This window comes from Neodiprion fabricii, chromosome 3 (genome assembly GCF_021155785.1).
Source record: "Neodiprion fabricii isolate iyNeoFabr1 chromosome 3, iyNeoFabr1.1, whole genome shotgun sequence".
NCBI classification, from domain to species: Eukaryota; Metazoa; Arthropoda; class Insecta; order Hymenoptera; family Diprionidae; genus Neodiprion; species Neodiprion fabricii.
The window spans coordinates 7958929-8535644 of NC_060241.1; the positions used below are offsets into that span (position 1 = coordinate 7958929).

Consider the following 576716-nt stretch of genomic DNA (forward strand, 5'->3'; position numbering starts at 1 on the left):
CTCGTTCGCCTTTTATCGACTGGGGGCCTATTCTCAAACTCGTACGATAACTATCGCATGTGAGAATCATTACGCAGCCAAATCAAATACGACTCAAATTTGGTATTCTCTAATACCACGCAGTCGCATACGTGTTGTCATATGCGATAATTTCCGAACGCGATAAGCCAGCAGTGTTGCCGCGTGATAGAATCTCGCAACAGCCAATCATTGCTTAGTTTACAAGAGAAATCCGTAAAGTATCGTAACAATGAGTATTCTTCGTTTGTTCTTCGATTCTTCCCAACAATGCATCGAGAGGAAGCGTGAAGCGTCCTACAGATCCATTATATTAGCTTCAACCTTGAATAAATACGATCAAAAATATATGTCCAGCGAGTACAACTATTGGATTGCAGTCTGGAATGTTATAATGCAATACACCAGTGCAATTATAAGAAGAGGTTGAAATTAATTTTGATTGAATAATGAGCTACTTACTTCGTCACTTAAGAAATAATATTATTGCCGATAACTGAGAAGAAACAAATTTCCGATTTTAATGGTATTTTTGTAATTTCATTCTGAATAAATGAAATGAAATGAAATATACAACCTCGTTTAATTATTCATTTAATAACGACCATATAACAAGTTTTCTATTTGAACCAAAAGATAATTCGAACCAACGGGTCTTTATCGCATATGATTTGCAGTATCGCACGGTCTTACTCAGGCCGTGTTCGTAAATTTATTGCCAGTACTAAAAATTCCCTAGGACAGAGACAGAGCTGACCATGAACTCGGCAGCGCAAAAGAAATAAAAGATTGCTGACAGTACTGTCAGTCAATTTTCGAACACGGCCTCAGTCGATACACGATGGACGATAATTATCGTACACGAATACTTAACCGAAGATCAAGAATACAGTTACATATATCGCATTTGATATTTTAGACATCCCGCATGCGGTCCTTAACTCGACAATAGAGCCCCTGCTGTTCGGATGAATGAACTTCAAGCAGTAATAACTTGCTAGTAACTTCCAGTCAATTGCTGCTGCTACTGTTTGCTACCCACGAAATCTTAGCCTTAGACATTTAAAAGACTTCCTTCTTTCCGAGTGATGAATAGTTCCGAATATTTTTAAAACGTTAAAAAAAATATATAAGAAAACAATGTAATATCAAGAGTTGACTGAAGATCATCGGCAGTCGACGTATGAAGATGTCATAGAATTTTTAAAACGGGGTAACGTCGACAGTACTCGAACGATAAAAAAGGAATTTCGTATCGGCAGAAAGTGTTCAAGGTTGGCAATCTTTGCACATGTCTAGTTCGTGGCACAAGTCGACCGACCGATGTTAGCACACTTCTCGTTACTTTTCGTTACCTCGATGGTTGGTGGATGTATACACAAGTATGATGTGTCCATGACGTCTGCGATCGATAAAGGCTTGAACCCGGAATAGTTTTTAAGCGAAGAGAAATGAGCGCGTTAGGATGATGGCACGTGTTTAAATTGTTTGAAAAATAATAGTAAGATTTTGTTAACGAACATCGTTAAAAGTTGATTAACCGCCATGTCTCGGGATGGACCAATCAGACGCACGACGTGCCGCTGCGAGCCCTCGAATAATCTATCCACAGACGAATGACAACAAAAGAGATTGATAGAGTTAGGAAGGTTCATAGGAATACGTATTTACGAAGGATTTAACACATTTTCCTTCTGTTGACAAGGTAAATAAGTTTGTATCATAGTGGTGAAAGTGTCGGGGAATATGAAGAGAAGAAATGCCGAGTGCGGCAAGCTTCGGAGGCCCTTGAAACGAAACAAAATTACGGAAGGAATTTACGGAAGGTAAACGTTCCTGCTGGTCGCCATATGTGTGCATCACAATGGCTGATCTTAAAAATAACCAAAAACCTCATCATATATATCGAGGTTTATTTTTCACTCATCCCTTCACCCCGTTGTACCAATTTACTTGATCCCCGCAATCTTTCGCCCCCAGACCTACTCTTTCACCACGATTTAAGAATTTCCAATTACCGGAGGGAAAAAAACAAAACAGATATTTTCACCACCAGTCCTGCTTGACGTTCTCCCTGGTTAAAATTTCGTATACATTAGGACAGCAGAAACGCAAGATCACATTAAAACATATAGAAGAAACAAATTTTTATATTTCAATAATTTTATCTGCATTTTTGTGGTTTTATCCAAATCTGTACCAAATTTTCTCTTTCTACCGTTCAAAAAACTTCAAATAGACTAAGAATACAGGGATCAAAAAATGAACTCGCATCGCTTGAGGTTTTTTATCTTACTATTACAGTACGCTGCTTTACTTGAAGTTTCTGCTGCTATGGGCGATGGTGATATTGGCAGATTTCATTCTAGAGTTCAGATTTGAATTCCTCTGGCCGTTCTGGCTTCTCCTTCGAAGTGTTTACGATTCTTTCAAATACCAAGGCTTGGTAAGTACCTCGGCAATAACGATAATATTAACTAGCGTTTTTTTTCATCCTTCAATCTTGTTATCGTTTTTGAATGTGTCTACAAACCTATTGCTCGATTCGTAAGGATTCTGAATATTTCAACGAATCTTTTACTACAACAGTTATTGGTTATAGCGCGCTTGTTTTCAGACTACAATTCGATTTTTTTTTTTACATGCAATTTATGCATTGTTTGATAAATTGTAACACAAAAATATTAATTAATACAATACAGCCTTGAATTCAGAGATTTTCTAACTTTTAATGGAAGATTAACAGGTCTTATGAACTAACGTTTTTTTGCTTCACAGGCCTTCTCCGTGTTTTTTATTTGCATCGCCCTAACGTCAGATATGATTTGCTTCTTCTTCATCCCTGTGCATTGGCTCTTCTTTGCCGCTAGCACATATGTTTGGGTTCAATACGTCTGGCATACAGGTATGTCAATCCATTTACTTACTTACAGTGTAAACTAATGAATTAGCACCATTGTAACATATAAAATTACCATTTAGATAAAGGTGTTTGCCTGCCAACGGTGATGCTGTGGCTCCTGTTCCTCTACATAGAAGCAGCAGTACGGTTACGTGATCTGCGCCACATGCCGTTTCATCTGGATCTCTGTAGGCCCTTTGCTGCTCATTGGTATTTATCTCGATTAATTAACTTTAATACGGTAACTTATGTATTGACATCCGAGTTACGATGTGAAAAGAAATAATTTACTTCACAACTTTCGAGTAGCTATGTTGTGGCAGACGTTAGTAGTTTTGGCATGTTGGGAAATATATTATATTTTTACTTCTGGTAATCAAATTTGGTTTGAAACCACTGGCACATACATTATATTACATTAATTATACTTCTATGTAGATTTATCTTATTGCATCATTCCATTCGAATTTTATGCTCATTATTAAATGGTCCATCTACTTTATTGAAAAGGATCCCACTTCGCCTTTCATAAGTGAATAAAGTCAATAGGAAGGCAGATTCTAAAGCTAAGTTAATTTTTACAATTTTTGTACTGTTAACATTGTTATTCTTGGATTGAATTACACTCCACGTATTTTTGCCGTACTGTAAAACGCGATCAGTTTAGAATATTTTTAAAAGATTTAAAACATTTTTGTGAAACAACATAGTTTTTACCTTATGCTAATTACTTTTAGTTTCGTTGCAATACAACTTTCAAACAATTATATTCCAATAGACCGGTAAACTACTGCAGTAGGACCAGTTCACGAAATACTTCCCTTTAAATTAATTCTCAAAAAATTACCCCTTTACCGATAAGACAAGTGGTAGCTAATCTCTTTTATACTTCTGGTCAGAATTATTGATAGTTTAATTTTTAAAGTAAATATCGGAATTGTGAGAAAAGAAAATTAAATACATTAGTGAGATCGATTCAAAGACCATGGAATACCGAGTGTACTTTTAAGGTTGGACAGTATCACTTTAGCCAATCTAATCAATTAGCTGCTTGCTATCCAGAACAGATATTGAAAGACGAAAAAAAAAATCCTTCAAAATGAACGGTTAATAGTTATATACGTGAATAACTCATCCTGCTTAAAAAAGAAAAAAGCAACTTGTTCCTAAGAATGTGGTTTTAATTATTCAAATCTGCTGATTTTAATCAAGTTTTTATCACTTTCAGCATTGGCTATCCTGTAGTCACATTAGGCTTTGGTTTCAAAAGCTACGTGGGCTACAGAATGAGACAGGTGATGTGAATTTACTGTTTTTTCGTTTTCTACCCATTGCAAAAAAAATATATAGCATGATAGGAACGGAAGATAATTTACCATCTCACCGTTTCAGAGAAAACAAAAAGACGTAGCTAAGGAAAACGAGTTTTACCTTCAGCTGCTACAGCAAGCGCTGCCCGTCGAACAGCAGGCTGCAACTATGCAGCAGCTTCAGCCACAGGCTCAGTTGCAAACACAGTTAGCCTCTGCCCCTCAGGAGCAACACACAAAGTCACAGTTGCACAGGCACAATCCACAGTACAACACAAGTCCTGAGAAGAGTAGAGGTAGTTTACATATATATCGGGAATTCTATACTAACTGGACTAATTTCTTATCTTTACCATCTTTGATATAATCCATATTTTCATACCATTGTACCAACTATAAAAAGGATTCTCACATTTTCCCTAAATTTGTGTTTACTTGTGAAGATTTGGAGTTCAGAAACTTACACCAGTCTTAGTCTCTTTTCAATTGTACAAGCAACTTTGAAGAATTTCATTTAGCAAACGTAGTATTGAGAGGTTTTAGGAATATTTTAGTAATGGTGAATCGGTAATAAATGCGCCGAAGAAATTGAACTATCGAAATAATAAACTACCATGTGATAAAAATTGGGATTACTCTCCAGTTATCATTGGTATTTTTCGTCCTGCGTAATATCAAATAATAATTTAAAGCACGAGCCGCACATTACCTTTAATTGACAGTGATAATTTTCATATCTCTTAAATAATAGAAGTGTTTTCTCTTGCCTCTTTTCATTTCTTAAAATCTATTGAATGATGTCGAATTTGTTCACAGGTGGTTGTAGCGTGACTACAGAATCGAGCATACAAAATGGTGGAGTACACAGTGGCACGCACAGCGCGTCACAAGCACAAAATGCCACCAAAAACAGCCACAGAAAGTCACTTGACAAAGGGGATAACAAACAGGACGAGCAACAAAACAAACAGAATGCAACAAACGTTTCACAGAATGACAAAAGTGATAAGAAGTTTGCACACAGTAATGGAACCACAGTGCCTCACAACGACCTACAATTTATTGAGAGGGTTGGGTAAGCGAAATCATCATTCTGGTTAATCCAAATTTCATCATCTCTGCGCAGTTTGAAACATGAGAATCAACGCTAGGATTTGTGCAGGATATTTAAACAAACAATTGCAACGAAACTTTCCTCTAAATGTTCAGAAATTTACAATGAAAGAGCTATTCTAGTTTTGTTATTCTTTTTTAATCTAATAACGTCACAAAGTACTAATTAATTTCTTATTTAATGCAATGCTGAAAAATACTGTTAAAATAAAAACGGCATTCATTTTTCACAGATTTCATATGAATAGTATATTGGTCAAATGCTGTGTATATTTATTGTGCAATGTAAAATCTCAAAGTAAAAGCGTTTTAAGGAAACAAAAGCAATTTTTAGAATTGCCTCTTTTCTCAGACCAGTCTCTGTTCTGAAATTCAGCTCTGTGAACGATTTTGACGTAAACGAAGTAGAAAAGGATAAATCAGTGAAAGGGGGAGGTTCTGCGCACACCTCTGTTAAAATACAGTCAAATGGATCTGCCGGAGCAAAGTGGAATAATGTTAAAGAAAGCCGAGACTCTTCGACGACAGTAAATGGTCAACGAGAGCGAAAAGGCCGACAAGCTAAATCAACAGTCGAAACAGTAGCAGAGCAACAAAAACAGCAAGATGAATATTGTCAGAGGTTTGTGACCATACTTTGGAATTCTTTGTGTTTGGTAGTTAAGGTGCTGCTGATCTGATGTCTCATATATATATTTCGTGACTTCAGAAGCAGGGAAATTTCTTCATTGAACTGTGCGAGAATGGAGGTGCGGCTCCTACTAAGAAAATTTTTAAATCGTAGCTTGAATAAAAGTTAACGTCCCTGACTCCGTCATTGCTGACGTAGATCACCGATAATGTTTGTTATGCCAATTACAATCACCGACTTGAATATTCACTGCTTCTACGATTTCAGAATCTGTTACCCTTCCAATAGACATTTAAAGGTATATAAAAACACCCGTGTAATTTGGGAAAACTTATTTCATCCATTAGCTTTACATAAATATGGCACAGTTCGACAAAGAAATTTTCAGATGACAGGAGCCTGCTCATGATCGTGCTCATGATCCACAAGAAGTCTTCGTCGACTTGTAAGTGATTTCATTGGTCGAATCTAACAGAACAGGCCAATGAAATCAGTGGCCTTAGTTCAACGTTGAATGCCCAAAAGCGCTGTAAGTGCTTATAACATCACGAAATATATATTTACAAGCCAGGTCAGCGGTGTCTTAAATAGCGTATAAATCAAGATACCTCAAAAATTTTATAAAGGCAAGAATCTTCTTGCTATTTTTATTACTATACGATTTTAATTTATTGCCAATGAAATAGGTTACTGGTGTGTCGCAGGCTCGAGGCTGACATCAAAAGACTAAAATCAGACCTCCAGTCAAGTCGGCAAGTTGAACAGGAGTTGCGTTTGCAGATCAGTGCGCTAGTCACTGGGGAGCGACAAGCCAAAGGTGACATTCAGCAGCTGCAGCACGATAACGATCAGCTGCAGAATAAGTAAGGGTGACAAATCTACGTACAGCCCTTTTACTTTCGTTATGTAAAAAAAAATTCAAAATAGCTAAAGCAAACTCACTTCAAAATTAAACTTCAAATCCTGGTATTTCTTCTGTAAAGTTCTGCAATTTATTCCATAGTTTTATACTTGAACAAAACAGAAACCTCTTCAGTATAATATATTACTGAATGTTTTTAAGACATATATTAGTTCCAGTTATACATTATAATTTTTAATGATTTGATATTGTCAGACTACACGGGCTGGTAACAGCGCGTCAATTAGACAAACAGACCATGTCGTCTTTGGAAAGACGAATAACAGAAGAGAGGAGGCAGCGGAGTACCTGTGAGGCATCTTTAGCTGCAGAAAGACGGGCACGCCGTGTGGCAGAGGAAGCTCGAAGTTCCATTCCGCCGCCGCCGCCACCTGTAAGGCAAGAGTGTACTGACGCTTGTAAATCCCGAAGAGCACAAATGGAACAGGAACTGAAGAGCCTGCGTCGAGAACTCAAAGCAAAAGAAGAACGGTACGCTGCAGTAGATATGACCTATTGGATGTTGAAAAATTGACATATTCTTTTTGAAAATTCGTTTGTTCTAGGACTTAATTTTAGTATGTGTTACCAGAAAATTCAGATAACGTGAATTGAATAGCAGTTTGGCCGTAATAAGAGGCATATTACATATTCATAATATAATTTTTCGCAACACCTAATTTTTAGTTGGTTGAATCCATTTGAAATCAAGCGGGCCAGCGTACATCATATTCCATAATTGCTTGTGACTGAAGTATGTTCTTCCTTACCCAAAATAAATGTGGGTTTTTTCTGATATTTGACATGCAATGCATGACGCACATTTCTCAAAATTCTTGATTTGAGATGAATTCAGCGTGTTGTACCTAATTTTAATTTTTTTGTTATTTAACTACAAGAGAAGTTATGAATAGCTGGTTTAGGTACCACGTAACGTACTTTCGGCATTATCTTGAAGTTTGATTCCAAACGAAATATTTAAAAACTCCAAAAACTACTGTAGGATTATAATTTTCCTTGATAATTTTTAATCAAAGGTACGCATCAATTGAGAAGGATGTTTCACGATGTAAGGAAAGCCATGGTGAGACTGAAATCCTGCTTGGAGCATTTAGTGCTCTGCAGGATAAGAATGCTCATCTAGAAAATAGTCTCAGCGCTGAAACACGAATCAAACTCGACCTTTTCTCAGCCCTTGGGGAAGCAAAGCGTCAGCTGGAAATCAGAGAGAGTGAGTAATTACACATCGATTCATTTTGCAAAGCAAATTACAGGTTGTCTACTGCTTCTTAAATATCCTGAAATTCTGGAATTATCCTGGAATACAAAAATTGCTCCTTAAGTCCTGGAAAAGTGCTGGACTAATTTGATTCATCCTAAAAAATTTAGTACGATACAGTTTTGATTGAAAACTGTCATATTTCATTGGTAATACACGGCTTTCTTATGGAAAGTATAAGTCATCAGGCCTCCAGAGCATATGCGTAATATCTACAGTTGTATACATTTTTTTTAATCAACTCCTAACCACCTCATCCTATTCTAAAAACTCATAAGAAATCGAAATTAAAGTTCTAGAATTTTTCAATGAATTGTCCTGGAGACTCCTGGAATAGTCCTGAAATCTAAATTCTAGATTGCAGTATACATCCTGAAAATAAAATCGCCATGGTGATTACACGATTTTTCTCTTTTTCAGGTTTGATAAGAACACAGGAGAAGGAAATCGAGACGTTGAAAGCCAAGATTGCACAAGATTTGGCAGTTATGCCTCAAGATTCATTCGGTCCTGGTCCAGCGCCAAGTTCGGCCACGTCGAAGCTTCGTTTGAATAACGAAGTACGAGTTGGAGGTAATAAAATACGCGGGAATGAAAATCCCTTTCCGGGATGCACCGTATCCAATCTGGATCCAAACGCTACCGCATATACGCCGAAAGGTTCTTTGGTCGCGTCCACAGAGGCTTGAGGTCCTCTTGTTCGACTTCAAAATCATAGCCCCCACGAAGCCAGAGTCCAATAATAAACTTGACCACCCAACGTCAAACATGTTTCAGGTTAAATTCAGCTGAAACAAATTTTTTCCTATATAGAAATGTATATTTCAATTTACATGTTATTTCTCAATTGTTCGAACAAAGGATATTGACATTTTCTCTGTTATTCAATTTCTTATGCAAAATGTAAATTACTTATTCGAAATTGTAATTTTTTTTTTTTTTTTTTTTAGTATTATGCAATCGAAGTCGAGCTCTAAACCTCAATTTTTTTTTATTTGCGAAGTTATCCTGAAACATGATTTGTACAGACCATCAGATCGTTGTCAACACGACGTAACTGTACGCGTGACATTTGGAACGGAACTTACCTGAATGAATTGGCGTTTTATATCCGCACTGCTTACATACGCTGTTCCGAAGTTTGTTATTAAAAGGATTACCTAATTATCGAGATAAATTGCGATTTAGTCCATTCATCTGTAACGTAAAGACTGCTATATATTTTTTAAATCAAAACAAATTCCAATTTGAAAGAGAGTGAAATTTGTAGCGTAAACAAATCGAGTCATCAAATTCCGTGAATCCAATCATTTTTGAATAACCATAATAACACAATGAGAATGATCAAATGAAAAAGTAAACTTAAGGCGGCAGTACCAACGGCGAAGTAGAAATATTGCTTTGAAAACTTTTTCGCAACCTTCGCACAGCGTATTCATAATCTTATAATGACTCGTGAGAACGTTGACCCTCATTTAAGTCGTAACCTGAAGCTAGTCCACCCTAAAATTGTATTTATTGTCATCAGTATAATAAGCCAGTAAAATCACATGATCATTGATTGCAACCACAAAGATGAAGGTATAAAAAAAACCATACAAAATAAAGTGCAATTTATTGCTACCTGTTTAAAGCATTCAATGATGAGGTTTGACCAGTAAACGGTAAAATTAAACGAACGGGGCACTGAAATTTGTTCTTTTTTGTCCTTGGGCAGAACTCTTTAGATTGCACAATATGAAACTCTATAATTGGGTCGGTATCTGATTTCTTGAAAGAGTAAGGTTCAACTATCGTTCTGGCTACGGAGAATTTAATGAAATTTCAGGCGGACGCGACTAGAAAAAATTAGTAAAGTAGGTGAATTAAAACTTAAAAGGCAACAGTCTTGGTTTTCTGTTTATGGTTTCACAAATTGTTCATTGGTGTCGTGTTGATTTTTTATTTGCACTGCGGGGTTCGAAATTGTTTTCTTTAAAACTAATGTCAAAACGTTGAAAATGTAACTTTTTTGTTTGATGATACTTTACTTCGAAATGGGAAGCCAGTTTGGATATATCATAGCACCCATCATCGCCATATATACACATTATCTCACTTGTATATATAAAGCACTCTCATGACATTTAATTTATTAATTATTTATTGTTTAAACAGCGAAAAGTATTGTCGGGAGGATTTACTATACATACCGTTGTGGACACAAATTTTCGTTTGTTGAATGTTTATTTCAGTTGACCCCATCTTAAATTCCAATCGTATTATTCGCCGATGATGTTCGTTTGGTTCAAGTAATTCTAATAGTTGTAAAAAAAAAAAAAAAAAAAAAAATGCCAGTACAGGGCTGGTAACGGATCAATATTCGTCACTTTTTTTCATGAACAATCTAGTGACAAATTTAGTCCAAGTTACGCTAAACTTTAAAAGTTGAGTGATGTATAAATTTTTCACCGGTTTATTTAAAGGTTGGTGTTGTAACAATAATTTCATGCTAATTTATCACATATTGGTAATGTTATTGAGTGTGTGAGGAATGTAAAATATTAAAATTTTGTTGATTATAGAGGTGCAGGGGCACTTGAATATTTCTTTCCACTGATTAGAAGGCGTCGGGAATTTGAAAATCTTGAAATACCTTTCCTGACAAAGCTTGTCCTTTTCTCAGAACCATTAAACAACGTCTGTTATAACAATTGTATAAACAAAAAACTCACACTTAGCTTGTGTATACCTAGATGAAAAGTTTTTTGCGTTACTTTCAGCTTTATTTAGAAATAACACCTTCACTATTTGCTCTCAATAAATATACATGCATGAAAATCTTCATTCAGGCAAATATGACTCATCAGAATATGCGGAAATGCGTCCGTCCACTGATAAAAGTGTAGCTACGCAGTAAACAGAAAAACTGAATAATTTTTATAAGATATGACATCCTTTGAAGTTTTACTTGCACTAATAGATTCACTAACCAAAATCGGTAACAAAAATATATAATCTCTCCTGTCATGCTGAGATAGCTTCAAAAGCAAGCAAGACTCAGGGTAGTTCGTTTTTTATACTTATGATTAAAATACAAGGTATTTCGTCGGTTTGGTTTTTCTTCTAAATAAATACTTAATAAATTTGTAATTGTTTGAAAATGGCGTAGCCACTACCAGCCCTGCTGATAGATTTGGTGTTCCCTGTGAAAACGTAAAAGTTTGGAAACTTCGGTGGGTTACAAGAAGCTAATGAACTATCAAAACTGAGGAAATAACAACCATTAGAATTTCGAATGATATTTGTTCCTATTTGATTAACTAATATTCACTTTTCAAGGAGCTACCAATGCGATTCACGTTAGCTATATAGTTTCATGTTATTCACTGTAGAATGTCTTGTGAAATTTTGCCTCTTGATAAACATGATTACAAAGTTTCTATTACCATATTTAATAAATGATGTGTTTACTTAGAAAGGTGTATTAAAATTTGTGTTCACATTTGTACAGATCGTTACAATTGGTCAACTTACGTTAGGCCTGAGCCAGAAACCTCCTTTCACGCTTAGTTACGTCATGCTTAGTGCTACGCTTCCCTTTCACTGTCGGACCAGAGTTGATTAGAGCGAATCAAGTCTTGAGGAAACTTCAAAGAAGCTATTACCGAGCCTTGATGCTCTCTTTATAATACCGATCGTTACATCCATAAATTAATTATTGCCAAATGGTGAAATCCAGATGCCTATTTTAATAGTTTGATATGTATCTATTATTCATTGTCCAGCGGTATTATTACCCTCATGTATATACATAGGAATTTGATGAAAAAACAAATTTAAAAAAGTGTTAATGAAACACTTGGGCATTTGCACGGCATAGTAACGTACCGCAAGAAAAGGTTGTTAATATTAATTTCTAATCCGATTCGGGAATAATCTTTCCTAATATGTATGTAACGTAATACATGTAAGTTTCTGAGTTACATGCAAAGGCATATATGTATATGTACATATACTATACGTATATGACTTAAATATACTTGAAGTGAGAAAATTTTTAGTTTACTTTGGAACTTAACTCATTGTCAGCAGAAATTGTCTCTGCACAAGGGGCGCGTTATATAGAAATAATGAAAAAAACGATTCAATTTTATTATTTAATTACAGTAATTGTTATACTTAGTTGATGATATGTAAAATACAGATACGTATCTTCCCCTCCAACACAGGATTTACAAGGATCGCAACAATGTACCTAAATACTACATTATTATTATCATCACTTGTGTCGTAAAAAATAATTTGTCCTAGTTACAACACGCAGAGAATTGAACTGATAATATATCACTCCGAATCCAGTCAGTAATCTTATCCTTAACGTGTCTTAATAATTGTAATTTTTCTTATGATATATATCACAAGTACTTAATTTATCATTATTTGATTATTTTTATTTTCATTCTTTATCTTTTCTTCTTGTTTCTTTTTTTTTAATTTTGGTTCACGGTGATTCCGATCACCGTTCCCTTCCACGATTTGAATAAGATAGCACAACGCGAGCTTATAAGTTTAAGCAACTCCTTCCGGACATATGAAAATGATATGTAATATTATTTCATTTGCTAGGCTCTAACTTTAATGATTTGTTTTTTAGTTCGACAAAAAATGTAATAATAATGATAATAATAATAATAACAGTAGTGGTAGTGGTAGTAGTAAAGGATAAAACGAGTGTTGACAAATTTCTTTATGCCTGACTGTGTTAATTAATTGATGTTGATATTTAAAAAGAAATCGTGTGATAATATGTTTTTGTCATTATACTGACTAAAATTTTAATGCGCTTCCAACATTTAATTACGTACTTACTTAACTTACTTACTCACTTATACTTTTTAATTAGAGTTTAAGTTTAAGATAATTAATTTGCTAGCTGCTGCTGCTGCTCCTGCTGCTGCTGCTGCTGCTGCTTTACAACAGCATTGATCTCACAGCACGGTCACTATCTGTGCCTGTTGCAAATGCCCTACACATCCTACTAACTTTATTGTCATGCGATCAACAGTGCACGTAGTGACACTTTAATTAATATATATATATATACAACAAGTTTTTGAAATAATTTGCATAAATTGAAAATGTCTTTTATTTGAGGAAAGAAGTTTCGAAAACAAAAATTGAAAACTCGTACTGTAAACCATCGTGATAATACGATCATCCAGGTACAGATTGCACAAAGTTTGTAGTTTTTATTGAATTTTTGTAATTATAACTTATGTACCATACCTGCTGCGTACAACGTGTAGGTACGGACAATTGATTCACGGCTACCGATAACGTACAATTTTATATTGTATACCACCCTCTTATTATTATAGTACGGTGTGTGTAGAAACATCTTTTTCTTTTCTCTCTCTCTTTTTCTCTCTCTCTCTCTCTCTCTCTCTCTCTTTCTCTCTCCAGTGCCCTGAATATATCTATTACATAGTAATGTTTGCGATGTACCTCCTTATTCTTGGAAGGATAACATTATTAAATAAAGCTAGAAAAATAAAGTCGGGCAGTCGAGAAGAAAAAAATAACGATGATAGTAATAATAATTTAGAAGAAGAAACAAAAAAACGAAATAAAAAAAAAAAAATATGACATTTCGATAAAAACATGAAAGTACAAAATATGTAAAAGTTTAAAAGAAAACAAATAAGACATACATCGCGAAAATATTGAAAACTTATTTTGTTATATATACTGCAGAATGCCACTGTTTCAAAGGAATAATAATTTATTTTTTGTTTTTATTATACTTTTCTGGTTGATAATTGAATATTGATCGGTACCCAATATCAGCATACATATCTATTATTAAAATCTCTTAATCTTCCTTCAATATTGTTAATTCGACAATTATTTCTAATAAATTGTTTGTAACGAATTTTATATTCACATATGTTTCTCACACACGTCGTGCAGTTTGGTACTGATCAATTTTTCGTTATTTACAAAACTTATGCTAAATTGATATGTAATGTGTATAAAAAAAAAAAAGAAAAAGAATTGCTGTAAAACGCCATTAAATTTGAAATGATTGTGAAAATTTAGTACAACTGTTATTATGATTGAAATTGTTAGTATTTAATTTGATATATTGGAAACGAACAATGAATGGTAAATAGATAATACATACTGGCGAAATATTTGAAACTTGCGTCGCAAAGGAATACCAAAATCGATTAAAATAAAAAAACAAACAAATGAAAAACAAAGTTATATCAAATATTGTTTGCACAGAGTTAATTCGCATTCAGCATTTGTTGTTATATGTGGATGGTCTTGATGTTAATGTTTAATCAATCCTGACCCTAGGGTGTGTAATGCTTCTATAATGAAACGATATATTGACAAATAAAGTGATTGCATGTCAATAAAACACTATAGCATCCGTGCATAAACCAAAAACAAAAAACTTTCTGATAACCATAATTTGTCAATCAAGGTAACGATTAATCTTACATGTTCGTAGCTCCATTGAGCTCTTGTTGTAAGCTGCCCCATCTGACTCCCTCACTCTTTCATGAATTACACATGATGCGAGCACGTAAATATGGGAGTAAGATACATATTGCTTATCACAAGAGACTACTTGCACATATTCTTATTCTAGTGGATCGTCAGCTGAGTGAGCCAATACTTGTTGACTTAACACAAACAAGAGAAAAATTTTTTCTGATCTACGAAAATAATTATCGAAACACGATTGTCTTTCTCGTTCTTCTTTTTTTTCCAATTAAGTATTCGCCGGAGTTTATTTTATTTTTATTTACAATTAGTTACTTTTCAGATCTAAGCTGATTTGAGTTTCTTGTAATTTGTCAATATTGTTGGAGACTAAAGTCATGTGTAGAGATACATTTTTTACAAAACGTTTTAGCATTATATTCAATTCAATTCTTTTAATTCTATTGAACATTCTAAGATGGATGCAGCCGCATAATAATGGTTACTAATTTATTCTTCCCTCATTCCGTACAAGCTGGTCGCTTATGGGGACATATCCGAAAGAGTATGGATGATTTGGAAATTATTGTTGTTATTATTATTATTATTCAAATCCGATGCAACATAATCTGACATGAGGAATGGGTCCTAGATGTTGTTGCATATATAGTTAGTGTTTAACACTTGGTTGCGATGGTATATGATAAACACAACATAGTACGAAATTGAGAATAACAGAAGAAGAAAAAAAACTGCAAGCAATGCGATTGCAATTCGATTCGAATGAGTAACTAGAAATGTGGTGGCAAGTTGATCCAATTACAGGGCTCATAGTGGTCTCCGTGACCGGAAAAAGTGATAAAAGTGATCATTTAGTGAATAAAGTGATTAAAAAGTGACATGTTTCGGAAAATTTATACATTTAATTTCGGAGTACATGGTTCACATCTATTATACCGAGTGCCTGTTCGTCAAGGTGGAGTGAGAATGTAAAATTTTTGTAAATCGAAAGGGCCGATTGTAGGAAAGTTGTGGATATGCGTGTAAGTACAGAAAATTCTTTGCCGCAGCCTGAAAGTTAAGATCTTCAGCTACGGAAAAAGATTTAAAGTTTTGGTGTTATAGCCCGATTCAAAATTCATGCTTTTTCCATACTTATTCACACATGCATGATGATTATGTTCACATCTTTGCATCAAATTGGGACATTCTGAACTGAAATGGAATTGGTGTCATTTTGTTTTTTGAACCATCAGGAAAGTATTTTTACAGATTAGAGAATTGGGAAAGAATTATTTCTCGATTCAGGCTTTTCCAAGAAATTGGTGAATCTCAAATATGCTCTTCTTCGTAGAGGGTGATTCGCTACTTGAAAATCACTCGGGCACTGACTAAGTCACTAAGTCAGTCAGTCCGTCAGTAAATTAGTTAGTCAGTTAGTGCCCAAGTAACAGGAATCTACTCGAAAAATTCAAGTAGTGAACTATTCGTGACTTTGTTCAAAGAAGAGCATATTTGAGATTCACCAGTTTCTTGGAAAAGCGTGAATGGAAAAATAGTTCTTTCCCAATTTTCTAATCCGTACAAATACTTTCGGGATGGTTCAAATTACGGTTCTTGCCAATGAGTGTACAAAAGTATTATATTGAACCAACCAGAAAAAAGTGGAAATTAGAAACAAGTAGTGAGAAAATTGAAAAAAAATAAACAAATAAATAAAATAACTGCCTATTACGGTTCCAAGCCTGGATGTGAAAAAAGAATGATTTTATTTCTAAACAGTAAAACTATGCAAAAAATTTTTTATATGTTTTTCAATAATATATGATGAAGGAGAATGACATGTATTCCAGTTCAGTTCAGAATATTCCAATTTGATGCCAAGAAGTGAACATAATAATTGTGCATATGTGTATAAGTGTGAAAAAACCATGTATTTTGGATTGGTAGATAACACCAAAACTTTAATATTTTTTCCAGAGCTGAAGATCTTTACTTTTGGAGTGCAGTAATGAACTTTCTGTACTTACACGCGTACCCACAAAATTTCCACACCCAGCCATATCAATTTTGACAAATTTTACATTTTCGCCCCATCCCAATAAAGAGAGAATATAAGTACCAAAACATAAGAAAGAAAAATCTAGATCATTATGGTATAGTTGAAAAAAGTTACTTTTTGCTGGATGGTAAGAAAAAAGTGGAAAAAATTTATTAAAAGTGAGAAAAGTGACGTACTATGAGCCCTGCAATTACATCTAACATCTGTATTTGTGGACTTGGTGAGGAACGTTAAACTTACCTTATGTAATACTATTTTATAACGCACTTAAAATCGCCAGGGTAATGTGTACCTTGGCTGAAAACAAAGACTCTTGCCCGAATGTTTCTTGGTATAAATATGAAGTATAAGTCATGGGACAAAACGAAAGATAACAAAAATAATAGAAAGAAAAAAGAAAATAGGTATGTAGCGATGACATGATATGTACCCTCAAATAAATACATGCATCTACATCATTATTCTGTAATAACTTGCAGAATAAATTGTACGTAAATGAAAATTGAAGTGAAAAAAAGGATATATAAAAAAAAAAAAAAAAAAAAGTAAATAAAAAAATATTATTCATGCTTGAGATAAGCATAACTACACATTTTTTTCAACGTTTGGAGTTGTTCTGCTCTCTATGTATGTCAAAAAGTCATTCGAAGTGAAATAAAAATAATTAAAAAACAGCGGAAACTGAATTCGACTAATTACAATCGCCCCAGTTGAAAGGTAAATGAAAAAAACACCAGGAAGAATATAATTCCAAGTTTGTAATTAATAGTAATAGAGTATAACGAGAAATAAATCATTTCCAAATTCATCCTCAAGGGAAAATATCATTGCATAAAAAATTACACTTTTAAGTAATAGTAGTTATTATCTAATTGAATTACGTCTTTATCCACAGAATATGATTTGTAGATCTTTAGTTTGATTTGTCAGTTCAGTGATTCGGAATAACTCAGAGCACTGGTTTCAAATAAATGTTTATAACTTCTATCAGATTTATTGTAGAAAATGTTATACTTTTTACTTGGGTTACTCTTAGTCATTCTGAAGTGAAAAATCGAACAAACTGTTAGTTAAGACATATTCCTACATATTTACAGTATTATACCTGTTCGGTTTATGCTTAAGGTATAACAAAGCAGTGATATCATATCAAAACTAAATTTCAAGCTAAATACGATAGTTGCCAACATCGTGGCTCCATAACAAAAGTCATGAAACTACTTTCAACGCACCTTTCCAAATTTTAACAATTGCCCTACCAAAGCTATGTTTCGAACAGACAAACAGTTCGTATAATGAGCCACTCATACCAGTTTCATTTTGCCCCTACACGTATGCAAGTACCTAATGTGCAAAGTGATTTCCGCGAAATAAATTTTCGGAAGTGAAAAGTTAACTAACGAATATTTAACATAAAAATTGTTCCTTTGATAAAAATGTGTGGTGTGACATAACGTTCAACAATTTTATATTCGCGATATTGAGCAAAACATTATTTTTTATAACATTTAATTCGTGGATTCAAACTTTGGGACGTATAAGAAGTCATTCAAATGTTATTTTACACTAAAGAAAATAACAGCTAAATCATACTTGGGAATTCACAATCAGTCCACAAAGTTATGTGCACATACAGGTGCGAAAAAATGGAAACGGATTTATTGACTCTTGATTCAAGTTCAACCGATTTAAGGCCTCTTTTCCGCTGTTGTTTCGATTTCCTCACAGAAGAAAGGAGTCACAGACGAAATTTATGTAATATCGTATATATTTTGATTGAAAGTACTTCAATCTGTCAAAAACAATATTTATTTGGCTGGATGCGTATCTGTGCGAATAATCCAGATTTATGTTAGTTATTCGGGATGAAACGGTTTTTGTTATGAATGCGTAAGTCTTCTTCCTGCAGTCGAAATTACAGTATAAACTCAACGGTAAGTGGGTGGGCAAATGTTAATTTTCAGATCCGCATAATTAGTTTTCGCTTCACTACTATAAAGCTATACTTAAATCAAACCTTTACAGTACATTTTAACATCGGATATTATATATTCTATCACATTCGACATTACAGTGTCATTGAAGCACAGTTAAACTTTAAAACAGAAGGTAACCGCCCAATTTTGAACGCATATGATGTATTGGACGTAAATTCGCTTAAAAATAAGTGCAAAGTGCATCTGGCACGAAGTCAAATCACAGTTAATTACAATTTTTAAATATACTCAGCTAACTTTACTTAATTTTAAAAATCTGTTTAAGCTGAACACGTCATGATTTAATCGGTTTTGGTACTGGTTAGACATAATAGAACTTTAATAAATTGGTATTATGATATTCAAAATTAGCAATAAATATATTTGTTGGAATAGTTCCTTTTCTTTAAAAACTTAGGCTAAGGTATAAAAAATCTATAGATAAACAATATCACATAAATGTGTAGCATGATTAGAAGCTTCTTAAAACTCGATTACGATTAGACTTAAATTTTCCCTACTTTTGTTTCAAGTGGGTATTTTAATTAAAAATTTTAAACCGCATTAAAGGAACTCTTTATAAAATGGATATACCTTACATCTGTATGTATCATGTATGTTTTTTGGCATCTTTTGTGTGATCACACTTCATTTAACAGCGATATAACTGTTGGTGTGCCAATGTCAGGGCTCCTAGAAACTTTACTTTGTCATTATATTTTTCCCTTACGGCTTGTCAAAAATTCTTTCATGGTAGTATTATCGTGGGATAAAGTTCTACCATAAGACAACATTAGGTATTCTTAATTTTCTTTTTACTGGCCATAATGTGAAGCTAGAGAAGTCTGTTCATCGATTTTCTCAAGCAGGATCTCCGCAATGTTCACTTTTTTGCCATCAGAATCATAATCTGTAATGAGATTCAGTTTATTTTCAATTATCTCTTTTTGGTAGTCAATATTTTACTTGCAAGAACCTGGAGTTGTAATTAAGATTGGCCAATCACATGCAATTTATGAGTAACATCTATAGACACGTAGACGTTGCTAGATTTGAAGTGAATGGCACATTAGCCGACCAAATAAAAATTTACCTTCGTAATAAATCAATTCACACAAATCGCGGCATTCCGGTTTACTTCTAATGATGTGCCGCAGAGTTCTATAAAAAGATCCCGCAATTTCTTTCTTGTATTCCTTATAAGAGGCTACAACACAAATCAAAACATACAATTGGTATGTAGCAATGTGACAAAACAAGCACCATGTCGTTTCACGTATTGGAATGAACTTGTGATTCAATAGTTTTAAAGTTAGACATAACTTACACGAATCCTTGTCAGAATGTTCCAGAACTTCGTAAAACGTCAGCAAAGGAGTTGCACCTTCAGTTATCACATATACCTTACTATCGTTTCCTCTTTGTCCGCTTGGATGGATCTTGTAGACACTATTGTGATACGTGCGATGAACTACACCGGCTCGATGTTTAACAACCGATTCGAGTTTCTGGAATAGTATCAATACATGCCAGTTATATATAGTCAGAATGGTGTTGAGATATCCTTATAGTGCGAGAGCCCACATTTTTTCTTATCGCACCAAATGTAAAACTACATCGAATTGATAGTTTAGATGATTCTAAGCCCAAAAATGTGATTTTCTAAAATTTTACGTTTTTCGTTTGCTTTGAGCGCATTTTCAAAAATGTCGTAAAATTTAGCCAATTCTATCATATAAAAAAGTCTGATTTACGGAATGTATGTCAAGAATGGCACGTTGCGCCTGGCCAGAAAACCAGTTCTGATAAAAAAAAATATATATATATATTAGGGTGAGAAAAAAAAACTAACCTATCAAATCTATGGTCTTAAAAGGACTTAATTACTGAGAAATAAATCCTCCCGTTTGGAAAAATTTTTAGCTCGATTTTAAAAAATGTCGCTGGCCATTTGAAATTTCCCATTTAAATAACATGCAAAAAAATTTTTTTTCATTAAAAATGCTAGAACTTTCGAATCGTTTTACCATTTGCATTTTTTTTTTATTGGCAAAATAAAGAAAAAAAAATCTTACGAAAAATCTGAAAAAGTTTTCAAATATCCAATGTGACATATAAAAATGTTTCAGCAACCATCCATAATAAAATTACTTCCGCTTCTAATTTTTTTGACGTTTTTTTTTCGGAAAGAGCTTGAAACCAGTAAGAGGGGAAAATCGGCCCACTCCGGCTCCAATCTTAAAAATTTTGATATCTGACACAGGATTTTTCGGAATTTTTAAAAATTTATAATTTTGGCCGGTCAATAAAATAGTTTCTTAAAATTGTAGAGAATTCAAATTGAGTGGAAAAAAAAACAAAAAAAAACAACGGAGTACTTTTCAAAGTGAGAAAAATCATAGAAAAAATCGCGCGCCAAATCTGAGAGGTCAAGTGTAAAACCCAGGTCGAATTGGCGTGGAATGCCCCATATATAGCATTGTGTCTGAAAATCATATTTTTAAGTAAATTTAAGTCAATTGATGCGAAATAATTAATTTCCAGAAAAAAATCTATTTGCTGGACATTTTGAAAGCATTTCAAAAATGTAATAAAATTGAACGAGTTGATATTATCGCAAATCGTCTGAAAACTGTTCGACATGATAAAATAAGTTGCCCAGATGTAAAATAAACCGATATCAGACAAATTGAGTATTGCACGGGCTCTATCAGAGTATTATAGGCAAGATTAAAAATGTCCGAAAACAGTATTTTGGTAATTTCGTTAGCCATACAAAATATTTGAAACAAATTTGAAGTTAATTGCTATCATACGAGTCAGCTAAGTTTTACGACATTCTTGAAAATGCGCGCACGTCAAACGCATGACACAAAATATCTGAAAACACTATTTTCAGTACTAATTTAATAAAATCTACATACATTTTCAATATCAGACATATCGTCGCAATATGATCTGGTTTTTTTTTTACATCACCTTGTGCGACCTTGCAAGATTTCTGATGATTACTACCCCCCTAGTCCTGTCTAGGATCATCTAAATTATTGATTCTACCTGGTTTTATCCTTGTTGCGATGAAAGACGATTTTGGTTACAGGCTCGCCTACTATTATCACCACGAAGATAACAAAATCTCAATCAATATTGTCTGCATGTGATGAATTTTAACGAATATTTTCACGTTCTATCAGCTATGTATATTCAATAAGAGCAAGGATAGGACACCCCCATAAAATGCTACTAGTTTCTATCTTCAAAGTATCTTGTTTAGGTGTATTATTTCAAATTAAAGAAGGTTTAAGCCTTTATGAATACCTTTGCACTTTCCATCCAGTAATAGCTAGCTTCTTCAAGATTTGGAGGAATTTGAAGCGAGGTAGGAATTAGAATGAAAAGTTTTTTCACTGGTACCTCCACTCCATTTTGACTTTCATATACCTTGATGTTCTCATATAAGCCTAATGACAAATTTAAAATTGGAAAAATTATTATCGGCTTGTGAAAACCATAAAATTTCAGCGTAACAGCAACGAAGCCATGAGAAAAAAGTCTTGAAACGAATTTTTATCCTAGCCATCGATGAGATTTGGTTATTTTTAGAGCTTCATACTACATTGAGCTAAACAAAATTCAAACCGTCAAACTATAAGTGAAAGATATCGCAGTATAGATCTGTTTTAGAAATCGTAAAATATGGAAAAGGTTATTGGATTAGGCTTAGTGAATCCTGGAAATATGTCAGTGATAGTAAAAAAAAAAAAAAAAATTGAGATAACAGGCTTACTAACAGTCTTGTCTTAAAACCATGGTACGTTAAATTCAAATTAACTACGTATTTTTGACCTTTCTTCTCATCCCCAACTGAAGGAAGAACGATGTTCAAGTATCCGTAGAAGTAGCTGTATGCCATACCGCTTCCATAATCCAAACCTTTCATTTGTGAAACTTTCAAAACTGTATCTAGTCTACTTTCGTCCTGAAATCAGGGATAAAATGTGATAGACGTTGTGAAGATATTGATTCATATGAGGTACATCTGCAGTGAAAAGACGTAAAAATATGGTTATGGAGTTTCTACCAAAAGTCGTAATTCCTTGCGCACTATTTCTCAAATACTTACAATATTAATCAGGCGGAGTATGATCATTGAAGAAAGCAATGAGCAGATGTACGGTTTTGGACCATGGCTCCAAAGAAACATGATCGGATTTTCGACTGCCATTATCATAGCCTATAAAATTTAATGAAGAATAGAGAGAACTGTGGAAATCTTAGACAACTGTAAATCATTTAAAAAAATCTCTGTTCTCCACCTCTTTATTCGAAGTAATTTTTCTAATATAGGGCTATTCCGCGTCAACCGGATCAGTCATCTCTCAGATATTTTTTTAATTTGGCATGTGGATTGTGTGGGAGGAGTTAGATTTTTGTGCTAAAGCCCGAATCTCACAATGCAAAATTCGATTTTTTATTAACAATAACAAATTAGACTCCCATTTTTTTCAAAAATTCATAACTTTGGCAAAAAATTAGATACGATATATTTTTTTTTTAAAATTACGCGGAGAGCTCCATAGAATTCAAAAAAAATTCGAAATGGTAAAAAAAACGTTGTTATCAATTGTTTATTTAACAATTAATTTTTCAAAGATTTTTAAAACAGTGACTGACAGGATCAAAAAATTTTTTTTAAATTCTGACATGTTCCTTGACCTGTACCACAACCTGTGAATTAATTCCAGAGGGGTATTTTTCTTCGTTTTCGAGTAAACAATCATCAAAGGTGTCGATGCGCATGAAATTGCGGCGCGCCGAGTCTCTACGTAATGGCGGGCGGCCGGTTGCCGTCCACTGCTACCCCGCGGTGGCGTCGCAGCGTTATTTTAGAGTCATTTTCACGATGTAGGACATGATTGGAGAATCTGAAAAAAATACTGTACCTTCACAAGGCCTGCTCAAAGCGATAAGTGAAGTTTCAAGAATGTGTTTTTATTTTAAAATAAGTAGCAAGTTATGTAATTATTATCATTTATGTGCACTCTCATGGTGTGTAACCGTTATTTTGAATCTCTGTAATAAAAAAACGGTGAAGAACACATTCCTGAAACTTCACTTATCGCTTTGAGCAGGCCTTGTGAAGGTACAGTATTTTTTTCAGATTCTTCAATCATGTCCTACATCGTGAAAATGACTCTAAAATAACGCTGCGACGCCAACGCGGGGTAGCGGTGGACGGCAACCGGCCGCCCGCCATTACGTAGAGACTCGGCGCGCCGCAATTTCATGCGCATCGACACCTTTAATGATTTTTTACTCGAAAACGAAGAAAAACACCCCTCTGGCAATAATTCACAGGTTGTAGTACAGTTCAAGGAACATGTCAGAATTTTAAAAAAATTTTTTGATCGTGTCAGTCACTGTTTTAAAAATCTTTGAAAAATTAATTGTTAAATAAACAATTGATAACAACTTTTTTTTACCATTTCGTATTTTTTTTAAATTCTATGGAGCTCTCCGCGTAATTTAAAAAAAAAAATATATTGTATCTAATTTTTTGCCAAAGTTATGAATTTTTGAAAAAAATGGGAGTCTAATTTGTTATTGTTAATAAAAAATCGAATTTTGCATTATGAGATTCGTGCTTTGGCACAAAAATCGAACTCCCCCTACACAATCCACATGCCAAATTAAAAAAATATCTGAGAGAGATGACTGATCCGGTTGATGCGGAATAGCCCTATAACGAAATGAATGGTAGATTTTCAGGTCTTACTAACATTGCAATGCTGACAATGAGACAAAAGTACACGAAAGTCGTATTTTTAAAGAAAATTTAGCAGTCGATTGCTGTAACATTACTAAACTCTGATAAGATAGTAGGATGTAAAATGAAATTCTATGTTCGAACAAGAACATTAAATTAGTAATAATTTGAGCATGTCGAAAGTGTGTTCAGTATAAGTAATGAACACCAAAAGCTAGCTCACAGACTCATAATTCACTCTATACTTTATACCCTTAAGTTATTTTATAAACAACGTATATTGTTCTGAATTTGAAAAGACAATTCAAACTAAGCCATGTATTATCAATTACTTTAATATTACTACGTACACGCAAACTCAGGATGCACACTGCGATGATAATTATACATAATGTGTTGTATTCCAGCGCAACTGCGAAGACTTTCAAGATTTTGTCATCATATCTTGCATGGACATGACGTAACTCTTCGAAAAGATTCGTGATTCTCATCAAGAAATTGCACAATGAGATCAAAATTATGTTACTTGCAGTGCAGTAAACTTGAAAAAAAATATACATTTGTCAATTTAGATTATATACATTGAGTTAATTTGAGTAAAAAATAAATATTGGATTATAATCTGAATCCATAAGTTACATAGAGTTACTGAAAACTTCTGATTATATCAACATTACATCTTATACTAACCACAGTATTTAATGTAATCATTTAAATCTCGGTTCCTTGATGCATAGTAAGCACATACTGAAAAAAAAGACATTACATCGCATATAATTCTAATGAAGAGTCATGTGAATTAATATGCATAATAAAATAGAATTATTCAACAGGGTGGAAAACATTTTGCTCAAATAAAATTCCCTGACTTTTCCCATAAAAAAAATGCAGAATTCCCTGACTTTTTCCTATGAAACTTAGATAATGTTGCGCAGATTTTATGACCAAAAGCTCCAGAAGTTGTGCATCTTGAATATATAAATTCGGATCTAAAAAACACACGGTATTGCATCGTATTACACAAATAATTAGAAATTGAACAATAACATTTCCGAAAATTAACTTAACTGAATTAATTAAGCATAGTTGAAGTTTGAAAACGATTTATAAAGAAAGTATGTTTTTTCCTATGATCCATCATAATTCCCTGACTTTTCCCTGACTTTTCCCAGTAGATGAAATTTCCTAACTATTCCCGATTTTCTTGGTCGGTCACCACCCTGTTCAATTGAATATAAATGAAAGTAGACTATTTAGAAGTAATTGTTGATCAAAAGCTTAATTTAGTTTTATAAATTTCACACTTACACATCATAAGTAGAATGATTAATATAATCTGTGTAATCATGGCAGTATTACCACGATCTCCAGGTATGTTTTTAGGGTACAAAAGCCCCCCTCCTCTTAATTCCTTGACTACCTAGTGATTGAAAACACAGAAATAAACATTTTTATTTGGTTTCAGACTAACTTTTTTCCAACCGTAATTTGAAAAAATATTATGTTTCACCAGACTTGTGTTTTCCAAATTTCTAGTCTACCGATCTCACTAACAAGAGAAACATATACATATACTATGAAATGGCAAAAACGTAATCAATGTGATTAAAAATATTTGCGACAAACTTAATAATCAAAAGAGTTTACCAGAAATTTCAACACAATGGAATGAAAATAAAAAAAATAAAAATAAATTGGGACCCTTCTTATCTCTAGGGGAAAAAATGATAAAGTTCTTTTGTTTTTAATAACAGGTTTCAAGAGGGTGCCCTGGTCGATTTCGTCATTGACGTATATTACTCAAAGTATCAAAGTCCATGCATCTCTAATATAAAAAAGGGACAACGGCTCTATTCTATACACTATTCTGAACAAAAACACTCCGATACATTTTCATTTGATGCAGAAATAAAGAAATGGCATGGATTCTTACGTATTTACTATTGCGATTGCAGATACGTGCAGTTCGATACTTGGAAATATATACGTCACATTGAAACTGACCAGGGCACTCCTTAAATAAGATTTCCTGTTTTTCTAACTTTATCCATAAAAACACTGTGATTGCAACTAATTCTGGTTCACTTGCTGGCTCGCTAACCAACTCACATGCCTAAACTTACTGAAAATTTTTAAAACATTTCTATTCGAATCACCAGAATGAAAACTGGATACTTGTTAACAACAAATTCAACTTGCCTGTAGTTCGGTACAATCAATCGCACTCGCCATTTTTGGTTGTAAAAAGCAAGTGTAACAGAGCTGCTTTTTTTCGCTGGTTCATTCAGAGTAACGCTGAATACCTGTCGATTTCATTGGATGGTCAGTGCATGTCCAGAAGGAGACTGGCGTACTTTAAGGGATCGTCTCAGTGTGAAATTTTCAAAAAATTGTTTTTTTTTTTTTTGCATTATCGTATAGTATACACTGTTCTAAACATTCTCTCAAATTTTTAAATCGAAATTCAAATTATTACGGTCGCTACAGCGTTTCTTGTAGAAAGGGAACGGGTTTTCTACCTGCGTGAGTACTAAGGTGCTTAGGTTCTATAACCTTGCAGAATAAACTGTCCAAGCATTTCAGTTCGTTTTTGACATCCACCACGGATAGACGTACGAGAGAAACCCCCAAGAAAAAAATCAAGACCTGGCATCGCCGATTGATCGTAAGTAAACGATTTATATAAACTTTTCCAACTTCAATCTTTAAACGCGTTTTTCTCAGAATGGTGTTTTTCAAAACGGTTTCCACTCTCAAAGGAAGAGTTTTAAAGATATCTAGTTCCAATTTCGGGAGAACATTTTAAACGTCATTCTTTATCGCGCTATGGAAGCTTTTTTTTTTTTTTGAAAACTTCCTATTTTTTTTTTACGAAAAACTGTCGAAAAAAAGGGCCACATTCGACACTTTTTGTTCAAACCGCCGCCATTTTGTCAAATTTGAAAAAAGAAGAAAAACCGTCCATAGCGCGATAGCGACTTTCCTACAAATCAATAATCTTTTTGAAATTTTTTTTTCAGATCAAAATTGCGGCCGTCATCGTGGAAACCGTGCAGCACCTTTTTTTTCACGTGAAATTACAACAATTTATACAACAATGATGCACTCAATAAATAAACTTAAAATAAATCATTTTGTATTCTTCATAAACCTATTTATTTATGAAAAAAAAACCGGACCGATTAGTTTATTTGAACATTAAAAAAAAAATTCGCGAAAATCAGTGATTTTTCGGAGGGTCACACTGAGACGATCCCTTAACGGAATACTATTTGTAACTTAACCCAATCATTGCATACACAATATATATTATAATCACACCTTCTGCTGGAGGTTCGTCGCGTTCCGCAGATTTACCGAGAACCGTGAGCAATCGCAAGTTCCACTCCCGGTTCTGTGCGTAGTTACACTTTGATGCAAGCAAAGAATGCCAGTCCAGTTTCTCTCCCCACTCTGGAGATTAGTAAGGGCGTCGCTCATTGTTAGGCCTTCCTTCTTTATACACACGTTCTCTCTCTTTCGCTCTCCGCTCTACTTTTCCTAGTCTGTTTCTCTTCTCTTTCTCTCTCTCTTTCTTAAAACGAAATCACGTGCAGCCAGTTTATCGTATAAAGGTGTCTAGTTACGGAGAGTAAATTCTGAGAGTTGCTCCATGGCGTCTCATAAACAATAAGTTACCGCAGCGATAATTGTTGCATTGGAAATTATGAGGAAGAAAATGACAGAAAAGTAGGAGATGGCTGGTTAATTCTTGGGTAACACACAGACTGTAAAGCGGTGTTACAAAGAATCTTGTATGTAAATTGAAAATAGCGGGCGCGTGTCAATTTCGGAATCTCATCCGAATGACTGCAGTTCGATTAAAATTTGTTGGGCTGACTATTGCGAAAAGAGGTGGATGAATTTGTAGAAGGTATTTTATTTAGAACAGGAACTTTGACAGATTTGATATTGTATAGAATAATTCAGTTTCGGCCTGATGCGCTTCGTGTCCTGGCTAACAGTCGAATGTCTCCAGGACCGCCTTCCTCCGAGAGCAGTCCTCGGGGCTCTCGAGTCGAGTTATTCCGTAGCGTAAACATCCGATAACCGATCCCGCATGGTTATCTGGCTGAGCCAGTCCTCTTCAAAATGTTTACTTCATTCGGCCTCCCTGACCATCCTGGGTCGCCCTCGACCCCCTCGTTCGCACGTATTGTTCGCTACGATCTAAAAACAAGACCCTCTCTTATTTACATACCAATTGCTAAAGACATGGGAAAGGCGACAACTGCGTATCAATCTACACCCCGCAGAGGAGTGATCAGGTCCCCGCAAGAGTGCCAACCGATAATCAGATATCGCCAAAAGTGGTTAGTTCGGAGGACAATGGGAGTTAGGATGTGTCGGGTGTACGGTTACTAGCCTTGCCAGACGCCAACTGCCAGGCTGAGCGGGCAACCGGCCTCCTCAGCCCTATGAACGTCTGACTCCTGACTACCTTTGGTCCCGGCCTCCGCCCAAAATCCCACCTGTTCGAGATTGACCACTTCTCGATCATGGGAAATGGACTCGACCCTGGTCCAGCCTTGCCAGCACCCGTCGCACGAAACAATCTTGACCACGGATTGCATCTCAGGGTTACTGACTGCGGGCCCTCATCCCAGGATGGGAGTAACTCACCATTGCGGCTTACTGCGTGGCATCGGACGTGACCCACTTGCGCTCATTGCGGCTTACTGCGTGGCATCGAACGTGACCCACTTGCGCAAACTGTCCACCGCTACGACGTCCCATCGGTTTGGCGACTTTTTCAGGTTTCGGAGATCCTGGACCTCGTACCGATCGTTTGGCAGAACAGCCGTCACCTTGAAGGGCCCCTTTGCCTTCGCGACCAGCTTCCTGCTCTCCCCGGTTGCAACAGGACTCGCCGCCGCCATTACGACATCCCCCACCGCATACGTAGGCGGCCTGAATCGCCGGATGTCGAAAGCCCTCTTCTGCTGCCTCTGCTCCGCGTCGGTGGACGCCTTGGCGGCATCCCTCAACTCCTCCAGGTCGACTTGGTCCAAGGTGCCTTGGATCCCGGCAAGGAGTTTGGCCTCGGCCATAGCACGTGGCTTATAACCAAACAAGAGCTGCGTTGGTGACCTACGCGTGGTCCTGTTTGTCGCAGAGTTCATAGCACTCTGAACCTTCTTCACGCTGTCGTCCCATGCTTCCTCTCCTCCTCCAGCACAGGTTGCTGCAAGCGAACTTAAAACTGTGCGGTTCATGCGCTCGCACTGCCCATTAGCACGTGGTGTTGCCACTGCGTTCAGTATGTGCTTAATATCATACTCCTTGCAAAAGGCCCTGAACGAGTGTGACGTGAATGCCGTCCCTCTGTCACTAATGATGCGAGCAGGTACCCCGAATATTGCGATCAACTGAATCAGTGCTTTTATCACCCCTTTCGAGGAAGTATCGCGGACAGGTTCGAGAACACAAAATTTAGTAAAACCATCCACAATGGTAAGTATTTGTGTGTTTTTTCGTCTATTACGCACAAATGGTCCAACATGATCCAGATGTATCGTGTGAAAGGGAATGGTGACTTTATCTATCGGGTGTAATTGTCCCGGTTTGCGCCCAGCCGCCCCCTTATAATACAAGCAGTTCAAACATGCGTTTACGTATTTCGAGGTGAATTTCCTCATTCCCTTGAACCAGTAATTTGCTTTTAGCTTTTCTAACGTCCTCTCAAGAGCGAAGTGCCCTTGTTCGTCGTGGCATAATCTCACAACGTTAAAACGAGACATTTTCGGTACGACCCACTTGTTACCCGTGTCTGTCTTTCGGAAAACGACCCCTGCCTTGAGGTCATACTTGTCATAATATTGCTTCGTTTCTGATTGATTTTCGCCAGATTCCAAGATCCTACGAATTAAATCTATGTCTGGGTCCTGCGATTGGGCCACCTTAATCCATTCGCTCTCCGTAATATCGATAACACAACAATCAATCGCATTCCTACTTAAATAATCGACATGAGCTGCTTGGGTACCCGGGCGATACACAATATCGAAATTGTAGTCTTGCAAATACACCCACCAACGCGCGATTCGCGGTTGTATGTCCTTTTTACTCGCTGTAGCGCGCACGGCACTGCAATCAGTTACTATGGTGAATTTGATTCCTAATAGGTAAACCCGAAATGCTTTCAATGCCGTGAATACCGCCAGCGTTTCTAAATCATACGAATGATATTTTTGTTCCGTGGGAGTCGTCTTGCGACTATAGTATGCGACCACGCGTTTTCCTTCCTTATGTTTTTGTATTAGTATGGCACCCAAGCCCAACGCGCTCGCATCCGTATGCACCTCGGTTTCACGCTCGGGATCGTAAATTGCTAAAATCGGTCTGCTCACTAGCATAGCCTTTATCTCGTCAATTGCTTCGCTTTCCTTCGCTCCCCACGACCAAGAAACATCTTTACGCAAGAGGTTCGTTAATGGGGCCGTCTTTCGCGCAAAATCCTTTATGAATTTGCGGAAATATCCCGCGAGACCTAGGAACTGCCTAACTTGCTTTATATTAGTAGGGTAACCAGCTTTTGTTACGGCATCAATTTTATGAGTGCCTGGTCGTATCCCTTCCCCCGAGATTTCACGTCCTAAATACTCGATTTTATTTTGGAAGAATTTACATTTGGATAGATTGATCGTCAAATTGTTAGCCTGAAGAGCCTTAAGGACTACTTCTAGTTTCTCAAACCCTTCGTCTAGCGTCTCTGTAGCGACCAATATATCATCTATGTACACGAGGGCATTATCTTTAAGGACTCTGTTCATGGCCTTATGGAACACAGCTGGCGCGTTGACTAACCCAAAAGGCATTCGCAAGAATTCCCATTGACCGTCCGGCGTAACGAAAGCCGTCTTCTCGATAGAATCGGGGTGCACGGGAATTTGATAGAACCCGGACTTTAAATCTAAAGATGTAAAAACCCGTTTGTTGCAAAGTTGATCTACTTGGTCATCAATTATAGGCAATGGATATTGAATACGTTTGGTAATGCGGTTGAGACCTCTGTAATCTATTGCCATTCGCGTCTCCCCATTTTTTTTTTCGGACAAGTACAACCGGGCTCCCGTAAGGTGACGTACTCTCGCGAATAATACCGTTATCCTCTAATTCTGCTACCATGATCCTCACTTTCTCCCGATCGGTTTTAGAGAGGCGGTAGGGCCCATGAAAAACGGGAACTTCGGACGTTAATTCAATTTTTATCTCTGCGGCATCCGTTTTACCTAATTCCTTCATCTGCAGAGATATGCTCCGCCGATAACTATTTAGTAGCCTCAGCAATCTCGTTCTGTTGATCGCGTCGAGGTATTCGCACCAAATATCGTCCTCTTTCACCGCTCCCGCTTGCTCGGCATCTATTGCCTCAACTTCTAATACTTTATCGTTTTTAACCGGTTGATCCAAGGTAAATGTCACCCCAGACGCGTCTGATATAGCCCTAGTACCGGCCTTTTGTAAGATATCTCGCCCGATGAGAATTTCCTTCGACAATTGGTCATCGGCAACAATAAAGACTTTTATCTTGAATGGAATCTCATCAATATGAACCTCGATTCTTGATCGAGCGATCGGAACGACTATCGCATGATTGAATGCCGACAAGGTTTTGTCCGTACCTCTAAATTTTAAATTTAAGGATCTCGCTAGACTCTCCCGGATAATCGAGCAGTCGCTTCCCAGATCAACGGTACAGGTCTTTTCCCGATTGCCTAGAACGCACCTCTTAAGTGGTTTATTTACTCGGGTTGCCGCAATCTGGCATACGTCAAGCGAGGTTGCGCCCCGTAGCGAGACCGTCCCCTTGCCATCTAGTCATGCTCTCCTCTCGTCTCTCTCCTTTCGCTGCTTTTTACGGCATTCCGTCTCAGTATGCCCCAAAATTTGACAAAAACCGCACCTCCCCCTAACTCCGATATTTTTTTCGGTCGCGTGATGGGGGTCCTTTGGCAGTCCCATTTCGTTTTTATTAACCCTATCGCGCCTTGGTTCCGGGCAGTTGACCCTGCGGTGCCCCTTCCCTCTGCAATTATAACACGCATCGGGGTCAAGACGCCCGGTTCGAGGTTGAAACTTAACTAGCCCGAAAGGACGCTTCGTGCTCTTTTCGTCCGTTGCATATCTCGTTTCTTTAGGCTTGCCAATCGACACGGATTCCAGACACCGACTTAATTCTGCGAGCGTCCCTTTTTTCGCAGTAATCAAATTCATTTTTAATTGTTCATTGTGGATTCCGTGAACCACGAATTCAACAATCTTTTCCTCCGGGATGTCTAGATTTGCTCGATTAATTCTTTTGACCTTCTCAAAGCAGTACGCTTGTAAAGACTGACCCGGCGTGCTCTTATATGCTACCGCGTATTCAAGTAGTTCCCCAAAATTCTGTTCCCCTGAAAATTGTCTAAGAATTGCTACCGTAAAAGCTTCCCAACTAATAGGAGCACTCTTTAGCCCGTCATACCAGCCCCTTGCAATACCCTTTAATTTTAATGAGGCCAAATAGATTTTGTGCGGGTCATCCCAGTCATACATTACCGCGTACATGTTCACCTTCTCTAACCATTCTTTAGCCGATAAATCTTTTTCTTCCGGATCAAATTCAGGTAATACCTTCTCGTTCACGTAATGATTTGACCGTTTCGAACCTGTCTTGATGATAGTCGACAACACTTCAGTCAGCTTCGCAAAATCGGACTCACCCTGAGCTGCGGTACCACCCACCGGACTCCTACTCGCAGATCCATGCGTCAGGTAACTCGGCGACCGACTCCTGCTCCTCGTCTTAGTGCGCCGCTGGCGCTCTCCGCACCGACGGTTGCTATCGGATCCTGAAGCTGCTCTTCGATGACGGGTGCGATCCGAGAGCTTCCTGTACCTGCTTCGGCGATGACTGCTGGCCCCTGAACTGTGTCGTTTCGGGCGGCACGAAGGCGATCTCAGTCGCTGCCCATCGTCATCCTTCGTCCTTCTAGATTCCCCGTCACGGTCTCTCTTGCTCGACTTCGGTGGCATATTGTTCTATTCTCCGGTCGTAACACTTTCACTTTGATAACTCACACTTGTGGCTTTCAGATTTCACAATTTTGAACGTAGCTCGTGGTATATCCCACTTCTGATCTGTAGAAGGTATTTTATTTGGAACAGGAACTTTGACAGATTTGAAATTGTATAGAATAATTCAGTTTCGGCCTGATGCGCTTCGTGTCCTGGCTAACAGTCGAATGTCTCCAGGACCGCCTTCCTCCGAGAGCAGTCCTCGGGGCTCTCGAGTCGAGTTATTCCGTAGCGTAAACATCCCATAACCGATCCCGCATGGTTATCTGGCTGAGCCAGTCCTCTTCAAAATGTTTACTTCAAAAATAAATCACTTTCAAGTCAATGATGTGGCCAGAGTTGAGTTGCGAATAAAGTCCTATACGACACACTGGGATAAAAATCTATCATTCCCTTGTTGAATATTGTATTATTTCGTTGAAACTTTAGACATAAATTTCAAATGAAATATTAGTCATTCTTAGCATAATTTTATCTTCCACAATGTCGATTGCCATTTAATTTAATTGGGTGAGTAACACGCGTTGCAGACTGACTAATTGCAAAGGATGTGGTCCAATCAACCGCACCGTATGGTTTCGTGATATCGTCAGCTGCTGATTAGAGGCTTGCTTAAAATGTGTTGAATTGTTACGTTCTGGGAAAACGTCTGCGAGAGATCTTCTATTCGCTGATTGATTAGGATCGAATTCAGATTAACAAACTTTGTCGCGTCGATTATATGTGTGAACTCAGATTTTCGGTTCGTTCAGGATTCTCGTTTCAGCTCTTCACTGTCTGTGAATTCGGTTATTTTGTGTCGCGCTAATTAACACTGCGCGCGATTGAAGTGATTCCTTTTACACAAACACTGTCATTTGAAATACACATTTATTAACAAATAACAATTTCTCCTCGATCAATTCTCAGCGCCAGATTTTAACAATGTCTTATTCACTCGCGAGGTTGTTCAAGTACGGTTGCAACAGCAATACTTGAGTTTGGTGTTTCTGAATCAAAGGGTTGTTTGATTTTAATTCATTCGCTCTTCGTTTGAATTTGGAATTGATTCTCAGTTTAATTGAGTAGATGATTCTTCAATGTGAGGTTATTATCTCAACTCTGATTATGTTCTTCTTTCTTTGATGCCTGTTTTTCGAGATTTCTTAAAAGCTGGATGTGGGAGGAGTTTGAAAAAGGGGTCTTCGTTGGTGAGTTAGGTTCCCAGGTGAGTCAGCGCAAGACGATTGCTCTGTGAAGCCGATCGGTGAGCGCCGACACGACACGTGGTCTATTCGCATCCAAGGAATAGAGGATGATGAAATGCTCTACGTATCTCCTGTCTCACGCTCTTCGTGTTTTGTATGTAATTTCACCTTTATTCGTCTTATCGTGTCTAAAATCTCCTGCAAGAGTTTATTAATCCGAATTTGAGATTATGCAGCCCGTGAGCAGGCTAATATTAAAAACGATATGCGCTTCGACTGTGGAAATACGTCTACCCGCATATTATATCTTCTGCGTCGCGTTACTCAGCCACGGTAGCAGATAGTATGATACATAAGAATTGTGAATGCTGTAATTTATACACGGTGATGGTAACTATGTAGTTCAATATAGGTCCGAAAAGTCACGGTGAGAGCGTGTGAGACGCTGTTATTGTGATTGCCCGTCGGTAATTAGTAGCGTGAAAAGGGTGCAGCCGCAATTAGCGGTTAGCACGTAATAGAATTGAAGTATGCAACATAATATTGGGACGGAATAGTACATTACGATACGAGTGCGCAAAGTAGGTCGTTCCCGCACCAGCGAAGTGAGTGCGGGATGACCTACGTGCGCACGAGTATCGTATACTATTTTTCCTATCAAGTTGCGCAAAGTTCGACCACTACAATTATTTTGAATAATTGAAACGTATAGAACGGTGGCGTTGGGGCGCTGGGACGGGGAGGTTCGGGGGGGCGAAGCCCCCCCGCTCCAAAAAAACAAATTATAGAACTGTTGTAAATTTATTAAATTAAGAAAAATCTGATTTATTTATTGTTTTCAAGTATTATTAATATTTATCGTAACGTTACAATTTACAAAATGAAACGGTATATTTTTTAATGACTGATGTGGTTATAGATACATTTTTAATGGCTTTTGGTGCCTCGCTATCCGTATCACTTTGTACATTATTCATAGTTATTCACTCTCACTTTACTTGTTCTTTCTAAAGAAGAAGAAGAAGAAGAAAACGGCAGAATACAAAACACAGAACGCAAGTTTTAAAGATGTAAACAAACCGGCGCTCAGCTCTCAGCTCAGCGCGCCGGTTTGTTTACGTCTTTGTCGTCTGGAATGGACCGGTCAAAACGTGCGTTCTGTGTTTTGTATTCTGCCGTTTTCTTAATACGGACGACGAACGTCAAAGTATCAGTCGCTTCGCATCAGTTCTTTGGAAAGAACAAGTAAAGTGAGAGTGAATAACTATGAATAATGTACAAAGTGATACGGATAGCGAGGCACCAAAAGCCATTAAAAATGTATCTATAACCACATCAGTCATTAAAAAATATACCGTTCATTTTGTAAATTGTAACGTTACGATAAATATTAATAATACTTGAAAACAATAAATAAATCAGATTTTTCTTAATTTAATAAATTTACAACAGTTCTATAATTTGTTTTTTTGGAGCGGGGGGGGCTTCGCCCCCGCGAACCCCCCGTCCCAGCGCCCCAACGCCACCATTCTATACGTTTCAATTATTCAAAATAATTGTAGTGGTCGAACTTTGCGCAACTTAATAGGAAAAATAGTATACGATACTCGTGCGCACGTAGGTCATCTCGCACTCACTTCGCTGGTGCGGGAACGACCTACTTTGCGCACTCGTATCGTAATGTACTATTACAGAAATTCAAAAAAAAAAAAAATGATATTCTAGATAAAAGCCGTTTGCTTCGAAAAATTATGTTTTTTGACATGCATGTTAATCTACATATGTTCAATGATTTCTTCGATACAGGTAGAATCAAAGGATGCAGAGTTATCTGAGTGATATGAAAAAATTATGACATTTTTGGAGCAAGCCCGTCGTGCCTCGCATTATTTTCTATTATGGCTAAACAATGACGAATTTTGTTGAGATGAATCAGAACAACTTGTACCCAGTGCACTCTTGTAACATAGCCGGAGTTTTTCACAATTTGCCAATTAAACCGTATGCCTGTGAAACTCGGTTGCCTGCGGAAATTATTTTGCGGTCGCTATAATACCGGTTGTTGGGAGTACAATTGTGATGTTAATTTTCTTTCAAAAATAAGATATGTTAGAATGAATGAAAAACATGGGACTCTCACTTGGAAGTTTATTTTTATTAGATCACAATAGATATATTTTATTCGTACAGATACAAATGAAGCGTCACCGGGTAAATTTATTTCCAATTGAAAATTAAATACGGCAGCCTCAGAGAAAAATTGAAAACCATAGTATTAGTATGATGAAAATCAGAAATCCATTCTCGAATTCCTGCACCAATTACGGTACTGCGAATAGATTACAAACAATCCATCGAATAACAAATGTTTTTTTCAATAAAATGTATAATCAAAGGCGCGCAATGCATGCGTGGTGCATAAAATTATTCTTGCAAATGTATCAGTATATTATTATTATAATATATTACAATATATAAAAATGTTAATTGCGCGTAATTGTGACTAACCAGGCGGCGTCACACCGTCAAAATCACAATTACATTGCGCTACCACAGTTTTTGTTCGAAATTGGAATGTTTTTGATTTTATTTTCTAGTCCCCACCCCCTAAAAATTTCCTCCAAACGATCAATCGACTTTGCTTGATTCAAAGCAGGAATTGCAACCAAACTACTTTCGGAAAAGGCAGAAAGTTTTGTAACAATGACGACGCATGCATTTATGTGGTTACGCAGATTTTATTTTTGTTGAAATGCAACTTTCCTTTAATGGTCAACTTTAGGCATCGATTTTTAAACAAAATTATTGTGATTCTCAGCATAATTCTGCGCCTAAGGTATCGAGTCTCATGCAATTTAATTGGGTGATTAAGACCACCGCGTATGCTTATCACGATCCCTGATTACAAATACGTGCGTAGCAGACTCACTAACAGTGAAGGATGTGGTCTCGGTAGCTGCATGACATCATCGATTCCGGAGGAAAATTTTTCCATGACTGACCATCAGCTACGCGGCGCATGAAAAAAAAAAATGGCGCAGGGAGATCCGAACAATAATATATGTTTCCGAATCAATTTCTTGTGAAACCATTTTATTTCGAAAGATACGCCACTGTTTGCATGATGGAAAATTTTGTTTTGCATTCTTGCAAAATTTGTCAACTATTCCACACGAATGGCATCAAACAATATGCCTATAAATTCCGGTAGCCTGCGGAAGTTATTTTGCTGTCGCAATAATCGACTCTGCCGATATTATAGGAAACTACACGATCCAACGATTCCGATCATCATTTGTACTTGCGTTTAAGCAATTAATATTTCTTTCCTTGCGATGACCTACCTCTTTCAAAAACGTTATTACGTTGAATTTCATCATTTTTCAGATAAAAACAAACTGGAAACAACCCTTGTCATTTTCTTTCAAGTTTCAAGGCTTCACGTATTGGAATTACGTTCTTCTTATTTCCGCAAGTTACATGAAAAGGTTGAACAATAAAAATGATGTTTCATGCAGTAAGACTGACAATTGAGTTGTTACGAATAAAATGTAAATTTTCACACCAAGAGCTTTTTTTTAGGAGTCAAACAAATACATCATTAAAATTGTAGTACTTTCAACGGTAAGTCCAAAAGCCATATTTGGAGTGAAAAAATCTTTCGCGGTTGCGAGTATTCCGTCGCGCTTTTTATCTGACCGCTCGCGTTTCCGGTGCCATGGCAGGAAACTGCATGATTTTTATAATAAGGAAAATATGACACATTGGTTGACGTCACTCTTTATATTCGCGTTCCGACATATCCTGGCAATATTTCCACGGCTTGTACTACTTTTTGAAACTCGAATTTCAACATCCATAGCGTTTCGATACGTAATGAGGTCCCACGAAGCGTTCGGTGCCTAACAATTTCATTAATTCTTTCCTTCTAAGTCCGAGTTTGGATTCACTTCAAATTCGATAGGTGGCGAGATTTCGATAAAATTAACCGCTCTCTTGAATTTGAACTCAATGGGTCCCAAGCTGCGTTCCCTCGAAGGGCGGAGAAGAAGAAGAATTTTCATCCCATATCAACTTTGGCAATCGGTATGTCCGAAACTGCAGCGTACATCGAAATACGTCAAGTTTATACAACAAGGTCAGACTGTCAAGGTCTCTCGATCCCTGATATGAGATCCTGATTTCGGGCGTAAGTTGGGCCAGGTGAATGATTCTCAGCTGAAATTTTGATGCAGCCGAAATCCGGAACCGCGCATTCCGGGTAGCTGTCAGAATATGTAGCGTTGCAGATACGGACCGTTCAATTATTGCCACAGTCCCGGGATGCGCAAAGAATGACTTTCACTGTGAATGATAAGAATGTGACTTCGACAATGTTGCAACACTTTGAATCTGTCAGTGAAGTAAACGGCCTCTTTGTCAATATCTGCGTAGTGTAATCAAAGCTGTTGGAGTAATAGACACTTGCAAGTTTCTAATGGTTTGAGGCAATGCTCGGTTTATATACTCACAATTGATCGAAAGTTTCGGTTAGCTATAATTCACAAATTTTCAAATTTTTTAGTCAAACGGAGAAACAGGACAGTCGAAAGTTGATTTTCTCATTAGTTAATTGTAATAAAAGTGATTTTAGAAGTGATTCCTTTTCGAGTTAGGTACGATAAACATTCAAATAACTTAGAAAACGTATTTTTTAAAATCTGAAAAAAATTCTGAAGCAAGGAAATTTTCTAAAATAATTCATATACAAATAACAATAAACACCTAAACTCCTGAAATAAGTTGGTATCTTCAAAAATTCGTAACTCTGAGGCAAATATATGAAATTGAACGGTTAAAAAAGCAAATTAAAGCTCTAGAGTGTTCCTTTCGAGAAAAAATATTGCAAAATCATTTTATGAAATTGGAACCCTTACTTTTTACACGAACATATAATTTTTTTTTAGGTGTAAGCGTAGGAGGTTTTGGTAAGAAATATAAACATTATTCGATTTGAAACTATTTATTGAAATTTTATAACTACAAAATCAACGTCGTCTTCGCTCTCATCCTCAAAATAATTCACAGCTTCACGCAAACGACATTCTCGACTCACATCGTCCCCAGAGCGTTTTGCCATTTTTTAATCTCAATCACAACGCATGGTTGTTTAATTTCAATAATATCAGATGAAATCGAACTCTCATCAGTACAAAATAAAGTACGAAATGATAAACTTACCTGAACTATCGCTTTCACGATTTGTCACCATATTACATTGTGGGAAGAACGTCGCAAGAAATCTTTTCTTCACTGCGTGATTTTCGACTTTAATTTGATTCACAAACCTTGTGGTGTTAAGGTCTCGGTAGCATTTCTCGTGCAGCCTGTTTTGATCTGGAATTATATTGCGGGTCGCGCCAACTATCACTATGCGTGATGAGAATGATTCGTTTTATACAACAATTCAATTCAAAATACACGTTTATCAACATTAAGATGTTGGTTGAATCGATTTTCGAGATTTGGTTCTACAATGTTATTATTCACTAGGTTAGTTATACTGAAGTTCGAAGGTTCCGAAGGTGAGTGTTCTACGATTCAGAATGATCCATAATATTCGTAATTTCAAAGTATTCTGAATCGTCCGGAGTCTAAATTGATTCTACAATCAATTCAGTTCATTCTCTTTCGATGTCCGAAGTCATTCTCTTTTGCATTAGTCTGGTTCGAAAAGGATCTTCGATAGTGGGAGATCTGGAAGAGACTCCTGATTGGTTCTTAGCTACTTCAGTGCAAGCCGATTGGTCTTGAAGATGCTAATCGATGCGGTGCCGACAAGATAGTTAGTTGCAAGAATGCATGGTTGAATTCTCAGAATGATACTTTGTGAACTGCTCTTTTTTTTTTTTTATCACGTTGCTCGCGTTTCGTCAGTCAGGGTTCATGAGTCTGAGTTCCGTGGATTTAGATTGTAGACCCACATGGTCTATGTATGAGTTGGAATTGAAGATATGAAGTAAATTTTATATATAATATTATATATATATATATATATTGCATGGCATTACATGAACATTAGCTCGCTTGCGAAATCACAGATGGTATTTTGTATGCAGATTGTCGGTGCGAAATCATTGCACACTAAGATAGTAACTGAATCTAGATCGATATTGATCTTAAAGGCTATGGTACGAGCATGGGCGCTGTCTTATGGTAATTGCACGTCGGTAGGTGACGGTACAAAGAGGGTACAGCCATAATTATCGACTGGGACGTAAGAACCATGTACCTCGCGTTTGCTCTAGCCGTGAGGAGAAGTTCAAAGAGCATAAGCGAATCTTCACTTCCGATGAACAGGGCGAACCTCGAACGACCTCGGCAGGCTTTTGGGAATAACTCTCCTGCTACCAACTCTTGGATTCTGATTGTAGCTACTTTTGGAAACAAGTCTCGGGCTATATTTGCCTCATGCGGGATATTGATCGACTGAACTGAACACGTCTGACTTATGAGTGACGTGTGACCTGTTACATACCCGATGCATTTATAAGTTTATTCAAAGCGTCTAGCGTGCGTTTATTCAACGTTTTGTGCGATGCTGGAATAGCTTAAGTACAAACAAATGCTGGCGGCAAATACAGAGCATTCCATTTTGCGAATAAAGATACTTGCAAGACTGTCTTTGCACGGACATATTCCAATAAACGACGCACCGTAATCCGTGCCGTTCATCAGACGCTTCAAAAATAAGATTCATGTATATTACATGTATCAAGATCAGCGCCAAGTTCATTATAAAAAAACAAAAAAAAAAAATAATAAACGCGTGGGAACCAATGCACTACCGGCGAAAATATTATCAGATATACGTTCGCTCTCACGATGAAATTCGACATTTCACAAATTTTATACGCTTATATATTTTAAGAGCTTTCATTTAAGCCCTAAATCAATACGATCGATGCACGGAGAGTCGATACACACATTTCCAAGATCATCGAAATCGTCGGTTCGATCAAGAATTTTCAATGACCATCAATTAATTTACGAATAATTGTACGACATACTTTTGTAACGTATATGTATATAACATGTTGGACAAAAAATAACTCCATCGGGGAAGTTTACGGAGACAGCACAAGAGTTGATCGCCCGCACTCGGTCGATAAAAACGTAATTACGATTCCATTTCGTAAACAAACCGTCAACTGCGTGACACATGATGCGAATGAACGTATGAAGAAAAATACCAGAACCAGCGTTGCGAAGTTTTCAACCGTAACGAATTGATCTGTAAGCATTATTTATATGGATTCTTTCATCTACAATGATATTGCCGCGTAAAAATTACACCAAGTATGGCTTGGCTTTCTGGAATAATGATGCTTTTATGTCAGAATTCTAAGAGCCAAGTTGTTGAAATAATCGGGATAATGAATGGGAAAGCATTTAAACGTGCTTTAAACAGTGTATGAAGTATATTTTACACGGAACAAGAATTGCCTGTCAGATAATCATCAAAAAATTATTCTACTAACGAGTCCAACGGTCTATTAATTACACCGTCCCACAAAAAAGAAAAAAACAAGTGGTTTGTACTTTTAACCGGACCTACATATCTTTATGTATTTTGACGCGCTGAATCCGAATCTGAAGTCGGTTTTTCTCGTACACCCTCAAAATTTTGAGTAAATCGCAAAAAATTAGCAGTTTTGATCAGAAAAAAATATATGGAACTAAAGACCAAGTGTGACTTTTATGTATTTTGGTCCGCTGAATCCAAATCTGAAGTTTATTCAAGCATAAGCCTTTTGAAATTTATGTAAATTGCAAAAAAAAAACCTGAAAATTGCGGAAAATAGCAAAAAATTGCAGTTATTGTGATAAAATAAATTCTATAGAGCTAGATTAATAGATCAATCATGATTTTTATGGCTTTTGGCTGATGGCTTATTTGGCTTATATATCTTTAAAAATCTAACTGAATAGCAAAAAATCTCTGAAAATTTCAAAAAATTGACGTTGTGACGAAAATTATTTTTGAAATCAAAACAAGATATGTATTACGTTATTTGATTCAACAATGTTTTAATATACCTTAGACCCTCTGCTATTGTACCGAATACTGCTATTGCTCATTTTTGCCCGCATTCAAATCGACAAAATTTACGCAATTGCTTAGAAGTGACCAATCGATTAACAGTGTGTGGTCACTTATACACAATGGTATGAATGGATTTCGGTGGTAGCTGTAAGTCGATGTTTCCTCTTTCTTGGTCACGGATAACTGCATGCTGATTTTCAGTGAGTCTAAAACGAAAAATGAGTTGTATTGCCAAAACAGGACATTTGACAAATATTACGTAGACAATTTATTGTAAACTGTAACGAAAACTGGTCGTAACTGATAATTCACCTGTCTGTTGGATACCGATTGAAATCCGATTATAATATATCTTGAACTCACGTATTGTATAGAACTATAACAATCTTATTATTCGGAGTCTTGAAGGCGACAGCAATTGTAGACCTTCCCTCCTGACTGAGCTTCAATCTGACAGAACCTCGGGGAATGAATTTACTGAAGTGTGCTAAGCCGTAGAACATTGGTTGTTTGTAAAACTCGTCATTCTCAGCATTCACGATGATTGCAGAATCAACAAAGTTGCTCCTCCAATTGGGACCACCATGCTGGTTAAGAGCTAAATTCCAGTCCACCCAGCCGGTAACCCAATGTTGCAGATTCTTTAAGATCAACGAATCCATTACAAGCGAGTTGCCGCCATTTCATTCGCAAAAGAATGCTCCCTTTTCGCCACGCGTGTTAACGGATATTATACTTACGTCCATGATATCCGTAATGTACATTTCCCCTCGTTCCCAGGATCCTAAGATGACTTTGTCGAATTGCCATGGCTTATCTCCTGTACGAATAGACGATATTTTGGCTAACGGATTGTTATAAAAGACCATTAATATCTAGCATGCAATATGTCGATTGAAAATGACATAACTAACCAACCGAGGCCTCGGTCATGATCAGAAACTTCTCAGGAAAATGATAATGGGTTCGATCGATCACCCAAGAAGGTACAATACTATCCCAGTACCAATGGAATGCAATACCGGCCGTATAGTTTTTTGCCACCTTGTTGCTAAACATATCAGAGACGTACCAGGGCAGGCCGAATTTCTGGTCGTCGAAAGCCAAAATTATGGTATCTTTGTGCCCGGATTTGCTCACGGTAGGGCCGAGGTTTTCCGCCACCCATTTGCCCATGCCACTCGGTGTCCACCCCATGCTGTTAATACCAGCCACTGGTACGATACCGTTAGACGGTTCATTGCCTGTCGTCATCGCCCACATTTTGAGTCCATATCTTTTGTACTCATCCATAAATTTCACAGTGTACTCAGCGTACACCTGGTAGTAGTCTTCAAGGAGAAACCCTACGGAATACAGTTACCAAGTACATACTTGAGTTATAATGCACGATATCCATCGATACATCGTTGACCCTGAACTGGCAATACTGCAATATGCGTACTCACCGAAACCCGTGTAATCATTATTTGTCTTCATCCAAGGCGGAGCAGTCCACGCAGATGCGAAAAATCTTAGATCGCGATTCATTCTAAGAGCCTCTTGCATCAGTGGAATTTTGTACTTGATATCTTCCTCTGCCAGGCTGAAGTTGTGAAGTTGCGTATCAACACTCTGGGTGTCGTCGTAAGTATATGCTCGTGTGGAGAAATCGGACACACCAATGGGCACACGACCTAGGTTGTATCTACTACCTTCCTCGCCGAAGTACGACCTGAAAATTGCGGGATTTTTTCAAGCTACTCAACTGGTGCCCGTTTAGAAGCAAAACACAATGGCAGATGTTAATGACTCGTTTGAAGAGTCTTTATACGGAAGCTTCGAGATTGATTTCGTGGAAAGTAAGGTTATCATGAACTGGGATGAGCACAGAAGAATTTAAATGGAATATTCTTTGCGATGATCTACCGACGAATCCAGCCGACACAGATATCCTTTCGTTAAAAATCTCGTTAGTAGGTCACACGTTTCGCGAGCTTGTTCTTCTTCCTTGATTCGAGAGAGTTTCTGGGAAACCGGTCCACGAAAGTTTAACTTACAACAAAATGCGTGCTACTCGTTAATTTCCATCTGACATATTGCATTATCCGAATATTGAATAACGAATACATGTCTTCTAAAGAACCCACAGTTATTGAATATTTGAAGCTGGAAACCTGTCAACCATATAATCACCTAAACAATTTAGATCGCAAACGTTAATTGTTCAATATCCAATAAAATCATCAGCCTTGAGATCGGTTTCATCTAAATTCACATTTAACTTATTTATTATGGATGGATATTTATTATGAATTATGTATGGTTGATAATTACACGCAGCAAACAAATTCCATTTATCCATATCCATTTTTCGTCCTGATACTCGTCCTTGGTTGAAACCAAGGGGTTGACCACTTTATGAGACTTTATGAGATTTCTAGATATCCCATTGTCGAACGATTTTAAGATCGTTGTAAATATTGCGAAAGACTTGTATATTCTAAGAGATTTCACAAGAACTTACGCAGTGTACCAGGTTTGAAGGGTAATCAACGCCTCGATTATAACAAAATTTATGACTTTTTAACCGTAAATTTTAACCCTACGACTCATGACTTGATTTTTTTTTTTCAAACGCATGATTGGGGTCCGAACGCGCCCGGCGCTTTTTTTGATCATAAAACCAGTCCTATGCAATTGAACAGACTCTCTTGTAAGTGGTTCTTTTTTTTCGTTTTTGCGTAAGGAAGAGGACGATATTCGAGAAATCTAATTTCATTCGCATTAAATTAATGAAAATCCTATTCAACGACTGAAATCTGTGTAGCGTCAGGAGGGCTGAGTGTTGTTCAAAGTTCGCATGGGTTGCGTTATATCTAACATTTTCGCGATTCCGTTCCGAATCATTCGATCCTATGTGCGTCGACATGAGTTGGTCTTTTCAATTCGATTACTCGATCATCATCAATGAACTAATCATACCATTCGAATGGTCTACCTCCTTTTAAACCGATCTCTTCCTCTCTCATACATTTTCTGCACTAGGAGCAGTGTCACGAAAGTGCATAATCGGTGTGTACGGAGCGTAAAACAGCGAAATAACACCTTGGTTGGGCGTAGAGTAGGTTTCGGTAACCACGCACCGAAGTCGACGCATTCTTCCCCGTAAAACTGTTTTGAGTTTACAATTTCATGAAAAATAATGGTTGGAGAAAATAATTTACCGCAAATCAGTAAAGCTATTTGTAGTTGGGACAATCCTGTAAAAATTATGAAAGAAATAAAAAAGGATGAAAACAATCGTTCGTCAAGTCGGCATGGAATACTTCGTATGTATGCTTGACCGGAAACAAAAGTATAGATTTATTTGATGTTACGGAAAATGTTATACATAAGTAATAATCACGAAAAATATGGAAGGCACAAGTCGACGTTTTCGTTCACGTTTCATATTTGAAGTAATGTTGAGAAATACGTCGACACCTTGGGATGCAAATTATTGTGTACATGTTCTCCGATTGTGTCCTGTGAATGAAAAAAAATACTCAAGATGCTATTGAAACGACATCATACTAAATATAACTATTATTTCTAGAGAGTGGGGTACTCTTGCCTGAACCACCGCAATTTCCGCACGTATAACTGCGACCACCCCCAGAGAATGACATCGAAGGAGATGGTGTGAACATGTAGTTATAGGACGATGACGAAGTGCTGCGACGGCCGCAAGTTCTACTGTTGTGACCTGAGATGAGAAGACAAATTACATATTAATTCTCATCATCTTGACTTCTGATCATAATCTTTACTGCTAACATCATAGCTCCAATAATAGTCACTGAAAATGGTCTCAATAATGTACCTTCACCGCCACAGGTACTGCATCTAGGAGTGGCTCTCGTTGAAGCCCTGGATGTCACAGAATCGCGCGAGCGTGTTGATCTGTTGTGTTCTGAGGGTTGAAAAATTTTAAAAACACGAAATTTCATACAAAATCAGTGGAACTAGTTGAATTTGCAAGACTTTTTTGAAATTTGAAAATTATGCGTAATCAATATTGAGTATATTTTATAAGGTACGAATAGCAGAGTACAATTTAATTTATTTTTGAATATATTAAAACACGAGCCGTCATTTGGTTTAAAATTCATTCATTCATCCATTCCACAACTCATTAGTTTCAGTTGTATATTGTTTAAAAATGGTGTATATTGTTAAAATTATAAATGAGTGTAAATAGTAGTCTTTCGTCGAGGGACTATATTCTTGGATTTCTCAGTGTTTTTTGTTGTTCCTTCGTTTTAAATCGTCTCTCTTCGAATTTGACTTGACTTGTGGAGTTTATGATAATTAATGTTAAATGTTCTTCTCCGAGGTTTAAATTTATTTTTTTATTATAAGTTCGTCGATTTTCGGTCTGCTAATATTTCATCCGCGTGTGTCGTGCTCATTGCGCGGTTATGTTTGAATCATTATACATTGTTAGTACCTTCTCCTCCAAATAGTCCCGATCCGTGAGTTCTCGCAGGAGTGCTGGATGCAGCAGGTTTGGGTGATGAAGTAACTGATCCCAGCTGTGAGTACGTCCATCCCTCGTGTCCTAGGTGATTAAAACAATTTTTCAATAGGAACATGGAATTTATTTTACTGGCGAGGACTTGTTTCCATTTACAATACCGGTCAAAGGTTGAAGATCAATTTTCGAATTTTCGGAATGATTCTGAGTTGTCGGACAGTGATGGTTATACCTTGGTGACCACGTACGCCGCCTTCATGTGATGTTTCGGTGGCTTTATCAGCAGTAGTTTTAAACACGGAAACAGATGATTTATTCATTGGACAGGTCGTTCTGTTGTGTCCTAGATATTGGAAAAAATTTGCACGTGAAATCGTAAATTATATCTTATTTATCAATATATCTTCGTTTATACCTTCGTTGCCACATACTCCGCACTTATATGATCTCTTGGGACTTTCGGTGACTTTGGAAGGTTGAATTATCGACTCGGATGCAGCTGATTTATTCATTGGACAGGTCGTTCTGTTGTGTCTAGATATTGGAAAAATTTGCACGTCAAGTCGTGAATTATACCTTATTTATCAATATATCTTCGTTTATACCTTCTCTGCCACATACTCCGCACTTATATGAACTCTTGGGACTTTCGGTGACTTTAGAAGGTTGAATTATCGACTCGGATGCAGCTGATTTATTCATTGGACAGGTCGTTCTGTTGTGTCCTAGATATTGGAAAAAATTTTCACGTCAAATCGTGAATTATATCTTATTTATCAATATATCTTCGTTAATACCTTCGTTGCCACATACTCCGCACTTATATGATCTCTTGGGACTTTTGGTGACTTTGGAAGGTTGAATTATCGACTTGGATGCATCTGATTTATTCATTGGACAGGTCGTTCTGTTGTGTCCTAGGTGTTACAAACAATTTTTACAGTAAATCGTCAATCAGATTTTATGCGTCAATATCTTTTTGTTTATACCTTCTTCGCGACACACTCCGCATTTACGCGTCTTCTTAAGACTCAGTGTAGGCGGTGGATTGGGAAAATCCATCACTGAGCGTATTGAATCTCTGTTTTCTGGAAATTTAAATTTTAAAACTTACGAATCTAAGACGAATAAAATACATTCATTCGATTATAATACTTTGTCACTTCTGCAATTACCCAACTCGCACGGAAATTCCTCATGATCGACCTGCTGTTTGGATTGCAACATTTTCCTCCAGATATCAGCCAATTTTCCCAATAAATTTCTTGTCTCAGTCTCCGCCTCAGCCTCTGTTTCATCATCTGTCTCATCGTCTCCGAATAACTCGGTATTCGTATTATCAGAGGCCTGTGACGAAATCTCTTTACCCGTCATTCCATCTTTTTTCATCTTCTTGTCACCGTTCATGTTATCATATGGTATTTTCGCTGCGTCAGCATCACTTTCTGCTTCATCGTTATCATTTTTATGTGGCTCAATATCAAATATCACAAGTAAAGTATCAATAAACTTGAAGACCAATTCTTTCTGTTGTTCCTGTATTTCAATATTGGATAATTTATCAATGACATCGATAAAATCACCGACAGTGTTTACGATCTTTTCTTCATACCGCAAATTTCCAGCATTATTTGTTTTTAATCTTGAGGATAAATCATTGGTGAAAAAAGAGCTTAGTAATTTCTTAAAATCCATCAAAGTTTCCTCTTTTGAAAATCTCAATATCTTAATCATGTTAAAAAAGTCTTCAACACTATCTTCAATAGCATTTATAATGTCATCTTCATCGTTATCTTCACAATCATCTGTTGAATCTTCACCGTCTTTATCTTTATTATCATAAACATTTTCAAGTTTCGACCAAACTTCGCGCGCAGTTGTGCAATTTTCGAGCAACAGAAGCAGCTCGCTGCTTATATGTAAAATCAATTTTGATTTAGCTATTTCATCCTTTTTCATCCATAACTCACCCACCGCGGATGATTCTTCGTCTTTGTCGACATGATCCCAAAGATCAGATACTCTCAACAAAGCTTCGGCTTTCACTCGCCAACTTCGATAATTCTCTTTCGTTAATACGTCGAAAGCGATTGCCCCTGAATCGCTTAGTCTGTTTGTCATCGCAAGTGTAGTACTCCACTCCTGGAAATCTCCTATAAATATCGCAGATGCAGTTTTATGTTGATACGTTCATTCGCACTTCTCCGAACAAGACAGTAGAACAAGATAGAGCTTTTGCAATGCAACCCGCCAAATATGCAACAGAATCGCGCAAGGTTTGAACTTGTACTGCCGCGATAATTTACTTCTCCGTATATAAGTTCCAACGCCGCGCGCCGTCTGTCGTGCATCTCTGAACACTAGAGGTCCCCCTCCCATTCGTGTTTGTGCGTCACTACGCATGCTACATCTATTCCTGTGATGGCCGAGCCTTTTCTGATACTGTGATAAAGAGATAGTGTCGTTTCTACCGTCCTTTATTTTCGTCTAGATTAGGTGACCAACAGTCGAAACTATTGATATTTTTTATGGAATAATCGGCCTATTCAGGATACGGATGATCTATGTGCCAAGTGTCCATCAAGTCCATTTGATTCTATCTAATGACGGATAATTATAAATTTAATACACTCCATATCAGTGAATCTATTCCATTCTGACCATTCCGTTAGATATATACTATTGGTTCTAAACTTGGTTCCTGATAAACGTCTTGTGCGCATCCACTTCAAGTGTTTGTTGCAGTTGAGAAAAAAGTAACCAGCGTTGTTTGATGTCAACAACTGCAAAACTTATTGCTCGCAGTCCCGCCGTTATCACAGGAAGCTGCATTGAGATGACAGCCACGTACATGAAACGCGATAGCGGTAACTCGGCTGAATAGCATTTGGGTAATTCCGCCTTTGAGCAGCGGATCTTGAGTGTAGTTTGATCTTGTATGTTTCAAATCGATTGAAACTCTTTCTCACGTAAAATGTACATAGTAAAAAGTGCGCCGGTATTTTTTTGCCAGTTCAGAAAAATTTGTTACATCAGTTATAAATTATAGCATTCTACTGTACAAATAGCGGACGGAAAACTTTGCAAATTAATATTTGGGGTCCCCTTACCGTGGAGAGGTGTGCAAAAACGCGTTTTGAAGATAACGAGAGACACATCTCGAAAGAAATTTACAATTTCTGAAAAATGTAGTTTTGTTATTCTTATGAGTGTTTCAAATTTTTCAAAATGCCTCTGTCGTCATGTTCGAAACACGTTTTTAAACATATTTTTACGTCAGAGGGGACCCGAGATAATAATTCTTGAAGCCACACGCGCGCCACTTTTGCAGCAAAATGCAATAATTCGTGGTTAGCGTACAAATTTTTTTTTTTTTTTTTTTATATACGATGAAACGCGATTCCACTTCTTTACATACATTTTTTGTAAGAAAAGTTTCAATTGACTCAAAAAATGGAAGTTCATTTCTCGCTAATTTCAGGTGAAATTGCCCATTTATAGTTTCCTGCAATTCTGTATCTCATTATCTGTCAAATTAAGTTAATGCAAATTAAGAACAACGCGTATCGTATCATTTCGAATTTTTAACTTTACCTTTCTAAGACGTCTTCTTCTTCTAATGCTGCAGGTTGAAAAAAATCGTTATTGTTGTACGACCATATTTTTCTTATGCGCTAACGGTACCCGTGATACGAACAACATTGTTCGTCATAGTTAATGGAAATCAAGGTCGAAGGATAGAACAATTGGTCGAAAATGAATTCCAACGAACGAAAGGAAAAAAGGTGCGCGGTACAAGGTGGGGGAATTAGTTTAGGTTCAGCCCTTGGTGGGACGTAGAGGGCGCAGTTTTGTCCTTGATACAATATCAAACTTTTCGAAAAATCCTCATTTTCCTGTGTTTAGTATCACTTGACCTGTAATAATTACGTACACAGATGCCAGGCACAAAATCCATGTAAACTTGTGCTATCAAAATTGTAAGATCCTTATAGCTTCTCCCAAAAACACAAACGCAAACTGCGACGGATTTTATATATTTTCCCGTTGATTCAGCGCATGAAAAATAAGAAAGTAATTAAACTCAACCTAGGCTAACAAAGAATTCTTTTTCTTTCGGAGACCGTTTTGATTTATGTTGTCTTCATAATCCTTGACATTCTTGTATCACGAGCCTGAACCAATTTCTCTGTAGAAATGAAAGCTCATTCCAGGAGGACTGATACGTCGAGAATAATTTTTTTGTAGGAAAAGAATCGGTGAACAACTTGCATGTAATGATAACATTATTCCATAGAAACGGACTGGCGCGAGCAAATTCTGTATGAGCGAACCCCTGCATCCAAAATCTGTAAATCAAGATAATCTGGAATAATTTCTCTGTGGAAACAAACATCTTAGATAATTGTGTTGGATCGGTCTTAATATCATTATGTAGAGATAAACCGCCGTAGAAACTTCTGTAGAGTCAAACTCGGTAAGCAAGAACTCCGTAGAGGTCCGTTCCCGATTTACGACATAAAATAACACGCCACTTTTTGTATGGCAATAAATTTTCCAGTCGCTTCGTTATTTCAATTAATTAATTTGCATTCATTGAATTCTGTTATTTTCTTTCCCACCTTTTTCTTCTCAATATTATTGTAGTTGTTGTTGTTGTGGTCGATTTTCATGACGTAACATAATGTTCAACAATCGCATCATGTTGCATTGAAAATTCTTGGTGATGGTAAAGACGTTCTACCCACGCAGGTAGGAAAGTTGTATAAATTATTGCTATTTCCGATCACTATTCATGATTTTTATAGATTCACTAGGTACACGGTTTTGTTGTTCTTCTGAAAACTTTTTCCCGTTTTATGTGTTTTCAAATTTTTATGCATGAAGATAGTAACGTTTCGCCGTTAAGAAAAAGTATAAAATTATCGCCACTCCATCATCACATTGTCTATCGGTGCCATGTTCAGCGCTGCCTGTCATGATGGTTTTTCTAGTGGAAAATGCGGGAGAATTTTGACGATCTTTAGCTGTATCTCTCGACGCATCGATCACAGCATCTTTGTATAGAATATCCAAAATTGTTATCCACCGCAACATTACTTTGATAAAGCACGTGCCTCGAATAGTAGCAGCGCGTGTGCAGGCACTTCGTAAAAGTTGGATGAAAGGAATCTCAGCCATGATTTGGTTACGTATCTTGTAAGTATGAACTCGTTCTTTCAGAATTTACTATAAGTAACGGTGCACCGTGATTGGGCCTCCCAGAAACACGAAAACCGCATCAAAAATATTGTCAGATTCTTTTGTTTTTCGGCTGTAAGTTTTCAGGAATTGACCGTAACGACTATAGCCTACTCACAATCGGTTCCGACGTTTACCAAAATTGGCAAAAATTGTGCGGAAAAAACCATGCTTTGTTTCACGTTTCCGAGCCAAAACTATTTTCCTTCGTGATGGATTTGAAGAACCCTTATTCGAGTCATTGGACCCGCAGAAAGCCTGAAAAACATCTGCAACATTGTAGAATCAACAGCAAAGTGAAATTATCAGGAAATCCTTAATTTTTTTCCTCAGTACGGGGGAAGGGGGGTTTATGATAAACCTTTAGGAATGACTTATACTGCGATGATATCGGATGTTTAATGCTCTTGTTTTCAGACGTTAAATACATTTTAAGTTTTGAATATTGAGCAGTTTTGTTTACGCTTGAGGATGATATCTTCTTTCACTTTGCAAAGGGGAGTGAGATGTCCACTGGATGATTTGCACCGATTATTCAGGGAGTTGAACACTTTTGGTACAATTTCGAAACACTGCGAGGGATGAAATTTCCTGTTTTTCACTCGTAAGGGGAGTAATGATACCAATAGATGCCTGCCGGAGGGTGAGTTGTGAATTTGGATTGGTTTTCAAGAGAAGTTCCACTTCGCGCTTTACGATGACGGTTCGACAAGCGATCCGTTGCCATCGGAACGATGCGCGATAGATGGTTCGGGGTCTTGTATTGAAAATCAAGAGAATAACCACCAATCACGTCGTGAGCTGAGTACGTTGAGTGACTCCGCTGCCACCAGTTTTGTACAGGGGTGGTGGTTGGGGATCCCAAAATGACGATTCAAAAAAAATTCCACTTATCACTTTGCGGGGCGAGTACGATGAAAGGATATGAGAGGAAGTTGTATTGAGGAGTTGAATGTCTCAGTGTATTATGATTGATTTATTCGACAAATGATGGAGAGTACAATGAGAAGATTTGGGGGAGGAAAAAGGAAAGAGAGGTGAATTTAGATGTTGTCCGAATGGGAGATGACTTGAGAGTGTCAATATGTATATGAGACGAAGGCTGCAAGAAACCGGCCGGTTGCAGTTTAGGATTACAGGGAGCATTCTGCTGATACGATATGGGAACCGGGACAGTTAGGTGATGATAAGAAGAGGATGAAGGATGTAAGGTAGCTGTGAGAGCTTGGGAAAGGATGTCATAACATTTTAAACTAGATCTCTCTGTATTATTATAAACTTCCAATAATTTCATAGTTTTCAGACTGATCAATCACACTTACGCATGAAAATGTAGAAGGTATTTTATTTAGAACAGGAACTTTGACAGATTTGAAATTGTATAGAATAATTCAGTTTCGGCCTGATGCGCTTCGTGTCCTGGCTAACAGTCGAATGTCTCCAGGACCGCCTTCCTCCGAGAGCAGTCCTCGGGGCTCTCGAGTCGAGTTATTCCGTAGCGTAAACATCCGATAACCGATCCCGCATGGTTATCTGGCTGAGCCAGTCCTCTTCAAAATGTTTACTTCAAATTTTTGTATATATTCTTCGGTTAATTAATGCACACGTATTTTCTTTGGTCCAAGTGCATAGTGATATAGTGCCCGTAACTATGTGCAGATAGCATGTTTGGAGTTTATTTTATTTTTATTTACAATTAGTTACTTTTCAGATCTAAGCTGATTTGAGTTTCTTGTAATTTGTTAATATTGTTGGAGACTACAGTCATGTGTAGAGATACATTTTTTACAAAACATTTTAGCATTATATTCAATTCAATTCTTTTAATTCTATTGAACATTCTAAGATGGATGCAGCCGCATAATAACGGTTACTAATTTATTCTTCCCTCATTCCGTACAAGCTGGTCGCTTATGGGGACATATCCGAAAGAGTATGGATGATTTGGAAATTATTGTTGTTATTATTATTATTATTCAAATCCGATGCAACATAATCTGACATGAGGAATGGGTCCTAGATGTTGTTGCATATACAGTTAGTGTTTAACACTTGGTTGCGATGGTATATGATAAACACAACATAGTACGAAATTGAGAATAACAGAAGAAGAAAAAAAACTGCAAGCAATACGATTGCAATTCGATTAGAATGAGTAACTAGAAATGTGGTGGCAAGTTGATCCAATTACAGGGCTCATAGTGGTCTCCGTGACCGGAAAAAGTGATAAAAGTGATCATTTAGTGACAATAAAGTGATTAAAAAGTGACATGTTTCGGAAAATTTATACATTTAATTTCGGAGTACGTGGTTCACATCTATTATACCGAGTGCCTGTTCGTCAAGGCGGAGTGAGAATGTAAAATTTTTGTAAATCGAAAGGGCCGATTGTAGGAAAGTTGTGGATATGCGTGTAAGTACAGAAAATTCTTTGCCGCAGCCTGAAAATTAAGATCTTCAGCTACGGAAAAAGATTTAAAGTTTTGGTGTTATAGCCCGATTCAAAATTCATGCTTTTTCCATACTTATTCACACATGCATGATGATTATGTTCACATCTTTGCATCAAATTGGGACATTCTGAATTGAAATGGAATTGGTGTCATTTTGTTTTTTGAACCATCAGGAAAGTATTTTTACAGATTAGAGAATTGGAAAAGAATTATTTCTCGATTCAGGCTTTTCCAAGAAATTGGTGAATCTCGAATATGCTCTTCTTCGTAGAGGGTGATTCGCTACTTGAAAATCACTCGGGCACTGACTAAGTCACTAAGTCAGTCAGTCCGTCAGTAAGTTAGTTAGTCAGTCAGTGCCCAAGTAACAGGAATCTACTCGAAAAATTGAAGTAGTAAACTATTCGTGACTTTGTTCAAAGAAGAGCATATTTGAGATTCACCAGTTTCTTGGAAAAGCGTGAATGGAAAAATAGTTCTTTCCCAATTTTCTAATCCGTACAAATACTTTCGGGATGGTTCAAATCACGGTTCTTGCCAATGAGTGTACAAAAGTATTATATTGAACCAACCAGAAAAAAGTGGAAATTAGAAACAAGTAGTGAAAAAATTGAAAAAAAATAAACAAATAAATAAAATAACTCTGCCTATTACGGTTCCAAGCCTGGATGTGAAAAAAAAATGATTTTATTTCTAAACAGTAAAACTTTGCAAAAAATTTTTTATATGTTTTTCAATAATATATGATGAACGAGAATGACATGTATTCCAGTTCAGTTCAGAATATTCCAATTTGATGCCAAGAAATGAACATAATAATTGTGCATATGTGTATAAGTGTGAAAAAACCATGTATTTTGGATTGGTAGATAACACCAAAACTTTAATATTTTTTCCATAGCTGAAGATCTTTACTTTTGGAGTGCAGCAATGAACTTTCTGCACTTACACGCGTACCCACAAAATTTCCACACCCAGCCATATCAATTTTGACAAATTTTACATTTTCGCCCCATCCCAATAAAGAGAGAATATAAGTACCAAAACATAAGAAAAAAAAATTTAGATCATTATGGTATAGTTGAAAAAAGTTACTTTTTGCTGAATGGTAAGAAAAAGTGGAAAAAATTGATTAAAAGTGAGAAAAGTGACGTACTATGAGCCCTGCAATTACATCTAACATCTGTATTTGTGGACTGGGTGAGGAACGTTAAACTTACCTTATGTAATACTATTTTATAACGCACTTAAAATCGCCAGGGTAATGTGTACCTTGGCTGAAAACAAAGACTCTTGCCCGAATGTTTCTTGGTATAAATATGAAGTATAAGTCATGGGACAAAACGAAAGATGACAAAAATAATAGAAAGAAAAAATAAAATAGGTATGTAGCGATGACATGATATGTACCCTCAAATAAATACATGCATCTACATCATTATTCTGTAATAACTTGCAGAATAAATTGTACGTAAATGAAAATTGAAGTGAAAAAAAGGATACAAAAAAAAAACGTAAATAAAAAAATATTATTCATGCTTAAGATAAGCATAACTACACATTTTTTTCAACGTTTGGAGTTGTTCTGCTCTCTATGTATGTCAAAAAGTCATTCGAAGTGAAATAAAAATAATTAAAAAACAGCGGAAACTGAATTCGACTAATTACAATCGCCCCAGTTGAAAGGTAAATGAAAAAAACACCAGGAAGAATATAATTCCAAGTTTGTAATTAATAGTAATAGAGTATAACGAGAAATAAATCATTTCCAAATTCATCCTCAAGGGAAAATATCATTGCATAAAAAATTACACTTTTAAGTAATAGTAGTTATTATCTAATTGAATTACGTCTTTATCCACAGAATATGATTTGTAGATCTTTAGTTTGATTTGTCAGTTCAGTGATTCGGAATAACTCAGAGCACTGGTTTCAAATAAATGTTTATAACTTCTATCAGATTTATTGTAGAAAATGTTATACTTTTTACTTGGGTTACTCTTAGTCATTCTGAAGTGAAAAATCGAACAAACTGTTAGTTAAGACATATCCCTACATATTTACAGTATTATACCTGTTCGGTTTATGCTTAAGGTATAACAAAGCAGTGATATCATATCAAAACTAAATTTCAAGCTAAATACGATAGTTGCCAACATCGTGGCTCCATAACAAAAGTCATGAAACTACTTTCAACGCACCTTTCCAAATTTTAACAATTGCCCTACCAAAGTTATGTTTCGAACAGACAAACAGTTCGTATAATGAGCCACTCATACCAGTTTCATTTTGCCCCTACACGTATGCAAGTACCTAATGTGCAAAGTGATTTCCGCGAAATAAATTTTCGGAAGTGAAAAGTTAACTAACGAATATTTAACATAAAAATTGTTCCTTTGATAAAAATGTGTGGTGTGACATAACGTTCAACAATTTTATATTCGCGATATTGAGCAAAACATTATTTTTTATAACATTTAATTCGTGGATTCAAACTTTGGGACGTATAACAAGTCATTCAAATGTTATTTTACACTAAAGAAAATAACAGCTAAATCATACTTGGGAATTCACAATCAGTCCACAAAGTTATGTGCACATACAGGTGCGAAAAAATGGAAACGGATTTATTGACTCTTGATTCAAGTTCACAGGCCGCTGTTGTTTCGATTTCCTCACAGAAGAAAGGAGTCACAGACGAAATTTATGTAATATCGTATATATTTTGATTGAAAGTACTTCAATCTGTCAAAAACAATATTTATTTGGCTGGATGCGTATCTGTGAGAACAATCCAGATTTATGTTATTTATTCGGGATGAAACGGTTTTTGTTATGAATGCGTAAGTCTTCTTCCTGCAGTCGAAATTACAGTATAAACTCAACGGTAAGTGGGTGGGCAAATGTTAATTTTCAGATCCGCATAATTAGTTTTCGCTTTACTACTATAAAGCTATACTTAAAGCTTTGTAAAGAAATGTAAAAAAGATGCAACATCGGATATTATATATTCTATCACATTCGACATTACAGTGTCATTGAAGCACAGTTAAGTGCATCTGGCACTAAGTCAAATCACAGTTAATTACAATTTTTAAATATACTCAGCTAACTTTACTTAATTTTAAAAATCTGTTTAAGCTGAACATGTCATGATTTAATCGGTTTTGGTACTGGTTAGACATAATAGAACTCTAATAAATTGGTATTATGATATTCAAAATTAGCAATAAATATATTTGTTGGAATAGTTCCTTTTCTTTAAAAACTTAGGCTAAGGTATAAAAAATCTATAGATAAACAATATCACATAAATGTGTAGCATGATTAGAAGCTTCTTAAAACTCGATTACGATTAGACTTAAATTTTCCCTACTTTTGTTTCAAGTGGGTATTTTAATTAAAAATTTTAAACCGCATTAAAGGAACTCTTTATAAAATGGATATACCTTACATCTGTATGTATCATGTATGTTTTTTGGCATCTTTTGTATGATCACACTTCATTTAACAGCGATATAACTGTTGGTGTGCCAATGTCAGGGCTCCTAGAAACTTTACTTTGTCATTATATTTTTCCCTTACGGCTTGTCAAAAATTCTTTCATGCTAGTATTATCGTGGGATAAAGTTCTACCATAAGACAACATTAGGTATTCTTAATTTTCTTTTTACTGGCCATAATGTGAAGCTAGAGAAGTCTGTTCATCGATTTTCTCAAGCAGGATCTCCGCAATGTTCACTTTTTTGCCATCAGAATCATAATCTGTAATGAGATTCAGTTTATTTTCAATTATCTCTTTTGGTAGTCAATATTTTACTTGCAACAACCTGGAGTTGTAATTAAGATTGGCCAATCACATGCAATTTATGAGTAACATCTATAGACACGTAGACGTTAGATTTGAAGTGAATGGTACATTAGCCGACCAAATAAAAATTTACCTTCGTAATAAATCAATTCACACAAATCGCGGCATTCCGGTTTACTTCTAATGATGTGCCGCAGAGTTCTATAAAAAGATCCCGCAATTTCTTTCTTGTATTCCTTATAAGAGGCTACAACACAAATCAAAACATACAATTGGTATGTAGCAATGTGACAAAACAATCACCATGTCGTTAGAGGTATTGAAATGAACTTGTGATTCAATAGTTTTAAAGTTAGACATAACTTACACGAATCCTTGTCAGAATGTTCCAGAACTTCGTAAAACGTCAGCAAAGGAGTTGCACCTTCAGTTATCACATATACCTTACTATCGTTTCCTCTTTGTCCCCTTGGATGGATCTTGTAGACACTATTGTGATACGTGCGATGAACTACACCGGCTCGATGTTTAACAACCGATTCGAGTTTCTGGAATAGTATCAATACATGCCAGTTATATATAGTCGGAATGGTGTTGAGATATCCTTATAGTGCGAGAGCCCACATTTTTTCTTATCGCACCAAATGTAAAACTACATAGAATTGATAGTTTAGATGATTCTAAGCCCAAAAATGTGATTTTCTAAAATTTTACGTTTTTCGTTTGCTCTGAGCGCATTTTCAAAAATGTCGTAAAATTTAGCCAATTCTATCATATAAAAAAGTCTGATTTACGGAATGTATGTCAAGAATGGCACGTTGCGCCTGGCCAGAAAACCAGTTCTGATAAAAAAAAATATATATGTATGGTATATATGTAGGGTGAGCAAAAAAAACTAACCTATCAAATCTATGGTCTTAAAAGGATTTAATTACTGAGAAATAAATCCTCCCGTTTGGAAAAATTTTTAGCTCAATTTTAAAAAATGTCGCTGGCCATTTGAAATTTCCCATATAAATAACATGCAAAAAAATTTTTTTTCATTAAAAATGCTAGAACTTTCGAATCGTTTTACCATTTGCATTTTTTTTTTATTGGCAAAATAAAGAAAAAAAAATCTTACGAAAAATCTGAAAAAATTTTCAAATATCCAATGTGACATATAAAAATGTTTCAGCAACCATCCATAATAAAATTACTTCCGCTTCTAATTTTTTTAACGTTTTTTTTCTCGGAAAGAGCTTGAAACCAGTAAGAGGGGAAAATCGGCCCACTCCGGCTCCAACCTTAAAAATTTTGATATCTGACAAAGGATTTTTCGGAATTTTTAAAAATTTTTAATTTTGGTCGGTCAATAAAATAGTTTCTTAAAATTGTAGAGAATTCAAATTGAGTGGGAGAAAAAAAAAAAAAAAAAACGGAGTACTTTTCAAAGTGAGAAATATCATAGAAAAAATCGCGCGCCAAATCTGAGAGGTCAAGTGTAAAACCCAGGTCGAATTGGCGTGGAATGCCCTATATATAGCATTGTGTCTGAAAATCATATTTATAAGTAAATTTAAGTTAATTGATGCGAAATAATTAATTTCCAGAAAAAAATCTATTTGCTGGACATTTTGAAAGCATTTCAAAAATGTAATAAAATTGAACGAGTTGATATTATCGAAAATCGTCTGAAAACTGTTCGACATGATAAAATAAGTTGCCCAGATGTAAAATAATCCGATATCAGACAAATCAAGTATTGCACGGGCCCTATCAGAGTATTATAGGCAAGATGAAAAATGTCCGACAACAGTATTTTGGTAATTTCGTTAGCCATACAAAATATTTGAAACAAATTTGAAGTTAATTGCTATTATACGAGTCAGCTAAGTTTTACGACATTCTTGAAAATGCGCGCACCTCAAACCCATGACACAAAATATCTGAAAACACTATTTTCAGTACTAATTTAATAAAATCTACATACATTTTCAATATCAGATATATCGTCGTAATATGATCTGGTTTTTTTTTTACATCACCCTGTGCGACCTTGCAAGATTTCTGATGATTACTACCCCCCTAGTCCTGTCTAGGATCATCTAAATTATTGATTCTACCTGGTTTTATCCTTGTTGCGATGAAAGACGATTTTGTTTACAGGCTCGCCTACTATTATCACCACGAAGATAACAAAATTTCAATCAATATTGTCTGCATGTGATGAATTTTATCGAATATTTTCACGTTCTATCAGCTATGTATATTCAATAAAAGCAAGGATAGGACACCCCCATAAAATGCTACTAGTTTCTATCTTCAAAGTATCTTGTTTAGGTGTATTATTTCAAATTAAAGAAGGTTTAAGCCTTCATGAATACCTTTGCACTTTCCATCCAGTAGTAGCTAGCTTCTTCAAGATTTGGAGGAATGTGAAGCGAGGTAGGAATTAGAATGAAAAGTTTTTTCACTGGTACCTCCACTCCATTTTGACTTTCATATACCTTGATGTTCTCATATAAGCCTAATGACAAATTTAAAATTGGAAAAATTATTATCAGCTTGTGAAAACCATAAAATTTCAGCGTAACAGCAACGAAGCCATGAGAAAAAAGTCTTGAAACGAATTTTTATCCTAGCCATCGATGAGATTTGGTTATTTTTAGAGCTTCATACTACATTGAGCTAAACAAAATTCAAACCGTCAAACTATAAGTGAAAGATATCGCACTATAGATCTGTTTTAGAAATCGTAAAATATGGAAAAGGTTATTGGATTAGGCTTAGTGAATCCTGGAAATATGTCAGTGATAGTAAAAAAAAAAAAAATTGAGATAACAGGCTTACTAACAGTCTTGTCTTAAAACCATGGTACGTTAAATTCAAATTAACTACGTATTTTTGACCTTTCTTCTCATCCCCAACTGAAGGAAGAACGATGTTCAAGTATCCGTAGAAGTAGCTGTATGCCATACTGCTTCCATAATCCAAACCTTTCATTTGTGAAACTTTCAAAACTGTATCTAGTCTACTTTCGTCCTGAAATCAGGGATAAAATGTGATAGACGTTGTGAAGATATTGATTCATATGAGGTACATCTGCAGTGAAAAGACGTAAAAATATGGTTATGGAGTTTCTACCAAAAGTCGTAATTCCTTGCGCACTATTTCTCAAATACTTACAACATTAATCAGGCGGAGTATGATCATTGAAGAAAGCAATGAGCAGATGTACGGTTCTGGACCGTGGCTCCAAAGAAACATGATCGGATTTTCGACTGCCATTATCATAGCCTATAAAATTTAATGAAGAATAGAGAGAACTGTGGAAATCTTAGACAACTGTAAGTCATTTAAAAAAATCTCTGTTCTCCACCTCTTTATTCGAAGTAATTTTTCTGATATAGGGCTATTCCGCGTCAACCGGATCAGTCATCTCTCAGATATTTTTTTAATTTGGCATGTGGATTGTGTGGGAGGAGTTAGATTTTTGTGCCAAAGCGCGAATCTCACAATGCAAAATTCGATTTTTTATTAACAATAACAAATTAGACTCCCATTTAGACTCGGCGCGCCGCAATTTCATGCGCATCGACACCTTTAATGATTTTTTACTGAAAAACGAAGAAAAACACCCCTCTCAAATTAATTCACAGGTTGTAGTACAGTTCAAGGAACATGTCAGAATTTAAAAAAATTTTTTTGATCGTATCAGTCACTGTTTTAAAAATCTTTGAAAAATTAATTGTTAAATAAACAATTGATAACAGCTTTTTTTTACCATTTCGTATTTGTTTTTAAATTCTATGGAGCTTTCTGCGTAATTTGAAAAAAAAAAAATATATTTTATCTAATTTTTTGCCAAAGTTACGAATTTTTGAAAAAAATGGGAGTCTAATTTGTTATTGTTAATAAAAAATCGAATTTTGCATTATGAGATTCGTGCTTTGGCACAAAAATCTAACTCCCCCTACACAATCCACATGCCAAATTAAAAAAATATCTGAGAGATGACTGATCCGGTTGATGCGGAATAGCCCTATAACGAAATGAATGGTAGATTTTCAGGTCTTACTATCATTGCAATGCTGACAATGAGATAAAAGTACACAAAAGTCGTATTTTTAAATAAAATTTAGCAGTCGATTGCTGTAACATTACTAAACTCTGATAAGATAGTAGGACATAAAATGAAATTCTATGTTCGAACAAGAACATTAAATTAGTAATAATTTGAGCATGTTGAAAGTGTGTTCAGTATAAGTAATGAACACCAAAAGCTAGCTCACAGACTCATAATTCACTCCATACTTTATACCCTTAAGTTATTTTATAAACAACGTATATTGTTCTGAATTTGAAAAGACAATTCAAACTAAGCCATGTATTATCCATTACTTTAATATTACTACGTACAATCAAACACGAGATGCACACTGCGATGATAATTATACATAATGTGTTGTATTCCAGCGCAACTACGAAGACTTTCAAGATTTTGTCATCATATCTTGCATGGACATGACGTAACTCTTCGAAAAGATTCGTGATTCTCATCAAGAAATTGCACAATGAGATCAAAATTATGTTACTTGCAGTGCAGTAAACTTGAAAAAAAAATATACATTTGTCAATTTAGATTATATACATTGAGTTAATTTGAGTAAAAAATAAATATTGGATTATAATCTGAATCCATAAGTTACATAGAGTTACTGAAAACTTCTGATTATATCAACATTACATCTTATACTAACCACAGTATTTAATGTAATCATTTAAATCTCGGTTCCTTGATGCATAGTAAGCACATACTGAAAAAAAAGACATTACATCGCATATAATTCTAATGAAGCGTCAAGTGAATTAATATGCATAATAAAATAGAATTATTCAACAGGGTGGAAAACATTTTGCTCAAATAAAATTCCCTGACTTTTCCCATAAAAAAAATGCAGAATTCCCTGACTTTTTCCTATGAAACTTAGATAATGTTGCGCAGATTTTATGACCAAAAGCTCCAGAAGTTGTGCATCTTGAATATATAAATTCGGATCTAAAAAACACACGGTATTGCATCGTATTACACAAATAATTAGAAATTGAACAATAACATTTCCGAAAATTAACTTAACTGAATTAATTAAGCATAGTTGAAGTTTGAAAACGATTTATAAAGAAAGTATGTTTTTTCCTATGATCCATCATAATTCCCTGACTTTTCCCTGACTTTTCCCAATAGATGAAATTTCCTAACTATTCCCGATTTTCTTGGTCGGTCACCACCCTATTCAATTAAATATAAATGAAAGTAGACTATTTAGAAGTAATTGTTGATCAACAGCTTAATTTAGTTTTATAAATTTCACACTTACACATCATAAGTAGAATGATTAATATAATCTGTGTAATCATGGCAGTATTACCACGATCTCCAGGTATGTTTTTAGGGTACAAAAGCCCCCCTCCTCTTAATTCCTTGACTACCTAGTGATTGAAAACACAGAAATAAACATTTTTATTTGGTTTCAGACTAACTTTTTTCCAACCGTAATTTGAAAAAATATTATGTTTCACCAGACTTGTGTTTTCCAAATTTCTAGTCTACCGATCTCACTAACAAGAGGAACATATACATATACTATGAAATGGCAAAAACGTAATCAATGTGATTAAAAATATTTGCGACAAACTTAATAATCAAAAGAGTTTACCAGAAATTTCAACACAATGGAATGAAAATAAAAAAAATAAAAATAAATTGGGACCCTTCTTATCTCTAGGGGAAAAAATGATAAAGTTCTTTTGTTTTTAATAACAGGTTTCAAGAGGGTGCCCTGGTCGATTTCGTCATTGACGTATATTTCTCAAAGTATCAAAGTCCATGCATCTCTAATATAAAAAAGGGACAACGGCTCTATTCTATACACTATTCTGAACAAAAACACTCCGATACATTTTCATTTGATGCAGAAATAAAGAAATGGCATGGATTCTTACGTATTTACTATTGCGATTGCAGATACGTGCAGTTCGATACTTGGAAATATATACGTCACATTGAAACTGACCAGGGCACTCCGTAAATAAGATTTTCTGTTTTTCTAATTTTCTACATCCATAAAAACACTGTGATTGCAACTAATTCTGGTTCACTTACTGGCTCGCTAACCAACTCACATGCCTAAACTTACTGAAAATTTTTTCAAACATTTCTATTCGAATCACCAGAATGAAAACTGGATACTTGTTAACAATAAATTCAACTTGCCTGTAGTTCGGTACAATCAATCGCACTCGCCATTTTTAGTTGTAAAAAGCAAGTGTAACAGAGCTGCTTTTTTTCGCTGGTTCATTCAGAGTAACGCTGAATACCTGTCGATTTCATTGGATGGTCAGTGCATGTCCAGAAGGAGACTGGCGTACTTTAACGGAATACTATTTGTAACTTAACCCAATCATTGCATACACAATATATATTATAATCACACCTTCTGCTGGAGGTTCGTCGCGTTCCGCAGATTTACCGAGAACCGTAAGCAATCGCAAGTTCCACTCCCGGTTCTGTGCGTAGTTACACTTTGATGCAGACTTGCCGGCACGTCGCTACTACTCTGTTGCATACATATGTGTAATCAGCTTTCCATGTGTGCATGCTTGTGACTTACTAAAAATGGCAAGTAAACATATATGGGGTGTAAGCATAACGTACTGAACATCATCTCTGTGATCTTGACAGAAGCTAAATTTTTGTTGTAAACATCAGTCTGCATTGACGACAGCTGACTGCGAATTTTTAAAATCCGTCTGTAACGTGAATTGGACTAAACAAAAGACGTGACCCGTCTAGAATGGACATTGTTGATAATAATGTAATCTGTACACATTCGACGTGCAAGTTATAATAATCGAAAGCCATTTACTATATTCAATTCAAGTTACTCATGCGCACTCTCAACAGGTTAAGGTCGTGTAGCATGTTAACTGTTCAATGGAAGAAGTTCGCAACATTCACGCCATTGAACTAAAATATCACTTCAAGACGGTTATGTTATAATTGAGTGGTTCGGGCGGCAGGCGATTTTGCTTGCAGTTTACAATGCATCTCGTACTATACTTCGTACCATACTTGTATTGAATCAACCAACACTGTTTCGCGACTGATTACACTCGCTTACGTCGTCACTATATTTATATGCTTCCAATGTAAAATTGAAATTAAACTTGAATTGTGAAATTGTAATCAAGAAGACAGAGAATTAAACGTATAAGCTGTATGTAAATTAATTAGAATCTAAATTCTACGTATATCATAGTGCATGTGACAACGGAAGTATAAAATGCACAGTAATTCTTTCAAATATACATCATAAAGTATACATATATGAATAGATATACATGAAATATAGTAATACTGGAACGCGCACCGTGTACAAAACACGTGTGGCCACTCTGTCCCCACGCAAATGTTGAACAAAGAAATGTGCTCCCATTAGTGAAAGAGAGATGAAGTCCTCCCAACTCCATCTCTTTCGTTGCCAATTAAAAACGTGTATCTGAGAAAGACAGAATCCTCGTAATTTTCTATTTTTCTCCGCGACACTCCGGGCAACGTTGGATAATACCGCCTAATTCAGTGAGATAGTCCGTGAGTGAGATAAATAATCGTACATACTTGGCGTTTTCAGATGTCGTCACGGTCGTCACCATGAACACATGTCGTTACTGTTTGGCCATGTTACGATTTGTTTTTTGATTGGCTCTTCGTAAGTCCGTAGATTGGATCGTGATTCGTGTTGCCTTGACGAATAGAAATTCGTACCTTAAGCCCCGGGAAAGGAATTTAAATTAAGATTCCAATAATTGTTAGACTAGGTCAACTGAAGATATACAGGGTGTCCTAATTGAAAAGACGCATTACGTTTCCAGTTAACCTAATGGTTCAATTGGAAAATTTGTTCTACAAAAGTTGTATAGTTTAGAGGGGGCAACATAAAGAACTTTTTTCCTGCGGTCCAGCATCATAACTGGTGATGCTGTAGAGGATGGACGAGTTCTTTAAAATGGATTCATACATTTTTGTTTCAATTAAAATATTCCGTATACGAAAATGTGCAACTTTCTCAGGAATTTTTTTTCATAATATGAATAATTTGTGAGACAGCAAAAAATCAAATTCTGCAATACACAAGGAGATTGAGTCTTCCGCGCCCCGTGTGTGTGTGTGCATGCATTGATGTTGCGTCCTATCTGACCTTCATATAACACGACACAATAACAATCTTCTGTGTCTTATCTTTTCATAACACGACAAGGACGTATGGGGCGCGGAAGACTCAATCTCCTCGTGTATTGCAGAATTTGATTTTTTGTCGTATCTCACGAACTATTCATGTTCATGAAAAAAAAATTCCCAAGAAAGTTGCACATTTTTGAATAAGGAATATTTTAATTGAAGAAAAATGTATGATTCCATTTAAAAAAAAACTGGTCCATCCTCTACAGCGTCACCAGCTATGATGCTGGACCGCCGGGAAAAAAATTCTTCATGCGTCCCCCTCTGAACTTTTGTAGGCTACATTTTCCAATTGAACCATTAGGTCAGCTGGAAACGTAATGCGTCTTTTCAATTGGGACACCCTATATACTTCAAGCAACGTAGACTACGAAGTTAGATTGAACAAACTCATAGATAACATTTTATTCGGAAAGAATCTAGCCGCGTTATAACATAGAATAAAATTTTATAACAAAATGAAATCATCCTATAGGTAAAAAGAAACTTGGAGCGAACTCAATTAATCGGAGTCAGAGACGAACGTAATGCTTTTATCCCGCGGAAAGCAAAGAATGCCAGTCCAGTTTCTCTCCCCACTCTGGAGATTAGTAAGGGCGTCGCTCATTGTTAGGCCTTCCTTCTTTATACACACGTTCTCTCTCTTTCGCTCTCCGCTCTACTTTTCCTAGTCTGTTTCTCTCCTCTTTCTCTCTCTCTTTCTTAAAACGAAATCACGTGCAGCCAGTTTATCGTATAAAGGTGTCTAGTTACGGAGAGTAAATTCTGAGAGTTGCTCCATGGCGTCTCATAAACAATAAGTTACCGCAGCGATAATTGTTGCATTGGAAATTATGAGGACGAAAATGACAGAAAAGTAGGAGATGGCTGGTTAATTCTTGGGTAACACAGAGACTGTAAAGCGGTGTTACAAAGAATCTTGTATGTAAATTGAAAATAGCGGGCGCGTGTCAATTTCGGAATCGCATCCGAATGACTGCAGTTCGGTTAAAATTTGTTGGGCTGACTATTGCGAAAAAAGGTGGATGAATTTTTGTATATATTCTTCGGTTAATTAATGCACACGTATTTTCTTTGGTCCAAGTGCATAGTGATATAGTGCCCGTAACTATGTACAGATAGCATGTTTGAACTTTTCCACTTGAATGCAAGCTCTCATGAGTCTACTATCGACAAGTTTGACGTTACTGCTTACGAGTTACACTCACAATCAGCAATGCGTCCACTGCAGGCGAGTTCTGCTCTCGAGAGCGACTGTCGAAAATTTTACTCTCACGTGGATAGGCACCTTAAGAATCTGTGGTCAAACAAGGGAATAATCTATATGAGGAAAGCCGATGGTCTACTCCCAATTACCATTCGTACAATTGACGATCTAAATTTGTTACAATGACTGCCATCCCCCGCGATACGTTGTCATTTTCCGTCGGTACCGTCAACCGCGATACAGTCTGTTCAGCGTGCACAGACGAAATTAATTGTAAGACTTACTCAACGTAACACGATATTTCGGTTCACACGTGAAACCGCTTACGATTAGAAGGGTGCGCATTTGCGATTTGTAACCCGATGATAGATGCCGGAATACCCTCTTTTTGTCTGCAAGATAAGCTGAACCTTGTGACCCTCAGCCCGTAACAAACAAAAGGTTTCTATACTGTTATGTTCTTTATTCGAGACTGCAGTATTTGGTCAGAAAATAGAAAATTTATGCACATGTTGCGAAAATACGAACAATAAGAAGGGACTTGCAGCCCTTGTGAGATTAACATAATCTGCAGGCGTACTGATTTTGAATTCAAGTCTCTCGCAGCTGATGATTTTAGAATTCAGTTGAATTTATGTGCAACGAAAAACTCGAAGCACGAAGGTCCAATTTACAACGCCAAGGCCAGAAGCAAAGGGACAGGTCAGCTGGCTATATATAATATTGCATTTCATTTAAAAGTAATTAGTCTTAGGGGGCATTCCACGTCAGGAAAGACAAAAATGTCACCATGACCTCACCGATTTCGACCAAGTCTTGCACACTTATTCAGATTGCTGACAAACGGTAAATCCCAAATTTTTAGCCCCTGGAGACAAGCCTATAGCGCACGAAATCAACTATTTAGGTTTTCGGCTTAATTTCGGATTTTTAAATGAAAAAATCGTGTTTTAGCTATATTTAGTGCGAATTATCAGCTAAAAAAAAATTACAAAATATGAAATTGATTGCAAGAATCTTTCCTGAAAATTTGTGCCAATTTGAAGCAAACATTTTTGAGAAGTTTGATTTTCCAATGTTTTCGGTTTTTCCGATTGAGCGAGTTTCCACGCAGAGATATCGGAACACTAATGGTGGGATCGTGTTCCCCGGAAAATTGCGATCTATTTCATTTATCGTATTTTTTTACAGCTTATAATACGCAATAAGTATAGCTAAGACGTGATTTTTTAAATTTAAAAACTCGAAATTAGATTAAAATCTGAAAAAATCCATTCCAAGCGCTAGGCTTGTCCCCAGGAGATAAAGATTTGAGATTTACCGTTTGTCAGTAATCTAAACAAGTGTGAAAAATTGTTTGAAATCGGTGAGGTCATGGTCACATTTTTGTATTTCCTAACGTGGAATAACCCTTCAAGCCTTTTTTTCGGCTTTGTATTACATATGCTTATATATTCAACACAGTTAGATATATATATATATATATGAAGAATTCCACACCAATTAATATACGTATAAACCTTACCATGGGCGATTGTTTTTATTTTTAGGTATAGTGTAGAACGGACAAAAAACATCTTTCACCGAGTCTCAGATTTTTTGGATCACGGGTTTGATTTTTACTGCTCTCAAAAAGACGAAAACCCAATTTTATAATAAATAGCCCCAATCGATTGGCTTCATGTTTTCCTCATGAATTCTTTGATATAAATCAAAAATTTGAGACCAAGATGGAAGTGGACCAGCTTTTAGTTTAGAAGCTACAGATGAAACAAGTATAAATAGTGAAAAATCGAATTCAATATAAATTTTACTCATCTCTGTATATACGTTTTTTCTTAATGTTCAATAATAATGATAATACACACATGCGTGCGAGCCCACGCGCATTTGTGTGTATTCAATTCAAGAGTGCTGTTTAGAGTTAGGACAATCGTAAAAAAAATTGTGAACGAAATCAAAAATGGCGATGGAAAATCATTTGTCGAGTTCGCGTGGAATACCTCATACATTCCCTAGCAATTCGATTATAACACTCTCATCGACGTTTGGGCTTCTCTAAGGGCCTGCCCGCGTATACTAAACTGTGTATCATAAATCTATAGGTACTGACGTTCTCGTGCCGTTCTCTTTCTATAAACATTCAGCCCATTTACTAAAAATTAATTGTCCAGTCATTGTAGGCAAAGGAAACGTATTGCATCGCGAATATCGTCTTTTTTGTTATACATTGTTGCGTAGTATATTTGATTTGCGCGCTCGGTAAATAATGTTCTGACGGTCTAATGACGTCACTACGGCCATAATCGTACTTATGTATCCACTAAACTCTGTCATTTCAGAGTGCGTTCCGATATTAGCTCACAGTGCTATCAACGATCTTTTATCTCTTTTGCGTCGTCGAGTTCGTGAGTAGCTCTACCTCCGTTCTAGGGAGTTTTTAGCGCTGCCAGCTAATTTCGAAATGCACCTGCAGGATATGTAGCACAGCCAAAACAAAACCGTGTCGCGATATGTCACCGTACTTACAGCTGACGATTACTGAAGACGCAACTAATCATTTATGGTTTGCGCAACTACTACACCCTGGTGGTGCAAACTCATTATTAGTGAATAATCTAACGAGGTATAAATCCTCAGAATATTCGTTGACTGAGGATTTTTCTATAATTCAGTGCTGAGGATATAGATATAAGTATCTTCAGTCCACGGAATAACCGTGTCTGTATTAACCGTAAAATGTCGTCACGGAGCAAGAAATATAAAGGGAAAATCGTAGACCGCCGAAAACGACGTTCGGTTGGAAAAGAGGAGAAATATCGTCAAGAAGGCGACAGATCGGATCCGTCGGACTCTGAAGATGCTGGAGGTTAGATACGGCTACTTGATCTACGCTATTTATTGCCGTGATATACTCAATTTTAACTTTTGCAGCTGAAGAGGCTTTCAAAGTTTCATTCCCGGTGGCGATGTGGGATCTCGAACATTGCGACCCGAAGAAATGTTCCGGCCGAAAACTCTCCAGGCACGGTCTCGTAGAAACTTTGAGATTAGGAACCAGATTTCCTGGTTTGGTTGTGACCCCAGTTGGTGAGAAGGTATTTTAATCTTCTCATTATATTCTTGTAGGTGATTACTTTTATTTCAAGATCTCTTGCTTGTGTGTATGAGGTAATATGGCGAAAACCCAACACTCTATAGCTGTGTTCCATGTATGAAGCTAACACCAGCGGACTAAAAAGCATCCGTAAAAAATTACATGTCAGGAATTCCAACAAGTTAAAATTTTTCGAGTTTCATTTTCAAATTTTATCTCAGTGAAAATAATATGAAACAATTAAAACAACAAACTTATCGATGCGCTGGAAAAATTCGACTTTGCTAAACTTCTCACTACAACTATCAGTAAAATATTATTGTCAAAATCTGTCAATCGAAGTTCTGCTGCGAAATTGCATAGAGATTGAAAACTCTTTTTGTCGTAGTGTGTAAGCCCGTTGGATAAACATATTGTTGGTGAACACGGATGTGCAGTCGTTGACTGCAGCTGGGCAAGATTAGATGATACACCATTTGCAAGAATGCGAACTCCATATCCTCGGCTGCTGCCTTTTCTGGTCGCAGCTAATCCCATAAATTATGGAAAGCCATGTCAACTAAGCTGTGTCGAAGCAATTGCAGCGACATTAATTATAACTGGATTTCCCGAGGAAGCTGCTTACTATCTTGGGAAATTTTCCTGGGGTCATTCTTTCATGGAACTAAACTCGGAGCTATTAGAAAAATATGCGCTTTGCGTGGACAGTGAAGAAGTTATAAGGGTTCAAAATAAATTCCTGGCCGATGCTAGGACAGAGAAATCTCAAAGGAGTTGTAAGTTCTTGTGTTATCAAGTATATGATTTAAATTTCACATAATCCTTCTCCAAAAATAATTGAATCCAGGATTATGCCATATTCACTTATTGTTAGCTAAAATCAGTTGTTCCCAATTTCAGCTGAACCAGATCTCCCACATTATGATAGTGAATCCGAAGAGGAGACGGAAACTCCTAAATCGGTTGCAGAGCCAATTTTAGTTGCAGAAGGAAAATAATAGGTATTAATGGGTTGCCACGTAATCTGAAAGCGGAATAAACCGGAACACGTTAGTAAATTCCATTGTTCAAACTGAGAATTTGCGATTTTTTTTCAACAAATGAATACCATGTTGCATATTATTCCAAGTTAGGTCAGCCAAGTAATTACACTTTTTATTCATTACCAGTTGTCTAATTTTATTATAAAGTGTTTAGTTCATAATTCGTGATCTTTCATTGGTGAAACCCAAGAAACTATTGTCTTTTCTCTCTTTGTTGCTCTCAGATTTGTGTTATTAGTAATTCAAATTCAATTTAATTCATTCAAAATAACCTGCCTCAATTTTTATCCACTTGAGCAATCAGCCCTTTCAAAGCAAATGACATAATATTCAATCAGCAAATTCTCATCTTTTATAGCAAAGAGTTTGCAGAATATGTTTATGGTAAAGACTGGGAAAAGACGAAAAGTTTTACACTAGGAAAATAGTGGTAAACATGGATTAATTATACATAGATCATAAAATTGTAACAAAACTAACATATACTGTACAGTTTTTTCAATATGTTATTGTATTGGGACATTTTTTATGTACAACAATCGATAGCATATAATAGTATAATAGTGCTTTATGAATATTTTTAATGTGTATGTGAAAATTTATAAATTGAACCGCCAGTATTGATCCAAGAAATTATTTTGAAAACAAAATGATATATACAACAATTAACAAATTCCGATTAATTTATATATCTAATTAAGTATATAGGATATTTATCAGGTTTTTATTGTGCAGTTTGTTCCTTTATTATAAGAATTCGACTGAGGCTATTATGTTCTTATTGTTCGATTTACGAACTTTTATTAATAATTTTTTTCTCAGTATTCTTCAGTAATAAGAAAACATGAATCAGAAAGTGAGCATCAGATGAAACGATCAAAAGAATCAATAGACAGCAAAGTCAAAAGTTTAATAATTCAGAAACTAGTCATCGGAGTTATTTCTAAATTACAATCTTCGATCGCTTTCAAACTAGACAATATTTCGGATTATAAATTTCTGTTGAGTGAATCGGAAATGATTATAATTTCGTCCAGTTCACCTTTTACCTAATTGACGGAAAAAATGTGTTTTGCAAATTTTTTATACCAGACATGCGCGCTATTACGGCAAAACGCTAGGTCATAGTGCGCGATCTCGAAACTGGGCGAGGCCGAAGGGATTAAAATTCCAGTGTTGGGGCTTCAGACGCGAAAAATTGAGGCATTTAAGGGTTAGAGCTCCGTCCATCCGGCGACATATACTTTTATAAGTCTATGTCCGGCGACTGCACGCCTTATTCTATACGCACGTTGAACGCGCATGTAGGTTTAGATATATAGAAGGGAAAACGCAACACGCTGCACGCAATACCGCGCGAATCAATAGTGTACATTCATACAAATATCACAGGTATATCCGCACTTTCGACCTTTCGACAACCACACCTCTCGCTTCAACCGGCAACTTTCGCCCAATACTCATTACGTATTTCTGGAGTTCTACATCTCTCCACGGATGAATAGATATTTATACAGATATAAATAGATATTTAAACAGTTATAAATAGCGCATGTACAGCTTAGTACGAGATACGTGCTGCGTTTCACAAAAGGTAAATATAAGAAACTGTACTTGTTTTTATTTTAATAATGTACACGGCTAGTGAGTGAATAGTACCGGGAATATTACATTTTAAATCAAATACATCGGAATTTTAATATACAGATAATTAAATTCGATGTATTTAGTTAAAATTGGTACGTTATTTCTGAAGATTCCAAACGCTCCATTCAATACTGCAATTATCAACATGCCGCATTAATCTTTCATACTGTTTGCGTGTTATAATCGTATACGTGGATTGTTCTATGTGTCTTAACGATGGTCTCGTGCTTATCACCGCTTCGTATTGATTTAAACGCATTTCATAATTAAGAACTGTGTATAATATAAAATAAACCTCTCAATATGAACATACATACAGGACATGCTTGAATCTTGATCATGTCTCCCTTTGGCCGAGTGAATCATATACGCTTTGAAATATGTGATATGCATACAAGTTGGCTGCAAGATTCATGAAAAATATTGTTGGTCGTAAATACACACATAAACATTGAATGAAATATCTTTTTGTTTGCATCCGGGTTTCCTTGTTTAGTACTGGACAAAAGCCTAATAATTCAAAAATCTGCGGACTTTACAACACACGATATAATTCGGTATTCATAATTACTGAAATTGACTTATGATACATTCAATTTATAATCGGTCTGTATGTTGTACAATACTTTTGCGCTCGTCAGCGGGAGAAAATGCTAAATAATAGTAACCTTGAAAGCGAATGAATTTCATTAAAAAAATTGAGTTGTTAATTGCATGTGCTTGTTTTTTCCTCATAGTGTAGGAAAATTTTTCTCAGATTGATTGTCTCAAATAAGTTTTTCTCTGGGGTTGAATCTATATGCTTGTGTTACTGGGATGATATTTTACACCTTCTTCTAACGAACCGAGTACCAAATGTATGCACACGAGTCAATAAAGTTATTTTTTTGGATTGTAAGTCTTGGTTTGAGTGACTCACGTTTGTTTCCAAAAATAGCGAAAGTCGTGGTTCTCTCAAAACCCGTTTATTAATATTCGATCTCTTTAATTTTGTAAAATGGATTTCATGTAACAGAGAAGAGTAATAAAAATGATGCGGAAAGGAACGAGTTTGAAGTTAGTAACGATATCGTAAGGAATAAACGTTCGGAAAAAATTACATTTCTTATTTTTACAATAATTTTGAAGGAACTAAGATTGTAAAATATGAGTATGTTTTGTTTTATTACGGTTTATGGAATTTCAAACAGTTCTAAAATCGCAAAATAACGGTTTATCCTCAGCATGAATCATCACAATAATTTTACTAACTTCAACATGACGAAAACTATAGATTTTCGGTAGGAAACACATCCTATATAATAATCTAAGGTGTTATTTCAACGAAAGTATTTGCAAGAACTGAATTTGAATGATTAAATTAATATCATTAGAATCCGTTTAAGTTTGCGATATTATCGCTAAAAAATCTCGTTCTATTCGGTTGCCATTTCAATTCACCAGTTTACCATAAATCACGTGATCGATATTTGCTTTACAGGTATTTTTAGCGTAAAAAGAATCCCCGAAAGATAAGTATATAACACTAAGGATGGAAGTTAAAGGTCGCGTGGCCCTTGTGACCGGGGCAGCTTCCGGTATCGGTAAAGCTTATGCCGAAGAGCTTCTCGATCATGGAGCCAAGGTGAGACCTTCGAAAATTGTCAATTACTGTGATAGCAATATAAATACTAAATAGTAAAACGTCACTTTCATTATGAAATCGGTACTTTTTGAAGTACAAGTGCGATTCCGCTAAACCGATGACCAAATTATAAATAAAAGCGATTGCAAGAATGACTTCAAAACTTACAATTTATCAATCATATTGTTCGAAATATGCGTGGAAGAAAAGATGCTTCCCTTTCTTTCCAAACTGATAAATTTTTTTTTCATACTATTCTCTCAAGATTTCTCTGAAGTTTCTAAAATTAATCGGACAATTGCAGTTTATAAGATTACCCGACTTTTTGTACCCGATTATACAATAATTTGATTCGACTATTCGTTCTCAAAAATTTCAACAATTACACTAGCGATGAGTACAGATGACATACAAATAAAATATTCGGAGCCATCGGCGAAATTGGATAATTAAATTATTGCATTCCATTAATGAAAATTGAGAAACTGTTAGCAACTTCTTAAAAAAACTAAGGATAATACTCTGTGTTTTAATTTATAGGTATGCTAATTTGTACAAAAAATTGTGAATACTGTGTGTACTTCTACTGTTTAGAAGCATTTTAAGTCGTTCTGGGAACCACGTTTAAAAATAGTTGAGAGAAATTTAGAGTCATTTTTGAGGTGAACATTGAAAGATTCTGGCAAATTTTTTTTTATCAAAACTAGCTTTGAAGTTTTCAAACTCATGATAGTAACGACGCCCAGACGCATAAGTCTAATTATGTAATTTAAAAACAATCCCATAAGTAAAAACTTAGTTAATTTCAAACTCTGGAAATTTGAAGATAGAATTTTCTAAATTCTTAGCAATATCTGTATAAAAAACATGACTATTATACACACACAAATTCAGCTGTATAGAGACTGGAAAGATTTAAGATAAGCTTATTGTTAGACATTTTGTCAGTTCTAATTGTGCATGAACTGCCTTGTAGGTATCGATATGCGACATCAACGTCGAGGATGGCGAGAAGTTGGTTGAGAGTCTAGCTGCACGACATGGAAAAGACCGTGTAATATTTTGTTCATGTGACGTAACTGATTACCCACAATTTGAAGGCAAGTCAATATTGAAATAAATATATTTTGTAAAAAGAATGTGATTTTTTATGTGAAACATGTATTCTATTGTTTACTGTAATAGCTTACAGAATAACTCAAGCTTTTCTTTCAGAATCTTTTCGTACTACGATCGCAACTTTTGGGCGACTCGACATAGTCATAAACAATGCAGGGATTATGAACGATCGGTTTTGGGAACTGGAAGTCGACATCAATCTTGTAAGACTTTGTTTCAAAAACAAGCAAATCAATTTTAAAATTACAAACTTCCAACGTTACGGATCCCTAATTGAATTCCCCATATGTGTAAATTATAATTAAACATTGAATCTCATGTCCAGTAGTGTGAAACTAGGAGTGATAGATTTCGAGTAAAATGAAAACAATGTGGAATAATTCTACGAGCAGCTATCTACATCTCATTACTCAAATATTTTTTTCAGAATGGTGTGATCCGCGGTACGCTACTTGCTCAACGTTTTCTTGGAACAGACCGTGGTGGAAGAGGGGGCATTGTCGTCAACACAGGAAGCAACGTTGGAATCAACCCTTACGTCAGCGTCCCCATTTATTCGGCTACGAAGACAGCGATTGTTGGCCTTACGAGGGCATACGGAGTAATTTTCACATAATTTTATTCTACATAGACTATTTGTAATTTCTGTAGTGAAAAAAATTCATAACAATTCTCATGTCATTAAATTTAATTCTTTCCAGGATCAGTATCATGTTGGACTGACCGGTATCAAAGTAATGGCGCTGTGCCCTAGTGCGACAGACACTCATTTGGTACGTGACGTTGGAAAACAGTTGTTTTCAACACGTTATGAGGATGCTTGGTGTCGAGATACAGCTGCCACAGTTCCTCAAAAGTGAGTTCACCTTTCTAAATCTAGGCCCAATTTTTTTAACAGGCCACAGTTACAGTGGATTAAAGTTATCGAAGCTCTGAAAAATATACCATGTATTCTATTAAATAATTTGTGCACGCTAATTTTGATATTACCTGTAAACAAAACAGAATTACACTAGCATCTACAACGCATGTTTTTACTTTTCAGAGCGGAACACGTTGCAAAGGCGTTAATCCACGTGATAAGCATGGGAAAAAGTGGTAGCATTTGGTATGTGGAAAATGGTCAGCCACCATATCAGCTTACGTTTGCTGATCATTAGATCAGATATTATTTGTTACTTACTAAATATCATGGTAACTCATGAAAGATAAAGATAAGCACATTCTTAAATGATAGTATACATTTCGCCATTTAAATAATATAGAAATAAGTATAAACGCTTCGCGAGGGTGACCATGTACAACTTCGAACAGGTATTCTCTTACGCTTCGTCAATAATCCTATTCTAATCTTTTTAAATTGTTTGTTAGAATTGTTAAATTTGTTGAAAATTATGTAGTCTTCGATATGGATTACTTTAGTTAAATTTTTCGGTTTCGAACATGTCCTGCATGTGAAGCATCGCTTATTTGTATACAGCTGTGAAGCCACTGCAATCACATTTTATATAAACGTACAAATTATGGTAAAATTAGCAGAAAATATGTTCAACTCTGTACTTTGATTACAGTAGGTATAAAAAATTATGCATCGCACTATCAATAGCAATACAATACATAATTACAATTTGCGTAATTTAGAGTTTGCAATAATTATCACTCATTTATAAAAAATAGTACTCTACGCCTGTACGATGAGTGGGAATCGAAAATTCTTTGCTTCTGATTAAGAATGTCTTGCTCAAATTGGCCCTAGTATAAAAGATAGAGGCCTCACCGTATATCCAGCGATTATATTGCGCATACATACATACACATAATTACACATGTATAACATCATGTTTATTTTTTGTATCGCATTCTTTTGTACTTTACTATATTATAATGAAGAAAAAAAAAAAAAAAAATACAAACAAAGAGGAGAAAAACAAAAAATAAAAAATCCAAATATAAGTCCATTGTTTAGTGATAAAAATCAGTAAAAATGTAACGTAACATTTCGAACGCCAAATTTTCAACTGCCAATTACATTACATAAAACTATATCTATCAGTTGAATGTCAAGAAACAAGTGCAGATGGTGTCAAAAACTTTTGCAATTCAACAAATCATATTATCATATAATATTATAATATATATAAAATACGAAATAATACATTGATCTATCTAACTAGCCACTGATTTTATTATACGAATTTATACTTTCTGTCCTGTTCGAGCGTTTTGCACATATATCAAGAAAATGCCTATTCCATCGCAAGTTGTCAAGTGTTACAAGTACATCGACTCTCAGCAGAAAAAGTTTATTGAGGAGTTACGTGAGTTGGTCAAGATACCAAATATCAGCTCAAATTCCTCGGCTCGAAACCATGTCGACTCAGCCATAAAATGGTTACAAGCGCGATTGGTTCGAACTGGATTCTCGGTAGAACTGAAAAATACTGATAATAAGGTCTGGATGCACAGACAGCTGTGGTATTCTATTAGGTTTATCCGAAATCTCTGGATACTACAGGAACTTAAATGGCTTATTTTTTTTCACTGCTGCAATAATTGTTGGGTTTTAAACTAAGCCCTGCCAGAACTGCTCTTCATTTCACAGACGAACATACCACCAGTGATATTAGCTACGCTGGGAAATGACCGAAGAAAAAAAACTCTTTTGTATTACTGTCATTTGGACGTGTTCAAAGCGCAATCAGATAAGTGGGGTGCAGATCCTTTCGTTTTGAGAGAGGAAAAAAATGGTCGACTTTACGGTCGAGGCACTGCAAAGATGAAGGGACCGTTACTGTGCTTTCTTCATGCCGTCGATACCTATCAAGCCTTAGGGATTAATCTCCCAATCAATATCAAGATAATTTGTGGTCAACTATTGTTATCCAATTCATATTTATTATTATTTATTTTTGCATAACTATCGTTGTTATCATTCTAGAATCTATGAACGAATGTAAGAGTCTAGGGATCGCAGAAATGCTACAAAGTTTACGAACTGGTTTTCTGACCAACATCGACTGCATGCTGATGACTGATGGTCAGTGGACAGGAAACACATATGCTTGTATTTTGTATGGCTGTCGAGGGGTGTGTTACTTCAATTTGACCATTGAGGGTCTGATCGAAGATTTGGACAGTGGAGAATATGGAGGCATTGTTCAAGAACCACTGCAGGACTTGATTTACATTGTCAATCATTTGGTGGACAAGAGTGGAACGCTCGTTATTCCAGGCCTTGACAAAGACATGGCGCAAGTCACCCCAGATGAGGAGAAAATTTATTCACAGTTGAAGTTAAACATTGATGAGTACAGGAAAGATTCGGGCATCAGGAAATTTTCCCACGATACCAGTCTTTCGCAATCGCTAATGCATGCTTGGCGATATCCCAGTTTCAATCTGCATTATGTCAATACCGTGCCGCCCTGTGAATGCCCTGTTAATTTGAAAATCCCCAAGACCGCTCAAGCAAGATTTTCTATACGGTATGAAGTTGAGAATTAAAATTTTTACACATTTCAAAGGAGTATATGCGAGTACATTTCTAACAAAAGTTGGTGGATTTTGAGAATTTATTACTCAGAAAAGAATATTTCATTGGGTTGACGTTTGTTTTAATTGAAAGTATGTAGATCAAGGTTAATTCAATTGTTTTTTTCATCATAATCAATCAATAGAAAGCATGATTATTGATACTAACGTCAACCATATCGCTCGGTGACATGTTTTTTACAACTTTTTTATTAAACTACCAAAAAAAATTATGCTGATTAAAAGAAAAGTGGTATCGTCGAAAAGGCAATGAACTATATAAGTATACTGTATCGAAATTTGAAGTATATAATTTGAGCCATTTTTGAAATATCTAATCGTGGGCACCACAAAAAATTTTACCGAGCTGAATAGTTCACGTTTTTGTTAATAACGATACTCCCTATTAACTGATTGTAATAAAAATAATACATAAATAAGACTCGATCTACATAATTTTAAATCATAGAAAACTCTAATCGAATTGAATAATTGGTTGTAGAGATTTAGATTCCCAAAATTCATCTACTTTTTCAGGGTTCTCATATATACTCCCTTAAATTTTTACGTAATAACTTTAATGTAGCGTTATGCCTATTTGAAAAGGATCGTCCCTGACCAAACCCCAGAAAAAGTGTGTAGATTAATTTGCGATCACCTTAATAACGTGCTAAAGTTGAGAAACAGTCCTAACAGAGCAAGACTACGAATGGAAGATTCTTTGAGGCCTTGGATAGCAGATCATCGACATTGGAACTATGAAGCAGCAAAGCTCGCATCAAGACAGGTTTTAAAAACTCTCTTATATTTTTCAGTAAAAAATATTTTAATTTCTGTACATATTATTATACAAATACCATTTTAGTATCGTTTTATGGATATGTTCGAAAAAAAAAGAAAAAAAAATCTTTTTCTGTACAATGTGTGAAAATATGTTTAATATATTTAAATATATTTAATAATTGTACGTAATTATAGGTTTATAAAGATCCAGCTAATTTGGTTCGCGAAGGCAATTCTTACCGAGCATTATTGGAATTTCAACAAATCATGCCAAAAACTAATATTCTTCTGTTACCTCTGGTAAGTCGTGAAGCTAATATTCATAAGGATGAAGAATGCATTACACTCAGATGTTACATGGAAGGTACTAAGCTGATAGCAAATTATTTCTATAATTTGAGCATCTCTCAATGAAAACAACAGATTAGTAAATCAAATTGGTAATGCATAAGTATGCAATAATATTATTAATTATGAATTCATTTGAAATAACGTGTATGGTAACGAGCATCAGAAAAACAAGGTGACTGATTTTTTAGAGATTGGATAGAAAAGGCACCCAGCTATGGATTGTATAAAAAAAATGGTGTCTTGTAAATTCATATAATTGTTTTATCAATTTACTTTCGAACTTCATTAATATAATCAAGTAACGAACATGATAAAAATTACATTCATGAACTAAAAATACTTGTAAATTTTCAAACAATACAATTACTCATAATAAAATAAACAGGTTATAATGATAAAAATATTTTTGCCTACATTGTTTTAATCCATGCTACAGTTTGTTGACAGTCAAAAATGCAAATTAAAATTCATCTCATTAGAATGATGCGATGAAAGTATGTAAACTGACACTGTGTAGCAAAAAAGACATGTTTGAACAGTACATAATTGAATTTTGAATTATTATACAATTTTTCATCTGCCTTTTTTCAACTAGCCTGTTCCTGTTTCATTAAAAGGCACTAAAAAATGATGAATGATTTCTTTTGGAAAGTTTTGATTAAACATAGAAAAATGATTTTTGACAAATAGAATGTAGCACAATTGTTAAACTATTTTTATATATAACAAGATGTGTATGTTATATATTTTTCAACATTCAGTCATTACGCTTAGATTTCTCGACCATGTTTCAACGAGACTATCTTTTATGCAAACAGTATTTCACACTTCAGTCATAATGCAGAATATATTATATAATCATAAATCATATGTATCTATACATATCCGTATATGATATAATGCACACGCGCACACACACACACACACACACACACAGAGTTTTTGAACTTTAAATCGTACATTATAATCAATTTTTGCACATGTACTTCATCAAAATAAACCTGCTTTATTGCTAAAGAAACAAACAATAAGGCTTGTGCCATTGGATGGTAACTATTGCACAAAATTTGAATTTCTGACATCATTGAAACGTGACAAAACATTTCATTTATGTACATGACAATCGATTAAAGTCTATATCATTCTCTCCACACCCAGCTGCGATAAAATGTGCTCTCCCAATTCGTTGGAATTCAAGTCATCGAGATCATTGCTCTCTTCAAAAATATCTTGGACAGTACCAGTGACTTCACTTTCGACAGCTTCATTGCCTATTCCCTGCTCTTCATACCCGTTAAATATCAGTTCCTGGTCATTGTCTCCCCAATTCCGATCAGTATTATTCTCTTTCATAATATGTCTGCGTAGTGTTCTCAAAGATGGTAATGGAAATTTGTAACTTAATAACTTTTCATAACATTTCAGTCCGCAACTGTTTCTAATATCGATAGCTGTGAGCAGTGCAGTCTCGGAGAACTCATGCGACGCATTATCGATAAACAGGTTTTTAAATTTGTTTTGCTTCTCGTTCGCAGCTTTTTGCTGCTTAATCGACGTCCGCATGCTGAACATTTTTTTTTTGTACGTATTAGCATTCTTCTCCGCTCTCTCCAAGAACTTTGACGCCTTCTCAAGCTTCCAGTTTAATACCTTAATCTGTTCATCCTTTTGTTTCAGATTCTGAACATATTTTTTATTTTGAGCCTCGGCGCCTATCTGTTTCATCAGTGTTTTGTTAGCTTCTTCCAGCTGATTAACTCTATTGCTAAGTTTATATATGGCCTGCTGTTTCATTTCAGATTCATTTTTGGAGTTTACCTCAGGCAATTGTGGCTTTTTACTAAGCTTTTCTTTAAATATCTGTATCTGTTTGTTTTTTACTTGTAGTTCCAATTTTAGATTCACTAATTTAGTTTCCAGTTCTTTGTAAATGATTAACTGGTTTGTTAATTTTTTTATTACTTCTTGTTGCGCATTCAATTTTTGCCGCAACTCTTTGGATAGATCACTAGGTTTATTCGAATACTTTTGTTGTACAGACTGCACATTTTCATAATCTGAATTAATATTTTCTTCAACCTTGATTTTGACACTTCCATCTTTATGAATCACTTTTTTCCTCCTTTCATTTTCATCCAATTCCATATGAAGAAATTCCCCCTTTTGCCCATGCGATAGTTCGGTACTTGAGTTCACTTGCTTAGTGTTGAATACATTTGTTTCATTGTTCATTTCATAGTCTCTCTCAACTACAAACCCTTCTTCACTTTCCATGCTATCAGAATCACCAAATTGTTCTTCGTCAGACCTTAAATCAATCAACCCATCTGGGTTTTTACCATTTTTTAACGAATTTCTTGCACTTGTTTGTCCAGCTAATAAATACTTTGACGACGAAATATTTTTCAAATTTCTAGACAACCTTGAACCAACATCGTTATTTTTGTCAGATGTCCTATGGCCTGAAGTAGCTTCCAAGCCTGCAATAATTTCGCCAACATCATCGGCAACTCCGGTTACTCTAATGGTAAAGTTTGGGTTTGTCAAAGAACCTTCGCTGTTATTAAGTTCAAATTTGCCATTAATCACATCCGAGGGTTTCCTGTGACTGGAACTAATGATATTTCTGTCTTCCCTACCTGCTCTTTTTCTCGCCCTAGCGACCCTTAGGATTGAGCGTGTTAGTTGATCACATTTAACGGCGCTTAACGTTCTTTGCGATAAATCAGCAATAGTTTTCTCAATGGATTTCATCACTTCTTCTCGGGTTCTTTTTCGTTTCATTGCAGCTCTCATGCCCATCGAATCACTTGGCTTCGCTTTAGGGATATTAATTACGTTACAATCATTCAGGGTTACAGATTTACTAGTGAAAGCTTGCCTTTTTAAAGGACAATCTTCCCCTTGATTCGTATTTTGCGTTTCTCTCTTTTCGCCCAATACACAGAGTTGTGTATTTGCATTACTGCTTGTGTTTTTATTTTCATCTCCACTTTCTGTACCGAATATTAACTGTAAGTTTCTTGGGATTTCTTTATCCGTGTACTTCATAATCTTATCTGATAAAGCACCCTTGCTTCTCGAGACTGTCGAATTGTTTGTGCAAACAATGTCTTTACGAACTGAGATACTAGCAACTCGCTGATCTTTCGGTGCTTTTGGGTCATCAGTTGCCTCTTCGCCATTGCAAATTTGTTTCAATCTTTCTTCAATATCGTCATAGCTGTTCTGAATCTGCTGCTTATTGTCGGTGCTTATTTGTGACTGTTTTCCAACGTCCAGGTTCTCTTGGATAAACAAGGTGTTATCAACTACAATATGACCAATTTCTTTGTTATTTTCATCAGCGACGATTATGACATTCTCGTTGTTGTTAACAAGCTTGCCTATCTCCCTGTTGTTCTCATCAGATACTATTATCACGTTCTGTTTTTTTAATCCCGGGATGTCCTTTTCCGTAACAATACGATATGCAAGATCATGATTATTTTCTTCACCAGCTGTGATATCTTGCTCAATCTCACTACCCAGTGCTACGGATTTGCACATCGTGCCATCACCCTGCGCAATTATCCTCGTCTTATTTCTTTTCATATCGCATGTCAACTCGTATTCATCATCGTCGAGGAATTCCAAAGTGTAATTATAGTCATCTAGTGTTCGCATTTTCTTCAAATTACTGAGTGACCAATCATCAATGTCTTGCTGCTCGTTTTGTAAACGTCTCTTGTTAGGAGACTTCCTCGTTGACGTTTCTGTGAATATAGATGGGATAGCGTCTCTCTTAAGTCTAAGCTTTCCTTTCTTTGTCTGCACCCACTGGTCAGCTTCAAAGTGAGCGTGACAGAGGAAAGAATTTTTCGACGGTGCCCAGTTCGCTCTGCCCACTCTTTCCTGCCACTCTTTTCTCAGCTGTGGGTCACGAGGGAAACATTTCATATTGTAACCCTTTTCGCTGCGATTGTTGCACCCGATCGCAGCGCACCCTGGCATTTTTTATTCTTCTTTTTGCAAAATTTTGTTTACCCTTCTTGAGCAACCTTCCCGATTGCCCAACTAACCAGGCAGCACTGATCACGTCATGAATCAGTCAACATTTTACTAAATATTCTTCTGCGATCATCTGCCACCTACTGACATATGCCTGGAATCGAAAATTTAATGACAATTGTGATACAAACTTACGCAACTCAAACAAGAGATACATATCTTGCATAACATAACATTGTGGGTACAATTTACATCGAGTGGGATTATTTTATAGTTCTCAGTCAGTTCACAGACGAAATGATCTTCGATGTTTATATTAAACAAAGATTCTTATAGAGAATCTTTTTCTGACTCATCTATTTACAAATAATGAGCGTGAATTTTGAATAGGTGCAAGTATTTCCGATAGTGAAAAAAAAATTCTTCCCAATGACTATTCCCCGACTGAGTATGTGTAAGAAAAAAAAAAACAAAATATTCGAAATAAGAAATGCGAATAGGTAGACTTAACGAGTGTGTGGTTAGCGTATTTGTAATAATACGTAGTCAAATCCGTTCGTACCTTGTATTAAGCCAGAACTACGATCGTAGTTTCGTACTGTGAGGCGTAATCAGAAGCTTGCCATTAAGGTGTCGTATGAATAATATTCCCAAATCTTTTTCCCGCGATTAAATGATTCCAATATTTTGGAAGTTTTTGTTAGAGGTTAACAAATTCAATATCAAGAAAATAACAATCTATCCAGTTTGGTTCGGTTGGACCGGTTCGACTCCCTCTACTTGTGAGATGATCGCGTCCTAATAGTAGAAGTTAGTGGGATTCTAGTTTCATTTTTAGCCGCAACCTTGGCAACATCTAAGGTTCCGACCATGGTCTTAGGCCGTGTTCGTAAATTGACTGACAGTACTGAAAATTCCCTACGACAGAGTCAAAGCTATTCATGAACTTGGAAGCGCAAAAGAGATGAAAGATTGCTGACAGTACTGTCAGTCAATTTTCGAACACGGCCTTATAGACACGTCTGGGTACTCCGGCTGTAACTCCGTGCTCGAAAATGAAACCGATGTTGTGAATTTTCGCCGCTAGCGCTAGTGAGGAAGAGGCCTACTTAGGGCGTGTTCGGAATTCGACTGACCGTACTGTCAGTACTGAAAATCTACAGTAGACGTCACTTGGACTATACCATTTTCAGTACTGACAGTACTTTCAGTCAATTTCCGAACACACCCTATATAGAGATCAGTGTACTATACACAGTAGAGATCAGTGGTGTTTACGGTTCCGGAGGTTCCGTACTAGGGATGGGCGATATCAGTAAAAAACATCAACATCGAACTATCGATATTTTTTCAATTTTCGCTATCGAACCATCGATATTCTTAGAAAAACATCGAAACATCGATTGTCGATATCGATATTGAAAATGAGCGCGAAAATTTAAAAAAATTATAATTATCTCTAAAATAAACATACAAAAATAATAATTCTAATTTTCAATTTATTTTTTATTCAAATAATTAAAAGCATTTATACTATAACATAAGTAATTTTATCATAGATGGAGTTAAAAAAGATGGAGTATACCCTCTGCAGGTAAATCACTCGACGATGTCGATAGTTCAAATTATTCCATCGACTATCGATATTTCGACCTAGAAAAAATATCGACTAAAAATATCGATGTTTCCCCCGAAAACAATCGATAGTTGAAACATCGATGCATATCGCCCATCCCTATTCCGTACGCGAACAGGTCGAACCTGTTTCCGTCTCTCTCACACAACCTGCATCTCTCTATTGCAGCGACACTCGTGGTCACTAGGCAAAACGATCGGTGCTTCAATAAGAGGACACCCCCACCACTGAAATTTTAACCGAATTGCCAGACCTGTATGTAAGACCGTGATACAAATTATCCAGCATGAACTATAGAATCCTTTCCGAAAGTAGATCTGTAATGTGGAACAATACAGAGCACCACCTAGAGAGTATATCAGGGACACGACACGAAACCACTGTAGATAAATCAATTCACCGGATGATTCTGTTGGGCAAAACAATTGAATATCAATCCAATAGGTAAACTGATGAATACATCATTTTAATAATTAAACCATTTAGTCCAACAGCATCTATACCAATTTTGGAAATAAAACGTAACAATGTACAAAACATCAACCTTTACAAAGTCAGTAAGATTTCCAAGGAAGTGTCTAATAACGCCTCGAGGGCACGCGCGGCATTCAAGTTTATACCTATGTTCATTGCTGGGTAGAGCGGCAACAAATAGATTGCCAAGTTCGTTCTCTTGATATCAATACATTCATGACTTTCATGCGTCAATTATGGCCATAGTTATGGAGATTAGAGATAAGGAGTCCGAACGCAATGCTAGCCAAATGGTCGGTGAAACTGATGAACGATCCGCGGATTGTAACCGCCTGGCAGCGCTACCACTGCGGGCTTCGTCAGCGCGGTGATCTTGAATCGTCGATCCTCACGTATGTATTCTATTCGTAACCAGGCGCTGGTATCTCTTGCGGATACATCTCGAACCACAAGCTCTTTCATCACTTTCACGAACCACTTTTCGACGATTCCGCCATATGCGTTCGGATTCCTTTACTCTAGTCTCCATGGCCAGTCTTATACCTATGTGTATGATTGTGGCACCTGTCACATTAATGTCGGCTGTTGTTATGTTTAGCATTTTAAGGTAGATCACAAGTATATGAATTATTTCCAATATGTTAGTGATTAACAGTGGATGTGCTTGACGAATGATAAATATCTACGTATAATAACGCATAAAATATCCATTGACAACCATGGCTACGATTAACGGAATACTCAAAGCGGTGGATACATTGAAAAATTTGCAACTTCAAGATACTTCCCACGATTGTGCCGCCAGGTATTTTCATTATATGACTTTAAAAAATAAGCACTATTCAGCGTTTTCAAGCGCACTTCATGCACGTAAAATGCATACCTACTGTACACCCGTCCGTATATACGTCTTTTATGTAAACTTCTATATTGATTTTCGCGTCACAGGTATGCTTATATGCGATTAGAAATATTGGAGTTTGAATTGAGATTTCATCTTCCAATGAGGTTATGTCAACCAAAATGACAAATGTCCTTATTGTTTACAGAAAAAAAGAGAAAATCGCGTACTGCACTACTGTGGCAGACGGCATATGCTCTTCTGCCGCTAGACTCACTCCAAAATTTTCTCAAGTTCTTAACGTCGCTATAGAGACGCTGCTAATGCTTTGTGATGACTCGGAATCAGATGTCAGAATGGTTGCCGACGAATGCTTGAACAGGATAATACGAGGGGTATGCTGAAAATTTTAGTATACATTTGATGCAAACATATTCAGAGGATACATCATTAAGTTGTACCTTCTTTCAACTTTGAAGCATCTTCAAAATACTTGTCATACTTTAGGCGAAATGTACAGACCCCAGACCCAATTTTGCTTCCCATATTTGCCTTTAAATATTTTTAGGCTTTATGGGATACATGCATTTCAGACTTTGACAATTAGTTGAATTATTCTGTCGCCCTCTAACATCAACATGGTGTCCTGCTCATTCGGAAAAACTGGTAAACATTGAGAGAACAGTTAGGGGTAGTCAGTTGATTTTGGCATAATGTTGTCTAAATGATAAAGAAAGTAACAATGCAGACTGATCTTGATACAAAGTTTTGAAATTAACTGTAATGATAATGATTTCAATTGTTAGCATTAAACATAAATATGAGATGAATAAAGTAAAAGGTTCTGAAATTCAATGATTGTTTACATTTCATTGTAAATGTGAATTTTATAATGACTCACGTCATTCCATTTATTACATTTTATAATAAAAATTCAGGTTCATAAAATCTTGATTATGATAGAAGAAGTGGAATAGTCCTTTGATCAAGTTAGTCAGGATTATTATATTTTACTGGTATCTTGCAGTAGAATTTAAAAACCGATTAAATTTAATTTTGCATTATACGGTATACATAAGGTTTTAAAATTCTAAGAGGAAGTTAAGGAATTTGAAGAATAAGTTATTGCAAAATCAATAATGCTGTTATCGAAGATTTTGCATATTATCCAGTTGCATTGTGCAGTATTTTTACAAACTTTCTTGCCCAATGGTGAAAATGACTGAAAATTAATGATAAAAACTACAAGAAATTACTGAATTTGCTAGGCACCGAGGTTAAGTATATAACGAATTAATTCTGCTTCTATTTGATAATAGTTCTTCTTATTGTCAGGCTATGATAGATGGCAATATAGTGAAGGTACAAATCGTGTTATATTGCGAAATAAAAAAGAACGGTACTCCCCGAACCTTAAGAACTGCACTATGGAGGTTCGCGCAGCTGGGGCACATGATCCGGCCGCTGAAAGGAAAGGCTTACGTGGCAAATCTGATACCTTGCATTGTAGCTATTGCTCAGCGTTCCGAAGAATCTGTTATCGAGACACTAGCCAATTCTTTACCATTGATTTTGAAAACTCTGGGGAATTTTACAACAGACAGCAATGTGAAGGTAAATAAATTGAAACAAAATACGAAATTTGTTCATCTGGATACTACGCCATATTTAAATGAGTGTGTTCTTTACTGACATTTAGCCTTAGCAAATTTTCGAAAAAAAAATCTAGACTCTCGTCACAGAATAAAATAATCAATAAACGCGATTGCTGTGCAATTAATAATCGGCGATTCATGTCCCATTCATATAACACACAATCTATATGGTGCTGTAGCTCATGTGTTTGAACCCATATTAAACACAATGGCGAGCCTCTTTTCACATCAATATTTTGAATTGTCACCCAATTTCAGAGTATGCTTATCTTCCAGTAGATTAGACATCACTTTATTTGCGAAATTGGCTTCGGTATATGCTATGAGGCCGATAGGATATTAAATTGTCCCGTTGAACATTTGGTTTTCATGATAATTATAATTTTCAGACTCTACTCAATGCATTCTGTCAAAACATACCTTCAACACAGGCTGCATTCCGCAGAACAGCAGCTAATATGATTCTTACGACTTGCTTGAACTCTCGAAATCCTCAGGCTTTCTTATTGCACGTTTTACAGTATATGATAGGTGAGGAAGATTTTTTAATCACCTAATTTGCGTGTGACACTTTCGCTTCTAGATCAAACTGTAGCATTCTATGCTACATAGTCTATGAACCTTTGAGGCCATGAGTTTAAAATTTGGAATGCTAATGTAACAAATACATAGAGAGGCAATTTAACAACCACAATCATTCCTTCAGCCTTTGGTTGTTGAAACAACTAAACTTTTTATCTTTGATACGCTGTTACATTAGTGCTACAAATTTGAACCTTGTATTTTCATCTGTGTTGTATCAAAATAAGGATATTATTAATTGTTAGGAAGTTTACCCTCTCAGAATCCTAAACGGAACTTACTTATCTCTTGATTAGATACTCTTGTGCCAATAACTGATGACGAAGACCGTGTTACAACGGTAATTGGAGTATTTGGCTGTTTAAGGATAATAATACCTCATATTGATGAAACATCAAATTTGAGCCAACCTGACGTCCCCCTTCATAGCTTTATACAGGTGTATGAGCTATGTCTACACTTTGCCAGGTGGCATTCCGATCACAATGTCGTCAATGCAGCGTTGGAGACCTTGGCTCAATTACTACAATTCCCTTTAAAAGAATTGGTTCCGATCTTGGTTTCCTGTCAAGGGATTACACGGAGCAGGATAGCAATGAATGAAAATACAGCGCGCCTTTCTTTGGGACCGATGAGTGGTTCCAATGTAACAATATCTGGAAGAAATTTGGATTCGACATTAAATCTTTTCGATCCAGATATTCCTGAAATTAAACCAACCGTAGAGAAATGGATTGTTGATTCGGAGAATGTATTACCAGTGATTCAACGACCCCATATCAAACAAGCCGACACCAATCAAGTCATAGGGAAAAAGGAAAAGTCTTTGGAGAATTACAGCAGCCTGATCATCGGATCTCTTGACAGTAAGATTATACCGATTTAATAGACACAACTAAAACAGCGATTGTGCTGACGATGTAGGAATAAAAATGATGTTCGTAGCATGATAATATAATCTCATACATTTGTGTGTTTCTTATGTAATGCATGTTGAAGTTAGAATATTACTTCAAGGTGAGGGAATCGAGGAAGAGAGCGACACTGGAAGTGATATTGGGAAGGCGGAGCGTTCGCCTGATCTTAGTTTGCCGAGTTTACAATCTAAAGAAGACGAGTACTTGGACGAGGTATCGTCGTCCGTAACATCTTTGCATAGAACATCGTCCGGAGTTCTATATCACGAATGTGACATAGGAATGTTCACGGACGCGGACGTACCACTAAAATATTGTTGTCGATACTTGGTGTCATCATTTCTGCTGACTGGAATTCCTGGTCAATTGATACCTGACAAAATGTTTCGAGTTAGCGTTAAATCACTTGCTCTAACTTGCATTGGTCATATTTTACGACTTTATCCAAACATACTTTTATCAACAATTGGTAAAACATCGAATAGCAATGCAGAACAACAATACATCAGCGATATATTACTTTTTGCTAATCATGTGGATCCTCAAATAAGAGGGAATGTTGCAATGGTAATTGGATATTTTCTGAAAGCTGTTTTCCTTCAATCTGGTGATAAATACAGAAATATGGAAATATTTCTAAGGTCGACCGTACCTGATAGAATGAAGGATAATATCTTGTCGTTAGATAATCTTACAGCGCTACTATTAGAGGTGAGCAGTTTTCTCCATTTTAAATATTCTAAAATTACATCTAAAGTGCTTCAATATGTACCCAATGCTAAAGACAAGAAACGAAAACTATAATAAAGTGTGTGTTATTTATAGGGATTGAAGGACGAATCGGCTACAACATGCAGACAAACACTTTTAGCATTAAATCTATGTTTGACTGAACTGATAGAGTCGGCAAATAATAAGTATGCTTTACCAATTCTCAAAGCTCTGCCACTACTTGTTAAAAATCCATATTTTCTTGTTAAAATCAAGCTAGTCGAGGTTCTTAGCAATTTGCCATACACAACCGTCGAGTACGTAACAGGTGGTCCGCATTTTCAAAAAAATGTTATCTCGGTAATGGTTGAGTTATTGGGGGACCAAGATCAAAGGGTACGTCACGCTACAGCTACTGCTATTGTTCAGTAAGTAAGAAAATTTTAAGGTGGATACTTTCTTTCAATGATAAAAAGGGTTTTTATGGATCGATTTCTATTGTTCTGCAAATGTCTCAAGAGCTTCAGCAGTATATTGAAATTTTCTGAAAAAGTAGAATAGTCTGACCACTATTTTTTTTCAGGATTGTTCCCTTGCTGTACTATCAACATGCGCACGAAAACACAGTGACAAGGAAGGCGTCTAAATTAACTGAAAGATATTTATCCGATATGATATCGAACCCATTAGAAAATTCATCTTTCCAAACAGGAAACAACTCATCGTTCAACAGTCTGCCAAAACCTTTCGATTCGTTATGTCAACAGGATGGAGATGAATATGACGAAAGAATAGAATCCGTACTATCGAGAATAATTAGTTTGCTCACGCAAAAACTGGTCGTAGGTTCGTCGAAGTACTTGAACTACGGGTGTTGTGAGACGCTTAGTTTACTCAGTGAAACATTCTTAACGACGATTTATCCAAGAGCCTGGGATTGTTTAATTCCAAAACCAATTGTCAAAAAGACATACAAGAGATCCAACAGCCGTGGAGATACAATAAACGAAGCACAGTCAGCTGGAGGTCCTGTTGCACCCACAAGTAATGCATTGATATCCTTAACTGTGTCTTTTTTATCTTCGTCCCCGTTGAGCCTAGACCTTTCAACTCACAGACATTTGATGATTTTGGCTGGGAACTTGGCGTCAGGAATGGCTGTGTGCAATTTAAAGCCAAATGAACCTGTGAACAAAAGTGATTCCGAACCAGTTAAATTGTGGGGCTTGTTCAAGGAGAAACAAATTCATCAGCATTTCGAACAGCTCTTGACGCATGTCGTCAGAATTCTCAATACTTTTGTACATGTCATTGATGAGGTACATTTGCAGCATCCGAATACTAAATCTGCTCTGCCACCTCTGCCAACTGCTCAGGCATTATCTCCTAAAAGGAAATTGATTTCCGATCAGAAATCTAAAGATAAAGAGGAAAAGACATCCAGCTCGAAGTTCGGTCGGGAACAAATGGGCGTTTTTACCAATTTTCCACATTATATGAAATTGTACGAGATTTTAAAGGCTGCTAATACAAATTATAAATCTACATTAGAATCCGAAGCAAGTAAAATGTATCTCTCACTGTTGAATGCGACGTTACAAGTGTTATCCCAAATCTTGGAAATAGCGACTATACATGAAGCTGGCAGGATAGCGGAAGAAATATTACATTATTTGCAAACAACGGTTATTTTGTCTCCAACAGCAACGGTCCAATGTGTACAGCAGCTGCTCAAATGTTTGTTTGGAAGTAACTTGAGCGTTCGATGGATAGATCCAGATTATCAGAAAAATTTCGAGAGAAGAAACATCTTTAGAGATGATTCCAAGGGTTTTTATACACAATGCTTTCAAACACCAGCAAGGCAAATGGCAGATATGATTAAAACTATCGGCAATAATTGTCGAAGTGGGAATGATCCTAGTTCTGGGTGAGTTTTTTAACGGCTTTGAGTTTGAAATTTTGTTAACTTTTCTGATATGACTCTGCTACAAACGACAGAGTAAATCCTGATTTAATTCTCAATGAAATCTGAGGTGTGAAAGTTTTCAAACAATTTTTATGAATAAAAGAAAACAATAGTTCATTCCTTCAAAATTGTTCATAAGGTCAAACAATCGTTATTTATTTCTGCTATTGTTTATTACAGCTGGATAGGTCTCATTCAAAGAAAAGGGGACCGTAAAATGAGCTCAGTATTCAGAAGTTTGTCACGGTATCCCGATCAGAAAGCATCGGTTGCCTCATTTATTCGACTTTTCGAACCAATGGTCATCAAATCATTGAAACAATACACAGTCACAAGTTGCGTATCATTACAATGCAGAGTGTTGTTGTTGTTAAGTCAATTGGTACAACTACGGGTGAATTACTGTTTGTTGGACCAGGATCAGATATTTATTGGCTTCGTTCTAAAGCAGTTTGAATTTATCGAGGACGGATACATTCAGGAAACTGAAGAATTAATACCAAAAATATTTAACTTTCTTGTTCAGCTGTCTTATGAGAAATATCACTCCAAGGTGATAATTGGCATCCCGAAGATAATTCAGTTATGCGATGGACTCATGGCCAGTGGACAGTCACCTCTAACTCACTGCATCCCGGCTCTTGTACCTTTAATTGAAGACATATTTCTTATCAGGGGTTCAAGTTCAACGGTGGCAGAACAAAAGGAATTGGAAACAACCAGAGATGTTTTAGTATCTATGTTGCTAAGATTAGTTGAGTATCATCAGGTAATCCAATTGCTAGCCGCCTGTTTAACGGAATCAAGATACAGCAGCGATGGTAACGGTGAAGAAAAGTGGACACGATGGTCTAGGCTGACCATAGATTCAATTCTACCCGTTCTAGCTTCTGGTAAAGTCAGACTCGAGTCCAAGGAGGCTCACATCGCACTAGTCAAGCTTTTCTCAGCTGTGTCGCCAACAGTATTCAGACCGGTCGATCCGTTGCTCAAAGTATTGTTCATCCAAACACCAATGGCACAAGATTCCGTTCTGACTATGGAACGCTGGCTGGGAATGGTAAACGTGGTTTTACTTGCTTTAATATCATATGCCAAAGAAGAAGCCATGCTTGCTCGACTCTCGGATTTGAGCTTGTACAATGCCAACTTTTATTCTGGTTCTCTGTACACCTCAAAGGAACCAATGTCCGATCCGTTGAATGTGAGAAGTGCGTCCGCATACGACATTGCGCCAGAGAAAGTATTAGCCAGGTTCCTATTTAAAGTTATTGGCTTGATTACATCCAAGGTGTACGATCTAGTTGGTCTTATCAATTACAAAAACCACGATTGCTATCTGGGTGCTGCTAATTGTGTAGGAAGCGACAACTATTTGATACAACAATTTTCATTCTTTTTACAATTGAGTATTCACATGTTCGAGTCTGGTAGCCACTGTAAAGTTGCTAATGCCGCAATGCAAATGATGCAAGGGCGAAACGTACTCCAGGAAGACAGGTTAATGTTAACCGAATTGAATTCTCTAATGCTCCAATTAGCGAGCAAATGTCCTATACTGACGTGCCAGTGGGCATATCTGATGACGCTTCTTAGTTACAGTGAAATGTACTTTTGGGAAGAGATTTTAGCCAAACAGTCACCAAATAATGCGGTACGTTCAACTCTCAGCAGGTACAACCCTAGTGCTGTGAACTCAGACCAAACAGAGCTAACGAGCAACCTGTGCAACATTAATGGAGAAATTGTAAGGAAAGGCAGCACCATACTATTCTGTGACTATGTATGTGAGAATATTAACGATGCCGAACCACTAACCTGGCTGTTGGTAAATCATATCGAGGAAACTATATCTCTCGCTAGAGAACCTCCAGTAAAAGAACTCCTGGCCGCGGCGGTCCATAGGAATCCGGCAGCGAGTGGTCTTCTTGTTCAGGCGATAGCTGCTAGGTGCTTAGATCTGTCAAAGCCTAGTTTTGTAAAAAGATTGCTTCAGTGCTTGGAAGGTACCCACCAGTCTCAAAGCGGAGCTCTAATTTTGGCAATGGTACCAAGACTACTCACTTCGAAACATTTAGCATTGTGTAGACTCGCGGCAAAAATTGCTAGTCGAAGGGCTGAAGTTTTGCTAACATTGAATACTGAGGATATTAAGACGCAGTTGCCTAGAGACGATTTCATAGAGATGATGAACATTTTGTTATCGACGAGATTGGCGAAGAAATATGGTAGCCTAGTTAGCTTGCTGAACAAACTCGGTGCTCAACACTACGATTTGTCACCGTTGGAATTAGAACAGCGTCGGCCTTTCAATCCGTCGAGCATCAAGGGTATCCAGCTTGATAGGAACTGGTTTTATCTTCAGACTAAACTTCGTTGTTGTCATAATAATAGAAAATACAGTTTACTAGAATCTGCTGAACTACTGGGTAATATGAACTATGAAGACTCTTTGCAAATTATGTCCTCTAATGATTTTAATTCAAAAATCGTCAAGGAGTGCTTCAAGTTGGGCATTAGATATACAGTTAAAAAATGTCAAGAGCTTGGATTCAGTAGAAACGGTGAAGAAACTGATATTGTGTTCGAAGAAAACGATCTCTACAAAGCGGCAAAGGAATGCTTACTGCAACATGTACAGAATATCAACGAACTCGTGCCTAAACAACGTGAAATTTTTCATCCCGTAGGTCGAGACATGAGTACTAAGGAGGCTAAATACGCAGCCAAACTTTCGGAGCTGATGAACGACAATGTTTACTGGAATACTTTGCTTACAATTATTCCATCCGTTACTGTATACATTGAAACATTACCAGTGCTAGTGAAATATGGTCTGTCAGAGATCGATACGAAATTCGAGGATGTTTTGGCAAAGTTCGGACTGCTCTGCTTTGAAGTGATACACTGGATGATTAAGGAATGTGAAGATGACAAGAGAAAATTAAACCCAGAAGAATTGGAGTCGGCATTAAGGTGCGCTGAGGTAGTATTGAAGAATCAGAATCTGCATAAAGCATTTGGCAGTAATCATTACTGGGTTTGTACTGCGTCAGCGACTTTGACAAGGATTGTCGAACATTTTTTGGCTTCTAATCAGCGTCTTCCAGTCGTCAACAGTTGCGGACTAAAACCAGCACTAGAAAATAATGAAACAAGACCTTACGCACAAGCCTGTATAGAAATGGCAATGCTTGTTGCTTGGCTGGAAAAATATCAAGGCGAGGGTACTCCGGATAACATTCCATTATTCTTATTCAATCCAATTAAAAGTCTGATTATAACTGTGAGCAGAGAACCTTTAGTCAATTCTTTTGTTCTCACTCCTCCGCTAGTTTGGAAGCATGGCTGGCACATAGTCGGCTCAGGTCCCACCAAATGTCTTGTGCCGTTGTTATCTTCTGAGTCAAATTTGTTGCACGAAGTCGAAGTACTTGAACAGTTTATTTATCGATTGACATTGTTAGGATGGACCTCCAGGCTTCAGTTTGAGGAAACGTGGATGGCGTTGTTGAGTTTATTAAATATCACTCAAAATGAGGGCATGTCGTTCGATGAATTAGCTGTTTCCATTCAAGCGACTAGCTTGGCTGTTCAAGCTATAACCAATCTGTTGACCCAGACATTGCTTTTGCCGTGTCCCGGGAATCCGGTAAACAGCACTTTCATTCACCAGTCAAGAGATCCACAGCTTTCTGTGCATAAAATTAACTCTCAGAAACTGTACTTGATACAAGAAACCCTGATATCAAAGTTTGAGTATGTTAATGAATCCAAAAGTATGCATGGGTTGACGCTAGATCACATTTTTCGCCGAGGGAACATTGAACGGGTTTCTAACAGGCATCAATACAGTTACAGTCAGTTTTCTCTACCTTATTTATGGGCGTCATGCTCTCTGCACGAAGACAAACTCAGCTCTAGTGTTTTGGAGTTAAAGAAATATCGTAACAACGTTTTGGAGTCTTTATCTTTGGACCTAAATTCTTGTCTCCACTTTTTGCTGGAGCTCTACTCATCATGGACTATGCCACGCGTAAACACACCCCTGAGATTATTAAACGAAGTGACCAAATCAATACTAGCTATCTCAGAATTATTTACCGAGAGATTTCAGTATCAATGGATGCTTGATACTTGCTTAGATTTGTCCAGGGTTCATCCAATCGAGAATGAAATCTTACATCAGTACCTCGTTATTGCAGTGTGTAAAGCTACTGCTGTTCTCACCCCACTAGTAAGTTTATTTGAACTCGAAAAATGTTAGACTTACTTACGATATGGAACCATTTACCACAGTAAATATTTTTATAGAATGGTGAAACTCTTGAAAAAGTGAAACGTTTGGTAGAGACAAGTTTAAAATCTGGTTTCCTGCCAGCCAGAGTCTTTGCCTTGCAAGGAACCCTTTATCTCTTGCAAAGTGCTGTATTTGCCGGCTGTGAAGAAACTATGAATATTATCCATCCATTAGCCATAGAGTATATTCAGAAGCACATAGATGCTCAAGATTCGCAAGGGTGAGACCTCATAGTCATATAAATATTCTCAAATTTCAAATCACATCCGCTTCTCATATTCCGTATTCATATCATTATGTAATTTAGTGTTCTCAGCCAGAGTGAAGAGCATCAAGGAGTAATGTGGGCTCTAGTCTTTTTCCTGTTGGAGCATGCCGAAGATACGCCGCCAGACGCAGAAGCTCCGGCAGTGCTGGAACTGGTGCTTTCTCTGGTCAATACTCAAAATATTTCAACTTCTCTTCACCAAACGTTGTTACAAGTAAGCAGAAAGCATATTTTCTATTATCAATTACAATGGGAGTGGATTTTTCTATAATACAACGCGTACCATTGGTGTATAAAGATTGTATTGAGTTATTTGGTTCTTACTTTGTCATACATGCTTCATTTCAGGGTTTGGAGCGATTAGTTGCAACAAGGAGTGTAGTTGGTAAAGTTGCAGAACAAATTGTGAAAGTTGCAGTTGATAGACTGAAACAGGCGAGTCCGATTTTGGCATTACCTGCTTTGCAGTTACTGCTAACTTGTATGTATACTGGTGCAGCCGAGAAGTTGAACAATCCAGAGATTGAGGAACCTTTACCCGACGAGGAGCCTGAAGTATTGGTGCAGTCTATCGAAAGAACGTCTGCAATTTTTGATCGAATCAAAAAGGGATACCCTATGGAAGTCGAGGTGTTATGTGCAGTTCTACCAGGTGTTCTTGGCGATTTTTTCCCACCCTGGGAAATTCTCACCAAAGTAATTGGGGAATTTTTATCACCTCAACAACCTCATCCCAGATTATTATCTGCTGTTGTTTTCCAGGTGAGTAGTTTTATACCAGAATCAAATGCTATTACTTTATTAATACTACACCTTACCAGAGTAATCGAAATTGTTTCAAACAAACAAAATATATAATACTCGATTCAAAGTTGAACAAAGCACAGGACTAGAAAGTAACGATTTTTAAATCAGATTAGTAACTGAGCCATGTAATTTGGCCAGTTGAAATTTTTGTTATTAGACCTCAGATTTTTACAAAATTTTTATTTTTTAAATATTGTTATAGATTTGCAATGTATGCGCTACATCAATAATTATCATTTATCTTCAAGCAACCTCGTGTACTAGCATGGGTATAGTACTAGTTCTTTATAATATTGTGCTAGTTTCTTCGAAGCCTTGATGATGTGAATAAAATTTTCCTTCGTGATGGATAATAAAGATTAAATTCTAATCTCTAAGGTATGTGAAAGAGCTTGCAACAGCGCACAACTGGGACTACTGCAGGAATGGGTAGTTTTCAGCTTACCAAACTTCATACAGAGTTTACCAATCGCAATGTCAACGTGGTGTTTGTCCTGTTTCTTTATTAGTGCATCGACAAATCCCTGGCTCAGAGCATTGTATCCTTTTCGTTCTTGACGAAGAATAATAAACTATTCTATTCTACAATGTCAGCTGAAGCTGATCTGAGCGATTTTAAAGTTCGTTTATCATTCAAGACTAACTAATTGCATGAATATATTTTCGTTTTAAAAATATTTCTTAACTTTGTAAATGAAGCTTTCCACATGTACAGTCAAGAATTGGAAAGTACGAATACGAGGATAAAAAAATTCTCTGCATATCGGCAGCTGATTTTTACCAGAAGGTAGGCAGGATGCACAGTTACATTTCATTAATGTTACCAAGATAGCTTTTAACCTTTAATATTTTTCAAATTCGAAAACTAGCTCTCAAACACTAATCAAAAGATGGCATTCGTTGAGACTTTTGAAACAGCGGCAAAGGAACCAGGCACTCCATTCAGTGATATTTTAGCATCTCTATAACTGGTGTTAATCACTGGGCTTCCTACCTCGACATGACGTAAAAGAATTTAAAAACTAAATGGGTATTTAAATAAATATTATATGTTCGTTTCACTGTACAGTACGAAATTTTATGCGCAATGTTACTGAAGCTGTTATTGATTTTAGATTTATATGTATATAATTATCATTATATTTATTGATGCGCGTCGACAAAAGGAGAAAGTAACAATAAATTTTATTTTGTAATCAAAACTTGTTGTGCTAATACCGAATGACGGCAATAATCTTCCTCGAAATCCGTCCAATTTTTCACTCTAATTTTCATGGCTAACTATGTGAAATTCAATAGCTAAATGCACCAGCTACCAAAATTATTATCCCAGTCATTAATTGAATTTTGATCAATTTTTCCCATGGTTTAAGGAAAATGAGTGACAAATTGCAATAATTGTTTTCTTAATCATTTTCAGGATCTTCGTGAAAAAAAATATCTATTTGTGTTTGATTTTTCGACAGAAATAGTTTAACAGTACCTGAAATTCCAAACCTTGTTTCTTTTAATTATTTTCTGTTTTTAGACATATAAAATCTATACCAAAAGAGCTTCAACGTAAGGTAATAAAAGATTTCAATGAATGATATTATACTTGCACCAAGGAATAATCCTGCAGCTCCACCAACTGAAACTGATCGAAAAGATTTTAATAATTCAATGCAATTGTATTACAGATTCTTTATACAGATGTTGATTGTCTTTTAAATTGTGATAGCCAGGAAATTGCAAGGGTGAAAAAATCAAATTTTGGTCAGGATCGGAGAGTATGATTGGTAACTTACCTAAGAATTCAGTAAATCCGAAGAATACTTCACGACGCATCTTGGTGAAGGGAAATTCAATATCAATGTTTACCGTCCTGACTGGTATGACGTCTACTCGGTCACTTTTTGAATAAAAATATCGCATATTGAGGGTAATCATATTCCAAAAATAAAGAAAGGCTTGTAAAATTTACTAATTCTCACTATTATTTTTAACAAGAGAAAATCCTGTTCTCCAAAACGTAAAAAGAAATTTGAGATGTCGACAAAAAATTTATCTTTAAAAGCTCGAATTTTCTTCAGTTTGCCTTTTCAATTTTATAATAATTTGGACAGTCTACATAGCTAGTGGACTTCTGGTGGGGAAATATTTTGACTCAAATTTGGGTTCACAAAGAATACTCACATGTTGTAGGCAATCCCAACACGAATATTTGGATACCTAGCTGTATTACAGTTTTCTGGGCAAGTACACAAATGTTTGTTGTTGCTTTTCAATGAAGTTATTGAATCAGAAATACCCGAAATACAATGTAACTGTGTTGAATTACACACTGGAACTCCAGCTGTGGATAGAATACAACGAATTAGGAATATCTTCACATGATATAAAAGACATTGATTTGGCGCGGTGATTAGTTATTAAACTGAGCAAACTTTTTTACCTCTCTTATTGATGCCGTATTTTGTGAAGAGAAAAAAAGTAATCACATAGTTAAAAAAAATGTGCACATCAATTAACACAAAATCGCACCGCTTTTCAGAATCTTTGGCAATTCCAATATATCTGCAGTTACGAAATTGAAGACTTATCGGACCGTTTGAACTGCTTATTATGATACTGGACATGGAATCGAACCTGCAGAATGATTCAACACACTGAATAGTACTCACGAATCGGTCTTGCGAAATACGGGTAGCATCCACATCGACTTTTTATAAAATTATATCTACATTCTAAGATACACATGTTACGTGTGTAGACTGGCCACATCTTTAAGTCTCCGTCTTCAGGAAAATTGCATTCCCGTTGACTCTTAGACATTTCTCTCAGTTCATCAGAGCCCTCCGTTTGTTGAACATCAATTTTTATATCTATGACAGACATTTCTTTTAAATTGTACCACCAGGTGTTTAGTTCAGGTAGATCGTTCGGATAGTGTAACGCCAGCTGTTGATGGAAAAAATTTAGTTTTGCTTACTTCTGTTACGTGCCTATGATTTCCACATTCGTAAAAAGTGCCCGTGCAAAAAATTCTAATAGTTTTAAGGACACCAGTTATAACATAAAATTTTTGATATGAACATGGAGAACTTGCTTCGTATGACAAAGGAATTGCCTGGATGTTTATCCTGTCGTTTCGACGAGCGTACTTGTACGTCGGTAAAGATCTCTGTGGGAAGATGGTCCAGTCATTTGACACCCAGTAGCTGAAAGGGAAATATTGTACGTAGCAGATGGAGACTAGTACTGGAATATATGAATTCATTAACATGAAATCATGAAAATTCTTACTCTACTGACGAGTAATTACTGTATGCACCATATAGGGCTGTACATATGCCTTTTTCTGTGACAACCAGAGTTTTGTAAGTCCCGGTACACTCCTGCAAACCGCATTGATTTGGTTCATAGTCGATATGCAAGTCCCGGATTATTTCCAACCAGTTGTCAGGTGAAGTACCGTTGTATATTGGTGTTTGATTTAGAGTTGAGTAGACTGGTCTTGATATGAAGTGAAAAAAATTTCTTGCCTCTTTTGTATCTTCAACTCCAAATCTTTTACAACAACATTGTCTAACGTTAAAATATGCGTGACAAATGAAATTGATAAGTTCCGATTTTTAAACATTGAATGTTCTGCCATTGTGTGAGTGATTTTTTTAAGAAAGTCGAAGTTGAATTCAAAGTATCAGGTAAAATATGCCGCAGTTGCTCTCAAAAACTGCAAACTACTTTGATAAGTTCAAAAAAAGAATTTCTTAAACTTACGACGACTTTTAATAGTTTTCGTGTTTAGAAGTTTCAATTATTTGATGTGATTTCCGATACAATCATTTATCATAATTATTTATCATGTAAAACACGAATTGGAAACGTTCCCTTGTACGCAGGTAATTATTTTCTGTAATCGTCTTGGGAATAAATCTCGTAATGTATTTCATTTCGCAGGGATAAACACTCACTTCTTGAAGACTGCCGGAAACTTATCCGTGGAAATGTAGTTGTCCATGCATATAGTCAAGGCTGGCTTCGTGACGTTAAAATTTTTGTAATCAATATCAAGTACTATGGCTGTCGGATTATTCTGGTATTCAAACCACGAATACTGTAGCGATGATGCAATCAAACATCCAAGAGCCGTTTCAACAAAAATTACCGTCAAAATCCTAATGAATCAATTAAAATACATGTGACAAGCTGTATTTGCATCTACACTCTTAGTTTTATAGAAAGTATTCTAAGTTGACAGTTATTTTACGCTAAAAATGATTATTGATTTATACTCCCTGGCGGAAATAATTTTCAGAAACTTTTATAAATTTTCTCGAATTTTGTCAGTATGTCGGTTTATAACATTTTCGCAATTTTTATGCAAAATTTTCGAGGGATTTTAATAATTTCTGAAATTTCTGAATAAGTATTTAAATTTCTATTCAGAATAATAATTTTATCGGTTTTATGAATAAAAATTTGCTATTTCGGGAAAATTTCTGAGAAGTTTCAAGAATTCTCGTTTGACTGAAAATATTTTTCCAGAAAATTCAATTTGATCTATTGTTCAGAACTTTGCAATCGTTTACCAAGATACATCAGATCTTCGATTTTTTCAGGTTTTTACTACAAAATGAAGTTCTAAAAAGATATCAGTTTTCTCCATAAGTTGGCCCGTTTTGCTTCATGAACTCGACTTAGTTAGAAATAGTCAGAAACCCAAAAACTGAGTGCGTTCCGATTATTTTCTATGGAAATCGAATTGATTCTGAGTCGTTCCAAGAAATGCATTAAATTTTTACATGGAACTGAACTTATTTAGAGATAGTTAGAAACTCAAAAACTTGGCATTCTTAACAATTTCTATGGAAATCGAAATTACTCTCGGTCGTTGTTAGAAATTCATTCGATTTTTCCATGCAACTGGACCAGGAGCGGATTAAGCTTAACTGCTGCCTTAGACTTGCACACAAAAGCCGCCCTTTAAACGCAGCGTAGGTTCGGTGAAATGAAATAAAATACCTGATAGATTGAAAATGATTATTATCAGTGTTTTTAAACGTTTTTTTTCAATTTTGCGGAGCAACCGGATATATTGTTCCAAATAATGTGAAAAAATCTCTGTAAAATGTGGATGCGATCAACAAATATTCAGAGAAGGCTACCGTACATCGAAAATTAAAAAAAAAGATAAATTTACGTAGCTAAATTTTGCATTTTTGCTACTGAAAATAGATGTTAATAAGATTGAACGAATAACAAACTTATTTCAAATATACCGGAAATGGTACCATTTAATCATTTCCGAAAAGTGTTGATAGCAATAATAAATTGAAATGCATTAACTGTACAATTTATAAGCTGCGAAGAGTTAATGGAATTACTGATTGATATTAAAAATTGTGAAAAAAAAATTGATTAATACTATTTCCGTTACAATTGAAGTATTTTTGTCCGTCATTCGATCTTTTTAGAATGTATTTTCAGTCACAGAAATGCAAAGCTGAAGTACCGAAGATTAATTTGTCATTTTTCCATGTACGGTAGCTGTCTCTAAATATTTTCTGAACAGATCCACGTTGCACGCAGATTTTTTTTATATAATTGAGAACAACATTTTCGGTTGCCCCGTGAAATTGAAACAAAAAGTGGAAAATATGAAACCTTGTCAAGTATCTTAGAATTGCTCAGACATTTTCAGAATAATTTAAACTGTTACAGAAGTGACGAAAAATTTAGCTCAAAAACGTCGGGAAACATGGTATTCTTCTGAGTAATTTCGAGAGAAATTTTGTGAAATTTTTGAAAATTATTTCCGCCAGGGCTTTGCACAGTTGATCTTTCTGTTTGTTTTTTGAACCCGTTGAGTTCGGGAAAGGCCCTTTTGATCGATTAAAAAAATTATTCATTTCCGGAGGGAAGAAGTGGAATGGGGGGGAGGGGGGGCAGAGTTTTTCTCTACAATGATGAAAATTATTGAACAAAATAAATGCGCTTAGTGTGAAGTAGCTATGATGAACATATCATACGTTACAGTCAAAAAAAGGAGTAATTCTCAAATAAATACTCAAAATGTCGTGTAAGTGCGTCATAAGGCCAGAAATCCCTTTACAATTTTCAAAAGATCGATTTTTTTTTTTACATATTTCGAAAGTATAATACCCAAAGAATATACTGACCAAAGGAAAACCCGAAATAATGAATATTTGCGGAGTTATCGCATATAGTGTAGAGCGGAGCGACAGCGTGCGGACCGTTAGAGTTTCATTCGTTTCACACATTTCCGATGTAAGTATTCCACTCATTTTGAATGTACACTTGGGGACTATGAATCTGAGACGGATAATTTTTTACAATAGACAGTTATGTTGGCAACACAGAGAAACCTGCAACCCCACAGTCGGTCGAGTGCGAAACAAACTCAATCTCAATAAACATAACATAACCCGTGACCGTCGAATGTAAGGTTCTCTGTATTGCCAACATAACTGTCTAGTGTAAAAAATTAGCCGTCTCATTGTCAGATTCATTGTCCCTAAGTGTACCAGTACTGCTGTTTGATAGTTATTATACCTTTCAATGAAATGTCTCCTCGGCGCAACAATGTGATTCAGTCCATGTATAGTTGACTTGTTGAAAAAATCAACGATGTACTGTGCCATTGGTGTTTTTGCTCTGATTTTTCCCATTCCTGCTTGCACCGCCGACTTGCCAAGTCGACCTACATCTTCGGGTTTAAAGATTTTTCGTTTCACCACATCAGGTACGACGTCTTTCAGATAATATGGAACTACATTTTCTTCGTAATCCTTAAGTGTTTTCACGTGAATTACGGTGGGCTTCATTGTGCAGACACCGTGTTCGTACGTAATTGCCGATGAGAACTAGTTCTGCTGTGATATAATTGCGACAGGGATGAAAATACCAAGGGAAAGGTAGGCAGAAATAATGGAATAATTTTATCGAGCTGGGACATGCAATAATTATGTTTGTTGGTTGAATATTTTATAATCGCTGTCAAAACGCCCGCACGTACACGCATCCATAATAATGTGTATTGATTTACTGTATAGTATAATAGATACCTCATGGATAAATATCTATTTAGTAAAATAACTACGCTAATCGCATAAGAATACAGTTATCTGAAAGTTTACAAATATTTGCTTGAAATAAGTGTTGGAAATTTAAGCATTTGTTATTCGTAAAGTCGTACCCAACAACTTTGAATATTTGGAAATGCATGTCCAATCAATGGTCGTAGTGAAAGAAAAAATCCTAAGTTCAATTCATGCTTATGTCCAATTAGGTCATAATTGCTCATATACACATGACTTTCAATTAAAAAAATTGCATTCTTCTTCCAGTCCTATTGATTTTCGATGATTACATTTAAATTCACTTGGTGAACGGTAGGCGGTCAGCTGTTCAAAGGTGTGGAATAAATAATTTGTCAGTCGCGAGTGACCATTAATTAATTTGTCGATGAACAAAATATTGTACTAGGTGCGTCAAAATTTACTAACCAAATTAAGTTTATTGGGGCCAATAAAAATTTTTCATTCGAAGGAATAACTATAACACATATTTCAACGATTCAATCACAAGTGCAAACTTCTTCTGACATTTTTTATATTAAGTACTTTTCAATATGTAAACCTGTTTATTCCTAACTTCATGAATTTAAACCGATTACAGGTTCAAAATTACTTCAACTTATATAATGAAATACGTAATTGTTATCTAATAATTCTACAGAACTCTAAAATTTTCCACCATGAAACTCTATCGATTATTCCCTGGCCGATTGCAAGTGACTGACTATAAGTTATACAGTGATTTGTACAAATGATGAGGAAATAAAATTATTTTTCATTGAAGAGATATTAGGTTCGACAAAATATATTTGTTCGTAAAAAAAAAAAAAAATTTTAATTATATTCAACTGTATCTTCAAATTAAATAAACATTTAAACAGTGATGGACATTTGATTGATTCGACTGAATCGACCTTTATTCACGATGCAATCATAATTGTGGTTCATTTAATTCAGATGTAACAGCTCATAGAATGGCGAATACATGATTTCCAAAAATGAAAAAGGGTTCTACAATATCATTCATAGATTGCCTCATAGCTGTGCCGTTTATTATATACTAAAAACTATATTGGAGTAGCATATGTACGCCACGACACTCATCCTGAATAATTTTTTAGTTTGCTCCGTGCTTTTCTCAAATGTACGAAATGATTCCATTGCCCATGTGCGTTAACCACGGGAACTGTTGAATCGCAAGTAAAATAAGTGGGACGAAAGACATCGCAGACAATGCAAATCTCAGCGATTTTGATCGTACGTTATTTTATCGACAGTATTGTTGTTTTTTTCCTTTCGAATTTGCCTCAAAACTCGTAAAAACTCAACGTCTCTGACGTCAATATTTGCTTTCCACATCAGAATTAAGTACAGTTTGTTTTGATATATGTTTATCTTCTTCCTCATTGTATAATCATGGTATCACATAAATAATTATACACCGCAAGATTGAGTCATTTCCGAGATATTTTTATAAGCAGATTGATTCATATAAATAGCTCCAAAATACCGATATCATATACAGAACTTCATCGAATTAATGTTATTTGTAAAATTATCAATAACACAAACATCATGTTCAGCACTTTTCTCCGGCCCGCCGATGAATCAATATCTGAAAAATAAAAGTTATCGATTTTACAATCTCTCCATTGGGTATCTTTGTGCGTCTGATGGTATCCTTAATTGGGGCGTGGTTAAAACGGCAATATGGCGCCGGAAGTGAGTAATCAGCTGATCATTTTAAGTGAATTTTACAGAAATTAGGGCACAGAAAACATCGTGCAAGCTGTTGGACTTGAAATTTGTAACATTAAGCCAATATAGAGTAAAACGCGTAATAAAAAACTACCTCTATAATTAAATATGGCTCTATTAGTGTGATATATTCACTACCATCAGATGGCGTTTCATGTATTTACGGATCCTATATGTATAGCTAAGATTGCGAGTATTTAAGGTGTCGTTTCCCTGAATTGAAATCAAAAGATCGACCCGTGTCAATTCGATTGACTTAATATTCTTATCAATTCAGCTGCGTCGAATAGGTTGAAGAAAATCTAACGACTTTCATAGTTTATGCCCATGTCTCGGGTCGTCTTCTTTCTAGCAATTATCATCCTTGCTAGCTCCTTCCGAATTCACTTCTCTTTCTTCTATTTTTAAGCGTAGTAGCTTTCATACGCATGTAACTAAAATCAAATTTCTAATGAAATAAAATACTTTTTCCGACGCACAAAATTTCTGTAAACCCTAACCTAAGAAAATATATTATACAGACTCAGAATTCAGCTGAGTTGTGGGACAAAAAGAACATCCACGTATTATCTGACGATTCGGACTCTGTTTGTATGGTTAAGATATGAAGAAACGCACGGATCGATCAACGAGCTTACGAATGAATGCCTGGTTCCTTGGATGGGAATCAGAAATATTTGCACTATGAAGGCTCATCGTAATGTGCTGAATGAGTCAGCCCAAACTCCTCGCTGTACAATAAAACTTTTCGGTCCAGCAGTTTGATGGATAAATATGCTCAAACAGTTTTAGATTTCATATAGCTTCTTTCGTACTCTTTGTCTGGCTCGGACGGTTGTGACCTGGATATTCGATCATTAGTCAACGCAGAACAGAGTTCTTTACCTTGGCGAAAATAATTTCTACGTCAAACTAGGAAAGATTGGCGGTCGTAGAAAATCGTAGAAAATAGTAGCAAATCGTGAAAAAGCGTAAAGGATTGTAGATAATCTTGAATAATCGAAGTATTTTTCGTAGAAAAAAACAAATTTCTACGAATAATTATGAAAAATACATATTGGAAGTAGATTTGATTTTTTTTTTGTAGAATGTCGTAGAAAACCACGTGGATCAATGAAAAATTACGAATAACTAGTTTTTATGCAAGATTATTTCATTTTTGTACCCAAACATAATGAACTTTTTCTACGTAGAGCTGCGTTGAATTTTGTTGAAAAGTACAAATTTGTACGAAAAATTATGAAAATCTATAATTTTTTATGAAATTATAATTTCGGATCTATATCATCCGTTAGATGTCGCATCTCTCTCACAAGGGAAACTTGTCGTATATTTTTGAACTCATTTTAACTCAATTAACTCACTTCGAAGTTTTTCTTTCACGACAATTCTTCTATTCAAATACATCTAATGAAATAAACTGAAATACTGAGGACTTTAAAGAATGCGGTCGCCCGGTCGTGCCTAGGCATGTCGATTCTCTTTAAAAAAAATCGATCTCCGATTCGATCCGAATCGAGCATACTAGAATCGATTCTTGTTCAAATCGAGCATTAAAAGATCAATTTTCGATTAATCGCGTCAATTTCAAACATACCTAATAATATAAACATAACATCACGCCTATATTCCTTCGAACGAATAGGTAGAGGTGGGGATTGAACCCAGGATCTTTTGCTCAGCAGCAGTAGTTGCAACCACTAATGTTTATCCACTGTATATTTCTGATAAATAAACTAAGTCACAAGAATAGGTTAGTTAGAATAGTTAGGTTAGGTTTGAGTGTTTGACGTTTAGAGACGCGCCCGGAACAATAAAATGTTTTTTTTTTTGTTAACGTTGCGTTTTGTTAACGCAAGTAACGCCACCTTTGGAAGCGTTCATAAAAATGTACTCTATGATGCGTTCAAATTATCGACCAAGTACTACCAGTTGCTTTTGCGTCCGATAACAGGATCGATGTAGGGTTCAAAATCGATCTGAAAAATCGATTATATCATTCAAAGTAATCGATTTTTCAATTAATCGATTATGAATCGACATGCTTAGTCGTGCCTGTTGAAGAAAAGCTTCTTTTTTTTCCATTCGGCTTGTTTAAAATATCTTTGCGGATTTTTTTAAACTTAAATCTATAGTGTACAGTAATTGCGACGTTTATCACCTTTAACATCCGCCTGGCCGTCGGGTTTTCTCTGTCCCGTTTGCAAGTTCGGAGGCGGTTGAAGGTAATTTATTCCAACTATGGTAGCAGCGGGCTCAAAATTTCTCACTCTTGGACGATCCTCCTCAGCACTGACTTCCGTGCTTTGCCAGTACAATTCGTATATTGACGCACTGCAGCGCACTTTCAGCTTTCCAGTGGCAAAGTGTTCCGGAGTAACAAGAAATTGCACTCCAATTGCCGAGTACTGTTGATCGGCAATATTCGAATCTTGGGGATTGTAGTACCGTGTTTGCGAACTTAACGGCTGCAGGGAGAAAATATGATTTTGATTAAAACCCTCTTCATTACGGCAAAAAATTGGATACATAATATTAGGAATTATTTTTTCAGGAAGTTTTCTTTGATTCTGATGATTAATTAACACTTTCAAGTATTCTCACCGCCTATTTTATAGCTATTTTTCGTATATTTAGAGAATTCAAACACATTTCTTTGCGGTGGTTTGCTAGTTCTGATAGTATACTAATAGGTTTTCAATGCTCGAGAGTAATTATTGCGATATAATGTAAATTGTTATTGTTAGAAATACATTGATGGAAAAAAATCGTGAAAATTGAAGGAAAAATACCCCTCTACGCATATACATGTTTTACATAAATTATAAGTTTTTGTGGTCGCTAATTACGAATCTGAAATCGGATTTAAAAAATTCAAGATGGCGGATTCAATATGACGGACGAAAATTTAAAGTTTGATCAAAATCGAAGAAAAAATTCTGTCCGGGTATTTTTGGGGTCACTGACTACGAATCTGATGTCAAATTTTGAAAATTTAGCATGGCGAATCCAATCAGTGCCCCGAAAACTCCTGCATAGAGTTTTTTGACTGTATTCCATCAAATTGATATTTTTGTCCGCTATATTGGATCTGCCGTCTTGAATTTTTGAAATTTGATTTCAGATTCGTAATCAGAAACCCAAAAACCATGGAATAGTATTTTGATGTAAGAGTTGACTTAGCCCAGTAATGTGTGGCTCAAAGGTTTAAATTATCTTGTGATGAACAATGCGACATCATTCAAGAATTTTCATACTGAAAACTATCGACTCATTGTTTTAAACTTGTGAAAATATTCTGAACAATATTAATGGGCAATTATTCTGTGATGGTCGAACTGAAAAATGACCATCGATACACGTTTAATCGTCCGTATAATTGCAGAGTTAAACTATAATTGATCCAAGCTACAAACGACTTGGAGAAGCAAGTTGAGTAAAACCTGTGAATAATTGAAAACCAACTATACGATTAAACAGCTAACGAGACATAAATAATTGAATACCTTTGGCAATCAACTGAAAGAGTAACTATTTACAGACGTACCTGATGGTCGTTAATATACCACGTTAAGTTCGCGGCTGGTTTACTGCCATCGGAAGTACAATTTCCTCGCAAAATATCTCCCACGCGATATTTTCGCTTCATACCGTGTATGGAAGGACGGTTCTGCGGCAATTCTGTTGCGGACCATAGAAAAAATTAATCATTCAAATTATAATCAAACATAGAAATAAATACATACCTATATATCATATGCGATCGCAATATTTTATTGCAATATGAAATTATATTATATGAGGTTCATGAAACGTCCGAAAGTTTAGTAAAAAATTTATTACGACGAAAAACAGAACTTTGATTAATCAATTTTCATGATGAAATTGAATTAAACAAATTGACGTTAATTAAAAAATATTTATTCAAAAACGATATAAGTGAATATAATTAAGCGAAATTAGAAAAACGGTACTGTGTTCGGATTAAATAATGGTACGACAATAAAATTGCACCGTTTCGAAAATATTATAACGATTAGGTATGTTTGGATAAAATTTGTCGTTCAAAAATGTTGTACTATTCAAGGAGATTATTTCTGTTCCAACCAGACATAAGGTGTTTGCTTTCAATTAAGAATTACACAAAATCGTTTGCTTAAAAATTTTTAGTTGTCGTTTAGGTGAAATGAAAAGTATGTTTTATCCCTTACCGACAACATTCATATTTGCAGAAACGATTGCAGTATGAAAAGAAGGTGCATCAGCCGACACTTCGCAGCTGTATGTACCTGCAGCATCCAAGTCTAATCCAGTAACCGTAACCTGGTTAGCGTTACTTTCGTTTTTCTGCAATAAATAGAAAATCAGAAGTTTTCTGGTAAAAAAAAAAAACTTTGCGACACGGGTAAAAAAATCGCAAAAAATTTGTGATAAAAATGTGAATGTACGCCGAGATAAATTTCTAGTTATGGTTGATACATGCAGTCCTTAACTATTTTCATTTTTTACCATAACTGAAAAATGTACAGTTTTCGTTCTGTTTACAAAATGAAAATTACTTTTGTAACTGTGACCAGGAACTTTAGTACGTGTTTTTATCATTCGTACTACATGTTCTTGTAACTATTGCTATAATTCGATGCTTGTGAAACAATAAATTGATCTTAAGGTTTTTACATTGAACTACAAAATTGACGTAGCGAACTAAAGCAAACAGATTTAATGTCGAAATAACCAGAAAATGCGTACTGACATCTATAATTTCATTAGATAGTTACTAATCATACCGCATTTGCCTGTAATACGCAGTTTGTAAAAATTTTATTTATACAGCAACTATAGGTATAACGAACGAAATGAGTCTCATTGTTTGTATGCAAATATTCGACGATTTCTCTGCCGTGCAGGATCCCAGTTAAGAAATTTCTGCATGTGCACAAATTTCCCCAGGGGTGAGATCCACGTAATGCAGATACACGTGTAATTTCATCTCCGATTTATTATGTGCGGATGACTGGGCGTGTACACAAGGGTGGGTTACTCAGTGTCTGTAACAAAAATGGCACGTATACTCACGTTGACACTCAGAGTGCCGATTGGAAATGTCTTAATTGCAGGGCTCTCGTTGGGGGTGTAGCGGTAAAACTCTCTCCGACCCTTATACCACTTGACGGCATAGAGGATATCGCCCTCTGTGTCATACAAGCATTCGAATATCGCTGAATCACCCTTCCTTACAGCCTCCGGAATTTTTATGCGGACCTCCTTTAATCCTAAGCATATTCCTGAGTGCAGAGGGGAAGTATTTGTGCAATTAATTATCTGCCGCTAACTTTTGCACAACCTAAACATTGGGTTTTCTGTGAAACTCGTCGCTCTCCGCCACCGAATAGGCAACCAAAGCTACTTATCGTATTGCTATCCGTTTGAAAAATTTATCCGCGGTTGCCTATTTACAGGCGTTGAACGTTGAGTTTCACAGAAAACTATCGGTACGTTTTATAAGTGTTATGATACACGCGTAGCTAAACGATTCAAATATTCAAATAATTTTCTCCACGAAATAATACTTGCACTTTACAATGTGTGTTATACTAAAGTAAAAAAAGTATTTATGAATTAATTCTTCGACAGTTGCGTGATTCTGATTTTTCGACAATTTACACGACTTAAATATCAGTAATCATAATAACAGCATTGCTACTCATCCGCGCGGCTTGGATATAATGTAATTAATACCTCAGAATATTACTGATCCATATAATACTGCATACATCAAGTTAAGGTGGTTCTTCCGGCAATCGATTGACTTACGAGAGTTTCCATGTTTTGGTATATTGTTCATAAAGTGAAATAGTTTCTGTGTCCGAAATTTGTGGGTCAGTTATCGGGCAAGTAACAGAAATAAATGATGTTGAAAACCGATTAGAATGAACTTTTTAACAGGGAGGTTACGGTCGACCTATCATTGAAAAAATTTCAATTCAATGTTTCTTACCTTTAACGAGTCACGGCTTTCACAAAAAAACGACGTATATGTAGTTTGAAATATCAGAATTCTATAGGTGACGAAAAAAAACGAGAGTTTTCGGAAATTCTGAAGAAATATTTCACGATAAAGCAACGAGAATGTACACCTCGTAGGCGCGTGAATATTTGGCAACGTCGCTTACTTGAGCCCGTGATCAACGACGCGCCAGATTTGAAAATCACTATCCGTATGATATTAGCTTTATGAGACGTGCATAGGCAAGGATGACAGTCTCATGAGGGGAGCAAAAGTATTCATTGAATGGCCTCTAGGATAAAATAACATGTTTTTTTCCATGTTAAGTACAATATTACTTCTACCAAATATGCAATTTTCACGACGTAAACAACGAATACGAACTGAACAGAGATGGATCAGGTGTTGAGACGGAGAAAGAAGATGGCAACGCTGCCACATTTCTCACTTCCCAGGAACGTATCAACCCATAAGAAAAGACCAATTATGTATCCCAATTTTTTGTTTTTTTTGTCTAATTCATAAATACTGAGTACAATATTATTCATAACACATTTATAGTTCCTAGTCGTATCGATTCAGTGAGAATTATGCGTAAATTCTTAATTTGACATTGGGCACCCACGTAATAAGTCCCTGAGCAGAAGAGGTACCTTAATCGGATGGCGATGCTCATCCGACGGATATGTGTATGTATGTAAGTACGGCTATAATACATGCCTATATATATACTATATATCTATAGGTATACGTATGTAACGATGTGCCTAATGCCTTCGTAAAACGTTTCAGAATTCTGAACCCATCAGCAAATTTCGTTATTTACCTTCGCCACGGCCGCAGCCCCGTGAAATGTGTTTGAATTGCACGTCGTAAAGTTCGTTAGTATCTACGGAATAGCCACATAGATCGTATTATTAAATCAAAATGACCCCCTGTAATATTCTATCACTCGTTCCGTTCAACGATAATGTCACGCACCAGAGTAATTATTACGCGCGGCAAAATTAAATATCTTTAAACCCTTCCGCCTCGTGTAACGTGGTAAAATCTGGGCGTTCCGATACCCTCAAACAACATTCCGCACATGAATTCCGAGACTTATACATACCTACATACCTATATATTCGCACCCCTAAATATCTTCGGATCTGCGCCGCGATTTAATCGACGATGAAAGTCACGCGATTATAATACAAGCATGCAAGATACCGTGCGGTAAATGTCATAGGAATTATGCTCACTGCATTTAGCCGATGTTTAATTCCAATTTGCTGTAAAATTGACGGCATCGACTTTTATACTCTGTGATGTAGAGCTATTTTTATTATTCAAGGTAAAATGTACGTGTCTTCTAATTCCGATTCGGTATAACAGGTTTTAGCTGCGAATCAGACCCCGATGCATACGCAGTTCGTCAATCGAAGATTGTTATTGCTTACCCACGACATAAGCGAAGAACACCAATTGCAGTTCCATCGAAGATTGGCTAAAAATTCTCTCAACGAACCGGATCGAAGCACAATTTAAACTTACACATCGGACACCGCTTCACTTAGAGTGGCCCTGCAGATTCGCTCACTGATCTTTCTTACAGCCACTTTTATAGTACGCGTACTACTCCGATAGTGCGAACGCAACTATATCAGCCCATACACGAAGTGTTCACCGTTCAAGGAACTCGGAGGGGTGGATGGCTGTGGGAATATCTTTTACATAACGACACACGCAGGACTGTATCCTCTCTCGTTCGATGATTCTGCCAGCTTCGCGCAGAATCAATGTTTCCTGCCTGCGCCTGCGTCCCGAGTCTCTCTCTTCCGGCTCTCGCGAAATTATCTAATTTCGGCTGAAATCAGCGATTCTCCTTATAATTACTGATTTCATATTTAAGAACAATATTTTGGAACTCCTCGTTTCCTTCTTCGCTCTGTACGATATAAAGGCTTAAGTTTCTAATGTCAAAGGTTGCGCTGATCAAGCCGGTTCCGTGAAAGAAAATATCCTGGCCGTCCTTGTCGCGCATCGATTATTATTCCTATATTATTTTTATTTACCCAACTCTGTGTCATGGGAAAATTTTTCTCCGCATTTCATGTTTTCTCGCGTCAAAACTCCGCAAAGCATCTTAGGAAATAAATTTCCTGAATTTGAAAATTTTGTACATTTTTCAACAGCGTTTTGTTTTTTAATTGTAAATATTTTTCCAAGATTCTGAATTTTTTTACCATGTACAGGATTTTATCGTTCTCTGCGATATTCGAAAATTTTTATTCATATACTTGCTGGTTACTGGTTACTGGTTACTTTTGTTTCTATAAACAAATATTCAAATAAATCTATTGAAAATTCATTGGTTCATCAAATGAATTTGCTAGATACAATCGAACTTTACTTGCACAGAGTAAAGTTTCGGGGTATTGCAAAGAAATAAAATTACCATTCTTTTTCACGTGTACTGAATTACACGTAGCTTACAAGTGAAAAAATTGTAAATTCTCTTTCAAATTTCATTGCAGATATCTCATATAATGTTGAAATAAGCTTACGTATTAATAAACAAGAGATAACAATTTCGTAAAGAAAATTAGATTTAAATCAGACTTGAGACGAAATTCAGAGATTCTGGGATAGATAAATTAGTGTTAATTTAATACAAAAAATCGCTCCTAATGTACGTGGAATAATTCTACGAAAAATAAGATTTTCTAGGGGGTATTGTAGAACTACTTAAAACGTTAGAGAAACAAAGCGGTATATTAAATACGTGAAATTTAACGGAGAATCACAATCACGCGTAACGCATAGCCCCGAACACTGTTCGAAGTAAAACAAAAAAAATCAAGCATGAAATTACAGGACAAGTTAATCTTAGTATGAGACTGCGTTTCACTTGGGAGATTTATGGAAAAGTATCTAAAAAATTCTCTCCAGTGTTTTATAGAAAAAACTATTACACGGAATTACACCATTAAATTTCCCCGGTGTGCATGATGCTCATGCATACTTAATAAGGTACCTAAGATGTTTGCACAATATTCTTCACTTTCGTGTTTACACATTCATACGCGGGTGACTCTGCATACCGGTATAAACGCGCTTGAAAGTTATAAGGATTATAATATTACCATGGTATTCCGAAGTGCCTCTGGAAAACTTGATCCCAGATTTTGTGGATTAACCGGTCGGTCTTAAAAGTCGTACGAAAATCGCTCTGGGTTGCAAAATGTGAAAATATTAAAGCGTAAGTTTTAAAAAAATTGTGTAAAAATACAGTATGTTTACGTTTTGGGTTTACATAAGTGTGCGCAACATCTTTATTTACATGAAAATTTATTTTACTTATGGCGAGCGTAATTAAAATTTTAAAAGTCAGTCAAAACGAACAGGTTGTCACAGTTGGTCTCATATCTATAATCCAAAAATAGCTAGGTATACTTTTGGCGCGTAAGTGTGAAATAGTAGGATAACAGGTATAGTATTCGTTTTTACGCCTGTAAGTATTATCGTACATCAAGGTATGCTAGGTTGCCAATCGCAAGGCGTACCGCCAACTATTCCCTGCAACCGAATACCTCATATTTTTTTAACGCTAGTCTATTGTTGTCAGAAATATAAAATAAGCATTTAACTGTACAGGCTTATTCTTTAACTTTGCAACTACGCATAGCCATAGAAATAAGGAGCCGTTCACATATTACGCAAGCACTTTTTTCTATTTACTCAAATTCATCCCTAATTACGTAACAGGGATGGTGGGTCCGTCGTGTTCACCATAATTAGCGCAAGAAACATTTGTGGGGATTTTTCGAACGATTTTTTCTCTTTCTTTAACTTCCTATTCAGACAGTGGCCTGCATTCAACCTTAATTTCAAATGTCTCGATGACCCGACGGCCTCATTCATTTTCTGTTATTCGATGCATTTTTGAAGTTGAATTCAACCAAATTAATGTAGTTCAGAATACGTGCACTATTTTATTTCAAAGATTTTGCTTTAAGAAATCGTTTATGTTACCTGGCGAGTATAGTTACGATTCCGTGAAAGGTAATGGAAGAGAAAGCAAGTTTCATAACGGGAACGCTGAACGATGACTGTCTTCAGTCAAGGCGGAAAAATAAAATCTTTTGATTTTCTCAAATCTGCAGTTTTTCCGCCAAAAAAGTGAAGCACCTTGTATGTACTTTGAGAAGCTTTTAATCTGTGATTTTTTTTCACGCTAAAATTTGTCAGACAGATATTTACAAAAATAAGACAGTACCGAAAACACGATATTTATCTAATATTAGGATTTATCTAATTAAGGATTTAGAATTTGACAAGTTTTTTATTTCGATAAGAAATATTATACTCCGACTGGTGACCGGAATGCTTTGGCGTTAATATTGACATACATATTCAGCCAGACTATTTTTTCATTTCAAATGTTTTGACTGACAATGAACGAGTTTGCTTTTCCGGCAGAACTAACCTGCGCTGAGATAGATTATACTGTTATTCTTGCTAATTGAATTCCAAAATATTCGGATGTGTTATAAATCTCAAAATATACAGGACTTGTGGTAACTTCAAATTTGTGTTATTTGTGTAGCTGAAATCAATAAATTTGGCATGTGTTCAAAGTTATAATTTATTGTTACCAATTATCAGTACAGTACAAATTCTTTTTAAGCTCCGTACACCTCATGAAACAAAAAAACAAATGTTGAAAGTAACAAATTTTTTTTTGTTCATCCCTCTCATTTACAGAATTAATATCTTAGTTATAAATTTTATATTTTACACATCATCACCAATTTCATTGTAAAAGTAATTCTGTATTAATCAAACAATATTGAATATGCAGTTTTTAAATAATTCTGAAGGAATATCATTGCCAAGTTCTATCATTTTCGGCTTTAACTCTAAACTTTATTATCCCGGGACCTTAAATATCTACTTCTTCACTGGTTTGAAGCCCAATTGCCAACTATTTGTTCTACTGATATTATTATTCATTGATCGTTAAAAATTGGTTCATATTGTCGTAAAAAATACCCGCGTTGCATGGCGTTCGACACACCTTAAGTTATCATCGAAACACCGTGGTAACAATAACAGTAATAATTATGGTAGTATAAAAATAGTAATGTAATTATAAAATATAATAAAAATAATTGTGAATTGTGACAATGACATATCACAAAATAAAATCGTATGTATAGGACCTACATAAAAATAAAAAATGACGAATACATGCAGGATTGAATGGGACTCGAAAAGTGAAAAAATCATTAAATGCAGAACCTAAAATTAAATATAAACTGTAATTTTGTGTGAATTACATTAAGAGAAGAAAAATATATATTACCCGACTATTCTTGGGGGCTATTTGAAGAAATGTTCAATTTCCGTTAACGTTTTACCGAGTGTTTCGGGTAAGTATTTCCAAACGACTGCCGTGCTTGCGAAAGAGATGATACCATAAATTAGAAAAACACCCTTGACGTCGATCAGTTCCTTGAGAGCTGGAAACGTGAGGACGACAAGAAACATCATCAAGTAGGCGTAACTAGTCATTATTCCTCCAACGATAGCTCTGAGCTTGGTAGGCAGTAGTTCCCCGGTCAATGACCACGGAATCGTTTGCCAACCAATTGCACTGAAGCACACAAAGACGAGGACGAATACCAAAGTGGGAATTTTCGTGTCAAATTGGCTGAGATGCGTGTAAAGCGAGGCGGACAGTATCGATAATCCCATTCCGAGTCCGCTGATGATGCACAACATTCGCCGACCATATTTTAACGAAAGTATCATCGCGATTATTGCCATTACGAAGCGAATCGCCCCCATCAGTATCATCGCCCAATACGCATCGAGATAGCCAAACTGTCCGCCTAATTCTTCAAACAGCTCGACGGCATAAAAAACTATCACGTAAGACCCGGTATTTTGTTGAAAAAAGAAAATAATTAGCAGCAAGACAATTGGCTTGTATATTTCCGGTCTCTTGAAGCTTTTCAATTTCTCCTTTAATGTCTCGTCCTGTCTCATCGGGACATCTACTCTGCTCGTACGATAATTATTGAGTAATTCGACCAGTTCCCTCTCAGCTTTCTGTAGACAAAGTCAATACAATGTGAATAAAAATACATTCAAGGGGTATGAAGAGAGAATTTCTAACGAATGCACGTCCCGTCGTCTGCTCAAATTTAACACGCACGTGCTACAATCCGAGATCGGCTGTTTGCCAGGGCGACCAATCGTCTGTCATGTATGTAACCTCAAAATGTTGACAGTTGCTGGTGGTGGTTGCGCTGAACTAACAACTGTCAACATTTTTGAGGTTACATACATGACAGACGGTTGGTCGCCCTGGCAAACAACCGATCTCGGATTGTAGCGGGTGCGCATTAAATTTGAGCAGACGACGGAACGTGCAGTCTTTGGGAATTCAATCTGCATACACGAGTAGACGGTTGAAAACGTGGCTAAATTTTGGCAATTTTTCCCCCATCATTCAATTGTCTAATTTGTTTGGAGATAGTTTTATTCAAAAGTATGTAGATCGAGAATAGTTGCAATAGTACTCATGCGATCGCAGCTCTCATCGTTGGCTCGTAATGCAAACTTCACGCTCAATGGTAATTGCCCACTTTCCGCACTTGTATAACACAAAATATTATTTTGAAATTAGAACCATTTCGCTTAGTGACATGTATTGCAGTGTCCACGGTATCTCAAAGACGGCCAGCTTTTTTTAAACTCACTTATTATTCTTATTAATTAAATAAAAACGGTCGTAAATTTTTTATGGAAAATTGAAATTCAATTTCAAACTATCGCAATTTCATTGAAAAAAATGGAATCATGGCAAAAGGGGTAAACTGTATACAAGAATACTGTCTCTAAATTTGAATTTGTTGTTAATTTGTTGTTAAATGTTGTTAATAACGATGCTTCCTATTCATTGATAGACTTGAAAAAAATATGCAACTAAAGCTCGATCTCCATAATTTCGTATAAAGTAAGCCCGAATTAGTTCGAATAATTAGTAATTATCGAGGAATGAATTACCCAAAAGTTATCCACTTATTCAGGCGTAATGAAATAAGAGACGTACCACTTAAACTCCAAAATAAAAAATAAATATGAGCAATTTACTTACTGCGTTATTACGATTGAAGTATTTCAATGATTTCCGGGCCTGATCTATCCTGTGTGCATCTTGCGTACCATTTTTGAAGGACAAAAGCCAATGCGGACTTTCTGGGAGAGTCGTGATGAAATAGAATATAACAGCAGTAAAAACGGCAAATACAACTGCAACCGTTCTCCAGTAAAGCCACTTGCCAAGTACAGATGTCAACAGGATACCAAAAGACACGTTAACCGAAGTCAAACCTAGGAGCATTGGCCGCCAGACTGGATGTGTCGTTTCTGAAGTGTAGTATATCGCAACGCTGGAAAGTCCTGAAAATTACACAATAGCACCTGAAAAGCTAAAATAGATGTGAGCAAAAAAAAAAAAAAATAAATATATGTTCGTTTTTTAGACAACCTCTATTTCCTGCAGAGGCGTATGTTTAAATTTAATTTAGACTTATCACTAAATAGCTCTGGTGAAAAATTTGATTGTGTTTAAAAAATATGAAAATGTTGTGCAATCGAAAATTTTGTTGATCAACTGACTTTAAATGGAATATTACAGGCAGATTTCAGTGGAATCCTGTGATTTTTTCTAAAACGTCTTAATTTACTAAAGGTTTAAAAAAATTTCGTAGGATAAAATCAACTTCACAGTTTTTGAGAAAACTTATGATTTTCCCGGATCAGCGTATGATGGAATTTTTTCTAATTCATTCTGCAATTTCCAGACTGTCCTTTCGATAGTATTTTATTTTGCTGAAATTGTTTATAGGATTTTATTTTAATTTTGATAAAAGTCGTTTGATTTTTTTTTGAATTAATATGAAGTTTCATTGGAATTTTCTCATCACTCTAAAAAGTCCGAATGCAGAGAATTTTCAGACTTTTACGTGGAATTCCAAAAAACTACATTACTTTTCATCGCATTTCAGAAAAAATATTCTACAAGAATTGATCTACAAAAGAATGATCAAGATACACATATTATATTATAAGTTGATGAAATTTCTGATACAATTTAGAATAAACTCACGAAGACATAAGATTTTTCAAACAAATTCCATTAAATTTATAACAAATTCGCAAAAATAGACAAAAAAATATTACCGGCTGCCGCACCCGCCAAAAATCTACCAACATATAGCCAGACTATGTTGTAGGACCAATAAATCAAGATCCAGGAAATCAGGTATGGAATACATATGAACATGCTGACATTCTTTCGTCCAAATTTATCAATTAACCGGCCAGACAGGAGTGATCCAATGGGTGTAGATATCGTGACCAAACTGGCTGTGAAAATAAAAGCATCCCATGTGTATATCAGGTGTAAATCTAACGGAATAACTAATTAATAACGAAGGTGTTTGATACTGGCATTTCATGAGATATTTGTGGGAATGTAAAATTCGATTTAGAATTTCAATCACTGAAAATTTCTCCAAATTTCATTCGATTCGAATATACAGTAGAACTCCTATAAATTCCAATCACTTACATTCGACTTCCCCTACTCTTTCCTCTTTTCAATGCGCCTAACATACTGCGCACTTCGTGGAGCATGCGCAGACAACGACAAAGTATGTGTTGGATGAATATTTTGGTGGAGAGGGTAACCCGTACATTTTAATTCTTAGAATTCTCGGCCCCGTAGCTTCGAATACGTAGGAGTTCTACTGTAATTGTTCCATCGTATTTCTTTTTCCTCACTGTAACGCCGTACCTCACACGGACTACATTTTTCAAAGAGATAATGAGGACCAGAAGTAGTACGTGTCGATAAAAATTAGTTTCTTAGTCTATAAGGCATCACAGTTCATACCAATCCAACCGTCTTGCCCAGGCATAAGTTGTATTACGTCATCATTTCCTTTCTCTTTTAAATGTGCTGTCAATATTGCAGAGAACGCCATGTTTATTCCAGCTTGAATAGTTAGCAAGTGAACAATGCAGGCACCGATAATCTGAAATGATATAATCAATGGTTTATAACAGGTTTATCGTTAAACACGTGATTACCCAGCAAACGAAAACGACTTGAAGAAGAATCGAAAATTTCAAAAACCGATGAATTCGCTATGCAATGGTCTTCATTCGTACTCGGTAATAGATGGCGTACGCATTTTGTGTTATTTATGCTGTTTCGAACCGGGTGGAATAAAAATAGTTGACTAATTTTAAAAAAAGTCTTAGATATGATCGTACATGCATTTCGGCCACACCTGAACATGTATGATCAGATGAAAAGAATATAATTTATATTATATATATATATGTCGGTGTAAAGCCTCGGAAAGGCGGAGAGGATGTAAAGCGTTTATTTGGGCGTTCATTATTCATATTTAGCGTGACGATCCCGACACGTCTGGTATGCTCTCTAGCTAACCCGCAACTGTCGATTTCGTCCAAGCGTTGTTATAAACGAACCATTTGTTTATTGCTAAGATTCCGTCATTCAGCTATACTCTTAGCTTGCTAATAACGCTTGACGCTCGATACGGTGGACTCATCGAGAGTTCAATTTCAAAAGAAATATCCTTTTATTCACTAAATACATTTTAAAATGGAATTATTAAACGAGATTTGTGATACTCCGACACGGCCATGAACGCCCAAATAAACGCTCTACATCCTCTCCGCCTTTCCGAGGCTTTACGCCGACATCAGAAGTGGGATCTGGATCTGTTAACCCACAAGGAGCAAGTGAGGATAACGAAGAAAAGTCGCGATTACTTCTTGAACAACAGAATCGTTATTTTCTCGCGTTATTACAAGTGATGAAAACTCCTTCAGTGAATAATAATAATAATGTGTGTCCACCGGAGTTTGATCCTGATAAGCCAGAAGTGAACGCGAGATCATGGATAACAACCGCGGATATTTGTATGGCCGATCAACCATTGCAAAGTGCATCCTTAATGATTGTGCTGAGTCGTGCCATGAGGGGACAGGCTTCGGCATGGCTATCGCAAGTATCATATGCCGGGATAACGTGGATTGAATTTAAAGAATTGTTCGTATCAAGGTATGATTGTCCGGAGACTTCTGCTGCATTCTTGATAAATTTATCCAGCAGTAAACCTAAAGAAGGTGAGTGTGTAGCGTCATATGCTGCATCGTTGATGAATTCATTGATGAATCAGTGGAAAAACTTGACCACTGAAGAGATAGCATTATCAATGACAATGGCGCATATTGCACGTTTTGAATCACGTGTTCAACGTCCTGCTTTCACTACTGATATTGTTACAAGAAATCAACTCCATAACGAGTTGAAAGCTATGTCATTTTTGAAACGAAGATCTTCAGATAGTCTAAATGAACGAAATGAGGGATCCGGGTTCAAACGATACCAGCATTCAAGTTGACATTCAAGATTAACACTTCTTGCTAGGCGAATTTGGTGAAATTTCAAGTGCGTATACAGTCTTAGAATCTTACAAATGAAGGTATATAGTTCAGGCCTTTCTGATTAGAAGTATGAACAAGGGGTTGAATCTGTAATTTTTATAGAACTCTAGAATACGCGGTTTGAAGCTGAATTTGAAAGAGTGCGCCGTGGTTGAGGCATAATAAATGAGTACCTGTCACTGGAGGGAAGTGACAGAGGTATTGTGTACCCTGCTACTGGTTAAGTGCGGGAGGTCTCATCACTGGATTTAAGTGATTTGAGGTATTGTGTACCCTGCTACTGGTTAAGTGCGGGAGGTCTCATCACTGGATTTATGTGATTTGAGGTATTGTGTACCCTGCTACTGGTTAAGTGCGGGAGGTCTCATCACTGGATTTAAGTGATTTGAGGTATTGTGTACCCTGCTACTGGTTAAGTGCGGGAGGTCTCATCACTGGATTTATGTGATTTGAGGTATTGTGTACCCTGCTACTGGTTAAGTGCGGGAGGTCTCATCACTGGATTTATGTGATTTGAGGTATTGTGTACCCTGCTACTGGTTAAGTGCGGGAGGTCTCATCACTGGATTTAAGTGATTTGAGGTATTGTGTACCCTGCTACTGGTTAAGTGCGGGAGGTCTCATCACTGGATTTATGTGATTTGAGGTATTGTGTACCCTGCTACTGGTTAAGTGCGGGAGGTCTCATCACTGGATTTAAGTGATTTGAGGTATTGTGTACCCTGCTACTGGTTAAGTGCGGGAGGTCTCATCACTGGATTTATGTGATTTGAGGTATTGTGTACCCTGCTACTGGTTAAGTGCGGGAGGTCTCATCATTGGATTAAAGTGATCTGAGTTTTTTATGAGAAATTGAGTGGAAGAATGTTTCTCACTTAGATGCCCTGAACTATGTTATTTACTTCAGAATACACAGTTTTCCTGTTTGAATTTGAATCGAAAGGCCAGGGTGGCCGAGGCGAATAATTATTGACATTTTGTTTTGTTTTCTTTTGTAGATGAATCACACGAGGACGTGTGATAGGTCAGGATGGCCGTGTCGGAGTATCACAAATCTCGTTTAATAATTCCATTTTAAAATGTATTTAGTGAATAAAAGGATATTTCTTTTGAAATTGAACTCTCGATGAGTCCACCGTATCGAGCGTCAAGCGTTATTAGCAAGCTAAGAGTATAGCTGAATGACGAAATCTTAGCAATAAACAAATTGTTCGTTTATAACAACGCTTGGACGAAATCGACAGTTGCGGGTTAGCTAGAGAGCATACCAGACGTGTCGGGATCGTCACGCTAAATATGAATAATGAACGCCCAAATAAACGCTTTACATCCTCTCCGCCTTTCCGAGGCCTTACGCCGACATATATATATATAACTTATGTTATAATTTAATTATTGTCAAAAAATCTGTCATGCAAGTATGAATAAAGAGAGTACAAATAAAGTGTTCATTATAACCAATAAAATATACGATTATGAAGAAGAAAAAAACTTAAAACTTAGTATCGTATAACCAGATACGTGGTCAGTTTTTTAATTTAAATCAGCTTTATATAATATCCTATACTCGATATAAATAATTCGCTGATAGCAGCTTACAATTTAGTTTATGTGTACTTATATACAAGGGGAATTCCATGCGAACCCAACCACGTCTGACCTTCAGCATTTTTGTTTCTATTTTTCACTTAGAACATTCCTAGCCCAATTTTATAATGACGTTAATAAAAAGGAAGGTAAGTGAGTCAAAAAAATCGCAGTGCTGTGGAACTGCTCTAGAAGTATTGTACGTGAACAATAAAAGTTTTGACAATTTTTTGAAAACTTTCCAACCATTCAAACGATGTTTTAACTCACTAAAAAAATTGAAAGTGTTGATAAAAATGGCAAAATAATTGGCCCATCATGGTCCCGACATTGAAATGTTTAAAATAGAAAATGCAGTTTTTGATGATCTTTCGAGAATTTTAAAAAAGGTCCGTTTCAAAATCACTCTTAATATTCATAAATAATTAACCAGTTGAAGAAATAATCTGAAAAAATTCAGGGTACTGTTTCAGAGTTGGGACAATTGCAGAAAATTTTTCAAATAAAATCGCATGGTGCGCATGGAGTTCTCCATAATTGTACAAATTCCTGTCATAAGACATATGACCATTGCATGATCTTATATGAATTGTACATCAGTAGAAAAAAATTACATTCTTCTTTATACATACTCGTAGTACCTGTACAAAATTTTCGATCCTAAATTTGTGTACCGGAATAATTCACGCGGACGCGGATCAGAATCACTTTTCATTGAATCGTAAACTAAGAATTCGAATGGACACATTTTATCTGACTTTCGTAAAAATTTGTTTTAGTTATGCAACGTCCCCACGACGCATAACAAAATCGGATTAAAGTAGAATTTACTCGATGTACGCATAATTCCAAGTGAATGAATTTCTTTATATTCGTTTCTTGAATGCGGATTTAAATGAATAGACGCATTCGTGAAATTTAAAGAGATATTGATACTCAATTCGTTATATTGAATTCGAAAGAACAGAGAATTCACATCTAAAGGCTGGCGAATCCGAAACTTCGGCAAATGCGGATTGGCAAATTAGGAAATAAATGCTTTTTAATCCGTTTCAATTCGTATTCGTTAGCTGGGTCGTAGAGAAATTCGTGATTTGGAGTGGAAAATTTTTTCTGCTTTATATTTCTGATACAACCCTGTAAACAGTAAGTTTAAATTCAAATAAACATCTTATGTCTAAGTAGGTGATTTTTCGTACTCTTCCACACCTTAGCTTGCTACAAATTCGGAACTATCATTTACTGATATGCTTGGAAATAGTACCAATAATAATATATATGTTGTCGCGGTTTAGATTATACTTCTACTGTAATAACAGTATCGAAATTGTATCACAACAAATGATGATATGAATTTCTATTCAGTAATTTTATGCAGAGTCAGGCATGTACAGAAAAAGCATCTGCAACTTGTGTGATCGAGATTCAGTAAATGAAAGCTGGTAATTACGTATCTTCAAGCTGCTTGAATGTCGAACAAGATTGTAAATACAACTTGAATCTAATAAGGTCAATATCTATCTTCTATATAGTTAGCCAAGACTTCTTTTGTCTACAACATTTTAAACATTCAAGTAAAAAAATTCGTTACTGTGAATGTGTAGTGATATCGACAATGTTAATTCATTCAATGTTGCTGTTTTTGTAACGTTACTTCATTAACAAAATACTACAAGTAAATAACTAATTATGAAATATTTTATAAAAACATCGAGTAAAATTTCTTTTCAGTGAGAATTGACTTAGCGTTAAATGGAAGTCTTTGAAAACCAGTGTAGTCAAATATTCGAATATGGTCGCAAAGTAGCATTCGTAGCATAGTATATTTGCTATATGTTATATACCTGGGTATACGAATCCTTCCATATTGGCGGAAGGGTCCTAGAATCTGGCACAACCTGCTCGGTGTTTGAGATCAAAACTTCCGTAGTCGGCGTCTGCTCCTCCATTTAGAAGCCTGTGAGATAATGTTGTTTGGTAAATATTTCAATCACTAAGTATTTGTTTCGAACCGAATCTACTCGTACTTCACAGTAACTTGTTCCCTGTGCCTTGCAGATATTCTGCTTCATTTATTATCTGGGCTCCAGTGAGTACGGCATCATGCTGATAAAATAGACTGCAATGTTTGCAGACGCATTACCCAGTATTACCTTATAGTAATTTAAGCTCCTCAACCGTGTTAATCATTTAATGTATCGAAATATGCGCTCGATTAATTACTTCAGTGAATTCAAATAATCGAAACATCGGAACATTTTCGCGCGCAAAACCCAGCAAGAGCTTTCATTGTAGAATTGTGTTATTTCTTTACGAATCGTCATTTCACTACGTTTTTATGCGTACATACCTAATGAATTTGTGTTGCTAGATATTAAATATAGCGTCGTTCGTTCCGCGGTTAATATTTTTATTACGAGTACTTGGGACTTTCGGGATTCGGAAATTTTGCACGGGAAACAAAATATATGTTTAAATTTAACGGAGAATAGATTATTTCACTAGTTTTTTAATAATTCTTGAATGTATGGATGTGCATGATCGATTAATTTTGCTGCTTATTAATGCGTCTTATTTCTTTCGCGACTTATGTTTCAATTGCGTGTCAACGTAAACGATGACTGTATCACACTGTATGACTGGTCCACAGAGGTTTGCATGCAAAGGAGTTACGGGAATCCCCGAAAGGGTGCGAACCTCTCGAAGCGAACGTTGACAAAAGACTGTGGAGAAAGCGAGCCTAACGGAGTTTCCTGTGCGTATGGAATTGCGTGATGGTGCTTTGAGAGATATGGAAGTATTCTCTGGATACCGATTTCTACAGTTGTATTTTGTAGATTACAGTTGAGTTGAGCAGTGAGATTGTCCCTTCGTTACAAACAAATGATGTTTACAGTAGTTTATCGGGAGTTATTGTTCTGCTGTGACGTCACCGCATCCGAGCGTGACACTATAATTCGTAAACCTTCCATTCGTTACATCTTTGGAGATTTTTGTAATATCGGAGAGAATAAAAAATTTGGAATACAAAACTATCGAAATAATAATTAGTAATATTACTCAAAATTGCCAATTTCATCTATTGTTTAACCGTTAGCATTGACGGATCTTCAGTTAACGCCGTTACTCTTTGTGTGTCGGTCAATCGAGTTAATTATTTTTAATCGGTAATACTCGTGTTATGGTTTTGATATATTTACGGAGCAAAGAATATGGCGCTGCATATGAAAAAACGAAGAGTACTCAGTAAACGAAAGAGATTGAACCGTAAAAGTTGATTCATTTTGATGCCTACCAGTCCGAAATTATCAAGAAAACGCATCGCATAATGTCAAAATTAATCCATCACGGATTGATTTGGATTTAAAGAGGAAGAAACCTGCAATAGAATACGATAAAAGCACTAATGTTCGAGACGCGGTAAACTTCATTCGAGATAAAGGGCCATAGCTGAGTAAGTATGTCAAAAGTGCTCTCTTTCGAAATGGATTCTGCGGATGATCAACTGTTTTCTGTTGGTAAATCACTGACTCGTGCCAAATTTGATCCTTCTAATTCTATTTTGCTCGAAGTTATCGCATGAAACGTGATTTTCAATTTTTTTACGATAACTCCGATATTTCTTCTTAGAAAATTTGGAAGGAATCACAGATCCAGCAGACATATGTCCTCATATCCAGGATTTCTTCAGATTTTTTGCTAGGAAACTCCACCTCCTAAGAATTTCTGAAAATTTAGATCGTCGGTTTTCCGTAGATTTTGAAGAGGCACTGCCGTCTTGTTTTCACAGAATGAACATATACTTTCACGTGATTTTTCGTATTTTTCAGACGTTTTCCAACGGTGCGTCATTGTTACAAAAATTAAAATAAGACATTTTTCACCATTTTATCGCCATGAGCAGAAGATAAGGGCATAACCGGATAAGCCCGCCAAAGTGCTCTTTCACCAAACTATTCTCGGACTTTGTTTTATTCGTAACATATTTTCGCATGTATTTTAATCACCTGCTCCTTTGAGAATTTTTCACGAAATACACGGTGTTGGTACTTTCTCCGAATTGATTGATCATACGTACCTATATGCAAGTAATATGTTATGTATTTATAGAAATTTAGCTGAAATAAATGACAATCCCAAAAAAACAATTGATAAATCAACGAAAGAAAAAATTTTATAATTTTTCCACATTAACGATTGAGCTATGGCCTAAAAAAAATGTTCAAAGGAAGAGGTGTTCAAATACACTTGAAAATATGTTTGTTTCCGACTCAACGTACACTTTATTTCCTCATATACTTTTTCCCTCGTCTGTGGGAGCAAAGTAACATTAAAAGTAGCAATGCCACTACTTTCCCGTTAATAAGTTTTTTTAAATTTTAAACTCTTTTTTTTATATTAATATCAAATTTTAATAATATTCTCAGACTAATCAAATTATCGCATTTACGCATTGACGAAAAAAATAAAATGATTTTTTGTACAAAAATCCTTTCAATCGTTTATTTAAAATGCTTGCTAATAGGTCTTTACGATTTGCAGTAAGTCGTTGTACGAAAATAACGACTTGAACTCATAAAACTTAAACTTTTCAAATTACTCAACGAATTCTTAAAATTTTGATGATTGGAGTTTCAAAATGACCCTTACAGTTTCAAACTTATTAGGTTTTTTAAAATTTGATTAAATAAGAATTTACTTATAAAAATAGATATTGATGTTTGATTAATGTGCAATATTATCTGGCACATTCATTTTCATCTCATGTCTAAAATTATTACTTTTAAAGTGTGTGTGAGCCGTGTGAGCCTAGAGGGGGTGGAGGGGGGGGGGGGGGCCGCCAAGCGATATGGCATTTTGGCCGGCTTACCCAGCTATGTGGTTTATGCCCCTATCTTGTGGTCATGTCCATAAAATAGTGAAAAATGTCAATTTTTTATTTCTGTAATAATGACGGATCGTTAGGAAAAATCATATGAAAGCAGATGTTTATACTGTGACAAAAAAAGACGGCGATGCCTAGTCAAAATCCATCGGAAACCAGCGATCTAAATGTTCACAAATGTTTAGAAGATGGAGTTTTCTCGTAAAAGATCTAAAGAAATTCTCGATATGAGCACATATGCTGCTGGATCTGTGATTTTTTTCTCAAATAGTCTAAGAAGAAATAGCGGATTTACCGTGAAAAAACTGTAAATCACGTTTTATAGGGTAACTTAAAGGAAAATAGAGTTAGAAGGCTAAAATTTGGTATGAGTCGGTGGTTTACCAACAGAAAACAGTTGGACACCCGCAAAATCGATTTCGAGAAAGGGCACTTTTGGTACGATAACGCGACTATGTCCACTGAACTGTAATTGAAATTGTTACCGAAAAAAAGGAACATAAATAGATACGGAATTGTATATTAAAGAACAGTTCGAAGGCTTCGTTACAGCCTTCAGTTAGACACGTGTGTGCGTAACTATATAGAACGCGGTGAGATGGCGTCTTACACGCCTTAGATGCCTGACTTACCTTAAACTTAACCTGACCTAACCTATCGTATCCTAAGGTAACACGATACAGATATATATCTACTATTATTCCGGAATCTGTTCACTGACCGTGATCCACGAGTAGAAGCCACTTGATGCGATACCGAAATATCACCGGCTCAATGCAGTTTCGTCATTCGTAACTTATAATTCACTTAGTCCTCATATAGATTCTACACTGTAGTACACACGTAACAGGTTATCAGAGCAATTAACAATCTTTACGAATTACGTAATAGTTTATTACTCTTTGTCCCTTTAATAGTTATACTGATACATAATAGGTAAAAAGAATTTAATTACACATTAAATACCCCGTTTAAATTACGGGAAACATTGTTTTCGTCTTCTTTGTTTTTCTGCGAAACTTAGGAAGTAGAAAATATACCTATATAGTTTATTTAAATTGTGACACTGAACCGTTATTAAGGTATAATTTATACAAGGTTATTGAGCAAAAATTAATTAATTCATCAAATCAATTCATCGCAAACGAGGAGCCAGTCTTTGATGATGAGGATAAAATAAGTAACGTTACTATAACGATACATTTTTACGAAAAATCATTATTTTGCACCCTCAGGAATGTCTGAAAATTATTAAATCATGAAAATCAAAACATACTCTTATTTTGAAAAGCCGACTCCTTGAAAGTCATTCTAAGATTGTGTAATAATCATTTTCCCCTGATGTTTCGTTACGTTAACGTTACTAACTTCAGCGTCATGCTTAACAACGTGTAAACTCAATTTAGATAGCGATTCTAATTGTTTATTTCATTTGTTTTTTTTTCCACCTTTTATTTAATGCTTATTATTTTCTTCATGTCAAATATTTCCCTGTATACCCATATTAAGTGCTTGTAAGAAAGATCATTCACCTCTTGCACCTCATTATACATTGTATCTGATTCCTATTTCCTACAAGCATCTTTTTTTCACATTTTATCTAATATCTTTCATACAACAAACTTATATACTATAGCTTATAGAGATATCGATTAAAATAAATAATCAAATATTTCGTGTTGGAAAATTCATTACATTTTTTTTCGTTCAATATATTCAACAGATTTCTTATCATTAATTGTAAATTATCCAGTAAAATGATCTCCTGATCTTTTTGGAAAAGCATTGAAAGGATCGATAGTTATAGCGTTTAGTAGCAGTATGAGTATTTGTAGTTAATTTTTGAATTCTTCGTACCAAAGGTGTCGAATAATATATCCCAATATAACTTGTAAAAAAGAAATCAATTATTCAATAACAGTTCTTGTAATGATTATTGGTACATTGATTTTGATTATCTTAATTTTACACGTATGCATATCAAACCGTTGTTAATTTTTTTTTTTTTTTTCTTTTCATTTATCGCCCTTTTTGTATTTTATAAAAATTGGTCTAACATTACATATACATATGTATATAAATATAACGTTCCTGTGTGTATCGTTCGGACTAGATTTAAATGACGAATAATCATTTTTATCCTCCCTATGTTGTTTTCAATTTAATTTCGTATACCGATTATCAAGGGCTTCATTTGTGCGAGAATTGGTATTCCAGGATATCCTCCTCGACTGTGAATGAAAAAGTTAGTTTTATTTTTTACGTAGAGAATATTTATACACCCATATGAAACAAAATTAAACTTTCATGCATCATCTCGGATTACGTAACCTATTATGGTTAACGTTTTGCTCCCCCTATCAACAAATATTGTTTCATATTACTTCTTAAAGCATAGTCGAGGGAAAAATGGAAAAATAAAACTGTCGCCCTTCAATTATCAACTGATATCGATACATTTTCAAATCTGGCCACTCAATTAATAAGCTCCGCTAAGTTAAGCTAAGTGTTTTTTGCATGGTCACTGCTTCCAGGAATTTTAACAGAATATAATGAAGATTTATAAAAAAATTATACTCTATCAGAGATCTACGGAAGAAATAATTTTCGAAAATCATGTGTAAATTTATATTTCTTACTTTGTGATTTACAGAAGCGAAGCAGGAAAATTAACTTCAGTAGTTTCATATTTATTTGAAATTTTTTTTCAGAGAAACATGCCAAAGAAATTTTCATTGCAAAAATTTCGATAAAATTGAGCAAACGTTGTCTACTTTGTGAACCAACAAGCAAATAAAATGATAAATCGAATACGAATAATGAAAATACACTCACATGTTCCATCCCTGCTGTTATTATCCAAGTCGCTAGTTTGTGTTTGCGTCTCCTCTAGTCTGCGACGCCCTGCATCACCCACCAGCGCAGCAAAGCATAAAAATTACTCGATTACGTTTTATAGATAAAAATTTTTGTATTAGAATTCCCCATAATAATGTTTTGTCATCTATGAATTTGTTTTTCACGGTAGAAAATTGCATGTACTCTCACTTTCTAAATCCTTTGCCTTTTACTTGCATGCTAAAAAAAATATTGACAATAGTTCATGATCAGTGACTTGAATCAGCAACAGATTTCGAGCAAAAATAATTACACAAATTACAACATAAAATAAGAGTATATATTTTACAACAATAATATATAGCCATAGTGATGATATTATAAAATAATACAGTTTCTATAGTTCTATAGTTGCCTCATATACCTATATATGTATACATGTATATATACACATGCAGTATTACCTCATATATATGTATTCATATGAGAATGTTTGAAAATGCTTATTTATGTCAAAATCTGAGTTAATGGAATTATATTAATCGTAAAGCACGTAGGTAATCGATTACTAAAATTATAAACATTTACTTTATACATTATTTCTAATTAATTGTGGCTCATTCGTTTTTACGGTAAAACCAATATATAAAAAATGTGCATAGGTATGATATTTGAAATGAAAAGCACACGCAGGCTTCTGTACCTGTCCGACACACATTCGATATCATTTTTACTCAATATAAACGTTTTGTAGATATATATTTATATAAAAATGGCACATTTAGCGTGAGCGTATGTTATGGTATGGTATTTACACAGAAAACGATTAAGTAGTCTACTATATTTACAATTAAGTGTCAAAAACCTACTTGGCTTGACAACTCCACTTTTTTTTTCAAGTATTTTTTTGTATCATTAATTAGAATGAAAGCAATATTTCACATCCTACTCTCTGAATACGATAATGTATCTAAAATATCAACTGCGAATATGAAGGGTTCATTAAGTCAACAGCTTTCAATAAATCTACCGTACCACATCTTAAAAAGTATTTAGCTCGAATAAATAAAAGTATTTCATAATATATTGAACACAGTGAATCGACAACGGTATGATTTTTTTTTGTTACATATGCTATGGCTGTGATCTCTTCAACATAATATAAGATCTACGAATGACACGAGTTCGCGAAAAGGCCGTAAGAGAATCAATTTAAACAAGTTTCTCAACCATTCAATATGCGTTGATTTTATTCTTATCGAAAGTAAATAAAAACGCTTAATTTTTGAGACTAAATAACTGCAATTTAGAAAAGGGCATGAAAAAAATAGTCTCACATCAGTCGGAATGACAATTGTTTTCAAATAAGAAACATAAGCATAGAGCATAGATCACAGATATAGTTACCCTGTAGTAAGAATTTATAATGCAGTCTCGAATAATTGTGAAGGCGAAATGTTTTTGAAGGTTAAAGTTATTAGGCATGACTTAAAATGGTTGATTTTGATCTGGATCAAGCTTGATTCTCTTACGCAACACAATAATTTTCTCATGCAATAGCTTTTTATCCACCAATAGCTGGTTCAACTCGCGTGGTACTATAAAAATTGGGCAAAATATCAAGTATACTTAAATATAATAACAATTCCATCCACTTTTTTTTCTAAAGAAATAGCTGCCCCATTGTTGAAGAAAGCCCTAAAATGTAACCAATGGAACAAAATTAATAATATTCATACTCGAAAATGAAAACTAAAAATTTAATCATGCGATTTACTCAGCAGTCTCTATTGCCTGTCCGAAATCACTAAAAATCAGCTGTATACATAGTATCCGTGCCGTGCCGTATCAATCGTGCAATTGTGCTTTCCTACAGAGTGAAGAAAGATTTTGCCAATTATCAACACAACAATATATTTGCTCTTGTTTGCTTATGCCCAAACGACTATTGGCGGTTAAAAAATATCTATTGTAACATAATTCACATCGCATGTGCAGTGTTAGCAGCAGATACTTGTTTAATTCAAAAGAAGAACATGCCTTTTTCAAGATAAATTTCACTAAATCGTGCTTATGACGAAATAATCAAGCAATCATTTGAACATCAATTAAAAACACTTTAGCTTAGGATTATACAATATTTGTTTACAATAATAATAATAGTAGATATCGAAATAATTTCAACTATAATAAATTTTATAATCAACGCGGTTTTTAAAAATATAGTTCAATTGCTGATCGATAGGATTACACATATAGTACAGACAAATTGGAGTCGCAAAATAGGCGTAATGATAAAAGGCAAGTCGTGGCAAAAGCTGACTTATAATCTAACAACAAATTTACCAGTGGTTAGGTGATGATTAGAACGTGCTGAATAAGAAAATACGGATCCCTGCACAGTTTCGTTAGGGTCCCATGATGCTTCATTAAAAGGAAAGGGGAGAGATGATATACTAGTTTATTAATAATTACGGGGGCAAATTAGTATTTACATTCATTCAAGTAGCACATGCAAAGTGGTGTGACTAAGTTGAAAATAATTTTGAGCACAGCTCATTGTGCGGAATACAGTGTAAAGAAATATACAGTATTCGCTTGGTACGTGGGAATACTAATTTCTTTTTTCCTCAATCATTGCATCGTTTTCATAAAATCATTTGAAAGTCATCCAGAGCATTCGTGTTGTGAAAATATTCTGCTAATGATTGAGCTTAATTTGTTATCATAAACTGCAAACATTCGTGCACATGTAAGCTTCTAAATATTCAAAAAATTTACACTTTAGGGGAGGCCAGGCCAAAGTGAAATCGTTGAATTTCCAATTGGAACAAATCCAATTTGGACATTTAACCATTTATTAGCTGTGTGATGGTAGTTAATAAAGACTTGTCAAGCGGAAAATCATAATTTTTATAGGGTTATACTTGGATTTCCGAATTTTAAAAAATGTTGGACTTGATTTACTTTGCCCTATTGCAAGGGCAAAGCAAAGTAATTTCCGGAATAAAGTGGAACTGTATGTAACTAAGAAAAGACCATTTTTTGTGAATTGACTATTCACCAATTGAAAAGCAGTCTCTAGTTTTTTAAGAAGTGATAATGCAAGATTAATATACATAAAACATGTATTGATGTGAAAACTAAATGCATCGAACACTGATAAAAAGTGAGTGTTAAGATGAAAAAAAAAAAAAAAGAAAACGAACCAGGCGTAACTTTTAATACATCCAACAGTATCACTTATCCGATTCGCAAATCTAAAAATATAGACTTTTACTGTTCAAGACACATTATGTTCCACTTTGCTCCTGATGGGTTACCAAGCTATGAATGATATCACGATTTATGTCAAAGCAAAAAAAAAAAAAAAGAAAAAAAAAAGAAAAAGAACATTCCTATGCCAGATAACAAATTTGCAACGAGATAGCATCTACATTTTTTGTTGCAGATGATTTTTTTAGATTGCCATTAATGAAAAGGATTGAACTGAAATTATGATATTTTATAACAGCAAATATTACGAAATAAATTCCTCTTTGAATTTTCTTTCAAGAATTCCAGTATACCCATAGAATATATTCTACAATGCGCACTAAATTGATGCAGCAGTTTGCTATCGATTACTGCTGTTCCACTTGACCTGTCCTTCCACTTTGCCACAGTCTTCCCTATTTGTACACGGGAAAAGGAATCTGAGTAGCTGCCCTGCGCCGCTCCGAACAGCTGCGTAACACATCAACATATTGAATACGATCTATTATCTTGTTATGTATACTACAACTATTTTATCAATATGCTGATGAAAGAAAAAAATTTCTTAACATGAATTGAAGTTATTAATTTGTAAAAAGATCGTGGAAAAAAATTCATAAATCAGAAATATCCATAACTATGTTAACTACAAGTTGCATTCCATTGTTAAGGTAATCCCACACACCAAATCTATGATTTACTTGCAAACAAAATGCTACCTCCAGTTGCAAGACTTTCACTTCGAAAGATGGAACGCTATCGCTCAAGAAGTACCGTAAAAATTAAAACTAATCTATAAATGAGTTATAAAAATATTTTGGTAATGACTGCAATGATTCAAGGTTGATGAAATTTTTTTAAGAGGCAAATCAGGAATAACGACAGTATAGAGCTTTTTAGAAGACGTGTGAAAGTTTTTCTACCACCAAATCTTGGCACTTTCATTGTTGAGCATAAATACCGGACTTTCATCGGAATACAGTCGTATTCACGTGAGCTTTATCTAGGACATTGAACACCAAAATTGCAAAAAACGTACAATAAATAAAAGAATCTACAGTATTCATCTCAAAGTTATTCGCTACTACTTGATCTCAGTGCGCTCCGACTAATAATTTTACTCAACTATATACAACACCGGCATCTACATAACATCGACAAAGAATTCGCAAGGGTTTCCCATCGCAATGCGAAATGACTGTCTACTACCAGATAAATCTTGCTGATTTCCGGAACCAGTCCCAGTCTGCACGGATTGCTCAGAGCCACTGGAGCGACTGCGACTTCCATTTGATCTCTTTCCGTTAGATCCATTTCCATTGCCTGTATTCTTATTAGGCATGCTTGGTATAGATGGAATATGTAAGTCCGATTCGGAAGCAGAAGAACAGGACTTCAGATCATGGATGGGTTCTTTACAAATGTGCTCACTTCCGGCGCTACTACCACCTGCAGGAAATTAGGGAGTACATTTAATTCAGCTAAAAACAATGCATTAGTTGCTGGGCTCGTACTTAATTAGATGGCGACTCAAAAGGTAAGTAACATGTAAGAATGAATATCACAAAATCAGTATGAATATCACATTATGGTTTGGCTAATTGCTTAACAGTGGAATGTTCTGTTTTCTACCAAAATCACACTGCTAAGATCAGTTTCTCACTGTTAAAAGGGTGAGTAAAAGGTGGGTTTTGTGAAATGAGTGAAAAAGAAAACAATGTGCTTCTAAAATAATTGCCGGATTAAAAGAAATAGTCTACTAGAAAATTGAATGGTGAAGTTGAATTTTTTTTATGAACAAATTTTGTCTAAAATGATCCATTCCTTAAAAAACTGTGAAACTATCATTGCGCTAAATGCATGTAACTGCAATAATTCACAATGATATTTTTTGCTGTTAGTCTCTAGACTTCCCTCATTACGCTGAGCGATCTCGTGATGCGCTATCTTTGTGCAATGAAACCTTTACCATTTTTTAAGGGTTTGGTTTTTAGAAATTAAATTTCCGGAAAACGTCTGCGCATTTCTTTCACTGTAAATTTCGGCTGATTTGAAAATCGATCAACTCGTGAAGTGGTAGAATCCATCAAATTCTACGTTCAATCATACTTAAAGAATAACAAATACTTATAGTTAGCAACACAATTGGTAATTGTTAGACACACCATAAAAGAACACTTTCAGTTATGACAGTAATATCTCTCTAAAATTAGAATTAAAAATACCGTTCATTGTCTAAATTACGGCGAGTTGAAGTTGAAATAACATCAATTTTCTTTACAAAGGTCTAGAACTGTGCGTTACGAGATATTTCCGAATGGGAACGATTTGAAAAATGTTTTCCAATTCTAATACAGAAAATACCCTAACAGAAGCGAACGGATTTTCAAATTAACTGACAAGAAAATAGAATTCGATTCCTCAACTATGATTGTTTTTCCAGAAGAAGATCAGACATGAAATACCATGCATTGTAACTTGTATGGCTGTAAAATGTCACGTTATAGTCTTGAGTAAAATTACCTGATCCACTATGTACACTCTCCTCGCGGTGATATCCGTAAACTGTAGGCTCATTTGTAAAGTTAAACGGCATAGGACTGTATCCAGTTGCCGAGTGGGGGGCGTAAGTTCCAGAATATGGCATATCCCATGCAGATGGCGGCGGCAGGGGTCCGACCGTATCGCAGTCCAATTTCATACTACTCATCGCAGAGCACAAATCACCAAAAATATAATAGCACTGTTCTGAAAATGTTATTTTGTTTACTGTATGTCTGATGAAGCCTGCTTTGAGCATTAGCGAGGCATATTTCCGAGCATCGCGTCGGTCTATAAATCCTTCGACGTGCGAATTCAACCAGTCAACAACATCTGCGCCAATAAATGCATTCGGAATAGTTATTTTCAGCCACATACGGTCGCGTATTTCAAGTCCAGAATCTGGCCTTGCCATTGCACGGACAATTGTAGGCATGTCCGTATTCATCGTAAGATGAAGCTCCTCAATCGGACCTGTGGACACAGTTGTCTCTACTCAGCGAATGAGCGGACGAACGGAATAAGAATGTGGATGAATGAAAATGATAATAGAAAAAAATTGAATGTATACAAATAAAATTTTTTCTCTTCTGTTAAAACTGGGTTTATTAAATTTTGAAACAAAACGATATTTCGAACATTTCTTCAAATCAGAATAATTAGACAATAAATTGACCTTTCTTTTTTTTTTTGTAAATTTTTTCTAAAATCAACATTTTTCTTTTCCTTTTTCATTTTGCAAACATGCAAAAAATAATTTGTGGCTAATATAAAGATTCTTATTGATTTTGAATGACGGATGATAAAAGTGATGATAAAAATAATAAATCTTTAGTTATTGGGGATAGAAATGAAATGAAAATATTGACAGGTATCACAAGTAATAATATAGAGTATATTAGTCATATGTAAGACGTGAATACAGACACACATAGATGTATTCAGAAGATTTTGTTGCAACTACGCATAATATTTTTTAGATATTCTTCGTGAAACTAATACAATTATAAATGCTAAATGATTGTTTTATTTATACACCAGTATAAAAAGAACAAAGCAAAGGAAATTTTCTGATAAGATATTACATCCATGACAAGCTTGCAGATCCATTCAAATACACCATGAGTAGATTTTTGTTATTTTTAACTTACGTTCGGTATCTGGAATTGTGCTGGCAAGACTACTAGAGGTTGAGGTAAGAGTTGTGGCACTAGGAGGTCGAGGTGGAAAACCTTCACCTCTGATAGCAGCTGTGTGTGCAACCCATGCTCCTGGATCTATGGGACGCACTGGTTCCGTTCGTGGAATCGTAAAGTACCCTTTGGGATTTGGATCCCAACATTTAGCTACCACGAGTTTTATTGGCCTGAAGCGAAAATTGTGCACTTAGAAATTGAGGCGGCTCTCGCAGATACTTGGGTTATTACTAAGATGCTATTTGTTTTTGTACAAACCCAGGTTTTTGAACCACTTCGCGTAACACCCTGACAGCCTCGTCATTGGACATGTTTTCAAAATTGATATCGTTCACTTGAAGTATCATGTCTCCCGGTTCTATTCGGCCATCCAAAGCTACAGCTCCTCTATATTGCGATAAGAAAATAACAAAATAGTTACCTATTCAAGTTTACTCAATGGAGTAAAAATTTATAGTTTGTTTTTTCAACATGGTGGCCTTTGAAAATAGTAAAAAAAAATTTCCTACCAAATAAATATTTTTCCCTAACTGAAATTCAAACCAATACTTCCAATTTGAGCATCTAATAAATAGATCTCTGAAATAATCGGTATTTGAAAAAACGTTGATGGTGCACTCAGTGGTCGTGGAAACGAGCATTTAAACAACAAATATCTATCGCATTTTGTTTTTCTCAAGAGAAGTTTTATTCCTTGTCTTTCCATACCGCTAAAAACCTGATCAAAAAAAATCCGACTTTTCCCAGCCTTCCAGGTTGCCCCCTGACCAGTAGCCACCATGATCAAACTTTGGATGCTCTGTACAAAAATAAATATTACAGAGTCCTTTCGGTACCGCGTATTTCGTGAAAACGAAACCTTGGACAGAATTTTACGTGTCGTTTTTCATTAAGTTATTCGTTTGTAAAAATTCCTTGAAAATAAACTGTATTATAAAATTGAGTCGTTGAACATGTAAAGATGCTACTCTAAACGTGATAACGTGTAAATAATCTACAGATGTAGGAAAAAGGCAAAACCACGTGTTGATCCCAATGATATGTGATAAAGATGGATTTCAATAAAAATGGCAGACACTGAAGTAACTCGTGAATGTGTGGTAACAAATATTTATATTTACCCCTTCATGATGGAGCCGACATAGATGCCGCCGTCACCTCCTTTGTTACTTTGGCCAACGATACTAATGCCGAGAAAATTGACAGTGTCCATATTGAGTGATACGGTTATAATGTTCAGAGACATGGTGCTGTCAGTGATGCTGCTGAATGATGACGTTCTTGACATTGGTGGTAATCTGTGACGACGTTTTCGCTGCGTCCTGCGACGGTCTATAAGTGAAATGAATATTGCATCAATGATTTTCGAAGCCAGTTGTGTTTACAACGAATCTTATATTGAAAAGAAATCTCGATACAGCTCAGCTCTAAACAACAAAATACACAAACATCATACCTAAGGTTGCTCTATCTATGGCACTGCTTGTGTTCGTGTGTCGCCCAGTCGTAGACGTTATTCGGCTGCTCGCATCGTCATCAGATTCCAGGAAAGTAGTTGTCTCTAAGTCGGAGCTTAAAATTGATGCGGTTTCATATCCATGTCCGGAACGATGCTTGGAATGGCCGTTTATGCGTAACCCTGTATCATATCATAAAATAACAGCAAAGTCGTAGATAATTACAATCAATCCTATGCTATTGGAATCGACAAGCAAAGGAACCACATTACCATTGTATTTGTTATGTCTCTCATATTTGTCCGAATGATGCCGCGAACTTTTGTGCAGATGATGGCCTTGCCTGCTGCTTATAATACTCTCAGTTTCTGTCAATGTGTCATCGTGTGAGAGCAGTGGAGGTGCTCGGTTCATGTGTCCTGGAGTAACATGGTCAGGGCGATCATGTTTTGCCTCACTGTTTGCTACGGAATCTGTGCACTGCGATGCTCCATCTGATACGTTGCTGCCTTCAGCAGAAACCAGCTGTTGACAATATTCAAAAAATGATGATCAGTGATTTTAACTACATCAATTATGCATACTTACTAATATTTTACTATCAAGAAATTTTATATAATTTCAAAGCATCATCATTATGCTTCTATGAATTGTCCATTTGTTATTTACTGTGGCAATGTGCAGTGAATGAAATCAACTAATTAGGCTTACGGGTATGAGTGCTTACCCAAGACACAACCCTTCCGTTGAAACATGGTAAATGTGCGTCATCGTCAACTATTTCTTCTTTGACAACGCTGTGAAAACATATTATTTATAGGTAAAAGTTCAAGAAGTTAATGCAAGAGGAATCAGTACAGACGCAAGGCAGATATTTCCATTGGTAATTCTAAGATAGAAGTGTTTCTTGTATATTTCAAAATGGAAGCAAGATATCTAAAAGCGCAATAAACACGTTTTAAAACTCAAGTCCAATAGTGAAAAACATGTTTTTTTTTAAAAACAAGAATTCTGTAATGTTCGATAAATGAAAGAATTGCGTATATGTGAACTGTCTACGCGAAAGCACGGAAAAAAACAAAGAAAACAGGAAAAAAAATGAATGAAGAAAAAGCTTCGTGTTGACAAGTAGTGTTAGAAATGAATCGTTTTATACATCAGATTCTATTTCACGTTTTGAGGTAAGAAGAGCAGAATTTGTAAATACTCGAGTAAAGTTTGTCGATTATTTCTATCCGACGGACAAGTGAAATAGTGTTTGGGGATCCTGAGTGACAGCGGAAAGTGACGGATGGTGGCGGAGCGACAGGGACGACGAATAGAGGAAGGTGACTGGCGAGAGGGGCAGAGTGTAGGATCGCACCCTGAAAGTCGGGGTATCCTGGTTCCCGAGGGATGTTGGGGATGAAATATGGAGTAGCGTAGAGGCTTTGGTGAGAGAAAGGGCGAGAGCGAAAGGAAACAAGCGCAGGGCGAGCGATCCGCTGCTGGATGATAAGGAGAGCGTAGGGTGGTGCAAAACTTACCCGAAATCGTCGTCCATCGATTTGAAGAAATACTTGTAGCTCGGACGATTCAAGACATTCTTGAAGTCGGCTAGAGTCACTCTCTCCGGTGATATTGTTAGCTTAACTAGGTACGGTGTCTCCTCGTCGTCAATGTGGTATATTATTTTTGTCTCCTCCATCGCTCGGAGATTGTTAAACGGAGAACATTCACGGACGTTGATTACTCTCCGTGCACTTCTTCTCTTAAGCCAACATGGCGCTGTCGACACTCGTTGGGGTTCCAGATTATTATCTCAACGCGCAGCTACCTCGCGCAACAGACGGTCATTGCGCACCCTACTCTTCCCAATAATGTTAAATCTTATGCGGTCGCGCACACGGCTGCGACGGGGGCGAACAATCTCACCGAAATCGTAATAATCAACAGAAAAAGCATCGAGAGGATCGCGGTGTCTCCATTCCTCCTTAATCAAATTCTCTCATTAGCCGCTTCGAATACACTCGCATCGTGTGTTTCGTGCGAAAAATGGATTGTAAGAACATATCGTATGGTTAGAATGTGAAAAATTTCGAACGCTTTGACACGTATCAGAGGCATGTAAAACTTGCTTTTGACCTAGGGCTTTCAACCTTCGCCTCGTGGTTTCTTGAGAATCTCTCTGTAATAAAAAAGCGTGGATTTTATGGGCATGGGCCACAAACACGATATAGAATATACTGCTAGACTCAGCAAGTTAAATTGCCAACTTCATGGCAGCGCTAGGTCGATTATCATCGAGATTTCGAATGTTTAGTTCAATTCAGTTGTGGCCTTAGAGCACATACTACGGGAGGTGGCTGCCCAACCTGTCACCTTGCGAAAACTGCAGCCGATGTGATGAGAGAGAAAGAGAGAGAGAGAGAAAGAAGTATTAGGGGCACTCTGTCTCTCGCATTCAATTAGGTGATTATTTAAGACAGATTATAATCGATATATACCTTTCTCTCTCACTCCTCCGCTACCTTTCTGTATACGCGAAGCTACCTCGAGTATATGGCGTGAAGAGGTAAGAAGTAGCTATCTCACATGGGTTATCAACTGAAAAAGTGTCCACCATAAAGCGACAAATAGTGGCTCAACAAGTCACCAGAATGATTCTAATAAGCAATAAGGCTTCAATCTGATTCGTGCTTTCTGTTGAATGTGGAACTTTTCCTACAACGCCATCTTAATTTCACCCTATTTTATGGACACTTTCTGTACACAAAGATAGTCCTCCTTACCTCTATATGCTTTAGGGTTGTGGCGTAAACTAGCGATATCCGAAGTACGTCAACCAAATGGGCAAATTGAATGGTAGTAAAATAGGCTCAGAGATTATTTGAATTTGTTCTGGGGTCGCATTCCTATACCAGTTTATTTAAAGAGTGATTTAAAGTAGCACTGTAAGAAAGCTGGCATAATATGTTATAACTGTAAAGTTATAACTCAAAATCCTTGTCGCAACTTGTGGTAATTTCCAGAAATTTCTATGATTTATCTATCTAATAGGAAAGGAATGTTGTTTTACGCGTAAGGGATGTTCAGTCAAACTTTTGAAGCATCTCGCACGCATGAATTTCCGCTCCAAAAGACTTTTTCGTTTTAATTGTTGACTGAAGAATATACCGACGAGTGCTAAACCCACTTTGTTCATTGAACCGGTACCATATATTTATTGCTCAGGGGCTAGCCTTCTTCATTACTACACGGTATTACTACTCAATGCTTGGGTCAGGCTTTTGGGTCCTCAGATTTGTATAGGTTTTGCGCTCTCCAGAAATTTTTAATACACGCGCTGTATTCTGGTGACTGAGTGACGTCTGATCGAACTTGCTCAATAACTTAAATAAAATTCCTTTTGCCTCGGCACCTCCCTGCCGCGCATAAGCGGAAGTACGTCATGTGCCAAGTAGTCTCGAAAATCGCCGACTATTACCAACCACACCATGGAGACTTATACAAGGAGCACGAACTTGATGTATACAAATTGCTTCCCAAAATGAGAGGTCACTAGTGTTCAATAAGTATTGAAACAAAGTTTGGGGGGAGGCATAAGGCGGCAGTGAAAACTTTCTACGAATCCCATTGCACGATCATCGATTAGTCGATCTTGGGCATCCCTGCAACCAATGACACTTCGCTGCTAAAGGAACACTAGCGACGCCAGCGGTACAAAAAATTAACGTAATATGTATGATTACTGTGACAAGTTTTGTCAATTCAACTATTTAACTTCGTGCTCCTTGTATAGTCTTCATGAACCACACTGTCATTTTGGCAGGGATTCGAGCCGTCATCGGAGAGTCGGTAATCATTAGAGTATATTCCCTGGATATCCTCGTTGGCTCTGATATGACGCAGTGATATCCATTACACGGTTTGATTTCACGAAAACAGGGTCGAGGCACAATCAGGGGCCCCCTCGATCGGTACTCGACGGACGTGCGGTGGAAGCGAGTGTTTTCGAACGATGTAGACAAACCACAAATAACACAATTGGCACTTGCTGCATGGATGGGAAACTCTTGCTGCCTGAGATAACCTCCGTCTTTTGTTATTGCAGCTATCGGAGATAATTCAGCCTTCGTTCTAAGTCGAGTATATTTCGTAAGTCCGTCAGAATATAGTGTCTCTTTATTTTCTCCTTGCACTTTTTCTGAGCTTTGACTTCGTATATCCTCACCTTGCTTTATTGTATTACTTCTTTCATTTTTGCTCATCGTGTAAACAACGTGACACTAGGAAAGGCTGTACACACTTTCTTTTCCTTAGATCCATTAACTAACTTCACCTAATCCTGTAGTTTTCAGGTTTCATTACATTTTTTTTTTATTTATCAAGCAGTAGAAACTTGACTTGACTTTCAATTCATTCAAAAAGACAACATGAATATAGAGTTATCATAACTATTTTGGCAAGGTCATTATTTTTTTTTTCTTGCTTCACTTTTTGTACACTTGTTTTACATAATTGAATACGAGTTGCAGATAGCGTATCAGTTAATCAAACATGTCAAAACATCTTTGCGTTCTTTTAGAATCCAGTAATGGCACTGCGCGATTTGGTCGAGGGAGACTGCGGAGGGCCGAGTTCGGTTGCTCGTCTCGCCTCGCATTATGTTCAGGACCATGGATTTGTCGAGGAAGGCATTGGCCGGCCATTTGTGCCATCCACTTCTTTCGAGGCGTCTGATTCTGACCACTTGGTTAAGCAGTTTTTAGAGGAAACAGTCACTCATCCTCAAACATTTAGAATGGACAGTTTACTGCAGGAAATGCGACAGATTGATCACAATATTCATGCGCCTGTTCCTGCCCCTGGTGTGATTAAGGAATTAACTGGCCAAGACACAGCGTGGGCTAACCAGTATCTCGAATCTGGTCGTCATTTTGATGTAATTACGTAATATTCAAAACTGTTTGATAGTAGCGTTTGTTTCACTTTTTATTTCAAATACTTTGAAAATTTACAAATGGTCAAAAAAACAATGGTATTGCTCCTAACATAAAATGAATCATTTTTAGAGATTTCTTAAATTGCTAGAATGCATCAAATTATTTTAAGTACGTCAAATCCAAACAGGATTCCGTATATTTTGCATAAATAAAAAATGGAAAACTGAAATGTTAAACTGAATTAGTAAAAACAAGCATTGGTATTTTATGCTAAGCACTGACTCAAAACTTCTAAATGCTTGGAAGATGTTTACAGAGTTTTAATTGAGTTTTGTTATAGGAACAGCATGCTGATGCTATATGGAATACACCCGCTGAAGCTATCATCCCACACTCTGAAACGTTTGAATTAGGATTAGGTCCCAAGTGGGCTGAAGAATACCTGGAACATAGTGTGGATAATGTAGAGAAGGACGTCAATCAGAATGGTTTTGTTGTCAAATCAACGGAAGCTTTGGATAATGATGACCCAAATTTTGCTTATTCAAAGTTCATGAAATTCATGCGACAAGAAGGCGAGATTCCCATTGATCCTGGTCAGACTTCGCTGCCAAATCTAGAGAAGTTGGATGATAAATGGACAGAAGAATTTTCTTCCATGAATATTAGTGCTTCCGAACGCTCTGGAGATGTTCAAGACGAACATCCAGTTTTGAGCAAGATCGATGAAGAGCTAGCAGCTGCAGGGACATGGGCTGAAGAATTTTCCACAGAGAACTCTGAAACTCAAGGTTCATATTTAAATTGCATCAAAAAGTAATTCATCTCTGATATTTCCGGAATTGCCAGGGTTTAACTGACGTTCATATTCCGAATAATGAACGAATATCTTTTATAATTCGGGAAACTTGCTTTGTTATTCATTTTTATAATATTCTTGTATCCATAGATGCAGATGATTACAAATCGAATTTTTGGACAAGGTTGCAAGATGAGTGGGAGAAAATATCAGCCTCTGATGAAGTAAGCACTTCACACCCTTGGTTATCGGAATACGAAAAGTACTACGATCCTTTCCAGGAATACACCTTCACTGAAGAAAATGTAATGAAGGACATACCAAATGCGTTGGAAGAGGGTAAGAAAAGGCTTGAGGCCGGTGATTTGCCCAGTGCGGTGCTTTGTTTCGAAGCTGCGGTTCAACAGGAAAAAGATAATTCAGATGCGTGGCTTTTGCTGGGAAAAACACAAGCCGAGAATGAGCAGGATCCATTAGCCATATCCGCGTTGAAACACTGTTTATCTTTAGACCCAACAAACTCTGTTGCCATGATGACGCTTGCTGTTTCATACACGAATGAATCGTACCAAAATCAAGCCTGCATTACGTTGAAAGAATGGCTTATGAAGAATGAAAAATACAAAAATTTAACCTTTTTAAATAAAGGCTCCGTGACGAATCAAAGATCAAAAGTTTCTACGATTTTATCAGAGTAAGCCTTTCATTATTAAGATTCACACACTTCTTGAATAGATCTATATTCTAATATCAGTCTGGATAATGAACTGCACATGAGTATTTATTCATTTATTTATTTCTAGGGACTCACACGAGGAAGTCAAACAGCTCTTCATTGAAGCTGCTAGAATGAATCCCACGAATGAAATAGATGCGGATGTCCAATGCGGTCTTGGTGTTTTGTTCAACATATCTAATGAATTTGACAAAGCCGTGGATTGTTTCAAAGCCGCGTTACACGTCAAGCCTGACGTGAGTAACGATATTTGAATATAGATATACCTACTCTCATATGCAGACGAAGAAAATAAGCGAACAGAGAAGAATCAGTAAACAGACTGTCGCAATTTGTCCGCAAATTCGTATAAGACAATTCTATTTAGGATTCCAGATTATGGAACAGATTGGGCGCTACTTTAGCCAATGGACAAAGATCTGAGGAAGCCATTGAAGCTTATCATAACGCGTTACGGATATCCCCGGGATTTATAAGGGCGCGATACAATCTTGGCATATCGTGCATCAACTTGTCAGCTTACAAGTTAGTAAATTAATTTATGAACTCTGCAGTCAAGTACAATTCGATTTCTGGCTTTAATACATCAATTTTACAAATAGAGAAGCTGGCGAGCATTTGCTAACAGCTTTGAATCAGCAAGCGGTGGGTCGAGATGCTCAAGGTCAAAGGAGCCATCTAGGTACCATGTCCGATTCGATTTGGTCAACACTTCGATTGGTTGTGTCACTAATGCACAAATATCACCTAAGTGATGCAATAGAGGAAAGGTAAAAATAGTTTGACTTATAAAATATGTTACAGTACCAGCAGTATTTTGTATTTACCTGGATGAAATGTTCAATTCAGCTCTTCCACTCAATTGCCTAGAAAATAATTTGTGTTAATTTCTTTCTCATTGAACTAAGACTATCAGAATTCACAATTTACTTTATCACTTTCTTCCAAAGTATATACGAGCCAATGCTAGCGTTGTTTTGCGACGAAGTTTTGAAACTACTTTGATTTTTTTTTCCGAAAAGTTTGGAATTGTCAGGGAACCTTGTAATGTGAAATGGGTGATTATCATAAGTTTCTACTACAGATCACAAATCGTACAGAATTCCGGCTAAAAAACAGTCGAGGAATAAATTGAATTTTTTCACACCTTAATCCATTTACTAATGTATTCACTACTTCAACCGAGGTCTTTTCAACCGAAGACGAGTGTAAAGTATGTGTTATTTGTAATACTCATTGCTTAAATAATATTTTTCATCAATTTCAGGGATCTGGCAACACTCAACAAAGAATTTGAGATGGATTAGTTGACGATATAGTCAATTTAGGACAGTTGGCAATAAAATGTTATACTCAGCCCGGCAGATCGCACGGTCATTCATCATTCTTGATTCTTGAACAATTTTCAAAGAACTGATAACCGACAACGGTTATATCAAGGGTGGTGATGGATGATCCTGATATTGTTTTTACATTCTCGATCCTATGAGGACCGAAATATCGAAAATAACGGGATAAATGAAAACATTTTAACAAGTAACAAAATATACAAAATATAAAAAATATAAAAACGACAAAAATGAAAATAGAAAAAAAGAAAAAAAAAATACTAACAGTAATAAATAATGTACATAAACAATTGTATCTAAACCAATAACTTGGTAATAAGTATCTAAGCGTAATGTAAAATGCATGCTATTACATATGTATTAGATTTATAGAAAGGCGTGGGTTTATTTCGATGTATTCCCAATAATTTGAACTAATTACGTATAACAAATTGAAACAGAATTGTGAACTTCCATGTCCAAGTTCATGTAAAAAAAAAAAAAAAAAAAAAATTGAATACAATGTAACTTTTATACTAAATATTTCTATTTACAAGAAAAAAAAAAAGAAGAAATTTACTCACGATAGAATTTTACTAACCATTTCTCTTTACGCAGTTTTGGTATAAGAAAAAGCGTTCTTTGGCATGTGAATCCACCGAAGTTGATAACGAACCGTGTTATTTTTTCGGTACTGAATTCGTGTAGTTCGTTAGTTTTATTGACTAATAATCACACATTTAATCGACGGGCTTCCGGTTATATCCTGAAAACTGTCGTGTCGAGAAATCGTATAAAAGAATAAGCAGAAAGTGAAAAAAAAAATCTAAAAAAAAAAAAAAAAAAAATAGTAAAAAGTTAATAAATTCATTCGTAAATATATACAAAATATATGCATATACATTATAGTTGATATAGGTTATGTTGTTAAGGTGTTAAATAATATTATATCTTACATAAAAAATGTTTTCTGTTGACAACATTAACATAGATTAGATTATATTTCATACACCTGTTATATTATACGTTATACACTTATGCATATACTATAGCGTAGGCAACTGTGTCGCTAACATTACTCAGGTCTGTTGATTTTCACTATTTCATCGAATTCGAACGAACAACAATACTTCTGATCTTGTTCCTAATGTTTTTATGCTGCGTTACTTTTTAGAATTGATTTTTTTTTTTTTGTGAATTCAAATTTTATATTTCACATATTATTCGTTATATTTGAGCATTGTATATTATTTAAATCGTTCGTGTAACGACAATTCGATCTGAAAGCAAAATTTTCAAGAATAATTTGTACATAAAACTTATACTACATACATACAATAATTTTTTTGTCATGCAGCAAATAAAATTTTAAAACGCTCCAATATTTTGTGCATAGTTCTTACCTCGAAGGAAAATATTATCTTCATTCAGTTTGTAAAAATTGTAAGTAAAACGTTGATGAAACATGACGACTTGAATTAAGGATAGAAGTTTTGCGCAAGTTACGAATGGCCCATGAAAATTACTGTGAAACAAAATACATGTTCTTGTGTAGTGTTTTTTTCCACCGAGTTTCGTTTCATTTGTCGACGTATTAGTGTATCAACGTCTTTCAGTTTGGTTATCACCAATAATATATTTATACTATATTTTAAGATTGGATAATTACGCGTTTGTAACGTTATTATGCGTGGTACAAATTTCGAGTATCTACGCACCGCCGTTCCATGTTCAAACCATGCTTCTATGTACGTATTACACACAGAAATTTGTTGTGCATATTTTACACTGTTTTATAGCGATTTGAATGGTGTGGAAAACTTATGAATAATTTTAGGGGCATAAATCCGAGGAATTGTTTTTATATTTATAAATTACACTCGACGAGATTTCTATCCTGGTGAAAATTTTTATATTCTTGCGTGTCTGCTGTTTTCTACGTCTCTCTAATTAGCAATAGTTGTTGATTTTGTAGATTCGATACTTCCTTACCTTCTTTCAATAATTCACAAGCTTCCGTAAAGATATTGGAGTAAAGAGCGTTATCGTGTTGTAATAGAAATTTTTAATAAATATCTCATCATACTAACGATGAGTGTTAAGCAGGGTCGCCGCGCATGCCGAAAACCTGACGTACCTGAAATAGTCCAGAATTTTTAGTTTACTTGTAGAAATCAGGGAATTTTGTCAAATTTCCGAAACAGTGTAAATTTGAAACTCGAACTTTTTATGTCGTTCCAAATGCTACAGTCTTGACTAAACACTTGACATAACTGTATATAATGCACACTTCAGTTTCTATTGACAAATTTAAATAGGTACAAGTGAAGTGCAACGACTTCAAAATAAATAATACACAACGCGGTAACGATTAATTGAATATTTTCGTCAATTATTTCAATTTCACAAGAAATACAAAAGGCATCTGGAAAAAAATTAATTTGGATCTTGAAAACATAGAAAAGTCGAGGAGTGTTACGTTCCAAAATTACAGGCAACCCTGATTATTCTAACAGTCGGAAAAATATGCGCTATCAAGAGTGAGAAAAAAGTAACTTGTTGTGCTAATTGGCATTATTGCGCGATGATAGGTATTCATTAGAGCTGATTGCCGAATGAATGAATGAATGAACGAATGAATGACTGACCGACCGACTGCAGGGTGATGTGTAACGGCTAGCAGCGTGCAAATACTGACGGCATTTGCGTGTGTGATCCGTCTGCCAATCTGTATATTTAAATCAACGCTAGTGTCAGTACGTTAGCATTCATGGAGTGACTTCTGGCACAATAGCTCAATTCTCTTTGCTCTTAGTATCCGGGAGCATCATATCAGTCGAACCCGCGGGCTTCATCTATGACACATTTCATTTCTAAATACGTTGGAATTGTCTCACCGTGAGTTTTATGATAATCCGAGTTCTACACTCGCATTCGCAAGTATTCATCCGGAGAAAACTTTACCGCGCTTTTTGCTCTGTCAATTGTTTGACGCAACATCACGATAACTATATATTGACAGCGGGTGGAACGGATTTTGTGTCGTGAAATGACAGAGTAAATATTGGCACAAGTGTAACAGCACATCGCCTCAGGTAAGAGTTTTTTTTTTTGTTTTTTTTTTTTCCTTTTTTCGCATTACTAAAACAAAAGCGAAAGCTTAGATACCAGTTTGCAATCATATTTGCAAATATGAAAAAGATCGCAGCATTACAGTGATATTTTTTTCCAACCTTGTGACGATGATCCGGTGTTGAAAAATGTGCATATAACGAGTCCATCGTTTGGTTTTGAATCGACCTATTAATTCTCAAACAGTACAGGGAGTCCCAATTTTGAGAAAAAAGTAGTCTTCTTTTAAAGATGTTTAATAAAAGTTGATCAATCTTTTATAAGGATAAATTATTTTTCATTCATTCTGCAAAGAATTGTTCAAAACATCTCGACACCGTTGTTTAGTTTCGTTGTACGTTTAAAGCTTTTTTTTTCAATGTCACTAAACGTCGATTAACTTTATTTATAGCATGAATTTCGGTGCTCGTACATTTTGTAAAATTATGCAATAAAATTTGCCATTGGCAGTGTCATAGTTGACGGTGATTTGCAGCAGCACTCGAGAAGTACAACGTATACGTCGCGTCAGTTTCCGGAAGTTGAATAAAACGGTTGTTAAGAGTATATAAATGATAATAGGTTAGATAGGTACTTTCGGCGTATTGGAAGCTACGCGGAGCAAGCTTGGGTGACTTTAAGGTCTAGGATTGAAATTACGGTTTCATTTTCACACAATATTTATATTCGAAACTTCCAAGCAGTATCACAATACTTGGATATTGCAAGGTTTGCGGGGCAGAGAAGCGTGGAATGACTTGTACCTCACAACTCGACTCCTTTCATAGGGTGGGTGTGATTGACAATGGAAAACAAGTGCTGTAATCATCTTAAATTCTTAAATTGATTCTAAAGGTCATATCGTTTAGACCCTTTATTAATCTTAGTCCAAGTTGGGGCCTGCGTACATATCTTTCAGGTTTTATCGTAGCTCGTGTTTGACGCATTCTTGGATTTACTTGCACTTATATTTACCCGTCTCTTGCGGTTTTTGAGGTACGGCCACTCTTTACGCAACTTGACTGTAATCAAATTTTACAACCTGCGTCATGAGGCGAAAAAACTTGTCAGACAATTCGATTGACAATATTATTAATCAACGTCTTAAAAGAGATTTGCTTCGTTGCAGAAAAAATGAGAGGTAGCGATCGCTTGAGCCAGTTCAATGACGAAGACTACTATAGCGGTGGTCCATGTCCTTCTTGCAGATTAGCGATAAACAAGGAGACCGGAAGATTGAAGTAAATATGCACAACTGCGCAGACAGTCGTATACATAGATATATTTGTGCGAAATTCCGCGTGAATATTGTATTTTGTTACCATGGTAAAAATTTTCTGTTCATCCAAATTTGTGATAATTTGATCATTGATTGTCACGTCTTATGTCAAGGTGTAAGCAATCAGAGATTCGAAGAATAAAATGTCATCGAGATGTTTCCGCGATCGACGATGAATCGATAGCTATCATGTTTTTCTTCGTTGATTTGTCAATGATTTATCGCAAGGCTCATTTTATACACGTGTGTTGTCTCAGGTGGTGCATGGGAGGAAACAATACCTGGCGATTGAGAGTTAGACTTATGCTAATTGTACCCGCAGTACTACTGCCGATCACTATTATTTACATAGCGATATGCAGGTCGAATACAATGGGGAAAATTTCAAACCATAGAACACAAGCCACTGACGAAGAAGCTCGCGAAAGCAGCGGTAGTATCAAAGGTAATTTGGATCAACACGTTGAGAATTTATGGGGTTCATAGGCTGGTTAAAGAGCTTGGTGGAAAGAAACCGTTGTTTAAAATCTTCGGCAACGTTGTCGGAACTGATGCTGGTGATTAGTGTTCACGAATGAAATGACAACCTTACTATGTCGGAAAAATTAATTAATTAAATCATTTCAGAAAAGTTTCAATTATTTGGACTCTCAGAACGATCAAACTCCAGTGTTTTTATGCCGATTCTAATGTTTTTGAATCTATTTTGCTCACTGGACAGTGGATCTCCATGAATGTCTGAAATACCAAGCTTCCGCAAATCTATGTCTACTCACTGTGAAGATGACTATTTGTACAAATATATTTCATTTGATCGTTGAAGATCTCTGCGTTGAAAAATATAGACTTAAACCCTTAGAATTGGGTAAAAACACCAGAGTTTAATCGTTTTTAAAGTTTTACTTATAAAAAATTTCCTGAAATTATTGATGTGTCAAGATAACGTTATTCGAATTTGTTTAGATTTGTTTCTATCGCAAAGTAGGGATGTTATTTCGTTCGTGTTCGTCGTAATTTATGTAAATGATATTGTCGGAGATTTTATAAACGGCTTTTTCTCATTCCATAACTTTTAACTCGGACCGTGGCCCCGTTCATATTTGAAAGCAGGTTTCCCTGTGATGAAAATATCAGGGCTGTGAAATATGTATTGTTTTATTAATGCATTATCCATTTCATTACTCATTAATTTTTCAATGATCAATGAATTCCTTTTTCATTGAGCATTTTTTTGACAATTTACAATGGAACATCGCTGCATTATCCATTGCACATTTAATGAATAGTGTATATTCTACCCATTATGCATTAATTTGATAGTTAACACGGTGATGAAATTTGATATAATTTAAATAATTGGTGAATCTAAATTATCAATATAACGGTTATTTGAAAATTATTTAACTGCAAACACTCAGTATGATTTATTCGGGATGTTTTCAGTCTTTACTCTGGCCTCCACTGTTATATAAGTAATTGCTCAATAAAAAGTAAATAAAAATTAACTATAAGTTATTTTTGATATTGTCTTTTAAAAATTTTATTTTTCCTAATCCGTCAATGCAGTCAACTAATCCATGATATTTTATGTATTGTGCATAGAAATAAATCCAATCGGTTCATTAGCACAACTATACATATATAATTTTTCAAATAAAATACAAGTTAGGCACTTTTGGGGTGTAGCCCCAAATTGATATTAAAAAACAGAGTAAAATAAAAGGCGTTTGCAGTGATAATATGCTTGGTGAATTATTTCTTAAAATAGTAAAAAAAAAATCCTCCCTTCATTTACCCACACCTATTACTGCAGTCATGTTTACTGCAATGAGAATCCGTAAATGCATTGTTGCATTAATGATGGACCAGTACTTTGGCAGTGGTTAATGCAATTCGAATCAATTAACCAATTCTGTGGTAATTACCAATTGTGTTGTCATCCATTGTCAATTATCCATGTAATTACAAATTCTAGTTTCTCTGCATTACCCCTTATTTTGATAGCGGATAACGCATTACTTTTCAATTAATATTTTCGCAACCCTGACAATGATACAGAATACACGATAAGCGTAATTCATTCTTCTTTTCAATTTTCAGCCACATTCAATTACGATCCCGATCAATCGGAAATTGAGGACAGAGAATTACTTCAGGAAATAAAGACCAGCTATGTGCCACCTGATATCACGTTCAACATGGGACGACAAAAAAGAGATGTTTCCAACGGAGACGAGTGGCATAATTTCAGGGTATTTAATAGATATGCATAAAAGATGGGGGTTTGAGGAATTTTCTGTCAACAGTAGTAAATTTTCTGACGATTGTTCACAGTATAGCGAAATGTCAAGAAATCATTAACACTTGAAAGTCCTTTGACTTCGCGTGGCCCGGAAATTTGAAGAATTTATTGAGATCTCGTAAAATAATACAATCAATTAATTTCTTGGGTTAATAAGGTCGAAATTTCAGGTGAGCGGAGATGACGCAGACATGTTGGTGGAAAAAAACACAGACATACCTGAGGAGAGGGTTGAGAATTCATTGGCTGATTATTCGGAGGACGACGCCGAGGCTTATGATAACGGGGAAACCGACATTGAGGATTACCAGTAAGCGTTAAGTAGATGAGAAATAATTTTCAAAATAAATATGCTTTTGCAGGCCCCGGTCACTGTTTAAATAGTACCTATACATAGACTCTGATTACCACAAGGGATGGCGAATTAATGTACGGAGGCGCTGCGGGAAATTCGGCAAATCAAATGCCGTGGCAGACGGTTGATTCGGGTAACAAAGACGACGGGCAAACACAGGGCGAATCTGACCCAGGCGAGCAGGGCGGAAGGCCCTCGATTGATGAGAATACCTGGTTGGCCATGCAGGAAGATGATGCCGGGGATAAATCCTCGGATTTTCATGCATTTTGGAAGGGCGAAGGTGACCTAAAGAGCATCCGCGAGGCCCAAGGTGCTTATAAGTATTATTTCATGTAAATGCAACCGATATATATATATATATATATATTAATATACATGTATATATTTATATATATATGTTGCGTTGTCATAAATTTATGCCTTCGAAGTATCTATTTAATATTCCTTTTAATCCGCTCATGTCTTCATTTGTGAATCGGATGAATATATATATCGAGAGGAGACCGTGAAACTCACCAGATTGAACGTCCGACTGCGCATGCGCCAGTTTTTCTTACGATTTTCAAACAGCCTCAAGCTTCACACGTCGAACTTGGCTTCTGGAGGTTATGTAGACAATGGGATTATTTTTGGGTCAGGCAGATTTTCAATAATTTGAGGCAGCACGCTTGTGACGAAATTTTGACTATCATTTGATCAATTAAAATCGACATAATGTCAACGGACGAAAAATTTGCTTTGAAATACAGATAAAGAAGTCTGGTAACTGTCGAAATTTCTAATTTCTGCTCGGCTGTTATTTGACGACGACAAGTCAATTCACAGTCGACTTCAATCTCCGATTGGTTGATTTCGTTCTGTGTGCCACTTGCGTTGACACAGCGATTCGGCAAGTCTTGGCAAACTTCTATAACCATTGACTAACCGATCGTTTCGTAAACTGTTTCGATTCAGTTGGCTCCCCTGCTTTGCAGACGAATATATTGCCACGCAACGATCTCGCCGACCAATGGGATTCAATCGTTTTACGCATGTACAGTCTATCACTCAGCATGCTGAGTTTCACCCTTTCCTCTAGGGGTATATTTATTATTGATAATCGCTTAAATGAATGTATAGATGTATCCGCGCTTTATCTGCGCTTGGTATATGATAAATGTTGATCTGTACAGTGGATTATAGTAGAATCTGTGTAAATTGTAATAAGAGAGATAAGGATACGATTGAAGAAATAGATAAATTATCTGTAGATCGATGCTACATGTGTGCGCTAAGCCAGTTTTCAATAAAAACGATAGCTTTCAATGAATAATTATCGTGCGAGAATCAACCGCAGGCCTGTACATCCTTCACACATCCAACTACTAATCACAGGCCTTCTACCGATGTTACTAAATTCATTCTTTTACTCATGTATTATATTCAAATTTTCGTATAATACGAGGACGTTGATTTTGTGATATCTTTTCTGCCCTACCTCCGTCAACAACTCGACTACTTTGTAGTTTTTGACAGGAAAATAGAATTTCTGACATGAACGCATATCGGGGCTTTTTGACTCGTGTGAATTTCGCACTCACCTTCGACTAGTGCGGCAATTTATACTAAATCATAAAAAAAATTCCTATTTTATGCGCGCTTGCCATGAACTGATAACTAATATCAAAACACATTCGGTCTCTAACGTGCATTTTATTCTTGAATGTAGCTAAGCGACGTGACGACTTTCATTATACTGAAACCGAGTGTAAGGCCTGTAGTTAGATACATATTTTGATACCCTTAACAATTATATATATGTTATCTAGAAAAAGTTGTTTGTTATTATTTATATATTATACACTTCCCGATGTTATTAATTGCAGCGAAGATGATGTTAAAGTATATGGATAGAACGGTAGATCCTTGTCACGACTTTTACCAATATGCATGCGGTAATTGGGGAAAACGTAACCCAATACCAAAAGACAAAGCGGGTTACGATACGTTCGAAATGCTAAGAGAGTCCTTAGATTCAGTTTTGAAAGAATTATTGGAGGAACCCATCTCACCGGGGGCGAAAGCAAATTCTGCCGATGCTACGGTCAAGGCTAAGCATCTTTATCACAGCTGTATGAATTACGGTGAGTAAAAATTCGCGTATTACAAGATAAGGTGAGAAAAAAATACCGTTTCGGTATCGAGATGAATGAGACGTTTCTGTAACGTTCAATGTAAAAAAAAAAAATTTTAATGTTCTTGGATTGGCGTTGAAAATAGAACCTTACGTTGTGTACGAATGTGAAGGTTTAACTTGACGACAAAAGTAAATCAGACATTACTCGTAAATAATTTGGAAAAAAACTTAGCGAGAGATGAAGTAGTTAGCCTACAAACCGCTTGGATAATGTAAAACAAATCAACGGAATAGAGGAATTATTTGTTTCATTTCGGTCTTTGTCTTCTAAAGAGGAAAATGATAAAGAGTAATGAAACAGGAATATCTACGATTTAATAATAATCTGACATGCAAAATGACGCCTAGAGATCTTGGAGCAGCGTATGGAGCGACCTCTGATCGAGCTTTTGGACGAACTCGGAGGATGGCCGATCCTGCAGCCGAGTTGGGATCCCAAGAAGTTTGACTGGCTTCTTTTGGTCGCGCAATTGCGGTTGTACAACAATGACATACTGATATCCGAATGGGTTGGGCCGGATATAAGGGATAGCGATCAGTACGTGATTCAAGTAAGTGACTTACCTGCTCTTTTAAGGATGGAAGTTTTCCTTACGCATACCGCACCATTACTATCTGCGAGCAGTAATCACCGGTCCATTTGCCCTTCACAGTTCGATCAAACCTCTCTTGGCCTGCCGACGCGAGATTACTTTCTTCAACCCTCGAACACTCTCTACCTTGAAGCTTACAAAAGTTACTTGATCAAGATCGCTACGCTGCTTGGGGCTCCTCTTGAAAATGCGACGTTTCACGCCGATGAACTCATTGAATTCGAGACGAAATTGGCTAAGGTAATTCAATGACATCAGTTCACCTCATATTTTTCAAATGCGTCCCAATGAATTGAATGAAGTTCTCGATTTCAAATCGTTGTCAAAATTTCAGACTACTGGTGTCAAAGAATGATCGAGTTCTTCGATCACCAATCTGCAGAATTCAAATGTTCCGTTCCTGTAGCTTATTTGACAATTTTTTTCCCGTTAGATCACCTCATCACCGGACGAGAGACGCAACGTTTCAGAGCTTTACCAAAGAATGAGTATCGGCGAGTTGAGAATAGTGATACCGCAAATCGATTGGCACAGATATTTGTCGATAGTTTTGGCCCGACCGGCAAATACTTCAGAGCCCGTTGTGGTTTTTGCTCTTCAATATATTCAGGACTTGGTAAATCTGCTGTCAAAAACACCGTCGAGGTATGTAAAGTTTTGAAAACACAAAAAGTATTCACTCGCATAGCCGCATGCATGTTGTCTACGGTTTACACATTTCGAAAGATTCATAAAACTTTCTCTTCTTTCAGAACAATATCAAACTATCTTCTTTGGCGCTTCGTACGTCACCGTGTAAACAATTTGGACGATCGTTTCCAAGAAGCCAAGCAAAAGTTTTACTATATACTCTTTGGCAGAGAGCAGGCACCATTGAGATGGAAGAATTGCGTTGCCCAGGTGAATTCCAATATGGGAATGGCCGTCGGCTCGATGTTCGTAAGAAAATATTTCGACGAGAACAGCAAAAATGACGTGAGAGTTACCCATGCCCATGTTACATAAATCTTATAATTTGAAATACCTCACTAATCATGCCGTTTCTTGCATCACCCTCGTCGTCAAGACTCTGCTGATGACCCAAGAGATCCAACAATCGTTCAGGGAACTGTTGAAAAAGACTAGCTGGATCGATGACGACACCAAGCAGCTTGCCGGCGAAAAAGTAGACGACATGTTGCTCAGGATCGGATATCCCGATTTTATATTGGAACAACATTTGCTCAATGAACGATATAAAGATGTAATTCAACAAGTTCTCTATGATTTCACCGAGCGTACGTTAAATCCGGAACAGTTGTCTTTGATTTTTTGATCATCGGTATCCAAAAAGTTTCGAGACGTCGTTTTCGTTATACTTTTGTGATACTGGACAGATATTACAAATATACCGAAACATAATATCGTCATTAGATGCGTTGCGATAACTTCACATATTTGATGAAATGTTCAACACTTCGCTTCAAATGTCTCGTTTTTGACATTTTACTGAGGCTTTTTCACTAGATGAAATTGTTCAGATTTGAACATGCAGGTTTTTTTTATCCTTCTTGGTTGACCACACGCAGGGCAACTATTGTAGGGTGGCGGAACACCTTTACGGGTTTACCCTACGATCTCTGTGGTCTAGACTTGTTGACTAATGAAACTGATTGTCCCCTTTCTATATTGAAATAGGTTGTCATAAGTTCGGACAAATATTTCGAGAATACTTTAAACATTCTCCAGCACTTGACGCGGGTGGAACAGGACAGACTCGGCAGTCCAGTGAACAAAACACTCTGGAACACGGCGCCGGCTGTGGTCAACGCTTATTACAGTCGCAACAAAAATCAGATAAGTATGTCGTCATGAGAAAGGATGTGATAAATTGATCCCTCGAGGAAGTAGGATCACCCTATCCTCACCTTTCATATTCCCCGAATGTGCAGTGTTCCCGGCGGGAATTTTACAGCCACCTTTTTATCACCGATATTTTCCACGGAGCCTCAATTACGGCGGTATAGGAGTCGTCATTGGTCACGAAATCACTCACGGATTTGATGATAAGGGCAGGCTCTTTGACAAGGATGGTAACTTGCACAGGTGGTGGAAGGACCCCGCCATTGAAGGCTTTCATCGAAGAGCTCAATGTTTGATCGGTAAGGATGATTTCCTTGAAGTTGAAACCGAGACTCATGAATTTTATTAACAATTTTTCAAAATAATTTCAAAACGCTACGGCTTCTCACAGTAGCGGCTAAAGCGAGTCACTATAACCTCGTTGACATTTTGTGGAGATACGGTCAGAGACAAAAATGTTTCCAAAGTCATTAGAATCGAATTGATAAACACAAGAGTTTAATAATTTTGAATGTTCCGATTATAAAATCTTTTATCAATTACTTCTTGATACCCTAGCTTGTGTTGTTAGAGTTCCCTCGGAATCATGTCTATTACATACCAGAGACGTTGTTTCATTCCTATTCAAAACAAGTGGGAAAATAATACTGGTGGAAATTTTTCAAACGATTTCTCTTGTTTTCCTAACGTTTGAATCCGACGGTACGGCCCATTCATTATTAAGATAATACAATAAACATAGATACAATTTATAGTCTTTGTCCGCATTTGTCAGACCAGTATAGTCACTATACCGTGACTGAGGTGGGGATGCAGATTGATGGAGTAAACACGCAGGGTGAGAACATCGCGGATAACGGAGGAATCAAACAAGCATTCAGGGTAAGTCGATGGAGCATAGAGAAAACAAAACGGAATCGCAAATACGGGTGGGGATTCACTTTTAGGCTTATCAGAGATGGTTGAACGCGAACGGGGAGGTTAACGAAACGTTGCCGGGAATCAGCGCGACGGGGAAGCAGCTATTTTTCCTGAACTTCGCGCAAGTTTGGTGCGGATCCATGAGACCAGAAGCAACGCGCAACAAATTGAAAACGGCGGTTCATTCGCCGGGGAAATTTCGCGTTATTGGAACTCTGTCGAATTCCGAGGACTTTGCCAAAGTTTACGGGTGTCCCGTTGGGACGCCAATGAATCCTTTCAAGAAGTGCTCAGTTTGGTGAACGATGAGAAAACGTTAGACGTTTTCAAATTTAATCGCTAAAGAAATATATGCAATTATTTTTGATAAAATAGGATTGTATTTTATCTGGCAACTGGATAACAAAATGTTGTTTAACATAAAATTGTACCTATATGTCGCAGTTACGTTTTAAGTACCTTTCGAGCAGTTGTACGGAAAGAAGATGCGAAGGTAAAAGTTACGCACGGGAAATAATAATCCATGTGTAATCATACCGGAAGGTAGCATACCGAAATTTAATAGGCCGAACGACGGACCGCGCATGCGCCAAACAATTAAACTTTATTGGTCGACGAGATCGTACCACAGCAATATTTCCGTCTGCAAGACAGGGCAGCCAACTTACTCGAAAGGAGGCTTGAGGTATCTAATTCCCCCGCGTTAAGTGGCAAAATTAAATTGTGTTGTCATGATGATTCAGAGTAGTCATCAGTCACTTAACCGGTTGACTGCTACGAGTTTTTACAGATTTTTGAATTTTTTGAATTTGCCATCCCTTGAGGGTGAGTTGGGGTGAATTTGCAGTTTTATTATGAATTTTTTCTTGTTTTATTCAAGTTCGAAATTTGGTTTACCTGTAGGGATTTCGAATATTACCGTCACCATTTTGGACTCTCCGTTTTGCGATTCGTCTATTCTGATAACGGACTCATCATCAGCGACCCCATAAACCCCCAAGTTACAAGTTTCAAAAGATTAATTCCACTGCTTGACTTTCTGGTACAAAGGTGCCGATGCTTAGTCATAATTACCGGTACTTAAAGCCGCCATTTTAAATTCTCATATCGAATTTTGCAATTCTGTTTTCAAATTCGGATTCAGCAACCACCAAACCGGTGGTGTACCAATTTTGGTCAAAATTCATCGAAAAATAACCGTTATTCAAAAATGTTCACATATGCATCATTACCAGTCACCCGGTAAACAATGAAAGTTTGCCTTTTTCGAATCACTACATTATCTATTTGAGGTTGGCTTAAAAAAATTCGCATCACCTCCATAACCTCTATAAGTTGCATTTGACAGCTGAAGCTTGAAGTGGCCACCCTGGATGAAAATCTGACAAAGCTCGCGAGCTTAGTCAGGAGATTAGTGTGTTAAGTTTCACCTCTCCCTCTCAATATGCATAACCATAAAGTACAATATGTTACTGGCAATCTGAGGGTCTGTGCTTTGGTTCGTTTCATGCTTTCTGTCTGGCTGCTGTTAATCTTCGTTGATGATAATGCGAACATATGTAACCACAAGACTTTCCGCAGTAACATGCGGAACATTTGGTGCCCGGAGAAACAAAACTTCTGCGATATTACCAAACTGTAGAAACTGTGTGGCAAGGAACATCTGCGGTTTGAGTTCTATATTTTCAAGTCAAACCAACCGTGCAAACATTTCGGCACTGGTCCCGGCGTATCGAACGTCGAACGAGCTATTTCCTCCAACGTTTCTGCATCCAACACCAACAGCCCAACCTCAGTTTCTCGATCTTGTCCCCAGATAAGAGCCGAAACTATGACACCATCGTCTTCTTTCTGGATAAGATTAGTAAAAAAGTAGCCATAGACATTTTTTCAGTCTTTACAAAAAGTTTTTTTTCGATATCCGAAGCATCTAATCGATTAATGCTGGTTTAACTTGCGAATGAATTCCCTACAAATCCTTTAGGTTGGATTTCTGATTTTGACCTACAACGATATTGCGTATACTATTTTGCTGATTACCTTTACGTCTGACTTTTTGTTGAAACAATATCGCGATTCTAGGGTATTTCTATCCATCTACATGTCATGTTTTGTAGAGGATTAACTGACGAACCAAATGAAGTACACTTCGTGAAAAGCTTCAGCTTTGACAAACGTTGCAATAATGTGAAGCATGCGCTCTTTTCATTCCATGTGTAAGGTTTCGAAATTCGATCGTATTTTAAGCATGGTGGATCAAGAGTTGCACTAAACTTGAAAAATTTTTTAAATCTCCGAAATATCGGAAGCAAAAACGCTGATTAAAGACCGTAGATGAAAATAAAGATAGTGGGATCCATATAAAAATCGATTCCGATTGTAAAATCACAACCTACAATGTGGCAAATACCAAATAGTGCAGGATGCATACTCAAAAGTTCCAACGATTTTCACAACAAGCAACTCTTGAGACGGATAATCGCGTAGTCAATTTTAAAATTCAGAAATTCAAATTTTAGACACTCGTAAGAATTCCTTTCTCCCAAATCGATCTTGTTCCATCATGCCTGGGAATCCGCATTTTCAATTTTCTGCGAGTGTAAAATTTGAAAACAAGTGAATATTTACCTTTCCGTTTGGATTTGGAACGAATATCGGCTCACTAGGAAAAACGTTATTCTCGCACCAAGTTTTCGTAGTTTTCGTGACAGTATCCACTTTGATGATCTAGAACACGGGAGAAATCGTTCAATGAATTCATAGGACAAGATGCTTCCAGGTGTAGAGAAATAATTCGTCGAGAATATAACAAACCGTTCCTGGATTGTCCATATCAACATCGCTAGATATGGCGTAAAAATATCTGTACTCTTTTCCCACGAGAGAATATTTTATCCTGGGTGTCTCGCAGCCTAAATCGCAAAGCATTTCCGGGCTCACGAAAACTTTTCCATTCGAAAGTCGTTCCGCCGTGGCTTTCTTTCGAACAATACCATCAAATACTGCAGACTTCTCGTTCAAATCTTCCTTTGCTTCATCCTTCGTCTTATCTCTGTCGGTAATTATCACCGGATTTCTACACTCGATTGGATCTTCGATCAAGTCGTATTCCTTAGGAACGTCAGCCGTTAGAGGAACAATTGGCAATATGAAACGCAATGGTCGGCCACGAAACAACTTCGCGTAGTCAGGGTTTGAATGCATGTCCTGAAAGATTTATAGAGTGTACAATCAAGTCGGAATAGTGGATGAAACAAAAGTTTAGAAAGTCTCACTTAAACTAATCTAGTTAGATATAGCTAGAAAGGTTCTCATGTCACGTGAAAAAAATTTGAAAAGTTGACTTTTACACACTGAGACCCAATTATGTCTTTCTCCAGAGAAATAAGGTTATTCTGTGAATTTTTAACAAGAAATCCACATTTTTCGTCTAATTCTGACTAACTGTAGTTCATTTTATTCGATCGATGAATTTTTTGATATCATAGAAAAATGTTAGAATATCTCGAGAAGGGATTTAGTCGATTGATTTGGTTTTATTCAACTTGGAGCTGATTAGGTTTTGAGCAAATACGGTTCATCCATTCTCGAGTAGTTTACGATGATTAAAAAAGCTCTTGTTCTGAGATAGTAAACATCAGGAATGGCGGGAAATTTCAGAACTGGGCATTTCGGGCCACCAATACTAAGCACCGTCATAAGTTAAGCAAATGACAATTTCCGGTCCCGAAAGTCCCACCGTAGGTTTTGTGTTCGTCGAACACTGTGCCAAGGCTCTGCGTGAAGTACCTTCATAACGTCGATGTACATGCAGTCGAGCATTTTTGCATCTTTGTAACAGCAAACATCCAAAACAACATATTTTCCGTCACTGGTTTCGAACTGATTGATTATGTGAAGGAAGAAGAACGGCTCCGCTACGAAAGTTCTCTCGATCAGACCAGTTTTCCGGGAGATCAGGTGTATCAGAGTCTGAAAATGAGAAAAATTTCCCAGGGATATTAGTTAGAAGAAATTGCAATGACGGTTACACACCTTTTCGTTTTCGTACCACTTGAGGCAACTGCATAAACGATCATTCGTAAACTGACTCACTGCCATGGTCAGCAATGCGACGGACAGTGGCTGTTCGATGATTATAAAGTAATTGTCGGTTATTCCAAACGTGTGCATGTACGACGGATTCAACGTCCATCTCGAGTGGACGGTCGCAACAATGGTGGCCTGATCGAACATCGACAGTTTCTTCTCGTTCCCCGTTTTGTCTGGTTGGAGCAGAAGAAAAGAGAATTCATTCGCTGAGAGTAACTATGCGGAAAATTGACCGGTATTATGGTCCCAAAAGGGTGCAAAGCCCACTCAAATGCTTTCATAAATGTATTTGGAATACAAAAAGCGAAATGCTTTTAAATAATGTCATTGAAGCCAATGGAAAAATGGAATTGTTTTCTTCAATTCCATTCAAAATGAAAAATGTGAAATACGGTCATTTGAAATGAGGCAAAAACGTAAAATAACATAAATACTGCAAGTATTTCGATTCATCCTAACAGTTGAGATATGCCTTTGTCGACTGTCATTTTATTTTGTACACGCATTAGTTTTTCTTGACAAGTTCTTCACGTTAAGTTCGGTTGTTGATGTGCCTCGTGTTAGGCAAAAGGTTAGAATATTATCGTTCTACGAAATGTAATTGTCGCTATTACGCCTCTGGAAAGAGGGGCTAATGTAGGCCTACACGCTTTATCCGCACGCCCAATTAAGTCAGCATGTTTGTAAAATCGCTGCTTAATCCGAGCGAAAGGACCGTCGCATTGTTAAAAACCCTCTTAAAAATCGCAGAATCGTATTTTGCCTGCGAAAATACGCACGTCCCAAATGAAAGCATTTCCGATATTATCCAGCCCAGCAATAAACACCCACCGACAGTGATGCGGTTTGGTGGAAAGCAAATCACACTGTAGGCAGGTCCTCGTGCCGTGATGCTCATCCCGAGGTTATACACGGTCCCATCGGTCATTACATGCGGATGCGCAGTGTGATTAACTACGCCCACGTAATTGGATATGCAAAGCTGGAAGTTGATCAGAGCGTAAGTGACACACTTCGCCGTTATTCTCTTCAGCTGCAGCAACGTTTTTTCGAGAATATAGTTTTATGGTCGGTATGGTCACCTTGCTTTTCGTTTCCAAAGTCTCCGGGTCTATCCGATGGATGAATGGCGCCTCGGTGAAGGTGTAAAATTCATCACCGAATGGGTAGACCGATATCATCGAATTGTCAGTCATCGTGTCCTCGGCGTTGAAAACAGCCGCCACTCTGTCGTTGAAACAAGATTATGAGAAATTATTCGGTACACGTTACGAGTCCATTGGTCTACAAGATAACGAGCATTTTTATTTATGATTTATACCGTGAAAGATATATTAGTCAGGTACGCATTTATCTACAAGATAATCAGCAACCTCCCTACCCGCCGTGCCGTAAAGGTGGCAGTCGAGTGAATTTTTTTTTTTCATAAAATCAAAAAATCTGTGGTAACCAATATAATATATATGAGGTATCCCATGCCAACTGAGAGGACATTTTCCCTGACCCCCGCAAATTTGCTTCTTAATTTTTTATATGATTCCACAACCTAGAAAAAGCACTCACCATTTTTTTCAGATTTTTCTTTTCAACCATTCTTTTTTAAAAAATGTTACAAACCCTTTTATGGTCCTAAAGAAAAACGCAATTTTTTTTATTTTTTTTACAAAAATTCACATAATTTCTGGGTCCCAAAACAAACATTTTGAGCCATAGTTCAGAGTGGAGAATTGATGTTTTGTATTTTTTAAATATTTTTTTAGAGGAATAATTTTTCTTAGTTTGTATGTATACAAATTGTAAAATTGCTTCATTATTTTTTATACGATTCTACAACGTAAAAAAAGCTCTCACCATTTTTTTCAGATTTTTCGTCCCAACCATTCTTTTTTAAAAAATGTTACAAACATAACATATGTTTTGTATACGTACAAAATAAGAATAATTATTCCTCTAAAAAAATACAAAAAATCAATTCTTCACTCTGAACTATGGCTCAAAGTGTTTGTTTTGGGACCCAGAAATTATGTGAATTTAAAAAAAAAAAATAAAAAATGGCTTTTTTTTTAGGACCATAAAAGGGTTTGTAATATTTTTTAAAAAGGAATGGTTGGAACGAAAAATCTGAAACAAATGGCGAGTGCTTTTTTTAGGTTGTAAAATCATATAAAAAATAATGAAGCAAATTGGCGGGGGTCAGGAAAAATGTCCTCTCAGTTGGCATGGAATACCTCATATACATATGCGCCACATATTACTTCAGTATCTCACACTGCACATTCGGCATGGACGAATGCCTGACGAACAAATGTATTTTTCATAACACATTTTGAAGTTGGAAGTGATTAATTTTGATGAAATTGTCAAATCTTAGAAACGACATTTAATGAAAGAAAATATGTGAAAGTTTCCGTTTCTCCTCGGAAATAGTGTAATATGAGTCATTTACTTGATGTGGGGTGGTTTACACTCCAGATATCCACAACAGGTAAGACTATATATTCAATTAGGAACAGTACCCACAACTTTTTCAGATTTTTTATTCAACTGGTTAATTATTTGTAAATATCGAGTGTGATTTTGAAAAGAACCTTTTTAAAAATTCGCGAAAGATTCTGAAAAATTATATTTTCTTTTCGAAACATGCCACGACCGGTTCACTGATAGGAATGTTAAAAAAAAAAATTGAACACCGTCAAGCTTTCTTATCAAAATTCTCGAAACTTCTATTTTTCACTTATCACATTTCTAGACCGATTCGTTTACGAAGTTGATAAAAAAAAGTTGAATGTATCAATAAAAATAGATAAAAATCGCTCCAAAATGAAACTGGTCTAGAAATGTACCAAGTGAGAAATAAAAGTTTTGAGTATTTTTCAGGAATTTTCACACCGTTTAAACAATGTTCTAGTTTATCAAAAAAATCAATTCCTAAGAAACAATATAAATAGAATCGCTCCACCATGGGCTCGGTCTTGAGATATTTGTGATAGAAAATACAGTTTTTGAGAATTTTTTTTTGAGGATTCTAAAAAAGGTTCTTTTTACAATCACTCTAAATATTTGTAAATAATTGACCAGTTGAATAAAAAAATTTGAAAACGTTGAGGGTACTGTTTCAGAGTTGGGATAATTGCAGAAAAAATTTTGAAACGCTAATTATAATAAGATTGTCAGACGCTGATCGGATTCGCATGGAATTCCCCATACACACGTATATTTGTATTGAAATAGGCACGGCGCTATTGCCACATCTATGGTAAACGAAACTATACAAAGATATGATTACTGAAATTAATTTTACAGTTTCTCATAGCAAACACGTCTTGATTATACATATAAGTAGTCATATGAAATGAATTCGGATCGCGAAAACTATTATTAATAAGGATTACCGTATGACCATGTCCATGTGGTATACGTATAGTCAACGTTTACCTTTTCTAGATCCAGTTGTTCAGCAGTGGTTGGCCTTACCTTTATGCCATAAAAATAAGATTAGAACGAGCAGCAGATTTATCTAAATAGATGAAAATGGAAATGAGCTTGACTCACGTAACCACTACAAGATGAATAATGGGGTAAATTTTTCTCAGACGATAATCTTAGGTAATATTATCTAGAAATTGTATAGTACCGTTGACGATTCTGTCATACCTTTGGAAAATTGTTCTACACGGATCCGGTACGACGCTCGTTCCAAATTCAGATAGAACTATCCTTTGGGCTGCATGATTTCTCTTGTAAGCGTCAGTCTGGACAAACCGTCTCTGATAAGTCACTTTTCCATCCTTTATCTCAAACCTAAAAGAGTGCGTTCAGTGTTCAACAATTCCTACAAATGTTACGCCCGTTTGTGGAAGACCACAAATTCGATGGGGTGAAAAATTAAATATCGGACAAGCGAAGATCGTGATTCGTGGTTAACGGTAAGCAATATGGCGGCACGAACTAGGATGTCGGCAAATAGTTTTTTGTCAATTATTTGAATAGGAAAGTACAGACAACTTGGTGCAAACTACGAAGCTTTGGTTTTTTCACACATAATCGGTATTCTACAAAAAATGTGATGTTCGGCTGCTGATTGTTTTCAAAAAAGTAGGTTATAAAAAAAGACGATTCTCCAAATTTGAGCTTAATATAAGAAAATCTGGTGGCTATAGAAATTTTTGAAGTTTTTAATAATTCAATTTTTTAGTTAATTTCACGATTTTTTCATGGGAGCTCTATGGGACTTAAAGACTCGAATCAAACGGCATTTCCCTTTTCTCATCTTGTATTTTGAGGAAAAAAATAGTTTTTTACTCCAAAGCAAAATCCAGCTTAATTAGGACCCTTTTCATGAACTACTATTTTAGCAAAATTTCGCATAACTTTGAAACGCTGCCAAGTCAAGAATTTTCGAAGTAGACGGCCAATCGACGGCTCAAATTTTTCATCTAGGTATAATTTATCACTACCTACACGAATTATTATTCATTACCACGTTCCTTTTTATATACGGCCTCGCAAAACCAACTGATTTCTGAAAAATCGCTGTTTTCAGATAGCTGTAACTTTTTTCTATCAACTCGAAATCGCTTGAAATTTTCAGGGAATATACTTCATTCTATTGCCAAACAACGCTGAAAATTTCCAGCTAGGACTTGAAGTTGTTAACGAGCTGTGAATTTTCAAAATGTTCAAGTTTCCCACATAATATTTCGTATATATATATATATATATATATATATATATATATACATATATATATATATATGTATATATGTCAGAGAAAGACCGGACAACACTCTGGAATTACGTGTTTGGCGTATGGAACGCATTTTGAACCGCCGGTTATTAACAAGGCAAACCTTAAAACGTCAATTAACAAAACTTTAAAGGAGGATTCAATATTTAAATATTTGATCGACACGTCAATTCAATTCCGGGCTTGTTTGTTTACTAAATCTTTGTTCCTCCTTTTGAAAACAGCCGCCCTTCGGAACACTATAAGACAACGACGAACGGCAATTTGATTATTTCGTCATCCTCGACGTATATATATTTAAACGTTAATATGTATGTCAAATTTTAATATATATGTATGTACTGTTTGTATGTAAAACGGTGTTGTTTATGATCTCGTCCCAAAAAAACCCACGTTTCAATTATCCGAACGAGTCTCGATCCCAATTGGTTCGGATAATGGAGGTTCTACTGTGTTCTGAACTCGAAATATTTCAGCGATCATTGAACCGTGATGAAGCGAGAATTTTTAGAAACTATATTTGGCTGAGAGAGTGAAAAAAAGTTCTCAGACACGGAATTCCGGAATGTTTACAAACTTACAAGAATATTTCGATTCACACTGGGGCTATGATTATAATTTTTGCGAATAGCAAGAGAGCGATTTTGTAGTATTTTGATTTCTCGAAAAAATTCTTCATTTTCGGCAAAAAGCTGGCTTCGTATAAAAATCACCTGTGCAGTAGCGCTGAGCTGTCGAATAAATGGTCGAATCTGTATTCGCCAACTTTCAAACTCCCCGGTCCATTCCTCAGTAAAGTCCCTTTCAACCAGGTGGGCATAGTGCCGAAATTTTTCCCTGACATCGGTTCGATAACTTCGTGTTCACATGACCTCATCCATACCGTCGGGTCAGAATTTGGCCAGAAGAACGCGTCTTCGCGATCCAGCAACTTCGGAACGTCTTGATCCATTTTTTTCTGGAATTAGAGAATTTAGTTTATATTTTATATTATTGAAATATCCATGAATTTCTGCTGGAGAAATATATTAAAATAATTGCTTTCTTCCCCAATTCTCAACAATTAGTATTTCTGTTACTTCTGGTGTTTTTTCCAAAGGTCAAACAAAGCTTTGTACAATGACAAAAAAAAAAAAAAAGAAATGCAAGCGCTGCACATACCGGAATAAATTCAATTGCATTTCCGTGGACGATAATTTTGACCCAAAATAGAATTTCACGTAATCTTGTTTGTTTTCTACCTCAAAACTTGAATTGAGTAAATCTAGAAATTTAGGATGCAATGTGTTTCAGTTCATCTAACTGATTCCACGATAAAAGTGCTTGACCGAAGCTACGTTTTTAAATCCAATAAAAAAAAAAAATCGCAAGGAAGACAACGAAAAATGGATCTTTGCGCCAACGAGTTAAAGAAAAAAAAACTTTCTACAGATTGGTATCAAGAATCTTTCAGAAATCTTTACGGAGCCCGAAGTTTTTCACGAATTAAACGGCGAACTGGATTCAGGAGGCATTTCAAGGTCGCCTCAGCGTTCAGATTCGTGTAATTTAACACTGACTATATGCAGTTTCGTAACCAGCAATTAAGACTGGACGTAACGAAGGTGGTTGTTTAGTTATTCGAGTGTTCCAACAGAAGCTTAATATCCGCGCAGCTTACGTTCAGTGAGTAATTGCAAGGAAAAGGATGTAAACCGCACTCCGTTGTCCGACTGGATCGGAAGGCACGAGATGAATTGCAAACTGTCGCCGTATTTCACCACGGCGGAATTACTACATCGAATGAGGCTTGAGGTTTGTTGTCCGGATCTTAAATGGTTCGAGCGTGACACGTGACGTCCTTGTGCGACGTTTGACTGAAGCCTTAAGGATTCGCAACGGGCATATGTTACGTGTGCGTATAACACACACACCAAGTGATGTGCATTTGTTTAAGCATGTACCTATGTGTGCGCATGCGCAGGCCTCAGAGCGCAACGAAGCGCGCGCAACGGCGGGATTTTAGCCTCGAACTGTGTGAGCAGGCGCATCAGCCACGTTGCGTATTATGACATGTGCGAAAATAAATTCGATAAGGAAAAGGACATCCTACACATAATATACTCCGCAAACCTTCCGACTTCCATCTATTTAGGTTTCCACGTAGTCGGCAGCTGACCGAATTCAATTCCAAGTTGAAGATCGTATCTTTGTTTTTTCGTTTCTTATATGCGGTCATTTTTTGATACTTCGTATCGGATTTGGAGTCGAGAAACACGAGTCCACCGATTTATGATTATCTAAATGAAGTGTAAGCTGAGACTTTTCCACGTGGTAGTCAATAGTCACAAAAAGTGTATCTAAATAGAGATAGTTTTTTTTTTTTTTTTTGTTCTTTGCGGAAACCGCTTAGAGTTTTTCAAACGAGTATTGCGGACGTTTGTTTTTGAAATATTCTCTGTGTTAGAAATTTAGTCAAACTGTCAAATCGGTAAATATATTTATACCTCTTTACCTCCTGATATAGTCGAAAAATCCTTCTATCACAGAAATACTGAAACTCGATATCAATTAAATTTGAATAAGAAAAAATGGGACAGATGATGCCCAACTTTCTGATGCCTTAAGAATTTGATTCCTCCGAGTTCACTGCAGCTAATTGTAAAAGAAGAAGAGAGTTGACAAAAAAAAAATCTGTTTGTGCACAATTACGTACGACCTTACAGAACGTTTGTTCATATAATACTGACTTGAGGATAATATGTCCTACAGGATCAGCAGGGAATTGTCAAGAAAGTGTGTGTTCGTGTTCTGCTTGATTTGAATTTGTTTGAATTTAATATTAACCAGTAAAGATTACACAAGTAAACTTGCAGAGGTAGACAAGGTTACCCGTTAGCAGACCTGGTACAAGAAATTTAAAGCTAAATATCTAAAGAAACTATTGACAATGAGTAGTATCCAAGTACAATAAATATTTTATATTTCTGGCAATATGCCATATACACTTAACAATAACTATCAAGAGAATTAACGTGAATTATAAAAGGTGAAAATTAAACATGAGATGCGATCTATAATTAAAATTTTTTTTCCTCTTAGAATTGTTTAACTTTTTCATTTAACTAGCTGCACTTTATACTAATTGGCTTTTTACGTACAGGAATTAGTATATCCCTACATCTAGTTATCCCGACACAAGTTTGAAATTTGTCTTTTAGTATATCATAGTGGTACAGAACTGTTTCAAATTTAGAGGTTTATTATTCAGGATAATGTTATTTTTGTGGCAATTGTTATCGGTCTATTTTAGGGCCTTTGCAATAAGTTGCGATAGTTGTTATATGGGCCTCCCCAAGCAGTTATACCGTAGTTTAGGAGACTATGGAAGAAAGCTCGATAAATTAACCTCACCATGTTAGTTTGTATAATTTTAGATCATTCGTAAAATTGAATGGTTGAATATTTAGTTTTATTAACGATGTATTGGACATGTTTGTCGCATTTCGTGGGTGTGAGTCAAAAATTAGGCCCAGATATTTACGGGATACTAGTCCAAAAACTACGGAAATTTATGTAAACGGTATTTCTTCACCTTCAACAAGTCCTTCTTAATTTTGTATTCAACGAACAAAATGAAATATGGAAAAATTCATACGATTGTTTGTTTAAATTAAAGTTTAAAATACGCACAGATTGTTTCAGATTTTTGAGCCGATTTTTGTCATGTTTGATGTATGTTTGAGGAAAAAAAACAACACATTATTCGCTCTAAAACATTGTTTTTTCACTCAAACTACATAATGTTCCGCAATTTTGAAATCATAATTCTATTTTTAATCAGCAGCCACAATAAAAGAAAAAAAATAATAATAGGCACGAACCGCGGACTTACACTGGCACGGAAAATATTGATTTTCGCGCATAATTTTTTTGAAGAAAGATTGCTGTATTGCATCGGGGTTTGAGCCATTTAAAAAAAGAGGTTGAACAGCTCCAAAACGTACCTTTCGATTTGTTACTTTAAATTAATCCTAAAAAGTCATAAAGATGGCACTTACACCGTTTTGCCGTGCCAACTTTTTGTAATTTCGCGAATAAACTTTTTAGAGCCATATCGTTTTGCAAGGACGTGCGTACGGATTTTCTACAAATTTTCAAGAAAACAAACATATTTCTCGATATTTTGGCACTTAAGCCGGTTTGCCGTACCACCTTTCATTTGGGAAAACAAACAAGATATAATAATACAAGCACAAGTTGCGTTGTGCGTTCGAGGCAATAAAAGTACTCGCATACCGATACACAGAGATTGAATATAATAGGGATATAAACGTCAACACTATAAAAAAGTGTCTTGAGTTGTGACCTTCATATCGAAGAATAACATTAGTCAATAGGGATATAACTCGTTACCGTAAAAAAAGTAGCGATTCTCGGAGGCGATCCGTCCTCCACGACGGAACTCGAATTCTCACAAACATCTGACATTGGGAAATACGTATACGGACAATACACTTTGACGATGGTTAGCCGCTGTAATCAATACTTGGCCCACTGTTCTTATTTGCGCAGTTCATTCATGGATATGCACGTACCGTAAGATGCCATGACCGGCATGTTGATCATGACGTCAAAACATAAGCGAGATACTCGCCGTGTTTTAGAACGGAGAGAAATTTCTTTCAAGTGTGATGAAGTATTGCGAAGACGCATTAATACTGCGAGACTGCAAATTTAGATCATCCGCAAGGCTCGGCGGTTGCAGAACTGTGTTATGCTTAGGTGTTAGGTGGGAAAATCTGGCGGCTTTGCATTGCGCAGCTGGCCAATACGCCGGATTTACGCGTTTCCATGTTTCTAATGCCGGATTCGTCGGATTTCACTTTTCAATTGTTCGTCTATATTCGCGCCATTTTCAGCCCCATTTTTCTCGCACAGTTTGCAAAACCTCGTTAATCGAGTCTATCGCGTCACCGCGGGCTAGACCGACTTCTGTAACCTTGAATCGTATTACCCATCGCCTTTAATATATCGATTTTCAATACTCGAGATACCTTGGCGGCCAAAACTACGTTCACTTTTGCGCCTGACTTGTAACTCGCCGGCAACCAGGCACGCTTTCGATTCGACGCGTGCGTGGCTCGAACCTAATTGTCTCTGCTACGGCGTGTTCGGAAATTGACTGAAAGTACTGTCAGAACTGAAAATGATATAGTCCAAGTGACGTATACTGTAGATTTTCAGTACCGACAGTACGGTCAGTCGATTTCCGAACACGCCCTAAATAAACTACGACTTTTTCAAAACTTAGGACCCTGCTTTTTTGTATCTTTACGGGTCATGCAGTACTCCTACCCTTACCGATCGAGCAATAGGTCAGTCAAAAAGTCTAAAATATTGCAGTCGTGCACCAGTGCTGCGAACTCGATGGTAGGATAATTCGATGACGCTGAATCGAATGGTGATAATTTTTTTGCACACCGACCCCGGGAACATTGCAAAAAGTGCACCGAAAAATTTCAAATGCGTTTAATTCAAAATTTACGCGTTCGATCGAAAAAAGTTTCCAACAAAAGTTGTACCCAGAACAAAAACGCACAAAAAATTACTTTACTTTTTTTTTCCAAAATCAATGGGTGAATCGTGAGGCGCGATTGAAACGAAAGTGCCTCAGAAAGGAACAAAACCTTCTGATATAAGAGTCACCGCATCGATGTATATATAGATATAGGAGCAGGCTCGGCGTGCTCGCTGTGTGTCCCCTCACAAACCGCCAAATAGGTATACGATCCTATACTCAGCCGAATGGTCGTTCGTGTAAGTAAGTAGCTTATTGGGGACAGAATAAAGCAACTTTTCTGAAAGTTTGAAACAAATCGAAGTTCGGAGAAAAAAGTTCTAGCTATTTGAAAACAGCGATTTTTTAAAATTTGATTGGTTTTAAATAGCTATAACTTTACAAAATCGGAGCAATTAAGCAAAAGCTGGGTAGGTTCCATTGAAATACACCTCGACAAAAGATATTAGCTGCTGGTCGACTCTCAACTTCAAATACGGTACATATAATAGTGTTTTATAAATAGGTAAAATTTAACCAAAACAGTTGTTTAGTTGGAAGCTATTAGCTAAGACCGATATAAGTTTAGACCTAATGTCTATTTTTTTCATAAACGTAGAAGTCTTACTGAGAAGAATGCCGCTGGACAGGAGTCTTTAAGTTATATAGAAGCTGAGATACAAATATTTGAAAATTAGTGAAAAATCGACTTTTTTAAAAATTCAACAAATTCTCCAACGGCCGAATTTGCACATATCGGGCTCAAATTTTCAGGATCGTCTCCTTTTTAGGTGTACTTTCGAGGAAAAAATCAGCATCAAAATCGCCGACCCTAGTGCGCACACTTTCGTCAAGAATTAATGGATCTGCATATATCTATAAAGGCCAAGCATTATAGCATTTTTACATGACACACATTTTTTGCGTATAAAACTGAAACTAATCAAGCAATCTTAACGATGCGAATGGGAGAATCGTAGAGAATTGAATTACGAAGAAAATGCGGGGTCGATCGACCCGATCGGACGATTAGAAACGGAGAAAAGTCGGAAAAGCCGTAAAATTTTTGCGTTTTCATAAAAAATTCACAACTCCGACATTTTGTAATATTAACAGCTGTAACTTGGCACAGTAGTAGCTATTTACATGTACTTTGTGTATGCGAAACCTAGACTCGGTCGGATTAATAGTTTTTGCACAATTGCCACTAGAATTTTTTCTTTGCGATATTTTCGCGGAGGGCTCTTTGCTCCTGAGGTCGTGGGATTTAAATGTGAAATATGAATTTCGAAACTAGACGTCATCGGCAACAAAACGTCTATTTCGGTTTTTCTATAAAGCGCGTTGAAATTTGTTAATCTCTTTAACAAAATAATCTCGAGTTGGAAACTATGCAGTTTTCATCTACTAACTGTCTTACACATAATTGCACAGTCAGTTGTCAAGTAGTATTCACTTCAAATTTCGGCTCTTTTTCTGCTCTGTTGCTTGGCCTAGTACATTATATATACATATATATCTGCCAATAGGGGTGTTCGTAATTATTAGATTTTACTTCGAAATTTCACAATCTAATTAAACGGTTCGAACAATTCCTTAAAAAAATTGGAGAGTACCGTGTTCGATCGAAAATTTGCTGAATTTTTCGGAAATGATCATTATTTTCTCACTTTTCATTTTCAGGGAGAAATTAAAATATAAATCTTAAAATGTCAATTCCACCATGCTTACCATAGATTTTGGACAGTCGGTTTTTCCATCTGAAAATTCTGGAAATTTTTGATGAAAATCATGTTTAACAAATTTTCTGCAAGTGACTAAAGCATCGTTATATTTAATTTTAAGAAAATCAATCGAGCAGATGAAAAATTTTTCCGAAGTGATAATTTTATTTCCAAGTTTTTGTCGAATCCTTTTGTTTCAATTAATTTTGTTTCCCTACGTGTATAAGTTTATGTATAAATTGTTATTATCATTGTTATTGTTACTATTTTTTTCCCTTTCTTGCATAATATAATGAAGGCAAAGTTAGTCAAGAATGTTGTAAACAGCGATGAGTTTAGCTGTTTCTGAAATTGTAAAGAAATTGAATGGTTTCATTTTTCCAAGGTGTCAAGTGATTTTGTTTATTCAATAAAAGTTATTTTTCACTGAAGGGTGGTTCGAACATTTAGAGAACAAAAGATGAGACGAATTTTTTACGAAACACAAAATCTATTCATTTATTTACGTCGCTTCAAAATCGTATTCGATTTCTACATCCTCTTCTTCGTCACTTTCGCCACCTTCCTCGTCATCAATATCATCGGGATCGAGTTCTGCGGCAATATCTAGGAATTCATTAATTGGAATATCCTCGTTATCCTCGTCTCTTTCTTCTGCTGTAACGTCATCATCGACCGTGCTGATTGAAAAGTTGGAACAGGATTGTCCTCCATAGTGTTTGCACTGTTCAGTGCATGCAGATTGTACCTGAAACATAGATATGTAGGGAAAATGATTAAGACTTTGTGTGCGCAGATAATGTATGTGAGTTTTGATACAGTTCGTTAAAAATTGGCGAAAACATTAGTGAAACGGTGTACGCTTAAAAAATTCGTGAATATTTCGAAAAATTGTTGAGTGGTGCAAATTTGTGCAAATTTCAAAACATCGTGCTAATTTTTGTTTTCAAAAAATACAAGAGAAACGCACAATGGCTCACATTTTACGAAATTATGAGATTTTCAATGTTCACAAAATAACTCAAAAATTATGCTCCACCATTAAATTATTTAGTCTATTCAAATTTTTATTGCAACTTACCATCGTTAACGAATTGTCAGGCGCTGATTTCTTAGCGTTCATGACAGGAATCATCATCGTGGTCGTTCTCTTCCAGCCCCAATCCTGTGGATTCAGATGTGCATGGTCTTCTGTATAATACAAAGTATTTTTTTTACCAGTTAGCGAGATCTCGTAAAAATACAGAGGGCTGGAATATGCTAAACCGATCAATAAAACCAGCAGGTCGGTGTCATTACCAACAACTGCCACGTCGCAGCCCGTACTTTGCCTTACAATTAGCTGAATCGCTGTCCTCGCTATAAGCGTGTCCGCATCTTCTTGTGCAACTTTCACGTTCACACCACGGCTACGTAAAAATTCCGACAGTCCCTGCACCAGTTTCATTTTGTTCATCACATTCGACAGAGATCATTTTTGGCTCAAAGTGACGAGGGTGCTCTCTGTGAACTTGATATCCGGTGCCATATTTTGTTGTCTTCGGCGGTACCTCTGGTACGATTTTATGCCAATATGTTCGTTGCTGTATCCATCGAAGAGGAGCGAAGAATTTTCTCCGTATTTGGTGATGATATGCGAGTGGTATAATTCGTTAATTACATGAAATGATGTTCCACTTCCAGTAGAAATCCGCCATCGATGACAAAGGTCGTGTTGCGGATCAAACTTTTCGTTTGGATAACGTACGGCTTGAATGGTTTGTAAAGTTCGGACTTCGATGTTTTCCCCATGAGACCAACGTCGTCGAACAGAGATAAGGGATACGGTGAAAGTTAGAATTCGAATGCTTTCCGTGTCTGTACTTCGTCACCACGAAACAGAACCGAAATACGTTGAAATATTAGAGAAGAGTCGACCACCACTTTTCCCATCATCAATTCCATACTTTTTTTTCCCTTTCTCGAATGCCAGATGGCAACCTGTAGTAACCGTACCGACAACTCCAGACGACAAGGAAATCAAGGAAGATCGAAGTTCAAAAGGATGGTGTTCCTTAAAGCAATACATGAACTTCTGAATATCATCACCATCTCGTTTCATTCGATGGTTGGCGAGATCCACGTGTTGTTCACTGGTAGATGATTTGATGTCACTATAGTCCTCTAAGCACTCAATAATTGAGGATGACGATGGCATTGCTGATAGAAATCTTGCGATGACGCTAGGTGTGACACCTCTGCCATGCTTGAGTTATATACCGAAGAACCTACTTAATGTTTGTTCTATTGTCCTTGCACCTTGCAGAAATTCGTCTAAAAAAATATGAATTTAATATTCTTACACGTCCTTTGTAATACAGACATCGTAGTATTGTAATGAAATAAAATAACAATAACGTATTCTACTCACACTTATTGCATAACTTGTTTCTTTCGGAAATCCATTGCTCAGTATTTCAATCTTTCTGCGTGACGCACCTACCAAATTAATCTTGGAAAAAATGTTTTTTTTTTTAATCATGTAAGGTTTCGTATTGCTATGTTAAATGTTAGTGTCAATGTAGACATTTCCCGATACAACAAAGAGAAGGAAATAAAGAGTTACGCTACGACAGTTTAGATTTAGTCATTCCAAAAAACGTTTTTGAAAGTGAAGGGTTTTAGTAAATATTCATATATTCACTTCGCACGTTAAAATTGCACGAATAAAAAACCCTTCAGTTTGGAAAACGTCTGAGATACGAAAACTGTATGAACGCGCTGTATTTGGCGATGAAAAAAAATATAGATATCTGATACCACAAAAGATGAAATTTGATAAAGTAATAATTAAATTAATAAATTAACGAAAAAAATATCTAGCTTTATATTTACTGGGGGGAAAGTGTTCGCCTGATGCAGTAAAAGATGCAACGCGCCCGCGTGCCTAAAGATGCGCTGCATCTTGGATTGCATCAGCTGGACACTTTTCCCCCACTAAGCATAAAATTGCATGTTTTTTTCGTTTAACTTATAAAGTTAACTATTACTTGACTAAATTGGAGCTTTTGTGGTATCAGTTTACTCAGCGCATATTTTTCACTTGTTTACCTGCAAAGCGTAATCACCCACTGAACAGTCACCTGAAGTTTTTCTGTTTGTTTGCAACATAATAAACATGTCAACATTTTCAGTCTTTGGTCATCGAGAACTGTCGCTGGCTCCCGCACTAATACGACGACAGCTGACCCAACGTAACTTAAGAAAATTTAGAAAAGAATCGATATTGATAAGGTAATAAATTATAGAAGGACTTACGTCGGATACATGAAGGAGTTGGAAGATATATCCTTGTAATATTCAAATGAATTTGTAATATTTAAGTAAACTAGTAATATTTCACTTTATGCACTCAAAGCGAAAATTTTTCTATAATATACCAAATACTATATATGTATATTAGATGGTCCAAAAAAAAAAAATTTTTTTTTGCATATCATCTCAAAACTTTCTTTTAGGTATAAAAAAAAATTCCCTCCAAAGCGCAGCTCGATATCTCAATTCTCCGCTAAGCTCAATGAATTTTTATTTTCCCATTTAAATAACACGTGAGAAATTTTTTTTTTTCGTTTTTATCCGGTAAAACTACGAAAAAAATTGTAGTCTTGAAAAGGGACCGTTGTAGACACTATATATGTATACATCGATGCGGTGACTCTCATATCAGTCGGTTTTGTTCCTTTTTGAGGCACTTTCGTTTCAATCGCGCCTCACGATTCACCTATTGATTTTCGAAAAAAAAGTGAAGTAATTTTTTGTGCGTTTTCGTTCTGGGTACAACTTTTGTTGGAAACTTTTTTCGATCGAACGCCTACATTTTGAATTAAACGCATTTGAAATTTTTCGGTGCACTTTTTGCAATGTTCCCGTGGTCGGTGTGCAAAAAAATTATCACCATTCGATTCAGCGTCATCGAATTATCCTACCATCGAGTTCGCAGCACTGGTGCACGACTGCAATATTTTAGACTTTTTGACTGGCCTACAAAGTCTCCCTTTTTCTCCCTATATTACATCAACGAACGAACGAAAAGGGTTCAAATTTCGACGGTGGATTGCTATTTTGTAGCGGAATTCACAGGAAAATAACTCATATCCTGAAATCCCGCGTCCAGCTAATCGCGAGAGCATCTTTTATTTGCGAAATTATTGTAATTCCTAGTTCTCGTCTAGCGACCTCAATGCTGCATGAAAACAGTTTCACGATGGTTCATTTTACCCTCCATTCTTTACGGATTTGCCCAAAGTACCTCAGCTATGCACTTTTTGGCCCGTGAAATGCGATGAATGTGGGAATAGTAACACGTGTGAAAAAACCACACGATTTTTGGAATATGAGTAACTTGTGAATCTGCTCGGTCGCAAAGGTAGGCGTACTGCATGACCTTAACCATAGAACTCGTGTACAACGTGGTCGTTGACGACCCCAGCCGTCTTTCAAAGTGCGCTCTAATGCTACAAATTGACGTTATCGACCGGGGACAACGACCATGATTCAGTTTCACTATCTGACCGTGAGGTTAAGCCGGCGGTAGCATCAGTTGCTTGCTGGTCATGGCGCAAAAAAATTGAGATAAGCAATTGAAAAAAAAATTAAATTTTTCATTCCATTGAAAATATTTAACTTCTTATCATGCAATTTAAGCATCAATAGTCACGTATATTATCTAAAGCGATGTACTTTATGTACTGAAGAAATTTTCTCCGTGAATTCGGACGCTTTGTAAAACATATACGCTACTTTATTTTTTTTACATAAATACGGCGGCTTTGTATAAAACGTATGCTTTTTTTTCAAGCAAAAAATGTACTCAATGATACAACTTGGCCGTCTGCGAGGAACACAAAACGGTGCGTTGTTGCCTTTGCGCTACTGCAGTCAAATGAGTTATACGACTTCTTCCTCAATTTATTATTACTAATGACGTACTATTTTTTAAACAAAACAACTTGGAAATATACGAAAAGCCGCTACAAACACTTTTTTTGTCATGTTGTTATTGACGTTTTCCGTATTTCCGTATTCTGTATTTTTCGCATTTTAATATCCCGAAATAAATATATTTTTTCAACGGGCTATAGTGATAGTGATTTTTTCCTGGTACTCCTGCTAGTCCGATGTATCCTCTTCAAAACTGGGTTCGAAATTTGAAAATCAGCTTTTTACAAAGAAAGTTGTGAGATTTTTTTCGAAAAATGACGTTTTTGCTATTTTTTATCACTTTTTGGCAATTGATTGAATTTTTCACCAACTGAACTTCAACGAAATTGTATTTTCTCGTCGCCGTTCGTTTCCTTACTAAAAAACGAAAAGATTTACGTACTTGCTAGTCCCATTATTGCTTTTATAACGATTTTACGACCGAAAAACGCGAACGATCTCACTTATAAGTCACAAGCTAGAAAAAGAGCTGCACGTGTTCTAGGCTTAATTATAGATTATACAGAAACTCGATTTAGGCCTATCCAAAAACTAGAATACATTTTTTTTGCGAGTCGTGTTAAAATTTTCCGCCACTGGGAAGACAGTAAACGCGATAGAAAAAAGAGATAGCAATTTAGTCATGTAATTTTGTAATTGACGTTCTTACTGTAATAAATTTTATTATAAGTGTAGGAGAAATACACGTAATCATTTAGTTGAATTCGATGCACTTGGAATGACAATTAGTTTTAATATCTTTCTTGATTGAAGGTTAAGAATTAACACACCCGTGAAAGGGGCCGTCCGGAAACTGCGTGATCAGTTTTCAGCTTGTTTTGGCCTCCCCTCATCGACAGCCACATCCCCATACCCCTCCAGCAAAGTAGCGTTAACTTTTCGACAAAAGTTTCATTTTTAAATTTAAATGGCGCGACCAATAAAACAAGATAACAAATGGCGCATTTTTTCAAAGTAACGTTACTACGGTGTAACCCCCCTCCAAATTGGTAACGTAGTTTATGGACAACCTTAAAGCGATTAAAAAATGGTATACTGTATTGAAAATGCGAAAAGTGAGCAATTTTCGACTATTGTAAAGTTTGCGGCACGAGCCTAGGTGAGCGCTGTAATCAGACGAATTAGATATCACCCATCCGCACGTGTGATACATGTTATTTTCACCAACATCTGTGATGGAAAGTTTGACGGCATTGTCAGTGCGTAAAATTCGGGTTAGGTAACGCTCAACGACACAGTGCGTGGAATTGAGTTATTCGAAGGTGCGCATGCGCAAAGGAGAGCCCTAGTGTGCACATGCGCCAACATCGTCACCACCGGACTTAGCTATTTGCTGCCACAAGGCTAACTTTCCTATGCTGCCCCCGAAGTAACTCATCTATAATCTTATTGTGGTCAACCCTAACCGTCAGTTCAGCTTCTGTTGTTAACATGACCAGAGCGTTCAATTAGTTTGACTTACCGTCGATCTTAAACAGTTTTTGACTCGTTGTAATAAGAAAAAGTAGCGTTCTCCGGAACAATTGGTCGCTGCGACGCGTATAAATATTCGGAGAGTAGCATTTACACTTGGGTATATTGTCGAAGGAATCTTATCGACACACATTGCATACAGTTCATACTTTGTGCAGCTTTCAGTAGCAAAGGAACGCAAGTACGCGCAAAGGTGTTGAAATTTGACCTTTAGTGTGTCTTTTAGATCTTTAGGATAGTAGAATTCTAGATTTTGAGAATTTTTTACAATGGTTTCTGGCATCATTGTAAGGGGTTTTGTGATAAAAACAAATTTGCCATTCAATTTTACGTACGCCGTAGCTTGCATTTTGAGTTTAATCCGTTGCCTATCAAGGATTGTGTAAAACACGCCCACACAGCACAAAACGTCCATGGGATATCCCATCTGGGTCTCATAGAGCCCATATATTATATATTCCGGACTATTACGATATCCTAATGATATCCTGCATAAATCCAGGATCGCGCCAATGTCTATGGGATATCCTATTGTTGGATTTGGACATGCAGGACATATATAATACATCTGCTTCATAATCAATATATGTATGTGATATTTTATGTATATTTATATGATTATTTGACGTCCAATCGCTGTATTCACAACATTTTATAATTACAGTCTATGTTAATCATATATTTGTATGTATCGTCATCATTCATTATTGCACATATATGCACACACACACACACACACACATAAGCGCGGGCGCGTGCATTTGCATGTGTGGTAATGTAATGTAACAGTTCGTTTAGACTAATGCATAATATTGTTACTGTTTTTGACCGGTTGTATACATTTTCTTTGTGAATAATATTTAAAAATTCACACGTCCGTTCGGCGCTATGATTGCGGTGATCCCATATGTGATACTTCGCGATGCTATTATAGAATTCGCGCTCTCTTATCGCCACATGGCTGATGACTTTTGTGCGCGTTGCACGTGTTCTCTACTACATCTGGGACACGGAACCGGTGAAAAGCGGTAAGTATGCATTTTGAATATTGAATAAATGTTTAAGACAGTTATAAATTTCAATATCAATAACCTAAGTTCGTAAAATCATTGGTAAAATTGTTATCAAATTTATTTTTACTTTAATTTGAACATAACCTCAAATCGTACACGTGCAGCATGATCGTCATTCGTAATAATTGAACATTTTCTTCCATAGAATTCTTTTCTATAGAGAAGTTGGAAATCTATATTAGCGATATATATTTTATTACATATATTTTACTTATACGTATCGTAATATTATATTTACTCGTGAAAAAAGGGAGAAATATTTTTTTTCGTTTTATATTTCGATGGTTTTAGAAGAGCTAAGGACTTCTTTGTTCTGAGTTTTTTCTTGTTTTTTAAACGAATGCGGTCTATATGATTACGATCATCGCTGTGTCCAGTTCATGTTTATACTGTATTTATGGAAAAAAGAGGAACATTTCTGTTTTATTTTTCTTATCTTAAGTTTTGGGTTTGAAAGGGGTAAAGACCGTTTAATTTCTAAGTTTTTTTCTTTTCTTTTGCTAATGATTAATTTATTTCACGACGATCATCACTGTGTCCAGTCCATGCATACATAGGTATATGAATGTATATTATATACATACGTCAATAAAATGTCACATTTTATTATTTAATTATCCGACTATCACATCCTCTGATTACAGACAACATATTCCCATGAATACCAATGGTACTTTTTCGACAAAATTTACCTAACAGCGAATGAGGTGCACATGGTACGTGATCTGCGAGTGGATTGACTTCTTTAGCCAATGCCTATATTTCTGACATATTGCTCGCGTTATTGTAAGACTGTCTGTGACAGTTTTGAACATCAATAACGTGACGACTGAGGGTACTTATTGCCGGTACACAAGTTACGAGTTCTTTGGCCGTATGGCCGGAGTTTACTGACGTAACGAATAATAAATGTCGACCAATTTATGTCGACGATGTCGACGATTGTTGAAAAATACTTTTCTGCTTTCATTTCTTCAAGTATCTCGTCTCGGACCTGCTTTGCCATTATCTGAATAAGCTTTGCACAAATTGTCGAAGAAAGGTAAGAGGTAGAGCCACTCTCCTTATTTCCGTACAATCGAATATACTCTGCAACGAATGGATCAAATCCAGCGATTAATTTTAAACACATCGGATAGTTTCTGTTATGCTTGGAATGAAACTTCTCGCTTGAATCTCGAAACGCTAATCCACGGACCGTTAATGGTTTTATTACAGCGACCACGCGCCTCGATATATTTGACCAATAATCAATTGCTTTTTCATCTGAAATTGCTAGAGCTTTATCAACTCTAGCTTTGCTCTTACTTCTGCTTATATGATCGGTATTTGCCGACTTATTCTCGTAAGAATTCTCATGTTCCTTGAGGCGTTGGTGATCATTTTTCCAATCGGCATAATCTTTAGATAGTGAAGAAATTTTTTGGAAAAGTTTTCAAGGAACGTAGAAGATAACTAGTTTGATTCTCGAATACACTAACGATGGTCGTGGTTGCGTTTCTTTGCTTGGAAGTAAATGCTTGGAAGCTTGCAGTAAATGCTTCTTGTTAGAGGTAACTAGTTTGATCGGCATAGGTGCGCTTGATCAGGGAAAAATTGGAATCCATATTTTGTTCAATGCTGCGTTCTAATAAAATATCGCAGGTGACGTAATTTGGAACGGTATTTTGTGAAGGATTCAAACTGCGTATGATATTTGCTTCGAGTGTAGAATGTTCCGAATGTGAACTCAATAAATCTTCATACGCGTCTTCCAAAGTTAGTGGAGTTGAATCTTTGAATGTGAACTCTGGAATCTGGATTGGTAGCTGTGCCGTGAACAGTACATAATAATATGTGTTTAAGTATAAAGTTAAAGAGGTGCAGAGCCTTTGGCAGTCTTCCTTTTTCCATAACTTACACTGGCCAACAAAAAAAACACACTTTTTTTTAGCGTGCTTAGCAAATGCTCTATTTCTTAACCTGGGCGTGAGATTAATGAATATATGTGTGTAAAAAAAATACCTTTTTTCTTATCGAGTTATCTCTTCTGAGGAAAATTTATTTATTTAAAGAAATAAGATGCGTGAAAATTTGTAGACATTTCAGTGTTAAAAAATTATTCTCATGACTATTTGATACGTTTTGCTTTTCTTTTATGGAAGTGTGATAGATTATCTCGTTTTGACGTCCAACACAAATCTATAAACATTTTCGATGGCCAGTTCGAATAAACAGTCTATGTGCTCTTAATATTGTTTAAAATGTATACAGTTGTGAGGGTATATCGTCTATTTAGCCATATTAATCGTTAGCTTGTTAATAAGGGTAGTTATAATACTTATACGCCATAAACAGAGCTATAAACGCATCAATAATAATGTCAAATATATACTTTGTCGTATATTTAGATATTTCGATGTAATGAAATATTTTTAACATTTTTCCGATAATATTTAAGCATGTAAGTGACAAAAAATTGCGATTTAATTAACGGCAAGCAGCCCTGTTGACTAGTATAATCTGACAATGAGTAGCTGAGAAAATTCCACTTTCTGTTTGATCTTGTTGATCGGGTAACTAAGACATTGAGTTTTAATTGAGTCACTTAACAAGTTTGAGGTAAAAGAACTGTAGCTTTTCCTTCAAGTCACCTACTATGTTTTATAATTGGGCAAATTTCAGTGTATTAGAATGTGAAAAGTACGGATATTTGCCATCTATGATAGGAATTTTAGGATCGGATTGTATATTAAGTAATTATATATATATATATTAAAATTGAAATCATTTCGTTGTCGTATCCAAGCAGGCTCGGCGACTTATGAATTTTTCAGGTATCGAGTTGGGGGGGGGGGGGGAGGTGGAGTCAATTTTTAACAGTAGCCATATGTATTACACATATTTTAAATTTATTTTAAATAAATATAAATTATACATAAATAAATTATTTATTTACATTCAATATCTCTCTGTATGAATTTATGATAGTCGATTAATTGGTATACAGGGTACAGGTACACGCAAGCGAAACTAATAGGGTTAGGAGATATAGTATCGTTAATCGGTATGGTAGATTTCTGTTTTCTCCGATTTTTCCAACTATAGCATTAATGCGGAAAAAAATTCCCTCAAATTCCCAGGTATGGAATTCCATACTTGAGAAATTTCAGGTACGGTTCAGTCCATACCATCCAGACGAAAGTCGCCGGGCCTGTCTCCAAGGACTGAAGTCCCCATATCTTACACGCGGAAAGAGGCTCAACAGTCCCGTTCTATACGCAATTCTGAAGAAAAACACTCCAATGCATTTTCATTTGATACGGAAATAGAGAAGTGGTATAGATTTTGCAAAATTGCAATTGTAATTCGTAGAATTCATGCAATTTCTTTATTTATGCGTAAAGAGTGGAGCTGTAAGGCCCTTTTTCGCATTTGAAATGCACGGACTTGGATATTCAGAGATGTAGGTATGCGTCAACGTCGAGATCGATCAGGGCATCCCCTTATTCCGCTTGTCAGATGTCGTCATATCGCACGACGAGTGGTTCTGCTCACCGACCGATAGAGTGCGCAAGTGTTAATGTCATGCAGTAGCCATGTAGTATTCCTGCCTTTACCGACTGCGCAAACTCACCCGCTCTCTAGACCTCAATATTGCATGAAAACAGTCTCACGATGGCTCATTTTGCTCCTCATTATTCCCAGAATTGCGCAAAGTACATCAGCTATGCACTTTTTGGCCCCTGAAAAGCGGGAAATATGCGAATAGTATACGTGTCAAAACACCACACATTTTTTTAACAATTTTCGGGGTATGAGTAACTTTCCTGAATTCTACTACAAAAGAAAAATGCACCGTTGCAATTTAAGCCCTTTCAGCACCTTTGTTTATTTAATGTACGAAGAAAAGGGAAGAATATGATCGGTCGCTAAGGGTAGGCGTACAACGTGACCTTAAGTCGCTTGATAAGTAAGAGCTCTGCCATGTACGATATTTTATATTTTTGTTATTTATCAAGACTTTGAGTAAGAGAAAAGCTACTCAACCAAATGCCGTCGCCATAGGTTACAGGCTTGTTAGCCTAGGTGTGAACTCGACACTGATTACAAAGTTTTACCGCGCTATTCGGAAATGGGATACTTTACGCACTCTCCACGATTTGCAAAAGTCGAACTTTTCAAGGGCAGGCATGTGCTGGTAAAAAATGATTAATCAGGGTGAGGCTCGTACATATGTGTTATTATTTTTCTCCCTCTTTTAGACAAATCAGGTCTTCAAATGTTAACGCTCTTTTTGATGAACCAATATTGCGACATATATTTTTTTAATCCCCTAATATTGTTTAAAAATACTGCGCACCGCTGAAATAACGACCATAGGAGGATAGGTAAGGTAAAAATACCTTTTGCGAATATCGGAATGAAATTGTATGGATAAGCAGGTATACATACGTAAATTGATTAAGCGAAAATTAATATTCCCTGACGCTTTACGGACAGCGCGCTATGGGTTTATATTCTCCAATTGCAATTCATTGTCGACGTAACTGGCTAGGGAGAAAAATTAGCTATCGCAGGATAAATTTCCGTATGTGTACTATTAAAATACTACAACTCTCAAAGTACCAGACTTCAAACTATTGGTTTTTGAGCAACAGAAAATTTCAAAAAGAATCAGACCTCAATTTCATTTGGATGTGCGGAAAAAAAGTAATAAAAAAGAACAGCATCATTTTTTTCTCCAGAGTGACATTGCCGATTTAATTGACATTTTAATGTCTTATTGCGAAAGTCAAGAGTTTTTATCGGCACAACGAACAGATTATCAGTTCATTTATCTTCATGATCGAAAAGTATCACAATAAGGAACGAAAATTTGAGCGCAAATAATTTTTTTTATCGTCAATTTGACAAGCCCAAAATCTGTCCATTGTGTCCGTAAAAACTCTTGACTTTTTCAATAACATATTAAATTTTAAAGTAAATCGGTCCCGTCACTTCTGAGAAATTAATTATTTTCTATTTTGTTACAATTTTTTTTTATCTCCGTATCCAATTGAGATTGAGGTCTGATACTTTCAGGATCTTGGTATTTTCATAGTACATCCACAGTACATAGTACATAGTACATAGTACGTCCATAAAATATCATTCAGATATCCGCAAGCAGCGCTGTTATTATTGTTTGTTTTTACCCTACTTTTCTTCCTATAGCTTTTTTAGAACTATTGACGTATATATGACAATGCAAAATATGGTCACATCAATATTTTAATTGTTATTTTAATCAATTTCTTATTGAAATAATACAATTAATCAAGTGAGTTGAAAAAAAAATAAAAATTTCTTGTGACATACGGCTCCATGAAAATGAGTCGTCAAATTTTAAGCGATTACGTAATCGCAATATGTAATTTACTGTAAAGTAGTTATGTTTAGTAATCTGACAAAGGTTAATTAAACAGTACAGAAGGTGCGTCATTACACCATGGTTTTTAGAAAAAACAAGCATCCGAGAAACTTTGGACTTTGACCAATTTATAGGTTTTCAAAACCCGATTACTTCCACTTAGTCCTTTGCTTGTCTAACAGACAAGCCTTGCGAAAATTTCTATTTTGTGACATCAGAATTTTCGTTTCAATTCCTAAACATTAAAATTAACTTGTCCACAGTACTTTTCGAGATTAAAAAAAAAAAAAATATTTGTATTACACAAATATCGTTCGAATATCAACGGCAAACTTCAACTTTTTACAGTGATTTTTGCGAAAAAAGCGGTTCAGAGCGATTTGGTACGATTTTTGTTAGGCTCAAGGCTATTGATACTACCTCGTCTCATGTGTTAGTTCTTGAAATAGTACTCAGCAATAATTTTTATCACGGCAAACCTTGATTTAAACTTTAAAAACGGAAGTTATGAAGTTTTAAAATACAGTCATGATTTACAGTATTTTTTACAATCACGAATACAGTATTTCTTTCGTACTTATAAAATTTCTTTAGTAATTTTATCCCCAAAAATACATCCTGGATCCGCGTCTGTGGTATAATTTTTTCCCCGTGAATCACTTCCGCAAAAGGAATCATCGAACGCATTAAACAATTTCCAACGCATGTGGCAGCGGCAAAAGCTCCACTTTTGTTGTCAGTGCCGCAATAATCATTCGGAACATTTATGTAAATGGTCGACCACGGTGATGAATTCTAAGTGCATGACGCATTTGTCCAACACACTATGCGTATACATAGATATACAAAGTATGGGTGGGTGGAAGGCGAAACAGCGTTGGATACTATTACAGGAGCAATTATTACGTTGAATTATTCCCACCATCTGGAAATTGCAGTGTAAACATTTTGATTAAAACCACGACGGACAGACGTACGCAGATGGTTAAATGCGCCGCGCAAACGCACCGCGACAATTATGAATAAACGACTCGATCGCGGATCGGAGTCTCCACCTCCGATTCAAATGTCGTTCGTCTAAACGACTGCACGCCAATTCCGAATGTCGAAATCGCGTAGGCATGCAATTCCGGTCCGCGTTAAGGTGATGCGGTACTCCTACCCTTACCGACCGAGTAAATTCCCCATTTTTCACGAACGGTAAGTGTTTAAATTTCGACGGTGCATATTTTTTTTCACGATTCTCGGGATATGAGCAACTTTCCTCGATTCCGCTGCAAAGGAGCGATGCATCGTGAAAATTAAAAATCCTTTCCGTACCTTTGTTTCTTTAATATTGTAAGAAAAAGCGTGAGTTTGCTCGGTCGGTAAGGGTATCACTACCGTATGACCTCGATATTAAACGCTGAAATCGACGAGCCGAATCGCTCGTGAAAGCCTTTCGAACATTCCGAACCGGCAAATTAGCGCCTTGCGAGTCTCTAATGAGTGAATAATGCCGACACACGAAAGGCTGTTATTCGTAAATAACTGCTTAATTAGGACAATGAGGGACAGCTGCTGCTGAGAGATGAAAACAGTTTATTTTTCTCCTCGACTTCTGGGTATGTATCGTGATAACGACGAATTGCAGACCCTTCTGCGATCCGTGATGCAGAAGAAAGACGTGCGCGTATTGCGCCGATGGCAAACGGCACAACAAAAGGCCGAGAGATATTGGCCATGAATCTTATTTTCAGTTTATGTATTTTTCCAGCACTTAGCGGTAATTCACGGAGACAGAAATGTTGATTTATCGCTAATCTTGGCAATATCTTAGGTCCTCGTTTGCGTTGACATATTTGTTCAGCGATTTAAACAGATTTCTTTTATACGATACACTTTGCAATTATACTAGATTGACGCTTCGATGAAATTTCATTATTCTCTTAAGATTCAGATTTTTTTAAGATTTCAAGTGATATTTCTTCCTATCGAATTAAAAATCGATCAGCGAGCTATAACTTTCTGCCAATCTATGCCTGTTGAACATTCATTTGTCCAAAAGTGCGTTGAAACATTTCAAACAATTCATGAGAGACAAGAATTTTTCCAGAAAAAATAGACAAAACCACCTAGAGAAAAAAAATCCCACCGAAAATTTATGAAGTGTCAGATTCTTCAGAGTAACCTATACGTAAAAACCCGAGTAAGAGACAATTTTTGAAGAACAGAGACTTTGTGCAAAATCATAAAAACTTTAGACATATTTTTGCAAAAAAAAATTCCCAAACAAATGCTTGAAAGAAATTTAAATCGATCTGAATAATTCTTCACAAAGTTTAGTAAGAAAAAGCTACAGAGACTTGGATACCAAAATGAGTAAATACTACTTAGCAGTAAAGACGACTAAAATACGTACGGTGTAAAAAAATCAAATGAATTTCGTTAAGCTGGTTAATAGAAATTGCACTCTCTGTTAACTTATCGTTAGCTTTGAAACAATATTCAATGATTCGTTCCTTGAATGCGATACATGTGTATATATATTTATGCATAACTAAGACGGTCATGTGCATCGTACACCTCCAAACATCCATCTCGTTAGTATTCAACACAATCAACGTTATGTATTCTGAAATTGCATGGAGTTATGCTAGGCGGAAAGAATGACCAAAAATAATCGATTATTTTTTCCCGATTATTCGAGTATAATCGATTATTTTTCAAACTCGATTAATCAACCGACTCGATTATTTTTCCTCACAATCGGTTTTTGTTTTCTACTCCTATGAACGATGGAATAAAATATCAACTTACGTGATTAACGTATCAATTATTAATATTGCCTTACTCGCTAAGTACCTATTTGATATAATAAGTCAAAGATAGATGAATATTTTCACCTGAAATTGCAAAATACTTTGAATGAAACGGTAAATTATCAAAAAACTCTTCCTCTATTAAGACTGCATACTGAAATTTACCAAATATTGGTTTCAAATGCACCGTTTCAAAAAATACTAAATATTCGATTAATCAATTGAGTTTTACCAATTTAATCCAGTCATGTTCGATTATTCTTTACCTTAGCGGCCATCACTAGTAGATGAAACTCAGACTGTTGGTGAATGAAACCGTGATAAAAAAACAAATTCTGTAACTGTTCGTAACTATATGTAATATAATCGACAATACATGGAAATCATCGTATATCTTAAAGGTAATACACACAGTAATTATGCGCCACGATAATGAGTTACGATTTATTATTCAAAAATATTAAATCGTAAAATCAATTTATAATAGTTAACCAGCATGTTAAATCGAGATGTCAAGTTTTTCGGCCAAATTCCGAGACACGATGTTATTTCGCTCACAATCAGCTGCTGTTTGATTGTGACTACTTGTGATTCCTGGAGGTTAATTGATATTCAAGACACTCCGACCTTGCCATCGAATTATACTTCGCTCTGTCCGACAGGCGTGTTTCGTTAATCGCTATTAATGACTGGCATGTAAACCGATAGTGCTCGTAAAAGAATTTCTCCGTTTACGTTGAGCTGTAATTTTCAGAAGCCGTTTCGACACGAGCCAGTTTTGTTGTTTTGCAGGGCTGAACTAATTTTTTCCCCTATAGCTGTATTTACGAAACTTTAAATTTATTCTAAGGATAATTCTAAGGAAGTTCTAGTTGATTAAAAAAAATGTCAAACGAGAGCATACTTACTATGAATTTAATTTTCTTTTCTGGTGAGAGCTATTCTCAGAAAATTTTGGAAATTCATATCAATTCATGGAACAAATTTCTGACAGTTTCTCAGTTGTTCAGAAAAATCACTGCAAAATTTCAGTAATTTCCACGCGCTGTATTGAGATATCTCAGTCTTGATATAGAAAATTAATTTAGGCCTATTTATAGAAAAACGTAAATATTTTTTGAATCTTTGTGATAAGGTTGCGTTGGAAATATTAATTTTCGGTTAAAACCAGATATTTGCCACTCCATTTTAGAATGATTAATTTCGATCGATTTCAATAATTTTTCCAATTTCTCTGAAAATCCGTTTTTGCAGTTTTCCAATTTGTGATTAGAAAGTGAGATTGTGAAAAATATACTCTCTCTTTCTCTCTCTCTCTCTCTCTCTCGAAAACTTGCTTTAATACTTTGTACAACATGACGGCATTCACTTGTATAATCATTATTATATAATCACGGATTTGCGTACGCTATGCGGGTTGGATACCAACTATATTAATTGATAAGCTACGTTGATGCGACGATCTCGGTTTTGCAAAAAAAAGTAAAAGTGCGTATCTCCTTTTCATACACGACGGTAAAACGGAGTGCTTATTTTATTTGTCATTGTGGTCACGTAGCTTCGAAAATTTTTTTATTGACCGTGGAAGCACGTTTCGTTACTCTCACAACGATTTTTTTAAACATTTTCCAAAATGTGCGTATGCGTATGTATGCAGAAAATGTATCCTGAGTTCCGAGAAACCGGCTTCATCGAGTTCGGTTAAAGCTGGGTGAAAAGTCAAGTATCGGGTGGAGACGATCCCAGAGTACATCCAACAATAAGAGCCTCACCAATTCCAATTACCAGATGGGGAAGTTTTCAACCGTCCAATAATCATTTCGTAATGTGAAATATTTGATGAAGATTTAAAAAAAAATTTCCGAATATCAGTTCACTGGTGGTTATAAAATAGTTGTAGCCCTTTAACTTGATACATCATTTATAGCTCTCAAAATTTTCCGCAAACCTTTCTTGAATTTGGAAACACGACCTTTCATTTTCAATTTAACGTCATATAGTATTCCTACCTTTACCGACCGATACACCGTCGAAATTTGAACCCTTTTCGATCGTTTGTTTATTTAGTATAGGAAAAAAAAGGGTGAATTCGCTCCGTCGGTAAAGATGGGAGTACTAAATGATCTTAATATAATTCGCTGTTGTTTATTTAGGTGTAATGCATTTGGAAACGTTTTTTTTTTATTCAGCCGGCTAGTTTTTCTTGTTTTCAAAAGGTTTTTCCTCCAAGACCCCAGAACTTACGGAATCTGCGGACTGGTGATGCCAAGTTATTCGAATGACGGTTTTAATGGTCACCCTTGTCCTTCACCGCGTATTCAAATATAGAATGTCCACGACGCTGTTTGCCAATAAATCTATAAATAAAACGAGACGTAATGAAGCGCGTGCGGTTGTTTAGAACGAGAAAAATCAGAGGCGCGTTTGACACTATAACAAATCCGACGACGAGCTCAGTTCGACGGTCGATTCTCTGGACACGACAGTACAGCCTAATTGATATTGTGCCAATTGGTAACAAGGGCCGGCAATTTTTGTGGGTGACATTTAAGACCAAAAGAGACCGTAATTTTGATCACGTCTACAAATCCAAAATTGATGTAATTTTTTAGATACTTCTAAAAATTAAAGTGGTGATCGAAAAAATTTAATCGATCATTGTAAATTATAGCTAATTTATTATAAAATCTTTATAATTTATTTGTAGTTGAATTTATCTTTCAAAAATGAATCACTAATGTTACCTACACAGATATGCTGCAAGTATTTCACTGAAACTTTAATATTTGGAATGATATATTAGTTTGAGCTTTAAATTTTAGTTAAATCAGATATCCGCACCAATTCCGTGATTTCTTAAAATAAAACGATAATTGCCTCAAAAAGTACTTATGGTTTTTTGCATGTGTTTCATAGTCATAGGTTCAGAACTCGGTAAAAATATACAGATTAGCGGTAATCACTAGACTACTTTAAATTGGTTTGACGAACAGTGGAGCTCTCGATGAGGCTAGACGCAGAGTTAGTAGTCTTGCAAATCCTAAGTTTATGCTCTTGTAATCGAGTAAACTTGGTTTATCAATCTGTAGCACTTTCGAACCAACTAGATGCAGCGATGAAACCGTCTTAAAATAACTAATTTTAGTCTAAAACAATTCTCTGCATTTCAAAATTATCAATGTCTATCACAAATAGTTTGTACATAAAAATGATTAACAAGTAAATTTGTACACAAATTAGTGATATCCCCCCAAAAAGTACCTCTGGTGCAGAAACCTTTCATCGAGTATATTAAAAATGTGTTTTCATCCGTTATCAAAAAAGATTGAAATCACATAATACCGCCAAGTACATGTCTGTTAATTCACAATAAAAGCATGATTCAAACTTGACCCTTCGCGTCCACATCTCTCTGGAATGACATTGATGCCACACTGGGGTCAGACTGACTCTAAGCTTATCCAATTATAAATGATAATCAAGTACGTATAAAAAATAAAACAACTCATATATTGATGAACATGTAGAAGAAAAATGAAATTAGTAAGTCGTACTCTGCGCGCCTCTTTCAAGGCATGATCCATACATGACACAATAACAATAGAATTTTATTTATTTCTCTAGGTATTTTTCCAAAAAGGCCCACCAAATACTACTTACTAGTTGGATTTTATTCTGGATTTTCATCGATGTATGAGTTATTTCGTTATTTATTTATATTTAATTATCATTTGTAGTTGGATAAGTGTAAGTTCAATCTGACCCCAGTGTGGCAGCACGATGGTTCCAGAGAGATGTCAAGTTTCAATCATGCTTTTATTGTGAATTAACAGACATGTACTTGGTGGTATTATGTGATTTCAATCTTTGTTGATAACGGATGAAAACACATTTTTAATGTACTTGATGAAAGGTTTCTGTACCAGAGGTACTTTTTGGGGGGATATCACTACTTTGTGTACAAATTTACTTGTTAATCATTTTTATGTACAAACCATTTTTGACAGACATTGATAATTTAGAAATGCAGAGAATTGTTTTAGACTAAAATTGGTTATTTTAAGACGGTTTCATCGCTGCATCTTGTTGGTTCGAAAGTGCTACAGATTGTTAAACCAAGTTAACGCGATTACAAGAGCATAATCTTAGGATTTGCAAGACTACTAACTCTGCGTATAGCCTCATCGAGAGCTCCCCTGTTCGTCAAACCAATTTAAAGTATGTAATCTAATAATTATCACTGATTTGTGTATTTTTATTTAGTTTTGAACCTATGACTGTGAAACACATAAGCATCACTTTCTTTCATTATACCATACGAATTGAATCCGTGTCAAAAAAATGACATCAGCACTGTGGCCAGTTAGATTTTTCATATTGTATCAAAGCGGTTCTTTTTTTGAAATTTATAAATTTGTGCTGAGATTCATATTGCTGACTTTACTTGTTCGAAGCTTTATGTGTCTTGAGTTACGGAACATCAATTACAATTAGCAGGATACACTTTGTTTATTCAACTTTATCAGGCAGACAATGCAACGTATCTTGCTTCATATACTTGAAGTTTCTATCAATCAAGCCTATTTGCATTTTATTGAGTTTTTGATTGAAGTTAATCGATCGGAAATCCAAATAAATCTCGTTTCTGAATCAGGCACTATGAAATAAAAAATTTGTCAATCTAACAAGACATTATCCCCGCGGTATTCTAAGGTTAGATTCGACGGTCATGAGTTATGTCATGTTTGTTCAGATTGAGTTTGTTTCACGCTCAGCCGACTATGGCGCTGTAGGTTTCTCTGTGTTGCCAACATAACTGTCCAGTGTAAAAAATTAGCCGTCTCAGATTCATTGTCCCCAAGTGTACGTATCTAATTAAGTTATCATCAAAATCATACCAGAGTTGTCATATTCTGTACATTTAACATATTTTTCTAAACTAATGCCAATGAGGTTAAACACTTCATCAAATCTACAGTGCGAGGAAGCTGTCAAATTTTCCACACTCACGATTAAGAATTAGAATATTTTCATCACCGCTCTCTGAATATATTCATAATTAAGCATCGAGGTTAGGTCGATGCGATGAAACTGCTTTTTGAATGGTATAGAAGATAACCGAGCTGCCGCAGAAGGCCCTACAGCTTTTATTCTATTACCTGTGTCAGCATGGTCTTTGTTCGTTTCGTTCGTATGAGAACTAATAATAATTCGTATTTTGGTACTCTCTAATCTTACCTCTTGTCGCCGTCACATTGCATTTTATTTCCTGACTATTGGAATAAAAATGTATCCCACGAAGTATGCTGTTCTTCGTCGTACAAATTTTCTCACATCAACTCATTAGCAGAATAATTTTTTGACGAGTATCTGACTGGCAATTCTTATTGTATCTCTGTCGGACAAATATGGGTTTGACTGAATTAATGTAATTATTTAATCGATTTATTAAAAAATAATATTATTCGAACGATATTGTTTTTATAAAACTTGAGATAACTATTTCTAAAAAATATTACCGATATATCGATATAGTTTTTCGATGTATTAAAATCGATATTGATATTTAAAAAAAATATCGATTCTTTTTGGCACTTCTGACATCCCTATCACATCATATGTCACGCAGCTAACGGATTGTTTACGATATTTAATACACCGCACTACCGCGTTACGTTAGTATCTAAATGAATCCATTATTTCGTCGAAATTGGTCAATAATTGACAGTATATTTAAATTTTTTTACGATGTTTCGGTTGGTCAGCTCCCAACCCTCTTCAGGCTTAAAATTAATGACTCCTCCTAGCATAGTTGTTTTGTCTCATCGCCATTTTGTGAACAAGTGATTACGTTATTATCGACCGAGCGAGCGATCGACACGCGCTCTCTTGTGCTATCTACGTAATTATGATGTATATATATACAGTTCAAGCGTATGCCGTATATCTATATTTCGGCTGTCCGATCGATCGTATTTATACAGGGCTTGATTGAATGCTTCAAAAATCTATAAACGTATGAAACTTGTAGAATGTTGAATTTCATCGTGAGAGGAGACAATATATATGGTAATATTTTCGCCTGGGAGGTTGGAACGCTTCTCATCGCGGTGAAAGATAATTCAGTCGGGTCAAGGCTGCGCGCGTTCGTGTTTTTAATTTTTAATGAGCTTGACGCGATCCGACTGTTCCAGGGTTTTCATGTAGGATGGCAACCCTGAAAATTGTCACTGAAAATGACGAATCGGTCATTGACATTATCTGCGGGTATATGTCTGTTACATGTACAGTCAAAGCCAATATCTTTGCGAACAGCTGATGCGGGATGTTATTACGTTATCAAAGTGGTGACTATGAAAGACAGTATAATCTTCGTTCCAATTTCAAACAGAGGAAAACGAATCGTGAAAAATAAATTAGAGTCATGAAAAAATTGTGATCGAAACGATTAAAGATACGGGGCATTCCATGTCAAGTCGACGAATGATTTTCTTTAACCATTTTTGACTTGTTTCAGGAGCTTATACAATTTTCCGATCTCAAAAAAGCACTCTTGAATTTTTTCAAATCTTTTCCTAAAACAGTTAATTTTTTATGATCATTCAAATTGCCATTTTTTAAAAATCTTATATAGTTTATCATTCATTCCGATCATTCTGACATCGGCCTATTATGTGGCGATTTTTTTCGATTTTTTTCGCACTTTAAACATTATGAACAAATAAAACACATTTTTCTCAAAATCGCAAACAATTACGGAAAATTCTGTATTCTCGCGTCAAAAGATTTAGAATTGAACAAAGGATTTTCGAGAAATTTTAGATAGGTTTCAATAATCATAAAAAAATTAACGTTTGTAGGAAAAAGTCTGAAAAAATTCAAAAATGCTTTTTTGAGATTGATCGAATAAAAAAATTCTGAGGCGAATCAAAAATGGCGAGGGAAAATTATTGGTCAAGTTGACGTGGAATGGGCTATATGTAAGTTTGTCAAATCAAGAAAAGTTTTTCGAGGTTTATCTTGCTATTGTTCTCCTTTAATGCTAGCATACTTAGTATTTTCGCATCGCTGAATGGGGCAGGAAAAAAAAATACAAAAACGACAAACACCAACTTCGAAAGAAATGAGTTATTATTGAATTTCAGGTCACTACGAGGTGAAATTGTTTAAGTAGTAAAATTTATTGAATGCAAATTGTAAAACTCGATTTACAAACAGCCTTTTGAAAAACTAGTTGGAACAGCTGACCTATTTCACCGTCAAAATGTTTTTGCAAATCAATTCCCAGTCCACGATTGACTGAATATCGAATTGTCCGTTCGTCTAGCTAAACATGAATCGGCTGTACTGTATCATCTGAATCAAAAGTTAGGATAAGAGGATAACCGTTGGAAAAACCTCCAGCAACATTATTTGTGACAATGAAGGTGCTCACAGACGAAATGAAATTCCTACCATGGAATAAAATTGTTTTTAAGCGAATTCGAATATCATAGGAGATATCGGCAAGTTCAGATACGATTTTATAATTAACACGTTCCTAAGAACGAAGAACGTTCTAAAGATTGATTTCCACCAATTTCTAAAGATTTCCAATCCTACTCCTGACTTCCAATTATTCTTGAGCCTTCTAGGCGATTTTCCATAATTTCCAAATTGGATAGTATCACAGCAAATGATAAAAGAAAAAAAAAAAAAATCGGAAATAACCTAGAACGCTGTGAAAACGTTTGGAATCAATAGAAATCACTTGGTAACCTGAAAATCAACGAAAGTACATGATAAGATATAAACCAGTCGAATGATAATGAATTGAAATCATTTGACGTTAACCGCAAGACCCGTAACCATTTCCATGATTACCAAAGCCTGCTGCGCCATTTCTTAATATGATTTTCAATGATTTCAGTCACGGTGCTTGCTTCCTCCTGGTTTCAAAGGACATTCCAGTCATAAATTTCGTTTGATTAATAACTTGATTTCCAACTGTTGCATTTATGACTTACCCGAGCGAACGGCCCCTTGGTTATGATTCATTTCCATCACACGGTAAAAATATTCCTTCACTAATGTTTGCCATTATTGCATATGACGTTGGCAGAGATTTTTTACGCGGTTTTCCCCCTTTCCTTAACCTTTCATTCGGACTTCAACGTCCGTTCGGCCTTAATCAGCACCCGTAACCGCATGTAGGAAAAACACTCGGTCCGATCCACGTCCCGAAAGGTATGCGAGACCAAACGCACGTACAACTTGTTGTCTTGTGCAGGGCGTCTTATCCAGACGATGCGAAACTACTGCCAACTTCTCGAAGACGCGATCGCGTTGCAAGTGTACATTTACGACTTTGGACTTCCGTCAAGGGGTCGATTGGGAGTTAAGGCACGCAGTTCACACTTGGGTGGAAATTTTTCTCCCTCGTGATTAAACTGCTAAGAATTTTTCATATAATTGCTGAATCTCAAGACTAGACATATACATTTTTTCGATCAATTTCACCCAAAATCTGTTCAACATTTTTCTCTATTTTCTCTCTACTTCCGCAGACATTCTGTGTTTGAAAATCATTCGTCATATATCTGATAATAAAGATAAGCCAAAAATTTTTCTTCATCAAAATTTTTTACTTCTGGTTGAACCGTTGATGTTTTTTTTGCACAGAATCACTAATGATGTTGTAACCTGAATGCAAAATAGATAGACTAAGGTCCGATGGACAAGTTAGACACGTATGTGTATGAGAGGTCCTCTCTATATAACCAAACTTTTATGACCGACGCCAATCAGCGTCAGATCGCAATGGGACCCGTAATATGAAGAACTGTAGAAGCCTGTTATTTGCTAATAAATATTATTCTTAGTGTGTAATTTTATTTGGGTTATACGGGTGAGTAACCTCTTAAATATACAACATATAGAGATTACATAACGACCGATGGATATTGATTGTACCTTTTTATTTGGAAATTCTTATTTCCCCCGAATTTATTTTAGATTTCACCTAATATTTTTGTAAAATATGGATAATCGTACCGATAACATTTGAATAAACAGAACGATATCGATATGAGTCAGCCTTCATTTCAATGCAAAACCAGTTGGCACAGCAAAATTGCAGTGATCACATGTCGTGCAGATTAAAATCCAATACAACGACAATTAGCTTGTCTCAACAATCGATTAGCCTAGGAATGAGCGCAGAGTTCGATCCGATAACCAGCATGGTGAGATAAAACCGAGTAGCCATAGGTTGCTAGTCGTCTATTTAAACTGCTGATTAGTTGTCTGGTTGATGTATTGTAATCAATGACGGATCCGGCATAAGACCGACTCGTGATACTTGTCTTATGATGTATGAAAAATAAGGTTGTTATTTAGTTTGGGAGACGATAAAACGCATCGCGTCATAGTCATGTGCTTTGGCGCTGAGAAGATAAGGCAGTCGCATTAATTGCATACGGTATATCATCCGTACAATGTCATCGACACGGCATGCGATGTATTTATACGATATCGCGAAACTTTCATCCAACCAGAAATCACGAGTTTGCGGCGCATTGTAATTAGATACGCCTTCGATGCAGCAATGGCGCTTGCGTTAAGGAATAATCGACTAGACTGTCTGAATAAAAAAGTTAGGACGAGGCACAAAAAATCTCCAAGAGTGTTATTTGCTTCAATGATAGTGAATGCGAATGAAAAAATCATATCCTACCGTGTGAGAGAAATGAATTTGAGCAAGTTCGAGTGACATTAGCTAAGATATTTACAATTGGTAAAAGGGTGTTTATGCTTATACGTTTGAAAATGATTAAACTCAGGGTTTTTTCAATTCTATTACTTATTAGGGACGTTGATTCAATCCTGTTCAATGTCTTAATGCTTCAGAGCTGCAGGGAATCAGGTGATGACACAAAAATTTATCGGCCTGTTTCGTGATAATGTTGGCAGACAAATAAGATTGCCGCATGCATATCTTTGATTAAAACATCAGAAGGTGCTTGATCAAAGAGAAGAGGTGAAATTTGGTACTGTTATATTTTTAGCCAAATATTTGCACGAACTATTCTTGATTTTATCAGTGAAATTTACCCTCATGATGATTGTGCAAATTCAAAATCTAGTTTATCTTTTTTTTCTATCATAGGCAGTGTTTTGTGGGTAAGTTGGGCTTTTACCATTGGAACCCCATGAGTAAAAAATAGTTAAATCTAAAAATTTGTTCGGCTGGTACTGTTCACCTTCGATTTTAAAGTTCGTAGTCATCGTGAGATTCGACATATTTGTAATTAGTTTCCATGACTGTATGAAGAATTTCATCTGTACAAAATCCGTTATCCTTTTTATGAAAATTCCTTTTCCTAAATCTACAACTAGGTTAAAATACTTGATATCCTTATCTTGTAAATTGAAACGAAGAAAGTTGAATCGCCAATGTAACTAGAAAGATGTTAGTATCGATACGTTTTTTTCTTTATTTTCGTATCAAAAATGTATATTTTGTCAGATTTTGAATCGGACAAATGCACACTGAGTTTTCTGTATCATAGAAATGATACTATAAAGTAGACTGGGCCAAAAAAATTGACTATTTGAAATTTTGAAATTTCAATTTTTTCTTCAATTTTAATTGAGAATAACTTTTGAAAAATTAAATTGAGGCAAAAATATTAAGAGATCTTTTTTGTAGAACATTAAATTTCCTTTAAGAATCTGTCATGATCTTTTTTACACATTCATCGATTCGTTAGTCACAAAATTCCAAATTAAAAAAGTCAAATCGAGAAATTATATCAATTTATTAAGCTTAATTACTCGGAAACGGCTTGTCTGACAAAAATCTATAATCAGACCTTTTTTGTAGGGAATTCAATTTTATAAAGGGATAAGTGAACATAAATTTTTTCACTTCAATATTTCGACAGTTCTGACGTAAAACATCAAATTATTACTAAAAATCAAAAATAGCGATGATAGACCTCTTAAAGTTAATATTAAGGGCTTAAAATTTCATGAAATTTTTTTTTGCCATACTGAATGATATTCTCAATATATTTTTCAAAAAAAAAAAAATAGTCAATTTTTTTGGCCCAGTCTACTATACAGTAATTGCTTCGAGTTTCTAGTTGAAATTCATAACTTTCAAATTTCCTTCAGTTCTGTAAAAGTGGTGTTTAATTAACGTCAACGCTTTGTTTGCGTCCCTGAAGGGAGGGGAAGAAAGAACAAGTAAATAAATTATCTGATACTTGGCATCGTGACAATTGGGCAAACGTCTTACGTAATTCTGAGTTGTATAATATTTCGCCCTGACTGACAGCAATGAGAGAATATTCTTCGGAGTAATCATATACACGAGCTAAAAATAAGAATGCGTTTAGAAAGAAACAACAAACGAAGAACCGCTTAATCAAGCCAAACAAAACCGGAGTGGAGCTCCGTGTTTTTCAATTTACTACAATTTCGTTGACACTCGCACGTTCAACGATGCAGCACTTTTATTTCATTGTTCAATACGGCATTTTGAAGTGCTCATCGCATTGCCGAGGCAACTGAGTGGCTATTCAGGCTCAGTTCCATAATTACTATTCATTGCTCATTCCGAACGAGAAACCGGATACCAGATGATTCACGATCCTAAAAATATTCGAGCAACGTAGAAGTTAAGTGAAATTTTTTGGTCGAAATAGGGAGGGGTTTACTCGAAAACCCCAAATTCATACATTTCATGCCTTTAAAATGATGAATTTTTGGGCTTTGAAGAATAAATGATTCAAATTTGGCACAAATCGATATTCTTATTGCTTATATCATAGCGTGATGTGCAAGGCAATTTGAAAGAAATAATTCATTTCGGTTACTGTCATGTGTCAGGATTTTATGAGAATGCACAGTGACATAGAATCACATTTACATGGCACTTTATCAGATCTTTTCGAATTATAACAACTGTAGTACCGAAGCGAAACATAACCATTTTACACTATTCCCACAACTTGGGTTCGTTGAATTTTATCTCGATCACCAAGTCGCTGGTCTTTATGAAAACTGTATTTCTACTTTTACCGTGAGAGCGCTGCGAATCCTGCGATACCTAGCGGCAGATTGCTGTACTCGTAATAACTTAAGTCTTGCGACTTATCAGTGAAATAATAGAGAATTACCAGTTATCGGAGTGTTTTTCGAGATTTGAATTTTATCGGAGATCCAGAATTTTCGTTAGGTCTACCGTTTGACGCGATCTAAATACTTACCATGACCAAACATTTCCGTTAGTTTTTTAACACCTCGTGGAACTTTGAAGGTGAATCTTAGTTACAAATTTTCATAACCAAATCGATCCCTGTAGAGGCAGCATCGAAGTAACAACGGCCTTAGGACAAATTGGAATGGTTGATATTTGTAGTTCACGATCGTTGAAAACTGCGTTATTTTTTTACCCAATTAAGATTTCCCCGCCAAGTGGTTAGAGCTACTGATACCTATATTTTAACGAGAGAAGTAACTGAAGTTATTATACAAATATCTTGTACTTTACGGAAGCAGCGTAGGATTGATCTCTGTTGATCTTGGAATTCACACGTCTCGACCGGTATATTTCTGACTCGCATCACATGCCCTGTTCTGTTATCGATAAGCTCTTCTTTTCTCAAACTGGATTTTTCCGCACTCGTTATAAGCAGACTCTCGAAGTGCCGATTAGTAAATATGTTTATTGTAACACCTTCGTCATTTTACGCTTCCCAACTCACTAAGCTGCGATTGTACTTCGTCTTATCTTACTCCAAGTTCGAACAATCGTCCAAAACAGAAGAAAAAAAAAAATTAACAGTATCACCGTCAATTGAGTTTGTAGGATCCCTTGCTTCCCCTTCATTGTTTAAGTAGAAATTTGTAGAGGAGATTTAAAAGACACTACACGCAACTAAGTTTTGTAAAAAAGGAGCAAAACTGTTTATTCCTTGTTGCATAGTTATTTGTCGTGTGAATTCGTTGGTCACCTTTCAACCAATGCAAAAATGCGGCTTACAAAGTACGTCTTCTATTGCCGTGGCAGATCTTTGAATGTTTCAACTTGGACCTGTATAGTTTTCTCCACTTCCGTTCCGCAAGAGAAACTTCTGGGAAATCATATTCAAACTTGAGTGAAAAATAGAGTTCAAAACTTCTGATGAACTGGGCAGATGAGAAAGTTATTTAATCCACACCGAAGTCCGTAAATATGAAATGCATTGAGTTTATAATGGATAAATAAGCTATAAACAGGCGAATAGTACGCCGATCTTTATAAATACATATGGGCTTCTGAATGTATACGTAGTGGCTGTTTTGAATCGATGCAAACTAATATTTTTCACTCAAAAATATAATTTTTGCGAAGATTTTCACCGTGGCCAAAAATCCAAAATATTAAATTGAAAACAGGTTAACGAATCAAAAATGGAGATTCGAGCATTTGGTGTAACTCTTATACTACAATGAGCCCTAGAAATAACGTTATACGATAGTTTATAAATAATTAATTTATTGACCCGTTCTTGGTGTAAAAAAAAAAAAATCGTAAAAACGTTGCACCGAGTCTTGGCATCCGAAAAATACAATAGTTTCAAGAAGAATTTGATTACGTTCGCACTATGAAATAAGAAAATCGAATTTTACTTTTAAACTTTAGTGATGGTGCTGAAATTTGGTGACGAAACGGTTGCATGCGTAATTCTATCAACGATTCTTTTTTAAGGAATTTGTGACTTCGGCTCATCCGCTCTGCCTAAAAATTCGATCGCAGAATTCTCCCTGAATTCTGCACAAATTGTATCATTTCACGCCAAAGTATTCGTTCGAGATCAAGATGAGAAAAGCGTACAACTAGATATATATAAAATATATACCGAGAGTTTGGAGTTAAAAATATTTTGTTTACTCTCGTGACTGAACGACGCACGTCCAAAAGACGTAGCTTGGATTCAAACGAATATAGACGAGATGCCTCTTAGCACAAGAAGAACTGGGCCAGGGATCCGACAGGTTATTGAACGCGGTATGGCTGGGAAATCTGTGGGGGAGAATGCTGCTTTAATTTTGAGTTAACCTAACAAAGAGGAAAGGATTTTTCCAAAGAGCTTTGCTTGTACCGTTCATTGATGTATTTTCTTTGCTACTGAGCAGTAATGATACGGAGGTTATGCATGTGATGCCAGTTTTTTTATGTTGAACAAACCTCAAATAACTGTTGCAGTGATTCGGGAAAACTTGGCAAACTTTTTTTCATCAACTAATTGACGATTGATGACTTAGACGAGTCATCCTAACGATATAATTTCAATCCGCCACTTGAGGTGGGAGAGTTTAACGTCTCAGGCGCAGTTTCGAGTAAGTTGGCTGCCCTGTCTTGCGGATAAAAATATTTCCGTGATGCGATCTCATCGACCAATCGAGTTCAATCGATTTGCGCATGCGTAAAGTATCGCTTGGAATAGAAAGTTTCACTGTTTCCTCTCGGCACGCTAATTTTAGCAAAACTGGTACAGTGGTTCATCTGAAATACGAGCTACAGAAAACTTGAAAATTAGAGAAGATTTTATAAAAATTCATTTTAATGACGAATGTTGTGTTTTAAATTTTATCGGACTGTCTCAAAAATTGTAGGATTTAGCGACTGCTGCTCAAGTCACGGAATTGAACTCGCATTTCGTTTCGGACCGAAAACAAGTTGGCCGGAAGGTTAAGGCATTAATTAATATTACTGTACAATATATGACACATGCTTGATTCTGTGCTTGTATTTCATACACGAAGCCAATAAAGTTTAGTGAACTATCTTGAAGAATGTAGACGTTGCAAGTTTTTGAGAATTTTGGATGTCTGCCGATTTAAAACCGAATGTGAAGGAGGTCTGTCGAAGTTACCGAAGCATCGTCTGAGTGTAGATAATTTTCCATCCAAATGTCAGCCAAATCGGTCCAGTGGTTTGTCTGGTACCGTCTTCACAAAATTTCGATAAGCACACGCACAGCATACATCCGTTTTTGAAGATGCCACGGGCCAACAAATGAAAAAAATTGCATTGTGCTGGGGTTGACACCCGTCAACCCGGACGCGGTCCGCTCGGTTCCTTCCCTGTCCCGTTAAGTAACTAACTAACTAACCGATGCTAGAACAAAGTGGATCCCTCAAATCTTAGCGGTGCTTTTATATGGGTGAAAGTATTTTACTTGTGTTTTAATGATATATTCCGTTGTACGGTAATCATACAGTAATCGGATGCCGATAAGGTGGGACAAGTTGTTTGAAAAATTACTAACTTGACAGATATGTAACGATAAGTCAGACGTATTTAGCAATTGGAGTGATTATTAAAATTTTTGACATCGGCTACGCATAACGATAGCTACATTTATATACATATTGATTAAATTTTGTTTTTTATTTTCAGATAACCCTTTACCGAGATATCAATGCCACAATGGAGGGGATAGTTTTTTTATTAGTCGTTAATTAAAGAGCCACGTCTTTAATTAAAGAAAAAATTGTATAAAGATTTATGTAAAACAAGTTTAATACACACTTAATAAAATACCAACAATCCGGTCCCGTTATCTATTAGTTATCCTTGTAAAAAAAATTCTTAAAAATTGGTTACAGCTTCCCCCTTAATTTCGTGTAAAAATTGACGTTCGGATTTTCATAGCAGATTAGCAGAAAATGCTTTGTTTCGTAGAAAATTGTGATTTTCGACCATTTGCTACTTGTGCTATTTTTGCAGTAAATATATAAACCAATCTTATACTTTTTTAAACTCAGAAAAATTTCAGGCACCATGTGGAACCAAACAACTTGGCAGTTGTTACCAAAAAAATTAAATAAACAAACGAACGGAAAGGGTTCAAATTTCGACGGTGCGTAGCTCTTTTGTAGTGGAATTCAGGAAAATTACTCGTATCCCGAAAATCGTTCAAAAAAATGTGTGTTTTTTGACACGTGTACTGTTCCTACATTTCCCGCATTTCAGGGGCCAAAAAGTACAGGATATGAGTGACTTTCTTGAACGTCGCTACAAACGAACGATGCACCGTCGAAATTTGAACCATTTGCGGTTGCTTATTTATTTAATACAGGAAGAAAAAGGAGGACTTTGCTCGATCGGTAAAGGTGCAACTGCTACATGCTCTTAAGTGCATCAAGAATTCTGATTCTTTTTGAGTCCAGTTTTTAGTGCAAATTTTTAAAATTCTTCGAAATCCTTTGCAATCCGTTAAAATCTACTGAAATCCGTAGATCTCCTTTGAAACCCCCTGAAGTCTCTTGTCATCATTTGAAATACCTAAAATCTTTTAAGATCTTTGAAAATCCTTTGAAATCCCATGAAGTCTCTTGAAATTTTCTGAAATCATCAGAAATCTTTTGATATCTTTGAAATTTTTTTAAATCCCTGAAATATTTTGAAATCCTTTGAAATCCCGCGAAGTCGCTTGTAATCTTTTGGAGTCTGCCGAAATCATTTGAAATCTTTTAAAATCTTTGTAATTTTGAAATCAGGTGTATATCAAATCGACGAGTGATTAACCCCGGGTTATTGGGATGCTGGGTTTTTTGGAATTTATCGGCGTATTGGACTTTTGAGTGACCGTGACATTTGGATATGACATAGATGTATAGATATAGACGAACCGGCCGTACGTGACAAAAAAATTCACCATGTACTCCTCTCTCAAAGCGATGTATCAACTGGCTTTTTACCTCTAGCGGCCAAATTAGTCCATCGACGCACTTTCGACTCCAGATTCGTGTTCAGCTGGTCGAAATACACAAGAAATGTTGGGTCTCGACCCCAGCATAACGCGCTTTTATCCGTGGGCCTGTTGGCCTAATTCAAAATGATTTTGTAATTGAAAACATGGAAAAAACTTCGTTTACGAACTTTGTACCTGAGAACTACGATAGCGTGAAAAAAAAAATTCCGTACGTTTAGTGAAGAATCTTATCTCACACCAAAGTATCCGATATCCTATATCTGATACGTATCTGTAAAGTTTCAATAGTTACTGAAAGTATCTCATACACCTATACGCATAACCCAATGTGATAATCAGATGATTATCTGACTTAATATTGAATTCTCTCAAGCTGTATGAAAAACGGTGGAATGTCAAATATATTCCTGTGTACTGGATGCGATCGCTATGCACATATTTGCATCTGTGAAGATTTCGCATTGTTTCCGTCGCATAGCGAACAATCTTTGTCATATTTCACCCGCATTTCAATGCCCTGATATATTAAATAAGAGATGAAATTACAATGAATACAACACATGATATCCACATCTTTCAGATATTAAAGCGTTTATTGACAGTGAAATAGTATGGTTAAATTACTCCTGCCATCATTTTATTTAAAAAAAAGTAAGCCGTTTCGATTGGTGACTATCGGCGATGCTCTCAAATCCAAAATAAAATTGCAAGTGGGTCAAGGGTGGCCATGTTGATTTTGTGGGACCGTTTGAATACACCTGGTAAATAATTAGCAAACATTATAACCGCAACCTTGACCAAGTTTTTAACTAACGCTCACGCTGATCGCGCCAAAGATCTGAATGTAAAAAAAAATTTCCTCCATTGCACAGAGGTTTAAATTGCACTTTTTCGCTTTCGGGTATTAAAATTGAGTACGAGTTGCCTTTATTTAGCTCACTAACGAGCAAAACTTATACGACTCGGTTGATTTTCTCCTTTCTTTTGACGTCGTGGTTGCTGCATTGTTCAGCCCAATTGCCAGATTGTTAAACAGCGTTCGGCGCACGTGGCTACACACCTGCAGCTGATTGAACTGTGTTTATTTAACATATTGTAATTGGAAGATAATCACTGGAGTTATTATCAGTCGGAGTTCGGCTGCCTGAAGAACTCTTACAGTAGGCAACAGGTACTGCGGAAATTTGACATTCTTGTCCCATAAACAACGTAATTCCACTTTTCCTCATACATCGTAACCGTGTTGTGCAATTAATCTGAAACAAAGAACCGACCACTCGTTCAGCCGACGTTCTTTTCGGACCTGGTTTAGTGGAATATCAAGATGCGGAAGTCTTTTAAATCGGGGGATAAAATATGTTCCATGAATTGATTCGGTAAACTAACTATGGACAAAATTACCGCGTACTAAAACATCTCTAAGAAAATATGTTGAACAATTGAAACTGAACATCATCACGTCTGGATGAAGTAAATGTTCGGAAAAATTCGAAAAATTCTAATTGTGACAATGCGAAGTAATTGATCGGAAGCTCGGACAAATGAAACCTGAAAAATACACGTACGTATAAATACCTTGCCACTGAATTATGGGACACACGAATGCTAATTGTACTTTGTAATCCTGATTTCTCCTTTTTAATCTTTACCTCTCTTTTATTCGTATAAAAATTGTAAATTAAAAGATGAAAGCTATATATTATAATTGTAATATAAGTATGACGTGTACGTATTATATGTACAGTAGCGGTCAAAAGTATTTTGACAAAGATAGTAATTGAGTTAATTACATGAAAGTATGAACCACAAAAATCAATAATATTATATGTTGAAGGAAATTCGATGTTCTACATAATTGTTAAAAATTAACTTTCGATTGCTCGAAAATAAAGTGAAAATAAAGAAAAGTAAGAAATACGATTGATCAAAGTAATTACGAATTTCAGATTATCAAAATACTTTTGAACGCTACTGTATACGTGTATATAGCAACTGATAAGCGGGTCGTAGTCCAGAAAGTCTTGTAATTACATGAAACGGATTCTTTTGTCGTAGAATTAGGTACTTATACCTAGATCATTGCTTTGTGTCTGTTCGACGATTGATCGTTTAACCAACAACAGATCCTGTCATCCCGACGGTGATGGTTCAAGGCCAGAAATCTCTTTAGAAGCGTGAAAAATCGGTATTTTTCGAGAATTTTTTTAAAGGGGATAAAACAATCTAATCGTTTTCAAATTTTAACATAATTTTATTGAAGTATTCAAGTTTGGAAGGAATTTTCTTTGTTGCGATGATACGCAAAATAGCGGCGTTATTAAGGGTCTTCGGACGCCTGTTTTCCGTGACATCGAAAAGTGCCGTAGTTGTCACTCTTCTGCTGTTGATCTGAAAAAGATTTAACAAGTGTCATTCGTTTACTGACATATTGAGGGGAAGGATATACCTAAAAAATGATGACAAAGTGCAGAATTGAAAATTTGGGAGCGCTTTTACTCTAATGTTCGAATTTTCCACCATTTTTTCGACATACTTGACCCCTAAAAAGGTATTTATTCACACGCTATCTTTCAAACTTTGGATATATCCTTCCGATAATATTACTGAGTGTGATCTCCCAAAATTTCATCGAAATCGGACGATAACTTTTGGAGCTACAACACGAGCAGTTTTTGAAAATGTTGTTTCGAGATAATCGCGTTCAAAGTTTCAACATGTGAAAACTAGTAATTGTAGTGACTCACCGGTTAATCTGCGATGCCAGGCGCGTACAGCAGACCTTCTTCTTCCTCGAAAAGCTGATTTTCTTCCGCCAGCTGTATTTTCCGGGCAGTACGAGCTTCTTTCGTCTCAAAAAGACTCAGTCTGCTTTGCCGTACAATTCGCGCCTCATCCGAGGTCGATCCGCTCTACAAAATATGCGATAACTCCGCAAATATTCATTATTTCGGGTTCTCCTTTGGTCAGTATATTCTTTGGGTATTATACTTTCGAAATATGTAAAAAAAAATCGATTTTTGGCCTTATTAATGTGAGAAAAATCGACTAGGTCACCTCCATAATGCGTTCCGTATCGTGTCATTATTCTTTTTTCGAAAACTGACGGCAAACAAAAGAAAATCCGTACGTTAGTCAATAACTTCAATGATACAACATTGAAAATTACCAGAAAAGATCAAATGTTCACGTTTTGCTCTCAGCAAATCAATGTTTTTCAAATACTAATTTTGTAAAATTCAACACGTAGCTTCGTTAAATTCGAAAAAAACTTTCAAGGTCTGACCAATTGTGATGAAATATTAAATTTTGTTTTTATTGAATGTGAATTTTGAGCATATCAACCTTTTCAGAACTGGATTAAATATAACGATGAAATTTTTTTCCTACGTATTATAAATTTTTTTTTTCAACAAAAACATCCCATTTTTCAGAATTTTCTTATTCAAGCCATATAAAAATTACGCGTGTCGATTGCAACGGACAGCAATTTTTTTTTCAAGTTTACTTATCGGGAGATAATACAGAAATTGAAGTATCTTTCAAAATTTTTTCAATGCACCATATCATAAAATGGCGGCTGTTGGAATATTAGCATAAAACGCGTGTTTCTTGCTGTGTGGCGCGATTTTTGAAGCTCCGGTTGTCAGAAAAAATGAACAGAAAATTTCAAAAGATTATTCGTATGTATATGAGCATGGCTATAGTCTGAACTACGATCATTGCATTTGTCTCAATAGCAATTATTTAAGAGACAATTGTGTAATTAAAATAATGTGAAAAAACGATACCTTGACTTTAAGGTTATGCGAAATTGCGAATTTTCGTAATATCGACATGATTGTTATCCGAACCATAGTAATATTCGTGTATTTTAATAATCTGTTTGAATTTCCTGTTTACGACAACTGGAACTTCAAAAATCACGCCAAACAGCAAGAAACACTCATTTTATGCTATTATGCCAACAGTCGCCATTTTATAATAAATTGCAATCAAAAAATTTGGAAAGATAGTCCAAATTCTACGCTATTGGCCACCAAAATTGGGATCCCATAATTCATCAAAACTTTTAAGAAAAAATTCTGGGAAATGAGGTAAAAAATCAAGAGTTCCGCACACTAGAATCCCTCTCAATAAGTGCCAAGTTTACATGTATATTTTTTTCACGACATTTGAGACTATAAAAAATTAATCGAAATTAGCCTACATAAAATTAGAAAAGAGAACCAAAAATTACACGCATCTTTTTCCCATTGCGTTAGCTGCAATTTTTTGACTAGAAAAATAGTTAAATGAAGGGACGGTCTTCAATATATATTTTTTTAAAGTATCTATTGGAACTGTTGAACAAACCCATCCCGTAGAATAAAAATCTGGTGAATGAAACTTTTGTTATAAATTTTTCAAACGCATTGCGACCGGCATTTACAAGAATTAAACCGGAAATTTATCCTCGTGATTATTCCAACTATCGGGACTCTTTTCCGGTGAAAGAAATCGGAACAAAAAATTCTTGAACAATTACTTGCAAGAATTTCAATTTTTTTTTTTTTGTCTTTATTTGTAAGACTTATCGAACACATTATGTACCCATGGATTCCTCATATTAGATAATAATTAAACGTAGACAACAGGATAAATTCTCCGCAAGCGAGATTTACGATGCGGGATATTGTGATGAAACCGAAGCGATAAAATTATGCGGTTAGAATTTTTTTGTCAAACGGAATAGATAACGTCCTAGCAACGGCATTAGGCTGTAGATAAAAAGTGTCTAAACTACACACACACACGTACATAGATCTGTGATCGGTGATTGGATGAACGGAAATAAACGGGCACTCGAGGGTATTACGTGAGTTTTTTCAAACAAGACGTCAAATCATTGCCCGGTAATCTGAGATCCTGATGGGTTGAGAGCCACGCGCCTATAGACAAGGTTTGAGTCTCCTTATCGATTTTATTGGCCAATTTTGCAGCATTGAATGATTTATTATACTCGTGGTTCCGATAATTATTAAGCATACACTCGAATGCCCGCGTAACTCGTAAAAAAAAAATAAGAAATTTAGATACCCGCGCAGGGTTTAAGAATGAATCGGTCCTGCTGTCCGAATTAAAAGTTAAGTGAGAAGAAGAATCGTTTCGACAATTGTTCAGCCACGTCATTTGCGAAGATCGAGATGATGGTAAACAAGAGTGAGACAAGATCTTTGCCATTTTACCTTGACCGATAGAAATGAATCGGAGCGAATTAGGAACAATACAAGCCAACATTTCATCGATCTGAGAGGATGTTTTATACTTACAATTAGGCTAGCTTAAAATATTGAAAATTATTAAATTCCAGTGTTTTTCATCCGATTCTAAAGTCGTTGTTCGTTTTTCTTGGTGACCAGATCTTCTTAAACTATAATTTACGAATCGTTATCAAAGAATCTTTTCTGAAAGTGTTAATAAATCCTAGTTTGTGTTGTTTGAATTTGCTAAGATTCATTTCGATCACACAGTAGAGACGTCGTTCCATTCGTGTTCCCTATTATTGGCGCAAGTAACGTTACTAGAAATAATTCAACGTGTATTTTTTTCAACTCTTGACTCAGTCGGTTCAGCCGATTACATTCTTAATCTCTACGTTCATCGAATGCTGCGACCACGCTATCTTTACGAGTTCATTTGACAAGCGTTAATTCGATTTTTCCCTGATTGCAGAAAGGCGGATGGATAAAAAAAAGGGCTCCAAACGATAAAAACTAAGTTCTTTAATACGATTAATAAAATTTTCCGTTCAATCAAGTACACAATTTTTTCGCGTTATGTTATTTTTAATAAGCCTCGCAACTAAACATTTTCTGTCAGAAAAACCACTCTCGTTTCCACTAATGCGAATAACATTAACTTAAATATCGTACAAAATTTGCAACAAAATCTGCAAACAGAAATAGAACAGAAAGAGGAAAATAGTTGAATAAATGGGGGCGGGGGATTACAAACTTTGCAAACTGCAAAAATTTTTTACCGCACAGAGTTGCAAGGAAAATTTCACCTGCGGGTGGAATGTGAGCAAAAGGATGGTCGCAAAAATCGCGTTGTTGTTGGTGGCGATATTATCGATATTATCTCGAGCACACGCTCGTCACATGTTCTTCACGAAGAAGCCACGGGCCTTGTGAATAAATACCCACCTTTACACCTGTGAGCAGGGGAAAAGCCGAGGCACTGCACGATCTAGTCAGAAATTTCGATCCACTCGAAGATTGTACAATCTTTCAGAGATGGAATTTCATCTGCGCTTGGCTGAATTAAATTATAGGCATGGTCGAGGACGTCTTTTTTATTTTTTAATATTTACAAATCTTCCTATTTTTCAACAAACCATTTCCTGTGGCATCGATTTCCCTGCAACTAAAAAATACAAGAGCGCAAGAATATCGGTGCAGAGAAGACGCAATTTTTTTCTGGTCGATAGTTGACGATCGAAGTTTGTGAATTTAGAAATTTCAAGTTTTTTTTTAAGAACAATAAGGCGATTGAAAGATTTCCACAGCCTTAAGACTTCTCTTCGCAAACGTGAAAACGTGAAACGTAATTCAAGGCAGGAAAGAAACATTGATGGAAATATTGAGAACCGGTTGTTCAAATTTGAATTGAAATCTGAAAAAAAAAAAATAAAAAATACTTTAAAATTACTGTATAATTAGGAAATTCGATGTCTATACTGACTTAGGAACACGGTAATTTGAAGAAATTATTTATTTGCATGATTTGCAGCACATGTTCCAAGGTTTTTTCATCTATGAAATATTATCACGATATTTTTCCACCAAGAAATTGCGCAATCAGAGAGGCGATCCATTTCAATATAAAAAAATGTCTCCGCTTTAGAATACAAACGAACGTCTCACACCAATGCCGAGAGGAAACCATGAAATTTAGCATGCTGACCGACAAACAGCACGCGCGAAAAATAATTGAACTCTATTGATCGGCGAGATTGAATCGTCAGAATATTTTCGTCTTCAACGAAGGGGAGCCAATTTAATCGGAACAGCGTATGAGATGTAAAACTCTTCCGCGTCAACTGGCGAATTTAAATTATGTTGCTACGACTCGTGGACGTCATAATTCATCGGTTAGTTAACAATAAAAAATATTTGAGAGCAGCTGAACCTGAAAAATTGGCATGACTTGCATAATTTCCACAAGTCGCACCTGACAGTTGAAGCTTTAAGGTGGCCAGCTCGCATGAAAAAACAAATCAGTTCGCGATTATGTACGTTAATCGTGTCATCGTGGCATCAATCAAAACGATGATTTGTTCCCACGATTTAAAAAAGTATTCGCCCCCATATCAGGCTGCACGTCTCGGAACGGCGTGTTGCCAAAATCCGTATCTCTCTTTCTCTCTTTTGCTGTCTCTTTTTTGAATTAATCTTTTCGATAAGCTCCGATAATTACCGACACCTATTTGTCTGCGATGGCTTGGTAAAGATTAAAACACACAACGTGGTAGAGTTATCTAATATCGTCCAATACCGCTAATCATAGCTTAGTGTAAATTTTTCCACGTGATCATTCTGGATCTTCAATTTCAGCCTCGTCGTACCGATTTCAAGAGAGACAAAAACAAAAAAAAAAATCAAATCTGTGATCAATTGTAGTTTCGTAAAAGCATTTCTACTTATCGAACAACTTCCGCGATAACGAATTCAAACTGAAACAGACAGAAGTCATACATACACATATATTTGAAGAATTCTTTGCGTCTACGCTTGTTTGTTTATTGACTTCTCTTCGCGCTTCTGCGTTATCATTGCAGATAACTCCGGCTGTAGGAACTCAATTGTACGATAAAATTGTCATACGAGCTTTTATTGCCAATTCATTCGGGCGGTCTCGAAGTTGTGAAAAAAAAAAAAAAAAAAATACAAAAAAAAATGAATAAAAATCAGAGAACTTGAAAATAAAAACATCCACCGACGCCTGAACGAATTGAATTACCATGGAATCAGATTTTGCGAAGACGGACAGTCAAAATGTCACATTATTGACCTAGCCGAGCTGCCCGATCTGCATCTGAGTATAATATTATAATAATATATACACCGATCGTACGCATATTGAAACGAGTGTGGGGGACTGATGTAATCGAGAATCACGTGGCGAGCGTGGGCATGTGTGTTACACGCATTTATGCATATATTGATATATTAAACGAGACAGCGGAATCGAGGAGAAATTAACCGAGGCCGCGGTTGTTGATGCAGGCGCGACGATTTGTACGATTAACGCGAACGCCGCAGCGATTCTAAATCTGAGACTCACAATACGCGACTACACCTGGACTTGTTTGTTTATACGTCAATTTGCACACGCGGTGCATCGCGGCGTGATTCCCGCGTGATTTCGAGGACGAGTAATATCGTGAAATTGATTTTTCTCACCCCTTCAGATATTCCGAGAACACGTATTTTCCCGCCTCTTCATCATAGGAATCGCCCGAATTTCGGATCGGTTTTTTTTTTTTTTTTTTGCAACCTGCTGCTCACGCTATCAACCGAAAACTTCCAAGACTTGTCTGTCAAGGTAAAAAAAAATAAATAAAAAACGGAAACAAACTTTATAAGCGACAAATGAAGATTTTGGTTATCATTCGATGCGTGGAATCAAAATTTATTTATTTAAATATAAAATCCAAACATTTGACGACGAGTAAACTGTTTTTGTAACTGCATTTTAAGAGCAAGATTATTTTCAGATCAGAATCGACGTCTCAGTCTTAAATCGTCGCCATTTTCAAATTCACTTACTTTGCCACAGCTCTACGCACTAGAGTAAAACGAAATTTTTCGGTTGTTCCAAATTTTTGCTCACCGAATCAATGAGACTATTAACATAAACTCGCAACTGTGTAAACTCCTTAAAAGGTGAAGTGATGTAATTACTTTCTTGAAATGTCAATATTTTAAACTTTCGGTAGAAGTACACGTTTTACGTATCTACTTCAACCAACCACCAAGTATATAACGTACGTAATGTGTATAGATTTATATTTTATATAGATATATATTAGGGTGTTTCAAAAAATAAATTTTTTTCTTACTTCAAAAGTTTCTTTCAGGTATAAAAATACGCCTGTTAAAATTCGAGCTCTCAGTATTAACATTGAGAGGTGAGTCACCTCACTTTTCTATTTTCCATAAGAATAACATGGGGAAAAATGGTTTTTGCTCCTTCTGATTTTCATAACTAGTCAACGATGCGTCGTGCCGGAAAATTCACAGACATATTTTTGTAGAAAATTTAACGCTCTGGAAAAAAGATCGCTCATCATCTTGTAATAAATATATTCTTTGAAAAGTTATTTAAAGAACTTGAATATATTTTGAACGAGTGAATTGATCAGAAAATATTAGAAGACCATTTTTGAAGAGCGTTCAACTCTCTACAAAAACATGTACAGGCATATTTTTACACCCTAATGAAATTTTCAAACTTGTTTGGAGAGGAAAAAAAAAATTTCAAACAATCTAATACACATTTATGAAGAGCGAAATGCTAAGGGCTGAGTGATTTAATGCGTGTGCGCTGAAATTCGAGAGCAAAAGCACTTGTTTTGTCAAGTTAACCAATATTTGTAAATTCAGATGACAGGTCGCCGCGATGTACGGAACCTGAGAAATATCGACAGCTGTTAGTCATATAAATTTACGATCGTTGGTCGCTCTGACAAAACAACTGCTCTGGGTCGTGTATTTCAGCGCATGCGTAATAAACCGTTCAGTCGTTAGCAATTCACTCTTTACATATCTATATACAACGCGGTCGAACCAAACTAGTTTTTGAATTTATTCTTACGCAGAATTCCAGTTCCTTCGACTCGAACGAAGCAGAATTTTCCATGTAAACACAAGCTCTTGCAAGTTATCCGATAGAAAATACCCAGTATATAATTGTCAGTCTTTGATTGAGTCGTTTCACGTATATTTTTGAAAGTTTTTTAAAGCTCATTGCGAAATCGGTGGTATATTATACATCGAGCGAAAAAAATGTAGTTTTCACTCTCGTTCCGAAAAAACGGCCGGTGTAATGTTTGTTGAAATATATACACAAATATGTAACGGGATATCAGTAAGTACGTTCGTAAGAAGTGAAAAAAAATTTCAATATCTTTCAAGTTATGTGACATCGTAAAAATTTGTTTGGTATCTTCAAGAAAATCAAATGGCCGTACATGCATTTAGATTTGTAATTTCCTACGTTACTTCAGAACAATAAAGATAGTATTGTCTTCTCGTCAAAGTTAAAGGTGTATCAGAGGCCGGTTGTAAAACTGGTACAATTCTATTTTTAGTCGGTCACCAGCTGCGAATGATAACCACACCTTACAACATTTCACAACCTTAACTGAAAATTCATCGGTTGAATACTCGTATAATACAGCAATATAAGCGAAAGAAAATAATTACAAACTGTACGACTTACATATTCATAGGAACGGTAATTTATTTTTCTAACGTATACCCGATGCGTTTTGCAAAATCTATTCCAGCTGCACGGTTGATGCACATGGCTCCAAAGCAATTGGCCTCTTTCCATGCTTTTCTTTATTTCCTTCGCCTCTCTCTCTCTCTCTCTCTCTCTCTCTCTCTCTCTCTCTCTCTCTCTCTACATGTTCGTCAAAGCTGTTTCAGCTACAATATAATTCGATGATTATGGGAATCCACGGTTGTCAACATCTGGGCATCTGTAACCTAGAAGATACAGGTGTGAATATCTGCTAGATTAATTTATTACGAATATACGATGTCACTTTGAAATACACCGTAGAATGGAACTTCTGCACATGCTTAAAATCGTAATTGACTATTTATGATCACGTGCGGTTAAGGATGGTACACGCGTACAGTCGAGGGAAAAAATTAAGCGCACAAACAATGCGTGTAAATTCAAGGTCACAGCGAAACTGAGGTTAGTTTGAATTTCAATTCGCACAAACCCATTTTTTTTTATTTTTTTTTTTGCATGACATGTTGCATTATTTGATAAGTTCCGACGAAATTGTTTTGTGCCTGAATTCATTCTCTATAAATCACGTGATTAAATTCTGAACAATGTTAATTACACGAGGATTTCTTTCGTCGAAATTCACATGTTGAGACACTTTTTCTTTAATATTAGGTTATCGCGAAGAGGTATTCTTGCAATGAAATCAAACTTGATTAACTTGACGTTCGGAAGAATTTCATGTGTGTAGTTGCTGGAAATTTTTTAGTGAAATAGGTGTCGTTACAACGACGTTCCGAAATTTTTGAAATTACTAGAAAATGTGGCATAAGTAAATGATTTTGCAGTGTGATCATAGTCGATAGTTGTCAATATTCCAGTTTCTGGCTATTACAATATTGAATCTGTCTGTTTACTTACCCACATTATTCCAGCTGAACAAAGTTTTAACATCAATTTATTGTTGCGCCAACATCAAACTACCGCAACACGTAGTTACAAAAACAATATGAGCTTATCGTTATATAAATATTATACTATAATATGGCATATTTTTGTCAAGAAAATTGTGTTTTTTTCAGCGCTCAACAGATCTGAAAAGAAACGATCGACGCATTATTTTTAATTTCGAAGTGCAGTGATTACGTAACCAAAGATACAGGTTATAAAAGAATCCTCGAATAATCTTACAATGCGCATCATAAATATGTATATAAGCCGCAATGTCACGCGATGGACAAAAAGTTATCATATCGAAGTCAGTAACGTTATCGTAACGATTCGAGCCGAGGAAAAAGCGTGATTTTGCCATTTTGGAATTGTAAACCGTAACGAAAACAAAACACACCAACATATCGAAATCCTAGTTCCTCAAAATCTAGTGATATTTTTTTTCCCCAGCGTTTGGTTACAACAACGTTACTAACTTCAATCTCGTAGAAGTTTCCTTTCCTACGTTTCCTCGTTTCCCCTCATCTCTGGCATCTATCGCCTGTACCAATTTCCCCACGAACATACGAAGTACTCGCAATTAAATCGAGATCGATCGATACAATCGCGCGGTCTCGATTCAATCAATGTTCCACAATCTTCCGCCTGCACACAGACCGAAGTATACCAGCCGACCCGTGTGTATGCGCGTATTGTACACGCACACGAGCGTGTTACCAGCGATAGATAAAAGGCACGTGGTTAAGAACCTCCCCCCCCTCGCCGATGACCGCCCACACGATTGTTGACCCAAGATTCGTTTATATAAAGCCGCGCGCTCGCGGCGGACGTCGCTCAAAACGCGACAACCAGTCAAGAAAACGCGCAGAGACCGCGTATCGTCGACCATTTCGCGGACGTCGCGCGTTTCGCCCAGTAAGCTGCGACTTTACCCTCGGAGAAATAGAAGGATTCGTTACCCTCGTCGGGATGGAAGGATGTACGGTGGAAGCAGGACTGTGTAACCTCGGCTGGGAAAAGAAAGAAGAATAAGAAAAAAGAGAGAGATTAGGTTCGGTCGTAGAGTTTTTCAAACTTTGCTTCGACGACATTCTAGATTCTTTTTTTTTTTTATCTTAATACCTCGTTTAAAATAAATTCAGCAGTTTTATTTACAGTGCAATTGATACAAAGTGTGTGGTTCAAAATGGTCAACGCGACTGTTGATAAAATTGTTATTTTAAACAAGAAAATGTCGTCGAAATAAAAAAAAAAAGAACGACCTATACGTGATTAACGTTGCGGCACACATATGTTTATTGTGTAATAAGTAAGCGAGAGTGATAAAAACGAGCGATATACTGGTAAAATTCCAATTGCCGAAGAGCGGTTTAAGCTTGGAAGAAAGAGAGAGGCTGTGATATTTTTGGAAACAAAGGAAAGAAAAAAAACGAGCAACGCAAGATGAATAACGCGTAAGTACGAGTAAAATAATAATATATTTACACGCATAATTACACGTCTAATTTCCAATTAGTTTCCGTCTTATACGGATAGAATATCGAAACATTGTACAGGAATTTGGGGAGGTTGGTTGGTCAGTTGTCGATATCTTTTTTCGTAATTCCAATACGAGATATCTGTTCTCCTGAAAATAAAAAAACGTCTCTCGAATATAAACACAGTGAAATCAAACGAATCTAAAAACATATCGATGCCATGCTTTCGGTTTTCTTTATAATTTCAACCTATTCGATTTACGTATTATTGAAGAGATCTTTGTGGCTGACGAATATCATAATTTGGAATATACTCAGTGTACGATTACCTCGGGATAAAATTAATAGATCGCGTGGGCAATTCGACCCTGGCGAAAATTTTCTCTACGCCAGACTACGAAAGTGTTCCAAATGACGTAGGAGACGACTAGATATAATCGTTTTTTACGTCATTTGGAACAGTTTCGTTGTTTGGCGTGGAAAATTTTCGCCAGGGGAACTCTCGTTAAATCGCAAAAGTTGGTTCTGTGCAACGCTTTGGCATAGTTTTTATCTTTGCGGAAATAATCAGCGATAGCAGAATGTCAGAAGGTACTTCCTATTAATAACTACAGACAAAAGTTGAAAAAAAAAAATGTACGCCAGGGGTCTGCCACGAGGTCTCGTGGTTATTGTGAAATCCCCGGGATCTCGATGAAAAAACTCGATCGATCGCCGAGGAAGATAGGCTTCAAATCTCTCTTTGTGTGTTTAAACGATTCTCTTGGTTGTGGCGGGAAAACCGAAGCAACGGCTTGCAGCGTCCGATGCGGAGACTATTTTTACATCAGTGCATTTCTAGCAGCTGATCGCGTAAACCGCGTGATTCATCCATGGGATGAGATCTCGGAAGAAATGTCTTGCTTTCGAATATCTGGAAGATGCAGTTCGTCTAATTTCATGTTGACGATACGTTTCGAGATAGACAATCGAACAACTGTGAAGGAAAATATCCTCTGAAGTTCGAATTTGTCGGCTGTATTTACACGTTTCGATAAGATAATTCTCGTACTATTGTAAAATATTTCAAATTTATACAAAAATAGAGTCTAACATGCTACAGATTATGCAACTGCGAAATTACATCGAGAAAATTATTGGTTTATCGAAATTTTGAACACGTAACAAATGAATTAAACACCAACTACTGGCGAAGTGGGATAAAAGCGAGGCATCAAAAATGTACCGTCACAAACTGAGGTTTAGTCGACTCGTTTGTTCTTAAATAACTTGGGACTGCGTAGAAAATCAGGCTTATCCTACCGTATAATTTTATAATTCCTAAGTTTGCAGAATTTGGCCAAATAGCATCAGGATTATCTCGCTTTAGCCTGTAAATGTGAGGTAATGCAGAGGGAACCTGATAAAGTTATAAATTAATAAAATAATTTATGGAATGTAAAAAAACATTACGGAATAAAAGGACCAAAAATTCAAGTTGAAAATTGATGAACATCTTAGAATTAGAAAAGTTAGTATAACGTCAATCCAGAAATTGAACTTTCTGTCAACAAAGCTTCAGGAACATTAGCAATTGTATTGGTAATTAATTGTAAAAAAATATGACTCATCGAAAAATTAAGAATTCGAAAGCTCGAAGTGTGCAAGAGTCGTATTGATGGAAGGATGATAGGAATGATTGGAGGGAGATTAAGGTCTGCGGGATGTAGAAATTCGTCGATTAAGAAAAATTCAAATTCAGAAGGGCTATATGTAGAATCGTTTACAACGGAAGAGTAATCGAATATTCTGGCAATTCTTCCTAGGCATTGAGCCTTTTCTACCTTTAGAATGTCTACATTTCACGAAGTTTTTTCATTAAAAAAATCCTAAAATTCGCGTTCTTAAATTACCAGCTCCGATCAAATGATCGTATCAAACATTAAATTTTCCTGAAATCATGCTCTCGAAAGTTTTTCACATTATATAACCCGTCGAATGCAACGTGTCAAAAACCGTTTTTAAAAAGCAGATATCTTGGAAGCAGCACCGTTCGTCTGAATTTTAATCTTTACTGCTGGCTAAAAATCTTCATGAGGTCAAAGTTAACGTAAGAATACATGATTAAAAAGCGCATTATTTCATAACTTTAAAATAGTCCGATATTCGGTGAAACGTATAAATTACAGCCAAGACAAATTTTGCAAATTCTACTCCTTCGACGTTATTCTCAAGTTTGAAAGTAATAATTTTCGTCAAGCTGAAATTCGGACTAATCAAAATATCATCAGCATGTTAAAAATCATGGTAAAAATCAATAACACGGGGCCTCCTATTTTTATATCCCGCTGTTTGTTTCGATAATTCGACAAGCCCCGGACACAATTAACATTGGAATTTCGTACACATAGCAGCAAACGCCTGTGTGCATATAAATATTCTTCCGCGATCTCGGATTGCCACGCATCGCGCTCGTGGCTGTTCAACCTCGAGGCTTTGATAATGAGCAAAGCCATTCTTTGTCTATCTCCGTCTGCCTGTTTCATTTATTTATTTGTTTTCTCTCCGTTTCGTTCCAGCGGTAAAAAATCTTCTCTCATTGTCAGCTGTTTTTCTTTGCGGCTAATATATTCGATACTGCGCTGTATGCGTGCGGACTCAAAAATACATAACAACGCCCACGGATTTTACCATTAAAAAAAGACGATAATTGTCGTAAATAATAAAAGACGGGAACACCCATGATTCGTGTTTGGCCTCAATTCGACAGAGACGGTTATGCTCGATCGGGTTCAATATTTTTCAAACTTCTCCCTAGAAAAAAATTGATGTGTTATTCGGAACGAATTACTTCTAGTTTGGAAGCTTTCAGATCCAGAAACGATTAACCCGATCCAATTGTTACATATATAAAGTATTTTTTAATCCCTTGTTTAAATTATCGTTATAATCACGGGTTTTCAAATTTCTCATAAGAGCTGTTACACCGAATCATCGTTCATTGAAATCAGAATTGCAAAAAGCCGGTATAGTTATTGTTAAATCGAGAAAAACGTTATTTTCCTCGTAGGTATTACTGGCTACGTGAAAGTAAAAAAGAAAGAAATTATAAGTCTCGCTGAGTTTCAACAGTCTATTTTATGCATTGCTGAAGTTTCTGGAACTCGTTGAAATCGCTGTGTATTGCAGGAGCCTTTAATCATTAACTTAAAGACAGAACGAATCGTATTGCGGATTAAAAAAACAGAATTATCAGCTCGTATTTGGTTTATGTGAATCATTTATTTTTTTTTTTTGATTGAATACGAACAAGCATCGATAATTCCGTCGGACAATTCGTTAAGTACTTTGAAAATTTGTCAAATCACGAGCAAAAACGAATTTCTTTCTCGCTTTTTTAAAAAAATTTCAATTTCGTTAACAGCAGTTTCGATTATTTCGGTCACCAAACGATGCTGTGATAATTTCGCTGAACCAAAGTGTACCATTACTGTTTATTCTTTCTCGAAGGAATTATAAAAAAGCAAACTCTGGAAATAGGTTGTTTAAAACCTGCGCGTTGTTATGATTTATAGAGCATCGTACGACTTAAGACGGAAATACTCTTTGCAGTAACCTGCAGAATAATATTTACAGAGTTCAATACCGATAAGGTTGGCTTTTTGAATGAAATTATTGCGTTTACGTGAATAAAGGTAAAATTACTCAATCTGTCAGCGTAAATTTCAACAAATTCAACAAACTTTTCACTACCATTAACGAATTTGAAGACGTTTTGGAAAAAGTCTTGCGTTACACAGTTTCATGATTTCGGTCGCAATGACTGAAAATTTAGTTCAACTAACTACGCTAACGGTAGAAATAATTCGTTAACAGAATTTATAACCGACACGAAAGAAACCAACCGTTCACGATGTGCGTGAATCATATTAGACTATATTGAAGTTACTTTGAACGGACTATACACGTATGCACACGCACGTTTTCCGTGATTAATTATCTGTTTACACGCTGCTGCAATCATCCTCTGTACGACGCTTGTTTTTATTGAGTAAATTTACCGTGAAATGTACAAAACGGATCCATTGCGATAAGCCCATCGTTGCGAGTCTGCGAAAGCTCGAATAAGCTTCGGTAAGCCTGCAAGCCTTCCGCATTCATCTACTTCATGTAAAATGTCATTACGTCGGTAGGATAGATTATAAAAAATTCTCGGTGTAATTCTTGAACATTGGAAGGGAAAACAATACGATAAATTAGCCAGCGTTAACGATTAATTTTCAAGACAGGTCAACTTTAAATTTATTCTCTTTTCATTTTCTCGAAAGTGACAATTTTTGGGAAAAAAGATCACAAGAAGATCCGATTTATTAGAATCCTTAATGATTACGGAAAATAATGTTAGAAAGTATACGCTAATTACAAACGGTAACAAAAATTTAGAGATTAAAAGGTGTTAAATGATTCTCTCAATTAGCTGGTTATTACGCACTGGCGAAATATTTGTCTTCATTTTTCTTAGCCAAATTTTCTCTTCTATTGATTCAGTAAATTATAATTACGAGTGACTCGATAAGAAGAAATGCAAAGTATTAGCACACCACGTGTACCTCAGGGGATGCCTTGATCGATTTCGAGCTTGACGTATATGTCTCTAAATATCAAAGTCCATACATTGCAAACGTAAAAAAAGGTTTAAAATATCCATTCCGTATGCAATTCTGAACAAAAACACTCCAATTCATTTTCCTCAGGCGCAGAAATAAAGAACACAACACAGATTCTACGAAACCGCAATATTAAATCCGTAACATTCATGCCATTTCTTTATTTCTACGTCAAATGAAAATGCGCTCGAGTATTTTTCTTCAGAATTGTGTATAGAATGGTGCTGTTAATCTGTTACCTTTTTCGTGTTTGAGACACGTGCATTTCGATATTTGGAGATATAATACGTGAACGTTGAAATCGATCAAGGCAACCCCTTAAAATACTACGAAGCAAAAATTACTTTGATTCCTTATCAATATTCGTACACTATTTATTAAAATTATTTGTAATATTCGTGTGAATTGGAATCGAAATTTTTCTTCTCAAGTTCAAAGGAAATCTATAACACAATTTGCATGACGAATTATTTATGCTCGCAATGGAGCTATACAGTATATACCTGTATACTGGTGAAAACCAATAATTTATTATCACTCTGACGCCAACTGCATTGGCATCGATTATGACTATTATGGCTTTTGTTTGATCGTGTTATTAACGAAGTGTAAGCACTTTTTTTTTTACGGGCACACACGCGCATCTGAGTAATTTATGGGAAGATATGGCGCTTTGTTTCTTGTAAATTCAATTTCCCCGTCCATTCGGTAGATCGCTCGCCGGTTCTGTAGACACAGGAATGAGCAAACGGCAAACAACTTTAATATAGTGTTTACAAGATACGGGATACGACTTGTCACGCCGGTTTCCACTCCGCGAGATATCGTATCTGTGTATTACATATCCATACAAGCATGCCTGCCATACCATAATACGTCACATCACGTGTCGGCAGATTCTCGTAGTGCAGATGAAAGAAATCGTCGTCCGCATTCGCAGCGTGGCAGCAGATATTTTTCAAATTATACATATTAATTACTCCGATACGGTGATACATGGATATACCGAGAGGAAACGCTGAAACTTGGAAGATTGAGTGTCCGACCGCGCATGCGCGAGCATTGTCGGATTCACCTGCAGGTTGGCCACCTTAAGCGTCAGCTCTTAAGCGCGGCGATGCGATTTTTTTTCGTGGTGAGCAACTCGCAAACAGTTGATGTAGTGAATCGCGAAGGTTTAGCGACCCGTTATCGTTAATTTATTGACGACTGATGACTGGTGTGAATCGTTGTAACAACATAATGCCGAATTTTCACTCGACGCCGAGAGTTTGGGTAAGTTGGCATCCGTGGCTTTGAGACGAAAATGTTGCCGCGGTACAATCTTGCCCACCAATAGAATTCAATTACTTTTCGCATGCGTGGTTTGTCACTCGACACGCTGAATTTCACCGTTTTCTCTCCGTAGAATTCAACGTGGTTTGTCTACATTGTTTAAAATATGGCATGATTTTTGCCCTCCTGCCGTTGAGCGGAGTGTCAGAAACTATCAACTAAGGCGTTCCAGTCGCAGAACATCCTCAATCATTCCTATGCTATTAAAAGTTAGCTCCACGTGTTCTTTCTCGGCTCCGCGATGAGATGATTTTGGTTTATACCTACGACGACACTTTGGAGAAAGTACAGAAGCTTGTGTTTAAACAAACAACCGCGCTCGGTGCTTTTTGTTTACACACAGGTATACCAGGTGTGTAAAAATGTAGATATAAATGTAGATAAAAGAGTAGAATTCGAAAGAAGAACAATAACATGATGTTTAAAACATGAAAAGTGGATAGTCGGCGAAATATCCCTGAAATTTTTCTTTTCGTTTTCAATTTTTTTAACCTTCTAGACTCTCGGAGCTGCTCAAAGACGCGGTCTTTTGGAGTTGTCCAAAGAAATTTGTGCGGCATGGGAGCGATTTCTATAAATGTTGTGACTATCGTCATCAATAGTATAGTACATAGTGTGGATTGTAATATAGTACAAACTGTAACGAGTGGCTTCTACTTTTAAAAATAGAGCAAAGTGGACACGCTATATATGTACGCGACAGTATGATGCGGAGGGGTATAATATTAACCGAAGATTGTAGGGCTGTGCGCCAATTGAGAGCATTCGTATTGCGTTTGAAGTTTCACATTCAGAATAACTTTCAACCTTTGAATGGGATCATCAGCTTGTTGGGAGACGTGTGATTTTTACACAACCCCTTTGTCATCTCGTCTCTTTTTTTCTGTTTTTTTTTTATCATGTCGTACCGAATGAATTGTCGTTGTTTTTTTCGAATCAATTTCACCCCATTTTACGGCCAGTCACTTTTCACAAAAGTACCTACCGGTAGACGCTTTTATATGGATTTTGAAGATTGAATTAGGAACTATAACTCGTGAATGTATTCAATGTATATTTGCGATCTTTCATTCAAACAAAACGGTGCATCTGAAGATGCTTATATTACATGGGTTAGATTTGTCGGTCTGATTCAAACGAAATAATTCCTATTATGTTCCTTAGTTATTCCGTCGGTCAAGTTTCTTTTCATAGTATCATTTCGGGTTATTTTCTCTTACAGAATTTAACATTTCCTGTCTACGCTCGATTATTGGTGTAATTTCTATAACGACTCTATCTTTTATACAAACAATTTTTGCAACCCTACAATACGTGACAGAGCAATACCAACTTTATTAGAGCTTTATTAGATTGAGATAGAACATGTGTATAATATCTACTAATATCCGAGAAAAAAATTCGCACAGGGTGTTAGACTACCTCATCGCCAGTGCAATTTATAAAAAAATTTTGAAAAAAGTTCAAGTAAATTTTGAAATTTTTACAATAAGAGTTAGCTGAAAATATGATAAAAATTCTCACAAAAATAACTCTACACGCGAATGACGAATAAGAATAGGTGAAATTTTCACTTGGCTCGAATTTTCAGTTGGCACTTATCCACGTGTTGTTTGACTGAAAAACGCTAGATGATGCCAAATCTCAGGTCACTAGTGCCCTTGGCTTGCCAGTTAGGTATCGTCAAAAAACACGAATGAATGTTTTCTTTGTTTGGAATGTTAACCTTGAAACTTACGAGTCTGGTTATTTATGAATTTATTATGAAATTTTGCAAACAAGTCGTGAAACGATAAAAATATCGTTAAACGTAAAAATTTGTATAATATTAACATGTTTTATACTATAGTTTTGTAGTGTAAGGTTGTGAAATATTATTCAGACAACATTCAAATTGGTTATCAATGTGCTGAAATACATAAAAAGAAAAAAGAATTACTCGGTTTATTTTCACATTCTTTTACAAAAATATTTAATCGGTATTATTTTAATTTTTTTTTGACTTACGCACGTCTGAAAAAATCTTTGCAGCCTTATCGGGACAAAATCTGAATAAAATATTGTCAAATTTCAAAACAGGACCTAATTTTTGTGATACATTTCTGTTTCAGGAAAGACCAGAGCAACCTCGATCCCGAAAAAACTTCGCTCGTGAATTTGGAATTAAATGCACAGATACAGCCGGCGGTGGCTGCGAATTCGGAAAAGGCGACTCCAAGTTCGTACGTTGTAACCACACCAAATGCAAAGCAGGGAAGAGGAAGTGCCTTTAAACAAGTTGTCGCGGCCCTCGTTGCCCAGTTGGGAACGATCAACACTGGAATGGTATTCGGATTTTCGGCCATTGCTATTCCGCAGATGAGATCAGCGGACAGCTTTATCGAGGTTAACGATACCGTAGAGTCATGGATAGGTAATTCATTTACTTTTTATATGTAACTAGAAATATTTTATTTTGTATTTAGATGTCCATTTTGTTACTGCAGCTCATCTTGTTCACAAATAAATTCTCTAGAAACCTCCTCGAATGTGAGTTTTTCTCTCAGAAAATCAGTTTGCAAACAAAATAAGCTCTGGTCTATCGCAATTGGGTAAAAGATACCATTTTTTCGTTTATAGATGGAAAGAAAGATTTTTTTTGACGAACTTCAATTCCTTAAATAATTCAATTCTACTTTCAAGATATTGAGTTCATAATTGTTTGATCATGTCAATTTTTTTTTTGTACCAAACGATAAGCAGGATGAAAGCTTAATTAACGTTTGCCCATTTCATATCGTATATTTTGTGATCTAAAAACATATTTAAATTACAAGTCTCATCATATGAAGTCAAAGGAAACAATTTGAATTCAAGTAACTTCAAATGACTTGAAGTCAGTTGAATCCATGTATATGACTCCAACTAACCTTACGAAGTCAAAAGTCTCAGATTCAGTTCAAGTGATTTTGAAATGACTTTAAGAGATCTCACATGAATTCATCTGACTTCACTAATGCACGTGACTTGTGCAATTGAATACAAGCCACCTTTTCGCGAAGTGTAGACCTGACTTCAATTCGGATCTAGCTAGAAGACAACAGAAACGAACCTTACTCGCAATTGAAAACTTGACGCAAAAGTGCTAACAGACCTCTAATTTCATTTCCAGCAAGTATCAACGCGATCGGCACTCCAATTGGCTGCTTTCTGTCCGGTTACTTGTCAGACCTTCTGGGTAGAAAGATGACGCTGATCATAACGCAGATACCAACGCTTCTGGGATGGGTCCTAATAACCTTCGCAACGAACATCGATATGATATATGCGGGCAGGTTCTTCGTGGGTCTGGGCTCGGGGATGGTCGGCGCGCCGGCGAGAGTCTACGCCGCGGAAGTAACGCAGCCTCACCTCCGAGGAATGTTAGTGGCGATCGCGAGCGTCGGAGTGAGCACCGGTGTTCTGGTCGAGTACATTATTGGCGGTTTTCTTCATTGGCAGATATGCGCTGCCATAAGCTCCGTGGTCCCGCTAACCTCCCTGATCCTGATCTTTCTCTTCCCCGAGACCCCGTCGTACCTGATGTCGCGTCAGAAGCCGGAGCAGGCGAGACGTGCGTTAGGCAGACTCCGGGGGAAGAGCTGCAACCTGGAGCGGGAAATGGACGTGCTGATAAACTTCAGCAAGCAGAATAAGGTCCAACACCTTTCCGGTCCGAGTGAAATCTTAAGAGCCATCCTGCAGCCCAAGGTCATAAAGCCCTTCATCGTTCTCGCCCTCTATTTCCTGATCTACCAATGGTCGGGAACCAACGCCATCACCTTCTACGCGGTTGAAATATTCCAAGCCTCAGGCGCGAAGATGGACAAAAACTACCTCACCATGATCCTCGGGGCGGTCAGACTCGTCTCGACCGTCGCTGCCTGTATTTTATGCCGAAGATGCGGCCGTCGTCCTCTGACCTTCGTGTCGTCGATTGGATGCGCACTGTCCATGCTTGGCCTCGGGATCTACAAGTTCGCCACTATGGCGGAAGCGGCGGAGGCGGCAAAGGTGGCTAAGGCTGCCGGGACGACTGACGTGATTTTGAACAGCGCTCACTCCTGGATTCCGGTGTTCTGCATATTTAGCTACACCATTTTCTGCACTCTCGGATTTTTGGTCATACCATGGGTGATGATCGGTGAGGTTTACCCGGTTCAAGTCCGCGGAATCGTCGGAGGCCTGACCACTATGTCCGCTCACATCTTCGTATTCACGGTGGTCAAGTCCTTCCCGTTCCTGCGGGTCGCCCTTACGGAACCTGGTATCTACCTGATGTTCGGTATGATTCCGCTCCTCGGCACGGTTTATCTTTACATCTTCTTGCCGGAGACCAAGGGAAGAAGCCTTCAAGAGATCGAGGACTATTACTCCGGTAGAACGAAGACTCTGGGGCCGGCCCCCAGGTCTGTCGCACCCTCCGCACCGCAGGTCCTTGAGCCGCAGAAAGGCCAGCTCCTGCCTTGAGTCTTGGTGTTTTACGTATTTATGTGTATGATTAATCGACGAGGGTTCAACGGCGGTCAGATTGCTTCGACGTTTTGTTGTTGGAAATATTCGACAATCCGTGACACCCAAATAGGAAAAAGACAGTGATTTAGTTTTATTTATAGTTAAATTTTATCCAAGCTCAAACCATCGCTAGGTTTCAAGTACGGATAAACCACATGCACAATGTGCACTGGCGCTATATTAGACCCTTCCAAAAGGGATGAGTTCAAGAAAGATTCACCTATATAGGGCAGCTAGGAAAGTCACGACTGTTTGTGTCTTGATGATAATGATCATGGTGCTACGGATGTAGATTTAAGGATTTAATCGAATTGACATTGAATAACTGTTGTTATTGATCGCATTTAGAAACGTTACGTACCCAAGCATATGTGACAGTTATACAATTATGCACACTGTTGGAGAAATATGGTAAATTGACCTTGACTCATTTCACGTCGAACGGTTATGAATAAAATGTGTTGGCAATTGACACAATTGGCGAAACTTATTACAGCTGCTAACGTCTTTGCTCACGCGAATATTGAACCCCTAGTGACATCTAGTGACTACTCATGATAAATGACTACCAAAAATAACTCGAATTTCTGTATTGAACAATGAACACAGAACAGAACCTCGACATTTTGTTGAAAAGCGAATGTTTACATCCTTTTAAAAGTACTTTTTACGCATCATTTATATATTTAATTTCCAACGGTAGTGTATAAGACGTATAAGTATATTGCTTAAATTTAGAACCTCAGGGATTTATTTGAGAAAATTTGTATGTGTGTAAATAATTATATTTTAAAGTACGGAGAAATCGGGTGAGTAACGATTCGGAGTCCGATCTTACATATAAATATTATTATACGTACGTACATGTAATATTATATTATTGTACAAATTGACCTGATGACGTACACGTAGAATGTTAACGCTGAGTTTTAGGTTTCCATCGCGAGTCGACAGGTCTCAGAAAATATACTATTGTAACAACATTTGCAAATAGTTCTACTATGAATAGTTATAGTTACGTCATGTACATCTAATTATTTACTTTACTGCCATCACAAGAAAAATTCTCTGTACCTGATCCGACGTGATATAAAATTCATGTTAACAAATCGTAACCTGTTTGTTGTTTATTTAAAATTAGACACTCAGAGAAGATCCATTAAAATAGTCAGTAGATCATCGTATTATCGGTGCCACAGATCAGTACTCTAATAGACGCCTTAATACGAGCAACTGGGCATGTAAACTGATGCCCCAAGTGCCAAAGCCGCAAGTCCACGGACATTCAAATATGCGTTTTGCGCAGTCGCAGTCCTATCCACGAGAAATTCATTCTGATTCATTCCGTTTGATGTTAGATGTACCGTTGAGGAATCCAGCAATAGATTTGCATCCGTAATCGTTATGATTTACCAATTGATTCTCTTTTTGCTCATTCTAACACCGTCGATAGCATTTCAAGTTTTCAAGTTCCGTCATTTGTGTTCCATTCGAACATTTCACTTTCTTTATTGAACGTATAGAATCGACTCCATAGTATTGGTACATAATGTTTAGAAAACTGTGCCATCAAAGGAAAAATAACGCAACACGGAAAAACGAAAAGTCAATTGTATTTAAAAAACGGCTATCTTAGATTATAATTTTATTTCGAAGGGATTAAATACCGATCACGAATGAATAATGCCGTAGTTCATATGATGATGACATGTATAGGCCTTTATAAGCAGAACACTTCATTTAGCATACAGCTAGATACATAGGTATATATTATATTATATATTTTATATAATTTATAAATATTGTGAATTTAATAATGATAACAATGATAATAATATTTTAATATATATATATATATATTAAAAATTATCTTAAGTAACGGATAATATTACACTGACCGATCGTGAACGCCGTTTATGTATGTATATCGTGTGTGTGTGGGTGTGTGTGTGTGTGTAATACACATTATATACTTGAACATTCTTTGAATCTATACAATTTATTTTAAAATATAGGTATAATATAATTAATAATTTAGCACATTCCATAACTCGTAGTATAATTTGATCGTAAGTTTCAAGATATTATTGAATTATGATTATTATTCACAAACCAGCGGCGAGTGATTTATACAGCTTTGGGTGCAACTCGTGTTTGTTGTATATGGAGATCAAACTAAACATGCATCAGGAAACACAGATTTCTATTCTTCTAGAACCTACGTGTAGCACCGGTACTATTGTTCACTTAATCTAAATACACAATTGAAATCATCGCGGACTGTAGTTTGCTAGGTAGAAAGTGTTAATTGGTTATCTTCATTGATGGCGAAGACAGTTCTGCTGTATGTTATACTCAAGCTACATAACGCAAAACCACGACTGGACAACTTCGGCAAGTACAGAGTCAATCTACGTATTTTTGACGTAACATTGTTAATAGTTATTAGAGAGAATCCGATTCGCGTTAGAACCGCTAAAAGGTTCAACAAATTGTCTCTTACAAATACACTCGATAATATTCAACTGAAAATCTTTAAATATACGTATACAAAATAATTAACTTTCAAATCATCAAATAAATTAAAGATAATAGTTATATGAAATTCACGATTGACGATAATATTATTTAAATAATTCGCAAGTCAATAACGGAAAAATAGAAAACATTAAAAGAAAAATGTACACAGTTATATCATCATTTTATCACTAATATTTTTCTTACACTCAGGTATACTCGCATTCGACATAATTTCAAAGTAGCGAATGATTTTATGAATAAACATAGTATATTGCTTGGAAATGTATGTACTACATCATATACACGTACTTCACATATGAACGCTACATCGCTATCAGCATTATCAACGCATAAATCTTGAACGAATTGTCCACCATATAGGCACTTAATTTTGGGGTATAAATTAGTTCTCTCTGATATTCTCTCTTCCGCTTTCTATTTTTTCCTTTTTTCTTATTCATTTATTGGCTAAATGTCTAAAACTAATCTCTGTTATCTTCTATCAGGTTCAGGTATAATTATCATACTTCGTCGTATACCACTGCTACAGTGTATACGTGCATATACATATATATTTATATATATATATATATAAGATAGGACCCGCTAATACATATATATGAATTGACATCAAGAATTCATTATAATTCTAATCTATGGTTGATAATACTGACAAAAACCAAGGCTACAAGCACTAACTGCAGGTTCATCAAAGAATCTTTGCGTAACGTTGATTGCAGGAATGTAATGTTATTATTTAAACGATCAGTCATTACACATGCAGCTTACTCAAATCCGTCAGGAACGATTTTGGTGTGATTATGTGCGAAGAACCTGTAACACAAATCGGATAAGTTTAGGGAAATTACATCTTGAGTTAGCACTACTTCAGGAGCTCGAAGTAAAAACCTGTTAAAATCGAAAATTACAGACACTGAACTGCAAGTATTTATATGTCGTTTAACTTAAATATCATCCACGGATAGTATGTTTTCAACTTTTTACTCCTTCTACCAGTTTTCTATATTGGTTCTCTTTCAAAAATGCAATTTTGTAAATAATAAATTAATTCGTATTTTCTTACCGATAATGACTTCCCAATTTTTCAATGCATTCGTTACTTCGTATGCGCAACGGATTTCCGAGAAGCAAACACCACCGACGATAAATATTATCAATCTAGGTACGTTCTTAATTGTTTGTTGACCTTTATCCTTGTGCCAGTGACCATAGCGGGCGCTGAAAATGTTGAAATTAAACTTAGGCAACCTGCAAGTGTGGAAAAATGCCCTGGAAAACGGATAAATTTTCTATGTTTACCTAGTCGGTGCGTGATATCCGGAGCTTGCTGCCCGTCCAGCTAAAAACGGGAAATGCTTGCTATCTAGTTTATCTTCGATGCAGTCTTCCATTACATCCTTGATAATTGGAGTCCAGCGGCTCATCTGGTAAGTTTGTTCGGTTATTCTTTCTTTACGAGTTATGGTGTACATCTTTTTGCGGTTACCCTGTAGAATGCAATCGTTACATTAGGTGTAAGCAAGTTATTTCGTCTGTGATGTAGTTGATTGAAAAAATGACTACAAAATCATAGTAATCGGAAGAAAATTTCACTGTGGACAGCATTAAGGTCTGCGAGCACTATGCGGCACAGCATGGCACGGCACTGAGTGGAAGCTAACTGAAATATTATGCAACTGTACCCTGGGGAAAAAGTTCATGTGATAAATCGCATACCAGACCTACTTTACTTTTTTCAAAGAAAAAAAGAGGTTATTGTTATCACCCCGGAAGTGAAAAGTTGAGTTTTCGCTAGATATCGATGTTTCAAGACTTATGAGTGGGAAATTCGTCGGTGAAGGTTAATTTTTGACAGGAGTAAAACCGTTAGGGTTCATTTGGCAACATTTCGGCTGGGCCCAGCCAGCCATCATCAGGAACACTTAATAAACATTTCTATGCGCTTAGATAGGGCTTCATGACAGGGCTACCACGGAGGAAGTTCCAAACTAAATAAACCATTGTGGAGTAAAATTGAACGAATCTACCAAATTTTTGGCCGTTTGAAATCGATAACGTAACCCTTAATCTTATTTTGAGTCTTATTTTATTCAGTATTTTAGTCTCTTTTTCATTGCTCTAATCCCTTTGACTGATTTTTATTTTAAATAACTATTTTCACTTACTTCTACCACAACGTTGATACCAAGATTCGCCATATTGACGATGGTCTGCTTGTCGTCCGGGGATATTTGCGCGTGGTGAACAAGACGGTTCAAATTTTCCTCTGTAATGCCGTTCTTGCTGATAACGTAAAGCGCTATTATACGTAGTTTGTCTGTGTTGTCGACAGTTTGATCGAGTAAAATTGGCGTAATATTACGCATGTGATCCTTTATGCGTTCTCCTTCTGCATCCGTTCCCATCGCCAAGTCCTGTAAAATATGAAGATAAATTTTTCAACCTCGTCAAGTATATTTATCACTACAATTTCCCATCTGTTATTGTTACATCCTAAAATCGCGTGAGATCTTTTGGTACTATGATGAAGTAATTCGATTGATGTCAATGTGAAAAATTTTGGACAGTCACTAGATTTCTCGAGATTCAGATCCCAATTATTCAAGGTAAAGTAATATTTCTTAGCATCTTGACCTTCCAGCTAACTTGTTTTCAATCTGAAATAAAATACAAATTCTACGCGAATTATGTGACAATGATTGGCAATGTAACTGACGTGAGAGAATGGGATGCATTGTTACATAATTCATTTGCTTTAGATCGAAAACAAGTTAGCCGGAAGGTTAAGCGATTAATGATATTGCTGTACAAATGCAAAGTGTCAATAGTATTTTGAATGTAATGATACAAATAATACGCATACCTGTTCAACTTTGCAAAGCTTATCGACGTTTCCCTGGTAACGTTTCATACAATCTTCGGCAAGATGTAAATGTGTCGCGTATTTGCTGAGCTCTTTTTGGTACTGTGGCATCTTCTTAATCATCAGCGAAAGATCTCTCATGCTTTGCTTGTCCCCCTGTGGCATCCTCTTAGATTCCGTAAACTTCTTCAGGTTCTTTGTTACATTTCTGGGTACAATAAAATTATGAATTCATCGATATTAGGAAGCAAGGCATATAAACATATGTACTACAAAAAACTACGGGCACTCACTGGGATACGACAGCTATGTGCTGATGCCGGAGATCGACCCATAACTCGTCGTTTTCATCAAGTAATACTTCTTTTTCAGCTTGTCCAGCGGATGCTTCGTACCTAATTGAGTAATACACATGATTAGCAAGTCGTCAATGCAAATCGAATAACAATATATGGGGTTTTTTTATGTTAGTGGGGCCATTGTTTCTGACTATATCTCATCTTTCTTACGAAATGAAAAGTAGATTTTTTAAGAAGTCTAGTTTTCAACAAATTTCTCAACTTAGGATTGGAAATTTAAAAGCATTTGGCAGATGTTTTTCTGGGCTAACGTGAAAATACGGGAAAATTCTTTTAAGAATGGATGAAAAAAAAAAAGGTGCGACATGGATACTCTACGATAATTGCTAAACCAAATTGTAAGACGTACTTGTACACATCATTCTCTATCTCTAGTAAATCATAGGCCATAGCCTGTAGAGTGAGTTCGTGTAGAAGTGGTGAGACAGAGTCGAATCCTCTATCGAGAATAAGCAGCTGAGACCGCGCCTTTTCTGGTCCCTCCCCCATTGTCGGCTCGTCAGCCTTGTAGGCATCGAGTTTCTGCTGCACCATTTGTGCCAGTTCGACGTTGCGGTCAAAGTCGCTGTAAGTAAAGAAGTTAAAATTGTACCACAACTTCGGCGAGGCTGCTTTAAGATACTTCTGTAACGATATTGTGTACTAGCTTAATATTACACACCTTCTATATCTGACAGATGGATATTCCCCAAGAGTAGCGCACAGCGTTGCGATTTGTTCAGCGATTCTTTCCATGTTAGCATTTCGCAAGTTTATAAATGAAGGATTGTAACTACAGGAAAACGTTTCGGGGGAATCCAGCGAGAATACCTGGAAGCCGTTAATTGTTAAATTAGATGATATAGATAGAGTCACACCTAATGAAGCAAAGCAATGTAATTTACTTATGATCTGACTAGCAAGAATGATCAATTCAACAGATACATACGGGGTGCATTTTAACCACACATCAATCATTCAGAGTGTCCAGTTGTTGCGCAATTAAAAAATCCTTTAATGATCGCAAGTAGGCTAGATAAAAATTGTCCCTTTCCTAGTCACGAACGGTTTAAATTTCTTGCAAGATTTGAAAATTGTATAAAAAGTTTTACGAGACTTGTTGAGATTTCTTTGCGAAATTAAAAACCCTGAGATGTCTTAGACTTTCCAAATTGATGAGCACTCTGATTGTAAATGAGTAGAGTATCAGAATACCGTTGACCAATGGTTAATCACATGCGCATGCAATGAAGAACAAGAATAAGAAGAATGAAAAGAAAAAGAAGTAGAAGAATAGCAACGGTTAGAAGGAAGGTTGATTTGTTGACCATTGACCTGCTTGAAGGAAATAATTGCAAAGCAAACTGTTCTTATAGATGAAAATAAAGACAAGACGATGCATCATGAGTTTGAAAAGAGCGATAATCAATCGTAAGCTTGCAATGACAGATGATGTCTAATCTAATCTGGTGGACGCTACACTTAAATCATAATGCGTTCATCAGAAGGATAATTTACAGTTTTCGTTCTAATTTATTGAAAAAAAAAATTCTTCTGCAAATATTCTTCACCTGCGATTCGTACGGCAGGAACGCGATGTTGATCTCTTTCAGGGTTTTTATCTTTTTAGCAGCTAGAGACTTGCAGAGTTCATTGAACAGCTCCTCCGGGCAAACTGGACAAGTGCAGGCACAAATTGACAGCAAGCGAAAAAGTTAATTCAATGGCAAGATCTGGTTCGTGTGTCGTTTGATAAGGATAGAACATGGTCGAAATGTGAAGGGTTTTGGGAAGTTGGGAACAGCAACAAGTCATAATCTCGGTTGTGTTTAATAATTCGATGATATTAAATTTGTGATTAGTGTGCCCCAATACCACGAAATACGAGTAGGAAAGAAGAATTATCATTTACTATACAAATAATAAGTTACCTGCTCCTCATACGGTATGAATGCAATGTTGATCTCTTTAAGTGTCTTTATAAATTTAGCAACCATCGACTGAGACAATTCTTTGAACAACTCATCGTCGCACGCTGAAAATAAACAAGCTCAAATTCTAACTGTAACTAAAACTAAAATTAATAACAGAATTAAAAAATGAGAGATTTCTTAACAATTTCATGTTTTTTTAATGAAGGATTTCGAAGATTTGAACTAGATGGAAAGAAATACTGAGAACCTGAATTTGAAACAGGTACTCTAAACCTTTAAAAATGAAACTTAACCGAGCTTGCAAGAATTTAAAGTTAATTCTCAGGTTGCCGAATACTCGAGAGGTCAAACAGACGCCGCACGTGTAAAATGTAAGCATAAATGAAACTGTTAAAAATTAAACAAACAAGAAAATAAAATCGATGTTTTTTGGGTGAGTTTAAATTAAACGAGGAGGAGTGTCTTGTGTATGACGATCAGTTTATCACGTCCAACTAAATCTGTGCCTGGCGATGATGTCGCAAGGAAGTTATCATACCTTCGGTAAAGTAAACATGGGCGCTCTTGTACATTGTCCTTGTCGGATTGTTGAAATCCTCCATAAGTTTTTGAACGGATGGATTGCACGGGGTGATCAGATAGATGGCCTCCATAGTCGGCAGGGGCTCTCTCTTCTTGTTGATGTCCTCGACCAATGTTATACCCTGCGCGCTGATGTCGTGCATTTTGCAGCACGCCGAAACCATCCTCATCGCCAGCTGATCGACGACCAGTATTCTCCATTCTACGCCACCTGCTGTTTTCTTTTTCTGTTTGATGACTTCATTCATAATCTCTGAAAGATATTCATTAGTTTTATGTAACATCGTATATTTTTCTATCACAGTTACTCTCGCATAAGTTCTCGCTTTGACAGAGTATTCAATTAAGTATAAACGGTTAAATTTATACAGAACAAGAATTTTGTCCTCATTGCAAGTTGTCCAATAAAAGTTACGTACGTTAAGTTCCGATTGATCAAACTTGATGGAAAACTTGAGTTTTCAGTTTAGTGTTGTAATGGTAAGTTTTTGGGAATGAATAATGTCTAATTCGCTACTTGAAAGTACATAATAGTAGACGATATATTCATAATTTCATTTGTTATTGGAACACTTTTTGTTCAGCTCGATAGATCGAAACTTGTTCATAAGTGAAATCAATCATAGCTTTACAGGAAAAAAAAAAAAAAAAATACTTTTGGATTAATATACTTAGTTTCATAAAAAATTGTTGTGATCTCATCAATTATAAACTGTGACTAAAGCTCTAATAAATTATGAACCCATATGAAATTCCTTGGTATTTTGAATAGTGTTAGAATACAAATGCTGAAATACATAATTGTGTGTGAGTGTAGGTTGTACGATATTTATACAGTCATCAGAAAATCAACGACGACTGATATGAATAGGAATATAAGCTCAGTTAGTGATAGAAAGAAAGTGAAGTAGTTGGTACTATAAGATAATTTGATTTGAAAAATTTTATAAAATAAAATCATGTCGGTACACGAATTATTGGAACAATTCGTATCAATAGAAAATTGTATAGGTATGAGATTGGGTCATTACCCTGAAATATAAATAATCGAGTGAATCTATTTCAGTGAAATAGTAAGATAATAATTTCAGGATAGCCACTAATTTAGGATTATAGAATTCTCTGTTTTTCCAGGTTGATTTTATATGCAAAATCTTGATTTTCCACATAGATTTAGACTTTTGAAATTCAAATGTGGAACAAAAAAAATGTAATCAATTTTTAAAAATTACATTCTATATATTTTCAAATCTTCGTACTTTACTTATATTTAAATTTTTTCCTCAAAACTGAATTACATGTATACACAGATATGCCGAGTATTTTGTTAAAATATTTGCAACATAAAAATTTGAGTACCAAATTTCAGTTTTTCCAGAATTTCGGCACAACTCCCTAATTTTTCCAGCTAAAATGAAAGTCCTTTTTTTTCTAGTCATTTCCAGGAATTTTTTCTATCGTTTTTCTATCTTCAATAACGAATGGTATTTTGATATAAAAGTATTCGTAAAGTAACGTAATTTCTAATTTCGGAAAGTAAAATTGTAGAGGCAAAATAAAAGTCCCCGACTACACCAGGTTTTCCAGGTAGAGTGGCAACCCTGAATTTTATTAATAAATTAGATTCATTCTTTTTCTTTCTAATTAATTTTTGGCAATTACTGCTAATTTAACAATTTAATTTAAATTTAATCGAGCCGCTCATTGCGGCAAAACAATAATTTAACGTAGTTCCTTTGTCTGATCGTTTCTGTAGTAAAATATTGAAAAAAAAATAGACCGCAAGAGATCAGCGGGATCGAATTCATTTCCCAATATCAGACTTCCGTTTTCAAACAGGTGCGCAAAAGCTAAGCTTAGGCGCTAACGAGATTATCGGAACACGAGGAGCCCGCGTTCGTCGGGTGACCTCCCGGTGCTCTTGTAATCTTCGACGGTCTCGTATTGATCCACCCCTGGAACCAATGACGTCACGCCAGCCGAATGACCCCTTAAACTCGCGCCGACGCATCGGACCGAAATCAAACGTTGACATATGCACCGCGTTTTTCCGTCTATTTTTGCAATTTTTTTTTTTTTTTTGTTTTCTGCCTTCTCCGTTAGTTTTTCCCACGTTTTTCCCACCGAATAAGGAACGAATGTTTCTTTATATGTAAAAGCATTCGACCCACGTCAGTCATATTCGAATTCATTTTGAAAACAAAATATGAAACGTAACGTCTAATTTTAACCGGGAAATGAAAACAAATGAAGACCGATTACGACTAGTACGCATTCTGGGGGGATCAATATGCACTTTGTGCACTAATTACAGATTCCCTGGTTGTCAACCAATAGACAAACAGGGAATCTAGGTGAATTACACTTAATGGTATTCGATTTTTCTGTAAGCCTAATTTGTCAATATATTCTAGTGTCAGACGTTAAATACTACGTTTTCTTTTCCTGTTATTTCACGCCACGCATAAGGTATCATCACAGGTAAATTGACAGGTGTTATTTACATCAACGAGGTATGCGAGAATGAGCTATTCGAATCGTATTAGCCGAGGGCGATTATAGTTAACGGATCGTTTCAACGATTTGAGAACGTGTGAAAAACTCGAAGCGTGCCTGTTAGACCGCTTTTATCACGAAGCGAAGGCATTGCGTTGAGTATTTTGTACCATTGCCTAGCTGTCTCAGTCGAGATGAGTCATTGCGGTTTTCTGGGAGAGCGAATCAGAAAGCGATGAGGTAAAGAAACAGCGAAGAAGCGATAGAGAGAGCAAAAAGAGGGAGATGGAACTGCCTGCGAAACCCGGCGAGTCCCGGCATGGACAGGGAAAAAGGAGACGCGTCGTGTTTTCCGAAATTTGACGTATCGCGATACCTACGGCCGGGTAAAACTACGGGAAATCGTCGAGCGATGTACGCCCACGTATCTACGAGTTGCTTGTCATTCTCACGAGCCCGGAACTGGGCGGAAAATAGCACGAATTAAGAAACCCGGGTTTGCCCTTGACTTCTCGTTGCTTTCCCGCTAATTTCTACACCCCGTTAATCAGTAATACGAAATTTATTTCTCTACTCACTTTGACCGACTTGTGCCTTGAGCGCCATTTTGACAGTTGTGAGCTTCTCTAGGTTCCCACTAAGCGGCGCTCGAAACGGAGGCGGAGGTCAAGCTTTGACTGCCTTTGCGATTCGCGGCGTGCAATTTGTGCGTGGGCGATAATCGAAACGGTACGAAACAATCGACTGTAGAGACGCAAAAGTGATGTAATTCTGGCACAGTACGCTGACAGTGTGTGAAATTATTTCATAAATGGTTTCAGAATGAAATATATATGTATGAATGTGAAAATTTTATTTGAATCGACAAATCGAAACGCTGCCCCAATTCTAGTTTAAAATTCAAAATGTCAAGAAGATACGAGTATTTAAATTGCGTTATAAAACGTAAAATAAGATACATAGTGTAAGGATTTATAGTTTTCTTTGTAATGGAGATATATCTTGTTGTTTGTCATTTTATTTTGTATAACTGTATACCTTACTTCACTTTACGGTCGGCAACTGCAGTTCAAATCAGTTTGAAATAAAAAAAAAACAAATGCAACATGGCGTTCAAACTATTTTGAATATATCTCATCCTCCCGATAATCAAAGCGGAATAACACTAAAAAAATACTAACGAGATGAGATAATCATCTTATGTGAGCCGGGCAAAGTGTCGCGATCCTTTTCGGCTCCAATTCCACCTAAAGGCGAGCGTTCTGAAAAACTACGATTTCAACTGATAAAACAATTTCCACCCACAAGGTCATAAATAGTAATTAGTATTTAGTATAGCGTACTCGCGGTTCACGCATGTGTCACAAAGAAAAGTCTTGTTGTCAGTATATTTATCCGCTGTTTTCTCAATATTTGCAAAGTTTTAAGGCTCAACAGGCTAATTAACTTTAATATTCATCGAGTTAAATTTTGTCAAACCAATGTGTTTTCAGTTATAATTCAGATGACAACTGAAAAAAACAAAACGATGGTGAAGAAATTATTTCAAATTATAGGCTTTAAAGTTTATTGTAATCTGTACTACTGGATTTTTCAAAAGAAAAACATTTCATAACCAATAATGTGACGTTAAAATTCCTCCACCTTTTAATATTGATTCAAAAAATGTAAAAAAAATATTTTTTTCACATTGTTGTCATCTGTGAATGCTACGAAGTTGTTATTTGATGATATTTGCTTTCTCAAGAGTAAGGATAAAAAATTGAAAACAAGTGTACATTTTTCTCGATTATTCCTTATTTGCTTAGAATAACTGTGACTGTAAATATTCAGCATGAATTAGTTGCACTTAATTGTTATGAAATTACGTTGAGGGAATGTTGTTATAAGCAAATTTAAGTCGTATGGCTTTAAAACTCTCACAATTAGTTGTATCTCTTAACTCTTCGTTTGTAATCTTGGGTCCTTCACGTCCAGGCCAAAACGGTTTCGATTAATAATTTTCTATGAAAAGAAGGGTGGTCGCTCCTATCCCCACCTAAAAAAAGGTCCCAGACCCTGCGGGAAAGTTGCTGTGAACCGGTCAATCCGGAGCAGACACGGAAGGTCCAGGTTTACAGACGGTGAATATTGAACTCATAGGTGAGTGAAAGTGTTTTTTGCGTGAGTAAACCTATCTAATGAGAAAAAAAATGGTATATATATGACTTATTGTTAGTGTTAGCACAAAATGGAGCAACGGTCGGCTGAACAAGTGAGGTGCGTACTTCGGTGTCAAAATAATTTTGATTAACCATGTAAAATTTCGTTTTTAACATAAGAGTTGACGAATAAAAGTTTTAAATTATTCAGTTTGTAAAACGAACGATAAAAGAAATGTCTTTTCGATAATAAAATGTGTGAATACTAATGCCTAGTACATGATTTATTGCCTTTTTTACCTACCCTGACTTCAGCATTTGATTTTAAATAAATGAGGTGCAATATTTTTTTTCTTTAAAGGTTCAACCTTCACTTTGCCGTTTTTTAAGTTACTTTATCTTAACTTTTCGTAGGTATACATTTTTTTGAGTAAGTCACGGTATTCCTACCGAGTTGTCTCACTTGTTCAACAAAAAATATGTGAATAAATTTATTTTTCTACAACTTTATGATTTATATATCAAGAGGAAGGTTTTCGCCATTAGCATGAACTTTGTCGGAATTATTTAAGTGTATTCACAGGCTGATAAACGGCCGGTCGTGAAAGACCCAGGCTTACAAACGGGAGGTGTCGAAAAAACGTTCACAGACGCAGGGTTAAAAACCTTTGTTTCGTGACTTTTCTGATTGTACATTTTAGTCGACTATGTTGTTCGGCATGAAATTTAATAATCAAGATAACGAAAACACAATAACCTGTAATGCCTGTTAATTATTAATGTGAAAGCAGAGGTGAAATTGTAATCGTAAATATTAGAACGGCACTGCAGTGCACTCTTTTAGCTAACCGTAAAAAACTAGAAAATTTTAGACTACCAAAGTGCGAAGATCAGAATTTTCAGTTATACGTAAGAGAATTTGTCTAAACTATGCGGTATTTCTTGTATCAATATTTATTTTACAAATACCCCTATAATTGGCGGTGCAAAACGAGATTCGTCAATCTTGATAATTTGAACGCGAAGAATCGTATATCTATGATTGCTGGTGAAATTTGAAAGCGCTGCACCGACTAGTGAAAATTTTTTCGATTTCAATAAAAAATTTGACCATCTGCGATGGTCATGCCCATGATTTTTTTTTCGCCCATGATTTAAACGCACACTGACGCGACAGAACTGAAATTTGGATTATTGTATGCGCACTTTGAGTTAAGATATTTACCGAATCACAGCTAAACTCTGTTGCATTGCGTTTAAATATTGCGTGAAATCAGAGATGAAATTTTTAAATGTAACTAATTTATAATCGAGTACAGATATTATTTCATTGTACGGTAAATTATGAGAAAATGACTCCTGTTTCTACTTTGATTTGATTACGTTAATTTTATTAGTTTCACCGTGTCAAGAACGCGAATAAAATGAATAGCGCAGTTTGCGAATGTCTACAGACTACATGTGTAGTTTAGACGAATTTCAAATCGGTGCATTCAGCATTCACTGGATTTCGATGCATCATTTTAAATGGCTCAAGAATGATTGAAAATCTACAGCAGGTGTGTCAGATTTCACTCTACGATGGCTTATTTTATTCGGAAAACTGTTTTCGAAAAATCACGTGGACAAATGACGTTGTAAAATATTTAATTTTACGACATTGCATCATAATTGATTCTGATCAACAAATTGAAATACCGAAGAAACATAGTCCATTGAATAAAATAAGACATCCTGAAGCGAAATAAAATGAATCTAATGGATTTTTAACAGTTTTGAAGCGATTTGAAACTAAACAACGATATCAAAGCTTTCGTTAACAAGCCTCCTTGACTGCCCGTTTTCGCGAGAATTATCTATGATTGGATAAATAAAATATCCTAATTGACAGTGCGCGTGTTGACGATCTGGCAATCGAATCAGAGACAACGATTTGACGCAATAAACGAGCGATTAATTCGGTTACCGGGAGTCTGCATTACCGACCGAGCAGCTGCGTGCGGGTGGGCAAATCGAATAGCGCGCCGGTGTCAAGCGCCGTTCGCCTTTCGAGTTTCGGCTTTGAGCTCAGTTCCAGTGCCGCGTTCGGTGTGTTCGGTTTGCATAGACGTACGTCTCGACATTTCGATCACGTCGTTACAACTCGAAGCATACGTGCGGTGTTTACGGGCTGACAGAAAAGCGAGCGTAGGTCAAGTGAAGTGAAACGGATTCGTCAGTTCGTGGGTATTTTGACGAAGAAGTGAGTATGTAAATCCGATGAATCCAGGCGAGCGGAAGCGGTAGAAGAGAAAAAATGAAACGCTGCGCGAGGAATTCCGCGACGTTGTTCTACCGTTTCTGGGTTTAGCTCCGTTGATAACAGGTTGTTAGTAATGTGCCTGACAGTGTGATCGTCGTAAGTGTGCGGGCAATTTGAATTCTCTCTGTGATCGTCAACTGTCAACGCCATGAAGCTGGAATATCCCTGTCGCGTTGAGGGCTGGCTCAATGTCTGCGGTGAGTCGCGAACCTGTCAATATTCCCTGCACGAGCCCCTCGACTCAGCTGTTCGCCGCGATAAAAACTTCCTCGCTCTCGCACCACCTGCTATTTTTTTTCTCTCGTTAGCGCTTCGTCGTTCTTTCGGATGCCCGCCGCTATCGTTTGATCATAATGAATAAGAATCAACGTTCGTGACTGATTAGAACTATTTAAATTTTATCGAGCGGAAATCGGTTGATGGTTGAAACATCTGCGAATCGCAAATTTCAAATCACGGAACGTCAATTGTTTGCAACTTCAGAGATCACTTTAAACGCTAACTCGTCTTCATTGTTTCGGATGTCTGCCGCTGCTATTTTATCATAAAAAATACGAATAACCGGTCGTATCTGATTAGAGCTATTTAAATCGATCCAAATAAAAACGTTCGGCGATTGAAACATCTGCTAATCGCAAATTTCAAATCACGGAGCGTCAACTGTTTGCAACTTCAGAGCGGTCACGTATTTCACGGTCTTTTTTAAACGCAAAGTGCGCGTATATTTTTCCTATTTCAACGAAGTGTGCTTTATTCTGTTCTCTAATCAATTCTTTACAGATCGTCTAGTAGCAACAGTGTTTTTTCTCCAATTGCTAAAGTCGACGAAGAAACAAAACCCAGTATGTGACGGGTTATGAACGATGATAGTTTGATGTATCTGGGAAATTATTGTTGTTATCTGAAATCCGATTCGAATTACTTTTGAAGAACTCGTCTGCGGTTCAAATCAACTGTTATTCGTTAAAGTTAAACGTAAACGATGCACTTTTAAAAAATCCGATAATAGGTTGAAATTTGTATTTGTTAAATTTTAAATCTCTTAATTGCGCTCCCCCTTTCGAATCAAACTATTCAGTTTTTTAACATGTCATAGATGTGCAGATAATGATCAATATTTCGTACATAAGAATACAGTCGACCTTCTAAGTACGCATATATTGATATGCCAGTAGTAATATTAATTTACTGTTTGTTTAGCGTTTGAGTTTGGCGAGTTTTTCCCACTCCTTTATTCGCTTGCCATGCTGTCCTTGGTCTTATTTCATTTCAGTCGTATCTCAGTTTTTTCAATCCATAGTTGTATACCTTCATCTTACTCTTACTCTTACTTTGCCTTCCTGCAGCTGGTTCGACAGTAATCCGATATCTATTCGAATACACGTTACGCCATTTTTCGTTATCAGTGCATTACTAATCGCTGTAAATGTATGATCTATTATCTAACGTGTTCTTGTGAGATTGAGGTAAGCGACGTTAATGAAACGAAACACTGAAAAAATCATTCTCCAACATTACAGAAGAATAACTCTGTATTTAATTGTATTCGTAAAATGAGCTTGTTGATACTGTAATTATTGCGGATTACTGGATTTCGGACAACTTTGCTCGTTGCGAAAAAAAAAAAAATAAAAAAAAAAAACGAGTTTCTCTCAAAAAAGCACAAACTTCAAGCTCATTTGGAGAAGAGAGTTAAATGAGGCTGCAAATGCCGTTTTCTTTTGCAAAAAGATTTTTCTCCCTAAAAAACATTGGCTTCGACACATACATACATACTTTGTACTGAATTTCTGTTTCTCCAAATATGACTTACAGCCTTTTTTGATTCTCGTTTTAATTTGTTTTTAGCAGAGAGAACCCGTTCAAACATTCTTCAAAATACTTTATTTAACTGTTTTCCACCTTTTTTTTGTCTTCTTTCCCTCTCGCTGCGAAGAGAGAGAGAAAAGCGTTATCAACATCACGACGCCTCTCGCCGAGGCGTCTTATCACGGGTTCGACGTCGATCGTTTGCACTTCGATTCGATTCACAATCGCAAAGTTAAGTACGTACGCATACCGATGCACGTGCGACTTGCCGCTGCATCATCGGGCAAGTGCCTCTCAATATTCACGCCGCGTCGTTATCGCGACGGTAATAAGGGATTCGGGATTATCGGAGTTTCAGCGTTCGAAAGGATTCCGGGAAACCGTTCATCGCTTTTCCCCATTACCGCTGCGATCGTGAGAAAAATACCTATTTCTCTTCGACTGTCGATACGTCGTTCAACGATTGTAGTTTACATTTTTTTTATTTTCAGTCGGCTCTGTACAATAAACATTTTCTTTCCCCGTTACCTTTACCAATCGTCAAAGAATTTTTACGAGTTGTGACGGTCGTGCCGATTAATCGCGTATAACGAGTATTTTTTTTGCGATTAAATTGTATGTATTTCAAAAGATTAAACAAACTGGGTTCTCAATTTGAAGATACTATTTATTTTCGCATATTATCGTGAATGGAAATACTGAAGAATTTCTTTGATTCGATACAGTTATAGTCAAGTTTTATCTTTGTGAGATAAATAACGATGAATCATTTCATTGTCGGATTGAAAATGAGGGTACAATAATCGAAGAAGAATAATTTGAATGGAAAAAAAAACCATCGATTAGTTTATAGAGTTAGATATACATTGAAACTGAGTGACTATAAAATATTTCATATAAGAATGTTGAGATTAATGTATCAATTGATATCGGATGTTCGTTAAACTTACCTACGCGTATTACCCGAATTCAACTAACATTACATACAGGGCATTCCATGATATCTCGATCAAAATTCTACGTCAATGTATTAAAAAAACTGTCTAAACTTCTTCAGATTTTAAAAGGTGGGTTTACTTCACAGTTTTTAAATCACACTTCAGATACGCCGGTTCAAAAAATTCCTCGGAAGAAACGCGATTGCGTTTTTCGTCACGTATCTAACACACACAATTATAAAGCCAATCTGAGACATCGATTTAGAATCTCGATCCAGATGTCATGGAATGCCTTGTACGCGAAATAATGAAATCAAGAGCTGAGGAAAGAAAAAAAATAAAAAAGAAATTAAAAAAAAAATGGCACACCAAAAACCAAAATTGAACCAATTGCGGCAGTATGAGAAAAATAAATTGAATTTTCTTTGTCTGTACACATAGCTGTCGCTTGCTGCTTCGAATAATTCAGTCTTCTATTGTATGGATGCCTTGAAATCGAATAGCTCACAAAGTCGAGTCCAGGAGTCGCTCATCGAAAGTTTCGGTGTTGGATCCACTGCGTATTGTGTCACGTCCGCAGCAACGGCGTGCCTCTTTTCTCTCTCTCTCTCTCTTTCTCTATCTCTCTCTCTCTCTTTCTCTCTCTCCCAGAATTCCCAGAGAGCGTGCGACACGATGGCGGTCACGTGCCTCTTTATTGGGATACGCATGAGACAAGCATCGCGTGTCCGTAACGTAATTAGTATTTAGAGGGGGAGATATCCCCCCCTACCTGTCTGTCTGCAGCTTATGAACAGGTAGGATATTCCCGGTACACGTGACAAACGCCGGGCGCAGGTTGAATTTTGTCTTACCTGTTATACAAGAGATCGTGTGGAATTTTACAATACTCGCTGCTTCTCGCGTATCCCTGAATCCTGGAATTATCCGGGAAAACGCAAATTGATCCTTAAGTTCTGGAAAAGTTCTGGAGTATTTTGATTTATCCTGGAAGAGCTTATATTACAGATTTCTTATGGAAAAATGTGACAATTTATTTTGCATGTAAACTGATGTATGTGTGTACATTTTTTTATTCAACCCCTGATCGACTCATCGCATCTTTGAAAATTTGTGAGAAAACGAAATTAAGATACTAGAATTTTTCAATTAATTGTCCCGGAATTTCGTGGACACCCGGTACTCTCGGTAATGTGACGATGCAACTTTGGGGAAAAATTAAAGAGTACAACGTACTTGTATATTTTTCGAAATCAACTTCTTCAATCACTTTTTTTTCCTCAGTGTTTCGTCGTCGTGTTAACGCTATTGAACTTCAACCTCGTCAATACCGTACGAAAGACGAACGTACACTTTTATCGTGAAAAACTCTAATATAGTTACACGATCATCGTGGGGAAAAATTGAAGAGGCAATTCCACTCAAGGGAGTCACGAATTTTTAACAGTTGGAAATCAAATAGTAAACCAAAGGAACTTGAATATGATTGAAATATTTTTTGAAACGACGAAGAATCGATCGGGATATAAATTGAATAATTGACAATCATTTGGAATCACTTGCAATCAAAGCGATTACCATTCATTTGCAATGATTTCCATTCGTTAGTAAATATTTATGGTGATTTGTAATTTTTTATATTGGTATTTCCAATAAATTTCCAACGTTATAAACCATTTCCAGGGCCTGGTTGTCATTGTTTGATATGCGGATGTGAAGAAAATAAACGAAAACATATCAATTTTTTCTTGTTTTTATGAAAACTTGTGTAAATTTATTACGTGTTACATGTGGACCTGGAACTCAATTTGAAGAGACTCGAGAATATTTCTTATCGGTTGAAGTTCGTAACGTTAATGTGAATAACAATGCCATTTCGGGAATAATCGTTATTTCGCAACTATGTATAAATATAAAGCAGAACATACTCATATTCATTTGCAAATTCAACTGTTTCGGTCATTTTGAATTTTCGAAATAGCAATTGCGTCTTTTCAATGTTTCGTCACGTTAACGTAACGAACTTCAACCTTGTGGCACAATTTTTAACAATTAGCTACGCATGACTAATTATCTCAATTTTTCTCCCGCGGCCATAAACTATTTGAAATTGATTCTAAAAACGAAATCCTTCGTCAATTGTGGAAATAATGTACAATATTTAATTCCTCGAAAAAATAAGTATCGTACGCATAAAAATTGAGATGCTAGTGTTTTAAACTGATACATTTTCACAGTGATCAGACTTTGTTCTATTTTCTCTAAAGATTCACCTTGTCTGGTACGTAAAAAGTGTTTCGCCTTATCGTCGTTTCATACTTGCTCATCGAATACATATAATAATATTGCAAAGATAAGTTATAATTAAAAAAGTATTTCTCTCCAGACGATGGAACGTAAAAATGAGCGAAACTTGCTACGTAGCCACGACGTTATCAGAATAATTCAAACTTATACTTGCTCATGTATAACATTATATTACAATAATTATGTAATCCAGCAACGCGTTAACGTTTATTTTTTTTCCTGGATGTTGTTTTAACTTACGATACAGGAATGTCCTCTTATTTATGATCATAGTTTCCGAGTCTTTCATTTTGTGGAATTCTATAGCTTCACGCGTCTATATACAATATATATACACATATATACATATGTGTATATGTAACAAACTATCCGGTCGACTTTATACATTACGCGTTAATGTAAAGTAATACTGCTCATAACTATATACGCGCGTTGAGTTGCGGTTTAATTGCGTTGTTTACGATACCCTCACACATGTGTATGTATATATATATACATATGTATGTATAATGTATAATACAAACCAGAACTGAATTTTCACTCTGAACCCCGTGTATTATTACACTTACTGTATAATAATGAATAAACGTGTACAACGTGATGTTGCATCTACTATACGGAGAATTATTGCAGGATATTCAGCACAAGTGTTTAGCAATACTTAGTTGAGTGTCTTTTGTACATCCATGTACATTACATCGTGTACCATACTTGACACAATTATCAGTATTATAACAATCGATAATAGAAACTAAGAATGAATTCGGTGAAAATTCATTAAAAATTTCTATTTCTTTGCCAAACTTTTTTCTTCTACCGAAAAGCTCCTCATACCGAGTGACTTGATTTTTCGATGTATCATTCGATCGTGTCCCATTTGTGTGATTGATTGTGCAATTTTTGCATCCCACGCCTAGTGATAACGATTGGCGACATTTGCTTGTTTTACAACTACTGTTTTTTTAACGTTAGCTAACGCTTTTGAAAAGTTTATTGGCAAATGGATTCGTTGACTGATAATGGCAGAAATACCATTTACAGTCACGTCCTGATTAATTTATTTCTACTTTATTAAGTATTAATCATCATTGATTATCAATACACATTAACATGTCTATTAAAACGTGAATTCGTTATTCATTGAGTATTAAATACATTACATACTGTCTATCTTCTTAAATCCACGCAATAAACGTTATATCCGCTAACGTATTATTATTGATCAATTCATGCATTATTAATACCTCCTTTAAAAGAAAATTTCTCATTATTCTGAATTACGCGGCGTGTTGGCTTTAAGGACGCACTTCGAATTTCCTACGTTAACTAACGCTTGCCTGGAACACCTACTACTATAGGGTAATGTTTGACAACGTTTCTCCAAATGGCGTACCCCTGTTTCAGCGTTAGCTAATACTTGAATGACCTGTTATGGGGTCGCTGAAGCCCAAACCAAAGGACAGAGTTAGTCCAGGGGCCGACCCCAGCTGTTGCTTTCTCTCTCTTATTACGACTTCAGCTCGGTCCACAAACGGCGCAGTTTGCCTCTATAAGTCTATACTTGTACCACTGACAATTTCGTTTCTACCCTACAGAATGATAAGATATTGTAACGAGTACTGTTAGGCTTGCGAGTATCTACCAAATAACAGAATTATAATTTATCGCTCGTTAAAACTTTGTTGCATTTGAAACATCCATGCTACTTGCCACGTTTTTGTCGGCTTCGAAATTTTTTAAGCGGTATGACTTGCTGTGTTTTTCCCATCAAGCCGCTCCCGAACTCGGTAAACAGTTGCAGTTTAAAAAAGTAGGTAAGACGCGGTTAAAGTTTTCCAGAAAGTCATCGAGTTCCTCATTTTTATAAAAAGCTGATAGCGATATAGAAAGAAGTTTGATAGTAGATTGAAATACGAAGCGCGCGATATTAACGTTCCTAATTGGATATGAAAGGTACGACACATTGAAGCGTGTCATAAATAGTTGCTACAATTTTTCGATATACTACCAAACGAAGTGCCAATAAAAAAAAAAAAAAAAAAACCCCAAGCTTTTGCATACACAGTACGAGAAAATGGACATGAATATTTTTTGAATTTAATCAACTCAGTTGGATGAAGTCGATCAAGCATCGATAATTTATTCCTTGCGGTCAAATTAAGATATTGAAAGTTTCCAAGAACAGCTCAGAAATCCAAACGATCGCTTGGCAGCTATGCATACTTTCGTATAGAACTAGTTAATCCGTCATTTTGAAAAATACCTAAAACCCAAGGCAAATCTCGAACTCGACGATTGCGAATTAAGTTGCGGGGACTATGAGTGAAAACGGCACCATCAATATTTGGCTCGTCGGTTGGGTTCCATACGATTCTCGGCTACGTTCGTCAAAGATGGAATACCTCTTAAGAACCTATCATGTCCTAAACATCGACTGTCCGCAAGCATTCGATCGGGGAATCCGTTGATCTATTGGAACAGCCAACATATTTTCCAAGGTCAAATGCTTGCCCAGCACAGGGTTCGCTTGGTTGGAAACCCGATGTCGCAAGGGTGGATCCACTTGCCGTGATGTATCTGTGGAAGTGACCTGCAGACACAGAAAACAGGACGTTCGATATCTAGGAGTGAATGTATTACACTTGAAAATATGTAAGCCAAACTTCGTCACGACGGATATGGGCCTTGACTCGTTATTATTAGTTTTTTGAAAGAATGGTCTAATCCTAATCTTCCGTTAGTTTTCTTAAAATTGGAGTGTTTATTGATACATTTGGTAACTGAGTTTAAGTCAAATTCAACTGAAAGAAAAATTGGTCTATTTAACTTAAGACAGAGCCACCTGCTGTCTAATCTTCAACCAATTCGCATGAAAGAAGTGACGTTTTTAGTAAAGTTAGGTTAAAGTTATTCCTGGAAAATGTTTATTTTTGTGTGGAAAGCCGGGAGATGTTAGAGAATTTGATATGCCATTGACACGCTGTGCAAGCTTTGGACTCATTAATTTTCGAACGCACCACGTGGGGGGATTCAACCATGGATTAAAAACAAGGAAATTGCACATTGGCGCTTATTTTAACTCTCGTCAGATTTTTTATATGCATTGTTATATTTGTGATCAACTTTGGAGGCTTTGGTTCATCTATTATGATAAAGCAGTGATATTTCGGGGCTTCGTGCTGTGTAGGCCGAATGAAGAATTTCCTAGATTACTTGGATTGGCAATCGTTCATCATGCGTATGCATAAGTGCATTCAGATTGATGGACAACATTTTGAGCAAATGTTAAAATAAATTCATTAAAAAAAGTACTAAATTTGCTACCAAGATTTATTCTCCTTCAATTACTCGTTTCGATATCACCTTCCATGCAGTGAGTAAGAAAATAGGCAGTGCCCATTGAAAAAAACATTGCTACCACAGAAATCTCAAAAGATATAACCTCTGGATAACATTCACTGGAAAAACTTTGTTTTCTCCATTGGATGCCATAAACTTTTGCGAGTAATATTTTTCTGTATCAACAATCATGACCAGATTATTCAGAGTAGCAGAGTGAAATGGACTACTTTGTATAAACATTGGTCCGGCTCGTCGGGACATCCATTTAGCACTTAAAAACCCACCTGTTAGTATCATATTCGGGTATACAAAATATTGTGCGTAAATTATTATTAATCCTAACTGCGAATGACAGCGTGGCTTAAAGATATAGGTACTTGTATCGCATGAATTCCTCTGAACAAGAATTGTGCAACTGATGGAGAAATCTACTTTAAGCCGATTGTTATCTCAAAAGGTAGATTTTTGAATTGCATCAAGTGGTTGCGTAGATGATATTTGAATACACTTGAATTAGCCGGATCGGAAAATACTCTGCGCGATTCTCTGCATTTGTTTGTACGTCATTATTGCACGATGGTAATGAACCACGGAGTTCATCTGTGCCTTTTAAGAGAAACGAGTGACTGACATACTCTTCAGCCTGTGCTTTTGACGGAAAGGTCCCAATTTAACGTAGGAATGAGCCAGATTCCAACATTCAAGACATCAGTCACGTATGGGATGTCTTGGTTATTCACTTTCATCTTGGGGCAGGTTGTGAGGTCGAGTCCGCACGTGTATGCTAAGCTTCCCAGTATCATCGCCTTAGTTTTTGAGCCATTCGGTTGGAGTCTATTTTCAGTCATCCAGGATACGACAGCTTCTGCGTCGCGAGTAAACGTTGCAACATCCTTTTCAAAATCATATGGAAAGTTGTGACGGGTTTCAGTCGTTACAAATAAATGGCGGGGATGGAAGTATGAAAGAAGGGTGCGAGAAAGACAAGAGTGACGAAGTGGACTGAAACAAAGTGACGTGGTTAAGATGTCGATTTTTGAAAAATGGCACGGATGGGTACAAACGGAGCACAAGCGATTGCCACCGACGAAAAGAATTTATTTCAACGTCGAGTGACAAATTTACATTGGTCTGGTTATGTCCAAAATTCGTTTTCGATCATGTATGTAGGTACGTACATACATAGTACGGGGCATGACATAAAAATCATTACCAGTTGTGCGTACCTCTGTCTCTATCTCTGGATGTGCAAATAGAACTTCGTCTTTCTGTCCTAAATGCGCTTATAACTCCAGAACTACCGAACCAATTTTGATTCTTTTCAGGGTGCCGTACCTCAAAAGGAAAAAACGGAACCATTATACGATCACTTCGTTGTTCATCCGTCTGTCTGTCAATCCGTTCGTCCGTTAAGACCCTTTTTCTCAGGAACGGGAAGAGGTATCGAGTTGAAATTAGTAACAATTACTACGGTCCCATGAAGGTGTAAAAATTTGAAGCTTCCAAGTCAACGGAGTCAAAAGATACGCGGCTATTCATGTATGTCACACATATTTTGATACTCCCAAACTGACTTATCCAAACCTGTAAAGTACTTTGCGATGACCTAGAATCGTGAAATTTTGAGAGAAGCAAGGTCTTACAGCCCAAGTAAAGGAAAAGGTCCGAAAATAGTTTATTTGTAGCTATATCACATGAAAATAATAATTAAGTTTGTACGGAACTCTCAGGGTCCGTGTTTTTTTTTTACTATGGATAGTTGCATCGTCTGACTAGGTTTTAGACTATATTTTGTTGTAACCAGATCAACAGTTTTGGAGATATAACGATACTTCTCATAAACCAAGTCGTAATAGGTTTACAAACTTATGCGAACACTGACTTAACTTTCACATATAGAGAAAAGTTATGTTCAAAAGATTTGAAGGTCTCGACGAGCTCTGCAAAAAAATCCGTGAGAGCATATGGCTATGCATAATAGTTTTGCCACAAGAAGTATTTGAAAATAGTCGCGGGTGGAGCTGCAACGGACTGCTAGTATTTTACGTACCAAAAATATTTACATGTTCCTATCTTTTAACGATAAATAAAATGATAAAGCGTCTGAATAAGAACTTGGGAAGCCAGAAGAAGTCGTTCAATTAAAATTCCCATCAATGTTACTTGCAACGCTAATGATTGCGAACACGAATGAAACTAAAGAACATTCCTATACCATATGCAGTAACGGAAATGACACTGGGCGAATTAGAATAATGCAAACTAAGATATGGATAGTTTGAGAAAAGGTCTTGTTATCCAGAACATTGAAAATTTCCAAACACTTGAAGATTCCTAGAAATTACTCGGAAAATAATCTGTATACAAGCTTACCTTCAGACTGGATAAAAATCGATTTATCCAAGTAGCGTGTAAGAGATGTTCGTTAACAATTACATTCGCTCGTTACAACAGATACTGGTATTTAAAATTTATTCAATGTTCTTCAGCCAATTTTCGAGGATCGGGTTACGAATGAACAAAAAACCCCAGATTTTTCATCATTTGCACGTTATAATTATAAAATTATTTTCCAAATTGTTATTCATTTCACAGCTTATCGGAATTTCCTGAGATTCGTTTCTATTACGTGTATCAGGGACATTGTTTTACTTGTATTCACTGTCATTGACATTTTCCCTGGTTTGCCAAGTTTTTATTCAGACGTTACAGTATTGCCCGATTATCCCCAATACCCCCCCTCCCCTTACCGCCAAAATATTGTGCTTACATTTTTTCGTCGCCTGTCGCATCGTTCTCAGAATAATAATCTGTACAATCTCCCCTCTGCTCAAACATTTGCTAGAGATAAACTTGTACTTTTGTTCGCGAATTGCTTGTTTGGTTTTTCGTTGCTCCTTTAAGCCTGCTCGAAGAGGAAACTTCGCCAAAAGTGATTGAAGATGCTGATTATACCGCGATGAATCATTATCGGCCATGGGCCTCACCGCTTAGACTCTGGGACGACTGGTTTTCTCTTGGCGGTAACAATCTCTCGTACACTTTTTAACCACATCGTCATTTCGAGTATAGCGTAAAAACGCATGTATTCGCAACGCGTGTAGCACGTGTATCATTATTTACACACGGTATTCGTATGTCGTATCTGTGTTTGCAGATACGCGTGTTAATATAAGACACGCTTCGGGTATAAATTTTACGATGACTTCATTAGCAAGTAGATAGTATTCGGTAATCACCGTTCATTTGAGAACCGTCCTGAAGCAGTTTTAGACTTCTTTACCTCCTTTTTTTTATACCGTCTACGGAGTTTTGTTCCGTGTATGTTGCTTTCCGTTTAGATCACATGCCATAGGTTTATAGAATATCTCACCTTGCACTCCGATGCTGGTCGTAAAATTCAAGAAATTAGTACTCCAAATAATCCATCGGGTTCATTTTGGAATTTTGACATATTTTCCCGCCTCATCGCATCACTACAAAAGGAAAGTTCAATTATGGATCTGAAAGACTTGAAATAGTGAAGGAATTTCGAAAATGAACAAAGTTAGTCACAATCCTGTGAGAAGTGATAATTAAATCCATACATCCGAATCCTGTTACGTGAAAATTGCTCAAATCGTATCGTCAATATAATTCGTTTGAACACACGCGATGTAGATAAATTGTTGAGAATACTTTATTGTTAATTCTTCGTGTAAGCAATTAGGCTTGATTATTCAATGAACGATTAGCTTTATACTTATAATTCAGAACTGAATTTCGTTGATCAATTATACCAGCAATTTCCGTTAGAAATCTTAAATCCGCTGTTAAAATTGAGCAAACCTGTAATAATAATAGTGACATCGCAACCGACGACTTCACGTTTAATTCAATAATTACGCAACTAAATTCTATCGTAATTAACTGTAACGTGAATATAAATTAGCTGTACCGTAAATGCATGCATACGTACCTGTACATGGATAAAAAATAAATTAAAGTAGGTCCAACAGAGTTAGAGAGCGACATGATGGGTTGGTCGATTTTTTTTACACGACCAAATAAGGATCGTATGTTGAAGCCGCAAGTAGACGGAATACGGCGTTGCGACGTTTGCAGATCTTGGTACAGATTAATTAAATGGTTATGTGCTCACTTCGTTAACTTTTACAATTCCAAGTTGGCGTGCGCCACTTTTCTTTTTCGTCGCTTCGAGTGCCAGCAGCATTCTATCCGCAATTTACAATGTAAACGTGGGCATAATTGGGGGCATTTATGATTATTCATTTATTCAGCTCTAGGCGAAAAGGTCAACTTGTATAATCACACGGTCAACGAGAGACTGATTTTACTAAAATATAGGCACCGACTGCTCAATCAATTCTACTGATGGAATTCACTCGAAGGAGACAGATTTTCAAATTCAGATCAGGGTACTCCATCGGGCTCTAAGAAATCTTGACAGAGTTTTCTGAATACTTGTGGTCGATTTTTATGCAACTTTAGTACGATTTTGAAAATTTTTCCTCAGGTTTAAATAAATTTCACTCGAATTCTACGGGGGTTTGAGATTTTTTTCAACGACTTTTGCGGTAATCTTTAAATTATTCCACTTTAATTGATTTTGGTATATCTTGAAATATGAAAAAGTTGCCACGAATGACCACTTAACGGTTAGGCAGAAAATGTATCTGTTCATGGTCATTCGACGACAAATTCAAAGACGCGATTACATAAAATTTGAGAATTCCAGTTAGCGCCAATAACCATAAAACTTTGAGCATTTCACCCGAATGTGCCGAATAAACGTATGCCTATGTATGGTAAGGAGTGAGTACGCACGTAGCAGTCGGAGTGACTCACGAAATTGAAATTGGAGTAGAGAAGACAGAGCAGCGAGAGATGCGGTAAGTAAGTTACAAGTATATATTATCTGGGTTTCGGTGAAGTTTCGCAACGCGCGCAACTTTGCAGAGGTCATTTGGTTGCGTCCCAGATCAATGCAAACCATCTTTGGCTGGTTCCATGGCCTCTGTATGAATTAAGGTCAGGTAGTGATCCCATCCTTACCGACCGAGCAAACTCACCCTTCTTCATCTTGTATTAAGGGGGTATTCTAGTGTAGAGGCATGAATTTGAGGTGTTTTTTGAAGTGCTATAAACAAAAAACAAAAAATATTGATACCATCCATTTTTTTATCAGGCGTTTATTATTATTTCACGATTACAAAAAAAAAAAAACAAGTCAAAAAATGCAAAATTGAAAGTGCTATGAGTTGTTGAAGTGGGGGGTACAAAAAAAAATGGCGCGCCAATGTTGTCACGATTGCAAGCATTTTCAAAATCAGAAAAAAAAAAAAAAAAGATTATTAATCTACATAAATGCAGCTATCGTACTAACTAAAAAAAAGTCGAAAAAAATTTTCTTTTGCCAAATTACGGCTGTCCGAAAAAATAATACGTTTTTTTTGACTTTTTTGGACGTTTCTGAATTTTTTAAAAATAGTAAAAATTATTATTTCGTTATAATAATAGTTCGTGCGATAGAGACATGTATTGAGAAGATTCTCACCAAATTTCAAGTAAATCGGTTCAATAGAACTTGAGAAATCATGTCAACCGTTTTGAAAAATGTAGTTTTGAGAAAAACGCGTTTAAAGTTTCGAGTAAAATTCGTTCCAGCCGAGCCAGTATTGAAGACGTGTCACTAAAATGGCTATATCTCTGAAAATAATTGAAATTTCGACTTGTCCTTTTAAGGACACATTCTTGAAAGGTTAAGCTTTGAAAATGTAAAAAAAAAAAATCGATTTTTTCAAATTTCTACACTAGAATACCCCCTTAAATAAACAAACGAACGGAAAAGGTTCCAATTTCGACGCTGCGTCGCTGTTATGTAGCGGAATTCAGGAAAGTTACTCGTTTCCCGAAAATCGTCAAAATACTGTGCTCAGCGTTCATTGGTTGGCCGTGCGACGAGCCGATCGTGAAAGTATCTTCTATTTACGAAATTATTGTAATTCCTAGTTCTCGTCGACCTCAATGTTACACGAAAACAGTCTCATGATACTCTTCGTTCTTTCCAGAATTGTACAAAGCATCTCAACCATTCGCTTTTTGGCCCCTGAAATGTGGGAAATGCAGGAACGGTGTCAAAAAGCATATATTTTTTTGACGATTTTCGGGACATGAGTAACTTTTCTGAATTCCGCTACGAAAGAGCGACGCGCTGTCGAAATTTGAACCCTTTCCGTTGGTTTGTTTATTTAATACAGGAAGAAGTGTGTTTGCTCGGTCGGTAAGGGTAAGAGTACTACATAACCTTAATGTTTTTACCCCGTCGGTGACTCTCTCGAGCAGAACGTGTACGAAACAACGGCTATGTAAGGAAGAAAACGTAATCAATGCACAGATGACTTCGCGGCTTGACCTCGCCCTAAACCTTGCCTAAAATGACTCTGCATAAAAGTTGTAGTTTTTTGTTAGCTTTCGAGAGGAATCGTTGAAAAAATTTTTACGTTCCGGTAACGCGGATTTTTTACCAAAAAAGAAAGAAATAAGTTTTTTCATTCAAAAAGGACCCTTTTTTTTGCTGAAAAAATTACAGAGTCTTTCAATGTGTGTGACAATAGCGCCGAAAAATCGCCAGAGTGGCACGGATCGAGGTTCTAGGGTAAAAAAAAATTAAGCCACACAAATTCGGTCGAGGTTCCAGAATAAAAAAATTAATTTCTGTGAAGTGAAGAAAAATGAAGCCAATATTGTTGCGCAAAATTCATAGAAATATTTATTTACCATATGTATATTGATGTCATTTTCGAAAGGTATTTACGAAAAGTAATTTTGAAACTTTGTTGTCGGTATAAAGTTGATTTCCGAAACTTTTGCTTCAAAAGTATGTAACTAGTTACAGACTTGGAGGAATATGGAGGATAAAAAAAAAACGAAATACGTTGCGAATAATTTTAAACGCTCAGGGATTTTTGTAATACGTTTGTTCACTAAAATTCATCGGTCAGCGGGGAAGAATTTGTTTCAATTGAAATTAATAATGGTCGAAGCGTTGTTTATCTTGTTGCACGAAAACGGTGTGAAAATCGATAAGTTTTTATTCGTTGACATTTTTACGCGAATACACCGTTAATACGCATGCATGTAACAACATATATCAGTATACATATATACCTAAATATTTATGCAATATATTCCACGTGCGCTGTGTTATATCTGACTGGCGTATTTTTACATCCATTAACGAAGAAACCTTTCGGTAGGAAAAAATGGTTCGCATGCGATGGCAAGAAACGCAGTGAAAAAGGCATGAATGTTTGTAAAAAAGTTGGATGGGAAATGAAAATAAATAAAAGTCGGCACGACTTCCACGTGCCATGATCGTCGTCTCTCTTTTATACGTTTTTTAACGGGCACTCGGCCAATCGTCCAGCTTATAGACGTTACTTATACTTCGTACGATTTCCGTTTTGGCTCCGATATTATATCATACATATCTACGTTAGGGTTTAGGTGGTTCTTGCTTGGGTCATGTCGTAATTTCTTCTCCCTCAGCCGCAAAAAGCAATCATATTGTATGGAAGAAAAATCAGGCTGAATGAGAAAATAAAATTGCCCGACAACTCTAACACGCCTCACATTTTTATGTGGGAAAAATTCATCTTTTTGAAATTTTTTTTCGCGAAAACTGTTCATTACTTCGAAACTGTATATCATAAAAAAGTTTCATTTGGCTATTCTTTGGGAAATTTAATGCTCTACAAAAAAGATCTCTTGTAAAATTTTCGCAAATCTTATGTTTATCACGTTATTAGTGAAAAATGCAGACAGTTTTAAATTGTGAGAAATATTAGATTTGTACGAAAATTTCATAACAGATCTTTTCTGTAGAGCATTGAATTTTCTGCAGAAGAGTTGAGAGAAATTTTTTTCATAATACATAGTTTCACAGTAATAAAGAGTTTTCTGAAAAAAAATTACAAATTCATGAATTTGCCGCGTAAAAATGATTTTAGAATGGAAAAATTTTAGAATCATCGGAAATTTTTTGGGATTTAGCCGGATTATTTTTCTATACAAAACATGATTACTTTTTCGGGGTGAACGCGAGGAAATTTCAAGAGAGAAAATTTCATTGATACGATAACATGTGATTTCAATTCAATTGAAATCATTACATGTTTTAAGCCTCGAACAATTGAATCAATATTATCAGATGATACACCTGCACGGAATAAAAATCAATTTTCAAGTTGTAATATAACAGCGGTTTGTTCGTTTTTTTTTACTTCATGCTAAGTCAATCGATAAGAATTTCTCGAGTTGGATACATATTGAAAAATCAAGATCAGGAGTGAAAAAAAGTTCATCAATCATTTTCAGTCCCATAAGGTAATATAAAATATATACGGTAAATGCGTACGATATGAAACGCGTCGACTAATTTTTCTTTTCCACTCTAAAATGGGAAATATCTATTAGTAGAGTTTTTAAACGTGAGGTATACAAGTCTAAGCGAAGAAAATTATCTAAACAGAGCAAAATGTCCAAAAGGGGAGAAAAGAATTAATTATATTGAAGCGTTGGAAAGATGTGACTTGAATTCGATCAAGTTGAATGTAAAAAATGATATTTGCTTGGCATCTCATTGTGGAAAAAAAAAAAAAAAAAAAAAAAAAACTATAAACTCACATATTCGAACTAGAAATTGAGATTGTTAATCAACTAATCTTCAATCCAAGTATAATATTGCATGATTTTGCTTCGTGTTGAAAATTTGATATTATACCACTTGAATTATTATTTATTTCCTGACATTTATGTTTTACCCAACGATCACGATCCACGACACAACAATATATCAATCGGGAATCGTACTCTCCCAAATTAAAAGCTCATATTTTATAATAACTATTACTTGAGATTAAATCAATAATGAAAATATCGTCAGATACATTTTTGAGGCATCAAACGGAGACTTGATATTACAAGCGTGGATCTTCTTACTAACGTAAATTGATATTATGATTGATTTGAGCGATAAAAAAAAAATTTTACTCGCGGTTCTTCGTAAATTTAAAAAAATGTATAAGTATGAAAAATGAACTAAGCCTGATCTTACACATGACGTAGAACGCTCATATTTTGCTGGAACGTTTCTTTTAACCCAAAAAAACTTTCCTAGCGGATACTATGGTGGAAAATCGCAAATTATTTCTTTCCGACACATCCTAATTTACATATGTTAAGAATATTTTATTCGCGAATGAATTCTAAAATAACTTTCTGAAATTATAAATTTCTTGCAACCTACACGTTGTAACTGAATAGATTATTTTGCTTCGTGAAAAATCCTGATAACACTGTAAATATCAATTTGACTTTTTGCAAAGGTGAACAGAAACGATAATTTCTTCTATATGCTTTCTAAAGCTGCCTGTAAGAATACACCTGTAACGACCAAATGAATCTTTCCATCGGAAATCAAAGTATTCAAAGCCTTTTCGGTTTCTTTATATCATTATGTCAATTAGGATTGATAGTTTCAACAAAATTCTTCACCTCAAGAAAACTTCAGTTTCACATTTTTTCATCAAGATCTTGCCCATTTTTTCATAATAATAATTTCTTTACCGGAGTATCTAACACGTCGCCATACAAAATAGCGTTATGACTATTAAACGCAAATTACGTCTCTTCGTCAAGATTTTAATGAATTAATTAATCCCTGAATGAAGAAAAATGTATACGTATATTTATAGTGTAATGTTGCCGCATTATACACCCAAACGTAATTCCTATTATATTATATTCCCTACGTGTATCATAACGTACAGGTAAAAGATATATGTAAGCATTTGTTTGAATATAAATTATGCGCATAATATATTGTAAAGAATGAGATGGATTTAATTATCAGATAATATCGTAGCGGGCATACAATACACACAACGTTGTGCACAATGTGCCATGAGGGGCCGGCTGTTGGTTAATTAATGATCCCGGAAATATATATATGTGCGTGCATACGTATATATTATTTTAATTTGTATATATATATATATATATATTTCTAGTTATGCCAATAAATTATAATGAGGTACGTTGTTCGCGGTGCGTGGGATTTCAATCCGATGAAAATTAGTTTGACTTATTCATTTCCCGTGCATACTAATAATAATAACACAAACGTCAACAATCGCTATAGTTTGATAAATTTTAATTTAACAACTAAAGCGTGGTCTCACGTGATTTTACCACTTTGGACTTTGGAATGTCTGAAATTTTATACTTCATTCCGTTGGCATGGACATATTTTCATTCGTACTCTACATAGATTCAGAAATCATCAGGAAAATCATTGTTCTTTCAATTTAATAAACCTCTGCAAACGGTACGATATAGCCGACCAGCAAGCAAAGTTAATCCTACCACACGAAAAGAAAGGAATATCTGGCATATCACTGGTAACACATATCACTTTAGTTAATAAAACTTTGTAAAATAATATACATATGCTATATTAGTGGGATAATATTTTTCGATAGATTTATATTATGTAATATTATTTAATTATTTTTATTCAACGGTAAAAACACCTCTTAAGGTAGTACCGTGATAAATCACTTTTCTTACAATATCTTTCAATTTTTGAATACACATAATTTGAAGTGTCCTTTATACGCCGGAATTTTTTTTAATAGTCCTTGCGATACTAAATTTTGCAATATTAGCGATCAAAAGTCGTACAATTTGCATGTATTCCCTATCCCGACCGTAGTTAGAGTGAGCATTTTATTTAATAACAGCCATACTTTTCTTAGAATTTTTTTTCAAAACTGAGAATTATTAATTGAGGATATAACAAGTAATTTTTTTCAAAAAAAATATAAACAAGCGGTATTCATTTTTTTGTAAATAATTCTTAAAGTTTGATGCTCTTAATGATTTTCAAACTTTCTCTCATAACCTGACCCGTGAGAAACAGTGACTTGGCAACGTTGCCCTACGCGGGAAGTTTAAAATGCCATAAAGGCCCAACGAATTGAAATAAATGTCAGAACTTTGCCGTTTTTTAATCGCGAAGTCATTGTGTATTATTTTCAGTCTCCAATTATTACTAACCTCAAATTGATTTCGTAACAATACATTTCTCTACAACACATGCTCGAGGGGCAAGAGATACTGAGTCAGAAAGCAACGTTGCCAAGTCAGACAAAAGACGCAATGGGAAAATTTTTATAGTTCTGCGCATGTGAGAGGAGGCGCAAAGGTGTACCGTATCTCGACTACTTTTTACTTTAGTTATAATGTTTTATACAGGGGATATTTCTCTGGAAGTTGAGGACTGCTGCTATCACGGTACTACCTTAAGTAGCAGTAGTGATATGTTCTTTCTTTTGTCTTTGAGAAAACAAGTATTTCGTATCGATGCTGATATCACTGCATCTCTTTTCATTCGCAAGAAAAGCACAAATGTGTCCTTGTTCCGGGCTTAAATCCAGAGCAGGTTTCATGATATCAACGTTAATCGTGATGTTATTTGTTGATGTAGATGCGACGGGCTCGGCAGTTTTTGCCAATGAATTAATTTTTTTTTTAAATTTTTTCCTTATCATCTTTTTATCTTTTGGTGTTACTTTTTCTTAGCCGACTGCCAGTTGCTTTTGCCAGAGAACATTTCACATTTGGCTCATAGCAACCACAAGCTAAATGTCAGCGCGGCAAAATGACCGGAAATAATCACACTTTTAAGGCATCACGTGGTTGTTTGAAAACACATTAGCCTTAAGGCTGACTGTTGGATAACTTATCGAATACTAGTGAAACGAATAATTGCGCGTAACTTTTCGAGGATTGCCTCCAGCGGCGTCTGATTTCATTTTCGCGCTTGTCAATGTCCGAATTAGCGGCACGATTTATCTGATGGTATAACGTAGCCTGGTCTCTTTTTCAATCTTTCAATCTTACGATGAGAAATTCTTGCTCGGTTATTTCGAAATCATTTACAAAATAATTACAATTATTTCTGCTGGCTTCTGATGATTTTTCCGTAATTTTCAAAAGTTTCCTGTCATTGGGATTTTGATTGAAAATTGAATTCTAATAACTTTCGCCGTATGCTGAAGCATTTTTGTATTTGACTTACGACCACGCGTGGTAAATTTTTATTAATTTTCGCTCATAATTCTACGTCATAAATACATGTAAGTTAATTCACAACTACTTCAACCATTCCGGAAGTTGATTCTCTGCATGGTAATTTGAAGCTTGGAAAGTGTTTGAGAAAAACGATTAAACATGCATATGTATCTGTATATTTATATACAAGTCGAAAAAGAAGTTGTCTCTAACCAATAGATGGTGTTGATGATCTTTAGCTCCGTCTCTCTCTCTCGCGGAGAAAGTTACTCGCCTTACAGATAGTATCTGGGATTCGGGAATAATCGTTCGGGAACGACTGGAGAGATGATGAGCGTGATGTTATCCGTCTGTCATGGTTTTAATACAAGAATCTAAGCATAAAAAATTACCAAGATATCACTAATCAAACGAAGCCGATCGAATATATCGAACGCGGCATCTTTTCTCAACTGACCCCATAAGAACCGGATTCCAAGCTTCAATCTACGTTAACATCAATTCGCGTTAGCGGAGTGTGCATATTATAACGAAATATTTTCACGCTGGATGGATAATAACTTTAATAAAAAATTCTCTCCATTCGTTTCATTATACATTAACTGTAAGTTATGGACTTGAGTAGAAATTTAAATGCAGCATACGTGTGTAAAATACACCCACTCGATATTTAAACCGTTTGAAAAATTTCCAGCAATGTTATTTGTGCCAATAATCTCCGAACATGTAAAAGTTATGAACCTGAACGTATTAGAGCTTAGATATGAACAGTTTAGAGAAAAGATTTTGCGATTGGAATGTTAAGAATGATTAAGCCTTGGTGTTTTTTATCCGATTCTAATGTTGTTGGGCGTATTTTGTTCAACTGTCATTCGGTAATATCTTGAGAACGAATAAATGGATTGGAATGATTTTTGTCTCAATCGACGGGGCGTTTTTTTTTTTTTTTGTCAACTCAGACCAGAAAATAAGAAAACACTTCTTTGCTAGTCACAAATTGATCGCTTGTTCAAATTTGCTCAGAAGTGAACAAATTTTTATTATTTTTTTAATTAAAATTGTCAATCTGCGAACTATTTCGATTTTGAAATTCATGACGACGGTTCATTCGACACGGTACATATTTTGAGAAATGAAATGAATTATTTTCTGTTTTGCACAAATCGAAGAAAAAAATGTTGTTTATGCACGGCTAAATTATATTAACATTTATGGATTAAAATTATTCGAATAACCGGTCAAGAATAAAAAGGGGAAAAAATTAGTTTCCACGGTCCGAAATCATTGTTGGTGAGTACCGATTTTTTTTCTGTTGGACTTTCGTCAAACGAAAAGGACCATAAACGGCGCAAGCCTTCGAACTATGAAATTCACTAATAAGTCATGATTCAAAGAAAAAGAGTAATAAACAATTTCATTTACGGTTGAAAATGGTTCTGGTTTTGTAAAGTTTTCGCACCGATTTATTCTACTGCCTTCATGGCTAAATCTGTAATAACCGGACAGAATTCTTCAGAATCTTAATTCTTTGAAAATTGAAACCATACGGATTTTTTTGACCAATCTGAATTTCGATTCGTTCCTCGAGTTTGGTGTCGAAACGTATTATAGCAGTACGCGGAAAAAGGAGTTAATGCGAAACAACAGCATGGTTGTTGCAACTGAAACTCCAAACTTCTTAGATTGACATCAAATTTCAACATAACATCAATAAAATTGCAAAAGTTCCCGGTTATTGGTTCGAATTATAAGTCATTGGCAGTTTCCAAAAACGCTTTACGCCTTATTTTTTCTGTGTTTTAATAAAAATTTGAAATAATTTCACAGCCATTTTGGTGCTACAGATGAACAAATGTGTTCGCAATCCAACTTGCAGTCTGATGATTAATCATACCAAGTTAATTAACCGATCTATTTTGCAATTAAAAGTGTGGGCAAAAATTTTCAATTACAAAAGGTTCAACGATGAGTGGAAAATCCTGGTTTCAGAATCGATTTCGACATTGTATCTGGTTAAATTTTTATCATTATCGTCATTATCATTATCATTATTAAATATACTCACGTGTCGATGAAATTTAATCGACGGTTGGAATTTGGTGTCAACGAAAAAAGCTTCGAGTTTCGCCGGCATATTTTCCAAAATCGAACCGTCGCACGTAACATAGTTTTTGAACCAATTTCCTCGCAATTTCTACTCACCGTTGCCCGGGGACAGCTCGCTAATTGAAACACTTTGCGTGATAGCAGGTGGTCACGATTGAATCGTTCGTTCATTCTGCTCGATAGTTTGACACGAATCGCAGCCCGTTTGGGGCGCCTTTATTATCTCTCGCGGCCCAGATAGGGGTTTCGACTTCCGTCGGTGGGGAGAGGGAGGCATCGATCAAAGCTATCGCAAACCGTCCGTCACGCATCCGTGAAACGGATGCGGCTGCTCATGCATTGTCATAAGCTGGTAAATTGTCTTTGGCTGAGGTAATTGCGTAAATATCACCTTACTTAGAAGTATGCGCCATCTCGTGTTACTTTTTTTAAAATCCGGACAAGCAAAACCCATAAACGTTAATGGGATAGACGTGTGAAAGACGTGTGATTGACGTTATTTTCAATTGTGAGTAAATTATTTCACAGAATGTCAGTGAAAAAAAATTCACGAATGGCTTTCAGGAAGTGCAATTAGATGTTTTTTTAGAAGAAAAAGTATTTCTAAAGGTACAAAATTATGTACAAGTTTTCATGTCTCGAATTTATACGAAGTAATTTATGTTAGTGATTCCCTGCGTATTTTTTCTAAATAACAGTCCAAAATATCGATCAAGTTCGAAAATTTTAAAAATTTTTTATTCACATATAAATTTCTCGTCGAAAGCGCGGGAAATATTGTATCGCGTGGCGCATTATTGTTTCCTGTAACTAAATAGTTATAAGATCATTAAGTCCAAAGTAACGAATGAATGAGTAGACATAACAAGCTTGTCTTAATTTCGATCCCAATGACGAATTCGTCGATCCTGCGTATATTTATATTTTAGGTTGTGTGTCACTGCGGCGAGGTTATGTCGTCAGCGATGAGCGAGTAATTCTTCGTATTATTTTTTTTTCTCATTCTCATAGAATAAATAAGAGCAACGCGAGACAAACAAGCTCCGAAAAAAATACAGGCAATTTACTACAAGAACTACAGAAACGACGCAGGAACAATCATCGTCGGAAATTCGCGGATTCAGTTCACATAGTTGTCGCGTAGTTTGCTCGTGGCAGCACGAGCAATACCAGATAGTACCAAAAGATATCACCAGCGCCGCCACGCCGTACCACAAAATGTCGCCAAAATAAGACGTCGGTGTTCTTCGTGATCGAAAACCAGATCAGCTGCCATTTTATCATTTTACTATCAAATCTTATAGGACTGGGCTCAAAATGTATGCTTCGTCAGCACCGAGTGGCATCGTACCGGATAGTTCCATTCGTTTAGTGCAACGGTGAAAATTTTCCTAATTTCTATGAGTGATAACCGATCTGTAAAAATTTTGTCAAAATTAAAAAAAATTCGGCTCGCCGCGTTCTGGAGATGTACAACGCGACGTTGATATCACCTTAACGCCCCCATTTTTTTTACCCAATTCTGAACAAAAACACTCCAATATATTTTCATTTCACGAAGGAACGAAAGAAACGGCACGGATTGTACGAAATCGCAGTAGCGAATTCGTAGAATTCGTGCCATTTTCCTCTACAACATACCTGAGTCCCATCAAAATCCATTTGTACCATGTTTGAGGGTCCCCTTGCGAGATTCAACGTTGTTCTGATCGAGCAGCCGATATGATCTACTTCAGTTTAGTAATGATAAATGCTGTTCCCATACACAGAGTAAAATAGGCGAGTAAATGGATTTGAAAAAAGTGTTCCGTCAGTCGTCGCCGCAGCTGGAAAGCCACGTAATGTAGAAACCCAGGAATGGGGTGGCCCTATTTCAACCTAATGGGACAGGGACTGTGTGCGTCGGACGATTATCGGGCATAATCGTCGCTCGGCTCTCGCCCTGCGATAAATGGACGGTAGATATAATAATACGCACCGCATGCATTGCGTGCACCGCTGCTTTCGAGGGTTTGCCCTGATTCCAAAATCACGTACCATTGGAACCCTACCTAATCTGCACCGCGTATGCACACGCCCGTACATAAATCGTACATATGTACTTAATTCTCAGTTATACATTACACACGCGATGATGTATAGGGGCACCTCTATACAGATCCCGTTGCCCTTATGCAGTCAGCGTTACGGAACGGCGCTGCATTAAGAGCAGGACTCGCACAAAACACTGCAGTGCCAGTTGAAAAATATTCCTGCAAACGTGGTTGAATTTTTTAGTTACACATGCCTTCCATTTGAAGTTTCACTAAGTTTGCCGTTGCAAAAAAATTTCCATCGACGCAAAATCAATCAAACTATTAACAATACTGTCAAGTATTTTCCTGTCTGTAATTTGGATTTATCAGACTGAATGCATTTCCGTTCACGTTAGTTTGAATAAGGTGAAAAATTATTGAAAAGTTGAGAATATTGAACTCCTCTGAAGACCTGATTAAGATTGTCGAAACTGACAATGTGTTTGAGATGGCGGACGACAAAAAAAAAAAGGGGGGGGGGGCAGAGTAGAAAAAAGTGAATACAGAAGTTCTACTGTCAAAATTCTACTTCCGTTCTCTTTGACGCATTTACCTATATATCTATACATATACTCTAGTAACGATTAGTTGTACAATTTTTTCAACTTCCGTACATATATTGCAAAGAGTAAATTTTCAAAAGATATGGATTTAAAAGAATCTGGGAAGTTCATTTTTCTACGCCATATGCATGACCATAAAGTTCTTTCTTTAAACAAAAATATTCATTATACGAACGACTGTATTTTTCGTGCCAAGCTAAAAAAAAGTAGTATAATTATACTGTAAAAAAATCATTTGCAAGACACGAATATCAGTCACATTAATTTTATAATCTGCATGAGTTGTTAACGTGAAGTAAAGTAAATAATTGTACGAATCAAGGCCGAGATAATCCGGGTCAGAGGTTCGTCGAGTTGGCAGGGAATGCCCAGTACGTAAGTACATACGTATATATATAACGTATATCAGTCCTTCCCGAAGTGCCGTTCGTTCTTTATCCTTATTTCCCGTGGCGTTGCATGCTCGACGCAAAGTAGTGCAACGCCTCGGTGAATTCGTGAAAAAAAAACCATTGTAAAAAAGAAAATAAGAAAGGAAGGCAAGGAAGAAAAAAGGAAGAAAAACCCGGTAGTGAATATACGTGTGTAAATTCATATCCGTATACGTGAGCAGAGAGCTGCGGTTCGTGCATAACGCGCACGCCATTGCTCACAAATTAAAACCGGAAAGCGAGAAAGCCGAAAAAGGGAAGAGAAAAACAATGCGAAGGTGAATGAGACGAGCATAATGTGCGTGTCGAAAAATATAAAATATCAACGGTTTCTCTTTGTTTTGGTTTGAATTATCTATATTCTCAAAACAATTGGTCAATTTTAAATCGAATTTTCCGACCTCTTTCCATACAATGAATTTGCTAACTCGTAAAATAATTTTTTCAAAGAATGTAAAAAGGGTAGTGAAAAACAATCTTCGTAGAACAATAAAAATAGCAATATAACCGAATGGAATTTTCAGAATTCTTGTTAAATAAAAATAAAATAAAAAAAAAAGAAAATAGAATTTTTTATTTGCAGTAGATGTAATGAAAAACATTACCAACTTTTCCCGAAAAAGTTCGATCCTGTATTGACGATTATTGAACCAAATCATTCGCTATGAATTTCAATTGAAAATTTTTTGCTTATGTTATTATGTATTAAATGATGTTATATATTCTTTGGAATAAAAACTGATGAAACATTAAATATGGTAAATTTAGAGGAGTAATGTCCGTTGTAGAGTAATCTGAATTTGAGAAAAAACGACGTCCATTTACTTGTATGAGTAATAAATTTAGAACAGCAAAAAAAAAAAAAATACTCAGCAAGATCCGTCAAATTTGAAGAAAAAAAATCCGACTATGGATCAAATATTCGGGAGAGATTACAGTTCTGTATTACTATATCTTACTTCTATTTTATGCAATGATGCAAGAAAACAAATTATTCGTTTGATTTGCATGTATCATAGCATATTTTTAAGGAAATATATTTTTATTTGAAATATATTTTTAAACCACAATTTTGACAAACTCGTGAGTAATAGATGTAACATTATATCAAATGACCTACGTTAAAGTTTTATTTTCAAAAACCCAGACGTGTTTTTGACACCATTTTCTATGTTCACAACAGCTGCAGCTAAATATAAGAGTCTATTTTAAACGATCATAATTCTCTGTGGTACAGTAATATGTTCAAAATTCATCGTTATAATTCTCACAGATTAAAAAAGTATTATCTGTCAAGATTGTCAATATGTGGTCAAAGTGTGGGTGCTTGCTTTTGTTTATTTTTCAAATTAGTAACAAATTCTGTTCAATGAAGGTCATTCTCGTTTTCATAGATGTATAGCAGTCTAATCGGAATACTTTTGGTCAAGACTGTATCTCCGCTACCACCTCTTACCTAAGTTGCGTATACATATCCGTGTTCCTCATGTTTTCCTGTTCCGCGACGGTTTAACTCGATGAACATGAGACTCTACTAGAGAGGTTGTTGGATTACGCGTTCACCCGAGTTTGTCAATCATGGCTTGGGCCGTGACGTCACGGGTCGGTCACACTTGGATCTAGCGTCATAGTGTGAGATCCCGCTGTGAACGCGGTTTCGGTCGATTATGAAGTTGCTGAAACGTTAGCCGGGCAGATCGCTTCACCTAGCCGCTCGGAAAAGTAGTCCAAGCAGCCTGGGACGACCTGTACCCCTTCAAAAATATGGTCGCTGATTATAGCATGGCTAAGCGTTACCAAAGCTCTATATTTTCCTTACTCATTAGTTTAAGGCACGATATGTGTCAGTACTTTGCCCAGTTATGTTTCAGTGCTGGCCGTTTTTAAATGCGAGAACAAATCGTAGGCTTCGCCTTCTGTCGGTGATCACTGCGGCTACGATGACTCGAGGTATTTACTCACGCGGTAATGCAGAACGCTACACCTGCATAATTTCGTCTTTACGGAAATTTTAGCAACTGAGAATTTATTCATTCTAAAATGATGAATTACTTTGATGAACAATTCATTTGTTTTTAATATTCACATAATCAGACTTTATCCATGAAAATTTGACAAATTATGCGATTTTGAATTTTGAAAAGGCATTGATGAAAGTAACTAAATTATATTATACCCGAGATTTCTTCATCAATTTGCGGTCATTGATTTGTTTACCTGTTATAGAGATTAATTTTGTTTTTTCTAAAATTCAATTTATTCGGTAACTTGTTTTACGTTTGAAACTTTTATCGTTTTGAAATGCATTCTGACATGGCGAGCGAACTTTTCCACAGGATTGAAATTAGTAACAAAAACTTTAACGAAACATTTGAAAAACCGATTGCTGTTTTCTAACTTTTGATTAACTTTGAAGGAGTCGAATTTAAAAAATATGAGTTTATTGAAGTTATACTTCTTTAGGCGCGTTATGAAAAACTGATGAGAGTGAAATTTCAAGATGCGCGCGCATCACTGTAACACAAAATTGTAACACAAAATTAACAGGATGAAGTTGCCCACTCAACCGAATTCATTAAGTCTCGAAACAAGATGCGCGCGCATCACTGTTACACAAAATTAACAGGATGAAGTTGCCCACTCAACCGAATTCATTAAGTCTCGAAGAATTTGTGAATATTAGTGAAAAAATTGTGCTAAAATACTTTTTCAAGTGCTCCAATATAATTGAGGTTAGTATCCGTATGTATTATTTATTGATATAAATTAAAATATCATTATTTAATATAAAAAATACTAAATATTATTAAATTATCAATGTTGAATATTTATTATTGGTTTTTTTGATATTTACAAAATAAAGAAATAAATTTAATAGAACATTTAATAAAAAGTTCGTGACAAAAATTTAATAGATTATTTAAATATAATGTAAGACATCCGTTATTTGTTTTATTGTTTTTTAATGATGCCAAAGAAGTATAACTTCTCACGCGCGTACATAAGTACACGCACCCATTTTTTTACGGCTTACTTAATTTCATGCAATGCAGAGTTTGTAAAATAAACTTTGGTTAAAAATTCATTGTTACATGAACATGACAAAATTCAATTCCGTGCTTCTTAGATTTTCTCAGGTGTGTTGTAACCTGAATGCAAAATGGTTAGGCTAAGGTCCGATGGACGACTTTGACTCATATTTGCATCAGACGTCCTCTCTAAATAATCGACCTTTTATGACCGACGCCAACCGGCGTCAGTTCGTAATGAGACGCGTAATGTGAGGAGATTTCATTTGAAGGGGATAAACTTTTCACAGTTTTTTCAATTTCAAAAATGTCTCTTTCCTTCACCTGGATCTTGAGAACTGGAATGCGCTGCATATCGTATCGTTTCCCCGTAAATTCACGACATATTTGATGCGTTCTCCACAAATTCAGCCACTTTTTTTTCATCTTTGCGGATATGCTCCATAATTGGTTATATAGTAGTACTTCTTAAAGGTACTCTCTGTGAACTTTTTCAAATTTTTCTGTACATTCATTTCGGAAATGTTTTTTTCTTCAAGCCCGTGTATCATGAAAGTTTAAAGGCTGTTAAAAAATTTTCAACACAAAAAAATTATGTTTTTCCACAAACTATTTAATGTTGGCATGCAGCATTCGCGTCGTACAATTTTGTACATTTGCAACTCAGTGCTTTCTTGGAACCATTGCTGGATTCATTTTGTGCCTTTCGAAATTCCAGGCAGTGTTCAAGCCATTAACCGAATATGCTGAAGATCGCAATCATGTTCAGTATATGCATACTTGGCACAGCAGTTTTTTGAAGATCAAGGTACCTCATCTAGGAAAATAAAAACAAATCTTTATTACGCTTCCGAGGAAGCACGACTGTTATGCGCTATGGTGTAATATTGCGTAGCGCATAACATTTTTTAGTCAAAACATATAATGTATGCAGATAAACTGTCATCTAAGCTTTTTTAGTTCTATTGCGTTACTTTGATTCATATCATAATTGGGATGATTAAAAAAATTGCTTGTAGTTGAAATTCGGTAGTTCGATTCTTCTCCATCGCAGCACTCGACTTTTAGTACGCCTCTGGTGTGTTGAATCGTACAAAACAGACCCAGCACATTGAGCGTTGTAAAAATGTCCACTTTGGCAATGAATGCGCTTTCCTCCTTTGAACTTTCCAACGATAACATTACAGCTTTCGGCAGTGTTACTGGTGACATTGTACAGTAAACTCTCGGCATGTCAACTAAGTTGTGTAATCGCTTTAAAGATCCTGTCATACGATCCTAGCTCAATTACAACCGGCACAATTTTTTCTGGCTACTTTCGGAATACCACTCCATAAATGTTGATTTGATTATTTATGTTTATAAATTTAAATTTTCTGATTAGATTTATAAACTGTAACCGCAGTAATCGTAACCAGATTTTCTTCTACTAGGTAACATATTTCACGATTCAAACTTTGTTTTCGCAATATTAGAGCTAAAATATGTACCCCGAACATTTGACGGCAAGTCTGAAAATAAAATTCTATCTAAAGTCGAAAGCAGAATAACGAATAATGTAATTCAGAATAATTTGTCAATGGATCTCATTATCGCTTTTCAATTATACGTCGGTAGAGACATTTTCGTCAGAGGTGAATAATGATCATGATAAGTTTTAGGTTATACACGCAAATGTCGTTATCCTCACGAGTTATTCAAAATTGATATGCATTTCATATGTATGGCCAATACGACGATCTGGCAAATTACAATAAATATAAATAGTTTCACAAATTTGTGCTCGGCCGTGGCATGGCTTTGCCGATTCAGCGCCGAGCCGAAAAGTTAATGGTGGCGCCATCTTGTATGATTGAATTTTCACGTCGTAAAATATTAGTAAATAAAGCTTAACCAACAACGAAGTTGCAACTAACCTATTCGGGCTGCTGTTTTCTTGTGGGTGAAATAAATTTTAGTGATATCTAAGTGCCGCGAATCGTTAAACAACCAAAATGCTGTCGCAGTCGTGTCAGCGGTAGCCATATTGACGTTGCGAGTGTGTGAATACGTGTGTCAGGTGTCAACGGAATACTTTATAATAATTTTTTTCGTTACTTTCGATAAAACTGTAACCTCCCACTGTTATTTCACCCACAATTTTGAATAAAAAATCATCTCGTCACAAAACATTTGAAAAGTGTGCTATCGTCTTTGATAATTCGTCATGCAAAATTCACTTGTACGTGTGCACGTGCGGTAGCGTCGGAAAAATGAAAGACATCGCGATGGTTCACTCTTAATTTCACTTGTTTCGGTAAAATATTTTTTCTACCCGACAAGAATAGAGAGTTCGACGATGTCAATTTTTTTATACGTTCCCGATACACTGCCAAATACCCTGTAAAATTCACGGCAAAATCAAAATTGTCGCATCAAGAGGAAAAAACAAAAATATAAATTTTTTTCGCTCAAGATAACATTTTCGATGCCATCAAAAATATAACATATATTGCATCGGATACTTCATGGCAAAACATTACTTTTTTGTTAAAAAGTTTTTTTGTCTGACTTCAATCTTGCATGATATAGTAAAAGAAAAAAACCATTTCCGAATCAAGTAATCTAAATTATCTGGCAAAATTCACAGATAGCGCCTTTAAGTAGTACTATTATATAACCAATTACGGAACAGATCCGAGATGATGAAAAAAAAAGTGACTGAGTTGATACAGAACGCCTCATTTGAACTACAAGAAGAACGAGTCGGATAATGATACGACGTTATAGAATCCAGTGTATGTATGTACAATGTGCATGCGCAGTACGGTAAGTGTGGTATAACGATAAAGCGCATCGGTCTGCGCATTGTGGGGTTCATTATTATGCGCCTCGGCGAGTTGTATTGTGTGTGACGGAAAGTCTGCCTCGCCAGTATGCATAGTTCTATGAGTTTGAAGTTGGTAACGTTACTACGCGATGCATGTTTTGGAGAAAAATAGTTACTTCTTACTTTCAGGGTTGTCCGAAATTTAGTTAGCCATGATAAAGAAAAAATACCGAGATTTAAAAAATCCAACTCCTAGAAACTCGTTCTGAAATTCCACGAGATGATTTTTCTTCCCGCTGTACCGTTACGTTAAACGTTACTAACTTCACTTCGGACGCTTATACCTCTAATGTAACATCGAGGGGCGAGAGGCGCATGCGTTCAGCGGTTATGCGACGGAAGAAGTAGGCATTTAAGTATACAGGACAGTATTAGGTATGGTTTCGCGTATGCATCTATGTGCATGAATTTAAATGTTACAAGCACGCGCGTCCAAGAGGTTGGTAATTGGTAATTAGTGGAAACGCACTCGGGCAGACATCGACGCGCGTTGACCCGGCTGGTTGTCGGTCTCACTCGTCTGTCGTCAACTGCTGCGCGCTAATTGCCTCCCAGTTGAATGAGATCATCAGGCCCAACCCTAACCTAACCCAACTCGATTCGATATCGTTAACTCATCGATCACACCGTGCGGTGTTTCTTACGGTCACTTCGTCAATCGAGGTTGTACCGATTGTGAGAGACATTTCACTTCGTACACAGTCGTCTGAAATCCTATAACCTTTTGCGACACAGCGTTTAATTCGTATATGAGACGCCTTTTTCCAATCGGTTATTCAAGATTTATGTCCAATTTTTTAAATATCGCTGCCATTTCTTTCGCATGATTGGACTTCTAAGATGTCATTGTTGACGTTTTCAGAGAGGTTACGACGATTCCGCGAATACAATGACCGCTATAAATAAACAAAGTGCTGAAAATGCCTGTTTGTAATTGCGGGAAGGTTGCGACGACTAGAAAAGTGGAACTCTGTAATCGTGGGTTTTTGGGGTCGGTAAAAACGAATCCGATGTAAGAATTTCAAAATTCAATATAGTAGATCCAATATGGCGGATTCAAAATACAAAAATTGATCCTATTCGCTCATATTAGACTCGCCATATTGAATTTTGAAAATTTCTCAGATCTGACCCCATTTTTTGACATAAACGACTTAGAGAATCTTTCTATACCCAGTTTCAAGGAGTTTGACTGCAAGGAAAAATGTATACTTTGTTGGGTTAAAAGAATTTGGTATAGTTGCAATAATGGTTCGCATATTTTTGAAATTACACGAAAATGCAGCACAGGTATACCTGTTTAGTGTAAAATTACAATTGTCAACGTTAAGATTTTTTGGTTACTACACAGAAGAAAATGTAGTATGAGTGACCATAATCGAAAAGAACGGCGACAAGCATCAAACTTTCTGGTTACCTAGGGTGCAATAGGTACGTATGGCAAGGTTATTTTGTTGCTTTATTTGAGTGAAAAATGTACTATTAACAACAACGACGCTGCATTTTATTGTTGTTGCGCTAATATTCAAATGTTACTCGTTTCATTTACTAGTTCCCATAACAAAATGAAATCTCTCTCAGCATATGGAGTTGGTGCAGTGAATTTCTACGGTTTTCATTGAAAAGTTTGATTTGAACTCAAAGAAATGAAATTCAGGATGTTGACTATACCGTGATGCTTATTTCATGTAGATGTACTTGCTTTTTTCTTGATTTCCACGCGAATTTTATGTGACTGGATGATGGAAAATTTGTGACATTGAAGTGAGTAGTTTTTCACATCGCAAGCATGCATAGCTTTGCTGAATTCGATTGCACAAACTATCGATTTCACATTCTGCTGCACATAAATACAGTTGGGCTATTCTGTACGTATAAGAGTGTATATATATATATATATATATATATATATATATATATATATACACTACATATATTAGGAGATCTAGGGATCCGAAAGGGACTGAGAAATCGCTGAAGGGGCAAATTTTACATCTTTATATACCAAGTCGCATCTTTATAAACTGAAAGGACGAAAGAAAGGAATATATTCAGGGCGCATGATTTTCAAAAGCAGCGGAAAAAAACGGGCATTTATAATGGATACGGATTATTGGTATTATCTATATACATTTCAGTGTATTTTTGTCGGTGAATGTATTCTCATTATTCAGTACAAGTCCACCGAGCATCCTTTTCCCCTCAAACATCCTGTTTAAAAATCAGAATGTACATAAAAAATATTTTCGCACCAGTATAATCATCCGGTCTCGGTGACTTGCAGTTCCGAGCTTTTTGCAATATGTATTTACAATATGGAAGGATTTAACTGTCGGTTTTAATATCTTTCAATGATTTCGCGACGGTGCGTCACCTCGAAACGCTAAAATTTAGGAGTGAGACGAAGTTAGTAACGTTACCGTAACGATGCGTGTTCAGGCAAAATCATTACTTTGCGAAACTTAGCGAACCATTATAAACAAAATGTACAACAGGTAATTCTGAAAAGCCAACTCCTTGAAAGTCACCTTAAAATTGCCCGATAACGATCCTTTCACCCGATGTATCGTTACCTCAACGTTACCGACTTCAGCCTCACCAAGATCTCGGATAGGCGAGGATCGGCTTCTTCCGCACTGTTTGATCCCCGTTATGCCACGATGGGAAAAGCAACACGCCGCCACCGGGTGCAGTCATGGCAACCTGCCTTTGCATCGGGCAGCTTCGAACCGACGCCGTTTCCTCGTGCTCGTTGGGGTTCCCGGCAATCGATATCCCCTCATCCCTCGGCCAAGAGCGAATACCACCCTCCCTTTTTCCCCCTTCGTTTGTCCGGCGAGTCAGGATACGTCTAACTTCGGCTTCAAAGCTACCCTCTTTGCCTGACGCGATTACGATTTAGTCGCAGGTCAATCCGCATGCGCAATGGATCGTCGAGCGAGAAATTATTATAGGTGTTGTTGAGAAAAGACTTCGGTGAAATTTTCGTCAAATTTGAAGAATAATAATAAATATATACATATATATATATATTTTTTTAAATGTGGTTAGTTCAGGCAATAAAAATGAACGAATTAGATAATTCCTGTCAAACAATCCCTTCGACAATATTTATCGCAATGTTATTATGTGTGCTGAGAAAAAATTTAGACGAAATCTTTGAAGATATTCGTAACTTTTAAATCGCCTGACTCGATAAGCTCGAATTTGAATCAAATTTGAATTTCAGGTTTCCACAGATGCGAAATTTTTTTATTCCTTCGAAGTTTTCCCCTTACTTGGATTGATGGTCGACTGGAAATCGCTACTATTTATCAATTTTACTACGAGATAGTTGGATATTGAGTATCGAAGAAGGTTTTTTGCTTCCGAGCTACCGAAGATCTCTGTTTAAAAATACAAATATAGACGATATTGAAATTATAAAGTGCAGAAGCTTAGATAACGAGGATTTATTTAAAATAATTTGAAAATGATGTAAAATCTCGAGGATTCGTTCGGTTTCATTCCGTGATAGTTTATTTTATTAAGAAAAAAAACTATTTTTTACAAAGCAACTGCTTGTACGTGTTAAAATTTAAGGTGAAAATTATTTCTGAAATCAAGCTTAATTTCTAAAGCGTCATCATTTTTTCAATTATAAAAATTTGGGCTGGTATTGTGAATTACAAATAAATGGTTGACAAATTTTATAGGCAATCATTAAATTGCAAGGTGGAGAGCAACTTTTGTTCTTTATCCTTCTGAAAGTATAAAAATTTAAAAAAATTCGTCTCCATTCAAACCAATATCCAGAAAAGTACTAAATTCAATCAATCAAAATTGGCAGGAAGATACTCGATTCACGAATCTTTATCGATACTAAAAATTTCATGCTAGTCGTAAAAATGATAAATTCTACCGACAGGCCCCCTTAACCGCGAATTTTTGTTCTTAACGTAAAATTTTTCGACAAAGATCTGTATTGCAACTTTCCAATATTCTTATATTTTCGGTATGATTGCAAAACTTCGTCACTGTCACACAAATAAATAATGTTTTAACCCCAATTCCTGACGAACTGATTTACTGATTTCCATGAAATTTGGGTGAAAAATCAAGTACTTGGTAGAGATTACAAGTAAATATTATTCGAACGTTCCATATTTCCAGTTTCCAAGATAGCTAAAGTTTATAAAGTTCGAATTTTCGAAATTTGACACCAAATATTTTAGTATTCATGATTTTATATCGGCTTAAATTCAATTTTTCCTTCGCTGTAGAATTCAGAACAAAAAACTTCTTGGCTGACTTAGATTAATGTCTGGCAAAAATCGAAGTGTATAGAGCTTTAATCGAGTGAAATAAAACTGTCACGAAACTTTTTAATCTTTTATTATATATCACGTTTAAACCGCCACCGTTTCATCAGCCTTCAGAAATTTATCGTCGTCAATTCGGATGTGACGTCACGTTACGCGGGATACGAACGAGTATTTTGGGGTCCTGATGGTAAATTTACGTTACGGAGGGGAATCTATGAACAGCGGCGGGAAGCGTTTCTGGGAATAGCATGAAATCATATCTAGAACGTGATATGCATCGATTTTGGGGATTCCAATTCACTTTGCTGGGGTGATTCCGAGCGATTTTGCACGGATTATCTCCCGCATTGATTCTTACCTCAATCGTTCAAAATGGTATTAAACGATTTTGAATGTAGCGAGAGAAAAAAGTTCATTTGAATTTATGAATACTTGAACGAATAGAAAAGATTCGTACGATAAATTGCATTAACATTTCCTTCTCTTGTACTATTGTGTGTAAAAAATAAACAACTCGGCGAAAATTGTTTTTCCCTGGACGTTTGAGGAAACTTGCGTTTCTGTTACTGGGAGGAAAAATTAGTGCCACACAAACATGGATTACGTATTTCGAGGGCGAATGAAAATTCTTTCGCATGCTTTTCCTGAAAAATGATTAATCAATCGTAAGCTAATTCTCATTGATAATTCAAGAGGAAACAAATTACGTACCTTATTATTCATCGAAAGGGGGTGACGACGATTCGGGGCGCGTAGAGTCTCGACTTTTGTGTTCAGAGTTAACCATTAATAATTACCGAAAGCTTGAACCGTCGTCTCGTTCGTTGACAGCGCAATTTGTCTTCGCTTACTTAATGAAGCTTTAAATAACGGTTATTCTCGCATTATTCTCTACGATATTATTATACGCGCCCGTTCCATTATTTTCGCTTTCTTCATCGCCTACCGCAGCTTGTCCTCTGCACGTTCAAATGCGGATGCATTTATTGCGGTTTCTTGTATTATCGTAGTAACAACGACGAACGAACGGCAGAATCTTGCTGCCGCAATTCCTCAAGTGCACGTTGGTTAGGCATGTTTTTAAAGATTCGACTTGGTTCGATGAGCTTGAAGCAAAACGGGCCTAATGAATGCGCTAGTAGAATATCGCGTTATGCCAACGGTTGTTACGTTACCTCGCTAGAAATCGAAAGTATAAAGAAGTGTATTTTATGCTAATCGATTTCGCACCGTGAAGCATTATAACGAACCCATTACACCTCTGTGCTATAATAATAAATCCGTAATTTTTATCGCATCGAATAGAGCGGAAGTTCAATTTTCTTTTCTCCATCTGGAAAATGAAAGAATTTCTTACATAAATCGAGATAATTATTCTAATGCGCTAGAGAAAGGATTTTATTATCACAGACAACATTAACATGGATTATATTTTCTAGAATTGAATAAAGATGTTTTATACAAGTTACACGATAATTCATACTTGGCTGGATCACAGAATTTTTTGACTCTTTAAATGAATCTACAATCGGAGATAGACTTTGTGCCACTGATTTCAAGATTAAAAAAAAAAAAAAAAAATATGCGAGTAGTCAAACGGTAAGAGACATAAAATATTTTAAACTATTGTTTTATCGGAAAACGCTTCACTGTTATGTACAATCTTGACTTGTATTTGTACCTTTGAAGCCTTCATTTCGTGAAATTTTTGTTGTGACATGTTGATTTCGATCAAATTGTATACATTTGATACCCATAAAATGTTCAGAAAATGAAGTATTTCACTTCATTTCGCAGAACTCCGAATCCTCGACTCGTAATAAAATCTTATACAAAGACAGTGACCACACGGTCTCATGGATTCAGCGGAATTTTTCGTTCGCTTTTTTGCCTGAGGTCAAACCATCAGGTACGTGGTGGTCCGTCTTCTGCGACGACAGAATATCTTCATGTTCCCAGACGCATGTCGTGTGAAATTAGACGAATGCCATTGAAGACACTGAATACTTTCTTCGTGCTAGGTCATATCTCAGTATTATTACTGCCTAGAAACCATCTTCCATTGCATTGCCATGTAGTGTAACTTGTTTGTTGTTTTCTTTTGTGGGCGTGTAGTAACATTCAGGTAACATATACAGACTTCTCCGACAACTGAAGTCCAGAGTCATCTGCAAAATCGTAACAATTATGATCTAGGAGTTTGTTGATAATTGCTCGATTCGATTGATGTTATGAATAAATTTCGGTTCAGTGCCACCACGTTGAACAATATCGGTAATTTACCAATGTTTGCAGTGCATGTTTCATTTGGTGTGGGTCGAAGTTGCGAACTGTCAAAATCCCGAATAGTCAAACCTCCTCGTTAGCAACCGTCACACAACTTCTTCCAATTGTTCACTTGATTCGAATCAGTGCAAATCAAGATCACCCAAAACACTAACATCTCAGATGTACTCGATGCCAATATGGCGCATTGTTTATAATTTCATACACCGTAGGAATTGGTGCTTTTAAAATTGACCAAAATTAGCCGGTGCGGACTTTGGTATATGAGAATGTTGAATATCAGATACTGTCGAATTGACACCAAATTATAGTCTCCAAGAGTCTCCGTCAACATATTTCTTACAGTGTACTCATCCAGTACCTATCATTAAGGGATGATTGAAACAACAACATACCGTCTGTCGGTACACAACATAGCTGCTCACCGATAGTAATAGATTTTCAGTGCCAGGGATGGGATTTCGGGTAGGTGAACTCCGATTTCGTGCACCCTTGTAATTCGAAACTGCGTGTCCCGTGGCTTGCCAGGCGAATCTGAGGCCCAGAAGGGACGATGCGTAGTTTGAAAGGGGTCGGGTTGTTGATATCCCCCCGTAAAGTGGGAAACTCCGAGGTGAAATTCATCCTCGAGACAAGCCAGGGCTTGGGCCTTGATTTGTGGTTATCTAGCCGAGAGCTTCGGCTAATCAAAAAGCGCTCCTTGTTATAGCTCGGTGTGCGTTTTACCCCCGGTTAATTAGCAATTAAGGAACTCTGCTCGCCCACCTTTGTACCTAAATTACCCTGGTGAACTAAATCCGGAGAAATTATACGCCGCTTTATTTGTGCATAACGTAAGGCACCAAGGCTTGGTCGTGTTGTGCATTTAACGTAAGACGTTCAAGCAAACGCGGATTGCGGGTCACGAATCTTTCTTTCCGTGTTCAATTTTGTTCCCCTAATTTAAAATTTCAGGTTAATGTATCGTTTGTCGGGGAATACATTCCAAGACCGCGCGATAAAAGTGCCTAATTTTATAAGCCCACGTTTTTGTCGTAAATCGTGCCTCGGTTCAAATGTTTTCAAATTTATTATGCAAATGCTCGGACAGAATCAAGTTGATAATACTCAACGTTCAATTTTTTCAATAATATCATCGGTTTTGCACATTTACGTACGGATACGAGCACGGCTACAACTTTATTTCCATCCTGTAGACAAGTTTATAACCAAGCTCTGTACTTGGGTTGTTTTAATATGAATTTTTTCAGGACTTGGTCAACTATTGCAAATTCTCTTTTAACGGTTAAATTTAATTCACCGAGTGCTTTAACTCTATTTTCTTTCTTTCAAAGTATTCCCAAGGGTTCGCAATTTGCTCCGTAGATGCGATAGATTGTGATCATTGTGATCGATGCTCATCTCAGTGCCAAACCATTCAACATGTCACTCGTGACCATTGAATTATAAAAATCTACCGCTAGAGGTGTCTATCTTCTTTTCTTTCCCACCAAAGTAAGACACTTTCAAAGCTATAACCTGGCTTTGAGAACTTGAAGAATTTTTTCCTATCTTACTTTGTTTGTGCGTGAAGCGAAGAGGTGGCTGTTATGGGGAGAAACCGTGTTTTCCTGACAAGAGCTGCTCCCGTTTCACATACCTACGTTTTTATCTCCTGGGTTTTCAACCTGGGGATTCGTTCTTACCGTCAATTTGAGAAACAAGTTTCATTGATGACTCGCGAATATTGTTTCGGGCGCACGCCTCAGCAGTACGAGACATTTTTTGGTGATCAATTATCCCGGTATTGTTTTCAAACAGTGGTGAAAATCTTCTCGTATTTCTTCTCTCTTCATTTTTCAATATTTGGGAAATTTCATTCTGTTCCTCATGGCAGGCATCTAAGTGAAAACTCTAGTACCAAGAAATACCAATTTTCTTTTACGACACCAGGTCGAGGTCTTGGGCTTGGGTTTGAAATATACGGCAAGTTTCATGGCCTAGAATACTGAACCTCAGTTACACTTTCGCTTGAGATGTTTCTCTCTGGATTTGAAAGCAGCCTGCGTTCTAGTTATCAGAATTTTTAAACCAACGAGGAAATCCTCCCCGTTTTAGTCTGTTCTTTTTGTTTTCGTTTAGGGTCAGAGAGAGGGCTGTGAGATCTATAAGATAGTTTCTTACCGTGTTTTCAAAATCGTTCCTGCGCCAGGCAGCGGTAGATAATAATAGCGAAGTTCGATCACCGCTACCTGCATCCGCTTATCGGAAATTTCGAAGGTAATTAGTGGGAATGAGCAGTTGGTGCTTAATGCGATTATTGAAGCTAATTTTACGTTGGAAATGCCGCTGCTTTTCGGCGGGTATTGAGTTCCCGTCCCATTGGAATTGCAGCATGATCGTCGATGCGGACGGCCAGTGTCTGATGAATATGTATGTGTACATAAAATTACTGCACTTTGTTGTAAATAATTATACAAGCGCATCAGTGCTCAACTAGCGAACTAATTATACGCGGTGATTAAAATTAACGATGCTGGGTCTTTTTAATGTCATCAAAGTAAAGGGTATCAGTTTTTGGGAATGTTTTTAATTGTTAAATGTAAAACCTTGGCTAAGTAATTACATGAAATATATTATACCTTGTATGAATATCGCGATGAAGATAGTATATACAATTTTTCGGTACATTCACAGTTGGACTGTTTCGGATTTAGTATGCTAGTTGTAATTTGAAAAATGTCTGTAAAACGGGATTCATTATTCATCATGTTCTCACGTTGATAAAACTATGAAATAAATGGAGTTTATGTCGTGTTCAAGAACATACATTTTTACTTTATTTTCTGTAAATTTGTATCAGGGTACGATAAGTATGTATGGATTAAATTTTACAATTGGCTATAAGCGTCTTTAGTGTGATTCGTTTTCAAGACGAAATAAATTAATCGATATCAAGAATGTTATACAGCTTTGACATGCGTCAGCTGTTCGTTGAGTAACGCAATATTAATTATTTCATACTGCAATTGTACAATAAAAATATCTCATATGACTTACCGAATAAAAAACTTTCTGATTCCCATGTTATTCCCTACCTCAAGAGTATAACGTCTCTGCCTTTATTGATGTCTCCAATGAACCGCGATGGCGAGCATGCACAGAATTTTTCCTGGCCATGAGCCACGAGGATATTTATGCATGTACGAGTATAGTGTATGAAAGGCCACGTATGGGATTGTCGAAACGTGAGGCGTTGGCACAATGGCTTTGCATATAAACCTACCGACCGACGTTACTCATGGCTTCGAATTATTAAAACCCATTCAAACGGCAAAGTTTGTCACGCAATTTCTATATATACATATATTTGTGTATGTATGTGTGTGTATACAATGGACAATACGGTTAGTGAATCACGATCTCGTGTATTATCTGCGTGTATGTCACACAGGTGTATTCAAGTACATTCATGGCAAATACACAACTGAAGCGACTGTCTCGCTACTCCACGAAGCATTACAGAATTGGACATGGAAGTAAGACTGAGAGTCTTCTGTACTTGAGCACTTTGATTCAGCTTTTATCGTTATACGCTGAGGTATTTTATACTCATTATACACACACTTTGGGAGTCCGTGGCGCAACCGACTCCACGGACAAAGCACTGTTAGAAAATACATTCGCCATTAAGCACGGGTCGTCAATGATAGCGGAAATGATTAAGCATAGAATAGGGATACACGTAGTTATCCTATCTGATATATGTACTGCCAATTGTCATTCATGCCAATTGTTGGGAAAAACCGATGCGAATATGTGACGCGTCTGCCGAGTTTCTGAGAACACTACACATTATGTAAAAGCTTTTTCTTCATCATCAATGCGGTGATATTGGCAATTGAGGTTAATTCGGATACCAGCAAGAACAACCGATGCGAATTGAAAAAAGTGAAAGATCAGTCCGGCGTCTGGAGAGAAGTATTTATCTTCATTCGTAGGAAAGCTGTCGCAGCAGGTAGACGATTCATGGAAGGTACCTTTGACTGTCATCGATGTACTGGTGTCATTCTATTCTGAAGTCGAATTTGCGGACCATGGGATTTCCGGTGATCATACAATGGTGGCTCAGCAAACCATCGCAGCGGTAGGTATGCCACGTTTAACAACAACAAACGTGCAGTGCTTATGGAGGAACTGTGCAGGTATGCGTGTGCTGCGAAGGGTCTAATTAGGTCAATTGCTCGATTGTTGTGAACCCATGCGCCGGATCGCGACAGTGGTCTTGAGCGTGCGAGCTGCTGGATAAGCGAGTAACAACGGTCGTCGCGATTTGCGAGAACCGCGCTGTAGCGTTTGTAATAACGGAATGGACACCGGTGGACACTCCTTTCACCCTGGGCACAATTACACATTCACCTAACGTGTTACACCGTGTGCGCATACGTGTACATTCGCAGACCTTAGGTTTGATTATGTAAAACTCGAGCCCTGTGGCGTTGTACAAACTCTACCGGATGATTCATATATCGGTGAAAAATTTTTGTTTAAAAAAAAAATCAACAGCGACTGGGTGATGGGTCTTGAGTCACAGCCAGGTTTTCAAGTTGCATAACTATCAGAGGTTAGTATATCGTTTCTCATCTTTTTTTACTTTCGAAACTATCGGAATGACCAAGCCAGTGAACCAAACGACTCCAGGATAACGAAAATGTACTAGTTCGCTAATATTTCGATTCTCTGTTAATGTATAGGAACTGTTTAAGAATGATTCTGTTCTAGGATTCCTCGAAAATCATAACACATTTCCTTAAAAACGGGGAGAACATGGCGATATATCCGTAGATTTTTACGAGTATCGATGCACTCTCGAACCTGAATCTTCCTGTGCATTAGATAAGTCTAGACATGCTTGTATCCAGTTCCGTGTCTCCTTTTGTTGGACTGTTATCGTATACCTATGGATATTGTACGCATACCGTATCGTGAACATCGGTTTCCTCCTGCGGCTATATCTACACAAAGGTATGGAGAAGGGAGAGAAAGAGGAAGAGAAAGAGAAAGAGAAAGAGAAGAAGACATGAAGAAAGAGAGAAAAAGAATGAATGGGTAGGTATATTTACCGCGGTGCCCCTGCAGTGCTGCACCGGTGCCAGCCAACTTCCGTCGGACACATTTATGCTCTTCACGATCTTCATGTTCGATCGACCATGCTTTCCGATTTTACAGTAGCCTGAAAAGCAGAGGTACAAGTCTGTGGTGTTATGCTCATGAATAGACTACTGTCATTCAGTTGAGAATGACTTGATCTGGCGCCGTTTCTGTACGTACGTACATATCAATGTAACCACCAACTGTGTAGACTATGATGTCGTTAACGATATGTTGGAGTACCGATGTCGACGGAGTAAGTAAATCGTTTTTGACGCTCTTCCTCTCCCGGGTAATGAAGTAACTTAAACCTCTGGCACATGAATATGGAACTTGAAAACGTGCTACTGTGGCCATTGATCAAAATGATGACTCGCTTTTGCAGATTTTTATGACAAGCTATTCATTAATTTATTGTTTGAACTTCTTTTGGTAGTCATTTATACCCTAATATTATTTCCCAAAGTTTGAACTCAATGATATGATATCCCTTCGCAGTGATTCTATCGAAAATGGAATTCACTGAGTGAATCTCGAAACTTGAACCGTAGCCTGGGGTTTGAAGAATTTTTGAAGGGGCTACTTTATGTGCAATTTCCGCATCGCCTGTTCGCAGCAGAATTACATATCGACGTACGTAACAAACGTTGCAGCAGCTCGCATTTCTTATCCCTTTCTTCTCGGCTGCGATTTTTTTTCTTATTCTCTACTTTCCTCTCTACTTTTTTCGTCTTACTTCTTCGGGCTTAACCCGTGCTGCTCTCCTTCTCTCTCCCTCTCTCTCTTCTCTCTACTCGCTTCGCTTCTACAGATGCCTGCGAGCGTAACACGCGAGCAATACGATAAACAAGCCAACGGTTAAGCTCGCGTATAATAAGCTCATTGTCCGTACGGAGGCAGATCGGTGCTTTCCACACGCATGCAGTCGCCCAGTTGCATGCGTGCCCGTTGGATCGAGCCGCCCGCTATTCGTGACCCAAGAAGATCGAAATTATCTGCATATACATAAAGCTACTGGCTCCATTACACACGCATACGAAGCGGCTCTGGTACGAGTACGCCATAATTATAGTACAGGCACGTTAAGATGATCTTATAGTTCGCTTATTCATAGAGTGCGAAATCGAGCAGGTATCTTTGTATTGTTGTAGAGTTAAAACATCTTCTTCAATGATGAGCCAAGCTGGATGTCATGTCTTTTTTGTGATATCAAGAAGAGATTAGGAGTATATTCAACAAATGTATTGCGCAGGTTTCCAATTTTTTATAAGTTAATATTTGAGCGTAACGCTCACGGGAAACGACACGAACAGTCCAATTCTTGATCACTCAAGGCTAGCCGTAATGGATTCCATGAATGTATTGCAAAATTAATTCAAATCGATGATTCTTCTTTGAGATAGTCCCAAAATGCGTTGAACTAATTTCGTGTGCCGGAATATTCAGATTAAGCAAGCCTGGTGCATACTTACCGATTTTGGAACAAAACCAATTCTCACACAGTTTTCAAGTTGTTACTTCTTCTGATGGTACATATTGAGAAACATTTTTCGAAGTATTTCGATGCGTTATGAAAATTTAACCTTTCTGGAATTGCAGGATGGAGAAAAATGTATTTAAGTCTCAGGAGGATGAAAAATTTGTATCCTGAAGCAAAAATATAGTTTGAAACTGTAATTTTCACCCTCAAATGTATAGTAAGAAAAGATCGCAGTAACATATGAGGCAATTTCAACACTTGACTAGAATTACCTTATTACGATTCAAAGGCATCATATAACCACTATTCAGTTTTCTATACTCTTGAGTGTGATTATATTTTGAGTTGCGATTGCCAATTTTTTTTTTAACGATATTATCATTTCTCGTTGTTAAACGTTACATATCTGAGTTACAAACTTGTAACTATCAATGAAGAAGTAACTTCGTTCTAAACGTCTGCGTTCTCCCTTGCGAATAATTAATTTTCTCATCACGAACCTCTCCAAGCGTCCATGCCGTTATAAAAACGGGGCATAAGGCACAGTCTCATAGCGATACACCATAGTGATTACATCACCGTATAGTTTAAATCTACGGAGGTCATATTCCCATAAAAGTTGGCGCTATATGACGTGCGGTGAAAAATGGATGATTACGGTTACTCCGTACAACTTTCCTCGCAAATAACGAGTCGAAATGCACCTTAAGAGGATTAAAACATACCTTGGAAATCGCGAAACGTGACTTACAATGAGAAACCACAAGGTGAGTTTTCTCCGGCGCGTTTTGCGGTCGGCGCCACGGCACCGTAGGCGACATTCGAACTGAAACTAAAAAGTGAGTTTAGAGTATCTCGTAGAGACAGTATAAAGCACAGTGTAAAAGGTCAGACAACTCAACTCGACGCCACGGTCGATCCCCCGGGCAAATCTATAACTACGTTGCAGTTTCATAATTTTCTTGATGGAAACGCGCGTGCGCTGTACATATCGGGAATGTAGAATGCATCTAGTCGAACCACGCAGGCGCTGAAGCTTGACCCAACGTGGCTGCAGGTGCTCGAATCACGGCTATAAACTCGGGTCCGGGTATCCGGTACACCGCCCTGTCTCACCTGTCCTGACAAGTGGACACTCCCGCGTCGCCTCGTGGGAAACTAATGAATTCTCCTTATTTATGCTCGCCCCTGTGTCCTGTGGGGCATTCCGTGGAGTCAGAAACGCCCATGACCCTCGCCATCTTCAACTTCCACGTTCGATCACGCGGAGGAAACTCGGATCACCTCGAGAACGCAGCGTGAGTAATGCGCGGTTAGGTGAGATACTGTCAGGTCGACGATCTGTCGAAGGAAAGGATTGCAAAGTGAAACTGAAGCTGATCGGGTTCGATATGATGAAAAGTGTTTATGTAATGTAGAAATAAATTTTGGAACCCTGCTTATATTAAACTGTAAACACCAAATGTTCTCACCAAAACATTCATATAAATCTCGAATTCCCTGTAAAATGTTACTTGAGATTGTCAATCGGGAACCAAACTGCCAACTTTTGAACGTTGGTGGTAACATCATCGTTGGTTTAAAATTCAAATTCAAGCATACAATATTAACTTAAAATTCATTTTCCTTTATAGAAGATGTTTTTTCTTCCCTCGGAGAAAAGCACCATGGCAAACTAACCTGTTTAAATTCTTCAACCGTCCAAACAAGATACTTTTTCATTTTGGAACACCAGAATTTCGCGGCAAAGTAGACCAACGATTGTGCGCCACCTGCAATCAGTTTGATAACTGTGGTCCTCCATCGGTAAAAAAAATACTGGGACTTTTTTGGATAGTTCCAACAAGAGTAGCTTCCGTGTCACTGTTCGACCTGATTATACGTCCAATAAATTTTCCATATCAGGGGGGTTTTTTCGACAGCTGGTCATCGTCATTGATTCAATCTATGATTGAAATTACGTTATCGCACAAGTTTCATAATCACGTGAATGACTTGGATTTGCGAAAGTTCTAAATTGGAACGAAGAAAACCTTGTAATCAGATACCATGGAAGTCTGGTGATTTATGCATGTTATTGACTCTGGTCTAGATTTATCACAGCACTTCATACCAATTAAAAGAAGAGAATAAATATGCTGAAGGTTAGTACGATACGAGCGACGAGTTCATCTACGTTATATAGCTAAAAGCTCTTGCGCAAATTATCACAATGGGAAAGCAAGTCACTCTTGGCTCACTTCTGCGGCTATGCTGCTGCTGGTGCTGCCGATATAGCGGCGACACCGCTCGCTCTTGACAAATCACTTGTGACAGTCTCGTATTTCTTGTAAACTCTCGCTTTCTACTTTATTACGAGTGTAACACGTATTACGATGAAAGAATGACGATTTTTCTTTGGTTGTGCAGCTTGTTGGATTTTTATTTCACATTAGTTCCTGGCACTTGGGTATAATTGTGTGTTTGTGTGTGGTTATTTTCGTCCAGAAGTATTACAAAACTACTTAAAAACGTGAATTACGTAAAAACTAAAATTGTGATTCAAGTGCATAATCTTCCTCATCGCCATTACAATTGAATCAATGTACTTACTCGGTATCTCACGGTAGATAAAGGTAATAGGAAATTAACCTGTCTGTTATACTTGGAACAGAGATGTGTTAAATAGTTCTATGAGAAACAGAAAATCGTAAAGGAAGTACAAAAGACCTCTGACCTCTTCAGAACTTTTACTCATGATTTAGTGTACAGTTTTTCGAAGTAAAAAATCAACGATCAAACTGATTAGGTGAGAATAGAATACGAACAAAAAAAATGAAGAAAAATAAGTTCAAAGAAAAAGAGAGAAAGATCAAATTAATAAGCTTCAAACAACCTCTGTACAGTAGGTAGGAAAAAGGTGAACAAGTTTTTTTGGTCCAAATCCTAGAATATGAGTCCGTAAAACAGAAATTTGGAAATTATTTCTTTTTCATTTGCTTGCAAGATTCGGAGACAAACGAATTTCAATCGATATTAACTTTAGAATAGTAACTCGTTCAACGTAATTTTTTTTTGGTTTACGGCAATCGAACATTGTTTGTTAGTGTTGCAAAAATGGAACGCGAATGATTCGACTCACAGTACAATTAGAAAGAATGGTAAGAAACGGCGAACGACGTGTTCCGCTTTAAAAGGTCAATCCTGCCCATCTGAGAAGACCAAGAATCGTGCGGTCATATGATTCATGACTTGTACTACTTGTTTTCATTTCTCTACATTTATTCTTGATTAAGTAATTATTCCGTTGCTTCTTCTCCGACGCGGAACGCGTCCGAACCAAGTTGCGGAATCTCGCTGACAATGACTCATTGATGTCATGCGTGAATATTTTAATTTGCGAATGACGGTATAATGGAACGCTCGCGGTACACTCGTAAGTATCTACATACTCGGTGTATTATGCATGTACGTACTCACTTGCGGGCTGCTTCTCCGCGTGAATCATGAACCGCATGATCAGGGATTGGTCGTGGTGACTAATAATCCTTCGGGGCTAAACCTGCGGGTCAACACCGCGAAGAGTGTCGTTGAAAAATCAGGACCAGTTCACCGCCAACTCCATATATATTATACACAAGTACCGTAATTCATAGACTTTATTATTATGCCCTTCCGCGATGAAATATGTTTTACATGTGTGTTGATTTAAGGACTTCCTTTAACGTCGCGTTGAAGAGTTGAATTACACTTTGAAAATGGGCAGGATCAAGCGTTGTTCCTCTTTGTAATTACGACATGAATTTTTCATGACTATAATTTTAGACGTTGCGAAAATATCTACAATAAAAAAGGTTACGTTAGTGAAAAGTTGAACGTTTTCTAAATCCAATGATAACTGTAGAAAACCTCGGTTTAGTTCTATCAGTTATCGGTAAACCATTCTTGGTATCCAACGGAAAAAAAATCTTTTCAAAACGCTGAATTCATCTGTAATCTGTATTCATTGGGGAATGATTGACTTGCCTCTTACAACGTGTACCTAAAAGTATTGTCAGTCTTTAAAGATTACATTCTGATTCTTTTTCTAATTCGGTTGCAAAGGTGATAAAATCTCTGATCAAATTTCATCTTCGCACCATCCGAAGAAGACTCTGAATTTTATTTCATTCCTCGATGTACTGAGAAACTGGATCGAACGTTTTTTCACCATACTGTGAATGAAAATAACAAGAAACAACGTTCGACGGCAAGAAACGGGATAAAATGAGACATTACGTGAAGAAAGAGTCGGGACGTTATTCCGCAATGCGATACCCTAGTTGCGTTATGAAATTCCAAAAATCAAAGAAATCGTTGTGCGATGTTCCTGCATCTTGCACCGAGGTACTCGGCTCCATCTATAGCGCAGACGGTATTACGAAAATCCTGGTCTACCGCAGCAAAATATATCCTGCGCCTGGTGCACCTTACTATTATATTGTACATATGTGGATCTATATACCATTCACTTTTGCCGCATTACGGCTGCCTGCAGTTATACATATGTACACATACGTGACCTGTTACCGAAGAAACATAACCTCTAATTGGTTATAAGATTAGATATCAGTCCTTTGCATTTCATTACAATGAAAATTTCAAGCTGTTGTTCAGAAGTAATTCGATCGACCATCCGTAACGGATCCGGTCCCGAATTGACGGTGAATCGACCGGACCGTTCGAATCAAAAGTTAGGCAAAGAGAAAAAAAAAACTGCTCTTCAAGAAATGGATCTAATTGTGCCGATGATAATGAACACGAAACTGTGCAACGGAAATGAATATGAATGAATTAGAACGATCAAAATAATTGAACTGGTGTTTTTTATACGACTCCAGTATTTTTGGGCTCATTTTGCTAGCTGATCATATTCGCACAAATTCTATGAAAAATATCCAGGAAATATTTTCTTTCTCCAACTTTTGAATCAGACGGTTTGGGGACCCATTCATCCTTATAAGAGACGAACGTACGATGGACGTATTGTAGGTTTTTCTCACTTTAACTTGACTTTGATGATGCCCCGGTTGCATTTTCTTTCTCCCATGCCTATACTTTGGATAACGGAGACCATCAGCCTGGTCAACCTGCATGGGTGGATGGTTTATACTCTCATCATACGGTATACTCTCTTATACCCTGAATGCATTAAGATTAGGTTGTCGCCGCGGCAGTGAAGAGTGTTTTTAGTATTTTTCCTTGTCAGCTGCCAAGCTCTTCGTACGAAGAGGGTGCACTTCGATCGGCTTCTTTGCATCAATTTTCGTCTTCTCCTTTAGTGTTTGTTTTTGTTTCCCCTCTCCTTTCCTTCCTTCTTTTTAACCTCGTCCTTGTTCCTTGGTAGTGTTTTCGAGGACGAAGTAACCTCGAAGTGGGTTTCAACTTCTTCGCGAAACACGCTCAACTTTCGTTTGATTGCGTATAAAGCTAAAGGCTGGCTATTGGTCTCGGAATCTTAAAGGCATGTGTCTGACGTTGACTTTTGAGTATGAAAAAAACAATATCTTTGTCCGAAACTCCGAAGAAATTAATTTTTCTGAGTCCGTGAATAAAAATTTTGCCACGAAGTTTCAACACCCCCGGGGTTTTTTGTACGAGAATTTTTTTTAAAGGAAACAGTTTTCCACGACTTGATTTCACGGTCTTAGTTTTACCTTTTTTTCTGCTGATTCTCACATTTTAGGGTAACTCTTTCACGAGCCAAATGCGTTCAATTATACACTTGAAATATGAAATCTGTTCCAGTTTGTGGATATTGATCGACGTAGGCCGGCAGCACTATGGAGACCACCCCTGACCTTTGGCCATGCTGCGTCCCTCTCTCTTTCACTTCACAGCTTTCTACTCGCACTTCAAAGATCCCAGCTTTTCTCATCAATTAAATAAGCTTCGCGTTTCTGTATTCGTCGTGAAATTAACCTAATCGAAAATAGACTCAATAACTCCACCGTATAAGGATGGTTGGTTACATGACAGTAATAAATAAATTGATCTGGACACCCATATATAATTTAACAAAATCTCAACAAAGCGTCAATCCATTGCTACTGTATCGCAGCTGCTGATACTGCGTTATAAATTATAATAAATAATGAGTCCGTATTTAAAATTTTGAGGGTCTGCTTCTCTACTAATTGATTCCATTCAAAAAAAAAATATGTATAAATAAATATGTAAATAAATAAATAGTTACCACTCATTCAACAACTTGACTTATTTAATCAGACTCGCGCTGATTCTGATGAATAATTTCACACGAGTAAATTTGTAGTGTACACTTTAATTTTTTGGTCAATTTAACTTTTAGAAAATTTGCAAATGGTGCAATGGAAAAATTCTCTCGCATTACTTCAGTTTTATAGAACTGAGATATAATTAAATTTAAATTTAATTTGAAACGATTGGTTTTTTGACCAGATTTACGTTTGGATCATCTTTTTTTTTTTGTCGCAACTCTCAATTACAATATTCCACCGTTGCAGAAAACGCGCATTACACAATTTGGATGGTTATTTTATTCTATTAAATTCACTCAGTTTCTTTTGAATATATAAACCGATACACGGAAAAGTTTTCTCGAGTTTATTCGAAACGACTAAAGTCCATCTAAATACGCATCAATGTGATTTCGGCATTAGCGTAGAATTTTTCTGATACTATTGAATTTTATCATTCACTCAATGTAAAATACAAAGTAAGTTAATCAGAGTACAAGTAAACGAATATTACGAGAGGTTCACGCAGTCGCATAACTGTTACTTCTGGAGAAAAAGAAAAGAAAAAAGAAAAAAAAAAACGAACCAAACCTTTCTTTCCCATCACAGCGCAGACAAAAACATGCAGTTACAATAAGGTATAAGGAGGTATAATTATGTGCGACGATTCGCAGAGAATGACTCGTTATTTGATGTATATTCTCTTGATTGATATATATACGAAAGACGTGTGGGAGTTTGATTTAATGCGAGCGGCAGTAACGAACACCGTGAGAAATACTCCGGTCTCTCCATATCGCATCATATCTCGCGCACACAAATACAGACAATACACGTATACGCAAGGTACGCAAGAATTGCGATCGGAAACGCGAGGCTCTCTCGTTGCCGCCTGTGTCTCGATCCAGGGTTGCGTGATTTTGCAGCAGATATGTATCCCGAACCGCGGGAGCGGAGGAAATTCAATACACGCAGACCTTCTCTCGCTACTTTGACTTCTGCAATCCACCTGTTCCAGTTGCTTCCGCTCTTGGGACAGAAAATTTCTCGCGCAAACGGCCAATTCTTCGTCTTGCATCAACATCGAACCATGTTTTTCAAATTGATTCTGGGTACTTGTTCATACTCGTCATACGGTTGCATCTCAGTTCTCTGGTATATGGTCTGAAATATTAATTCAACAGGAATACGTCAAGTTAGAATATCAAAAGAAGATCTTCTCGGGGGCGTACCAATCGAAAATGGCGCATAGAGCGAGCATCGAAGCTGCGCCTGTTCGTAAATCATCTAAATATAAACAGAAACGTCAAATAAAGCAGTCATAAATCTTACAAAAGCTTTTTATTTTCTGTTTTAGAAATGACATTAATCAGTAAAAGTGCTCTCTTAACAGTCTTAAACTTTAAAATTGCACCTTCCTTGACTTCTGCGACGCGAATAGATGTCCGCACCGTTCACTTCCTTTCGTTCATTAGCGAAAGTTCGCCACACGGAGGAAAATTTGAGTCGAGTGATATTCGTTTGATTCAACTAAATGCTGTAATAGTCAAACGCGGCGAACAAAGGCTTACTTAATTCAACAAAATACTTTTGCCGGACGAAATAATTGTAACCACTTAATGTAGAATTAAATCAAACTTTTGAATGATCATGCTATCAATTTCTTTGAGGTTATCGGCGCGAGTTCTTTGCAATAATGTGAATATTGCATTAAGAAAATGTGTGATTGAAATTACGAAAAATGTGATTGAACACGACCCAATCGTTTTGTTTTAAAAGCATGAAATTGTTGTGTCAATACAAATTCAGCTTATTTTAATTCATGTTTTGTCGAGTCAAGAGTGCAATGGTTGAAACAAGTAATGAAATTTTTTGTTACTAAAATATTCTGCATTGACTGAACATTAGAGGTATTCAAAAGCGTACAAAATGTATTCTTCGAATGACATGTTTTATAATTTTGCTGACCCAAATTTTGTGGGATTTTCCCCATATTTAATGGGTTCAACCCGAAAACTTATTGTTCTATTATATGTAGCAGTGTAAGTAGAAATATCTGACAACAGTTATTCTATATCTACCGTCGATATTGATTTTGATAACTCCAAATTTACTTCGATTATAGTACATGTATACATTGACAAATTTATCGTACGCTATCCGTATCTGACTTTCTATCGCACTACCCGGCTTATAACTACTCTGAAGCTACTTCCGTAGCGAGAAAGTACGCCGCCTAGTGGCCGTTTGTAGTACTAGTATATAAAACAAGGCATCCGTCGATGCAAGGCCAATAGAATATGTATATTTAATGTTTCCGACGTTTCGGCTGGGCTGCCCGCCAACCATCTTCATGGCTTCCTCCCAAATGGCGTAACAAAGAACACCTAAGCCCACGGTCTTACATACAGGTCTGGAAACTCTAGTGGTGGGGGCTGAACGCTTAAGAAACAGCATTTAATTCCCGTTGGGGCCGCTAGAGGCGGGGTGGTAGAGTAAGGTTGTTTGGGAAAGAGATACAAACAGGTCTATCATCTCTGTCTAACCGTATTATCGGTTCAAATGAGTTTGAATAAGATTTTGATGAAACAACCCAGAAGGTTAAAGCATATTAAAGCAGGTTAAACCCTGAAGATGGTTGGCGGGCAGCCCAGCCGAAACGGCGGAAATGTTAAATATATTCTGCTGGCTTTTCATCGACGAATACCTGATTTTATTTAAATTACAAAAGGCCACGAAATCCATAACAAGTACTACTATACTGATGTTTACGATGAATGTATTGCCTACTTATTGGAAAGCGTGTGGTGTTTCTTTTACCTCGTAAAAAAATTAGTGCAACTGATTCAACCAGTTACGCCAAACAAGCTCCGGTTGGATCAAAAAAGTGTGGCATTCGATCGATATAAGTTTTTCGTTGGCTAGGTTCATCTACTTACTTTACGTGAAGTACCTAATTGTTTTTGTCAACGAACATGCGACTTGGAGGAACAATACATAAACTTCAAATGAAATGATATTTAGTTGACTTGATTTCGGAAACGCGTCAATAGGTTCACTCGAATCGATACTGCACTCGATCACGAAAAGAAAGGCTTTTGTTGAATCAAGGGATTCGCTTGACTAAATCATTTTGACAAAGTAACTAAATCAAAATTCTTGAATTGAAGTCACCCTATTTGGAACAAATAAGGGATACGAAATTGAAGTGAATGGACTTCAACATAACCAATTTTGTTTGTTCAAGAATTTCTTTTCCTCCGTGCACGCGCGGGAATTACGGGATTATGTGAATATAAATGACATTGTGGTTTATTTGATTTTAAAGTTTAATAATTTACGAATTTTGCACCCCCATCTGAATTGTGCCCAGGGTACCAGCCTTACTTGCCCCACCCTATGTACGCCACTGGATCTTCTTCCGTACTCTTATTTTCATCATCTCTATTTCATGTCGTTTCAAAAACAAATAACAAATTTATCCATGCACTTCTCATTCCAAACATTATCCAGATCGGAATTCAAGATATCAACGAACATTTCACTAGCTTCAAAGGATATCGAAAGTGCTTGAACGACCTCACCAGTTTTCCATCATTGGACTTCGTAGTATTTTACTTTACAAAGTACCTCACATATGAAAAATATTTATGAGACCTTTATGGAACCTTTATCTTCTGGAACTTCATAAGCTTTGTGGGTTCCGAAGATTTTGCCGAATTCCTTGAAGCTTCGTATATAGGAGTCCGGAAACACTTCGCGAAATGAGAAGATTTCATATAATAATCTTTAGAGAGTTGGAGATAAGGTATATATAATAAGGCAACGATAAGGTAACGAGATATTGAAAAAAAGCACTATTTTGGAACCTTAGGATGACTGAATGAGTAAAATTTCGAAAATACGGGCATGTTTTCACTTTATCTACTACTGTTTCACTTATGCTACTTCAGAATTATTTTGAAGTTGAGTTTGGTGAGATATAAGGGTACGATTTTTGTCGCTCACGTCGCGTACTTCATTCTCATTTCGTTTCCCATACAATCTAAATAAATATGTTTTACCATCATGCCGAGATTGGTTCCGAACTAGGTTTCAAAAGAATTGAAATTCCGACCTTGCGCAGTTGCGTTGTTTCAACAAGAGGCCGGATTTCAATTACATAGCCTCGTTCATTTAACAGGCGATGTTCTGGGAGGTGAAACAAAGGCCGGTTCGCGACATCCTCGTCCGCTGACAAGTTGTACACACGCATACACACACCAAGAGGAAGACGATGACGACTATAGATGAAACGGGCGGAAGCTGTAACAAAAGTCTGCAGTAGCCTTAATTATGAATGCCGCAAGGAATGCGACGGCAGAAGAAGGAGGAGGAATGGCTAGAAGGTGTAATTAAATAAATCCGACCGTCGGCTCAGGGAGGTGGAGAAATTCATTTCGCGAATCGTAGTTTGTCTTGAGAGATTCCTTCGGCAGATGAAATTACAATCAGGATTGCTTTGAGAAAGGAGAGGACTGTTCAAAGAAATCCTGCGGCCTTACCTACCTTGGCTTTCCCACTCTCGATCCCCTTTTCAAGGTATTTGTTCTTCCCCCTCCACGTCTCTTTCATCTTCTTTTCATCATCTGCTTCTTCTTCTTCTTCTTCTTCTTCGTCTCTTCTTGCAGTAGTCACACCGGAAACGGGAAAAATGTTATTTGCATTAATACGTGTGCCGACGACGGCGTATTTTCAGGAGTGGATTAACGGGGGGCGCTTTAACCCTAAAATCCCACCGCTCTCGACACTCTACCGGAGAGCATCAAACTCCCGAAAAAGGGTTCTTAACGCTTCTAACGACAGAGAAGTACATCCTTTTACCATGAAGGCACGAAGGGGATTAATTCGACCCAAAGATTTCCGACTACCCGTAATTACTTCAAACTTTATATAATGTAGTGATACATTCTAACAGTGCAGTAACGAATCACTTTGAGGTTCGAGGGTTGCAATTTTAACACACTGTCTATTCGAAGGGCAGGCAAAACATTCATTTAACGCCGAAATTAACCGAGAGTAGGCATTGAAGTTTTAAAAAAAGTTCTCATCAACGCGAAACAGGGAATAAATCAATGTGTGAATTGGGCGAATTACCTGTATATTAGGCGGGAGTCAATGAGAAAAGTGGTTAGTCAAAATACTCAAAATTGAGAATGTAAAAAGTCAAAATACAAAGTGGTTTGTACAAGCCTAAAGATATGGAATAATATAGAAATTTTGGCTAACTGATATTTTGGATTTCTATACTTTCTTAATACCTCTTAATACTTCGGATTTTTCTGAAAGTTTTGATTTCATACTTTTTGAAAACGGGGTATAGGATTTTAAATGTAGAAAAATACAGAAATATCGATAATTCTGTGTTTTTACTTTTCTATATGTACTCCAGTTATATTTACATTTAAAATTTGATACCGATTAGATTCTGGGCTTTTTGAAAATTCGGTGTTATAACCCTTTTATTCTGTGACTGTTGTACTTGTCGACTCTCATTACATGTAATATTGACTTCCCTACACTGCCCAAAGCAGGAAGTTTCGTCGAGGCTTGTGTGTTCAAAGTCCACATCTTATCTCGAGGTGAAATTCAAGGCTTGAGTTTACAAATTCCCAACGAAACCATTAGCAATTTCAGCTTGGACTACCTTGCAGTTCCTGCCGAAAAAGAAAGTAAAAAGATCGATATCGTAACGGGGAAACAGATGACGCAGCATGAACGGTTATCGCAATTTCTCTTACATGTACACTTTGCTGTTGGCTACACATTTTCCCTCGATAACTACATAATATAGGTGTACACAAACGTATCGTCTTTTCACTCGGTTAAGTACAAAATCTAACGAAAGATCTATGTAAGCGTCGTTCTACCGAAAGGTAAGGGTAAAACTTAGCAGACTGACCGTTTGACGGCGCATGCGCGACTTTTGTCGTCTCTTCATGCAGGTTGGCCACTTCAAGCTTCATCTGTCAAACGTGACCTGTGCAGCTTACGTAACTGAAGCGAGATTCGACAGGTTAAGTAGATCTGAAATAGTTCAGGCGGTGATTTGGAAAGACTTGGCAAACCTTTATTGTTGAATACGCGACGACTAATGACTGCTGCCAGTCATCGTAACAACATAATTTCAATCCGCTACTTCGTGCGGAAGAGTTTCATACGTTGGCTGCCCTGCCTTATGCACGAAAATATTGTGGCGTCACGAGCTTGCCGACGAATGGAGTTCGATTATTTTCCGCTTGCGCAGTCTGTCGCTTAGCGTGCTAAGTTTCACCGTTTCTTTTCGGCAAACGATGAGAAGGGAGACTCGTAATCCCGTTTAACATTTCTCCCTTATTTTTTCCCTCTCTATGCATGGTCGCCGGGGGGAGGTAGGCTGGCAAGAAAGAAGAGGGGCATCGTCCCCGGGCTTATCCTGCGAGGGGATGAAAAACGCTGAAGTGGGACGCAATGCATCATCGCGGCGATGAAGGGGAGAGGGAATTTCGGAATGCGAGGCCTGTGCAGAACCCTTTGTACTTTGTTCAATTGTTTCAGTTCTGTTTGTTAAAAAACAAGGCTGACTCGAATTTACGACCCGCACGAAAACCGACTGTAAAGCTTTCGAAAACACAATTCGTAACTACCGTTATATACTTGTTTATACATACGTGTAACCTATATACATGTATATAATGGTTATATGGCGCCATCGTGCAACATTCCTATGTGACATTTCAATTCGTATCACCAAAGTTTTCCTGGAAAGGATGGAAATCGAGGAGAAAGACATTGAGGGTTAATCAGCCGTACAGTGTAGTGAAAATATTTATAAAGCAAGAAAACTGTAACGTCGGGGTTTGAAAAGTAAAAATGTAGGTAATTTAGGTTGATTGTGAAAAGTATGTTTTAGAGAGAACTCAATTATGGAAAGTCCAGTAATCAGTTGTACAGTAACTTTTAAGATGATCACATTGTTGTTCTGGTTTTACAGTGCAAACACGGTCTCATTTATCAAATTTCATAATGGATCACGGCTTATTTTTTTATGAATACAGATTGTAATAATCCACGTCAAATGAATTTTTATCTGCCTACTAAAAATGACGCGTCTTTTTTTCTTTATTTTTTAAGTTCAACCGACGTGTATTTGATAATAACCTAAAATAGTGGCTGTAAGTAAAGTTTGATTAAATCAATTCCTGGAAATCAATTTCATTACTCGTACACCTTACAACGAAACCGCGAATTATCGTTATTCAATTACTAAAGAATATTGAATTTTCTGATGGAATAATATTGTATAATTCAAGTGAAAAATCCAAATGAATTTATCATACTTGCATGAAGCAACAGTACGTATTTCGTCGACGAAAATAAATATACTGGAGGGGGGAGTAAAAGTGCCTACTTAACTATACGTATTTATCAGTTTGACTTTTAATCCCTCCAATTACTCGTCTCATAGTTAAAATCACTTTAGGCAAGTTTTGGCCAGAAGTTTCGCAATACTTGGTACATTTTATTATTTGAGAATGTTTAGTGCTTGTCGTATATCTGCGGCCATAACCTCAGAGTACACGTAATACCTAATATGGCTACAAATGTTATCCAAGGTGACTAAATCGGTATATTTACCCTACATTATATCCGATCAACGCCGAAAGAAACAATAAGTATATATTTTCCCGTCTTTCCGCCGTCTCCTCAATACCTTCCAAAGATTTCTTCTTATTTTCGTTGTCTCCCTCGTGTGTATCAACCCCGATTTTCCCTTTCTCCGGCTCTCTTTACCGAAGCGCAGTGATACAGCAGCCTGCAGGGTATTGAGGTCGGCGCTTGGGGTCGTCTCCGAAGAGTTCCGGGGTTTCGAGCCGGGGGATGAAACCAGGGGTTGACGATTTTCACGCCCGGCTGATTCCTCGCCTCTCTCCCCATCGGCGGCGTCAGCTATAGTCCTTGTCCGATGGGTTAAAATATAGCCACGTCGGTCGTTCTTCAGTGATCGACAATGAGAGAACCTCACCTCGGCGGTGTGGATAACGCGAGAAGGGCGGACACTTGAGTCCGTAAGATTCTCGCGCCTGCGCAGCCGCGCGGCTTTGTTTTCAACCCTGGAGTTTACGTTTCACGAGGACTTACTTCCGCAGCTCATCTTAAATACATTTCTACATTCACGCTTTCAGCGTCACTTTTCTTGGATTTCTCCGTTATATTTAGAAATTTTACCTGCTTCTTTTCATCTTCCCGAGAGCGCGAGCAGTCCTTAATTTATTCTCGGCTCGTTTACTCGCACGGGATTTGGACTGGGATTTTGGGGTCTGAAGAAAGCGAAATTGAAGCAGTGAACTGCGCGAGGCGTCGGAACGAACGCGGAATGAAATTGTTGGAATATATAATTGCTTCCGTAATAAGGGTCATTAAATATAATCACGTGGTGGCTCGCGCGTTCGGCGCTGCGCAGGCGCCGCAAAAATAATTATCCGTTCTCTGGTTTAAAATGTAATATGTGCTTATGTATACAGCACCTGGCATTACATATTTCACATTTCATACGATATTTTCGTACCATGGATATTATACAGATATCTATGAGTATAAAAATGTTGAATGTGCGTAACGAAAATCAGATTTTAAAAAAATGACTTCCAAAAATTTGTTTTTTTGACGTCATTTCTGGGCACTGATGGTCATTTGAAATTATGCAAAGTTGCCCGATATCGCTGCGAAGTTAGTCGGAATATCTGTACAATCATTTTTGATGTTTTAAACTCCTTTGAAATCTTTCGAAAACCTTCAAAGTCTTCCGAAATCTTTCCAAGTCCTTTGAGGTCTCTTGATGTCTGTTGAAGTTTTTTACAGTTTTTTGAAATCTTTTGAAGCCTTTCGCAATCATTTCACGTCTTGTCAAGTCTTTTGAAGCTTTTAGAATTTTTTTGAAGTCTTATGAAGTTTTTTCTAATCAGTTCCAAGACTTTCGAAGTCTCCCGAAGTGTTTTGAAATACTCTCAAGTTTTCGGAAATCCCGTTAAGCGTTTTGAAGTCCTTTCGAGTCTGCCAGTGAATTTCTTTGAAGTTATTTCCTTCAACCATCGAAGTTTTCCAAAGTTTTCAGAAATTCTTTTAAATATTCGCGATCTTTCTATTATTGAGTAGTTAGCGACAAGTCTGTTGAAGGTTTCAGATATTTTTAAATGTTCTTGCGAATGATACATGGAGATAAACGGCATCACTTCAAGTTCTACGAAGTTATTCCAATTCTTTTGAACTTAGGGCTGAAGTAGGAACCCTATAGAAGTCTATCAAAGTTGCAAAACATGTTGAAAATCAAGTGACGGCGTATCTTCAACAAATCTGAAACACCGCCAGGCCGTGAAGTCTTTTAAAGGGATCGCTTTTATTAATCAGTGAAATGTCGAGTGAAATGCGGAACAGAGTATAGAGATCACTTTTTGCCGTAAGTCTTACGACGAAACATGAATCTGTGTTTTATTCCTTCTGATTTTTCAACAAAAAATTGCTCGCAAAAACGCTGACTACATAAAAAGTTCAAAAACTGCACAACACATCTCTTTCAACGGTACATAATATGATACAGCAACGGTTACAACGTCGAAGCAATCGGATGCTCTTTTTATTTTCGGTTATTCGTTTTTTCGTTTTGGTTATCACTATTTTTCAATATTTCGTGATTCATTCACGCATGGAGCCGTTATTGAAACTCCGGTGTTCTATCTCCGGCCCCATCCCATAAAAATTTCCATTAAAATAGTGGATAGGGTGGCGGGACCGGAGAAGATATATTATACGGTTGAAAAAACGCAATTTTCATCCGTCTACGTCGCGCTCGCAACGATTCGACAGAAAATCTCTCGGAACTCTGATCGTAACGATCAAATCTCGGCAGATTGAAACGGAACAAGTTTTTTATACGTTACGTGCAAACGCATCCGTGTGAATCGTTATGTACGTTACTGTAAATTTTATTATACAAATGAATTTATAACGTATACATTCCTTCATTTCTAACTCTGTTATATGCATATTTCTACCTGTACAATTAAACCTCTATTATTGGAACAACTCTTTTTTTAAAGTAGAAAAAATTCAATTAGAATTCCAATTCCTCGCGTGTTTCAGACAATAATTTGTTAACGATAACGGAATAGTGATAATAACTGAGACTCCTTCGAATTGAGAACTCGGGAACTGTTCTGATGTTTTTATATTCATAAACTGAGATATGTTCGGTTATAGTTAGACACTAGGAAATTGTATTGTAAAATAAATATCGCTTAATTACTCTCGAGTATTCCGAGAAATGTACAAAAATGTAGTAAAAGTAAGTTTCTAGTTTGTTTATCGTTGAATTATTCCAACAGTTAGAGTAAAAGTGTTCGTTTGAATGTAAATTGAAAAGATTCCGATTTCTTTGTAGCCTAGTTCGAGACTAGTTTCCATTCTTCATCCGAAGATAAATTTGACCGTAATGCCATGGATAAAAATCAAAGTGGTCTATAATCTACGCGTTTAGAAATTGTCGTCGGTGGACGATTGAAACTAACTGGACTTTGGCAATTGTAATCAAGTTCCAAATTTTTTTATTCGAAGTGAAAACTTGACTGTATTCACAAAAATGTGGACTTTGGAAAAAGAAGCTACGAATGACTTCATAATTAATTGTCGTGTAAAACAATCTATGTTTGACCTTAACGTATGAATAAATGTGACACGCTTCGATTCTTCAAACCGAAAAATTTACAAGAAAGCTTTCACCTGTCATATAAGTTTTTTCTGTTATTCTAAATCACTTTCACTCTCAATCAAGACATCGAAAGTATCATTGCACAATTCGACAATCATGGATTATCAAGGAAACACTAAAATTTTTGGGAAAACTTGAACAAAAATGCAGGTAAAATCATTTTTCAAACAGATTTGTTTATTCATTTTTCCAAGATTGTATCGAAGACTCAGATTCGTATTAATTTTGACAATTCTGTAATAATTATTCTGTACGCAATGAAACAAGAGAAGGCTGCGATTTTCGGTGATGTTCATTGCTTTCAATTTAAGGTTATGGTCGTTTTGGCGGGAATATTTTGCGGTCTATTCAAGTGCGAAGACACTAGCGTCGCCTAGACGCGCAGCCTCGTAGCTCGAGTCGTAAGTACCTACGCTAGGTAAGAGTGACGACAAGCTTCTCCGACACTCGGTAACTGCCGGGAAGTCAGATTAAGAAACTTGGTCGGTTATGCAGGCAGCTGTAACCTGACTTACCGTAAATTTTTCTCACTTCATTCGCGTCGACTTGATCTTGTAACAAGAAATTTCGAAACTGAGAAGCCGGACGGAGTTCCTTGTTTCCGAATCGTATTATAATCGCATTTTATTCGCTATTGATAAAATTCGAAATGAATCTGATCAGAAAGGAAAACAATCAAGTATACTTTTTTGAATGTTTCGTGCAATCGGAAATGGTGCGAACGTTAGGTTGAACGAAATTTTCTTTAACAAATTTTTGGCGGTATACGACAGAAGCAAAACTGTGTTATCAGTATAACTGGTTTATTTATAATTAAAAGCGTGGATTAAAATTGAACTTCAGCATTTAGTTTGTAATTCACAAAAGATCGTATTTTAGATTGTTGATCTCAAATCTCAGACTACTGAACAAAATGCCTTACTATTACGAAACTACAAGTATTATGAATGGAAAAAAGTACGAATGCTAATCGCACAGGCAATGTAATGATAACGTGTTCAAGAGAATCTTCAGAAAATTACAATCCGACTTTATAATAACACGAATGGAACTGTCATTCGTGTAAAAAAATGGAGAATTTCTTAGTTACAGTTACCTATAATTTTTGCACCGATTTCCACTAAGTTTCAATATTTACTGACTAACAAGTGTTTAGTACGTATTCAATTATAAGTGTCGGACGGAAGTGGTATAAATTTTTCACGATTCTCTCTTCCGTGGAAAGTCATGATTATAAAATTATACGCGACTTAATTTCGGTATGCTAATTTTTGTTTACCATTTTGTTTTTCCAGGTAAGCTTGAATTCTGGATAAATATTCATTACTACTCACCCTTGCTCCACCCAGCAGTCTTCTGTCTTTTGCTGCAGTCGGTTCGTCCGTCTGGAATAAGGATTTATTCGCAAGTAAATGGAAAAGTGATTTATGCAAAGTATGTACGTAAGTATATGACGTCTTATATTATACGTCGAAATGTCTTAATTAACTCCGTGCCGAGTGATCGAATTTCAAATCTCGATTTCTCCGTGATGCCAGAATCTCATTGAGCTCAATGAACTTCGTTATCGTAAGAACCCAGAATACGCTTCCATTTATTGACTAGCAAGGATTCGCTGTTTCTAAGATTGGATCCTCATTCACGCCAGAGAAGGCTGTTCCTCGATATGATTGCATTACATCCGGCGATCATATAATGTAGATGAATTTGGTCAAGATTTAATCTCAAAAAAACATCCATCGCAGACTAATAGATATTATTATTGTATTTGAGGCATTTCACCGGCGGTTTTTTTAATTTTCAAGTATGGTATAGAGTATAGAGAACAAAAAAAAAAATAAAAATATTTTTCATCATGTTTCAGACTTTTTGGAGCACGGGTTTGATTTTTATTATTCCCAAGAATGCAGAAACTCAATTTTCTAACGAATAGCCCCGATCGATTGGCCCGAAATTTTTCTCATTAATTCTTCGTTTTCAGACTAAAAACAAAAATTCAATCAAAAAATTTCAGACCGAGACGAAGGTTGGCCAGCTTTTAGTTTGAAAGCTACAGGCGAAACAAGTAACTGAAGAGCGAGATTAAGCGACTAAAACTTGTACTTTTTAAATTCATATTCAATTCGATTTTTCTCAGTTTTTAATTCCTCGTTTCGTCTTTAGCCTCTGAACCAAAAGCTCGTCTACTTCCATCTTAGTCTAAGAATTTTCGTCTTTCAAGAAAGCATGTATAAAAAACATCAACGCCAATCGAAACGGGCTTTTCATACGAAAACTGGGTTTTCGCCTGTTTTTGAGAGCAGTAAAATCAAACTCATGGTTTAAAAATTCTAAAACTCGATGAAATATATTTTTTTTTTCGTAAATTTGACACAATACTTAAAAATATGTAATAAAACCATTGATAGTAAAGTTCATTATGGTCGGTTTAGGGTGGAATGCTTCATTTATTTAAGCTTGGATTATATGGAGAATTAATTATTTACGGTTATGCATTTATTTTCTACTTATCAACCCAACGATTACCTACAATATTCCGGTAATCGTTTTTACTGAATATTTTTCATCCTCAGATACGGTAAAGTCGGGAAATTAATGCCACAACTATACGTATTAATTAATTACTCACGAGTTTCTACGAATATTCGCACGCGGTTTCGCTTATTATTTGTACGTATTAATAGCGGGCGAATCCACGAAATGACTACTGTCAAATTAATGTTTTTAAACTATCTAATTCATTCGAAAAGAAAATCGATTTTACTATTGTAAAATTGATTATTATCAATTGTCGAATTCGAATCTGTAAATGATATACGATTTTAGCAATGGAGAAGATTTCAGGTTCGAATCATTCCTCCGAAATAATCAACGAACGTGATCTTTGAACAAAAATTAACGATTCTGAATATTGGGCCAGTCTTTTCTTGTCACTATTATTATTATATCTACACAATTTAATCGGTGGATTCTAGACTCCGTTTCGTAACGTCTCACTTCCGACATCATTTTCACCAAAAACTCGCTCCTGATCCATCCTCAATCCCTCCACATTACACAACCAATGTGACATTAAGGCTGCAGCGAGAACGCGGAAATGTGAACGTGATAAATATCAAAATTCGCACACGTAAAGGAGTAGTAAGAAAGAAGATGGAATTCGGTTTCAGGTTGGTGAAGCAGGATAGTTGAAAAGTTTCTGCGGAGAAAGGCTCTGCCATATGCCTCAGGCAGCGTGCCATGAGATATAAATATCGTCGTACAACGAACGACCGTGGAGAAATATTTAATTGCCAATTTGGAGCACCTCATTGTACGTAACTTTTAGGTTCTATCTACCTGTAATTATACCGATCGTCACACTGTGTCTCGGCAATGAAATGTACACAGTCCGTACTCTGTGGCCCTGAAATACGCGTACATTTACAACATACATACATCGATGGTGTCCGAGATGAAAGAAACGATTAAATCTCTCTCGTATAGAAAGCTTATTTTTTGCAACGATAAAAAGATGTCACACAATCTCAGGCACCCAGCTTTCGATGAGTAGTCGAGTGCCGTACCTTCACTGATTTCACTTTTCTCAATCGAAAGAAAAAGATATCGAAGATAAGAAAAAAAAGAAAAAAAAAAAATGCATTTACGATTATATCGAACCATCCGACAGACGGTGAAAACACTTCAATCTGTTATATCTGCACGTGATAACTTTCAGTTTAATTCAATTTTTCTTCTTTTTTTTTTTAGAAAATGAAAGGGAAGTGGTGTTATTTTTTGTTACTGCGGATCTTTTGCCTTATTCATTATCAAAGTGAATTTCGGTCAACGTGAAATTTTCGGCAACCTTGCGCGAAGGGATTCGTGTAGATAGATTCACAGGCATTCCGACTTTTGGACATTGAAGTCATTTTGGCCCGATTTGGAAGTGAAAGGTAATAAATCAACACTCTACGGATGCGTACGTGCTTTTCGATATTAGTTATTTGTTCAGCGCTGAACGTTTGTTTTTGTATAAATATAGACCGTAGAATCAGACGCGTGTTCAAACTGACGACAAAGTGCAACGGTACCACGAAATTCGTAGAATTTGCACTGCTTTTGGGAGATCTATCTGTGTCATAAAAATATCGTGTTTTTGGAAATTGCCGCGGGAATGTTTGAAACAACGAAAATCTCGTAGAATTTCCATAAAAATTCTTGGAACCGTGTAACAAGATACTGTAATCCTTAATCAAGGGGTCTTGTAGAATTTTTCTACGAAAATTCTTGATACCCTATAAATATCAACGTAACCCCATAAAATTCCCATAAAAATTCTGGAAACCCCATGAATTTCCCATATAAGAATTCACCGTGAAATTTTTAAAAATCTCAAAAACACTATAAAAAAACTAATTGATTTTCAAAACCTGAAAAGAATGATTAAAACTTTATGGAATTTCAAGAAACAATCTGCTCATAAATAAATATACTGTTAATTCTGATGAGATTTGCAAAACACGACAATAGGAGTTTTTATATGTTCGGTATTGTTGTTACGTCAAGTTAATCTGAATCTTCAGTGTCGGTTTGTATACGGTTTAATATAATTGTACATGAAACTTAGTTTCCAGAAAATCCCATCAGCTCGTTTCTTTTCCATCCGACTATTCGCATTAACGACGATTGCTGCGAAATTGTTGCCAGTACAGAAAACCTGAAAAACCATTAAGAAGATTGAAAATTATCAATTTACTACATAAGTAAGGCTAAAGAATCCTATGGAAAGAAAATTTTCTCATACATACAACATTACCAGGTACGGTATTATAACGACAAAACCTTCACAGGATGTTTCATAATAAACTTTTCAACAATCCCAGAAAGTTGCGTAGCCTGCTCGCTTTTTTTATCCAAGATACAAGTGCATTTTCGCGAAAATGTTACTTTTTCCATCTTCTGCCACCCCTAACTCGATTTAAGGTTGGAACATCACGGATATTTGCAAGCGACTTCGGGGTGTCGGAGGAACACTCAACGATGTTTACGCTTTGCGCGATTTCGTTTAACGACTGTGCGAACTGAATTTCAGTCATAATATAAGAACCACTTTTCCTAGCCTGGAGTTCTGAATTTATGCTAGCTATTTTCGGCCAACTTCCACTTCATCCACCTTACTTCGTAGACCTTTACATCCGTTATTTAAGGTCATTTCGTACTCTTACCCTTACCGACCGAGCAAACTCACTCTTTTTCTTCCTACATTAAATAAACGAACGAACGGAAAGAGTTCAGTTTTCAGAAAGTTACTTATATCCCTTGTCTTAGTTCGTTTCTTTATTCAATATAGCAAGGAAAAGCGTGAGTTCTCGGTCGGTAAGGGTAGGAGTACCACATGACGTTAAATATCACCGGTGCGTAAAATTGGCGACGCACAGGTGTAACAGTTGCTCGAGCTTGCGTACCGGTACGGATGTTTAATTAGATTAATAAATAAAGGCCCGTAATTTATCGCTGGACGGTAGCCAGGTGCGTTTTATATAATAATTTCGATGGCTATCAGCGCGCTTTTCGAGCGGAGAAGGTGACTCGAAGGCATGGCGATTCGCGATCACTTCTCGTTGTCGCGGTCGAACGATTTTCGTATCCCGCAAGGCGAGAGGCCCGCTAATGCTAATGCTAATGCAAATGCAAATGCAAATGCAAATGCAAATGCTTATACGAATGCAAATGGGAGTGCAGAACTGCTTATTTACAGGAACGTTAAAGTGAGCATTACGTACCTGCGTTATGGCCAAGTTATAGGTACGTACACACGCAGCATTCGTCTCCTTAATCTCAGGTTTCGTGGATCTCCATCTCTTCTCGTTGGATAAAATCTACGTACGTTGTTTCAACGCGGTCACATTACACTTGGGCTCCCTTAGCTTAGTTCATCTGCGAATGCTGCGAGGATGAAAGCAAAATTGAGTTAATAAAGTGGAGAGGGAGATTGAGAATAGAACGGTAACTGAACGACCACCGATGACAATAGAAAGAGAGAGTGTGACGAGAAACGAGGGCAGCTATAAGAATTATAACATTAATAAGGAACAGAGAGAAAAATGAGAATGAGTGTATTGACAAAAGAAACAATCCCAAGCGATAGCGAAAAGAACCGTAACTTTGTAGAGATGCGTAAGTACAACGATAATCGATTAACAAAGGGAATTGAATAAATTTAACCTACTTCTACAGCGAGAATAAAAGAGCAAACTTTACTCAAAACTGCAAGGAAAGAGGGAAGTCTGAGATTTTTTTCATAAAATATACTTCGCGAAATGCAGAACTTGCTCCAGATACAGTGAAAACTACTGTACGTAGAGTAAGATCTGCTACATTTATAGTAACAAATATAGTTGATTCGGGTATTTTTTATCAAAAATTTTTATCAAACATAATTTCGCATATCCAGATCAGGAATTTAGGAATAAGAACAAGCTGCGCAAATATTTAAATGTTGGAGGAAGCTCGGATTTAGCCGCCCTAAATCAGCTCCATAATATTACGTTAAGAACGTAATCAAAGAAGGTGTTTGGAACGTGCGATTGGTGGGTTTATGAACTTCGAATCCTCGGATAAGATTTGTTACCTGATAATAAATCTTATTGTGTGATAACGTGGTGTGAAATTCCTTAAAATTAGTATTAATTTTTTGGAAAGAGAAAAAAAAGTTTCAATCAATTCTCGCTTTATCTGCCACAATTTTAGAGTATGTATTCAATAAAAGACGTATTTTAGCAAGAGGTTAATATTCTATTTGCTTCAAATACTACAAAATTTCGATTTTAGTTGTAACAGCACGCATTTTTATTACACGGTAATGACTTTTTAACAGTTAAAAAATGGTTCCTGAAACAATTCAACGAAATATATTTCTTTATTGCAACAAGACTCTTTTCTCAGTCTACGCCGATCTAAACGAGTAGTGAATTGCTCAGAATAAATCATCGGGAATACAAAGATATCTCTAGGATCTTGATACGTGCGATTATATACTTATAATCCAGATTTTTATCATAAATTAACGCCCATAATGGTTGCGCTCAGGAAATTGTTTCCAAGTCGAAATAAACTAAAATCAATATGGCCGTCTGGAATTCCGTTGCGTCTGCAATTAAGGCTGGCTTCTCCTGATCTCTTTATTGAAATCACTGTTCACTTTATCTGGTTATTCGATACGCATGTACATTTTAATGCAAAATTATAAATCTTGCAACATCGTTATTTTATAAATATTAATCGACAACCGATTTGCGGCTTCTCATTCGACTCGTAGCTGTCTACTTTTTTATTAAGCTCGATAAAATTGTGTCTTCTTCATAAGCGTAATAATGACAACAGTAATATTAATAACTGCAACCCCAGAGGACGGCATTCGCAGAAGTTGCAAATTATTTTCGTAAATTATACGTTTACTTAGCTACGCATAAAATAATATAATTAGTCAAGCTCTACTACCCTACAAGTGCTTCTGCACTTGCCATTACATTACATGCGTTACATCCGAAGATAGGAATTGTCAGAGTTATAGGTACATAATGTGCATAAACCATAAAATAATAAAATCGCTATTAAGTACGCTTAACATACCACGCAAGTTCCGTAAATCGAATCTGTAGTAATTTGATTTCTTCCTTTATTGTTGATAATAATAGATTATAGCCGTAATACACTTGTATTACATCTGCAATCTGCATATGCGATACATATTTCGTGAACTTCGATCAGTTGTTATTGAAGCATGATATGTATGATACCTCTACATATAACCTGCAGTCACATATGTATAGGCAATATATAATAATAAACTGCTCGTTGTTTAAGCCAGTCGGCCGCAGCGATGTCATCATCATGAGCTGAATGTGCTCTCGTGGCTATGAGCGAACCTTATCCCTCGTATTATATCATCCCTGGCTGCACACTGCGCCAGCCACCCTTTAGAAATGAAATAACGATATCATCCCCCGCAATGTTGGGGAATTTTATCAACCCTTCGTTTCTATTGTCGTAACTGCAGAGCTTTCAGGATTTGCGTGGGCGTCGTTACGATTATAAACGACGCTTCGATTAAAAGAGCCTCTGTTTATGTCTGGAAGAAATTAATTTTTTACCCTGAAATATAGTGGCGAACGATATGTAGCTTGGTCGAAGTCTCGGATTTTTTGTTCAACGGTCGTGGAAGACTTGGCAAAATTAGGCAAACATATGGCGGAACTTTGTTTTGCCATTTTTTGTTTCACTTAAACTTTGGTACCCTTTAATTGATCGGCCGGTTGTCCGAATCAAGAAACGAAAGTGTCTCGCGGCAAGTGTATTAAAAAATTTAAATAAACTTCACTCGCGAATAGAAGCCTTTGGCCCACCCGGCGAAAATATTATGACATATTTCTCCCCTCTCACGATGATTTCGATATTTGGCATGTCTTGTCCGCTTATAGATTTTTAGAGCTTTTAGTTGAACCCTATATCGATACAATCGATGCACGGAGAGTACATCACACCAGTTTTAATATTCCCAACGCCGTCGAAATCGTCAGTTCGCTCAAGAATTTTCGTCGACTCTAAGATAGTTAGGCAGTAATTTCGGAAACGATTAATTCACATGTGTTCTAATTATATATTTTTTTGAGTAATTTACAAACAATCCTGTGAAGTTTGAAAATGATTTACCATTAAATTACTGAGTTTTTTAATTTCAAAGTTCAACTATTTTATATTGTATACACAGGGACTGGGACAAAAACTGATGGTTTCGAGTTGGTTGTTCAAGAGTAAAATTTTTAAGCGCGGGCAAAAATATTGAACAAGATAAAATGGATATTTAAGAATAATACATAAAATTTTTGTAAATTTTGCCCGTCATTTAATAATTAAAAACGCAATAAAAAGCAAAAGAAAATCCCATTGGAATTTTGGTTGGGTTGTACATTTGACCACGTCGCGGAACTCAAATAATTTGTTTTCTGTCGTTTGGTATATTGCTAAAATACTTCATTTTTTGTCTGCGAATCTTGCCTCAAATCGTAACCGATCTGATATTTTGATTCACAACAAATAAAAGTTATAGCGAGAAAAAACATCGAAGGTTCAAACAGACCAGAATACAAGAAAATCACGTGACGTTGCAAAGTTTATTTTCTGATTATTTGAGGAATACAGTGCTCACGATTATCCGTTGGACGGCGTTACTGTCGCTATCCAACTACCTTAAATGAGGAAAGTGCGCACCTTATGCGCGTGCGTTCAGTCGTTCGAATTTTAATGGCCGACAGTTACCACCTGATTGAGCAGCCGACGCAATACCAATCATGCGAACTCGGAAGAGGTTATGTTCGCAAGGGAAGCGCGAAATTTTGGTCAAGTATTTTGTTAATAATGATTTTTGGATTACGGTAAGAAATTGAATATCGAAGGAATCCGACGATTTGATTGACACGATTAACGTGTGTCTGATTGATTTTACTTCGGACCAACTCCGAATCGACGTTCTGTTAGCGTAACAACACCCACAATAGTTGCCCACAGCTAACGGTGGGTTCCTAGGGACATTTTCTGACAGTCGCGATTGGTATTGCGTCGACTGCTCAACCAGGCGGTAACTGTTGGCCAATAAAATTCGAACGACTTGACGCACGCGCATAAGGTGCGCACTTTCTCATGGGCACACGGTAGATATGGAATCAGTGTGAAATGTGGTTTTCCATCTGTATCTTGACCCGTGGTATAAGAAAATTTTACGAATTTCAGTGCCATCGCGGTGCCATAGGGCGTATGGATAAGTATACGCCTATTTGGCAAGAGCCCATGGGCAAGGGCACAAAAACCTTTGGCTAAGTACATTAAAGTGTAGTCATTACCCTCAAAAATACAGGCTCTGATCAAATATGTATGCATTATTTTGATCGTATTGTATATATAATCACCTCGTATAACGAAAGATTCAAATCACATACTACCGCCAAGTACATGTCTGTTAATTTACAATAAAAGCATGATTGAAACTCAACTCGTAGCCTCCACATCTCTCTGGTATCACACCGCTACCTCACGGCGGTCCAACTGACCCTAAGCTTACCCAACTACAAATGAAAATTAAGTATAAATATAAGAAAAAATAAAAAATAACTCATACATTGATGAAAATCAAAAAAAGAAAATAAAATTTAAATAGCATGAGGTACTTGGTGGGGTTTTAAAAAAAATAATTAAAAGTATTTATACAGCCTTATTACCGCAAATTGTTGATATCTTGACTTGTATTGTTTGAATTTCTATTACGTAGTAGGTATGTTTTTTCATTCGTGTCTACTATCAGCTTCGCAAATAACAGCAATGCTGGTGTTTTTGAGACGATTTGTTCCTCTTGCCTTACCATTGATTTAGACGGTCTGACCGATGGATTTTTAATAACCATACGAAACAATGCGGTAACATAACGAATCCAGGTAGTATTCTTTTTCAAATCCCTTCGGTATCGTGATATCGCTGATTCATATTGGACGAAGCTTCCCTGATCTGATGGGAAATCAATAGCTTTTCCAATCATAGATATCTGGCCCTCCCACTTTCCTTCCCCCCCCCCTCTCTATTTCCCATCTGTTTGTGCCGGCAGCCGGTTTAACGGACGGTTTTCCTTCTTCCGCATTGAAACTCTCGCGCCTGTATGTGACATGTGTGTATATAATATGCCAGAGTAGGTATGTACGTATTCGCGACTGATCCCGTGCACACGTGTATACGATAAGCTACAGCTGTAGCTGTTGCTTGTAATGTAAGCACGCGTTGGCCAATGCTCTACGTATAAAAGCCTTTTCACGAATATCCAACGTTGCTGGAGCTGCTCTTCTCCTCCTCCTCCTCCTCCTCCTCCTCCTCCCCCTCCTCCTCCTCCTCCCCCCCCCCCCCCCCCCCCCCTTCATCGCTCTTCATGCCGTCGATCTGCCGTTACACGCTTGACGGTTATGCGGAGAAGATTCGAGCTCGCGAATGGCGCAAACAATCCCAGTTATGCTGCTGGAGATGCGATGATAAAGTCTGAATTGAAAAGTTATGTCTGAATTAAACTTCATCTACTTTCGCATAAGAATCAAACATTCCTTGCATTTTGGAACAGCCTTATTCTGTAGTTCGCTGATTCAGACATACAATCGAGGATCTTCAAACGGAAATGAGGATGGTACTATTTATTCAATCTCCAAGCTCCAAGACGTTGGTTTGATGTCAATTACTTTCAGGGTCTCCAATTTTGACCACATTCGATCGAAATGAGTCTTTTCGGAAAGCCTCCAAACTTGTAATTTGATTATAGAGAGGTAGTTTTTTTTCGGAACAAGTTACGAGAACGCTTTAATCTGTTTTTCCTTCATTTGATAGTGTTTGAGATGTAATTTTTGCAACCGGAAGTGACATTTGCTCGTGACATGCCTGATTTCTCACCTGATACTCATAATCTGATCATTGCAGGGCCGTCATGCCGTTATATCAATCCTGGTACTAGATTTACAAAAGCATATAATCCAAACGGTTGTAGAAAAATCTAAAATAGAAGGTATATTGAGAAAGAAAAAGAAAGATTTGGACATCGTATATTCTAATGTGGAACAGTGACAATGCCATTTGGGAGGAACTTATTTCATATTCGCGAATCTTCTTTTGTGAAAGTTCTCCAAAGTTTTCACGACCGCTATTTTGCAACCGCGAAGTTGAGTGGATCGGTTTAAGAAGTTTTGCGGCACATCTTTAAATAAAACGAACTTTCGTTTGGAGTGTATCTTCAATAAACTCTATCAATTTGAGGTTTCCTGCGAAACTTGCAACCGCAAATTTATACACAAAATTGTTCTCATATACTTATGCGACGTGTGGGAATCCGTAAGAGAAGAATATCTTTCCCAGTGAATCATTCAAAGGTATTCGCTTGTAAGCATATTTGTAGTTTTAGGCTCACGAATGGAGTCACTATGCATTCGTCGCTGGAATAGCAAAAAAGTAAATCCTGCAAGTTCGCAAATTTCTGTGGTTTAAAAAATATAACCACTCGAAATTACGAAATACGTGATACGATAGAGGAGTAAAAATCGGGATAAGCACGTTAAAAGTACGCCCGAATCCGTCGGTCGGTCGCAGTTTTTCTCCGATGAATAATCACATCAAACCGGTCAGTCTCTGGTAAATAACTTAAAATTCGATATCGGTTCTAAGCTGTAGCTTTGTATACACGACGCGTGTAATACCGTGGTGTGCCATAGCGGACGGTGGAAAGATGTTTTTAAACTCGTCCATCACGAACCATAAGGAATACAAGAGAGAGTGAGAGGGGGGAAAAAACGGTCGTTCCGAACGCTTAAAGTTTAAACTCTGCAATGTTTATACCGGGCAGGCAGTAACTAACCCGCGCGTCCGAATTCGTTCCCTCAGCATCAGCGCTCGGTTATTTCCGGGCGTTTCCGGCGATCGTCGCCAACGAAGTCGGAGGAAAACTTCGCGCCGGCAACAGTCGAGCATCGAGCACTCCGGCGCTCGCTAGTTCGCGACAAACTTCACCGCGTGTAGGTGGCGAGCGCGGATTACCGCATACCGCGAAACTGCGATCGGAATACCGATGCTACGTCGCCCACGACTTCCGTTCAAACGATGTTTACCAAGCGTCACTAATTCGGAACTTGTATCTTCGAATACGAAGATCACCGTTTCTGTAACGAGTTGATAATGCTTCAGGATACGATTTACCCGATCGATATTTCTTCCCGATTCTTCACCGTTGGTCAATCTGATTGCAAAGAATATCGCAAAAATCAACTGAACACGTACATGTACGTAACGAATATGTCTACACCTTAGGAGGAGAGGGGACTGTTTTTGTATTCTGGGGAATATTTCGACTTTCGAAGTAGAGCAGCGAAGGAAAGAATTTTAAAAAAGTAAACGGAATGGACGGATGTTGATGGTCGCTGATTGCAATGACCCGTGCGGAGTGTGATGAAAGCATTCCTTACGGCAGTTCCGTAAACGAGTTTACCAATGTGTTCTGCGGTTGGTCTATTGCCTGTTACTGTTCAGTTCATTCTGGGAAATCGATATAAACACTTGGTAACGGAGCACAACACACTGCAGCTACTGCTGCTGCTGCTGATGTTGCACCGCATTGCACCGCGTGGTTGGTTTTCAACGTGATGTGACATGAGTGACGTGACGTGATACGAGTGTTGATTGATGATAATCAACTTCATCCTTGTTTGTGTGTTTGATATGAATAAGTGAAAATATTGAAACTGAATTTGATCAGTTTGTCATCTTACTCATTTTTGTCCAATAATTGATCGTTCATGCGGTAGAGATCAACGACGCTTGAAATTAGGTATGACATTTCCTGATGAGTCGTTACAATTTGCTTGGAGTCATGTGAAGTTCATCGAAACTACTTACGATCAGTCTGTATTGGATTCGCGTCAAGTCACACGTGTGTGATGGCGCTTTTATAGTTGTACGTAAATATCACTTTGACTTACCTGAAGTCACACGAGGTTGTGTAAAGCATTTGATGTCACGCGAAGTAACGTCGAGTCACGTTGGCCAATTTGAGTTTACTTGAAGTTATCTATGAGTCAAGTGATGTCTCACGAAGCGATATGAAGTTATTTGAATTAGTCACGTAAAGTAGCTTCGAGTTATGTGACAAAAGTTCGAGTCGTGGCTACGTTCTCTCAACATGTAGTCGTTTTGAAGTACCTGACTTCACACGGAGTTACTCTACAATTAGTAGCTTTGATCGGTTTTAAATAAAATTGAGTCACTTGAATTTACGCCCAGATCAGTGAAGTGATGAAGTCAGGCGAAGTTAGTCTCAAGTCTTGCCGCACTCACGTTTCGTTCTGATACTGTGATTCCCTTTGCACGGTAGACGTAATACTATTTTTGCACACAAATTGCAACCAGTTTAACCCATTGTTTGATCCACCTGTGGCCATATTTACTGTGCGTAAACAAAAGCGACGGGCACAAATGGTACAGAGGTGCTTTGATCTGAGTAAACACCAATTTATTAACAACGATGTGTATCAAGTATTGAAATACTTCTGATCAAAAGTTACTCAACGTCGGACTTCAGTTATGAATTGAGTGATTGAATAGGCTAAAAGTCCCATTGATAGAATAGAATTTTATAAAAATGGCAAGAAATGGTGGATCTATTCTCAACGTACGAAGGAAATTAATGACGAGACACATGCATTGATCGAGAAGAGCGAAATGCGTGAAAGAAAGAGGACAGATAACGACGAGGCCAGTGTCATTTTGCCAATTTTTTAGACTATGTCGTCCCTCGTTCATATTCTGGCGAGACTCTGCCGTTAGGATTTGATATCCTCTTCCGAGCATTAGCTGATGAATATTTAAAATGGATATCTATGTAAATTTGGAACAGGAATGTGTTGGAAAAAAACTAAAAAAAATTTTTTTTTTTTATACATGAGACATTTTTGATCCAAAAGTTCACACCTATTTTTATACCTAACCGAGAAAATATAGATTTCCCTAGCTTTGATTACGATTTCTCGTTTTGTTAATTATAGGAAACGAATTGAGTAGGTAGAATTGGCGGTTTTAATAAAAAAAAAAGTTAGGTCATGAAAACCGAAAGATTTTTGCAAAATTGTAGGCAGATATAGTATTTAATTTCACTTGAGACTAATCATCTATATCTAGTTCTGAAATATCAAGATTTCAGCTAAGATGTTATACAATATACTTTTTCCTTGAGAATAACCGAAGAAACAAATCACGTATCCCATTTTCCGTTTTCGGAATTACTCCTTTTTGGACCGCGATCTCGTTAATTTATAAAAAACTACTTATGCTGAGAAAGAAAAAATTCATGACAGGAACAAGTAGGAAATTATGTACACAGGTCAGGTAATTTCGAGAAATGTTTTTCACGAACAGCACTGTAATTAGATAGTTTAATTTAGAACCGTTTTTGCATTTTTCATGTCTCGCGCACCGAGGTTTTTGCCTACTGATAGTTACACGCCTGATTTCCTCTTCTCATTGCAATAATCAGACAAATAATATCTGTTGGTCGATTCAATACCGGGCCAAACTGATAATAAAACTTCAAAGCTCAAAAGTGAAAGGCTCGATATGCAAGACGAAATCAAGTCGAAGCGTGCGAAACTTGGTCGGGTTTTAGAAGCAGGTAAAAAGTCTGGCGGATTTTCAAGTCTGAAATCAATCTAAGATTAGAATACTTTTACACCTGTACTCATTGTCATCGCAGTGCCTACATACCGCGGAAATAAAACCCGAGCACGACTGTAATTTTATCCGTTTTATCATTCGCACCGAGGCTTTATTGGTACGTAGAATTTATGAAAGATGAACTCGGAGTGCGGAACATCGTTCCGTTCGTTCGTTCTTTCATCTCGCGGAAGATGTTGGGATATAGAATTTTCTCCGCGAAGTATAACGAGAGAGCCGCGAATGATGGCGAGAAGCTGGAGCCTCGGAGCGATAATAACGACCGCGTTCCTAGCTGCCTAACCTATATTCATCAATTATCTATAGTTTCCACGAGTTTATCGGGTGGTGGAAGAAGTGGAGCCAGTACTTGAACTCGCGCAGTACCTGATGCGGCACATGGTCACAGCATCCAAGGCTACGCATTGCACAATCACTTCGTTCGACGGTGAAAAAGTTACTCTATGGATCAAGTGGATTTTACTTGAGTGGAACTCTCGTGATGGTGTCTTTGGTGTGCGACACCTTTTATAACACACGTTCGAACGGTTAGCACATGTCAGGGAGAAATTGAAAACGCTGAAAATCTTAGGGATCGAAACTTCGTAACAGAGTCGTAATGCTTTTGTGCGCGTGAAGATGATTTTGGCACTGCAGTCATTGCAGAAGATATCCAAAGAACGATCTAAACAAGTATTAACGTCAAATTTAATATTGTTTTGAGTAGCAATTTACTTTTTACTTTACCACTTATCGAAACATCCAATATAGAAATTGAACGTACAAAGAAATGCTGTCATTGATCAAATTTATTACAGGATTTCCGGTTTTTATGATCTCGGTGTAAAAAAGTCGATGACATTACAGTTTTCGTTCACAGTTTGAAGACAAATATAATTCAGAGTATAAAATTTGCCATTTCTTTCGTATCCCTCACTTTGTTTACCTCGACGTGGTGAAATATTCATTTCATACGATATAAACATCGTGAATATTTACACAGACGATACAAAAGATACGCCTATTACCGACGGATATATTGGAAAAGGTTGCCAGCAATAACTCTGGACGATTTTCTTCGTTTTGCTTTATTTTGTTTAAACTGTTACTGTTATTGCGCCAGTTTGCAATTCATCCGCGAATATTCCCGCCTCTTGAAATTGCAATTTTACAGTCTGCGTAGTAGATTCAACGATATCGTATACCCAGGAGTAAGGTAAATGTGCATACCTGTAAGTGGAACAAAAAAATTGAACATCCACAAAATAGATAATCGTGGTCGTTCAACGAATTCATTTTCTACATACGATCCCCAACGCAAATGATAATACGCTTGAAAATACGGATGCGAGAAACTGACTCGCTGTAGCGTATCGCGAGTTGCTGAATGCTTTTACAGTCGTCTCACATGTTTAATTACAACAAATTTACCCCAACCCGATGTTATCTGCATAATATGTGCGCTTCTGTCGAAGTAGTAGCAGCAGCAGCAGCAGCAGCAGCAGCGGTGAACGTCGAGTTCTTTTCGGAGTTGACGAAATTCTCTGATGATGAATTGCTGCACAATCTCGAATAATAATAATAACACAGTGATATAATGATGACGATAACGATGAATTTGTGAAAAAAGTAAAAAAGGATGAGCATTCGCTCTCGCTTTACGGTTATAATTCACCTCGACGCGCGATTTGAGTTATTATACGGATGGCGCAAAAAAAAAATTCATAAAAAATAATTGATTGTGTTTAGTCAGAGTGTGAGATGCTATTCGTAAACAAGCAGCAAAGGGGGGGGGGGGGGGGGGGGGGGGGGAGGGGCGAATATATTAACGAACGAGTAAAAAATTATAGCAATTTATGATCAACGCCGCTCCTCGATGAAATTAAACAAATTCGCTGCGCGAAATCACATCAAGTATCCAATGGATTTATACTGTTGATTTATAGTACGGAGTGGTTCTGAAGTTTAAACGTTTTGCGTACGTTTATTCTGAGACTGAGAATCTGAGTAAACTAGCTATGAAACCATCGATTGTAAAATCCAACACATCATAGTCGTAAGGGATATATTTTGGATTTTCGACTTTGTTTGCTACATCAAATGTTTCAAAATTTCGTATTTTTTTTACAGGATCTAAAATTTTGCTGCTATACATACACAGATCATCTTTGGTTTATTATTCTTTCACAAAAATTAATTACTTGTAGACAAACGGGTTTTGGATTCTTACTCGTTTTCCTCGCATTTGATGTTTCGGCCAATTTCACAGACCGTTTAATTTTTTCTATGACCAATCGACGCAGCGATACATTTTTCTTCTTCAACGATTGTTTTCGATCTTGGATTCTTTCCATTCTCTGGAACAAAAATGTACGTCGATCTACGTTTGAGTATATTTTTTTCCGATCATCTCAAAGCCTGGACATCCTTTTTCAGATCTCTAATAATTTGAATTTTCATCAATTACATTTAACGCGATTATCAGGATACCGTACGTCGTGTACAAAGGCAAACAAACGAACAAAGACGCATCGCAATAGTTTATTTCTCACGTTTGTTTAGGATCTAGAAAAAACTGTTCAAATTTTGGATGAATTTCACCTAATATCTACCGTGTGAATTTTGTACGCAAGTACAGGTATTACATATTCATACAAAACGCATATGCATATGTAACCTGTGTACGCAATGTAGTTGCGTATGCAGATTGTACGTATGCAACGTAGCAACGTGATTACACAATTAAACAGTATGAAGTAGAAGGCTGATAATAATTGCGCGACGTCACGTGGTACAATACATCTTTGAAAAAATAAAAACGAAAATTCTATAACAACATGTCTATTACGAAGATGTTCATTTACAACGTGGATAACAGAACAATCGATGCAACGTCTGGTGGTGCAGTTAAAATAATCGCGCGTGCCGATGGAAATCGGATGGACGAATAAATTTGACTCTGTGCGTGATTCGTGAACAAGTATTCTCTATACGTGCATACGCGCTGTATTTTTACGGCAAGAGAGTGTGAGAGAGAAAGAGAGAAAGAGAGAAAGAGATATGTCATTGACGCCGAGAGGGTTGCGTGAATGTGGCGCAGACGCCGCCCCCGACGACACCGAGGACCAGGTGATTCAGTGTCCGGCCATCGGTGCAGGTGCCGTCGAACCGCTCAGCGACTCCTGCGGAGAGTCCGACATGGAAGGTCTTGACCTTTCCCTATTCGAGCCCCACAGCGACCGCGACGCCGCCTCCTGGTGCGACGCCCGTGTCCACGCCGGCACCCTTTACCTCCTCACTCGGTGCTGCGGTAAGTTCATTCCGGATCTTACTCGATCCTGATTATACGATGTGAGATATCTTGTTGGTAGTTCAAAGTCAGGTGGTGGTGAAACGTTCCGTGAAGAGTCTTAACCGGACTGATGTGGAGTGTATTAAAATCACATCAGGTCTGTATGTTCGATCCGTGTCAAGTCACGCGTGAGAGGTTTAACTCTCAGCTGTGTAAATATTACTCGGATTTACCTGAAGTCAGCAGCGGTTATGCGAAGCTTTTTCGAGTCAGGGTTGCACAGGGAACACCTGAAATCAGTATTTGGGTTACTGTTTGAAATCACTCGAAATTACGTAGAATCACTCGAAGTTTGTTTGATTTCAGGTGAGGTAACGTAAAGTCATGTCGATTCACTGGAACTTCGTTTTAAGTCAGGTGAAGTTGTACGAAGTGATGCGAAGTTAAGATTTATCACGCAAAGTCACTTTGATTTGAGTCGAAAAATTTAGAGTCGGGCAACATTCGATCAAGTAGCGTAGAGACTTCTGAATTCCTATTGAAACACATGAAGTCACTTTGAAGCACCTGACTTCACACAAAGTCACTTTTAATAGCTCGGATCCGTTTTAAATAACATCAAATCACTTGAATCACATAAAGATTGGTGAAGTCACGACGTCAGGCGAAGTCAGTCAAGTCTTGTCAATAGACTTCAAGTCCAACAATGTCACTTGAATCCACAGGTAAATTTGAATCGGTGGAATGTAAAAATTTAGTACTCCTCGCTCGATACGGCGGTAAGCTCGCTGCGAACGTTATTCGATCTTTATTGTGCTATGTGTAATATCTTGCGTAGTTTATGTTTCAGCGCAAATGACCGACCGATTTATAGATCGTTCGGCTAGATCGTGCTGCACCGGCAGCAGATGTTAGTTATGGTCTTTATAAGAACCGTGTTTTATCGACTTTACGGGACCTGCGGTCCGCCGGATGGAATTTGATGCGTCCGTTTCCTTACCGCATGATTTTGACTGTAAGAAACAAGCAGTCAAAGTTTACGCCAGTATTCCGGTATTTCAAATCGTAAGTCACGATGTGATGCCACAGTCCTAAAAGTTTCCAGAGTCTCATAAGGGCGGATCTGACGTCTAAACAATAATTATATGAATATACGATTAAACATTCCATGGTATTTTAGTTGAAATTAATCATGGATCTAACTGTGGGTACGAAAAAACTGATCATCGTTTGTTCATTTGCATCCTCGAAAATAGCGATGTGATTGTACGAAGTATTGAAATTCTCAATTTGTACTCATTACTCAATATTTACCGGTCTTCTCACAGAACTAGGTTGTGCCTATGGCCGCGGGGCTTTGAGGCGGTAAACGATGATGAAGTACCGTAGTGAAGGCGTTGAAACGGGAGAAGAAATGACAGAAGTACCAGCGTAGATTTTACACAGTTGGCGTCTCTCGATTGATAGTTAACGAGAACAACGTCTCGTCAATATTAAATATATCACGAAAAAGAAAATTTCATCGTGAATCCTAATTACGATCGGACCCTTCTTCCAGATTTTCTGGCACGCGAATCCAAGAGTGCGATACGTTATGACGAATATTTTTACTATCAGAGGAATTGCCCAGAGCACAGCGATAATACCAAACCCGTTAGTCGCACGAAACAGCTAGTCAAACTGTTACCTTTCAAATTTCGCAGTCAGTCTGGCCATTTGTTTGTTCCAATGAATCACTATCAGTTTGGAGTTCGGCCATCGGGATCCATATTACGTGTGTACAGGACATTTCACTTTTCGTTGCAATGGGGAGTAAATATTAAAGTCCGAATCCCGCTAAAAATCGCAAACCAGTATTCGACATTGTACTCCCTCTTTTCACGGCATTTCAATTCTACTTCACTTCTCGAACGAACTCATGCCCATTAGCTATTTTATTTTCCCCAAATCAACACCGTTTCAAATTGTCGCGTACAATGTCATCGTTAATCAAACACAATGCTATTCAGTTTACCAGTAACGAACACACGCTGTCCAAACCCCAAACATGCGGAACGAATAGGCAAAAGCGGCGCTGCTCATTGTTTTCCCAAATGGACACAGCCTGGTCTTCAATGTTGGTTATTTTAATGATCTTGGTTGGCAACACTGAACCTCGAGATGCGTTATTTCACTCAATCTCTGATTTGTTTTTGCATTTCGTCTCGCGTGTAGATTGTACTAGCAGCTCGTGGCCATTGCCAGTAAAATGAAGACCGCTATGTTCGATTAGTGGCGACACTCGTCTCGTGTACGCGACAAATAAACACTGAGTCTTTCGTCTTTTGAAACGTGACCCTGAGTATATTTCGTGCAGATTTCAGTTGCTACTTTGTCCATGATGCCGGAGATATCAATTCTTGAAATTTCATAATTATATTTATTCCCGACTCAGCGATAATTTGTATTTTTTTGATCCGATAAGCGGGTGAAAAGTAGCGTATCATTCCCGCATATACATTTTCTCTCATCTGCGGGAGAAAAGTGTTGGGTACTGAGTTTTTCAGTTTATCTGGTCTACTCTTTTTTTTTCAATTTTCGACTATTTCTTTCTGTAATATGTAACTTTCAACAATATTCCACCTCTCAGGCTAATAAAATGGTCACGTTTACGCTTTAATGAAAAGATTATTATGATTTTTAAAACAGGCAATGCTTTCAATCGTTCATCTGAAATATTTGAGGTCTTATACATAATATTTAACATCTAATTTGTATGTAAAATAATTGTAATTAGATTTGGATTAAGTCTTTGTACTCGAATAACGACGACTTGAATCGATGCAATTTAAACTTTTTCAAGTACTCAAACACTACATCGATGCACTACTTGTAAGCGTTTCTTCCATTTTCTTTTCACTTCTTTTCTTTTCAAGTCAATAATATGACCAGAGTCGAGTGGGAAATAAATTCCTGCATGCAATACAGGAATAAAAGCAGATTATTCCCGTGTTGAATAACGTACCATTATTCACAAAGTTCATTTCAAGAAACCACATCTCTCCAGATCGGTGAACCTAGATGCAGAACTGTAAATTCGTTGTTACGGAACCACAGTGTTTAACACCCTGCTTTTTTGTCGTCCAATTTGAAATGGTCAACTTATCGAAACTCCTTGCACTGATATCGGACCAAGCACACTTTTTTATGCGTCACCACGATGATTGTCCACCATTAGACGACAGAGTTAGTCGAACGAACTTTGGAAACTTAGGAGCCTACCAAGCGAAGTTGACGTAACTATTGGCTTTTTGAAGTTTGGGGAGGGGGGGGGGGGGGGGTAGTTGAGTAAGTAAGTAAGCAAGTAGGTAAGTATATCTGATTAGCCTGCATCATCTGTTCTCGCATCCTGCAATCTTCTTTCGCGCACAGTAAATCAACGCAGGTAAATGACTCGCTTGGTATCCACTGCATTGCCCACGCTTGATCGCTCGCTCGTTTACTTGCTACGGTCCCTCTTTCGTTCTTGCTTACATTAGTGCCTTGCCTACTTATTATACGTCTTCACCTACCTACCTATGCGCTCTTTATCGTGGGTAATGTGATTCGATAACGCGTGTGTACGTACATTCACACGTGTACTTACAGTGCATCACTTTTGTAACACGCGGTGAGCGCATACATTGGTGAAAACATAGCGGTGTGAAGTACGCTGAGGTTAGCGTGGTTCGAGAAAACTTTTGTCTCCTTTTTATCTGTGGCTATTCGAGTGTGATAAGCTTTTATTGTTAATTGTAGTACTTGACGTTGAAAAATATATTCTCAACTCCAGGATCTAGTTCTGTGAAAAGCTTGTTGAATTAATGACATGACAAAACGGACGTTTAGAAAGTGTCACGTTATTCAAGTTAAGTCTGATGGAAAAAGTCCCTGTGGTTGAAAAATTATGGCAATGGAGTGTGGCGTTTACAGTTTAAATTCAGTATTACGGGACTTTTCAAGTCGCATGTAACCAGGTTAACTCATTCTTTATTGTATCCCTTTGTCCTTTCAACATGATTTTGACCTGACGATTCAAACATACTTCGACAAAATGTACATTTCATACTTGACTTGAGGGCTGCAAGCTTTTGTATCGTACTTCATGAGTTTATAAGATTTAAAGGAACACTTGAGGATTTTTTTAAACTCGTATAATTTCTATCGTCTAATTGAAGTCTGTAACGTTTTTGGAACGACTCGTGTTGAGGCAAAGTCATAAAGTATTTCGCGACTTTGGAATTTTCCGAAGTTCAGTAAACTGTAAGAAAACGAGACATAATCGTGTTTTGAAAGTTTAGCTCCTTCAAAGTCATTATCAAATTGAAAAAATTGTGCATTTCTTCGCAATGTTTTTTCCCGACTTCAGAGAGTGTTGCACGAGATTTAACTTCACTCCCAAACCGACCTTGTGACTTCAGAACTGTTTGAAAAATCTGAAAGAATTCAATGTTACTTTCGTCTTCTTTTTTTCATAGATATTCCATCTCAGATGATTCCATTTTCCAGATGATTTGAGATAACCGTATATATGACATATTACAAGACTTCCAAGGACTCGAAAATATCTCACAACACTTGGCAACATGATTTTTTTCTTTATAAGATGATTAAAACGGTACGAACAAAGTTATAGTTTATAAGTTAAATTCGGATCAGTCATTAATTCTGTATTCAAGAGAACACCGACCTGCGTGATTGTTTAGCATTAAGCAATCGGGCAAAGAATTATTATTGTAACGAACTTTACACACCGCCTGTATCCAGATATTTTTAACCAACCCAACTTAACTATAACACAAGCGGCTCGAAATATTAATTCGTTATCTATACCGCCTATCCGCCGCGCCCATTTCCGATTGATTTCTAGATATATATGTCGTATATACAAACGTATACATATATTACTCACGTAGTTCGTATTATCCATGGAAATACGTACACGTACATTGTACATACATCGGCATTATATGTATACGCGGTGCTACAGATCAATTAATCTCTGACTAGCGTATGGAGTCTAACAGCCACCCGACATTAATTCGATTCTATAATTAGCCCTCGATCACTCCCGCCGCAGTCTAACTTCGTTCTCGAATTATGCCAATTGGCGTTTTTTAGGAACATCCGTACCGTTCTGCTTCGTCATGTTGCGCTTTACACGATAAAGAAACGTCTTCGTAAATTAATATTCCTTTGCGACGGCGGAACTGTAATTTGTACAAATTCATCCGATTTTCTGATCACCGATCATCCGTCCCTGCGGTGTTCATTTTTTTGCGCAGTTGAAATGCTGGCCAGATATTTATTTCCAGACACAGCTGCAGGTATCTTTTATTTACGGCATGATTGTTTTCGGACGGAGCAAATCAAAGAGTGCACGATTGATTTTCAATATCCTATAAATTACTTTGAGTTCCGTGCAGCATTACGAGCTCGGTACTTTAATTAATTAAAAACGGTGAAAAACTCCGTTGGGGTTCTCTTTTCGAGTCGTCCGCAACCACTCCACTGTATCCTGTTGAAACCATTCCCGCAGGTCTCAAAGATGTTTCAGTGTCTTCAAATTTGTACCGCGAGTACAGTACACGTGATAATATCACGTGTAAGTAACTATCTCAATTCGGCAAAATGATAGATACATTTTCGTTCACCGAACTCTGAAAGATAAGTGGGCACAAAAAATTGGTTTCTTTTTTCGTACTATCCTCTTCACATCCGCCCGCAATGGCGAACGTCGGATCAGTGGTCTAGTTTTTCGCGCATTAGGCGTTGGCTGTGGTAATTGATTGGTCGGATGTTGAAAGAGAACGGTTTTTCATCCAGCCGTCGCGTCTCTTGCAGGCTGCCGCTGATTTCAGATAAGTAAAGAAAGACAATGAGGGCCGGATAAAGTGCCGTAAAGAGAGACGGTCGTAACTCTAAGGTGTTCTTTGGCTCTGAGGTTTGCTCGGGTCGTACGTCCCATCTCGTACCGTTACCTACCAGATGCACGTGATCCTCCTTCTCCCATGATGTGGGACAATGTCAGTGCCTGACAAAACGCGCTTGCCTGTAGTAGGTATCGCTCGTTAAGAGCCCCTTACGATACTGGTAGCTTCGAGTCCATCCAGCGTTAGGCTAGGATACCTACGTTGGGCTAGGCTCCTCTACGATAACGGGTAGCCAGTAAAGTCCCAAACATAGAGAACTAGCCTCGGGGTCCGACGACCACTTCCACCATGGATGACCATCGCATCGGTCGGGAGATTAATACTCGGTCGAAATGCGATTGCGTTCCGCTTGAAACCTTATGCAAATGACTGAGAAGGATTAGTAAGTTTCATTCAAGATCGGATCCGTGAAGCAATGGTTTTTGTTTCCAGTTTACATTTTCTTCAGTATTCCGAAAGATTTGGAATCGCGAAAATTGATGTTTAAACAAAATTTCGAATATAACATTACCAACAATTTTCTACTCTGTAAGAAACATTTCCAAATCAAGTGGAAAATGAAATTTATTATCCTCGTTGAAATGACATGGAATACCCTTTGTAGTATACTTATATTAAAGTGCAAATCTGTGGTTGGTAATTATAACAGATATTTTCTCTTCTTCGAAGGATCTATAAAAATGCTGAAACATCTCTTCTATAGTAAAAGCTAATATCTGTTATACGTTGATAATGAATGAAGGATTACCCGCAATGTCGAAAGACTTGGGAAATATGGTACCACTTTTCGTTAATGGATCATAGATAAAACGGAGAGGTTTGATCGAGTCAATAAATTTTGTACACTGGGACCACCATACTTCACATCAGACTTCAGGGATTCAAAAACGAACTCCCAACACTTCACTGGTCTTCGCTATCGAATCGTGCGTAGAATTTACACGAATTCATCGAACTTCGCGAGCAAACTTCATGGAACTTCACGGGACCTTATGGAAATTCGCATAAAAGAAGTCAAGACTTGACCGAATTCCCACCGATTCGTCAAAAATTTACAGAAATTAGTCTCCACTTCACGGAGAGAATTTATGAGACTTGATCGGGAGCTTATGAAAGTTTATTTCGCACAAACGGAACTCGACTTTACCGGCAGAAGATGTTTACCAAACGTCACTGAATGGTTTTCACGAGACTTTGTAAAGGTTTTACCCTGGAATTAAGAATATTAAAAGTATCTTCATAAATTAGTTTCACTGCCTTAAGAGTGATTGTACGAATTATTAATCATTTTTTTACCATCAGATTGGAGTTCGTATGCATTTTTTTGAAAAATCGTTAATCCCCGTCTTGGTAGCAATAAACCAAGAGATACTCCCACTTTGGAAATCAAGTTCTTGAAAGTCATTCTAGAGTTGCAAAAAAAAAAAAAAAAATAGTAAATGTTTTTCATTCCATGTCTTATTACGTTGAAGTTACTAACTTTAACCTCATTTTCCGTCACTCAGTTCGATTCCAATTAACTTGAACAAATTTCCACGACTTAATTAAACTTTGTCGTAATATTTTCCACCATCGTACTTTATTTATCGGGCTCGTGGCCAATTCCGTACCTCCGGGTGGAAAAAGGCTTTTCGCCCATCCCAATCATCAACGTGTAATATGTACCTGTTCAGTCGGCAGCCGGGCGCCGGAGATTGCAGTTAAACACTAATTAAGCTGAACGCCGCTCGTCATTTGCGAAGGCCTCGAGCCAGCAACCACCCTTCCTTTCGCGCCAGGTGCCAGGCGACGGAGGTTAACGTCCATTTTCGGATCCACCCTATCCTGCACACATCGGTACCATAATCACCGATACATGCATCCGTAGTGAATCCTGATTGAACGGTCATTTGCTGTCTAATGAACGTGTAGACGCGGTATAACGTAGGAGGGCAGGATCGTACAGGACCTTCCCACTTTATCGGATCGTCCCTAAAGGTGGTCGATGAAATTTTACACTAGCCTACAGAAAGTTCGGCGAAAAAGTGAAAATGAATTTCATTCGTTTTTTCAATCACTTTAAACCAATTCTATGTGCTCTTCTTTTTACAAAATTATAACGAATCCTGTACGCACCTGAAGCTTCGATAGATCGAGCTCCGTCGGAAAGGGTTTCCAATAATAATTGCAGAGGTCAATTCAGCTCGCAAGGTTTCATTCGCGTCTAAGAAGTATCGTCGCGATTCATGAACGTTGGTGTAGCAGGATGACCATTCGATGAAGCTTGGTAGACCGAAACTTTTCAGGTGCATGGATTCTGATTATAACGGTACAACGAGAGACGGTGAAACGATCCTGAGGTATACACTGAGAAAATCGATTTGTCAAATTCCGAATCTGTTGAAAAATTCATTTCCTGGTAAGAAATACTCTCTTCGTTCAACGAATCCTGATCTCCTCGTACTTAACTGTAATCAGAGTAACGGTGAATATGAGTATTTACGTGCTGCAATGGAACAAAAGTTGCATTTATGTACACGAATTTGAATCGTTTAATAGTTTAGCTTATGAATATCGAATCCCATTTCGTAATACCAAGTAAATTTTGGACTGTGTAACACTTTAATCTCTGACCCGCGGACTTTAAATTCTCGTGATTACGTAAACGCGATACATATCTCAGCATTGTGGTATTTGAATGCGGTAAAGGAGAAAAAAAAAGTAAAGAAAGGTAATGAGCCGCTGCTTCCTGTAGCCAATTTTTGGTACGGTTCAAGATTGTGCCGGCTCATTCTCGCTTTACCTTGAACGAGCAAAAACTCTTTTCACGAGGTCGAAACTTGGCTAGCCTGATGAGCAAAAACGCTTTGTCTTTTTTTCCACCAAAAACGATCAGCGTATCCAAAAAGGAGCATAAGACGGTGTTGTGGTGTTCAGAAATTTGAGGCAACGTGTGAATTCTCAAAATCGAACCACGCGCATTGTTCAAACAGAAAAAAAGTCTCGAATCTTGGCAAGGGCAAAATTTTCGCAGCACATGTTCACCGAAAATTCAATTTTTTTTCTCAAAATTTAGGTTAAAAATTCGCACGATCACGAAACGAAAAACTTACAACGAAACGAATATATCACCGAACGTCGAAACGTGCTTAACTTCTTTACAACTCCGAGGGAACAGAAGAATATTTTTTTTGCGGGCTTATAAGTAAAAGGAGATGAATAGTTTGGACATTTTTAGATGGTTCTTTAACTAGGATTGAATTATCCTACGTTGCGTGGATTCGGTGAATGTCGAGAACGTGGCTGTGTATACAATACATATAACGCATATGTACGTGGTATAATTAAAAGTTGCGGTTTATAATTTAATTTGAAAGCGTGAAACGTGCGGCTGGAGTGCGCTCCGACAAAGTTATACGAATTCCTCTCTCTCTCTCTCTCTCTCTCGTCGAATCGTGTTTCTGCATAACGAACAGTATATACCATTTTCAATACATAAGTTCGCAATTGATTTGATCGTGAACTAGCGAACGTGTAAAGCCTGCATCGAATGCCAATGAATCGAACACTTTACCCGCGGGAGAAATCTTTGGTCTCGATCACAAGTTTGTCCTACTTTCGTTGATCTTACGTTGGTACTCGCCTATAGGCGTATTATCGTTCAACCACCATCGCGTCGAACTAGTTACCTACCAGAGAACCATCGCATATAGCGGTTATAATAACAGGTGCTCGCCGGAAACTAATCCGCATCGTTATAAGCAACTTTTTCATTTTGCCCCATACTCGGCGACCTTTTCCTCACACAAAGACCAGCGTCAATTATCTAGGCCGTTGAATTTTCACTTGCCTCGAAAAAGCGATCGTGTTTGACTAATCAAGTTTGTTCGATAGCTTTAGGAAAGTATGGTAGGTAAGTTTGTGTAAGTTTGTTGTTTTTTCCACGCTCAGAAATGTCGGGTTTTCACAATTTTGATGTAAAAAATTGTACAAATGTTCAGTTACAAGTTAGAAGTTACAAAATTTAATTTTTAATTGACATGGTCATAACATACAAATCACATCTCATTTCGTTCTAATTACAAATGAAACTACAAGTTGTAACTTATTCAGCCCTGAATAAAAAACACAATTGAAATTGGTTTTTCATTTTACCTCAATTAGATAATAAAAATATCATTTTTATGCTATCTAGCCCCAAGTACAAATCTCTTATATTATCGTCAATCTAAATGTAATTAATTACAAATTGCGTCCAATACTCTTTCAATGTATCCTGTAACATCATTACTGTGGTCATTGTCACTCGTCGATTTGTGAGATTCACTGTTAAAAACGTATGTCGATTGAACTTCCTACGAAGTCGAAGTTCGATCGAGATTTTCGATCCTTTTTTGATAATTGCAGAGCAAAATCAGTTTGTGAGGTTTACTCTACTTTTTCAATTAAACGAGGCTTTAATATCAATTTATTGTTGGACAAGCATTAAATTTTCGCACCAGTTGCAAGAAAATACAGTAACAATGATCGTAATGAGAAAGAATAGCGACGGATACTAGACTTTCCGGTAACAGCTACAATCCTAATTTTCATTTAGTACCTAGAATTATATTTTTCAGTTGTGGTAAACTACAAAAATAGTTAAGAACTGAGCGGTAACAGGAATTAAAAATTTCTCTCAATGTACACTGTATTGAAAGTTTTATTCGAATACGAAACAGTGAATTCACACGTTCTCTGTTTATTCTATTTAAAAATACAATAAATTTACCACAAAATTTAGTAAATTCCGATGAATTTTTTTTTATGTTTTTCTTATAAATACTATTAAAATTTGAGGTAAAAAATAAAGCAGCAGCCCTATCTCGTTGGTCCATGAACCGAAGTTCACCAGCGTGACAAAATTATCCCAGCTGTCTGCTTGCGGCTCGCGTATAATTCTCCTCGTCTCACGTCGTCGACGTTGTTTGAAGTCTTAAACGGCCGTCAAGAAATTCATCGTGTACCCGTAATTCGAATTCCTTTTTCATTGCGTGCAAGTACTGTGACAGTTTTTTCATCTGTTTTCCGTTATCCTTACTTTCACAGAGGCGGATTGTTGCGTCGCTGAAGCTGGCAGCGAAGAGGCTTGCTGGGAACCGTGCTACTGTGTTCTTCTGCAAGATGAACAAACCCTCACCGCCTATCGGAGCGAAGACATGGCGGTAAGCTCATTCTCAAATATTACATTCTACCTGTTATCGCTCGAGGCGTGTTGGATACTCGTCAAGGAAAACGCTTAAACGAGGAATTCTCCGTCATCACGCCAACTTTTTTTTTATTTAGTGGGTTTGTAGTACTATTTGAGAAAGCCTTCTATTAGTTGTTTCCGATTTTTTTGGACGAACTGTTTAGGGGATGCCATTTATTTTACAAGTTGGTATACGGAGCGAGCTATTGTATGTACAAAAATAAACTTTCCGGGCAAAACGGTTGTTCCCTTTTTTTCTTCAAAATTTGATTGGTTTTGAAAAGATAATTTCATCTATGTTGGGGTTGCCATTTTTCGGCAAAAAAGTTGATGAATAATTCGAATCCGAAAAAGGACATCGCTTGTTTTTTATTTAGAACAAAATGAGCGTCGTTTGAAACATGCTTAGGTCATGTGAAAAAATTATCATCATAATGGAGCCAATGGTTTTATAAAAAAGAATTGAATGTTCAAAGAATATGACAAACAGTTTATTGTTCCGTTGAAATTTGTAACTAACTGCCTATGAAACCTCCAATAATTTCGATTGTCGTGGATCATCGTATAAAATTATCCACTGCACTTTTGGCATTTCATCTTCCCTATTTCAAATATTTAATTTCTTTTATATAAAACCGTCGGCGCCGCTTCGATGACAATTTTTATTTTTTTTTACAGGATCTGGGTATGTATATAAAGTTGGTCATTTTTTCTGAATAAAAAACGAGGGAGGTTTTTTTTCAGATATGAGTTAATTTGTACCTCTTTTGTCACCGAATGGCAATCCCAGCATATATAAAATTATCTTTTCAAAACCATTGAAATTTGAAAAATAAACGTGACAACTCTTTTGCCCAGAAAGTTTTCTTGTCCGATCAATAGCGTGCTCTCTGTACCAACTTGAAAAAAAATGGCATCTCCCAACGGGTTCGTTTGAAAACTCGGGAATTATTTATGCAAGGCTTTCTCGAATAGTACTGCAGGCCCACTGTACGTAAAAAATATCCGCCCTATCGACCAAAAAAAGTTGCCGAGATGACGGAGTGGGCGAAGTCTCATACAGTATTTAAAATCAGAAAGAGTGAACTACCTGACGTTAATGCAACCATGCGCTCCTATGAAAAACCATTACTTAGCAACTTCGGGTTCGTCTGGATTTTAATATATCGTAATAAAGGACCCCTGTGCGTAGTGAGCAAAAGTTGAGCCAAAGAAATCTTACCCCAAAGAATGAAGTGTGAAAAAAGCGGAAATATTTTGAAAAGGGTTCTTGTTTTCGAATCTCGGGACTGACTATTTACACAATAATATTTGGTCGATGCAGCAACGGTACACACGCAAACAAAATATTAAACATTTGGTGATGACTCGATATTATAACGGCGTCAGTCGTGGCAGGATGTATAAGGGGTCCGAACACAATTTCGTTACAATTTAAACCATGCAATGAAGCAAAATTTACTTACATTTTGTTAACTACTTTATTTCAAAGTTATTGCGAAGATGCAAAATAGTAGTTTTGCTTCTTGCACGCGTCATCCGTATCTACTGTTTTTAACCTTGTCATCATTTTTAAACGTCACGCGAAGTCTCTTGAAATTCTTGGTGATTAACTCGTTAAGACGTTTCAAATCAATCAAGTTTCATTAAGGGGGTATTCTAGTGTAGAGGCATGAATTTGAGGTGTTTTTTGAAGTGCTATAAACAAAAAACAAAAAATATTTTTACCATCCATTTTTTTATCAGGCGTTTATTATATTTCACGATTACAAAAAAAAAAAAAAACAAGTCAAAAAATACAAAATTGAAAGTGCTATGAGTTGTTGAAGTGGGGGGGTACAAAAAAAATGGCGCGCCAATGTTGTCACGATTGCAAGCATTTTCAAAATCAGAAAAAAAAAAAGATCATCAATCTACATAAATGCAGCTATCGTACTAACTAGAAAAAAGTCGAAAAAAAATTTTTTTTTGCCAAATTACGGCTGTCCGAAAAAATAATACGTTTTTTTTTTTGACTTTTTTGGACGTTTCTGAATTTTTTAAAAATACTAAAAATTATTATTTCGTTATAATAATAGTTCGTGCGACAGAGACATGTATTGAGAAGATTCTCACCAAATTTCAAGTAAATCGGTTCAATAGAACTTGAGAAATCATGTCAACCGTTTTGAAAAATGTAGTTTTGAGAAAAACGCGTTTAAAGTTTCGAGTAAAATTCGTTCCAGCCGAGCCAGTATTGAAGACGTGTCACTAAAATAGCTATATCTCTGAAAATAATTGAAACTTTGACTTGTCCTTTTAAGGACACATTCTTGAAAGGTTAAGCTTTGAAAATATAAAAAAAAAAATCGATTTTTTCAAATTTCTACACTAGAATACCCCCTTAAAATATTCCGAATTCTGATGAAGAATCACGGTAAATACAATCCTTCGATATCTTATAGGATACCGTGATTTTTCTGCAGTAGTACGAAGCCTTCGAAATGTCCCTATGCCGAATCTTATATCGAAGATCAATACAATCCTGAAAAATTTTATGGAACCCGATCGAGCGTTTAAAATCTTGCAGTGAAATCGCCCGAAGTCTCATGCCAATCTTACGAGTTCCCGTGTTTGCACACGAAATTCATATTGACACATGGAGTCACCCGACAGTCTTACAAAGTCTCAAGATAGTCGTAAAATCCTTTGAAATCCGAATACACCTTGTGATTTACTCCCGTAAAGTTTCACGAAATTCCACGGAGTCCTCTGAATTTTCCAAAATCTTACGTGAAACATAATAAAATGTCATAAAGTCAATTTATGTGATATGAAATCCCGTGTGTAGAATTCAGTGAAGTATATAAAGAAAGTTTTCTGAACGATATTGTAGTAATTATATTGAAATCCGTGCAGTACCGAGTAATTTAACAAAGTTATGAAGTTCGATCGAAATGTTGTCGAGTCGGTACTTCAAGAGAAAGAAAACCGATTTCCTATTTGATTCGAGTAAACGTGTAATTGCATCACATAATCGTCAGTATACTCATGGGATTGGAAATAAACTTATTCAGTTTCACACGTGATTGAACAAATGGGTATTTACTTGATCTTGATGAGCAAATTTTCATTGGTGAAAGATTTTGCACTGAACAATCCTGCACGGAGAAAAAAGAATCCTTGAACCATGAAAATATGTTTTGTTTGAGTCCATTCTCTTCAATCTAATATCCCGTATTTGTTCCAAATACGACGACTTCAATTCAACAATTTCGACTTAGTTTGTTTGTCGAAATGATTTAGTCGAGCGAATTCTTTGATTCAACAAAAACCTTTCTTGTCACGAACGAATGTAGTATTGATTCGAGTGAACCTTTCGACGTGTTTCCAAAATTGAGTCAACAGAATTCCTCCAAGTACTTCGAATAAAACAAGTACATGAATCTAGCCAACAAAAAATTTATATCGATTGAATGCCATACTTTGTTGATCCAGCCAGCGTTTGTTTGGAGTAACTGATTGAATAAGTTGCACTTGTTTGTTTACGAGGTAAAAGAAATAACACATTCTTTGAAAAAAGTAAAGAATATATTTGTCGTAAACGTCGGTATACTGGTACTACAAACGGCCGCTAGGCGGCGAATTTTCTCGCTATGTAAAAGTAACTTCAGAGATAGTTATAAAACCGGGTAATCGGCTAGGAAGTCAGACACGGATAACGTGAGATAAATTTTGTCATCAAACCTATTACAAACGAAAAAGGTATAATACCAAGGTTCGAGTCATTGAAATTAAAATTGACTACAAATAAACAGAAACGATTGACAAATGTTCAATTTATACTTCTACGTATACAACAACAAGTTTTTGGGTTTTACCCTTTAAATATTGGGTAAATCCCACAAAATCATTGAGTGAACAGAATTATAAATGACATCATTCGAGAATACGTTGTGTGCACTTGAGTAACTCTAATGTTCAGTCGATGCAAAAGATTGTTGTAACAACATATTTCACAACCTATTACAACCGTTGAAGTCTTGACTCGACATAACGTGAATCAGAACAAGCTCAATTCGTTTCGATGCATCAGTTTCATATTTTTAAAACAAAACGATCGAGGTACATTCGATGAAATTTTTAGTAATTTTAATCAACCATTTCCTTGACAAAAAATTTACGTTATCGGAAGGAACTCGCGCCGTGTTATCTTGAATAAATCGATAATCAGTATGATCATTCAAAGGCTCGATTCAATTTTACATCAAGTTGTCACAAGTATTTCGTTAAATTAACAAAGCATTCCCTTCGCCGGATTCGACTATAGCATTTGGTCGAATCAAGCGAACAATCCCTTGACTCAAACTTTCAAAATAAAAAGAACGAAGAAAACATGTTCCAAACTAATACGAGTACAGTGAACACAGCTCGTATCATCAAGATCTGTACTATGGTACCTATGTGTACATGTGAGAAGCCTCTCTCCCCGGCTTAGGTGCATGAAATATATAAGAGTCTTCCGGTCGATGAGATGGAGACGAAAGGCACGTAGCTAGTTGCAGACGTCGCTTATCGTCTTAGGAGGGCTGGGATGACGATGTGAGAGTCTCCCCAAGTCCCGATTGAGCTCTGCGAGCTGCACCTTTGCGCGTTACAACACCTACGCGAAAGCTCCCCCATTGCACCGGGAGAATGGTGAACCAATGGGACTTGCCGACGCTCCGTAATTCAATCGAAAAGTTTATCCAGGCTTCCTCCTCTCTGCCCGTCGCGCCGTTGCAGCAGCTCCGTTCGATACCCGGCTACCAGGCGAAGACGTGCTCGTCGTACTCGAGATGCTGGATTGCCAGGAGCAGCGGAACTCGTCGAGAAACAAAACTGTACGGTGGCATGTATTGGTGGATCCTTTGGTTCCTCTACGCGTCGCAATGCTCCATCGAACTCGACTGTCGATGTGAAAAGGGCGCGAGACGTGATGAGACACTTTATGGCTCGAATCTTGGACTTTTTATTAACGGTATTTCGTTGCTCGATGCTGTTGTCGCGGTCGTTTTGTGCGATTTATACTGATTTGTCGAATAAAAAAGTTGGCTGTCTAAAAATCTTCACTTTTACTTACGATGCGGTCGTGCATCGAGTATTTATCTAATTGTAGTATCCTTAAACTTCGAAGATGATATTTGAAATATACTGGAATTGCGAAGAAAAGCTTTATTGTCGATACTTTGTCTCAAATAAATGACTTTGAGATTTTTCAAAATTCAACAGATTCGTCAGATCTCAACCTTTATTTTATACCATTTTTTACGAAGTCACTGAAACACTGTTTTTTTCTTCAGTACGTTGTATCGTTGAACGTTTAACTTCACAACATTGCACACGTCTTGATTACGATGAAAAAATTGTAATATGGAATTTATTACGAAGGAAAAAAAAGGAAATCCGTGTAAAGACAGTCTTCTGAATGAAATAAGCCTTCGTGAAATCCAGTAACATCAAACAAATTTTGTAGTAAATTTTTAACAATTTTCGAGTGATTTGAAATGACGCTGTCGTTTATAATTCCGGTATTTTATATTTTTGCATTTAGAGATCTCGAGGGTAACTTACGAATATAATAATTTTATAAATAGTCAATATATGATTGTCTCACTACAAAATTCATAAAAAGTATCGATTTGCAACCAACCAACTCTTTTAGCAATAAAGTTGTCACTGCGTTCCAGATGCCAATCAGTGTTGAAACTTCTGGAAAATCCGTTCATTGATCTGTCACTTCGGTAGAGTTTTTCAGTTTTCCATTTCTCAATAACGAAAACGGCGAATCTAATTTGTGAACAAAGTTGTCTGAAATAAAAATTCGCGCTCATTTTTCTGCGTTTCTTTGTAGCCATCTGCCGTCCGAAAAATATGAGTTCAATAGTTTTCTTGTAGAAAAATTAGAAAACAGAATAAAAGTTCTCAAACAGCTTCTCTGTGTTCCAACGGCTATGTATTTATGTATCCATCTATCTCATGCTTGAAATGTTTTCGTGTCTCGTGAATTATTCAACTTCAAAAATTTGAAACAATTGAAAATTCATACATTGCTTATTTATAGATTATAGGTGCGATCAATTTGAGCTGCAAAGGAAATTTCTGATATCTGGTTAGGAAAAAATTTTTGGTTTCTTTAACGACAGGTTTAAATTAAATAAAAATGGCGAATAACCTTGTTGAGATATATTTCTTTCTTTCAATTAACCACCAAATTTTTTGAAAAATAACGAAATAAAACAATTTCAAAAAAAAGTAAGTTGAGTGATGAATTAAGTGATTGTCTCAGGAAATAATCTTAATTTGATTGTTTCCGTAATTTCTATGACAGAAACATTGAATCGAAAGCGTATAATTTACCCTGAAATTGAATAAAAGTATGAAAAATTTCACAAATACCCGGCTCAATACCACTGATTCAAATAATTTACCCAAACACCTATCGTGAACAATAAATATAATTAAAAAAAAACCACCACTTTTCGCTTATAATTCGCTGCGAGTGCTTTCCAAACTTATTCATACGAGTTTCCGCCGCGTCGCATTCGCTATTCGAACCCCGTTGAATTTACTTTTATCCTTTCCTCGGCAAAGAGACGGGCGAATCGACTTTGTCTATGTCTGCGTTACGCGTCTGTGCCATTCGATATATTTTATGTCCTACCGCGAAAGGTGTAGCTAGGGATGTTTATTCCGCACTCCTCAGACAGACAGGGATATATAGGCGCTTATCGATATACCCACGTTTATACACCGGATCGGAAGTATCTCAGTCGTTTCCAAATTGAAGACGATTGAAGTCCGATCGTCGCGCGTGATAAAGTTGAACACCGAGACGACGATAAAGTGAAAAAAAAAGAAAAAAAAATACTCGTCCCTCTATCGGTCACGTTTTTCGCAACTGCAGGAGTACGCTTTAGATTTCGGGATGAGAATCTTACCTGAGACAGGTTTGAGATAACTTATTTTTACATTTCACTAAGCATTTTTTGTTGTATCTGATCATTTTTGAATCGCATATATTCTTTGTTCGTGAATTTTATAATTTTCAAACTTTGTTCGTACATGTCTTGTAGCTCTCACAGATGTTTTGATTCAATTTTTGTATGTGGAGTCACAATTCAGTTTAGTCCATTTAGTCGGTAATCTTAAACTAGGTAATTTCAACAATCTCACAAATTTTCTATTATCTTTCAATAGTATTCAGTCATGTTATGTTAATGATTTCTTCAGTTTGATGGTTTTTTTTTTCATGTCGAGTTACGGATTTCGAGCACGTAATCGAGAATGAAAAATTTTACTTTCTTATTTTTTATTCACCGTTTCGGTCTACTTTATTCAAACTTATTTGAATAGAGTGTTGGGTTCTGTCAACTCGAAGAGAATGATTCCTCGTAGGATTGATAATGAGAATAAAAAATAGCGAAGATTAGTCGAAGTGTGTTAAAATGTCGGACAATCGATTGAAGAAAAATTCAAGGACGATTACCAAGCGAAGACGAAATAACGACAAATCAGAGCTTGAATTAAATCTAGTTGCTCGAGATTTTCCACCCTTGCACCATAACGTTGCATCTTATAATTACCTACATCCGTAAACATCTGTAGGGTGGAAACGTAATATCATTGGCGATGTGCGCGTGCATCCATCCAAGCCTTTCCACCGCCAGCCATACGTACAACAGACGCCGTGCAGAGTGGTTCTATTTCTAAGAGGATCCCTTTGTCTTATTGCGGGTTCGGTGCAGGTTTCCCGGAGCTAAACAAATTCTTCCTTTCAAGGAAGGAACGAAGGAAGGAGGGAAGGAGGCAAGTAGTAGGAAGGGAAGCTGAACGAATGGGCTCCAAAGTGGGATGCGAGGTCCTCTGAGCGGGGGATGAAACTAGAGACGTCTAGGATGAACCCACCCACGCGTTCTCGAACCACGCCTTCGGCACACACGTAAAATGCTTTAAACCCCTCGCCTCCGAACGTGGGTTCTTCTTGGTCCTATCCAGCTGCAAAACTCTTTCACGCTTCCAATTTTTATATTGTTCCAGAGAGTGAAATGAAAGTGTGTATGAACCCGGGATTGTGCGCGAAACGACTGGGATCGATATTTTTTGAATATCAAGTGTTTATTGCTGTAACTGTGTACGTATATTTGAAGAAAACTGAGGAATCATTCGCTCGGAGCAGTCGTAAATTCAACAGTTAGAAATCAAATTATAAATTGAAGGTACTGGAATGACTGAAGTATTCTATGAAATAACGGGGAATATTTCGAGATGACTGAAATCGTTGAACATCGTTAAATCATTAATCAATGAAATCGTTCGAAGTCTTGCGGTATCCGCTAAATCATTTCGATTTATTAACATTCTATTAATCGACTCTTCCGTTGATTTTCAGTTCACTGAGTGGTCTACACTGATATCCAATAATTCCTCAGTCTTCTGACTAATTTTAGCTCATTTTTTATGATTTAATTCAGAATTCACTCGAAATTACATGGTATCCTGAAAATGAAGGAAAGTCATATATTGAGATAGAAATCTTTCGAATTTAATGTTAGTGAATTGAAATCATCCATTTGATTTCCAACGAATAAGGGAACAACAGTTATTTCATAGGTTACTTCGCATTTTTGGATTTGTCGTCTGGAGTTCAACAAACCGTAACAACGCAAAATTTACTTGAATTTGAATAAACTGAAATTTTTGTTTGCAAGCAAAAGTTTGTTCGAATGTGTTGTGACGTTAAGGGTACTCCAACTTCAACTTCAACCTCACAAGTTATCCAGATTGCGAATACGTACTAAAAATTTTCTGTAATCGTGGTTAATCAGAGGAAAGAAACGGTAACTTCTGAGCTTGATTGTTGAACAAGATGTTCATTTAGAAACCAACGATTACAGAACATCCGACCTATGATAAGCTGGGAATTTTCAATACTACGCAACCGGAGCGAATTTGCATCTCTGGCAGTGTCTCATGCATCTCTTTAATTCTTCGTAGCAGGGCTAATTGCCACTTGGTCTATTTCCTTTCCGCGATTTATTTACTCCTCTCCTTTGCTCTGCTTTGACGAGGAGAGTTAAGAAAAAGCTTTCGCGCTCGCGCACACCTTGTGCACACATTCGTATCGTATTCCGAGAGACGAGAGCAGTCACGTTTTCTCTAGTGTAAAAGTCAGCCCTTGTTTACCCTGAGTCAAGGCCCACCCACCGGGCCTCTTCGTCGGCGTTGATTAAGCCAGCAGCCGCTGAGAGACGGGTGACTTTGCTCCCGCTGCCAGCACAGAGAGCCCACTAGTTTCAAGCACCAGAAGGACGAGACGAGAGGAATGGAAGGAGCGAAAGGGCGAAAGGACGAAGGGGCGAACGGCGAGGGGATGCGATTACTCCGCGTGTGATTGAAGTGAATTTCCATGTGTACGTTGGAACAACGACGTCTTACCATCTCTCCCTTTCTCATTCGTTATCTTTCCCTTTGCTTGTGCGCAAACTTCAGTGGCGCTGCACGAGTACAAGGTATACCAAGTACTTTGACGTATTCGTTCTACGGCCTGGGTGTCCTTTTTGAACTTTAAACTGTGTACAGTAAGCATTTCCAGAGTAAACAGTGTCCTATGTATATTGCTCACTATCGTGTATTAGCAATATAAGTAAGGATCGTCAGTATCTGAACTCCTAAATCATCTGGCTCACACGCTCGTGACGAGTAATAATCATTGTAATACGATCCTTTACAACATGAATAACGGAGGAAACGTTCATAAACTTCATAAAAGTTGGTCGATGAGAAGCATCTGAATTGTTGGCGACCATCGAACACTCACGAATGATTTCTCAGCCTTTGACACTACTCTTAAAAATGGCGCAAGGAATCATGTTGACAATATTATGGTAGCGTTGAAACACATTTCATACTGATGACACAGAGAGGATCTCTCAATTGATTTTTTGCTCGCAAGTTTTTTTTTTTTGAATACCTTCCGGGTTACGTATAAAATCCCATCATGATAATTACGAACGTGAAATCAATGGTCCATAAACTAACGATCTTTACCTAGGCATATTTGATAAGTTCATTTAGTAGCGTTTGTCAGAAGTGTAGACGGTATATTGTTAACGTTGATCCATGACCATTGCAGACGGTTCTTTCGGACTCTGATTAAAATTTTTAATTGGAATACAGTTGATTTCAATTATATATTTCCCTTCCCACTGTTTGAAAATTTGGGTAAACCGGAGCCAGGTGAGACAAGGCGATTGTTTACTGGGAAAACAGGCCGTTCACCCTGCCGTGAATGTACATGTGCTTAATATAACTATCTGCTATCTCTGCTCCAAGTCTAAGAAGTTTTACTAATTATCACGGACGCAGCTATTCGCTGGGACGGCGTGTATGTTCAAGTCTCACCCTAAGGTTGGTTCGTGATTATTTTTCTTATACTCCTAGCTGTACACACTTTCCCAGCTGACACCCTTCCCATGCACCAGTCCATATATTACATTTTCGTTATCTGTTCCCGTGTATGCTGCATCATTTACCGCTATCATTGATGTTGAAAGTGTTATAATATTCTAGTTTTTAACACGCATATATTAATGGTTTACAATTTGTCTGTGTTTAGTTAAGGTGTTGGTGCGTATGTGTAACTATTTTCAAGCATCATATTTTTTCTTCTCTCTCTCTCCGTCGTTCCGTCTGACCTTTATAATAATATCTTCCATCGCACGTCCGTGAAACGTGGTACGTTATAACCGGATAAAGTTGATCCGGCTTCGTTTTATGTATTCGCGTTTCGTCCTTTTTCCTGTAATCAGTAAAACAGCTCCGTGGTGGTCTTGCGCCAAGCTCCGCGCGTTGTTGTTCATCGTTCGTTTCTATCGTCCGCGTTTCCATTTGCGCACGGTTTTCAGTTCTCATTTTTGTAAACTTAGAACTTACACCTTCCCGCCACGGCGTGTCGTAAGACTGCAAGGCACGTTATTACCAGGCGATGAGTACCTACACGCGTCGTTGCTTGAAGTTCCACTTTCTCGGGAAACGTTTCACCGAAGCTGTTACTCACGCCACGGTAGGACCGGAAAAACAATAGAAAACAAAAACGGCTGTTTGAAAAAAAATTCGTGAAAACCTATTCGCGTTGCCAATTCAATTCCGGCTTGTGTTACAATCGCTAAGCGAAGGTTACGAAAGTTGTGTACACGCCGTGGGACATTCAAAGGATATTGTTCTCTCTTGCGACTTGTTCATTTATTTCTTCTTTATTTTCTTCGCTGTGGTTACATTACGCTTGGCTTCTAATTCACGCCCTGGAACGTTTGCGTTACATCGCTACGAGACTTGGATAACTGCGAACGTAACACCGTCGGTATGAATTCCTGTTGGTTGGTTGATAACGTCCAATTATAGTTTAAACTTAGTTTACAGTTTTTTGATTCCATTACCTGATTACTGATACACGTTATTTTTAAACACAGTGGGTAGAATAAAGAATTTTTCTATAGTCACACTTGACGTGTTTCCTGAAAAGAGTTTAAGGTCCTTGTTCGCTTCTTTGCTAGTCCATTCGCTAGCAAATGATTGAAACTTGAATTGACACGAAGGTAATAATCGGCTCCGGTTGTCAGTCCAGCAAGATTGTACATTTCAGAAAAGGATAGCAATGCGACTGAATGTTTATTCGTCCCAATCTGTCAATGTAAATTCATACTGTAAAAAGCTTGATATTCCAATGCAGACCTGACGTTATTATTGAAACGGATTTTCGATAGTTAGTCAGATGTGATTACAGTTTCCCTGTAACTATGGTTACATCCGACCACGAAAGAGATTCTTGACCGGAAAGCTATTTTTCGAGCAAAATCAAGCTTCTCTAACCGTCGGTCATGAGGTACAGGCCATTTTTCGCAACCTGTCCTCACGACAATCGTTCAAAAAAAGTTGAAAATGAAAGGCAGCCGAGCATTTCGAAACTAGGTACTGTTATCACAACGAACATCTCGTTAAGACAACGAGTCGGCTAGTCGGTGGGTCAGATTTCATGGCACGCGGGTAAACGTACTCTATACTTGTGCAGACATGGAAAGACACAAGCGCCTACAATGCACGTTAACATTGTTGGCGACGGAGCGAGAATTACGTCATAGAATGAAGCTTAATGAGTGACGTCACCGTGTCGCCAGGTCAATTCAACAGTTTTCTCCAAGACGAACGAGCCACAACTTACTTTGCTCGATTACTTAGACGTCGTCTCGCTGACCTGCAGCATCGCTGGTATGTTGTAGTCCTCGTCATTTTTTTTTTTTTTTTTTTTGTCATCCTAGTTCAAATTTACGCTTGTTCAACTTCGCGATTCGGTGGTGATCAGGTACTCGGCTATCGACTCTTGGTTCAACTGCTGATGTCAACGAGGCAGACGCGGCGATGGATGTTGTTCGTGGATATGTGAGTGTGCGAAACGTGGCTGCAGTAAAGATGATTTTATATATTCTGACGGCGAGATTTATCGGCGCAAGGAACAAATTGGCCTGGATGACGAGAATGTTGTTTTATTGTTTTATCGTTTCATCGAATTCAGTCGTCAGAGCGACTGACTTGTATTTGCTTTGACAACTTGACGAGCTGGTTCGACAGATTTTCTCTTGACTGGCGCAATTCTTACATGAATCATCGATGTGTCTGTTGGTAGTGTTTAGTGTAAGATACAGAGTTGTGAGTGCTTAGTACAAACATGTAGAAAAATATCCATTCAACGTGCGTGTGAAATGATTTTATTGATTTTTTCAGACTAAATGCACTGTTTTTGTAGTTCTCACTTTGCATTTATCTGGTAAAATATGACTGCAATGGAATTTCGGGAAATTTGAACTCTACGACATGGTCGCGTATCACCGCGTTTTCATTTCTAGAAAAATATGCGATTTGGTATGGAAAAAACAGGTACAGTAATGTTCGTCAATAGGTTTCCAGTGGCTCGTTATTTTTTTAGGATCTAAGTTGGAACGAGTTTTCTTTCTAAACAAAACTTACGTGCCAATAAGTAGCGACGCAAGTGACAGTAGAAACAAACGATACGTTGATAACGGACGTGTAAAATTTCTGTACAAAGAAAAAAAGAAGACTCGTTTCAGGTTTGATTCTAAAACAACAATGTGTCACTATTAACCTATTAATCAACAATGCCGTACCTATTTCGTGTTATTGAACACGTAATTACACAATCTGATAACAATCATTTTTTCATAATTATTGGCAATACAAGTTCATAACTTCTGCAATTATCTTTTCATCTTCACATGGATATTTGAAACATTGCAAAACCCTGGTTTCAGCGTTCTGCAACGAACCGTAAATTGGAAACTGAACATGCTGGAAATTTAAAACAAAGTTCAATATTTAACTTTGAAGTTTAGGATATATTCTCAGCTTTGCTTGAGGCCACTTATGTATTCTATTCCCGCGTTGCGCCGCCGTCGAAAAGACTAAGTATACGTCTTTCTGTGAGTTGAAACTTGATAGCAAAATGGACTTCCTATGACAAGATTCAGATTTTGCATACAAAGATCTACTTACCGGACCTCCCGAGTTTAGTTTAGATGTTACAAATACCGATCAGCACAAGTATTTCAATCACTCCATTCTGTCCCGAGATTCGTCCTTATAGATGTATGGTATGTTTCTAGTTGGGCTTCCTAGATGTTGATAAATGATCATATCCAGAATACTGTTTTTACTTCAGATTGTGAATTTGTATGCTGATTTTTTCCACCATAATTTCCAGCTCGGCGATGCGATGTTCGTCGAACTTCCTCGAGTTCGTCTCGACGGTGGAGCTCGAGCTTTTCGACAACACTGGGGCTACGAAACTCGGACGGCGCTTCCGCCGCCCCCGCTTATCGAAGAGGACGAGGCGGGCGTCGAACCGGAAACCGTTAGCCTGAGGGAAGCCAACACAGCATCGCCCATAGGTGAGTTACATACAACTCCAATTGATTTCGAAATTGTACATATTTCTGCGTGCGTGAAGAAGAAGAAAAAAAAAACTTGAAAACATCGCCGATGATTTTCATTTTAGCGTGCAGATGGAGTCAGGAAAATAGATGTCATTGTTTCAATTTTTTTTTTTTTCCGACTTGCAAATAAGTGCGATTTTTCGCTCTCTCGGTAGAGATAAAAAATACTATAGGTGTAGGTATATATGTATAAACGGATGTGAACAACAGCTTTTTGAAAATCTGCAAGAGAATTTACTCAACGAAAATAGGACGGCGAGTCTGCCGTATATTCTTGCGAAATATTTATGCCGATAATACTAAGGTACAGAGGGCAAAAAATAACTTATTTATTCATTATGGACAGAGTGTGTTTGTTATGCTCGCATGGCCGACGAGAATCGACACCTGCAAAAAAGACAAACACAGAAAAAACGATTTATCTAAATATTGACTTGATGATCGATCATTTATCCATACCTAACCGCGAACGATGAATATTTGCGATAATCACACGAGTAAAAGAAATAAACGCTCGTGATTAACATCGTACTCAAAATGAACACCGAAAAATCGACGGCCACGAATAAATCACCGTCAGTCGATTCCTGTATTAGAAAATAGTATATTGTGAAACAAGAAGGCAAACGCGGTCTTTTCGGGTCGAGCGTAAGTCTGCAATATGAGTCGTAGGTGGGCACGAATACCAGCCGAAGACAAATATTGCAAAAACGCGAGGCGAAAAGATCGTTGGCCTCTTTGTTGCACACTGTTCTCGGAGGGTGGTTTCGAGTAATGTCAGATTTGTGCGCGCAGTAGCGAAAAAACCACTTTCAATTCCTAGGACTGAAAAGTGGTCTTTTCAGCACTCCGCGCATGCGCATTCGCAGACTCGCTCGACCGTCATTGGAACGGGTACTCCGTGTGCGGAAAACACGCATGAAAAAACGCGTAAAACATGTTCGCGTTGTATGATAGTTAATTCGAACCTGTTCTCACTACTGGTTTCAGTATTCGTTGATTCCCAGTTTATTAATTATAACAATTTACCAATTGGTTTTACCCTTTCAGTCATAGTGGGACCGCTACGGTCCCACCTTTTAACAAATCGCCTCAGAGCTCTAGTATTGAACCAAGGCCTCTGAAAATACGTATCTAGGGGTTTTTTGAGTCGCTGATCACGAATATGAGGTCGGATTTTGAAAATTCAAAATGGCGGATCCGCTATAGTCGATCCAATTGGGCAATGTGACAGTAAAAATTTCAATCACGTAAAATCTTACTTTATCAGGAATATTCCTTCAAATGTGCATTAGAAATAATTATTTCAGTTAATTTGAGATGAAATTTGAGATAATTAAAATCCGTGGTTCCTTATCATTATCATTGATATATATATATGTGCGTGCGTGCGTCGTAATAAGGATATTGAAAAAAAACAAGTAGAAAAAAAAACGGCATTTGCCATCTTGGATTTAGAAATTATGAAGTTATGACTTTAGATTCGTGATAAGCCATTCCAAAATCCCCCGAATGACTAAATTCAGGCCAAAATATCGAGCAGAAAGATATAAGATATAAAACTTGACGTCCACCATATCGGATCCGCCATTTTGAATTTTGAAAACCTAATGCCGGATTCGTAATCAGCGACCCCGAAAACCCCCGAGTACCAATTTTCATCGAAATCGGTGGATATGAAAAATGTATGACTGAAAGGGTTAAAGAAATTCTTCGATTTAGAGTAGCGCAGATTGGATAGAATCTAGATTATAATAACGGATAGTGGAAAAATGGCACATTATAAATTTTTGTGCTTCTTGGTCTAAAATTAATTGAAATAGTATTCTACTACTACGCCAATGAAACGTCTTTTTTAAATGGCAAATGAAATAAATTTTATCCTTGCAAATTTTCTCATCTATTTTCATCAGCTTTGCAACAGCAGTATTTTAGGAGTGTAATTTAGGAAAGTGTCATACCACCTCAGCTGTAAAGTTTCTTCTTCCGTCCAAACTTTTATCGTAAATTTGACGCTCGTCAAAAGTCTTGAGAGCTCGTTACGGCCGTTGGATTCTGACGTTGGTGTTAATGCCCTTACAATATTTGACGCACCACTCCCATTGAATGTACAACGAAGCGTGCAAGTCTGATGTTTGCGTATAAAGAGGTCCGCGTCTCGTAATATCGAAATGAAAACCTGCCTCAACTTTATAGCGAGAGCGAAAATAAAACAACAACGAATATTTAATTATCAGTTGAATAATTTAGTGCCGGCATTCGCACGTTAATTGCGTCGCTAATTACTTCGAGAAAAATTTCTAGTTATGCAGGTGATTATCTGTCAAGTCTATAACCACTTTCGATTTGTCCTATCTGAAAATATCGTTCGGCAAACTGAATGAAAACGAGTCTTGTTACTGTGATCAAATAATCTAGCATTTGCTAATAAATTGGTTTGACTATAAAGTTATGACAAAGCTTTATTAACCAAAAAGTTATATCAAGAATAACGGAATATTGCAGCAACTAAAAACGAAAACTATAATCACGTTAAATAGTAATTACTTGAACCACAGTTTTAATAAATAATTCCGATAACAAACGTTAACGTGAAAAGATATTCAATGTCATTATTACCATTCTTGTTTTTGTTTGTTACCTTACGAGGCAAACGCTATCTACTTCATCGACACGATTAACGACAGCTTCTGACGTTATCGTTGTGTTTATGCACACTCGTATCATATCACCGGTCGGTAACTTACCAGCAAAGTCTGCTCCGTCAGTTACGTAGGTTATTATTACGTTGGCAAAAATATGCAATACCCTGCAATGCCGACTGTATTAATGCCGAACTGTCTCATCTTTGCCAGCCCAATTTTCAAGATCGAAACATCTGAGAGATTTTAGCTTTTTTCTAATATGCACTCTCCATGTTTCTAGACAAATGATGTTTATCATGCGGAATTCGTTGTGAAATTGTATCGGAGTTGAACGAAAATTTCGTATCATAGGTGATTGTCATAATAAGCTACACACTCATTTATTCAGACGGAAACTTGTCATATGCTTGAAGAAATTGCGGTTAGAAGTTATAAGGAGAATAAGTAAATAAAAAAATTTATCCTTTAGCTCTCCTTTTTTGGTAGATTAAAATTGTAAACATGTTTTATAACACAAGCAGTTTTCCGTTTGATTCTTTTTTAGGGAAGGTTACGTATTTATTCAATTCTTTTATTTCTATTTTGAGTTGTACCGATAAATTTTAATTTAAAAATTCTAATAAATTAATCCTAAAAAAAAAGTAAAAATAAAAATAACGATTTATTCTGTATTCATAAGAAAAACATTGGACTTCTTGCTTCATTTGTGAACCGTTGTATCTATATTTTCGTGTATTTTTTTTTTTGTTTTAAATAATAAAAACAATTTCTAGTGCCTAGACAAATCATAAAAACACAGAACAAAGAAAACGATCCTGTATTGCAGCCTTCGATATTTTGGCGAAAATTCTGGCAAAGTCCCGCGATCTTGCGCATTCGTTTTATCCGAAATCCGAGATAACATAATCGAATAAAATAAGAAAAAAAATGTCGTTTTGCAATTTTCGGCCCTGTTGATACGTTTCCGGTTGACCTGAATTATCGTTAAGAACTGTCCAAAAATGTTCCAGAAAGCTTTTCCACCGTTTGTGTATTTGTACAGGTAGGTTATATATATGTATGTGTATGTATATTCGGAACTGTTTAAAAAAGTGCTGAAACAAAAACACTATAAAACTCAGATACGTGTAAAAAGTTCAGCCGAAGCGAAAGCCGAAACTTAGCAGGTTGAATTCCATTAAAACAGCGTCCCTAATACAAAAAAAAAAAATGTGTAAACCATGAATTTCAATTAAAAAGAAAACTCGGTGAACAACAATATGGTAGAAATAATTTGATTTTGATTATTATCGTTAAATTGATATGAAGATACGAAAAATATGTTTTAGAGTGAATTTTAACTCATGATGATTTCTCAATTAATCAATATTTAGTCTCTGTGAATTGGTGATAATTCTACCTTCGATTTACGGTATCCGAGACTATTCATCGGCATAAAGTTGACATAACGCCAACTTCAGGCACGATTTCGGTATAAATTATGAAATCGATTGGCAAATATCGGATTTCTTGTGAAGTTATCGCCAATTCTGCCGTTCAAATTTTGTGGTGTGTTTGGCCACGTAAGTCACTTTCAATCACTTGAACAATAATCGACATTATGGTAAGTGTCTTACTCAGAAATGAATTGAATCTCAAACGAACTTTCAAATTCGATGTAAAATATGCTCTATGCCTCATTTACGTAACTCGAAATGAAAGAAAAATATTGTCAAGCTGTTCGTTGTTTTCTATACTTCATTTCTTTCAGATCGGCTATCCAAGTTGTGCTGAATCTTCTGTATAATTACAGCCCATCTTCAAGGATGAATCTACTAAGCTTTGCGAAAAGTTGAGATAAAAAAAAAAAAACCGTTTTTAATATCTCCAACAACGTTATTAGCGTCAATGATTGTGATCGTGAACGAAACAACATCCCTACTATGTGATAGAGATGAATCCGAGCAAATTTCAGTGATACAAACTCTAAGATATGAAGTAATTGAGTAAAACTTTCTTTTTACAAATTTCATGTTTTTGGCCATACTTTTATCGCTGATCAGATCTGCAATAATTTACAGAGAAACAATCAGAAAATCTCACACGATAGTTCAGTTCCAACGTGTTAATACAATTGTCGACGAACATTTGTTGTGCCGTAATTGCACAAACTTATTTTTATTCAACCGGGAAGAAAAAAAAAAAAATTCTCTGGATGTTCAGAAATATCCACGATGAAAAAAATAAACCCAAAAACATTGGGATCTTATCAAAAAACACGAGAGTTTAATCATTTTGAACGTTCCAATTATCATACCTTCTCTCAAATTGTTAATATATTAGCCTGTGTCATCCAAATTTGCTCAGATACGTTTCTATTAAGTGGTACGAGCGTTGTTTCATTCGCATTTACCACCATTTTGGTAAGTATCATTGCTGGAGATTTTTCGACCAACTTCTCATCCAAACGACGTGCAAGCGCTCATTTATCCTTAACCAACCAAACAGCCAAGCCACCACCCCACACGGCGAGGTTACTCGGAAGCATAAACTACTTTTTAAAGAGAGTTTATTTTTCGTCCCTGATTCCTTTTAATTTTATTGACTTCCCTGTTCGTCTTCTTCCCCGTATCTTTTCGTTTCTCTTCTTTTTCTTTTTTTTTCGGCTGTTGTACGCGTCACACCGACACACCGTGGCAATAAGCTTCTACTGTTTGTATACCGAGGAGGATGGAGGAGAGTAAATCCGTACGAGTCGGTCAGTATTCAGGAAGTGACGCTGGCTTGTTTAAAAGTTAATTATTATCTCTCACACCTAATTAACCCAAGGGGTGCTTCACCGCGAGAAAACACTTCCCTGTACTAGACTCTGCATGCGGTAAGTACGTAAGGTTGCACACGTGACTTACTCGTACATGAACCAGTTCTTTGAGTATCTCTCCAACTAATAATAGGAGCCTTCTCGGTACAGTGGTGCTCATTTATTAGGTTACAAACCTTGTGTCACGTTACGTGCATACATGTGACGACAGATGCGAAGTCAGCCCGAGAAATTTACTGGATTTCACAAAACTCGTTCAACATTCACGTTTCAATTCATTGCGTAGCACGCTCTGTCAGCTCAAAAAATGAACATCATGCCACTTCGCATATATTTAAACAGTGACAGTGTCGAGCGTAAACCACAGCGATAATTATTTTAATTCCACGAATACGAAATTTTCCGTCCGGTTTTAACACTAATTGTTAGAATTTGATCCGCATAAGTGTCATAATTTCTATGCATGAATCGTAAATTGCGAGAGCGGAAAGGGATGTTTTTTTTTTTTTTGTTTCCGAAGAAACTGCCAGCTTTTTTTTTATGTCCTAGCGATTCTAGTTTTCTTCATGATTGGTACATCGCTTAAACGTAGGTTCATGTTAAATTTTCACTTTTCAATTGATTAATATTCCTCATCTAACAATGAAACGTGGAGCTTCGAGTCCACTTGAATCATCACAAATACTGCAACATTAATCATTTAATGATTAAGTTAAATGGCGGTGTAGAAAAATGTTTCAGATGAAATCTCTTACTTTTTAGGCAAACGTTGCGTAAAGCAAACATTTTTTTAATCAGTCGAAAACACAAATAATTACAATATTACAATATTTTGGGTCGACAATGTACGAAATTACTAAATGTAGGAAATGAATTTTAAAATTAAAAATAAAACGGTTTTGACACAACGATTTTTATATCGTATTCCGATGTCACGTTGGGGAGACGTCCAAAAACCAGTACATGAAATTTGTCTTGCTTTCAGAATTTTTATCCGCCATATTCAATTCACGAACGAAATATTCAGAAATGTCTCACTATTTGGCAACTTTTGAATGATTTTAAACTACAGATGAGTCTGCAAAACACGAGAATGTTGTCTTTCGTTCGTAGGTTTACTGAATTTCGTGCAATCCCAAAGTCAAACGTCACTAGCACATCCTAAGAGAGCAACGTTACATAAATCTTTCAAACTTCAATCTCATATCGTAACTCCGCTCTCATCCTGAATTCAAGGTTGCGTTTTGCTACATTGGAAGGATAGAATCTAAACGCTGACAAAATGAACTGATAAACAAACAATAACACAAGTACGTGTAAAATTTCACGAAATACCATCGAAGATTTGCCGACACCTACATCACAACCCCCTCATGCATGATGATGCAGGAACAGTATAATACTCATATCTTTTCACGCTCTGTGGTCTGCATAATGGCAGCATCGACGTCCAGTTATAAGTTAAAGCACACAGTACCCAGTTCCACGTATATATACATGTATAATAAATAACTGGCCGCTGACCGACGTCCGCAAGAACTGCTAAAGCGTTGTGTCGACATTTAACCACAGAGAGTCCCGAGACGCCGCGTTGTCTGTATCGTCTTCCTTATAAGTTACAAGTTGTAAGTGTGTTTAGAAGAGAGTTTATATAATAATATTGTGCCCGCAGCCGCGCCTCCTCGCGTCAATATCGCCGCACTAAATCGAGTCCCGCTTCGACTCACGTCGCATCGCCATTTAGGGCGAGGAGACGTCTAACTGTAATCAATGTTACAAATGTCTACGTGGATTATTTAATAACAGTCATAGATTTCCCGATGCCGTGCGAAATTGTACGGCTGGTGAATTCGAAATAGGTGCTGCGGACTATCGAGTTACGTGGTTGTCCTCGTCATTCGTTGGTCTCAAAGAATCGCGACCAGGTTCGAAAGACCAAGTGGCGTTATTGACGTTTACGCGAAAACTGGGAAAAACTTGATTCACAGTCATCGTCCGTGTAATCGATACGCTGCGAGTGATTGGTGCAAACACTCTACATGATGCAAATTTTAAAGGTGAAGGTCGATGGTATCCGAAATGGAAGTTACAGGAAAAGATGACTGCAGTATTGGAAATGTAGTTACCGAGGCAAAATTCGGTCGATAGAACTTTGTTTGCGTTCCGATCACGTTATCATCTTGTACTTCATTGAAACCATTGACTTCTTTGAAACCATTGATTTCATTGATCTGACACCATGTTTCGGCCTGTTGGAAACTGACGTTTTCTTATGAAACAATTAAGCTCGTGAGCAGTGATTGCGACTTGCAACGGTCGAGCGAATAATATATAATGAATAAGAAAACAAGGCGTTACTCTTGTATCGCCGGATATTCTCTCGTCGGCCGGAAGCCGATCCTACTTGCGTTGTTAGCCATGCGTCTCGGGCACCATTTGTTCCTCGGACTTGGCCGACAGACAGTGAACGGATTACGGTAGCGGGTTCATCCGTGTACGCGGTGTTGAATGTCATACGTCTATATGTGATACTCCAGTTTGCGTAGTACGATATAATTGTCGACGGTCGCGTTTTTACCTGACGTCGGTCCCGTCAGCTTGAGAATTGCTGATCGTGAATTTACACTTGGAAAGGTGACGTCCACGATGTAGGACCGACCGAGTTGTTCGATCCTCGTACTGTTGAAACGAGGTGAGAAGATACGACGAAATACCTGACGTTCGTGGTGGGCGAAGTGTGCAGTGATCTGGAATTGCGTAAAGTTGGAGAATGGACATTTGGGAAAGCCGGCTATCGTGAAGGGCGCGTTGTTATCGTGACGGTGATGATCTAGGAAACGTCGTTGCGCACCTAGTCTTTGTCTTCGAGGAACGAGTATCCACCACGGAAACACGCTTGCAGCGAGAACTGTGAACCGTGTACACAGTAACGCTGTTCGTGTATAACGCCATCGACTCTCCATGCACTAGGGATTTTATCAAGACCGACGACCACATCCCTGAACTCATTGTGGGGGTTTTTCAAGCGACGAGCTGCGATCTGTGCACAAACGACAGTCTGCTATTTGTCGCAATTGCGACTGTGCCAAGTTCGATAAGTTTTTACATTTTTGTTGATGTACATTGGGTGAATTTGATTCCTATTTATTTTTGCGATTATTCTACGAATAAAACCATTAATCGATGTACATGTTCAACTTTCGTTGAAGACTTTTTCCGAAAAGGCACGGGTCCGGTGTGTTTACGTTCTTGACGTTCTTTTCGACCTTCTTTATCGTCCTTCGAATGTGATTCACTCAAGCTTTCTCGCATTTACCTGTAATAAGCGGTTAATTTCACAGCTCTGTTGGATATGCGAATAACGAGACAATCATTGAATGTGAAGAGTGTTTATTTGTACGTTCGACTTCTTTTGACGTAATGGAATATAGAGACCCATCACCTAAATTTTTTGCAGGTTCTGTAATATACCCAAGTATATAGACATTCGGCCCTCAATCTCAACATTATACGTGTTTAAATTATTGATTGATTGATTGATTATTGATTTCAAAGTATATGCTCGGCATCAATAGTATTGCTACATTTCGGAGATCAAATACTTATGGATAGATGATATCGGAATAAGAATGCATTGGAATCTGTAACAGATTTTCTGTATTCTGTCATATCGGAAGTTGGTCATATGTACCAATTTCATGAAAATGCAGATTCAGCTACGTCTTAACTGATTATCGAACATCCCAACTTTTCTAATCAAACATTATGTACAATTGGTGATAATTTAATAAAGATAGTTGATTATAACATATTTTCCCGGAAAATTATTCGGTTTTTCTGTAAAAGGTGGGGAAAAAATTTGGGCCTAAGAATCTTCTGCTCAACCTCATTCAGTTTTGATGAAAAAAGAAAATAAAAAAAAGTAATTACGTTGTATGAGAGAAAGAACTGTGACAAACAAATTTTCAATCAATTTGAAACCTTACGAGATTTGCAGAGTAATTATGCTGAGAAATAATAGCAGTAAAGTAAAACAGGTTTTAGAAAGCTGGAGTGATCTTTTTTATAGTAGTTTTGTTTGTTATTCTGAAAACTTGAGTCTTCCAAAGAATGCATTACTTGAAACTGATCGAAGCTTTATTCTTCTTATTTATCGAAGTTGATTCATACTCCGGTACTCCGAATCTAACCTAACCTATTTTTCTACCCAATCATCATCAGCATCATTGTTATTCTTACAATTAGACGCCGACGTGCGGTAAACGGCTGGACATTTTAACGTGTATACGTTACAACGCAGAAACGGAGACGATTGTGTGAATTTTATTCGGTTTTAAAGAGTGAGGAATCCCACAGTGTCCTTGACTCGCGATTAGTCACGAGTGTTTTTTACGCGGAGTTTGCCTAATTGAACGACGCACACACAGACACGCAATCGCCTTGTGACCTGTGAAGTGAATTGTCCAAAAGTTGTACAGCCTGTACAATTGTTTCACATTTTTACTGGATAAAATGAATCGACGTGGGGCATGGAACTTGATAACGCGCCGGAAGAAGAAAAAATTTGACTTACTACTAAACGAGGATGTGTACGAAATATGTAAGTACCGTGGGAAAACACTTTCTGCCTTTATTCTTGTCGTTTATTCACTCATGTGTCTGGTCCTGCTGCTGCTACTAATTAAGACGCTTCCTTATAACTTTATTCGTTTCCATGACACTCTTTTTTCTCATCAATAAAAGTTAAGACGTGCTTGTAGCTGACCCGAAAAAAAGATAGCCTAACACAAGCATGAAGAATGATTTTTTGTATTTTGTTTTACGATTTTTGAGCCCAGCTAAAATTTTACCAATACGATCGACGAAGCGAGCGAATTAATAGAGTCGTTTTTTTGGACTCGTGAAAGTTTAGCAACAGCAAAGAAACCCTGTTTCTGTTTTTCGTGTTGTAACTCTTTTCTTGCCGGATCTGCAGCAATGCTTTTTTCCGTTTTGTTGTTGACGCATTTACGTAGATTATACGTGTCATGTATGAGTGAGTCGTAGTAACACCGAGTACACATAATGATGTTGCGACTGTCGTTATTTGGTGTTGAAATAATGGCTGATTATACGGTGGCCACGTAAATTATAATTGTAACCGCATTTTTCCGTTATTTCATAGTTTTAACTCAGTCGATGACTGTGCACTAGGTCTCTGCAATAATGGAACTAACAGTGACGTTATTCATCCTGTAATACGGAGTGCTGGATATTAACATAATCTTGGTCGGACAAAGTGATGACTAACTCGACTTGCATCTGCTTCATGACCGTCACAAGAAACATCGGTGCCTCATCAAACTTTGCCGAAAATTGAAATTTTTACGCGTCTATCGTCTTACCGATTCCTTCTCTAACGAATTTTGAAAAACTTACACTCATTCTTCATCATCTTATCCAAACAGACAATCATTTCTTAGTTATTCGGAAAACTTTTACAAATTTTCATGCTTTGTGTGAAATCGATTACGTCTGCATCGTTTGTCTTCGGATTCCAATCGCCAATCGCTGATTGTTTTGCAAAGATTCGAGAATCTTCTTCCCTCTGGCGGCGTACTCCTGAATCTAATAACAAATACGCTCCTGAACAAAAGACCAATTATTCTCTGTTCACTCTTGGTGTTTACCAACAATGATTATTGTCATAATTCCGAGAATCCAGATACCAAGAATATCCAGAACTTGATAACAATGGATTATGGATCTCTTTGTGAGTGAACAGAAAAGCTCAAGTTCTTTTCTCTGTTGTTCTTTACACCTGCAGTCAATACTTGCATTTCTAAAAAAAAAAATCGCCGTTTTACCTAACAAACCTTGTGTCCCTAGAGAGGTAACGAAGCCACGCTTGACGACATGAGCAAATCTCTATCCACTTTACACGCATGCGAAATGATCTGTTTCAAGCACGTGTTGAAGAAATACTTTTATTTTACCACGTACAAAAACTCGATGATAGTCCAACTTGGAGTATCTGCAAGTGCATTGTGCAAAACCCTCAAAAATCGTCCTAAAACAAAATGAAGTTTCATTGACTCCTAGCCAAGGCTAATAAGGCTTGTTTCATTCTGGCAACGACGTTGAACCGATCAGGAAGAACAGACCCAACACGAGGCATGTAAAAACTGTCACGGACTAGGTTTAAAAGTCCATTGTTCGCTGGAGGTAGTGCAGGCCACAGGTAACCAAATCACTGAACGAGGGCTTAAGTTTCTCCTCAAGTTCTCCGAGGCGTTGGATGCCCGCTATCCTCTATCTTCCACAGCACACTCACGCACATTTTGTCCACACTCGACGCTTCATTGTCTAGCAGCGTGTAGGCAGTCTTCGTATCCAAAGGTTATTACATAAACTCTTCAACCAGCTTTGGCGCCCATTTCTCACTCCACGTTCCATGCAGGTACGGCCTGTAATTGGAAACTCCAAGCAACACGCGGATACAGTTTTATTGCACTACCCCTGCCTCATCCCTCGGCTATGAAAGTGATCAACTTACCGTTCAACTACGTGTACGTACAATGGAAATGAACGTGGCCACTGTGCAGCCAGTTCTAATGTCATATTTCGAGGTCGCAATTTTCTGGGCGCTAGCGTTTTGTACATATGTTGCGACGCGATAACCGCTTTGGAAAGCAGTCACTTTTAAATCGCTTGAAATCGCATGAAATCGCACGTATATTCGCTTTGGAACTCGCAAACCACTTTGGAAAGCAGCGAGGGTCCATTAACTCCCGAGTACACTCGCTTCTTGCTGTCTTATTTAGCTTATTTTGCCTACGTATCCAAAGACTCGTCGATACTCGCCGATACTCGCCAGCGATAAGTAAGCAGTCACTTTAAAACCGCATGAAATCACTTGAAATCGCATGAAAAAAGGGAATTTCCTTGAAATCGCAAACCGCTTTGGAAAGCAGTCACTTTAAAATTGTTTGAAATCGGTTAAAATGACTTTGAACTTACGCGAAATCACACGAATCGTATGAAAGCCATTGAAATTGCTTGTAATCATTGTAATAGTTTGTCACCTGATGCATGACCAAATACCTCCTCGCCCTGCACGTGCTGTACTTGCTTTTTTCATCCTTGTTTCTTTATCCATCGTCCTGCGGGTAAAATGGTGGTCGATATGAGAATGATTCGATAGGTAGGTGAAAGTTTTTGAGTAGTTGAATATTACAAATGTTCACCTGGGCGAATTATTCTATTTGAAAACCAACATTCAGAGATTATAGTTGAAACTCGGCTTCTGAGGATCTTCGCGTGAAAGTTTACGTACATCGTATAATTAGTATTGAAAATAATAGTAGGAAATATCGTTAAGTGTGCTCAAGTAGTAGTTATGCGCAAAACACTTGTAATTAAGTACGAGAAAATCCTGTTGGCTCTTGACGGTTCAGGGTAAAAAGTAATTACTATTTTTCGATGAACGTAACTTCAATTTAATTGGTAGGTTGAGGTTAGTGGCATACTTTTTTTCAAGTGGTACGATACAGTCACGTGCCATCACAAAATATCGTCTTAAGGGGCACACCAAGTGTGACAGCCTAAAAAAAAGGCGACTTTTGGGAATTTAACAAAAAAAAAACCACTCTATCAAATATTTTTAAATTTCAAGGGTATATTTGAACATATTTTAAGAATACACAGTAAAACTTTTGAAGAAAAAAATTACACGTTTTTCGAGTTACACGCGATCTTCGACGACGCTGAAAAAAAAGCCCTCCATTGCTGCAGTGATTCCGGCCTTCTCCGTGGATGAAAACTAAAAAAAAAAATTCCTGTTAAATTAGAAGATATTATCCGTACAATGATGTACCAGTTTTTTGATCTGACCAAAATCGAATTTTGGCAGGCCAAAAACGACCAAAATTTTGGTTAAAATTCAACTTTTTTTTAAAAACGCCGCCATTTTGTCAATTTTTGATTTTTTTTTCCGACCGTAGGTCATTGTACGGACAATATCTTCTAGTTTAACTAGAATTTTTTTTTTTTAGGGTTCATCCACGCAGAAGGCCGGAATCACTGCAGCAGTGGAGAACCTTTTTTTTCAGCGCCGTCGGAGATCGCGTGTAACTCTAAAAATACTTAATATTTTTCTTCAAAAATTTTACTGTGTATTCTTAAAATATGTATAAATATACCCTTGAAATTTTTAAATAATTGATACAGTACTTTTTTTTTTTTAAATTCCCAAAAATCGCCTCTTTTTCTGGCTGTCACACTAGGTGTGCCCCTTGATAGAAGTTATATGTTTGTTGTGAAAATTAAACGTAAAAACGGAAAAAAAACTAGTCAGATGTTACCGCAGAAACAGAAGAATCTCGTCCTCACTATCTACAGTTAAAGGAAATTGCTTTTTACACGTGAACGGTATTTACTTGTGAAAAGTTGTTTTTTTTTTTCAGTGCAAATAATGTAATATTTCCAGTCATTAGAGTCAAGCAAAATTCACATTCCTTCGCGATTCGAAGAAATAAAAGATATTTTTGACCTCGTCATGCCAATCTTGACATTCCATAATGATTCACTATCAGACTAGTTACAGATTTCAAAGTTTCACGCATCTTCAGTGAATTTATTAACCAGCCAACTTGTGAAATTCAAACATCATTCGACTCGTCGCTTCTTTCTTTTCTCGAGAAAAAAATATCACGATCACTTATATTGAACCGTGCTCGCTCACGTATACCAAGGAGAGGTCTTTATCTAGTCAGTTGTTTGGGATACGGGAAATTAAAGATATCACAAGATTCATGTGAGATGCGTGGAAAGCTAGAAGCTTACGACGCTACAGGTGATAGTTAAAGTGGTCAGTACGTATTTGGTCTCGCGTTCCGTCTGTTTTTACAGGCAAATGGACTGGCCGAAATATCGGTGTACTTGTACCATTAAATTTCGACCGGTTACCGTTCACCAACTGTCGACGGTCTTCGCGTTCGACGAGTTTTTCTACCGATGCCACGAATACAAGGTTGTAAATAAGTGTGCGTTTACGGAGAGACGCTGACTTCCTTCACCTCGCAAGAAAATACTCACGATAATCGATTTATGTCCTCTTTTCGTAGTAAATTAATTAAACCAATTATCATCTTCATTTGATCAACCAGTTACGGTCAATGACCTCCGCGTATGCGAGTTACAACAGTCTTACAGAGATACGATTATAACGGAGGATCAAGCTCATTATTCTGTATTGCATTTTTGGGAATATAGAAAATAATTGAGCTTCGTTCTTGCACCCAAAGCATCACGTGATCGATCAACGTTTTTTTTTTTTTGTTTTTTTTTTTATGACAAGACAAAAATATTTAACTATTGTAATTTAAATCTTGTTTTCTTGAAACTAACCTTTTTTTCTACATAAAATTTTATTTTATTTTATGTGGTAATACATCGAATATCAATACAGTAAATATTACTTATCTGTGAAGAAAAAATTAGATTTTTTTCACCAATCCTACTGAACTACGCAAGGATAGAATAAGGTGATGAGAACGAAGTACGATTTTCAAATACCAAATTGTTGACGGCGAAGGTTCCTGACCTTTCCGAGACAAAGAATACTTTCCAGCCGAATGTTAGATTAGATAGCGTTGCCTGGATCACGGCTGATAGTCTGACGTATTTCCGCTCTGTTCTTCTCGCGTCGCGTGTTTACGTACAGAGATTCAGCAAACGATGAGAATTTCACTTAAATTCGTCAAATTATTGTAATATATATTTAAGCGATGAGAACAATTTCTTGTTTTTCAAAACTCCACGTACACATGATACAACGAATGACGAGCGAGGTCTTTGAAATTCAATGATACGGCCATTAGTTGAGGAGTAAGAGCGAGAAAATTAGGTCCTTGGTGCAATCTTCTACAGAATTAATTTTCTTGGTAGAGAATGTTTGGGGGTGTCCCCTGAGTATAAATTTAAGTTTGCGAGACGGGGGGGGGGGGGGGGGGGGGGTTGAGTTCCAGCCATCGTCTTGGAAAACACGTTTTACCAAATATCTCGTGAACTCTGCATCGTACGACAAATGCGATAGACACCTTTCTTTTAGGTTATGAAATTCTTGACATTTTTCTGTACAGCGCATACATTTTTCATTTATGGAACGGCAAGCTTTTCTCAGAATGGTTTTTTGCTAAGTATACAGCTATCGTTTGATGATACAGTAAAAACGGCGATGACGAAATTTGTAGAACATAAAATTTCCGAGAAACTTTACTTCAAGTTTGCTTTTCCTTCTCATTGCTGTTGTTGATGTTCATATTTTTTGTGCGTGTAACGCGATGTGCGAACAACTTTATCTGGCTGCATTGATAATTTTTTTTTATGACAAGACGTTCTACCCATGCAAATAAAAAAGATCTGTAAATACCTACTTCGCAGTTCTTCGTACTATTTATAATTTTCCTAGCTTCGCTACACAGTATTGTCATTTTTTCGGACACTTTTTGCCGTTTCATGTGATATGAAATGTTTTCCGTGTACTTATAAATAACATTTTCACCAACAATTCTCGCGGCTTACCAAAATGTAGCTGTCGAATAATAAATTTTATGGAAATAAGTTTGGAATAAAGTTTCTTGGAAAGTTCATATTCTACAAATTTGGTTATCACCATTTTTAATATTTCATCAACCACGCTGAAAATTTTTTGCCTCGCTACAATCAAAAACCTATGCACTATGCAAAGAAAAGTTTCCATTAAAAGTTGAGGGAAATTTTACTTTCTACGAGAACGATTCGTACTGTTTTTTATCCTAAGATGCACGGTTCTCGAGATATTTGGCAAAACGTATTTTCCAAGATGGTGGTCGAAGCTCGAACCTCCCCCCCCCCCTTCCTCGCCGTCACGCCAATTTGGATTTATATGCAGGGGACACCCCCAAACATTTTCCAACAAGAAAATCAATTCCGTAGAAGATTGCAGGAAACTTTACCTGGCTCTTGGATTAAAAGATTAAATCGAGCTTTCTTTTGAACATTCATTTGTTGATGCGCATATATCGTACTGACTGATCACGAAACTCCGGTTCTGAATTCGCATTTCTACGGTTTCTATTAAAAATGAGGAAATATAGCGTGTAGACGCGAAAGCAGAACGTAAACTGATGATCAAGAAAAATATTAACAGAGTCAGACGAAGTTTACGAGCATTATTGTTTGTGTAAATAATAATTCAGTTTAAAAAAAAACATGATTTTAGAAACACTGTTAATATGGCATACCTTTCTGTGTCAGGATAATGGGTCTTTAATTTAGAGTCTATGTAAAAGACAATTATTACATTTATGTCTGGTTTAAAGATTGGCAAAATGGATATTTATCCGCGTCAGTATTTTCATTATCTTTCTGTTATTTGCGTAGGAGATTATGATAAACTGTGGCTTTCAACGTCATGGGAATTGTCCCGCGCAGAAAAGTTTACACCACGGTCTTACATACAGGTCCGGAAACTAGTAGGGTGGGGAATGACTCAGATATTGAGGCAAAACCGTGGTTCTCGTCTTCGCCGTCTGCAGCGCTGCCCCCTCGGGGTGAGCCAATCATAAATCAGATCCGAACAGCTGATTTTTCGGAATCAACAATCTTGAATAACACTCAAAAATGAAGAAAGATGCGAATAAAAAATGATTGAGATGTTTACTACCATTCCATGGCGGGCGTGATAATTGTTTTATTTCAACGTAATCCTCAAATGTTTAAGTCAATAAAATCCATAAACATCAAGCGAGGGCTCGCAACTTTTGAGACAGTTTGAGATCTTGTGTAGATGATCCACCGTTTACACACTTTACACTGAGTTATGAACTGTCAAAAACTTCGATGAGCAGGTTATCTTATCGGTATATATCTATATCTATCATACCCCGGGCCAATGGCGCCCCTAGCGGATAGATAGGAAACAAGACTGTGTGCCTCACTAACGGTGACACCCCCTATCACTCAAAAGTGCCGGAGTTACCAGACCTGTATGTAAGACCGTGGTTTACACTTATTGTGCTACCGTACGCGAAAACGGAGAAAGCAACAGGATCCAGTTTCGGTACTTTACAATCCGCTTTTGCTTCCTTTTCAATCTTTAACCTATAATTTTCACTGCTTTTAATTAACTGCTTTGAGGATATTTATGCATGAAAAGTAAAGTCAGCGCAATAATATGTCGAATAAAAACGTGGCTAAGCAAAGGTTTAAAAAGTTGAACTAACCCTCATCGAATTGATGATTGTAAAAATTCTTGTAATCTGGAGAACGAAACATGCTAACGATCAATTTCAACTTTAAACGTCCTCTTGTAAACAACGTTAGAGAAATTACATTTTTCTACTTTGTTATTGAAAAAAAAAAAAAAAACCAATAAATCTCGTTCAATTTTGACGAACGATGGTCTGTTTTATTCATAAATAAATTCACTGCGAATCATTTGAGATAGATTTTTGTTAACAAACTGGTCGGTTGGTAAAAAAATTCAATGTATACGATCGTTATAAATTGCAGATGATGAAACTTCTGATTTAGCAATCAATACGTTATTGTTAGTCAAAATCCGACTCAGACGATGAACGGAATTCCATACAAAATTTTGATTAAAGGTATTCTGAATAAAAATCGTACAAGCAGTGTGGATGTTTTGATAAAAAATTATCAAACAATGTTATTTCCCTGAAATTGTGAACATAACATAAGGTGCTTACGTTTAATATTATGCGGTTTAAAATATTATCTCGTATCTCCAAGACTTTTTTCTGTACGTAACTATATTAGCTTAAGTGGGACTTTCTAAGCCTTTGTTTTATCACGTACATATATACACATATATTTTTTTTTTTTAATTTTGTTTCGACCGCTTTTTGACCTCGTTGTACATCCCATACATCCTCAACTTGTGTTAATTTATTCTCGAGTCTGGTACACACACGTAGCATGAGTATAAAAAGAAATTTTTCCTCATTCAAATTAGCCCCGTTTGCAAGGAGTCTGGCAACTTTACCCAGAGACGTTAATTGGCGGAAGGATAATCCAAGGTCCGACCTCATATCTCTCCAAGAACATGAGACCGTACACATCGTGGTGGAGTGTAAGTTGACAATAATTTTGAATAATTGAAATATTGACAGACAATAAATAGTTTACACATTATAATCACAGATGTGTACAATTGTTAACAAATCGTTCGCTTGATTTGTGAAAAACTCACACGGATATTGTTCGAGTTTCGACCACTCGAGGCGCTTTAACATCGTTCTAAGATTTATTGCAGCAAATCGCAACTCGTCGCGCGGATTTGGAAATTACGTGATTACGCTTATCGCCTGTGCTGCGAAAGAAATCTTATCCGCATTGACGTTATGCCGAGAATAATATTGGCCAGCGAATGTTTACGGAATGCGAGTAGTGCCGTATTTCAATTCCCCGACCGAAGCAGCCCGGCGCTCGAACGAATATTGTATCCTTGGCTTTTCACCAAAATCTACTTCTGGGATTATTATGCATCAACATCTCCTATATTTAGGCGAAAAACAATCCATAAATCCCATTAATGTTAGCCGGGAATTATCAATAATATACAGTTGGCCATCGGCCGAGATATGGATGTATAATTATATATTCTCATAAGTATGGTTATATTTGTATATAATATATATTCTTATAGGTATGCCTATTATACGTTTAACATAATTTATCCAAGAGCAGTGAAGATGTAACGCTACTGAACGTCGCCGTAGCTGCTACACGTTGTTTAAAAATAATGTTATTCCGTGTTTTAACCGGCGCACGCGTTGAGGGTATAAAAACGGATAGGAAAACACAGATAAAATATGCCTTTAGGCGCGTTTCTATTTTCGCATGCGCAAAAGCAGCCGTGCTCAATTATACAAATTATTCGTTCTGTGGATGGCTTGAAGATATTCAAGGCTACGTTTGAGATTGACTATGGTTTCCGCAACACTGCATCGACATAAATTTTTAGTTTTAGTTATTACGCAGTTTTTAACTGGTTGCATTTTTCACCGTAACAGAAAAAAATGACAATGAGTTTTGTAGTTGTGAATACAATATTCTAGTATTTGTTATTATTCCTTTCGTTATGGTCATTCGTACGATACTTTCTTGCAACTTTTATGACAAATTACATGCTTGTGCAATAATAAATTGACGTTAAGACCTCGTTTAACTAAACAACTGCGGTTAACCAGACAAACAGTTGGAAAATAAACGGGAAATATAGCACTGATAATTATTATTACACTAAATGGTTACTTGTACCAGATTTTCATGCAATTCCGACAATATTTAAACTGTTCTTGTAACGATATCCATTTCACTCGAATTTTGTAGTACAATTGTAACAAATTTTTTATTTATTTTTTTTTTAATTCAGGTTACATCTCAAGCTTTGCTGAGATTTCTGGTACTTGATAATAAAACACACAAATACTATGGACGCTGATTTAAGCAATTTTGAAAGGTTACGTTGACCTGGATTTTACCGCCGAGTGAACGTAAAATCATCTCATCAATTTACCGATATAATTAAAAAACATTTTGAATTTGTTTGCTTATTTTCTGGTAACATTTTTGCAAAAAAAATGATGAGTTGCCACAGGACCTTATTGTCTCATTTCAAATGATCTTCTTAGGTTTACGGATCAGGCTTCTGATACTGAAAAAAACTTTTTTAACTGAAAAAATATATATTTATTTTAATATATCTTTGCTAGATAATATACAATTGACGGTGGATTTGAATCAAATGTTTGTTTGTTATTTCTAAAGATGTCATCGTAAACTGACATTTGAGATTGTTGAATATCTGTTAAGGATTGTACAGAAATGAATATTTTTTTATAATTGCTGGCATCGCAAGTTCTCCCAATCAATGTGTACCTTAATTTTTGCATATTATAAAAATTTCCATTCAATATTTGTAGGGGAAAAAACATGCCGGGGATGAAATTATAGTTAATTGAGTAGGACAATTGATTTGTGTAATCTTCCGTCTCCTCAACTCTCAGCAGTTGTGCAAAAAGCGAATTCAACACTGTTAATTTCATCTCTTAACGCTACGAACATCAACTTGATGGTTCTAATTAAATCGTTTTAATTTTTCTATGCATCAGATCCTCACGCTGCAAATACCAAGATTTTCGGACGAAACAATGGAAAAGTTTCGTCAGTTGACGTCAAAACAAGCAATCAATTTAAAATTGTTGAAAGATTCCGACGTAGATTAGAATGTTACACATGAAACATTGACTAAATTCTTCAGTGCACGAATAGTGGAAATGCGAATACTATTTTACCTCTGCACGACCCACCACGTCTGTTTATGCGCGTATCAACGTATAGTTGAGGTTATGTTGTATTTTGTACGCGCGCGTGCGCCTGCGCTGTAGGCTTACTATGACTTGCCGTGACGTCAATTGGTCAAATGCGCGACCTTGAACGAAAATTGGTCCTGTTTCGCGCACGCCTTACTCCTTACTAGCGATGACCACTGAGTTAAAATAAGTCGATGCATCGATCAATCGAGTCCAAAAGAATAATCGAACACGACTCGATTGAATGGGTAAAAATTAAGCGATTAGTTGATTATTCCGTTTTTTTTTTTTTTTTGAGACGGTGCATTTGAAACCAAAATTTCGTAAATTTCAGTATGTAGTTTTAACTTTAGATTGCCACATCTATCTTTTTCCTGTGTCATTACCACACCGGGATCTCGTGGTTTCCATTCGGATTTTTTTCCATAACTACAGTCAAAATTGAAATGTTCAAGTCTTTTTTTCAGTCAATCAAGAATCGATCAAGGAACAGCCCTGTGATGGAAAAAAATTGATAGAACGAAACAACTCTGAGATGTACGAGTTTAAAAAGAAAAGAAAGTCCAAAAAAGCGAGAAAAATCTCGATTTCACACTTTCTTTTCAAGAATTCATATCTTCGGTGCTAGTTGCCCGTTTTAAAAATTCTTTCAGCATCTTGATGGGCACACTGCAAAGCATGGACAAAAAATGTGGTGATCCGATATTTCAATATTATCAACAAAATTTCAAGTGGTCAATGTGACAAATTTTCGATTTTTTACGTTTCAAGTGATTTGCACGATACAGAATACTTTATATTTGCTGGAAGGAAAACGAGATCTTACAAATGTCCATGTGTAACATAAAGTATTTATTAGTTTTATTTTTCAATCAAAATAATGACAATTCGATTTAAGTTATTACTAGTCAAACTTGAAGTATGAAAGCGCTCTTATTACAGGCAAGACTCTCGCAGCTGCGCGTCTTACTCCGGATTTGCATATTTTGACTGTAAAATACGTTAGTAATATTTGTTTGAGTTATTGTGTACAAATGTTTACTCGATAGATCTTCAGCTTGAACCTGGCAATAGACAAGCTGGCCAGTACAGAGCTCTAACCACGAAGCGTCAATTTCGACTTCTATGATTTTTTCAATTGGAAAAAAAAAATCTTGAAAATGCGGAAAAAATATTATATTGAACAAATATATAATATTATAAACATAAAATGAATTGAATTTGAAGTACTTACCCTCGAGAAAGTTACGTCGTTGCCACACTGGGGTCTCGGAGACCCCGGACTCGATTTAGACCCGTGTCACTACTGAGTTAATCCCAAACTTTTCCTTCCACTCCTTTTCATTATACAAGGACCAGCCTATGCAAAATTACTCTGGGGTCTTGGGGACCCCGGTGTGGCAATCTAGGGTTAAACACCAGAAACGTTGTTTGATAGTTTCATTCAAAATATTCGTCAATTGCAAAAAAAAAAATCATTCATCTTTCACCTATTATAGCAAATAGGTCTATAAGTAAATAAGGCAATGATAATAATTGATGCTTTAATCACATATATTGATATTATATAGCGTTGTTTATGGGAGTTGAAAAAACAAATCGATTTTGAAAAAAAAACGAAATCGATTATACTCGATTAATCAGGAAAAAAGTTTCGATTTAATAGAAAATCGATAAATTTTTGGTCATTTTTACTCCTTACGCTGTGACAAATACAATCTTATCGTTCGGTTCGGTTCTCCAGTAATCTCTCTAAATGTCCTTAATCCTGCTGTTCGATTAAATGACCCAAGTCGTTTCAATCCCCAAATCATGAAATCTTCAGCTCGTTCGTATATTGTTGTTTCACGTCGCAACGAATTATTTCCTCAAACTATTACAGAGACCGTGAATTATGCGATAGGTCGCAGGTATTTCGCACGTGTGAAATGAGAAATGCGAATCACGTTTACAGGCACTAACCTCTCGTTTATCTGCCAACACCGTGCCGATATTGTTATACGCGAACGCGTGTTCTTCGAATCCAACTGTTCTTCAATGTATTCCAACATAATACATGACCCTTTTTATTAAGTGAGATTTATTTTTCGTCTGAATTTCGTCTAGTTTCAAAATCCTCTATAATCACTTTTAAACTTTTATGAAATTTGGGTATAGAATCAAAATTGCGTAAAAAACATATCTAACGCATACAAATAAATTTTGTTGCTCTCTGGAAAATCTTCAATACGATTCTACCTGCAATTATGTTTTAAATGTTGATGCTTTGAGGTGTCGAGTTCATTAAAAAAAGTGTCGGAATTGGAAACATTACGAAACAAAATTTAATCAGAACTATTTTATTTCGTTATAGAAAAATGTATTTTAACGAACCCTCGTCCATTTTGTTTGCAATAATTCAATTCTTTACGAAATGTAAATGATTGATTTATATTTTACAACGAAAAAATCTATTAACCGTTGTTTAAAGATCCTTCACCGGAGATTTACAGCAAAAGTATTCAGAAATTGGAAGTGCCCCTGATCCATGAAAATATTACTTACAGAAAAATTGTAGCATTGAAAACATGAATTATAAGTACGATATGGTTCTGAAGTTGTTGGAAAATAAATTGGCTGTATTTTTTGAGTGATTCTTCATTTTCATTTTTTCTTAGTTATTAATAGAGAGACATTTCCCGGTCGAAAGTTAACAGAATCAATTGGGTATTTGTATGAAAAAATTGTACATGCGTATCGAGCAGAGAATCCAAAAATAAGTAGGTCATATTTTGGCTTTTCTTAATTAAATTAAAATCGACGACATTACACTAGTTTTCAAACTACAACAATATGACGTCACACATGCTAAGGTATTATATCTGTATATTACGAAATCAGTGAAATTCAATTGCTCGCAACATGCGCAATTATTATTATTCAGAAACAATCGAGAATACAATTTAATTATTTTATATTTCTCTGGTTTAGACACTTGTGGATATTTTTTTTATTTTTCAAATCCAAAGACCCAATTTCAGTTTCATAAATCTTCAAAACTTGGATTTCACCTTTTCTGTTCTTATAATAATTAATTATTTTTCAAACTTGCCACTAGCTGAATAAATCTTAACGTTTACACAAATTATACTTGCAATATTTGAGCTTGCCTTGCATTTTGAATAAATAATATCTGGCAATATCCACGCCTATGAGCCGACTCGAATGCTCGTACGTACAATCGGTTGCGGAAAAAATGCGATGATTAAAACATCGGACCTTAACGACCTAATTGTTGCACGTAGGTACACACCTACGGTCCACACTCGTCCATCCATCCATCCATCCATCCATCAGCAACAGTGGGCGCTGAGCGTACGTGCCCTGAATTCCAATCTGCGACCACTGTGGTTTCTATAAAGCAGATACCCATCTATATTTATCAGTTTCGTTGTATGCATGCACGTATGCACATACGTCATCATTTTCCCCGAGATTTTTATTTTCAAAGGATAAAGGCTTGTCTGTGAAAAGTTGGGAAAGGAGTGAAAACATCGGAGTAAAAATATTGAAGGCTGAAAATTTTCAAAATTCTATACTTGAAACCTTTTATCCGATTGTTCATATCTCGGTTTGTGTTATTGGAATTCGGTAAGGAATATTGAGGCGAAGCTTTTTAACCCCACTGTAACAGTTTGAATACGCTTGCCTAACTCAAAGTAAAACTTGACTGATTTAGTAGGTGAGCCCATAGGTGAATTCTTGAACTTTGTGATTACTTTGACGATTTCCGACTTCGCAATTTTTCACTCTCACTCCTCCGACGACGACCGAACCGTAAACGCATATCTGACTAGAGCAAACATGGAGTGCGCTCTTCGAAAAACTATAAACTTCTATCGAATCTACGTTTCTTATTAAATTTCAATATTCTTCGTGATACAACAAAGATACATAGTTTGCAAACAAACACGGTCGAAGTAAGGAAAAAAGGCCTAAACGAGGCGAAATCCTGAATGGGATGGTTCGTGATAAGTTTTTATACCTTTACATTTTTATTTATACACCTAATATGTGCATTTACACCCAGGTAATTTTAAGGATTTTGCTGCATTGTTTTATCTCATTTTCTGTCGAAGGGAAAAGGTTATGAGAGAATTTTTTTTTATCGATGAAAGTATTCAATATTCATTTCCAATCCTTGTAATAGGAATAAAAATTCCGTTACACCACGTTTGCGATGGGGACCTAACTCATAAAAAGTGAAACGTTACGAAAGCTGCAACGCTCCTCATTGGCTGGGCAGCGCGAATTGTTGCCCATTTGATTTAGCGAGACAGAATACTAGAGAAGAAAACTGCGACAGGCATCGCGGGTAATACTGTAATACATATATATTAGGGTGGGCCAAAAAAATCGAATATTTTTTTTTCACTTGGTACTCCGAAAACTTGGTTGGTAGAGACCTCAAAAACATTCTCTCGAAGTATGATCTCTTAATTTTAATAGGAAGATCCTCCGCCTCGCAGTTTTCTATTTTTTTCTTATGGTGACGAAGAAAAATACATATCTTGGTATCTACTATTGATAAAAAAAAATGTGTATCATATTTTCGTAGTAAATTGAATTCTCAACAAAAAAGGTCTCTTACAATTTTTTTGTATACCTCACCGTTCAGAAGTTATTGAAGGTTGAAGTTTGATCATTTTAAGGTGGATGTCTTTTTTTTATAAATTTTATAACTCTTCAACAAAAAATCATTATAATACGTGCAACTCATATTTTCGTAGAAAATTGAATTCTCTACACAAAAGGTCTCTTACAATTTTTTTGTATACCTCACCGTTCAGAAGTTATTGAAGGTTGAAGTTTGATCATTTTAAGGTGGATGTCTTTTTTTTATAAATTTTATAACTCTTCAACAAAAAATCATTATAATACGCGCAACTCATATTTTTGTAGAAAATTGAATTCTCTACACAAAAGGTCTCTTACAATTTTTTTGTATACCTCACTGTTCAGAAGATATTCACCGTCAAACTTCAATGCACACTATTTTTAACAGTGACGTCAGTTGCACAAGACAAAGAGACGAAGCGATAGGATTTAAAACAAAAATCCTCTCGAGCAAAACATTTTATGTATAATCTGTGAAAAAAAGTTCTTAAATGTTCTCTGAACAAACGCCATAAAAATAATTAAGAGCATGATTGGGATTTCAAAATATAAAAAAAAAAAAAAATTGTAAAAATACTAAAAAAATGATAAATTACGAAAAGTTTTTGAAATAGAGAACTTCTATAGTAGTTACGTCGACGACAGAAACTGAAATTTGTACAAATTTTCCCGAAACTCATAAATTAAATTGAAATTGTTTGAATTATTAACAAAAAACTGTTAAAAATAGTGGGCATTGAAGTTTGACGGTGAATATCTTCTGAACAGTGAGGTATACAAAATAATTGTAAGAGACCTTTTGTGTAGAGAATTCAATTTTCTACGAAAATATGAGTTGCGCGTATTATAATGATTTTTTGTTGAAGAGTTATAAAATTTATAAAAAAAAGACATCCACCTTAAAATGATCAAACTTTAACCTTCAATAACTTCTGAACGGTGAGGTATACAAAAAAATTGTATGAGACCTTTTTTGTAGAGAATTCAATTTACTACGAAAATATGATACACATTTTTTTTTATCAATAGTAGATACCAAGATATGTATTTTTCTTCCTTACCATAAGAAAAAAATAGAAAACTGCGAGGCGGAGGATCTTCCTATTAAAATTAAGAGATCATACTTCGAGAGAATGTTTTTGAGGTCTCTACCAACCAAGTTTTCGGAGTACCAAGTGAAAAAAAAATATTCGATTTTTTTGGCCCACCCTAATATATATATATACATATATATAAAATATGAGTGAAAAATTTCTACAAATACTGTGCGATGAATATTGTGTTCGGAAAGGGATAATCAATTGGATTTTATATACAAAGCGTAAGAAGCTTCGCTTCTGTAGGGTGTTCCACGACACCGCACTCTTTTTTAATTTAAATACATCGTCGGAATGTTGTTTCATTTCCGTTCGATATTATTGGTGCAAACAGCACCGTTGAAAATTTTTCAAACAGTTTTTTCTCCTTTCCTAACTTTAGATTGAGGACTCTACAGCCTGTTCATCGATATCATATTTACACAACAATCAAACCGAAATAAAAAATAAAAAAAAACAAACGGCTCGTTTGATTGCAGTTCAAGTTACACTGCGCTGTGGTTTATTGTTATTTACCTACCCTGTATAGTCTAGTATTTCTTTAGTTCTACAATATGCACAAGAAATCTACAAAATATTCGACAAACCGATGAAACGAGTGTCGAAGAATTTTGAAGAGGTGGACCGGTTTAAAGTCGCTATTTTTTTGTTAACTTTATTACAAGGTAATCACATATTGAATATCGATCGCATCAATTCTCTAAGAATTTATAATACTTGTAAAAGAGTAAAATATATCAATAATCAAGAGCCTCATCTCAAATTGCTTTAATCAAAACGGCAAAGAGTCTGTAGGTATGAACCGTTTGATTTCAACCTGTGATGACTTATTTATCGAGAAGACTATTTCTGTGCAATCCCATCGAGACATTTTATTTTATCCCGTATTAGTATCACAGAATATTCAGATTTTCACAACTGCGCTGACATTAATTCTGATCACAGCAAATAGCAATATTGACGTGACTGTATTTGAAAAAAAAAAATCTGTCACAACGAATTCGCAAAATTGTGCCTTTTCAATCTGACTATGCTTTGGTGGGTCGAAATAAAATGAGTTTACTAAATTTTTCACCGTTTCAAAACAGTTTCGAAATGAGAAAAAATCCATAGCCAAGATTTTGTTGTTTGCCATCCTGTTTTTTGTTTCTCGTAATCTAAGGAAAATCATCGTACAAGCTTATGGATAAATTAATTTTATGAATAATCAATGTCCTACCGATTAGTCACGAAATCAAAAAAAAAGCATTGATCTTAAACTGACCGACTTCTTTGATTAAACGTCGTGTTCTTCGTTTCGTAATCGGTCGTGAAATTAACTGTCGTCTGAATAACTTCGTTCCTGTAACAACTGCATTGTTCAAATTTAATATAATTTTTTTTCTTCTTTCTTCACTGTTACAGGTGAGTGTAGATCAATGTCCTTGCCTAGGGGGTATCACTCCCCGGCACCATCCACTCGCACCGTCGAGCTACGACGAAATGAAAAAGGTAAGGGACATGTTCCTCCGTCATTCTGACGACTTTAGTGGGTGATGACGGATCTGCATTTTTGAAGATATACGTACGTTTCTTCTTCATGATCTATAAAGTGCGCACTTTCCTACAAAAGCAGAATACACCGTGTATTTTCAATTTTGGACACGTGGGTGATATGCTAACGTTTTTGTTATCTTGGTCGAAAGTCGCGGTGAAGAGTATCAAAGACTTTAAGGTAGTACCGTGATGAATCACTTTTCTGACAATATCTTTCAATTTTTGAATACACATAATTTGAAGTGTCCTTTATACGTAGGAATTTTTTTTAATAGTCCTTGCGGTACTAAATTTTGCAATATTAGCGATCAAAAGTCGTACAATTTGCATGTATTCCCTATCCCGACCGTAGTTAGAGTGAGCATTTTATTTAATAACAGCCATACTTTTCTTAAAATTTTTTTTAAAAACTGAGAATTATTAATTGAGGATATAACAAGTAATTTTTTTCAAAAAAAACACAAACAAGCCGTATTCATTTGTTTGTAAATAATTCTTAAAGTTTGTTGCTTTTAATGATTTTCAAACTTTCTCTCATAACCTGACCCGTGAGAAACAGTGACTTGGCAACGTTGCCCTACGCGGGAAGTTTAAAATGCCATAAAGGCCCAACGAATTGAAATAAATGTCAGAACTTTGCCGTTTTTTAATCGCGAAGTCATTGTGTATTATTTTCAGTCTCCAATTATTACTAACCTCAAATTGATTTCGTAACAATACATTTCTCTACAACACATGCTCGAGGGGCAAGAGATACTGAGTCAGAAAGCAACGTTGCCAAGTCAGACAAAAGACGCAATGGGAAAATTTTTATACTTCTGCGCATGTGAGAGGAGGCGCAAAGGTGTACTGTATCTCGACTACTTTTTACTTTAGTTATAATGTTTTATACGGGGGATATTTCTCTGGAAGTTGAGGACTGCTGCTATCACGGTACTACCTTAAAGGATCAGTTCGATACGAACTTAAGAAAATAGAGAATACGACTGATCTGGTGGAAAATTAACGTCTTTTCTAAAAAGCCTGTAATGTTATCGTGTTATCGAATGGCTCTTGCCGATGTTTGTATTGTTATAAAATTGTAAACGGTTGCATTAGTTACCCTGTTTTATCGACAGAGTAAATCGTTGATAAGATCGTAGACCATGGAGGCTAAATACGGGATGAATTATGTGTAAAAAGTTGTTATCTTTGCAAGAATATTGATTCACAGACGCTGTCCGGAAGATTCTTTTCGTGTTCGTTGTGGGAAAATATAATCTTCGACGTAATTGTTCTCAAGCGTTACGGCACAACTGAGCGTTTGCAGTACAACGTCATTTCGCACGACAAGTACAATGTGTGTATAACAATAATCTAGAATTGCATTTCACACGCCATTGTGTGAAATTTAACGAACTCTAACGGTGTATAATACCACCTCTGAAAACTTCGTAACTAGGTTGAAACAATACAAAATCTTAGATAAAAATTACACGTAGCCAAATGGGAAGCCTACGAATGTTTGTTATAAAACAATTGTTGGTGCTTCTAAATAAGTAGTGCAAAAATCGTTGCGCAATTGGTGTTTAGGTACCATTGTAAACAAGTCAGATTTAGCCGAATGCACTCAACGTAGCGCTGAAAAAAAAAACGCGATAAAACAAAGATTTATAGAATGATACTAAAGGTAATAATTTAGTTACATCTAACCAGTACGATCATCGTGATACATGAAAAATGTTTAAAAACACTGAATTTCGACTGTAAATACCTCGCTATAATAACAATATCAAAGAATTCCCACTGTTCTATCGTTTTTTCATAAAAAAAATCATTATTGCATGAGCAACAGCTCGTTTTATATTTGTGCGTAATTCTCCAGACATACTCTCGAGTTAAATTCTAGACAACAGCATGTAACGTATTTCTTACCGGATCGTAAGTTCATCGTTTGTAAATCATTACGATTTTATTCGTTACACGTATCAGATTTTTTGACCAACTCACAAAAAAACATCCGACTCGGCGGATTTGTTGAAAATTCGTTATTTAATAAAATGAACTATTCTCACAAAACGTACGTGCAACGTCTCTAAAATGAAATAGTTTTCAAACAATCAGACTTCTTGCTTGAATAATTAACTTGGTCAATTTTTTTTCGTACAGCTTAAAAAAGCACTAATTTAAATAATGGCGTCCACGGAATTTGTTCGTCCGTGGCGATGGTGCCGCCTTAAATTTTGGACGGTGGAGCATCTGGTCAAATTTACCATAGACGAAACGTAACGCTAACTCACCGCCGCTGTCTAATTTGCCGTTGCGTGTTCGGGGGAGGAAAATGAGTTTTTACCCGTATAACGCATGATGCATAGGAGGAAGTGTTATCCCCACGATCGTTGTATACTCTCCTTACCCTGCGCGTTATAAAAAGCTTGAACAACGCCCTAAAATTTTTAACACTAAAGTTAAAGCAATTTTTCAGGGGAGCTTGAAGTCTCCGCAAACGAAAGAGACAGAATTATGAATTACACCATTATTGCGTCATACATCTAGACGGAATTTCTGTGAATCAGTCGGAATCTATTTCTGGTGTTACATAAATTTCTTCGGACCAAAAATTTATCCGATTACAATGAAAATATGTCGGCCGCTGCTTTTGACCCTCGAATTCTCTGATTTTGAAACTGCGAAACCAAAACCACGGATGTCCGCAAATAAAAAACTGCAGTTCAATCGAATTGCTTAGGCAGGAATTGATCTGAGCTGTAAATAAAGCAAACTTGAGTTTACAAAACCGTACTACAATCATAAACATTGACGTTGTATCGACGCGACGTGTTTTGTGTCGGAAAATGTATAGAAATATTTTTGACGAAGTAAACAATGAAGGAATTGAATCTCGGTCGCACTGTATGTAAAAAATCTTAACGCGAGAAACAGGCCAACGTTTCTCCATCGGATAAATCGTACGAAAATTGCAGGAAGATGATAATAACGGAATAAAATTACACACTCCGTACACTCGGGGTCGGTAATTCTCAGACGGCTAATTTTTCCTCACAAGTCGGTTAGGTTGGCAATGCAGAATGAACTCGCAGCGCCACCGCCGGCCGGCAACGGAACACAGGCTCAAACTTTGTAAACATAACCTGTACAGAGTAGAGGAAAGGAGGACTATCTCCGTAAAATAGAGGGAAATTAAGATGGCGTTGCTACAGCGAAAGTTCCACAAAGCGGAAAATCGATCGAACCCGATTGAATCCTGATTGCTAAGGTCCGATCAGATTGCTTCCCTCAATACTCACGAGCGCCAATCTGGCGACTTGTTCAACCACCATTTCCTGCTGTTTATCGGACACCATTGCCCCCTAGTGTACAAATTGGCGCATTGGATTTGGCGAGACTTTGACTGTGCGTTCTTCCTCTCTTCTCGTTTGAGAATCGAAAGAAAATTTCTCAGCGTCGCGAAACCTGCGGTCACAATATTGTGACGGCAGAGACCAGCAGATGCAGCTGGCCGACAGTTGAGCGCGTGCCCTGAATAATGAATATGCATGTACCCGTACCACTACTGTCCACTTCCGGTCGGATACGAGCTCTGCCCGTACCTGCCTACCTTCCTATGCGTCCCTGACCACGTCCTGGGCAGCTTATAACCTGGCTGTTGCAGAAACTTTGTATTCGGTGGAGACGTGAATTGGTACAGGCAACAGGGAATTTTGTCGTGTACTGAATTACAGGAGTTATTTTTTTTTCGTAAATAGGTTCAGTATGACGTACCGAATGTAAATTCACAAAATCCTTACAAATTTTAAGTGCGGAAGTGCCGCCATTTTGAGAAAAACCGTTTCGGCCTTTATCTCCGTAACCGTGCACTCTAGGCCCAAAATGATAATGACCTTTACTGTAGATAATGATATTTTCTATCTTTTTTGTTTAATAACTTTTTTTGTATCACTAACTGTTGACAACCTATACGACTGCCAAAATTCATTTATTGACTTGTTGATCAATATCTCCTCGAATAATTGTTTAAACAACGAAATGCTAACGATCTAACTTTTAGATCCACAAATTTCCTACAACTTTTACTTGAAACTTTTTGTCCTCAAATAAATATTTACGAAGTTATAACGCTTTCTATGTCGCACTATCGGGTGGAAGGTTAATAAAAACGCGGGATGCATAGAATAATGATGAAAATTCTTCAAACACGTGCAAAAAATATTCATGAGATGACAAATAGCAATAAATAATTTGCTTTCTTAACTGCAAAAAAACAGCAACTACCTGATGGAATTTTTTTCAAATTTATATTATATTTTGGCAGTCGTATAAGTTGTAAATAGTTAGTGATACAAAAAAAGTTATTAAACAAAAAAGATATGAAATATCATTATCTACAATAAAGGTCATTATCATTTTGGGCCCAGAGTGCACGGTTACGGAGATACAGGCCGAAACGGTTTTTCTCAAAATGGCGGCACTTCCGCACTTAAAATTTGTAAGGATTTTGTGAACTTACATTCAGTACGTCATACTGAACCTATTTATGAAAAAAAAATAACTCCTGTAATTTAGTGCATTATGGACAAGAGTAACGGGTCCCCTATTGCCTGTACTAAATGTTCGAATTGGGTCTTACGTTTTTTTAAAAAACTGGAATGATTGAGAATTTCATCCACAATCAAGATTTCGACGGTTTGATTGAATATTTTTGGCAATATTGATTTTTTGGTGAAACATGATGGAAGAATGTATTTATTTATCTCATGATATTGTACGTAACGTCCACATTGGATTGTTTACAATTGAGATATTATTTACGTAAAAATGCTCGATATTAGGCCGTACGTGCAGTTTTTACTCGGCGTATTGAACGAAACGCCTCTGAACTTTCCAGGGAATAGAAGTATAAAAGTGTTTATTTGACCCACATACCGCGTTCTGTGCAAATTTTATGGACCCGGAAGTTCGCGATGTTTTTTTCTCGTTTCCGATTTTCCTGAACTTCCAGTGTTTCTTGAATTTCTCGTCTGCATGCATCCAAAGTAAACATACATGTACGCGTGACTTTCAAGCTCGTAGAAAAGCGATTTTTATACTCGTATATGGTGTATTCCACGCCTAATCAACCAGTTTGTGAACCTGACTTTGATAGTCCACGCCGCGAAAACTACAATGAAACAGTGAATCAAAATTCTTTCCGGCAATTGTTTTACTTCGTAAATTATTTCACCTACCTCGGATCGACAGTGATTTAAGTTTTTTGAGAAAATCTATGAAAAATTGAACGCCATTTTCGCAACAAAAACACTGTACCGAACATCAGAGAAGCTGTGCCGATATCCTCAAAATTCGAATCATTATCGGTTTTGGGATAGCTTGAACAAGTTTGTAAAATAACACGTTCGATAAAAAATAGTTTTACCAATCGTTCTTCACAGTTTTCTGCGTGAGAACTGCCGTATTTATAAAAACAAGAATCTCAAATTATGTCAAAGTCACAGTCTGGGTGATTTGGCACGGAACGCCTCACGCGTAATCATTCCTCTGCAACATCGTTTGCCCCGCTTTCTTGAACTCACTTTTGCGACTTTTACACACATTATCAAGTAAAAGATCTACAGCACGATCTCCTTGTAGTTGCCTCAGTTATTCGCGTTTCCGTCGCGCACCTCCTGCAGAAACGAGGGTGGATTTGGCAAAGCGATGTTACACTGGTTCGTATTTATAGTCGAGGAAATAAAGCACTAAAAACGGCCCAACTGTCGATTTTTTGAGCAGTAAGACGGATTTTAATGCGGTTTTTTGCATTCGCTTCGTAAGAGCGCCTACAAACTTTGTGAACTAAATTGATTAATTAATTTTTTGAAAATGCATTATGGCATTAATAATATGCATTTTGCAAGTGCACTTCCAAGAGACACTAAATAAAAAATTTGCTACTCGGGGGTTTTTGGGGTCGCTGAACACGAATATCGCCACGGCAACCGTCTCCGAGGTACCTGGTGCCCAGGGTGGACAGTATCAACGTCTTCTCCTAGAGTTTTGGCGAAAATTGTGATCGAATTTGTCGAAACTCGTTGCTTTGGGGTTTTTGGGGTCACTGAACACGAATATCGATACGGCAACCGTCTCCGAGGTACCTGGTGCCCAGGGTGAACGTTTCAACGTCTTTTTCTGGAATTATCTTGAGTATTATCATTTTTACCTCAATTAAAGTATATTGTTCTTAAATCAATCACAAATTCGATCACAATTTTCGCCAAAACTCTAGGAGAAGACGTTGATACTGTCCACCCTGGGCACCAGGTACCTCGGAGACGGTTGCCGTGGCGATATTCGTGTTCAGCGACCCCAAAAACCCCCGATTAGCAAATTTTTTATTTAGTGTCTCTTGGAAGTGCACTTGCAAAATGCATATTATTAATGCCATAATGCATTTTCAAAAAATTAATCAATCAATTTAGTTCACAAAGTTTGTAGGCGCTCTTACGAAGCGAATGCAAAAAACCGCATTAAAATCCGTCTTACTGCTCAAAAAATCGACAGTCCATTGCTTTATTTCCTCGACTATTACGACGCCGCGTGGCTTTGCGCCAGCTTAAGGTAGTAGCCCGATGTGGCGACCGAAATTTAGACGTTTTTTCATGATTTTTTTTTACAAAGTAAATAAAATGCTATCGTTTTAAAATTTTTACATGTTTTTATTGGTGTTTTGAAGTATATAAAAAAATTTTTTTAAAGTTAATTTTACATCAATTTGTTTAAAATTTTCGACGTCAATATGGAGTCCTCAAAGAAAAGATGAGTTGGTTCGGGGAAACACACAGCCTTCCAAAGTCATCTGAAATAAAAAATTCAAAGAGATTATTATTCTGTAGACTTCATTCTAGGTCCCGAACCTAAAATATACATAAAAATAAAAAAACAGAAACAAAATGGCGGACTTGTGAAAAAAGTTCTCAAAATCTAATTTTTTTTCTTCATAAATTGTTTAAATAAAATAGTTTATAATTAAAAAATTAAATGTTTTAAAGGTTCGGCATCTAGATATGTGTGTCTAAAATAACGGGTTAAATTTTTAGCTAAATCGGTTGAATAGTTTTGAGTCAGTGATTCCCCGAAGTTTCGAAAACATAGTTTTGAGAAAAACGCTTTTAAAGTTTTGACAACAGATTTTTTTCAATAAAATTATACTTACATTAATCAGCTATGCCTGGTGCATAGAGCAGTCCTTCCGTTTCCTCAAAATTGTCATTTTCAGCAGCTTTTAGAGCTCTACGTAAAGTTCTGGCTTCTTTGGAGTTGGCTTCTGCAGTTTTCTCTGCCCTCAAAATCCGTGCATTGTCAACATCGTCAGCGTAGTCTCTGGCTGTTTGTCCTAATGTAACGCCCATTGTCTCCATAATTTTGAGTACAGGTAGAAAACCCTCATTAAAGATGCAAGCGGCGGTATAGGTAGCAATTTCCAGAACGTTTTTCCCAGTAAAAGTATGCTTCGGAGCAAAATTCCATACACAGTGATTAAAACTTTCGTTGTTATTTTGCGTGTTCCCGCCCAAGCATCTTTTCAATAAATCGTCGGACGCCAAAGTCTCGTACACAGGTTTTATGAGATTTGTAACTTGTTCGTCAAACGTTACTGGGTGTTCATAAGTGCTCTCTTGATTTTCCGCTTTGAGCTGTTGATACTTGCACCAAGAATCTGAGCAGTAAGAGTGCTGAGGGTTTTCGTCTGTTGATGTCATGTGGTAGAATGTAGCCCACACGGCTTTCTTCATTTCTTCGAGAGAATGACAGTTTCTGGTGATTGCCAAACCGTAGTACATAGACATTTTTAACATAATCTTGTTAGTTAATTGCAACGGTTTAGGTTTTGGTGGCTCAGCGCTGGTCGACGAGTCTCTCTTTATCCTACGCTTTTTCGGAGCACTTTCCTCGGTACTCTTCACTTTTACGGCCATCTTCGTGTTCTTAGCTGCATCCAATTGTTTTTTCACTTTTGCGTACTCGGTAAGAGTTTTTTTTACACCTTGAAGTGCTCGGTACATTCTTTTCTTCACATGCAATACGCATTCTTGCTTCTGGCGTGTCACACGCTTTCATACACACTACGGCGCGCTCTCTTATTTTAGCTATAACTTTAAGAATAATTGAAATTTATGTCTGAAATTTTTACAGCATATTTTTAAGATGTTTTTCTTCCGAAAAATGTAAAAAAAAAAAAATCGATTTTTTGAACCCGTCACACCGGGCTACTACCTTAATGCGCCACGGAAACGTTCACCTAGGCAATCGCTGTTTCTTCTAGGTCACCATTCTGCAACAGACGCTCTCAAAGATTTGCTGCACTAGGTCAGTAACTGCTGTACATGCGTTTGTTAATTAAGCTGTTTTATCTTTACTCGCGGTTTTCTTTGCAAGCGTTTATCTGCTTTCCGCTTGGTATGATGCACGAGTCTTTTCGTTCGGTATCCTTCGAAATGACTGTTTCGAATCGATGTTGATTTTCCTAATGTTTAACAGCTACACTTTAAAAACGTTCAGATAGCATATTTTACAAGCTTTGCCTGCTCTGACCAATTTTGCTAGTTTTCGTACTCGTCGTATTGAATTTCCCTATTCTAATGTCGGGTTTTCTTATCTTAGTCCCAAAAACAATGAATAGAGATGGATTTTCAAAAGAATCCGATATTCTGGGAATTTCTTTCGTCCATATTGGAATCGCCGTTTCTCTCCAAATCACAACTCCCATAGAATTCTTGAATGGATTCTCGTCACAAGTCTCGTGAAATCTTGTGAAATTTTCACTATCAAATTCGACGAAGTCCTGTCAAGTTTCCTTTAAAATTCAACGAAGTCCCGTGATTCTTGTGAAAATGAAATTCATCGCCATCGACAAAACCACGAAATCTTTCATTTTTTTTTTTTTTTTTGTGTTTCGTCAATTCTCAGAAAGTCTTCGCGAACTGATTGCTAAATCTCACAAAGTCTCGTAAAATTTTGGCAAATTCAATCCACGCGAAGTCTCGAGACGGCCTTCAATGTTCCCACAATGTGTCTTCGCGAAGTTTAACGAATCTTCACGAGATGTCTCGCAAAGTTTCAACAAAAATTCGAATCGCAAACTTACGTAAAGTTTCACTTAGTCTCGCAAAGAATCGTAACGAGTTCCCATGAACGCACAACATTTTTTCTAACGTAAGGCAAGTAAAATGAAATTACGTAGCTGGGCACGTATAATCGTACATTGTACACGTAATTCCTGTGACTTTTTTCCTGCTCATTGTCTGCGTAGATTGTGTCTTTTTTTTTTTTTCTTCTTCTTGTGTAAACACGATTACGTGACTACACAGGTAACTACGTCGAAGTAAGTGTGGAACGAAATGATCGAAGCTATAAGAATCGCCTATCTTTACTTCCAATCCCATCCTATAACGGCGCCTTTAACCGCAATTTTCTCCACGCAAAATGGGAAAACATAACTCGTCAATCCGCATCTTGTGGCGTAGAAACTGTAAATTGCACCTCTTCGAGTTCAGATACGTTTTACCATGCTTGGTAAAAATCGGGGCAAGCCGTCGATCTCGAGTTTATTATTTTCTTTTATACCGTTTTATTTTCCTTCTTTTCAACTCGACTTGAAGGTAAACGAATATTTGGAATAGTCTTAAACAATAACAACAATTTGTAATGTTTCGAAAGTTGCCGTAAGAGTTATTACAGTATTTTATTCAAGGCCAACCGCGTGTATTTCACATTTTTTTTACTCTTCAGAGTGATAAAATCGTTTTAAAATTTGAGAAAACATTACGGTGCTTGCGATTATTCTTGTGCTTGTGTAGTCGTTGAGAAACATTCGGAAAATCGACAAGAACACTGAATTTGTCGCGAAATTTACTTGCAACAGATTTGCACTTACTTTGAGGTTACGGTGGATTACCGATGTACGAAATCACATGATTTTAGTAATTTCTCATCAATCTTCGAATCCTTCTCAATCATCGCATCCAATCAGATTAGCCAACCCCGTCATTTTCCAAATCTTAGGACTACTTTTACCTTTCCGGAAGGAAAAAATAAAAAGTGTAAAATACGAGTTGCTCATTTCGTCGATACTCTGACATCACCGTCAATGTAACACAGCGTTAGATTATTTCGTGTGCATTCGAGTGAATACTCTTTGGGTACAATTCGATAGGAAAACAAATTCGAGGATCACTCTCGCATTTGCTGTATTCTGTAATTTAAGAAAAAATGTACGCGCAAGGCTCGTATGATCGGCGACTTCATTTTGGAGGGAAACTGATTCGGGGAACGGTGTCAAAGTTCCGAATTCGAAAAGTTCCGAAAGCGCAGAATCCCGAATGTTTTCGTGGCGAAAGTTAAAGTAAAGAAACAAAACTTTGACGAAACATCAGACTTTCGAATGGTCGAAAATCCCACGCTCAAAGTTCCGAAAGTGCAAAGTTCCGAAAAGGCGGAATTCCGACGGGACAAAATACCGAAAAGACAAAATTCCGAAAGTGCTAAAAGAATAAGAAGTAAAATGAGCCATCGTGAAACCGTTTTCATGCAGACCATTCTGATTTTTCATTTTTCTGATTTTTTACCCGCACCCGACAAAAATCTAGTAACAATAAATTTTGTGGATGATAATATTTCCTATAACTTTTATTAGAAACTTTTTTCTGTATAATGCATGGGGTTATTATTTATAGCGCGTCAAACTTTCGTCAACATGGTTATTGCTAAATACACAGTTAATGGGTTAATGAAAAATTAAAAATGGTGTGAACCAAATTTGTAGTACATAAAATTTTCAATAAAATTTGTTTCAAGTTTTTTGTTCTCTCGGAATTTTGCTCTGTCGTAACTTTACTTTTCGGAATCTTGCATTTCGGAACTTTGAGCCGTATCGGTTTTCTGACCATTCGAAACTTTGACGATTCCTCGAAGTTTTCTTTCTTTACTTTAAGTTTCTTGACAAAAAAGTTCGGAATTCTGCGCCTTCGGAACTTTTCAAATTCGAAACTTTGACACCGTCCCTGATTCGTAACATTGTAACATGCCGCAGAGATATGCAAACAATCGGTCCTTAGAGCGTTTCTCTTCTGCGGCCCGCTGCAGGCCGTATCTTGTACGTTTCACGTGTCACAATGCCACCCGCATTGTTCTTCCCTCAAGAAGAATCCAACCATAATGTAGACGAGCACGTCCCAGTTCCCAAGTCAGCGCTGTCCGTATCCATGCACAAGTTACGAAACGAACGCGGTGTGTGTGCATGTAACGTGATGCGATGGAAAGAAAGATGGTAGGAGAAATTAGCTGGCGAAAATTCAAACCAAGAGAAAGACCCCCCCCCCATCCTCGACGACGGATGAAAATCTCACGCCTCGCTTCTACGCAAGAGCTTCTTCACACTTTTCCACCTACGCTTAATAATCTCCCAACCGCGAATATGGTCTCGTTATAAAAATTGCGGAATTGTGAGGGAATCGTGCGAGAAAAGCTAAATAAGTGAAAGTGACGATAATCCAATGGAATTTTATCATCCTATTGGATTCGATAAAAAAAAAAAAAAAAAAAAAAACAATTTTATTTTCCCCAAAAGTACCTTAGCTATCATTTTTTAATCGAATTTCGTCGACCACGAAGCAAGGCTTGGGTCTAACTTTCAGAATCAAAATTTACGGTTCTTAATTATTATTCACTGCTGTACTTATATTTTTTTGGTTATGTCGAAGGATGATTTTTTTTTTTTTTTTTTTTGTTTGGTCAGACATACAACTTCTAAACGTCTGTCCCGACGTCCTATTTTCGTTCCGTATATTTTCTGCTCGGACCGTAGTCGCTACGCGCATACTTTTTACACCGATATGAAGTTGCGGAAGCGATCGTAAATCAAAGTTACCAAAATTCGGACATCGATAGATAAATACGGGGTAATAAAGCTTTCGAGTTTACGATATGTCCCGTTTTGTTTTTGACGTGAAGAAAATCAAAAGAAAATGGAGAGTAAAAGAAAAAAAAAAAAGGAAGAAAAAAAAAACCTCTAATAAAATGTATAAAGATAATCTAGAGGGTCGATATCACCGTCGACGGTTTTCCTCCCTATCTCCGGTTAGTTAATCCCGTGGGAATTCTTCCTACGCGTTACCTGGAACAGAGCCTATATCCCTTCGACCCTTCCGCAGTTATTCGGAAATTAGCAACTTGTCGTCAAAGCGATGGGCTTATACGTGTATATAACTATACATATACGAGGACCAGGGATCACGGTGGCTGGAATTTCCCTCTTTGAACCCCGACGCGCCTAAACGGAGTAATATCAGGCATCCGATACGTCTCGTTGAAACAATTTCCTCTTTTGCTCTTTCCCTCTTTCCCTCTTTCCCTCTTCTCTCTTTTCTCCGTTACACGTGATGCTGGGCTAAAGATAGACAGCATCTTTTTCCTCCATCGACCGTCATGGGTTTCGTTCGTGTTCTCCTGGGCATTTCGTATCACAGCTCGTAACGGAGCGTGTAACTAGCGGTGAGTTACGCGTAGGAGAAAAACAATTCTGAAACTAACGCCGATGTTTGTTGAACCCTGAAACGCACCGTGTAACAGATATCAAACGGAAGGGTTCAGTGAGAACTCGTCCTTGCAGCTGACGAAATTTACCCACTTTTATCCGGTATATATTTTTACAGATTTCTGCACAGGGACCGAGTGCACTCGGTGTACACTGCAAAATCACCTCGGAAAATTTTTTCTCTATTTTTGTATTTTTCTTTCACACAAATCTAAAAATCTTGTCTTTCGTTGCGGGAAAAAATAGCCACAGTCCCTCGTTATAGGAACGCTCGATACAAGGTCGTACGATTCAAGAACTCTCGATATAAAACCGCTCGGTATAAGACTGCTCGACATAAGATCGCTCGTTGTAAGACCGCTCATTGTAAGAACGCATAATTTAAGAACGCACGGTTCTTTCGAAAAATATTTGAATATTAATGTGTTCGAATTTTAATGTTTTCGTAATTGTACCACCTCAAGGATAGTTTAAGGGATCATTTCAATGCGACGAGTTGAGAAATAGATGATTTTCGCCATTTGTTTTCGATGGTGAAATACGCTGATCAGTCTGATTTTTTTTTATGTCAAATCAAAGTACTCGCGAAGAATAGAAAATGAAGTTTATTTATTTTTGAATTTTTTTTTTTTTCAATTTTTTCAACGGTTGAAAGTGTTTTCGAAAAAAGGAGTCCTTACGACGTACACCGTAACAAAATTTGTAAAAATATTTTTAATCAGTATGAAAGTCGTTATCTTGCGATAGGGTTTTTTTTTTTTTTAATCAAAATTGACAAAATGGCGACGGTTTGAAAAAAATATCGAATTTCGCTTATTGTTTTTACAGTTTTTCGTAAAAAAAAATATGAAGATTTAAAAAAAAAAAATCAAACTTCCATACGAAGATAGCGGCTTTCATATTGATTAATAATCTTCTTACAAATCTTGTTTTGGATAATATTTACGGCCACAATCGTGTACGTCGCGATGACTCCATTTTTTCGAAGACATTTTCAACCGTTGAAATTTTTTTTTTTTTGTTTTAAATGAAAACAATAGTTGAAATCAGACTCATTAGCGTGTTTTAACCATGGAAAAAAAATCGTATAAATCAGCTATTTTTTGACCCGTTACACTGAGATGATCCCTTAAGATTCAGTAAACCGTAACGAAGCTAAACATATATTCATATTTTGAAAACTCGGCTGCTTGGAAGTCGTTTAAAAATTTCGAAGCAGTCACTTTCCCCCCCAATGATTCGTTACGCTTGTGTTGTTATAACTTCAATGTCGTAAAGTGCCTACGAGATTTCACTTTCAATTTTCATTACCTAGTCGTCAAGTATCGAACATTTAAGTTTATGGAATAGAAAGAAGTTGTTAAACTAGAACACAATATTTAAACAATACCTGTACACCTATTCTCAATATACATGGAGTGCGCATCGCTTCGCTGGTTCGAAACCGAGTCGAAAATTTATTTTCCACTCCCGAGAAGCCGTTGGAGCCGGGAATTGGCTATATATCCGGGGTTCGGTTCGGATCGTAGTTTTTTACGCCCGCGACCCGATTTCAGCCAATATTTTATTCGGCTTTGTGCAACGTCGTCCGTTGCAGAAAAATTTATCGAGTCCCCGGCGAGAGCCTGCAGTAGGAAAAAAATGCTCGAAGATATAAGTGTGCAGATATTTTAATATTTGTCGCTCGTTAACTTATCGATCTCTCAGAAAATCCCTAACCAACAAAAATTGTGCAGGTAAGAGAAAAAATGAAAATGAAAAGAAAAGAAAAGAAAACAAAAGAAATGTCGAATCCTGTAACAATTCTTGAAAGAATTAGGGGAAAATCGACATTTGAAACCGAACACGGACTATGTGCACTGGATTTGTCTCATTGTTAGAAAATTACTTTACCGGGTCGACAATGGAAACGAAATATTGCAGGTGAAGAAAACAAAGTGGAATATTTGTTTCGTACCGAACACCCGGATGTACCAAAAATTCCGGCACTGGCCCTATTAATAGAAGCAATCTATGTGCAACACTCGAGATTTCGGGTGTTCCTCACGGAAGCTGAGTGGTTTATTAGTGGCTGGTAGTCGTAAGGAAAAAGAAAACAACAATGTGAAAAATGAGTGAAAATAAAACTAACGGGCAAAAAAAATTAGAATGAAATGATCAAGACGTTTGCGTTTCCATCCATCTCTCGAGTCACTTTTTGCAAACAATTTTCTCACTCAGCTGTGGACGAGAATTTAGGGAGAGACAGAGAGAGATAACGTCAGCTTATCGGTAAACAAACGAAAATGAACCGCACGCTTCACTATTTCCCCTTCCAAGTCGCATGCCGGTCCAGTCGGCGTTCTTTTCTGTCGGTTTAGAATAGAATACGAGTCGTCGATATACGATACTCTTTCTCTCTCTCTCTCTCTTGCTCTCGCTCTCTTTCTGCTTCTATCTTTCGGTTGAACGATGCTCTTTGCGTGTGCCTTTCACCCTGTTCCAGTAATCGCGGTCTCTCGGACGGACTGACCGTAGTGACTTATTTTCGGACTTTCGGCTCCACATCTTGTACACAGAGTGCGAATTGCCTGTCTTATTTTCTTCGTCTTGTTTTCACGAAAAAAAAATAAATAAATAAATAAGTAAATAAATAACTGAGAGTAACGATTTCCTTCCGTGCAGTCCCGGGTATAGTAATTCCATTATCTGAGAACGAAAATCGATGTTTAATTTTTCTCTTCGCTTTACCGTTTACGTCGAATTTCTTCCTTCGTTGCTTTTTTGTCGCCCGTTGTGTTTCTCTTAATTGTATAATTACACACGTTCCTCTACGTGCGAATAACTGGCGCAGCACGGAAATATGTATAATATATACGCTTTTGAAAACGTTTTTGCTATCCATTTATCATTTATCAAGTTCGAGCAAGCAGGTGAAGGAATTTTTTGTGTTGGCCAAGAAAAAGACTATCATTAACATACCTGGCGAGTATTAAATTGTCATCGAGTCTGAATATTTGGATACGAATATTGCTTGCAAGCCATTCTGGATGCCTTGATTTCTTTTTCTCACACGAATTTCTTTACGGTAGCTAGATTATTGTAAAAAACATCCACGCGCGTCACAAAAATATCAACGTATTACTTTCTGTGTTATGTATGTATAGGTAGATGATCTCGTATGATCGTAACTTGCTGATGTTAGTTAACGAATGAAGTATTTTTTGTTTAGTTTATGCTGCCAGTGAATCGGCATCATCTGAGAAAAGTAACTGCAAAAACTGAAATTTTACATATCCGCTATCTATTTTTTTCCTGTGATTTGTAGCATCTATTTGTGTTACGAATGGTTAATCACAGAAGAAGGGTGTGAGAACAAAAACAATCGCATCGTAACCGTTTACATTTGAATGTCATTATTGGTGAATGAAAAACCTCACGTCTTATTGTTAGAATCGATTTGTGTCAACAGTCTATTTCGACTAATTGGCACGCCGAAAACTGGAACCATTAACTAATAAAATAAGACACTATATCTCACTTTTTTATCTCTAACGTTTGAAACATTGATCGCAGTGACAGTTGGAACTGCACGAAATCATTTTTTTCCAAAAAAAATATGTTCACGCGTTACCTGATTCTAGCGCTTTTCAAAATTGGTCAAAATTTTGAAAAGAATATTCGGTTTATAAAAAATACGTCAATGTAACCTAGACTCAAAACCTAACGTTTTTCAAAATCGGTAAATATTTTCGGATTGGATACAGCCTTGGTTTTTTTTTTTTCTCAATTTTTGGAGCCCAATATTTTCTCCTCTCAGAATCGACTTCCGGCAGAATATTTTTTCGTTACTCAAAAATCAACCGCAGCTGTTAAAATGCGCTAAAAATTTCTCCGTTTTTCCACTCATTACAGCACGATCATCGAATCGTCCGGCGATGAATTCGAATTCCGAACGATCGGTTAATCGGTACGAGAATCACGTGCAACTGGAACGCGGCGTTTCGCTCAGCATCGTCTCACAAGCTGTTGGTTCGGAGCAGCTTCAGCCGGCAGTCTGGTTCGGTTCTCCCGCCGTGAAGGTGGCCGCAAGTCGAGCTCCGAATTACGCCGCGCGTTTAAAAACGTTTCGAAAATCGTGCGCAGCCGCGTCGGTTGAACCGTATTTTCCAATCGTGTTTTCAACCGTTTCTCGGCCAAAGGGCTGACAACCTTCCACCGAAAATCGCTCGCTCGAAGTTTCTACAACGGCTAACTACCCAGGAATTAACATTCGTGTCAAGTGGTTTAGTGCCGTGCTGTTTGCAGCTCTTACTAACGCTGTCGTGTTTTGTTCGCCGCTGTGTTCTCAACGAGTCTTCTGTGCTCGACTCTATATTCTCTTATTACGCGGCGTATAACGATTCCGATCGAGATATTATCGACGTAGGTAGCTGATCGTATTACACTTTAACCGAGCTCAGACGCAGGATGATATATTTACGACGAGAACGTACGATTTAACGAAAATATTATGAAACGAGAGTCTGAAGTTTGAACGCGTCATTCAAACGAAGTTGATCGATTTGAGTCTCGAGATGATGATATCGGGCGTAAATTACACTTACAAAAAGTTATCAAAGTTTCGGTTGCCGGTTTTACGCTATTATAAGTGCGGTGAAAATAATTATCGCCTGTGAAATAGAATAAAAATAACAACAACGATAGCGCCATGGATTTTCATACGGAAAAGTTTACTCGCTTAACTGTCGATTTCATCCGGTTAGGCTCAGTGTTTTGAATCTTTAGTCAATGCCAAGTCTATGCTTTTTCAGAGAGTTAATCGTCCGTACAGATCGTTTCAAATGGATTTCTCGTAAGACGATTACATCTCTCAATAATACGTCGACCAGCTGTCATTTATAATATTGCCAGTTTTTGTGATCGATTAACGAAGGAGAATGAGTTTCAGTACGGAAGAAAATGATAAATGCTAGATTTTGAGATAAGGTAAAATTAAATGTTTCAGCGAAAATTCAAACATTTTCGAGACATCTCCTGCCGTACCTTTAATTGTAGGTGAATCTTTCCCGTCAAATTCAACAACAATTGTTTCATTTTACCTAACGGGCAATGACATTTCTGAGCGTCGTCACAAACTGCGGAGCCAATCAATCAATGATCGTTTTCTTTATCGTACGTATCTGCGACGCGACTGAAAGATGACGTTTCGTGTTTTGATGGGTGTTTTTTATTTTTTGTTTATTTTTTTTTTATTGCTACAGATGAACGAACGTAGGAGATTAGATCCACCGATCCTCTTCATTGTGTTATATTATATATCTGCGTGCGGAAAATTCATTCGTGAGTCATTCGCTAACTATCAACGCGTACATCATAATAAAACACAACAGATATAACCACGTAACGTGACACGACGTGTACCTGAATACAACGTTAATCTATACAGCATTGAACGTAAGGATGTGTGGGACGTACAGTCGGGTTAAAAATTGTCGAAACAAAGCTTGGGAAGTACGCGTTTCACTCGAGTTAATCCGGTTACGTATTGCTGGAAAAAAAAAATCAACGAATTGAATTGCTGAATTTTATGATCAAGCACCTCGTGATGTTAGAAAAGTTCAAAGGAAATAAAAACTCATGATTTTTCATTAATACATCTTCGATCGTTGTCCGATTATGATCGAATGTACCTGGTTTTTTCGTGAATGAATAATTTTTAGATCGTCCGAATTACATTTCGGGTAACAATAATTTATTCATCGCCGAACCGCAAGTTTATCGTCTGTAAATTTTGAAGATTTTACGTATTAGATTTTGTTCCGATTGATGAATCGACAAAAAATATTTGTAGGATATCGATTTGTCAGTCAAATGAGCTATGTTTTTTTTTACAAAAATATGACGAACTATGTATAGTTTTATTTAATTTTATAATAACAAGGTATGTTTTTTACAGTTGAAATATCCGGTGTGTGAAAATTTTCTACCGGTTTACTGGAATTTGAAAAAAAATTGTTTTTTTTTTTAAATCATATTCAATTTGATCAGTCTCTGTTTCACTTTTCTTTGTATTATTTATTTGTATTATTTTCAACTCGTTGGTCGCCGCGACTTGTAGCCTGCGGGTCGGAGCAAGGAAGCAATTAAAATTGCAACTAAACTGTATCCCGTATTCACTTCTGACATTTCGTTGCAGGAGGCAACCGGCTCTTGAAGTACCGGTGAAACAATATCAGAAACGCGTTGGCGAACGGAACAGAAGTTAAACTGAACCGGAAACGTGTGAAACAAGCCCTGATAGGCGGAAAAGGGACGTTTTATCTAGGTATCCGGAAACGTTGTGACCGGACGTTTGTTATTCTGTTCGACTTGAGGGGGATTCAAAGATTACGACGAGAGGAAAAATCGTTTGGAAAATATCCGAACGCTTGTTTTCGCCAAATGTAATCGACGTGAAATAAACGTAAGGGTGAAGTTAGCAAGGGTGTTGCAACGATTCGCGTCTCGTAGAAACAGTTGTTTCGCATTTTTATGAATTTCTGAAATTCGGTGAATTATAATAAGGCAAAACGTGCACATATTTTGAAAACTTGACTACGTCAAAGTCACTGCAGAATTGCGAAATTTTCAGTCTCATAGTTGAACAACAACCTTGGTATGTGATGAGGATGAATCTGAGCAAATTCTATATATATATAGAGAAGTTTTTATTATTAGAACGTTGAAAATGATGAAACTCTGATGTCTTTTATCCGATTCTGATGTTTCCGGGCTCATTTTACTCGCTGAGAAGCTACCCACAAATTTATACTCCAATTAATATCTATGGTTGTTTACTTCAAAGAGACGCCAATAATAAACAGCCACAGATGTATCATATCGTATAACGTGGCAGAAAAAGTCGTCAGCGTCAAAATCGAAAGTCGTAGGCTATGAGAACTGAAATTCTGTAAACCCTGTGGAGTTTTAGCCTTATTTCAGGTAGACACAACCAAAAAGTTTATTTTCTAGCTTTAGCGCGTCGAATTCAAAAGCTTTGGAATCGTCGGGCTTGTGAAATAAAAAAAACGGCACCCTGCAAAAAACGTTTGTTTCTATGGTCGGCACGATAATGGGTCACGGAAATTATTGCGTCATCTCGTTGCGGCAGATGTAAATTCGGAGCTAAATATATTTCAGATTTTTGTGCCCGCGTTAGTCGTAACGAACAACGGGTGAACCGGAAACACCGTTTAATTTAAGATCTGCAGCGGATGTGTGGTCCACTCGAGGAAATCTACCCAAGCTAAAATTTTAAAGCAAAAACCGAATGGTAAAATATATCAAAAGTCGCCGAAAAATAATTTACCTGTATAATCTGGTGGTAAACGATGGAGTCTGTCCCTTTTTTCATCTAGAAAAGCTTGTTTATGAACTATTTTATACCTCTTTTCCTAATTCTTTATTGTCTGTTTGTAATTGGGATTTTTTTGATGCATTGATTATGATCAACAAATGGCAGTACGGATTATTGACTGACGAAAAAAAAAAACGATAATCTTTCTCGGCGATTGTGGAAACTAGTCTTCTATCTACTATCTACTATTTACTATTCAACTACTAACTATCGGAAAGTTAAGGGATCGTCTCAGTGTGACCCTCCTAAAAATCACTGATTTTCGCGAATTTTTTTTTAATGTTCAAATAAACTAATCGGTCCGGTTTTTTTTTTTTATAAATAAATACGTTTCTGAAGAATACAAAATGATTTTTTTAAAGTTTATTTTTTGAGCGCATCATTGTTGTATAAATTGTTGTAATTTCACGTGAAAAAAAAAGGTGCTGCACGGTTTCCACGATGACGGCCGCAATTTTGATCTGAAAAAAAAATTTCAAACAGATTATTGATCTGTAGGAAAGTCGCTGTCGCGCTATGGAGGGTTTTTTTTTCAAATTTGACAAACTGGCGGCGGTTTGAACAAAAAGTATCGAATGTGGCCCTTTTTTTCGACAGTTTATCGTAAAAAAAATAGGAAGTTTTCAAAAAAAAAAAAAAAAGCTTCCATAGCGCGATAAAGAATGACGTTTAAAATTTTCTCCCGAAATTGGGACTAGATATCTTTAAAACTCTTCCTCTGAGAGTGGAAACCGTTTTGAAAAACACCATTCTGAGAAAAACGCGTTTAAAGATTGAAGTTGGAAAAGTTTATATAAATCGTTTACTTACGATCAATCGGCGATGCCAGGTCTTGATTTTTTTCTTGGGGGTTTCTCTCGTACGTCTATCCGTGGTGGATGTCAAAAACGAACTGAAATGCTTGGACAGTTTATTCTGCAAGGTTATAGAACCTTAGCACCTTAGTACACGCGCAGGTAGAAAACCCGTTCCCTTTCTACAAGAAACGCTGTAGCGACCGTAATAATTTTAATTTCGATTTAAAAATTCGAGAGAATGTTTAGAACAGTGTATACTATACGATAATGCAAAAAAAAAACAATTTTTTGAAAATTTCATACTGAGACGATCCCTTAAATAGAAAACTAATCCACCGGATTTTCGATAATTTCGGAGAAGTGATTTGAAACGCGGTATCGCAGATTCGTCTTTTTTCATTTATATTTTCACTATTCTCTAGCCTGGCGTGATGTTTTAAATAAATTGTTAAACACGCTTGGTTGTATCGACGACGAACCGACCTTCGTTCCTTAGGTCTTGGCGAAGGCCGGAATCTCGATGGCGAACTTGAGAAATGTCTCTTTTCGGCCCACGGTTCGATGTAGGCGTTTATAACGCGATGATACGCGTCTGGTTATCTGTGCGTGTACGTATCCTTATATACATTATACGTATAGTATCTACTTTACATTTCATACTTCATTTTATCCCCGAGTTGTACCGGACTCCCTTTTTTAAGGACGCACTAAACCTACAGTCCAGTCAAAAAGCTTTCGAGTCAGAAAAGTGACGTAACGAAGGTTTGAAATTGCGAATGAAATTAAACGTGTCGAATTTATTGCAAATAATATTCCCTTCGGAGAGAAATAACTAAGGAACCATAAATTTCAGCTACAAAAGCACAATTATTTACGGATACGAGGAGATGCCGTTATCGAATAATTTCCGCAGTGAAAGAATCGCGTTTTTTGACTAATCGTTTTCTAATGAATTGATCAAAATTGTACGAAAATCGAACTATCAATAGCCACGGAGTCGATTTTTATACAGGCAAAGAAAGAATTCGTTGAATTTGTAAAATACGACGAAGAGAATGTTTTTTTTTTTTATTTCGATTCAAAAATCAAAGCATTCAGAGCAGTATTTGTGTTATCGAATTGAATCCCGTTTATTCGAATAAATAAAAAATTTCTTCAGCCATATTTAATTGCCATGCATGGTTAATTCTGAGAATTTTTTCTTCCGTATGTACAGTTAAGCGTTAATTTGTTACTCGTATACGTCTACGGGTGATCCGCAAACGGGAAATTGAAAACAGATTCTACCACAACGTTCGTTACGCGCATAAGTAAATCGAAAACTTGTAATTATAGATTCATTCCATGGTTTATCAAAAAAAAAAAAGAGTGTGGCAAAAATCGACTCGCTATTCGCATAATGATTGTATACATCGCAATTATTTTATATAGCATGACGTACGTGTGCGTATAAAATTGGCACCGTGTGTATTGAGGTTTATGATCCACTCCGAAGCTCTCTTGAAATCCGCAAAGTCGTCCGTGTTGTGATATTATATTATCTTACAGCTGAAATATGCAATGGCGTAGATATAACAATTACAGTATACATGGTGTGCAGTCTTGAACGCAACGCTTCAAGACACACTTCCAAAAGTAACAAAAAGAAAAATAGCTCCTCGAAAACATTTACTTACAATCACCTAGATCTTATTTTCTCCGATTTGTAAACATCTAATTAATTTATTTGAATCAAAACGTTACGTTTAAATTGTTTTTTTTGTTTTTTTTTTTTTTTTTGCGTACAGTAAATTGAACATTGAATAGATTATCAGCTGTTATTTAGTAAGCGGGAAAAAATAATTCTGTAGAATTACGAAACCCGAATCATTTGAATACATTAACTTGATCGTTGTTTCAGACTGTCGGTAAAAATAAATTCGATCCCTGAATAATTGAAGTTGCAAATTCGTGAATTCAAGTAAACTTGTTATATTCAAGCGATCTTCGTGCAAATGAATATAAATATTGTATAATTGAATGTAGAATATTCCATTTATATTTGTTGAAGATTTCTTTTTTTTTTTTTATGTCAAACTTGGTTTGAGTTTCAAAACAATTTGAAAGAAATGATTTTTCTTGAAGTCAATGACCGCCATGGAGATTACACGAAAGTAATACCGGGACGGAACAGAATATTGGCGAAAAATTTTAACAGCCTCGTTTCGTTGCCAGTATAAATGCAATTTACCGAGATTTCTTAAAACTTGGTCAGAATATAATAATTATCTGTCATGCAACACGGTTTGCCAGTTTTTCCTCATCGATATTTTCCGGAGAAGAATCTCATGAAATTTCATGTTTGCAATGGTAAGAATTCGATGGTGAAATTTTTTTTTCGCAAATTTAGGGCCATGAAAATATTTGCATTATCATGTGCTTGGATAAATTAATTGGCTAGTGTCAAAACATCCCAAGCGGAGTTGCAATAAAATTGTATCAGTACCAGGAGTGTTCAAATTTTCGAAACGGCTTCAAGATTATTGGAGAAAAAAAAAAACGACTGGTAAATTGAATGTTAGGTGAATCGAAGCTGTTCAAAAAACACATTCATTCATCAAAGCGGAATTATTGCGATGCTTGAAAAAACCTTTCGCTACTATTTCAAGTTTATGTTCGGACTGTAGCTGTGACACGTGAGATAAGCCATTTTCCCATTCAAACCTTGAGGCTCAGCGATTTGTAATCTTTTCCAAGCATACGCAAGGACATTAGCGCGACAATTTGAAAGCATTCGAGTAAAAAAAACTTGAGCAATCCGCCAACGATATTTGAAATATGTCGAAGCTAAGGCTTGTCGAGCAAAATGCATTTCGTCGTGGAAACCTGTCCAGCATGTTTATTCGAATCAGCTGCAGGTGTTGGAAAAATTTTGTATTTTGAGAAGCTGAGATTTTTTCCGACGAAAATTTATGCCGGAGAAATCTTTTGGTCGACTCGAAGATATCGAAAAAAATTGATCAAAACAAAACGTTAAAGAAATTTGGAGGAAATTTTGGCGGATTTTAAATATCTCAAAGTATACTCTGCATCGGTTACCAAGTATTAACCGGAAGTTACCGATTAATCGTCGTTATTCGAAATTTTTGCTCATATCTGAATTTCAAACTTGAAATGGTAACGTCACCCTGTGCATTGAACAGGTATTTCAATTTTTCTCAAGTATTTCTTGAGTATTAAATTACACCATCAAACCTTATCACAAATTCACACCGTTTCGGTATCGGATAAACGTTCACCTGCACTATATAGATAACGTATATTGTATACAAGGTAGACCACTCTGATTTGGCTGACGATATTTCACATGACTCTCGAAGACACTCATTGTCAGTTTTAGATGAAAAAAGTTATCAAATCTATTTGAATTGTCTAGAATTTTTAAAAACTAATATAATTCTGTGTCAGATATCAAAATTTTTTAACTTTATTTCCTTATTCTTTTCAAGAATTTTGTTTTCTTCGTCAGAAGAAAGAGTCAGTCCACCTACAAGTTGCTGAAACATTTCAGAATTATTCAAAATTGTCAAATCGTGTCGATCAATGTTTGTTTTTTCAAACCTGTAGTTAATTAATTAGTTTGGAAAAATGTGAAAAAATCAAGAAAAAAATAAGAACATCAAACCGACCCACTCCGAATCAAATTTCGGAAATTTTGATAGTTTTTAAAAATTGTTTTAGTTTTTAAAAATTCCAGATAATTCAAATCAATTCGAAAAAATTCGACAGAAGAATCCAAGTGCTTCCAAGAGTCGAAACAGTCGTATAAAAAATCACGAGCCAAATCAGAGACGTCAAGGGTTGAGTTGGCACGGAATGCCCTATGTATAAGTTACACCCCTGAGCCTGCAGCAGTTTAACGCGCACCGTTGACCAGCTGGTGCAGGCCGGCCAGCTATATATGCGCTGATAAAAAGAAAGACCGCGTTCGGAGAGATAAAAAGAAGGTGGAAACGAACAACGCTAACCAAACTTAGGCATGTACACCCGTTCCATAGCGCGCCTTTTTAACTACGGTTTTCAATTTCTCGCATCTATTGTAGGTGTAATACCTACTCGTGTGTCGTCGTATCCTTTGAAGTTTTTCACACTCGTTGCCTTTGATTTGAAAAGCTGTATCGAATTTTTAGTATCGCTTTCGTCCGTTGGGAATACGATTTATTATTCGCACGCGAACCTTGTTGAATAACTAATTTGAGGTGGGATTTTTCACAACTTCATTGGTCAGGTACATGAAATTTTTTTCTTGGCTGTATAGATAATGATTTTTTTTTTTTTCAATTACAGTAATCAAAATTCATCTGATATTATAAGTAAATTATTTGACTGATTAATACTCGAATAAATCCTTTCCACAAGTGTTTCAAAACTGCGAATAGAATTTCTTATCAACTTTTTTTCTTTATCTTCGTGGTTTTCATTTCAAGTTTCAAAATTCTCGTCTTTGTTATTATTTTAATACCCTCGAATAATTTGTCGAAACATTGTCAACGTGAAAGTAGATTAGGAGTATCGGACAAATTTTTAACTTGAGAAACAACAAGTTTTGCTTTCTTAAAAAGCTTCTATCTGCAGTTCGAAAAAGTTTCTTTTTCTACTTTTTGTATTATGATGAGAAACAAGATGAGAGTGTTTTCATGTAAGTTTGAAACATTCTTTACTCGCAGTGAGTAAAAACATTCTCTTCCGTGAGAATCATTCCGAGAGAATAGTTTTTCTTTTCATTTGAAGGGATCATTAACAATTTTTTCCAAAACCGTGACGACACATCCTTCAAAAATATTTCATATCAAGTCCAGAGAGAATCGAGATTCGAGGACACGTATTACGTGCATGCTTATATGCATGTACATAATCTGTAGCGATGAAGGAAGACAAAGAGTAGACGTGTAGGACGCTGCAGGAAGTGGCGGACAGGTAGGGAACAACGTAACATCCGGTGTCGATGGATAACGAGGACAAAGCGGCTGGAAATCCTTCCGCCTTTTTGTCCTACAAAATTGAAATATACCCACGTGAAAGCACGACGCGTGACTTGGTCAATGGGAGGAGGAGGTTCGAATGTCGGGGGCGAAGGACGGCCGAACGCTTTCATAAAATATGAAACCTAACGCGCGTCTGTAATTGCGAGTCTTTAACAAAAATATCTTACTTTTGTCGAGATCACTTTGCGCACAGGAAGTACGATTTATTATACACGCTTTGGCCAATAACGGTTGCATCGTGTACCGGGACAATCTCTTGAAGCTTGAATATCAGCTGCGCATGCGCGAGTTTTATCGCCTGTTTGTGCAGGCTGGCCATCCCGAGTTTTCAGCTGTCAAACTCTGTTTCTGGCGGCGATGTAGTTGATACGAATTTTCGAGGTTAGAATCTCAAATAATTGAGCTAGTGACTCCGAAGGGCTTGGATAGCATTTGTTATTGGGTCGGAGAGTTGATTCTTCAAAGAACGGTCGGAATTTGATGCTTATGCCTTTTGAAAATTCAAACGTAGACATTTTGTGTACGTTGGCATTCTGCTTCGTAGACAAAAGTATCGCTGCGGGGAAGATTTTGCCGACCAATGAGATTGAGTTATTTGGCGCATGCGCGGTTGATTTTCAAGTTTCAAGAGATTGTCCCGGTATATGTGTTAAGGGGTTATATACAGTTAGAAGGCCGAAAAAAGCGAATTTTCCAGAACTTTTTCTGAGAAAACTTTTAAATTTATTGATCTAAAAATTTGTACACATATTATGGTATCTTTTAACTGTATTTTAAGACTTAGTATTAGTAAAAATATTCATTTGGATAGGAGCTACAGCTGATCTCCGGGAGCTCCTCTCAAAAAAGACGTTTTGCGGTGACGACTATATCTTTGAACTGGATCCTCAGAAATTAAAAAACCAAACAGATTTCGTTTAAGTAATGTTAAATCTAGTAATCAATCGAAGGAATAAGCAAAATAAATCTTTTTGACAAAATGGCGGTTTCTCAAAAAAAAAGAAAACGATTTTTGACCAAAATTTCGGCCTTAAATTGTTTATAAAAAAAAAAATATTTATCGGTGAAAAAAAAAATCTTCGATTAATTACTAAAAAATATATTTAAGAAGCTCGTGTTAAAATTTGAGACCAATCGGTTTAGCCGTTTTCGAGTAATGTTGGTCACCGACTTTGTCAACACCATTTTGAGAAAAACGCGTTTAAAGTTTGGGGAGAGAAAAATAAAAAATTTACCTTTCAGGTATGAAAAAAACAGTAACACACTGTTGCTTTACGCATCTAAATATATTAGAAGGGAACATTCACAATAGGCAGGTGCATAAAAGGGACAGCGTTCCTGGTAAGCCCTTCCGCTCTGGCCTTGTACTTTCGAGCACTCTGAAACGCCTTTTCAAATTTGCGTGTAACTTCGAAAATATTCACCGGAACGATCTGAAATTTTCTGTGTGTATTCTTGAATATATGTACATTAAGAAAATAAAATAAAAAAAGAAATTAAGGGATCATTCCAGTGTTATCCTCCGAAAAATCACGGATTTCAGTGATTTTTTTTTTATTGATAGGATAAAGTAATCAATATAATTTTTTTTTTTTTTGCAAATTAAGGCAAGAATGACGAATACAAAATGATTTTTTTTAAGTCGATTTATTGATATTTTTATAACATAAAAAATTATTGAAAAATTCAGTTTAAAAAAAAGTTTGTGGATGGCGTCCATGATTGCGGCCTTAATATTTGTCTGAAAAAAAAATTCCAAAGAAATTCTTAATCTATAGGAAAGCCGCTATCGGGCTATGGAAGCTTTTTTTTTCTGAATTTGACAAAATGGCGGCTGTCTGAACAAAACAGATCAAATTTAGCATTTTTTTCGACAGTTTTTCGTAGAAAAATATAGAAAGATTTCAGAAAAAAAAAAATCCTTCCATAGGACGATAGGAAATGACGTGAAGAATATTTTGTTTAAATTTGAAACGATAGCTTGAAAACTCTTCTTTTGAGAGTGGACGCCGTTTTGAAAACCACCGTTCCGAGAAAAACGCGTTTAAAGTTTGGAAAGAGATATTTTCATATAAATCGTGTACTTGCGATCAATCGGCGACACCATGTAGAATATGTATAACAGTCTATACTAAGCGTTAATGCAAAAAAAAAAAAAAAAAAAAAAAACGATTTTTTGTAAATTTCACACACATTCTTTTTATTCACTTCAATACGAGATGGTCGTTATAAATTGAATATTTGTCAGATCATTATATTCGTAGGCTGTGAATATCTCTTTGAAAGTACAAAAATAGAAGATACTGGGATCAAAAATAAAAGCTTAGATATCGATTTCATTACTCTACGATTGCTTATTTTATTCTAAATACTGTTTTCCACAGATTCTCGTGAAACGAATTTTATTTCTTTCGCAGTAGTCGATTTAATTAATATCGCCATTCGTTGATCGTAAAAAATACCGGTAATACAATCTTTCATGGCATAAGAAAGTGTACCGTTATTATTTTCCTTTTTTTTCTGACTGTTTCAGTAGAGGCAAAAGTGATCTTAACTTTGTAAACTTTTGGAAACTGCAGGTACAGGCATTAAAACACAATTGTTTCACAAAACCCTCATGACTATAGATTATTTATAGTTTGAAATCACGATTGAAGACGACGAATAAACTTTTGCTTTGCTTAAAGAATCATTTACAAGGCTAGTATTTTTTTTTCCATAGTTGCTGCTACACATTTATTTTTGATCGACTTGAATCTTAGTTCAGAAAATTTTCGACTATGCCGGAAATATTCGATCCCAGAAAAAAATGTCGGCAAAAACTGAAGTAAGTTGACCGAGTCGCCGCGAAAAAAAACTATCAACTCTACTCTCAAATTTGAATGCTGTGTAGGAAAAAATAACACTAAACGTCATTTAAACTAGTCGGAATTGACGTGCCTTTGGAGACCATATAATCCAATATTTAACACAATTTTGTAAATTCGATGAAAATCTTACCACCGAACTTATAAAAAAAAAAAAACAAGAAAAGGAAAAAAAGAAATAATTCGTTCGCTTGGTCTAAATAAATTTTTCGTCGTTGTAATTCAACACAAGTTTCTTTCTTCTTCTTCTTCTTCTTCTTCTTCTTCTTCTTCTTCTTCTTCTGCTTCTTCAGATCGCCGGGATTTCCCATGAATACTTGCTCGAAATATTCTTCTGTCCTTTCAGTTACGGAACGAGATACGAACTGCAGGCAAGCAGGATATCGTCTATTCTTTTCCTTCACAATTACACAATTAATTTCACGTTATTTGATTGAAAAACTGTGCACTCAGCTGTTATAAGTCCTCGTCATTTGTAAAATATAGATACATGAACATAACACACGTTACACAACGCGCCTTAGTCATCATCATCATTATTTTATACGTAAGTCGCAAAACATTCCGCAGCTCTCGCTGCCTCACATCGACGCCAATTGTTACAAATAAAGGGTCGAATATCCGTCAACTATATCTGGATTTATCCTCTTTGAATACACGCGCGTTTTTCCTCAGGTCAATTGAATACCTATTTTTATCAAAACTTTTGGCATTCGGCACATTAACACTGATTATTAAGGGTATGTGGTACTCCTACTCTTACCGACCGAGCAAATTTTCTTTGACACTTCGCTTCTCGTGTTAAATGAACAAATGAACTGACAAGTTTCAAATTTCACAGTATGCATCACAAATTGATTTCAGCTGATTTTTGAGGAATTCATTCGATTTACGGACCTATCAATTTCATTAAGGGGGGTATTTATGGACAAAAAATTGATTTCCGGTGTTTTGCATTTTTATACACTTTCATCCCTCCTCTGAATGGGCCCCTATCGATTTGGGTAACAGAAAAATTTTTAGTGATCGAAAATAAGAAAAATTATTCCTCTAAAAAAATATTTAAAAAATACAAAAAATGAATTCTCCACTCTGAACCGTGGTGCAAAATGTTTGTTTTGGGACCCAGAAATTATGTGAATTTTTGTACAAAAAAAATGAAAAATGGCGTTTTTTTTTTAGGACCATGAAAGGGTTTGTAACATTTTTTAAAAAAGAATGGTCGGAACGAAAAATCTGAAAAAAATAGTGAGTGCTTTTTTTAGGTTACAGAATCATATAAAAAATAATGAAGCAAATTGGCGGGGGCCAGGGAAAATGTCCTCTCAAATGGCATGGAATACCTCATATACATGTTTCTCTTGGCGTGAAACGTATCCTAGCGTTGGTCCTTTACGCTATAGTCGTTATATTCATAATAATTCTGTATAACAATTGCGTCGGTTAACCAGAAGTTACGAAACTCCGTTGCTGCTGACGAAGAGTGAAAAGTCGCAGTGTTATAGACGGGTAATTGAGGCATTAAACGCTTTCTCATAGCCCCCTACACGTGGCATTTTACTTCTACAGCACCTCGTCGATAAACTCTATTTGACGGTAAATTAATTTTACTTAAAACTGATTAAACTCTACTCTCAGCCGACGAGCTAACTCCGTGGAAAAAAATTTGACGGTGTTTTTTAAACACGTCAAATTGTTTCGAAGCAACGGTTATTACGACAATTTTATGGTACACGCCAGAATTTCCAATTGCATAGATGTATTGAACTAATTGAAGGCTTTCGAAGATTTTTGTAGATTTAATCGATGCTGCAGAGTTTACTCAATCTTTTAATACACTTCACGTGTAATAAAATTTCACGCTATTTTTCGTTACATGATTTCACAAAATTTTCACCCTACTCGTTTTATTTTATTACAAGGTTTCGACGATGCGTCAAGATAACTTTAAACGATCTCGAAAAATTATTATACGGATATTAGCGATTTTAGAAAGTTTCGTGAAATTTCGATGATTTACGATTTGAAAAATCTCGTGGAACTTCGAACGTTTTATACAAAGGATTTCAAAAGAATTTACGCAATCGTGAACAAAAGATTTCCATAAATGGTCTAACTTTGTCTAAGCGGTGAATAGAAAATTTGAAATATTCTAGTTCAACCCCGGTTCATCTACATCGAGGCGATGATCAACAATTAGTCAAAATCAAGCATAATCTCGACTTGCGCTTTTCTGATCAGCGGCAGTGCAAATATCCGTTATTTTCAATGAAAAATAATTGTAGAAATGAAATTATGTTGTATTATATTGCCTATTTTCCAGACCAATGATAGAAAATTGTATAAAAGAGCGAATCCCGGATAATTGGTTCGAATCTGAATTGCAAGAAACTGTTGAGTCGAACGCGGCTTATAAGTGGCAAAGACGCGAGGTGAATTTTGGCCCAAGTGACTGACGAGAAAAGCGACGCAAAGCGATCGAAATGACGCGAAGATCGAAATTTTGAACGCGCTTCTGAATTCGTTTGTATTCACGTGAAGGTAACGACTCGCTATTGGATAATAAAAAGTGATGCAGAGTGTCGCAAGTTCCCCTGACGGCGTCTCGCCGGGCGGAAGACGCCTTTCAAGGAGTTTTCATTCCTGTCTCCGAGGAGCCGACCACGAGGATCACGAATCAGGTATTAATTCACCCCTCTCTTTAAAAGTCGATAAATTTATAGCCCGATAATTGTGCTTGAATTGCGTTGTTCAATCGGTTGGAGATCGTAAAACCGCTTAATGCCAACTACACTGTTAAAAATTTTCTGTTGTAAATTTGCTAAAAACGTACAGGAAGTATTATTCGAGTTCGGTATTGTGAATTTACTGTACATGTAATAAGTAATTTTATTATTAGTAATTGATGGCACTGTTCAGTAAAGTTACCAAACGTCGGTGCGATAAAGAATCGTAAACTTGGATATCGTTACTACAATACAGGATACAGAAATTTTGAATAAAAGTTTGTTAAATTTACTACACGAGTTTGGTAACTTTATGGTAAATGTGTACTAAAACTGTGCGGTGAAAAAAGTCGATAATAAACACTTCGATAATTGATTTCATTGACTTTTTATGAGCACAGATATCATCCTAACAACTTCTCAGTAGCTGCATTTCTATGAAGACGGATTTTAGATCGAACAGAAAAATTGCAGCATAATTTGTTCCCATCCGGGTTCGAAGCCTGTTCACTCGCAATGTTTGGATTAATAGTTATACGCCAAACTATCTTATGGAATATCATGATTTCGTTAGATTCGTAATACAATGGACGGTTCATACGGGCATGACAAATAATACAGTCAATGATAGCTTACGAATAAGATATTTTCAAAATTCCTACTCACGATACAATTTTTGACGAATTTACGAACCCAGTTACTAGCTAAATTTAGTCAATTTTCAGAACCTGTCAGTAAATTTACGGTGTAATTGTCACAAATTTAAAATTTGATTAATAATTTTTCTCATAGATTGCTCAAATCTGATACTGTTAGGGATATCGTATACAATTTATATATGCACAAATTTCGTAATTTCCAAAAACTGGGAAATTTTTCGAAATTTTTCAAATACATTACGTTCAACATTTTATAAATCAGTTTTAGGAAATTCGAAATCACACTAATTGTAGAGCAAAATTAATAGAGATGTACATCGATTCCTTTTGCCACGATATATTTTTCATTCCAACAGATTCTGATCGAATTTTTTCGTACATGTGTTTGTTAATTTCAGTGGCATGTTTAGTAAATTCCAAATGCCGTACAGTAAAAGTATATTACATTTAAAAATATTTTATCACAACAGTTTAAGAACATTCAAGATACGCTTTTGTGTTTTTCTAAGCAAGAAGCAAAATTAAGAAATTTCATTGAGAATGCCGAGTAATTCAATTTCAAACACCAAATTTTTACTTCTTTTACTAGAATTTTGTGTAGCAAATTTGTGTAGCAAATTTACGTGCACGTTTGTCTTTACAATAGAGCAGTGCAATTAATCTATTAATCGTGGGCGTTGATCAATTTTTTTCCGATGAATTGTTTTGTTTTCGATCAATCGGCCTTTTCAATTAATCTCTTCTTCTATTGATCAATTAATCAGCTCCTTAAGCAAACAATTGATCGAAGACCGCGATCAATTGATTTATTGCCCAGCCCTACTTTACAATCACACCACTGTTTGAATAATTTTAGTTTCATGATATCAGCTCCAAATTCGTAATCGAGCCAAACCCGTTGTCAAATTTTTTTGCACCGATATGTTGCTATATTGAGCGTCGTAGTGAATTTTGCTTTTTCAAATTCACGCCCGTGTTTCATTGCGCTGAATGTGAACCGTCATGGTTCAAGGGGTTAGAGGAAGTCACGTTAACGTGTAACGTTTTTTTCAAACTTGCATCATCAACCTTCCGCTAATTTTTTCTCGCGTAACAGTAGAGTTGAAACGCAGCCGAAAAATCTTTTCGGGATCGAAAATCGTAGAATATTTAACAGCCCGTGTGTAGGAAACGGAAGTGAATATCATATTGCAGGCAACCCCTTTTCTGCAATTCGATTAAAAATTCTCTCTTTGCTGTTCCGATACACAATTCACAATTGCTGTATGAATATTCATCGCGGGATTTTCACGACGGAATGTTGAAACTGAAAGACGAAACAGCGTCGCGAAAGAACTGATTGAATGTTTCACAATGGTTGCTTTCTCGCCCACTTGAACACTCGTTTATATTTTGAGAAAATTCCAACGAACCGAAAATCCCTAGAAAAAAAATTTTTGCTCGATTTCCCGAAATTTTAAAGGTCGTTAAATAACAACTGCCACGATTTCCGAGTTCGATTCAAATTTTCATTTTTTACCTAATTTCATTCAATCAGGTACCTCAAATATCTTCGGATTGACTAACATAATTAAACTACGGTAAAAACGCTGCATCCAAATTACCTCTTCAAAGTATTTATACCGATACATATTTGCCGTCTAAACCAGTGAGCTGCTGATAATGTGTGACTCGACAACTCATTTGAATAAACTGCCTCACCGTTCCATCTTTAACAAACTTTATTTAACATGAAGTGCCGATTGCGCAAATATAACCTTAAAATTTCAGCTCCGCAATGTTTGTCATGAAAAGAAGTTAATTGCCCGCTATTAAACCCATTGATGTGATTTGAAATCGTGTCGCCTCACCGTCACTCTATCTCGAATACGCAAAACTGACTTCATAGAACGGTTACAAGCAGTAAAGTCTAGTCGTGAAGTCTCGAGGCGAGTGGAACGGTCACGTGTCTAGTTTCCAATCCTTACTGCTAACTATCCTACACTTCGTCAGGTAATTCCACAATATTATCCTGCCTTATGTTCTAAACGTGATCCATCACACAATGTAAGTATTTACTTTCCCATAATATTGACAGTTAAATTGATCGAGAGAAAGTTTTTAATTGCCGCAACGCGAAACGTACGAGCTCGTATGCAGAACCAATTCGTTTAGGTATGTCTCGCTTATGTTTTCTGCTTTTAAACTTTCCTCCGCACTTTTCAGCTCTCTCTCCACTTTACGCCCGAAGATAAATCTCTGCGAGTTCAACTCAGCGAGTTCTGCTCAACTTACGTACGTTTAGCCAGGTTGACTCTGTCAATTGACAGCTAGTTTTACCCTCCGGTCATGTGGGATACTTCAGCTGTCAGTGACCGAATCAAACTCACCGCGTATACGCCGGTCCTAAACCTCTCAACGCGCATGTTTGCTGTTGCAGTGTTTAAATATAAACACCGGCTCGCTATCGAACTTGAAGCACGTGATCTTTTCGACAGCTGCAGCAAAGATTCGCCAAGAGGGTCAAGTATGAGCAGACTGTAAGGTTTATCGACGAGTATATATTTAGTGCACATTTACTAACGATTTCTTTCATTTTTTAACATTGGAACGTGAAAAATAATATTTACCATCGGTGATTCCGTATTATACTTGCTTTCGAACCTTTGAAACGTTAGGACTACGCAATTATTTGAGCATTTTGTTAACAAACAATCAGGTCACCGGTGTGGAATTAACGGAGATATGTTTCAGATGTAAAAGTATACGATTTCAATTTCAAGTTCTACTAGATTATTTGTCGTTAGCGAAATTTAGTTTATGGAATAAATAGTATACATTTTTTCACTTCTTTGTCACGTGAGCCGTCGATAACGTAAAACTCTGTTGTTGACGAGGAATCCTTTGAGTTCAGTTGCCTTCGGAAGGTTTGCGGGTGAATGCCTCTTATTACCGACGCAAGTGATTTGCCACGTTGTCGGTAAGACAGGAGTCTCTTTTTACCTCAGCAGCATATCTGCTGGTAACACGGATATCTATTTACATTAGCGGATGCCTCCAATTAAACGACGCGGCAAATTTAAGTTCCGCAATTAACTAAACGTTGAATTCAGTAACGATGAATAATTAAGTAGAATAAATCATCCGTCTCACTAGTCCCATCGATCATGAATAAACGTGTCAATTAATTGAGAATGCGTACCAATTTCTTTACCGTGTTAATTTCTGCCACGTGAAAATATCCGCATAAATATGAAATATACGGTTTTTAATTTCTGAGTATAAATCTAGAAGTTTGCGAGGATTTTTACCGTCTCCGCGACGTTGCGATTGCAACTTCAGATTGTAAAGAATTAACGGTTATTCCACATCGTCAATCAGTAAGTACAATACAACGATGATGTGAGGTAAAGAATTCGGTACGCGTATTAACCGTAGCTGTGAACGCCGCGTGCGCTTAATCTGCCTGGAGTAAAATACTCGAGTACTTTACATGGTGCTAGCGTATAAGGCCAAGGTGGTTTATAGTCGTCTTATAAGGTACGGGCTTTGCCCCGACGGCTGTCAGTTCTTCGTGTTACACTGCAGGTTTAAGGTACACTGACCTCTGCAACGCACCCTGAAAGCCTACACGCCACTCGCGGTATGAGTTCGAAAATTATGCGAGCAATTACGAGAATCACTTGCATGGAAACGAAAATAAGAATGATTTTTTTCAACCCTTGTACGCAATTTAATTATCTTCCAGTAATTTATAAATAAAATTAGAACAAAAATTGGAAAACGAAACTGCTACAAGATTTCAAAATTTGAAAATTCAGTTGACTTTTACTCATTCTTTGTGAATATCACATCTAGCCCGAACAATAAATCGATTGGTCAATAATTTGAATCGTTATTTACATTCCATCGAGTTCTTGAAGAGTAATCAGCGAATCGAAAACAGTCCGCGACGGTATAATGCAGAGAAACATGCAAAACTTGAATATTTTCACTGTAGAAAAACTCCATTTATTAACATATTTTTGGAAACTTAGCCCTGCTCGACCAGAAGGTAGTATTACAATATTTACATTCCGTACATAGAAAAACCTATTTCTTCAATGATTCATTTATTAAAAATCTTAGGTGCGTAATATATATTAGGGTGTTTCAAAACAAAAAAAATATGTTTAATAGTTTCATTTAGGTATAAAAATACGCCTGTTAAAATATTAAATCTTTAATATTAACATTAAGAGGTTGCTCATCGCGCATTTCTATTTTCTTTAAGAATAACGTGGAAAAAAATGATTTCTGCTCCTTCTGATTATTATAACTCTAGCTAACGATGCGTCGTAGAGGAAATTCGCTGTTATATTTTTGTGTAGAGAATTGAACGCTCTTCAAAAAAGATCTTTTTTATTATTTTCTGACGAATTCACCTTTTCAAAATTTATTCAGGGTCAAAAGTTATTTAACGAAAATTGAATCTTTCGTTGGATTTGTGGAGCACAAAAAACTTCGAAAAAAGGTTTTTATTATTTTGTTGTCAATGGAAATAGGTTCTTGATACGTATTCAGTTTGTTTCGACACAGTTGTTGCTTACCCACCATTCTACTCAACTCTCCACAAATCTGGCAACGATTTTCCTAACACTCGTGCAGCACCTCATTGTGAAGCACGAGACAATGCACGTGTTATTTGCGCTTACGAGGACAAGGAGAAAAGGATAAAAAGAGAAGCACGCGATTAAAAATGAAAGGAATAAAAATTGCAGTTGCTGCGAGTACGTCGCATCCTCCCGCTGCCCTTAACGCATGCTGTAAGACCACCGTAATTATCATTGAGTCAAGCTTGCATCATTATCGCATCGGAAGAATTACGCGTTATGCTTGGACCTATCTCTCGCGGATAATAAAGTCGTTCGTTACAAGCTTGACGCGAGTCATAAATACACATGCTTTCGCGAAGGACCGTATCGTTCTGTATCTTTTCACCGTCACACCATAACGCCTCGTCGTATGACAGTGTATGACAGCATGCACCTCGTCCATCCGTGTCACGTTCCGCGGCTAACGTCATCTTTGCGTAATTTTTATTCACGATACTCTGGGATTTAAAAATTTGTTATAATCATTCCCGCTTACCTCGTACATCAGAAAAGATTTCCTCCATTCTAGCGAATGGAATGTTTTCAACTGGGAAGCTTCTTTGTTGCTTTCTGAGACGTCGAATAACGACCTTGTATCGTGAATATTGATACAGGTATTTTCAGAAGTAGATGCAAACCGGAGATTCAGAGACAGCGTGTATTTATTGCACCTCGCTTCTCAGTTATCTGCCTCTGCACGACTAAACGGAAGTCAAACGGCGGCAGGCCGATCACGATTCTCTGTTTCCTGTCTGACACGAGACATTCAATTGCGCTAGGTGCCTGTGCACACGGTGTATTTAACTTATCATCGATGCCGTACAGTCCGTACATTTTGAAATGAAAGTTTCCTCCGAAGGTGGCAAATACCACGAAGATTAGATCACTCTAAGAACGATTCACGCAAAGACGTCACTGATTGATCAATAATTGCTAAACATCTTGAGAGAAAATGATAAAACTTAACCGGCCGAGTTACCAACTGCGCATGCGCAAGATAATTGAACTCCTTTAGCTACGAGATCGTATCGCGGTAATATTTTCGTCTGCAAGGCAAAAGAAGCCAACTCACTCAAAGCGGCGAATTGAAATCATGTTGTTATGTTGACTCGTAGCAGTCACGCAGAGTTATCAGTCTGTCAACAATAAAAGTTTGTCAAGCCTTCCGAATCGCTGTGTTAACCGATCGATACCTGCTTGACGCAGAAGTAAAAAATAAAACAGCAACGCCTACACATAACCTCCATCAGCCGCGTTCGACAGCTGAATTTTGAAGTGGCCACCCTGCATGACGTCCGATAATACTGCGCATGCGCAGTCAGACTCTCAATCTGACGTTTCAGCCGTTTATTTCGATCCAGTATCATTGCGATTCGCTCTTCTCTTAAGACTCGTTCGAGATATGCTACATTGTTGAACCATGAGTAAACCACGATCGTTGACTGTAGATTTTTCACGTTCCGTAAAGTTTACAAACGAAGTCACGAGCCTGAGTGAATCATTGTTGAATGTGCCTACCAGGCCCGTGACTCTGTATCGGAACAGTGAGTCTGGTACAATCCATCGGAAACGATGCGATCCAGCATATCTTCCGTAAAATTTATATCGCCGGTCATTTGCCGAGGACGACTCTGTTCCAGTTGCCCTGGATTCTCTGCAGGCCCGTCGCGATCCTCGTTTGTTTGTTTCCTTTTTGTCTATTTTTACCCGCACGGAAATCGAGTTTGACTAGAACAAACAAACCCCCCGGTCCCTCGTGCAGTATCGTCGTCGTCCTCGTTTTACGAGTGTCAGGAAGTTACTCGAGCACTGTAGATATATTTCCTCGCCTCTGGGATTTCGACGGATCGAGGTGAAAGAAATTGAATCTGAAGACTGCGGAGACACCATAGATTCTCATTTCCAGTCATATATCTCGATCAATATCAGTTGAAACGTATCAAGGTATATATGAACAAGAAGTCAAATCGTAATGTTCACGGATTCGTGCAAAAGTCCGTGCGCTGTTCTTTCGAAGAAATTATACCAAGGAATCGATCCAGCGAAGGATAGAGAAATATTCAGCAATTATTCTGTATATGTACAATTTGAACTGCATCGAAAGAAATCCGGAAAAGATGAGGGCAAGTTCTCATGTTTTTTGTATCCAATGTCCAGCGCTGCGGGTCGCTTGTTGAACAGCCAGCACAGGATAAAGGATAATTCCGGGACGTCGCGGCCCACCATTGTCATAGTCCAGTATTGAATTACGGGTCATTGCTACGTCGTGCAACTCGTATATTTAGCTGCTTCACTGGTCCACCGATCTCTAAATCCGAAATAGAAATGCAAGGCGGTGTCCCTCTCGGTTGGACCTTTATGCAAATTAGTTTACTGCAGATACAACGGGTGCCGTCTCACTCCCCTAATTCGTGTGACAGTTTTGTAAACGGTTGTCCTTCGACAGGCGGTATTAACGAGGTTGGTCAGCGAAAAATCGATTCTTTTTATCAATTCTACAACGCGATACGTTCACACTAAGTATTTATCAAATTTTTGTATTTACAGGATACAAAGATCTCTCTAAGAATGAAAAAAAAAAACCAAAAAAACAAAAAGGAACAAAGCACTGGAATTACGTAAACGAAAGATTATAGATAGTGTTGTTTCATTTGAAATCGCTTAAGATTGTTCAAAATCTGGTATAGATTCGGTGGATTTGTTCGATTGTCGGCGAATCTGTTAATAATAATCTTCTGATTAAAGGTGCTATCGTCGGCTGATATTGAACGGATCTGCTAGATTTTGAATCATTTTTAAACGATTTGAAATGTTCAACCATCGATATCTAAGCTTCAGTTTCTAATTTAAATATTTACTAGAAACATTTTTTTTTTTTTTTGTTTCCACTTGAAAAAATTAATCAATATGGTAATAAAGGATATCTATTGAATCAAATTTTTAAAGGTCACTCTCGAAATCTGGAGTTTTACCATTTCGTTGATATTGGGGAATCGTAATTTTTTTAAATCGCTACTGCTTAGCCATTCATTCGAACAATTCGGAGTTCCATTTAATGACGCGAATTTGATCATGAAAGAATTTCAGAGGGAGTTAAATCTTCGCGAAAGTTTCCATTGAGCGAAATTCGACACTCAAACAGTTTAGAATTAAAATTTATGTAAAAATCCTTATATCATTTACAGAAATTTCAATTCTTTACGTGTAAAATACTTCTAAGATCAAGTTGACATCTTCCCCGTGTTATTTAAAGTAGAAAAACTTCGAATTCCGAGAGTGACCTATGAAATATGCATCGACAAAGATTTCGCTTTTTTAAATATACCTACAAGTTGTTCGAGTGGAAACACCCTGATACGCGTTCTTCTGATCGCCGTGGGTACCAGACGTTCAGCAGCCTGCCGCTCTCACGATTCGGTGTTTCTCATTACTACAGACACGTTGTTTCATCCATCCGTTGAACTGCTCGTAGGGCTTCGAATCGTCGCGACGACGACGTGTTTGCAGACAAGTCGCGCCACCACGAGAACACTTTCACCGTTGCATTTACACGCTCTACGCTCGATTTGACCTCCTTCACTTTGCCGGGAATTCGATAGTAACGTGTATTGCCTTATAACTGACAAGCGCGGTTCTGTCTATCGGAGTCTGCTATTATACAATTCCCATTACTTCGGTGCCCACTAAAGCCACACACGTTTCAATCTCGAGCTGAAAAATTGAATTCTATAAACAGTTTAATAACTACTGCTGAATTAAATTTACTCTTCAAATGCGAAATTCTGCTGAGTTAATCGACTCAGCAATTTAACCGCTTGATCTCAAACAAGTGGACAAAAACTTCACCCGGAAGCTACATTTAATTAGTTTCTTATTTAAGCATTGTCACGCTGGAATTCTCCGGTTATAATTATTACCCAATCCGCGTTTATAGAAGCTGCTGTACCTGTACTCAAGTTTGTTGGAACGTAAACCGAGGAAACCATAAGGCAAGGTCCAAATGCCATCGGACTCAATTAATTATTTCACCACTATCTCAGGTCTTTGCGTTCCATTTGCAGGATGAGGAAATATGGAGGATTTAAATTTAAGAGTGGTACTCAGCTGAGCGAATATGAATCCATTCAAATGTATAATAATCTAGTTCAGTTGAATTACAGGTACAAGTCACATATTATGTGATTCTGATTATATGCTGATGAACTACTCGAAAGATTGTCTGCGGTATGTATTCTAATCAATTGTCTCGTTTCAACGAGCAGAAAATGCGATTAAATTGATTAAAACTTCCACAGTTGCAGTTTGAATTCAATTCTCGTTTTTGTTAATATTATCGATACTACGAGAATACGAAGGTAGCAAGTGGACGAAAGAAAAGAAGAAAGAAGGAGTCGAGCGATTTGATCTTGACCAATCGAGTCAACTACCCAAACGAATTCCGCACAGTGCAGTTCAGCCGAGACACAATTGGCTGTAGGAAAAAAGTAAGCCGCACAATTGTTGCAAGATGGGGGAAAAAGGTTACTGAACTCTTCCGTTGTCGCATGCATAAACCTCTTGTTCTACATCAGGATCTCCGTCCATGGTTGTAGAAGATAAAAATGAAAAAGATGGCCGTGTAAAAGGATGGAGAGAAGAGAACTGTGAGGAAAAACGCTTGACGCGCGTCACCAAAGAACCAGGATCCATTACAGACAGAGTCTGACTGAGAAAACTCTACCGTATAACCACGTCCGTATATAACTTATAACTTGCGCAGTGGTACATACATCATGTTTCTTGTGCCTCTAGTGTTTCTCATTCACCGTCATCTGTGATGCAGCATGGAGCGCCGGATGAAATTGCAGGCATCATAGGTGGACGAACCGTTTCACGGCTATTTTTTCGCTCATGCATTTTATTTATGGAGGTTTAGAGCTTACGCATAGCGCAACGCGATGAATGTTTATCGGTTGGATTACTTAGCTTTTCCCCACTTCAACTTTACGGGGAGATGAATTATTTCATCGAGAGAAAAGTTTACGAAGCTCTGATCATTGTACAGTAGTCGAATCTTTTCGTTTTCTACCGTAACTGATACATATAGTTTTGGCTACAAGATGAGAGTTCATTTTGTGGCTGTTACCGGAAAATCTCTAGTACGTGTTATTGTTTCTTTAGATTTTCGTAATTCGTATCATCTAAATTGATGTTCAAGCCTTATTTACCCATTTTTATAGAATTTTATACTAACTGTAACTGATGAATCTTTTCACAATGTGAAGAATCCAAGTGAGCCATAATCCCGTGCACAATATCAATTGATCGGTCACTCTTTTCTCTGAACTTGTTATAAGTTCAGGTCTCAGAAAAAGTGTATCGTCTTTGTTTATTATAGGTAACTGAAACTCATCCAGCTAATGGAACAACGATTATATATATGTATGTGAATTGAGCCTATCGCTTGAATGCATTACAAAAAAGGCCGATTCGATTATTTCGTTCTATACAATGAACTCGTAAAATTCTCAAAAGTCCAGAAAAACCGTTTAATCAATACCATTCGGCAAAAATACACATTTCTATTATTCATACATTGCGCAAATGAATTCACGACACGACTCTTTTCTGACAAGCAGTGTCGAATAATTTTTTTTTCACCACGGCAACCGCAACGCAAGTATCAAAAATGTACAGAAAATTTCAATTCTACGTGCCTTTGGAACTCGCAGCGAACCGAGTATATATCGGATCGTAGTTCGAAGACGGTCCGCCAGGCAGTTCTGCCTTCGGAATTCAACAACGGCTAGCGGCAGCCGGCAGATATCAGCAGTGCTGCCCACGGAACGGATCGGACGTCGAGGCAGCGCTGCGTGTTGTGTTCTTGGTTCAGCAGCGTAAAAAAGCGCGTAGTTTTTGCATTTTCCCGAGTGTCTATACTTATATTTCGTTGCAAGTAATCGTACACAGTGTTCTACGTTCCTTGGGAAGAAAAAAAAAAATATTTGTATAAATAAAAGTTAGTCACGATGTAATAAATGATTCTTCTCATTGTAAGTAGTGGTTATTGTACATGTAGTTACGTATCGCGGCTATGTAACGAGATGTTGCGGAAGCGATAAAACACTATCATGTAGGTCTCTGGTACGGGTAAATAAACGAGAAAAGATCTTCTTTTCATATTTTTTTTTTTTTTTTTTTTTCTGTTACTCATGTACCGGGACAGCTGGCAATTGGTAGATTAGTTTCTTCCGTTCGTTCAGAGCGGTTAAAAAAATCGCTGGTGCGGATTTGGTGAGTCGACATGCTGCAGGCGATGGATCCAACGCAGCTGGAGGACTCACCGAAGAGGCGATCAACCTTCTACGTATCTCTGGACGGGGAGTCGCGGCACTTGGCCAAAATAGCGAAGACGATACAATCCGGAGATTCGGGGGCCTTCCACCACGCTTGCAACACCTTTCCGATATGCGGATCATCCTCGAAGGGCTGTTCGGTCTCCCGAACGCCGAACCTCATGCTGACGCGGACGTCCAGTGCTGGAAGCGGGTTCGAACCGGAAGTCGGTAAAGTGCAGTCACTTTCGCGTCTCTTCGAGGCACCGGCGAACAACGGCACCACTAACAAGCCTGGGGAGCAGAAGGCGAAGAAGGTCGTTCGCGCGAGATCCTTCAAGACCATAGAGAAGTTCCAGAGTAGATTCACAGGCCGGAAGGCGGCCCCGATTATCCAGGAACAGCAGCCGGCTATTCCAGGTGTTCAGAGCAAGGAGGACAAGCTTAGGGTTAGCGATGCCATCGCTGCTTTTGAGGCCAGTCCTAGAAATCTCGGAGGGCCGCTGGACCGCTCGGTAACCTCTGAATCTCTCAAGGAGAACGAGGGAACCACACCGATCGGAAAAACCGGAAGAACCAGGCAACTGGAGCCGGCGAAAAACTCCAAGCAGAGCAATGGAGGCGCTTTTACAAGTCTGATTCGAAGGACACACAGCACTAAACTCATCCGGAGCTCGAGTGCCTTGATCAGGACTGCCGGAAAGTATCCCTCGACCGACGAACATCCGCAGGGTCATGGATTCGAACGAAAGATGAATGGGCACAGGAACCACTTGGAGTGCATCGATCGGCTCAATGTCAACGTCGTTTTTGACGATGAGGAACGTCGCGATGAGACTGAGGAACCCGAGGATGGCGTGCATTCAGGTATAACACGCAGACGGAATAGAGATTTTTATAGTTCGTACTTGGGGATTGTAGAAAGATGTGTAACGTACAAAGAGCCGGCTGCGAGCTCAACCTTTGAGTAGCGAATGAATACCTTGCCACATGATTGGGAACCTACGGAACCTCTCCTGATCATTCGAGAGATTCGTGGTACCTAAGGATGAATCATCTGATTCGTATTTTTTCTCATCTGACATAAGTTGAATGATGCATTTGTCGATACTAACGCTGTTCTCGGTAACTAGTAATCACATTCTATCCCGGTAAGATTGACCGAAACAGTCATTGAAGTACTTGAAATACATTTTCAATTTTCAAATTACCCAAAATCTCATCGCATGTATAAGAAACTCAAAGATTATAAGTATTATCAAGCTCTGGTTAACCTAAATTGAAAAATGCTTATATTCACTAATTTATTTTCTTCTCGACTTTTCTTTACGGAAGCCCTGGAAAGCGATCTTTTATTTCAAACGCGTTTCGGTTAACTTTTTTATTCCAACGAAATATTCAACGTCGCCATCGCATGCCGGAAACTATTTTTTAGAACCCTTTCTTGTATTTTCAATTTACCACCAAGAAGCTAAAGCCGATAAACAGTTAATTTGATCTAGTTATGCACCAGAGTATTACGTTCCAAGTATTTCCATCGCTTCTTTCCCTTTTATCTCTCCTCCGAATGAAGACGAGGCTCCAATTAATCGTCATCAGCTCGTTTACGCAATCAATAACGGTGATCGAATACGCCTCACTTCTCGTGCCGCTCGGCTGGTCGGGGCATCAGCAATAAGCGGGTCATACGAACAGCTGAGAACAATGGTGCAGGATGTTTTGCATACACCCGTTGCATTCGATGCCGTGCGTCGCAGCTGTTGACTAATTTCAAACAAAACTCCGTTTTTCTTCATGGGCGGCGAACAACTTGCCCGTAAAAAAAAACAAAAAACAAAACAGCATCCGAGCCACGTTCTATGAAAGTGATAAGCATTGTTCGACCCAATTTCAGTGCATTATTACTCAATTTCTCTCGGTGCAGCACTCCGTCAACTCAAGTGACCCGTTTCGGAGCATCATCCACAAATCGCGTGTTGAATATAGAATTTCATAATTTTTGGAAGAGATTAGATTGATTCATAGAATGTATGCCGGGGAATTATATGTACAAGGTGCTTGAGTGTCATGTGACCATTATCTTTGAAGTTTTCTATTCTTTGTCAAATTATAAGAGAGAATCCGACTTCTGATTCGGACGACGATCAAGATCATCCTCAAGGAATTATAGCAATTAGGTATCTGGATAACTGAACCTAACCAATTCATTATCATTGAATTTCTTGTTTACTTATTACCACTGATATTACAATGTGACAAAAGTACTGACCAAGCATCTTCCAACTCCGTATCGTTGTTTTCATGGTATTAATCGTGTATCTGGATATCGACGATGGGTTCAGTGATAGTTGTAGAGATTTAACGATCATTGGAGCGTCTGGCCGTTGGACTGTTGCGGTCGTAGTATTCGTGGTGATAGTTGGTAGTACTATACTCGACGATTTTAGGCACCTACTTGCACCAGCTTCCACCTGCGCTCGCTTCCAGGTGTTGGTATCGTGGCTATAGGTCCAGGGCCAAGTAAAGGTGCAGGTTAAATACGCTCTGCTCCTCCGACCTTCCTCGAAACTTATGGTGCATCTTCTCCCTCGTGATCGGATTGCCTGTGGGTACAACGCAGGGTCGGATTTATCTGCCATGCATGTATGTACCGTGGTAGCTGCAAACGCTGCGAAGATTCGTTTGCCGATTAAAATGCACGTACACATGTTTGTGGTGGTGCAGACTCGTTGTGGAAAAATCTCGTCAGATGTCCGATACGCGTGCTAAGCCTCTCCTTCTCTTCCCCCCCCTCTCTCTCTCTCTCTCTATCTTTCGGTCTCCGATGTGCTGGGTGCTCGTAAAACCCGCAAATCGTGATTTGTGGTTATCGACTTACTCGATACGCATTTACAATTGAGACCATTTTTATGACTCCGATGTCATTCTAAGCAGGATATCTGACGGCACGTGAAGGTTGAGGACAGCTTTCAGCATATCTTTCGTATACGGTATGGATGGATATTCGGTTTTCACATGAAAAAAATACACCTGAAACTAAATTTAATTTAAGCTGACAAACGAACTTCTTGGTACTGATAATTTTTTATTTATTTCTATTTTTTTGCTCATTCTTAATACTTCGAAATCAGCACCATTTTGAGGAAGGGTTAGTCACCCTTGAAACGAACTGGCATATTTTCTGAACACATTGAATAGAATGTATATGAGCCTGTCAAATGTGCGTCCTTTGTTTGTGTTTGTGACTCCTACTTTCATTGAACCGTTGAAGTCGTAGCATCGATCAAAACGGTAGAGTCAATTTGACTCGACCTCATGAACAAAGATGAGCGGTGGGCTCATTTTGCGCTAGAACAATGAACCGCAAAACTAGAAGAACGGAAAAATAGAAAATGAAAACGAATAAGAGAAAACTGATTCCTTGCGGCTTCTCTCTTATTGGTGCGTAATCGAAAAGCTGATTGATTCGACTATTCAAAACTGCTCCAAGCAGAAAACACACTTCGTGCGGTTTTTTACAATACCGAGTTTAGAATAACGCCTTTTTCAAAATGTATTCGCTGCCTAACCATTCCTACTACATACCCATTGCGAAATAGACTCGTTCACTTGTCGTTCAATACCCGTTTCTTTTCATTTCGCACTTTGGTGCACGCATTGCTGCAGCATTCCATTCCGGTCTATTGTACATAGAAAATTCGCGTTCGTCATTTAGTGCTAACTACTTACTCGATACCATTGTTTAACCAATATTCTACTCCACCGAATTAGGAGGGTACCTGGCGGCTCGAAAAAAGAGTCAAGCTTTGGTGTTTTTTTTCTCTCACAACCTATGGGAGAAAATGAACTGATTTATTTTTGATTAAGTGTACATACATCGTTATAAAAAAACTTCAACAAACAAAAACACAACAGCCGCTGGAAAAATAATGTTTTTTTATCGTGTTCTCTAGTCGTTGCCGGTCGCCAGTTTTTTTTTTTGTATTTTTTTCTTTCTTTTTTCATTTAATGACGACCAACTGATATTTAAGTACGAAAAATTTATAAAAAATTTCGCCGTTTTTAGAAAAGTAAGATTGTCAACGATTTCCGAGTGTGCCTACGCGTATTTCGTGTAAATTTGAAGAGGATCTATCGAGCGGTTCTCGAGATATCGTGTCCATTAGTTTCGAAAACAGTGTTTCGAGAAAAACGCGATCAAAGATTTTACTGTGGTTCTGCAATTGTTTTGAAGGTAAAGAGTATAAGTGAATATTTTCAATTTTACCTTTAGTCATCAATGCTATGGTCCCCTGTAGCAATGGCTACATATGTATGTAGAAATTCACAGGGAATATTCTTAAGACATAAAACCTTTCAAAAAGTGCATAAAAATCGATATTTTGAACCCATCCAGATAGATGGGACCCCTTAAATACAGCAATCTGCTCACGTAACGGTGTAAATTTTGCGTAGTGTGCGAATACAGTATCTGTCTATTTACTACATAAACGTTTATGATTCAAAAAGGATGAAAAGAATGTCACGTTTTTTTTACCGCCTGCCGAGAAAATTTGTCGGATATTCATACAGGAATTAAACATATGCAATAGCGAGCTCACCATTTTTAATTGCTCAGCAAAACAAGAGAATTAAATAACATACTATACCTTGCAATGCTTGAATACTGTGGATTTATGCATACAAGCACGTATGTCTGTATTGTTATGCGACTAAATTTAATCGAGGCAAGCAAATGCATCGGAAATTTGTTTTGTTGCTAAATCGTGTTGCAGCAGTTTATATGACGAACGACGTACATGTGTTTTTATTTTATGATATACTAGCTAAATCGCCGTGGCTTATGAATCCTACAATATGGTCCTATAATTTATCATAGGCTTAATTTGACTATCGAGATGTTTGATACTTTGTACTATAGATGGAATGAAAAATGAAGGTAAAAAAATTACGCTATTAACACAACGTCAGTCTAAGAGATTCTAGACTCGCAGGCCTTGTACAATTAAGAACGTTCAACCTTGAGTCAATGAATATCTCACATCGTCACGTTCAATCAGGGCCAATTCCATGATAATTTATCCGGATTCAGCGGACGGATAGTGGGAATAGACCTCCCTCGTCTAAATGCTTACGATCCTGACGGGAGTTTTTGAAATTCAGCTGAGAAACTATTTTTTCAATATAGAAATTGATATTGAACGTAGGACAAAAGTCGTCTTTTAATATTTTCTTAACTTTTGCCCATCGATTACAGTGTCTTGAATAGTTTTCGTAATATACTTCTGAGTATGAAAAATGCTATTCGAAATAAAAACATCCGGCCCGCGGCTAAATCGTAACCTCAACTGACCACAAGCAGTCAACTTTCTCGTTAGACGAAAGATAAGCGTACTCGCAACCGGAGTCAAATTATAGAAAATATTTGTTTTCACTTTCAATATGTCCGGTACAAGCACAATGACTTTTTTGTTGGTTAACGTAGTGCAGGGTAAAAGAAAAGGGTCCCGAATTTTTGAACAACAACGGTTTCTCTAATAGCCGCTTAACTGCGATAATACGTTTAGAATTCCAAGAGGGTGAGACCAACGATTACGATATATTCAAAGCAGTGCAGAAAGATCATAAATGCACAGTAGGAAACATAGGTGAAACAAGCAACTTAACTCCGTCTCGAACACGTGAGTGTGTAAAGGAGCTGCTGGTGCCGGTGATAGTGGCAGGCTAAGAAGCTGACTCAACGGGTTCTGAATCAGCCGACATCTTGGCCTGAAGTGAACGGCATTTTTTGCCTACGGCACTCTGTGCCTCTCGCTGACGATGGAGTCACCGATACTCAGGCATCGTAATTGTGCTGGTGCTTGTTCTCTCGCCGCAAGTCGTACGTTTTGCCCCGTTACCAACACTACCTATATCGAACCAGGTACCTACTCGTAGTTTATGATAAGCCCAGTGCATACATACGCGCATTACTTTTACTCACAATCTACGCAACCAACTTCACTGCGGTTCACCGTAACCTATTTAGGCGCACTTAGTGCCAGCTGACTTTGACAAACGACGAGAAGAATACGAATTCAGAAAATAGTTGGTTGAATAAAAGGATCAGGGTTACCAACAACCTCTGGCTTAGCGATTAGCAATAATCCTTACAGCATGTTACACTTCCAGCATTGAAGTGTACTGATTAGCGTTTTTTTTTTTTCCACAAACATGACTCGGATTTCGTAATTGTACCAAATACTTGAACGATGGTTTAATTTTAGCTATTAGGATCTTTGAGTTTCTGACAGACATTCTGAGAGACGACATGTTTTTGTCTTCCTTAATCCATAGATAGTACAGTTTGTAATGTACCCGTGTGACTGGTCGAATCTTTTCATCAGTAAAGAAAATTTCTATGTCCATCTTCGTTTATTCTATGGATGTTCTTACAGTTGAAATCGTCAATTTTCTTCTCATATGCAGGTTTAAACCAATTTCACAAAGTTCAACTCGATTATCATATGTATAATACAGTGTCATCTCTGAAGTTCATCTTTTGCGCCTGCTTTGTTTCATGCATAAGACTTCGAGACTTTTTGAGACCAGACTCAAAAACCACGGGCTGAAACGCATTCTTTCAGTGCACGCAGCATCGCGTATCTGTAGCATTGCAGCGAACGTTACGCCGCGAGTCTGATCTTATATTTGCTTGGTGCCCGGCGCCGTTCCACTGACCTCTGACCCCTTTTTTGTGCCCTACGAAAGATGATGAAAAAACGCGATCACAGGGAACGAGATTGAGCGAAGGGAGAGGATCCAAAAAAGTAAACCACGTCTACTGTGACTGCTCGTTCAGCGATCTATTGCCTATTAGTATAATCGCGGGGGCATCAAGCTGATCTCTACGTACAGTGCACAATGGGCCCTTGAATGCTGCCAGTTCGTCTAATACTCGTTATTATATGCAGGTTTATACATTGCGCATTTACTCGGGTATTGTAATTGATCAAAGTCCACGGGGTGCGTAGCCAGGAGTTGCAGGCTACTCTGACCCAACACACGATTAGTATTGGCAAAACCCGTTTTTTTCTATTCTTCTCGCGAAGGGGATTTCGGGCACGTATGATGATGTTGCATGACATCCAGAGATCATGATGCGTTGATGCTACCGCTGGAATTGGTCCGCAAGCCTACACTTTGACACTGGTACTAACTGTGAAGATTTACTTCACCAAGTATAATGCACATATGCCAACCAATAATTTAGCGAACTAGTTGATTTGACCATCACTCGTCGTAAAGTTAATGCAACTCGTGAATTGAACTAATGGTTGAAATGATCAAGAAGTCCTTGATACTCGTATCCATCGCATAAATCATACATCATAAATAAAAGCAATTCACTGAACATTTGACCAATGTAACCAAGTATTCATACCTCGAAGTTTATCAAACATTTACTACAGTCACTTCAGAAAATTTACATTGTCTGTCATTCAGTTCTTTTGTTTGGGTTTTCGTGTTTTTTCTTCCTCTGTATCGGAATAACAAAATGTAATATTAGGTGGTCATCATAGCATCGCGAAATGACCTTTGCTAGTGCCTCCCACTCGATTTGTCATTCGTATTATTATCTAGTCTCACACCATGATTGTGTAGGCAGGCTTCGCGGCAGATGGGCGTTGATGACTTTGAGCAAAATGCCGGCGAGTGCGTGCAATGATGCAAACACCTGCATGAAGAGATACAGGGAAATACACAAGTCGAAGGCAAAGAAGACAGCGGTGATTCAGTGCAGCATTCAGATAACGTCTGTCCTCCTTTATCGCGTTCGCTTGTTGTTGAATAATATCAAACTTGGCACGATATTGAATTACGTGACCATAACGCGCTTCCGCGTAGAAATAGACCCAACATTCATATTCCCATCGTGCAACGTGTTGCTGAAATTACTTCATTGCTAAATTGCTGGAAATTGGAGTTAATTCTAATTTCGCTTTCGCATTATGTATACAACGTGCATATGTGTAACGCTACGTAACACGAATTCTATAAGTTTCCCGATCTGTTTCCGCAAGGTTTCAACGCCTCGAACCGCACAATCCCAATGGCGATGATGATGATTTACGTATATTTTTAGATCCTCCCTCATCGTCGCTTCGCTCATCCCACGGGCTTACATACGAAATGTATCTTCTCTATCCTACATCGCATGACTGAATATCTCTTTGAACCCACCTCGGAGTCCCACATAATGAAAACACGTATTATACCCGGGTTTAATTAAGGCTGGAACGCAGCTTTGTTCTTGCCGAATTCCTACTTGCATGATTACGTTAACAGCACTACAGCGCCCGTTTCTCGTTGTTATTATTAATATTGTTACGAAGCCTGCATGGATATTGCCGCTGCATATCGCTACTCTCGTAACTATAGATACGTATAATTGGTATGTGAATTTCGGAAGCAGTAAAACGCCTGTCTGGCGTAGGCACAATTTCGTTTCCTGGGTAGCTGACTCCGAATTATTCTGGTTGCGCTATACCCGATTTCTACTTTCTATACATCGAGTGATACCTGCGTGCAGTTGAGAAGCTAATTATAGCTAACTGTGTACATATATACGTACTTGCCTAGATGCATACAAGAGTTACGGCATAGACATAGACTGAAAAGAACTGGGCTTCCCGATATTTTAACAGCAGCTCGTTTCCTCCTCAAATCTTATTTCCAGACCTCTTTCACGAGTCGATTCTTCTTTCACAGACGTAAATGAAACGTTGCTGTTATGTAATAATACATTTTAGTACTTTTCTCTTTTTCTTTGTATGCCGATATTATCACATTCTTCGGCTTAAACTGAGCAAGAGGCGGCCCACAATTTGCATGGCAAATTGTGTGGAAGAATGTGAATAATTTCTAAAACCTTAAGCGAGGTGAATTCCAACTCTGACGACTGAGACCTATAATCGGTGTATGAAAATTTCTATAAATATCTGAGACAGCTGGCTGACGATTATTCCTTGTGAGACGTGAAATTCAGATGAATGTAGAAGTCTATTTTTCTTTGTATTACACAAAATCCCGTAAAACTTCGTTTCATTCCTGTTTTGGAGCAATCAGATGAAGTTAACAAAATAGATGGGTTGCATTTTCCAATCACGCCTTGATAAATTTTTATCACAGAAGTGAGTGGGCTGTATTCTAATGTGTAATACACAAGCATTAGTCCGAAATGATATTATGCATCATGCAAAAGTTTCATACGTGAACTTATTCGTGGAAACGTGGTTTCCCCTCCAAACTCATGTGACTCATGGGAGTAGAGCGAGATGTATCCGGTTTTTCCCTCCTTTCTCTCTTCCTCTTCTAATTATCACTGCAGCATACTCTGGATGTTCGTGTTCCCTGCCTTGCCCATTTCGTCGTCGTCGACGCCGGGTTATTCGCTGCGTGCAGTCATTGCTCTGTTGATATCTTTTATTAGATCCATTCCTTAGGATATGTGTCACACGTTGGTACGATAGTCACACTTTCTTCTCGATAATTTCTTTGCCAACGATGTAAGTAGGCATGTATAAGTATAGATTTACACAACTGAAGAAAGTTAGTAAGCTAAACGTACGGATGACAGTAAAACTTATTGAAGGTTAAGGATGTACCGGGTTTACAGTCTGAATGATAAATTTTTCAACCGAAATATCGCAAATGACGAGTAAAGTGATTCGAACTGAATTTCATCCACACAATATCGCCTCTACAACAAAAAAATTCCAAATTCTATGAATTCGAACCGAAAAAGCATATTTAATAGTAATACTAGATCAGTCACGTTCTTGCTGTACATTTTTGATATTAACAATCTGAACATGTTTTTTGACCGGTTTTATCAAATTTTACCTCATTTATGTTGTTGTAGATAATGTCTTTGTAACTCCTTAGTTAATTACGAAAACGTCGTATTATGCAAAATACTGATTGAGTTGTAATTGATAAACTTAATATTCGTAGAAGATCATGATAATAATTTTGAATATTCATTGCAGGAAGTTTCTGGAAAATCCACTTACAAACGAAAAAATCCCTGACTCATTGCAAGTGAATGAATAATAAACACAACTGAACTATTTCTTTTGGCCCAATCAACTAATCTTCAGTCGAATAATCTAAACTCTTTAAAACTCTGATATCATCATCATTTTTGTTCTACTCATTTTTTTATTGGACTGTACGCCTGACGTATCCTCAACGTGGCTTATGTGGGGCTTTCTTTGTCAACCGAAGCACTTTCATCGTCTGCCAGACTGCGTAGGAAACCGCTGCTGGGATTCTGCTCCCCCTCCCAGTTTTCCTTCTCGAAGTTCTAAAGAATGTCCCAGAAGTCAAAAAACAATAAGTTACCCAGTTGACAACAGAGAAAGGTCCAGAGAAAATTGACTGTGCAAAAAATGGCGACTTAACCTCTCAGTTCGTTAGTATAAAAAGGATCTGTACTGGAGGTGAATAAGATACGGGAGGGGAGAAAACGGATACTGAGAATGTTGGTTTTTGCTCTGACTTATTCAGACGCATTAACGCAACATGGTGTGGAACACATGCGTGTGTTTCGAGGACTAAGAATACCTATCCAGCACCCACTTACCCTCCCGTAGCAAACGAAATCCGGGTGGATGTAAATTTTAAGCTCTCTACGGGACGGGAATTTGTGGATCGTTGGGATGAGTCGGGCGGGTTAGTTTCGTTTCACGACATCCGGTCCAGTCCCTTCCCTTGCCTTCTCTTCCTCTCGTGGCTAATAAGCTGTACCGAATTATGCAAATACGGGTACAAAGGCGGCGTGGCGTTCACCGCAAGCCCCACGTCTAACATAAAAGCGAGGACTCGGGCTTTGGCCAAAGCTGCAGTGCATGCAGAGGTGCTCTTTCAGCCACGGGCCCGCAACATGTTCGTCTCTCTGTGTACGCCACTTCACACGACCATAAACAGACGGCAAAAAAGTAACTTTCATCCTCGAAAGACTGATGCCAGCGACGCGACGCACCGTCGCCATCGCCACTGGCAGCTCATTTCAGTCGCCCTCCGGTCGCCTCTGGATGAAAAGGGATGAAAACGGATAAAAAGAAGGGGTGCAGGCCTTTATATGCGATGATTACAGAACTGTAACGCCCTGGCACATGACTGGCACATACGGTGATTGTACTCCTAGAGGCTGTAAAAGGTTAAACTTCTAATATCATCTGAATGGACACAGATACTACGAAACGTTGATAAAGAAATCCTCCATTGCAGTGATTACTCCTGACAAAAATTTGTGCAATCCAACAAACTTCAGGATGCAGGAATCAGATTGAAGTGAAACGTTAATGAGATCTTTTACCCGTTTCCCGGGCAGCAAAATACGTCGAATTTCATTCGTGCTAAGGATCCAAACTCCAAATGGTCAGAACACCAAGTAGCACTTCCATTTTATCAAAGTATGTGAGGGGAATTGGGTTAATGTCATGTGCGAATTGTTCGTTAATCATTAGTATGATTTCGAATTTGAACTCCTGGTGGCTTACTGAACGATTCAGAACATTCTTCAATAGCCAGATTCTTCGGTAAATACTTAGAGTCAAGTATTCCGAAAGAGAACACCACGAGAGATGGCTTTCAGTATGATTTGTAGCCGCTGATTGTGAGTCAATAACTGGATTGAAAATATGCATGCGCTGTAACGATACCAGAAACAAAGGCAAACAAGAAAGAGACATGACGTAAAACCACGTGGGACCCCTGAGGCATTTCGTCACCAATGCCTCATACACCATTTCGCCGCAGAAAAATTACAATACAAATGATAACAAAAGCATCGTTCCAGCGGCTTAGGATCAACAGACTTTTTGTTTGGACTATGGAGTGTCGGATGCTGCTGGAGGAGTGACTGCATCTTCATTCACGATTGCCTAATGCCTGCCAGCGTGACGAAATGATTTCGTATGCTGTTTTACGCCCATGGTTATACAACAATATGAGCATGAAAAAAGGGTGAACTGTGCGCTCAGACTGGCCGATAAGCGATTATCGCCATGACCGAGTAGGATTAATTGCTCATTTAATATGTATCTTATACTAGTTGGAATCGGAGCATATGTTCAAGATGTTGATTATGCAGAGGATGATGGATTGAAATGCTCTTGTGCGGATGAAGTAGGCATACATATATGTATGTTGTACACGTGTGTATATGTATAGGCGTCAGGCAGACTCCATTTACTTCTGTAGCACTCATCTCAGGAGCACCTCGATGCGGTCGCCTCGCTGCAGCGAGCGGCGTGGTACGTATTTCAAACAGCTGCAGTAACGTAACACTGGATCTTGACGTTGGGAAACCTGAAATAAAAATACTTCCTATTCCTGCAGCCTACACTCATCTAATACAGTCGAAGTAACAGAGCATTGCTTGTGTGCTGGATACATAAATATAAGCAGGCGATACTAGACTGACTATTCCTCCTGCTTGTGATCGATTAAAGGTGTATTTTTAAAGGACTCGAGTCTCCCAAAAAGCCCTGCCAGCGGCACACTTCTGTTTCAACAGTTAGTCGGTTAGCCTCTCATGGAACAATCGTGTTATTATCAGAATTTTTTCTAAGCTGCCTCTTATGGTTACAGATATAGCTGTAAAGGTATCATCGGAGTTTGAATCTTGTGATCGCTTTGGTTGATCGGAAAAGATCATGGTGGGAAAAAGCACCAAGAATATTTTTTCCAACTAAGTGGTAGTGTTGAAACATTTTGGATTTGTAAACGTACTTTCAAGTTTTCAGTATTCTTTTAATGATGTTGTGTTTTGGTTTGTTGATGATTTCATACTCGAGAATGTTACGCAAGTAATGATTCTTTACATCGTTTCTTTTAACCAAGCGTAAAACATTAATTACACTACTAGAAGAATATAGATCCTTGCCACGCCACGTACATGCATATGAAATATTAAAAAAATTTACGAAGTCATTTTGGATTCACATTAAATTCTGATATGGCATGTGTGCTCCCTTCAAATTCAAGGAACATTCCATGAAATATTCACCCATGAAATTTTACGAAGTATATCTTTGCATCTTTTGAAACGCGGTGATATTCCGTGAACACTTTGAACTAATCTGTAATCTTTTCTAAAGTCTGGATAACATCTCATGAAGTATTCTCAAGCACCCATGGAATCCGTAAAATCAAATTCCATGAAAAATTCCTAAACTCTTGAAAATTTAATGTAGGCATATTTTGAAGTGACCAATTTTTTTAGTGTAAACGTTAATGAATATGATTGTCTTGACCTCAATAATGACGAATAAATATTTGTTTCTTAGATATGCAGGTCAGTGAAAAAACGTCAATTTGTTTACGTTTCGGCCCGGGTGGGAACCCTCCTCAGAACGAATTTTTTTTAATAATCTGATGCGAGAATTTTTTGAATGATAAAACTTATCGTGGACATGACGATGAAACATATTTACACAATAAAATTTTAAAATACATTGCTACATTACAATTATACAGTGCAATACGGAACTCCCAAGTTAGAATCTTGGATCACATTTACTGGCAAGGAACGACGGACGTTGAAATTCATCGTTACAATTTCAACGTCCGTCCTTTCTTGTCAAAAAATTCTCGCACCAGATTATTAAAAAAAATTGGTTCTGAGGAGGGCCCATACCCGGACCGAAACGTAAACATATTGACGTTTTTTCACTGACCTGCATATCTAAGAAACAAATACTTATTGGTAGAAGTTAATATTAAAGGTTTGAAAAATCGGCATGGTTCAATTGAAACGGATTTCGAAGAATCGGTTGATCGGTTCGTTGATTCGAATGCATTCCTCACTTAACAGTCGCTTTCATTGTGATTGCGTTCAATTGTTAGTGTCAACGCTCTGAGGTTTCGTTAATGTGTTTTACAAAGAACCGTTTTGTTTACTCGCTCCCAAAACCGATTGACCATTCGCAGGGAAAACAGCGTAAAAGTTGAATGTATTTTGCAGAATGGTAAAGTAAATTTTGATATCTCGTATTTACACGAATGTAATGCAATGGAATTCCAAAAGGCCACGCCTGTGAGTTGCAACAGCAGTGAAAGATACAAGAGGAGCCATTGATGAGAGAAGAACAAAGTCGTGGTATCACGAACGTCACACATGCATGTATGCGCACGGTTGCGTTGATCTCCGTTCTCTGCAGCGTCACTCACTAATTGTGAAAGAGAAAAAGAAAGAAGATGAGAGACTGCAGTCTTGTCAATCAGCGGAATTAAAACTGAGAAAATAATTACCGGCGTAGACATACGGACGGATGGATCAAGGGAGTGCAAGGTACCAGAAGACTCCGCTTTCAGCCGTTATCTGAGTTGCACGTAATTATAATGTGTCTGTTGAATTCTTGCGTTATTGCGTTCGTTATTGCCATTGTCATTACCATTGCCTCGAAGTCAATTTGGGTGGCAGTTCACTCCAAAGCGATATTGGCAGCACCTGCCACCGCAAGCTAAGCAAACGTCAAACGGTAGCAAGCTGTGGATACACGTGTGATCGCGATTTTATCCACTGTTTCTACCCTTTTGAAGTGGGAGTAGAGGAGGTGAGTTCTGGCATCTGCCATCCTGTCCACCGTTGCGTGTCTGTCGGTCGATTTTAAATTGCAGGCACCACGCCGCTCTAATTACCCTTGGTAGTAATGATTCGGATATGAAACAAGTCAAGCGATCTTGACATTGATAAGCTGATTCTAACCCGATTAAACTAACGCATGCAACAACGTTGCCTCCCAGGTTTAAATCCATCGCTTATTAGTCAGCTACTACCAGCAATGGTTCCGGTTTCACCGGGCAACCGGTTGTCTATCTTGAATTACGACATCTGAGCGGTGGGGAACACGCGACTATTGATTAGAGCTAAAATGTCATCAACCTAATTGTGGTGTTCTGTATATACTTGACACCACCAGTTCTGGGTTGGAAGTACGTTCGGTTTTCCACGTTCGCGGATCAAAGATTAAAACCAGATTCGATCGTTTCACCTACTGGAAATACGTCAGCAATCACGGATCGATTAATGAAACGTGAAATATCAGGTACGAGGGGCGTATTTTTTTACCTCTTCAGTATTTTTCAAGCGTTCATTCGCAGGCTCGCCTGAGTACCTCAGAGCAAGTACGAGGCACTTTGTGTTCCTTCCAATCGAGTGAATCTCAGAGCGAGTCGAGCACTCCTACGGAATTTACCACGGATAATGTAACGGCAGGGTCTCAAATTTGCCCTCCGGACTCTGGCAGGACCACCATGGAGAAGAGCCAGTTGCTCACTTGGGAAATTCGAGCTCATGGGTTATGAATTGCGTTACGAGCGGACGACGTGCTTGATTGTTTGGGTCAAATCGGTCGTTCAGAATGAAAATGAAAAATAAATTGCTAGAGTTTTTGTGAGCCACACCATCTGAATGTGTGCAGCAGCTGTTCTCTTTCTCTCCAAATATTAATCGCGGAAAATTACTGTCCCATTCCTCCCCACCCATTTGCCTGAAACGCTTATCCTCTTTCCCTGCCGCAGTATGACCGAATATTCTGCAGGTATTTATGTCAGAGCCATTTCATCCGGAAGTCGCTGTCGCCATGGAACTGGAGATGAATTGTGGGATGGTTCTTCTACAGAATCCTTAAATCAGTTACGATCCGATGACTTTTTTCAATAGCTTCAAATCCCTCTGTCACTGCGGGCTCGCATGTGACATGAAGTGACGTACGAGTCAGTCGTGACACACCGAAATCATATTCAAAATGACGGAACTCACGCCTGCTGCTGCTGCTGGTTACACGGCTACTCATCCCTGCACTGGAATATAATGTCGAATGCATGTGGGCATGATAAACAGTAAAAGGGCGTTGCCGGTGTTGACGTCGGTCTCTGTGTCGCGAAACAACCATCCCCGATTTTGATATTCTGATTAGCAAAGCAGTGGTGCACGATTCACTCAACCACTCGTACGATTTGCACAATTTCATTTAACTGCATATATTTTCTTGAACAGTATAGCAATGAATCGGTGTACTTGGAAAGTCGTTCACCTTGAAACGGTGCCTGAGTGATAAAAAAATGCGATAGGAAAGATCGAACGCATTTTTTTTTCGCCCATGAGCAACCGTACGCATCTGAATAACCAGTCGGAATGACGTCGCCTCGTTGTCCCGTGCTTTTTTTTTTTTTGTCCGTGCTAGACTTCACGGCTCAACGTCATTTATAATATAATCGCGCGTGCTAATAGTCGTCGCATTAGTGGCACTTTTGGCTCACCCCATCTGAGGGGTAGCCCATAATAGAGCGATAAATTCGACGGTCCGAACCCCCATGTGTGGAAGGACTTGATACAATACGAGGCAGAGGCATGTAGCTTGCGAAGCGTCGACTGTATCCTGCGTTAACAATCATTTATGTATATTCGCTCTCCGACTGACTAGCTGCCTAGCTCTCTTCTCGATGAACCCAATTGCATGTGAATACTTCACGATGGCATGAACTGGTTCATCCTCAGCATTGAACTCGTCCACACTTCGTACTGAACAGTTGCTAGAAATACCCATTTGAAGTGCTATCAATTTCTCTTCTTTGCACGTGACACATGGTAAGAATTGAGACAATTTCGAGTCTGTATTAAATCCCTTTTTTTTACACTGTTAGAAATGCGGTGTTAAATGAAATACCGACAATATTCTGTAGAACTCCACACCATGTTGGTGTTCACTTTACGACCACTTGGTGTCAAGAGTCGAACGATTTACACTAATGATGTTTAATCTTATACTAATCGGTATGGACTATTGTTGATACCACGAATTTTCTGACAGTGTATGAAAATTTGAGCATTACCGATCTGGAATAGAGAATAGAAGACTCTACAACAAAGTGCACGACTCAAAATTGTGAAAACCAGTTATTTCCTTCTTGCAGACAGTTCTCCAAATGGATCTTTAGACATTTTTCTTCTCGATTTTGGGATTTGGGTTTATTAAATGGTTGTTCTTTTTTTGCAAAATTGAGTTTCGCAGGTTCGATATATAAGTATTTTCGAAAACGCGTTGATTTTTATATCGCGAACTATTAAACTGTCTATTATTCATGTTAGAAGAATCAGTCTTACATCAATTCTTTAGTATTCGACTTCTGCAGGACTATGCATATAAATGCATACATTACGCAGATGGATGAATTGTTCTCCAGATAGAAAGTCCCGCCTAGCTGTTCAATGAATACGAAATGAAAAGCGTTAAACCGTGCATTACCTGCATTTTGGATAGTAACAGCGATCAAGACTTCTAGGTCAACTGCACGGCGGCAAATTCTAATTGGACAAACAATAATTACTACTGCGTTTTATTCCATGCCTACCCTTTGTGCAACGTTGTACAACGTTTCCCGACGACAAGGCAACGAAGCGCTGCTACTGCAGATGCCGCAGTTAAAATGGTTAAAAAATTCTTTTAATTATAAAGGGCTCTCGGCGAAAGGTGCAGTCATGCAAATGCAGTCGACCTAGCTACGTGCATATGGTGGACAGCATATTGGGCAGTGTTCATCGAACGGTGCAGCGGTGGAAATAATGAAACCCGTTGCTGGCGTCGCTGCTGCTGTTACTGCTGATTGATTGATGTCGATTTTTCTCTCGTCATAATTTACGGCTCTCTTCAGCCAACGTGTAGGGTTTATTATGTCCAAACCGAGTCTCCCTCTTTCGGCATAATCATTGTCCTCGGATTTTCTGTTTCGTTATTTCGCACTGATTCAAATTTACTTTTTGAGCGATTATGTTTACAGTATAAAATTTTGCGCTTCGTATGGAAATTTCACGAATACGACGAACAAATGTAAAAATTTTAGTACGGTACAAATGTCGACAGATTTTTTCATCCTGTTCGTTAAATTTGTTTCAAACATTTTTCGTTATATTCCCAATTCACATGAGTAATTTTTCTCGATACATTGCGATAAATTGACTAATTGCAGGCACAACCCACTCGCAGATTTCTATGACATAAAAATTCACGATTGGCAGATGTAACAATAAATTAAACGCTTTGAATAATTGTCGTACTTCATTTCTTGAACTTTCATATTTTCATATGCGTTGGATTCTTGTTATTGAAAGAACCGATGGTGTCGGGTATTGACATACAAATGCCAACGAGCTGGCAAAGATCGATATATTTTTATCCATCACCGTCTGAATATTTCACAGATTCGATCGTTAAATATAACTGGCCTAATTCTTAAATATCTCCGTCTGGTTCAGAAGATGGAAAATGATCCTTGCTAAGATCGTTATTCAGTCACCATAGCGTGATTGAAATTTAGGAACAATTTAAAACTACATTATTTTGCGCAATTAAAATCAAGGCATTTCCATACAAGCGTGTTTTTATTATATACGTCTGTCATGGTGTATTTTTATGGTGGCATGTGTACGTTTATGTCATACGATACACATGATACGATATCATTTATTGTGGTGTTTCTTTAGGAAGCAGCATTTTACTTCTTTCCGACCTGAAAAACTTGTACGTAAGAAGAAAAAATAAAAAAATACTCGATAATCCAGTTTTGAATGCCCGCTCTCAGAATTCGAAGTTTTCCCATTCGAATGATATGGGAAAGATGTCATATTTTTGTAATGGTTACCACTCAGGTGTATTTGATGATACAGATTTGTTTCTAGGAACATTTTGTAGAGGAATTAATTTCGTTGAATTTTCGGCGTAAAGTCAAGAGTTTGGCCGCTAAAGACGTTTGCTTACAGGACACATAGTTGAGAAATTAATTCTCTACAAAATACTTACAGGATTAAGTCCGTATCATTAAATGTGGCTGGATGGTTACGATAAGAAAAGTTAAAAAAAAAAAAAAAAAAAAAAAAAAAAACAGATTGTCTCCATTTTACGTAAATGGGAAAACTTCGCATTCATCGAACGATATATCCTTCAAAATCGGATATAAGACGTATGCTTCGGCGAGGACTTTCCGTTTCTTCACACCAAGCAAAACAAGTTTTTCAGGTATGAGCGAAATAAATGTATAGCTTCCAAACGAAACGGCCTAGCATGCGTAGCACCCATGTGAGTCGGACAACAACTGCGGGAAAAGTTGTTACTTATAGGGAATTACCGTTTTCTTGCGAAATATCGTGACAGGGTAAAATTGGAGAAGGGTGAAGGAGCCCTGCTGGCATGTTAACAAAGAAACGTACATAGGCATATGCATATACGTGCACGACATACACATGTGTATACGCCCACAGTTGTACTTCGATATTGTTATTTCCGGTCGGAGACAGAACGGCTGTAGACTAACGGTCAAAATGTAGAGTTATGGACCTCTAAATACGCCCCTCTTGAGCCCCATTTGAGAACCTCGGCACTGTTTACTATTACCAACCTCCTAAATGGTCTTCTCACATGTACAAAAGTCTCGAGTTTCTTGCAACCGCTGCACGTGCAGCCGCTGCATTTCAAGAATCGGTGTGTAAGCCAATTGCTGATAAACGTCTGTTTCGAAATGATTTAAACAGGGTGAGACGAAGGTACGATCGGATCCTTCCACGACATCTCGACTAAATCGCAATTTTCGTTTTCTCGTTTCAGATACCTCCTACGAGAAAGCCTGTCGGCGAGGAAGCGCACCAGCTACACCCGTACTTGGTGCCCGACCCCTTGACGTCACCCCCAACCGCATAGTGGTGAGTCTATGGTCAATATAAACAACCGGGTTTTACGAACAACCTGTATCGTAAAGAGGTCATTTCCAAGGAAAGGGAACATTTTCAGTGGTGGCATTCTAAATATACATACACTGAATAGTTTTATTTTTTTCTATTCGTTGATAAACTTCTTGACCAAGGGTGGAGTCAAAAAGTAGAATGGCTACAATCATGTAATGCATCATGCAATCATGCAATCAAAAAATGCATGAACAAGGTGAAGTAAAGAAAACTAAAGTATAGAAGTGTCAGAACGAATGAGAATATATCAAGCCAAAACATGGAAGGGTTTATTTCTATTTTCTATAATACTCTGCCTTTCTACACTTTGACTTTTCTACATTTCAACTTATGACATTGTCAAAATCTTTGGAATAAATTTTGAAGGTTGAAAAAGTCTCGCATTATTGTTCATCAAATTTTAGAACAAAAAAAGAAAAAAAAATGACATCAAAGTTACGTACCCAATCGCATAATATTAGCTGTTCGAAATCTAGCTGAAACGATGCTCTCGAAATCTGTACAAGTTTCCCTTTAAAGTTTTATAAAAATTCAGAACTTTTTTCAAGTTTCCGCCAATCTCGTAACAATTACAAAATTAGTCAGTGAAATTCATTCGCACACATGACATTCGTTACTTAGTTCTATATGTTTACGTTATATGTGATCACTATTATCCAGTATTACAATTTTTCGATTAACCATTGTAAAGCAAAGTGGGCAAAGGTATAAATTATGGTCCTGAATGCACGGTAGAAAAAACGATCCCCAGTTTGGAGATGAAAAGCGGAAAAGAATAACTCGTGAAAAAAACCAAGACGATAAAGATAACCTTTACGACGTTTGGTTTGAGTACGAAGTCTTGGCCTACGGGTAATAGGAAGCCTGAATTTAATGCGTTTAGGGCTGTGTTCTGGTAACTTTCTTTTTTTTTTCTCTTTCTCTCTTTCTCCTCCCCTTCGTTCCTCTTGCGTTACGAATGATTTACGCGCTTTTGACACCGGAGCGCGCAACTGCAGAGAATTATAACGTAAGTTTGTCGAAGCCCCAGGGCTAGAAACGTATCAATGAAATTCAAACTGTGTATAACGGGCCTGAACCAGCCGCAACAACTGCACCGCGAGTGTCTGTCTCACTGTTTGGAGCGTTTCATGTATATTTAAGGCTGACAAGGCGCCTGCCTTCGGCCGATGGAGCGAAAGGTATAATTTTCAGGAGTGTCGAGTTTCAAACCGTCCGTTTCTCCGATATGAAATAAGAGAAACAGCTCCTCGAGGACAAACGGCATTCTTTGACAATGATACGTTACGATATACGTTATGTATCTCTCACGTGTTACGTTCTCCGTCATGTTGTATTTATGTCGCTGCGTATGCGTGAAATAAAGCAGATAATCCAAAACTAAATTCAAGATAATAGCCAGTTTGAGAAACTTGCTGTGTTTCGGTAGATGTATCCTTCTTTTTCTTTTTTATTTGTATTATTATACGTATTGCGTAACAAATGCAAATTTTCTCGGGATAATCCGATGAGAGGTCGTTTCACTAATCTATGTGATATTAAGAAATTGAAATAATACCGAAGGAGGTAAAAAAGTTCACAAAGTTGAAGTTAGCAACGATAAGGCAACGCAACATTGAAAAAGGACTATTTTTTAGGATCACCGAATGAGTTCTACCGAATTCCAGACAAGCCTAATGTTGCGAAATAACGTTTTTTCCCAATAATTCCTCGTTCCGTTGATGTCAAGATTTTGAATCTCATTAAAGTTCAGCGGTTTTCACCGTAATTCAACCGCTCGTAGAAGCTTATCGAAACCGGATGAACATGGATTGTCGGTCGCCGTGTGGTTTTCAAACCCCGTTATCAATTTTTCCATTATACCTCAAACAAAACGTACATTCGAAGTCGAATATTTCAAATACGCGAAGCCAAACGACCGTTGCCTCCTTGTTGTACACGATTATTTACATAACAAGAGTATGTTACGCGGTTTTTCACGAAGCACGAAATTGAGGTTAGGTTCGCGTAATGGCAGATTTTTTTACGACAGCGCATGCGTACGCGCATTGACAGACTGATTCGAGCGTTACAGAAACAAATAATTTTTGTACGGAAAACACGCATGGAAAATACGTAAAACATGCTCGCGTTTTATAAAGTTCCTTTCCATCGTAAAACCAATTCAAAATCGTACAGATGCGTAAGTAAATGCATTTGTTGTAACGAACAATAATAATTGGGCTTATAATTTGGAGAAGATGAAGACAAAGGCACTATGCATTTTCCAGCCCGGAATAGTATTTTCAATTTCTCTAACCACATCTTAACGCAATACTCGAAATTTTTCACTCCGTATTTATCGTAGCGAATGCGGTGTACTGAAAACTTATAATTCTGTAGAAAAACATTGTATAATGAGACATAAACGTTGTAGATATTTCGTGGAATAGTAGTTGAACTATTACACATATAAATAGGAGGAAAAACCATAACAACATGATTGATTTTACTATGAGTATGCAGACACTTGTATAACAAGTATTTCCTGAGAAAGTATTTCATACCTAATAAAAATATTCATATCATTTTTTAGCGCAAGAAACAACATAAACACATAATATGCGTTTATTATCCCGTGAAAATAGCTGCCATTGCCGCAACTATAACACGATTTTTCCTCGGTTAGGTTGGTATAACACCCCTCTAAATCTCCTCACGCACTTGACATTGCTGCCAACTGATCCACGCCCAAAGGTATCATAATCTTGCAACTTCTGCAACGATGCGAGTGAGTGAGAAAGTGAACGAACGAATGAATGGATGAATCACGTCGATTGCGTTATGCGAGGGTCTTCTTTTCCCATCGAAACGGTAAATACAAGGCCCTCCAAGATTGATGGCCTAGACTATGAGACTGAGAGCAGCGAGCCTGCATTTCTGAGCAGCAACTCGCTTCTCCCTAGATTCGTCCCAGAATAGATCGTCGTCTTCCTTCTTCTGTCGTCGTTCGACTTCAGAACCGGCCACACACGATTTCGACTCCTACACCTCCTGAAAAATTGCAAGCTTCATATGCTGGAAAGAAAATTGGCGAAAAAAAAGAAACTTCGTGACAGAACAATTCAAAAACTGACACATGTAGTCGTTCAAGTTAAATTTTGGTCAAAGCAACGTGTTTTTTTTTTGTACATCAAAAAAAATTGAAACCCTTCATGAAGTTCAACTGAATCATTTTCTTGTACTTTCTTTTATACCGGATTCTCATGGTTTGTCTAATTTTGGTCTCTAATCATACGTCTCATCACATTGTTGCATTGCATATTACTTCGTGATCGAAGAATGAAAATATATTCCACAAAGCGTGCTGTTCTGTGTTGTGCAAATTTTCTTACGTCAAGCTAAAAATAACCGCTAGGCGATTGGACTCATTGGTAGAACAATTTTTTCAACGATTATCTGACAGGCAACTCTTGTTTCGTGTAAAATATACTTCATAAATTTTTCACCCGTACGTTTTAAACCACGTTTAAATGCTTTCTTATTCATTATCTCGATTGTATCAACAATTTTGCCCTCATAACCCCGAAAGTGAAGGCATCATTGTTCAAGAAAGCGAAGCCATATTCGCTGCATTCTTACGTCGCAATATTATTATAGATGAAAAAATGGATGTAAACATCATTTTATTGATTTATTTCTTACATTTACAAACTTTTCACCACTGGCTCTGATATTCTTATCGTCCGTTCAAACGCACGAAACGCTTCTTTGGTGAACCCACGTGAGAGAGGCAATACCATGCTTGCATCCACCTGTAAAACCAGATACTAAAGTGATGATACTTCTACTATTGCTGTGTACATACCAGCCGATGTTGCACACTCGTGACGTTCTACAATTTTTATAGACTCTTGGCTTTTGACCAGCACTGATGTTACGACGTACGATTTGGTACGAACTTTGAGCTCTGGACTAATTTTTGCCTCTACGGTGCATGCCGAGCTGAAGCGACGTACCTGGATGTACCTAATCGGCGCATCCCCGTAACTTTCTCGAACAGATCCAAGTATATTATAATTATATCTGTCAGGTTATGTGTATGGAAAATGTAGATACTCATTGATAATGATAGATAAATGATTTCTGTACACTCTCTTGGGTATAAAGACGTACATAGGAAACAAAGTAAATGAAGCAGACTGCGATTGACGTTCATTGTGAGGTTATAGTGCACTTTCGAAATTTTGACGTAAAATAAATTTTCAGAATTACACATATATATGAAAGAGCAGCCACGATTTATCGATTAAATCTCATAAAGTACAAATGTGAATAATAATTTTGCAGAAAAAAAACTATACAAATAAGTATTTATCTTTGTTAATTAATAATACACTCCGTTCGGGAAATTTTTTTATTTTTTCTAATATTCGTGGTGCGAGACACTTCCGTGTCTCTTGATAATTCACTACCGGTTGGTACAAAATGACAATAAGTCGCAGCAAATTCTTCCCATGCACCTTGGCACACAGTTGTTCATTTTGTATAATTTATCCCCCTGGACTGAGGCAACGGGCTCGTCGGACCCCGGACTATTTTTATTACGCCGATTTATTATCCGGTGTCTCTCGGGTGGACGTTGACTCCCGCAGCAGGAGAAGGAAGAATATATTTGAAACTAGTTTTTCTTGAGTCGATTTGGACCCTCCTCCCAAAGGATCGTTAGCATCCGTCCAACCGACGGTGAGCGCACGAAAAATTCGAGGCCGAAAAGTCTCCCGTCCTAAAAACCGTGTGAACGAGAGATAAGATTATAATAACAATGACGACGCGAAATCGATCAGAGGTACCTACGTTACATTCCGAGGAGGACGAACTCTGTCGATTTCTGCAGCGAAATGGAAACGGGTCTTGACGACATTATCATAAAGCTAGCTACTCCGCGATATCGATTTTTCCTTTTACTAGTTCTTCTTCCTTGCGTGTTTTTCTAACCGAACATTCCAATTTATGTCTGAAGCTTTGCCGTTATACTTTCTTTCCATTTTCCTCGGCTGTTTCCAATTCTTTGAGTTCGTTTCTCTAGTTTCGTTTCAAAGCGATCTACATTTTTTTCCCTTATTTTCATTTCCAAACACTTTACCAAGGTATGGAAATAGATTCTAAAAGAAATGTCGAACCTCCAGTTCCATATGAACAAAACGAGTACAGCAAATCCTGATACGCAACGTATCGCCCTTCAAACAAGTATGTCATCTAGAAAATTTTCAGTTACACGATGGTACGGAAATGAAACTATAATACCTTTCGCGTGGTTTGAAAGATGGCGCCAAGTGGTAGCTGTAATAACGTCAAAAGTGCACTGGCCAATCTCTGCCGTCCTATCAACTTACCGCGACATTATTGAACGACGACAAAAAACTAAACACGAAGAAATCCCGGGTTGTAAGATGCGTTAAACCTGTAAAATATTTAAACTTTATGAGTATTTGTGAAAAATGAACATATAGAAAAGAAAAGTGTCTATGTCTTGCTCAAACGGAGTCTATTCCAATTTCGAATAAAAATTTCCTGGCACATATTTTTCTTTCGAATTCTCATACCAACCCCAGTGTCCCGAAATGGTGTCCCGTGTTTTCTTCGTCATCGTTGTTTTGACAATGCAGCGGTTATACGCATCTATACGTTCTTTGACCACAAGCAAAGATGTCTTCTTGCCCCCCCCCCTTTCCCCTGCTATTCTTTAGAAACCAAAAAACCGGATGTCGGGCATGTTCTTTATACCTGCGCACACACCGCGTTGTTCAGGGTCATTTTTAAATTCCTCTCGTCCCTTGGGAGTGATTCCCCCCCTCCCCCCCCGAACATCCTCGACGCATGGTTTTCCACCAAGTGTATACAATATAGAAATGCGATGCAATCGCACCAAATCTATGACAGGGATTTTCGGAATGTAAAGCTCTTTCTCTAATGCCGGCAAAAACGCAACGGCTTATCTTAGTTTCAAAATCCGTTAATGGACGCAATTGCCCATCTTCAGAGCCTGAATAGAACCTCAAACTTTCAATGCGTTTTCATTTTCTGCGCAATTTTGACGAAGGTTTAACAAGACAATTTCAAATATGCGTAATAATTACTCATTCGATTCAGAGTAATGTTGTGAAATCAAATTATTTGCGAGAAATCGATAACAGCACGAACAGCACTACTAGGAGAAAAAGATCAAAGATTCTCTTTGGTGCAGCGCGCATTATACAAACTCTGCCGTAAATCGCGGTCAGTAGGATATTGATGAATTTTTTCTCACCTATGATTAGTAATCTGATTGACTCGAAATTCGAAAATCGTGTGCTTACAAGATCGCGGATTACAAATCTGAACACAAAATTTGGACTTATGAAGCGGATGATCTATTATCGTCGTTTGAAATCCAGAAGGAAATCACATGATTTGATACTTGGGGAAATTTGATATCGAAGATTTTTTCAAAACACCGATTACTTGTCCGGAGTGCGAGTTGGGGAACTTAAAATAGGGGACGCAAAGAGTCATCCACTCAGAATTTTTAAACATCGCCTTCAGGTCTTTAATCAGCGATCACAAAAGCCCCAAATTAATACTTCGAATGGATAAACACACTGCGAGAAAATTCACAGTGTAAATAAAAGTCCACACCGATTAGTGTAAATCGTTCGATTCTTTACACCAAGTAGTTGTAAAATCAAGACCAAAATGGCGTGGTCTTCTATAGAATATTTTCGGTATTACATTTAACACCGCATTTCCAACATTGCATACAATACACCTACTTATTGTTCGTTGAATTCGTTAGCTTCGGCAATATGCGCGATAGAGAAATTTCAAGCATACTTTATAGTAGTGGGCTTATTTTTCCTACATAAAAAAAGCTAGAAACTTGTTACCCGCGACTTACGTGACACCCTGTATGTATACACACATAGCATGTACATACATATGGGTATGTGGCAGGCATGAGGTGGACACGTTGTCGTAAAATTGGAATTCAACCACCGTGCCGTCTGTCGACTCTCTGAGACACTTGAAGGATCCAAGAGTAAGTACCGTGGTTTGCCTCTGGCCTTACTTCGGCACGTTGCAGCCGGGAATCCGCACCAGAGTCCAATCGCACAGCTAAGCAGGTAACAGCGGGAGATTTTTTTTGTCCTAAAACAATGAACCCTGAATGGTTGGTGCTTATCGAGAAGAGAGGGTGCGTACGGCGAACGAAACGGGGAAAAAAGGAGACGAGAACGGAGCGAGAAACGCTTCGAAACAAACCCCCCCACCAGAAAATAAAGGAAAGGAACAAATGAAAGAAAAGAAAAGTAAAAAGAGATGGAAAAGGAGAAGCAACTGCGAACTGGTTTCGGTTTTCGGTGCTGCCTAAGGGGGCAATGCGCCGCATCGCTCCGGACTCGGAGATCCGGACCATTCGTCTATAACCCCTCTCGATTCGACCCCAGAAAAGACGTTTTTGTCCGTCTTTGGGGTCGCCTTCGAAGGGAAGAGGGCGATCAGCCAGGTCTGACCCAGCCCAGCTGGGGTGAGCACAAAGGTGGATCACCCCGAATGATCCCTGACTTCAGCCCTCGATGCAATCTACGTCATGGGTACCGGCAGGATACAACAGCTGCGTTAGTCCGGGTTCAGATTTTGCCGCGAAACGATCGCTCAGCCAGCGTTTCAGGTGAAGCACGAATGTCAAAAATGTGCGATTCATAAGTTGGTTGTCTTAAAGTGTGACAGTGGGAATCGAGCTTCGCGTAAAAGTGTTGATATTTTTGATGAGATTGAATCGATCATTTAACGTCACACTGACGCGTGTCGTTGTACCAGTGAAAGTTACACGCGCTACGTGTGACCGGCGTTGGTTTTCGAAAACGTGTATCAAACCGTAAATCGTGAAAGAAAGAGCAAGTTTAGAGTGGATTACACGAGCTGAGTAAACTGGGAATTCAAATAAGAAAGAAAGTGGCTCCAGCTCAAGCTCGAAACCGACCGGTGACAGTAATTTGAATCCCGCGGTTTTACACTTCACCCGCTATTTCTTCTGGCGCCCTGTTTCTTCATCGGAATTCCTGCGCAGTTCTCTGAAACTAGAACCCAGTACTTGCGGAAACCAAGAAAAAGCCACTCGAGTATATTCTCTCGGAATTTATTGGTGAACGTTTGAACCGTAGTATCAACGAGAAAAAATGTGCGCTGGTGTAACCATGGACGAGTCGAATGATGATAAAGTTGTCAACGTGATTATAAACTATTTTATGAACCGGGTAATTTTCTTGTTAGATTTCTCAATTTTTTATTACAAGTAAGGAAATCGTTGATCCTGCGGATCGCTGCATAGAGTATTAAGCAATTGTCCAAATCCTGATGTCCAAATCCGAATTAGTATAGTAATAATTCACTGACCTTGACGAGTTGTGATCAATATTCTTTCTCAATTTATCCAGATTCCAAGTGCGTGTGGGTTTGTCGATCTGCGCTGTTAAAAATTATTGTGAATTTACTACACATTTGCTGTAGAAACGAGTTATCGATTTACGAAATCAGGTTGCAAATTTACAAATGCGGTGCAGCGACGTAAATCACTATATGTTTGTCATAAATTTACAATAAAAAATTTAGTTGTTACTAAAATTTGTAAAAAAAAACACACAAAAAAGTCATTTGAATCTACTAAATTGCGTAGTGAACTTATTGTATTTGTAAATTGAATAGACAGTAAATGTATGGTGAAGTCACTGCCCCGTATCCGAGTAAAACTTCCGATACAGCGTAGGAAGTTCTATACAGAAATTTTTAACAGTATACCTATCGACTGGTGAATTATAAAACACTTAAAGTGAGAGTGTTGTATCAGCTTCAATTTATGCGCGAATGTCATCAATTATTAAAGTGACACTACTCTCTAATTGTGAATAAGTTATAAGTATATCACTGGAGGAAATCAGTGTATATCCACTAGGGTGGTCCTTATTTAAGGTTTTGACGATTTTTTCCGGCGCGCAATCCAAATAAACTTCGAAAAAATTCAAAAACAATTCTCTAATTTTTTCATATTCACATCTCAACTCTAGCCCGTGCCTATAAGAGAGTGAAAAATTAGAGAGTTATATTTGAATGCACACTGAAAATCAGTGAAATATTAGTAAAAAGTCACCGAATCTTCAGTGTATATGCACTGTTTTTTTTTCCAGTTGTATACTTAAAACCGAGAATCAGTGAATTTTCACTGATCTGTAAAGTACCGTTCCAAACATTCGAAACAGTCTTTCGATCACGGATTCGTTTTTTTTGATCCAAAAACATTGATGCGTTTTTAGTGAAACAATGACAAATACGACGTGACTGAATCTGCATATTATTCCGAAAGTAAAAGTTCTGTTTATCGGCCAAATTACTTGCCACTTTATAAAAATCGATATGCACATCGTCCACATAAATTACATTATTTATGAGATGCCGAAATGCAGGAAATATGTCGAAACAAAGAGTATCATGCAAATATAATAATGCGATAAAATTTGTCAATTCAAAATGTGAACGATGACAAAGCCCATAACAAATCCAAAAAGAATCATATGTACACGGGGCTTATCGATTCACGATAACTTATCGACAAATGTGAATGTGTCGTAAATTTGATAGAATATTGTCAGTTTGGCACATAATGAAACGAACAACTAACAAAATGGAGCAAAATTAAAAACAAATCTATAGCGCAAAGAGACCTGAAATGTTTATAGCGTCCGTTGATTGGGTGCTGTCCGATCAGTGGGCATTTTACCCTACCCAAGGTACCAGTGCGAAGGAGGTATCGGTGTCTGTATGGTGGCCGTGTATCGTATTATAGGTATATGTATAGTAATCCCGTGCATGGTGAGCATGGGAGGCAGGCGGAGAATCGGCCTTTCACTTCACCGGAGCTGAGAGAGCAATGTCATTGGAAATCCACGATAGTCCAGTTGACAATTTTCTCTCGAGCTGATCGCTGCTCTCACATTTGATATATATTTATATACAGTACACAGGATAAGTTTACTCACGGATACCATATATTCTTCGATACTTTCGTCCTCTTTCCACATTTTGGGTGAGTTGAGCTGTTCTTCGTCTGATTGTATCGAACATTTTTAAATGGACGCGAATCGTCTAAATAGGAAATAGAAAATTTGGATGATTTCATTAAAGTATCAAATCGATGCTGGTGTATAGGAGTGCAAAACTTAGTTCACGGAAACGTTATCATTTTATTTCACGTGTCAATGTGGATTTCACATTTTGTAGCTATCTTTCTTATCGAGAAACACATATTTACGAGAAACACGATACGATAACTTTTTGAAAAACTAATCTTTTTTTTCATTACAAACTGATAAGATTGATAAATCTGTGACTTGAACGGATTCGCCCAGCCTTTCTAAAACCTGTTTCACTTTATTATGCGCTAACGTTTGTTCACACTTTTATTATGCCTCTTTAAGATCATTGAACTTAAATGAATTTCATAAAGCACATTTTCCTGATAAAAATCACCAGCACTGCGTATCAATTTTTAAATTTTTTACAAGAAATTGTAAACCGGTCCTCTCAACGACCGTCATAAATTACGTATACCTAGAGTTTTATTTTGTAACACTATAAGCAAACGGTGGGTTCACGTTTTGCAACGTTTTCGTTTGATCGAAGTATTTTTCCTGCACCCACGTTGTGTTTCGCAACTCCACTGACATGTTGAAAAATGTTTGCGAGACGCGTTGGCTAGAAATTCGATTCCTGATCTGATTTTATGCGTCAAATGCGGTCAAGCCGCAACCGCGCTCCGCATCAAATAATACGACCGTGGATCAGCAAAGCGACGAAGATATTTATCGTAAAAACGAGTCGCGTTATCCGTGCCCCACAATTACGTGTGCTTGATAATACTCGTCCCGTGTCTGTGATTCGAATGCGTAAAAAGAGGAAGGATGCTGCACGGAGGATTTTGTTTTCATTCTTTTTATTTTTTCCTCGTTCAAACGGGCAAAAATATTTCAGGCTTTACGCACGCGTGTGTGTATTATGTACGTGTACGCACGTATGCATAATGCTGTGGATGGAATATGAGCGCCGAAAAGTTGTCTGACTTGTTCCCCGATATATCCACCTCTATAACCGAGCCACGTGCTTGACGCTCTACCTAGGAGTCTTCTTGGCTCTACCGATACCTGAGAGTTTGGTGTGCCAGCAGTGGCAGACCAGGTGGGAACCAGCAACGATTTCGTTTCTTACCTCCAAAACTCTCCTTGATCGGTGTGCTCAAAACTGACGAATGTTTTAGTCAGCTCTGCGTTGAATGTGGTTTAGAGGATTTTCCAAGTCGGGACAGAACGAAAAAAGAAACAGCGTCAATCGTTGTAATCGATTTCTGTTGGAAATTACTTCTTGTTATTTATTTATTTCTTTGATTTTTTTTTCCAAACATAAATTTCACCAAGTGCCTGATATCTCCTTCAAATTATATTTTAATCTGTAGTATTGAAAAGTGTTGACCAATATCATTTTTTCGAATACGAACTCCGAGTTTTTACGTTAATCACTTTACGCCAGGGTGAAGATTGAGATTTATAGTGCAGGTGGCCCAGTAAAAAGAAACTAAAAACCACAATCACTGCAATGGCACCTACGATCACCACACAATCACTTCAGATAATTAATCCGTATCTCAATCAACGCGTACCTTTAAGTTGTCATTGTATTCTTTGAGATTACCTACCAAAGAAGCAAATTATATTTCCACATATCGCGCTTTAATCCCGATACTAAAGCTTAGATGATTCTTAGTACCCGTTACTCTTTTTCCTGCACGTCGGCGACGCGTTGGGTGAAATTTTCGGAAGAACGGTAAAGTTGATGTAAAAAACCGAACAGTTTGTACCGGTGAAACTGTTATGTTACCGGAACCATGGCGGTGGAAAGAGATAACGAAAAATACTGAAACGAGGAGTGATGCAGAAGTGATACGCTTGTTTGAGATTGGAAAATGACATTTTTTGCTCGTAACTTACAATTAATTGTCGCGTAGAAGATTTTAATACCTATATGTCAGCTGGAATTTGATAGACTCCGAAATTATAAAAATCTGGGTCAAATTCTAAGTATATCCGACAAATGGTTGGAGAGGAATCGTAGATGTAGCGTTTTGAAAATTACTATTCTCATTTCGAACTTAAATCTGAAAACCATCGAAAGACGCGAAAACAACCTACAATAACGATGTTTTTTTTTTTGTTAACAACATTTATTTTTCTGGTCGATTGAACTTGGAAAAATTAATGAATGCGATACCCCCGCTGCTGTGACGCGTGGTTGCATAGCGCAGTATATTCATCGTGAGTTGATCCCGGTAATTTATGGATAAAATACTCTCGTTCACGTTGTAGTTACTGCTGTATTCGGATTATATTGATATACGAACTATACGCAGCGCGTTATAACATTTTTTGATTATTTTTCAGGTAATTCATGCCCAGTCAGCAAGCAAAATGAGTTGAAAAACATTAGAATTGTATAAAAAAAAAAAAAAAACACTAGAGTTCAATCATTTTGGGCGACCTAATGATCAAAGCTTCACTCAAATTATCGATATCTTACAAATTAGATTGTTTTATTGTATTGTATTGAAACGGTTTCACTTTCTTTACCTAATTTTTGATTAAATAAATCATTATAAGCTATACAAAAGAATATAATGGTAAACTTGAGGCTAAATATTTAGTACCGTTGTATTTCTTGTGTAATCGGAACTTAGCATAAGCGGAAACTTATATTTTCGATGAAGTTTCATATGCATGTAGCATCCTTAATAATGGTTATAGAAACTTGGTTTAAAAAATGCAAAATTGAACCGAACTACATCCGCTCTTTTTCTTTTTATTGCAGAATTTCTTCTCCAAGAGATCGTTTCGATCGAATCCCCTGAAACGAACGAAAAGCGTGACGAAACTCGAACGGCAAAAACAACGCGGAGCGGCCGGACTGAGGGGTTGCCGTTCGCACGAGTCGCTTCTCTGCGGACAAGCTGTGACCTCGATGGACTTGGCTGCTGTTACGCCTCTGCATCCGAGCCTCCTTGGCCGACAGCATTGTTTCCAAGTAACGCCTAGCAGCGGTGTGCCGAAGTACTTTAGCTGCAAGACCGCCCACGAGAGGGATCAGTGGGTTCACAGGTAAGCTGCAAGTGCTGCAACCACCATTTTTATCCACCGCTACACCGTTGAGGAGATGCAGATTGTTGTTGTGACCGACCGTATATGCACGTATGCTTGGCCACAGTGACGCTGCGACGGCTAATTTTCTCGACGAGTCGGTTACGCCGAGGATGTCGGCACGTGTAGCGTTACTTGCGTACACGCAACTTGCACCTAGTTATTTTACGCTCTTGTCGCCGTTGTCGAAACGCCAAATTTAATTTCTGGCGGAGAACACACTGATGTATGTGTGGTAGTATCGTATGCGCGACATGAAGATTAGTTTTACAAAGAGTTTATTACAGTATTGGATTTGAGGATGTTCTTGCGGTATGGTTCTAGCATTAGGAAAACGATAAAAATTTGACTGATTGTTCATTTTATCTGTATGAATGCATGTGCAAAATTTGCAGTCGATGGACTTCACGGTTTAAAAGTTATTCAACATTTAAATTAACATGGGTTCTTATGGAGTAACAGCATATTTTTGCATTTGTGAATAAAATAAAAATAGAAGTAACATTCAGATTTTATCCAAAATTTTTGTGTGTATAAATCCAATACTAAAGAATATTAATAAAAAAAATAAAAAATGGGGGGTTACGGTAGCGGTTGTCGAATTATTTATTAAAAAAGCAAGCGAAATGACCAAAACAAACTGCAGTTCGCGTTTCGTTTGTCAAAGTGAGAGAGAGGGGGTGATGCGCATAGGGATGCGCGTACGGCATTGAGGAGAGTGTGAGAGAGAGAGACGATGTGCATGCTGAACATAGTTTCTCACCGCGTGGCAGTAGGGCCAACTGTAAAATAACGAAATATCGCAGTGACATATTATTTTGACTTCTAAAAAGTCATGCAAGTGAAAATACGACTTTATTAATGATTAATAGTATATTTTATGCATTTTTAGTTATCGTTTTATGCTTCATATGCATCAAATATGTCTCATATGGGCGACGGTTTTTTTTTACAGTTGGATTCAAGTCAAATTCATGTCCGAAAGTTTTCAGTCAACCGTCACAAAATAGCAAAATTAACTAATACAATAATATCTGGAGCCGAAGAAACATGTTCGGTAACATCATTGTATTCCTTTACAACATATAAGTGCCTATGGTGCATATTTTATATTCGTAAACCGAAAAATTTCATCTATTTCAAATTTCAGTCACTTTAGTCTGGGATTGTACAACAAGAAGACAATACGTATCTTCGTACCTCATATATTATAGTTATTGTTGCAACTAATGCAGCTACGACCAAGGGTGGAGGAGTAGAAAATGAATACACAAACTGAACTTGATTCGATGCAGCGTAAGGCGGAGGCGTCAGGTCAACATAACCTCGAAATATTCAATTCTATTTTGTATAATATTTCATGTATTCCGCTTCAAACATACTCGTACGTAGAGTACCGAAGAACTTTCCGAGAGGCATAAATTGCAAAAATCAATCTCAAATCTGCTTAGCATTTCCGTTTGCGTTTACAGCAGAAACTCTGATGTACAATTAGTTCCCGACATTGAGAAGAGCGTTCTTCTGTTAAATTACTAAAATCACTAGATATGCAAGTTTCACCCCGATAATGCAGAATTAGCCTGCAACGCCACCGCCGGCCGGCCGCGAAACAAGCGCAATCTTTGTAAACATAACATAACACGTACATAACATGAAAAATTGAGCCTGATTCGTGGTTGGCGGTAGCGCTGCGGGTTGATTCTGGATTGTCAACGTAACCGATACGTCCAAAAAATTGGCTGTCTCAGAATCACTGCGGGCAAGTGTACTTTTTTGTATCGGGGCCCAGAATATATCTAAGGATGCCATCTACTGGCCGAATATCACTACAAACAATATAAGACGTTTCAATGGTGTTTTATGACAGGTTTTTGAACCCCAAGAAAACATCTTTGCTTTTTTGACGACTTCAAGTCATGTTCTATGTGGCTACAAAATACGGTATTTGGGTCACATTTAACTATATGAAAATCTCATTTCTTAATATATATGTGTCATTCGGTATTGATTCAATGTAACTAAACAAAAATTGTATCACCTACAAGACATTTCCTGTCTCTTTGTAGTCTTGTATTTTAGGTGAAACAATCAGGTCTTAATCCAATTTCGACGCCATATTGTTCTAACCACACCCCTACGTCCGCTACTTTAGAACTCATATTTTTATGTCTCGGAATCTCTTGAGATCAATTATAAGCATACGAATGTACAGACGATTCAGCGCAAGCTGTGAAGCTTTAGTTTTTGCGCACTGAATCTATACACCGCGAAAATTACGACGTAGGAGGACTTTTATGATTAAATATGGCCCGGTTGGAATAATCAATTTTGTACCATTAGATGTATTCTGCGCAACATCTTCATTCCCAATAGTACACCCTGCATTTTTCATCTTCGTCCCTTCCTTAAGTTGTTACAGTTAATTTTATTCTACTATTTTGCGATGCATTTGAATTCCTCCGTTTAATTTGTTTCGAAATATTATCTGCTGCAGCCTCCGGAAGTCCGTGCATCCGGATGAGGGTCAAAAAAGACGTACGGATAATTCCCTGCAAATATGGCTCCTGGAAGTGAAGGGCATACCCTCGAAGAAACGATACTTTTGCGAAGTTTCGCTTGATGCTGGCCTCTACGCACGGACCACTTCCAAACTTAAGGGTGAACTATGCTTCTGGGGTGCTTACTTCGATCTACCTCGTCTACCGGCCGTCAACAATATTTACGTCAATCTCTACAGAGAGGCTGACCGGAAGAAGAAGAAAGACAAAAACGTACTTATCGGTGAGCTGGACATTAGTTACCATCATTTTTTTAACACTAGGGAGTAAAGCATGCTTCCTTGGTAAAAGATGTTTTCTTAAGATCACAGATTTGAATGAAATCTATTTCAATTATTGAGATTCGAAAAATAAATCAGACTTTCCTATTTTAAACAAGGCTTTGAACATTAAGTCATTTCGACACTCTTAAATGACAATAATATATCTATTGAATTATTTTCATTTATTTCAAACGTCATTTACGAATTGTTGCCCATTTTCATCCTTCATGCTATTTTAATCAAATTAACATACAATTGTAATCTACCATAAATTTATTTAAAACTGATTAACCTTCGTTCCAGATGTGGTTGAAATATATTCGAGATTACAATGGTATGTTGTTTAGGTATAAATGGTGTTGTAGGAGATGTGGGTGACCAACACGACAAATCGAAAATTTCGTTCAAATTTTTGAAATAGTGATGTTTTTCAGACATGTGTTGTTTAATATTGCGGAAAATATGTACGAAACTACTGGGTATATTGAATGTTTGAAAAAATTACTATCTACTGTAACATTTTGAGTTATATGTGACTGATCCAAACAATAACTCATCTTTCATTTTTCTTATCATTATTTTTTTTAAGCAAAAATCTAGTGAAGTACACAGCTGTACCGATGTTTATAATTTTTTTGTGTGTAATTACTATAAAAAACAATTACTATAAAAACTAGAATATTTCAGAAAAAATCATAAATTCGTGATTTCAGTTTCCTATACAAAAATTTCTACCAGGAAAGTTTATGAAATGTTTACACCGCAGGCAAGAATGCGAGCTATGAACTTTGAGACACTCTAAAAACTTTCGACATTTGTTTTGAATTCCGAAACGTGATCGTTTGTTTAATTTTTTTTTTTTTGCCTCTTATCTTACTCTTTACCGTGGTTTGATTTATGGTACTTCGATATCTTAAATATTTCTATTATAGTTTAATCGCTAACCTGCGCACTTGTATATACATTTGTCACATTTAAATGTTTCCGCACAGTTCTTTTTTACTGATCGAAAATTGAAAACAATGAATGAAGAAGTGAAGGTCGTTGACAAAAACAAAGTACCAGCTTTCTGGAACGTTAGTAAATTCACGAAGGTCTCGAATGACATTGAGAACATGCAGTCTTACCTAACCACGACCTGATGACTAGTTGAGAATGATAAATTTGATACATAAAAGTAAACAAATTCAACAAAATACTGGTTTTAAAAACCAAAAAAGGAAGCTGCTATTTTTTTTTTTTCATTATCTTTACTCTGGGCGATAAGAAATTGATATCTGAACTCTTCTATAATTAATATACTCTTCAGGATCGGTGACAATTCCTGTCAAGGATGTGACCTCTCGTTACGTGACGGAAAAGTGGTATCAAGTGATTGGTGACAAGGGTCAGCTGAAAGAATCGCCAGCATTACGAGTCAAGTGTCGTTTTCAATCGGTCGATATTCTACCGGTCCATGTCTACCAGGACTTTTTGGAGTACTTGAAGAACGACTACAGATCGCTCTGCGAAGCTCTTGAGCCTGTGATTGGCGTTAAAGCAAAAGAGGATATAGCTACTGCTTTGGTAGCTGTCATGCAGCAGGAGAATAAGGCACCACAGTTTCTCGCCGATCTAGTCATGATGGATATCCATAGAATCGGTGAGTGTAAATCTAGTCAGGACATTTTTTAATGAATAAGAAACAACTATACTGCATATAGTTGGAATGCTGATGTAATTCGTAGACCTTCAAAATATAACGCAGAAAGGCAAAGTATACGTAGAAAAATCAAAACTTAGAAAGCTGAAACTACAGAAAGTCAAAATCTCTAAAAGTTGTCCCAATGAATAAAAATAATGTATGTATATCGAGTCAAAGTCTGGAATTGTGTGAATTCTATTGTATTTATATTTTTGATTTCTATACTTTATCTTCCTACAATTTGTTTTCTCCACATTTAGACCTTCTACCTATAATCATTTTGTATTATAACCCTTTAATTTTTCAATCTTCCTGCATTTTTACCCTCACATCGTATAGATTTTGGTTCCATAACACTGAAAATCAAAATCATCAGACGCCCACTCACAATTCAAGTAATATACATGTTAAAAAAAACAATTTTAGTATCATTAAAAGATTAAGGTTAAAGTATTTTGTTTTTATTCTCAATGCCCTTTTTCTCAGTATAAAATCATTTCCTTATTATTCTATACGCACTACTTAATTTACTTACCAAATTACTTTTTTGTGTTTCAGATGACGAAAGATTAACTTTCCGTGGTAATTCGCTAGCAACCAAAGCAATGGAAGCGTATCTGAAGTTGACAGGGGATGAATACCTTCAGAAAACTCTTTGTGCTGCTGTACGAGGTGCAGCTGAAGGTGGAGACTGCGAGGTAGATCCTCTGAAGGTGGCTTCCGCTGCGGCGCTTAAAGCGCAACAGCACAATCTTCGAGTGGCGGTAGAAACTGCTTGGAACAAAATATTGGCCAGTCACACTCACTTCCCAGTCGAATTGAGAGAGTGCTTTAGAATATTCAGAGAACGTCTCAATGAGATGGGTCGCCTCGATATCGCTGACAATCTGATATCAGCCTCCATATTTCTCCGGTTCCTTTGTCCAGCCATTCTCAGTCCCTCTCTATTCAAAATCACCGATGGTGAGTTGATTTTGCTTTATTTCACTCTTTAATGCGTACAGTAAAATCAGTTGTGATGAAGTTTCCTTTTTATTATTGTCTCCTGATTTGGGAGGTTAACTATTATTACCTGAGTAACGAAAGACCTTTGACGCTCTGTAAAATGCAAAAGTTTATTTCTGAATTTGGAATGTGTTACTCGTATGCTTTGAATAACTATTTTATGAGCTTGAAAAGCTCGTACATTTCTGGCACTTGAATTAAATCATATCGTCTTGTATTTTTTCAGAACATCCAAACGAGAAGGCTGCTAGGAACTTGACATTGGTAGCAAAGACTTTGCAAACATTAGCAAATTTCACAAGGTTCCAAGGAAAAGAGAACTTTATGGAATTCATGAATGATTTCTTGGAGCGAGAGGCTTCAGCGATGAAAAATTTCTTGCAGTTGATAAGCGTGAGTTGATTTCCTCTGTCGAATATGTCCCCCCTTCTCTTTTTACCAGTCAGTACGTCACACCAGCTTTTTTTTCTCTCTTACAATGATTTCAGAGCCCGTTACCAAAAGACGCTCCGTCAAATAACTCATTGGAATTCGAAGGCAACATAGACCTTGGCAAGCAATTATCCCTGCTGCATTCGCTGTTGAGGGAGAGCGGATCAGCAATAAGTGCTCTGCCTCAGCTGGGTGGAATCCTCGACAAGATATCGCTGGCCCTCGAGCAGCCAGGGCCAAGTTCTTCAGTGCCAACGACTCCGCGATACCCAAATCTGCAGAACAACATTTTCCGGTACAATGATCCAACGATTGCAAACAGCAACACAAACCTGTCTATATCGGCGACGTCCACCATTAGTAATCACAGCACTCTGAATGGTACCTCCAGAGATGGCAGCGAAGTAATGCAGTCGAACACCCTTGGCCACAACAGCTCTCGCAGTCCGAATGTTGTGCGTGCAGCGACACTGCCCAGAAACGCTTATCTACCCGGTAATGGTAAACTCCAGCTGCAGATAAGTGGTGACGATTATCCATTGGAATCAACAGCCTTTGTCTCTCGATCCCCAACCCCGATGGCCAGGCAACACAGGCACTTGACCTCGAACAGGAGCGGACCAGGTTACAGACTGACGGCTAGCACCAGCCTGGCGAATGTTAACCATTGCCAAAATAATCCGACGAGTCCGATGAGGTCGGAGAGCCATTCGAATCTCAAAGATTCTAACTACAATATCAACACGCATGGTAACGTTAGTAATAACGGATCCATCGGGCAGCACCATCGGCACAATATAGCCAGGCTCCAGAGTCTCGATATCAACGATCAGGACAATTATAATCATAATTACAATGTATCGAGGTCGGGGAGCAAGACACACTGTCATAAGGAAGAGAACGCCAACCAGGCACAAAACTACAACAACATATCGAAGACCACGATTAACGCTAATGTTAATCCTCACGTCACACTGTCCATCAATCAGCCGAACAACAACTATTCGAAAACCTCAAGCCTTACAGTCCCGACTAACGGAAATCTTGACGAGCTTTCGGACCTTCTCAGGTATTTTATACGTTTCTTTTGATTATATTTTTTATTTCGCTGCTTACAAATGTCATTTTGTCTCCGCGCACGTGAAACTGTTGCTAACTTGATAATGAAAATTTGGATTGCTAATCACATATCCTTTGTACATGATCACTAACAGTTTCGTATGAATCAGACCTGTTGTCTCAACTAAAAGTCAGGAAAAGAGAAAAATCCCTTTTAAAAATCTCCAGAAGTGGTATTTGCGTCAATGATTGGAAACACAAATGAACCATCATCCGTACTACGCAATACAAACGAATCTGTGCCATTTCGAAAAAAAGTAGCTAAGGTATAATATTGTAAGAAAAAGTTTTATGATTAAAAAGTTTAAAATGATTAAACCGTGGTATTTTTGATCCGATTCTAATGTATTTCGGTTCATATTTTTCACACATAGATCTCCAAAGATCGCTTGAAAGAAATTTTAAGAATTATAGTAGCCTGTAGAGTGGATAAAAATCGATTACTATAAATACAGTTCAGCAGTAGTTCATCACAATTATATTTGCGCGTCTTAACTATACTTTGAAGTAAGATTCCTTGCATATATTCGAGACAATTCTTGGGAATTCAGTTAGCGAGCATAATGAGCCCGAAAATCATTCAGATTGGTTTGAGAACACCAAAGTTCGTTCATTTTCAAGTTTCTGTAATTAAGAAACCATTTCTCAAATTGTTGACATTGTAGCTTGTGTTATTCAAATGTTCTTATAATTATTTCTATTACATAGTTGGGATGTCACTTTATTTGTCTTCACCATCATCCACGCAACTAACATAGCTAGAGATTTTTCAAAAATTCTACTAATTTATTTATTTATTTCAACGTCAATGGGACAAGCCCAAATGCGAAATAATTTGGAATAATTCTTCCATATACGCAACATAGCAGAAAAAATAGATTAAAAACATGAAAATTAAATGATAACAAAATTATGTGTTGCATGTCTACGTAAATGGATTGATAAGTTTCCTTCTCTTTTCCCAAGTTTTGATTCAGCCGATTCCTCCTCAATTCTAAATTTCATTCTCTGTTTACCGCATGACACGCACGTCCTTTCCTGTAACTATGGAGCATCTTGTGTTCGGATTTCACTCCTACTAACGTAATTTCTCATACAGGTACGCCGATGACGAAGTATCAGAGTCAAAGTCTCAGAAGGGATCGCAAATCTCTATCTCACAGTTGAGTAATGTCGCATCGTCAGGATACCAGAGTTTTGCTGCTTACAGTCAAAGTTCGAGTCCCGTTGATCTGAGCAACAATGCCAATGCTCATATACTGAATGCTGCACCACTGGCTTTCGCGAATCCAGTTTATCACCTGGAAGCGACGCACGGGAGGAACGAAAGGAGAGGAAGTACCAGTTCGGAGGAACGGGACGGAGGGGGTGGAGTCGAGGGAGTTCGAGGTGTCGACCTCAGCCCATCTCCGCCGCCACAACCGATACGAAATGTTGCAAGGAATGGCCAATCACAATGGCGGTACGCCGCTGTTGCGCATCGAACGGGCTCTGACCAGCCGCAAGGTGTCTGCTGCCCCAAATTGAGACGGCGGTTATCCCTAGACTCAACTAGAGACTTGTCCGATACCAGCGAAGAAGAGAGCTGTGCTACCAGGCGAAGCAAATCCCGAAGCCACAAGAGTATCGATCAGGTAAATTTCGATATCAATTTGTAGAAGTAATTTGTTTCTCCAAACTTTTATTCTTTTGGACGAATGATTGGTTTATTTTTTTACTGTAACTCCTAGTGGTATTCGATTAATTTGTAGTTGAGCTGAAATGCTCGTATTAATTTGTCAATCAGATTGATGGAAGTGTCTTACGTATCTGAAGGATTTCGTACAGTTTTCTCATAAATGATAATCATTATTTGATATATTTGACGAAGGTAGACTGTTTCCATGTTGCTATTGATAAAGCTTATGGCAAAATTTAGGCGTCGTTTAAAATGATTTGGGACAAAATCCAGTATTTGAAAGCTATTCTAGTCTACTAGGTACATATTTCGTTTTCACTGCTGAAATACAGTGTAAATAACATTCAAAAAAAAAAAAAAAACCAACATAGATTCGAAGCTCGAAAAACATTAAAGTTTTATCAATAATAATCTTCAAATGTAATTAACCAGGGAGTGAAAGCATGGTTTTTATTTTAACGCCAACGTTTTGTGAAACGAATATTACACATTATGTCAGAATTGATGGTTTTGATTCAAAATATTGCATGCAAGGTAACGGTCTACTTTTTCACTTGCGTTTGCAGATCTCGAATTATTATTTCTGCAAATAATCAATTCATTGTTTCATTTGATTGAAAAAAGTTTCAATAAAGGATATTAAATTTAAACATAATGATATCATTTCAGAAAATTGTCAACAGTGATGCATTTTTAGTCACTTGAAAATACTCTTGATTTGCGGCTATCAATTTTCAGCAGTCGGGGTGTAAAATGTCAACTGTGCATCCGTTCCAGCAGAGTTAATACTTAAGATATCTACCAATATCCATCAACAAATTTGTGGTTACATTTTGAAAATTAAATCCAAACGACTCAAGATCGTTATTCTATTTCTCTCTAAATCAGTATTCACTATCAAATCACCAACTTGTCAATCATTTGTCCTTTGTAATTAACATACGGAACATATTTATCCAACGACATTACCTGGACAGATTCATTAGTATAAAATATTACATGTGGAAGCTACCTTTCGTAACTAACAAGCTCCGTCAATTATTAATTTCCAGTACGAGGTGGAAATCGAAAGGCTGCAAAGCAGCGTAGACAGACTGAGAGCTCGTTTAGGAACTCCTGAAGACGCAGATGTAGACAGCCCGGTGCCTGATTCCAAGATGAAGAGCATTATCTCAAGGTACTTTGCTGCCGCAATAAGCCCTTTACTTTGCTCGAGCGTAATTTTTCCTCCCGTTTCTTTACCCATCGCCCTTCAGCTTCCGATGATTGTACGTCTTCTGTCGGTGTCTCTGAAATTAGTTTTTTCTCTCACATTACGAGTGATCTCCACAATGTTGGCGTTCAAGTGAAGATCGGGTCTGCAGTCTGGTCAAGAAATTGTCAAGACTAACAAATTTGCAATTACTTGGCATTGCTTTGACGAAAACGATGCCGAACGTCGGGAAAAATAGATGTTAACTGACTTTAGCAATGTACGTTAGTATCGAAATTGTTCGACTCAAGAAGCTGGCTAATTATGTCTAATTCAAATCAAAAACCTGCTGTAACGCAGGTGAGGAAGCATTTTTTTTTTAGCAAAATCTTCCACAATAGTACCGATTTCACCATGTGAAGGTTTTTGGGTAACACCCAAAGAAATCATATGGGAATGAAATTAACTGTATTTTATAAGAATTGGATGAACCGAATGTTTTGCGCATGAAAAAATGATACAATAATGCGATCCTTCGGTATTGTTTATATTTAACTAAATTTCCTTCTATTACAACTTTCAAACGGATAATTCGTTACTTTTTGATTCATAGTCACTTTTTTTGATCAGACAGTAAACCGAATACAATTTCCACTTCAGAACTTTAGTCAGCATACAATGTATCGATTTTTCGACAATCATATATTTTTGGATTGTCTTCACTGCAGGGGATTCAATAGTGAAATTTATGTCGACTATACAAATCGTCAGTCGCATATCTGTAACACCGTCATATTCCTATACTTTCACTCTATGAAATTAATCTTATAAATATATTTAATTCATTGTGTGTTCCTGTGCATTTTATCCGCTGCATTTGGTATACTCTGGCTTGATCTGGATCTTGGTGTAAGAGTTATCTATATTCCTAAGCTTCTTACATTTCACGTACATCACAATCACTACAGGCTTTGATACTCACTCTCCACCATATCAATCGTCACTCGCCAATTCACCACATTATTCTTTTTCAAAATATATCTATTTCTCGTATCATTCTTCTGATATACACGGATGACTGACGTCACGGATATGTCCGAATACTCTGATAGTTCCAATTTGGACGAATTATTCTTACATGTAATGCATCGACACCGATTCACCATGACGATTTATGTTCAGTTTGCATAAGATTGCATGTCCGTTCATTCAACAGTCACAACAATGTAGAGGAAAGTAGCTTAATACAGAGAGGCGTTTTCTTCCATAACTTCAAAAATACAGATTACTCAAATTGCAAGTTGTATTTCAGATATGTCAGAAGTATTGCGTAAAGATATCAATCCAAGGGTGTAAAAATTTTCTCCAAACAAATTATACGCCTTTCCTTTGCCATCGTACAAGAAACAACGAAGAATTGTACGAAATATGAAATTGCAAATCATAATTTGTCGAGACTAACTGATACAGTTACATTTAAGTCGTGATAAATTTTCATGATTCCCAATCGCACTGTGTGAATTTGAATTGGAATCGCATTAAAAAGGCTGGTCGACATATGAAACAAATTTTTTTGTACTACCATAAGTTGCTTCTTCTGTTCTCAGCATTCTTGATTATTAAAACCTGTCTTTTTTTCAACACGAATATTTGCAGGTGTCTTAAGTTGCTTTGGATCTGGTTGATAACTTTAAACGTGATATTGAGTCTCACCGGAAAATTCTTCTTTTCGTTTGAAGGTTGATCACTGTGGAGGAGGAACTTCGACGAGAACAGCAAAAAATGTCAGCAAAATTATCGTTCAAACAGCGCGTGATTGACGCGCAAGAACAACAGATCGCTGCACTGGATGCAGCCAATTCTCGCCTCATAACGTCGAACACCAGATTGTTAACTGCGCTTAGTACTCTAAATCAACGATACAACGCCACTCCCCAGACCACAAATGAGGCAACGGCTCTACTTCAAAACATTGCTGATATTGCTAGCGAACTGAAGAGTTCATCGTGTTAAATGGCTAAATCAGATAATGTCTTGTTAACATTGAGCACCGAATTGCATATTGTATACAAATTAGGTTGAGTTGTAATTGAGTATATAAAATAATAATTCTGTGGTTAATAATTAAATCTGGTGAGAAAAATGTCAGTTTTCTTTTCTACCGTTGCAAAGTTTTATCCCTAACTCTGAATATCGTAGCGGTTCCATTTTTTTTAGTGATTTTGAAGGTTTTTTCTTTCAACTCCTTTTTTTTTTTTTATTTGTTATTTCATATTATTTTTTGTATTATGATTTTTGATCGTAGGTTTTGTTTTTCAAACTATGTAAACGTTTGACACAATATAATTAGTACTTGCGTCATTGACCTTCACGAGGAGCGAAGTAGAGGCTATTTAGATATTAGACATTGAAAATAGAGATAAATATTTGATATAGAAAAACGATTTTTGTCAAATTATTGTAAGTAGCGTTGTTTAGTTTATTTATATTCATAAATATACACATAAATACACATAATATATGTATATAATACATATTTATTATGTATATGTATTAGGGTGTCCCTAAGAAAAAAAACTGAGACAATGAGGGTTGTATTTCAAGTTGAAAACAAAATTTTCACCCAGTAAACAAATTTTCTTATTGCACGTTGCAATTGTTTACGAAAAAATTATAAACAATTTTGAGTTGAAATTTGTTTTCTACATAACAATTCAAGATCAAATCTATTCATAGCAATAATTTTGTGACTTAAATAATATGTTCATAATTTTTTTTTTACAAACAATTAGAACTGTGCAATAAGAAAATTTGATTGTTGCATGAAAATTTTGTTTCTAATTTGAAGTACAATCTTCATAGTCTCAAAGTTTTCTTCTTCCACAATTTTTTTCGTATCAATTTCAAGCATTTAAGCCCCTGCGAGCATCAAAATTCAAAAACAACCCGATTAACCCGTTGTTGCACGGTGGTACATACGTATCTAATACCTATGTTCCATGACTCTGACTCCAGATTCGTGACCAGCGAACCCGAGAACCTCCGAAACGTCCCTTAAACATAAAAAATATGGTTTACAAAAAGGTGTGAAACAAAGCGCGAAGGACCATCCTGATACATACATAGACATATATACACATATATAAAAATAATGACGACCTTGTAATATTATAAACTGATCATCGGATCATTGTAATGAAGATCGAATCAGCCTCTGCTATGTGTAAAAAAATCAATTCAAACAACGAGCATTTCGAGTTATTTTGCATGAAAGATCAAAAAACGCACTCCGATATAGCATGATACATTAAATTGACTAACGCAATTCTATTTCTGAGACAGTATGAATGACAGAAAAAGGGACAAAAAACAGCGTTCAGATTGCCAGAGGTAGTAATACATAGTTACAGTACCTACATAGGTATAATATACGCATAAGTAATTGATTATCCATAGTAAAGATTCACATCATTAAGTAAAATTGGATAGAAACAAGTCAAAGATAATGAAATAGTAATTGACTCTTTGATGAAACATCATTTGTGACTTTGACGTATATTGTATGAGTACATAAATTTTGCACGATTCGAAAGCTGACGTAGTCATAGTTAATTCACGGTTTTATATTCTATAATAGTTATTATTATTATTATTATTGTTATTATTATTCGGAGTATTATCTATAATTTGTGACACTGTATTGTGTGCGTGTGTACAATTATAATTATGACTACTTTCATGTCTACAACAATTTCAAGCGTGGTTCTATTGTAAGGTGACCAGACAGGTTGAAACACATTGAAAATATTCTATTGTGTAAATAACCCTAGTTGGTAGTTCAAAAGTTGGATTTTTTTTGTGTCTGGTTACATGTAATAATAGAATGAAGATACGAGTTACGTGTCGGGGATTCATTCTGTTCGTATATTACAAATCACATAAGTTTCTTAACGCAGTCTTATGTGAATTGAAATACGAAGTACGAAGAATGAGACCTAGCTTTCACGTATTACGAAACGCAATTGAATAATTTGGTTTGCTTAGATCTGTTGTAAAACTTGAAACCCAGTAAAAATAATTGTAATTTATGAACTTGTGAAATGATGATATTTGTCTTCTAGGGGGCATGATTATCGCAATGGCAAATAAATTTGAAGCAGTAATAGGTCACATCTCATCCATGTTGCGATACTTCGGGTTTAAAAGACCTTACTTCATTATGCCGCAAGCATTGTCAAAAAAGCTTATCGAATGTACTAAAACCTTATATGTATGCGCTTGCATAAACTGTGCTTTCAGTATATTCGATCTTGTAGATCACTCAAGTATTTCATTTTCGTACGTATAATTGCTTTGGCAGTCTCCTAGTGAAGTTTCGTCGTCTTGATGAAGAAAAAATATTTTGTAAATTTCCCCAAACAAGGTTATTTATTTTGTAGTTTTTACCAAAGATGAAAGAGCTCGTATTGTATAAAATTCTCTCATTATGTATAGATATTAGTTTCTTTGTATCTAATAATTGCTGTAGTATTTATAGATTATTACTATTATGATTATTATATTCTTTATGTCCAATATACAAATAATTATTTAATTGTTTTACTTTAACAGCCATCCCTTGTTATATTATATAATTATCATTATTTTAATTATATCAACTATAACGAGATCATTGTACCTACAACGTGCGTAACAGAGTTATGATTTTGCTTGTTCCGTTGAAAGTATTATATTTTTCTTCTCTATTAGTACAACATTATCTTTATTAATCTAATAAATACGTCGCGATGATTTTCGAGAGTTGTTCTATTTTTATTTATATTTATTTAGTCTTACTTTTTTCCAGTTATGTACGTTGAGATGGGGTACAGTTTTGTTTTCTTCTACTGTTTACAATTTATTCACAACTCGTTCTTTTCTACTTTGCGTTCGTGTAAAATCATTATACTCTCCAGTCAACATTGATAATCGTAAAATTAATATATAAACACTGTTTACTAAATGTAACGAATGTAATAGCGAATGATTATTTAATATAAATGATTTTCAAGTATGTATAATAATAAGTTTGCATACTATCTGTAATAGTATAATATAGATCTTCACTTAGATTTACGGATACAGCAATCATGGATATTATGAACAAATAAACAAGATTATAGTCACCCCGATTATTACCTGCTATAATAAAATTCACCCCGATCCCGCAGAATTTCGGCCTCAAGGGTAAGAAACGTGAAAGCTAGAAAATATGAAACAAAGACTCAAGCGGTACAATTGAAGTTGATCAAAATGAGGAACGAAATACCAATTGTTGGACGTTCTCCCTATTTAAAGTGTTGACCAATTTGGATGGGTACAAATCACAACAATAGTAAATCAAAAACTGCAATAGAATGAATAAATATTGTTCCCTTTACAATTATGTACTGTCATTTTCGATAAATAACCATCCAAATTGTTATCCCTAGAGAATCCACAGCTGAAAAATTTTCTTGTATACTAATTATCTTTATTTAATCTCTCAGTTAATTTCTTATCATCAAATCGCAAAAAATAAGGCGTTTGTATATTATTTACAAAAAATTGACAAATTTTGGAAATAGCTAAAATCAATTTATCGTCGTAAACTCAGATATCGACGTAATTTCATGAGACAAAACGATATGGCACATGCTCAAAAATGGAATGTTGTAGTGTTACGTCCGGCGCAGAGTGGTCAAAAAGCCCGAATTCCTGGTCAAAACTAATAACTCAAATATTTCTCAGTGAAAATTGCTAGTATTACTATGCTTATAGTTTTTTGGCTGGCTGATTTTGAAAATGAATGCAAAAATGCGAAATTCAAAATGGCGGACCCGAAACGGCGGATATTTTTTACAAAAAATGGTACGAATTTTTAGAAATTCATACTGCGAATGTTTCTTGGGTCGCTGATTTCGAAAAAAAAAAACAAAAATGCAAAATTCAAAATGGCGGACGTTAAATGGCGGATGTTTTTCGCGAAAAATGATACCAATTCGCTGAAATTCATACTAGTAATGTTTATGGGGTCGCCGATTCCGAAAACGAATGCAAAAATGCGAAATTTAAAATGGTGGACCGAAAATGGCGGGAATATTTCGTGAAAAATGGTACAACTTTGTTAAAAGTGATATTTTGTAAATTAATTTTTTCAATTCATAGAGATTTTTTTCTTATAAAACAAAGTAACATAATTTTCAAAGATACATATTAATCGCTATCTGAATTCTCATCATCGACGTCGTTTTGACGAATGACGTTGTCTGCGTCGCCTTCTTCAAAACTAAATTTTTCATAACTTAGAAGCGCGATCGCTTCAGGAAACAAACTTTTTCCCATTTTGGGAGATGCCTTTCGCAAACTCGAAATAAGCGGGTCTGAAGAAGCTAGAAGTCGGAGAAATATATCTTCAATATTTTTTTTCTCTCGAGCATTTTCGTGAGTAATGTTCGCGGTAATTCCGTACGTCTTTATTTCGCGTCTCCTGAGCTTCATCAGAGAAGTGTCTTATTTCCAAAATGGCTAATTCGACAATCCGTGGGCCATGCATAAGTACCTTATGTACGGTTGTGCACATACAACACCATGGGTATAATTCAACGAATCGATCAGCAGTCTCGTTGCAATATTTTCCAAACGAATCTACTTTGACGTTAAACCCGCGTGAAATAACTTGCAAAATTACGTGAAATCTTTTCATTAACTCAGCATCGACCCCAAGAATGCGAGCAGACGTTTCAGTGTTTTCAAAAAAACGCCGAGCCGTATTGCCGTCATTTCAGAAAACGATCCTTAATGCGGCAAGCATTTCGCCATTTCATTTTGAAATTGCAAATGACTTTTTTCAACGCCTGTCGCGAACGATCTTCGATGCGAAAAAAATGTGGTGCTTTATTGAGCAGTTTAACGCCCAAATTTTCTATAAGGGTATCGAGATTTTCGTCCCATTCCTCATGAACGGCATCAAACAGTTGCTGTCGTGTCCACTGCACAACCTCCGTCTTGGATCCCATCGTTGAAAATGCAAATATTTTACTTACTTTTTATAATCTATAAATTAGAATTATTCACTTTCATGATAATATTCAGTAGTGCGAGTCTACTGAAATTCAAATTGGACACCATGTATATTACATCAGATACATTTCTAAAGGTCCCCAGGTATATGTAAACAAAAGAAAAGGTCTGCATCGCCCCGCTACACTAATCCCACGAGGCTCCGACCGAGTCGACAAAACACTGCTTCAAAGAATGCGTATTTTTGACCAATGGAACAAAAAAGAGCACGCGATGCCAACGGTTTCACATTCTCTATACTTTTTCACACTAGGAATCGTTGAGATCTCCGCAGGAACTCCGGGGATCATAACTAATTCTGTACAGATAGTAATGCAATTCAATGAAATAGGTTATTTTGCAGCACTCGAATTGCATCATTAATATCATCGCCATAAATTCCGAAACTTGGTTCATTCACAAAATTTATGTAATTCACTTGCCTTAAGGAATAATATCCATTTTGGTTCACTCGATTTTCATCAAAATTGAAAAAACTACAGGCTTTTACGTACCTTTTTCGAAATCACAATATAACTAGGACTCACGTGAAGTGTTTTTCAAATTCCCTTTCATCGCTGTAACGAAAACTACAGCCATAGATAACATTAAAATATCGTATTGCCTAAACCGGCGAGTTTCACCCCTCCTGGCAAAAGTCACGCAGAGACCACCAACGATCCCTAGTATAACGTTCAAATTTGTTTCTTATAACTGGTACCGAGAACTGAGACAAGGGACTGCCGAATTAGCATCAGCAGCGCTCAGCCTGGAAATATCTCTCTTTTTAAGTCAAAATCATCATCAATAATTAGGATAAACCATTAACTTTGTAACCACCAAATTAAAATAGATTATCTGTTAAGATGTGTGGACGAATGCGTGAGAATTATCTTAAGATACTTTTTGCCAACATCTTACACGTGTAAGCGACGAGATTGAGAATCGTTGGAACACCGTCGAAGAGCGTGAAGTAACGCTGACCATGTGGATTTGGGCGCCAGGAGGTCGCCCTCGCACCTCATTGGCTAATTACCGTTGTAACTTATTACAACGTTAGCTCCTTGGACCCTCAGGCCCAAGAAGCCATGTCTTTCGTCTGTCAAGTCGCGAAGTGCGCGGACGTCTACCCGGATCAGCCCTCTCGAGCAAGAGTAGCGTTTGGAAAATCTTAGTTGTGACCGGTCTAAAGTCTCGCGCTAAATTCGTCAAAACCTAGCACTCGGTTATTCTGTTAGCTGCAAAAGACTCACTATCTTCTGCGTTTCCATCTTCACTGTTTTTTACTAAATCTCATTATTTCGCGAATTGACATTTTTATGCCATTCCATTTTCCTCAATTAAATCAAGTTCGGCCTTGATTCAAACTGAATCAGGTAATATTAAGTGCTTATAATAATAACCACCCACATTATCATCTTTCATTAATGATCGTTAGAATCATTTTCAATATACATATATATAAACCGCGAGTGAACCGAATTGACTCTTTCAAACAATAGATTCCGATAGTAGAGTACCGTTCTAAATTAAACAAACAATAAACAAAGAACAAGTGCCCGACGTTCATCATCGTTCGGATTCATCAACCGTCCCGATCTCGAGGTGAGGCTCTGCTCCAGAATTCTACGGACACCGACCTACACAACCGACGGCTCTCGATCTCGCCGAACTTCGCAACTAAAGATAAGTCAATTCCAGTAGTCTTCTTCAACATTCTTTCAAATTTTGCATAACGTCGTATTAAACAAAAACAAGTGACAAGCTTCACTAGCCACTGTCGAACATTCAGTATTGTTTTCTGAGAATATCAATACAGGTTTTCTCATAGAGTTCCATAGCAAAATACAGCAGGATAGAATTGGCGTCTAGCTGCAGATAATGACCTTGGCTATTCAGAGAGACACTCTCTTGTCTACAGCTCGGCCCCCAAATCATATTTTTTTCAAGCTCAAATCAGAGCTAAGTAACGCATATAATTTTACGGATCGACTGATCCGTAGCGTAGAATTGGATTATTAACATAAGTTACATTTTATTGGAAATTGGGTTTCAGGGGTTGTATTTAATGACAGAGGTTCGAGTAGAGTATTTGTATTTTATTTATTATTCAGACGATTATCCTGACTGACAATTAGAGTTGCCGGAGAACTGACCAATTGAACGGTTGAATTGAGTGCGTCGAGCGCTGGTAGTTTTTAGCCGTTTGTATATCTTATTCTTCGTAAACAAAGATAAGCCGTTCGAAGAAGGACCTAACACCTTTTCTTTCTTCGAGCCATACACATTAGTCGTGAAGTTATACAAAATATATTCTTACTTTACAACAAGATTATTTATGCTGATGTCACGTCCTCGATGACCTCTGTCCCTACCCACTAGTTTTATTTTTTATTACCTTTCAATTTAGTACATTTATATTTTATATTTTTTATTTTTTATTTCTTATTTTGCGTCTCCGTATGCATTGCATGCATACGGCTCTCTTCATCACCTTTTCACTACTTCTGGAAATGAACACCCTGAGCTATCAATGACCTTACTGTTTGGATAATTCTTCGGTACAATCCTCACCCAAACAGACTCGTATATACAAACTTCCTAAGAGGAACCAAATGACCTGAACACGTGCAACGGATAGATCCGTATGGGTCTATCTCAAGTGTCTGTTTGGGCAGTATTGGCCCGAACATAAAATAAGGATATCTTTATTATATACAAAACACAGCACGGAAATTCGTACCCACACGTGTGAAAAAAGTTATAGTTAATGATAAATTCACATGCTACACCGTACCCGATGGGCGGGGGTAGTCTTGACAAATGAAAAAACTCAAAATTTTATCAGGACCTCCTGATTGGTCCAGCATCCCTCAAGGATACTGGTAACCAATCAGGAAGTAGTTTAGACAAAACCACGCGAATCTTTTGAAAGAGAACAGTCAGAGAGAGTTAGTCAATCTGTAGTCAATCAGTAGTCAATAAGAAGTCGTCAGAGGGTCGTCATTCAGCTTTTAAGATGAAATCCTTCTCTCAGTTTCTATTACCAAAAAATCTAATCACGTCAAGCACTAAGCGAACTCCGTGTTATTTTACTTAAATATAAACGTTCTTCTACCATAGTACATAACTAAAACCATTTTAACCATCTCCATAAACATAAATTGAATAAACGTATAGTTGTGTTTTAAAACCTATATCATGAGTAGTCAATCAGCAGTCTGCAGCACCCAGCACATAACACTCATATTCCAACACTCCCACTCAAAAATAATCTTCTACAATCAAAGTGTGATTTTCTTTTAATTTAGGGGAATATAAAAACATGGTCCAACATTCGTTGCAAGAATTGGGAAATACCCCATACTTTGAAAAACCCAATCAGACCAATAATGATTTAACATACTGTAAATAATTGTTTCTATTTTTGTTTTTGCCTATCTTCTGGTTAACGTGGGAGGTCAAAAACATTTATCAATAAGAGGATATAAATAATATAAATAAGGGGACAGTGAAGAATTTGAATCTCTTGTCAACACAAAAGAAAAAATATGAAATCAATGGACAGGCTTACGAAAGAAAAAAAATGACTAGTACGAAAATAAATATGACATTGACTATAAATGGGAAAAATTGAATATAAATAAGATATAAGGGGAATATAAATAAAATATAAATAAAATGTAGATGAAATATAACTAAAATATAAATAACATGTAAAAACTCTTTAAATCCTGTCCATTGTTCTAACGATTAAAATTACTCGTTCATTCCAAACATTCACAAATGAATTAGGATAAAATACGCCGGAACTCACACTGGGATATAAAATTGTCTATAGCGATGAGGTAAAAAGTTGGTCATCCGTAAATATTAGGGTGATTTTTTTTTAACTTTTTTTTTTTTTCTTACTTACCTTCGAAGAAGTTAGTCTTGAGCCTCAAACGAAGCCTCGTGAAACCGGAGCACGATGGCTTAATTCTAAAAGGTGACGCATCCGGATCGAATTTTTCCCATTTGATTAGCACAGGATGACGGCTGTGCAAACACTCTAACCGGGATATCTCGGAAATTATGCAAGTTACGGAGCCGTTTTTTTTTTCATTTTGTAGGTAATGAAATTTTCAATAAAAAAGGTCGATACTACTGTACTAAAAAAAAGTTATAAGCCCTTTTACCACCAAAATCGCCTTTTTGCCGAACGGTAACAAGCATCTTTATTCATTTATGAAGGGTAAGAATTCTCGACCTCGTGGATAATATATTATTGAATCTTGGTGAGCGGTCAATTATATATGTATAACGTATTTTTTGTTAACGTTTCGGCCCGGATATGGGCCCTCCTCAGAACGATTAATTTATTTATTTAACTGTCAAGAACAAAATAAATTTTTTATAAGAAAAGTACAATCAGACATTAAATACTATAGATGTAATACTATTAAGGCTATTGTATATTACGGGTTAGTGAGTACAAATTGATTGATTGTTATGATTGAAAAAAGATAGGCTTAGAGAGTAATTTACCTTTTTATAGGAAGGGGATTAAGATACAAGTGGAATTCATAAAATACAATTTGTCGAGCGAAAGTTCTTCGAGTAACGGTAGTCATTGTCGGCTCCTCCGGTTGTTTAAAGTATAGGAGTTACAAATTGGAGGTAATTAGTTAAAAAAAAAAATATGTATCATCATTGTCTATATGTCAATGTATTAAAAAAGTTTTAAATAAAAGTTTTTATAGCACTTAAATCAGTTTACGCAATGTCCAAGAAAGTGGTACTGGGATCATTATGACCCTGTTCTCCATGTCCGACAAAATTTTGTTGAACCGATTGGGTCAACTGGTGAATAACGACCGATGGGAGAAACAAATATGACCCAGAGTGAAGGTGAACCAGATATAAACATATATAAAAAAACCAAAAAAATTATATGAATAAACCTGTGCCACGGGGACAATAATTTTATGTGTATAATTAAGGTTGAACAATGTGTGATATGTGAGCGGAGATTAGCGGTTTGTAAATATTGCTAAGATGTTCAACAGCTTGTCTAAGGTTAAGGAATTAGTGTGTCCTACAATATTGCACATTTCTAGTAATAACCTTTTATAATAATTAGGTTCTTCACAGAGGATGTTTGTATTGTCATAGCTAAAGGTATGTTGTTTGTTGGTCACATGTTTTGTTAGAGCGGTGTGACGTTCTTCATTCTCTTGTACATTGCGTTGATGTTCTTTGATTCTGGTGTTTAGATGGCGGCCAGTTTGTCCGATATAAACTTGATTGCAATCATTGCAAGGTATTTTGTACACAACATGGGATCGTTTGCCCATAGGGATCCTATCTTTTCCCGAATCGAAGACTATTTGTAAGTCTTTTGAATTTTTTCCTACAAACTTGACATTATGTTTGGTAAATAGACGGTTCAATGACTCAAAGAGACCAGATACATATGGGATGGGGATGAATTTAGTGGCAGGTCTATCGTTGTCGTCTGCGGGAGCAGAGTCAATATTATTGTCAAGTCAGTTGTTGATATGGGAGCGTCTCTTATTTATATGTTTGTGTAAAAGGTCGTGAGGATAATCATTCCATCTTAATATATTACATATGAGTGACAGATTTTTTTCATGGAATTCTGTACTTGATATTTTGATGGCTCGGTCAACAAGATTGAAGATGGTACCTATCTTGTGAGACATCGGGTGGTGGGAATTAAAATTGAAATATCTTTGAGACCAGGTTTTTTTGTGGAACCAATCTGTTTTGATTTTAGTGTTGTTGTGTATCAGCAATAAATCTAGGAAATTGATGGCGTTATTATCTTCTATTTCAATGGTGAATTGTAGTCGTGGATGATGTTGGTTGAAAATATTCAGTGTGTAATCTATTTTTTCTTTAGGGACTGCAGTTAGAATATCGTCAACATATCGGAAGTAGAAGGGTAAATCAAAATCTAGATTGCTAATGCATGACCTTTCTAGGTCTTCCATCACAAGATCTGACAGGATTGGAGAGAGAGGGGATCCCATGGGCAACCCGAATTGTTGTGCATATGTGTCATTGTTAAATTTAAAGATTGCCAAATCGAAACAAATGTTTAAGGCTTTAACTAGTTCACTGAGTGGAATTGGGATCTTTTCATCTAGAGAGGCCCAACGGTTATTTACTGCGTGCATAGCAATGTCTGTCGGAACATTGGTGAAAAGAGATATTACATCTAGCGATATTAAAATGTAATTGTCTGGAATAATCAATTTTTTTATTGTTTCAACTAAAGTAAAGCCATCTTTGACTCTGGAGGTTGGGGGGGGGGTGACATTTGTGGTGAGCCATGAATTGATTAACTTGGATAAGGCGTAAGTCGGGCTATTGATAAAAGAGACTATAATTCGTAACGGGACTTCTTTATGGATTTTAGGTAGCCCATATGCACGTGGGGGGACACTATTGTAGGTAGAGATGCTTCTGTGTATGTTTTTGTTTATTAACTTGGAATTGAACCAATTGAAGGTGAGTTTGTTCACCCTAGTTTGTAGGGAGTTGCAAAGATCGTATCTAGCAATTCTGTAGGTGGTAGTGTCCGAAAGCTGTCGTCGCATTTTGTTATTGTAAGAATCTCTGTGCATGGCTATTGACGTATTGCCTTTATCCGCTTTTAAAAACATGATGTTCGGGTTGTTTTTTTATAAATAACATGGTATCACAGATTTTTTTGTATGTGACTAAATTATTGTTGTTATTTCTGGGGTACTTTGGGAAATTAAGAACTCTGTTAGTGAAATCTGATCTTACTTGGTTTCTTGAGTCGGTTGGAAAACTCGTTATTTTTGCTTCAAAGTTGGAGATGAGATTGAAAACAGGAAGATCGCGATTATTATATGTTTCGTATTTTTATTTAATACAATGTATCTTACTATCACTTCAGAGAGTTGAAACAATTAATACAAAGCGTGGATATAATTTTTATCGAATGTTCTAAGACTGGACATAACATCGAGCTGTAAAGGACAAATTGTGGTGCTGTCGGTAGGTTAGTACTGTATGTGTCAAGAGCGTGGCGAAGCCTGGGGTAAGGAAAAAGTGTCGAGGCCAAGGGTCGCGTCGCGCCATAAATGCCACATGTAGGGAAATTTCCGGTGCGGTCGAACCCTTAGCCCTCGGCTAGCGAGGCGAGGCCTGGACACTCGAAGGTTAGTTGGAAACGGAAATATTTTAACGGTTTTTTTGCCGGTGGCGGGTGTCCGCCACAGTATGGACGTCCAAATTTAGGACCATGTTGTACTATTTCAGCAACGTTGTCAGGAATAAGAGTATCCGTTAGATTTACCAACCAATTATTTTTTCCATTTGAGAGCGAATCTTTGTGGTTGTTGGAAGGTTTTTTTGAGCAAGCAATATGGTGAATTTTTTAATGTTACGATTTTTGATTGCTATGAACTTATTGTTTAACATCCGATGTTGGGAATCAAAGAACTTTTTTCCTGAAGTACTCCCTAGTTTATGGTTGATTTGTTCTGCTAGGTTAATCAATATCTTTTCAGAGTTGATAATGTGTGTATGAACATCATTGATTTCTAAATTCAGTAGCGATATTTGGAGATAAGTTGTGAGTTGTTTAGCTTTGGTTTTTGATCTTGACAAGTTAAAATTAATACTATCAAAGGTAGTCTTTGAGAAATTTAAATGTTTGGGAATTATTCCTTGTTTCTTACATCGAAGTAGAAAGATCCTGTGGTTCTTCATCCTCGACATTTTTTCAGCTGTCCGGATCCAACGGCGTAAGTAATCAGCTGTAGCTTTCCCGTGTGTAAGTTCGATGTTGTGAATATAGCCCATGTTCTCAGAAGTAATCCAATTTTAATATGAAGGGTAAGAATTCTCGACCTCGTGGATGATATATTATTGAATCTTGGTGAGCGGTCAATTATATGTATAACGTATTTTTTGTTAACGTTTCGGCCCGGATACACAAACATATAAATAAGAGACGCTCCCATATCAACAACTGACTTGACAATAATATTGACTCTGCTCCCGCAGACGACAACGATAGACCTGCCACTACATTCATCCCCATCCCATATGTATCTGGTCTCTTTGAGTCATTGAACCGTCTATTTACCAAACATAATGTCAAGTTTGTAGGAAAAAATTCAAAAGACTTACAAATAGTCTTCGATTCGGGAAAAGATAGGATCCCTATGGGCAAAAGATCCAATGTTGTGTACAAAATACCTTGCAATGATTGCAATCAAGTTTATATCGGACAAACTGGCCGCCATCTAAACACCAGAATCAAAGAACATCAACGCAATGTACAAGAGAATGAAGAACGTCACACTGCTCTAACAAAACATGTGACCAACAAACAACATACTTTTAGCTATGACAATACAAACATCCTCTGTGAAGAACCTAATTATTATAAAAGGTTATTACTAGAAATGTGCAATATTGTAGGACACACTAATTCCGTTAACCTTAGACAAGATGTTGAACATCTTAGCAATATTTACAAACCGCTAATCTCCGCCCACATATCACACATTGTTCAACCTTAATTATACACATAAAATTATTGTCCCCATGGCACAGGTTTATTCATATAATTTTTTTGGTTTTTTTATATATGTTTATATCTGGTTCACCTTCACTCTGGGTCATATTTGTTTCTCCCATCGGTCGTTATTCACCAGTTGACCCAATCGGTTCAACAAAATTTTGTCGGACATGGAGAACAGGGTCATAATGATCCCAGTACCACTTTCTTGGACATTGCGTAAACTAATTTAACTGCTATAAAAACCTTTCTTTAAAACCTTTTTAATACATTGACATATAGACAGTGATGATACATAGTTTTTTTTTTTAATTAATTACCTCCAATTTGTAACTCCTAGACTTCAAACAACCGGAGGAGCCGACAATGACTACCGTTACTCGAAGAACTTTGGCTCGACAAATTGTATTTTATGAATTCCACTTGTATCTTAATCCCCTTCCTATAAAAAGGTACATTACTCTCTAAGCCTATCTTTTTTCAATCATAACAATCAATCAATTTGTACTCACTAACCCATAATATACAATAGCCTTAATAGTATTACATCTATAGTATTTAATATCTGATTGTACTTTTCTTATAAAAAATTTATTTTGTTCTTGACAGTTGAATAAATAAATTAATCGTTCTGAGGAGGGCCCATATCCGGCCCGAAATGTTAACAAAAAATACGTTATACGTATAATTGACCGCTCACCAAGATTCAATAATATTTTATTCATTTATTCGATGAACTCAACTTCAACGTTCGTATCGACTACAAGATGAATATTTAGCTGTATAGTAGTACAGACTTTTTTTATAGAAAATTTTATTACCTACAAAATGAAAAAAAAAACGGCTCCGTAACTTGCATAGTTTTCGTGTTTGAGGCTCAAAACTAACTTTTTCGAAGGTAGGTAAGAAAAAAAAAAGTTAATAAAAAACCACCCTGATAAATATATTAAAAATCACTTATCCCTAGATTTAAATACTCGGCAGCAGCTCCGTCGTGTAATCGTCCATGTAATTTTGCGAATCTTTGTATAAAAATTTGGAATCCACGATCTTCTTAAATTTTCTTCGTGGCGATTCCGTAATGACGTTCAGATTCGTATGGATATTAACTGGCGAGGTCGATGTGTGAATTTTAATTTTAATTCTCGTTCACAATGATTAAATGATCACTCCGGGGAATTATATACCGGTTGGTTGGGCGTCTTCCTGTAGACTCTTTGAAAATGCTAAGTTGTTTCTTCCGCCTGACGCCTGGATCGAGATGGCTGTTGCCAAGCAAAACCTCGCGGGCACTTTCGAATCTATAATATCGTTACAATATGTAGTTAGTATTTATTAGTAACATGATGTCCGGTGGACTCCTATAACTAAAACTAGACAAACACGAGAACAAAATTCAGACGTAGAAATGCAAACAATCGAGATTACGAGCAATACAAATATCTTATAAAATCAAAATAATATTGATGCACTCTCTAAACAGTTATCAAAATCAGAGCTGAACAAAACCTCGAAACAAACTCTACCGACACCAAGTGGCTCAGACGGACGTCACTATATTTAAAACAAATAACAAAACCGTTACCTCGTACTTACCACAAGACCATGAAGACAGGAGTCGATCAGGAACATTAGAATCAAATTCAACATATCAGGACGGAACTGACGAACAACCTTACACATAATAATTCGCTTTCTCTTAAAACTAAGACCTGAAAATAACCTACGAACTAACTTATAGACTACCAGGAAGGAAAATGAGTTCCAACACGAACACGAATCAGGTACGATCAAATCAAAGGACTGTTTATTTATTTTTTTTAAACACCTTTTTTTTTTGAACAATTTTTTTTTATTAATCTCAGTCGTATACCGACCACAGCCCCCTGGTTGAACGCCATGCTGGGTGGAACCAGTCGGCGATGGGGACTGGGTTGCCCCCACGGGCCCTCCATCATCCATCTGATCCCGTAATAATCAATGTATTCATCGTCCCCGTTCCCCGGCACTTCGGCCAATCTCTCTAGGTATGCGAGGTCAGCCCGCAACGCGGCCCTCCGCAGCCGCCGCATCTTCATTCCCTCGACGCTGATGAACTAAAACAATCAAGATATACCAAACTTAAAACCACACAGTACACCAAAACATTATTCGTAGACTAAACCTAGAACACAAACACAAATTCACGTTCAAATCACGAAATCTAAGATTGGTCCAAAACAAGCGAATAATCAAGATCGAAAAACTCGAAAATAACACAAACTAAAACACCCAAAACTCACCTTCAGACCACCGACTGCGACTGACACTTTCGACATCTCGATATTTTTTGGAAATTCTCTTGTCGGAACTCAAATTCAAATTTACAATAGATTCCTCAAAACAGACCCTTATATAAGCTCATAGACTAGACCCGACCAACCCCCAAGACGGAAACCGACCAATAACAAAAGTTTAACCTTTTCCTACTCTTCAAAGTGTGACTCCACCCACGACAAGACGGAAAACACAGAAATTTATACTAGAATCGGAAGTATACAAATCTTCAGAAAATTTACTCATATACAAAATAAATCAATTAATCTTATAGAAACGAACAACCTCAGATTACAAAGATCCGAACTCATAGAATAATTCATGGAATATAACATATATAATAATGATACGAAAATATTACATAGAACTGTAATCTATCTATAATATAAAAATGAATCGCAAAATGTGTGCGAATTTCTTAGACAAGAAGTCAAATATCTAGGGCATATTATATCAGCTGACGGAGTTAAACCAGATCCAAAAAAAATCGAAGCTGTGAAGAAATTTCCTGTTCTGAAAACCACGAAGAATGTTAAAGAATTTTTAGGACTATCCGGATATTATCGTAGATTTATTAAGAACTTTGCTAAAATCGCTAAGCTTTTGTCAGAATTAACTAGCAAAAATAAAAAATTTGAATGGGATTCTAATACGCAATTAGCTTTCGAAATTTTTCGCGATAAACTTTGCGAAGCACCTATACTACGATATCCTGATTTTTCGTCACAATTTATAGTTACAACAGACGCATCTGGTTTCGCAGTAGGAGCCATTTTATCGCAAGGAAAGCCAGGCGAAGACGCGCCCGTCGCGTATGCTTCTAGAGTTTTGAACAAGCATGAAAGAAATTATTCGACAATTGAGAAGGAAATGGTGGCAATCGTTTATGCAATTAAAACTTTTAGACCATATCTCTATGGTAGACAATTTACATTGTTAACCGATCACAGACCGTTAGTATGGGTAAATTCTCCGAATGACCCTACGTCACGTGTAATGAGATGGAGAGAACGTTTAAAAAAATCCAGTATAAAATTCAAGCGGGTAAAATAAATACAAACGCAGACGCGTTGTCGAGAAACCCCGTTGATATTGGAAAAAGGGACGTATATCCCATAAAATTCAAGTGGAGACGGTCAGCAGACCCTGCTCTTAACGTAGCACCGGGTATAGCCAGGCTAAGGTCGTCATCTGACTCCGCTCAAAAGTTAACACAGAGGGACGCGAAGATTAGACGACGTTATGTAAGTAGTTCCTCCGAGAAAGAAAAAACTGTACAGGCAGATTACAAAATCCAAGAAGCTGCAATGAGTACAGACGAGGAACGCTTTTTAGGTTTTCCGAGCTCAGGCGGAAACAAACATGTCGGAACGGTAGATTCTAAAAACGTGACAAACCCGAGAGGCGCACGATTAGACTCAAATTCCGACTATCGCAAAAATCGAACAATGGATAACAATAGGCCTGCGCAACCTATCGCCAGTCGTCTCAGATTTAAATTCGTAGACAAAAATACAAACTCACAGGAAACCGGTAAACAAAGAAAATTAAAAATTCTTAATAAAAGAAAATCAAGTGCTGAACGCCTTACTCCATTCAGACATCGTTCTGAATACGAAGATTCATCATCGGATGAACTATCAGACTCCCTAGAAAATCACAGAACTTCAGCTAGCAATAAATCGAATGAAAATCAACAATCTGTTACCATAGAAATAGAATCAGATCCTCAATCTTCGTCTTCGATGGATGAAAGATCAAAGAAAAATCAATCTACGTTACTCCCAGATTATGTGGACTCTGAATCCTCATCACTGGATAGTGATGATTCTTATAAATTAAATCCAGTAAAGCATAGAGCTAATAAAAGTAATATGGAATCGAGTATACCTAGTATGAGACAAAATACAGCTACAGTCGTCACAGAAAGCGGGCATTCTATAGCCTCACCCCCGACACCCATTCGAGAGCATACTTCAGCTACGACTATTCACACCCCTAAGAATGTATCCGTGCCAAGTGTTACTAATACACCGACAGGTTCAGGAACACCTTCCACCAATAGGAAGAATAATTTTCAGAGAAGCTTAGCCAGAGATTTATTAAACAAACGTTCTTCTAAAACAGCTGAATTTACACCTTCACCATTACTTAGAACAAGACGTAAAACTATTGCAGATAATTTGAAAGTAATGACAGACGCGGACGAAATTGCCCCATACCCTATATCAAAAACAAACGACGTAATTTCGAGACAAAAGAAATTTCATGACCAAATAGAATTGGACAAGGAATGTACAGGAAGACGCATTATAACTTCAGAAGTTGCATCAGCTTCGGAAAGCGAAGAAACTAATACAATCACAGTTCAGGCAGACGTACACCCCTTGCAAAAATCCACACGTGTAGACGAATCCTTCAGGACCACACAAAAGATGGACCTTGACGAGACGCTTCGATATTTCGAACATGAAGCAATAAAAACACCCTCAAGCGAGAGTGACGCTAGAGGCAAACATAAAACAGAACCGTCATCAGTTCGACATTCTCCAGACGAACAGAATAAGTGGACCGAGACCATAAAACCGAGGACACTTGTGTCTAAACTGAACATCGAAGTTGTAGAAAAAATTATACCTAACAGTGGTCTAAACCTTATGCCAGAACCCCGACGTACGACGAGACAGCATAGACCGACATATAAATAAGCATGTTACAAAGGTTTAGGAGGCCACCAAGGCACCCATGCAAGTAAACCTTCGAAACCAAAAGCCGTGAGAAACAAAACTAGCAGTCTAAAAATCAGAAAACAGGCAGTGGAAATTTCGCAGACTCCCAAGAATCCAATTTCACTTGAGAACGTTAACAAAGAATCTTCAAAAATGAATATAACTCCAGGTCCTCAGAGTCAACGAAATCCGATATCGATAAATATTTCAAACGCTTTAGCAGATCTGGATGCGATAGTAGAACTTAATGATCCACAGAATTGAGAAGATAAATCGATTGAAATAAGTAACTTAGACAACGTATCAGATATCACGGTATCCGATGATTCGCAAGCCTCAGTAGAATTACCAAGACAAGAATCTACTAATTTGATAGAAACTCGAGACAATTTAGAAATGAGAAAAGATAATAATCTATGCTTCATTTACACTAACGGCATATCACTAGGGGAGATAGGTAAATGTTTGGATGAAAGAAGATACTTGAAAAACATTAAACCAGTTACAGAATATCGGATAGGACACATAATTATATTGGGAACACCAAAGTAACGAATAATCGCATTAGTTACTCTAGAACATGAACAAGACACACCTTTGGAAAATAACTATTACGATGCATTTGTACGTTTGAAACAGAATATGGAAGATTTGAATATTAAAACAGCAAGCATATCGCAAGGTAAAAGTGGAATCAACGATCTTGGATGAATTAAAATTAAAAATATCATTAGACAGGTATTCGCCGGAACACAAATTATCATAACGATCTGTAGAGACAAAATTATCATTCCACCTCCAGATATTAGACTCAGAATAATACAAGAAAATCACGAATCTCCGATCGCAGGACATGAAGGTATCACGAAAACGTATAACAGAATTCGACAGAAATATTTTTGGGATAATATGAAAAAGCGAATAGAAGATTTTATAAAGAAATGTGTCAGCTGTCAAAAGAAAAAACCAACGCGCATTAGAACTGAACAACCTATGGTTATAACAAACACATCTGCAGACGTATTTAACAAAGTAGTGCTAGATATAGTCGGACCCTTAGAAACATCCCCAAATAGTTACAAGTATTTATTGACCATGCAAGACAATCTTTCGAAATTCAGTTTAGCAATACCGTTAGTACATAATTCAAGACTACAGCATTCCATCCTCAATCAAATGGTTCTTTAGCAAGAAGCCATCAAGTACTTGTAGATTATCTAAAACATTATTTAACGAAGAGAGACTGGGATTAATGGTTGTCTCACGCGACATTTTCTTACAATACAAGCAGACACGAAGGGATAAACCTTCAGATAGTTGACGGACGGAACGCCCGTATGCCTTCAGAATTCCCACCCCTCGACGAAGTTTTGACCTATGACGATTATGTAAAGAACCTAATGCTTAAAACTATAGAAATTCGAAATATAGCACGCGAAAATTTAGAAAAAGCTAAAGCCAGATCGAAACAATATTACGACAGAAAAATAAATCCAGTTAATTTCAAAATAGGACAAAGCATTTATCTAGTGAAAAATCAAAAGACAGGAAAGTTAGATGACAGTTACAAGGGACCGTACAGAATCGCAGAAGTATTTCCAGAAAAGAATGATATAGAAATAGAATTTTCAAGGGTATTTTTATTTAATACAATGTATCTTACTATCACTTCAGAGAATTGAAACAATTAATACAAAGCGTGGATGTAATTTTTATCGAATGTTGTAAGACTGAACATAACATCGAGCTGTAAAGGACAAATTGTGGTGCTGTCGGTAGGTTAGTACTGTATGTGCCAAGAGCGTGGCGAAGACTGGGGTAAAGAAAAAGTGTCGAGGCCAAGGGTCGCGTCGCGCCATAAATGCCACATGTAGGGAAATTTCCGGCGCGGTTAAACCCTTAGCCCTCGGCTAGCGAGGCGAGACCTGGACACTCGAAGGTTAGTTGGAAACGGAAATATTTTAACGGTTTTTTTGCCGGTGGCGGGTGTCCGCCACAGAATTAGAGGAAAACAAACGTAAAATAATTCATTGTGACAGAGCAAAGATAGCTTATTAATCAAATTCAAATTTCAATTACTCGGATTGCTGATGAAGCATAACAATTTTTCAGACAATCATGGACGCGAGCTTACGCGGATTGCTATTCATCGGATCACTCTTGATACTTGCCATGCGGCCAAGTAATAGCTTTGTAGCTTACGACTGTGGAGCACCATCGATGAACATTACAACATTATCGTTAATCAACATCAAAGAATGTAATATTCCGATTTCGAACCCAGTTGCAACAGATACAAATATACAACTACTTCAGGTAGCCGAATTTTCAAGCGTCAAAGTAATCCAATGCAAGGCAGAAATCCATAGATCAGTGTTCCATTGCGGCATGCACTCACACATATCAGCTGTCTCATATGGCGACATCGAATACATAGACGAAATATCCCGTGACGCATGCAGAGACCTACACTACGCACGCTCTTACCGAATTCACAGACAACTATTCACACAAATACGACTGAACTCAACGACATCGAGACCTATAGTCTGTGACGTGGATTTTTCTGCACCTCGGTTACTCGGAGCAAATAACCGGGAACTTACCGCGTGCACAATAATTTGGCGTCCACGATGTACCCTGGATCTAAAACAATATCGCAAAGTTTTTGGTTGGGCGCCTGGCGTGATTAACACGCCTCGAAATCATTCATACGCTATTCCTCGGGCATATGCTCGATAGCTCAGTACCGCGGAGAGGGGAGGGGTAATTTTTGGAGAGAGAGAGAGACACTCGAAATACACACGCTATTTAACAAAAGTAAAAGAAAATCTTATATTTCATAATAGCGGTGATACAAAACAAAAGAAAAATATAATTCAAAAATCGCTCATCGCGAGTCTAAAACTAAACATAGAATTACACGTAACCTACTCTATTTCTTACTCTAATGAGCTCGCGGCTCCCTAACTAAAACGTCACTCGACGATCGCAACATCCTCATGCGCAATTTTCAAAACGTCACTCGACGATCGCAGCATCCTCATGCGCAATTTTCAAAACGCAAATTCGCCATTTGTTCTCCATGGCGATGATTGCTCGAAACGAAACTAAAACTAATTATTCAACGGTGCGCCGTCAGGTCTCGCAAACTAAAACACCATGCTCAAACTTCTCGTCTCAACTGCTGCGCAACGCAACGGCAATTTCGACTATACATCGCCTAACCTCGACTAAACACTATCTTAACTAAACATAAACTTAACTAGGTGCAAGCACCACTATATTTAACTTCAACTAAACACAAGCTCAAAGTAACTCAGCTAAACCTACATTATCTTAACCAACGGGTACGGAACTCAATGCGGCGCAACTAAACGTAACCTAAATTATACGCCATCGCAACGCATCCGAACGTAATTCTTTTTAAAATACTGTAAAACGTTACCCGCTAATCCGAGCACTCCAATTCGGTGCTTCCCGACCTACTCGAGAGGTGACACAAAAAGAAAACGATAACGCGGCTCGACCCGATACAGCGAAATTCGGCTATACTTGATTTCACTAACGAGAAAGATTCAACTAAAACCCGTGACGCTACTCAACTTTTTCAGAAACTCAAAATTTACTTTACTCTAACTCGCGGACTCAGGCTACGGTCATCAAGCAAGAGAATCGGCAAAAGAATTTCGAGTACTTTTCTATAACGCAAATCCAAAACGGCTATCCGTTACTCGGCAAGCCTTTTCACAATTATGCTCGAAATTCAATCGCGGGGATAGAAGCAGCGCTTACCTTCTACATCCTTGCCATTCCCAACCCCCTTTCCATTCCCTTCGCGATTTTTGGGCGACTCCATTGCTTCGCGAAACTCCCCCAAAACGCGACTACTAATCACGACCGCCAGAACTAGAGTGGTTTCAAAAACCTACAACCTGCCGCAATACGGATCTCGATACGCTATCCCATACGTGACGTCATACCCCCAAGAATACGCAATAATCGATCCGTCATCGATTTCGTCGATCGCGCAACTCGACGCGCACCTTCGATAGCATCGCTGCGCAGAACTTAAAGCTAGCTCGCAATCTCGTCCTCCGCGCAGCTCCATGACGTCTTGGTGGTGAGCGTGTTGCTCCCTCGTCGCTAGTCGGTCCGTCGCAAGTTCGCCGGTCAATTGTTGGCGGGGTGAAGGGGAAGAGGCTGCGGCTCGCCGGCCGCCAGCGGGAATCGCGTCCACCTTGGATTCCCGCAATGCGGGGATCTGCGTCGGCTCCCCCTCCGCAGCCTCGACATCCTTCCTTCGCAATTGTTGCTAGTCCGCCATTTCGCGATCTCTTCGAATTTGGTGTCGACTTCTTGCCTGATGCCGTTGTAGCTCGAAAAATAAAAAAACAAAAAAAACTGAAATATCTTACCCTGGTCGCTAAAGTGTCCCCTCTCGGAGTTTCGGATGCGTGACTCTAGTCCTGGCGCTCTTTTTCAAAAACTTCGCGACTCAATTGCGAAAATTCCTAAATTTTGGTTCCGCCCAGGGTTCAAAGAGCCCCTTGTAACGGGCATCAAAAATGCCACGTTACAAGTCCTAGCCGGAGATGTAGACAACTCAGGAAATTGCAAAGGAGAACACTTTTCCGATCACTATGGAAGCTGGAACGATGTCGTAGCTTACGGACAAATTTTTATCACATTACAAGATTATGAATATTCATCAGGGAATTGCATTGACGTAGAAGGCGGTAATACGTATTGGGACATAATCCAAGCAGACAAATGTAGTTTCGAAAAATATTCAGTTCTACATCAAGGTGCAGCTCAGAAAATTAAAGATAATACGATTGGGAAATATGGTCAAGAAATTTATTCAGTAACAACAAACGATATAACTCTTGCCTTATCAGTTCGCGGAACCTACCCCTTATGCGGATATAGATTAATTAAAACAGAACACCCTAAACTTTTCATATTAGATAAAATGACCGGAAACTTTTTTACGAAAAATAACGGCATAACAGTAAGGAATATGGATATCTTTACATACGTAAATTCTAAACTTATCTATCTTGAAAGACACGTCAGAAATCAAATCATTGCTCTGTATAACGACGCCATATTGCAACAGTGCGAATTAGAAAATAAAGTATTACACACCGCGCTCTCAACAGCCCCACTAGCACCTGCAGAATTTGCATTCCATCTCATGAAACAACCAGGATATATCGCTTACATCACAGGAGAGGTAGTACGTGTAGCGAAATGCGTACCAGTGGACGTTAGAACGAGGAAAACTAACGAATGCTATCAAGAACTTCCAATTTATAGAGGCAACGAAAGTTTATTTATGTTCGCAAGAACTCACATCTTAGTAAAATCAGGAAATCAAATCGAATGTAACGTATTTTTATTACCGATGTTCAACATCAACAATGCTTGGTACGGTACCTCACCTAATTTAATACCCGCAATAGCTCCCGATGAAATGTCTACGAATACAAAGAAATCTTGGAAATACGTTACGCCAGAAAACCTCGCAACAGGCGGAATTTATTCGAACGAAGATCTAGAAAAATTACGTAAAAATATAATGTTTCCAGTAGAAAAACCAGCCGTGTTAAATACAATAGCCCGAGAAGCAACAGGTCAAATCTCAGCTGATCACGGATTATCTGTTAATTCACTTATAGATAAGGAAGCAATCAAAAGATCTTTAGAAGAAGCTTGGGGAAAAGTTTACAATTTTTTCAATACAGTCGGAACATTCAGTGCAACCTTACTAGGGGCATGGATAACATTTAGAGGTATTAAGTTTTTAATCGACACTCTAGTTCACGGCTACGCGTTACACTCAGTTTACGGATGGAGCATGTGGCTCATCGGTGCAATTTGGGATTCTGTCACAAATCTGTTACTACACTTGGGCAAAAGATCGGGAGAAGTTGAGCGAACACGAGAACAAAATTCAGACGTAGAAATGCAAACAATCGAGATTACGAGCAATACAAATATCTTAGAAAATCAAAATAACATTGATGCACTCTCAAAACAGTCATGAAAATCAGAGCTGAACAAAACCTCGAAACAAACTCCACCGATACCAAGTGGTTCAGACGGACGTCACTATATTTAAAACAAATAACAAAACCGTTACCTCGTACTTACCACAAGACCATGAAGACAGGAGTCGATCAGGAACATTAGAATCAAATTCAACATATCAGGACGGAACTGACGAACAACCTTACACATAATAATTCGCTTTCTCTCAAAACTAAGACCTGAAAATAACCTACGAACTAACTTATAGACTACCAGGAAGGAAAGTAAGTTCCAACACGAACACGAACCAAGTACGTTCAAATAAAAGACTGTTTATTTATTCAAAAAACACCCTTTTCTCCTCAAAATTTTTTTTATAATAAATCGTAGTCGTACACCGACCACAACCCCCTGGCCGAACGCCATGCCGGATGAAACCAATCATCGTGGGGACTGGGTTGCCCCCACCGGCCCTCCAACATCCACCTGATGCCGTAGTAGTCGATGTACTCATCGTCCCTGTCCCCCGGCACTTCGGCCAATCTCTCTAGAGCTGCGAGGTCAGCCCGCAACGCGGCCCTCCGCAGCCGCCGCATCTCCATCTCCTCAACGTTGATGAACTAAAACAATCAAGATATACCAAACTTAAAACCACACAGTACACCAAAACATTATTCGTAGACTAAACGTAGAACATAATCACAAATTCACGTTCAAATCACGAAATCTAAGATTGGTCCAAAACAAGCGAATAATCAAGGTCGAAAAAACTCGACAATAACACAAATCAAAACTCACCTTCAGACCACCGACTACGACTGACACTTTCAACATCTCAATTTAAAAAAAAAAAAAAAAATTCTCTTGTCAGAACTCAAATTCAAATTTACAATAGATTCCTCAAAACAGACCCTTATATAAGCTCATAGACTAGACCCGACCAACCCCCAAGACGGAAACCGACCAATAACAAAAGTTTAACCTTTTCCTACTCTTCAAAGTGTGACTCCACCCACGAAAAGACGGAAAACACAGAAATTTATACCAGAATCGGAAGTATACAAATCTTCAGAAAATTTAATTATATACAAAATAAATCAATCAATCTTATAGAAACGAACAACCTTAGATTACAAAGATCCGAAATCATAGAATAATTCATAGAATATAACATATATAATAATAATACCAAAATATTACATAGAACTGTAATAATTCATATAATAGCTTATAAAATTAAAATTTTTTTTTTATGAATAATCTTAAGTATATTCACTACATATTTCAAACATTATGTAATTCATGCCTTAATCACAGAATAATAATTGGCATTTATATCAATATTACTTACCTTAATCGTATATACTCTTTGTTTGCGCTCGGCATCGATGGCGGTAAGAGATCTTTTACCAACGAGGGTTGTAAATCCTCGTCAAACCAATCGGGAATGATTTTCGATGCACTGGCGTCCTTGAGACAATTGGGTTTGACTCAAAGATCATTCAATGTTCGAAGGGTTCAAATCAACAAATATATTTATTAAAAGGCTTGAAGTAAATTGAATACACTGTTGATCTCCGGTTGTATGAGATTCACGCGGGGTAGTGAAAAGAAGTTGTGGAACTCAGAATAAGCTGGTCTTCTCTTCGCGTTGGTCGAAACGAATCTGATCTTAAAAGTAGTTCTTAAAAATTAACTGAGTTCCGATGGCCAAAAAACCACTGGAAGTGGTAGGAGTGTCCCCTGAGTGAAGGGATGAATTTTGCTTGGGAGTGGGAGAGATGGTCACTCATAGGAAAATTTTGCACCGAAAAAAAGATTGTAGTGGGTAGGTACGAAGGAATGAGAGGGAGTGAGCAAGTGAGCGAGAAACAGAAACGTACATTCCCAATGTGAGATGGACGTGCGGGCGTTTTATGATACACGTCATAAAAAACAAGGAACGAAGAGTAAGGATTAGGGGATTGGTAGGTAGGCAAAGGTGTTTACTAGTAAAAAGTAGAGAAATTGTCGAGATTGCAAGACTGGCTGCCAGATGTGGCAGGCAGGCGTAAGGATTATCTTTTTTTTTGCAAATCAGTCGAAGAAATTCGTCAATAAGGAATGGGAACTTCCAGCAGTTGAGTATTTTATGAACTTTAAAACGTGACTAAAATGTCCACGCAGAGATTTAGGATTAAAAAATGTAAAATAAAGATTAAGAATGTTGAACGTGAAAAAGAATGCCGCTAATTTACAGAGCGGATTCAACACTACATATTTCAAACATTATATAATTCATGCCTTGATCATAGAATAATAATTGGCATTTATATCAATATTACTTACCTTAATCGTATATACTCTCAGAATAATCAAAATATCAGATATCAAGCACTACTATATCCACTCTAAGTATATTCACTTATATTTAGTTAATCAATATTCTGTTCACTATACTTCACTTTTATTCAAATAATCATAATTCATTATTAATTTCATGTAAATTTAAGTGATTCACAATTTTTATGTAATATGTTATATGATTTATCACGTTAACCCTTAGAAGTAATCGAATTATGGAAACTTCACGTCGGTATAACAGCACTCGCTTACTTCGAGCGAGGACGCTCGAATCTTAACGGGGGAAGAGTTACGTGCCAGCCGGTATCCACGGCGGCGCCCTCTCTGCGCCCTACCTGACCAGCGTGCAGTTACCATAAGAGAGCCTTACGTGCTCTTACCGATAGTCGTAGATTAATACCAACACACATAGTTACCATCATAACGTCCAAATTCTTATATCGATAGTTCTCATACGCTAGATTAACCGCCGTTATTTCATCAGTCAAATTCATAACATACATGGTATATATGTCACGTGCGGAGCGGTCTCGCACGCGACGACTTCACCCTCTTTGTTCTTAACGAGGTTTATATTTAATTTTTACGTGGATTAGGAGGCGAACGTCCTCTACAGGGCGTTCCGTGGGAAATGGTTTGAAGGATTTCAATTATTTTGTACCAATATTTCGAAAGAAGCAAGTAGAAATGTTTAATGAAATAACTAAAAGCAGCAAGGTTATAGACAAGGAAGCTTACACTACGTTCTTATGCTACTCACGTTCTCGCTCTTTCACACTCTCTCTCGCGGCTTCTGCTTCGGCCTCGAAGGTGCTGAAGTTTACACCTTCACTCACTCACTTACGTGCTACACTGCTTGATTAAGTTCGTGGCTTTGCGTATTGCGCTTAATTCTAACTTCACAGACTGATGCCGCGACGCGAGATGCTTGGACGACCGCGTGTAGATTTAAAGGAATGCTCTCTCTAATCGTCGGAGACCCAAGACTTATAACTCTATTCTCGACTGCTCTGAAGGAGCCTGTTTCCGTTGACGTTGGTTTGATCCTGTCTCTAACGGGACTGTCTTCGCTCGCTCGTCCGACACCCCTTGGAACGTCGGACGGCGAGCGAGTTTTTCGCTGACTTTGCAATTTCGAACAAAGGCTCGCCTCGCAACGGTCATCCTCGAAGCGCGTGATTTCGCGCTCGCCTCATCCCGGTGTTGATTACACCCGGGATCTGGCGGGCGCGAAGACGCTGACGTTGCTGGCTGTCCAACTACGCCGTTGCGCTTGGCTATACCACGAACTGATTATAATAAGATATTTTATATGGACTAACTAAAACTATGCTTCCCTGTCTCTAAAGATAATAATAATGAAAAATGATAATTATTATGATCCGTAATATATTACAGTTTTGGGTAAATGTGCGGCGCTCGTGACATATATATTTTTTCCCATTTAACCGTTATACCTTCCTTCAACATTAGCTTTCACATAAAACCTTTGATTTACGATCTCAACCGTAATAACCCAAAGTAATAAAAACCTGCAACAGTTAAGATAACCGAAAAGACTAAAACACCGGAAACGTGGGAAGAGAAATCACGGATAGCTCACAGAGAAAGAAACTCTTACTCTCAGAATTCAGGATAGCGCCCTCATTTTTACAATGATAAGACCAATTAGTGCTTCGCCGCTTGCTTCTCTAAACCAACCACCTCGCGCTAATCCACCACCGAGATCTCATGCACGAACCAGAAACCTTACCCCCAATTATTCCATCATCCTTAACCAATCATCCGAGACCCCCGAGAAACCGCGACTCCTTTTGAACTCCTCCTACTTTCCCTCTAATCCAACCTTTCCAGAAAACAGAATAGAGGAGAAGAACTTCAGACATCATAGAGAACAGATCAGAACTCTACCGAAATCCTAGAATCAAATCACATTATAATTAATTCAGAACCTCCGAGACTTATTAACAGTTTGTCACTGCTGTTACGGGGTAGATTGCGTAGGCTCCGATGAGCGGTAATCGGAGCTTACTCCGCGCCCAGCCAAGGTCTTATTTGGCTATTGTAGGGTCCGTTCACGTCGACTATGCACTCGCGTGCTAACACTCCCAATGTAGGAAGTGAATGGAATAGAAAGGGATCGGTATTAAGGGAAGGTAAACGATTCAAAGTATATTGTTGTTTATTAGTGGTCAATGCAACGGAGTCGGTCAAGGGAAAAAGGTATGGTCTTGGTTTAGAGGGATAGGTGTCTTGCTTGAGCGCTGGGATGGATCTGCCTGGTTTTGCCGGATGAAGCAGGCAAGCTAGCCGCGAGTTACAGGAGAACCTGCTGACTCGCGAACGATAAGGGTAGACTACAGAGCGTAAGGTAACTAAGAGCGTGGGGAAGGAATGTGAAGTCTGGAGGACGTAACACTGCGATAGCGATTAACACGAATCTGTACCACAATTGTAAACCTACCATTGAGAACTAGAAGGAGATTGTTAATAAATGTGTAATTAACCCAAGTGTTGTCATAAATAATTATTTCAATCACGCATAGTGATGGTTGGCACGAGCCTTACCTAACAAACTCTCAGAATTGTAGGCGAGTTGAACGAGAAGATCTGAGGAGCTGATCAGCGGATTCCCGAGATTTACCATATACCAACTACGTAAGTCAGGAGAACAATTTAAATCACGCAGCGAATCAGAATCGACTCAAAACGTTCCTCTCGGAACGTAACCGTACGTTGCATGCGACTCAACAACATGAGAAGCCGAAGAGAAAACCAAGTTGGTAAGATACCGGTGCTTCGTAATTATTTGACAGTAAGATGCAATTGAGGTCCTCAGCAATAATGAGATTTTTATAAGCATACGCAAACTAATTAAATATAGCAGAAAATTCTTGTAGACGAAAGCCTTCAGGTCGTCCATAGATAGAAGCGAATAAAAGCAAATCTGACCGGTCTTGATTAAACATCGACGATTAAGAACTCAGGAGAGTTCGTGAACTCACTGGAAGTCGAATCGGGACCAGAGAGAGAGAAAGAAGGGGCATAATGCTTTTCATAACGTCACGAAAATCGACAAATAGAAACGATGTAAATACGGGGGTTCCCCGACCGCACACGTTTTTATGTGAATATATTATGTGTAGGGCGTACCATAGGTTTTGACGATTTTTTCCAAGCATCCCCACCAAATCAATTTCAAGTAATTAAAAAATAATTGCCTAATTTTTTCGGATTTATATCTCAACTGCAACCCGTCCGGCGTGCCGAGAACAGCGTGGATTTCCATGTTTAAAATACACGTAATTTGGACACGCGTGCAGTATACAGAGTGTCCCTAAATTGCCTCCCACGGACTAGCCAGCATGATACCTCGTTAAAATCCAACCGAGAATTTCTTTTCCGGAAGCTCGTCCGACGCATAGTATTTGAATTATAAGTGATAGCGTTAGGCCAATCAGAGTGCACCATTTCATCTAGATTTGCCGCCACGGAAATTGCTGTTTTGTTCATCTGGATGAATTATTATTATTTGTTTACGAATTAAATATCGGCACCTCCCCTCTCTCCCTGTTGTGCCCCTTCTCGGGCGCTGACCTCGGTATTGTTGCCGCGGCACATCCATGGGCGCACACTTGTGTGTGTAAACAGAAGCGCATCCTCAGCTTGATAATGCTACGAAACACACATCTACGAATAAAAATCAAAATAAATCACAAAATAAATCGGAAAATTTAAGATTCCATGTTACAAAATACTCCGAATCATCGTACCGTGATAACGGAGGCACGTGAATATCACTGTCAACGAATTGACGCGCTCGTCACATCTTTCGTAATTACTCACCCAATCAGCTGGCTCAAAATCGTCAAAATAATACTTCCTGTTTATTTTTAGGATACTTGCCAGAAAAATTTTTCACTAGTTTTAAATTAATCTGCACATCCGATTTTTCATTTGATTCAACATAATTCTGTTAATTTAGATTAATTCAACTAAATTCAACATTATTCAAGTGAATTCTTTCAATTCAATTAATTCAGTACTTTTACCATCAATTCTCGATAATACAATTTGATTCTAGTGAATATCTGAATAATTTCAATTAATTCCTTTTTGTTTCTTCTGTTAGTTCAAATTAATTCATTCAATTCGATTGAATTAGTTTTTTTTCTCAAGAATTCTCGATAACTTACGCCAATTTACGTCAATACCTAGATGAAACTAAATTGAATAATTCAATTCAACTTAATTTCTTCATTTCGGAATATTTTTGGTCTCGTCAACCTAATTTTTCCTTATCCCTCACGCTAGTTCAAGTTTATTTTAAGTTTCCCATAATATCACTATTATTGCGATACATTCAGTACTACGATATGCAGTTACTATTAATATTCTTATCATTGTGGTTACTATGATTACTATGATTACTATGATAGAGACATGGGGAGACCCGAGATATTTCGCGTCTCTGAAAATTTCGAAAAAAGAGCTCGTGAATAAACGGGCACAATTATTGCACGCTGAAAAGATCATTCCGGCACAAATTGAAATTAGTTAAATTTAATTCTCTGTTAATCCCGATCAGTTCCAGAAATCGACTATTAAGTCTCCGTTAATTCCGTTAATTTTCATTAATTGAGGTGATTCTCTGTTGGTTCAGGTGATTCCCATGAATTCAAGTAATTCTCATGGATTCAAGTAATTCTCATCAATTCAAGTGAACTATCAATTAATTCATGGACTATTGACACGTTAATCCGACAAGTTACTTCTCCCTCCGTATGAGTCTACGTCTGGTCGTTCGCGTAGTCACTAACAGGTAGGATAATTCTTGCACAGAGATGGAACGAGTTATTTTGAATACGCTCAAGCGGCCTGAAGTTGTTGAATATTTGCTTGTCTGTTGTCATTATTGTATTATCGTACCGTTAAAGGAATCTTCTTTCTACGCTGATTGTTAGGGATGTACCGTACGTGTAACGCATGCTTGATTGCATTAAGGTCCGAATTTCGAATTCCGAATTCCAAATTCGCTTCCGAAGGTTCGTTGAAGTAAATTATAATTCCAATAACAATGAAATAATAATATAATCAATGTAGAATTTTGAATGTGTAAGAGGTAAAAATAACTACGAAACGTTCCAATAAAGTTATGTCTATGGTCAACGTTGAAGTATTCGCCTTTATTCGTATTTTTCGCCAGAATATCCCGGTTTTGATGCAAGAATATCAATAAATTAATCATTTTCCGATAATAAGTTATTACCGGAGTGGTCGGTTAATGATTATTCAGAGCTGATTCATTGGATTTGGATGGTGAAATTTATCGAGCACCAACTGATCAAGCGAGCTTTAATTTTTCACCAGATTAACCGGCGAAATCGCTTAACCACATTAACCAGCCAAATCCGTTGATCAAATCAACCGGCTCAGTCGGATAACGGGTTGAACCGAGAGCTCATTAACCAGGTCCACTAAATTAACCGGTTAAACCGACCAAATTGTACAACAATGATCTCGATAATTTCAACATGTGTTGCTACTCGGGATCCGCATTACTAAAAAATCGGATATGTAGATTAATTTAAAACTAGTGAAAAATTTTTCTTGCAAGTATCCTAAAAATAAACAGGAAGCATCATTTTGACGATTTTGAGCCAGCTTGATTGGGTGAGTGATTATGGAAGATGTGACGAGCGCGTCAATTCGTTCACAGTGATATTCACGTGTCTCCGTTATCACGGTACGATGATTCGGAGTATTTTGTAACATGGAATCTTAAATTTTCCGATTCATTTTGTGATTTATTTTGATTTTTATTCGTAGATGTGTGTTTCGTAGCATTATCAAGCTGAGGATGCGCTTCTGTTTACACACACAAGTGTGCGCCCATGGATGTGCGGCCGGCAGCGTGTGCCGCGGCAACAATACCGAGGTCAGCGCCCGAGAAGGGGTACAACAGCGAGAGAGGGGAGGTGCCGATATTTAATTCGTAAACGAGTGTTATATTGTAACAGTAATTGTGTTCAAAAAAATTTGTAACTGCGAGGTTTTACTGGTTACTTCGAAGATTACTGTTACCATCCGAGAAAAAATTCACATCACATACCATACAATCTCGACGAATTTACACTTCCTCTAAATGCAAAAACAGTCAGATTTCGAGGGTGTGCAAATCGTCGCGATTGCATCGTATGATGACATGAACTTTTTCTTAGATAGTTGCGCTAATGACCACTATAACCTTACAGTTACAAAATTTTTTGTACATCAGTACCTTTATAATAAGAAATATACTGAGAACAAGTCCGAAACATGTGTAGCTTAAAGGGGAAATCCACCCTGTTGACAGCACGAGTTAGAGTTGAGACAAGAATCTGACAAAATTACGCAATTGTTTTTTAATGATTTGAAATTGATATACGGGGGGTACCTAAGAAAAGTCGTCCACACCTTAAATATAAACACAATATAGCAAGAGACCCTTCCAGATAAACATCAGCCTCGAGCTGTAACCCGAGAAGAGAAAGAGAGACACAAAGCTTTACATATTTACGTTTCTGGCCTGAGCTATGTTTGATTATATCGGAATTATCGAGAGAATGGTCGAAGCGACTCGGCATTTACTCCGGAACACCGCACGTCTTGGGGTCAGAAATTCGCTGCCGCTATCTTGACGCCGCGCGCCGTACCGCGGGCACTGTCCAAGTACCGCACGCGCCCGCTAGGGGCGCGCGTCTCTCGCAACTCCAGTGGCGCCGGCCAGGTATATATTCCACTGCATCGGACTGTCGACCGCCCGAGTTGCGGAAGGTCATTCCGCGCACCGGTCTGCGGGCAATTATGGTCTTTTGAATATCGTAGAGAAATGAGTATCGATCTTGCGTGTTTTGATGGTCGTCACTAGTCGTCAAAGAGATTTTGACGTACAGTTACTTCAGTGTAAGCACAACCAGTCACTCTGAATCATAGGTGCAAAGGCTGCGCCATGACGGTAATTGATAAATACCAGAAGACCCCGTGGGTTTCGTATTGCATAACAGTACACGATAGTACAAGTGACTGTACCGAGAAGCTAAACGGCAGAAGTCGTGTAGATCCCCTTTGGCCACGTACGACGCGGATACCAGTCGTCACTTAAATTTAAACTGAAATGAATATTTTAAACTCCTCTGATGTGAAGTTCGAAAATCCGTACACACCGCGCCCAAGCGCAGCACTTCCGAAATACACCACCGCACAGTGGTCAAAAGCCCGAATTCCTGGTCAAAACTAATAACTCAAATATTTCTCAGTGAAAATTGCTAGTATTACTATACCTATAGTTTTTTGGCTTGCTGGTTTCGGAAATGAATGCAAAAATGCTAAATTCAAAATGGCGGATATCTTTTACAAAAAATAGTACGAATTTTTAGAAATTCATAGTACGAATGTTTTCTGGGTCGCTGATTCCGAAAAAAAAAACAAAAATGCAAAATTCAAAATGGCGGACGTTAAATGCTGGATGTTGTTCGCGAAAAATGATACCAATTCGCTGAAATTCATACTAGTAATGTTTTTGGGGTCGCCGATTCCGAAAACGAATGTAAAAATGCAAAATTTAAATGGTGGACCGAAAATGGCGGGAATAATTTGTGAAAAATGGTACAACTTTGTTAAAAGTTATATTTGATAAATTAATTTCTTTAATTCGTACAGATTTTTTTCTTATAAAACAAAATAACATAATTTTTAAAGATACACACTAATCGCTATCTGAATTCTCATCATCGACGTCGTTTTGATGAATGACGTTGCTGCGTCGCCCCGCTACACTAATCCCACGAGGCGGGCCACGAGGCTCCGACCGAGTCGACAAAACATTGCTTCAAAGAATGCGTATTTTTGAACAATGGAGCAAAAACGAGCAGGCGATGCCAACGGTTTCACATTCTCTATACTTTTTTACACCAGGAATCGTTAAGATCTCCGCAGGATCTCCGCAGGATCTCCGGGGATCATAACTAATTCTCTACAGATGGTAACGAAATTCAATGAAACAGGTTATTTTGCAGCACTCGTATTGCATCATTGATATCATCGCCATAGATTCCGAAACTTGGTTCATTCACAAAATTTATGTAATTCATTTACCTTGAGAAATAATATCCATTTTGGTTGACTCGAATTTGATGAAAATTAAAAAAACTACGGCTTTTTTTTTTTGCGCACTAGAAAGCGTGCACACACCACAGTGCCACGCGAGTGTCGACAATGGTCACTTTCGAGGGCTTACCACAGGCCATGGAATGAATATGAACATCTGCCCTTTTGGATTTCAAAGCTCTAATGCTATCTATTGACAAATATGTGAAGCTTTACCTCGGATGATAACTTTCGATTTTGGGGGTTTTGGCCAAGAATTCGGGCTTTTGGACCACGGTGCACCGTGAAAAAAAAATGTGAGTCGTCACGGGATGCCTGGCAGATGTGAAACATCGATATTATTTTGTCAAAGTAATATGCAGAAAAGAACAGATTGCGATAGGAAATGATTATGGCAAAATGATGATATAAAATATTTCGAATTTTTTACGTGCGGCTATAGATGTTGCACATCAAAAGTGAACTACTATTAAACACACATCGTCGGCAAACCTGTGGCCGGAAATAAAGTCTAGAAAATGAGAATTCGTCACACACGTTGACTGGAAATTTGAAGAGGGTTTCACGGGTGTGTAGTAAACAAATGGAATCAATTAACGACATAGCTTATTTCATGCGTATGTCCTTGTTTGAGAACAATCTGGTGGTTCCAATTGCTGCTTACTGCACAGCAGTATGGGACATTTACTGGCAGCTGTGTGGAATGTAAATTCTTAGGGAAAAATCACTCATATTCTTTCGTTTCATAATCAAATTTCACGTTTCCGTTTTACCACGCTGGTAGGCAAAATCTCACTCCACCGCCGCTTTTAGGTCTCGTAATTACCGCCAGCATAGCCCAATTTTCAAGCTCATCTCGATCGGAAACTCCTTCTTTTTTTATTACGACACTAACTTCTATAAATTCCGAAACAATTCCACGATCCTCATTGGGTACTTGCGGTCGAAAAATTTCACTCGAGCCACCCACACGTCATGTACTGTTCCGAAGTAATAAATCCATCTCGAAATTCGTCTTGGTCCGCGGGTACCCACCGGCCCATCGGGAGTTTAGGATCACCGAAATCCCCGACGGGGGCGGAAGGGGGGGCGGCCCAGAGGGAATTCCACTGGCGGGGCAGTGGGGAGCCTGCCCCATTCCTGACCGAGGCACAACCAGCGCTACAATTGCTTAGAATACGAAAGCAATCAATATCGAATACACTGTAACCGAGGTTTTCTCTGTATTTAATTTATGTTTTGTTTATATTTTTATTGTATATTATTTATAATTTATTTATATTTTATTTTTCATTGTAATTGTGTGAACTACAGACCGGTAACTCTACGGCACAGGTACTGATTAGAATAAGGAGATCATTAACGATGAAGATGCTATTGTTGGGCGCTAGACGCAGTAGCGTCAGATATGGGATAATCATAGAATGAGCAAGGGAAGAGCCGATCAGGTTCTACGACGGTTTTGCACAGCCGGCTTAGTATAGACAAGACAGTGGTGGAGGGGAGGGGTCGTATCCGACAGATAGCCACAACATAATAGAGACCAGTAATAGTATCGAATATATTGAAGAAAGGTTAGCGATATTAAACACAAGCGAGAGATACAAGACATTTAGGTACAATTAAATCATGGGAGAACTTCGAATACATCCGGAGAAAAGGTATGAGTGAGACTTGACGGATTAACGAGACGAGGGATGTGATAGGCGATAGAAATGCGTGTGTTCGCGATACTATTGAGGTACACTCATTCACAAAATAGGTCAATCAAGGTAGGCTAGCATGCAATCCACTATCTAATGTTCTTAAATTAGGGTAACAAGGAAAGCGACAACAAACTGCGATGGAGAGGGAATAGTAATATTACAATTAAAAAAAATAGTCATGGTAGTCTACGGTTGAAACAGAGAAAATTAAGAATAATAAAGAAGTTGAGAAATATCTCGAGAAACGAAAGTGTTGGTACAAGTACACAAATAATATTCTGGTTTTGGCAAACAGCGTTCTTTTTCTTTGTTGGGTGAGGCTAGTACACTCTCGAACTTTCTTGCTGGTGAATAATCTCGTTGTGACGAGAAATCTCGATGACTCGGTGTCCGATGACGATGAGTCTGGGGGAATCTCGTCGAAAGTCGGTGATGTATGTGGAGAATTGTGGAGGATTCGATTCTGTTGCCTTGGAGAGGGACCAGTACAGCCCAGTCCCTGAACAATCTCCTTCTCAGACCTGAAAACCTTTGTGGTATACGCAAGATCAGACTTGAAATGTATCAAGTTGTAATTGTTCACTCAAGACCTCGTGTACGAATCGTTCTCAGTCCAGAGATACAGCTCTAGGAACTTCCGGAATGTACAAGAGACCGTTGTTTTGTGGGTGTGTAAATGAGACTCAAAAAGCCCAACAAAATGAAACGTTCTCATGGCCTCAAGAACCGATTAAACTGCTCGTTCAGAAGCGACGCCGCAAAGGAAAAACTTATAACTAGGGCGCAACAACAACACAGGCACAAAAACAACACAGGCACAAAAACAACACAGGCACAAAAACAACACAGGCATAAAAGAAAAACACTGGCACAAAAACAACACAGCGTTATTAGCGTTATTTCTTTACAAGACACCATCACAACGTGCACTATACTAGATAACAGAAATGGCAAAAATAAGAAAGAAAAACTCTTGAAAGTTTGCGTTTTGTATCGGTTCGAATCTGTTTAAATCGCGCGCTTTAACTGTGCGCAGTGTGAACTCGATGAGAACTGAACTGTTCGGCCAAGAGGCGCTCACTATATACCTGACGGGTAAGTCCCGAAGTTTCGGCTTGGCCGTCGGTGTGGAAGATTTCGCAAGGTTCAAGGAGGCGAGTTTGCTCATCTGTTCTCGAACTTGTACGTTCGAGACAAACATTGAAGTGACAGCTGAGATACAGATGCAGATGCGTTTTTATGTACTTATGAATAATTGTGATTGTTGACTGGGTTTTTTTTTTGCCTTCAAAAGCCGCTGTATTGTCTTGAGTGTTCTTGGTGGATTTAGTGTATGAATATGTTGGTGAGATCTCGAAGGTCGAGTAACCTCTTCGAGCTGTATGTGTTTTTATTTTTCTCTCTTCTCTTCCTTCTCGTATTTTTTTTTCGTTCTAGATGCTGTTTTTCCAACAGGAAGAAACAAGAGGTAGAGGTCAATCAGAAGTCATCTAAGTTAGATCAGAGGTTCAGAAGTTCAATTTAGGAAAACACGTTACTCGATGCAGAATTCAGAATTCGAAAATTATAATAACAAAGACAAATTGATAAGTAGTGTCTAGCTTGGAATATATGCGGATAGATATGAAATGAATAACGGTAAGATACAGGGAAGATACAAATATTCTTAACGTATTAAGAAAAGAGATCATACGAAAGGCACGATAATGCGATATATTACTAGCGAGAGAAACTACGGACAAATTACGTGCCAGCGATAATTAAGAGCGAGAGTTGACCAGAAAGATGTAACTTGGTACAGCGCAATACTTCAGGTACCGAGAACGACGTGTTATACCGCGTAGCGATGGAAGATCGCGCACGCGATTTATTCACTATATTAATTATTCAATAGTAATCGATGGTAAGGCACATTAATCGAATCAGACAAAAAAATATAGACTGTGTATTAAAAATTGCTATAAAGGACAGAGATAAGCTACTAAGAATGAGACAACTGAGATAATATATTGTAATTTTCGGAGAAAATGTCTGAGCTTGATTGGATTCCAATTACAACAAGGAAGGAAAATGCTTCGAAAATGTTATAAAATTACTTCGATAAAGAAGTACGTGCTTTCCGTTTGACGTCTGGAATAAGAATATAGGTTGATACAGCAACCTTATTCATTTGATAACATGACTACTAGATCGTTACAAAGGGGAGTGAAACGGGTGATTTTACCCTTTGTAACAATATATAAGCTAATTAATTTTCCGGTTACCACAAAGAACAATAGTCAGCTATTCAATAGTGATTGGATAATTTCTATGAAGTCAGAAGTAAGTCTATAGCAAAAAGCTGCAATTCAGCGATATTAGATGAGCAAAGCGAAATTAAGGGAGAAAGCAATAATCACTATTAATCAAGTAAGTAAGCTAACTAGTCGCGAAGTTGATTGCGGTATTAGAGGAGAGATATGATGAAGCACGAGCCGCGAGAAAAGATAAGTGAGAAAATCGGTAAAAGACATAGATAGGATGCAATGCAAATAACGGGCTTCACAAAGTAACAAAGAAAACCTCACTCACGTGAATAGAAGGTACAAGCTCAGAGAAAATTCAAGATAGCGGCAAAACACATGTGAGGCGGGAGGTGCGGTGAGAAAAGGTATTTATGATACGGCGAAAACACGTCTAGTTGGTATGAGCACTGAACGTAGAATGTGCCGGGTCGAGGACTGCTCCTCGCGATCCCGATCGATTGTCGGCGTGCTGCCACACAGTGCGGCCAAAGGCCCCTTTATGCGGCCAAAAGTCGAAAAATGTAGAGAATGATCCACAAATTGGTATATGGGGGTTTTTGGGGTCGCTGATTATGAATTCATCATCAGAATTAGCAAATTCGAAATGGCCGACCTAGTATGGCGTCATATAATACGAAAAAACTTACAAAACATTAAATGAATTAGGCGATTGATTAAAAGTCTTTGTTTTGAGATTGTTGGGGTATGTAAATGAGAATGAACAAATTAAAAATGGCGGGGTGCAATATGGCGATGTTATACAGGAAAAAAATTCTGAAAAAATGATTATATTGTTATTGACATTTACCATAGTAACTCTCATTACATATGAAGAGTTCAGAAGCGTAATGAATAAAATATTTGAAAGTTAGGTGTAGAAAATAATATTACATGAAAAAATTTGCATTGCCAATCTCGTCACAGTTGCAATCTTCTATATCTGTATCGGTTTCTGAGGCCGAAGAACTGTCATAATATTGTAGTTCCGTTTGATTATTCACAGTTAAAGGAGCTAACAAATTAATACAGTCTTCAGATGAAGATTTTAGTGGTTTCATGGGTAATCTCCGACAGCTGGAGATTTGTGGATCAGACGCAATCAAAAATCGTTGAAAAACATTCTCCAACGTTTTTTGACGATCATGTTTTCTTGCGAGATTCATGCGGTAGATCTTTAAAAAATAATTACAGGCTTCCTGCGCATCTTCGGACATTTGACCGATCGGTAACGCCGAATGTTTTATTATTTTGGGGCTATTAATCAAAAGTTTGTGAACCAATGTGGGCATATAATACCAGGGATATTGTTGTACAATGCCTTGAGCTAATTTTACTGCATACTGCTGAAAATTGTTATCATCAATAGCATGACGAAGCTGCGTATAACCCTCTCTCTCTTTCTCATATTCTTTTGATTCACTGTATGGATGTGTTTTCCTTCGAAGGCTCACTTTTATCTTTGTTTTTCACTTTGGTTTTTGAATTCTATGCTCTATTTCATTTTGTTTTTCATGTATTACTGTGATCGTTAAAACGAATATCCGACATTTTTTTTATGATACAGTGCACAAAAACTGAACGGGCAGCAACGGGCAGTTAAAATTAATTTTATTTAGTACATGATACTTTTATCTGAAACCTCAAATGACTTGAAGAGCAAGACGTAGTAAGGTAAAAAAGTACTCACTCAATCAAATCCATTCAATTCGAGAAAAATAACCAAAAAATGCATATCTCCTTGCATATCTCCTTCTAACAATGGACTATTCAGAAATTTATATTCAGAAATTTATATTCAGAAATTTATATTCAGAAATTTATATTCAGAAATTTATATTCAGAACCTTATATTCAGAACCTTATATTCAGAACCTTATATTCAGAACCTTTTTTACTTATTCTACTCACCTTCAGCTGTAGAATCCATTTTGTTTTGTTCAAATCGCTTTAAGAACAAAAATTTGATGCCTGTTTATCCGACGCATCGCCAGTTGCACTTTCCTAACCGTCGTGTAGCGTTTGGGCGAAGGCCATATTCAGACTGAGATTATGGGGGGGATTTGAGGCAAGGTACCTTACTATGAACGTTTTCCGTCTCCTAGGGGACTCCTTTAGCCAATCCAATGACAAAATATCCACAACTAAAATCTTTTTTTTTCGACTTTTGGCCGCATAAAGGGGCCTTTGGCCGCACTGTGATACCCAGATTGCCTCGAATCGAGAAAGTTGTGTTCGTCTAAGTAGGACTTGATCTGACTACTTCCAACTTTCTCAAAAATCTTAGAGAGCTCAGAAAGGTGCCCTTTATATACTCTTTGTATACTCTTTGTATACTCAGAGAGAGAGGGCGGTGTGGGGTGGGGTGGGGTTGTCGGGTTGTGAGTGTGGGGTTGGGGTGTCGGGATGTGGGGGTGTGTGGGTGTCGGGATGTGGGGTTGTGGGGATGTGGGGTTGTGGGGTTGTGGGGTTGTGGGGTTGTGGGGCTGCGGGGCTGCGGGGCTGCGTGGCTGCGTGGCTGCGGGGCTGCGGGGCTGCGGGGCTGCGGGACTGCGGGGCTGCGGGGCTGCGGGGCTGCGGGGCTGCGGGGTTACGGGGATGCGGGGTTGCGGGGATGCGGGGATGTGGGTGTGAGGGAGTGTGGGAGTGAGGTAGTAAGGTAGTGAGGGCGTTAGGAAGAGGAAGAGGGTAAGAGGGGGTAGGAAAAAGAGAGGGGGAGGGAAGAAAAGATATTTATTGATTTTTTTATTGACGTCCTAGTTAAACTTTGAGGGCAAATGTTACACCGAGACACAACAGAATTCACACTAAAAATCCGAAGACAAGCGAAATGAAACACGAGTCGTATGAAATATCAGATCAAAGTACAGAAAGAGTGTGATCAATGTCAAATATAATGTATAATGTCAACTAACTCAACATAAAATAAATAATAATATATGAGGTAATTTACTATAGTACATGAAGACCATATAGGGATCTAGAAGCTGGTCTGCATTGCTGCAAGCACCATTGGGAGTGTGGGATCAGTGGCTCTGAGGGTGGATAAGACCCTAATACAGTGCTCTCTAGCACTCCTGATTTCAGGCACAAAAACTCAATCCTAGATCATCCCCCATCTGTCAAAATAGGACTTACGAACATCCTCAGGGACCATTTGGCTCTGATATGAGGCTAGGTAAAACTGCCACATCGCTGCATCGCCGTTCGCTTAGTTGGGGGGTTGATCACATCATCCACTGAGACGGCTATCAACATTACTTGTGGATGGATGTTTATACACACACCATTGTCCTTCAGTCCCCGCGGCGTGCACGCAGGAATCAATGGAGAGAAAAGTGCCGGTGGAATAATGAAATCTGGAAATAGGGCTTCAGGCTGGACGAGCAAGCGATCTTGTTCTGCACAATGGAAAGCGGTGGTCATTGCAGGAAATGAGGCAGCCACTCTCGGAATGGTAATTGCACAGGCTGGAAGGGTCTCCCCAGTAGTTCTTTTTGAGGCGTTAAGGTTGTATTTTTCCTTAACAAACATGCATGAGTTGACCAAACTCCCTGTTGTTCTTTGAGGAAGAAAAAAGAACCTCTTGTTGCAAAAATCATACAGATGAGCTTTACATCTGTCGATAGCAGTTCATTATCTGTATACTCAAGATTTTCTGTCCTTATATCGACAGTTACTGTTATAGTCAGTCTTTGTAATGACCTTTCACCAGAGAAGATTGCTCTTGCGCGTGCCTTCCTTAAGCTATTCATCATCGTAATCAGCAAGATCGGATTAAAGCCTTCGTATTTGGCACACTCAATTATCTTTTCCCAATAGTTACTCTCATCTCGACTGTGGATTGGTAATTGAGTTTGTATCCAGTCTTCAACATCTTCAGCCTTGATGTTGGTCATTGTGAATAACTTGTACATGTGTTCGCCAAAGGATCGAGGGAAGTTCCTATTCTCTGCTTTTCTGATACATACGGCTCTGGGGTCGTCATGCCTTTCACAAGGATCTGTCAAAATTTTCCTTGGCACAGCCCCTCTATCAGATCCCTTTACAGGAGATCTGATGGTAGACGAATGGGTTGGTCTTGAGGATGTCTGCCTCCAGATAGCCCAGCTGGTACGTCAGACTCTTCCATCCCCTCTAACTCAGTAGTCATCGACTCCCTAGTCCCACTTCGGGGTGAGAGCCCTCTAGTCAACAAAACTGATTCCACGGCACGGAGGGCCATTTCAACGAATTGTTTGTCTTTGACATTTGGACTTGAGTACTCCTCTTGTCTTACAACATATTCAGCTAAGAGCTCTTCATTGCTCATTCGGGAGAGCTTCTTCTTATGCTCTCTGTCAGCCATGATTTTCGCAATCAAACGCCTTTCAACTGACTCAATCAGAATCTTCTGTAATGCAGAAAGTTAATTAGCAGGATCAACGATAGTACTCAGATTTTGTGTGATCTGTCAATGTGACACGAAATACGCGAGAGAGAGGGAGAGGGAGAAGGAGCGACTGAGGGAGAGGGTGAGGAAGAGGGTGAGGAAGAGGGTGAGGAAGAGGGTGAGGAAGAGGGTGAGGGCGAGGGCGAGGGTGAGGAAGAGGGAGAGGGAGAGGGAGAGGGAGAGTGATGGATTGATTGATGATTGATGATTGATGATTGATTATGTTTATTATGTCTTGGTCACAACTGTGGGGCAATAAGGGAAAATAAATGAATATAGAATCAAAAGGAAAATTAAATTTCGAAACAATTATGAGTAAACAAATTCATCTTTTAACTAAGTACTTGTGCTTCTTGAGAGTATGCTTGATCTAACGATACAATGTTATGGCTCAATATAGATAATGATATCAGTGTGTAAGTATTGAAAAAGACGTCAACAGTTGAGTCAAGCATAGTTTCATCTGTTTCTCTTTGTTTTAAATTTGCAAAGAGTAGATCTCTGAATATTTTGAGAGATGGAGCTGTACTTGAGCGCGGTGGAAGAGCGTGCCAAAGATAGATAGCTGAAAGTGGAAAAGATCCGTGGTGAGTAGACGTTTTATGAGAGTCGTTCAGCGTCACCCTTACAGATACCTCATTCAAATATCGTGGGGTATTGAGATACACAATTCTATACGTCATAATTTCAAGAAAATGGCGCCTTCGATTTTTGACCTATACCCACCCTAATTTGCGACGATAGGGAGAAATCCGAACATCCCTCTTCAAGTTGAATATGAAACGTATACAGCAATTTATTAAGCGTTGTAACTTGGTATCTATTTCGTCGGTCAAGTCATCGTATACGAGACAGCAGTAGTCGATGTGTGGAAAAGCTAAAGCAGTGATGGGTAGTGTTCTGAACTCAGGCGACAGAGAATTTTTTTGATACTTCAGTTTACGTGAGGTGAAGTTTACTTTTTGCGAGATATTACCTATATGACTCTTCCGTGATAATTTAGATTGGAATACAACGACAAGACTTTTAGCATGATCTTTGTATGGAATCGTAGTGTCGTTTATTATGACTTCAGGCAGAGAGTTTAAGTCGAAATTTCGAACATACGGATTACATCCTAATATTAATATTTTCGATTTTGATGAATTTAGCTTGAGTTTATTCCTGGTTGCATAATGGAATACCGCTTGCGCATCCTCACCAATTTGCTGAAGCCCTCTATGCAATTGACTGGGTGGGCAGCTGAGATAAATTTGCGTATCATCAGCGAAAATGACATGCTTTGTGTGGTTTAGACATGACGCTATATCGTTAATAAAAAGCGAAAACAATAGCGGACCTAATACCCATCCTTGTGGGACACCTGATGTTACATCGTGCCAATCTGAACACTCCCGCTTATCATCTACCACTGTCTGAGAACGACCAGTCAAATAAGAGCGAAGCCACAGAAGCGCATCCGAAGAGAAGCCAAACTATTGTACTTTGGCCAGAAGCAGTCGATGAGAGACAGTGTCGAACGCTTTGCTAAAATCGAACATAATAAGTATAGTGATCTGCCTCTCATCGACTGCTCTGCGTATGTCATCTCCGATACGGAGGAGAGCTGTTTGCGTGCTATAATTCGCTCTTCATCATGACTGGTAAGGGTCAAGTATATTGTTGGCTGGCAAATGATTTACTATCTAATTTGAAATTGATCGCTCATACATTTTTGACAATTCGCTTAAGTTTTGCTATGGGTCTCGTGTCAGACGGCGAGAACGGGGTACGCAGTTTAGCTAGCGGTATGATGAAAGCTCTTTTCCATCGGCTCGGAAAACAACTTAGCCTGATAGACGAGTTATAGAGTCCTGTTATGTAAGGAGCTATAAGGTTTGATGCTGATTTTATGCAAAATGATGGAATTTCGTCTGGTCCAGTTGCCAATGATTTAATTTGCAGTGAGTCAATTTGTTTAGTGATAAACAGAGTCGAGATGTTCGCAAAAGAAAAGATTTGATCGGTGCTCGGTGGAAGAGCTAGTAATTCCGCGAGTTCATCATAAGAGCAGGGAGGAATTGCACACGATATCGCGGTAAAGTACTCGATGAGTTGATCTCGTAAAAAGAAATTTAGCGGAGAAGTCGTATACGGTTTAATTAAACCTAGGCGCGATAGTTCCTTCCATATTTTATGAGGTTCACTTATGCTCTTTTATTTTGTCATTGGATAAGCTTGTTTTGCACACTTGATTTCAACGTCTAGCTCGTTACTAAAATGCCTGTATTCGGCTAAATCCAAAAGATTGTCAGACCGCCTTGCTCGCTTATACAGAATACTTCTATGTCCTATTCGATCTTTCAGTTCTTGTGTAACCCAAGGGGACGAAGGCTTTCTCACCCAGAATGATCTTTTAGCACATGTTCATCCAATGATGAAATGGTCGCAGATGAGAGAGAGTCGGAAAAAAGCTCTATATCGCTATGAGTATTGATATGATTTGATGTCGATGTGCACCACCGAGCTATTTGAGAAGTCAAGAAGACATGAAATGAATTTGCGTCAAATTTTTGAATGCTCCGTCTTGTTATTGTCTTTTTTTCACAATCAGGAAGATCAAATTTATACGATAATGTCAACAGATCATGTGCTACTATAAACGGTTCACAAGATTTGGTAAAAGATGAAATCTTGTCAACATCATCGATAATGAAAACATCAAGCAGCGAATTACAAGTGGTGGGAGTGAAAAGTTACTTCGCTAGGAATTGTACTAAGAGAGAGTGACGAAACGAGCTCTCTAGGATATCTCGATTCAAATTTGTCTTGTATTAGATTACAATTTAAGTCTTCTGTTGAAATAATATTCTTGTACGCATGTGAGACTTGGTTGAGTGAGAGTAAGAATTCATTGAGAAGGAGGCCTTTCGGCCTCCGTTATATCGATGAGAATAATAGCGATTCAAAACCGGGGAAACTCACTTCCAGTATTATAAACTCGGGCGACTCAGAAAAAGCACTAGGGGATATTGCCAGGATACGTACTTTGAGATCACTTCTGATATAGCAGGCGACGCCCCCTCTTACTTTTCCCTCTCGATCATTTCTTATAAGAGAAAACCTATCCATCGATACTAGCTCATTTGCAATGTTCTTCTGTAGCCATGTCTCTGAGGCTGAGATTATGTAAAAAAAATGCGACCTCAAATGAAGACGGATGAATTTAATGTGTTCCAGAAGAGAATTCGCATTGAAATGAGCTATCTTGACACAAGATTTGTTGGCTCCTCTGGAGATAGTGTCGAGCAGTGCGGGCTTTTCGGCTGGGAACATGATGTGTTCACGGAGCTCTTGCAACTCTTCTTCCGTGTAAATTCCACTGGATCCGAGAGGTCCTGGATTTCTGTATTTCCAGTTCATACTGGTCAGCGGTTTCAATTTCTGTGGCAATTTGGCTTCCGAGGCCCTGGGTGTGAATTTGTACCAAGTCTCTTCTACCTTGAACATTGGCGGTACAACTTCATTGCAGCTTCTCCTTGTTCCGGTTTTTACGAGGATTCTTGATTTGGGCCGCAAAAACATGCTCTCGTTCTGATGATTTACTGGCAGGTGGTTGTAACATTTTGTGGTTTTACGAAATTCTACTTCCACCGGGATACATTTCATTATATGGATTACCTCACCGGCTATGGTCGCGAAATAGCCTGATCCTTTCATGAGATTAAAGGCGAAGCTATCAGGTGAAAGTTCTGCGAGATTCAACGCGTTCTGCAATACCTGTTGCTCTAGTTTGCATTTTTGTTCAATTACATCTCTGTATAGGCTTGTTGTTTGTGATCTGATATGTTTTTCCACGTAGATGAATTTCGAGTTTATATAAGAGAAAATGTCTATATTTGACACTGCTAGTTTCGAGCGTTGTTTGAAAACCTCTGTTGGGTTGGTTTCGAAGGTGAAGAGACGGGGGTGATCTGTATTTATGATCTTGTATCCACAGATGGTGGCTCGAGATCTTTCCATGAGTGCGAACGTTGTGTCATCTGTCTGTAAGGAGTATACGGTCGGCAAATCCGTAGCGTTTATGCGGTCGGCGTAACCCGTATACAGAACGTCGTATTTGTCAAACTTGCACTCGTCGATGGGTGTCGTCGTCCAGTATGTGTGACCACCCTCGTCGTCGATGCATTGGCCATCCCCGAAGGGGCACGCCGTTCCGCTCCTCAGTAGGATTTGGTTGTTGGAAATTTTTACGTTGGCAGTATACGAGTAAACCGAATTTTTTATTACAGCTTGGACAACAGCGCTCTCCCATTGTCCGTAACCGTCGTTGTAATACTGGCCCTGACAGGTTCCGTCCGATGTTAGACTTCCAGCCAAGGTTGCGTCGCGTAATGTTGTAGCATTTGTCGGGATTTCCACTAAGTGTGTCTGGGTTCCAATAGTCAGTGTGCCCGTGCGGTGCAGTAATTCGCATGCTTCCCTTGAAGTTCTGGGAAGGTAGGCTTTTCTCCCTCCGTCAGTTACTGAGTTATGTGAGAACTGGCCGCACCTGTACACCGTCCTATCTATCTCCACTTTACATTGCAAAACTTATGCCTGCTTGTATTCTGTAAGCTGGAGTAGTTGTATAAACGTGCACTCGTTTTGAGTCTCTTCGTGCTCCAGGTCGCACTGGTCGATGTCAAGTAGGTTTATTGTTGTTACATTTAAGGCTGCACCGCCACAGTCGTACCCAATTAGAGCAAGGGTTCCCTCCAACCAACAAATGGTAGAGTAGTATGAGAATAGATCTCATAGCTGGGGTTTGCGTGTCTCCTGCAATGTACGTTACGATACCTATGGAATTCTGACATCTAACTTAGCTCGGTAGTGTGTAGGGGGTACTTCTATACGGCGTCCTTAAACAATGAGCTACCTACGTAGATAGTGTTTGTGCCTGAAACAAGGTGTTTTGATACCTCGCCTTCCATATCTTTACCAAAATAAGTATACGATTCACCTCTATTTGGGCGGTAGAATACTGATATATGTTGTTCGCCTGGAACAGCGAAAAACACGTCTAGCACATGGTCTATTATACCCTGATGGCGTTCGATTCTTCTGTAGTAAGTTCTATAGTCGCCTTCGCCTATATCGGTTATTTTTACCATTTCGGTAAGGAGTGATTTGAAAGCGTCATTGGATTTGTAATTTAGCGTTATTATGACTTTGTACATCGAGCTTTTAATATTTGTTATTAGGTAGGGCCCTGTTTGTGGTTTCTCTATACAGACTACTTCAATATTGTCATCCTCCTCGTTAGTTGGGAGCCTCATTGTATTACCCTGTTCTTAGTTATTAGTCGCGTAGGAATTGTTAGATTTGACGTTGGTTACAGTTCCTGTGGACAGATTGACATAAAGTGGGTGAGGTTAAGCTTTCGCTTTCTCAAGTTTATCCAAGTGGACGACCCTAGTCCTGCCGTCGACGAGGATTTTGACGTTATTATTTGAGAGGATTTCCACTACTTCGTGTGGACCCGTGTAGTGATCAGCGAATTTATTTTTCCTTGGTTCCTTTAAGAGGAATACCAGGTCTCCTACCTTCTATTGCAATAATTTGATCTTGTTATCATAGTAATATTTGTATTTATTCTTTGCTTGAGTTAGGTTCTTGCCTGCTAGAGTCTGAAGTTCGTGTAGATTTTTACATGGATCTAACAGATAGTCTTCGTATGTTCTGTCTGTGACGGGCTCTATTGCTGCATAGTTCGAGGGCACCCTTGCCTCTCGACCAAACACTAACTCGTATGGCGTGGACCTAGAGCCTTCGTGTACACTAGTGTTGTAAGAAAACATGGCTAGTTTTAGCCATTCGTCCCAGTCATTTTTATCAGTGACAAACCGCTTTAGGTATTCGATACGGACGTGATGCGACCTTTCTATTGACCCATTTGACTGTGGGTGAAATGCCGTAGTTCTATCCTGCGTTATCCTAAATCGTTCCGCTATTGCCTTTATTAAAGAACTGGTCAAGTTGGCGCCTTGATCCGTGAGGATGTGCCTAGGTGCGCCATATATACATATAAAATTCTTTACTAATCCGTCGGCCATTGCTACTGAGTCGGTTTCCTTTAAAGGTATAGCTAAGGAGTATTTTGTAAGGAGGTCCTGAATGGTTAAAATATGGCCGTTCACTCGTTTCGTGACGGGCAGAGGGCCCACAACATCCATCGAGACCTTTTCGAAGGCGGACTCGGGTGTATCGGTTATTATCATAGGTTGTTTGTGTTTTATGCGCGTGAGCTTCTTTGTGGCGCACTGCCAACACTTTCCTATGTAATCCTGTACTTGTCGCTTCATGTTTGGCCAAGCGTACCTTTGTCTAATCCTACGATACGTCTTAGTTACTCCTTTGTGGCCACCTAACGCAGATTCGTGGTTTTCTTTTATGATTCCGACCCTACGTTCTTCTGCCGGGGACTGTATTAAGTCCTCGTATATTGTTAGCGCGCAAAGGCAGTCATTGAGTACGGTTTTTACTCTGTTTAGAATTTCCTTCCATGGGACGTTGTCTATGAGAGCTGTTCTGGCTATCGCGATCTCTGTTAGCTCTATTTCTAGGATAACGTCTAGCAGCGATGCTAACGCTTCCTCAAGTATTGTAAGAACATGGAGAAGGGCAGTTTCCGAGGAATTCGCTCATCGACTGTCATCATGTCTCTATATGTTCTTTCCACTAATAGTGGAAAGGTTGAAAAATCAAAGTTTTGGGCATAACTCTGCCTAACTGGGGTCAGCCCTTGAATTGGGCCGACTGAATATAGAGGGGAGGAAACCTCAGCTGTTTCCTCCTTCGCTGAGAAGTTGGGTATTTGCTCATCCACCTTCTTTTGTGGGGCGGGTGTTCCCTTCCCCTTTCGCTCGCGCCATTGTTGGGTTCTATTGCGCTGCTTCTGAACCCTGGCTTCATTCTGCGGTTTCGCAGATTCTTGTTCGAACCGTTGTTCGACTTCGTCTTCTTTGGCCCAATTGCCTTGGGCCTTAGACTCATTGAAGGCTCTCATCCTCTCCCTATTTCTATCTGGTTTTCCGGAGAAGTTTGAGGTCTGTTTACCTTTGCTAGCCATACTGACGATCGCTCATCCAAGTGATTGGGAATTGAAGAAAAACGATTTCCCTATCCAGACTTCTCTTGACCGATTCCTTAATTGGTAAAACAATGACGTTTCTGCCGTCCCTTGACACTAACCTAGCCCTGCTCAGTGTCAAGTCTTCGAGCTTGCGCATTTTAAATTCGTTGAACATATCCTGTGCTCCACGGTCTATTGGTTCACCCTGCTGCGTCACGAAGCAAACTACGTTTCCCTTATGAGTTGATAGTTTTTCCTTACTTCTGGTAACTCTCAGTTCGGGATCCGTTGCAAACTCGTAAGACTGCGAACCTTGTTTAATAAGCTCGTCGGAGTCACTGATGTCGCTATCGATATTTTGATATTCGCCGCCGTGTTCAGAGTCTGAGTCTGAATTACTGTCGGCGTCATTCGCCAGCTGACCTGCAGGGGTGTCCTGGCTCATTGCATTAAGGGCCTCGTCCCTGTTTTCCCTTTCTAAATTTACAGATATTTCTCGAAGGGTGGTCCCGCTAGTATTTGCTTCGTTTTCCTGTTCTGTTATTTCGGCCACGGGGTCTAATCTACAGTGGGGACTGGTATAAGTTTGTCCTCCTCCGTGGTATTTACCGCGCGGATAGTTGCCCTACCTCCGTTATCCTTAACGATAGCGTTCCCTATATAGACTCCTTTGCAACTGTCGAGAAGGGGTACATATCCCTCCTTGATACTGTCTTCGCTAATTTTAATAGGGAAGGCTACGTTCGTACGTTTGGGTACGAGGACGGTTTCTCGATCATTAAAATAAACCGATTCGTTCAGTACTTCAAGGCACTGATCCGTGCAGTTAACATTGGCTTCGAACTGGGTAAGGAAGGCTGACCCTAGGATACCGTCACTTTTGATGGGAAAAGTATTCTCAACTACGTGAAAATCCGTTTTGAAACCAAACATTTCTAATTCCGTTGCTCCTAGACTATAATGTGGTACGTCTCCTATTCCTATAATAGTGATACGCCTCTTGGGGTTCACTTTGCGAAAATCTTTTACGTTGGAGGCCTTTACGATATTGGCCTCTGCTCCCGTGTCTATCATGAAATCTATTGCGGTTTTTGTATCTTTGTAATTTAAGTTTACTGTAGGGATTTTTCCCTTTAAGTAGAGGCAGACGGACCTGTCTCCACCTCCTCTGTCTCTAAAGCATTGGCCCGTGTTACTCGGGGGCTGCTTGTGTTCCCCGAGGGCCCTGCTCCGTTTCCCGAGTTATTTCTATTGATTGTTTCATGGTATTTACGTTTACGGCATTCGCTGTAGGAATGTCCTATGTTCTTACAGTAACTACATTCAACTACGTTCGCGCTTCGCGCAGTCGATTGTTGGTTCGACGGCGGTTTGTTTTTATAACAATTAGCTGTGGTGTGGGTCGATCGCCCGCACAGCGTGCATGATTCTCTGTTCTCCGCGGGTCTGTTCGGTGCGGGTCTCCTAATCGCTCTGCACTGATCGGTTAAGTGATTGCTACGTCCGCAGTGCTTACATGGCTCCGCGTTATTACTCTCGGCCCTGTTCACGCCGCGGTTCCTAGCCCGATCCCTATCTAATTCTAATGCCTTGCTGGCATCTATAGCCCTTTCGTAGGCTGTTTTCAGGTTGGAGTAACCTTTGATCAATACTGCATTCCGGCAGTCGCTCGGCAGTCCGCCGACAAACGCCTCGCAGACTTCCTCATCTAGTCTGATTATCTCCGATTTGGTTAGCTCGCGGTTCTTTCTCCTTTCCGCTTCTACTAATCCCGTTTTTATGTCGCGGGTTCTCCCTATATACTCTAGTACGTGTTCATCAGCGTATTTATACAACTGACCAAGCTCTCCACGGTAATGATTCGCGGATCTAATGGGCGCGAACACTTCCGTGAGTTTATCCAAGAGTCCTTGCAGAGTTGCAAAACTCTCGTCTTCAATTACTGCGTATGCTCGATCGGCGAGCTTGCTTCTGATAAGGCGCGTGAGGTACCCCTCTAAGCTGGGTGTTACCATCTCGAGTGCCCTCTTGCACGCCCGATTAAATTGCATTACGGTGACGTTTTTCCCATCAAATTTTGGGACTACCGCTAACGCGTCTTTAACCGATATGGATTGCTCCGCTAACGGCAGAGTAGGAGGAACGGGTGCCTGTACGGTGTTAATAACTGGAGGGTGAGCGATTCCCGAGATTCTGTCTCTCAGGGCCTGTTCCCTTTTCTTTAACTGTTCCTCACGCTCGGCCAATTTCCTCCTTCTCTCCCGGAACGGATCTGCTAACGCGGCTTGGTACGCGAGCTCCTGTTCCCGTAACTCTAACTCGCGCTCCCAAATCTCTTGCTCGCGTAATTGTACTTCCAAGTCCTTATCGAGGACTAATTCTTCCGGCACGCCTGGCTCACCTAGTTCTTGAGGTCCCAGGTCCGGACCTGCGATTCCTCCGCGTAGAGTTTTAAGCTTCTCGCGGTTTTCCTTTTGAATGCGTCTGATCAACGCCTCCCTAGCTAACGCTTCTGCTTCTAAATTCAATTCTTCATCGTCAGTTGGGACGGAAACCACTGACTTTATCGAAATGTGATCGTTTTCTAAATTGAGAGCATTTCTACCGATTGCTCCTCTGCTGAGTGGATCAGGGCGGTAACTGTCCACAAGGTTAGGTTTATGGGGCGCCACGGATCTTTTTAAGTCGCCTTTCTTTCTTTCTGCCTTCTTTCTGAAGTGCAAAATTTCTGCTTCTAACCTTAATTCATCTTTACTTCGCGTGCACACTGGACCGGGTTCCCTAAATGTAGCGTCTGTGGCTAATTCTATGCTTTGGGTAACTGCCCTATCTGTGCCGCGTGAATTCTGCGCTACGAGAAGTTGTCCTTCCCGATCAATTTCTGCCTTCTTACGGAGAAGTTCGGACAGCTGTGTGTCCTCTATAGGACCTAACCGCGGTTCATCCACTTTCGAACGGCCCGGCGCTTCGTTAGTGTCCCTAATTTTATCGTCTGTCACGCTCGCGGAGAGCTGTGCAGGATTTTTAGAGTCATCTACCTTGCTCATTTTGAACTGCGTAGGATATTTGAATTCTTCTACTGTGCCTTTCGTTGGCTGAGTAGGATGTTTTACGTCTTGCGCGGGACCCTCGGTCGGGCTGTTCCGCTGCGTCTTTGTTTTCGCGTTCGCGATTTCCTTCGCCTCGAGCTCGGCGAGCCTAGCTAGTTTCTTTTGAACGTCTTCACTTAAACTCGCGTCTCTACTCGATTCTATGGCGCGTCGCTTCTTTTCTAATTCTGCTTCTTGTTGTTTGAATTGTTCGCTAAGATGTCTCGACTTCTCATCTATTTCTGCTTGACGTTCCTCTAACGCTTCTTTTTCTTTCTGGAGCCTCTTTTCTTTGTTAGATACCTCCTGCTTTATGAATTCTACATCGGTCTCTGTGTATTTAAGCTGTAAGCTATCATCTACTGATGCACCGCTTTCCTTTTTGCTACCTGTTCTAGTTTCGATAGGCATGTTGATTTCGCGTAAGAATTTCTTCCCTGTTTATGAAAATAATCACAAGCGTGTGGAGTCCCCGTGGTATTCGCTTTTATTTGTTAATGTCGAGCGTTATTTCACGATTCCGTCCGTAGTTTGTGCGTTCGTCCCGATCGCGTTCTTTGCGGCTGAGGTGAGTTTATTTGCTACTCCCGTTACGCGTGTGTTGCGAAATTCGGTTCACTGTCTTTTCTACTTTCGCGGATCTCGTCTTTAATAACTCTACCGATTATTTTAGCTGAATTCGGCTTTACAATATCAATTTTAAACGAATCCCACCGCTGCCACCATAAATTTTATTACTGTGACGTCCCAGACGCACTGATCAACAAAAAAAACAATTTTTATCGTTGACGCACGCGGAGCGACACTGCAATAACGGAGCCCTGTTTTATTTGAGGGACCCGAGCCCCCGCTATGGATTATCTTCGACGTATAGGGTGATATGGGGTAACGTAAGTGAGCGTCCTACCTTTAGTCGAGGTAGATGGTCTCTGGTTCGGAGTCCAAGTCGATGACTTCCGGCTCTTCTACCCAGTCGTATACGTGCGGCACCGGGAACAGCTTCCTCCTGATGTCCACCTGCTCGTACAACAACCCCTCGGTGACTCTGGTAACCGTCTGTATGACTTCACGTTCTACGCCGTGAGTGGAGAACAGGTGGTCAACCTTAGGTTGGTCGGAGGTACTCGAAGTGAAAGTGCCCGATTCTTCGTTAGAGCTGGATTGCGTGTAGATCGGAAGGATCTCTAATCGACTGTGAACCCGTTTGATTCTAGCCTGTAATGCAGCTTGTTTCTTTGCTCGCAGTCGTCGGCCTGCACGATGTCTATTCTTACGACTCTGACGTTTACTGGACTTTGACATCTACCGGTACAGAAAGGGTGTAGGAATTAACTTGGAAAAGCTAGTTTTGCAAGCTTAATTATGTCGGCGTCTCCGCTGACAACCAATGTTAATGTGGGTAAAGGGAGTTACCTTGGGATATTCACTGATTCTAGTTTTAGGTTCAAAGAAATGAGACTCGATGATTAAATCTTGGTGTTTCAGTATATTGTTACAGATAATTCAGAAAAAGGTACAATTTTAAAATACTAAACGCGTATTCTAAGAGTTTACGTTAAACAGAGCGCTTAAGCTATTAGCGAATCTGTACAAGTTCTAAACGTGCAAGTTAATTTATCTAACTCGTAGAGATTTACAAGAACTCGACTAGTCTGCTTGAAGCGCGGATGAGAAGTGATGTCCAGGGTGAACGGCGTCGACCGTCTCGGCTCCTGAGTGTGCTGGTGCGCATGCGCAGGGCTGTGGTGCGCGCGCCGCTGGCCTGCCTCGACGCGCTCGGTGTCACGTAGGCGCGCGTGACGTCAGAGCTTTGGAATGCGGTCCTTTGTTGGCGTAGTCCCGTTAGGTCCGACCTGTTGCTGCCTGCCTGCGTGCACGTGTTCGGGGTCCGGCGCCGACTTGTCGCTGCCTGCCTGCTTGCACGTGGTGGGCCTGACGTCATGCTGTGAGGGTTGTCTGTTTTATGGCCCTGCTGTAAACCGGTCCCTGGCTAAGTGCGGGTCTGGCTTTCACTCTTGTTTATGACGGTCGAGTAAAACAGGTTTCTCCGCTCGACCCTTGGCCTTTGTTCTGCGTTGGCGTCGGTCCGTAGGCCCGGGCTGGGATTGTTTGCTTCAGTTTCTCCTCGGGTATCGGATCGTCGCGTCGGTGTTCCTTCTTAAGTGCTTCTCGGTACTTGGACGATTTATTGCTTCCATCTGTTTATTGTACCGAGGTTCGGGGCTGTTTAGTCTAGAGCGTATCTTAACTATGCAAAATCTTATCTTTATTAGGATGAACGCTCAGCGGGTATTTATGTTCGGGTTCGCCTATGAACCTTTGTTTAAGTGCTTCGAGACCCGCTGGCCGTTCTGCTTACAGTTATTTGTTTATTTTAGAGAAAGTGGTTATTTCTAAGAAGTGCACGTGGTCGAGCGCTGAACGTGCAGGATGTCACGTAGGCCTGCTGAAGGCGTGTTGCGAGTGAAGGGATAAGGTTTCCCTTTTGCGCGTCGATGACGTGTACTCCTTTTATATAACATGAATATGAGTATATAGGTAAGTCTATACGATTGTTTATTTTATCATTCGTAATGAGGTGAGTATGATAATTATGAGTATGTATATATATGTATACAATGAATAGGGCAAGCCAAGATGGCGGCCTCTTGTTACTTGGCATGGCTGCGGAAACGGCTTGCTGCCTGATGTTTCTCGGCGGCTCCGCCATGTTGCTTTGCCTTTCGCTTAAGGTATATGCTTATAATGTAGGTGTGTGTTATAATATGATAATACAGTTGAGGTAAGAGAGCAACAGTCTTGGTACGATAATAGGAAAAAATATGTATATGGTAGACGTTCTTCTGGGGACGTCACACCGGCACGTCTGGTTCTCCTAATTCCTGAGGTCCCAGGTCTGGCCCGGTGGTCCCTCCGCGTAGAAATTGAAGTTTTTCACGATTTTCTTTCTGGATTCGTTTGAGTAACGCTTCCCTAGCTGAAGCTTCTGCTTCGAGGTTCAGCTCTTCGTCATCGGTGGGGACGGATATTACTGATTTGATTGAAACGAGATCGTTTTCTAAGTTTTGATTCGGGGCGTTTTTACCGGTTGCTCCTTTACCGAGTGGGTCAGCGTACTGACTGTCCACGGGATTTGACTTGTGGGTCGCTAATGGTTTTTTCAAGTCGCCCTTTTTTCTTTCTAGCTTTCTCCTAAAGTGCAGAATTTCTGCTTCGATTCTTAACTCGTCTCTACTTTGCGTATATGTTGGACCGGGTTCCTCAACCGTAGCGTCTGTGGCTATCTCTGGGGTTTCGGCTACCGCTTTATCCGTGACACGTAAGTTTCGAGCTACGAGGAGTTCAACCTCCCGATCGATTTCTGCCTTTTTTCGGAGTAATTCGGAGAGTTTTGTGTCCTCCGTTGGACCTAACCACGGTTCATCCAGCTTTGAACGGCCCGGCGCTTCGTTAGTGTCCCTATATTTGTCGTCTGCCATGCTCATAGTGAGCTGCGCAGGATATAATGTGTCGTCTACCTTGCCCAGTGTGGACTGCGTAGGATATTTGGAATCATCTACTATGCCTTTTGCTGACTGTGTAGGATACTTTACGTCTTGTGCGGAGTCCTCATGTGGGTTGTTCCGCTGCGTTTTAATTTTTGCGTTCGCGATTTCTTTTGCTTCGAGTTCGGCAAGCCTAGCTAGTTTTCTTTGAACGTCGTCGCTTAACCTCGCGTCTTTACTCGATTCTATTTCGCGTTGCTTCCTCTCTAGTTCAGCTTTTTGTTGTTTAAGCTGCTCGCTAAGGTGTTTTGATTTCCTATCGATTTCTGCCTGTCGTTCGTCCCCGAGGGACCCGGGCCCCCGCTATGGATTATGTTTGACGTGAAAAAGGGTGAATGGTAACGGAAAGAGCGTCCTACCTTTAATTGAGGGAGATCATCTCTGGTTCGGAGTCCAAGTCGATGATCTCAGGTTCGTCTACCAATCGTAGACCTGCGGTACTGGAAATAGCTTCCGTCTGATGTCGACCTGTTCGTACAGCAGCCCCTCGTTGACCCGTGTGATCGTCTGTATCACCTCTCGATCAACCCCGAACGTAGAGAACGGTTGCTCAGTTTTGGGATAGCTGAACGTATTTGACGAAGAAGTGCCTGACTCTGAGTTGAAGCTACTACGGGAGTAGATCGGAAGGATCTCTAAACGACCTTGAATGCGTCTGGCCCTGGCTTGAAGTGCTGCTTGCTTTCGAGCACGCAATCGTCTGCCTGCACGGTGTCGAGTCTTACGATTTTGGCGCTTACCGGTTTTTGACATCTACCGATGGAAGAAAAGGGGTAAGGATTAGTTAACGTTGGAAAAGCTAGTTTTTCAAGCTTTATTATGTCAGCGTCTCCGCTGACAACCAATGTAAAATGAGGTAACTGGGAATTACCTTAAGGATTCACTGACTCTAGTTTAAAAAGGTGAATAAAGTAAATACACGATGAGTTAAACTTTGTGTTGGAATATATTGTTACAAATAAAGTTGAAAAGCAGTACAACGATTAATGTATAAAATACGCTAAACGTGTATGGTTAATATTTTAATACAAGGCAGAGCGCTAAGCTACTAGCGTATTTTTACAAGTTCTGAAATACAAGTCAACTGTTTAGCTTAAGGAGCGTTATTAGAAGTTGGCTGTTCAGCTCGGAGCGCGGATAGGAAGTGAAGTCCAGGGATGTTAGACGGCCACTCAGAAATCCTTGTGCCGAGCTGTCTGAAAGCTGGTATTGAAAACGAAAAACTAGTACGCCCGTGCTCCGCTGCGGCGCTGCCAACACTGGTATATAAACTATGTCGGAAATCGCATCCTAGTGAAGAAATTTTGTATTTCAATTTCATGTACCGTTAATAGAGGGCAGTAATTATTGAATGCATTGAAAAAGTACCACTTTAGACCTTTTTTTTGCATTCCAGACATATAATGTAAAATATATTGGGAAAAATGAAGAAATAATTCATAACTATGATTTTTTATCGGAAAAGAGGGTTTAACAATGTTATTTTTATTTCTCATCAAATTTTAAAACAAATCATTGAAATATTATTGAAAAAACACTGAATAAATCTATGACTTTGTTTCGAACAATTATATATCTCCACTCTTCACTGCCGATGCTGTGTTCTTCGCAGTGTCGCCTGATTTAAATCTCTCCGAATATCACGTTCAAATCGTTGATAGTCCGGTGATCCTCTTCTGCATCCGCCGTTGATTCGTTCGGAGCATCGTACAAAATTGCAGACGTCATTCGACTATGCATGCTCTTCGTCGGCTCAAACGCGGCACAACACTTGGCGTTTACTTTAACTGCTTGTGAAGCCAGCATAGCGCCTTCAATATTTTGTACCGTCAGCCTGTTTGTACTTTCGGTTTTCACCAAATTGTATTTGCTAAAAACTCTTTCACAGTCAGCTTTGCGTGAGGAGTACAGAGAACTGCCAATGCGAAAGATGGTAGTTCTACGTATCCTTTGCAGCCCTCAGAATCGGTCAGTTGAGCAATTTTGTGCCAAAAAATGTCCGGTTCTTTTTCCTTGACTACGTCTTCGGGAATTTCGTCGAGCGGAAGACGACGCCATTCATAATCCAAGCGCTGAAGAGCTTCCAAGTTCTCGGGCTTGGCTCTGGGAACGATGCTCCAAAGCTCGACGAGCGACTGACGTTTGTTTCGCTCATTTCTCGACGTAGCTTTCGATGGATGCAGCAAAGGGAGCATTCTTCATAGAGGATCATCGAAATCGAATCGCTCTTGAATCTCCTTGCAGAGTTTCATCAGAAAATTACGACATCTTGCCCGAAAATCTGCTACCAAGTCCGGTCTTATCAATACTTCCGGTTTTTTCAACTCTTCCAGCACTTGCACACCCAGGTTTATGTTCTCGAGTGGAATAAATTCGTCTTTATTCTCCGTATTGACCTTGCTGAGTGGTGTCGTTGCTACGTACTTTTGGGCCATATACGTCGTAAGAAGTTCTTTAAACGCAAATTCCATTTTCTCAGCGAGAGATGTGATGACCACCGATTCCGATTGAAAGTAGGCATTCATCGTGACAACTTTGGGTAAAACCCACGCGAGAAAATGATAATAGAGCTTCACGAACGGGTCTCTCAGCCACATGAAAATCAATTCTGCCGCCAGTGTTCGTTCTTCCATATGTCGTTCCATGAAATATAGACGAAGTGGCTCCCATTGCTCCAACATGCGATCCACAACCGAGAGCAGCTAAAGCCAGCACGTTTGTGCTGGATGGAGAATTTTGTGGACAGCGACATTCAAAAATTTTTGAAATACAGCGAGACTCGCAATGCGCTTCGCACTGTGCTGTACGTAGTTGTGAACATTCCTGGCGAGGTCTTCACAGCATCCGAGGGATGTTCTGTTCACATGCTTTGCTGGCTGCTAAATGAAGAGAATGGCATATACACCTCATGATAATTATACCAGGGAATGATTCTTTTAGGCGACTTGCAATCGAGTTTCGCGCACCGATGTTGACGCTTGCGCCGTCACAACCAAACCCCAATACATTCGTTGAGGGAATGAATTTTTCTTCAAAAGACGTAATGATCAAATTATACAGGTGTCGACCACTAGCTCCCCCCTGAGCTGCCCTAGCGTCGTCTTCAGGAAAAATACTAGACAACTCCCAAAACACGCTGGTGATTCGTCCAAGGTCTTCGTTGTAGAACCGAACGACGATACACGCGGTCTTGACGCTGGAACAATCCGTGGAGTCATCGGTTAGAATAGAAAACTTCTGTTTCTGTAGATGGTTGGCGATTTCCTCTTTATGGGAAGCACCGATGACGTTGGTGACGATTTTTGTTGCTTTCTGCCTTTTCATGGATTTCCGTCTAAAATTTCGAGTCTGGGAGTGCCGACTTCATGCATGGAATAAGATCATTGACCACGGCATAAGGAATGTTGTGAGCTGCCAAAAAACCGCAAATCTTGATCTCCGCATTCGTTATATTTCTGTCCCGAGTGTTCAACGTAGCTTGAGGTGTAAAAAATTTGCTTAAAAGTTTTGACGAGCTGCACTCGTAAGCTGTCGCGTTTTTTTTCGTGTTTTTTGGTTTTTCCGTGGGTTTTGATCAAGCTTATATCGGCGATGAGACGAACGTTGCACCATTTACACCTCGCTATTGTCTTTGAAGCTGGATCCGGCCCGAGCCAGGGCGAACATTGCGGATCTCGTTCCCATTTGACTCGATATTTTTGAGTTCGATGTCCTTGTTTTTTGAGCTTCGCATCTCCACGAGCCAATCGTAGTTTTTTTGGCGTAGGCGGCCCGTATCCAGAGTCATTCTCGTCATTCTCGGTCTCACTTGCAGATGACATAGTTACCTGAATCGAAATTTATTAAGTTGACCACCACCATCACCATCACCACGGTTATTGCAATCGTGAAAACGCAAAAATATGTCACAATGCATGCAAAAAAAATGTGTAAGAATATATAAATATTTCATCGTGCAATGAATGGAAAAGAAAAAGAAACGAGATAATCCACTCATCAGTATAAAAGTGCAAATTTTCAGGTTTCATTGTGTTCTGTAGATCGTCGTCGTCGATAAATATCATGCTTACCTCTTTCTAAATAAAAACGCACAGCGAAGCACACAATTGACACAATACGAATCCGGACATTCGAAGTTTACTCAGGAACAAACTAAGTCGCCCTTTTTCTTCGTGGTTCAAAATCGTACGTAAGCCAAGGGCGAGCGCGAGACACCGAAGTCGCGAAGTGTATGAAAAGGTCAACAAGAAATACGATGCAAAGATGGCGCAGTAATCGACTAGCCATAGCCAAGCCAAGCAGTTTCACCAACCGTACAGTGTCAAAAAACTGACAGCTAACTGCTGACTGCGATTTTCTGTCCGTATTATATTTAATTTCGTGTTCAGAAAGAAAAGTTGACAATACATCATTTTTAGTTAACTATCGGTGTGTGTTTGTCGGTTAACGGCCAGTCTTGGTATTTTTGCGTACAAGGACCGAGTAGTCTTCGTACATGGTATGTGACGCTAAAAACTAGTATGTTTACCAAGAAGTTGGTACGTCTGACATCCCTGGTGAAGTCCAGTGTCTGCGGCGTTGACCGTCTCGGCTGCTGGGTGTGCTGGTGCGCATGCGTGATCGCTGTGGTGCGCGCGCAGTCGTTCCGCCTCTGCGCGCTCGATGCCACGTAGGCCCGTGTGACGTCAGAGAATTGGAATGCGGGCCTTTGTTGGCGTGGTCTTGATGGGTCCGGCGCCGACCTGTCGCTGCATGCTTGCTTGCACGTGTTTCGGGAGGTCTGACGTCATGCTGTGAGGGTTTTATTTTATGACCCTGCTGCGTAGTTGAGCTGGTCCCTGATGGAGTTGCAGGCCTGACCCTCGCTTTTGTTTGCGAGGATTGAGCCTTTTGGGTAGAACAGGTTTCTCCGCTCGACCCTTGGTCTTTGTGTTGCATCGGGCGTCGGTCCGTAGGCTGGGGCTGGGAATGTTTGCCTCAGTTCTTCCTCGGGTATCGGATCGTCGCGTCAATGTTTTTTCTTAAGTGTTTCTTGGTACTTGAATGATTTATTACTTCCGTCTGTTTATGTTAGCGGAGTTCGGAAATGTTTAGTCTGGGGCGTAATCCTAACTACGCGAAATCTTATCTTAGTTTGGACGAACGCTCAGCGGGTGTTTACTCTCGGGTTTGCCTACGAGTCTTTGTTTAAGTGTTTTGGGTCCCCGCTGGCCGCTCTGCTTAAGGTTACTTGTTTATTTAAAGATAGCGAGTATTTCTAGGAAGTGCACGTGGTCAGGCGCTGGCCGTGAGGAATGTCACGTAGGCCGCTGAAGGCGTTTGGGAGTGCAAGGATAAGGTTTCCCTTTGCGCGAGGGTGACGTGTACTTCCTTTGTATAAGAACGTATATAAGTATATTATATTCATAGGTAAGTCCCTATGGTTACTTATTACAGTTTATTCTTTTTTATTATTCGTATGTTCTAAGTAATATAACAGTCTAGATATGTTGATTATGAGTATGTATATGTGATGGGTAGGGCGAAACAAGATGGCGGCCTCTCGTTACTTGGCGTGACTATGAGTATGGCTTGTTGCCTGGTGCCTTCTGATGGGTTTGCCACATTGGTTCACCCTTTGCTTATAGTAGGTGCTTTTGAGTGTAGGTACAATATGAGTATATGCTATAATGTAGTAGTATAAATGAGGTGAGAGGACAACAGTCTCAGGGATGGTAGTGGAAAAAATATATGTGGTAGACGTTCTCCTGGGGACGTCACAGGAGCAGCAAACTGTGAAACAACCATAACATCGTTTGCAATTTCAGTTCAGCCGTCATTGATTTCGGAGGGGGAGCAACGAAGATATATTTGTGTGTCATCGGCAAAGATCATTCTCTTGCAGTATCCAAGGTTACTACCGATATCATTGATGAACAGGGAGAATAACAAAGGACCAAGAACAGATCCCTGTGGTACCCCCATTCATGTATCTAACCAAGCTGATCTACGACCACACTGATGAACGACAGCCCGTGACCTCCCATTGAGATATGGGAAAAACTACGTGCAGGTTGCCTGTGAGAAACCAAGAGCTTTCAATTTCGTTAGAAGTAATGTACTGATGGTGTCAAAAGCCGTACTAAAATCAAATAATAGAACTGTAATCATACACTGATCAATACCCCCATCGAACATCGTCCGCCGCTGTAAGAAGTGCGGACTGAGTGATGTGGGTTGGAACAATACCCAGATTTCCTCGAATCGAGCAAGTTATGTTCCTCTAAGTAGGACTTGATCTGACTACTTCCAACTTTCTCAAAAATCTTGGAGAGCTCGGAAAGGTGCTCTTTATATACTCTTTGTATACTTATAGAGAGAGGGGGGCAGGGCGGGAGGGGGAGCGGCGGTGTGGGGTGGGGCTGTCGGGTTGTGGGGGTGTTGGTGTGGGGTTGGGGTGTCAGGATGTGGGGTTGTGGGGTTGTGGGGTTGTGGGGTTGTGGGGTTGTGGGGTTGTGGGGTTGTGGGGTTGTGGGGTTGTGGGGTTGTGGGGTTGTGGGGTTGTGGGGTTGTGGGGATGTGGGGTTGTCGGGATGTGGGGGTGTGGGGTTGTGGGGTTGTGGGGTTGTGGGGTTGTTGGGATGTGGGTATGAGGGAGTGTGAGAGTGAGGGAGTTAGGGGGAGGGAGCGGCAGAGAGGGAGAAGGAAAGAGATCTTGATATATTTTTTTATTGATGTCCTAGTTAAACTTCGAGGGGAAAAGTTGCACAAGACAACAGAATTCACTAAAAATTCGAAGACAAGCGAAATGAAACATGAGTCATACGGAATTTCAGAATCAAGTACAGAAAGAGTGTGACTAATATCAAATAAGCATTAGAAAATAGAATTAGAATAATTACAAAGCTATTTGCTAGCGACCTAGATACTACTAAACTAGGACTAACATAAAACTACAGACGAAATCTTAACATCATACAATGCGCGCGCGACGAACTAAGATAAGCACGGTGCAAGACATTGAGAAGATGAGCGAATGCGAAGAATATATGAATTAGGGCGTACACTCGCTAGTGGATAAGTGCGTGAATAACTACGGTTTGAATCTAGAGAGTGAGCTAGCAGTGGTAATAGGTGAAGGGAGTGAGTGCCATAGATGGGCTCCTGAGAGGTGAAAGGAATTTGCCAAAGCAGAGGTTCGATGAAGCGAAATGTGGAAATATGACAAGAAGAGTGGGTGCCGTACCGAGCATTGTGATGCAGGGTCTGCAGCGGTAATGAATTCGGTGATGTATGAGGGTGCACGGAAGAAACGGACTCCGTACATATAGATACCTATGGAATATGATCTGCGGTTTCGGACCGACAACCATCGTAGCTGATGTCGATACGGTGAGACATTTTCGTCTCGACGTAAGTTAATAATAAACCTAATGGCGCAATTAATGAGTCGTTGAAGCTTCGTATTAAGTCCAACCGTAAAATCAAAATGAATCGATGATGATCGATGTAGGGAAAAATCGGGGTCGATACTAATTCCATTTTAAGCTGTTGCGAAAGAGAATTATTGCGATATTTAAGCTTCTGTAATGTGTAATAAACTTTTTGAGAAAGAGCAGCAATATATCGTTTCCAGGAGAGATTCGAACTCATGACAGCACCAAGATTTTTCGCTTCTGAAACATAAGGTAACGAGATACCATGGGCAACAATCGAACCTAGGCTATGCACATCAGTGGATCTGATGAATGCTTCACTGCCGAGAATCATAACTCTTGACTTGGCTAAATTCAGTCGAAGGTCATTGGTTTTTGCGTGATTGGAGATTGCTGTGGCATCCTCTGCGATGAGCTCCATGCCCTGCACTACGTTCGACGGGGAAATAGATAAATGAATTCGCGTATGATCGGTATATATCATGTGGTCCGAGTGCTTGAGTGAAAGACTTGTATCCTTGATAAAGAGAGAACAAAAGTGGTCCGAGGACAGAGCCTTGGGGAACACTGGATGTTGTAGGTTGCTATTGCGAAGCGTAGTTGTGATCGATAATCACTGCCTGCGTACGTCCCGTCAAGTAATGGAAAAACGACGACAAAGTGGATTCTGAAAAACTGAAGTTTTTGAGCTTTGTGAAAAGACGTGTGTGGCTGACATTGTCAAAAGCCTTATTAAAATCAAATAATATTAGAATGGTGATCATGCGCTCATCAATACCCCGTCAAACATCGTCCCCCAGTCTAAGAAGTGCGGACTGAGTGCTGTGGTTGGAACGATACACAGATTGCCTCGAATCGAGCAAGTTATGTTCGTCTAAGTAGGACTTGATCTGACTACTTCCAACTTTCTCAAAAATCTTGGAGAGCTCGGAAAGGTGCTCTTCATATACTCTTTGTATACTTGAAAGAGCGAGGGCGGTGTGGGGCTAAGGTGTCGGGATGTAGGGGTGTCGGGATGTGGGACTGCGGGGCTGCGGGGTTGCGGGGCTGCGGGGCTGCGGGGATGGGTGGCTGCGGGGCTGGGGGAATGCAGGGTTGCGGGGCTGCGGGGATGTGGGGATGTGGGGTTGTTGGAATGTGGGTATGTGGCCATGTGGTTGTGAGGGAGTGTGGAAGTGATGACGTGATGGAGTTAGAGGGAGAGAGAGAAAGAGGGGGCGGGGCAGAGAGAGATATTGATTGATTTTTTCATTGATGTCCTAGTTAATTTTCAAAGGCATGTGTTACACAAGACACGACAGAATTCACATTGGAAATTCAGAGACAAGCGGAATGAAACACGAGTCGTACAAAATTTCGGATTAAAGTACAGAAAGAGTGTGAATCACGTCAAACAGGGATTAGAAAATAGAATCAGAATAACTACAAAGCTATTTGCCAGCGCCTGTTGATCGTGATAAATGCCGACCTGGCGGAGTCCGGTGTAGAGAAAGAGACAGAATGAAAAAATGAATATCTTAGTTTAGCGTTCACCGCTATTTTGAAGTTACGCTCCACGCATACATTGCCTTCTAACAACGATATTCATTTTCCAAATACGTACGACGGCATACGTTTCCGCTTGTCTCATTCAACATGAAGTTCTTGATTTAACGTATTTTATTCACTGTACTCGCGACTCGATCTCCGAAACTCTTGTTCCAGGATTCCGCCCAAGGTTCAGGGAGTACCTTGTAACGGGCATGTCTGTCCGAAATGCCACGTTACAACCCCCCCCCCCCCCCCCCCTTGATGGAACGTGGGGTGTCAGAGCGCCAGCGCTGCAGCCCGCGAGCCGAACTTCGCGAGGTGACCGCAAGCCTACTATAACCAGACGCCATTGCGCTGGATTCACCGAGAGACTCACACAAAAAAAAAAAAAAAAAAAAAACAAAAAAAAAAATTGGCTATCTCAGAAAAGCCGTCCACCCGCCGTTGTTCTGATGTCCGGGCTTTCGAGATTCTTTGCGAGCTCTATGGGTTCCCTTTCCCACGCCAAGGTTGTCCAGGGGAGCCCTCTACTTCGCCACTGGACCTGTAACTTTAATCGGAACTCGCCTCCAGGACCCAAAGGAAGAAAAGCGAAACGCCATTTAAATTTTGCTTATTCTTCATTTCCTCCTCACATTTGGCCGCATCTTCCTGGTCGGCCTCGGCCTCGGCCTTGGTCTCGGCCCCGGCCTTGGTCCCGGCCCCGGCCCCGGCCCCGGCCCCGGCAGGCCGCTGACGCTACGATCCGCATTCACAAGATGTCTACTTCCGATTCTACCTGTCCCTCGTCCCTCGCAACTGGGGGCGGGGGGCGTCTTCCCTCGCTATGGGGTCTGGCAGGGCTGGTGTCTCCCTTGCAATGGGGAACGGCTGGACCGCCATCGCCATTAGGGATGGGATCGGGGGGGACGACTCTCCTCGTGATGGTAGGGGTTGTTAGGGGGCCTGCTGGTGGCTGGCGGGAGAGTCCCCTGCCGGGTCTGCTTTGGTGGCCGTGGCACTGCGGACAGGTTGGCTTAATGCAACCCGGCCAGCCGCATCGCCGACAGAAAACTCCCAACTCCCGCCCGCAGTCGCGGTAGTCGTGGAACTGCCGCCAGCAGTTCCGGCAGCTCCGGCAGCCCCCCCCCCCCCCCCCCCCTTCCGCCAATCCGCTGGTGCCGGACGCTCCTGGCCCCAACTAACGACCCCGGGGGGGCGCGGAATCCTCGCCCAGTCCAGCAGGTCGCGGACCGCTCGAACATAGTCGTCTGTCCTCGCGATGTCTCCGCCAACTATGGGGGACGAGTCACTCAGGATCGTGGCTATCGCCTGTCATTCCTTTTCTCTCCCCGCCTGTTTCCCCCTCGCTGTTCCTCCCCGTTCTCATGCGCAAATGACTCAGACTCCACGTACGACTTCAAATCCTTGAAGTGGTGTCTCCCGAGACCCCTTCCTTCGCTATTCTCTAATTCGTGAACGACGAGCGAGATTACCCTCGCAACGCGAAACGGACCGGCGACATTGGGTGCTAATTTCGCAGCTACTTGTTGGGCGGCAGACGACAGAACTCGGTTCCGCTCCCACACCCAGTCCCCTACTACGAAATGGATATCCCGGTGTCCTTGGTGATAATACCGCGCCTGTCGCTCGTGGGCCTCTCCGAGATGTTTCAACACTAAATCACGCAATTCACATAACTTCGCCATTCGGACTTCCCATACTTCGCGATAGGGAACGCGGATTTCTGCGGAACCTTCTCACTAGCCGTCGCAACTGCATCCGTGGTTTGGGTTCGCGAGCTAAGTTTAAAAACGCAGGACTGACTCTCAGTGAGCTATGCACGGCGGTATTGTACGCAAATCGAAATTCGTGAAGGTGCACATCCCAGTCCCGATGATCTGCCTCGATGTAGGACACGATCATGGTTGTTGATACGCGATTCACCCTTTCCACGGGGTTAGCCTCCGCATAATACGGCGGTACCTTTGCGCGGGTAATATTGTATGCAGCGCACAGCTCGTCGACGGCCTTGTTCGCGAACTTCGTGCCGTTATCCGTCAGGAGCACCTTTGGAGTACTCCATCGGGACAGCACGAGGTCTTCAAACGCAGCAAGAATATTCTTTGCATTGGATTTACGCAGTGGCGCTACTTCCACCCACCGGATAAACAGATTTTCGAAAACTAACGTACTCAAAACCGGCGCGACTTCTGGGAAATGGACCCATGACGTCAGCCGCAACTACGGTCTAGGGCGTGTCGACGACTCGTCGACCCATAAGGCCCGCCGGTGGCACCTGTTGCACTTTACACTCTTGGCAGCGCTCGCAAGCCCGGACCATCAAAACGATATCGCGATATATGCCGGGCCAGTAGTAGTCGGCTCTCGCTCGCGCGTAGGTCTTTTCGACGCCAAGATGCCCTGCCTGGGGGTCTTCGTGGACTTCTGTGAAAATCCACGACCGCTGCTCCCTCGGGAGCACTAATCTCCACGGCGCCGAGTCCTCTAGTATCGGTTCAACCAAGGGGTCCGCTCGTAGATGGTGCAGACGCTCCTCGATCACTGACCAAGTCCGGAACTTGTGTGGGTAGTCTAGGACGTCCTAGACGCGATTTTGATACTAGGGATCGACGACGACTTCCCAGGCGGCCCTACGCTGTGTCCCTGGCCTGGCGATCAAGCACCGTGGTGTCATTCGTCAAGCTTTCCGTAGAAATTGAGTTTCGTGTTATCTTATTTTTGCTACGTGAAGAGATTTTGGGTGTCCTTGCGGGGAATTGGGTTGAGTTTGGTTCTTATCTTCTCTGGTTGTGGGGAACGGAATCTTGGGTGTTGCGAGGAAAAATGGCCAGCCACCGTCACGAGGGGGTCAGTGCATTCCTAAGCCGGATGTGGAGCGGTAAGCGTTGCTGATATCCTTGCGATCGAATTTCGAAAGTAATTACGTGAGGGCTGGTTCAAGAGAGGATAGCCGTGCGAGATTTGCGTATCGAAACATCCTCGAAATTCGTTTGCCGATCCTTTTGTTTGGCGACCGTAGTCTGAGTTGCGCGTAATAAAGTAGAGCCAATTTCAAGTGATCGAGAAGGTCGAGTCGAGCCACGTGTTTGAGCCGAGGCACTATTGTCTCGCATTAAGTGCAATCGAATTCCGTTGCACGGGGCCACGTCGAGTCCATTAAAATAGTGTCACCGTTCGGGTAGGTCGCGAATCGTCGAAGGGGAAGCGTTTAAACCCGCGAACCACGCTAAGACTTCGCGGGGAAGGTTAAACTCGGATGCGTAGTTTTAAGTAATAACGAAGTAGGAGTAAGAAAATGAGTTGGGGTAGTAATTGAGATTGCGACTAATGCGGCCCGAGTGCCTTAATATAGTTTATTTTTTGTTTGCCCTTAATTACAATAGCCTAGGTGGCGATTAGCGCCGTACCGTAGAGGACAATCGCGGGCAGCGCGTCGGCTCAAATTTTGTTTTTGGTTTTTGTGAGTTGGTGTTTATTATTAAAGCAGCGACTAGCACACGTAAGCAGTAGAGGTCTTCTAGATCTATTACTTTTTTGTCTTTCTTTTTTTTTTTTGTTGAACTTAAGTATTTAATTTTGAATCGCGCATAGCGACTTACGGATTATTATTTCTCTGGCTTCGTATTTAGAATCGCGAAGTGCGACTTTTGAAGTATTATTTCTTTTGGTTTGTATTATCGCTGGCGGGAAATATATTATTTTGATTTTATCATGGCTTTGTGAAATAACGTGTTGGCCTGCGTGTGTAGTATCTATACCCAAAAACTACCCCTCCCCTCGCCGCAATACTGAGCTATCGAGTACAGGGTCGCGGTATATCACATTACCGATTTCGAGGCGTGTTGATCACGCCCGGCGCCCGACAAATTTCGCGATATTGTTTTAGGTCCAGGATTCCTCGCGGACGCGGATTTATTGTGCACGCGGTAAGTTCTCGGTTATTTTCTCCGGGTGACCGCGGAGCGGGAAAAATCCACGTCACAAATTGGCCAAGCGTTCTATCATAAGTAGTCTAGTGGAATAGCGTTCAGCATCTCTATGGTCAAGTATGTAAACTGTAAATTGAGACAGGAGAATATCGTCCTCGACTCGTTCGCTCAAGTGAAGCCTATCAACGATATTCGAGTGTCGCGCGTTACGACAGATGAAATGAGTATGTCACATTTTGGCAAAAGACTTTCATCTTATATGGCGCTGGAAATCGCCCCACTCGAGTCCTTGCTCCATTCTCGTGATTTCAAGGTGGCAAGTTTGAAAAACGGCCCGCCAGCGAGTCTACGCCTGAAACTTGACCCGTATAGAACGATCCCGATCTGTACAACTCGATTCATTGTAATACGTATATCCATATATTATTCATGTAAAATTATAGTTGGTCATATCTAGCGTGTGTGTGTGAGCATATCGAACGAGAGTATTTGTCAGAGCAGATTCGGCTACCCCAAGGCCTGCATTTTGTAAAATCATCCAACGAGAAGGAAAGACGCCTGTAACAATATCATTTGAAGGACGAAATAAAAGGAATCAGTCGTTGATTGTCAGCACAAACGTAAGTCAACTGTTACACTTTTATTCTGCATCACGTGATCCTTGGTATTTCTTTGACTCTGCAAAATTTTGGTCCCACCAACTGGTCTCACTTTTCTTGCTCTCGCTAGCAGACAAGTTTTGTTAGTATTTATACTAGCTGGCGCCCAATAAATTAGAAAACTTTCGTAAATTGTTTAGAAGAGCCCTGCTAACCGATGGACTACGGTCGCGGCAGGTGTGGTGTTAGGAAGCCAAACGATACACCGCTCTCATTTGGCGCCCAACGTGGGGCAAAGTTGGCTAGATTGTGGAGAAAAAAATCTTTTTGTGAAAAATTCGTACGAAACTCGCCAAAATGCCCCTCAAAATTGTGTCAACTTAATATGTAAAATCGTGCAAGGTTCGCGTAAAGAGTACTGAAATTGTGTTATGAATTGTGGAAATTTATAATACCGTCAATCATGGATTTTGTGCGAAATTTTTTATTTTAATGTACTTGGTTATTGTAAAACAGATCGAAATATTGATAGTTCAACCGCATCTGTCTGTAAACGGTTGAAATATTTGGTCAAGTTCTGGAAAGTCAAGTGTAGATTCGTTCAGAATTTGCAACAAATAACGTTGTAAATTTCCTTTCCTGCCACGAAGTGTAAAAAAAAACAGAGTTTTTGTATGATACGTGAGCGGGCCGAGTAAATAGTCGCTCGAGCCCCGGATGTGAACGTTAGCTGCGTGAACAGCCCAGACTACAGTATATAACTAGTATAAGTAAAATCTGTTTTTCGCTTTCTATATTTCTCATATGAGTATATAATAATATTAATTCTGTTTGTGAGCTTCAAAACAATATTTTCGTCTTTGAAGAATATTTTGATTGCGACCATCTAAGATTTATTATTTCGTCCGTGACAACTACGGGCCTATAGTAAAAGTACGAAAAACAATTTGAAAAAGAAGTTTTTGTATCGTACGTGAGCGGGCCGAGTGAATAGTCGCTCGAGCCCCAGATGTAAACATTAGCTGCGTGAACAGCCAAGGCTACAGTATATTACAACGAATATCAAATATGAAATTAAATTTAAATTTGTCGTGTATATGTTGATTTATTTTGAATTGTTATTCACTTACGTATTTAGTAAAACACGAAAATTATTTATCGTATAAGTTATTTGTTCCACGGTTATTGGGTTTCACGTTGAAAGTTTTTGTTTTTGATCGAAGTGATTTCGGTCCGTTCAAAGTTTATTGATGGAAGTGAATTCGGTCCATTCGAAGATTCTATATAGAAGTGGATACAGTCCGTTAAGAGTTGGCCGAAGAGGATTCGGTCCGTTTAAAGTCTGTTTACTGAAGTAGATTCAGTCGGTCTAAATTTCGTTTACTGAAACAGATTCAGTCGGTTAACGGCTGTTTGAATTTTGTCTTGTCAAATCCAAATAGTTGATTGGAATAATTGTCGAGTTAAGGTTTCTCGTACATTATTTTACGATTCGGTGGATTAATTGTTGGATAGTTGATCTGTTATTCATCTACGTTGTCGTGATGTTTACGTCACCGCCGGCAAAATCGACGAGGTCGTCGCGTAGGGAAAATGCGAATTTTTGTCAGCGTTGGACAACGCGGGAGTACCGCGTAATGAAGCGCTTCCAAATCCGTGTGGAGGGGTAAGCACAGTAGCTGGGATTTCGTCGGAAGAGGTAGAGATTTCGAATACTCAAACCTCAGATACAGGCACGTCAAGGAGGGATAGTATACCCGATGTCTCAGGGGTTGCCCGTGGATTTCCGTCGGTAGGAATAGGGAGGGGTTCAAGGGGGCCTACTCGTACGTTGGTCGGTGACAATGAGTATACGGAGACCAGAGATACAATTGCTCTTTTGATTAGAAGAATGGATGCAGTGCAAAACGAGTTCGTGAAGTCCCAAACTCAGGAGAGAAATAAGATGGCCACGGTAGAAAAAATACTATCAAAACCAATAGGCCGTCTTCCTTCCAACGCTCCTACGCAAAGTCAGAGATCGTCTACGTCACGAGCCGAACCATCGAGTCAAGAGGAAGGTGCGAGGTACGACGAAATTCGGTCAATCCGCAAAAGAGTTTCAGATCCCTTGCGTAATTTCGTATCTATCGAGAATGCCTCGGTGGGAATTGAAAGAAACAACGAATTGTCTTTCGTTGAAAAGTTCGTCGAAAGGAATAATGCATTAACAAATAAAGATTATGAAGTCGGATCAGCCCCCGAACGGTCAAATCATACGAGGCAAAACAGAATTGATGACTTGGATGAAAACTTGAAGGACGCAGAGCGTTGTAGAGTTCGAGTTCATAGGAGAACTGGACTATGAACAAATTCAGAAAACGATGAAGTTCGTCGAAGTATTTCCGATACTACGAACACATGGCAGTAGATCAATCAATCGATTTGGAAAATCATCGAACAAATACTTTCACGGATCCACTCATGAAAATAACATTCGCTCGTCAAATGTCTGACGGTCAAACAATAACGGAAGAGAAGCTTGTTTCGGCGGATACTTATCGTCGTCTATTTTTAAGCGAAGACGCAACACTTCGCCGCCCAGCTTTCACGCGTCCAACCCAAGACGTCAGACCTTTGGAAACACCGCGAACGGGCTCGTTGTTTCAATCAAGCGATGATTCGACGATTCCGAGATCAACGATTTGACGATAGACAAAATTACCGTTGCGACGAGAAAACGCGGCTATATGGCAAAGTGGAGATAGAGGTATCGATTCACTTGCGCGTACGCCTCAAAGGGAAATAGATTCAGCCCTTAAAATTGGAAAAATAGTTGATAATTGGAAAATGCCGTTTCCGAGTTCGGAAAAAGATCCTGAACAGTTTCTGCGCGTGTTAAAAGATCAGCCAAATGCGAGCATGATTCACAAAAAATTTTTCATTCCGCATTTGTCAAATATTTTCAAAGGACCTTACCGATCATGGTACTTATTAAATCGTAAAAATTGGCGAACTTCGAAAGATCCTACAAGAGCCTTTCGTTTTTAATGAAGCGTACGCAAGGTCGATAGCGTTCATTTGAAAGTAAACAATTTGCAATTGGAAAGTGGCGAAACCCTCGCTGAATTTACCTGCAGAACTCGAGTGATTCACGAACGCATGCGGTCTTCCCTTCCCTCAGAACAACTGAAACAGATCTTATTGAAAGTCAGTCCCCGACTCACATTCAAGATTTTAAATTTTCCTGTTTACAATTACGAAGACTTTCTGCACTATATTAATGAGAGAAACTGTTTCAACGCTCGAACGAAGTTCACAGGGAACCACATGTCTTGTCAAAGAAAAATGTGATGAGAATGCTTCAAGAGGACACCGAAACCGAAGCATCTGAAGGAGAGAGCGACAGCGATGACGAGCTATCACGCCTGGATGCCTTACAAGAAAACCTACCAACTAAGGCTGAACAAAATAAAATTCCGTAGAGTTCGAAGACCTTGACGGAACAGCGATTCGAGAAAATTTTGGCAAATCCCGACAAAACTCAAGCGGAACAAAGTAACACAGCTCAAACATCGAGTACACGATTTAAAGGTATTCAAGATCCAAATAAAATATTTTGTTACAACTGTGGCAAGAGAGGACATATGTCACGCTCTTGTCTTAACGAGAGACAGGACGTATGTTATTACTGTTACACAGCAAGCCATGTGACTAAAGATTGTCCAAGAACTCAAGGAAACGAGCAAGCCCGACAATAACTGGACCTCCGGTTCCTGCCATCATGGGAGAAAGCAAGGTGAATAAGACGATAAAAATAAAAATCCAGGAAATGAAATCGTTGGATTCCATAGAGGTCAAAATCGGAGAACCTATAGAGGGCAAACTACAACTCCTGATCGGGTCTGACGAGGAGTCGGACGAATTTGACGAAAACGAAGAAATCACGGTTGACAACGGTGACGAGGTAACAACGGGAATTATCACTTTCCTCGCGCCAACGAACCTCACGACAATCACTGAAACTGTACAACATGGAGAAATTGACGCCGAAGAATATCGTCACTGAAGACCACTGGGAATTTCAACAATGATCTCGCAATGTTAACGAGAGCGTCGAATTTTCTGCACAGAAAATGGTATGTACGAGCCTCTGGAAGCAATAAGGATTCCGGTCGATATTTATATTATGGCAAAAGAATCCCAGAAAATCTTGACAGTGGGAGCGAAAAGTCATATCTGAGCCAAATCGCATACAACAAAGTCCGCCATCTTCAAATGAAGGAACCAGTCAAACATCGGAAAATTGTCTAAGGCTTGGCGACAAATTGCCTATCAAGACAAAAAGAGGCACATGTTTCATCATCGACGTGGGTGATATCTATGGCCCACAGCGGCTCAGTATTCTGCCTACGCTGTCGAATGATATTGTCCTTGGCATGGATTTTTGGTCCTCGTTTAAGGTCAAAATTAATATGGTCACGATGACATGGACGTTGGATGAGAGTCAATTTTCATATCTACTCTCAACTCACTACGGAAAATGGACAATGCAAGCCTTATCGACCGACATAAATATGAACATACAAAAATTTCTGGAAGGCAAGTTCACAAAAATGGAAAACGAAACCACCGGTGTGACCGGTCTTAGTCAACACACGATCAAACTGGTTGATCATACACCTCAGCGCCAGAAAACTCACCGACGAGGTGAGGTAGTTCGAAAATTCATTCATCAAGAAGTCGATCGATTACTAGAACAGGGTTTCGTTAAATGGAGTAACAACAATTGGGCATGCTCACCAATCGTTGCTCCGAAGGCGAAGGGAAAGTTGAGACTTTGTATTGATTATCGTTCGGTAAATCGACACGCAGCAAAACCGGCGTATACACTGCACAACATGAAGTCTGTCTTGTCTCAACTGCACGAGGTGACAATAGTTTCGACATTAGATATGAGTGAGGCATTCCACCAAATACCAATGGAGGAAAAAAGTCGAAAACATACAGCATTCGTCGTCGAAGGAAAGGGATTGTTGGAATGGGTTAGAATGCGTCAGAATGCCGTATTGTTTGACAGAGGCTCCCTCTACGTTCGAACAACTCATCGATAAACTGAAGCGAAGACTTGAAGAATTGATATCGCAAAGGAATTTGCCGAATAAACTCGGAGATCAAGTATTCACGTATCTCGATGACTGAATAGTAGTTGGTCAAACTTTCGACGCACACCTGACGATTTTGCCGTTGCTTTTCGAGGTGTATCGTGGAGCAAAACTAACTCTGAATCGAGAAAAGCGCTCCTATGTCTGTAAGGAGGTGAAATTTTTGGGATATGTTATTGACAAAGCGTGTATGAGACCAAACCCTGAAAAGATACAACCGATCCTCGATTTTCCGGTACCGAGAGATCGTACACAACTTCGCCAATTTAATGGATTAGTCAATTGGTACCATCGTTACCTTCGAAATATTGCACGTGTGTAAGGCCCGTCAAACAAATTGACGAACCCAAAGATTCCATGGAAATGGACCGAAGCAGAACAAGAGGCTTTCGAAGAAATGAAACGTGATTTGGAAAATGCACCGAGGTTGTATACACCAATACCTGGACAACCATTTATTTTGTTCTCGGAGGCAGGTGATAGTGGATTAGGCGCAATCTTAATGCAGCAAGACTCAGAGAACAAAGAAGAACGATTACTGAAAGTCTGAAGTCGACCATTACGAGGTGCTGAACTATATTATACCACTACAGAGGCAGAATGTCTAGCCGTGGTTTGGTCCGTAGAAAACCGAGATGTTGCCTCGAAAGAATGCATTTCACTGTTGTGATTGATCATTAGGCCTTGCAGTGGCTTTACGAACTGAAAGACCCAGTAGGACGACTAGCAAGATGGGCGATCCAATTATTGCAACATAATATGACTATTGAGTACAAGCGCGGAATAACAAATGAAGCACCCGACGCTTTCTGACGCATGCATGACATGGACGAGGACGTTGAAGCAAATTGTCAAATTGGGGAAGCTACTGTTGGAGTAGCCGTAGAAATACGAACGGATTTACAAGCGTTTTCGAGTAATCAATGGTACAATTCGAAGTATGAAATCGTCACCAGGTCTGCTGAAAAATTCTTGGAGTGGAAGATCGAAGACCGATGATGGAAAATTGTATTATTTTCGAAAAGATTTTGGAAAATTCTTATTTGACGACGAACATCCTTGGAAAAAGTCGGTAAACCGGAGAAAGTCTTCGAGATTTTACGTGAGAATCATGAGCCGCCACAAGACGGACATCTTGGAAGAGGCAACACGTACAAGCTCATTCGACAAACGTATTATTGGCCTGGTGTGACACAGGTCATTAGAAAATTTGTCGGAGAGTGCGAAATTTGTCTCAAAGTAAAATACAATCAAAATACGATAAAAGGACCACAAACAACGAGGCCATTGTTGAAGTCATGGGCTCAATTGTCGATTGATGTTGTTGGGTCCATTCCCTCGTTCGAAAAAAGGAAATCATTACTCTTCGTCATTCAAGATCTTTGAACGAAATACGTAGAACTTTACCCTGTACAAAACCAAACGGGAAATATCGTTGTCATTAGAGTGTCGGATACTGTATTCGATCGTTGGGGTACTATCCCGGAATCAATTGTCAGCGACAACGGGACAGAGTTTGCAAATAAAGACGTTGAAACATTTTTGACAGCAAAAGGAGTTGAAAACATAACAACACCGCTTGCTCATCCACAGGCCAACTCTGTAGAACTTGGCAATCGTCCGATCGATATCAAACCGATGATTGCCGCAACAATTCGTGGTAAACACAACCAATGGGATCAAGAACTGTCGAAATTACAATTGGCATACAGCACCGTTTCACACGCTGGTAGTCGAGTTTCGTTTTGTTTAAATCATGCACGTGAAGCAATAAAAAACAATTGTGAATATTGTGTGGATCGACAACAAGAAATAACTGACGATCTACTCAAAGGGTGGATCGCGAAAATATCTAGGTTCGACGAACTGAGGCACCAAGTCGAAGTACAAATCGAAAAATACGCGAATAAACGGCTTGACAAGACGAATACAAACAAGATTCAAAAAGTTGACGTGAAGCCCGGTACCGAAGTTCATTACCCTAATGACAAAGTTAGTAATGAGGCTGAGGGTTGATCGGCAAAATTAGCCGATCGTTTCTTAGGACCGGCTATAGTCGAACGAATAACGGGTCCCATGGTTGTCGAATTAGTAAGTAAAGAGGATAAAATTATTGTAAAATATTATCTCACTGATTCAAAATTTCCACGTCGAAGTCGGCGTCATCCAACTAAGTCGGAAATAAAGTCATTTAAATAAAGCCATGACCAGCATCGCAATCTATAAAACAAACAAATTTCAACGATCATCGACCTCGAGTTCGTTGGTAAAAACAAAAAAAAAAAAAATTATATACTGATAAAAGTTTAAGGTATAGAATAAAATAGAAAAACACAGCCTTTATCAATAATAAGCTTATATGTTGTATTATACGTTCCTATGTTATTAGTCCTCAGTTACAAATTTATACACAGTCAAAGTAATTTGTTCAATAACAAGGATCATTGTAATTGTGGAATGGAAGTTGCAGGTCCCAATATTTTCAAGACGATAGAAGGATCTTGCTCACGATGTCCAGGTCTGGCGGTGGGAATGTGACGGGAATGATCTTGATCTGTAAAATTCGATTCATTGTAAAACGTCAATTGATCATGTAAAATTAGTAGTACAACAAGGCGGGGTCTGGATACAAACACCTTCTTTACCGACCAAGCCGCCCATCCGTGCATCCCAGACGCAAACCCTTAAAGGTTACCCCCACTCTCGTAAGATAAAACGTGCTATGCCTACCGCTCGTCGGTAAGAAAATCTCCCAAATGACTATGATCGTCGGTAAAAAATCCTCCGAATGACCATGATCATCGGTAAAACATCTTCCAAATGACCATGATCGTTGTTGAAAAATGCCTGAAACTGCCATGGTATTACCCCTTGTGGGATAAACTGTGCTCTTTGTCGGTAAAGAAAATCATGCCATCGAGCGGCAGGTAGAAATAGCCAATAAACCAGCCTGTTCACTTGATACAACCATGTGCTTATCAGAGCTTGTCTTGTTGTAAGTTGAACCTTCTTGTTTGTAGGTTGCTACAAACACTGTGTGTTTAGAGGCTCCATAAGTAAATACGAACTTCCAGGTCTTATCAGCACTGCCTTTCTTAACTTGACGTGATTCTGGCCCTACTTCAAACAAAATTTTAGCACAGAACCCCACTGCTTCAGAGGTAACTCCTGCATTTAAGTCCTGATTGTAGTCACGACAATGGACCATGAATTCAGCTTGAAGATCTGAGTAAACAAACTGCTCAGAGGCATGCTCTATGATGAAATCTTCTGGTGTCACTCTTGGGATATCATAACTTTTCTCAATTACATGAGACATTGAAGTTTCAGGCTTAGAGCCCACGGCATGATGTTCTTTAGCCATAATTAGTTTAAGAATATGTAACTTCAAACCTTTTTATTGCTAGTTCAAGTATATGTTTCGAACTAATTAACTGCATTACCGAGCGCACTCCGTGAATCCTCAGGCGTTCGAGCGGACCCCGTGGATCCTCGGACGTTCGACCAAGAATCCTGGAATGTGTCATAGCTTAAGAGCTTCCAGAAGGTTCGAGAAGATTCTTACGGCCTTGAATGAATTTAGGCTGTCAAACAATTCGTCCGACGTGTTTCGACTCGACGTTGAGCGGCATGCGGTCACAGGATTTCGGTGCGACGTAGAATTCTGAAAGACCCGTTCTGGAATCGAACGAATTTCAGCAAAACAATTCTCGGATTCGTCCGACGAAAACAATACTCGGAATCGTCCGACGAGTGTCGACTTGACGGCGAGCGGTCAGTGGACACCGAATTGCAGTGTGACGTTGAGTTCGTGAGCCGTGTGACGAAGCCGCCTCGACCCTGAAAGAATCTCGGAAACTTAGGCTGACAAACAATGCGTTCGACGAATTTCGACTTGACGGTGATCGGCCTGCGGACAACGGATTGCGGTGCGACGTCGAATTCTGGAAGGTTCTGAAATTTGTATGCGGCTTCTTCGACCCTGAACGAATGTATGCTGACAAACAATGCGTTCGACAAGTTTCGCCTTGACCGCGAGCGGTCCGGGACCGTGAGAAAGAGCTTCTTTAACCCCGAAAGATTCTCGGAAACTTGGACTGACAAACAACGCGTCCGACGAGTTTCAACTTGACGACGAGTTTCAACTTGACGACGAGTTTCAACTTGACGACGGCAAGCGGTCTGCGGACAACGGATTGCGGTGCGACGTTGAATTCTAGAAGGTTCTAACGTACAATCAAAGACACATCATTTCGGTAGCTTCTAGAAGTTTTTCAAGGATTCTGTGTACCTGTTGGGAGGAATACGGCTATAACAGGCTAAATTTCAGGTCAGGAAGACAGTCTTGCACCTTCAGCTTCGGACGGGAGCCATTATCAATCTGCGGCATGGAGATTTGAACAGGTTTTTGGAAGATGCAAAACACCTCGTCGTTACAAGACGTCTCGTAAGCTGGAATAACCAGTTCATCAAAATCGAAAATGACCTATATTGGGATTGAGTGCTGTTTAGTTGCTAATTTAATCCCCGAATTTTGATCTTGTTGTTCCAGTAATTTCATCGAAATTAAGGGCGATGTCAAGTTTAAAAAAAGTCGGCAAAGCCAAGCAAACGGATGACGGAATATTGACGAAAAAATAATAAGAATTCGTTGCTCATTAGTTGCTCGAACAATACACTCATTTCGAACTGAAAGAATCAACTCCTGCTCCGGAAACCACCCTCAAGTCGTCACGTACTTGAAGGTGTCATCAATTACTGGGGTACTGGCATAGCCATAGCAAAGCTTGTTAGTCTGTTGAATGTTGAGATAGCTAGTAGCCCAGCTTGTTTTATGGATATAACCATATGTTTGTCTGAAGTGGTCTTATTATAAACTGATCCTTCCTGCTTATATGTAGCCACAAATCCTGTGTGCTTGGCAGAACCATAAGTGAATATAAACTTCCATGTTTTGTCGGCGCTTCCTTTCTTGACTTTGCGGGACTCTGGACCTACTTCGAACAAGATCTTTGCACAGAATTCAACTGCTTGAAATATAATTGAATGTACTGTATATTTTGTTTTAACCAATAAATCACTGCATCAGGCGAATCTGTCGTATCTCCAATTTTGTTGATCGACCCCCAACACCCAAAACTCACCCCCATGCCAACGACGCTACACAGAAATGAAAGAACGCGCGGATATGAAAATTCGCTAACAATTGATTTCAGATCCGCGAATTAGTTGCTCTCGATGTACTGTATCTCCGATTTATTTTGTAGCAGAATCTGTAATTCATTGCAAAATCACGACAAGTATGTGGTTCAAGTAGCATGCCGATCTATAAAATTAGAATTTTACGCTTGTATGTTCTTAGTGCTCCTGTTCATTTTCAGAACTACCGTTACTCATCATACGGGCACGGTTGCTTACACTATCACATGTAATTGTTCATAACGAATTTATTAGGGAAGAAAAGATATCGTATCCAGAAAATGTATCCAGAAAATGTATTTAAAACAATTTGCTCATTTTACTGGCACTCTGAGATTCCCTGAATGATCAAATGCATAAAGATCTACACAACCAATATTTTTTTTATTTGCAACACTGGTTTTACTCATTATTTTGGTGCGCAAAAACCAAAATCTTCGGATTAGCATTGAATGTGTCTTTTAATCGGGGATCCTTCTCATGGGTATCGTCGTATTCGACCTAAGATTCTCCTCGACGTCTCGAAATCGCCGTGTAATGGCCTACGAGCCTGCTCTTCTTTCCGTCATCGGACGTACGCGTTCGTATTCCTGGGCCCTTGTAATGAACAAGACCCACTAGTTTGTCAATCTCCAATCGTGATGATACAGGGTTTACAAACCGTTTGGGTATTTGGTCAAGCGTTATTGGCCAATCGTCATTTTCGAAACCGCATACTTCGAATAACACAAGCTCATCTGCAATTGGACATAACATATAACATCAATATTGGAATGGTTTAGAAAAAATGGATTCAATCAATCAACGTGAATCCCACAACATAAAACATATTTCAGAATATGTACACCAGTATATCAAGTACATTATTCATAGATACGAAATTAAACTAGGTTAAAATGAGTATTAATAATGTTGAATCACGTGTTCATAGATACCAGACAATTCTTACATCGTGAAATAACGATTGATTTTTTGAGGCTGAAGTTATAAACGTTAGGGTAATTGAACCTCAGGAAGAAATCATCATGGCCTTCGAAAATATGAGATATAACACTGTTCTTTGAATCCCATTCTTCGTGTACTTGGAGCAAAAAAATTGTCTGCATCACGAGCGTGATGATTTACAACCTTGTGCGATCATGCCGAGTGCTCGTGCCCACTCCGCTGAACTATTATGCGGCTGATTGCACTCGGGTGTAAATCTTCACTCTTAATGCAAAAACCACTATCGGTCCTTCTAGTAGTAGAAAATCAAAGTAAAAGGGGTACACTAGACGATTTTGACGTTCTCGTATCGTATATCTCTCAACATCCAAGTCCACGTGTCTCAAACGCGAAAAATGGCCCAACAGTCCCATTGTATAGGCAATTCTGAAGAAAAAATCATTTCGATACATTTTTATTTGACACAGAAATAAAGACATACCACGGATTGAATGGATTCTACGAAATAGTATATTACGAAATAGTAAATTCGTAGAATTCATGCAATTTGTTTATTGCTGCGGCAAATGAAAATGCATTGAACTGTTTTTCGTTCGAATTTGCGTATAGAATGGGTCCGTTCAGCCCATTGTTCCGTTTGCGATACGTAAACTTCGATATTTGAAGATGTATACATTAACGTCGAAATCTAACAGGCCACCTTCTAGTAAGAATGGGTATCCTTACAACTGTTGAGGTATTGTGGGAATCACAAAAAAATAATATAACATGAGTAACTATTCTGCGCGATTTGAGTTGTCAGTTATACTTCTTACTGCGTTTTCTGGCGATTAAGCGCAAAATCAGTTTGCTTGGTTCATTATATTTTTCTAATAAAATAAGGCTTTAGCACGAATTGTTGTTGAGCCGATCATATTATCGTCATAGTTACAAGAAAGTATAGGAAGAATGAGCATAATCGAAAAGAGCAATAACAGATTCTAAATTTTCTGGCCCCAGTTGGACGAAACTCATTAGCAGTTTCTTTCCTGCAACGTATATTTTTTGTAATGGCACAAAATAAAAATTTTAAAACTGGTATCGTTATCTTGGAGTACGTTTATGTTCCGAAATTCAACTCTCATAAATAAATAAAATTGTATTACGTCATTCCTTGAGTTGCTATTACCATTTTTTACATTGCCGTAACGAGATTTTTACGACATTCGCAAGATCAATTTGTCTCGATGACTTGTTTGAAGTAGGTAATTATGAATGCAAAATTTCACCTAATGCCAATATTTCTGTTGTTTCCCATCCCGAGCATGATCTTAAAGAACATGTTCTTTTAACCAGTGAGCCTAACCTGGTCCAGAATTACATTTTTAAATTCTTGTTCATTGCATAAAGTTGCTCGTTTGTTATAATGGGCACCACACAGCGTACAAGTTTCCTTGGTTTCCGCGGGTTTACTGATCGCGGGTCTCCTGAACGCGGGTCTCCTGAACGCTCTGCGTTGTTCGGACGAGTGATTGGCCCGCCCGTAGTGTTTACACGCTTCTGAGTTATTTCCTTCCGTTCTATTCGTACCACGGTTCCTAGCTCGCTCTTTGTCTACCTCTAGCGTTTTGCTAACGTCTATTGCTCTCTCATAGGCCGTCTTCAACGTAGTATATCCTTTTATTAATAACGCGTTTCTGCAATCGGTTGACAATCCGCCAATGAAGGCTTCGCATACCTCCTCGTCTAATCTGACCATTTCGTCCCTAGCTAGCTCGTGATTCTTTCGTCTTTCGGCCTCTATCAACCCGGTTTTGATGTCACGAGTCCTGCCTATGTAATCAAGTATGTGTTCGTCGCCATACTTGTAGAACCGGCCGAGCTCTCCACGGTAGTGGTTAGCCGTCCTAATGGGCGCGAATACCTCGGTTAGTTTGTCTAAAAGTTTCTGCAATGTTGCGAAATTTTCGTCCTCTATTACCGCGTATGCTCTGTCCGTTAGTTTGCTCCTGATTAATCGCGTGAGGTACCCTTCCAAGCTTGGGGCTACCATTTCTAACGCTCGTTTGCATGCCCTGTTGAATTGCATGACCGTTATGGTTTTCCCATCAAATTTGGGGACTACCGCGAGTGCGTCCTTCACGGATATGGATTTCCGCCAATGGTAAAGTCGGAACGCTGACCGTTTGCGGGGTGCTAAGGCTAGTGATTTGAGGGCGAGTGCTTCCCGAAATCCTGTCTCAGGGCCTGCTCTCGTCGTCTTAGCTGTTGCTCGCGTTCGGCTAACTTGATCTTTCTTTCACGTAAAGGATCTACTTGCGCGGCTTGGAACGCGATTTCCTGCTCTTGCAAATCTAATTCGCGCTCCCATAGCTCTGTTCGCGTACCTGCATTTCTAAATCCTTATCTAGAATTAGCTCTGTCGGTACGTCCGCTTCTCCTAACTTTTGAGGTCCCAGGTCAGGCCCAGTGATGCCTCCGCGTAAGGTTATGAGTTTGGCGCGATTCTCCCTTTCGATTCGCCGGAGTAACGCCTCTCTTGCTAAAGCTTCTGCTTCAGAATTTAATTCTTCATCATCCGTAGGGATGGATACTACCGATCGGATTGATGAATGATCGTTTTCTACAAGTTGAGCGGGGGGGGGGGCTTTACTAACTGCTCCCTTACCATGTGGATCGACGCGCTGGTCGTCCATAGAAATGGTTTTGCGCGAGCCTAACGTTTTCTTTAAATCGCCCTTTTTCCTCTCTAACTTCTTTTTGAAATGCAGAATTTCTGCCTCTATCCCAACTTCGTCGCTACCCTGCCCATACATTGGGTCCGGCCCCTCTACCGTAGCGCCTGTGGCTTTTTTCGGGTATTCGGTCGCCATCTTATCCGCAATGCGTAAGCTTCGAGCAACGAGGAGTTCTACTTTCTGATCGATTTCTGCCTTTTGGCGTAGCAGTTCGGAGATCTTTGCGTCCCCTGGTGGACCTAGCCGCGGTTCGCTCTGTTGAGATAGGCCCGGCGCTTCGCTAATGCCCGTATATTTTTCATCTACCTTGCCCTTTGCGGACTGCGTAGGATAATGGAATTCGTTTACCGTACCTTTCGTTGGTCGCGTAGGATATTTAGATTTGTCTACCATGCCCTTTGTGGACTGCGTAGGATATTTAACGTCTTGCACAGAGTCCTCGTGTGGGTCGCTCTGCTGCGTTTTGAGTTTTGAATTCGCAATGTCTTTAGCCTCGAGTTCGGCAAGCCTAGCTAGTTTCTGTTGAACATCGTCACTTAAACTCGCGTCTTTACTGGATTCTAACTCGCGTTGTCTCCTCTCTAACTCAGCTTCCTGTTGTTTGAGCTGTTCGCTTAATAGTTTCGACTTCCTATCTATTTTAGCTTGTCTTTCGTCCAAAGCTGCCTGTTCCTTTTGGAGCCTTTTTTCTTTATTTATGACTTCCTGTTTTATGAATTCTACGTCTGTTTCTGTGTATTTGAGCTGTGAACTAGCCTCCTCTGACGAGCTACCTTCTTTCTTACCTGTATTTCTAGTTTCCATCGGCATTTTGGTTACGCGTGAATATTTTTCCCTTTCCAATGAGTTTGATCGCGAGCGTGTGTAGTCCCCGTGGTATTCGTCTAATGATTATTTTGAGCGTTATTTTACGATCCCGGTTTTGTAGCTAATTGTTCGTCCCGATCGCGTTCTTTACGACTTAGGTGAGCTAGTATGGTGCTCCCGTTACGTGTGTAGTGCGAGTTTCGGTTCACTTGTTTCCTACTTCATGGTTATCGTTTTTAGTAACTCTACTGATTGATTCTCGACGGAAATCAGTTTTGACAAATCTATTTCAACGAATCCCACCGCTGCCACCATAAATTTTATCCTGTGACGTCCCAAATGTGCTAACCTACAAAAAAACTAATTTCTCTCGCTGACGCACGCGGCACGACACCGAATAATGGAGCCCTGATTTATTTGAGGGACCCGGGCCCCCGCTACGAATTAAACTCGTCGTTGAAGGGGGTATTGAATGAGTAGTATTCTTATATGATCTCCTACCTTTCAGTCGATGGTGATTATCTTCGGTCCAAAGTCCAGGATGATGACGTCTGGCAAGTCGTCCTCGTAGGGAACCGGGAAGATATTTCTGCAGATGTCGATTTGCTTGTAGAGTAACCCTTCAGCTACCCTAGTGATAGTATGGGGTTACTTGGTGTTCAACCCCGTGAGTGGAGAACGGATGGTAGTCGCGTGTATGCTCGTTGGCGGTCGCTGACGCGTCCTGCTCCGGATGGGAGTCTGATCTTGATGAGATCGGAAGGATCTCTAAACGGTTTTGGACACGCCTGATTCTGGCTTGAAGAGCTGCTAGCTTTTGAGCGCGTAGTCGCTTGCCTGCACGATGAGGGTTTTTGCGCGATTGCCTTTTACGGCTCTTGGACATCTACCGATTGGACAAAGGGTAGAAAGGATTAGTTAGCGTTGGAAAGCTGGTTTTTCAAGCTTGATTATGCTGGCGTCTCCGCTAGCGACCAATGCTAATATGAAAGTATGAGGGATTACCTTGAGGATTCACTGACTCTAGGTTTCAGGTAATGACGAAGTGAATACGCGAAAGGTTCAATTTTATGTTGAAGTATATTGTTACAATCAAAATAGGAAATGATACAAAACTAATGTATACGATATTATAAAGTTGCGTATGATTATTATTTTAAACAAGACTGAGCGCTAAGCTATTCGTATTCTATGTCAAGTTCGAAAGTGCAAGTCAGCTATTCGGCTTGAAGAGCGTAGTTGAAAGTTGACTGTACTGCTTGAAGCGCGGATAGGAAATGATGAGATGAGCTCAGTGTTGGCAGACCCGTGAAAAATTATTATTGTGTCAGGGTCGTAAAATTGTTGTACTTTTAATAAAATTATTGTACATTTTAAAATTATGTTTAATTGTCGTCTGAAAGCTTTAGTTTAAAAAAATCACTTAATTAATTGTATCTATATAATATTTCGGGAATTATTCAACAAAATTTTCTAAAAATGTATTGTTTCAGTCAAGTATTTATTCTTAAGAATTCACTTAGGGTATGTTCCGGGGTATGTTCCGATATGCACTGCGAGCACTGCACAGTGCTCTCACTGTAGAAAAATTCGTTCTGATATGGACTGCAGTATACGGTCGCAGTACCCTAGGGAAATATATGACGTCATGAATAACCACCATATTTCTACTGCGAACACTGGAGGTTTCGAGGTAAGGTGCTCTCAGTGCTTTGATCACGTGATCAACAGCGTTCAGAAATTTAACAGCTTCCACTATTGATAATTATTATTATTGAATATTGTCATTTAAAAATACCAGCCGTTGAAAACAAAAATGGAAAATTTGAATAAATTGTGTTTATTGCAATGTGAAACAAATATTATGTATAAAATGAAAGTAACGCCAAAAAATGTCGATCACAGTATACTGTACTGCGTTCCGTTTTAAGCAGTAATCAGTATAGCTAACTATAAAGGAACGGCTTCACAGTATACTAAATTGACGACACACCTTACAGTGCTCGCAGTGTATATCGGAACATACCCTTAGTTATTGATAAGGCGGGAAATTTGACTCAAACATTTCAATAAAATCGTGCTAAACAATGCTTTTCACTCCCTGTCAATAAAATCATATTAAAGGACAATGATATAAATGAGTTTATTTTTACTATCAAGCATTCAATAATATTTATTTATTTCTGAAATTATATAATACTTATATTAATTTTCAACGTTTTATATTTATTTATTTTATATTAAAATAACTAATAACATATATTCATGTTTTCATTTAAAACTCTCTATATTTTTTAATTTTTTGTCAAGTAGCTATATTGCTTTTCAATAAATATAATTATAAAATATTTCACTTTTTATAATCTGGCAATCTGACATTATCAATGTTTTCAGAATCAGAATTGTCAGATTCTGACTCATCAATTAGAGATAAAAGCATCCTCTCAAAATTCGCAGATATGGAAACAGTAGGTCGTCCTTTAGGCTTTACATTTTTCTTTTTTGTACTTTTTGGATAAAGTACATTACTCGTCATTCTACTGTATTCTTCACGTGATGGCTCAGAAGATACACAGTCTTTATCCACACGTTGTCTAGCAAGAAGCAAACTGTTGACCGTTGATGTAACTAATTTATTTCTTGTTTTAGTTTTAATTAAATTTATCGCACTAAATACTCTTTCACATTCAGCATTTGAATGGGGCAATGACAGCGCACTTAAAGCAAACCGTGATAAATTCTTAAAGCGATAGAAAATTAGGTCATCTTCTTCTCGGTCACTCAGATTATGCCAAAAAACATCAATTTCATCAGATGTACTCATGTGAGCAGGTAATTCATAGCCAGGTAGCTTTCTCCATTCGTCATCACTAATCTGATATTGATTTTCATCAACTAGACGTGGTAATAGTTGCATCAAAGGAAGTAAGCTCGGTACAACATCTCTATACCTTTCACTCATGGCGTTCATTGGTTTTAAAGCAGACATTTTTTGCAGAGTAACATCGTCAAAATCAAACCTTTTTTTAATTTGAAGACATCCGGTCACAATAAAATTTTTACAACCAATAAAGAAATCGTTTTTTTATTTGTTATTATTGCTAATTACTGGTTGCTGTAAGAATAGAGCAACGTTAGATCCTCGATACATATTTTCAAGGCGTAAAAATTGCTCTTGATTGGATGGATCTATTTTTTGTATTGACGTTTTGTTTATGTAATCTCGAGACATGTAAGTTTTTAGCAAATCAAGATAGATAAGTTTCACTTCATCGTACATGTTTGCAATAATTGGTTTATCAGATTGAAATAATTTATTTAAATCTGTAAACTTTGGTAAAATCCAGTCTAAGAATAAAAAATATAATTTTATCAAAGGATCCGAGAGAGCATTTAGAATATTATCAGTAGACTTTAACTTTGCTGTCAATTTTTCTTGTTTAAAATACGTTTGTAAACCATCCCACTGTTCTAGCAATCGAGATACTACTGCAGTTAATGACAACCATCGAGTCTGCGATGGATGTAATATTTTATGAATATCAAGATCTAAAAAAACTTGGAATTTTTTAAAATGAGCTTGTCTCTTTGAACTTGATTCAAAATAATTATAGACGTCACGCGCTAAATCTCCACATGTACGAGGAAACTCTTTACAAGCTTCACTTGCACTCAAATGCATTGAATGGCGAATGCATTTCATTATTGATATCCCAGGACATTTTTCCCGAAATCTACTAGCTACAGAATTGTTAACTCCCATCATAGTGTTACAGCCATCAGAAGCAAACCCTATGACATTTTTGAAACTTATATTGTACTTGTCAAATGACTTTTCAACACATTTAAATAAATGTTAAGCTGTAGCTGCTTGAGCAGCAATTTCATGACTAGAAGTTACATCAGAAGCAGAACTTATTCCCGGTTCTTCCGTCTCTCTTTCGAAAATTTGATGTAGTTTCCAAAATCTACTAACTACTTTTCCTTCATCGTTATCGTAAAATCTATAAAAAAAAAATAAAATGTTTAATTAAAATGAAAGTTAAACTAAGATAAAAAAATAAGCTTAAATAACCACCTGACAACAATGCATAATGTTTGAACCGCAGAGACATCTGTCGACTCATCAATTAATATACCGAACATCGTATTTTTCAATTTTTCACACAAAGTGATAGTTTGAGTTTCCGCAATGACATTTTTAATAACAGCTTTTGCTTTTGTCGGCTTCAACTGAACTTCTTGGAGAATTTTTGAGTCTGGATAACAGTCTTTTAATAAATCAGTTAAATGATCCATAATGCTAAAAGATAGATTATGCTCAACCATAAACGCACAATTTTAATTTCAGCTCTTTTAGCTGACGAGCTTTCTGAAGGTTTTTCTTTTTTATCATCGATAAACTGTTTTATGAATTTTTGACTATCTGATGGGACTGATGCCATTCTTTTTGTGTGACTATTAGATTCTGCATGTTTATCAATCACTCCTATGTCAGCTTTAAAGGATTTTTTATCACAAATGGTGCAAATGGCTTTTGTTTGATCTTCAGGATAAGGCTTCAACCATTTTCCGTAATTATTTTTATTTTGCCAAGCAAGTGGAAATTTTTGAACCCGATGAGTGCTTAGGAAATTTCTGCATACTTTTCTCTTTGGAGGCGTATTTAATGTCGAATCATCAGAATCAGAATTTTTACCACTCATTATTATAATATTTTATTATAAAGGATTCTTCGATGACTCTAACTAGAATCAATAAGCTTGAGTTAAATTTTTTATTTCCAGCAGCTCTATCTTTCAGTCGTACATTTAGAATATAGCGTAAGATCAGGCAAAAAAGTAAAAAACAGTTAGATAATAAAACCTATCAAGTCTAGATTGGGGCCCCTGAAATAATACATACACATTGATAATTGTAAAACTAACCAATCATATTAAATGCATATCAGAAAGTATAGGCTTATTGGCTGATGTTATCGGCACAAAGCTATCGTTACGCCGTCTACTAGTTATAATATGAAACATTTACATAGAATTCATGGCAGGACAATACAATTGTACTTAGAAACTTGTTTTATAAATTATTTTATGCGGAAAATTGCTATCATCCAAAATTATTGTATTTTTATCAAGATTGTACGCTTAGGATTGAGGATTGAAAAATTAATGAGATTATGGTACCTGTACAATAATTATTGTACGTCTGCTGACACTGGATGAGCTCGTGGCGTGGACCAGCTCTGCTGTCAGGTGCGGTGGCGCGCATGCGCGTTCGCCGGGGTGCGCGCGCAGTCGTCCTGTCTCTGCGTGCTCGGCGGCACGTAGGCACCTGTGACGTCAGGGCATCGGAATGCGGGCCTTTGTTGGCGTAGTCCCGGGTGGGTCCGGCGCCGACCTGTCGCTGCGTGTTCGCTTGCACGTGCGTCCATGTGCTTTCTACTGCGTAGTTGCTGCAGTCCCCGGCGGGGTTTTATGGCCTGACCCTCAGCCGTGTTTATGACTGTCTGGCCTATTGAGTGAAACAGGTTCTTGCTGCTCGACACTTGGTCCTCTGTATTATATCTGGCGTCGATCCAAGAGCCGTGTCTGGGGAGATTGCCTCAGTCTGTCGTCGGGTATCGGCTCGCCGCGTCGATGTTTCTAGACGTGCTTCGTCGGTACTTGAAGTTATTTAGTTTATTGCTTCCGGCTGTTACAAAAGCGGAGCTCGGTATTGTTTATTTTAAACGTAACCCCAGATATACTAGATCTTATCTTACCATTGAGTGGACGCTCAGCGGGTGTTTATTTGAGGATTTGTATATAGTTCGACCGAGCCGCAATTCAAAGATGCGTCGACTCTCGCCTAATTTGTACACCGTACCTGGACAACGTGTGCAGCGTCTCCTTCTTACCAGCGTGGAGCGTGCGACTACTGAACGTGATCAAGAACAAATTTCAAAATCTGGACAAAAAAAAAAAAAAAACTTTCGAAGAAGTTTCCAAGTATTCTACGTTGCATGCTGTTGTTTACAGCTCTCTGAAACATACAATAATTTTGGACATTTTTATGCTATGATGAATCACACACAAAAGCATTTATCAAATTTGTTCTAAAAGTTGTAAAATGATATTTCAGAAACGTAAGACATGTGTGTGGCACAAAAGTTCCGAAGTTTCCTTTGTTGGAAAGACGAAAAAGGAAAAAAAATTTGTTCTGAACGTTGTGAAATTAAATAGAAATTTTTCTCACATTTTTTGAAATCGAAAATCCCCGCTTCATCACGTACCAGGCGGGCCGCCACACCCGCCTGATGAACGATCACGTCATTTCGAGGGTTATTCTCATCATTACGGTCACCGTTCGCCATGTGTACGCTGATTGCCAACCTTACTGATTGTACCAGAAAATCGTAAGGTATTCCGAATATCCACTCTATAGGCACCCGCACATGCTGTGAAATGTTGACGAACTCCATTTTATTTTTTGCTAGAAAATAATCTGAAAAAAACGCACCCGTTAAATTATTTCTGTTCACTGAAGTAAAATCGAAAATTGTTGTACACCCAAGGTAAAAAAACTGTACAAGTGCACTGATTTCAATCACCCACCTTGACGGTTTGCAAGCTCAACTGTTAATGAATTCATCAGACGGACGAAGCATCCCACTCTTCGTACAGCTTCTTCATATGTTTGGGTTCATGATTGAACTAATACCAAATCATAGAGTGGTTGACACTTGTCGGTTACGTTTGCAGGATATATCTTTCTCACTCTGTCGTACTGCACTAGTGCGTAGACCTCGAAATCGTGAAACTGACACCGTGGGGCAAAGTAAAACATCCCCGTAACGCTGTCGATGAACGATATCTACTAAGCCTATCAAAGTACCATGTATAACTCTAGCGATTGGTTCACTCTCACAGCTCTCTCTCGTACATGAGGCGTCCGAAACTTCTTCGCCAAGTTCCAAGAACTGCCTTGCCATCATCCACGCGCTGCAGGTTCGTTCGAGTGATATCTTGAAACTTTTTTTCGCTGAAAAAATATTGCATACGGTTTTTCACGAATTTTCGGCAATTTGTGAGTCACGTCAGTGTTTACCCATAAAAAGGACCGTGTCAGCGTACAGCGGTCATTCTAGAGCAAGCTTTGCAACTCTATCTTTGTCAAGTGTATGATCGAAAGAAGAAGAACCATAGATTCTAAAAAGTGAAATTAATACTAATTATGGAAACGGCGTTAAAGATCTTATCTAAAAAATTGTCATCGGCAGAGATAGCAAAATGGATTCGATTCGGAACCCAAAATATCAGGCTTTTGAATGAAATCTTACGCAACAACGCCTCAACGATCGGGGAGAAGACAAGAGTTTTGACCACAATTGGAGTACTGAAATCGTTGACAGTCAAGTGGACTCGTCTGTGGTCTGTCTAGGGCGTCTGGGGTACTGATGAGTCTTTCTACTGCGTTTTTTTGATCTATCGCTAGGGGCTTCAGTCGTTGGACGGGGGCGTTTTGTATCTATAGGAAGAATTTAAGCGGTGTCGGGCGGTGCGTTCCTGGACAGAGCATCAGCGTTGGTATTAGATTTTCCGGACTTGTATTTCGTATCGGAGTCGTACTCTGCCAGTTCTAGGCTCCACCGTAATAAACGGGAATTAGGTTTCTCGACGCTTTTTACCCATTTGAGTGGCTCGTAGTCTGTTATTAAAGTGAACTTCTGACCAGAGATGTAGGGGCGGAAGTGATTCATACTCCAGTAGGCGGCTAAGAATTCTTTATCAGGTACCAAGTAGTTGAATTCAGCGTGCTTGAGGGCTCGGGACGCGTATGCTACCGGTAGGTCGGCACCGTCTTTATCTTGACTGAGAACTGCACCCATCACGAATTTTGACGCGTCTGTAGCGAGCGCAAATGGTTAGCTGAAGTCCGGGTGTTGTAGAATTGGTTCTTTGCATGAACAGTCGCGTAAGGTTTCGAAGGCGGTCTGGTGTTCGGACGTCCAGATAAAAGGGGTATCCTGCTTCGTTAAATTGTTGAGGCATTTAGCGATTTTTCCAAAATTTGGAACAAATCTTCGGTAATAACCTAAAAGGCCAAGGAACTGTCTAACATTTTTGGGACTTGTGGGGACAGGATACTCGTTCACAGCTATTAATTTACCAGGGTTCAGATTTTACTCCTGATTCAGTTATGAGGTGCCCGAGGTGAACGACTTCCTTGCGCAAGAATTCGCACTTGTCTGGCTGTAGAGTTGAACCAGCAGCGGTTAGTCGCTTCATTAATTTCCGAAATTTAATTTCATGTTCCTGTAAGTTTCGAGCGTAAATAACTATGCCATCTAGATGTACGAACATCTCGTTGCCTTGTAGGCCTCGGAGGACTTGGTCCATGAGCCTTTGAAACGTGGCGGGGGTGTTCTTTAGTCCGAAGGGCATACGAGAGAATTTATAATGGCTTTTGGGTGTCGAAAATGCAGTTTCGCTGCAGCGCAGCTGTGATCCGGATGCATGGGAATTTGGTGGAACCCGGAAGCAAGGTCGAGGGTGGAAAAGTATTTAACTGAGCCAAGCTGGTCAAGGATTTGCGTGATATCGGGCATGGGGTATGCGTTGCCGACTGTTTTTTCGTCAAGTTTTCTGTAGTCGATTACCATACGCCATCGTTTATTGCCGTCACTATCCGGTTTTTTTGGAACGATCCACACCGGTGAATTATACGGAGATGAGGTATGTTTAATAAGATTTTGCTTGAGTAGTTTATCAACTTGGGATTCGATTTTGTCTTTGTGAATCTTGGAAAAAGGTTTTGTTTGGTATGAATAGGCGTATTGTCCGTCGTGTGGATAGTGTGATGAGATAAATTGGTGTGGCCTAATTTATCACCTGGGAGATGAAAGAGATGGTTAAATTCTGTTACGAGGTCAAATATAGATTGTTTTTCGGTGTCATTCAAATGATCAAGATGTAAGCTGCTCTTTAAGACGTCCAATCTTTCTGACCTACTGTCAGTCAAGAGCATTGTTGCGGCACCGGGACAGGGTGTACTGTCGTCAGCGATAGAAGGATCGGATAGCAGTTGCGCGAGGTCAGTGGACTGGATGGGGCAGGAGTGGGGATTATTAGTCGGTCGCGATGTACGCTTGGCGGTAGAAAGGATTAATGAATTACGAAAGAGAGGGCTTGGGTGCGAATCGAGGGTTTTGGCGCGGACATCGCTGTGGTGATTACTCGGTGCAGTGGATGTAGCGTTGGACATGACTGTACTCAGTGGCTCGTCGAAGTCGTCCAGGGTTACTGTTGAGCGTCTTATCTCTACGGCAGATTCGTTACAATTGAACGCGTACGAGTAAGGAATGCCGTTCTGGTTTTCAACTAACGCTTCACCACGTAGAACATTGTTGTCTAAATCGATGCGTTTAAGGTAGCCCACTTTAGTGTCTGGGTTCGCAACTATTGGTGGGATGGCTTTCACGATACGGGCCTGTATTGTAATTACGCGCGTTTTTTCGGGCGCGGACGAGGATTTATCGAATTTATGAAAGTGGATTGGCAATGAGGATCCAAGCATCACCGAGTTTGAGTTGAAAGAAATAGTTGCTTTCTCTTTTCGTCAGAAGGGCTGGCCTAAGATACCGTCGTGCGGAATCGGAAACGAGTCAGGGACCAAGTGAAAGGTATGGGATTTATTATTGAAACGTATTTCAGTTTTTGCGATAGTTTGCGTCTTTTTGTCTGTTATACCAGTCAGCGTCAAACGTTCGTCAGTTCGTCGTACGAGGGGCCTAACGGAACTTTATTTGACCAAGTTGATGTCTGCACCGGTGTCAACAATAAACGTTGATATTTTATTTAGCTCGGGGGTGTCGATCGAAATTGGTGGAGGGTCAGCTGAAGCTGTTATGAGGATATGACTTGAAGATCGGAACGCTAGTTGTTTGCATTGCTCGCGGGCGCGTTCTCCCCGCGGGCGCGTTCTCCCCGCGGGCGATGTTCCCGTTTGAATGTTTATTTGAGCCTGCATTGCCTTGATTATCCCGCGGAGAGAATCTACATCGGTCTACTGTGTGGCCTCTGCGATTACAATTGTCGCAGTGTAGTTCTTGGTTTACGATGCATTTATTGTGGAAGTGGCCTATTCTGCGACATTTGGTACAATATCTTTTACTTTGCAAACGGTGACATTCCGTGATGGAGTGACCCTGGTGGTTACAGAATTGACAAGTGCTGGGCAGAGCATTAACGTGGTCAGCAGAACTGGAGTTCGGTCGAGCGCTTGGACGTAGGTTCCGGGTTCGGTACGAGGCGCTGGTTGATAAACGTAACCAGGTGTAGGCAATGACATCAGCGGGGGGGATGAAGAAGGTCGCGGTGGGCACCTGAGACGGTGGAGCCGTATGGGGGGGGGGGGGGGGGGTAACGGCAGACACATGGGTGTAGAGGGGGTAAAATATTGTGCAGAGACTTGCATCCAACGGTTAATTAGCTCGGCTTCTTCACCTTCGGCGATGCTGACGGCAGTTTCGAAGGTTGGTAATGGTCTGATAGTAGCGATTCTCCACTCCAATTCTGGCCGAAGTCCTCTAATAAACGATCTAGAGGTATCCTTCTTTAGATCGTTCAATAGAAGCGTTGCTAAGTCTGGTGGGTGCTTGGCTATGATCAATGTGCTTATTTCTTTTGATATTGCTCTTATTCTGCACGAGTAATCTATGATGCGCTCATATGGTTGTGTAATTCTATCTAATTGAGCAGACAACTGGCGTATGGGGATATCCGGGCGGTATGCTCGGCTGAGGGCAGTTATGAGGTTCTCGACGTCATTACAGTTAATGTCTATCAAATATTGGTAAGCGGGGCCTGTAATCTTTGATAGCGCAAATTTGGCGAAGGTCATTTTATCCGAAGCTTTTATAATAGTCTACGTGACGTGAATGTTCTACAAATGATTCAAAGGGCATTTTGTGGCCGTCGAAAGAGGGGATTGTCGGCAAGACCTTTTACTGACCAAAAGTTTGAACCGATTTCGTTACTTGGTGCCATGTCGATTTAAGCAGGGTATTGCAAGTATAGGAATAAAAATATCAACTTAACTTTAGGACTTACAGTGGACTTACAGGGCGAAGGTGATCGCAAAAACAGAGTACAGCATGGTTGTAGGCAGCTGGACGCAGGTGAAACTTGAAGAGGCGATACACGTCATGCGTTGGCACGAAGAGGGCATAGATGAGGTACTCCGTGGCGTGTTAATGAATAAGTGTGGTAATCCAGGTCTTATGGCGATGCCACTCTCGGGTCCAGGTCACCGTCTCAACAGGGTTGCAGGAGTCCGAACGAGCGGGAAGGGTCCATTCAATATTTGTCGGTACGAAAGGTGATGTGTTCAGATGCGGTCTGCGGCTTAACTTGGCTATCGCACTGAATTTCCACTCGCTACACAGTTATCCGACGTCGTTCGTAACGATGAATTTCAATAGTACCAAAATGTGACGGAGTTATTGAAATTGGGGACTCTTTGCAGAGCCTATGTTCGTAGCGAGTTGAATATATTGAGGATGCCTGTCACAGTATATTGTGGGCCGGAGTTCATTCGTAACACGGCTATCACTGATTGGTACGGCGTTAGAAATTTTGAGCACTGAACACTTTCGTAGAAATCATGCAGCACTGCACTGAGGAGTAGGTCGACGATCCTGTCCGCTGCTACCAAAATGTTACGGGATAGAATGCGTGGGCTCCGATGAGCGGTAATCGGAGCTTACTCCACGCCTAGTCAAGGTGTTATTTGGCTATTATAGGGTCCGTTCACGTCGACTATGCACACGCGCGCCACTACTTCCAATGCAGGAAGTGAATTGAATAGAAAGGGATCGGTATTAAGGGAAGGTGAACGATTTAAAGTATGTGATTGTTTATTAGTGGTTAAAGCAACGGTGTCGGTCGAGGGAAAAAGTTATGGTCTTGGTTTGGAGGGATAGGTGTCTTGCTTGAGCGCTAGGATGGATCTGCCTAGTTTTGCGGGATGTAGGAGGCAAGCTAGCCGCGAGTTACAGAAGAATCTGCTGACTCGTGAACGATAAGAGTAGTCTACAGAGCGTAAGGTAACTGAGAGTGTGGGAAAGGAATATGAAGTCTGGAGGACGTAACACTTTCTGAGAATAAATACAAGAATTGAAAAATAATTTTATTGATTCTTTTTTAGCCATTTTTAATCACAAATCGGATTTTCGTTCTATGGGACACTTGTTCAGTGCCTGAGCGTCGTTTTGTGCCAGTGTCATTGCGATCTCCGTGCGAGCCGCGCTCGAACGATTCGTCTCCGCAGGGATGCCAAATCTCGCGTAGACGAGGAGGCGAGCGCGCATCACGCATTTTTTAAAACAGTCCAGTTAAGTCGTCCGTCTAGTGACGATCGTAAGTGACGCCGTGCGTTTTCTCGTACCACGACCATAGACGAGAGGCCCAAATATACTCTCGTATACGTTCGCTCTACGGAGTAAGGTAGATGAGTACGGCCCGAGTATCTCCCATTCTACACGGGATCGAGTGCCCATACATACATACCAAGGGTCTTGCACCCTTTCATCATACAACGAGCCCAAGCGCTCTTGGTGCATGACCAACACCAATTATACTCTTATATACGTTCGCTCCTCCGAGTAAGGCAAATGCAAAATCGTACGAAATTCGATCGAATCGAATAAAACAAAAATCGCAGTACAAAACGCGCTCGAGATTGCGGTGGCATGAGCCAAACGGGCTGTAACCGGCATATACACATTCATATACACAATCGACCCATTCACGTGTGCGACACATACTTTTATACGTTTACAAATACATGTTCATACGTCGTGGGTTTTTATGCCGCAAGGCTTTTCCCACAAGAGCCAATAAACATTCATGATTCGATGGCTCAAACGCGAGAGTTTTTTATTCAAGAAAACCTCAACCTCTATCCTTCACACTAATAAAAAGGGTTCAATTCGAAACTACGAGGCAACTTCACCTATGAAGAAGCTTCGACTATACACACTTTTGATGTTATTCAAAAAAATTTACCAAATTCTGCGTTAAAAAAAAAAGTTTTTGAGCCAAAATAGAAGATGGGCTTTCAGTAACTTCTAGTAAAAATAATCTAAGAACAAATTTTTTTTGGTAATTTTGATTTATATAGAAGTTGGATTTTCGTCTAAAATTGACTATGAAGCGATGGAAAACAAATTGTTAGATCGTTTCAGTAGTGCAAAACCAGTACCTAACACACAACAAATTCATTCTGCTGTACCAAATACCGATAACATAATTGGTGTCGAGAGGTTTTCTAGATTAACAGAATCAACAACGCACAAAGTAATAAAAATGGTCATAAATGAAAGAACAAGACGGTCAATGTGGTAAATTGAATAAAATGTAAGAATAATGTATCTCTAAATTATAAAAATAAGCTACTTGATCTGAGAAGGAAAATAAATCAAAATTACCGAAAAAAAATTTGTTCTCAAATTATTTTAACTGGAAGTAATTGAAAGCCCATCTTCTTTCATGGCTCAAAAATTTTGTTGTCTAACTTAGAATTTGGTCAATTTTTGTGGACAAAATCAAAAGTGTCCCATTAAACAAAATTCGAATTTTTCGATTTAAAATGGCCAGAAAAGCATTGTCACGTCCGTGAGTAGAGTTTACTCCTGAGCGGAAAGAGTAACCTGGTTGACTTCGCATTTACGTTTCAGGTCAACCAGAAATCAGGATGAGGATTGAATAAACTTGAGTATGTTTGATATATCGATTATATGTTTATTGCGTAGAACTTGAGATACCGGTAGGAATGAATTGTGTGGTACGAAAAGATATATAAGAAGTCTAGATGTGGAGTTGGCGGGAGTTGGAATAGGAGTGTCCCTCGAGACGTGAAACGTACGGGTGCAAAAAAGGTGTGGCAATCCTAGAAGTAGGAAATGAAATTTGATAAGTGAGCGCGATAGTGAATAGCGTGAGACTACGTAGAGATAAGATGACAGGACAGAGATCATGAGATTGATGTAAGAACTGTGGGAGAGTTAGCGAGTGGAAAAAATAGAGAGAAGTGGTATACTGGACGTAACCCCCCCCCCATCAGAGGGAGCATAGCGGTAGATATGGTCCCGAATATGGAAAGCAAGAAGGTGGAAATGTCATATACAGTAGTGAAACATGATTTCAAAGTATGTGCTTAAAATTAGTTTCACAATTTTTCTTATTATAGGTAGTGTATGGTATTTATAATCTGAATACATGTTGTCGGTATATATGAAAATGATGATTGTTGTGTGTTTGCAAGTATGTAAATGTATGTATGGACGTAACAGCATCAATACATTTTTTTTTTTTCGAATTTTGTATTTATTTTCAGAAAGAGCATCAAAAAATACTCCAGAATTTTTGTATTGCATAAGGTTATATCAATTGTTGTCAGAAACATGAATTTTCTTCGTTAATTATTTCAGAAATCGACAACTCCGGAATGGGAAGAGATAAAGAGCTAAAAATTGCAGAGGACTTCTTTCTAGATGTATAAAAACATGTAAAAAAATCATTGAAATCTAAGAGGGTCACCGTCGCTACGTCCTTGAATTGACATGGAATGACCCAAATACATCTAACCACGAATTAGACATGGCCGTGTGGTACGTTGCATGCGACTCAACAACATGAAAAGCCGAAGAGAAAACCAAGTCGGTAAGGTACCGGTGCTTCGTAATTATCTGTCAGTAAGATGCAATTTAAGTCCTCAGCAATAATGAGATTTTTATAAGCATACGCAAACTGATTCGATATAGCAGAAAATTCTTGTAGACGAAAGCCTTCAGGTCGTCCATTGATAGAAGCGAATAAAACCAAATCTGACCGGTCTTGATCAATATCGACGATTAAGAACTCAAGAGAGTTGGTGAACTTACTGGGTGACGAAGCGGGACTAGAGAGAGAGAAAGAAGGGGCATAACGCTTTTCATAACGTCAGAAAAATTCGCAAATAGAAACAATGTAAATACGGGGGATCCCCGACCGCACACGTTTTTATGTGGATATATTATATTCAAGGTGTCCCATAGGTTTTGACGATTTTTTTCAAGCATCCCCCCCAAATCAATTTCACGGAATCAAAAAATAATTGCCTATTTTTTTCGGATTTTTATCTCAACTCTAACCTGTCCGGCGTGCCGAGAACAGCGTGGATTTCCATGTTTAGAATACACGTAATTTGGACACGCTTGCAATATATACGAGTATTATACTATAACAGTAATTGTGTTCGAAAAAATTTGTAACTGCGAGGCTTCAGTGGTTACTTCGAGGATTACTGTTACTATCTGAGAAAAAATTCACATCATCATACCACACAATCTCGACGAATTTACACTTCCTTTAAATGCAAAAACAGTCAGATTTCGAAGGTGTGCAAATCGTCGCGATTGCATCGTATGATATGAATTTTTTCTCAGCTAGTTGCGCTAATAACCACTAAAACCTTGCAGTTACAAAATTTTTTGTACATTAGTACTTTGATAATAAAACATATACTGAGAACAAGTATGAAATATGTGCATTTTGAAGGCGTACCTGAGAAAAGTCGTCCACACCTCAAATATAAACACAGTATAGCAAGAGACCGTTCCAGATAAACATCAGCCTCGAGCTGTAACCCAAGAAAAGAAAGAGAGACACAAAGCTATACATACTTACATTTCTGGCCTGCGCTATGTTTGATTACACCATAACTATTGAGAGGATGGTCGAAGCGACTCGGAACTTACTCCGAAACACCGCACGTCTTGGGGTCAGAAAACCGCTGCCGCTATCTTGTCGCCGCGCGCCGTACTCCTGGCACCGTCCAAGTACCGCACGCGGCCGCTAGGGGCGCGCGTCTCTCGCAACTCCAGCGACGCCGGCTAGGTGTATATCCCACTGCACCGACCGGCGCACGCTGAGTTACGGAAGGACATTCCGTACTCAGGATCGCGGGTAATTTTGCACTTTGCCGCTCGTAGAGAATTGCGTAACAATATCGTGTGACATGGTGACCGTCACTAACTGTCCAAGAGATTCCGACGTAGCATACATGTAGGATGTGAGAATCAACATACGGTCTGAATCATTGATGCGGGAAGCTTGCCGCAATGTCGGTATTTTACAAACTTAATGATCTCCCGTGGGCTTCTCTTCTCATGACGTACATGATAATAGGCCCCGTGCGCATCGAATGTGGCGCCGCCCTCGCGGCTCAATCGGAAAGGTAGTAGATTGCCGTGTGGCCATGTGGTGACAACAGTCGATCAAAGTGAACTCGTGTATACGGATCGAACTGGTGAGAATAGCTAAAAATATCGGAAATCAATGCCCGCCAAAAGATAATGTTGTGTTATTGGTTGCAACAACTCCGAACAAAATAGTCGGCAACTAAAATTATACTCGTTTCCGAGAAAAAGCCATACAATTGACCGAATGATGAAGTGGACACAAGCTTTGAGACGAGTGTGAGTCACTTTTACTCAATATTACATTCATTTCTTTATTTCTCAAAATTATCTTAATCTAATATATGCATATATAAGACAGTGAGGACGAAATATTTATAAGGGAATAGGAATTTTTTTTCATCATGCGTTATTATATGCTTATCTTTTAGTAGTGCAGACAAGAAACTGTGGAAGCCGAACGTAAACAGTCGCATCTGCAGTGCTCATTTTGTTTGCGGTGCAAAATCAACGAATGAAAATAGCCGATCGTTTATCCCAACAATTTTTCCACCAAACTTTGAAAAAAGGGCATTATCACAAGCAGCCGCTGCTCGACTCCGGAAACGAAAGATTTTAAATCCATCGGAGGTACACGTGAAGGCTGTAGTTCAAGAAAATGTCGAAACAGGTTTGTGGAAATTCAGAAATATCTTTCTTCAAAAATGTGAATACAATGGAAAAAAAAGGCAAACTATACATCGGGAATTTTTCAGGGTTGCAAGAAGTTCGGGAGACGTCTGCTTCTATAAGAGTAGGCTGCCAAACAGATGCACATAATTGTGAAAAAGAAAATATTTCGGAGGCAAACATCTTAGTGTGTTGTTTCATTAAGGGAAATGAGGCATCGACTCACACCAACATTTATATTCGACAACCTCCGAAAAATAAGAGACAAATCGTGACAACATCATAAATGTGCGTACAATATCGTATGAACCAGGTGAGGTATTTCATGGCGGATTTTCGGGATTCTCGGATGTTAAAAACAACAAAACCATGGCACAGCTAGGCGGAATATCTCTTTAGTCTTTTTCGGTTCTTCCCAATCTCAGAATTTTCAATGAAGCTGGCCAGCCACAATTCTATAGACCCCTAAGTAAAGAGAACCGGTTGTTACTTTTTTTAAATGTAAATGGAATTAAGCGTTTCATTTTGTGCTCTGGTGGCCTTATTTAACGTACATCGGATGACTGCTTCGAAAATTTTTTTTCAAATATCAACGGGCTCAACGCAGAAGACGAAAACTTGGAATTTCTGGACGTCAAAAGAAAGCGTTAAAAAAAATATACCGGCTTCATACCACAAATACCCGAATTTGCAGATGAATTATCGACTGCATAAAAATATATTCGGGAACCCCTCCAACTGTGGAACAACGCGTTTTAATGTATTCCAACTACAAGTCTCGCCTCACGGTTAAAAATCTTGTGGTAATAACACCCGACGGTGAAGAATAGAACCCGGAGATACTGTTTTAGCCGACAAAGGTTTCCCTCAAATAAAATCTGAGCTATTGAAACGCGAAGCTGTATCAGTAATGCCTCCGTTTGCTTTCGATCCACAATTTAGCCACGAAGATGTAGAAGAAACGTACAAAGTAGCATCCGTCAGAATCCATGTCGAGCGCGCAATTCAAAGCATAAAATTATGCAATATTTTGCAAATGACACCGATAGAACTTTTCCCCCATATCGATGCGATTATGCACATGTGTTGCATTATTGCAAATAGTAAAACTCCGCTGATTCACTCTAACTGAACAAACGTCGAACAGAATTGACATTATTTTTAAATAAAACATGTATTTATTCATTTAGATAGTAGATATAACAAAGCCAATAAAAACGATGAGAATTGTTATATAATTCAAAGTAGTTTTCAAAACTTTTATTATGTAACGTACTCACATGAAAATATTTATATTAAAGGACTTTTGTGCATTAACGATTGTGTAGCCAAATGTAAATTACGTATATTTAAATGAACATTTCATGATACTATGACATAAAACTTTGATGATAGTTTTTTTCTTTTTGATACTTCTGCTTCAAACCTTTATAGTTTTCCCTCTCATCAACGCAACAACGGGAGGGATTTCGTGAAATAAAACCATTCGTTTTTTGAAATCAGCCCTCTTAAAAAATCTTCATCTCTTTCTACACTCATGTTTACGTTAACTTTGGCTGAGTAAATAAAGAAATAGCATCTTCGCATGTTGAGAATGTACATGGAAACTTGAACCTGAGTTCTATTCTGAACTTATACAACTCCAAAAAATGAAAATGAAACTACAATTAACTTAACTATAATGGGGATGAACATGAAAGTGGGCCTAGTAGGTAGTTTGCATGGCGGTTAAGACCATGCCCGGGAAAAAATGATTTTGCCTAATCATATATAAATATATATGATTATATATAATGACTTATATATAATTAGATCTGAAAATTGGCCAGGTCTTGTTATATACAATCATATATAACGTATATATAAATATATACGATTAGACCTGGCCAATTTTCAGGTCTAATTATTATAAAATTATATATAAAATTATATATAAATTATATATAAAATCATATATATTAAATATTAATGTATATCATATCCAAATATTTTGAGTGGTTTTTTTTTTTTAATTATATATACACATCTGCAAATAATTGTAGGTGATTGAACTTTTTCAAAAATATGATACAAAATATAATCAACTGTTACACTGCGTTTTTTTATTTGTTAGTTATGGAATTTTAAAAGTCAATGACTGTTCGCTATTTGATAGCTAGTAGTTCGACCGAACCGCGTGGAAGGTGTGGGTCGCTGAAGTCAAAGATGAGTTTGTTTTTTGAG

At 37.7% G+C, this 576716-nt stretch overlaps 22 protein-coding genes, 2 long non-coding RNA genes and 1 other non-coding gene across 84 annotated transcripts; 10 read left to right on the forward strand and 15 right to left on the reverse strand.

Moving 5' to 3' along the window:
• Nucleotides 1-1353: 1353 nt before the first annotated feature.
• LOC124177626 (macoilin-1) lies at nucleotides 1354-14565 on the forward strand. 4 transcript variants are annotated; one of them, XM_046560195.1, is made up of 13 exons: nucleotides 1357-1844; nucleotides 2323-2464; nucleotides 2797-2923; nucleotides 3001-3130; nucleotides 4149-4215; nucleotides 4313-4526; nucleotides 5047-5305; nucleotides 5696-5965; nucleotides 6661-6837; nucleotides 7092-7367; nucleotides 7913-8106; nucleotides 8575-8727; nucleotides 11648-14565. In XM_046560195.1, the coding sequence occupies exons 1-13, from the start codon at nucleotides 1765-1767 to the stop codon at nucleotides 11704-11706; spliced, it is 2148 nt and encodes a 715-aa protein (XP_046416151.1). In that variant the 5' UTR covers nucleotides 1357-1764; the 3' UTR covers nucleotides 11707-14565. The 4 variants fall into 4 exon arrangements, with proteins under 4 accessions (XP_046416149.1, XP_046416148.1, XP_046416151.1 ...); XM_046560193.1 differs by having other exon boundaries at nucleotides 1354-1844; nucleotides 6679-6837; nucleotides 8575-14565; XM_046560192.1 differs by having other exon boundaries at nucleotides 1355-1844; nucleotides 8575-14565.
• Nucleotides 14566-17436: 2871 nt separating this feature from the next.
• Nucleotides 17437-27803, reverse strand: LOC124177803 (stimulator of interferon genes protein-like). Of its 4 annotated transcripts, none has more exons than XM_046560628.1 (11): nucleotides 27758-27803; nucleotides 26636-26739; nucleotides 25745-25856; nucleotides 25127-25183; nucleotides 24787-24977; nucleotides 22793-22903; nucleotides 22516-22648; nucleotides 21988-22130; nucleotides 19997-20177; nucleotides 19763-19876; nucleotides 17437-19579 (listed from the first exon to the last, which is right to left on the reverse strand). In XM_046560628.1, exons 2-11 carry the CDS (start codon nucleotides 26666-26668, stop codon nucleotides 19485-19487), a joined length of 1170 nt encoding a protein of 389 aa, XP_046416584.1. In that variant the 5' UTR covers nucleotides 26669-26739; nucleotides 27758-27803; the 3' UTR covers nucleotides 17437-19484. The 4 variants fall into 4 exon arrangements, with proteins under 4 accessions (XP_046416584.1, XP_046416583.1, XP_046416587.1 ...); XM_046560627.1 differs by having other exon boundaries at nucleotides 26636-26789; nucleotides 27758-27776; XM_046560631.1 differs by lacking the exons at nucleotides 26636-26739; nucleotides 27758-27803 and adding an exon at nucleotides 25947-26051.
• A 14840-nt stretch (nucleotides 27804-42643) lies between these two features.
• Nucleotides 42644-44527, reverse strand: LOC124177506 (lysosomal acid glucosylceramidase-like; the record flags this gene model as incomplete). The annotated part of the gene is made up of 5 exons (XM_046559923.1): nucleotides 42644-43014; nucleotides 43172-43449; nucleotides 43549-43652; nucleotides 43723-44154; nucleotides 44257-44527. Coding segments are annotated over 5 exons (1185 nt in total), but the record flags the coding sequence as incomplete, so codon positions are not given.
• A 1613-nt stretch (nucleotides 44528-46140) lies between these two features.
• On the reverse strand, nucleotides 46141-49612 carry LOC124178776. 2 transcript variants are annotated; one of them, XM_046562394.1, is made up of 9 exons: nucleotides 48482-49612; nucleotides 48296-48394; nucleotides 48104-48223; nucleotides 47912-48031; nucleotides 47539-47649; nucleotides 47280-47390; nucleotides 46653-46742; nucleotides 46404-46535; nucleotides 46141-46315 (listed from the first exon to the last, which is right to left on the reverse strand). In XM_046562394.1, the coding sequence occupies exons 1-9, from the start codon at nucleotides 49425-49427 to the stop codon at nucleotides 46287-46289; spliced, it is 1758 nt and encodes a 585-aa protein (XP_046418350.1). In that variant the 5' UTR covers nucleotides 49428-49612; the 3' UTR covers nucleotides 46141-46286. The 2 variants fall into 2 exon arrangements, with proteins under 2 accessions (XP_046418350.1, XP_046418351.1); XM_046562395.1 differs by lacking the exon at nucleotides 47912-48031 and having other exon boundaries at nucleotides 48482-49611.
• Nucleotides 49613-58416: 8804 nt separating this feature from the next.
• On the reverse strand, nucleotides 58417-66591 carry LOC124178777 (stimulator of interferon genes protein-like). 6 transcript variants are annotated; one of them, XM_046562396.1, is made up of 11 exons: nucleotides 66472-66591; nucleotides 65068-65463; nucleotides 64172-64283; nucleotides 63554-63610; nucleotides 63213-63403; nucleotides 61980-62090; nucleotides 61703-61835; nucleotides 61178-61320; nucleotides 59179-59359; nucleotides 58945-59058; nucleotides 58417-58765 (listed from the first exon to the last, which is right to left on the reverse strand). In XM_046562396.1, exons 2-11 carry the CDS (start codon nucleotides 65098-65100, stop codon nucleotides 58671-58673), a joined length of 1170 nt encoding a protein of 389 aa, XP_046418352.1. In that variant the 5' UTR covers nucleotides 65101-65463; nucleotides 66472-66591; the 3' UTR covers nucleotides 58417-58670. The 6 variants fall into 6 exon arrangements, with proteins under 6 accessions (XP_046418352.1, XP_046418353.1, XP_046418354.1 ...); XM_046562397.1 differs by lacking the exon at nucleotides 66472-66591 and adding an exon at nucleotides 65921-66107; XM_046562398.1 differs by lacking the exon at nucleotides 66472-66591 and having other exon boundaries at nucleotides 65068-65171; nucleotides 65288-65480.
• A 2304-nt stretch (nucleotides 66592-68895) lies between these two features.
• Nucleotides 68896-72561, forward strand: LOC124178780 (18S rRNA aminocarboxypropyltransferase). 3 transcript variants are annotated; one of them, XM_046562407.1, is made up of 5 exons: nucleotides 68896-69001; nucleotides 70975-71168; nucleotides 71234-71397; nucleotides 71785-72172; nucleotides 72297-72561. In XM_046562407.1, exons 1-5 carry the CDS (start codon nucleotides 68934-68936, stop codon nucleotides 72392-72394), a joined length of 912 nt encoding a protein of 303 aa, XP_046418363.1. In that variant the 5' UTR covers nucleotides 68896-68933; the 3' UTR covers nucleotides 72395-72561. The 3 variants fall into 3 exon arrangements, with proteins under 3 accessions (XP_046418363.1, XP_046418364.1, XP_046418365.1); XM_046562408.1 differs by lacking the exon at nucleotides 68896-69001 and adding an exon at nucleotides 70684-70865; XM_046562409.1 differs by lacking the exon at nucleotides 68896-69001 and adding an exon at nucleotides 70687-70888.
• Nucleotides 72562-73218: 657 nt separating this feature from the next.
• Nucleotides 73219-78738, forward strand: LOC124178781 (15-hydroxyprostaglandin dehydrogenase [NAD(+)]-like). 2 transcript variants are annotated; one of them, XM_046562410.1, is made up of 7 exons: nucleotides 73219-74033; nucleotides 75567-75710; nucleotides 76687-76810; nucleotides 76926-77032; nucleotides 77257-77430; nucleotides 77531-77685; nucleotides 77875-78738. In XM_046562410.1, exons 2-7 carry the CDS (start codon nucleotides 75618-75620, stop codon nucleotides 77987-77989), a joined length of 768 nt encoding a protein of 255 aa, XP_046418366.1. In that variant the 5' UTR covers nucleotides 73219-74033; nucleotides 75567-75617; the 3' UTR covers nucleotides 77990-78738. The 2 variants fall into 2 exon arrangements, with proteins under 2 accessions (XP_046418366.1, XP_046418368.1); XM_046562412.1 differs by lacking the exon at nucleotides 73219-74033 and adding an exon at nucleotides 74045-74178.
• A 333-nt stretch (nucleotides 78739-79071) lies between these two features.
• LOC124177509 (cytosolic non-specific dipeptidase-like) lies at nucleotides 79072-80333 on the forward strand. The gene is made up of 2 exons (XM_046559928.1): nucleotides 79072-79147; nucleotides 79768-80333. Exons 1-2 carry the CDS (start codon nucleotides 79072-79074, stop codon nucleotides 80331-80333), a joined length of 642 nt encoding a protein of 213 aa, XP_046415884.1.
• An 854-nt stretch (nucleotides 80334-81187) lies between these two features.
• Nucleotides 81188-86274, reverse strand: LOC124178775 (interaptin-like). Its single transcript, XM_046562393.1, has 2 exons — nucleotides 86047-86274; nucleotides 81188-85638 (listed from the first exon to the last, which is right to left on the reverse strand). Exon 2 carries the CDS (start codon nucleotides 85485-85487, stop codon nucleotides 82629-82631), a length of 2859 nt encoding a protein of 952 aa, XP_046418349.1. The 5' UTR covers nucleotides 85488-85638; nucleotides 86047-86274; the 3' UTR covers nucleotides 81188-82628.
• Nucleotides 86275-88110: 1836 nt separating this feature from the next.
• LOC124178774 (huntingtin) lies at nucleotides 88111-100846 on the forward strand. Of its 4 annotated transcripts, none has more exons than XM_046562389.1 (15): nucleotides 88111-88399; nucleotides 88644-88830; nucleotides 89771-90049; nucleotides 90480-90621; nucleotides 90969-91538; nucleotides 91690-92300; nucleotides 92415-92728; nucleotides 92884-94230; nucleotides 94450-98506; nucleotides 98584-98789; nucleotides 98877-99051; nucleotides 99186-99599; nucleotides 100023-100183; nucleotides 100360-100431; nucleotides 100514-100846. In XM_046562389.1, exons 1-15 carry the CDS (start codon nucleotides 88314-88316, stop codon nucleotides 100599-100601), a joined length of 8709 nt encoding a protein of 2902 aa, XP_046418345.1. In that variant the 5' UTR covers nucleotides 88111-88313; the 3' UTR covers nucleotides 100602-100846. The 4 variants fall into 4 exon arrangements, with proteins under 4 accessions (XP_046418345.1, XP_046418344.1, XP_046418346.1 ...); XM_046562388.1 differs by having other exon boundaries at nucleotides 88112-88399; nucleotides 100344-100431; XM_046562390.1 differs by lacking the exon at nucleotides 90480-90621 and having other exon boundaries at nucleotides 88112-88399; nucleotides 89755-90049; nucleotides 100344-100431.
• A 305-nt stretch (nucleotides 100847-101151) lies between these two features.
• Nucleotides 101152-105876, reverse strand: LOC124178778 (pickpocket protein 28-like). Its single transcript, XM_046562403.1, has 8 exons — nucleotides 105809-105876; nucleotides 103601-103804; nucleotides 102930-103193; nucleotides 102733-102844; nucleotides 102308-102584; nucleotides 101820-101979; nucleotides 101432-101535; nucleotides 101152-101280 (listed from the first exon to the last, which is right to left on the reverse strand). Exons 2-8 carry the CDS (start codon nucleotides 103645-103647, stop codon nucleotides 101156-101158), a joined length of 1089 nt encoding a protein of 362 aa, XP_046418359.1. The 5' UTR covers nucleotides 103648-103804; nucleotides 105809-105876; the 3' UTR covers nucleotides 101152-101155.
• A 2304-nt stretch (nucleotides 105877-108180) lies between these two features.
• LOC124178779 lies at nucleotides 108181-116266 on the reverse strand. 3 transcript variants are annotated; one of them, XM_046562404.1, is made up of 7 exons: nucleotides 115934-116265; nucleotides 115318-115380; nucleotides 113561-113769; nucleotides 112696-112831; nucleotides 112032-112165; nucleotides 110646-110952; nucleotides 108181-108341 (listed from the first exon to the last, which is right to left on the reverse strand). In XM_046562404.1, exons 1-7 carry the CDS (start codon nucleotides 115968-115970, stop codon nucleotides 108256-108258), a joined length of 972 nt encoding a protein of 323 aa, XP_046418360.1. In that variant the 5' UTR covers nucleotides 115971-116265; the 3' UTR covers nucleotides 108181-108255. The 3 variants fall into 3 exon arrangements, with proteins under 3 accessions (XP_046418360.1, XP_046418362.1, XP_046418361.1); XM_046562405.1 differs by lacking the exon at nucleotides 108181-108341 and adding an exon at nucleotides 108365-109326 and having other exon boundaries at nucleotides 115934-116266; XM_046562406.1 differs by lacking the exon at nucleotides 115318-115380 and having other exon boundaries at nucleotides 115934-116263.
• Nucleotides 116267-118795: 2529 nt separating this feature from the next.
• On the reverse strand, nucleotides 118796-132791 carry LOC124177833 (facilitated trehalose transporter Tret1-like). 4 transcript variants are annotated; one of them, XM_046560695.1, is made up of 6 exons: nucleotides 132227-132791; nucleotides 128465-128577; nucleotides 123445-123586; nucleotides 122730-122915; nucleotides 121642-121946; nucleotides 118796-120590 (listed from the first exon to the last, which is right to left on the reverse strand). In XM_046560695.1, the coding sequence occupies exons 2-6, from the start codon at nucleotides 128567-128569 to the stop codon at nucleotides 119859-119861; spliced, it is 1470 nt and encodes a 489-aa protein (XP_046416651.1). In that variant the 5' UTR covers nucleotides 128570-128577; nucleotides 132227-132791; the 3' UTR covers nucleotides 118796-119858. The 4 variants fall into 4 exon arrangements, with proteins under 4 accessions (XP_046416651.1, XP_046416649.1, XP_046416650.1 ...); XM_046560693.1 differs by lacking the exon at nucleotides 132227-132791 and adding an exon at nucleotides 128971-129316; XM_046560694.1 differs by lacking the exon at nucleotides 132227-132791 and adding an exon at nucleotides 128774-129316.
• Nucleotides 132792-132940: 149 nt separating this feature from the next.
• Nucleotides 132941-144873, reverse strand: LOC124177828 (segment polarity protein dishevelled homolog DVL-3). 5 transcript variants are annotated; one of them, XM_046560675.1, is made up of 11 exons: nucleotides 144319-144872; nucleotides 143520-143589; nucleotides 143065-143317; nucleotides 142792-142974; nucleotides 142457-142667; nucleotides 141594-141722; nucleotides 141291-141505; nucleotides 140122-140631; nucleotides 138808-139047; nucleotides 134341-134409; nucleotides 132941-133736 (listed from the first exon to the last, which is right to left on the reverse strand). In XM_046560675.1, the coding sequence occupies exons 1-11, from the start codon at nucleotides 144477-144479 to the stop codon at nucleotides 133696-133698; spliced, it is 2082 nt and encodes a 693-aa protein (XP_046416631.1). In that variant the 5' UTR covers nucleotides 144480-144872; the 3' UTR covers nucleotides 132941-133695. The 5 variants fall into 5 exon arrangements, 4 of the variants coding, with proteins under 4 accessions (XP_046416631.1, XP_046416632.1, XP_046416630.1 ...); XM_046560676.1 differs by having other exon boundaries at nucleotides 140122-140613; nucleotides 144319-144635; XR_006869669.1 differs by having other exon boundaries at nucleotides 133700-133736; nucleotides 134341-134422; nucleotides 144319-144869.
• A 1608-nt stretch (nucleotides 144874-146481) lies between these two features.
• LOC124177830 (peroxisomal targeting signal 1 receptor) lies at nucleotides 146482-151173 on the forward strand. Of its 4 annotated transcripts, XM_046560686.1 has the most exons (9): nucleotides 146482-146629; nucleotides 146720-146929; nucleotides 147360-147716; nucleotides 148058-148508; nucleotides 148667-149210; nucleotides 149320-149488; nucleotides 149620-149777; nucleotides 149855-150022; nucleotides 150520-151173. In XM_046560686.1, exons 3-9 carry the CDS (start codon nucleotides 147369-147371, stop codon nucleotides 150557-150559), a joined length of 1878 nt encoding a protein of 625 aa, XP_046416642.1. In that variant the 5' UTR covers nucleotides 146482-146629; nucleotides 146720-146929; nucleotides 147360-147368; the 3' UTR covers nucleotides 150560-151173. The 4 variants fall into 4 exon arrangements, 3 of the variants coding, with proteins under 3 accessions (XP_046416642.1, XP_046416643.1, XP_046416641.1); XM_046560687.1 differs by having other exon boundaries at nucleotides 146547-146929; nucleotides 148064-148508; XM_046560685.1 differs by having other exon boundaries at nucleotides 146549-146929.
• Nucleotides 150096-203287, reverse strand: LOC124177829 (carotenoid isomerooxygenase). 11 transcript variants are annotated; one of them, XR_006869671.1, is made up of 13 exons: nucleotides 176397-176745; nucleotides 172715-172959; nucleotides 170909-171055; nucleotides 168337-168481; nucleotides 168086-168236; nucleotides 167198-167427; nucleotides 166952-167134; nucleotides 165977-166369; nucleotides 165791-165889; nucleotides 164863-165013; nucleotides 152573-152717; nucleotides 151984-152105; nucleotides 151673-151860 (listed from the first exon to the last, which is right to left on the reverse strand). XR_006869671.1 is itself a non-coding variant. In XM_046560683.1 (11 exons), exons 1-11 carry the CDS (start codon nucleotides 176469-176471, stop codon nucleotides 150111-150113), a joined length of 1827 nt encoding a protein of 608 aa, XP_046416639.1. In that variant the 5' UTR covers nucleotides 176472-176744; the 3' UTR covers nucleotides 150096-150110. The 11 variants fall into 11 exon arrangements, 5 of the variants coding, with proteins under 5 accessions (XP_046416639.1, XP_046416636.1, XP_046416638.1 ...); XR_006869675.1 differs by lacking the exon at nucleotides 176397-176745 and adding an exon at nucleotides 202990-203287 and having other exon boundaries at nucleotides 151673-152105; XR_006869670.1 differs by having other exon boundaries at nucleotides 151673-152105.
• Nucleotides 153367-163598, forward strand: LOC124177827 (neprilysin-4-like). Of its 2 annotated transcripts, none has more exons than XM_046560673.1 (16): nucleotides 153367-153675; nucleotides 154821-154932; nucleotides 155366-155415; nucleotides 157071-157222; nucleotides 157443-157582; nucleotides 157687-157940; nucleotides 159496-159753; nucleotides 160155-160357; nucleotides 160460-160639; nucleotides 160833-161044; nucleotides 161152-161374; nucleotides 161466-161642; nucleotides 162077-162239; nucleotides 162331-162540; nucleotides 163017-163123; nucleotides 163189-163598. In XM_046560673.1, exons 2-16 carry the CDS (start codon nucleotides 154826-154828, stop codon nucleotides 163462-163464), a joined length of 2712 nt encoding a protein of 903 aa, XP_046416629.1. In that variant the 5' UTR covers nucleotides 153367-153675; nucleotides 154821-154825; the 3' UTR covers nucleotides 163465-163598. The 2 variants fall into 2 exon arrangements, with proteins under 2 accessions (XP_046416629.1, XP_046416628.1); XM_046560672.1 differs by having other exon boundaries at nucleotides 153369-153675; nucleotides 155228-155415.
• On the reverse strand, nucleotides 179689-182070 carry LOC124177835. 2 transcript variants are annotated; one of them, XM_046560696.1, is made up of 3 exons: nucleotides 181675-182070; nucleotides 180346-181577; nucleotides 179689-180012 (listed from the first exon to the last, which is right to left on the reverse strand). In XM_046560696.1, exons 2-3 carry the CDS (start codon nucleotides 180718-180720, stop codon nucleotides 179767-179769), a joined length of 621 nt encoding a protein of 206 aa, XP_046416652.1. In that variant the 5' UTR covers nucleotides 180721-181577; nucleotides 181675-182070; the 3' UTR covers nucleotides 179689-179766. The 2 variants fall into 2 exon arrangements, with proteins under 2 accessions (XP_046416652.1, XP_046416653.1); XM_046560697.1 differs by lacking the exon at nucleotides 181675-182070 and having other exon boundaries at nucleotides 180346-181599.
• Nucleotides 203288-224013: 20726 nt separating the features above from the next.
• On the forward strand, nucleotides 224014-236298 carry LOC124177831 (facilitated trehalose transporter Tret1-2 homolog). Of its 2 annotated transcripts, none has more exons than XM_046560689.1 (3): nucleotides 224014-224645; nucleotides 232762-233063; nucleotides 233802-236298. In XM_046560689.1, the coding sequence occupies exons 1-3, from the start codon at nucleotides 224635-224637 to the stop codon at nucleotides 235136-235138; spliced, it is 1650 nt and encodes a 549-aa protein (XP_046416645.1). In that variant the 5' UTR covers nucleotides 224014-224634; the 3' UTR covers nucleotides 235139-236298. The 2 variants fall into 2 exon arrangements, with proteins under 2 accessions (XP_046416645.1, XP_046416644.1); XM_046560688.1 differs by lacking the exon at nucleotides 224014-224645 and adding an exon at nucleotides 225549-225589.
• LOC124177832 (protein ROP) lies at nucleotides 235985-246618 on the reverse strand. Of its 2 annotated transcripts, none has more exons than XM_046560691.1 (11): nucleotides 246516-246618; nucleotides 243398-243694; nucleotides 242497-242600; nucleotides 241608-241756; nucleotides 241296-241511; nucleotides 240881-240982; nucleotides 240588-240795; nucleotides 239890-240138; nucleotides 239024-239211; nucleotides 238788-238942; nucleotides 235985-238537 (listed from the first exon to the last, which is right to left on the reverse strand). In XM_046560691.1, exons 1-11 carry the CDS (start codon nucleotides 246541-246543, stop codon nucleotides 238476-238478), a joined length of 1758 nt encoding a protein of 585 aa, XP_046416647.1. In that variant the 5' UTR covers nucleotides 246544-246618; the 3' UTR covers nucleotides 235985-238475. The 2 variants fall into 2 exon arrangements, with proteins under 2 accessions (XP_046416647.1, XP_046416646.1); XM_046560690.1 differs by lacking the exon at nucleotides 242497-242600 and adding an exon at nucleotides 242857-242960.
• Nucleotides 246619-250147: 3529 nt separating this feature from the next.
• Nucleotides 250148-475126, forward strand: LOC124179077 (ras GTPase-activating protein raskol). 15 transcript variants are annotated; one of them, XM_046563114.1, is made up of 16 exons: nucleotides 250148-250577; nucleotides 341775-341890; nucleotides 352303-352344; nucleotides 355709-355895; nucleotides 374383-374499; nucleotides 383902-383988; nucleotides 446632-446726; nucleotides 459696-459982; nucleotides 462516-462802; nucleotides 464152-464484; nucleotides 465085-465489; nucleotides 465758-465924; nucleotides 466020-467032; nucleotides 468182-468716; nucleotides 469813-469937; nucleotides 471692-475126. In XM_046563114.1, the coding sequence occupies exons 1-16, from the start codon at nucleotides 250529-250531 to the stop codon at nucleotides 471963-471965; spliced, it is 4119 nt and encodes a 1372-aa protein (XP_046419070.1). In that variant the 5' UTR covers nucleotides 250148-250528; the 3' UTR covers nucleotides 471966-475126. The 15 variants fall into 15 exon arrangements, with proteins under 15 accessions (XP_046419070.1, XP_046419062.1, XP_046419066.1 ...); XM_046563106.1 differs by lacking the exon at nucleotides 250148-250577 and adding an exon at nucleotides 330130-330774; XM_046563110.1 differs by lacking the exons at nucleotides 250148-250577; nucleotides 374383-374499 and adding an exon at nucleotides 330213-330774.
• On the reverse strand, nucleotides 277779-277925 carry LOC124179265. The gene has a single exon (XR_006869999.1). It is a non-coding gene; the product is annotated as a U12 minor spliceosomal RNA (small nuclear RNA).
• Nucleotides 277779-282244, reverse strand: LOC124179080. 2 transcript variants are annotated; one of them, XR_006869943.1, is made up of 2 exons: nucleotides 282111-282244; nucleotides 277779-278073 (listed from the first exon to the last, which is right to left on the reverse strand). It is a non-coding gene; the product is annotated as an uncharacterized LOC124179080 (long non-coding RNA). The 2 variants fall into 2 exon arrangements; XR_006869944.1 differs by lacking the exon at nucleotides 282111-282244 and adding an exon at nucleotides 279443-279574.
• On the reverse strand, nucleotides 390796-392091 carry LOC124179079. The gene is made up of 2 exons (XM_046563122.1): nucleotides 391223-392091; nucleotides 390796-390865 (listed from the first exon to the last, which is right to left on the reverse strand). Exon 1 carries the CDS (start codon nucleotides 392070-392072, stop codon nucleotides 391224-391226), a length of 849 nt encoding a protein of 282 aa, XP_046419078.1. The 5' UTR covers nucleotides 392073-392091; the 3' UTR covers nucleotides 390796-390865; nucleotide 391223.
• Nucleotides 475127-506279: 31153 nt separating the features above from the next.
• On the forward strand, nucleotides 506280-507517 carry LOC124178010. Its single transcript, XR_006869709.1, has 2 exons — nucleotides 506280-506426; nucleotides 507381-507517. It is a non-coding gene; the product is annotated as an uncharacterized LOC124178010 (long non-coding RNA).
• The last annotated feature ends 69199 nt before the right edge of the window (nucleotides 507518-576716 follow it).

What these genes read in the sequence shown, in the direction of transcription:
- LOC124179079 (XM_046563122.1), bottom strand. Translation starts at nt 392,072, where the DNA reads ATGTACCGAGCACTTCAAGGTGTAAAAAAAACTCTTACCGAGTACGCA.
- LOC124177833 (XM_046560695.1), bottom strand. Translation starts at nt 128,569, where the DNA reads ATGGAGGAGCAGACGCCGACTACGGAAGTTTTGATCTCAAACACCGAG. An exon ending in GGAAGGATTCGTATACCCAG is followed by an intron (nt 123,587 to 128,464) that starts GTATATAACATA and finishes ATATCATTTCAG; the next exon opens with ATTATCGGTGCCTGCATTGT. An exon ending in ACTTCAATCGTAATAACGCA is followed by an intron (nt 120,591 to 121,641) that starts GTAAGTAAATTG and finishes CTTTGTCTACAG; the next exon opens with AAAGCTGAGAGGGAACTGGT.
- LOC124177832 (XM_046560691.1), bottom strand. Translation starts at nt 246,543, where the DNA reads ATGGCGCTCAAGGCACAAGTCGGTCAAA. An exon ending in CAAGGCACAAGTCGGTCAAA is followed by an intron (nt 243,695 to 246,515) that starts GTGAGTAGAGAA and finishes AATATCTTTCAG; the next exon opens with AGATTATGAATGAAGTCATC. An exon ending in CCATGTTTACTTTACCGAAG is followed by an intron (nt 242,601 to 243,397) that starts GTATGATAACTT and finishes GCACTTGTCCAG; the next exon opens with TTTGCCCGGAGGAGCTGTTC.
- LOC124177803 (XM_046560628.1), bottom strand. Translation starts at nt 26,668, where the DNA reads ATGGCGAGTGCGATTGATTGTACCGAACTACAG. An exon ending in AATCATTCTACTTATGATGT is followed by an intron (nt 25,184 to 25,744) that starts GTAAGTGTGAAA and finishes CTTTTTTTTCAG; the next exon opens with TATGTGCTTACTATGCATCA. An exon ending in ACATTCTGACAAGGATTCGT is followed by an intron (nt 19,877 to 19,996) that starts GTAAGTTATGTC and finishes TTTGTGTTGTAG; the next exon opens with CCTCTTATAAGGAATACAAG.
- LOC124177626 (XM_046560192.1), top strand. Translation starts at nt 1,765, where the DNA reads ATGAAGAGAAGAAATGCCGAGTGCGGCAAGCTTCGGAGGCCCTTGAAA. An exon ending in AAGTCCTGAGAAGAGTAGAG is followed by an intron (nt 4,527 to 5,046) that starts GTAGTTTACATA and finishes ATTTGTTCACAG; the next exon opens with GTGGTTGTAGCGTGACTACA. An exon ending in AACGATCAGCTGCAGAATAA is followed by an intron (nt 6,838 to 7,091) that starts GTAAGGGTGACA and finishes TGATATTGTCAG; the next exon opens with ACTACACGGGCTGGTAACAG.
- LOC124178776 (XM_046562394.1), bottom strand. Translation starts at nt 49,427, where the DNA reads ATGACAAACAGACTAAGCGATTCAGGGGCAATCGCTTTCGACGTATTA. An exon ending in CGGAGTGTGTCGCGAAGAAG is followed by an intron (nt 48,224 to 48,295) that starts GTATAAACAAAA and finishes TGTAACACCTAG; the next exon opens with GACACAACAGAACGACCTGT. An exon ending in CAGTACCTGTGGCGGTGAAG is followed by an intron (nt 46,536 to 46,652) that starts GTACATTATTGA and finishes TTCTCATCTCAG; the next exon opens with GTCACAACAGTAGAACTTGC.
- LOC124177829 (XM_046560679.1), bottom strand. Translation starts at nt 176,471, where the DNA reads ATGTCAGATGTTTGTGAGAATTCGAGTTCCGTCGTGGAGGACGGATCG. An exon ending in CTTTGGAAACGAAAAGCAAG is followed by an intron (nt 168,237 to 168,336) that starts GTGACCATACCG and finishes ATCAACTTCCAG; the next exon opens with CTTTGCATATCCAATTACGT. An exon ending in ATATGGACAATCCAGGAACG is followed by an intron (nt 165,890 to 165,976) that starts GTTTGTTATATT and finishes CCCGTGTTCTAG; the next exon opens with ATCATCAAAGTGGATACTGT.
- LOC124178777 (XM_046562396.1), bottom strand. Translation starts at nt 65,100, where the DNA reads ATGGCGAGTGCGATTGATTGTACCGAACTACAG. An exon ending in TACTCCGCCTGATTAATGTT is followed by an intron (nt 61,836 to 61,979) that starts GTAAGTATTTGA and finishes CCCTGATTTCAG; the next exon opens with GACGAAAGTAGACTAGATAC. An exon ending in ACATTCTGACAAGGATTCGT is followed by an intron (nt 59,059 to 59,178) that starts GTAAGTTATGTC and finishes TTTGTGTTGTAG; the next exon opens with CCTCTTATAAGGAATACAAG.
- LOC124178774 (XM_046562388.1), top strand. Translation starts at nt 88,314, where the DNA reads ATGGCTACGATTAACGGAATACTCAAAGCGGTGGATACATTGAAAAAT. An exon ending in CAACAGACAGCAATGTGAAG is followed by an intron (nt 90,050 to 90,479) that starts GTAAATAAATTG and finishes TATAATTTTCAG; the next exon opens with ACTCTACTCAATGCATTCTG. An exon ending in ACAGCTACTGCTATTGTTCA is followed by an intron (nt 92,729 to 92,883) that starts GTAAGTAAGAAA and finishes ATTTTTTTTCAG; the next exon opens with GATTGTTCCCTTGCTGTACT.
- LOC124179077 (XM_046563105.1), top strand. Translation starts at nt 426,949, where the DNA reads ATGCTGCAGGCGATGGATCCAACGCAGCTGGAGGACTCACCGAAGAGG. An exon ending in TCACCCCCAACCGCATAGTG is followed by an intron (nt 446,727 to 459,695) that starts GTGAGTCTATGG and finishes TTTTTATTGCAG; the next exon opens with AATTTCTTCTCCAAGAGATC. An exon ending in ATTTCTTGCAGTTGATAAGC is followed by an intron (nt 465,925 to 466,019) that starts GTGAGTTGATTT and finishes CAATGATTTCAG; the next exon opens with AGCCCGTTACCAAAAGACGC.
- LOC124177509 (XM_046559928.1), top strand. Translation starts at nt 79,072, where the DNA reads ATGCCTATTCCATCGCAAGTTGTCAAGTGTTACAAGTACATCGACTCT. An exon ending in AAAGTTTATTGAGGAGTTAC is followed by an intron (nt 79,148 to 79,767) that starts GTGAGTTGGTCA and finishes TTATCATTCTAG; the next exon opens with AATCTATGAACGAATGTAAG.
- LOC124177835 (XM_046560696.1), bottom strand. Translation starts at nt 180,720, where the DNA reads ATGAACAAAATGAAACTGGTGCAGGGACTGTCGGAATTTTTACGTAGC. An exon ending in CTGACAATTCGTTAACGATG is followed by an intron (nt 180,013 to 180,345) that starts GTAAGTTGCAAT and finishes TCTATGTTTCAG; the next exon opens with GTACAATCTGCATGCACTGA.
- LOC124178779 (XM_046562404.1), bottom strand. Translation starts at nt 115,970, where the DNA reads ATGGAACTGCAATTGGTGTTCTTCGCTTATGTCGTGG. An exon ending in GGGCTGCGGCCGTGGCGAAG is followed by an intron (nt 113,770 to 115,317) that starts GTAAATAACGAA and finishes CTCTGCACTCAG; the next exon opens with GAATATGCTTAGGATTAAAG. An exon ending in TCGGCACTCTGAGTGTCAAC is followed by an intron (nt 112,832 to 113,560) that starts GTGAGTATACGT and finishes TATTTATTGCAG; the next exon opens with AAAAACGAAAGTAACGCTAA.
- LOC124178781 (XM_046562410.1), top strand. Translation starts at nt 75,618, where the DNA reads ATGGAAGTTAAAGGTCGCGTGGCCCTTGTGACCGGGGCAGCTTCCGGT. An exon ending in TTCTCGATCATGGAGCCAAG is followed by an intron (nt 75,711 to 76,686) that starts GTGAGACCTTCG and finishes ACTGCCTTGTAG; the next exon opens with GTATCGATATGCGACATCAA. An exon ending in TGATTACCCACAATTTGAAG is followed by an intron (nt 76,811 to 76,925) that starts GCAAGTCAATAT and finishes CTTTTCTTTCAG; the next exon opens with AATCTTTTCGTACTACGATC.
- LOC124178778 (XM_046562403.1), bottom strand. Translation starts at nt 103,647, where the DNA reads ATGGACAACTACATTTCCACGGATAAGTTTCCGGCAGTCTTCAAGAA. An exon ending in TTTCCGGCAGTCTTCAAGAA is followed by an intron (nt 103,194 to 103,600) that starts GTGAGTGTTTAT and finishes TTGTTGTAAAAG; the next exon opens with ATTTGGAGTTGAAGATACAA. An exon ending in CGGATTTACTGAATTCTTAG is followed by an intron (nt 101,281 to 101,431) that starts GTAAGTTACCAA and finishes CTTTTCGATCAG; the next exon opens with TTTCAGTTGGTGGAGCTGCA.
- LOC124177831 (XM_046560688.1), top strand. Translation starts at nt 225,564, where the DNA reads ATGTCTTGCTTTCGAATATCTGGAAG. An exon ending in TGCTTTCGAATATCTGGAAG is followed by an intron (nt 225,590 to 232,761) that starts ATGCAGTTCGTC and finishes TTTCTGTTTCAG; the next exon opens with GAAAGACCAGAGCAACCTCG. An exon ending in TACCGTAGAGTCATGGATAG is followed by an intron (nt 233,064 to 233,801) that starts GTAATTCATTTA and finishes TTTCATTTCCAG; the next exon opens with CAAGTATCAACGCGATCGGC.
- LOC124178780 (XM_046562407.1), top strand. Translation starts at nt 68,934, where the DNA reads ATGTGCAACGAAAAACTCGAAGCACGAAGGTCCAATTTACAACGCCAA. An exon ending in GGACTCTGAAGATGCTGGAG is followed by an intron (nt 71,169 to 71,233) that starts GTTAGATACGGC and finishes TAACTTTTGCAG; the next exon opens with CTGAAGAGGCTTTCAAAGTT. An exon ending in TGACCCCAGTTGGTGAGAAG is followed by an intron (nt 71,398 to 71,784) that starts GTATTTTAATCT and finishes TTTTTGTCGTAG; the next exon opens with TGTGTAAGCCCGTTGGATAA.
- LOC124177827 (XM_046560672.1), top strand. Translation starts at nt 154,826, where the DNA reads ATGAGAGGTAGCGATCGCTTGAGCCAGTTCAATGACGAAGACTACTAT. An exon ending in AAGCAGCGGTAGTATCAAAG is followed by an intron (nt 155,416 to 157,070) that starts GTAATTTGGATC and finishes TTCAATTTTCAG; the next exon opens with CCACATTCAATTACGATCCC. An exon ending in TCGAGACGAAATTGGCTAAG is followed by an intron (nt 160,640 to 160,832) that starts GTAATTCAATGA and finishes TTTTCCCGTTAG; the next exon opens with ATCACCTCATCACCGGACGA.
- LOC124178775 (XM_046562393.1), bottom strand. Translation starts at nt 85,487, where the DNA reads ATGCCAGGGTGCGCTGCGATCGGGTGCAACAATCGCAGCGAAAAGGGT.
- LOC124177828 (XM_046560675.1), bottom strand. Translation starts at nt 144,479, where the DNA reads ATGGAGGAGACAAAAATAATATACCACATTGACGACGAGGAGACACCG. An exon ending in GAAGTGGTTCAAAAACCTGG is followed by an intron (nt 141,506 to 141,593) that starts GTTTGTACAAAA and finishes TTTTCGCTTCAG; the next exon opens with GCCAATAAAACTCGTGGTAG. An exon ending in AAATCAGCAAGATTTATCTG is followed by an intron (nt 134,410 to 138,807) that starts GTAGTAGACAGT and finishes TGGGTGATGCAG; the next exon opens with GGCGTCGCAGACTAGAGGAG.
- LOC124177830 (XM_046560686.1), top strand. Translation starts at nt 147,369, where the DNA reads ATGGCACTGCGCGATTTGGTCGAGGGAGACTGCGGAGGGCCGAGTTCG. An exon ending in AGAGAACTCTGAAACTCAAG is followed by an intron (nt 148,509 to 148,666) that starts GTTCATATTTAA and finishes TTGTATCCATAG; the next exon opens with ATGCAGATGATTACAAATCG. An exon ending in GTTTCTACGATTTTATCAGA is followed by an intron (nt 149,211 to 149,319) that starts GTAAGCCTTTCA and finishes ATTTATTTCTAG; the next exon opens with GGACTCACACGAGGAAGTCA.